Raw genomic sequence first — 461,698 nt, forward strand, 5'->3', positions numbered from 1 at the left:
CGGTAGATTATCCGAGAAGATGCGATGGGTCTCCCTGTGATACGAAAATAGTATATATGTTTATTTTTGGTGACTTTGTAGGGGGCGTTGGGGTAGATTTTTTCCTATGAGTGATAAGAGTTCTTTGTTTATTGCTGGGAAGGGGTAAGGCGGGATGTCCCCTCTGTATTCAATTATTCTTTGAGATTTTCTAATAAAACCGTAGGGGCTGACCAGGGTCCTAGATAATATTCGGGCCCAAAAAAAAAAAAAAAAAAAATTTTAATTCAAACAATAAATGAGTCATTTGAAGCTGAAAGAGCCACATGAAATAGTTGCTTGGAGGGGGGAATGTGATGCTACCGAATTCCGTCTGTCAGATTACTTGGATCAAAAGTGCAGGGTCTCCAGCTTCCATAAGTTTAAACTGTGTGTGTGTCTGTGTGTGTGTGTGTGATGGTGAGGGGTTGCGGGGTGGGTGGGAATGCATGCTTATGTAAATACGTACAAGTCACAAAACTGAAACAAATCATGAAGTAAGTATGGAACAGATCCAGAATGAGTGTCAGCTGCTATAAATATTTACTTCTCCCCAAGTGCTTGAAGCTAGTGGATCAAATGAAATGATGCTTGTACTCTACTAACTTCTAATTTTCAAAACCTCCATTCCTTATTCCTTTGTTCTTCTTCTACCGTCTCATAGTTTGCAGCTATGCATGTCAAGGTTAAACTAATCCATATTAAACACTTCAGAAAGGTTTTCTTACAAGTTTAAAAAATTGGAAGCTACTAGTTGTAGTAGAATCTTATTATCTCCAATTCGCTGTCCGCTCCAATTCTTCATATAGGAGTAGAAATGACCACCCTACCCCCTGCCCTATCACACTGCCCAAGGTGGGGTAGGGTGGTCATTTTTGCTCCTATGTGAGGAATTGGAGGGAATTGGAGCGGGCAGCGAATTGGAGGTGATAAAATTTATTTTACTTGTAAGTGGCGGCAAAAGAAACCCTAGCCCTAATTAGGGTTTTAGGTTCAAATTGTTGTGGTAGAGGGTTAATTCAACTATTCAAGTATATTAAAAATCCAGAGGAGAAAGAGAAGTGGAAGTTTTCTATATTGAGGAAATCAGAAAATAAATATTCTATAGTAGAATTTAAACAAGTTTATGATGTTTCCCTTTTAAGAAATTTGGGGGCAAAGCCTTCAATTTCTACACTAGCACTTGGAGATGTTTACAAAAGGGCTAATTGGCACATGAGAACAATTGAAACATGCATGAACCACAAATTCACAATTGAAGCTAACTGCCTAACATGTCTTTGTCATCTTTGCCATGACCTAAGCGATGAAAACCGTACCTGTATGAGCGTGTCTTCTCCCTCAACGTTTTAGGGTCAAAACATAAGAAATTGTTACAGTTGAGAGTCTTAATTTTTTTTTTTTTAAAGAATTGTATTTTGTGGGTGTCAATAGCGAGTCATCATTGACTGTATTAAAGTAAAAGGGAATCTTCATTTTCATGAGGGTGCTTTCACATGAAGCGAAATGGACAGATGGAGAAAGGAGAAATTATCATCCACCATTGGTGGAAGAAAAGTACACCATTTAGGGTTATTATTCCTCTGTTTTTTACTATACAAAGTCGATAATGCCATCCTCACTATTTTCGATGCCGATCTCAAGATATCTAGACCCAACGGCAAAGGAACTCTTCATTCGGCATGGGTGAAGGAAACTGCTGGATTTGTTGTATTATTTTTTCTTTTTTTGGGTGGATAGAATTCTTTAAGCAAACGGCAGAGAGGAGTCCACCAATGAGTTGCGATGGAACGATTTATATATGAGATGACAGTGAGCTTATTTCATGTGAGGAGGAGAGAGATAAAAAGAGAGGGTTCTATATAAAAAGAGCTTTCATTGATGTTGTTAATAACGCCAGCAAGCCAATCAATACAGTGATTTGATTCTCTACAACAAAACTCAAAAACGACATCGTTGAAGTGATGAGAAAGTTGGCTGATCTCTTGAAGAAGATGCCAAGTGGCCCAATGGGCCCAGTGTTCACCCAATATAATAGCTTTGAATGCCGTGAGGGAATTGGATCTGACAATTACCTTTGTGATACCCATATGCACGACATAGCTAGAGAAGGCCTTCGTTAATAATGCAACCATACCCACCTAGCTCCTCCCGAATAGAACCGTCACAATTGAGAATCATGCAATCAAGCGGAGGGGCTTGCCATTGGTGGAGGGTTGGGTTCGTGATCCTGAAGGTACGCTCAATTCCCCAAGATAAGAAGAAGGTCATGTTATGCGCATTGTCCGGAACAGGTTTCTTGGAATTAAAGAACCTAAGGGAAGTGTCCTAGACAATAGTGCGATTGATTTCCGTGGGCCTATACTTGTATTTTTTAAGCTTCTGTTATTTAGAGACCGTAGATGGTTGCACAAAAGTTGAACTTCTTCACTTATTGGCACAATGAATTGCCTTTAAAATGAAGAGAGGTCCAGGACACTTCCTCAGACAAGAAAGGGGGAGGGGAATGGTAAAAATCATTAAAGGAGAGCATGGACTTCCAAACCGTATGGGAGATGGGGCAATTGAAGAAAAGGTGATCAAGGGTTTCGAGATGGATGAGGCCAAGGCATCAGCGGGATGTCAGTAATGGAACCCTACGAGGCCAATTTGGTACGGATGGAAAAGGTGGCCCCATAAAACAAGCCAAGTGATAAAGTTGAATCTGGGAGTGGAACAAGGAAACTATACATGGTGGGCTCAAGAAACAAGAGAGAAGCGAGAGCGTAGGGTCTCCCAACCCGAGGCTAAGGTGAATTTGCCACGAGCGGTGGTAATTCTAATAGCCATATTAGAGCTTAATCTACGAAAAATCTTGACATTGAAAATTTGATCTCATTTGGATTGGATGAAATATCCAAGAGAGGAGAAGGAAATTAGAAACCATTAGAGATGAGAGAACTCACTTTGATGAGGTGAGATTGACCCACATCGACATCGACAGAGAGGAGAAGACCATCTTAGTAGAAGGGTTTGCTATTAAACCACGAGTCATGACAAGGGTTAGTGAGGCAGCCATCACATATGAGTTAATTGATGTGGTCCCTGGTCGATGGCGTGGACATGACTGCTTAAGATGAATTCGATTAATTAATGACACCGAAAAGAACATATTTGATAATAAGTAGAGGCAGCCGGCATATGAGAAAACCAATGCTTCGAATTGTTATTTACAAGGACAATTATAGCTTCCACACCTATTCATCTGTGTTCTCAGATCATCTCACGAGGAGATCTTATAGGAGATTATAGCCATTAAATGCTTACCTGCATTGTCTCTCGGTTTCTGAATCTCCTCCAAATTAAAGGCAACCGAAGCGGATATTACCAAGCTTTTTTTACTTTGTCAAAACAGATCTCTCTCCACCAACAAAAGTCAAACTTTTTAAGGAAAACCTTAGAATTCCACTGCCAACATATGAAAGCTGAGTAAGTTCACCCTGGAATTAGGGAGCTCTATCTTCCACTTTTTTTGTTTTCAACTCTGCAAGGGCAAGGTCACTCTGGATTTAGGGTTTTGAACCCTACACGAGTTGATGGAAGAACTTTTTTTTTTTTTTTTTTTTTCCATTATTTTCTTTTCCGCGGGGAACCCTAATGAAATAAATTAGGTCCATATTTTATTGTGATTTTTACGCCATAATTGGCCTTCCTCCTCGCTCATCTGGTTCATGTATATAACAGAGAGATACATACATGTCCCTTAAAAATGTCAGCGTTAGCTGCTGCTAAACATCTGATCGAGAAAGCTTTGACTGTGATCGCATCAATACTCTCTAATTAATATGGAAGGTTCTTTTCTTTCTATATATGACCAAGAATTGAATGATTCGGTTTTGGAGGGCAGACTTTGACCCCTTTTTTTTCCTGGTTTCTCTTATCATTTCCGTTTGTTTGGTAATACCATTTTCGGGACTTGGCTCTTGTGCAGCTGTGGCAGGAACTACGTTGTATAGTTCGAAAACCACCCCAAATATAGGGAGAGGTGGTCATTTCATATGTGGGGCCCTAGGATTCACCTATAAAATGACTATCTTACCCTTATTTTTGCAGCTCCCGCCACAACTAGATAAGATCTTTTTCTCCATTTTCAACCTCCAATTAATTTTCTGGTCTTTGCCACTTGATAGTTGTTACATCTCACTTCTGCAATACACACATGGTACGTGCGCGGTCATGCTTTCAACCATTAGACGCTTCATCCTCATCTAATGGTTGTAGACACGGTGGTGCACGACAATATTGTTTAAAAAGACAAAACAATCTACAAGGAGCTAGCTAGCTAGCTAGCGCATGCTTCAACCTCTTTAGCCTTTCTGATGCCTCATTTTTCTCACCCCAGGGACACGCAACAATTAGGTAGCATGACAAACTACACAAAAGGAAAATAACCAGCCCCACTTTGAATGTTTTCCATCAGTAAAGACTTTTAGAGCTCTTATCTACAATGCGAGAACGGGCATTGGTGCAACGTTAAAAGTAGTTCCATTGTGATAAAGTGGTCATGGGTTCAAGTTTAGAAACAACCTCTCTAAAAAGCAGGAAATTAACGAGAGCCTTGTGCCCTGGTATAACCTTTTTACATCTAGAGATAAACTTTAAATGGGTAACATAAAATGACATTTTCAATTTTGTTGTCACAAATGGAGCAAACTGGATCCATTTTTTTGGGTTGGTGGGTGGGAGGATGACAATGACATTGATCGTACTGGAACACCTCATATACTCACGTTTCTATTGGAAAAGAGAAATCCAGCAGGGTAAGCAACGAAGTTTCCATATGTATTACCTCTATCTTTAGTCAAATTCTAATAAGCTGATTTAGGTTGAATTTAGTGTTTTGAACGAAAAAAATGGAGTTTCAAATTTCAATAGCGGTGTCCCTTTATTAAAAGGGTCTGACTTAAATGTGATTCTGTCAAAGCTTCTGGTATTTTTTGTTTTTTGTCTGATGGCAAATGACTTACGGTCATACCTTTTCTCTTCAAAAGCCACCTGTACGTGGGAGTAAGGGACATATGGCTAGTTGGGTTTTTCATAGTCTATGTGATTTGGACATATAAGAAAAGATCGAGTTTTCCTCCATTCACCATGTGGTGGGAGAAGACAAGAATATAGAATCACGGAAAATCCCACATTGCTTGGAAATGTGTCATGAAATACACGTATATGATATATCTGCAAGAAGTACTAGACTTTTGGGTGGGGGGTTGGATTGAGACTTGAGACTACTGGATCCCTCTTGTGGATGTTTTTCGAATTATCTTCCACTTTTCACATCATCATGCTGTACTTCATATTGGTTTTTTTTTTTAAATCTTTTCTGTTTTAGAATTTTGTAATTCTAATTATATTAGTTTTTTTTTTAGTGTTTAAAATATATTCAACGAAACCCAAAGAGTTCTAGTTTGAACAGCATGTTAGGGGTTTCTAATTTCATCTAAAATTCTTAAAAACATTGTATTTGTATTTGGTAGTCATTTATCCAAGAACATATATTCCCTAATCAATTATAAATTTATTCTATTTTAATTATAAAGTCAAAAATAGTAGCATATGAATAAGATAATCTCTTTTGGATTAGTACACGAAAAATGGTAGCTAGTCAGTCAATTTGGTTTACTTACAAGAATTAAGCAACTTAATAGGATTCAAATGAGGCATTCTTAGTTAATTAGCATAAACTTCACCAAGGACTAGGAGTCTATATAGGGACCATTAGTTTTATTTTCTTCCCGTGATTGATTAGCATTATTTCTTTTGATGGTCACATACACAGCACCCAATTAAACAAACTGAGAATTCATTTCAAATGATCTTCTAACATGATTAGCAAAATATGAGAAACAAGAAAAAAACCTTAAAGAGTAGCACAAGCATGATTTTGCAAGAGTGTAAATATGCTTCACTTGAAACTGGAGGAGTATGGATGGAGCTTAATGGTTGTACGTGGCCATGGTCATCACAACATCCAGAGAAAGGAACTACACTACTGGAACTTGGTTACGAAAGGGATCACGCTCCTCTGCGGCCTGGGTTGTGTGGCCATCGTGCTATGTACAACTCCTAGATCGTCATCTTAGCACATATGACCATCTAATGGTTGAGCATCGAGTTCCGTTTAAATTTGAATTTTAAGCACAATTTTTGAGGAGCCCGATGCCCAACCATTGGATGGACATATGTGCTGAGGTGGCGACCTAGGAATTGTGCATAGTAAGATTGCCACAACCTCAGGTTGCAGAGGATCCAAATCTATTAGGAAAGCAAGATCTTTATCTTCGATTCGTCTTGACACTATCACCTTCGAGATGCGGGCCAAATTTCAGACTTTTTCATGCAATGTCTTTTCTCTAAACATCCATATTGTATCCTGTTGGGATCTCCCAATCTGGCTAGATCCAACTATAACGCCAGGTTCGTGACTTTTATTGTTTGGAGGTTTTTTTTTTTAAATTTTTTTTTCTCCCTTTATGGGCTTTGTATACATTTGAGCTTAGAGAAAGTCTTTTGTGAGGATATTTGAGCTTTTCTTCTTGCTTGCTACATTTAATGGGAATGGTACGGCCATTTATGCTCAAATTTGTGTTTTTTTTATAGTAAGAGGAAATTTTATTGCAAAAGAAGGCATGAGGAACTCAAGGCATCCTGATTACAAAGATCTAGAAGTCAAGGAATGGAAAATCGCTACAATGTCTTACATGCCAAAGACATTGCCTTCTGGGCTGGGCTAGGAAGTGAATGAGTACATTCGCATCCCTAGAAACATGGGAGAAGGAACAAAGAGTTATCCTTCCTAGTAAAACATGAATATCTGATAGGAAACCAGAATTACAAATTTGTGCTATTCGTAACATTCTTCAGATGGCTGTTCAGATTAAAGTTTCATCATTTGATCTAGTGTGATTCTCTGTTTTTAGTGAATGCATTCTTGAAGATTAAGTCAGTCATCTAATCAATTTATTGATAGGAAGGGCCAAACAAGGAAGATATTAGTGAAAAAGATTCCTACGCTTGCGGTCAATGTGGAAATGCATGCTTTCTCATGCCTTCTCATGCTCTTTCTTCCTTAATGGCATCCTTGACTTATTCTCTTCTCTCTCATCATGTGGGTCATCTATTAATTAACAAATTCATTTTCTATGCTTCAATTGATGTGGTGTGAGAGATTCTCATATATCAGCCATATGGAGCAAAGGAAACCCTCTTCAATTAGTTTTTGGAAAAAAGATCTTTGTCCGGGAATGTGGCCTACACCAGCACTCTTATGTATCTATCTCTCTCCTTTAAATACGAAAAGACACCTCTACCCCCCTTGTTTTGAGGAGAGAGATAGACGCATGGAAGTGCTAGCATAGGCTACACTCCTGGACGGAAACTACTTCCCATTTGAAGATTTAATAAACTTAGGTAGAAAAAATATTTGAAGAGTAAATTATGTTTTACATATGTAGTATTTTTTTCCCTTATTTTTTAACACAAGAACTTTAGGATCATGGCGGGCTACAATCCTTAAAAATTTTATTAATAAAATAAAAAATTTTCAAAGAGTCGAAGGGTTGGGGAATTATAAACTTACCTTAACCCAAGAACAAATTCAAAATGTTACTCATCCTCACTCACAATCAACAAGGAATAACAATAATAATAAAGAGAATGAAGAAAAATCTAACATAACTTAAACCCGCTTAATCATAATGGAAAAAAGACCAACGCCAATCAACTGACATCTCTATAGGTGTATTTAGAACTTTTTTCTTTTGTAATCACACAAACCACACAATAATCCCAAAAGATTAACCAGCTTTTGGGACCGTGGAATGGCAGATATACACAACACACCTAATGTGGGACTAAACACACACACACCCAACACATACAACGCAATGTTTCTTTTAGTAATCACACAAACCACACTTCAATACCAAAAAGTTAACCAACTTTTGGGACTGCTATATACACAACACACACCGCACTCGTGGTGTATTTGGAACTGGACACCTTCTTTTGATTGCCTTTCATCTTATTCCAAAAGTTCTTTAAGTTAGGGATAAAAAAAGATTTTCAACATAATTTGAAAGTAACTTATCATTATGTTACTATAAAAAATTGTCTTTATCTTACGTTTTTCTCAAGTACATATGTGATATAATAGGATTTACCTTCGTTAAAAAGAAAGGACAAAAAAGTAAAATTCCAAATTATGTGCATAAGATAAATCTGATTACACAGTCTTTATTTTGTTGTTTAAGAATAATTTCCCCATAACACCAAAGTGCAATTTTTCTCTTACATGATTTTTTGTTGATTTTCTCTCACCTATTCTGAATATATGGATTTTATATGAGTGATACATTATTCAGGACAATCATTGGTGTGATGTGTAGATTCCTCCCTACACTCGTAACGTAAGGAATCCTCTCCCTTGTATTTTTTGGATTATGCATATGAATACATATCACCATTTATTTCAACTTATCCATATTTGAAGTGATCTTTTTTATTGGATGATAGCTATGTAGTGGACCAAGTGCTCTTTTATCTTTTGTGGGTGACATGCAAATGAAATATATATATATATATATTTAAAAGTTTCCATTCACCTTCCTTTTCACTCAATCAATAGTATTTTCAAGGGCTGCCTAGGGTTCTGGAGTCCATTAGTGGTTTAAAAACATGAAAAATCAAAATCTTATTGTTACTATCATTGGTGTCACTTAGTTGGTACCATATCACAATTTCTTGTCAAATCGAATAAAGTCCACATAATAGAATACTTCACATCTGTCTTATTGGTCAAATTTTTGATAAATAAATGTTATTCATATAGGAATGTTCATAATATATATATTACTTTAGTATCATTTTTAGGTATTTCTATTGATTGTTTGGTGCTAAAATTTATCAACTGAGACAGGTTTGGTATGCCTTATCACATGGACCCACCTATGTTTGTTTCTTCACAATTCTGTGTCAATTCAAACAACACGATTAACTGAAAATTCAAAAATTAGAGGCCACAAATTTTTTCTAGAATAGCATATCTAGAGGGGTCTCTATACCACCACCAATTTTTTTCTCACACTAAAGGGTGATGCGAAATTTTGACCATATGCATATTTAGAAAATGGGCTAGATTGATAGCATATTAACATCCAAACTTAAATTCAATCATATAATATTCCATTTTTTGTGCATATTAAAACTTTAATATTTTTTCCATTGGATTTTTAAAGCTTTATTTTTCCTTTAGATCCATTTTATCTCTGTTGAAACTTGACATATGAGCAGAAGAACTTAAGGTCTACCTACTCATAAAATTTGGTCATTTTCTAATCTACTAGACGATAACAACAACAAAAACTTAGCTTTATCCCAATTAAATAAAAGGCTTGAAAGCTATACATGATTCCTTATCCTCCAATCAGCTCAGTTCGAGATCATACTTGATACAAGACCTAAAAGCTATACATGATTTTCCTCACCAGTGTGTAACAATTATTTTTGTTGGTCTAATGACACCCTCTAAACCTCCTAGTCAAGATAATCTTCTTCCATTGATGTTAAATGTTGGTGAGGGTATTCCTGGCAGAGTAAAAAAAAAAACAGATGTGGATAATCTCCAAACCTAACATTTGGGAGGCCCCATTTCAGAGATTATGGATAAAATCCAGACTCATTCAACCTTACCAGGGCCACAAAGAACAGAGCTACACGTTTTACCCAAAAAAAGAAGAATAATAATAATAAAGAAAGGAACAGAGCTACACCCTTTTAATGTAAAACATATTGTTCTGAAGTTGATAAACTCACGTTATTATAATACATATTACTGCTTTCCATGCATAGATAATAAATAACGAATTCATATTGGCCATGTAAACAACCTGGGAATTATTTTTATTTTATAACCGTGACCCTCTTCACCGACCATCCTTTCTTTTACAGCCTACATCACCAGATGTTTATAATCCGTCCCCACCCTTTGGAATTGAAGTTTATTGATAGGATAGGAGAGAAGGTTTTTCTTTTTAAAGCGAAAGCTATCTAGAGTGAAGAGGGAATCTCTTCATTCAAAGTGATTTGACATTATGATTGAACTTCTCAAAAATAAAATGTCAACATTAATGCGGTATTATAAAGTTCAAAAATACCTTTTTTTTTTAGTCCAGTATGAATAATTTTATTGATTAAAAGGTTCTTGTTAGAAAAACAACGCAACAGAATAACGATTTTGCAGAAGAAATGCAAAGGGAGAGAAAATCACACATACACAAAACAAGATTTTACATGGTTTACCCCCAAGAAAGAAGCTATACAACCATGGTCGAGTGATAATACGAACCACTATTTCTATGAAGCAAATACAAACCCTCACATACCCATCCCTCAAAGAGATAATTACAATAAATTGGAAAACTTTAATCTAGAAAATACAAAATTGCCCCTAAAGACCCAATCGGTGTGGTTTAGACCTGAACCAACATAAGACGAAATACATATCAAATCGAAGATCTCGACGAGCTTTACAGTATAAAATGAAATACATTATGAGAATAACCTTTGGGTGGCTAGAATGTTTGGGAGGAGTGGAAACATTGGAGACATTGAAAAACTTAATTGCCTTTTGTGCTTCTGTATACTACATTTGGAGGTAACATAATGATAGATTATTTCATAACAAGACAAGACCCAAGCCGATGATTATTCGAGACATGAAAGTAGAGATTGAGGACCAATGTCATTCCATCACATTCAAAGGGAAGCCTTCTTCCCTAAATAGCAAGATTTAGGAATCTTAGGGAGTCACTATGTAACCTATGAACTCCTTTTCTTAGTATTTTCTTTGGTTTTATTCCCTTTTGGTCTTGATTGTTTGCCCATGTTGTAAGGCTTTGCCTTCTGCACAACTTCAATTTTCATTTTAATAAATTGATATGACCTATACTAAAAATAATAATAATAATAATAAAAAAAAATCTCCTCACCTTGTGAAGAGGGTGAAGATCGAGAATCAAAGGCACTGGACCTACTGGAGAGAAAGTTATTCACTGTCGGTGAAGAAAAACTGTCCCCTAAAAAGAATGGAGATCTCTCAAATAAGGTTTAACTTAATTAAAAAAAAAAAAAAAAAACACTGTTTATGATGATTTCTAATCTCAGCCTTTTGAAAATGATCTTGGCCATTCAATGAGTGGACCACAGCTTAAACAAAAGATTTCAAATCAACGAATGATAAGAAATCTTATCTGGTCTCCATCGAATGACTTTTGAAATCTTACCCTATCAAGAGATGGCCCACAAATTGACATTTTTTAAATGAGACAAAATGATGATTTTTACTCTTCATGCCTTTTGAAAATATCAGCTTTTGCAAGTCAAAGTTCCACCAACAATAGTCAAATAACTTGAGCTAGCTCTCACTTAAGACTCCTCACCTAACACTTCAGAAACAATATTTTTCTTCCCCCAAGTCTGAGACTACGTCACATGGGTTTTTACGTGGCTTCAAGCAAGTTCTTGAGCTTAAGAACACAAGGAATTGAAGTTCAATTGAAGACCTTTCTACCCCTAAAGCCTAAGAATTCAAACTTCAAGACTTGGACCAAAGCATCTAATACTGTACCTTCCTTCGCTTCACATCTATATATAAAGAAGTAGGGTTATTAGGAATAGTCATAAATGTTTCTCTTTTACAACATAGAGAACCAGCAGAAGCAAGAGATAGAACAGAAGAAGAGATGGAGGTAGAGAAGCTCAGTGATTTAGATAATGGTAAAGATGATGATGATGTTCTACTTCCAGGATTCAGGTTTCATCCAACAGATGAAGAACTTGTTGGGTTTTATCTTCGAAGGAAGGTGGAGAAGAAACCAATTAGTATTGAACTTATCAAACAGATTGATATCTATAAATATGATCCATGGGATCTCCCAAGTAAGTTTATATTTCCATTTTTCTTCATTTCTGAACATATCTCTAGTTATTAATTTGTATGGTTTCATTTAGAACTTGCTTGAGTGTTCTTTCTTATTCTTCCCTATCTTTGTGGCACTAAAGTAAGCCAAGAATTGCCCACCACCTACGGACCTGGCTCCTGTGCATTCGGGCAGCTGGGCTGCATGTGCAGCGCCAGACTCAAAGTGGCGCGTTTTGACCGCCTTATTTCTATTCAAGCGCCTTGCCCGAACAGAGGTAAGGCGGTCAAAGTGCAGCGCCTTGAGTCTGGCGCTGCACATGCAGCCCGGCTGCTCGGATGCATAGGATCTTTTTCGATCACATACTCCTAGCATGACCTCTTCAGAGAGAGAAATAGTAAAAGTTACTTGGGTGTTCTTTTATATTCCTCCATATGTCTTTGTGGCACTAAAACCAAAAATTGCCCACCACCTACTCTCAATATGTCCTCTTGAGAGAGAGTCAATCCCACCTTAAAGAGAGAGAGATTAGGGTAAACTGCCCATCACAAAGTCCAACCCAGCCCACCACCATGTGTATCGGACAATTTATTGCAGCAGATGAATGCCCATCACATGTACAGCTCTTTTCCTCTCTAAATGCTTTTGAGATCTTTACTCAGAAAGAATAATAATCCCAATAATAATAAACCCATGAAAAAAATGGTTCAGGTACGATAACCTATCTTACTCTTCAGGTGATTTTGAAAACATAATACATTCTTATCTTAAGAACTGAGCCATGAGTGTCTTTTTATGTATACAAATCTCAACTCTCTACATGTCTTGTTTCCTACTACAAATTCTGAAGCTTCACTGATTAATATAATCTTCTCTTTGTGTGGTGCAAATGTAGAAATCACTACTGCTGGGGACAAGGAGTGGTACTTCTTTTGTGTTAGAGGGAGAAAGTATAGAAACAGTATAAGACCTAATAGAGTCACAGGTTCTGGATTTTGGAAAGCAACTGGCATCGATAGGCCAATATATTCTGTTGCAGAAAACCATGACTGTATAGGCCTCAAGAAATCCTTAGTCTACTACAGAGGAAGGGCAGGAAAAGGCACCAAAACTGATTGGATGATGCATGAATTTCGCCTTCCAGCAAATGTGAAAAGTTCTAATAATCCCAATTCTAAGAACACTACTCAAGAAGCTGTAAGTCTTTTTCTTTTGTTTAATCTTCTTTCTTCATCTCTACTGCAATGAAATTATGAAACATGAGTTAATATGAATTAGGGTTTTGTGTTCACAGGAAATCTGGACACTTTGTCGAATCTTCAAGCGAAATGTGACTTTTAAATACACAACAGATTGGAGAAAAAGTAACAGTACTACTACTACCATCAAACAAAACTCAATTACTGATTCAAGTTCTCAAACATGCAGCTTTGAATCTGATAATAGTGAAAAGTGCAAAAGCTTTGGAGCTAATTCTGTCACTCATGAACAGAATGAGAAGAAGAAGCCAACAGTTAATAATAACATTAATGATGAAAAGAACCAGTTGAATTCAATAGCTCAAGCACCATTTACTACATTGTATTCAAGCTTTCCGAATAGCAATGGCAATGATTTATTCAGAGAAGGGAACTGGGATGAGCTTGCTTCAATAGTTGATCAGTTTGCCATTGATCCAACCTTTCTGTATGGTTGTAGATAAAGTGGCCAAATAGTTTTTTGTTTTTTCTTCTTTCCCCTTCTGTAAGTATTAAACTTTAATTTAGGGTTTTTTTTTTTTTTTGGGACAAAGTTTTCCTCCGCCCACCATCCTAAGGTTCAGGAACCCAATAGGGTTTTAGTATTTTTCCAAAAGAACTTGGTGATGTCTTCTCCCACCTTCTCACAATCCCATTCGCCGTGGGTGAAGGGAAACTCGATCCTTTTTTTTTTCCAGTTACTTTTGTAAGAATTAATCTTTGATGCATAAAATAATACAAGGACTGCAATGGAATTTCTATGGAAATTTTGCAGTATTAATCTTTATATATTTTAAGTTCTTGATGAACATCTCTCTCTCTCTCTATTATTGATGATTTGATGTTATATCTCAAACTGCCAAGGATACTCTAGGAAGTGGGAGAAAGTGATGATACGGTTGAAGTGATACTGAGTCAAAATATTATAGATCATAAGTTGTGTCTGTAAAGGAATTGAATATGGGTGGCACATGATACCGAGTCAAAATATTGTAGATCTTAAGTTGGGTCTATAAAGGAATTGAAACATGGTTGGCATGTAAGAATTGGTCAATACCCCCACCTTATGGGGTCCCACAAAAAAGATCTCATTAGTCAATCACTTTGAATATGTCATAATAAACAGGGAGAAAGTTCCTTATGGGCGGAGTGTGTACCCTGCACCAGACACGGGGCAAAATATCCGTCTCGCCTATCATGAAAGATGGTAATGATCTCTCTATTTAAGTTGTCATGCGCTCCCATTGGTCCCACGCATGCGTAAGACATACTTCCCCACAGAGGACTCTGGTCCTAATAAATATCTCCTTAAATTGCTTAAATAAGAGGTTTTTTTTTTTAGGTGAAATGCTTAAATAAGAGTTGCATGTCATATTTAATTTGTTTTATCCCCTTATGGTCATCTTGTTAATTTTACTAATGATGCCATTAATGTATTTACAAAAGATAAGATAGTGTTTTTGTTTTTCTAATAGTGGGTAGGTGAGGAAAATGAGAAAAAGTTAAACATATAAGTAGCCATCTATTTTGTGTGTAGGATATCCAATATTGACTCCAAATCTCCATGAATTAATCAAGAAAAGCGGTAATATTTTTGTGAACATATTGAGTTTCTCTAATGTATTTATGAACTCCTCACTATTTTTGCTTCTCACTTAGAAAAGTAAAGGAACAAACTCAAGAGAAATTCCCTCGATCACTAGCTCTATCACAAAGCTAGACAAATTATTCTGAAAAGTAAGAAAAGTCAGTAATTTTAAACATAAAACTATTGGTAAATTTCTTTGATTACCTTTGTAGAAACCTTAATTATATTTTTCTCATACTAATTCCAAACCAGTTCTTAGTCATTCCATGATGGATGATATGTCTCGCATGCATAATCACTTCCTAACCTGACTTGCTAGTGTCGTGTAGTTGAAACTCAGAAATTGGACTCACAATAAATCATAGAAATAAATAAAAGGGCAAAAGAATTCTAATCGATCGCATGATTCATGCGCTTAGACACATGATCGTGTGAAATTATCACTCAACCCCCCAGTGAATTGAAAAATCCCATGCAATCAAATGCTTATGCATGTACTCTTATTGGCCCCCACAATGATGCAAACGATGCATAACCAGATAGCGATCTCTTGCCCTAAATGAAAATGCTTACTATTAATTGATGGATTTGTTTAAAACATAGACTAATTCTAATTCAAGTTGTAGTTTGGCGCAAATTAAGTAATGGAGAAAAGTTCTATGTGGGAGTGTATTGCGTGCCCACATCTATACACAAAGGGGGTAAAATGACCGCCCCATCCCCCATGAAAAGCAGCAATCCCCCTCCATGATGCCAACACACATGTTCTCATTAACCCCCCCCCCCCACACGTGTAGGGACCACGCTCACTCACAGAGAACACCAACCCTTAAGTAGTTAACCCTTTTATTGGTAGAATATTGTCTTGGTTGGCCAAATTAACAAATAGAAATCAAATTTGAACTTGCTAATCTGTAATTGTGATCCAACCATTACTGAACCAATGTGAATTTGCTGACTAGAGCCATTGCATCATTGTTTTCAGTGTATGAAGATAATGATCTTTAAAAGCCAAGGATTAAGGATTAATCAGGTCAAAGGTTCATAATATTTGAATAGTATACAAATTTCCACATGTTTATAATCTAAATACATAAACAAAAAAGATATGTTCTTCACCAGAAGTAATCTTTAGAACGGCTGCTTCAAGTAAATTTCCTATCAATGACTTCTCTACTTCGTTTGCTTTTCAAATGGTTTAACTTTCATATCTTTAAAATAGTTTATATTCACAATCCCCAAATTTAATTACGTGTAGTTTGTTGGCAATGGAAAGTTTTGGACAGATCTGCTGCATAGAGTCAAAATGATAATAATCTTCTGTGTCACAATGAACTCGCTCGTTCGTGCATTTCTAGCTTTCTACACTTAAGAAAACCTATCTTTCTTTTCTTTTTTTCTTCCATACCTGGTGACTTTAAACCCCGAATTAGCTAGTGCCGTCTTTATCATTTAGGTGGCAATGGATTGAGTCACCTGTTGTTCCATCCAAGCCCGATCTGAGCTGGGTTGAAAATTTCTAACCCTAACCTGATTCATACTAATAAAAATGCTGAACCCAAAAGTGATCTAATATTTACTAATATTTTTTATGGGAGAAAGAACTTTATCTGGACACGTGCGGTGCGTTGGCACACTAAATGACTGTAGAAAGGTGGAAAATCTCGGGGGTGCGGTGATCATTTTGTGCACCCCTGTGTATTGGTACAATGCACTGCACACACACTCGTCGAGATAGTGCTCTCTTTCTTCTTTTTAGATAGGTAGATCAATTTATTGTCGAAAGATAAAAAGATATACAGAGACAAAGGCAGCTTAACAAGGGAAAATTATTGTCTCCATTTATCTGTCCCTCCATTTCCTCCATTACATCTAATGGAGGGGAGTGGACCCCACCCAGGCAGTGTATTCAGGCAGGGGGTAGGGTGATCATTTCCACCCCCCCTATGAGATGTAATGGAGGAAATGGAGGGGCAGATAAATGGAGACGATAAAGATCCCCTAACAAGACTTGGGACTAAGGTCTCCAAAACTGAAGGCCATGGCCAAGAACCCTAGCGAAGAAAAAACCCATGAAACTCCAAGAATACGAAAGACACATAAAGACGTCTCCACAACAATCAACTCATTGGAACATTACTCCTCTCAACCCACATAGGATGTGCTCCCTATTTTTGAACTAAAAGTATATTCTTGGAGGATTTCCACCCCTTGGGAGTATCCGCTCTACACCTGTCATTGACGTTTGCTTTAATATCTCTAATAATACAGAGTATAGTTTTCGTTTTATTTTCATCACATGCACAAAAAACCCAACTTAGCAATACACCTAATCGAATCTGTTGCTTGTTCTTTACCTACCAAGAAGGTGATTGGTTATTAATTTTCCATTTTCTCACATGATTTCATACAATGTTTGAGAAATAGGGAAATTTAAGACGATTGTCCTTGACAAATTCAGCTCTTTAATTAAAGTCACTGTGATGAATTATGTAAGAAAGTGAATATAATTGTATAATTTCATCTTTATTTACATTTAAATCATACTTACCTATTTTAATCCCTTTAACAGAAGATTAAAAGTACTAATGAACAAAGAAAGCCCATTTTGACTAGTACTCTTCATGGACATTCTTTTCAACACATGAAGGCACCTGGAAGGCAATCTTAGACCTATTAGTCTCCATAATGTGTTATGCAACTCCTTTTAACCATTGTGATCAATCACATCTGTACCTTCCTTTAGAAAATAATTCCCCAAAACAAAGTCATTAGTCCTAAGCATGGAAGAGAAGATCTTCATTTCAAACAAAAAAAACCAAATTTCAAATCATACACCAACACCCTAACATACAAACAGAATGGGAACACTTGTAGTTGTGATCAAACTGGATACGTCCAAGTCTTAAAACCAATCCTAATAGTTTTCCCTAACTTTGAATAAACATTGAGAATTTTGAAAATATTTCTCAATAAAAAATATTAATCTTGTTTAGAAGTTTAGTTTAGCTATTGCTAGGGGTTTCCCCTAGCCCAGATAATATTCATGTTTAAAAAAAATTTAAAAATTAACTGAAGGTGAAGTCAAATAGTAGTAAAATATCTAAACTTCTCAATTGAACTTCTTGTTCATTCTATGTGTATCTTAAAGTCCACATGAAAATAACCCTTGATAAAGAAGAGAGTTGGCCCATTTACATTGAACAAAATACTTCCAAGTTTTCTCATGAATTTTGGGATTCTTAAGTTTCAAGTAATAATGTTTTGCCATGGTTTCTAAAAAGGGGGAAAGGAGTGGGAGAAGGAGGGGGGGGGGGGGGGGGGAGGCTTCTTTGAATAAACAAGTCAAAATTCTTGACATTGTAGAAGATGACATAAGCATGACAATGGATGCTACTTTAGTTACTCTTGTGTTTTATTTTTCAAACTGGTTCTTGTATCATTTTATCCATTGAACCTGGTACAAAGAACAAAGGTATTGAGAAAAGGAGAACAGGAAAAAGAAACCCTAGTGACAAAAAGGTATTCTTGCTTCCAATGAACCATAATGTAGGGACACCTTCATTTCCTCTAAAAGTCACAATAGAGTGAGAATTGATGTCAATTCTTAAACCAAACATTTTACTAAAATTTTGCTACAAAACGAAGTTGGAATGTAATATTGCTTCGTAGTCAACATTATTCTGTGTAGTTAACAAAGCCAGTTTGTTCTCTGTTTACTCAAACACCAAGAAACACAAAAAAACACAACAGAGCAAAAATGACACAAAGATTTAACGTGGTTCACACCAATATGATATGCTATATAAAAGGGGCGAAACTAAAGATGATTCACTATGTAATGAAAGAAAATACAATGGAGATCTATCAAGAACACCCAAAGGTCACAGCAAGAACTCTCGCGAAGATGATGACTATCGGAAGTTCAGGCCTTGGGCAAAACAATAATAAAATAAAAAGGAGGGGGGAAATAATAAATATAAATAATTAATTAATGTGGTCTGACCCGGATCAAATCAAACCTAACCGAAACCATACCTAAACCCCTAGCCTAAGCCCTTGCACCTAAGCCCATGGGCAGGCCCATGTTGGCAGCCTTGCTACCACCAGTCCGCAAGCAGGCCATAGGCCTTGCACCCATGGGGCCAGCCCACAAGCTCCCGATGCACCCAGGCCCTGCTGTCCATTACCCGCCCACATGCCCAGGCCCATGCGGCCAGGGGCCTAGGCCAAGCACACCATGCTGCCCATGCATGTGCAGCCGAATCACACCCAGCCCCCTCCCCCTACACTGGTACACACCCAGCCCCCCATCAGCCCTTGGACCCCTTGCGCACCCTTGCCGCCCCCACCCCATGCATGCAACACTAAACACACCCCAACCCATGCATACAAAACTCAACACAGCCCCATGACCCGCCGGATTATTATCCTCTCCAATTCCCTATAGCTTGGCAGTGCGGCAGTGCTAGTATGGATGTCCGACATGTGACAGCTCGACATCCAACGTTCTGAGCTCAACAGAGTCAATGAGTTCGGACCATTGGATGTCCGAGCTGCCACGTGTTGGACATCCACACTAGCACTGCTGCACTGCCGAGCTATAGGGAATTGGAGAGGATAATTTTCCGGACCCGCATACACTCAGCCCCAATGCATTGCCACCTTAGCATCCACATGGATGCCCATGCGTCTCACCCTTTTTTTTTTTCTTATAAAAGAAAAATCTCACCCTCTTTTTTCACTAGCACATGGACCCTTCCCTTTGGCCACCTCATGCACACCTCACCCCTACCTCGCCATCTCACTCCCCTATCCTTTAACCCTTGAGCAAGGAACTCCTCCCCACTTGCCTTTGCCATGGAATGGAACCACCTCACCCCGAATCGTTATCTCCTCCTGTTACAGCACGGTGCTGTAAGGCATCGTGCGGCGTTGCAAAGGCCATGTGGCACAACGGGCCCTACATTGTGCACATGACCTCGATAGCCGTCGCACGATGCGTTACAGCACCGTACTGTAACAAGAGAGGACAAAAATTCCCTCACCCCCTTGCTTTTAGTTTTAGCTAACAATAAGGAAGCCTTTTTTAATTCACCCCCAAAAAAATAAAAAATAAAAAGCAACCTTTTTTTGGCTTTATTTTAAGCCGATAGGGACCCTCTCATTTCAGCCCCTCAAACCCCAAACTGCCAAATGGCATCCCTAATTTTTAACCCCAAAATAACCTCCTCACCTTCCCTAATAACCTAAATACCCTTACTTTAAACGCTCCGCTTCTTGAACGAAACGTTGTCGTCTACGGTTCCCTGACCGGTGCGGTTCCCTAGTGCCTCTCACAAGAGGGGGGTGGGACCCATCCGGGGCACCTGGCCGAACACTTTGCCTGGGTGGGGTCCACCCTCCTCTTGTGAGAGGCAATAGGGAACCGCACCAGTCAGAGAACCGCATACGATAAAAATTCCTTTCTAAACTACCCCCAGCCCATCACGTAGCCTATTAATACCCATCCCCACCTTGGTTCAAGGAATTGCCGAATCGGTATTGATATCGGTAGGGACTGCTATCTATTCTTGACTGATACAATACCGATCCAGGTTTATTGACAAAGGGTAAAAATATAAATAAATTTGATTTTTGGTAAAATTTAAGGGTAAAATCGTCTGATCAAGACTGATATATATGGGCTGATCTGAATTGATATTATATCGGTATCGGCCGATATGAATACCGACACCAATCCCGATTACTAAAACCCTGATCCCCACTCCACTTTCTCCCAAGTCTGAAACTAACCGACACCCATAAAATAGGATCGTGCATGTGAGAATACAAATATTAATCATCCTTCCACATAGATGCAAAATCAACATCATACCCTTGTAAGTAGGTTTTAGGAATCGGTATCACTATGGGATTGGTTTCGGCAAATATTGATGTGATATTGATCCAGATCACCTCTATTGGACAAATTTACCCCTGGTTTCAATTATTTTTTTATTTTATAATCTGTATTATTCCAACAATATGGGATCGATCTTGAATTGGGATCAGGGACCACCAGTACCAATTCGGATCAAGCGATTCCTCCAATCCACAACCGAAAAACCATGCTTGAAGGTGATTTTACTACAACTTTCATGGTATGCCATTATATCCAATATTGAACCTTGAAATGCATCACATAATGAAGGTGATATATATATTAGCATCAAGAATATATGTCTTGATTTAGTAAATACACCATGAAACAAAAGAAACATAAAAATATGAGAAAGAGAACGTACGCTGCCCCTGCGCCCTGTATGAACTGAAGAAGATCAAAGGGTACAAAAAAAATTGAGGCGCGAGGATCATTTCACTACAGAACCTCCACGTATGCTTGTGCATGTCGAAGTCCCTTCCATATGGCTATCGACTGGATTGGATCGGATTAGGATCGCCCAAACAAGGGAAAATACAACACTTTTGCCCCTTTTTTTTAATAAAAAGAAAATCTGATTTTTTTTAAAAACCTTTTTATCCTTGTCTATATAGCTGGATCGGATTGGGATCAGTCTGGATCGATATTGATCCTATTCAACCAAAATTGGCTAATCCAATCCGAGATTACGAACTATGCGATCATGCGATCGAGAGATCAGGAAGGGGTCTTCGACACTCACAAGCCCATGAGAAGGTTCTTCTTGTTCATAATTATGGTTTTAGCTAGGAATCGGTAAACTCATCATTCAATCTCTTCTATAAATAAAGGGAGAGCTATAGATAGTTTCCCATATACATGTAGAATTTTTTTCCTCTCCTGTCCGCTGCCCGGACAGGATCATGTTGTCCCCTCACATGTGGGCACAAAATGCCAACATAACCTCGCCCGGGCAGGGGTTAAGTTGTCATTTCGCACCCCCCATGTGAGGGGACAGTATGGTCCTGTCCGAGCAACGGACAGGAGAGGATAATGATTCTATACATGTATATGTTCTGTTTAGGCTATATCAGTTCGATTAGTCTTCCCAAAAAAGAATTGGGCAATTACATATATCAGTTCGATTAGGGTTAGTATTAGGTTTTGACTTTTGATACCCTTACATGACAGCTAAGAATCAGATATATACAGTACTAGCACCTTGAGATCTTGGAATTAGTCATAAAAACAATCCAGATCCTCTAAGGTGCGGATTGCCCAAGCGGCCGCGTTACACAAACACAAGGTGGTGCACAATGACCGCCTTACCCCTGCCTGGATGGGGGTAAGAAAGGGGAGATTGCATAGTATCACTAAACCTGCTCCCTATCAAAAGGCTATACCAAAGAATTACCAACAACATCAAAATCTCAAATTACTACATGAGGTTTGGGGGAGAAAATAAGTAGATCATAAGCTCTTCAACAGGAGAGTAATGCCCAGACATTACCATAGCCTCTGAATCTCTCATCAAAAACCTTCTGTAAGTGCAAAAACTCAACAACCCAAAGGTGGATACAAGGAAGAGATTGGATCTCCACGTATATTAAATACAATCGCGTTAGCATAAAAAGGCTCACAAAGTGGGAAGTTAAGGTCTATAATTCTATCTGATTTCAAACAAGTCCAAGATTGTCTAAATCTAATTTAAATTGAAAGAGTTATGTATCGATCTAACTTAATTTAGTGTGCACGAAATGCTGTCAAAATTAATCTGAATAAAATAATTTTTTGGACATCAAAACAAATGAGTAATTTTACCACACTTCTGATTTTAACAATGTTTTACCATATTAAGACCGGATCAACCCAAACCTAACCAACCCACAACCTAACCTAAACCATACCTAAACCCTTAGCCTAAGCCCATGGGCAGGCCCATGCGGCCAGCCTTGCTACCACCAGTTCGCAAGCAGGCCATAGGCCTTGCACCCATGGGGCCTGCCCACAAGCTCCCGATGCACCCAGGCCTTGTGGCCCATTACCCGAACACATGCCCAGGTCCTTGCGGTCAGCAGCCTAGGCCAAGCACACCATGCTGCCCATGCATGTGCAGCAGAACCACACGTCCACACCCAACCTCCTCCCCCTACACTTGTACACACCCAGCCCCCCATCAACCCTCATCCCCTCAGCCCCTTGTCCCAAAATTGACACCCCTAATTCTACCCCTCTCATGTCTGTTGCACGTAGAGGACACACCAGTAGTTAATGAATTGCTTTTGAAAGATTCTAGTTTGCTTGAGATTTATCGATCCAATTGAAAAAAAGCTTTACATTTGGCTGCTCAACAAGGGCATGTTTGGACCTGATTAGGAACCGGAACTGGACCACCCAGTAGTTAATGGTCTTGGATCTCAGATTTGGAACCGGTGAGTTTATTGGTCTGGATCTGATCTTGGCACCTTAGAGCCGAAACCGCTAGAGAACCGGACCAGTTGACACCCCTAAGTGCAGGTGCACTCTGACCTTTCTCTAAAATATAATGGGTAATTTACACATACCATCCCTGAGGTTTAATGAAAGTATAATTATATCTCCCAATTTTGGATAATTCTACGTACCCCCTGAGGTTCACAAAAGTTAACACATACCTCCATTCTGTTAATTGATGACGTTAAAATTAAGAGAGAAATTGACCAAACTGCCCTCATCTTCCCCGAATCGTTTCCGTTATTCTTATTCTTGAAGAACCCTAACCTGCAACTGAAACCCTCTTCACCCCTTCACCCCTTCAGCTCTTCACCCCTTCATTACCTTTTCTCCTTCTTCTAAAACCTAATCGAATTGATGCTCCACCATCGCCACCGACCATCGAGACGATCTCAAAACACATGTCCCGGTAGAAGCGAGCCCGACTTACGAAGATTTTTTTGAACGGGTCGATTCCACCTGAATCTTTCAATTTGCCTGTGGCGGATTTGTTGGAGCTCAACAATAACCACTTCAGCGGCGAACTCCCAGACGAGATATCCGGTGAAAATCTTGGTCTCTTGACGCTCTCCAACAACGTGATTACTGGGAAAATTCTTAAAGCAATCGGAAAATTGGCCAAGTTGTAGACTCTTTTCCTCGAGTTAAACCAGTTTACAGGCGACTTTCCACCGGAGATATTCCAGCTCATGCATCTTTCCAAGATAAACATCAACAGTAATAATCTCACAGCCTCGATTCCGAGCACTCTCTCTCTCTCACTATTCTTCTCTTACATCTATCGATTTCAGTCAAAACAATCTAATTGGAGAGATTCCGAATGCTATCGGGAAACTGGACATCCTCAACACTCTCAATCTATTGAAAAACCAAATTTCTGGCCAAATATAACAAGCCTCACCACACTGGATCTCTCGTACAACAACTTGTCTGGTTCGATTCCTGTTGGTGAACAATTCCTCGCCTTCAACGGCAGCACTTACGTTGGAAACCCCAATCTCTGTAGTTCACTGCACCAAACCCCTTGTTCATCTATCCAGAGTCCGGCAAATTCAGAACGGAGGAGATCATCTTCAAAGATAATCGTCATCATCGTATCAGTACTAGGAAGTGTGCTACTTCTTACCACCGCCATTGTAAACATCTGTCACTGCAAAAACTAACCTACAGAAATGGAAAGGTGTAAATTATAAATTTCAATAAATCTTCCCCAAATGGGGTTCTTCGGTTTATAGTCCAGCATAGCACCAAACCAGAGATGCTTCCCCAAATAGGGTTTTTTGGTTTTCTCGTTCATTTTCGCCATGGTTTATGCTTCTGTTATTAATACTGTTAATGGCCATTGGAGCTATTGGGTTTGGTTCAATGGGTCCGATCTCTGCAGCATTGGAGAAGATGGTTTTTTCTGTGCGAGTGATGCCAGTGGGAAACAAGATGTGGTATGCTGGGACAGGAATGGGAGTTCACTGGGTTCAGGTGCAAGGGAAGAGGAAGAAGAAGAAGGGAATTAGTTGCCGGTTAGGGTCATTCAAGAATAAAAATAAGGGAAACGATTTGGAAAAGATGAAGGCAGTTTAGTTAATTTTTTTTTCTAATTTTAACGTTGTTAGTCATAAACTAACGGAATGGGGGCATATGTTAAATAATGTGGGGCGATTTTTTCTCCTCCTCCTGATATCGTGTTCAGCTTGCCAAACTGTCTTCTTCTATGCTTCTGATGACTTACTCTCCTAATCCGATTTCTATTCCTAGCTCTGTCACTGATATGAACGAGTGTATATTCTGGTTGTATTTTTTACTGCTGCCTCCCCTCCTACATCTATCAGTCTATCATGGATTATACTTTACTATTTTTTTGTTTAAGAAAACGGGATTTACAGTCTTTGACAGATTAAAAATAAAAAAAAATTAAGAACTCCAATTTTATTTTACAGATTTACCGGTTGAGCATGGTTTTAGTGCAAAGTATCAGATTGGGTGTCGATTATTTGTAAACACGATACGATATTGATATAGTTTCGATACGAATCGATCATATCAGACAAATTTGCCTTTGATTTATCTTATAAAAATAGATTTTTTATTATTATTTTACCTTATTTGTACCGTTTCACCGATACAATATCAGCACGATATCGAAATCGATGACTACCAAAACTGATTCGTATAACACGAATACAATACCGCAACGAGAGTCAAAATGCATTAGATTGTCATTTAAAAATCGTACGTCAAATTAACGCCCCGAATTCAATACCATTTAGTGCTAACCATGGTACAAAATTTCACGAAATATCACCAATATTTCGGTAAATTTTGGTAATTTCGACACTACCGAGACGAAATGGGCTTCCGAAATGAAAAAAGTTCAAATTTCGACGAAATTTCGGTATATTTCATAGAAATACTGTGTATTGAGCAGTATATTTCGATAAATTTCGATACATTTCGGTATATTTCGGTAAATTTCGTAGAAATACTTTGTGTAAGTATTGAACTATTGACTATTATGAAGTTTATGAGTTGACTTATGCACTTATGACTTTATGAGTTTAAACTAAAGACTACATTTGATTTTATTTTTGTTTCATTACTTTGTTTAAATTTCTTATTATGTCTTTTAGTACTTAAACAATATGTATTTAACTATTTTATACAACAGGGTCCGACCATATACAGTCAATCAAGGGTGCAAATCCAAAACCCCACTTTGAGTTCATTTTTTTTGCAATATGAAGATTTAAATGTGTTTATTTAACTTAAATATGGGTGTCCATGAAGTATCAGGCTTAGATATGGCCAAATACCCACCAAGATGGACTCCCAAAATATTGCAGAAAAAATGCAATATTTCGACGAAATTTTGCCAAATTTCGGATATTTTGGATATCTCGGTAGGCCCGAAATACCGATATATCGCAAGATACAGTACTATGGTGCTAACCAGTGTGCTCCTTGACCCTATACATCAACACAACGAAGGTTTTACAAGCTAGAGTACCACCAAATCCCTGTCTAATAGCAAAATCATCACCCAGCTAACCAGATTCGTGGAATTTAATGAAGAGATAGTGTTTACTGCAGTAGGGGTTTAAGATGAACTGGTGTGCATCCTCAATCAATGATTTTTGCCAATCGCCATCCTCAATCAATGATGTCAATTGTTTTACTTATGCCTATCTTAGTTTAATTTTGGGTGATTGTTCTCTACCCGGGAGCGCAGGCTGTGCCCAGACACATGGGGCGGTTGTTTTGGTCATTCAAGCAATGGGGCGGTCATTTTGATCATTCAAGCGACAAGACGGTCATTTCGCCCACTCCCATGTGTCTGGGCAAATCCTGTTGCGTCAAGAAACCGTCAAGGGAATCCTTCTTCAAAATAGTCTGCTCAGAGGAACAGAGTAAGCACAAGAGAGGTGGTCTTCTCTGGCGGGGGACTCTCCAATGCTTAAGTTAGGTCTCTTTTAGCAGCAAATAAAACACAAGTAGTCAAGATGAATCTGTTACGTTTATACCTGAGTATATATATAGCGTAGACTGCATGTGGGGATGATCGTGGAGAGTCTCGTTAATTGAGTCTTCTATCCATGGTAGGAGAGTCAATAGTGGAGTCCTTTTGGAAGAGTGACTCCTGATTAGTAGGAATCGTGAGTATTCTTTATTGGAGTGTGGTGATAACTGTCAATGGCTTATCAGGTGTGGGATTAGTTAATCCCCACGTGGTGGATTATGTAGTTATACAACTAGATTTTGGGTCCTGGGTTCGTTGGAGTGTGGCCCGATAGGCCCTTATCCACAAGACCGTTCATAGCGATGATGATGTGGCATGATATCACTAGGTGGCTGTATTTAGGTATATCACATCCCGTATTCCTGTGCCCTCGGCACAGAGAACATTTGGCTTTTAATTTTACCTTATTTAATTTAATTTTTTATTTTAAAATTTTAATTCTATATTTAATATAAAATAAAATGAAGAAAAATTAAAATATATATATAGATATTTTTTTATTTTTTCCCCACTTGTCCATCATTTGTGTATATATGTGTGTATATAGCCCCTTTTTTGGTCCACCTAAAAAGTTTTAACGTTTTGCTTTCAAAATGTTGGATTTTTTTTCCGGCTGATGTTCTTTGTGTCACAGTGCAGCCTGCGCCGAGACACATGGGTTGGGTATTCAGGGGGCAGGGTGGTCATTTTGCCCACCCCCATGTGCCTGGGCGCAACCTGCGCCCTTGGCACAGAGAACTTTCTCCCTATTTTTTTTCTTCCCGTTTAACTTTTAAGTTGTTTTAGACATACTAATTAAAATTATTTTGCCATTCCTATTTTAACTATGGTTCAAACCAAATCATTTCGCCCTCGATCGTTTTACTCTTCTTTTGCAAGTGTTTTGTCATCTCAACATAGAAAATTACCTACTCCATTTCCCCAAGTGCCTCTAATAGACGGGGGAGTGGACCCCACCTGGGCAGTGTGGTCGGATAGGGGTAGGGTGGTCATTTTTGGACCCCCTATTTGAGTACCTCAGGGAAATGGAGCTGCCCGGGAAATGGAGCCGATAATGATCCATCTCAACACTGATAATGACCACCCATTTCCCCAAGTTCCTCTAATAGGGGGACGAAAATGACCACCCTACCCCTTGTCTGAATACATTGCCCGGATGGGGTCCCCCCCCTATTAGAGGAAATCGGACAGGAAATGGAGCAGATAATTTTTCGGAGACCATGCAACTAGATCCAAATATTGTTCATGTATTTGAATATGTCAATCCTTCGTTCAATGTTCGAAGCCCAGGCCTTCAGGAAAGCCAATGCCCCCAAATGTTCCACAGACAATGAGTTCATGCAAGTCATCTACTATTCCAACTTCATTTCCTTCAGCTACAATCAGTTCTTCATCATAGCTTGTGGATTGGAAAGGCCCCAAGTGAGTCCTCTTCAAATCCCTCCCCTGGAGGATACATTCAAACTATTACAAACCTTGCAAATCTTGGCCGATAATGGGGAGGAGGGGGTGGTATCATGGTTTTAAAGATTGGGAATCAGATCGGACTCGACTGATACCGATCTTGATTTCCACTACTCCTAATTGTGCATCCTGAATTGGAATCAGATCGAACGATTCCAAGTCATTTTATTTTGGGAAATTTACGTCTACCACCTCTATATTTTCAAACAATTACGTCTACCACCCTTGGAATTTTGAAAATTATGTATGTATACCCCTGAGTGGTAACATTGGATGATGGATCTTCGTATATCCCTCCGCCCCCTAATTTCAACCTTGGATGTAAATAATAATGAGGAGGTCTCTATCACTAACTTATCTAGTTTACCGACTCTGGATTTTCCTGTTTTGTTATATGCAAGATCCGACTCCAGAGACCTAGGATCTTTTGGATGGGCCTCATGCATTTTGTTAGATGGCAAATTCGTTTTGATCTCTGCAGGTTCAGTTAAAAACAACTATGACATGCAACCAAAGTTAATTGAAATCCTAACAAGGTTAGCTGGTGCCGAGAAGAGAGGTTTGAAGGTGAAAGAAGTCTGGTGCTCTCACAACACTCTACTTGGTCTTCTTCCATCTCCATCTCAATCTCCTTGGCCTTGAGAAATTCTAACCTATTTTTGCCTACGTACAAATTTGCCATCTCATTAATTTATTTTTTCTTCTTTTCATAAAAAAAATCCTGTAAAAAAAAATAAAAAAAGGAAATACTCGTATAAATTACTTTCTAATAACAAATTCAATATTTTTCAATTACTAAAAATAATCTTGTAAAACAAAAAAATGGAAATACTCATAAAATAATTTTCTTGTGGCCTGAAGTCAAGTGTGTAGACCAAAGTCTTTGGAAGGGTTAGGTGTGAGAACTACTGAGTGCCACAATATGGTTCTCTTGACCAAGACTGCTTGGCGAATTTTAACTAATTGCGTTTGGGCATGCATCTGTTCTCCGCTCTAAATATTTCTCATCGGGTATCTCCTTGATACTCAGAAATGAGGGTCTTGGACCTAGAACAACATTGTTAGTGTTCTCCCTTTACTTAAAAGTCTTATTTGCATTAGGATAGGTCATGGTCAATCGACTAATAGTTGAACCGACCCTTGGATACCTGATCTGCCTTCTTACACCATAAATAATCTGGACAGTTCAAGGTGGTGTAGGAGATCGCATGGAAGCAATAGCTCGGGGGTTACTTCAAGGTCTTCAAGGAGCTCTAGCTTGGGGAATCAAGAATGTGGAGATCAGAATCAGGAAAAAAATTTACTGCTACACTTATAACAGGAATGTTCCTACTATCGGTATCGTATCGCCTATATCAGGCAATACCTAACAGTTTTGGCAATGTCAAATCTTACGACGAACTATAAGAGTATAACATTAAAAAAATCCCTTTTCTAAGAGAAATACGATATCGTATCAATTTTGCAAGTGACCGATACCCAACCCCATTTTTGGAAGCGATCTATGACACCGACAAGCCCACGAGAAGGTTCTTCTTCTTCATAATTTTGGTTCTAGCTTGGAATCGTTTTAGGTTTTGACTTTCGACACCCCTAAATGACGGCTAAAAATCTTATATAAATAATCATATATGCAGTAAAGGCGGGTTTGATATCTTGAATCGGTTGGGGGGTGGGGGTCTGGACATGTTGATCCAAATGTGCACATTGGTTCAAAAATTCTGACTCGAACCAGATAACTGAATGTGTAGATTTAGACCAGTTGGTACGTAAGGTCAGAAAAAATAAACCAACCTGTATCTGGCAGATGAAACTTGTTTAATTTCTAAGTATGTTTACTTTCTAGTTTCAAATTTCAAAAGAATGCCTAGCATGCATCAAGCTGTATATACTGAAAAGGGCTTTCCAAATATGGTTTAGAAGATTGGACCGGACGATGATGATGGGGAGAAGGAATGAAGGATACAAACATACGGTGGGTGGTCTCCATTCACGTACAGTTTTGTACTGAAGTGAATTGCATGGGTGGGGAAGCTATTCTAGCTGGTTTAACCATGTCAGACCAAACCAGACCAAACCATTAATTATTTCATGTTTCTAGGAAAACACCTTTCAATCCAGCCATCCCTTGTAAGTTAGTGCTATCATACAACCCATCCTGTCACACAGACCAAAAGCAAACGTCTCATCTCTGCGACCATCGAACACATCAAAATTGCCCTTGATCTTATTGTGGCCGGCGTGCAGCCTCACACAGGCAGGGGGAAATGATCGTCCTACACACTGTCCGAGCATCCTGCTTGGGTGGAATCCACGCCCTACACCAGCTGCACGGATAGACGGCAACAGAGGATCTAAATTCCCACTCAAAGTTACAGAAGGAGAGAGAACTCCCCAAAATATTCATCGACTATTGTAATTTGCAACTATGGGCCTATTGTTGTTGTTGTTGCAGTCGGATTCTGAACAACCTGTAAGTGTAACCTTTCTTTCATTCGTATGGCAAGTAAGTAGCAATTGAATTCAATTACCATCCCACTGTTTTCCATATTAACTTCTCAGAAATGCTGGTGGGGAGAAATGGGCTGTGTGTAACCGAAGCACTTCACCTTTGGTGGATAAGCAACTCATTCAGTTCCATTGCTTCGGAGACTCAGAGGAGTTGTGGAATCCAACAGATAATCGTCCGCTTAGGTTTCTCACCAATATTCAACTCAATTAATAGCAGAGAGTACCGAGGAGGGGGGGATTGCATAATATCACTAAACTTGCTCCCTATCGGGCTATACCAAAGAATTACCAACATCAGCAAAATCCCAAATTACTACATGAGGTTTGGGGGGAGAAAATGAGTAGATCATAAGCTCTTCACCAGGAAAGTAATGCCCAGACATACCATAGCCTCTGAATCTCTCATCAAAAACCTTCTGTGAGTGCAAAAACCCGACCACCCAAAGGTGGAGGCAAGGAAGAAACAGCTGATTGGATCTCCTGGTATATTAAATACAGCAAGGTTAGTATAAAAAAGCTCACAATGTGGGAAGTTCAGGTCTATAGTTCTGTCTGATTTTGTGCAGTGCCATCCAAGGCGTCAGCCCGAATGAACCGTTTGGAACAAAGATTTTTTGACCACACATACAGGATGCCGTTTAGGATCCATAACGAATGGAGGCATATGGTTAACCATATAAACTTCATTGATAGAAACCCCCCATCCGGAAAATTTGAATAAAGAACAAAAACAAGAAAACTGTCAGCAACTCACATCGGCATGGTAGCGAGCTGAGAAGTGTATTAGAAGAATTGCTTTGTTCTCGAACTTATCAGCATAATTAACTATCTGCAATAAGGAAAAGCAATCAGTTAGAAGGTCAAAGCACATATCCCAGATTGTCAGAGGTAAACAACATAATGGTTGCTGTGATCTGCCTCAAAGAATTGACCTCAGACAAATGAGTGTGTCCATAATCTCTTGCATTTTCCACAGTCATTGCATTGTCAACAAAGGTGCTCTGCGCAAAGAGGGGAAAAAAATCTTCAACAAGAAGGAAGCGCGAGTGGAGGAGCAATAGCACATTTCACAGGTCCTAATACATTCACAATAACGTCTTTATGCATTGCTCTTGAAACCCACTATTGACGGCCATAAAATACACGCTTGCATGCATATGCATACAGAAGAAAGTGATTGAGACCCTAAGCTTGCTTGGGTGACATGATTTACTGCAAAGATGGACCACAGGTTATATTCCAACCCTTTTACCAAGCACTCACCAAAGGTGCAAACAAAAAAGCAGTTGATGTCTTCAAGCAAGTAAATTCAAGTAAACCTTTTTAAAGGAACATCAAATCAATAGCATTCAAGACAACCCCAAACTCTGACAACTCATCTGCAGTGCTAAAAACTCCTCTGATGCCCACTGTTTTCATAAGAAAGGTCAATATACTCCTGCTAGAGAAAATTACTCCCTCACTTCAACTGATTTTAGTATTCCACCAGCTTCTGGGAAAAAGGGAAAAAAAGTTTTCACAATCAGCCATTTCTTTTCTTTTATGCCAAGCATTAGATCCAATGCATAGGCACCACTCCAAAAGATTTAAAGATCTGTATTGATACCTAGAACCAAGGGTTAAATTATCGCTATTGGGTATCGTATTGGAAGGGTGGTTTTAAGAGACGGATCGTATCGTATCATATCGGAGAGATGCAAGATACGCTAAAGATACATATGGAAAGGTCAAGAAACGTATGGAAATGATTATGATATTATGCAAAATACAGTTTTAAAGCATAAAACACAATAAATAAGAAATATGTAAAATATACCATGTATAAAAGTGAAAATGAAGTACGAGAGGACAAGTGCATTCAATTGATTATATATAAAGGATGAGGTTTCTTAAACATACTAATACAAAAATTTTTAGGTAACGTAGGAAGCTGGCACTATACTATATTCAACCAGTCACTTTTGCATGGATCCTACTTTTAGGTACCTTACATATACGATACGTATCAGTTAGAATCGGCTGATATGGTAGGATACTTAAAACCTTGCCTGGAAAGTTTGCAGGAAACACTCATCCAGATCAAATTTAAAGATCATTTGTCAGCAATAGCATCATATTGCTGTTAGAGTTGTTAGAATATCTTGTATAGGGGTAGTTCTGTCATTGTCTAGTTATAAGACATGACTAAGTTGTATTTTTATTTTATTGTCTTATTTCTCCTTACCTCCCTAGGGAGGCTTGTGTAATTTGGAAGACTTAATGAATGAAGCTAATATGTGTGTTGAGAATCACTCTCAACACACATAATCGATTCTCCCATTCTCTCCTTCTTCTTCTTCTTCTTCTTCTTCTTTGTAAACTTCTTCTCTTACCGATTCGATCTACCTTTGAGTTTCAACTTGGTATCGAGCCTACATCTACGGTTTGAGAGTGGTGAGCTCAGTCCTCATCTTCTCCTCTCTTTGGAACCCTATAAATGTAAAGGGGTTCCATTGGAGGCTGTATATGTGAAACCTATACTCCTTACGTCTTGGGAGTGGTATTCCCTAAGTTGGAGAGAGTTTGAGCTCTTGAAGGTGACTTGAAGCTATGGAGGAAGAGGCGGCAAGTTACCGCCGCTTGTGAAGCTTCTTCTTGGTTCTCCTTCTCTTCTCCACATCTTGGCATGAGACCTATTGGAGTTGCATCGCCTAGGGGTGTTGTTTGAGACCCCAAAGCTCTTGTTTGTTGAAAAAGAAATGGTGCCTTCTTTGCTAGATGTTTTGAAGACTTGAAACCAGGCTCTTTTTTCCGACGACCTAGGAGTGTCTCGGTTTCGATTCCGCCTTTGGCAGCTTGGATGACCTTGGAACTTGTCCCATTTGTGTCGTATGGGAGTGCTTTTTGAAGCCCTAAGAGCCTGCCCTTGAAGGTGGAGAGTCCGAGGATCATTCATTGTTTTTTCTCTTGCTACAGTGTATCGGCTACTCTGTTTTTGTCTTCTCCGAGGTCTGCTGTATTGGATGGCTGAATGTGATAGTATTACATCTTGATACACTTATTGGGTGTTATGGACTAAAGGTTCTTGGCTACTAGCGAGAATTTGGTTTGAGTTATACAAGTTTTGCTCTTCATATGCTTGCTGTTTTTAGGCTTGGCCTCGGCCTTGTGGTTTGGTTGATTTGGGACTTTTTTTTGTATTGGTCTGTCTCCTTGTTTTGGGTTGAGTATACTCCCCACTGCAAACAATTTATATTGATTGTTGAAGTATTTGCCTATTATGTCCACTTGTGTCTGGACATGATTCGAGGTCGATGGACCAATTACGCGGCAGCCCAAGTGGTGGTTTCCCAACCATGGCTTCCTTTGATAACCCCAACACCCGGATCTCGGTTGTGAAGTTGGACAATACCAACTATTTGGATTGGTCCCGTTCGTGAAGTTGTCCCTACGTAGTAGGGGAAGTAGGGTACATTCATGGGTCTATCACTCTCCGCTACTGCGATGCGAGGCTATCTCAAGTGGGAGACTGAAAACTCCCTGTCATGACTTGGCTGATCTTTTCCATGAAACCCGAGATAGGTCGGAGATTTATGAGTAAGGAGCTGCTAAAGATATTTGGGACGGTGTATCCAGAATTTTTGATAGAGTTGGAGATTCCACGAAAGTGTATCAAATTCTCCAAAAATCATTCATATGAAACAGGGTGATAGGAGTATATCGAGTACTACAACTCTGTTATTAGCTTGTGGGAGGAGTATGATCATTATACCAATCTCCAGTTGTCCAATCGAGGATCGAGGCAAAAGTCTCACAGGAGCCAAGAAAAGGAAAGGATCCTTATTTTGCTTGGTGGTCTTAACTCGAATATGAACCCTTCGCACGCAAATCTTAGGGAGGTCTCCATTTCCATCTCTGGATGATGTGTGCGATTATTTGCAAAGTGAGGAAACCCGGAGGACCACTATGGATATTGTACCCTCAATAGAGAGGTCTCTTGTTTCCAGTTCCCAAAAAAATGGAAAAGTGGGGGAAAGGCCGTGAGAGATACAAATGTGACCATTGTGGCAAGCTTGGACATACCAAGGACCGGTCTTGGGATCTTCATGGGCAGCCCCCGGGATGCGTGGTAGTTCATCTCATGCCCGTGGAGGCAAGCGAGGGGAGCTAAGGCTCATCTCTGTGACATCCGAGTCCGAGCCACCTGGACGCACTGCTCCCGATTCCCTCTCACGGGAAGATATTGCAGCCCTACGTCGGTTGATGTCTCACCTTGGAGGGTCGGCCATTGGTTCTAGCTCCGGAGGGTTGACTACTCGCCTCGGCTCTGCAGGTCTCATCGCTACCCCTACGCATCCACTTGGATCATTGACTCGGAGCCTCCGATCACATGGTGGTATGTCCCAGTACTATGATTCCTATTCCATTTGTTACGGGGACAAGGTAAGGGTTCCGATGGTTCCCTTTCCTCTGTCTCTGGTAAGGGTAATGTGCGGGTTACTCCTTCTATTTCCCTTGAGTCTGTCCTTCATGTTCCCGACTTTGCTACTAACCTATTATCGGTGAGTCACCTAACCAAATCCTTACATTGTTGTGTCACTTTCTTTCCTTCTTATTGTGTCTTTCGGGATTTGGAGACAAAGAGGGTTATTGGCGGTGGGACGAGAAAGGAGGACTCTATCTTCTTGAGCCACGACCGCTGCTCAATCTGCTAGACTTATGTTTGTGGTCGGCATGACCGGAGTGCTTTGAAGTCCGTTATGCTTTGGCATCAACGTTTGGGTCATCCCTCTTTTGTTGTTATGAGGAGACACTTACCCCACTTGTTTACTTCCTTTCCTGCATCTTATGTTTTCAAGTGTGAATCTTGTATTTTTGCTAAACATTGTCGCACATCTTATCCTTATCGTGGTAATAGATCTACGCACCTTTTTCCCTTGTTCATCCGATGTTTGGGGGCCTTCTCCTACTACTTCCTTATCCGGTTTTCGTTATTTTGTTTCATTTGTGGATGACTATTCTCGGTCTACTTGGATGTTTTGTTAAAACAAAAGAGTGATGTTTGTGATGCTTTTAAGGAGTTTTATCACTTTATCGATTACTCAATTTGGTACTCACATCAAAATTGTTAGATCGATAAGGGGGTGAGTACATGTATGGGGGGCTCCAACATTTCTTTTACGATAAGGGCATCATCCATCAACGGCTTGTGTTGACACCCCAAAGACAAAATGGGGTGGCTGAGCATAAAAACCGCCATTTTTGGAAATCACCAGAGTCTTCTCTTTGGTATGCACGTGCCTAAGACCTTCAGTCCGATGCCCTTCTTACTGCCTTTCTTATTAACCGGATGCCAAGTCCACTCCTTGGCTCCAAATCCCCTTGGCTCTTCTTTCTCTTCAATCCTCGTTTTTCCTTATCTCCACGAGTCTTTGGTTGTGTTTGTTATGTACATGTCAACAAATCAGCCCGCACTAAGCTTGATCCCAAAGCTCTCAAGTGCATCTTCTTAGGCTACTCGATTCCACTAAAGGGTATAAGTGCTACCATCCTTCTTCCCGAAGGCGATTTCTCTCCAAAGATGTCACCTTCTTTTGAGTCTATTCCTTTTTTTCTTCTTCCCTCGCCATTACATTCGGGGGAGAGTATTGATGACAGAATGCGGATGTCATTCCCTTCCTATCCCCTTTGCCTACCTCCACTTCCCCATTTCTATTTGATATTGGAAAGTACAAAGAAGTGGATGTTGTGGATGATGTTGATGTTGATGGTATTGGTGATGGTGATGCTAGCGGACAAAAGGAATACAAGGGGATAAGATTCAAAGAAGATGGTGTATTCACAAGAGGTGAATGCTTGTTGAAGGAAAAAGGGAAGCAACCATGGTACAAGCGACCCGCCAAAACCCCTCTTTGGATCCACATCCTCGGCCTCATCCTCTTGATCGGTAATCCCTCTCCTTCGAATTAGATCTTCCCATTGCTATTAGAAAGGGGAAGAGAACCCGTACTAATCCCATAGCGATTTGTTTCCTATGACTCCATTTCTCCTACAGGTGTTGCTTTTCCATCGCCCTTGAGTCTTCTTCTATTCCCAAAAATGTCACAGAGGCCTTATCCAATCCAAAATGGATGCAAGCAATGCGAGGAAATGGTGGCTCTAGAGAAGAACAATACTTGGACACTTGTTGATCTTCCCGGGGGAGAACTCGATTGGATGTAGATGGGTTTATACAATCAAGTATAGATCCGATGGTACGGTGGAAAGGTACAAAGCTCGGTTGGTTGCAAAAGGGTATAGTCGGTGTATGGCATTGACTACCAGGAGACTTTTGCCCCTGTAGCCAAGCATAACTCCATCAGGGTTCTTCTTTGATGCAGACCAATAAAGATTGGCTTGTGTACCAATTAGATGTGAAGAATGCATTTCTTCATGGAGATTTAGAGAAGTTGTGTACATGCAGCCTCTCACACTGGTTTTAAGTGTCCTCATTGAAGGGAAAGTGTGTTTGTTGAAGAAAGCTCTTTATGGCCTAAAGCAGTCTCCTAAGGCCTGGTTTGAGAGATTTAGACAAGCCATTCGAAGAATGGGTATTCCCAGTCACGCCGACCACACCTTGTTTATCGGAGAGGTAATGGTACGATTACAGCTCTCATTGTCTATGTTGATGACATTGTGGTATTGGGAATGATGTTCTTGAGATAGATAGATTGAAGTCTTATCGGCTAAACAGTTTGAGATCAAAGACCTTGGAATCTTAAAATACTTCTTGGGTATTGAGGTATCTAGATCAAGGAAAGGGATCAACATTTGCCAAAGGAAATTTGTCTTGGATCTTCCGAAAGAGACAGGGATGATGGGGTGCAAACCAGCCACTTCCCCCATTGATCCGAATCATAAACTTGGTGATGAATGTGGTTCTTCTCTTATAGATGCAAGCAAGTACCGAGGTTAGTTGGGAAACTAATCTATCTCTCCCTAACTCGACCGGACATATCTTATGCGGTTAGAGTGGTGAGTCAATTCATGCATGCTCCAGGGTGGACATCCGGATGCGTATATCGCATCATCAAATACTTGAAATCTGTCCAGAAAGGGCCTTCTATTTGCCAGGCATGACCATTTGCAGATTGAAGGCTACACGGATCTTGATTGGCTGGTTCATCTCGACAGGAGATCTACTACGGTATTGTACCTTCTTGGGTGGTAATCTAGTTACCTGGAGGAGCAAGAAACAACCGGTTGTTGCTCGATCTAGTCCGAGAGCGAGTTTAGGGCCATGGCCCATGGAGTATGTGAGCTTATATGGCTAAAACGACTTCTTCACGATTTGAGCTTTGAAGCGAAGGGCCAATGAGACTTTATTGTGACAACAAAGTCGCCATAAGCATTGCCCATAATCCGGTTCAACATGATCGAACCAAGCATATTGAGGTCGATCGTCACTTCATTAAAGAAAAGTTGGATTAGGTGCATTTGTACTCCCTTTGTGAAAACAGTGATCAAGTAGCGAGATATCTTCACCAAGGGTCTCTCTTCTAGTCTATTTAGTACTCTATTGTACAAGTGGGAATGTATGACATTTATTCTCCGACTTGAGGGGGAGTGTTAGAGTTGTTAGAATATCTTGTATAGGGGTAGTTTCTGTCATTGTCTAGTTATAAGACATGACTAAGTTGTATTTTTATTTTATTGTCTTATTTCTCCTTACCTCCCTAGGAGGCTTGTGTAATTTGGAAGACTTAATGAATGAAGCTAATATGTGTGTTGAGAATCACTCTCAACACACATAATCGATTCTCCCATTCTCTCCTTCTTCTTCTTCTTCTTCTTCTTGCTGTAAACTTCTTCTCTTACCAGATTCGATCTACCTTTGAGTTTCAACTATTGCCACATGATTGCCGCTATATGATAACGTAATGGTTTTGTCCAATACCCACATGGATTGATGATCCGAACAACCTTATAACTACCATTAGAACCATGAAAATTTCCCTACAATTGTCCCAAGACCTAGGCCTCTAGGATTTCAAATCTATCTATCTACCTTGGTCTGTCTGTCTACGCAAATAACCAAAAACCACAGTATTTTATTTCCAAGTGCCAAAAGAATAAAACTGGGAAAAAGGCAAAACAGGACAAGAACGTAATGAGCAACATTAGGGAAGCTGTACAATAAAAGAATATAACAAGGATGCAATTGAAACCTCCATTACAAGTATCCTTGCCCTCAAAGCATCAACATTGTCGGGGTCAGCTATGAAATCAGACATGGTGTCTCCCGTAAAAGCAATCTCAGGAAACGTGACAGTATATGTAATCTGCAAATATCTAGATGATTATTTTTGGGAAGGCATGTAAAATAAAAACCTTAAAGTACAAAAATAATTAGATGTTCCAGAGGGTATAAACGCAAAGACAGACCTCCACACCTGATAACTTCAAGCTCTTGATCTCATTCCCAGAAAGGCCAATATACTCCTGCTTAAGTTTATGCCTCACAGAGTAAACAACATAACCCTACCACAAATGATGGGAAATTAGCACAAACAGATGCCAATAAGAAAGAAGATTCTGTTTTTCAAAGGACTTTTATATAGAGTTCAAAAAAGATGAACAAAGTCATAAATCATCAACATTACCTGGCTTGGTATGACATGGTAAGTCTTGAATGCTCTTACTTTGAGGTCTTTCCTCAACTGAAATTCTTCCCCTGCATGGGAAAAGCTGTAAAAATTCTGACAGCAAACCAGTTCTATGCGGGGTAAGACTAACCACTTCAGAATGTAGGTAGGACTTTACCCACATTCAATCCAATTAGATTGTGCTTCAATTCAGATTGGTCCATTGCTCTGTGCACCTCAAATAGATTTTCTACATTTTCCTTTATAGCTCTTGGAACAATAATTGTAGGTGGTCTCATACTGTACAAGCCTCGAGTGGCAACATACATTGGAAGTCCTCCCTGAGACACACACACACACATGAGCACAGAACCACAGCCAACATTCCAGCAATAAAAAGTAACTTCATTAACAGATAACACTGGAATTTCCTGTGGTCATTACTGTAGCAACTAAAAAGCATTCTGACCTAATATGGCAAGATCATAAGAACCAACAATACCTATTATACTCGTAAATAACCAGAAGCAAATCAAGCTGTACGGTCCAACCCAAACCCAATAAGTTAAATAAGGATAATTATAAGAAAATGGAAGATAGTAGCAGGGGCAGAGCCAGGATTTTCTACTCCCACCTCCAGGAGGGGGCCAACACTATACTAACTCTATCACAATACTTTTCTATAGTATTAATTTACCATTAGCAATACCAAAACATAAGAATGCTTCTGATATGTGAAAATAGTAATTAATCTCGTTTTACTTGTACATACACACAGATTTCTTGATTTATATATTTTTTGGGGGAAATCTAAATGTCAGCAATCTTGGTGACAAAGTGCAGTGCACATGGATAGACAAGGCAGCTTTCCTTGTGATAGAAGATCCCAGAAACATTTCCCTGTTATTCATTCAGTTATGTACATTTGGACACAAACAATATTTAAGCACGATGACACTCCATATAACTTCCCTTTACCCAAGGCTTTATCTCATTGGATTTTCTAACTGAAATGCATCAATTTCTACAACAGTTGTGTCCTCCAGTTCAAGTGATTAAATAACAAATCTAGCCTTGATGTTGTGGAGTTATGTTGCTCATACATGGATCATTATTATTAGTAATTATTTCAACTGAGCAATAATATTATTTCCAGTCATTGGCTACCAATGGAACTAACAGTTCACTTGTGAAATAAGGAACTCTATGTCTAACAACATAGGCAAACCTCCAAGGATTCAAAGCCACTAAACTTCCAGGAATGAATGAAAAAGAATACGTTTGATCAAGAGTTCGAGTCCATCAACATAATAAACCTAATTGAAAAATACTAGCGAAAAGATCCATTCTTCAAATCAAAAGGATGGAGTGAACAAAATCAGAAAAACCACCATAGAAAAATCCTAGTGAATATTTCAATTGAACCACTAGAAATACAATTGACAACACCAATAATTGACCTTGCAATAATTACCAGAATGATTTTAATTTCGGCGAAGAGGTTCAGCCTTCAAAATAACAAATGAAGCACACAAGTTTATCACCTTAATACCTTTTTTTTTGGGGGTTAAAATCACCTTAATACCTAATAGCAAGGGATAGGTGCACGTTAACTAAATGGGGCACTGAAATTTAGCAAGACATATGGATGGATAATTACTCACTATGTGATCCATGTGACCATGCGAGATGAAGAGGAACTCCTGCGAGATGGCACGCTGGGGGCACCTGCCAATGTCAAAGGCAATCTTGAGCGAAGGGAAAATTATGCATGTCTCTTGCCCTCCAATAGATAGGCCCTCGATAGGATATCCTTCAATGTCAATACCCTTTTGCTTCTTTGAATATGGGACTGAATCAGGGTCTTCTCTAGACTTAGAGTCCCCTCTCTCCATTTCCATCAGCTTTGCTAGAGAATTGATCATCAAAAGGAAGGAGTGGATCAGAAATTGCAAAAAGATTCTCTCCATGCAAATATATGAGAGATTAAATTTCCTACTGTCTCTTTCAAGTTTACAGGAAAGAAAGAAAAAGAGATAGCTGCAGGTTCTCTCAATGATATTTTTTAACTTTTAATCCCACCATCCAGGATGGCCAGTTCAACTCATCAGTCATCCAAAATAGGTTGGTTTTAGGATAAACAGCAGAGAAGAATCGAGCCCAAGTCTATTATTAAAATGGTTGATTACCAAAAACAAATTGAGAATTTCAATAGAAATTGTTGTTTAATAGGTAAAAGATTCCATTGACTCAGTTTACTCTATTAAAATGGGTTGATAAGTCTGAGAACTTTTTTATTTTATTTACTTTTTTTTGGGGGGGGGGGGGGATGTAGGATTACTAGAGAAGGTTGTTCTTTATTAAGGCTGAAATAAATTAAGACATAAGTACATAACATAAATTATATAACTGAACAAGAAAATCTTTCACAAATGGATGTAACATAACAACTAACTAAAATATGAGGTAATTAACTTAAGCATCCTTTAACATTCCCTAATCCATGATTCTTGATTTTAAAGACCAAAGTTGATGGTCCTAGAAGAAAATTAGCATAGCAACATGAAAGAGATAACTCCAGAACATAAGAGGCAGGCATGTTAAAACACACCCCCTCCCCTCCCCCCCCCCCACCCCCCCGGGTCCCCTCTCTTTCTCTGTTCTTTTGTTTATCTTCTGATGGAGTGGGGGAGTTCAAAGTTGGTTAGGTGATTCCCCTTTTACCACTTGATGAGGCGATATCAGGTTCCTCTGTCATGCACAATTTCAATTGTCGCTCATTGGGCAGCCAGCTCCTATTCCAGGGGTTTTCAGGACCATGAAGACTATAGTCAAGGTTTTAAAACCCATAATCAGACATGGTATCAGCCTCCATCAATTTTGCTCTGTCAGATCGGAATCAGTCGGAACCTGATAAGAATTAGCTGAAACCCTAGAAAATGAAATCAAGAAGAAGAAGCAACCATTTCCACAGATCTTTAATTTTTGGAGTTTTTTATTCAAAAATCTTGTACACCAAGCTACAAGAAGTATGTTTCAATGATTTTCTATTACTGAGTAAACTAAGGGAAAATGGTCAAAAATGAAGATCTAAGTGCATTCATCGCCAATTCCCAAAACCATTTTAGGAAGTGGTATTAATCAAATCAGGTTAGGCCAATTCCGATTTGGGTTTTAGATTCATGCATATATTCAACATAGATTTTTTATTCTATCCAACACAAGTTGTTACTCAAGGAAGAAAAACATGTAGGATGAAAGAAAGAAATAATAAGGAAATCCAGATATAATATTCAAATCTAGGCTTCTTCAATAGCCGTTAAAATGTTATGAAAGTTTAAGCCTCGAGCCCTTGATTAAAACTCACAATGCTTACAGTTCTTAATAAAAATGATTGAAAACTCATAATTGATAAGGAAAACAACTCCTACTCGCTGCACAAATATTACAAGATTTTCTGACATAAATTTGATCAACTGACCAACTAAGATGACAAAAAGCATAACCTAGGCTATTGCTCAAACTATCACTAATATCAAAATATTAGGCCCTGTTCTTCAACTCCATTGAACAACCAAAGAAGCTCCTGATGCCCTTCTCAGGAAGCCAAACACAAGCACGTTTTTTTTTCCAATTATGTCCCCTCATCAGTCTGGTTCAAAGTCCACATCTGTCCAATTTAAGCATATATATCCAAAATCCAAAAACCAATCTTCACTTATGGTGCTCAGGTTATTGCCAAGTCCAAAATAATTGCATCTTTTGTACAACAGACCCAAAACAAGAAACTCCAAATTCCCTTCTCAAAAAAACCCCAACAGAACAAAATCTATTCAAATCCTTTCCGTTTCAAACTACTCATCATACTTGACATCAATTCAACTGGAGCTTAAATCGCTACCAACAAATCCTTTACTTAAAAGCTAAATTTCTGGATTACTATTAAATTGATTAGGAAGGGAATTCAAGGGAAGAGGAATACATAAATTAGTAATAAAAGTTACAAAAAAAAAAAAAAGGGATCACATAAAAGGGAATATATGAGAAAAGGTTTTTTTGAAATTTATATTTACCACATGAAATTTTTGGATAGAACTGAATCTTTGTAGGCAGATTAAACCCAAAGGTCACATACTCACATGTCAAGTTTCAGCTAAGATGGAGCGAGAGTGAGGATGGTGCTTTGGGAGGGAGTGGAGAGCGGGGGGGGGGGAGGCGGGGGAGGGGGTTGTCATTTTCTAGGAAGGTTGTGGTGCCACACACCTGCGCTGGCCGCTGGCATTTCCCGGCAATGGAAATGTTTCAGATATTTCTGTGTTGTGTTCTAAAATTGAGAGGGATCCCGAAAGCGGAATTACATTACGCCATTAGAAACGATCAGACACCACCTCAAATTTCAATCACTACAGAAATCCACCCACCCAAAAAAAAATGAATAGAGAAGCAAAATCATACACAACTCCGGTTACCCATTTGAGAACATAAAAGGTCAAAAAAGGCTCACCTTTTGTGAGATGTTTCAGTCGATTCTTACTCAAATCCCTTCCCTTCTTGTTCTTCAAGCTCTTCAAGCTTGTGGAGCGGAGTGCTGGGCAGTGGAGGCCGGAGAGCACTGTTGCAAGGCTCTTAGGGATGTAGGTTTGGATAGGGTAAGGGCACAGGTTTTAAGGATGCGTTTGGTAACAATTCTGCACTGAAAAAGTACTTTTGACTCATAAATATTTTTTATTTTGGTAAAATACACGTACCTCCTACAATGCACCCAATATTCCTCGTACCCCCTAAGTTTCTGATAAGTCCACGTACCACCCCTCAATATTCTACGTACCACCCTTGCTTTAACCCCTAATGCCATTTAAGTCCACACCAGATATTAAATGCTACAAGATGACCAAACTATCCTTTCTTTTATCTTTTCTAAAATTTGAAAAGACTTAATTGCCCTGACCTATTTGCTAAAATTTGAAAAGACCAAAATGCCCTCATCTTCTTTTACATACCCACCACCACCACCACCACCCACCATTAACACCATCACCATCCCACCGTGAAGCCCTGTCAGCGGTAGTAGCAGTATCACTGTATCAGCAGCACCCCTTTGCAATCCCACCCCTTTACTGCAACTTCCCGCTCTTTCAATCCCTTTACTCATTTAAAGCTGCACTTACCGATAATTTGGCCGTCTGTATGTCTTTAGCGCTTCCTTCATCACTGAAGCTCCAAGCTAGAACTCTCCGTGCCTCTGCAGAAATTTCAGTAGATGCCGAGAACCCAATAAACATTTGGGGTGATAATTAGTTAGCTATGGTTACATCATAGAAAGTGAACATAGGTTGGGTGGGTTAACCTAATTTCTGGGAATCGGACATCTGGTCTCTAGAATGGATTAAATTCAATTTCATTTGGGCAAAAGTGAAAAAATTGGGATTAATTGAGTTATACTCGCTTACGAAATCTAGGCATGATAGGAGGAAAACAAAAGGAAAAAATGGAGAAAAAAAAAGAAGGGAATTTACACATACCACCCTTGACGTTTGACGAAAGGATAATTTTACCCCCAGTTTTGGAAAATTTTGCGTATCACCCTGAGGTTTGCAAACAGTAACAAATAAGCTCATTCCGTCAGCTTATGACTAACACCGTTAAAAATCTGATGTGAATTGTCAAAATTGCCCCTGCAAGAAACAAACGGAAAAAAAAAAAAAAAAAAACCCTGCTAACTCATCTTCCCCAAATCGATTGGGGAAGATGAGTTGCAAGTATCCAAATACTCACAATTAGACAATAAGAAAGCCTATATCCATAACCATCACCATAGCTATGCATACATTCAGGGAAAAACCCATTAAAATTGGGAGCTTCCAGAACTAAATAAACGAACTGAATCCCATTCCAGCGATGTCAAATCCATCTTCCCCAAATCTTTTAGGGTTTGAAAAAGGGGAAGATGAGTTGGGCCTTCTTCTTGGGAATCATGAGGAAAATAATAGTTGCTCAAACTAGAGTTTGGTGCTACCGTTCCAAGATGGGAGTTTGTGAAATTGGCGGCATTTTCCTGTAGCTTCTTTGATTAATTCCATTGTAATTAGTGATATTTGTCTCTATGAAATCTATTTTATGGACATCTAGATTTTGGGTACAGTTGTAGTAGCACTGTAAGAGGTCATTGATGCTTTTCTGCTCTTGTTCTGCTAGGGCATTTGCTATCCACTCCATAGCATTTGGTTTGTTCACATTTTCCCCTTTCTGTACCAGAATCTTAGCCATTTCTGGATGCCCCCCACCGACAGCAACATGAAGAGATGTTTGGCCATCTTTATCTGTTGAGTTTACATCGACTCCATGTCTGGTGAGATCATGAACTGTATCTATTTCTCCATTCTCTGTACCTTCCAGGATTCTGTTTACCCTTATTGAATGGATTAATCTCCATGTGGATAATCTTCTTGATATTCAACTTGAGAACTGACTCCTTGATGTCTTGTGTGGCTGTGTCCAGCCATTCTTTGAGGATCATCCCTGGATCCGTATGTGGGTCTACAGACTCTAGCCTTTCCAACCCTTGAGTTTCTGGAAGAAAATGGGGTGTAAAACAGATTAGCTTTATAGCTATCCAAGAAGAAAGCCCAACTCATCTTCTCCTTTTTCAAACCCTAAAAGATTTGGGGAAGATGGATTTGACATCGCTTTATTATCTAATTGTGAGTATTTGGATACTTGCAACTCATCTTCCCCAATCGATTTGGGGAAGATGAGTTGCAGGTTTTTTTTTTTGTTTCTTACAAGGGCAATTTTGATAATTCACATCGTATTTTTAACGGTGTTAGTCATAAACTGACGGAATGGGCTTATTTGTTACCATTTGCAAACCTCAGGGGGATACACAGAATTTTCCAATACTTGGGGATACAAATATCCTTTCGTCAAACCTCAGGGGTGATATGTGTAAATTACCCAAAAAAAACAGAAACAAAGAAAGAAGAATTTTAGGAATTGAAAAACAACCAAAAAGAGGGGCGATCAACACGGTGGGACTGGTAGAAATCAAATACCCATCTCTCTCTCTTCCTCACAATTCCCAAGTCCAATGGAAACTCAACATTCACAGACATTGCGGCCTTGTGGGTGATTTTTGTTCAAATCATCAAATGGTCCAACCGAGCTTCATCCCCATTCTTGAAATGTAACCCGTTCATTATTGCATTCATATGTCTAGTGGTGCAAATAGGGCAAGGTGGGCGATGGATTAGATTTGCAGATTAGGATTGTAATCGATTCGATTACCAGAATTCCTATTCGGTGGTATAGATACATCATTTGTTACTGTAAGAATGATTCCACTATGCTTGCAGCTCTGCCGTTTGAACAACACTATAAACACTCAGAACAAAGGCAGTGGAGGAGGCGGCGGCAGTAGTGCTAGTGCTAGTGGTGGTGGTGGTGGTGGTGGCGGTGGAGGAGAAAGATAGATATGGGTGTTTTAAGTTGAAGATGATGAAAAGGGTAGCATTGTAATTTTATATCTAATGTTTTAGCACAAAGGTAAAATAGTCTTTTCCAAACTAAAAATAACAGAGAGAGAGGTGGTGGTACCTGCATATCCGTTCTAAAGCGGTGGTGGTGGTGGGTATGTAAACGAAGATGATGATTTGGGGAAGATGAAGGCATTTTGGTCTTTTCAAATTTTAGCAAATAAGTCAGGGCAATTAAGTCTTTTCAAATTTTAGAAAAGATAAAAGAAATGGTAGTTTGGTCATCTTTTAGCATTTAATACCTAGTGTGGACTTAAATGGCATTAGGGGGGTAAAGCAGGGGTGGTACGTGGACTTATCAGAAGCTTAGGGGGGTACGAGGAATATTGGGTGCATTATAGAGGGGTACGTGTACTTTAACCTCTTTTTTTTTTTCTATTTTTGCTCATAGAGAGTACTTATAGGGAGTAGATTAGCATTTGATAACTAAGACAAAAAAAGTTTCCGCCAAAAAAAAAAAAGGAATGACGTTTGGTAGGCACCTTATAGAATCACTTCCAACATTCATTAGATTTACTAAAATATCATTTTCACTTATATATTTATAAAGATACCATTACCTCTAATATAACACCATTAAACCAATAATTGTGAGCAGAATTATGAAAATGCCACCATACTAAAATATCATTTTCACTTATATATTTTTGCTAATTCTACTCATTTTGCATCTCTTCTAAAAGATGAAAATTTTTTCCCACAGCTTTTATCTACTAAACCTATGAACCAAAGCTGTATATGAGGATACATCATTTATAAGTCTCTTCTTCTTCAGATAACATAACAATGCCAAAACATGATTCATTTGACCAGACTTGCATAAAGCCCAAATAATCGAATTGTAACTGCAAAAAGAAGGGAAAAAGCACTTGTTCGGAAGCACAGAGAGCACATAATATGCCTCATGAATTCTTCCAACTCTGCTGAGGTCAGAAACCAACATATTTGAAGTTGGTTTGGGTGGATCATTCTCCAATCTCAATTTGACATAAATTTTTTTCCCAAAAATATAGACAAAAGAACTATACATCTCCTATGTGAAACAAAATGCATACTCCAATATTCCTAACGGTATTCCACTCAAAAGAGTATTGCAAGGGAAGGCATACTTAGAGGTGACTCAAATCTTCTCATTAGACGTACACTTCAACAACATTTGTATCAAGGCCTTTCTTGAATTCAGATAATACTATAATAGTACATAATGGAGTTATAATCATAACAGTTGGCTTGTAAACAAAAAAAAAAAAAATGCTTGTATGGCTGCATTTGTTAACACTCTCTGGATTTACTGAATCCTAAGTCTAGGACGATACTCTAAAAACCCATAGGCCAAATAACATCTCAGTATACAAGCAATGATCTCAAAACCCATAGGCCAAACACAGTTCTTGGTATACAAGCCATACAAGCAGTATACACGCAAAAAACCAATTGGCCAAACAAATATTTGATTATACAAGCAATCTCAACATTAAGTTTACAAGCAATAATCAGTATACAAGAATCTTAGTTTATAAAAGAAATTCTGATCTTTCTGTATCTCATAGGCAAACAATTGAAAGTCAAACATAATTAACAAAACCTACACAACCAGAAATAGGAAGGGAAATTCAGGGAAAGGTATAGAAAACGAAATAAAAAATTGTGATTCTGGAGAACACATGTTGCTATTTGAGTTGCAGATGTTGAGGAAGGCAGAGTTGCGATGGACTCTGAAAGGAAAAGAAGAAAAAAATAAGTAAACAGTTGAAGGGTAAGGTTATGCTCGATTAGAGATTTAATCTGTATGGTTCTAGGGCTTGGGAATGAAAACCAATACCAATAATGGATTTGCAGAAAAGCGAATGGAGTGGGAGATGAAGAAGAGACGCAAAGAGAGAAAGAGAGAGAGGCAGCGTTATAAAGACAGAGAGAGACGATAGAAGTCGTGTGAGAGAGAGAAAGGTGTGTGAGAGAGAACGGACCGACGTGCCAAACGGTATTATACTCACAATCTGTTCCCGAAGAGCAAGAAATCAATGAAATCGTTTCGGGTAAGTGTTACCAAACGCAGCCTAAAAGAAGGAAGCGAAATCAGAATCGGTCCTGTCGATCCCGATTCGAACGGCCAGAATTCGCAGTATCAACGATTCTTCCTACCATGTCAATAAATCGATTTGGCGATACTAATAAATACCTTATCAGGCTGATTTGGTATGATTTCTAATTTAGAAATGAAATTATTTGATTTGATTTTTACACCTTATGAAATAGGAATTCTGGAAAGTTTACAACAAAGAATGCAGTTCCAAGGAAACCAAACCAAAGATTAGTGGTTGTGATGTGGCAAAAAGGGACGGGAAAAAAATCCTCTGCAATGCCCTTATCTTGTGGTGCACTGCAGTGCAGGCCTGAGAACTCGACACGTGGAAGTTTCGATATCTAATGGTGTCGAGCTTGAGAACAAAGAAAGAAACTGCCTTGCATCAAGCTTGCACTGTTGGATGAAGCTTCTTCCACATGTCGAGTTGTCAGGCCCGCATTGCAGTGCACCGCAAGATGCCCACACTACAAAGGAATTTAATCCACAGGGGACATGGTAAATTATAGGGTTGCAACAAAGTCAGGTTGGACCGGGTTTTTTAAAACCCCAGCCCAACCCTAAGTCCTCTTAGTTGGGCCCAAGCCCGACCCGACCCTGACTCAGGGCCTAAAAAGTCCAACCTTGACCCGCCCTCAGGGTCGGGCCTGGCTGACCCTGATTGGCCCTGATCATGGAGTGAGGGGAGGGAGAGATGCATGGACTGGATTAAGTTGGACTGGGTCGAGGAGAAAATTATCAATTTTACACAAAATAACACACTATAATAAAATATATTATCACTTATTATCTTCATATATAATAAAATATGTGTGACAGGGTCAAACTTGCACCCCTAGTAAATTACATGGGGCTGAAATTTTGTTGATAGGTTGACCCAAATGCTCTTTGTTCACATGTTAAGCTCTAACCAAACAGAGTTGGTCAATTAGATAAATAGAGCATTGACAATCCATGTCAATGCTTAAACCATAGAAAAGATATATACCAATGTATGTGTAGATGTATTGAATCTAAGTTTGAAATTTGACATTTGACCAAATCTTTAAATTTCCATTCACTGAGGGGCATGAGAGGCAGAAATGAGTATCAGGAGGGTATTTTGAAACATACAAAAAGCCTAGGAGGGGTTTATAAACCCTAAGATGGTGGGTGAACCGTCCTCTATGGGTGGAGAAAAACTTTGTCCCCACTCTTAAAATCCAATCTCAAGTTTTCAACCAAGCCTTGATAAAGATAAATAGAGCCTAAGCATCGGTGAATTAACCTTTTGATCTATAATGATAAAGAACCTCTCAATTTTTCACGTGGTATTAACCATAGTATATGTAGTTTGCAGTTACTAAAACACCCTCCATTTCAAACATGCATCTTGCTTAGAACCCTATGGAGAGTCCACATGGCCAATGAAAAGCGTTAAAGTAGATGCCACCCCTCGGATTCTCCACGTCGTATTTGGGGACTACTTCAATCATAGCCCACCTAGTATTCAAGTTTCCATGCCTATTTTTTCCCTTAGGCTCCGTTTGATTGCAAGGGGAATTAAAGGAAAAGGAAGGGAAAATTTTCAAACCTAAAAAAAAAACTTTTGTAATCATTACCCCATATGATTGTATAAACTATTTCAATTTCTTACCATATATAGTAAATATACATTTTACATGTAATATTTATTTTACATTTTAAACCAAAGGGAAATGGATGCAAAGTTAAGTGGAATTTAATAACCAAATATGGAATGATTTGGAATTATTTATATTGTCACATAGTGTCACATGGGGTACTGATTATAAAAATTCCTTTTTTAAGTATGAAAATTTCCCTTCTCTTCCCTTTAATTCCTCTTGCAACCAAACGGAGCCTTAGTAACTGCAAACTACATATACTATTAAGGGAAAATTGCTAAAGGAATCTTTACTTGTAGCCATTTAATAACTCGAAAAAAAAATCGGCAGAAAAATTATGGGAAAATTGCTAAAGGAAGCCTATTACACTCTCATGATTGGGTTAACATAATTATTTAGATTAAGCATCATTAAACATCATTTGCTGCAAAACAAATATGTTCAGCTGCTAACTAAACAGTTCACTAAATAGCCCATAAGATTTAAGAACACTATCCATGAGTAATTTCTACCCAAACCTCATTTCTACTAATGACCTTAAGTCAGGCCAACAATCAATAGTAATTTCTACCCAAACCTCATTTCTACTAATGACCTTAAGTCAGGCCAACAATCAATCTGTTTAAGAGAGAGTAAATTAGAGAAGAAAAGTCAGTTCCATTAGTGTTCATGCTCAGCAGAGCAAAAGCCTGAGGCCATCATCTTAAGACTAGAATAACATTTTGCACCAAAAAAAGAAGAGGAAAGGGTGGGGAAAGAACAGAAGAAAAAAAAAAAGGGGGGGGGGGGGGGGAGGAAATAAGAGACTTGAATTAAGATTCTGATTCCATGAATCACATAATGACAAGTACTACCAATGTAATTGTACCTTCTTCTGAATCCCTACAGTCTTTCTGTGAAGGAAAAGTCGACATCAGAAATCATACATGATCTAAAGAATTAATCAAGTAATGAAGACGAAATGCCCCCTATTTACAATGTTACAGCCCAAGTCAAGACCCTCAGCTAATGACTTGAAGAAGCAAAACCTGCATACAAATCCTACAGCAGACCCTCAGCAGAAGACAGTATAAGCCTAAAGCAAAATCGAAGACAAAATAGAGTCTATCTACCCGCTCAACATCATATTTTAACGTATATCATCAGAGCATGATCATAGCTCTTCTCTCACCTCCCCAACCCATGCTCTCTCCATTCATCTAATTGACATTAATGCCCACACCTTCTTTTCCCTTTCCACTTTTTTGTGCTGCGGGACCTTTCAAGTTCTCTGAACTTCTTAAACAGTCTTCTCAACTTGTTAGATGGAGTTGAGAAGCTTCTTTTGTGGGGAAATGAATCAGGCTCTGTCGCATTCTTCTTATCGAAGTCCTGTAGAAATTCGATAAACTGCTAGAAGGTGTGCAGGGCTTCAATGCAGTTCCTGGTTTTGGAGTTTTCAGAAATGTATTCTGCTCAAGTGGAGCAGGCCTCTGTGGAGTTGAGCATGTTCAGGATCTATACGACGAGATCTCCTCTCAAATGCAACAGATCAGATTGAAGACCATGAAACTGAAGAAATAAACTCAGAAATTCAGAGGAACACAAAAGAAGATAAACTCCTTATTAGAGATCAATACAACATGATTCATTCAAAGAATTACGAGAAATCCGGTTAGGCTTCAACTCGGTTGAGAGAGAGAGAAAACAATACCTCTCCTTTTGCTTCTCAGGAAGAAACATGGTTTCAGATCGCACAAAGAAGTGAGGGTTCGAGGATTGTTGAAGGAAAGATTTTTATAAAAGGATCAAAATTACCTACTTACCCTTAGTTTTGAGCCCTTAGAAGACATGCTCATTAAAAGCTAAGTGCACGAACAAGATTAAATGGTTTATTGCCATAAACCATAACTCCTCAATTGTTTGAAAATTTTGAATTGTATTTATGAGAAACAGGGACCAAAAAACATACCAAATGTGTGGAAAAATAAAAATTAGCCAAATAAATAAAAATATAAACAATATGAAATATAACCTAAACAATAATACATTATCCTAAATTGGCTGGGATATTAGTAGAAATTAAAACTAAATTGGCTGGGATATTAGTAGAAATTAAAACTAACTTAAACTGAAACGTCCTAAACTAAACCCCATTTTATGCATACCTTAACCAAGAAGGCCTCCTTGAGGCAATAGCCTAGGTGCTTAGGCTCTAATGATCATAGCCAGTGCCTTGGCTCACCTTAACACCATGACAACTATGATGCAAGTTTGGTACTAGGCACTGGGAGAGCAAACTCAACAAGGCTGAACCTAATCCAGTTAACCAAACCTCAACTATAGACAGCTGGGTAGGAAGATGTAAACAGGATGAATAGAGCAGGGAACAAAAAAAAACCCCACAGATAAGAAAGAAAATAAATAAAAAGAAGTGAACTAAAGACTATAAATAATCCAAGCCATAATGAAAATTACGTACAGTTGTAACTGAACCCAAACGCATGAAAGCCTTATGTAGGAACCCCGAACCAACCCAAAAGCCAATTAGGCCACCCATCCTGTTGGAAGTGAAGCTAATATTTAATATTTAATAAGAGAAAGTTTGCGTCACAAGAGAAAACAATTGATGCCAAAGCAGACAACATTATCAAAATTATATATTTATTGCACGAGAAAATTTGCTATCAAATAAATTACAGAAAGATCAAAAAGAAAAATGTTTACAAACATCTTTCGAGATCTTAATGATAAATTACACCTTCACCACTTACGACTTCACCAATACGGTATGCAGAATTCCTTCTCTCTGCAAGAATTCTCACTGAAGTCTCTGGACTAACAACTAGAACCATCCCAATACCCATATTGAAGGTTCGCCTCATCTCCGCATCTTCTATTCCTCCAGCCTGCACAGGAAGAAATAATAAAATACGCAGAATATATGTAGTCTAGATCAACAAAATGGCATCTCCAGTATATTTTAATCTGTCATAAGCAGCCATCCATGTTTTTGCTCTTTCCTTCTCTTTTATTTTCAGGGAAGAGGGGGGGGGGGGGGGAGAAGGACCTCCTTTTTTTTTTCAAATTATCAAAGGTGAGGTGAACTAATGATTGAAATCAAAAGGTCTCTATTTCTTAATTTTTACCTCTTGGATCCATCTGAACACCGGAGAGACGTCCCAAGAATCTTTGTAAATGGCTGCTGCAAGACCTTTTGGAAAAACTCGAGGTATGTTATCTGTAAAGCCACCACCTGTGATGTGGGCTATTCCCTTCACACTACCCTTGCTGATGATGTCAAGCACCTTTTTACAACAATAAACAAAACGTAAGTGATATCCATTTATGATACCCAAGAAAGAAGAAAAAAAAATGTGAAATGTAGGCAAGGAATGACCTGCTTAACATAGATAACAGTTGGTGCCATCAGAGCTTCACCCAAAGTGATGGATTCACCAGGAAGTTGGTCCTTCAAAGAAAGGCCACTATGGGCAAGAACCCTGTAAATAAAAAAAAAATCTTTCTAAGGATTTTCAATTTTTAAAATAATAATTACTGAATAATAAAAACAAAATAAACTTTCCTAAGATATGATAATGAAATGGAGATAATCAAAAGGTAAATATTTTCTCAACACCATCGGACCTTCTGACAAGAGAAAACCCATTAGAATGGACCCCACTAGATGGAAGTCCAATAAGAACATCTCCCTCCACAATGTTTTTCCCATTGATCACTGAATCCTTCTTTACAATACCGACAGCAAAACCACTGAGATCATATTCTCCATCAGCGTAGAAATCTGGCATTTCAGCTGTCTGCAAAGCAAGGATAAGTTATCTTCGAGGAATGAAGATTGCAAAGCTCGGTCTATTTTTCTAAGGAGTTAATGTTAGAAGCATAGCATCAACCGAAGTATGGTCTGAAACAACAAAGCCAAATCCATCACACATGAACAGGGAAGGAGAAGGTAAACAACAAAACAAAAACATTAACCAACTGGAATGAACAGGGTGAGACGGTAGACAACAAAACAAAAACACTAATCAACTGGGCATTGGGTGGGGGGGGGGGGGGTTCCATTGGTTGCTGAAACAAAAATTGAAACATGCATAATCTACAATTTTTCCATTCTTATCCAAAAAAAATTGGGGGTAGATTACTTCTTTTGGTACTCAAAGCAAAAATTGAACCATGGACAGTCTATAAGTTTTATACAATTCTCAGGGAAACAAAAAATCTACATATTTTCTACCATATCCTTCCTGACCATACAAAAGACTACATATATTAGATAATTTCAATAATTTGATAAAGTCATGTTTCTGACATGCAAAAACCTCTAGTGCGAAGCACCATATGGTCCTTCCACTAGCATATGTGCCACTCATACAAATTATATCATTAACATGTTACATGCTATATTATTTTATACAATATAGGAGTTACTTGTTTCCTTTTCTTTCATTATGTTCAACAACTGAAAAGAAAGGACAAGTTCTGGCCAAGTAAAAAGAATACCTCTCCCCCAAGAAGAGTACAGTTGGACTGTTGACATCCATCAACAATGCCTTTAATAACCTAGGGAAGAAGAAGAAATCAAAGACCAATATTTTGTCAGACTTAAATCAGCACAGATATAAGGAATTCACTATAAGACATACAAACATTGAAACATGTAAGAACAACACTACCTTTTCGGCAAGGTCAACATCAAGGTGGCTTGTGGCAAAATAATCAAGGAAGAATAATGGAATTGCCCCAGAAGTAATGATGTCATTGACACTCATAGCCACCTGGATAGTGGAGAGAAAACACATTAAATTATAAAGCCAGTACTATCATAATGCCTAATGAAAGAGCCCTTTCAGATTATACCAGATCAATCCCAATAGTTTCATGAATTCCAGTCTCAAATGCAAGTTTAAGTTTGGTTCCCACACCATCTGTGCCAGCAACAAGATATGAATCTCCTGTTCAAACATGGTGACAAAATTGAAACAATTAGCAAGCTGAGAGAAGCATAAGTCTCATTAACAACTGGAATCTTTTGATGAGAATAAAACTTTCTTCAGGATATGAATTGGAAGCAGCTTTTTCTTTACATATGACACACATAAAGGGCAGTCAAAACCATCACTAAATTGATCTACTGAACTGTATGAACTTTACATAATGATATTATTAATGTAATTTTTTTTGGTGAATACAAACAAATAACTGTAGTCTATATCTGTTAGAGTTTTAAGAGCTAACTCAAGGTGTCCCATCTACTCTCAGGAAAATAAGAACCTTAGGCAACCACACTTCCTCATGAAGGAAAACTTATTTCTTTCTCTCAAATAAATACTACATTTTATCTTGAACAAGTGGCATATCCCTTTCATAAGAATATAAGCAATCTCAGTGAAGAAGTCGAATTTTCCTCTTTAACATGAAGCTCCAAACAAAACAAACACTATACCACCTATAAGGGGGAGACACTACTAATAAAAAGAATTCACCTTAATTTCCAAAACCATTTATATAAAACAACACTAATAACCAGAGAGAATTGTACCCAATCGCTACAATTAAAAGAGACTCTGAACATAACTAATTTAAATGTTACTCCTAATGCAATTAGAATATAAAATAATAAATACCACAAATACATGATTATAAGACTACCTAATAGACTAAAGCTGAGATCAGCATTCTCCATCAACAAGTACACACACTTGACACACACTGTAAATCTATGCAGAGTCTTGAATTTGCTTCAATTTTATAGCTTTTCTTATTCAAGGAACCAATACATCTTGACTCTTTCTATATCCAATCGAAACCATACCTACAATAGGTTCTTTGTGTTTGATCTAACGAATCACCAACAGACTCACCCTTATGTTTTTCTTAAATAACAAATATTGCCCAATTAAATCTTTAAAACCTTTTTCTCTATTGACCTGAATACGGGTATCAGATGAGTCACATATAGTATCTCTGGGGCCTTGTATGCCATACTAAGGCCTACTTTTCTGTTTGCATTTGGTGTTTCCCCCATTAAACATATCTCTTTATTTGTAAATGAATAAAACAAAACAAAACAAAGCAAAACAAAAGGAAAAGAAGAAGAACAACTACCTTAGAAGTGACAATGGAAAAAAATAACAAAAAGGCTTAAGAGGAATAATACCAAGTGGGAAAAGACCACCAAAGCCTCCAATACCCGGAGCCATCTTAGCAATTCTTCGAACTAGCTCGGACCCGGCATCAATATCAACACCCGCATCTTTATACGTTAGACCTCCCACACCACTATTTTTTGAATATGAGATTAAGGATCTCCTCTTCATAGTGTTTCCAGTTCCTACTTCTTCAGTAGCCATGTGCTGTAGGCAAAGTTGCTTAGAGAGGGGCCTAATACTGGGTTTGTAGATTGAGGGCTTTGAGAAGTAGAATTTCTGATCAGGAGCTCTATTTAAAACCGCAACAAAATGTACAAGCTCTGCATTTGGTCCATAGCTCATACTCATTGTGATGAGTGAAAAGCACACAAGACAGCTCCGCCTAGTTTCCTGGAAAAGGTAAAAAGGGTATAGTAGTCAAAAGAAGCCTTTTTCCAATGAAGTGAACTGCATGGAACATTGGACCGTTAAGTTTGTTCGAAAGAAATTGAAAATTTGATAGAAGGTTCTAGAAATTTTTGGAAAGTCAACAATGTAGATTATTGATAAGAAGGGCAGCTTATGAATTTATGTAGTTATATTAATATACCAATCTTGATGCACTATCACTAATTTACTTATTATAGAGAATACAGACAAACCACACAAAAATTGACTACTCATGCATAAAATTAATACTACGTCATAGATGCAGAATAAATACACATTGGAGTACTTCTTGAATGGATCACCAAAGGAAACCTCACTGTGTGGCCCTAATATCCACCACATTGTAAATTGGAAGGGCACAAATTTTATCGACAGGTAAGGCCTAATGTTAAGATTCAGCTAAAGAATAGTTTTCCAAAGTGCAGAATGGACCTTTGAAAATTCATCAAAAGTCAATTCTGGAAAAAAAAAATTTGTTTGAAAACTGAAAACAAATGGATCAGTGAAAATACAAGAGAAAATGCACAATTTGAGTGTACTTCATATGTATAGGGTTACAGGCCACCTAGTGTGCCATGCGGTAGAGTGATTTGGTGATTCCAACTGTAGGATAGATAGAGTATCCACCTTCAACACAAGGACTGCATGTTCATAAAAATCCATAATGTATCCATCTCATCAATCAGATCAGGTACTTCAGACAATTTTTTTGAAGATATAACCATAAGAAAACCATGCATCACCACGTAATACTTACAATGTAGTTACAAATCATTGATAGATGGAAAAGTGAGATAAGTAGGATACTTGAAGTTCTAACCCACAGAAATAACAAGAATTGATGTAAATGTCAGAAGCCAAAATAAGAGATAGGAATATCAATTTCTCAATATTAAAATGGAATTAAAAAATGATGGGAGAATCACAACCCACCAAATCTGAAATTTTGGTTTTGCATTTAAACGTCAAAGACTGTATAAGGATTTTGCCGTAATATGATTGATAAGTTATATAAAGTCAAAGGTTCAAGTCCAGCATATCCACAGAGAGGAAGATTATTCTACTTGGAAGTTGGGAAACAGACGCCATGGATAAGCTAGATTGTGGAATTAACAATTAATAAAATTTATTAAAATGATCTTAAAGAGAAATTAAGCACAAATCTGGAAAAAGCCAACACTCCTTGCATAAGTATTAAGTAATACATTAAACTATTTATTACATCTTAATAAGTATAGTTGGAATGGAAACACTACATACCATGTAACAATACATTGCCTAGTTAAAAAAACTTGCTAGACTACAAGTAATGTCCTGGGAGTTATGTACAAATAAATTATAAAATAAACTCTGCTTGTAGGTTTATGGAAATGAAAGTGACTAGAGTAAGAACCACAGTAACATAAACACATACTAACACACTAACACATACTCAGTTACATTGAACACTGATACACAGTAACATTGAAACAGTCACACAGTAACATTCTAAGTTTGTAACACATACTCAGAAATCAGAATAATGGCATCACACTATCACACTATCACAGTACTGAACACTTGAACAGAGAAGAAACAGAAGACGGGAGAGAGACCAGAGAGGAAGGAAGTAAAAAAAAAAAAAAAAAAAAAAAGAAACCGAAGAGGAGGAGAAGAAGAAGGATGGGGAAAAGGACCATTGTAGAAGAAGAAGAACCACTAAAGTATAAGAAAAGAGAAGAAGAACCGAAAGGAGAAGAGACTAAAAACGAGAAAAAAAAAAACTTACAGGAATGGGTGCTGCCGGAAGTGTGATGCGCCGCTGGAAGATGAAACGGTGTAAAGGGTATGTAGCCGTTAGGTTTATTTTAGAGAAGAATAGATAAAATGAGAAGAAAAATAAAACTACCGGATTAAGAGAGGGAATAAGACGCCGGAAGACCAACCGCTGTAATTGTAGAAAGGGTATGCCGTTAGGTTTAGATAGGAAGATATATATGTCGAATTAAAAATAATAATAAAAACTCACCGGAATAAGAGAGATGTGTCACCGGGAGACACTGAAGAGGAGGTGCGACGCTGTAGGTCTTCCTCTCCTGTTTTTGTTTTATTCTTATGATTTCTGAGAGTCAAGTGCGATTAGGCTTTGGTTTTACTTTTCCGTTGTTTTTCCTTTTTGGCAAAAAGATTTCTATTTGATGGTGTTTCCAACGTTTCCTACTTCTTCTCATAGGGTACCATAGATGACGCCTCTGTCCCTGAATAAGGTCAAAGTCGCAAAGATTTTCAGGTGTATTCATCCATTGACCCATATGCTTGTATAGAGATCTCTTGCCTCTTTTCTTTTAAGACAAAAAGATTCCATATTTCTCATGACTCATGACAGGATATATCATATATATATTTAACAAATCCTAGTTAACTATATAGAACCATTTGATTGATTAAAAAACTATTTACTAAACAAACTTTAAGACAAAAAGCGACTGCCCATCAGGTAAAGGCAGCGTCCTAACGCATCCTAGGGCTAAGGATAAAGGATGTCAATCAGTATATGGTTTTGGTTTGGTATGCTGCACAGCCCCATATCGATATTTTATCAAATACCGATTTGATATAAGTATCTTATATCGATACTATATCGAATAAGTTTGGTATTATTCAACACAAATTAAAGCAGGTATTATGATACGATATCGATTTAGTATAGTATATTTTTAGTATTATGGTTCTGTTTTTTTGGGTAAATATATTATGGTTCATATCCATATTGTATCAAATACCCACTTGATATATACATCTCATATCGTTTTTTTTTTTTTTTGGTAGTTATATTTCATATGGTTACTTTACCGAATTTATTCGATAGGGTTTGGTATCAATAATATCTAGGGCTAGGTGACCCCTAGCCCCTAGGGCTCCAAAGCATCCCCTTTACTGCTTAAAAAGAAAAAGTGATCATAAACCTAACCGTGTAGAGTAACATAATTAAGCGGAGTAACGTGTACGTGTAGGGCCCATATATATGCTCGGACCCCTAGGCAGCACTTTCTGTTTTTTTGGGCAAGACTAGACGCCACTTTGTTTTTTGGTAAAAAATAATCAAACATACATGCTACTCAGCACAGATCTTCTACGGTGTGTTGCCCTGTCCTGCCTGTGCTGCGCAGACACAGGGCCGTATATAATGACCACCTTACTCCACTCAGGCAAGGCGCTCAAGCAAGGGTAAAGTGGTCAATTCACTTTGCCTTGTGTCTGCACAACACGATGGGCAGCCTGCGCTATAGAAGATTTCGATCCCATGTTGCTCTTTTAAAACTAAAGCATATATTAATATAAATCAAAGTACATACATTTATATACTTAAAAAAACCTCAAGGTTCTCTCTAAACAGTAAGGGTGTTAAACTGTTTGATTTCGATTAAACGATCTCAATTTTGATACCAAAATCAAACCATTTATTAAAATGTTTCATGGTTTTGGTTTAAAAGGTTCCATTCGGTTTTAATTTTGACATCGTTACAGTAGAGTACAGAAAGCTACAATAAGGAAGCATCCAATTCTAGTGACAACACCAGAATCACCCATTGTAACTCTAAATGTCAAATAGAATTCAAAAGATGAGCAGCTGATCAACATGTAATCTTTCATTGTTATAATACGTTGGCAAGTAGCACCAATTTTGTTGTTCACATTGAATTATCATTCTCTTTGGATCTTCAGATGCCTCCATGCATACTCTCATTAGCCACCGCACAGGGGTCATGCCCACACACAGTGAGGGGCAAAATGATTGCCTTACCCCCATGAATGATAGAAATTCCACCGCCCAATGTGCCAGCATGGGCACTCTCATTGGTTGGCCCACATGACGTGACCCCATATATTATATATAATACAGGGTCAGGCTGGCCCTACCTAGGCCGATGCCTCAATCCCAAGGGAAACACTAAATCCAACCTAGCCCTGTATTAAACATAGGCCTGGCCCCGGCATTGTTCGAGCTTAGGGTGGGTTAGGGCCGGCTCAGGTTGGCCGGGTTTTTTCAACACCCCTATCTTGTTATATGCGTGTATCATTCTACGTACGCCTTCTGTGGATCATCCAATTCTCATTTACGATGGCTGTCATGAATCCATTACCAACACTATTGGCTAAGCTATGGTGATGTTTCTTTAATCTAAAATTTGCTTGGTTTCGATTAGTCATAGATTTGCAGGGAATGTGCTGGTATGGAAGGCCAGATCCACCTTCCAGGGTCTGCAATACACAATGGCGAAAGGGTTCAAAAGATTAGATAGACTACAATGAAGAAGTTAAGATATGGGATCTAATCACAGAGGCTATAAAGCACCAGATAAAATAATTCTGTGACTAAGAAAGCAGAATTATTTTCATAAATTCTCACATCAATGAAAATAAGTGATAAATTATCAAATACTTAATAGCTATAAATCAGAATTAATATAGCTAGAAAATCTTATATATATGTGGGATCTAATTGTAGCTGGGAGATCTTAATCCTCAAGAGATCGAAGGCAAGTAGTATGACTTTTGACCATCAAAAGAAGAAGATAAACATCAAGACCTATAATCTCAACAAACACACACCAAGATAAAAAACTAAATTAAAATAAAATAAAATAAAATAAGAAAACCATCACAGTGCTAATGATTTCTCCTTCTCTCCTTCCTTCCTCCTCGTCCTGCTCCTCCTCATCCCAAAACCTACAACACAATAAAATTATGTGAGTTGTAAATCAATCAAGAAAAATGATGGTAAAGAGTATATTTTGAAAGCACAAATACGTGTGAAAAATCATTGGGTGTCACCCCAATGACTTTCCACATTCACGAGTTATTGTTGTTATTATTATTAAAAACAAGGGTGCAAAGATGTCTTTTCATATGAGAAGGAGAGAGATAGACTCATGGGAGTGCTAGCATAAGCCACACTCCCGGCTAGAAAACTTTTTTCCTTAATTTTATTTCATATTGTATTTTATCACATTTTGGGTAGATTTAGGTTTTAGAATTAAAGTAACCAAACAGTTATTCTAACAGATTCAAGTTTCAGAATTAAGGTAACCAAACAGTTATTCTTCTGGTAGATTCAGGTTTCAGAATCAAGAATATTCAGAATTTCAAATCCACAGATACTCTCATCTATGGATGTTACATCTGATTCAATGCTGGCATCCAAAAATTTACGCAACCAAACGCAATGTAATCTCTTCAAACATACATACCACCAAGGAAAAAAAAAATCACAGTGTTGTGAGCTCCATCCGCTTTGATTCCTTCTCTCCCCTCCTCCTCCTCATCCCAAAATCTGCACACAATAAATTTATGTGAGCTATAAATCAATCAACAATAATAATGGTAAAGAGTACATTTTGAAAGAAATGCTTGAAGACTTGGTGATTGATATATATGAGCCACTGATCCCACAAGACCCAATTAATCACAATTCTAGATGGAATTATGCTTAAGGGCCCTTTTGATCGAGGATCCTTGTCAAATTATCCTCTTCCCATACACCACCACCACCCAGTGGGTTCAACAACAGTGCTTGTATGGCCATTCTTGATATGATGGTCGCTACCAGCATTAAGGAATTCTTCTTCTTAATAATCCAATCCTGTTTATATTTGTGATACTATTGGTGACCAATGTTCAAAGGCTTGAGAACAATGTATTACCAGTCATAGTACTCGGCTCCTCGGTAACCTCATTACTATTAGTTTCTCCCTCGTTATCCCTCATAAAAATCAATTCATGTTTTGCACGAATAAACTCTTTCAAAATCTCATATCTCCCCATAATATATAATTGCAATTTGTAGAGGAGTTCTCCCACGCTCGTCTTTGAAAGCACAAATAAATACTTGGGTTAGTTGCAAACAACATCGATCTTCACCATCTCCACGTTGAATCCAGCTGAAGCCACATGAAGAGGCGTTGAGCCTTTGCAGTCGATCTCACATGTAAGTATTGGCTTACGTTTCAGAAGCTCCGAGGCAAATTCCAAGTGACCCATAATTGCTGCTACATGGAGGGGTGTTTCATTGTATTCATTGGTCATACCTCGATCCAGAAGAAATTGATCTTCCTCGATGAGTGCAGTCAGTTTTACCACGTTCCCACTCCATGAAGCATCGAATAACCTTTTCATCACCACTCCTCCTGCCATTGCTTCCCTCAAACACTTACAGGAATGGGTGCTGCCGGAAGTGTAATGTGCCGCCGGAAGTGTGATGTGCCGCCGGAAGATCGGTTTAGAGAAGATCGGAAGAGATATAAATACAGAAAGGGGAGATGGAAATTTATATAGGGTTTAGAAAAGCAAACAGGAGAAGCGAAAGAGAAGATGAATCGAGTTACGAGGTCGCATACCTGAGAGTGCTTCTGCTCTTGCTCTGAATACCACCACGGTCAGTACACTCTCCGTTTTCCTCTGTATCAGACCCACTATTGTATTGAACAGTTGGGAATGACAAGAATGTGTAGCAGCCCATTAAATATTGGAGTGATAAGGATTTCTCGCGAAAAAATACTCAAAATAAGGAAAGAAACGTGGAAGACAGAGAGAGAGTGAGAGAATATTGGAGTGAGATATGCCTTAATTGTTCCATGTTTTATTTACAGTAAACCTTTATTACCATAATCTTTAATCTGCACAATCATTATTCAAAAATCATATTCAAAATCTTATTAAACTAAATTGAGTATTTTATTAATCGGTTACCCCCTTAATTAAATAAGGTAGATATTATCAATCTCTCTCTTGTTTGCTGAATCCACAAAATCTCACAACCTTTTTTTTTCTTCAAAAAATCCTCTTTATTCTCAACCATATGTTCCCTTCCTCTGTTTGCTGGTCTGTGTTGGAAATTGCAGAACTAAAAGCAGCAAGTCGTTCTAAAAAAATACAATTGGGTTTATATTAATCTGATCATTGATTCCAGTTGGGTTTGAGGTCAAACCAATGGGGTTTCCACAAATTTGTGATTTTCTATAAATAAAAAAAAACGTGATATTAATCTGTTTTTTCGGCTGTACAGAGGGAGTGGAGAAGAAAGAACCAAGAACGGGCGAATGCAGTAGAGAATCCATTTTTCTCTTCCTCTATTGGATTACTAACTCTATTACAAGCTTCTCAAGCTACCAACTGTGTTCCATCGCCATTTATTTCTTTTTGTAAGGATTCCTCTCATATCTGATGAAATACTTTCATGTGAGCTACTGAATGATCCAGTTGTTTTATGCAATCTTTTACTAAGAAAAGGAAGATGGGATAAGTAGCGAGAGAACACAGGGAAGAAGAAGAAGAAAAGGAAGATGGGAGAAGCAGCGAGAGAACACCGGGAAGGAGAAGAAAAGGAAGATTGGAAGTTATCGAACAAGGAAAGAAAATGGGGGTTGAAGGATACTGCAACTCATCTTCCCAATTCAGGTTTTTTTTTTTTTATATTAAGTTTTTTATATTTTTTAAACTAAGGTCATTTTTGTCATTCCATATCCAGGGCAGAATGGTCTAATCATGTATAAAAAATATCAGACGTTAGAACATAACGTCTCTGCCTAACGGGATTACGGGAGGGACTATGGTGGTACTTAGTTTGGAAAGCAAGGGTGCACGTAAAATTAGTGAAAATTCAAGGGGGTAACTGTAAGTTTGACCATTTTCAGGGGGACATTTGGAAATAACCTAAAATAAAAAATAAAAAAAAACCTCACCGGAATAAGAGAAATGTCACCGGAAGATGTCGCCTGAGGCACTGACTAGGAGGTGCTCCGCGGTAGGTCTTCTTCTCCTTCAGATGTGTGAATAAGGTGCGAGATTTATTCTGTCAAGTTTTTAATTAGTTGTTAACTTCTATATAGTATTTAACCGAACCATCAGATTTTATTTTTGTCATTAGTTTCTATTTCAGTTACAAGGCATTAATTGGATTTCCAATATCCAAAAGGGGGTGCTACTACTATTTCTGTTCATGTTCCGGTATGGAATTTACATACCGGTATAGAAAGAAATATAATGTAGATTCGAATCTGTAAAGGATTCTAGAAACTACAACAATAACCAGGATCTGTATAAGATCGATTGAATCCAAAAATGGGCAGAATAATGAGAAAAAATAATAAGAGAAACTCAAAAGCTCCCAATCCAAACCAGAGTCATTTAATAGGAAACTTGGGTCTGATTTGGTATGATTTCTCTTTCAATATAGATTGATTTCATGAAAATAGTCAACAAATAGATTTTTGGTTAAAAATTGAAATTGTTTTGATTGCATTAATCTGAAATATTTCAAGAATAAGAAATCTACTTGGTACTTCAATTTATCAGAATATTTCTTTAGGTGAGGGTGGTGGTGAGGTGGGGTGTGGGGATGGTAGTGGTGTTCTAATTTTTGCATGAAATTACTATTTTACCCATCATATTAACCATGTGCTCATAAAAGAACAAGATAAAAATCAAATGGAATAGAAATTCTGAAACCTATCTCAGAATTTCTATTTTACTGAAATAATGTGTAACAATTAAACCAATCAATTTCCAAAATAGAAATCACCTCATAAAATTGAAATTCTTAGAAATCATACCAAATCGGACCCAAGGGTCGAGCACAAGGGTACTACTACAGTATCAATCCATTGGGAAATCTTGAAAATCAGATATAGAATTAACTTACTAGATATTAACAATCAGATCTAAGAAAACAGTTCAGAGATGATTCAAGTTTTTTTTTTTTTTTTTTTGGATAGGTAGAGATGATTCAAGTTGAATTCTAATTAATATCAAACATGATCTCAGAAATAATAGTGAGCAAGAACAATTGAAATTGTGAAATAGATCTGAAGTGTAGAATAGAAGAAAGAGAAGATGAAAACAAAAGCATTCTCTTCTCCTATTGAAAAACCTTCCATCAATACGAACCTGACGCACGTACAGTCTAACACTTCAAAACAGAGACAACTATAGGATAGAGAAAAGTAACTGAGACAACCAAAGCAATTACAGAGAAGCAGAAAAGAAAGAAAAATCAAAACCTTTCCGCAAGAGCTAGGTTTTACCGTATAGCTTTCCATGCTTACCGTTGCCATTCGAGGAATGTAAGCGTGTAAATGGCATATTTGAAAAACATTAAACCAGGCCACGTATCGAACTTCGAACCAAATTGAGCTAATATCCGTCCTCAGATCCAAAAACAGAAAATTTCTAGGGTTTTTGGGCGTGAATCGACGGTGTAGGATCAGTGGAAATCAAGATTAGTCACAGGCGATTCCAATCCAAATAGGCCAATTTACCCATCCAATTCCTGATTCTTAAAACCATGAGCAGCAGATGGATTGAATGGTTGAGATTAAAAAAAGAGGAGATTTGGTGGCTCAGATTTTTTTTCATATTTTTTTAGGGAAGGGAATTGCTGCCATGCTGCGTAGCTTACACCAGTGTAGGGGCCAATGAGAGTACAGGTGCAAGCATCTAACAATGGTGAGATTTTTCATTTCATAGGGGTGAGGCGGTCATTTTGCCTTTCCAATGTCTGAGGCATCACACAGCCTTCTTTTCCCATTTTTTTAGTAGTAGAAGTGTTTCTAGTGGGAAGCGTGGCCCCTATGCAGGTTGGGGCCAATGGGAGCGGCACAAAAGCATCAACAAGGACGTCAATTTGCATTTCATGTGGGTGGGGTGATCATTTTACCCTCCACCTTCCCATCCCATGTGTTTGAATGCAAGCGCCATGCTACCCCACAAAAACCATTTTCCCTCTTTAATTTTAGCCATCAAATCGACCAGATGGTTTGCAATTTTCATAAGGACCAAGCCAAAATTAATCCAAATTGTTCAGTCTGAAAAACAACTGCTTACTTACTTAGTTGATGCCACAAAGCCACAATGAAATGCTTAAAGTCACCACACAAAAAAAGCATTTCAAAACTAAACATCGTTTATAGGAGATCCCACAAATCCACAATGAAGGGATTGCACCTCTATTAAGTATAAAACCATGCATAGTCCCACATCACATGCTTAGAGGTAAACACTCAATTCTTCACTAGTAGGGAAAAGAAAAATGTAAGGAAGGGCATACTTATTGCCTTCAATGAAAAACTTGTAAGAACGGAACTGATCAAATGGATGGATGATTCAAGAACACAAATCTTCACACTGTTTAATGACCTCCACCACCACCGGCTCCGACTCCGACTCCAACTCCAACACCAACCCCAATTCCTATTCCAATCCCTCCACCGATCCCGTGACCACCGCCGCCGCCTTGTCCAATGCCTCCACCAGCTCCACCACCTGCACCTACACCTCCACCTGCACCAAAGCCCCCACCTTTACCTGAGCCTCCACCACCACCAGCACCTCCACCTCCACCACCTCCTCCACCAACCCCACCTCCAGCACCACTGCCTATGCCACCACCAGCTCCAAAACCTCCACCATGACCTGACCCACCATCCGCTCCACCACCACCGCCGCCACCAAAACCTCCACCTCCACCTACTCCTCCTCCCGTGCCAACTCCACCACCAGCACCCCCTCCAGCTCCAAAGCCTCCACCATGACCTGACCCTCCACCGGTACCACCACCTCCACCACCACCAAAGCCTCCTCCACCTCCAGCACCACCACCAGTACCAGCCCCACCTCCTACACCACCTCCAGCACCAAAGCCCCCACCATGCCCTGACCCACCACCGGCACCACCACCTCCACCACCACCACCAAAGCCTCCTCCACCTCCAGCACCACCACCATTACCAGCCCCACCTCCTACACCACCTCCAGCACCACCACCAGTACCAGCCCCACCTCCTACACCACCTCCAGCACCAAAGCCCCCACCATGCCCTGACCCACCACGGCACCACCACCTCCCCACCACCACCACCAAGCCTCCTCCACCTCCAGCACCACCACCATTACCAGCCCACCTCCTACCCACCTCCAGCACCACCACCAGTACCAGCCCACCTCCTCACCACCTCCAGCACCAAAGCCCCACCATGCCCTGACCCACCACCGGCACCACCACCACCACCAAAGCCACCTCCACCTCCAACACCACCACCAGCACCAGCACCCCCACCTACACCACCTCCGGCTCCAAAGCCTCCACCATGCCCGGACCCACCACCGGCACCAACACCTCCACCAAAGCCACCCCCTCCTCCAGCACCAATGCCTCCACGTTCACGACCAAAGCGGCTTCCACAGCCCCGGCGGCCCCCGAAGCCACAAACATCACCAAATCTATTATCGTCAAGCTTTTCTCCAAGTGCAGTCGCACTCAAATGCAAGACAATGCTCGAGAAAAGAAGCCCAACCGCCAAGCATTTTCTGGAGAAACCCATGACTCAGCTCTAACAAAGATCTCAGCTGATCAGTTGCTTGGCCTTCTAATCGCTCACACCTTCTTATATATAATAAGATTTCCCAACTTCCCCCATTCAACACTTTCTCACTGTAGTGTAGAAGGCGTGAAGCATTTATGTGGGTAATCTCCATTGACGCGTTTGAAGCGTTGGGGTAATGGCGGGAAGCATTAAAAAAACGAAAAAATAAAAGAGAGTCAAATATATGACTTTGGATAAGTCTACAAGACTACAACTACAACTACAAGTAGTGGTGAACACTGCCTGGCACCGACTACCGACGCTCCGTCAGAATTCTCTTTCTTTCCTTAATATCTCAGTATTCCTTCATTCATTCTCTTAGTTTTTAGTTTTTACTGAATAAGTAGGGCTGGTAATGGAATGGGGCCTCAGCCTCACTAATTAAAGAAGGAAGATCATTCCTCTTGACTGCTACCCTCAAATAGATCAGAATATCAGATGATCACAATTCACGAAGCCGTCCTTATTTTGTTATCTTTTTTCTTTTTTTTTAAATAATCCATTTTGATGATCGAGGAGTATATATATATAGCCAATTAGATGGTAGCAAATAACTAGCAATGAATGCATACAAGTTGGCATAGATCGATATATGTTCATGATGCCAACGCCCAACTACTATTGAACTGTTTGACCCATCTTTGCCTTTAGATTTTTTTTATTATTTTTTTTTGGAACTTATTTTTTCCCTGCTGGGAATTCCACCGCCACCCATGCATATATTGATTTGATCCAGACCAATCACCAATTTATGGTATGTTATATGTTTTGGAAATGGAAAGCATAAACTATAAAAATAACACTATCTCTAGTGAACGTTGGTGCTTCAGTACCTACCTAATATGGCATGAATGAGTTCATGTAATAGAGGGAGAGATGAACAATTTGATCATTAATATAAAAATCTATTCCATCTATTTAAATTTTGAACGATTGCTTTTAGAAAAAAAAAAAAAAAAGTTTAAATAATTTCATCAGTGAGGAGCGAGGTCTTGAGGATTTTATTTATTTAATGGGCAAGAGATTGCTATCTGGTTGTGTAGCCCCTACACTTGTACGGGTTAATGAGAATGTGCACTCAAGAACAACCTGGATGGGTTTTTTTTATTTCATAGGGGGCAAGTTGGTAACTTCGCACACTCAGTATCTGGACGTAGGAACCACGCAACTAGGTAGCATATTTCGTTTTTCTATTTTATTTTTTTTTTGGGTAAGGTTTCTTTTCCCTTATTTAATATATAAATCAAAACTAGCTTAATCAGTTTTAATCGATTTAGTTAGTTTAAACCAAAACCAAAACGTTTATTAAATGATCTTATTTTTTGAACCAAAATTGAATAATTTATTAAACAGTTTCACAGTCTTGGTGTAAATGGCTCCGTTTGATTTTAATAAACAATTTCGATTTAGTTTTGACACCCTTAGAAGAAAGAAAGGTGGAGTCAATTCTGTGGGCAGGGAAGCCCCAAGGGCTCCTATTCCATGTAAAGTTTCAGGCCAATTGGAATTTGCCAAATGAAAAAATAAAACTTCAAAAAATTCTTGACTATAAACAAAATGAACAATAGTGAATGCATAAACATACATGAGATGCATGCCATTAAACATAGCAATCTCTTTCCCATTAAATTCAAGACCATAGATTGATTTGGGGATTTACATACATACCTGAAGCTCACTATGGATTTCTTGAAATGATATCATTGCAGTATTACAGTCTTGAATATATAGTTTGCTTCTGTATCCATCTAATTTGGAGAGTACAGTGCTTACAAGTATCCATCTCTACAAGAACTCAACAAAGGCACAATACATAGCAACTGATGATGAATTAATTTTCCTCTATTGATTTTCCTTTCTCTAATTTGGTCAGTAATATACAATCTATGAATATAAACAATTTTTATCTTCCAAACACTGAACATGACATTTAATATCCTCTCCCCCCACCTCTTTTTTACCCCAATCCATTATTATTTCTTTAATTGTACACGAAATCAGGAACACTAAGTCAAATTTCTAGTGGTTGGGCATAAAATGTTGGATAGAATAAAAGAATTTCAAGGGTGGTCAGTAGTCTGACTGGCTCTATTACTCAGCCACTGGTGACTCCCAGTGACCAGATGCAGGGGTATCCCCTTCCATGTCTCGCCGCTTCTTCCTTCCCTCCCCATACCTCGACCGCCTTGGTGCCTCATCCTCACTCTCACTCTCATCATTTCTAAAGCTGTTTCCTGCACCAAAGGAATCCTCATATTGGGGCTTGAGGCCTGGCTGATATTTCATTTCCTCCTCTGAGCCACCACCAGGACCCATCATGTCCTGACCCTTGCCCTGGTCTGGACCCGCACTGTATCTGTCATTCCTTTCATTTGCTGCTCTCCTCTGGTCTTTTTTTACAACCCAATTATTCTGCAAAGGTGGTGGTGGCACTGGAGGACGGTGGCCGACTGCCTCTTACAGGCATTGCAGCAGACATTCCCATTGAACCCATAAAAGGGCCCCGAGCAAGACCCATCATCATCCCAAGCCCATTTGCAGGATAAACGGCCCCAGGTAGGGAAGGGTGCCCATGAAAAACCATGCCTGAAGTGGGGCCTGTTCCATCCATAGGTGTGAAGCCCATTGCTGAATTCTGACCCAAGCCAGTGAAATCGCCAGAAAACCTTGGGCCATAAGGTGGAAAAGCACGTGGACCAAAAAGATCTGCCAGCATGGCAAATCCATCAGGTGTAACAGCACCATAAGTAAACCCTTCAGCACCCATCATGACAGGAGGGAAGCCTTGAAACCCAGGAATCGGTCTCCCTCCATGTCCTATATGCATATGTGGAGGCCATGGCACTCCTCTACCCCTTCCCCTGCCTTGGGCTGCACCAAGAGCTTGACCAAAATTTTCGTCCTCTTCCTCACTTTCTTCTTCTTCTTCCTCTTCCTCTTCCTCTTCCTCTTCATTATCTTCAAAAGGGACAATGTCAGGATTCTCTGCCCCATCTGGATTGACTCCCTTTGCTTTTTCCTCCTCCCGTTTCGATTCTGCTGCAACTGAGAGTGCCTGCAAATAAAGAAAACCCATTTAAATTCAAATAATATCCATGACGACACAATAAGTATAGGAGGGGAATATTGAAAATATCCAAACAGGAAGAAAGCAGAATTTCTTATGGCGGCCGCAGAGCAGGCCAAACAATCCATGCTCCAAGGAGGTCTTCATACTGCCAGTTAAGTTGCTACATATAAGATTCCTTTCCTTTTAAACCTCTTCAATACATGATGAGTACATTACCTGTATAGGAAACCATTTCTTCACACCACCCTGACATTTATAATAATATGTAATGGGAACTAACCGATGTAGTACATCTACATATAGGGTTGGGGATCTCAGTTGTGGAGGCTATATCCCTTCGAAACAGTAAACTTTGAGTGTATCAGGCTGGTGGCTATGGTATTCAACCAACCAAACACATGCCTTTGGGTATCAGACCACAGGGTGCAGATTAGGTTCTCAATGTAGTGCATGAACATCTATTTATTTTAGTGTGAAAATAACATAATAGTGTCAATACATTTGGAAGGACTCATACCATACTATCACAAAGTGCACATATCGTTGTGCGTGAAATATCATAATATCATGTCCATACATTGGGAAGAACTCATCCCAAACTACAATAACATGTGAATATCACAATATGGACTCCATAGATTTGGAAGAACTCTGATCCATGTGTACTATCATGAAAAATGGATACAAATTTGTGACTACTACTTAGTATCGGCAATAGGTTTGAAAAAAAATATCTAGAAGGACGAAATGAAAGTCACCCAAGTCCTAGTGACCTCGCTAAGTGGTTATTCTACATCTTGGAACCAAGCAAATTTTGGAACAGCATTGTGATAATAAAACCAACCAGCAAAAAGCATTAACGCTGCAAAGATAAACCAAAAATTGATCTACTCAATAATTCTACTTCATGCTCCAAATTTTGATGGTTCAATCAATCTTTATGGCTTTATTGTGAAAAACATAGGATATCTCAACCAGGGAGAAAATGGAGAAAATCCCACATGACTCAATATGTCTGACAAGTCACACGAACCCAAAGTCCTGAACTGTATCTTCCTTTCTAGAACAATGGAAAGGGACTCTTGGAACAACAATAAGCAGGTAACAAAGTAACTTTGCCACCTACTGCTACTAAATCATCACCCTAAACAATCAAAAAGTGCTTTTCCAATGCCTATAAATCATGGATACTCCCATTGCAAACCGATAAAAAACATAGTTATCAAAGTGTCGTTTAGGCATCCATGCGCCTTCTTGGATACAAGGCGACAACATGCGCTGTTTGATGCAAGAAAGTTGACCGCATTGGATGCCTAGGCATCGTCACCTTGTGGCCTTGCGACAACACGCCTTATATTATATCAGTTTTTTGACACTTCATGAGTTTACGTTTTTTTTTTTTAATGAATATGCCTGCCTTGTATCAAATGCTTTGTTTATTGTATATTGATTTTCTTATATTAGGTCAGTACCGGCCTAATTATATCATATTTGCTTGATATAGCTTCTATGTTGTATAGTAATATAAAATTATCAGCACAGCACCCGCCTAAGCGCCCCTCCAACGCCCTGGGTTGCCTAGTCTCCTTGACAAATATGCATCAAAAGTGAGCTTGATTGTATATGGATCCATGGAAAGCAAAAAAAGAGAAACCATGTATGTGGCCTGGCTGGCTCAATTTCAAATCAGCCCCTAACAACTGACTCTGATCTACCCTTGAAGAAGTACAATGCATTCTCACTAAGGCCTACAATTTCCAGAAGTATCCATCTTTTCTTGGTTTGATTTGCAATGCAACTGATACACTTGTACACCGACCATAATTTAGAAACAAACCAGATTAAGCAAAAATTAATTATGTAAGATGCATCTTATATTCCAAAAAGAGTGTTCCACATACTGAGTTAGAGCCTAGAAGTAGCCAAAAATGGGAAAGGAACAATTTTTTATAATAATAAGAAAGACGAAAAAATACCATGAGTTCACTATCAGGCCCAAGATAAAGTAGGGAAGCCAACTGTTCACCAATAGAGGGCTCTAGTTCCTGACAATCTCGACTTATCTGCAATTTAGGAATAGAACCATGGAAAAATGAAATAGTTAATTGAAGGATCTTCCAAGATTTGAATACATAACAACTTCAGTCTGGGTTCAACAGAACTAAGCCAAAACTATGATCTTACAAACAGAGATATATTCCCTGGCATAGTTGTCAAGGCGTCCGGCGGGGTGCCTTGTTGGTGTCGCTTCGCATCCAGGCCCTCTCCAATGCCTTGGGTAGCCCAGACGCCGTGACAACAATGTTCCCAGGTATTTCAACAGAATGTTTATGTTTGAGTTCCCGTTAGCTCTCTTTGATCTGCTAAATGAAATGCCAATGATATAAACATAGGCTTCATACAGGAGGAAACTGAAAAGTATGCCATAAAGTTAAACCATAGATAACTAAATCATTCCATGTGTGTTCCTCTATAGGTTGATAAATCGCTTCCAAATGCAAAGGAAATATGTTTTCTTCTCATCAGAATCAATAGAAAATTCCCCATCTAGAATATTAGATAATTTAATAACCTCTGACAGTCTACTGGAAACAGAAGGAACCACGTTGTTCCATAAATTATAATTTTTCATTTTCAAGACTTATAGAAATCGTTAAGAGATATAATTCCATTACCAGAGCCTACTAGGAAATTGTTCTTATGAGTAATATGTAGAGTCTTTGGTACAAAGATTATATCATACAACAAGCTTAGTAGTTCGACCAGGATATCATCCATATCTGAGAACTTTACTTTCTATTTTGGCAATTGATCAATTTCTGGTAGAAGTTCATCCTAATACTGTCAGCCAACAGTCAAGTTGGTCTGGATTTTTTTTCTGTGATTTATATATCAATTCTGGTTGTGGTAACAGCCTAATACAGTACATACCTTGGTAGCTCTTTACTGCCAAAAAGTTATCAGTTTCTGTTGTTGATGGTTTGCTGTATTCCGCTACTGTTGCCCTATAATTGATCCTATTGTAGAGTTGGTTCTAGGTTGAACTATTATACATTAAAAAATGTCAGAATGGAAAGTGACAACTGACAAGATTAGGAAGAGTAAGGTTGGAAACAAACAGATAAAAGCGAGCTTAGAAAACCACCAGTAGGGACTTTGCAGGGGTCTTAGAGAAACAATACATTAAAAGACCCACTCTTCAGCTATAAGAACAAACATCTTGTCTGCTCACATACCAGCATGGATAGAAACATAATGTAGAATCGAATCTGGAAAGGATTATAGAAACTAAAATAATAACCAGGATCTGTATAAGGTCGATGGAATCCAAATATGGGCAGAATACTGAGAAAATAAGAGAAACTCAATAGCTCCCGAACCCAGTCATATCTGGCAGGAAACTTGGGGTTGATTTGGTATGATTTCTATATTTGGATTGATTTCATGAAAATAGTTAACAAATAGATTTTTGGTCAAAAATTGAAATTTGTTTTGGTTGCATCAATCTGAAAGATTTGGTACGATTTCTATATCAATTTCGGATTGAATTCATGAAAATAGTTAACAAATAGATTTTTGGTCAAAAATTGAAATTGTTTTGGTTGCATCAATCTGAAATATTTCAAGAATCAGAAATCTATTTAGTAGTTCAATTTCTGAGAATAGAATCTCTATATTTCTTTGGGAGTCCGTGGTGGGGTGGTAGTGGTGGCTGTAGTGGCGGTTGTAGGGTGGTGGTGGTGGTGCAACCATTAGGAGAAGAAGAAGGGTGGTATTCTAATTTTTGCACGAAATTACTACTTTTCCCATCATATTAACCAGGTGCTCATTAAAGAGCAAGATAAAAATCAAATGAAATAAGGTGTAAAAATCAAACCATACAATTTCTGAAATAAAAATCACCCCATAAAAATGCAATAGAAATCCTACCAAATCAGGCCCAATGGTCGAGTGCAAGGGTCCTAGTAGACTATCAGTCAATTGGGAAATCTTGGAAATCAGATCTGGAATTATATGACTCCCAACTTACTTAATATTCAAAATACGAATAAAAAATGAGAGAATAAGCTAGATATTAACAATCAGATCTAAGAAAACAGTTCAGAGATGATTCAAGTTGAATTCTAAATATCAAACTTGATCTCAGAAATAATAGTCTGCAAGAACAGTTGAAATTGTGAAATAGATCTGAAGTGTAGAACTAGTTGTTTTCAGCAAATAATTTTTTGAGTCTCAATTTTGTGTCTTAGAAGCAACTACACATAGGCTTGTACGTTTGTACTCAAGCATGAGTTTGAAGGACAATGTTTTATTCCTCTCAAAACATTGAGCTATTTCTTTGAAGAGGGTAACCAGCTTACTTTCTTGTGTCTTAACCAAGTGATCAACCAGAATTGGAGGTCGACCGCCACCAGTAAAATGGCTGTATAACGGCTAGAAAACGATAACTTTTTGATGGGGCTATAAATAGGCCACTTAGGGGACTTTTTGTGGTGTCTTTTGGAGAGCTTTGGAACACCCCTTTGGGAGATTTTGGAGAGACCACGAGGGCTATGCTTGGAGGACTCAAGAACATCCATGTGCTACATTTGGAAGAACCTACAAAGGGATCTTGAGAAGAGGAACCAAGTAGAGCGTGCTTCAATGGAACATCAACCCATGGGAGGCATTTTATACTGTTCTTTCAATTGTATATCTACCATATTGTGAGTGATTTTGTAGTTGTGCTTTGGCTGTAAATCTACCCTACAAAGAGAGATATTGTAATTGAATTTACAAGAACTCTTAAGTGAGTTGAATGATTGAAACACCTAAGTTTGGTTGTGATCCTAGGAAGCAATTGGGTTGATTGTCAAAAAAGGGAGTACCCAGTGCACGAGGCTCCCCCCGCTGCGGGGTCTTGGGAGGGTCATAATGTACGCAGCCTTATCCCTGCTTTCGCAAAGAGGCTGTTTCCAGACTCGAACCCATGACCACTTGGTCACAGTGGAGCAACATTACCATTGCACCAAGGCCCGCTCTCTAGGTTGATTGTGATCCCATAAAACAATGTAATGTAGAAGGGGTTCAGTTAAGAACCACTATACAGTAGGATCGATAATAGTTGCAGCAGATCATCAGTAATAGAAGCAAATCAGAATTAGAAGGCAAACACCAAAATAGAAGGTAACAAATACTAGGCAAACCAGCAGTGGGAATGGGCTTCAAAGCTGATCGAGTGGAGTAGGCAATGAGGAGAATCTTTGTTGAAAATTTCAGCCAATTCCAGTGGCTAGGTTGGGAGATATTAGGGTGACACCAAAATAGAAAGTTAAGCCCTGCATGCCAAACCATCCAACAACTTGGACTCAAATCTGGATCGAGTAGAGGCCCTGATGCATGTGGTTTGTGCTCCAAAACTCAGCAAATTCTGATGGTGGAATAAGGAGATATGCAAGCTTGAAGTCTGAAACAAAACCCAGGGCAAAATTGTAACCGTAGGGTGTGTGTAGCCTTGCTTTTGTTGAATCAGCAACAGTAGCAACAACTTGGAGTATTGGAGAATGATTGCAACCTGCAAGGATCTTCACAGCAATCACAGCAGGTCAAGGAGATCAAGTAGGGAAGGGAGGAGGAGAAAGATAGAAGAAGTAGGGAGTAGGGGGATGGGCTTTCTCAGCCCTGGGTCTCTCAACCACAGCTATCCCAACTGTTGAAACAAGGATTTACTCCCATAACTGAGTACGAGGATGCCACAAAACTTCATTCAATAATTCTTTAAATTGTTCACGTGCGCGCCGGGGGGGAGGGCTCTAAGGGCATTACATATTTATGGACAGCTATGCTTGTCTTACAAGTAAGAGAAAATTAGAAACTTGCAAGCAAAAGGAAACAAACTGAAAATAGAAACTACTAAATAAAAGTTCATCCGTTCCAACACATTTATCCTGCACCCTATTCTACAAAACCTGTCCCTGATTTGAACTGATGGTACTAAACTTAAAGATCATACTTAGTTATTGAGGGGTCTACTCCATATCTCTATTCCTCTATTCCTCCATTTCTCCATTCCAACTAGGGTGATGATCTCCAAGTCTCCAACACAACCAACCGACCCGATATGGAAAAAACACAAAGTAGTACCTGTGGATTGAGGGAATTGAACTTGACACAAATTTGACTGAACAGAACATGATCAAAAAACATATCGTGTTAAGATTCAGAGTGGAACCCACCCATGACCCAACCCATTCGACAAACTAATTTTTTAAAAATTGTGGAATTCCGTGAATACTGGCTTGATCAATGTGATCACAGCCCAGCCTTTATTTATAATATTGAAATCATATGACAAAAATATAACTAAGCAATGTAGGACTAAAACCCACATACAAGAATACCCCCATGGATAGATTTACCCTTGGACCCATATTACAACACTCCCCCTCAAGTTGGTGCATACATATCAAACATGCCCAACTTGCTAACAGTAAGAAAGAACAATTTTGTACTGATTCATTTGGTAAGGATATCAGTCAACTGTTCACTAGACTGAATAAATGGAATACAAATAATTCCTTGTTCCAGCTTCTCTTTGATGAAGTGCCAGTCAATCTCAACATGTTTGGTCCGATCATGTTGGACTGGGTTGTGAGCAATGTTGATTGCTGACTTGCTGTCACAGTAGAGTCGCATAGGAAAATCAGCACTCATCCCCAAGTCTTGAAAAAGCCCCTTGAGCCAAAGGAGCTCACAAATACCCTATGCCATAGCTCGGAATTCAGCTTCAGCACTAGATCGAGCCACAACAGCTTGTTTTTTGCTTCTCCAAGTAGTTAGATTACCTCCAACAAGTGTGCAATATCCAGATGTGGACTTCCTATCATCAGGACTGCCAGCCCAATCTGCATCAGTGTACGCCTCTATCCGGAAATGGCCGTGTGGAGAGAACAATACTCTTTTCCCCGGAGCTGACTTGAGGTAACGGAGAATTCTGTATGCTGCTTCCAAGTGAGAAGAGTGAGGATCATGCATGTATTGGCTGACAAGGCTTACAGCAAAGGTGATGTCTGGCCGGGTATGTGAGAGGTAAATCACAAACCACTAACCTCTACTAGCTTCCTTTGCCCACTGGCTCACCTTCCTTACTCTTCAAATGTGTATTGGGCTCCAGAGGGGTATCTCTTGGTTTACACCCAAGCATCCTTGTTTCTTTCAATAAATCCAAGGTATATTTCCTTTGAGAGAGAGATATGCCCTTACCTGAATAGGCAACCTCAATCCCTAGGAAGTACCTCAATTTGCCCAAATCCTTGACTTCAAACTCCGTGCCCAAATAAGCTTTCAGCTCTGATACCATGTGAAATTCCGTGAATACTGGCTTGATCAATGTGATCACAGCCCAACCTTTATTTATAATATTGAAATCATATGACAAAAATATAACTAAGCAATGTGGGACTAAAACCCACATACAAGAATAACCCCATGGACAGATTTACCCTTGGACCCATATTACAACAAAAATAAAAACTATAAATATTGTATATATTACACTTTAAAGTTTAAAACATCAATAAGTTTCCAATATTGGTAGCTTGACTACTATGAATAAGGTTCCAAGTTCATCTTATCGTCATTTAGAAAGAATTCTCAACTCCATTGACCCAAAACAGGTCATGACCAAATCTAACATGAGCTGGCACAGAGCTGACACAGAGCTGACACAGAGCCAACACAACCCATTACTACGACTAGCTATACAGGAACATCTGGATTCCAGAAAATGATGGCTACAATGAGGAGCAATCTGCCTCAAATTGAAGGCCTAAAATAAGAATGAAATGAAACATAGGTCCTAATTTAAGGTCATAACAAAGATATGGCACTTAAGTTTTAACAGAAGCAATGACCCTGCGTAGCAGAATAGTTTTTGTTTAGTGAATCCTACGTAATGAGATAAGGTGCACTTGCTCCGATGATTGATGATGATTATGTCAACTATAACAATAACATATTGCCACATAAAAGAAACCACACCATTACAGGATATGAAATCCGTTCAATATGACCATAAGTCAAACTTCTTACCTTTACAGGGAGGTTTTCATTGTATGGATTCCTCAAATGCCGAGTTTTATGGAAGGACAGCTCACATAGCTGCAATTAAAACATCCAATCAGTTTTGCATGATCACATCATAAATAGAAGCAGATTTTATGGAAAAAGCCTAGAAACAGAGAAATAAGTCATTAATATTTAAAGCTAATTAGACATGTTATTAAGGAGGGGAAAAGAAAACAAAGCCAAAATGAACAAGCAGTGAGAAATTTAATTTCATGTAGGTTTCAAGAACAAGATTACTATTTTGTCCAACACCAAATAGATACATGTATTGGGACATGGCTTTGTTGTAGGGGTGGTGATCAGGCTAAGAAGACCTGCGTAAATACTGAAACATAAAGTTAACGGATAAAACTTAGTTTCATAAATGACAAACCATTTATTATAATAAAAGGTCCAGCCAGGCAAGTGAACGGGTTTGCATGGGCTCAGACAGGAACCGAAATGAAACAAACTAGCCTGTCCAATCTGGGACAAGGCCAAAACCCAGCCTAGCAATCAGGCTAATGGGCCAAACCTGGTAACCCCATGTTTATTAAATAGGACCTGGTTCAGCAGACCAAGTTGAGAATTACCTCCATACTTTGTTCAGTTCACCTGAGTAACTGAGTTCAGCTTCATAACCATGGATATGGTTTGTGAAAATAATTAAACGAGGAAAAATTTTGCATAACAATGGAACTGAATTTACAGTCCACAAAGACGTTTTGGGTCGATCCAGGTGACTTCTCACTTCTAAGAATATGGTACAGTCAATCTTCGCATAATAGAGGTGGTCAGGTAGAAGGATCATCATTCCAAAGGCGATTACAAGGAACATTTGGCAAGCCAGGAAAGAAAGGGTTTTCAAAAACTACTAGGTTCCTAATTATTCGATTCTAAAGAGAGTGAAAGATATGCATTTCTGATGGGCCTCCTCCTCATGTGCAGATTTTAAAGCAATACGGGTGGCTGACATAAACAGGCAATGGGAATCCTGTTTTATATTAGTTGTGGACGCTGTGGATTCTCCTTTAGTGTAGGTCCTATTTTGTTATGGTCTTGTTTAGTTCAGTGAACTCTCCTTTCTTTTTCCTTTCTCAAAAAAAAAAACTTTTTGATCCATGAAAAAAAAAGTGGCAGAATAGAGAAAGGAATATTGAAGCAAAGCTAGGGTTAGAAGCACATAAGTTGATCTTATTTTGGTGTTATATTTTCTAATACAAAGGGAATTTATCTGAACATGCTTGGAGCTTACAAGACATAATACATGCACCAGAAAGGGCCAAGGAAATCAAGAATCATACTCAAGTAATTTTATGGATTCCATAATGAATAATTCAATTATATTTTGCACATTACTACCCATAACTTTTAAAAGTCCAAAGCAAGAACAAAAAAAAGGGGGCTGTAGTCCAGCACAAACTTTGTGATTTAATGAGCCTGCTTTACTAATATGGTTGATGGCAGAGAAGAAAATTTCTAAAGCAGAATCCAAGGTTATAATTCACCAAATGGAAGATCTCTTTCAGAGTAATTAAATAGAATATACCTTCAACCATTTCACCGAGAAATTTCGCCCATAATGTGCAGTACCATGTGCATGTTTCCAGTTTCCTCCTCCAACAAATCCACCAATTTTAGATGTCATCTTTGCACATCCCTAAAAAGTTACAGTTCCACACATCAAACAATCCTAATCAATGCAAACTTGACCAAACTAGATGAAAGTAAATTACATTAGTGGGCATTAGTGAATGATTAATCATTTAAAAGAAATGCAGAGTAAGCCCCATAGCCAAAGTAGAAAATAGTTTAAACAGTAACAGATCAAAGTATAGGTCCTATATCCAAGACTACCTGGAAATGGCGCGTTCGATTGACAGAAAAGATCAAAATCACATGCTCCACCAAATCAAAGGCTTCATTTAATTTAGCCTCATTGCTCCTTTGGGTTGCCCACACTCCTTGTTGCACAGATAATTCCAAATTTTCGCGATTGCAACTTTTAACAATGAAATACCTATGTTTTCATATACCAAATGAAAGTAAGTAGGTTAACGTTCATGAAGACATTCACTTAAAAGCACATAAGTTATACCACCCCCCCCCCCCCCAAAAAAAAAAAAAAGAATAGATAAATTTATAAACTGGATTTCATAAGTGTTGGAGGCTTCAAGTTTGCAGATCAAACTGAGTTATCACTCACATACATGCTGGAAGAACATTTACAACTGGACATCAAGCCAATGGCTTACACAACCTAGGCCTGACATTTTCAAAGGCAACAAGTTAGATCCTTCAAGTTTCTCACTTACGAAATCTATCCTAGAATCACTGATTGTGGTACGAACCCAGGTCGGAATAACCCTTATTGGTCGCTCACTCGCTTATGGGCCCATCCAAACAATTAATCTCAATTATAAACAAACAGTAGCAGTATCGTAATTAGTGGGGGTTAAGCCACAAGAGAATGGGGCAAATATAAGGAAGGTAAGGTATGAGTGGAGACGGGTACTTTGGAGTTTGGAATGGAAAACAAAATATGGAATGTGGTAATAATGGAACAAGGGGAGGGTAATATGGGAAAAGGGAGTTAAAGGTTTTAATTACCAAAGAAAAGGATGTAATTGTCTTCAACCTTCGATCGTGAACACCAGTGGCAGAAGGAGAGACTCAATCGACTGAACTCCTTCTACAGACCTTCGTTTGGCCTGAAATTTCAGGTAAATGGTTGCAGGCTCAGAGCTCTATCAACTCCAATCCATCACAGTTTCCATTATCAACTAAATAAGGAGTATTTAATCTCTGAAATCAAACCAGACGAACTTCCCAGTTGCAGGTTTCGTCAAAGACTCGAATCTCACCGTAGGGGAAGCTTTTGGGTATGAGTCTCTAAGGTATGAATCGCCCTAGGGTGATGATTCAATGCCCCAAAACTCAGGGTGAACAGGTTTATATTGAAGGAGTTCCTTATTCTTCCCAGATCAGAACACAACCGACAGGTTTGGGAAAATAAAACATAATATAAAAGATAAATAAAATTAAGGGAGGAAAGAGAATAGAATAAGAATGAAAAAAAAAAAAGGAAGAAGGAGAGAAGAGATAGGAAGGGGATCTCACGCTATAGGAGCAACTCAAAAACACTTTCACTTCGTTCATATTCATTCAAATCTCTTCTGTGTTCTACGTAATACAATGTCAAAATAAAGAAAAGCAAAATATATTAATGGAAACCAACTCAAAGAAAAAACTAACAACCTAAGCCATATCTAAGAAAGAAAACTACCAAAGTAATCTCTACATTATCTACCCACCCATATAAAATAAAACAAAATAAACTTAAATATTACTACCAGTCCCCTTTAGGCCTCCAAAGAGGGTCATTCCAGTCTAGCCATGCCAAGGCAACTGCATCACTATGGCTCCATTTAAGTATCCAATCAGCGTCGAATAATAGGGATAGGTTGGTGGATTTCAATTTCCACCATTATAATCTGTTACCAATCAGAGAATTCCCCCAAAACCTTGTATACATCAAAGTTGCAAGATAGTTATCATTTGCATGCAACAGTTGTCCCATCATCTTCTCACACACATAAAACGACACAGAGCGAATTGATTCCTCAGCAAAAGCAGAAAAGTGCAGAAATTATGGCATATAGGGGATTCTCATGTAATTTCCATGTTTGAAATCTTTAGCTTAAAACAAGCCATTATTTCTTTCAACCCCCGCAAATGAAAAGTAAATATAGATATTATTAAGTGCATACTTGAATCCAAGCATTATAGTACAGCAACAATCTAGAGCAAGATTTCTTTCTCTTAATGCTCAACTGCTCATGGGAAGCGAAAAAGAAAGAAAAGTAAATTTACACATTAAATGGGTATTGGGTAATAAGAATAAAAACAAAACAGATCTACACCTCTATATGGTTACAACTATTGATATAGGCTTCAAAGGCGCTGTTGACAGTTTAAGTGCAAGGATAGACCACTTGAAACCATATGTGCATAAAATTATACACTAATTGGTTCACATAACCTTAAAAATAATCTATGAACTCTGATCACACCTAGATGGACCTTGAGGAAGTGGTGTAGCAGCTATATTAGCTTGACTAGGCACACCATTGGGGAGATTCTGCGCCTGAGTCTGGCTAACCTGATGTTGTTGAGACTGAGCTTGTGGCTGTTGTGGCTGCACATTGGTGGAGTCAGCAGTGGTAGATATTTTTACTGCTAAACCTTGATTAACAGTAGTAGAACCTTGTGGAAACTGAGGCCTTTCAATTTGTTGGTTATAACCAGCACCCCTGTGCTGATAAAATCTGTTCGAGCCATAATTGAATGAACTCAAATGCTGAATCTTCTGGAGGACTTCTTCCACAGGAGGTGGAGGTCCATCTTGCTTCACATGCCTATACCGGCAATCAGGACCATTTGGACAAAAACCAAATTTGTACCTGCATTTCAGAAATTCACCTTAGAAATATACATCTCAGATTTAACTAGATGTGTCACCACTCACACATACCAATATTAAGGCAAAAAAAAAAAAAAAAAAAAAGCATAATGATAAATAATACATACAAAAGCGGCTAGAAAACTATACAAAGATGGATCCAAGTTCAGAGATGCAGCAATTCAAAAAATCCTGCAATGGTAACAAGAGGAACCATGTCCCTCTGTGAAGTCAGGAGAGTGATGCAGAGTAACTCGTCACATAATTAACATGAACACATGGCACCATGCATGAATTTAACAACTATATGTGAGTTATTATTGACTTTCTATTGTCAAGTAGCAGCTGAAAAAAGGCCTAGCCAAGTTCAACCTAAAGCATTTTCCCAACTAAATGAGCCCTGTCTCACCAATTAACCCTTTAAAGCCATATTAATAGTTGAACCTAAAGCATCCATATCTTTTGTCCCTACGTCTTCCCAGGTAATCTTTGGCCTTCCCCTTTTTCTTTTAGGTCCTCAAATCTGCAGACCATAACTCCTCCTTGCTAGTGCATTAAATGCCCTTTGTTTTACGTCCAAAGCACCTCAAACCTCTTAAGGCCACTCCTAAATCACTTGTAATGCTCTCATTTCCTATTTAATCTCTTCTAGTTTTGGCACACATCCATCTCAGCAACAATTACTATATTTATTTATTGTTTCTTCCCCCCCCCCCCCCCCCCACCCCCCACCCAACATTCAGCTTCATACACCATTTTTGGTCTTATGGACGCCCAATAAAATTTTCCTAGCACATTAAACAAGTCGAAATAAATTTTCTTTTTTCCCATCGAATAATGTACACCAAAACAGATTCACCCATTTTAATCATTAGAAAACAAAGATAAACAGACCTTTTGCATCATTCTGTGCCTTACGAAAACCACATCCAAGCCAAAGGGTTCAAAACGTTCCAGAGTAGCCTTCTCGTAGTCTAAATAAACTAGAACTGAAACTTTTTAAGGTGGACTTCATAAATCATGCAAGAAAGATGCTTTGCAGAAGACAAGAAAAACATGTTCTTTTTTTTTAACTTCACTAGAATGTTGCAGCGTGATTTAGAATTTTTCATCTTCCTCAAGTTTTTTATTCAATGATTCCCATAAAGCGTCCATGTCGTTTCATTCAGTTCCAGGAACAAGTCGATAGCAAAAACCATATAATTAAAGCAGGTTCCATGAATCAAGTTGACCATTTTATTCTAGTAGCCAATGGTTATTGTATTTTGGAAACAGCCTCTTCTCCGAAGCAGGGGTAAGGCTGCGTACAATTGCCCCTCCCAAACCCTGCAGTAGCGGGAGCCTCGTGCAGTGGGATGCTCCTTTTTTAGCCAAAGGTTATTATATTCCAAACATTACTATGAATGCAGATCGGGTATCCAAGCGCAAAAGCATGAAGAAGACAATGGCCTCAAAGCATAAAGCTGAAAAGATAGGTATGTGAAACCATTATCTTATAAAGTCCTCTCTTCATAACCTAACATGGACACAAAAGGAAGGTTTTCTTATGAATGGCTTTGGGTTGACCACACACATGGCTTTAAACAGAATTGAATGGTGAAACAGGATCTGTGTGCCCAACCTCATTTAGTTGGGAAAAGTCTTAGTTGAGTTGTAGATGACATAATACATACCGGAATCGACTCCCCAGACTTTCACGTTCCAATCTCACTATAAGGAAAGGGTATAACTTAGTTTACCTAAACTAGATACTGTTATATTCAGTTTCTATTTTCTAGAAAATGCAATTCTCTAATTCGACTCAACTCAACCTTATCTCATCTAAATGGGATCGGCTACATGGATCCTTACCCTCCAATCAGCTCTATTCAAAACCATACTTGATACAAGGCCTAAGCTATGCATGTTTTTCCTCACCACTTCTCCCAGAGTCATTTAAGTCTACCGCTAGCTCTTTTTAGCTCCTTCAATCCGAACCAAATCACTCCTCCCTGGAGCATCTAAAGGCCTCCGTTATACATGGCCATACCACCTCAAACGACTTTCAAAATCAACTCCTTAAATGCAATTCTCAAAATCAACTATACACCCTTTAAAAGCAATTCTCTAATTATACCTCCTCTTTTATTTTTTGGGTAAATCTATTTCTACGTCGTTCAGAGCTTAGAAATTATGCAATTTCGAGTTCTCTCTCCCCCTACTCTGATTTTCTATAACATACAGAATAATCTCTCAAACTTCCTCACTTCGCTCAGAAGAATAAGTACAAAGGCATTAAACCCTGATGAATTCAACTCACACCTCTTCCGAAATCCAGTTGGTACCCAAATGTTCAAATTATTCAAATTAACCTTTTGGGATTGGTGTGTGGTTTGTGTGATTACACTTTCATTAAAAAAAAAAAAAGATGCTCAAATTATTCAAATAATTAGAATTCATCATAAAAATCCAATAATATAGTAGTAACAAGACAGCGTTTCACTTCAACAAATAACTCAAACCCAAACCCGATATGAACAACAAAAAGAATCAAATTTCAAAACAGAGAACCATCCGTACATATTACACTCCTTGATGTCATCGTTTGTGTGCTTATACACGCAATCTTGCTCTCGACACTCTCCATACATTCGGAAGAATCGACAAACAGGCATCCGTGATTTATCGTATTGGTGGAGGAACCCACAGGCATCACCCTTCATACAGAGGCTCCTGAGCCAGTGCCGACATACTGTCTGCCGATAGCTTCGCCGTCCGGCTGGACCTACGGGGAGAGGATATCCGGCGAACGGAGAAGGGGCAGAGTTGCCAGGGACGGCAGCAGAGGCGTCAGTTGGGATCAAGGGGACGGAAGCAGACGGATTGGCGGAGCCGTTTTCGAGGCCACCTTCGAAGTCGAAGCTGAGGACTCCTTCGGGGTCCTCCATTGGCAATTTCTTGATTAGGGTTCCTAAAAACTCTAGCTCAGATGTTCCATGGCCATGATAGAGATGACAGAGACGAAGAGAGGAAGAGAACCAGAGAAACGACTTCTAAACTGTAGTTAAAACTTTAAAAGGTTCTCTCTACCCGGTACAGTATTGCATATGATATTGCCAGAGGTGTCAACCGGGCGGTCCAGGTCGACTTGGATCGGGCTTAATCGGTTTACCCCGGGGCGAATGTCAGCGGTTCGGACTTCGGATCCACTTATCTCCAACAAAAACAAGTAAATTTAGCCGAACATGATTCATGCATTGCGTCCACATAAAAAATTATCTCCTCCAGGTCCTTTCTCGGCCAGTTCCCAGACCCCTAATAAGGGGAGTGGGTTCCGTCTAGGCGGAGTATTTGGATAGGGGTAGGGTGATCATTGTGCCCCTTCCTTGTTAGGGGCACTAGGAAACTGAAAAGGATAAAGATCGGTGTCCACATTCCATGAATCTTTTTTTTTTACTAGAAAGAGATATTTATTGAAAAAAAAAAAGATTTAGAAAACAACCTAAACCTAGTCTACTTCGATTTAAAAGGCAAACAACTCCTTATTAGGAAGAAAAACAACACTGCTTGGTCGCATGGGTTCTACACCCAAACAAAGGAGAATACGAAATTATCACTACTCTTGAAATAAAAAATCTCATCCATGTTCATGCCCTTTCCCACACTCTCATTGACGAATTGAGCTCCTCTCCAAGGAGCCAAGCACCCAAGGATTGCCCAAAGGGGCATCCAACCATTGGGTTTTATCGTACACATCCCGATGGCTAACTAGGCGTGCGCCGGAATATGTGTAGCACAATCCAGCCCATGGATCCCCCCTGGACACTCCCTGGGCATTGAGCTCCCTAGAGAAGAGTTGGATCCTCCGCTGGTGCAAGGCTACACAACCAAGCAACGATCTATTGCACATATTATTATTATTATTACAAGCCACACTGCCGATGTAGAATAAATCCCCACACCAACCAATTAGGGCATATGAGAACACCACAAAATTTATACATAGAGCCTCCATGATCTCAGAGGAGAGAGAGTCTGTGAAAGAGATTGGACAGACAGCCAATACCGTCGGTGTGGCCATCATTTTTCCCCAAATATTATTATCACCCATCCCCCTATTATTTATTGTAAGTGGAGCAAATCTCTCCTTCAGATTACATCACGGTCCTCACTTAAAAGAAGAAAAAAAAAAAAATACTCTACATATGCCCTCAAAAGTCAATGGCTACGTGTGTGTGCGGCGTAGTTTGTCTTTGTCCACATTCAACTTACCAAATCACTCTCGAACAAAAAAAATGCTTAATACTGTTCCAGAGTTTTAGACTTCTAGCTATAAAGACAGGTAATAAGAGATGAGTTGCCCACTTGCCCTACAAAGTGAAGGAAATAGATCTCAACCTTTCCCATACTGTTTTAGTTTATTGAGACATACCATGGCATCATCGCTGTCTCTCACTGTCTTGACTCTAATCTTTCTTCTCATGGTAAGCCCAGTTGATGAAATCAAAACCTCTTAATTGCTTACTTTCCCTTTCAATCATATTAATTAGTTTCTTTCTTTCTTTCTTTCTTTTGCAGTTTGTCAGCAGCACTATCTCTTCAAGAACAAACAGGAAGAAATTAGCAGAGACACACATGGATCATATGATGATGAAGGAACTTGCAGTTAAGATCTTCTTCTCAACAAATGATTTTAAGTTGGGGAAAAAGGTGCAATTATATTTTCCCAGTTCACAAGATCATCCTTCTAAACCTACTTCTCATTTCTTATCTAGAGAAGAAGCTGATTCCCTTCCATTTTCATCAACTAAACTCTCCAACCTTCTCCAAATCTTCTCTATCTCTAAACAATCCCCACAAGCAGAAGCCATAAAAGAGACACTAAAAGTGTGTGAATCCAAACCAGTTGAAGGAGAAACTAAATTTTGTGCTACATCCTTAGAATCCATGCTTGATTCTGTTCGCGACATCTTTACATCTTCATCAGCTTCATTTTCTTTGAATGTTTTGAGTTCCAAAATCCATAGATCTCCATCTCAAGTTGCAGTTTTACAAAACTATACCATAGATGAAGTACCCATTGAGATATGGGTTCCAAAACAAGTGGGTTGTCACCCTATGTCTTACCCTTATGCAGTTTTCTATTGCCACCAGACAAATAATACAAAGCTTTACAAGGTTTCTCTGATGGGTGAGTTAACTGAAGAAAAGGTGGAAGCTGTTGCAGTGTGTCATATGGATACCTCCAATTGGAACCCTAATCATGTCTCTTTCATGGTTCTTGGGATCAAACCTGGAACTGACCCTGTCTGTCATTTCTTCCCTGAGGGTCATCTTGTTTGGATTCCTTCCAACTTAATTGCTACTTAGCCAAGATAGGGCTTCAAGAATCAGAACAAGATTGTCACACGTGTGTACCAGTGTGTGTGTGTGTTGGTGTGTGTGTGTATGTGTTTTAGGGCGGCTGGTTTATTTGGTGAGAGGCAGGGTTTTCATTGTAATACCAATTTAAAAATAAAAAATAAAAAAATAGTATGTCATGCCCAACTGGTCTATGTTTTGTACATGTAAGGACAGACATAAATAGAGATGATTGTATGTTTCCTTTTGCTATATATATAAAAGCAAAAATAATAATAATAATAGATTTTTATTTTTAATTTATAAAACAATATTGACCTACACTTGGAATCTTTGGTTTCTCTAATTATTTATCTATGCATGTGGGTTGAGTAATGTACTAATGTGACAATTTCAACCATTGGATATACTTAATTAGGATTCAAATTAATCATGCATATATCAAATTTAACATTCATATTCAATTATATATGGTGCATCTTATTGTCACCAAGTGAAGGATCCGGTTCCTCCCCAGCACATTTATGCGTCAGACGGTGTCTAACGCACATCGTGCTGCTGGGGAGCTCCAATCCACATCGTCGCATGCATCCCGGTGTAGTGGCGGATCGAGGCCTCCCTAGCCGGACGATGTGTGCTAGACATCGTCCCGCGCAGGAGAGGAGCTCAATCTGTAAATGAACCAAAAAGTTGTAATTTTACTTTTTTGTCCCTTGTCTTATTCTCAAAAGTCATTTAATGTAGCATTTAATGCAAGGGTAAGTAATCCTATCATTTTATATTTAAAATTGTTAATTGCATTAAATAACTTTCAACTTTTTGAAAAACATTTTTACTCCCGCATTAAATAACTTTTGAGAATAAAATAAAGAGTAAAAAAATAAAATTACAATCTTGTTGTAATTTTTTCAAAGATTTATGTTGGAACTTAACATGTGAATAATGGACAGTGAACCTTAAGATCTACTGTCCATCAAATTTTAGATCCATCCAACCTACCATGTGGCAGAATTAAGTGTATGTTGACAAAAATGAAGCCAAGTTATAATAGTTTACTTCCATGACAACTTCTATTTTTTACAGTTTTTTTTTATTATTTATTTAATTTATTCAACTTTAAAGCTCTTGATTCAATGATCCCTCATTACTTAAATACGATTGTTGACTCCTAAGCTTTTGTTTTTAGTATATATAATTAACGAGTGACTGATGGGATTATTTGATATTTAAATGTAGGTTGTATTTTCTTTTATGATGAAATTTAATTGTGTTATATTATTATAAGAAGATAAAGTTCAACACTATAAGATAATAATACAATTAAGAGAATCTCCATCCCTTTACCTCATTTTAAGGTGGGGATCGATATTTACTAAGGAATGTGTGATTATAGTAATGGTGATGAAACCATTATTGATTTCATAGATATGTGGGCATATAATTAGGGCAAACTATCAACCACTATAGAAATAACTCTTAACATATATTAAAACTTCCATTAGATAAATTAATGGGTTTTGAAGACAACAATCCACTTGGAGAGATGGTTTGGTCATTCTTTCTTGTGGCATTTTCAAACTAGTTATGGTCCAAATTCCAAAGAACTGGTTATTGTCGCATATAAGATACAATCAAAAAATAAAAATGCGCAAATTAAGGATAAGAAAATGCAGTTAATTGTACATATACTAAATTTACAAACGAGGATTTAGTATTATTATGCTTAGTTACTTGAAAATTTTGTATATGGTCTTTTGTATAAGACAATGTAATATTATACGTTCTTAATTTTCAATGATGAGTAGATGATGATATAGACAATATGTATGGGCTAACAAAATTATTATGTGAAAGATATAAGTGATAGTGATAGAAACCCACCTCATTTTTTTTTTAATGCCATGATTCTACTTTACCCCACCCCATCCTACCCTTAAAACAAAAAAAAAAAGGGAAAAAGAAACCATCACAACCCCAAGAGGGGTAAAAGGTTGCAACTAGTTTTGAAGTTGAGTTTGGGCACTTGGAAGTTAGAACTACACGTTATGATGGAAGATGTAGATTGTGAATCAGAGTAATCTCATTAAAAAAATACAAGATTTCTATGATAGGTGAGTTGTCCATAGAAAAAGGTGGATGTTATGGAGTCTGCCACATAGATTATTACCTCTTGGTGGAACCCTAATCATGGATGTCTCTTTTATGCTCCATGGAATCAAGCATAGGACTGACCTTGTCTGCCACCACTACCCAAAAGGTCATGTTGTTTGGCATGTTTCCAATTAGATTCCCACCTACCCACACAGCTAGCCAGGCAGAAGACATGCTTTCAAGAATCACGACAAGAATGACACACTTGTTTGTGTATGTATTTATTTATGGGAGAAGGTTCTCTGTCTGGGAGTGTGATATACGCTAATAATCCCTTTGAGTCTCTCTTCTCCTCATATGAAAAGATATTTCTGTCCCCCTTGTTTGGAGGAGGAAAGAGATAGACACATGGGAGTGTCAATCAGACATAAAACTATTTTCTTTTATTTATTTATTTATTTTTATTAACAATTTTAAATTTATATTTTGAGAACTAAGGCATAAAAAATAAGAACAAGAAACAAATGACGCAAAGATGACGATGAAAGCTCTTGATCATTGACTCCTAAGCTTTTGTTTTAATTTAGGACATAACTAACTAGTGAGTTTTGCATATGATGATTTATAATTGCGCTATATTATTATTAAGATTCAACACTATAAGCAAATAATAAAAAAGTCTTTCCAAGGATTGTGTCATTCTAATAATGGTGATGAATCCATTATTGATTTCATAGAGATGTATGATCATACTATTTCAATCAGTACTACAAAGATGATCTAATTAACATATCAAAAGTTTCATTAGATAAATTAATGAGATTTGAGGAGGAAATCTTTTCAATCAGCTGTAAATTTTGGGGGTCCATCTCCATTAAACTATGATTCCTGTTCATTAACAAAAAATATTAATAATAAAACCATTTTCAAATCATGATTTGTATCTAATTTAAGGTTTTTTTATTGTCACATCACATGTATGTACAAAAGGCAAAAAATGGACAACTTTCTTTTTTTTGGTATGAATACAACTTGTGAGTTCATTGTACGTACATATACAAATTTTACAATTGAGGTCCTTTTAAGTTCTATGTTTAATTACATGAAGAGTTTGGACATTGCCCTTTCTAAGGCAGTGCAATTTTGCCAGAAGTGCTTGGTGGCATGAAAATTGTTCTCTATTTTTAAATGTTGTGGAGTTTAATTGAACTGAGAATCAACAGATGGCTATATGATGAGACATGACCAACAAATCCACAAATTTTACAGGCTAATGAAAACACCACATGGATGTAGAAAACAAGAACCTAAAACGATGTAGAAAGTGAATGGAAATTTCCAACAACACTCACACGGTCACACACAAAGATTTGCATGGTTTAAGATTGCATACATCTGAGGTGAGATGAGATTTGTTTCACGATCAATGGAGAGTAAGGTTACAACTGCTCGTCCTCACACTTCTTTCAGATTGATTACAAAGAAAAAGCACTGCTACAATTTCCATTCGTTTATTATTTTGGGTTATTTATGCATTGGTCTTTTATTCCAATGAGTTTTCTTTTAATGAGCATATAATATAGGTAGAGGTTAGATATACAGGATTAGTTAAGAAAGTATCTTTATTTGTTTATTATTTTAAGACTATATGGTAGTTCAATATTAGTCCACTTGTGCAAGCGATGGAAATACAAGACATCGTACCCCAACAATGGAAGATATAACTCATAATAATGGATCAACCCAAATTTTGAAAAACATGCCAAGACCAAGAGTAGGGGAAAAAAACTGCAAGCTAAACATTTAGTTTTGGAGTTGACTTTGGGTACATAGAACGCAAAGTTGTAGAGGATGTAGATTGTGAATGGTAGTAATTGCATTAAAAAATACATCTTCCATTTTTAAGACTAGGTTTCATCTTAAAGCAACTCGACCCAAAGAAAAAGAAGAAAAATTTTGAAAAGACTATATTCTAAGTTCACTTGAATGCGAGGACGTAGTTTTGAGCAATTTGGATCATCTATTGCTGAGTTGCCCGGCAAGATTGTGCTGCTAAGACACGATGAGGCGTGCAATGATCGTCTTACCCCTGCCTGAGCTCCTTGTCCAGTAGGAGTAATATGATCATTGCGCGCCTCATCATGTCTTGACAGCACGGTCCTATCGGGCAGCTCCACAATAGAAAAAAGAGAGAGAGTGTAGAAAAAAGAGAGAGAGGAAGGGAGAGACTAGAAACAGCACCTCTGCCAAACAACAATTTGGAATAAAGAGCAACAACTCATGAGTTAAACAATTAACAAAGTGTCATAGACTCTCCCAAAATTAAAAAACCATTTCAGGGTTGTAGCTGTGTGATCTAAGCTTAGCTCAGCTTTCCATTAAAAAACAAAATGTGTTCTTTATGATGATTGTGGAGGGTGCACTACCATGCAACCTCTCTTTATCTCTCTCCTTACATGAAATGACCTCTTTGTCATTCTATATACAATCCATCTTGCCTTGATGCCATGGTTATAGTGCACGGTATCGGAACGGATATCCGCAACATGCAAAATCGATATGATACTGATATGGTATTGGCCTGGATCGGTTGTATCGGACAAAATTACCCTTAAATTTTTTTTTTTAAATGAGTTTTTTGATTATTTTACCCCTTGTCTGTACCGTGCTACTGATACGGTATCGACACGATATAAACATCGATTACTAGTAAAACCGGTATATATCACCTGATACGGGTGATATGATACCGATATTTGGGCTCAGATAGTTTCTGGAAATCGGTTTTATGAATACGGAATCCGCTAACCTCTCTCTGTTGGTAAAAGCAAATCATTTCCAACCATATGTATGTTTTGATAGCTGGAGATACATAACAACCAAGTATGTTTCATTTAAATAACAAAAACAAAACTGATACATCCAATATTCACAGGGCCAATCAACGACCGCCACGTGTCATAGACGACCCGCCCCATAGCCAAGGGAAATGAACCGGAGTCCCAGCACCATTCGGGGGCGGCCACTACTCGGGCGCGGCCACACATCCGGGGCGCGGCCTCACCCAGGCGCGGCCTCCTCACGGCCTCACCTAGGCGCGGCCTCACCCACGCCGCCTCACCAGGCGCGGCCTCACCCAGGCGCGGCCTCACCTAGGCGCGGCCTCCTCACCAGGGCGCGGCCTCACCCAGGCGCAGCATCATGGGCACCTGAGGTGGGGGCCACCCATCTACGACCCCGATCGTATCGCTAAGACTCATGTCACTGCCAGGACTCCAGACCCTTAGAGGTCACGTCATCCAGACGGATTCAAGCACCAAGGACGTTGTCACCACACGCGGATATCTATCCACCAAGGATCCTGATGCCACCAGGACACTCCCTCCCGCGGGGAGATGGCCAATCAGGATAGAGCCCCGTTACCCAGGGCCTCTATCCACTCAACGGCACAATCGCCATCAAACTGGGACTCTCCACACCGCCATACGCTACTACAAAAGGCAAGGTACACAACCCCATAGGGGACATCTAAACTCATACTGAATAATCACTATTCATCTGTTTGTGCCAGGAGATCTAACTTTGGCATCGGAGAGCCCTAGGCCGGGACCACACCGGTTCTCTCGATTGACCCCTTTGGTCCACTTGCGGTGACGGCACTCGCAGGACCGCTCGGCGATTTCTTGGACGCTTATGATTGGCGCCGTCGTGGGAACGACGCTAGCCATTACGACTACTAGCTCGCTTCCATACTCATTCAATGGCACGAAGGAAGACTACCACCACCAACAACGGAGCAAGGAATGGATCACCACCCCCAGAGGGCTCTCGCCGCAGAGCCAACAACCAGGACCATGCCCCTCTGGAGGAGGAGATCCCCCTTAATGACCAGTTCGTGATCGCCGAGCCCAACAATGACGAGGCCGACGATGTGGTGGTGGAGGTGACACCTGACCCCAATGCTCCAGCCACTGTGGGTCAGATCAACGACCTGCAACGACAGATCCTCCATGAACAACGACTCTTTCGAGAATACCTGACGCAGCGTGCGACATCTCACCGTCGGAGGACTTCACCATCAGCAAGGGTGGAGTCCATACCTCAACAAGAGCCAAACCCTAGGAGATCATCTCCCAGGGCCGCGAGATCAGAGAGACTTGCGCGACAGGCAACCCCCACTCCGCAGCGGGGGGAGCCTTCCCAGCATCCCAGGAGAACAAGAGACCTCTCGCCACGGTCAGAACGTGGGAGGACGCCAACACCCAAGGCGAGGGTGTCTAGCCCGCAGAGATCGGTCAGGAGGTCCGTGTTCGACGGACGACTGGAAGAAAGTCACATACCACGACGAAGCTGGACCTACAGAGAAGAAAGCCCCTCACCTTCACGACAGGGGTCATCACGGCATGACCATTCACCATCCCGCCAACACTCAAGGCGGGAGGGGACATCCAGGAGAGAACGTGAACGGGTCGCAGCCGAACGTCCGGCTAGGCGTGGGGGCGGACACGGGACGAGGAGCTCGATCAAAGACTCCGCGACCTGGATGAGAAGTGGAAGGGTTGAAGAAGCAGACCAAAGGCGAGACACATTCCATACCTGGACAACACCCCTTCTCGGCAGAGATCATGTCACCACACTACCTTCCAGGTTTCGACTACCCACCTTTGAACTCTACGATGGTACCACCGACCCTAATGACCACATCAACTACTTTAATGGCATGATGACGCCGTATGGGGGCCGGACGTGGTATCCTGTCGGGCATTCCCTGCGTCCCTTAAGGGAGCAGCCACATCATGGTTCTCCAGGCTACGACCGAGATCTATATGCTCGTTTGCAGAGCTATGTGAACAGTTCGTCACCCGTTTCCAAAGCAGCGTCAAGCAGAAGAAGACCACCGTCAATCTACTAAACGTGGTACAGAACCCTGGGGAATCTCTCGGGAATACGTTACCAGGTTCACCAAGGATTCCCTGGAGGTTCGAGACTTGGATGACCAGACACATGCAGCCCTAGCAGGAGGTATTAGGGACCTGGACTTGATCAAGGACCTGGCACGTCATGAGACCAGGACTATGAAAGAGCTCCTGGAGCGGTGCAACGAGTTTGCAAATATGGCCGAGGTACTACAAGCTAGAACAAAAATAATCGAGGCCAAGCCACAGGACAACAAGAGGCCAGCACCTGATGACCGCAAAGAGGGTAAGAGGTCGAGGACAGAGCGCCGACAAGAGCAGAGCGACCGCCCATCCAGGAGGACAGACCGCCGCCCAGAGAGAAGTGAGAGGGCAAGCACCCCTGAGTTCACACCACTGAACACCACCAGGTCCCAGATACTCATGCAGATCCAGGACCGTGACCTACTCCATTGGCCACGACCCATGCTAGCAGCGCCAGAGAAGCGAAACCCTAACAAATATTGTCTCTTCCACAAAGAGAATGGGCACGACACAGAGGAGTGCTATCAATTGAAGAGAGAGATAGAACAACTGGTAAAAGCAGGAAGCTTAAACAAATATGTGAAGGGGAGACGTGACAACCGCTCAGGCCAAGGAGAGAGAGGTCGCGACGGAGACAGAGTGGAGCCGAGACGAGAAGAAAGAAGAACAGATCGAGAGAGAGACCGCCCAGAAGAGCGGAGAGATGCCACAGAGCCTGGTGGCACCAAGGGACCTCCCATCCTCACCATACTTGGAGGACCAGGGCAAGAGTCCACCAGAAAAGCTAAAGCTCATGCCAGGTTCGTGGGAGTGGCAGAGAAGCCCAGCAAGATAGCCAAGACTGAGGCGGTGATCTCCTTCTCAGATGAAGACTTGGAAGGACTAAACTTCCCGCATGAAGATGCCCTGGTAGTAGTACAGTGGAGGTAGCCAATCGACCATGACACAGGGTATTGATAGACACAGGGCGTCCGTTGACGTACTCTCCTTGGACGCCTATCGGCGTTCGGGTTCGGGACGACCAGCTCAAACAGAGCCCACTTATCTCCATGGATTCTCGGTGCCACCGCCTCCATCAGAGGTACCATAGAGCTACCCGTCACCTTCGGGGTACACCCTCAACAAGTAACCATCATGGTAAACTTCATGGTAGTCAAGTCCGTGGTGTCCTTCAACGGCCTCTTAGGGCGACCATCACTGACCCCCCTTAGAGGAGTCATATCACCACTTCACCTGAAGATGAAGTTCCCCACCGAGAATGGGGTAGGCGAAGTCCGAGGAGATCAGAAGAAAGCAAGGGAGTGCTACGCCACCTTCATGAAAAAGAATAATGGCAACACCCGTGGAATGGCACTCTGCCTAGAGAGCATGATCAGTGACCAGAGAGATGAACTGACAGAGAGAAGGGGAAGGCCAGTGGAAGACCTCATCCCATGGCCCCTCAGCCAGGATGACCCCTCCAAGGTCGTTCAGGTCGGCTCGCTGCTAAGCAAGGAACAGAAAGAAGGGCTTGGACACCTCCTCCAAGCGAACATGGATGTCTTCGCATGGTCGACCTCCGACATGCCAGGAATACCACGTTCCATAGTGGAACACCGACTACATGTCGACCCAACCAGGAAGCCCATTCAACAGAAGCGGCGTAACTTCGCCCTTGACCGACAAGCAGCAATCAAGGAGGAGGTCGAGAAGTTAAGCCGATCAGGGTTCATCAGAAAGGAGAAGTTCCCAACATGGCTCGCCAACGTGGTCATGGTACCAAAGCCAAATGGGAAGTGGAGGATGTGTGTCGACTACACCGACCTGAACAAGGCATGCCCAAAAGATGAGTACCCACGCCCCGGATCGACCCATCGATCGACGCCACCGCCGGCCATGAGATGCTGAGTTTCATGGACGCCTACTCCGGATACAACCAGATCCTCATGTATGAGGATGACGAGTCTTACACCGCATTCCGGACGGACAAAGAGAACTACTGCTACAACGTCATGCCGTTCGGGTTAAAGAATGCAGGGGCCACCTACCAGAGAATGGTCAACAAGATGTTCGAGGAGCAGATTGGGCGCAACATGGAGGTATATGTGGATGACATGCTTGTGAAAAGCGTCCACACCAACCAACACCTGACCGACCTAGAGGAAGCCTTCGCAGTACTGAGGAGGAACCAGATGAAGCTAAACCCTGCAAAGTGCGCCTTCGGTGTAACATCAGGAAAATTCCTGGGGTTCATGGTCTCGGTCCGTGGAATAGAAGCTAACCCATCCAAGATCAAGGCCATCCAAGAGATGGCACCTCCTCGAACGGTCGGGAAGTGCAGAGGTTGAATGGGAGGGTCGCCGCCCTTTCCAGGTTCGTGTCACGATCAGGTGATAAGTGCTTACCATTCTTCAAAACATTGAAGAACCTCCGAAGCCCTAAGGACTTCACATGGACGGAAGAGTGCCAAAAAGCGTTCAAGAATTGAAGGAGTACCTAGAGAGCCCACCGCTGGGCGACCGGAACCTAACGAAGAGTTGCGGCTCTACCGCCGTCACCCCTGTCGCGGTCGGATGTGATCTCTGAAGGAAGAAGACAAAGTCCAGAGGCCCATCTACTACGTCGGCCATGTCCCGATCGATGCAGAGACCAGGTACACTAGGATCGAGAAGGTAGCCTATGCATTGGTAATGGCGCCAGGAAGCTACGACCATACTTCCAAGCCCATACCATCACATCCTCACAGACCTACCCTTGAAAAAGATATTGCACAAGCCGGACGTCTCCGGACGATTGATAGCATGGGCGGTGGAGTTAAGTGAGCATGACATCAAGTTCCAACCAAGGACAGCCATCAAAGGCCAGGCTCTTGCAGATTTCATTGCAGAGTGTACCCAGTCTGAGATCGAGGCACAAACAGGGGAGCCCGAAGAGAAGGATCACGGATCGTGGGACATGTTCGTGGACGGGTCGAGCAATGCGGCAGGAAGCGGCGCTGGGCTCATATTAACCAGCCCCGAGGGATTTCGTATCCAATATGCTCTGCGGTTCACCTTCCAAGCATCCAATAATGAAGCAGAGTACGAGGCATTACTAGCTGGACTCCGGGTGGCCAAAGCCATCCAAGTCACACACCTATCCACCCGGAGCGACTCCCAGCTCGTGGTGAATCAGGTGAATGGAGAGTACGGGGCAAAAGATGAGAGGATGGCATCATACCTAGCACGCGCCCAAGCATTGATCGAGGGTTTCGAGAAGTTTGAGATGGTTCGAGTTCCCAGGGAGGAGAACGCCGCCGCTGATGCCCTATCCAGGCTAGCCAATGAGGAACTCCGAAATTTGGCTAGCGCAGTCTATGTGGAGATCCTGCATGAGCCAACGTATAAGGAAAAGCAGGTTAACGAGATCACGGAGGGACCTAGCTGGATGGACCCTCTACTCAACTACCTCCGAACGATGTCTTACCGTAAGACAAGGCCGAAGCAAGGAAGATCAGATGAGAGCGCAAAGTACACCGTCCTAGCGAGGCTCGTACAAGCGGGGGGCACAAGCACCACTACTCCGGTGCCTAGGACCCAAGGGGGCAGAGTACGCCCTAGCCGAAGTCCATGAGGGGATATGTGGAAGCCACATGGGGGGACGAGCCCTAGCCTACAAAATCCTCCGCCAGGGACTATACTGGCCACGAATGCAAGAGGAGGCCATCCAATATGCCAAGAAGTGCGAGCAATGTCAGTTGTTCGCCATTACCCCATCTACCCGCCACCAAGCTGACATCAATCCTCAACCCCATACCTTTTGCCATGTGGGGACTAGACATCTTAGGCAACTTCACCGCAGCACCGGGAAACAGAAAGTACCTGGTCGTCGCGATCGACTACTTCACCAAGTGGGTTGAAGCTAAACCCTTGGCCAAGATAACAGAGACAGAGATGGAGAAGTTCGTCGCGACGACGCGTCATCTATAGGTTCGGGTACCACGGATCCTCGTCTCGACAATGGAAAATAATTCAACAACCCTAAATTCCAAGCATTCTGTCACGCTACAACATCGACTATCGGCTGTGTCGGTAGCATACCCCTGAGCCAATGGTCGGTGGAGGTCACCAACGTAACGCCATCGGAGGAGTCAAGAAAAGGCTAGAAGGAGCCAAAGGCAAGTGGGTAGAAGAGCTCAAGCGTCCCTGTGGGCATACCGAACTACGATGACGGACACCCACAGGAGAGAGCCCATTCCGCCTAGCATATGGCATCAAGCATTGGCGCCGGTAGAGGTCTGCGCTATGTCCCATAGGGTTCGCACTTCAATGAACGCACTTATGTCGACGGACTGCGGGCGAACCTAGACTTTATAGATGAGGTCCGCGAAAGAGCACTACTAAGGAACGTCGCCTACCAGCAACGTACTGCCAGGTACTATAACGCCAGGGTCAAGGAAAGGCTATTCCACCAGGGAGATCTAGTACTACGGAGGGCAAGCGCATCGCAGCCACAGAAGGCGGGGAAGCTGTCACCCAACTAGGAAGGACCCTACATAGTCTCCAAGCAGATACGCCCAGGGACTTACCGCTTGAAGACTCCGGGGGCAAGAAGGTAGACCGTGCACGGAACTCGAACATCCGAAGAAGTACTACCGTAGAAGCATAGCGAGTAGTGGTAGTGGCAATGAGCGATGAGCGATAGGAGTAGCAGAGACAACATCAAAGACAATGTGAATTTCATCAAAATAAAGAAATGTTGCAAGAATACTTGTCTTCTCCTACCACTCAATCGAATCACGGCCACTACATTAAGGCGTATGCCAACACTGAGGCTTCGTGCCTAAGGCGGTATGCCAACATCGAGGCTTCGTGCCTAAGGCGGTATGCCAACATCGAGGCTTCGTGCCTAAGGCGGTATGCCAACATCGAGGCTTCGTGCCTAAGGCGGTATGCCAACATCGAGGCTTCGTGCCTAAGGCGGTATGCCAACATCGAGGCTTCGTGCCTAAGGCGGTATGCCAACATCGAGGCTTCATGCCTAAGGCGGTATGCCAACATCGAGGCTTCGTGCCTAAGGCGGTATGCCAACATCGAGGCTTCGTGCCTAAGGCGTTATGCCAACATCGAGGCTTCGTGCCTAAGGCGGTATGCCAACATCGAGGCTTCGTGCCTAAGGCGGTATGCCAACATCGAGGCTTCGTGCCTAAGGCGGTATGCCAACATCGAGGCTTCGTGCCTAAGGCGATATGCCAACATCGAGGCTTCGTGCCTAAGGCGTATGCCAACATCGAGGCTTCGTGCCTAAGGCGATATGCCAACATTGAGGCTTCGTGCCTAAGGCGATATGCCAACACTGAGGCTTCATGCCTAAGGCACCATGCCACCATTGAGGCTCTATGCCTAAGGCGTTAACTATAAGGGGTCAGAGAGCATCAACGCGCAAATAATCACCAAGAGACAAGGCAATCAAAGAAAAGCAAAAGCGATCACATAGAAAAGTCATAGTAGTTACAATTCAAGTTCAAAAAAGGAAAAAGGTGGAGACGTCTACAGGATCGGGACGACCGTAAGGTCAATGGATCACAGAGTGGTGGGTCACCTCCGACTCAGCTGGAGACATCATGTCCTCCCCCGGAGGACGTGCAGCAGCACCCCCCTCAGGCAGGACAGCCTCCACCTCTGACACCGGAGCGCTCCGCCACCCAGTGCACCAAGCGCGCGGCTCAGAGAACCCCGAGACAGAGAAGTCATAGTCGGGGTCACCTCCAGACACAAGCGGCTAAGTCCCGGACCCCTCCCTCATAGGCGGGCTGAAGCTGCGCCGAACGTCGAGAACGCAGAGGATGCCCGGAACTCAGCCACGGCTCGCTCACTGCAGATGCCGCTCCACCTCATGCCTTCCCCTCAATGAATGAAGCTCCTCCTCCAAAGCAAGAACCCTAGCCGAGCTCTCGGCCGCACCAGAGAGTCACACGCAGCTCCTCGGACACCTCTAGGAGCTTCCGGACGCCACGCCGAGCTCCCGACACCCTCTGCGCGTCGGCCTCGGCCCTCTCACGGGCATCGACCGACCCTCGGAGCTCCCTCTCCACGTCACGCAGGTGCGTGCGTATCCGCACCTCCCGAGAAGCGTGACCCTCCATCGAAGCACCGCCTCAAGCAATACGGTGATGGACCTACAATCAACATGGCAAGAGATAAAATAGTGTAAAAATAAATGGAGCAATGGACATGAGGGGACAGTGAAGGAATAACTCACCGAAGCCAGGTCATGGTAGAGAGTCTGGGCCAAACAAGCATCGCTAAGCCTCTGCAAGGCCATCCTCGCGGTAGGGAGCCTGCCCCTATCCACCCACTCCCGCGATACGCCGGCCTCAGCCAAGGTCGAGCCCTCCGGCACGCCCAAGGTGATCACCAGGGACTCACCCAGCGTGGGAAGATCAGTGGCAGGACCGCCCGAAGAACTCACACCCTTCCCCTTGGAAAGGGGCAATACGAGAGGAATCGAAGGAACAACGAGAGGGAGGCAGGGCGCGAGCCGGAACGCCACTGTCACCAGGAGAAGTACGGGGAAGGAGGACCCGCACGCCAGAGCTCGTCACGCGGGCATGTCCTGGTCCACCCTTCCGCTTCGCCCCAACAACCACAGGCGCAGAAGCACCACTAACATCGGTCACTCCAGCGGATGGACCACCCTGAGAAGCGGCCTTCCTCCGCAGATTGCCGCGGAGCAAACTGAAGTCCGGACGCGTATCCACTGCATAGATCGACCCACCAATCAGATGACACATACATTCAAATACCAACATGCCAATCAAGTACAAAAGACAATGCTCTTACCAGGACTCAGCTTCCAGAGAGACAGGAAGGCCTCCGAGTCCAACTCCTGGACGTGGAACGGATCGCGACCCAGGCACAGCTTGAGGGAGTCACCCTCAAAATCACTCAGCTCAAGCCCCTGATTGACCCTCTTGAGGTCAATAACTTCCCTAACAGTCCGTAGTGGGCATCGGGGGACCGTGGCAAAAAAGAAGCGATCCCTCCAATACTTCACGTTGCTAGTAATCCCCGTGAGAAGCTCCACAGAGGCATAGGGCCCCTTGAGCACGCGGCGAGCAAAGTGATAACATCCATGGTTCCCCTTCTTCAACAGATAAAAGTGGGAGAACAGGGGAACAAGGCGACGCCCAGCGGGCGAAGAAGACATAGAAACCCAAGATCACCCTCCAAGAGTTGGGCAACACCCGCCCAGGGGTGAGATGCCAATGCTCTAACACCAACTCGACAAAGCGAGGGATAGGAAGGCGAAGGCCCTGGAGGAAAAATGCACGGTAGAGGCAGATCTCCCCCGCACGATGAGAGAAGGCATACTCGCTAGGCCCAGGAGCGCGCAACAGGACCTCGGCGGGAATATGAAACTCCTCACGGAGGGAAACCAAGTCAGAGGGTGACAAGACGCTAGCAACAGGGCCTAACCTATCAGCAGGACCGGCTGAGGATGCCGCCCCAGGGGCTGACGATCCCTACGGGGACCGGAGACACTAGAAGGTCCCACTCGTCCACCAAGTATCACCGGGAGGGTATAGAGGGCGGAGTACCCACGGAAGAAGGCGATCCGGGGAACACTCCTGAAGATCCAACCCAACCCGAAGCAGGCCAAGGTCACCAGGAACGACATGAAGGACAAGAGGGGAACGAACTACTTACTCGAGAAAGCAATCTCCCGAAGGGCACGAAAAAGGAAAGGAATGTCACCTGCAAAATATAAACAGCAGATCCGTCACATACAAGAGGAGGAATAGGGAAGAAGAACGAGGGTCCATCACGGTCCACGCCGCGGCCACCATAGGCGCGGCATCACCGGCAAGGCGTGGACCACACCCAGGCATGGCCACCCAGCGCTGCCAGGCGGCCTCACCTCAGCCGCGGGCGCGGCCTCACCACGGGCGCGGCCTCACTGCGGGCGCGGTCTCACCGCAGGCACGGTCTCATGGGCGCGGCCTCACCGCAGGCGCGGCCCCCAACCGCGGGCGCGGCCTCACCAAGGGCGCGGGCCTCACCACGGGCGCGGCCTCACGGGCGCGGCCTCACGGGCGCGGCATCACCGTAGGGGCGGCCCCCAACCGCGGGCGCGGCCTCACCACGGCGCGCGGCCCAGAGACGCAGCGCGGCCTCACGGGCGCGGCATCACCGCAGCGCGGCCCCAGGCCAAGCGCGGCTCACACGGGCGCGGCCTCACCACGGCGCGGCCACCACAGCGCGGCCTCACCACGGGCGCGGCCTCACCACGGGCGGCCACACTCGCGGGCGCGGCCTCACGCGCGGCCTCACCGCGGCCACACGCGAGCGCGGCCTCACCGCGGCCACACCCCGCAAGCGCGGCCTGGAGGAGACACCCCACCAAAAAAAAAAAAAAAAAAAAAAAAAGAGGGGTTGGAATCGATGTACCTCAGAAAAAAGGTGATCGCGCCGGAAGGACAACTACACGGCAATGACGTAGCCACACCACGAGGCACAACCAAGGAATAGAGGTCACAAGAGGCAAGGCACACAAGCTTTCCAAGCAAACCAAGGCACCAAGAGAACACCACCCAAGCACAAGGACCCAAAAATCAAGCAAAGTGGATACTAGTGGAGGTGACCCAAAAACAAACACATGGTGGGCACCAAAAAGAGGACAAAAGATAAAAAGAAGAAAGGAGAGCAAAAAGGAAGACAAAAAGTAAGAAAGAGAAATGAGAAATGAAAGAAGAAGGGAGAGGAAGGAACATATACCTACAAAAAAACAAAAAGAAAAAGTGTAGGAGGTAAGGTTTGAACCCCCAACCTTTCCTACCTCATCAGTGGATTTACAGGCAAACCCCACAGGAAAGTTTATTCGCAGCGGACCCCTCACTATGCAAAGACACCTACTCTCTTGGACATCCTATCCCAAGAGAGTGGGGGGCAAATGATACATCCAATATTCACAGGGCCAATCAACGACCGCCACGTGTCATAGACGACCCGCCCCATAGCCAAGGGAAATGAACCGGAGTCCCAGCACCATTCGGGGGCGGCCACTACTCGGGCGCGGCCACACATCCGGGGCGCGGCCTCACCGCGCGGCCTCCTCACGGCCTCACCTAGGCGCGGCCTCACCACGCCGCCTCACCGGGCGCGGCCTCACCCAGCGCGGCCTCACCTAGGCGCGGCCTCCTCACCGGGCGCGGCCTCACCCGAGCGACATCATGGGCACCTGAGGTGGGGGCCACCCATCTACGACCCCGATCGTATCGCTAAGACTCATGTCACTGCCAGGACTCCAGACCCTTAGAGGTCACGTCATCCAGACGGATTCAAGCACCAAGGACGTTGTCACCACACGCGGATATCTATCCACCAAGGATCCTGATGCCACCAGGACACTCCCTCCCGCGGGGAGATGGCCAATCAGGATAGAGCCCCGTTACCCAGGGCCTCTATCCACTCAACGGCACAATCGCCATCAAACTGGGACTCTCCACACCGCCATACGCTACTACAAAAGGCAAGGTACACAACCCCATAGGGGACATCTAAACTCATACTGAATAATCACTATTCATCTGTTTGTGCCAGGAGATCTAACTTTGGCATCGGAGAGCCCTAGGCCGGGACCACACCGGTTCTCTCTGATTGACCCCTTTGGTCCACTTGCAGGTGACGGCACTCGCAGGACCGCTCGACGATTTCTTGACGCAACAAAAACAAATAAGTCACTAAAAACAGTTATCACACCAGCACCCCGCCCCTTGCCCCATGTGTTACATACAAACTCACCCGCATCAACGCCCCTGCACCAGCACCCAACCCTTGCCTCATGTGTGACATCTAGCCCGGCCCAATTAGCGCCTCTACCTACACATCATCCATGCCCTGCGAATTTGATAATAGATCAGACACAAAGTTTACATAGTTCATTAAAGGGAAATTAGCTCAAATCTGAAACACAGAAAAACAATTACTCAGCATTACATTATTGTTACCACAACAGCTAACAAATTATTTCAATTAGAAACCAATGAACACCACAAGTTTAAAGATAGAAGAGAAGGGAAATAATTGAAATACATTTGGACAATTCGAAATCTAAAATCCGTTATTGACTTAGATAATTCAAAACATGCAATAGATTCCAACTTCAAAAGTAAAGAAATGACAAGGATAAAGAGGGTTCCGGATTGGAGAGGAAGATGGCTGAAGAGAGCATCTCTTCACCCACCAGTTAAACTACATATGGGTTTTGGGCTTTTTTTTTTTTAAATTATTATAAAAATCATTTGCGCATAGACATACCAAACCTATTTTCATTCTACAATCAATTATGTTTAGTTGTTATCAAATATTTTTTTTTTATTGAAAATAATTTTTAGTAATAATTTTTTTTTTTTTTAAAGACTACGCCAAAAACAAAAAGAAAAATGATACAAAAAAGACCCTTAGTTGTAATTTATTTCCCATTTTTATTTGGGTAATACTGTTTGTAACCGTGATGGTTACAACAAAATCTTGTAACCGTTTTTTTTTTTTTCCTTTTTTACTCCTGCTTTTATATAACAACTGAATATTAAATTTGTATTTTTCTGTAATTATCCCCTTCATCTCCCTGTACCCTTCTTCTCCAACTCCGGCTCACCCTCCCACTCGCCCTCTGCCTCTCTCCGCCCCCGGCATTTCACTCCCCTGACCCCGTCCCTTCCCGGGACCCTCGCTCTCTCTCTCCCTTTCCCCATCCCTGCACTCAACCCACCTCTGTGCTCCGCCCTACCCTCCCCTCCACCGCCCTTTCCCCCCTCTGTTTATTTCTTTCTGGAATCAATTGACAAAGACCAATCCCATTTTCCTTCCTTCTTCCCGGCCTTTGTGATGCTCACCTTCCTCTTCTTCTTCAATTGGTTTACATACAATAAAATGATTGGCAGTCCCTATTTCCCACCAAAGACGACGACTCCTGATAGAGTTCAACACACAAAAATCTGACCTCATCCTTGAATTCCAATCTCCAAGAGCATGGATTTTGTATTGATTATTACCTCCACTACGAACCCTCCCTACACTGTTCCCGAATTCCCTAGTTGGGATAAGCAATCCTCCACAACATACAGCACATGCTCTCTCTCTTAGATTAATCCAAAAAAAAATTGACCAACTAGCAAACGGGAGAAGAGAAGACTGATCGAGATGGACACACAGAGACATCTTCCAAAGGGTTGCCTTTCAGAAACATACACCATGGAAACACCACCATAACTCCGTTGCCAATGCCAATTTCATGCACGGAAGCATTGATGAGAGTGCCTTATCAGAAGTCGGAAAAAACAGGGGAGATAGCAGAAAACCTGAAAGTTCACCATTTGATACAAGAAAGAGGGGGCTACAAGGAAATCCACGTTGCTGCTCGGATTAGCGCCCTACAGTCCCTTGCCGTGTCGAGATCCAGATTGACGTTGGAAAGCCTGAGCATTGGGTGCCACGGATTCCACCTCTCCAACAACAAACCAGAGATGAAATTGTTGGAGAGAACAAGAGATTGAAGCTCTGAAGCGTGGGAGAGAAAGGGCAGGGATTAAACAGAGGGAGAGAGTTTGAATGAGCTCGTCTGCAACCTCTTCCGGCATTTTTGCTTGAAGTTTCTTATTCTCTCGGTCGGAGCATCGTCTCTCACTCTCGCCCCTCTATGAAATTACATCAGTAGACGGTTTATTACCTTGCCACTTCATTGTATATAAGGGCAAAATTGTCTGGTTACAAACAGACGCACCCTTTTTATTTTTCTGACTTTTCGGCATGTTATTTCTACTTAAATCGAATTTAAATACCAAACTATTGAGACCAAATACGAATCGAATGAAATTGACATGCCAAAATCGTTTCGGTTTTGATTTTGAGGTTACAAAAATTATTCAGTTTCAATTTGGACAAAGTGTATCATAAACAATATCGAAAACAAACCGATTGACACTGTTAATTTTAAATAGTAGGCACAGTTTCTCCAATATTGATTATGTAATTTCACCACTCTGTTAGGTCCCAAAATTTATCTGGACCAATCATTGTAATTTGGCCCAAAAACCGGAATCGATCAGTTGAATCGATCGATACTATCAATAGACTGTGACTCATCCCGATTCTAGGGTTTAAGGAACAGATTCTAGGATTTCTGAGATCAATTCCGACCGATTTAGATCAGAATCTGCGTAATCGATTCGCTTCCCTATTCCGATTTTCATAACCTTGGCTTTGGACAAATCACCGTGACATTTCTGCGGACACACCAAACGTAACTAAAACAAAAGCAAGTGGGACCATCCCCAAAACCAGCCCGCCTTCTTTTTCATCCTCTGTAGCTTCAAAATTGCAGAACCCTTCTCACTCCTCAGTCGTCCTTCAGTCTCTTCTTCTCTCCCATCCCCTCCCCTCCCCTCCCCGTACCGTTACAAACGATCCCTGTTCAATTCTTCTTTCGCTCTAAAATTTCATCTTTGATTCTATCTTTGCATACCTCAGACCATCAAGCCACCCCTCTAACCTCTCACACTCTCTTCTCTGAAGTTCCATTTGGGTCATCTTCGCTTCCTGAGGGCGAAAAAGTATCAATAGTTCTTGTTTTATTTCAAGCCCTCATGAAGTGGGTTTGATGGGACGGGCTTCCATTTACTGCGCACTGATCGTGGTGTGTTCCCTATTCCCTTCCCTTCTCGTTTAAATTTGTGTTGATTAGTGAGCTGTGGCATGTTTGTTTGTTATCTGTTTCATTATTTCCCCCCCCCCCCCTCTATTTGGTTGGCCTAACACGTTGAGAATTCTCCACCCATCCCCTCTCTTTAAAAAAAAAAATTTGTTAAAGGGCTGGTTTTCCTTTCTCTTGTAGTAACTCATTCCACTGCTTGTTTGTTGAAAATTGACTTTATGAACTGAAACTTTGGGCTGATAGAAGAATGTTCATGTAATGTTATTTTAATAGATTCCCATTTTGCAGCTGGTTTTCTTTTAGAGATGTGATTGTGGTTGCTTACTACATGTTTGAAGAAATGTTGGATTGAATTGGTAAGATTTTGCGGTAAGTTGTTTCTGATCCACATCTATTTGCCAAGATTGGAGCTCATGTGAGTCTCCATTACTTTATTTCAATTGGGGTTATTTTATTTCTGAGCAATCTCTAGTTAATTGCAAAATGTGTATGCCATTCAGTAAGTGCATCCAAGTGATATCAAATAGATTAAGAGTATACCTCTCATTCTCAATCATTCTGTCCTGTTTGCGTAATGCAGCTTATGCTTGTGTTATGACTTAATATGCTGGTCTAAAAACAATACATTCCTAAATTCTCAAAAAATTGGGGACTAATCCCAGTCCCTTTTTATGCTATAAATCTGGAGAAAATACTGTAAAATGAAATTTTAAAGCAAGTATTAGTTTGACATTTGGAGTGTGGAAGCCATTGATTAGCTTTTATTACCAATAATCGTCCATACTCCATAGTAACCTGCTGGATTGTCAAAAAGCTTCTCTCTCAACCAAGGGTTTAAGACTCGGTATTGGATATTTGGATGTTGGATTGTTCATCGCTGATAGCAATCAAGATATGAACAATCTAGACCACTGCATTGGACTGTTTTAGAGAGAAAATTTATTGAATATAATGACGATCAGCGATAGGGTCATTCTGGACGATGCCAATCCAGGTCCTGTGATTTAGCCAGCTCTGATACCAATCTTTAAAACCTTGTTCTCAACTCTCTCTTTCTCTCTCTATATATATTTATGTGATTGCCCCTAAAAGAAAATTCAATCACATTGACTAATTAAATAGGTTGATGTGGACTTCCTTATAAATTTTTATAGTTTATCACTTTGTCCTTCAAATGTTTGGTCATAGCTAATTTTTTTTCTTCAAATTGCTGTTGTATATTAATAGTATTATGCACTTTCCTAAAGTTTATGCTATTTTTATTTTCTTTCCTCTTTTCAACTTCTTCATTTCAAGTTTTATGTAAGTAATTATTTTAATCGTATTCATGTGCATCAAGCATCAATGTATGGAAGAGGGTATCCTTTGGTAGATTTGACGGATGGGTAGTCTTACCTTATCTGCAAGTGAAAGTTCTCTATTTTTATTTTGTGATGGTTAGTACTCTTAGAAGCTTTTTCTCTTTTTGGGGTAATCATTGTGAGAATGATTTATCTAAAAATATGAAGATGGATGAGAGACCAAAGTCCAAATACATGGGCTATAACCTATGGGTCATGCCACTCTCTTAACTCCTTTACTATCAAAACATGATATGCATGGTGGATAAAGATGCAAAGTCTTATGCAGAAAGAAACATAAAGATGCTCGGTTTTGGTGCAGAAAGAAAAATGATGTGCATGACATCCTGTGTGTGTGTGTGTGTGTGCATGCGTGCGTGCATGTGTGTGTGTGTACGTGTGCGCACACACACCCGAGAATAGAATAAACTGCCACGCCAACATAAAGCTGCATTGTTCTTCACTAATCTAAGCAATGATTTGAGAGGGGAACTTAGGGTTCAACCATAAATAACCTTTGCAGGATCTGCCTCAGAAACTTGCATGTATAAACTTCAATTAATACTAGTAAGAGTAATAGAGGCCATGGAATTGTATCATTAAACAGCAGCAATAGCAGTTGAACAATAGCTGGATAAATGGTGTATACCCTAATACCCCAACGATAGCCTTAAGAGAATAGTCTCTATTCCATTATGAGATATCATAGGCACAACTGTAGCTTTTGATGAGATTGACCAAATAACTATTTACAGTATCTCTTCTAAATATGGCTCTTATGGAGGCCTCCAATGTGTAATCTGCCTTTTCTCCATTATCAATAAAACCTTTGATGTGGTTCAAAAGAACAAGAAGGCCAGCAGCAAATCAGGCTATCAAACTGGACCTAGAATGGACTAATATGTTTAATTTTGGGTGTCCAAAGGGTTATATGGGGCCAGGGGCCATGGGCCATGAGCTTAATATTTTTGGGTTTATTATTATAATGGGTCAATTCTATAACTTCAAATATTAGGGATTTAAGTCCTATACAGGATTAAGTAGTTAGTTTCTATTTTGTTAAGGTTCTAGAATAGTTTCTGTTAAACCGTGGGATGGTTCTTTATGTAAGACGATAGGGGGAGTTACATAAAGAATTATCCAACGGTTTCTATTTTGAAGAAGCTTAACAGTTTCTATTTTGAAGAAGACTTAAGTTATAAGGGATTCTCCTCTCTGTATATAGGGGCTTCTTATTTTTCTTATTTCCATGAAGTTATAAATGAAGAGTAGGGGAATGGGATGATACACACTACCAATGATTCGAACAATTTGTTAAGCTTATGCTTGTTGATTTCTGTGAGATTCAGAACTCCTTTGTTGTGAGATGCACTGAAGTCCTTGGTGGGATGCCAAGTTGGACCAGTGAGATGCTAGCCTAGTTCATATTCTTGATTTTATATCTTCTCTTTTCTCCATTATTCCTATCATTGACAGCAATACTCTGCCATAGTTTGAATCTTGTGGCAACTCTATTCTTTGCCATATTTCTTGTATTCCTTTTATTTACTATTTTACATAACACTTGTTTGTGTTACTTTCTAATTCCTTTCTCTAGTTTCTATTTTTATTCTAGTTGCTAATCTGTGAATTATTTGCTATTGTTCTCTAGTTTCTAATTTCTATATTCACTTTCCATGTTGGTTCTCTAGTTACTAAATCCATTCACTCACTTTCCATTTTCGTTTCTCTTGCTATTCTACCTTCTAGTTGCCATTACATTGATGTTTTAAATCTAATTTCAATTTCCAGCAAATTACGGGTTTAGTAATCTCCAAATATGCTCAAATAGTCAAATCTGACCGTTGATAACTAAATCATTAGAGTTCCACAAGAGGAAGTTGAAGTTGGTTTGATGGGTTCCAAAGAGAGTTGCAGAAATGAGCTCCGAATTGCAGTTCGTCAACTAAGTGATCGATGCCTATACTCTGCTTCCAAATGGTACCTGGAAAACTGGAAACTCCAAAGCCATGTTCTAGTTTTCTTCAATCTCTCTTCTCATTCTTGTTCCCATATATTTCTTGCAGGGCAGCAGAACAACTGGTTGGAATTGAACAAGACCCAGCAAAGTCAACACCTTCTCATACCAGATTTCAGCGTGGCAGTTCCAGCATTCGCCGGAGATTTCGTACAACTGAGATCCCTTCCACACCCATTGCAGGAGTTTCATATGTGACTACTCCAGTTCCTGAGGAAGATTACATTGTTGATGGTGACTGTTACCTTCTCGCCAAGTCATACTTTGATTGTCGTGAGTATCGAAGGGCTGCTCATGCACTTCGAGATCAGACGGGGAAGAAAGCAATGTTTTTGCGCTGCTATGCCCTTTATCTGGTTTGATTTGGCCTCAACCTCTGTTGCTTGCTTAAATTTAAATGAGTATTCTTTATTTTCATTTCATCCTTTTTTGTTTTTTAAATTAGATTTATCTGTGGATTGATTGAAGAAACTGGAAAGGGAGTTTATCCTTTTGGTTTTCCAATTTGCAACACGAGTCGCCGTGGGAGAGATATGAAGATTTTTACTTTTTTTGGTTGATATGTTTTATAGCTTCCTATCTTAGCTATTGAATGCAAAAATGGCTACTCTCAAATGGCCAAAGGACTAGTTCATTTTGAGAGAATAGAGAATTAGAGATGTTACACTATTGACATACTTAGGTGGAAAGTTAGGGCAAAATAACAGAGGTTGGAGTTCAAAATCTACTATCCAGGATGAGAATTCGTTGTCTTGGCCAATAATATTCTCGTTACATTAGAATATTGTTATAGATATGGGATGAGTGGAATTTGAAGGATCTGGGTGCCAAAATGTAAGGTTTTTTTTTTGGATGAATAAAACATTCAATACCAAGAAGCCCCAAAAAGGGGGAAGAAAATACAGGAGGAAAAGAAGAAAAAACTAGCAGCACCCAACTCAAGAGGGAGGGACATACATCTGCAAAATAAACAAGGGAAGACCCCAAGAGACAACAATGAGCCTATTCCTGGGGATACCCAATACACTGCCATGGGGCAATAAGTGGAGCTTGGAGCTAACATCAAAAGAGATGGAATTCCAAATCTTATCAAAAGAGCGGGAGAGATGGATGTCCATCTTCTGAGATTACGCTCCATCCAAATGTGATTAATGTAGCATCGAAGGCAAGCTTGCCGACAATATCAAATATCGAGTTCCTAGAGAAAGTCATATCCATCCATATCCACTCCGTATCTAGAGGGAAAATTCTTCTGTTGCAGGGCCAATACATACATAAACTTTCTTCCAGATGGCGAGGAGAAAGGCAAGAGAAGAAAAGGTGGTCAACATCTTCCATGCCATTCCAACATAGAACACAAGCCGGAGATACAATGATATGGTGATACGAGAGGGCTCGCCAAATGGTGAAACTATGATGGGGGATATGGCCTTTAAACCAAACAATCTTACGTCAAGGGGAAAGAGAACCACGAGATTTGACATGGTCCCAGGCTGAAAGGGAATTGAAAGATCCGTGAGAGGAAGGGAGCCAACAACTGAATCTCCTTCAGGATGCGAACCAAGAGGCAGGGGGGCTAGGGCGTTCCAAATAGTAGCAAGAGTTGGTGAGGGGGAGGGAGGGGAGGGGAGGGAGGGGGAGACCGAGCACCTTGGGATAGCTGGGAGACCAAAACTATGCCTTATGCTTTGAAATAGTCTACAAAGAAATTGTAGGATCATTGGTTACTGGGGACCGTTTGCCCATATCTTGGTGTCTGCCAGATTGGAGTGTTGGGGATAGCTGGGTCTATTCTGAATGTGTTGGTATGCCCAAACCTCAGGTCAAACTCATAGAAGACAGAGGTCTTGTAGTTATGGTTATTGGATGTAGCTGTCCATATAATTGGGATGAGTTGGGCACATTATGCAATTAAATTTGGATATGCTCCATAGTTGTCAAGGCATCAAGGTAACCCAAGGCGCCCAAGTGTTATTTTGGTTGTATTGGGTTTATGTAGCTTGGGTTTTGAATCTGATAAATTATATAATTTTAGGTTTGGGTTTGTAAATTATCATATCCCAGTTGATGCAGAAGCCAAGCTGTTTGGCCAGCAGTACAAGGGGGGGGGGGGACTCATGGGAGAAGGGCTGGTCCACTTCACCAATCGGTCGACCAACCCAATGGGTCACAAGGCCAACCAACTTAAAGTTGGGCCAGCCCAACTGGGGAGTTGCTGGGTCTCTCAAACCCAGAACCCTGGGGGGCATACTTGTCCAGTCAATGGCAAGATTTTGTAATACCAGTGAGGGCCAAATTAGTAATTGAAAGTAGTCCCCACTTGGTTAGTTAGCTAGTTTCTATTTCCTAAAATTAGTAGTCAGTATTTAGAAGCTACTATTTCTGAATAAGTCAATATTTATTGCTAAGAAGTTGGTTTCTATTTTCTGTTTTTTTGTTGGGGAGCAAGCTTTGCTCTCTATATAATGTAAAGGCTGTTCTCAGCCATCCCCACGATTATTTGAATGAAGATTGAAGCTACTTTGCTCAGCAATTTGAGCCTTTTCTCAGGCTAGTTGAAGGGTTGAGAGGCCTGGCAGAGAGTGCCGAAATATCTTTATCCCCTCCCCTTCTATCCCTCTGTTCTTTCCCTGTTCGAGTTCTTCTATTGCAGCCACTGTGAAGACCTTTCTCCCTGTTCAGAAGACCATTCGAACCCTGCTGTTGCTGCCTTGTTGCTGCTGCTGCTGAGTCTCTGCTGGAGATTTCAAGTTCTTCTTGCTGCCTGTGTTTCCAGATCTGAAGCTGCACTTTGAGGAGTCCTTAACTCTCCAACCAGCCATCAAATTAGGCTGATTTTTGGAGAACACATTCCAACCGCCATCACCATCACTCGATCTCCATCTGTCCCCTATCTCACTATCTCAACTTTCCATTCTCCCCTAATTTCTAATTTCATTCCACCCATCACAATCCATCCAAGATTGCTGGAAGGAGTCACCACACCAAGTACGACCCTCGGTTGCAGCTGGGAACATCCACAGCCTATTTTGGAAGGTTTTTCCTTAACCTTCTATTTTGGTGTTTCACTGATATCTTCACATTAGGCCACCAGAATTGATTCGAACTTTGAAGGCAGCTCTTCCTTGGCACTCTCTACCTTCGATCCAAAGGAGGTGTCCATCTGTTGGCTAGTTTGACTAAACCCTAAACCTTCTAATTTCTGGCCTAGTTCTATTCTGTATTTTGTGGGGTTTTTGGGACTGGTTTCAGTCTTACATTACCAGTTGGTCTTTATCTCATTTCTAGGATTCAATTGAATTTCAAAACTATATCCAGTGGTGGTATCATACAAGAACTGGAGTATCATTGAATAATTTCACATTATTCACTCCCCCACCAAAATAAGGGGTGGGGAAGCTACTGCCTAAGTGCCTGCCAGAGAAGAGGGGAGGGGGAAGAAAAAACAGAGGAAGAGGAAGGACCCAAGAAGAATAGAAGAAGAGAAGAGGAAGAACTGGAGAATAAGAAAAAGAGATAAGAACCATTGAAGAGAAAAAGAAAAAACAAAGTAAGGAAAAAAAAACCTGCCTTACAGGGAAGAAAAGTAAGGGGGAAAAAAGAAAAGAGGGAGGAGAAGATGAATAGGAAAAACCGGAGACGATAGAAGAAGAAGAAGAAGAGAGGAAGGGGGGAAACCCCCAATATAAAAGAGGGGAGGGGTGGGGAAGCTAATGCCTAAGTGCCTGCCAGAGAAGAGGGAAGGGGGAAGAAAAAAAGAGGAAGAGGAAGGACGCAAGAAGAATAGAAGAAGAGAAGGAGGAAGAACTAGAGAAGAAGAAAAAGAGATAACAACCAATGAAGAGAAAAAGAAAAAACAAAAGGAGGAAAAAAAAACACCTGCCTGACAGGGAAGAAAAGTAAGGGGGAAAAAAGAAAAGCGGGAGGAGAAGATGAATAGGAAAAACCGGAGACGATAGAAGAAGAAGAAGAAGAAGAAGAGAGGAAGGGGGGAAACCCCCAATACTTACCTCGGAATGGGTTGTTGTAATCCCTCCGCCGGAATCCCTCACTGCAGCTCCCACCCAGGCATCCACCAGAATCTCTCACTAGGGTTTGGTTCCAGAAACTCAAGCTCAAGTGCTCAACGATGTTTGGTTTCAACAAGTTTTTGTTGTTAATTTGTTTCGATTTTTCCCCCTAAATTAGGTGAGTCAATGATTTTCACCTGTATTATGGTACCTACACATGCAAATAGAACTGTTGGAAATAGCATCTTTCATTATGTTTAAAACAGTGGTGCTCCAGATGATACACAGAGAGCCAAGGCAACCATATTTTATGACTACAGTTCGGCGGTACATCGCCCGACACTTGAAATAAAGCTTAGACAACTCCTTGACAACTATGATTTGCTCTATTTACTGCTCTAGAATGACTCTTCTGTTGAAATCTTGAGTATCAATAACCGTACCAACATTTTTTTTTTCTTTTCATTCAGCAACAGAATTATTTACAAAGAGTAAAGGAAATATTGTTTTACTTGTCTAAGCCTTCCCCAACCCCACCCCACCAAAAAAGAAAAAAAACTTTGAAAAGGAAAATTTAGGTTCTGGGGTTGGAGTTGATTCCTAACTATCTATCATTTCTGAATTTGAAATATTCACTTGGAAGGGATGAAATTCATATTGGAAATAATGCATGTTCATAAATTGAACATCTAAACCCCAACAGACATGACACATTATATACCCTGGACAAGCCGATTCAGTGAATTGCATGTTACAATACCATCTCATCTTTCCTGGTTCATGCTATTATATCTGATAGATTTTGGACTGGATAGTCATCTATCAAGTTTTGTTATCTTCATTATCATGTTCTATGCATTTTCTCCTCACATTGTAGTTCCTCTCTAACCCTGAAATTTACTAGAAAGAAAGTACAGAGATGTTTGCAGCTCAAAGCCAGCCAACCAGTAGATATGTTGTCTGTACACAAAGAAATGTTCACAGCTCATTAAGGGTTACATCTATGAATATTGTCTTTTTATTACATTAACAAGATTAGGACTCATTCAAATTGTAGCACTTTGGATTTTTCCCCATCACAGAAGTTCCAGCCACCAAAATACTGTGGGAACTAAAAATACTTGCACTAACTTCTTGTCATGGACGTGTTATTTTCCTGATTTTTTCTCTGATAGTTCATGTTAACATACATTGATTATGAAAATTTGGGACTTTGTCAGAGTTTTAATTTGAATGTAGATTATTTAACATGATTGTGATCTTAAACTAAAGCAAAATGACCATAAAACCTTAAGTTTCTTATTAGATATTCCATGAATTTATCCTCCTTTATTGCTCAATGAAGGCTGGTGAAAAGCGGAAAGAAGAAGAGATGATAGAACTTGAGGGACCTTTAGGAAAGAGTGATGCTGTAAATCGTGAACTGGCTTCTCTTGAGAGGGAGTTGTCAACACATCGCAAAAGTGGCACCATTGATCCCTTTGGCCTCTACTTGTATGGGCTTGTGCTTAAAGAGAAAGGCCGTGACGATCTTGCACGAACAGTCCTTATGGAGTCTGTGAACAGCTACCCTTGGAATTGGAGTGCTTGGTCAGAGCTGCAGTCACTATGCACCACCATTGACATCTTAAACAGCGTCAATCTCAAGAACCATTGGATGAAAGACTTCTTCCTTGCCAGTGCATACCAAGAACTCAGGATGCATGGTGAATCCTTATTAAAGTATGAATATCTACATGGAATTTTCTGTTTTAGTAACTATTTACAGGCACAGATTGCAAAAGTCCAGTACAGTTTGAGGGAATTTGACCAAGTAGAAGTAATCTTTGAAGAGCTCCTAAGAAATGATCCTTACCGAGTGGAGGACATGGATATGTACTCAAATGTGCTCTATGCAAAGGAATGTTTCTCTGCCTTGAGTTACCTTGCCCACAAGGTATTCATGACTGATAAATACCGGCCTGAGTCTTGCTGTATTATTGGTAATTATTACAGTTTGAAGGGGCAACATGAGAAGTCTGTCATGTATTTTAGGAGGGCACTCAAACTGAATAGAAATTATCTATCGGCTTGGACACTGATGGGTCATGAGTATGTTGAGATGAAAAATACCCCAGCTGCCATTGATGCCTATCGACGTGCTGTAGATATAAATCCTTGTGATTACCGAGCGTGGTATGGGTTGGGACAAGCGTATGAGATGATGAGTATGCCCTATTATGCACTCTATTACTTCCGAAAATCAGTGTATTTGCAGCCAAATGATTCTCGGTTGTGGATTGCCATGGCGCAGTGTTATGAAACTGAACAGCTTCACATGCTGGAGGAGTCTATCAAGTGTTACAAAAGAGCAGCAAATTGTAATGACAGAGAGGCAATTGCGTTGCACCAGCTGGCAAAGTTGCATAAGGAACTTGGGCGTTTAGAAGAGGCATCATTTTACTACAAGAAAGATTTGGAGAGGATGGAAGCCGAGGAGAGAGAAGGCCCAAATATGGTAGAAGCTCTTTTTTTTCTTGCTGGATATTTCAAAGAACAGAAGCGATTTGAGGAAGCAGAAGTTTACTGCAACAGGCTCCTGGATTACACTGGCCCAGTAAGTTCTCTTTCTCTCTCTCACAATCACACATGACACATAATTTTGGAAGGAAAATCAAACAAAGTGGCGATCATGAAATGATATCTGATAATTTCCTCTGTTAATACATTAACCTTCCATGCCATGATTTCAGGAGAAAGAAACAGCCAAGAGCCTTTTGCGGGGAATGAGAGCACAATCTGGTTTGCCTCCGATGGATGTTGAACATTTCCCTCCGTGATGTTTCCATTTTTGAGTGTGTTTATATCTAATATCTGAGGTTAGAAATTGTGATAAAATATGTCATTGATCACATCATAGCTTTGAATAGATTCTGAAACACATGCTGTCTGAGAAGGTTGACTGTGGTGAAATTTCCTCTCCCAGGGGATAGAGATGTGGTTTGTGGAAAAATCCTATTTTGAATTGGCTGGATAACTCTTGGGAGGTACCTTTGAATTGTGAGAAACATTTCTATGTATTGGCAGGTCCCTACTGTATGCAATGATGTACCAAATTTACAGAAAGAAGCCTTGTGAAGAAATTGAAGTGTAGGGGAGCAGGGCTTGGACTTCCTGTAGTTATTTATGGTTGATAAATCGCTGCTTACTTTACATGTGTTTGCTACTCATATTTTAGGCTGCCTGCTAGGGGTTGTTGTACTGCTGAGTTGCATTGTGCCACGTGGACAAGTGATGCAGCTATTTCAACTGTCGAATAGGGAAGACATGATCTGGATTTTCCTAATGCAAATTTCAGAGCTTAATTCATTCAAATACAGGTGTATTGGCATGCATATGTGTGTTTGTCCATGCACAGGCACTGGTACTCCGACCACTAATATGCTCTCTCCCATAGTCTTATTTTTCAAAGCTCTATTTTGTCACTTGGCAAACTCTGTTTAAACTGAAATTTAATTCGAGTAGGGAATTTGGGATTTACTTGTTTACAAAATTCGGGTTCCAACTGATCTGCCACATGTTAGATTTTTGGGCAGCGAGGAAGCCCTTCTCAGGTTGATCGCATTGCCTAGGAAACCAGAGCCCTTATTTTTATTTTTTTTTCTTTTGATCAAAGCATTTGAGCTACAAATGTGTTATATGGAGGTGGTACTTTGTATTCTTCTCTTTGAACTCAGTTTTACCAGTCAATTTGATGGTTAGTGGGCTGGTAAGATAATTGCGATTATTTTGGCTGGATCTTTCTCGAGACCCTTTCCAAGCAAGATGTATGTAAAGGGCATGTGAAAAAAAGTAACCTTAAGGAAGTCTATTATACAGTTTTTCTAATTGGATCCTTCTTTAGACCCTTTCCAAGCAAGATGATTTTGCACCAGAACAGTATACCATGTTTGCAGGTTAATGATATAACTTCAGTTGGGGAAATGGAATTGCCATTTCTAGAGGTTCTACACATTAAGGTCTTCCCTTTCTTTCTGTGGAGAATTGCTATCCAATCTTACCAGGTGTATAAGTTTTTCATAGAAGTGGTCTTGATGTTTAAACTGAACTTAGAAATGCCCCTTGCTGAACCAAAATGTGCTGTCATTAATGTGTATGCATTGCCAAGTCTCAAGACCTCCTGGTAGCAATGGGCTTCCACATACCACATGCTATGAAGTGTGGTAGGAACTTGTTCACATTTATCTCACATTGGTTAAGCTTGTAACCTGAAATGTTTTCATGCTCGTTTTGGGTCACCTAGTATTTGTCAGGGATTTAGCTCACGGTATTGGATTGGGTAGTGATCGATTCTGAAACTGGTACCAATACTAATATGTTTTGGCCATAACGGATGATTTTTCCCCCCAAGATTTGGATATCGTGGTTTTTTTTTTTATTTATTTTCCCCCTCAAAATATTGTAACACTGATCTAGTATCAGCCAGGTATTGGTATCGATATGGATTCTGTGTAGGACTTCTTTAACATAAAGCCGATCAGACATTGATTCCAAAAACCATGGTTTCTGAGTAGGACTTCTTTAACATGTTAGTAGAGCCATTCGACACGCTATATTAATAATGCAAGTGCACAATCATCTAAAAAGAAGGGTCACACATGCTACAGAGGGACCATATGTGCCTTCAGTGATGGTTCACCACCATAGTGCAATATGGTGGGTGGGTCTTGGCAAACCCACCTTTGGATAGCTCATACATGATGTGGATTAGTCACATGTTAAATTTGGTGTTCAATCTCAGATCTTTTTGCTTTTGCTCCTTCCAGAGTCGCTTGATATGTATCATGCATTTTATAATTATTCTAAGAGAAATTTTGCAATTCAGTTCATACAAAAATCCTTGTATATTCAGGTAAATCAACTAACCATGTTGTACAATCAGGTTAATTTTCCTAATATTTTTTATAAGCAATTTTCTCAAAATATTCTCTCAATTTTCCAGGGTTGATCACAAGCAATTTGGCTCTCCTTCAGCCTTGGCGGGAGCTGGAGGGGCCAGCCCAGCAAAAACACCCAAAAACAAGGGGGGGGGGGGGGGGAGGGGGCCTAGGGTCCCATCTGTGAAATGACCATACCCCCCCCCCCTCTGTTTTAGGGTGTTTTTGCTGGGCTGGACCCTCCAGCTCCCACCACGGCTGGAAGAGAGCCAGATACTTGATCATTCTGATGTCTAAACGTAGACTCTGGTGCCCAAACACTCTGAGGTTTAGTTCTCTTTTTAATTCTAACAATCTAACTGATAATATCGTTAATTACCTGTTAGGAAAATGCTAAGGCTGCTTATACTGTATACTACACTTAAGAAGGGTATTTTCATCACAAAAATGACAAAAAGTAATAATAACATGATCAAATCCATAAATAGAGCAACATACAAATCCCAGAAAACACTAGTGTTTGCTCTTTGGAAGCTGGCCATGAACTGAAACCAAACATACCCCCATACCATGCTCTAGCATCTCAGTTTTGAGAAAATACAAAAAAGACAGTTACAGATTACAAGACATTGTTTAACATGCCCATACAATCTTTATTATACCAAGCATTTCCCAGTAAATATCAGAGAAAACTACTAAACATAAGGATTCCACCAAACACTATCACAGGCCTGCATAATCCTACAGCTTTGAACCTGCTTCCTTGTCTAGAAACCAAGTTGTCTCCCCTTCAGGTGAAACCATTTGAACAGGCAGCATGTCCGAACTTTCACTATCGTTTCCAAGCGCTCTATGCACTGCAACAGATTCACTATGTCCAACCACCACAAGTGCTATATAGGCAGATGAATTGATAACAGGAAAAGTGAAAGTAATCCTCACTGGTGGTGGTTTTGGTGAGTCCTTGATGAAGGTAACCCATCGCTTCTTCTCATTTACCAGAGGATGTCCAGGGAATAGAGAAGCTACATGACCATCTGGGCCCATTCCCAATAACAAAAGATCAAATTTAGGAAACCCAGTAGCTGCTGACAAATCCAATACCTTGTTCTTTACTGACTGTTTAAGACAGGCCTCATAATCATCAGCAGCTCCCTCAGCAGACAGTGTATCATTGATAGCATAAATTTGACTAGGAGGGATTGGAACCTGCCATGTAAACATTAAAAGTATGGTTGGTGTTGAGAAAGCAACACACTGAAACTTGAGAAAATGACTAAAGCAATAGCAAGATATTCCATTCATCCCAAAAATCCAAAGTAAATGTTCCAAAAGTTTGAATGAGTGAATGGTATAAGTTGAAGGCACTGAAAGGATGAGCAGAAGGCCAAAACCGACTTGGGTTGAAGTCATAATTCATAATAAAAAAAGAAAAAGCACCTAACATGTACTTAAATAGTTGTTGCATTTGAAATTTCTAGCATCTTGCTAAACCATATGGCAAAGATCGATAAGGAATGGTTCCAGGAACAAAAATCCTCAATGAAGAATCACAATACCAGGTTAAATAGTCAGGCTGTTAGATTTTATATGGTCAAAAGCAAAAGTTCAGTATTCAAACAGCAGTGAAAGACAGTCAAAGAAGCAACTATGATTCTTGCAATTCCAACCAAGGTCTACAAATTCGTTTATCCTTGCAACGTGTTCCAAAGATTATAAGCTCAGCTACAAACATGGAAACCTTGATAGCTCATACCTAGCTCATACCTTGGACAGAAAACCATCATAAGCGAGTTTGTAGTTACTGTCCGGGTGATCCTTGGGAACAACTCTCTCATCCAGCCAGAAGACATGCCACTTCGCCCAATCGACCGAATCAACATGAGGAGGTTCAACTAATTTGCTGGAATCCAATTGTTCCGAAATATCAAAAAAAAAAAAAAAAAAAAAAAAGGAGAAGAAGAAGAAAATCCAGAACCAATTTTGTACAGGAAGGGTAATATACGGAAAACGAATGCTCACCTCATATATTCGATAAGATAACCCCCGGACAAAGCCACACTGAAAGCCCCTCTCTCTTGAACAAACTTCTCTGACATATCTGCAGTGTATTTAGCAAGAGAGATTGAGAGATCCTCATCAGCATCGAAAACCTGTACCTTTGCTTTCCCTTTTGTGATCTCCATTTCCACCTCAACAGACTGTAATTTCCAGCCGAGTTGGTTAGAATCAAAGTACCCAAAATGCAGACCAAGAGCAAGAGAGGGTGCAGGAGAGAAAGTACAAGTGTGTTAAAATTACTAATTATCTAAAATCGAGAGCGGCTTCAGAGCGTGTCTATATGTATGCATGGATGTATATATAAATGGACTATGAGCTTCAATGAATTAAAAAATAAATGACAGTGAACAACGGAAGTACCATCAATGTTTGATCAATAAGATTTTTAAGTTTAGAATTGTCCAACTAAGTCAAATTTTATTTTATTTTTTCTCAGCATACTCTTGATCCATAGTGTGTGCTCTTGAATTTTTGAGTTCAATGAGAGTGAATTCCAGGATTGAGTGTAAGAGCACCACCCCTATGGACAGTATTCAATCAGAAAAAGTAATGAGAGGTTCCAGCGGGAACCAACCATCGGACTGTGATAACATTTAAGAGAACAATGATGCTAACAATAAGAAATGAGAGGACCATATGAACTTTAGTTGTTTAATCATTTAAAGAAGAATATTGCTGCAATATGAGATAGGATTTTATAATAATTCTCCACTTCTCTCATAATTCAGGTCATATATGAATTGCTTACACTTTTCTTATATCTCAGGTCACAAATGAATGGTTTCACTTTGCTCATAATTCAGGTCAAGTAAATTGCTCAACTTGCTTGGGAGCTTGAGGTCATACAAGATTAGAAATGTTATCAGTGTTGTGATGCTCTGAGAGATTCAGTTGATACCCTATTATGACTGACTGATTATTTAAAAAAACCTGTTGGGGTTTTAAGAGAAATAGACCCAAAAGTGAAGATTGGTTGAGTGACTGACAACAAAAGGGCACACAGATCAGAAACCTCTGTATTTTGTATTTGAGGCTATCAAAAGCCTTTACAGAGCAAGCTGACTATGAAGCCTGACCGATATAAAGCTGTTTCTTTTATTTATGGAAGCTAAAACCATAACTGGAGAAACCTACTTGTTGATGAGACAAAAATAACAGAATTTTGAGCTGCAAACTAACTTGATTGAGAGTTCCTGGTTATCATCATAGCTTTTCCTATCTAAGGTGACATATCCAGCAGTGTAAATGCACATAACTGAAAAGTCCTCAAGAATAAAAGTTTCTGTGCAACATCCCCACAGTACACTTAAGCAGAGGGTAATAAAAAAATTAAAGAGAAAAAAAAATACATCAATTACTATCTTCCCTAATGTTAGTTCCTCATGCATAGGCATACATAGAGATGCTAAAAAATATGATCTCAAGAGGATATTTTTTTTTTTCAATTCCATATGAAATGAAATTGTTTACATCGCAGAGAAAATAAACAAGGATCATAAGCAGCTATAAGCTAACAGTTAACCAACTCTTTTGCAATCAATTCAGACCAAACAAACAGCAATCATGTGACAACATTCAAAAGGAGGTGCATGAGAGAAAATAAAAAAAAAAAAAAAAAGGGCCCCATCATGTTTTAATTCATTAAAAAAAAAAATTCTAACAGACTACTTTTATATAGATGGTTTAGGAGTTTCCTGCAAAACGATTGAGAGAAAGGAAACTCATTTGTACTAGATTATTTTCTTAAATTTGTAAAAAGCACGGAAGAGAAACTATCAAAACAGACCATATTTTGAACAAAGTTTCTTTTGAAATATGGGTAATTGAATAGAGAAATGAAAGTGATGAAGTTCCACTTGCTTACCTGATTTGGGTCATTAATGGAATTTTGCAGAAAAGTTATTACAGAAATGGCATTTAAATTGAAGGGTTACATCGTATTCAAGGCATCAGCTCCATTGAGTAAATAATTAAGTAAAACCTTCCAGTGGAATCAGAGAGATATGTTGGTTCCTTCCAATGGAATCAGAAAGATTAGCTATTTTTTTTCGCTGCCTCTCATATAGATATCTAAACTTAAATATAATATTAAAAAATTCCATAGTAAAAACACAGAAATTAAAAAACCTCTCTCTCTCTCTCTCTCTCTCTCTCTCTCAGTGAGCAGAAAAAAATGTAAAAGAAACTCACATAAGAAATCAAATTGAACAGAGAAAATGAAAAAAAAAAAAAGAGTTTCTAAAGGATCATGGAAACCTGACAGCTAACTGAACTGAAACAATTGCTTAAGTAAAGAGACGAACCTCAACGTTGTTGTATTCTCAGATTTTTCTAGTTCGATCAGAATGAGATGAAGGAAAGAAATTGCAACAGAGAATTGAATTATTCAATTTTCCACAGAAATGAAGAATTTAGCAGAGTTTGTAGGTTTTATACTTAATTCTTTGAACTTAGAACTTGAGCCGAAAATAAAGCTATACATTCGCTAAAACTGTTTGTAATAAAAAACTTTACCAAATTCTTTTCAAAATGGGTTGTCTTTTTTTGTAATTTCACTTGGATTCTTTGGACCTACCCTAGGAGTGGGAGTGCTTTATTCTTTTTAAATTCTTTTTGCACCATGTGTGCACGAAGTATATCCATAATTCCATAGATGCATGGTGCATACATTATGAGTCTATGACCCTCCTCAGACGTCATAGTGATAGGAGCCTTTCTTGCGTTGGGTATGCCCTTCAACGATCTTATACAATTACCCTATTTACCCGCCTAATAATATTAAGAGAGAATATTATCTGAGCAAGAAACATTAAGGAGGGTACTAATAAGTGCCACAAGCGATTTTGTACACAGGAGGACAGCAAGATCATCTCATGTGAAGAGGAGAGATCAAGTGCTAGTGGCATGGTTTGAAGAATCAGTACGTGTCGAATTGTTTGTTTCTGTACATGTATTGACTAATATCGATTTATTGGTGAATCAATACGAACCAAGGGTTAAAATTTGAAGAAATTTTTTTTTGATGTTTAAAGAAAAATAAGGGTGGCTCTATCTGATTTAGATCGATTGACCAAGCAAAATGAAAGAAGCCTCCTCCTTTCAGGTCAAAACCAAACCTTCAACATGATCGGATGGGGAAGAATCTATACGGTGTCATCAACAAGAAAGATAATGAAGAAAAAAATAGACTCTCTTTGTTGATAGTATAATATTCACTGAGATTGATACCATATTTGATACCGATTCTCAAATTCCTGGCTTGGGGTTTAAGGAACTTTTTCCTAACATTAGACACCAACAACTGTTTAGCTTAGTTGGTGAGTCGTGGTGCGCTTCATGCCCATGCTCACCAAGAGGTCTTGAGGTCGAGTGTCTAGCTTGGCTAGTATCTTATCCCCTCCCTAGTTCGATCCCCCCCCCCCCTTTCTATCAAACTATATATATAAAGCTCCCAATTAATAAAAATAAAAATAAACATTAGATAGCACTGAGCCACGTAGTTTTCTGATCGAGAGTGTGGCCTATGCCAGCATTCCCATGTGCCTTTCAAATGAGGAGGAGAGAGATAGACTCAAGGGAGTGTACGCATAGGTCACACTCCTAGACAAGGAACTTTTTCCCTAAATAAATAAAGGGAAAATAGAACACTACTTGGTCTTGTGGTTCCCCTAAACACAAGAGTGTGTGAAATTACTACTTAACCCTTTTTGAAATAAATAATTTCATCTATGTTTATGCTTTTGCTTGCATTCTCATTGGTCCCACATTGTTGCAAAGCTACACGACCAAGCATCGATCTCACACCCTTAAACATATTATGGGATTGAGTTCTATGTTCGATTATATAGCATATGCTAGCGCCTCAGGCCTCCCTATATCTATCTCTCTCTTCCCACAATTAGGCGGCAAATATGTCATTTCATAAGAGGGAAGAGAAATAGATGCAAGGGGTTCAAGGTAGGTCCACTACAAGTACAATATGCGGTGTCACGGCCTCAAAAGTCAAGACATCATCATAAAAGAAGGCTGGCTGGTTCTGAAGCAGTTGACCACCCTAGTTCTGCGCCGGTTTTTGGGTCAATAAAGCCGTAAACAGTAGTAGAAGAACCAACTTAGAACCGGGCCAGTTTGTTCTAAGTTTCTTCTTTAATTCTTGCTCTGCAACTCTTACATTTGTCTTAAAAACCTTTGGAGACTTAAAAGTTAAAACCTCCGTCTTAGGGTTTCAAACCAATATTTTTTTCTTTTTGTAATATTCTGTTCTTTATTTTTCTTCTCCAATTGCAACTCCGCCATTCGGTATCCATTATTGAAAGATGAAACTTCGACACGCCATGGTTTGTTCTTCGAATCAGAATCGGAGCATGGAAGCACATTCGCTCCTCAAAAGGGAGGGATTGGATGTCTCCTCTTATGGTACTGGAGCTCATGTTAAGCTTCCTGGGCCGTCATTAAGGGAACCCAACGTTTACGAGTTTGGTACCCCGTACAAGCAGATGTTCGATGATCTTAGACGGAAAGACCCTGAACTGTATCCTTTTCTTGCTATTTGAAGTGTGAATAAAAATCTTATTTTGGTTTCTTAGGGTGGGGATTGAATTCAGAAAATTTTCACATTTAGCTTCAATGGAATACTTGATTTCTGTGAGTATTGGGTTTTGTAGTTGTTGCTGTTTGTGTGCATCTTTTGAGGTTTTAATGTTTGTCCTTGGGTCATATATGACTTGGTTGCCGTACCTGCCAAAAAGCTATGGATTGATTCAAGTTGGTTGGTTCGCCATTCACTGGGGATCACTTGACATATTGGACAGTATCAACTGTTGATTCTACATGCAATATTTTAACGACCCAGAGCTAGTCTTTATCATTAATTGGAATAATAGACTTAAGGCCAAGAGATCGCGAAATAGTTTAGATTCTCATGCTGCACATTCTACCTAGTTGATTATTGTTTAAGTTAACCTTGAAACTGTGAAAAAAAACTTGAAACTGAACTGCTGAACTTAACTAATTGACATTTCAAATTGAATGAGTTGATGATGAATCAATTTTGGATGCTTGATCCGTCAGGCAACCAAAAAACCATGTTCTATGAATTGAGAACGGATGGGATCCAAGTTTGAACCTAGCAATGATATCTTCTCTGACCCTTGTAAGGGTGAAAAAAATTGTGATTCTGCTCTCATATTTAGTTTCACGGTTCATGTTTTGATCCACTGACTTTTCCAATCTTCTCGAGTGTTGGTTCCATAGGAGCAAGTTAGGAAGGATTGAGAAATGGACCGTTTGATTTTGTTCATGCTCAACATCCTTAGCTGCAATGAATAGAATGCAAAGCTTCGAAGTTAAAAAGAGGAAAATTAGGTTGAATATTTGGATGTGACATTTACAAAGGCCATTATAGAGAATGGGTTGAATTAAACTGCACATCTTCTTTTCCTAAAAGGCTACTGGAGTAAACTTAGAAATAAAGGGAATAATCTCTATCTTCCTGCTCCCCTTCTTTTTTGTGTATCTACGAGATGAACTACTTTTCATTATTAGATCTGTGGTGAAATTTAAGCCACTTTATATCCTTAACATAGTACAGATACAAGAGGAATGGTATCTTGCCAATGCTTAAAAGGAATTCTACTGTGAAACTTGCTCCTCAACGTTGGCAAGAGAATGCTGCTGATGGTTCCTTTGATGTGGTGTTTACATTTGAAGAAAAGGTTTTTGATATGGTTGTTGAAGGTTAATATGTTTTTTATTGCATTGATTGTTTATTGCTTTTAGTTTGAATTGTTTTTAAATGGTAGATTAACCTAGATATTATTCCATGCAATAAATATTGAATCGAATGAACATGGATTTGAGTAGTTTTTATGGTTCAAGTTGGACAATGACTCCTACTTGAACCACGAACCTAGCTCATGATTGTTGTTCCTAGCCCGTTTTATTTTGCTCTTGTCTGACACTGCATCAGGGCTTTGAGTTGTTTTTATGGTTCAAGTTAGGCTGGTATTGAGGGTTGGATTGTTAGTTTAATGGACATGGGTCTTTGGTTCTTCTTGTGGTGCTTTTTTTTACGGTTTTGACTGTGGTCTGTATCTAAAATTTTAATCGCTCATAAAGCTAGTCTTTTATGTGGTCTGAGGGACCAGCAGTATGCAAGTACTGGCCCAGTTTTTTTTTAAATGGATTCTGGCCCAGTTATTTTTCACATGAGCATCCGATGAAAATTGAAGAAGTGGTTCAACATTGAGGAGAGCTATTTGTGGTCTAAAATGTTATCATAAGAATGCTTTGAAATATTAAAAAGGGGTTTGATAACTTGAGGCATTATCTATTAAGCTTAGTTTTCTGTTTTTCCCCTCTTTTAGGTAGTAGGTACATCATATGGTTTTATCTGCACTGACTTGGAAACATCTAGGAGTGAATTTCTTATTGTTAGCCAGGTCTGTGTACATGGTTGAGTTATAACATGGCAACCAAAATCAAGAAAGGTGGTCATTTATGTAGAAAGCCTTTCCTTATAAATGGTTCTGTTTGAAAACTTGTGCTGACTGACAAAAAATCTAAAATAACTAATTAACACTTAGTGTTTGAGTAACAGGAAATCTAAAATGGCTAATTGTTAATCGGTTTACACATTTGTTTCTCAGTGATAGAAAATATAAGATGACTGTAATAGCTCAAATGCAAAAGGATATCTGGATGAGACTACCAGAGACATCTTTGATTGAGTATAACCACCATCCCTTCTGTGCTTATATCATAGATGGTTCACCACGTGATTCTATACACTGTATGTTAGAGTGGGCAACTGTGTTATATATGATACACAAGTTGTAAGACAATCTACCCATACACAAAGTCCCTTCTCCTCCCCCCCCTTTGGTTCAGTGTCAATGCTAAACAGAATGCACAGGAAGCCTTTGCATGATCCCCAATCTCCTCACCATCCCTCCTGCTTGACCCATGGTATCTTATTTCCTCTTACTGCATACAGAAATTCTAGGAGAGAGGCATTCGGATTCGTTACTTGGGGCTGATGAGGATTAGTCACTTCGGGCTCTTGAGGGTGAGGAATCCATTGTTTCATGATAAACCAGATATGTTAGTTCGGCCTTGGCTTCAAGGAATGACTCTCTCTCTCTCTCTCTCTCTTATTCTGATTGGTTGTTGTTTTCTAGGTCTGTGTTTTCCTCCAACCGACTTCTACCAATGCTCACACTAACGGACTCTTCTGATTTCCTACTGGGAAGGGGGTGGGGGAACCGAGAGTCAATGGAAATGCCATGACAGGGACTCTGGAATGGTGGATAAAATGCAGGTGGAGGTGAGCACAGTGAGGGAAAAGGGCAGAGTGAGAGTATAGGAGTAGACGTGGGACAAGGGCTCCTCGCACTTGTTTCCTTTCTGGTATTCGAACATTGCACTAGCTTTTTATCTTCTGATATCATGTTTTGCTGTACTTACTGATGGGGAAGGGTATAGAGGTACAAAACTATAAAGGGATGGGATCCGGTAGACACTGCTGTCAAGACTTATGATGCAGATCAAAATGATGATGGATGATCTCTAGTGGTGGGTTTTCAGATCTAAATATCTGAGAAGGATGATGGAGATCGATAGGAAGAAAAGAAGGGCAATCTGTTAGCAATGGTGTCCCAGGAATGAGGGAATAGGGAGAGATTGCAAGTGAGAGAAAATAGAAAGGAGACCGTGAGGAGGGGAAAGAGGAGAGAGAAGAGAGAGGAGATCGTGAGGGGAGGGGGGAAGTGGGGAGAGAGATACCAATCTCTTTCAAATAATCTAATTCAATCCATTTCTCAAATTGTGGGTGAGGACTAGTCTCTAGCCTGTATTTATATAACATAAAAAAGACAAAATAGAAGCCTAACTAACGTAAGCTTCCTACTTGACTCAAACAGTTAAATAATAAAAGATAACAATCTGAACTAAATCTAATCACCTCCTCTCAGCCGTAGCCCGTAGGCCAAAAAGGAGAGTCCTAATTGACTGAAAGACTTATTTAAATGAAGAAATAAAGATCAACTAAAAAAATTTCTCTCTATAATAGACTTGAAAGAGAGACTCAAGTGAATAAATTACTGAGATAGAGACTTCAAAACAAATCTGGAATTTACAACTTGAACAGGAATAAAATTAAGTAATTGAACTCCTAAAAACTAGCCCATGATTTAGAAACGGTGAACCAGATATTGAACCATCGGTTCAGTGGTGAAGCAGAATCGACCCAAGAACAGTACTGCAACCGGGGCTGTTGTGATCAGGCTCCTCCTTTAGAATACCCTTTTCATGTGCCCATCCAGAAAGCCAGATCCTAGCTCAAAATGCAGAAGTTTTTGGGATATCTTTACAACACAACAACAACAAATAAGCCTTATCCCGACTAAGTGGGGTCGGCTACATGGATCCTTGCGAAGACAAAAATGTTAAAAGAAAAAAAGTAAAAGAAAAGAAATACAGCAACCACAACTACGAATCTGTCATATACAAACTAACTCAGATTGGCTACACGGATCCTTGCCCTCCAATCAGTTCTATTCGATTTCATACTAGAGACAAGACCCAAACTATGCATGTCTTTCCTCACCACTTCTCCTAGGGTCATTTTAGGCATGCCCCCAGCTCTTTTAGTACCTTCAATGTGAATCAGATCACTCCTCTGAAGTGGAGCATCCGAAGGCCTCCATTGAACATGGCCATATTGCCACCTCAAACGACTTTCTCGTAGCTGATCTTGAATTGGGGCTACTCCCAAACCAGCTCTAATATGGTCATTCCTTACTTGATCCTTCCTGATTTTGCCACTCATCCATCTCAACATCCTCATCTCCGCTACACTTAGCTTACCTATATAACACTTCTTGACTGCCCAACGCTCTGCACCATACATCATAGCCGGTCTTATAAGTGTCCTGTAAAACTTTCCTTTAAGCTTTAAAGAGATCCGTTGATCAAATAACACTCCAGGTGCCCCTCTCCACTTCATCCACCCTACTTTGATCCTTTGTGAGACATCATCCTCTATATCATCTTCCATATTGATGATTGACCCTAGATACCTGAAATGGTTACTTTGCGGCAGCTCTGTCTCATCAACTTTCACCCCCTCATTCTCTGTCCCGGAATTGCTAAAGTTACATATCATATATTCCGTCTTCGTTCTACTTATCTTTAGACCCTTTTGATTGCAAGGTTGATCTCCATAACTCCAGTTTGGCATTAATCCCAGCTTTTGTCTCATCCATTAAAACAATGTCATCAGCAAAAAGCATGTACCAAGGAAATTCCTTGATGTAACCCACTGTAATTGGAAATTCCCTACCTTGACTCCCCACGGTTCTTACGCTAGTCACCATACCATCATACATATCTTTAATTATGTTCACATATTTACTTGAAAGTTGAAACATTTTTCCTCCCTAGCACCTGCCAGATTAAATCTCTAGGAACTCTGTTATAAGCTCTTTGATTGTCCAATATTTTACCATTGCTTTTGTTAACAGTAGCCCTCCTACATGGGAAGTCATGGATATGATTTCCTAGCAATTGTAGTCTTCAAAACCTGTAGACATGGCACTGGATTTAAAATGTTGTGTGCATCCTGGATAGGGACTGGTACTGATTAGTAGAATTTGTTAAGTCTACATCGATTGGATTTTTTGTTGAAGGATTTAATTGGGTGACGCTGTTTATATCTGTATCTAGTTGGAAATCTCTCATTATGGAAAATGGTTAGCCATCTAGCTTTATTTATTTATTGGGAAGGATAACTTTCCTATTAACAGATGTAAAATGTCACTTTCACCTGCACAAACGTATGTGCATGAAATGTTGGATAAGTCAATTGCATTTGTATCCAATCTAAAGAGCTTCAAGATTATTGTAACTGAACAATTAGGTGCAGCATGTTGAGTTTACGTATGGGTATCATTCATCTTTTCAACAGAACCAAGCAAGTAACTGAGATTTCTCATTTCATGGAAAAAGATAATGCTCACATTAAGGTCTTTCTTGGAACCTTATACCAGATCATAACTACGAATTGACCCAAGCACAATGAGATTTTGTGCATTTTTTTCTCCTTTCTAGTGGCAATTCAAATACAGAAAATTGGTCTAACATGGCCATTTTTATCCAACTTTTGTCAATTGAAAATACTTCTGAAGTCAGCTCACATATTTACAAAAAATGAGTAGGCTGGCAAGACTTGAATCCAATCCTCCTTTCCCTCTTTTGGTATTTTGAACCAACTTTGATACTTATTATCAGGCAAACTGCCAGGAGCAATCCAATTAGCAGCCCATTTTTGTTAGCAGTATTCAGTCTTTACCATATAATAGAAAGGGATAACTGTATATGTCAACAGCCTATTGCAGGTATATTTCATGAATCATGTAGACTATGTTTCATGCAACATAAACATTCACTTCTTTCTGTTGGTTCATTTGTCTATTGTAGTGAAGAATGTGTAGAACCATAAAGGCCATTGTGTATAATGCCCAACCAGTGTATTGAACTTCTGTAGATCTTCACAATCGGGAGCATGCTCTTATGAAATGTGTATTAGTGATAAACTTGGATGTAAAAGATAACCATGAGGAGGCAGCCGTTGGAGCTAGGCTTGCTTTGGAGCTTTGTCAACAGGTGAGAGGATGGGTAAGCATTGTAGTTCCCATTTTATCTCGTGTATTCTGGTTTCTGATACACAAAGTGTTCAAATATTCCTTCTGATGCACAGCTTGAAGGTACGGAGTCTTGGGAGGATTCAATTGATGACATTGTTGCTGCATTTGAGAAACAACATAGGCGGAAGCTTTTATATAGCATTTCTTTCTATTAAATTTTTCTTGGGTACGTCCACCGGGAGTGGATTTCCTTTCATATATTTGTCCTATTCCATGTATTCTTGATTCTAATGCTAATATGTGGCTGCTTGGTCTTTTGAATTTGCAGGGATCTATTGTGGTAATATAAGGAGTTTCTTTTTCCTTCTGCCATTTGGCCTGAGTTTTCACAAATGTGGAATTTATTGTTCTTCCTTGTTCAGTTTGATGAGAACAAGCTGATACCAATCTATTTAAGTGACCCCTTTCTAATCTACTGAAGAGAGCATCTAATTCCTCAATTATAAGATCAAGGAAAATTATCCAAACTATGTTGCTTGAAACTGGAGTTATCTGAAGTTTTTTTTTTGGGGGGGGGGGGGGGGGAGGAAAGGGAGAGGGAAGGGTTCTCTGAGCAAGCTGTATAGGGAGCGCACCAATGAGGTGTCGTGAAATGGTTTTGTATATAAGGAGGGCATCGAGATCATTAAATGTCAGGAAAATGGTAATGATAATAATAGTGCTTAGTTACTATGATGGGCCGTTCTGATAAATTTGCCAGCACGACCCAAGTTTTTGCCATGTGGCAGATGTGGATAGGTAGACCTCAAGGGCTCCATAATATATTTCGAAGTTTTAGCCCAAACAGAATTCACAAGGATGAATGCAAATGTACTAGGGGGTATTGATTGAATTGGTCTATAGATATTGCTACTGGGAAGACTTTTCTCTACTTCCTGCAACCTATTTAAAAGCTCTGGAAAATGTCAACTTGATCTTTGTTTATATTGAATTTCATCATGAACTGATCGTATGCATCAGGCAGAGATGCCAGGACAATATCAATTTTGGATTGATCATCCATGATCAAGTCAAGAAACTTCAATTCCTGTATAAAACTGATAAAAATTTATAAATTATACAAGGATGCATGCCAATACACTAGAGGGTATTGATTGCACTAGATCCTGAAATTTGACATGTGGCTAATTGAATCCTAGATGAATCTAACCAATGGCCAGAGTCACCACATCATACCACCATGGGGCTAAAAAATTCTGAGCCACTCTGGTAAGATCGTAACTGAATAAGATCTCCAGGGACTATAAGAGTGGTTAGAGAAGATGTTTCCTTATGTATAAACTGTTCTAGGGTAGTTTACCTCAAGCGCGGGCATGCCAAAGCGTATGCTATACCACTTTGGAGGTGCGGTGGTGCCCTACCGATTTCGATTCATATCGAATTGAAAAATCAATAGGAATCGGTTTCAAAAACCCCTAGAATCAGATCTGAAACCAAGTGATTTAATCCTAAAAGCCTCAGAATCGAGTCAATCGACCACTCCAAAAATGGTGGGAATTAGAATCAATCATGGCCAATTCCGATCGAATCGCCTGATCTGATCGATCCAATTCCCTGGCAAGTCAAGTTGAGCTTCGACCGTCACACGGTTACCGAGTCTAATTATGAAACAGAAGTAAGAAGTAAAGAAGTATAAAACAGGAAATGCCGAGTATTTAGTTAACGGTGTAAGAGAAGGAGACGGAGCCTCTGTTTTGGTTTCGAACTTTCCATCGAGTTGGATTCATCAACGCTTGTGCCGCACAGGCACACACGGACGAGAGGGGATATTGGGCATCACGGCAAAATCTCCTATTGATCTTGTTAAGAAGAAGCGGATTTATGAATTGCCACTTACTGAACTTGTATCCCCAAAGTGATGAAGTATGCTCAGTTTGAAATCTCTGAATCGTGTTAAGTTGATTGCTTGCAGTTCTACAAGTTCCCTGACCGCTTCATTGATATTTTCTTCAAAACAGTCCACCCTTACCCATGCATTGGTGAGCCAACCTGATCAACGACAGTTACTATCTCTGTTAACAGGAAACCCAACAAGAAGCCACTCACTCCAAATCCATTCCAAATTGATCACAACTGGGTTCTGCCAATGTAGAGTGGACAATGCTGGGATGCTAATCTGGAACACTTTACTTAGGGAGTACTCACTCGGCATTTTCCCTGAAGAAGCTTTGAAACTTTATAAACAAGTCCTAGGGGTTTCGGCTGCTTCTTCATATACACCTGATAGCTTCACGTATTCTTTCCTCCTCAAGGCTTGTGCTAACTTGGACCAAACCATCAAGGGAAATCAGGTATACGCTCATGTTATCAAAGTGGGATACGAGTTTCATGTTTACGTGCAGACAGCTTTGGTAAATTTGTTCTCGGTTTGTGGGTGTCTAATTGAAGCTAAGAGAGTGTTCGATGAAATGCCTGAAAGAAATTTAGTAACTTGGAATGTCATGATCACTGGTTTGGTAAAATGGGGTGAGATTGGTATGGCTCAGTCACTGTTTGATAGAATGCTTATTCGGAATGTTGTCTCCTGGACATGTATGATTGATGGGTATACCCGGATGAATCAACCTGTGGAAGCTCTACGTCTATTTACTTGGATGATGATAGATGATGGCATAAAACCGACTGAATTAACACTCCTGGCCATCCTTCCTTCAATTTCAAATCTTGGGGCACTAGATATTTGCCAGTCAATTCACTCCTATAGTGAGAAAGCTGGGTTTAATGCATCTGACATTCGTGTTACAAATTCATTTATAGATTCATATGCTAAATGTGGGTGCATTGATAGTGCATTTAAAGTGTTTAAAAAGATATCAACTGAGAATAGGAACTTGGTGTCATGGACATCAATAATTTCTGCATTCGCCATGCATGGGATGGCGACAGAAGCTATAGAGTGGTTTGAGAAGATGGAGCAGACGGGCTTGAGTCCTAATGAGGTGACTTTCTTGAGTCTTTTGAATGCTTGCAGCCATGGTGGCTTAGTTGAGGAGGGACTTGAGTTTTACTCAAAAATGGTTAATAGGTATCAAATCTTGCCAAATATTAAGCACTATGGTTGCCTAGTAGACATGTTAGGAAGGGCAGGGAGGTTAGAAGATGCAGAGAAAATGGTGATGCAGATACCCACAGGGATTGTTAATGTGATCCTTTGGAGGACTCTTTTGGGTGCTTGCAGCTTCCATGGGAATGTGGAGATGGGTGAAAGAGTAATGAGAAAGGTATTGGAGATGGAGAGAGGATACAGTGGAGATTATGTTCTATTGTCTAATATATTTGCGGGTGTCGGAAGGTTTGAGGATGCTGAGAGTGTAAGGAGATCCATGGATGAGAGGGATGTCCTCAAAATTCCTGGTTTTAGTTTACATTCACTCCAAAGCAGGCGCAACCAGACCATGTGCATGCCCTAGAAAACACAGGGTACACAAAATTCCTATTTGTTACTCTTGCTTCAGTCTCAAAGGGTACTCAAGACTCTGAGAGAAACCTTGGATTAGGGTTGTAAGATTTTTGGAATGATATTCAAGTTTTCACCTTTCTCTTTTAATTCAATGGTTCGATTCTATTTGACCTTGCTCATGTATATTTATGTTAGAGAGAATTAACCAATATAAAAGTTCCCTTACCTGTATATTATTGTAATTCACAGTTTTTTGCACCTGTATCACCTACCATTTTGTATGAAAATCAGGAATTGAATGGCTTCATGGCATTACACTTTGCTTCCCACTGTTGCCAACTCTCAAAATTTAAAAGTTGGTCTACTCTCTCTAATCTAATTCACCTTAATATCTCTTTCCTTCTCCCGTGAAAATTAGAGAAAAAAATTACTCCTTATCTTTTCCCCCTTTGATTGGTGATCGAACAATTAACTATGCCTTTGGAACTCCAATCATTATTACCCTCCTCTGTAGACTCCAATAGTTAGCATACTTGTTTACAGTCTTCCTCCAAATCTAGGTAATGGCATTCAAGAACTTGCTTTCTTTAGTGCAGATGGGCAAACCAAACCTGATCAAATGGATGGATCCTGTTGAGAACAGTTTTGCTATTAGTGTCCGTATAAATGTTTCCATTTAGTTTTTTTTGGTTTTGAGTACAGAATTTGTAACCATGCATTTTTGGCCTATCACAGTTGAGCAGTGAGTTGCTTAAAGAGGCTAAAGGTATAAATTTTTTTCCATCATCTCAAATCAAATGATGCTTCCTCCAAGATGTCCCTTTTCCACTCCCTCCTCTAATCACCCTCACTCACAAGCTCCACTCCCCCCTACCCCGACCCAGCCCACTCTGATGCTTCCTCCAAAATGTGAAAAAAAGAAAAGAAATCCTCGTTTCTTGAATTGGAATTCGAAATATTTCGAACTTTGAAAGAGAGATTGAAGAATAAGTTTTCCTTCCGCACCAGATGTTGCTTGGATTAAGCTTGTAATCAGAAGAAAAGTGGCGATGGATGAGAGAGAGGTGTTGTTGGGGGGGGTGTTTGCAAGGAGGGGGAGCAGGGTTGCAGAGGGCGGAGTCTGGGTGGGGACTTGCAGGGTAGGGTAGGGTAGGGTGGGGTGGGGGTTGGGGGCAACATACAGAAATAATAGTAGCAGAATTCATGAATTTTTCCCCCATATTCAGGAAGCAAATCATGAACTCATTCCAGGGAAGAGCAAGGATATTCTCTTCCCTGTTTTTTTTCTTCCTTCTTCTGAATCAGCTAACATCAGGATAGACTCAATTAGTTCGATTCGTTGGAAATTCTTTTTGAAAGAAATCTAGTTCACTGTTTTATTTGTAGATGGATTAGATCTTGGAGGCAACTATAATTCTGGAATCATGTGATATAATATATTTAAATTTAGGTTTTAGATTTGAGTTGGCATCATAGGGAGTCGGCCCAAAGTACAGTTTCTCCATTTTTTGGTATATTTGGTACATGATCAAGTTTGAAGCTTGTAAATTGGAATCCCCAAATGAAACTGTTTTGTTAGGGTAGACTTTTTTTTTTCTTCTTTCCGACTTGCTATGCAGTATATTGGTTTGCAATAGGAGGAGGAAGAAGAAGAAGATGAGGACGGTCAGATGAGATGGGTTGCGGTTGCATTGGCAGCAGGGTGGTAGGCGGAGTTGCAGGAGGAGGAAGAAGAAGAAGAAGAAGGGGGTGATATAGTCTTTTTATTCTAACACTTAGCAGCGAATTTTCACGGAATGGGTACCGTTGATAGAATCAGAGGTGGGGTTTGTCATTTGGGCATAATCAAGGGGAGGGGGGAGTAATTTACTCTTATTTCTTTTATGGGAAAAAGAACTGTATGGAAATGTGGCCTGCATTAGCATTCCCTTTAGTCTATCTCTCTCTCTCTTCCCCATTTGAAAAGACACCTCTGCCCCCTTGTTTTGAAGAAGAGAGAGATAAACACATGGGAGTCCGGAATATAAAACTACATCCCTTCCTTTATTTAATAAATGGTAAATTACAGGTCACTTCTTGGTTTTTAAATGCAACTCAGATCACCCCTTGATTTTTTAAAAAACTCAAATGACCCTATGATTTAGATCCCAATATGATAAATTAGTCTCTACCGTTAGTTTTATGCCATTAATTGATGATGTCAGTTAATTAAATAAATTTAAATCCTTAAACTACCCTTGACCAATGTTGAAGATGAAAGAAAGATAGTATTGTAAGTTAATTTTAATGTTTTAGTACAAGGGTAAAATAGTCCTTTCACACCTATAACTAACAGCAGATTAACACCATTACTATAGAGGGGGTGATTTGAGTTTTTTCAAAAATTAGGGGATGATCTGAGTTTCGTTTGAAAACCAAGGGATGAAATATAATTTATCCTTTTATTGATCATACGGATTATGGAATGATATTATCTCACTTGTAATAATGTTTGATTATTATTTACTACCATTTGATTGAGAATGTGGTGTGAGTTCGTAATGACCTATTCAAAGGGTATGCCTTTGGCATGTGTTGGATGACATCATGTGTTGGCAGTCGTGACTTATGGTTTTAAGGTTATATTTTAAGGCTACTTGAACCCAACCACTATTCATTTCGAGACTCAGTAGAAGGTGAAACCAAAATAATTATGATACAAGCGCATTATAATTGAGTGGAAATTACTTTATTTTCCATATCAATATGTTGATTAATTTTATTGAGAGTCTGGATCTATTGGTAAATAAGTCGAGTAACCAAAATTGTAGAGACAAATGGCATAGTCCATATAATTATGTATATATAAAATTGTATGGTTGCATTAATAGTTATTGACATGTTATGTTTGATATGCGAATAAAAATGCATGTGTGAATTATTATGGAAGTTTGGGATTTCAGTTTTCTCAAAGGGCATTCTCATATTATATTGACTTATATCTCTGAATATGATAAATCTAAAATGTGGGGGTTATTATGAGAATGTGTTTATTTATATGTTGAGTCTCTTCTTAAGAGATAAATAAAATCAAACAGAATAATTAATCTTTACTTGGAAAATGAATCTAATAGATATGTTTAGATTCAGTTATATAATTATTTGGAACAAATACCTTGGTTTAAAGGTGATATGTACAAAAGTGTTCTGGTGGGATGATTTATAGAATCAATAATATAAACTTAGGATAGGTAGCATAATAATTTTAGAGGTTTATGACTTTATAAGGAGGTTGGATTCGGAGGAGGTTGGATTCGGAGTCACTAAAAGAATCATCTCCTCAGGTTCTCTCCCCGGTACAGTTCCCTAGTGCCTCTGATAAGAGGGGTGGAGTTTACGCTTAGGGTTTTTTTTCCTCTTTTGTTCGCCGAAGTGTGCGACTGCTCTACTTCCGCCGCCGAGCGTGTTCAATCCTCCGCCTTAGTGCGTGTTTAGATCTCCGCCTCAGTGCGTGTTTTCGTTTCCTTTCCTGTTCTATCTCCACCCCTGTTCGTCATGATCATGGGAAGCGACAGCGCAGAAGACGCCGATGAAGACGACGATTCAGACGCTGATAAACCTGCCTGGGGTAGATGCCTAATCCCTTGCTTCTACTATCCTCACTGTTGTATCGCCCCCCCACCTTCGCCTCAAGGAGGAACAAGCCAGGTTGAACTTAGCTTCTTCGAAAACCATCAACGACCTCCTGCCAAGCTCCGCTCTCTCAGATGTGACAAAGCTCGAGCTGCCGGCAGCTTCTCTGAAGGTGGAGCTGCAGCCAAATCGGTGCTTCCCGTGCCGAATTCGTATGGGGTTGACTAGTCTTAAGTGCCGTTGTCGCTGCTGCGGAGATCACCGGTACCCCGACTGTAGCAGGATTTGGTTTGTCAAAGAAGGTTTGTCGCCACTGTAACTTTGTGGGATCTCCAAATCTCAGGCCAGTGCACTCCTAGCTGCCCCTAGAAGATGGATTTGGTTTGTCGAAGCTGGTTTGTCGCTGCTGCAGCTTTGTGGGTTCTCCAAGTCTAAGGCCAACGCCGTCCTTGCTGCTGAATCCCTGAAGCAGAAGGAGAAGCTCATCAATCGGCAGGGGCTCTCTATTCGTGTTTGGTTTGTTGGGGGGTTTTTAGCAAAAGTGGCCTTGACTTTAGCTGGACTTTGTTTGTCCTACTTGGGTGGTCGCCGTTGCCATTCAGTGAGATCTCTGCGTCTCAGGCTGGCACTTCAAGAGGACAACTCCAAAGGGGGTCTCCAACACAGAGGAATGTCCGCAGATGCATCCCCAATCCACATTGCTCCCCTTCCCCCTGCCTCCATACCATTTCCACCCACCCCCTTACCCTTGTGGCTGTGCAGTTTTTGCAGGTTCCGACGTTAGTGGCTCCTTGGATTTGGCTGGAATCGAAGCCCTTCTTCTTTTCGATTAGGCGGTCACCGTTGTCGGCGATGGTGAAGCTAATCGGAATGTGCGCCCTAGAATCAATGCAACGACCATCAAGAACTTCATTGGGCGTCGTGCATACTGTGACTTTCCCTGTCTCCCAGGGGCGTGTCTTGCATGTGGCATAAGAAATGATGTTTTCTTTTTGTTTATTGCTGATGTATTCAATTTTTATGGCATGTTCGTGCATGCGCTCTATTATGTATGCTGTGTCTACAGTGAGTTTTCTTGCGATGCGGTTGTTACCCATTCCCTCCCCCAACTGGTCCCACCTATGACATGTATGTCAGGACCATATGTCTCTCCCTGGTTTCTGAACCTTGTCAGTTTTGAAACCTTGTATATCACATGTCAACTATCAGCCTTATGTTTCTTGTTTTCTTTCCTTTGGCGTTGGGCGCGCATGAATGAATAGCCCTGCTTTCTACCAAAAAAAAAAAAAGGATTCGGAGTCACTAGGTTCAAATATATGGTGATGACCGAAATCAAATCGATGTAAGCCCTTATCCAAAAGGCAAATGATATGGTCAATAGAGAAATAAAGACATTTATGCAGTGATTATATATATCTGGTGAGGCTAAAGAAGATAGTTTTATCGACTCAGTACAGTCAATACAAAACAGATAAGCCTTATACTTCTATCCATATTTTTATTTTTTCTAACAAAACTTCCTTTTCTCTTTTTTAATTCTATTTTTAAATTATCAATCACTATAGTTTCTTTTATTTTATTTTTGGGGGGGGGGGGGGCGGGAGGTAAGGTGATGCCTCCTTATTTCTTTATTTCTTTGATTTAACCAAGACTGAATAACAACCTTATTTAATAAAACAAAGAGGGAAGGAATCTTCCCAAATTGTAAAGAATATTGTAACTCTTTGAGAATAAGATATGCGGTGGTATAATTCACTTATATAATGACTTTCCTTCAAGTTTAAGTTATTTTCAAGGGGCGTTATTCTCTGCGCCGCAGCACAGGCTGTGCCCAGGCACATGGGGGTGGGCGCAATGACCACCCTGCCCCCCTGAGTGACAAGCCCATGTGCCTGAGTGTAGTCTGCGCCATTCTCCCTATTTTCAAATAGAAAAATTCAAGGTCCTATTTGGTTATAGGAGGGACCATCTAGTCTAATTTTATAACTCCACAATTGGCATCATTTCACTTCATGCAAAGATGTTTGAGATTATGGTACCACACAAACAGGTGTAAAAATATCTTAATTTACGAATGTTGTTGTCATTGTGGCTGTCATTTCAATTTTTTGACGAATATTGTTGTCATTTCAAAATTCCTTAAAACTGATAAAGGGACCGCCACCAAAAGATAGAGAGGTAAATGATATCTGGGGAAAGTGTTGGTACTTGTAGTTAAGTTTATTTAATTAATGGGCAAGAGATCACTCCCTGGTCACGTAGCTTCTGTACCAACGTGGGGGCCAATGAGAGCGTGCTTAGGAGCATCGATATGAAGATTTTTTTTTTAATTTCAAGATAGGCAGGACAGTAGTTTTGTGTGCTCCTATATCTATGCTAGGGAGCCATGCGACCATGCAACATTCTTTGATTTCAAAATACCATTTTATAAAATTTAAAAATTACACTTCCACATGGCATACTAGATGGTCCATCAATGGAGACTTCCATGAGTGGACACCATAAGGACTTTTACCTTAGGTTCTCCGAGCAGCATCTCCATACATTTATAGATTCTGAATTTAATTTTAAAGTGACATATTATTATGTATTTATTAATATATGTCATTGTCATACATATTTTTCAAGTACACATGAAGTGACAGTATTTACCCTCATTAGAAAAAAAAAATTGTGTTATACTAAGAGCAAAAAAGAGTAAGGTTACAAATTATTTGGCACCATGAGGGGTGTCAATAAGAAAATCCCTTTACAAAATCATTACCATAGAGAGAGTGGCTAAGAGGGGGTGTGTTGATGCATGAAAGGATATGTGCGGAGAGGCATTAGAGGGTATATATGCTTAATTTGTGTGAAATTTGGTAAAGGACTGACCTAGACCATTCTCTAAATATCCAACAATCATAATTGCCACAATATTTCTTTAGCGAGGTACATTTAGGTATGTCCATCCAAGAATATCTATGAACCGTAGGAAATTTCTGTTATGGGTTCCATTACACTTAGATCCTTTATTTTCCATTACTAGGCTTTATTATGAGAGTATTAATCCTCTAGTATAACTGTCAAATCTTTATGGGGGATTAACAGATTATGACTATTTAAGGAGGAGAAGGTCCTTCCCCTCATCTACGTACAAACTATTCTTTACCCATTGAAAAAATTGCATATAGAAGGATAGAGAGAAGAAGTCTTTCTCCTTTGTTTTGATATTCTTCTCAACAGGATGCTACAATGACTTCGTCAAGTTTCGCCACAACTGATGTCTCGACGATAAATGATATGTCATTGTACTTTATTGTATTGTAGTGATTCATTTCATAAGGTAAAGATTTAATTGAGAATTATAATATTACTAATTTTCTTACATGACAACCCTCCAACACACTTTCCTTCTTCTTTTTTTTTCCTAAGAAATGTATGGTTGGAAGATTGATGAAGAGACAAAAATATTTCAACATAGATGTGATACTACTACCACATGGAGGAGGACTATGTTAACCAGTATCAGTGGTAGATGGCTAAAACAGAAAATCCTTTTATTGACGTCTTGTATTCCATGTCAATATCAGATAGTGACATAATATATTTTTAAAATATTTGATGAAAGGAGACATTGAAGACCCACAAATTTAATGAGGAGAGAGAGGCAAAACAGGTAGAGAGAAATGCATTCGTATACTTCATTTTCTCTTTTTAAATTATTAATCACTATAGTTTCTTTCGTATTAGGGGGGGGGGTCAACTACCTTATTTTTACCAAAAAAATAAAAAACAACTACCTTATTTAATAAAAGAAAGAGGCAGGAAAATAGAAAAATTTATGATCCAGCCAAATGGTTATAGGAGGGACTATCTAGTCTAATTTTATACATCCACAATTGGCATCATTTCACTTCATGCGAAGATGTTTAAGATTATGGTACCACACAAATAGGTGCAAAATATCTTAATTTACGAAGGTTGTTGTCATTGTGGCTGTCATTTCAAATTTCCTTAAAATTGATAAATGGACCCCCCGGGGCCGGAAGATAGAGAGGTAAATGATATCGGGAAAAGGATTTTTGAGCTGAGATTTTAGTAGGATTTCAAATGACCTTAATTTTCTTATTAAGTACTTACTTAAAACGTGGGGAACTTAATTGTGGGGAAAGTGTTGGTAATTTTAGTTAAATTTATTTAATTAATGGACAAGAGATCACTCCCCGGTCACGTAATCTCTGTACCAACATGGGGGCCATTGAGAGTGTGCTTAGGGGCATCAATATGGAAGATTTTTTTTATATTTTTATTTCAAGATAGTTGGGGAAGTAGTTTTTCGTGCTCTTATATCTATGCGTAAGAGCCATGCGACCATTTTCACTACCCGCTCTACAATCGATTACTGAAAAACCCTCAATTCACCTTCCTTCTTCCTTCTCCAAGGTTCGTAATCTCGGTATGGGCTAGATCGGATCGGGATCACCCAAACATGGGCAAATATGACACTTTTGTCCCTCTTCTTTTTTTTTGTTAAAAATCTGATTTTTTTAAAACCTTTTTACCCTTGTCCGTACAAGTGGATTAGAATGGTATCAGGATCGGTCTCAGCCAATATCGATTCGATCCGGCCAAAATTGGCTGATTGGATTTTTTTACCTTTTTTCCCTTCTCCCATTCATTCTCTCTCTCACTCACTCTCTCATCCTCTCCTTTTTTTTTCCATCATCTTTTGCGTAACGTATTTATTTTTTATTAAATCTTATTGAAAAATCCAAACATCTCAGACTCAAAGATAGATATAGAGGTAGGAATTTCTCGAACGAATCGCACTCCTTCGTTTATGTCAAGAGTCCATTGATGAGAAGGGAAATTGAAAGATTTCATTGAAATTGTTCGTTTGAAAATTTCCCGAAAAACTAATCATAGGTTATTCTCTCCATCGGAACAATAGGGCCGTTATGCTCATTACTAAACAGAATGATTCTGATCTAGTTCATGGCCTATTAGAAATAGAAGGCGTTTTGGTGGGATCCTCATGGACAGAAAAAGATAGTAGTCAGTTTGATAATGATCGAGTGACATTGCTTTTTCGGTCCATTCAAATGGGTTTGAGGTTGAATCATTTTTTTTTTAGAATCCGTTCTGTCAAAGGTGGGACCTTCTTCCCCAAATTCTTTCCATTCTACCAATGAAAAATCTATAATAATTAACAAATTCAGATCGACTAATTGTTCTCTGATAGCACCCACTCCTAGTTGTTGGGCTGGTTAAATGCTATTAATAAGAATAGTAATTCATTATTCTTACAATAGGTCTTGAAGCTTTTTGGTTCATCATGCGATTGCTCTACACCTCTTTTTCAGGGAGAGCTAATGCTTGTTGGGTATTTTGGTTTGACACTGCTTCACACCCAAAAAGAAGTGAACTACGTTTGACAATGATTTTTTCACAATTTTTTTTGAACCATATGCATCCAAAGGTGCGCTAAATTGATTATGTTCATGCATAAGGATAATAGATTACCTAGTATATTAGCTTTCAAAATCATCACCGTAGATTAGATTTCAAAATCATCACCAACCCCACCCCCCCCCTCACCCCCGCCCCTTTTTCTTTTCTATTGCAATTTCAAGATTCATTTTGCATCATATCTAGGGATTCCTTGGTTTGGACCCAAGAAGCAATGTCACTCGCTCCCCTTCTTCTTCTTCTATTTGTTTAACATCTCATATTTTTTAATATTTTATTTAACATTTCATAGCACAAGGCTCGGTATTAAATGGGGACGATACCAATCCAAGGCCGAGAACAATACCGTAATTAGGATCAGTAATTGTATTGTATTGATTTGGCGATATGACACTGTGGTGGCAATTTGACAATTAGACGTAATGACGACAATTTGACGATGTGGCGTCATGGTGACGATTTGATGATATGGCCTCATAGCGACGATTGGTTGATTCAACTAGAGATGATACCGACCTGATACCGATATTTTTTTTCAACATTTCGATTGATTTCAGATTTGTATCAATTGTATCAAATTGGCATCAGATCATCGGAGAGAGAGAGAGAGAGAGAGAGAGAGAGATTGAAACGAGACTGGTATCGGTATGAGATCGTATCAGTATTATCCGAATCCAAGACCGAAACATAAAAAGCATGATTAAGTGGGTTTTAAAACAAAAATGCTAATAAAAGTCGGATCAGAATGAGAGTGAGAGGAGACTGAACAAAAAAATTGAGACAGAGAAAGAGAGTAAAAAACAGGAAATGGAGAAAAAGACAAGAGGAGAGAGATGGTAAGTTGCACTTCTGATTTTTTGTGTTATTTGTACTACTGTAAAGAAGAAAAAAAACCCACTTATTTTGCAGGTATATGATGTTTGACCTGAACATGTTGATGAGTTGACAGAAGAAGTACGGAGAATTCTAATAGTTGATGCCAATGATCATTCAAAGAAATTGAACGTAATTGATTCATTGCTATGGCTTGGTGGGAAAAAAAATGGATGGATCAATGTTTAACATAATTAATTGTCTACATTTATATTTTGATATTAATCTCTATTAGGAAAATATTAATGTGACAATCCTAGAACTGAATGCTCAAGTTTATCTATAGTTGTGAATTAATAACATTAAAATTGGGCAATTACACATTATAAAAAAAATCACAATAAGTACATGAATCTGAAAATATATTACTTAATTTATTCACATTAAATTGAGCTTGATGCGGACACGCATCAAATGTAATTAATCCAACATATTCTGTGTCCTATAAATAACAGATCACACAAATACTTGATATCCCACAGTTGCGCTTTAGTTTGAAGAAACTCTATTTTGGTTCTTATCTCATATTTTGTGTTATTAAGAAGATGTATGACCTACCTTCTTTTGCTCGTGCTGCCCGCCATCATTTGCTTCAAAATGCAAAACCAAAAGATCATTCGTCGCTCAGCAAATTACCATCCCAGCATCTGGGGTGAGCGATTCCTCAAATATGCTCCTGATGATATGGTATGTTGCATGTGTGTGTGTGTGTGAGAGAGAGAGAGGGACCAAAAGTATGTGGTCTATGTATTATAGTAAAATTTTTTGTTTTCTTGTACAAGAGTAAAAACAAAGAACACTTATTTTGCAGGTAAATGATGGTTGTGCTGAACATGTTGAAGAGTTGAAAGAAGAAGTAAGGAGGATGCTAATAAGGGCTGATGCCAATTATGAACCTTCAAAGAAATTGAACTTGATTGATTCCTTACAACGGCTTGGTGTGGCATACCACTTTGAAGAAGAGATAGAGGAGTTGCTAGAGCAGATGAATGATACAGTACCCTCTGATCATGGTTTTGATGGAAACCATCTTTACACCATCGCTTTATGGTTTCGATTACTGAGACAACAAGGCTATAATGTCTCTTGCAGTAAGTCTTTTTTCATCCTTTCTTGATTGAATTTAAATAGACAATCCAATTTAATCATTTTGGTATATCTATGGTCACCTCACTATCACCTGTCCACCTTGCAGATGAGGCTTTCAATAGGTTCAAAGACAGCAAAGGCAGCTTCAAGGAGGACTTACTTAAAGATGTGTCTGGCTTGCTATGCTTGTCTGAAGCTACACATCTCAGGGTACATGGAGAAGACATTCTAGATGAAGCCCTTGCATTCACAACCACTCAACTTAAATCTATACTTACTCATCATCATCATGATCATCATTTAAAGTCTCCTCTTGCCACACAAGTGATGCATGCATTGAAACAACCCATTCACAAGGGCATGCCAAGATTAGAAACAAGGCATTACATCTCTGTTTATGAAGAAATGGAGACAAAACATGAGACTCTGTTGAAGCTTGCAAAGTTGGATTTCAATTCACTGCAATCAATTCACAAGCAGGAGCTAAGCCAACTCTCACAGTGGGTTTATTCTTTGTCCTTCTTGTATGTTTTTCTCTTCTTTTTTTTTTGTGGTTTTATACATGTATCTTTCTATGCATATATTTATTATGAACAATAGTCATGTTCATGTATGCCCTCTCAATTAATGAGAATTGGAGTTTGCAACTAAGCTCCCTTATGCGAGAGACCGATTGGTGGAATGCTTTTTTTGGATAGTGGGGGTGTATTTTGAGCCACATTACTCTCTTGCTAGAAAGATCTTAACCAAAGTTATAGCCATGACTTCAATCATAGATGATACCTACGATGTTTATGGTACATTGGACGAACTCAAGCTCTTCTCAGATGCAATTGAAAGGTTTGATGATACATATATGTATATGTCTCTTTAGTTGTCTATATTGTATATGCTTTTAATTACTCAAGTGGGTTGAGACTTATTGTTTTCCCTTTGGATTTATTTTATTTAGTTCATATATATACAAAACTTTGCTGATTTAATCAAAGTGAATGGAATGCTCAAATTTTCAGGTGGGACATAAACGCCATGGATCAACTTCAATTCCGGAATACATGAAAGTGCTTTATTCTGCACTCCTAGATGTTTACAATGAAATTGAGGAAGATCTGAGGAAGGACGATGGGCAATCTTATCGACTTAATTATGCAATAGAAGCAGTGAGTGTGTCATGTTATTCTTTTTCTCTCCCGGCCATTAATGATAGGATTTGTATTATCTCCCAAGGATGCATGACAATGTGTTCTGTGATTTAAGAATATTCTAGCTAGTAACTTTAAATCTAAAAATCATGTTTGTTTGGTTTTATCTTCCAGATGAAGAGAGTGGTCAGAGCTTACTTCATAGAAGCCAAATGGTTTAATGGAGGATGCATTCCAACATTCGAAGAGTATATGAGAACTGCATTGACCTCCTGTGCTTACCATATGCTTACAATCACATCCTTCCTTGGCATGGGAGATATTGTGACAAAGGAGGCATTAGACTGGGCAATTGATGATCCTAAACTTGTTAGGGTTTCGTCGGTAATATGCCGGCTTATGGATGATATCGTGGGACACAAGGTAAATAAACACCAGCACACATTGCATGACGCATGGTTTTAATCAAATTAACTCTTGTTAATTAACCAGATGGCATATATATATATATATATATATCTAACATTGATTAATTCTAATATCATTTGAAGATGGAGCAAGAAAGAGGACATGTTTGTTCAAGTGTTGAGTATTACATGAAACAACACAGTGTCACCGAGCAAGAAGCATGTGATGAGTTTCAAAGAAGAGTGGATAAGGCAATGGAAAGATACAAATCAAGGATGCATCAAACCAACTACTGTTCCAATGCCATTTCTGTTACGGAGTCTTAATTTTTCGCGTATGATAGATGCCATGTATAAGCATAAAGATGGATACACTAATGCCTCAACAGTACTGAAAGAGTACATCACCTTCTTGTTCATTGATCCAATATTATGATTTTGTTGTCTCAATGCTGAACCACATTATGCATTTAAATAAAATTTTAATATTTGCAGGTAAAAAGTGATTATAGAGGGAAGGATTTTCGTTATTTGAAAGAGTATGTGAGATATATCGTCTCATCATTGTATTTATTTACTATGCTTATTGTTCTCTATTGAAAACTGTAGCAAGATATTTCTTAGTTAGTAGAGGAGAATGTATGTATACCTTTCACATTCCAACTGAAGATCAACGTCTAGTAGACAATGACCAATGTGCCAAAAACCCAAACCAACAAGAGTAAACCCAAGAAATAGATAACAGAGAATCAAAGACTGAGTTAAGACAGAATCACAGAACCAGAGAATGAAAAAAAAAAAAAAAAAAAAAAAAAAAAAAAAAAAAACAAACAAACCAAACCAAGACAAGAGTAAAAATGAAAATAAAGAATCGGGAATGGTAACTAGAAGAAAGGAAGAGCAAAACTAAAAAATATTAGATTTGGCTTCTTGTAGCAAGGATTTCCTAATTCAGATTTCTCATCTGAGAAATCAATTCACAAAGTATCATTTAAAGAACATTCACTGGTTAATGCTAGAATTATGAACCGGCTTTCAACAACAGGCAGGAGTTCCACTGGCCATGGAAATTATATTCAGTGTGTGTTTTGTTTTTTTTTTTTCCCTTTTGAATTTGTTAGAGTGGTTAGGGAGAATTTAAATAGAACTTCTAAAAACTATAAAATCTTATGATTGCAATGTTCTAAAACATGGCAAGAAATTCAAGATAATCAGGGAATGGGGGAGAGAGACTTACAAAGGAGAGTCTCAATACCCATAGATGTAGACTCATCCGCCGCCGCCTCCGCCGCTACATTCAACTGGAACGAAGACGGAGAAGAGGAAGGAGGCAGGGGCTCAATACCATTAAATGTAAAAAGAAACCACCGCTGCAATCGACTGAGAACAGAGAGAGAGAGAAGATGAAGTGGGCAGGTGATCAAAAACCTTTGATGTAGACTCGCAGGCCACCGCTGCAGTGGACTGGGGACGAAGATGGATGTTCCGTCTACCGCGTATCTATTTGGGATAATACGTATTCGTACGTTAGGGTTTTCACTTGACCGAGTTTCAAAGAATTTAGGGAAATTTAAGTCTACCATTCCAGTATTTTCAAACAATTATATCAATCACCCCTAAAATTTTAAAAATTATGTTTGTAGCCATGAATGCTAATTCTGTTAATTTTATTTTGAAAAGACATTTTTGTCTTATTATTATTTTTTTTATTAAAAAAATTTATGTTTATCACCTTTGTGATTTCAAACAATTATATCTACACCTCTGAAATTTCAGCTAGTTCATAAATTTTTTCTATATTTTAAAAGATTCTTACAAACGTATCCTTACCGTTAGATGAGAACAGTTAAATGATAATGTCATTACCCAAATATTAATTAAATATTCATAATACCCTTAATGAATATGCTTTTACATATTTATCCCTATTTGTTTGAAACACCATCTTCTTAAAAAGGTAAGTTGTCACCCACACATCCTCTGCAAAACCCCCTTCATCCCAATCCATCGCCCCACCTCCACCCTTGCAACCCAGCCCCACCCCACATTATCACCATTTCACAAAAGAAAACAAAGATGATAACCATTTTCAGAACCCACAAAACCTGAGGCTAGTGGTGGTTGTCAGCATCCTCACCTGTAATTCTTTACTCCTTTTTATGAGTTCTGGTGCGCACATCTCCTGTGTCTTTTCATCAATGACCATAGCGAGACTCTCAATATAGGAATAAACATTAAACACATTTGGGTGCCAGGAAGACACAGATTTTTCACGTATCTGGTCACTAGGTCAAATAAAGTTGGCACCTCTCTATACCGCAATAAAACCTGACCGTTCCTGAAGCCGTACAACTTTACGTTATTGTAATATCCTTGCATACCTCTAGGTAAGTCCGAGTCACTAAGAGAGAGCTGTTTGGTCCAAGTATTCTCCAATCCATCATCCACCCTCACCCATAATTCATATAATGGTTCCAATTTAAGTACACACCTCCAAATGCAGCGAAATCCACTACTTCTGCTTTAGAATTATCAAAGAAAGGCAATGGAATTTCCTTAAACTTCTCATTTCCAACACTAAATGAAACAAGGGATTTCAAATGAGGCACAATCCAATGAGGACAACCTCCAAACGCTTGCGGTTTTGACTCCCAAAGAGGGTACTGAACTTCTCCAATGCTTCTCCAAGAACTTGTCCCAAGAGTATACACATTCGCTTCTACTTTACGGAGGCTAGTCTTTCTCCTTGGATGTGAGATTACCAGCACCTTAAATTTACCAGAATTATGATAAACCCTAAAGCAAGGTTAGTGCGGGGAGTTATATCCAATTGCTTGCAGTGTCCTGTAGTAGGATTCCATAAATACACAATATGTCCGTAAAATGGCCTACGGGTCAAGGCATCTCGGTAGTTGCTGATGTGGTTTATTTTCCAAAATACCCTTAACATGATGTAAATTTACCAAAGTGCTCTTGACCTCAAAACAAATTAGATATGAAATGTTCGGGCTTAGGTTTCACCCTTTGCTTCTCATCTTCTCTCGATGGATCGTCATTCCACCTGCAAATGTAAGCCATTCGACCTGAATTTCTGCCTCTCTCGACGCGTGCATTCGACCTGAGTTTCTGCGTCTCTCTACGGCAACCATACGACCCAAATGGGGGCGAAATATTAGGGCTTAGGTTTCACTCTTTGCTTATCTGTTTCTCTCGATGGCGAGCCATTGGAGTTCTTGGGAGCTTTCCCCAAAACACCTGAGCAACGTCTAATTAATTTTTCTGTCATAACATTCTTCCGTTCATTTATTATAATTTACTCTAACATGATTTTTGTTCCACTCTTCAACAGATGCTACTTGATGTTGTCTCAGTGTTCGACTAGGCCACATCTGTTGCTCAGAAGAAACACTCTCTGTAAAACTCATTCATTCAAGGAATTGAGGCTTTCTGATACGATCATAGGCTGATGTGGCAAACCTTGTATCTAGTATAACAGAAAATAATAGAACCTATGGTATTTGGTTAGTTTGTGGGGGTAGATGGGTCAATATGCTAGATGGATAAGCAAATTGGGGTAGATGGTTAAATAGGGGCGAGTACCCCATGTAAGAGGGAATGAATAGTGAATTCTCAATCTCCACTCAGTTCTCTATCTCTTCTTCGTCTTCTTCTTCTATCTCTTTCCTTTCTTCTCCTTCGTCTATTTCCTAATTTTCAGTCACAGAGACGTATCATTGGTCTGACCTGCCGGATCATTTCCTCCCCAGATCTAGGTTCATAACATTGGTGCTTTCATTGAGAGAAATCGGCAACCAACCATGGCCGATGAACTCCGCCTCATCCCATCGTTCGCCTTTGCTCAGGAATTGAAGGACATTCGAGCCTTGTTGCTTGATTGCAAGAAGAACTGCGTCAAGATGCTAAACAATATATCAGATCTGCAGCTTAGTTCCGTGGCAATCAATGAACAATCAAAGGAACTGCAGCGTCTGGTACGTGAATTAATCGACGAAGAAAATTCCAACGCCATGGCAGATCTTGAATCTCTAGCGCACGACGATGCACATGCCAACTCCACGGCTTTGGTTTCGGCACTCGTGGCATCAGATCCGGCTACCAGCGTCGTGAATGATGACCACCTTCATACCATTAGCGTCGCCCACAATCAGCATGGAGACCAGACCTTCAACGATGCAGCCATGGAGCGAGAATCGGGTTGCTTCAACGATCGTGGCAGCGGCGCTCGTTCCTTCCTTCGTCGGTCGAGAATCCAGCGAGCGAGTTCATTCTGCCATTGTATCTTTCCGAATGCACAAAGTCGATCTGGAAAACACCGGCGCAGTGCTAACTCTTCGTTTCATGGTGATGGAAGAGCACATCCAATCCATTCATGTCACTCCCTCCCCTGTTCTGCTTCGGAGGGAAATGAAGAAACAAGAAATAGAGGAGGATGGGAACCAACGGCTGCCACCGGAGCCTCCACCACTTCTGCAAGTATCCAGCTGCCGGCGTCTCGGTCATTGGACCGTGAAGGTCGGACTATATGGACACCAAGGATTCCATTTTCTGTTTCTTCCTATTTCTTCTTTCTCAATTTCTATTCTCCATAAACTCACCTTACAAACCCGACAGCCACTTTCACTCTATCTTCTTCCTACATCAGATCACCGACCTTCTTAGTTTTACATCTCTAACCTGTTTTCTCCATTTTTCTCAACCACATCCATCGCTCCCATGTTTTCCATTTGTTTTTCTTCATTTCCCATTTTTATTCTTCTCTCTTGAAGAAAACTCCCTGAATGAGTCGAGCAGCGACGTGCGGCCAACGGCAAAGCCGCCATGGAAATCTCACATTGATGACCCTGAGAAGGGAATCCTTGGATTTACGGGGCTCATGCCGATGGATGTCAAGGAAGGTAGCAGAAGCCCTTCGTTTGAGTGAAGATATCATTGGGAATCTTGAGATTCTTGGGCCATTTTGGAGTATCTTAGAGTGAAAACCACGCACTGACCATTCAATTGTACCGCCATTTTTGCAAATTTCCTCCGTTACACGACACACACCTATCCTTTTATTCTCAAGGCCGTACAAAGCTACTTACCACCATAGAGGGTGAGAAGATACAGTGCACTGCCATAAGAAATGGATGTGAGGCATTGGTCTTTGTTCAGAACACATTAGTTCACATGTATGCTGCCTGTGGGTTTTCTGATCGCGCACACAAGTTGTTTGGGTTAATGCCTGAAGGGACCCTCATGACATGGAACTCTGTGATTCTTGCTTTTAATGGGAATGCCCTTGTAGACCTCTATGCAAAATGTGGGAGCATTAAAGAGGCGCATAGAGTAATTTTTGAGATGGAGAGAAGGAATGTTGTCTCTTGGACTTATTTGATTTTTGGTTTGGCCGTTAATGGGTTTGACAAGGAAGCAATTGAGCTCAATGCTGTTGTTTGGAGGACTCTGCTTGGGGCTTGTTCTTGTCATGGTAACCTTGAATTGATGAAGCGAGTAAAGGAGCAGATCTCTATGCTTGATCCTAATTATAATGGAGATTATGTGCTTCTGTCAAATGTCTATGGTGGTTTTGGTCGATGGGCAGAGAAGGCAGGGGAAAGGAATTTCATGAAAGTGCACATGATTGAAAGGAACGCTCGCTGTGGAGTGATTGAGGTGGGTCAAATGCTTTATAAATTTACACAGGAAACACCGTGTTCTGAAATCCCCTTCCAGCATTTCGGTTTGACTATTGACGCAGCAACGAAGATCTCCGTCGACAAGGACAATCATCTCTCCTGTGAAGGTGTAAACACTCAGCTGCCGATTAGAATACGTTTGGTGTTCGATCGTGAGAAGCTATACTTGCGGCATTGTATGCAACTGAACCTTGAGGACAAGGTTCTCCGAAGGAGTTGGCAATGATAAGATTATAGGCTGATGTGGCAAACCTTGTATCTAGTATAACAAAAAATAATAGAACCTATGGTATTTGGTTAGTTTGTGGGGGTAGATGGGTCAATATGCTAGATGGATAAGCAAGTTGGGGTAGATGGTTAAATAGGGGCGAGTACCACATGTAAGAGGGAATGAATAGTGAATTCTCAATCTCCACTCAGTTCTCTGTCTCTTCTTCGTCTTCTTCTTCTATCTCTTTCCTTTCTTCTCCTTCGTCTATTTCCTAATTTTCAGTCACAGAGCCGTATCATTGGTCTGACCTGCCGGATCATTTCCTCCCGAGATCTAGGTTCATAACACTTTCCCTGTTTTTTTTGTGTTTTTTTTTTAATTTACGACAGGTATTCATGTTTGGAAGGTAGATAAGTTTATATTACTTGAGAGAACCGACAAAAGTGAGTTCAAGAATCAGGACTGGAATCCGGAACTAGAAACAGATATTTCTGTGGGATCATCAATGGTAAAATATCAAAGCATTGAAGCTTGGCTTGGAGGTGAGAACTTCCATGTTTCGGTTCAGGTTTAACTCAATGTAAGAAATAGGATGATCTGTGCTATCGAAGGCAGATAATGTGGAGAATAAATGAAGGAATTTACCTTCGAGTTGAAGGTATGAAGCTATGGAGGAGCTCGGTTGAGTTGCAGGTACCAATATCGGTTGAAAACGATGAGGTTGCAGGAATTTTCGCTATGGAGCTGCGGTCACGAAGGTCGGTCGAGCTTGGAAATAATGAAGTTGCACGAAGTCAGGTGAGGTTGCAGACGACGAACCGACAAGGGGTTGGTTGATTTTGGGGAGAAAGGGTTTGCTTTTTTCCGTTTTTAGTGAAATGTTAAAATGGTAATTTGCGTTTTTCTGTTAACACCGTTAATCAAATGGGTTAGACTGTAGGTTTTGAAAACATAAGGGGGGTATTCGTGTATTTAAAGCAAGATTCAGGGGTATCAGTGTAATTTATCCTTATTATTATTATTACTTCTTTAAGATCGAAAGTCGAAACTACCCCTCCCCATTACCATAATGATTAACGGTGTAGGAGAGTGTTGAAATTTTAAATAAATGACTTAAAATATTATTTTATTTTCAAAAGGTTTACAATTATCGTTTACGGTTCCCTAGTTCCTCTCACAAGAGGGGGGTGGGACCCACCCGGGGCACCTGATTGAACAGTCTGCCCAGGTGGGATCCACCCTCCTCTTGTGAGAGGAACTAGGGAACCGCACCGGTCAGGGAACCATACACGAAAAAAATTCACTTGGTCATGTGGCTCCTCTACCAGCGTGGGACCAATTGGAGTGCATGCCCAAGCATTCAATATGAAAGGAGGGGGGGGGGGGTTGGTCATTTTGCCAACCACGTGTTTGGGCATAGGGGCCACAGCCAAACAACCTTCTTTTTCCCACTATTCTAATAGGTTTCTACAAAGACCAATATTTGTGACTATTGAAAAACATGTTGGATTAGTTAGCAAATATGTCTTGTGGGAAAAGACATTATGGTCGAGACAACCATTGGTGGTTTATTTTTCTCTCTTATTTATAGAGAGGAGATTTAACCCATTTCTTTGTAGTTCTTAAGACAATTCCAATTTAGTATTCTCTACACATTGGTTTTGCTTATGTTCAATTGAGCACTATTCTTGGTCTCCCTAATCCAACTGTAGTTCTATAATCTTAAGGAGAGTGACCATTTGACTTTTACCCTAAAAAAAAAAGAGATTATTTTCAAATGTCCCCTTAAAAATAGCCAAACTTACAATTGCTCCTTGAACTTTCACTAATTCCACATGCACTCCTACTTTCCAAACTAAGTACCACTATAGTCCCTCGGTCCCTCCTGTTAGACAGATCCGTTATGTTATAATGGATCCAAGTTTTTTAACATTGACGGACCATTCTGCCCCCCTTGATAGGGTAGAATGACAAAAATGCCCTTATTTGAAAAAAAAAAAATAAAACCCTGTAATTCATCTTCCCCAAATTGATTTGGGGAAGATGAGTTTAGGTATCTTTCAACAACTGAGAACTCATGTTCTTGATCATATTCTTCCCCAAAGGGTTGTTTTTCGATTTTTTTTCTGAACCTTTGTAGATTTTCATTAAATTTGTTCAATTGAAAGGGTTGTTTTTTCTGGCCCTCAGGTTGATTTTATGGTTCTAGGTTTAGAAGATTCTCACTTGTAGAAAAGAAAGCTTCTTTTTGTTTTTGTTTTAATTTTATTTTGGGGTTTGGAATTCCGATTTCTCTTTGTTTTTCTCTGAAACCGTCGCCTGTTCTTTGGTTTTGGTAAGCAACAGGTGGTTTTTCTTATTTTTACAGTTTCTGCTTTTCTGGTAGCAGTCTTTCTTTTTATCTTCTTTGCTTTATTCAGAAGTCATGGTAGCAGCTATAGATATCTACAGTAATGGACCTGTATCATCAAATCCCTTCAAAGAGGAGCTCATGAAAGCACTGGAGTCTTATATCAAAAGTGCTTCCTCATCAACCTCCTCTGTAACCCCTTCTACCTCTTCAACAACAACTTCTCCCTCTTCATCTCTTTCTCCTTCCTCTTCTTACCCCTTCTGCTCTTTCTCTTCTCAACCCCAGTTTTACCTTGATTCTTGCTTGACGTCGACTGTCCAAATGTTTTCTCCAGGGTTCTCGATCCAAGGCCAATTTGGTCTCGAGCAATCAGGTTCATCAATAGGGCTAAATCAACTCAGCCCTTCTCAAGTTCAGCAGATTCAAAGATCTAGCTCCACATCAACAGCAACACATGGCAGCCATGGCTGCAACTTCCATCCAAAACCAAAGGCTTAGGCAGTCTCAATTGCAGCAACAACAACCACATTTCCTGAATTTCCTCAGTCCGAAAGCAATCCCGATGAAGCAAGTGGGTTCATTAGCAAAACCCACGATGCTCTACAGAGGGGTGAGACAGCGGCATTGGGGGAAATGGGTTGCAGAGATCCATCTACCAAAGAACAGTACTCGGCTTTGGCTCGACACTTTCGACAGTGCTGAGGAGGCTGCTTTGGCCTACGATAGGGCTGCTTACAAGCTCAGAGGAGAGTTCGCGAGGCTTAACTTTCCCGATCTCAAACACCAAATTAATGGAGGAGAGTTCGGCGATTACACGCCCTTGCAGTCCTTTGTGGATGCAAAAGCTTCAGGCGATTTGTCAAAGCTTGGCTAATTCGCAGAAATAGGGGAATGGGGGTTGAAGGATACCTGCAACTCATCTTCCCCAATCGAATTGGGGAAGATGGGTTGCAGGATTTTATTTTTTAAAGTAAGGGCATTTTGTCACTCCACTCTTTCAAGGGCAAAATGGTCTAACCATGTACAAAAAATGTCAGACGTTAGAATATAACGTCTCTGTCTAACGGGAGGGACTATAGTGGCACTTAGTTTGGAAAGCAGGGGTGCACATGGAATTAGTGAAAGTTCAGGGGAGCAATTGTAAGTTTGGCCATTTTCAAGGGGGCATTTGGAAATAACCCTAAAAAAAAAACACCATTTGACACAACTCTGCCTGATCAATTCCTTAAACTAAGGGTATGATTAGTTCAAAAAGATAGAGATAACATGTTAAAGAAATCAAACACATACTTAACAACATCCATCTTTAACATTATAAACCCAATACTAAAAACTAACTATTTAATCTCTCCTCTTTTTTTGGGGGGGGGGGGGGTGGGGGAGTTCAAAACTTCTACGGCGCAGCTGCCCTAGCGGTCTGAGAGGCGCAGACACAGCCATGCGCACAATGACCACCTTACCCCTACTTGGGCAAGGTGCTCGGGCAGGGGTAAGACGGTCATTGCATGTGCGACTGTGTCTATATGGCTTAGGCCGCTAGGGCAGCTGCGCCGTAGAAGATCTACTTTCGAGGGATGGGGTGAGGGCAATCAAAGCCACACAATTGTTGGTTGATGATCAATGTTGGTCTCCAATGATGACATATATAACGTGTGGCTTCTAACAACATATGCATAGCCTCATTGGTATAGGGAATGAGTCTTTGCTACAGTTGCATGTAATCGTTATCCATGCAAAACCTTTCCTTTTTTCCCTTTTCGGAGTAAAGGAACATTAATATTAATAAAAGAATAAGGGGAGGATTTTACATCCTATAATATTTCCTCCCATTGATATCATCTTGCAAGAGGGCTGTAAGAGCTTCAATGAGGCTATCTATATATAAATGAATTTCTTGACAATAACTAAGAAACTCCGCCAAACTTCAAATGCATCCAATAGAATAATTATCACCTCCAGTTCCTCTAATAGGGGGGAGTGGACCCCACCTTGAGCAGTGTTTTTGGGCAGACGGTAATGTGATTATTTCTGCCCTCACGTAAGGAATTGGAGGGGGCAGCGAATTGGAGGGGATAATGATTCGCATCCAATAGGTTGGAATCGGAGACTTCCCTCTTGAGAAGTAATGCTACAAAACAGTTTTTTTATGGGGAAGTATTCTCTATCTGGGAGTAAGGCTCTTGCGTGGGGGCATCAAATGAGGCATCATTTGCACATTTTATGGGCATGGAGGCGGACATTTCAGCCCTCAATGTGTCTAGAGCAAGGCATAAACTCTAGGACAAAGTCCTTTTCCCCTTTCTTATACTTTTATTTTTGTTTAAACCCCTGCTGTTGCTTAGTAGTGCAATTAAAATATTTAAGGAAACATATATAGTGGTATGAATTTCGATTTAGTTCCATTAATATACGAGTGTATTCAGAAATCTACGTTATGATGTGATTTATTCATATGTTTTTTCTGTCCCCTTGCTTTGAAGAGGAGAAAGATAGACTACGCCAGTATTCCTTGACTGAAAACTACTTCCCTTCTTTTATTTAATAAAAGGAAAGACGATTACTAGGGTTGAAAGGGAATGGTTGAAGAAAGATAAAGAGTAAGATAATTTTCAATTGTATAATGATCACGTTTCTAATTTTACTTATTTTTAGGGAGAAAAATCTATGGTCCAGCCAATGGTTTTAGGGGAAGGAAGTCATCTGGTTTAATTTTTTAAATCCACAATTGGCATTGTTCCACTTCATGCAAAGATGTTTGAGACCGTGGTACCATAGAATATTGATGGAATGGTCCCCAAAATTAGCTACATTATAGTAAAGAGGGAAAAAAATGAGAGAGAAGGGATATAAAACAAGACAGAGGGGGGAAGAGTTGGAATTGAGATTTAGTTGGATCTCAAATGACTTGTAGATGGTTTTCTTTATAATTTAAGTACAAGTCAATGCTTGTGGGGAATGCATTGTTACTTGTAGTTAATTTTATTTAATTTTATACATTATTTTAAAAATTAGAGGTCATCATTCCACGTGACACATCCAGTGGTCCTATGTATATAAGCTTTCATGAGTGGATAGGACCACAAGAACTTTTACAATAGGTAGGTTGAGCAGCCCTTCCATAGATTCCTAGTTAGATGCTTTTATTAGTGCTACATGGTAGGATAGGATGAGACTGAAATTTGGTGGATAGGTAAACTTCAAAGTTTTCAATTTAGATCCTCTACGATGTGCTGCTCGTAACCGTTTGAGCGGTGCACAAATAGGGCACGTTGCAATGACCGCCTTACCTCTACTCGAGCGCCTTACCCTAGCGAGGGTAAGGTAGTCATTACGCTGTGCCCTATTTGTGCGCCGCTCAGATCGTTTGCTGGATCCCAAAGTTTTTCACTATCAAATCAAGTTTCAATCCAAACAAACATTTAAAAAGTATAAGAAAGACAATGGCACATCAGTAGTCTTGCTAGGATTACACTCCATTCTGATACTAGTGCCCTAATCTTTAGAGTCACGAGATATCTAGGACCCAAATTTTAGTCAGAGATAGGCCTGGCCTAATCTATTCTTCTCATGTTTTGAGTTTGAGTTCAATCCATTATATCACATATCAAATAAAATTAGAAGACATGATTAAACTCACTAATCCTTGAACAATTTTATATCATTGTAAATACATACATGATGAACCATATGCTTGAATGGAGTTCGTCTCAAAATTAACATTGAACCAATAATTGGTGGGGTCGATCTTTCCTCTTAATTGTCAAAATTCATCCGTTTGACATATTACACGTGGCTAAAATAGACATGAGAACTGCCTTCCCAACGTATACCAGCCGAATTGTTTTTTTTTTCACTATATATAGTAGTAGAAAAAAAAAATAGAAGCAAAAGTCCTAATCAGCGAATTAAAATGATTTAAAACCATATGCCCCTTGTCGGTTAATTTGACTCCTATTTTTTCGGGTTTTGGCTTTTGAAATAATGCAGGCCATGATATCGTCAATGCATTATCACTCAATATCCGTTAAAAGATCTATAGGAAAAAAATATTAAATTAATATGAGAAAAGGCTAGGTATGCTAGCACTATATGGTAAGCTAACACCATATGTGTCTTTATCTCTGATTAACCTTCTCTCCAGGAAGCCCAGTGCCCAGGAGGACATCCAGCCGTTGGGCTATGCCATATATATCTCGATAGTGAATTTAGCTCATCTCTAGGGAGGGTGCTGTCAACCGTTGGGCTATGCCGCACACATCTCTAAGTGTGCATCGAGATGTGTGCGACACAGTTCAGCCGTTGGATGCTCTCTAGTAACATCCTAGGTGCTACGTTCCCTGAGGACGATCCTAATCCCCCAATAATTGACTAGGTATCTGTGTACGTAAAAGATGGCTTGGGTTGGCTCAATGATTAAAGGTTCTATATGCTTGGTTTGAGGCTTTAGAATAATTCAAGAAATAAGGCTTGCTTGCTGTAAAGTTGTATTTGTTCAGATTATTTTTTTCCCATTTGTTTCGTGAAAGCTCAACACTCTGTGGCCAATGCATTTTGCTAACCTTGCCTGCTATGAAGGAAGGAACACTGTACTGCTCAATTCCTTTTTTGGAAGATGAAGGGGGTCGGCTTTTTAGAGTTAAGTAGTTTAAAGGCCAAATGTTTTTTAAAGGGAGAGCGATCTATACGTTATCTACTACCACTTTTATTGGCATCTTATATTTCAAAATAAGGGGGTTTTTTATCATTTCACAGGTGGGACTCAAGGTGCTTCCCCACTTTGTTTTTGCTGGACTGGCCTCTCAGCTCGCCACGATTGGAGGAGAGTCGGATCCTATTTAATGAAGGGAGAAAATCAAACCCACAAATTTAATGAGGAGAGAGAGAGAGAGAGAACACAGAAGTGCACTCTGACAATTTATACTTCATTTTCTCTTTTTTTTATTCTATTTTTGAATTATCAATTCTTTGATTTTAGAAAGACTGAACAGCTACCCTAATTAAAAAAAGAAAGGGGGAGGGAATCTTTCTCAAATTGGAAAGAATATTGTAACTCTTTCAGAATTACAATTCACTTATATAATGACTTCCTTTCAAGTTTAAGTTATTTTCAAATAGAAAAATTTGTGGTCCAGCCAAATGGTTATAGTGGGGGTGGACCATCTAGTCTAATTTTATAACTTCACAATTGGCATCATTCCACTTCATGGGAAGATGTTTGAGATTTAGGTACCATAGAAAATTGATGCCACACAAACAGAGGCAAAAATATCCTAATTTACCAATGTTGTTGTCATTGTGGTTGGCATTTCAAATTTCTTTAAAATTGATAAATGGACATCCTAGAAGATTAGCAATTTGGATCCTCTAAGGTGGTCATTTCCTACCTTGCTGTGACTGTACAACACAATCTTGTCGGGCAGCTCGACAATAGAGGATCAAGATCCAGAAGATAGAGAGGTAGAAAACAAATCTGGGATGCTATTTCTTTAAGATTAAGGGCAAGCTCGCTAATAGGAATCATCATATTGTTTCCGCCTGGGGCATTGTGTGGCCTTTATGGTTGTAATCCCCTCTAGTGGCCTGCCCTTATTTTGATTTTGAGTGTACTTTCATTCTCTATTTCCCTGTTTCTTCTTCCCCTATTGGGTGGTTAATTTCTATGGATTCCGTGTGCTTTGTTGAATATATTTGCTATTTAAAAAAACAATAATGAATGCTACCGGTCACTCAGCGCATGTTGCCCTGCGTTCAGACACATCGATGCACAAAATGACTATCATACATCTGATCATTTCTGTCTTTCTAGGGGATGCGATGGTCATTTAGCGTGCCCCTGTGTCTGGGTGCAAGGGTAGCGTGCACTGAGTGTAGGGTAGGCTTCCAAGTTTGATAGACTGGATTCGTCTCCCCTGGCAACCATATCCCCCTCCCAACAGAAATTAAAAAAACCTGAACTTCAATTTCAAATTTTATGACCACTTTGTCTGTTTGACTCTCTTTTATTAATTAATTTTTGGGCTCTGGCTTTCAACTCTGTTCTCTTCATTGCACTACATGATCAAGTAGAATTAATATATGATACAGATCATTAATTAATAGATGTGAAGAAAAATCAAGTAGAATTGGTCTACCAAAACAATCATTTAATGCCCTTTCTAATCAAGATCTTATCTTCATAAATATATATATGAAAAATGAAATGATAATCTCTCTGATCACTCTCTCCAATCCAATAATTAATATATAAATAGTAAGTTTGTTGCTTTGTATGATTCAAAATGACGCACTGCATTACCTCAAAAGTATATGCAAAAACTACAGAAATTAAGGAACTCCATATATTGTCCTCCTCTGAGTTCTGAAACTTCCTCCAGTGAGCTTTTGTAAGATGGCAGGGTTGGCTAGGGAAGAAGAGATAGAATCATTCCGAATAGAATTAGCAGAGATTGGAAGAAGCATCCGATCATCATTTCGAAGTTTTCAAAGCAATCCAAGAACAAGTTCTGTGAGAGATGATGATCCTGATTATCATGCTGATGAAGATGCTGTTGATGCTGATGTTATTGATGAGTTTATTAGTTCAAAGTGGGCTGAGATTGAGAGAATACCCACTTTTGAACGGTTGAAGTTTTCGGTTTTTGATGATTTTGATGATGATGATCAAAAAGAAAGCAAAGACAGGAAAAGGAAACGAGTGGTCGATGTTACCAAGCTTACAGCTCTAGAACGACATTTGTTCATTGGGAATTTTATCAAACACATTGAGAACGACAACCTTCGGTTGTTACAGAAGCTTAGAGATAGAATAGACAAGTAAGTAAACCTTAGTTTTCTTCTTCTTCTCCTTCTAAGTTCTAATAGTTGATGCATGGGTTTTATAAATTTCTTAAAATTCCATGTACCTGTGGCGGGTAAAGGGGGAAGTTTCCTTCACCATAACGGTGAATTGTCAGCCACCATCCTAGGGGTCATCAATGTAGAATGAAGTCAATAATCCCTCCTTTCCCGGATTTTTATCCTTTCCACTGCGGTGCACTGTCCGAATTTTTTTTTTGTAATGTTCCTGTTACAACGCTGGCAGCCAAGGAAATGGAATAATTAACTTCCCTTTTGGATTCATAAATATCCTTCTAGGTTATAGTATTTTCTAATTACCTTTTAAGATCCCATTTCCTTGGTTGCTGGCCTTGTAGTAGGAACATTCCTGCTACAGGTGTAGTTACAAAATTTCGTTCACACTACCCAATGCATTACACTTGAGAATCCATCCGTCCACCCAACACTTGAGAAGATAAAAAGACACCACTGCCACATGTTTTTACGGTTGGATTCTCAAGTGTGGTGCACTGCCAATTTGAGAGGATAAAAATTCATGTCCCTCTACCCCTTGCGGCTTGCGCCATATCTTTTCAACACTAATCATAGACCAAGGCCCTCCAGGGTCACTCACATGGAATTCACTCCTCATGTGGGTCCCATAGTGGATTCCATGTGAGTGGCCCCAGAGGGCGCATTAGATAGTACTTGTAAAAATAGTTTTATGAAAATTTTTTTTTGGGAAGGGGGGGGGGATTTAAATCAGGCCTACTCAATGGGTAACTAAAAACTGATACAGAGCAAGTAGTTACTATACTTATCTATAAATGAAAATTAAATAGCACACTAATTATGTTGTCGTTTGATTGAAAATCTTTCTATTTGGGTGAATGTTAAAGTTAAAACATAGGGAGGTCCAAGGTTCTAGTTTATGGACTTTTAAACGATAACCATGCAATGGGTGACTTGCCAATGTCATCGCATGGCAATGTTAAATGTTGCACTAAAGTTTATTCACTAAGAAGAGAGTGAATAGATTTCTACCAAGTCTATTCACTCTCATTTTAATAAATATAGCATGGTTGAAGATAATAACATAGTTGTCATGGCAACAAGATAGCCTGCTTGGCACCGAAGTGATGAGCACCATGTTATAGGCATATTGCCATATTCTAAATACATTTCTTTCAACATCTTTGGTATAGGCACCTTAAAACATAAGGCGCCTGGTTGTTGCCTTGGGCATCAAGGCATGCCTTGAGAACTATGGTTAATAAGTTTTTTTTTTTTTTTTTTTTTTTAATTTGGTAATTGAAACTTTTTTCAATCATATATCATTGATATTCTCCTTTTTTTTCTTTCTTTCACCTTTTCATACATCCACATCCCTTTATTTTCATTTCATAATCTATAATTAGATTTCTTTTTCCTTTACGCAGAGTTGGTGTGGCAGTGCCCTCCGTGGAAGTGAGATATAAAAATCTATATGTGCAAGCAGAGTGTGAGGTAGTTCATGGCAAGCCTCTTACTACTTTATGGAGCACTATTAGAAGCAAGATTTATGTAAGTACCCGACTCAACAATTCCTAGCTTTACCAATGATTATACGAACCAATAGCTAAAAAATAGGATTTGAAGTACTTATGTCTCATATGTATGATAATTTTTACTTATGAATGACTCATCTCATCATGGATAAAAGGCTTACCACCAAGCTATGTGTTTAATGGTTGTTTCAAATACTATTATTTAAATGGAGAGAGTTGGGTATGCTATCAGTTTTCGATAAGTTCATGGCATGCACCAATCATAGGACTAAACAGGAGGACAACTGAGTCTTTTCCAAAAGCAATCATATCGTTAAACTCATAAAGTAAAAATTTAAATAAGGAAAAAGGTTGAGTATGCCGTTTGGGTGCTTAGCGTGTGTCAAGACCTCTGACCTATATATTTTTCTTATAATCCAAACCATGAATCTTCAACATGTTATCAAATTTATCAATTTACCAGCTTCCAAAAGAGGAACTACCAAAAATAAGAGTGGAATAGTTGTTCTCTAATTATTTATAGGGTCGCGTCCATTTTTTTAGTAAAATTTGTTGATCAAGGGGAGAAAATGACCTTACCCTTGTGTACGAATTTTTTTTTAATAAAAATAAAAAATATATTCAACAAAATTCAGAATTTTTCTTTAAAATAAAAAATTTAATAATAATAATAGAACAAATTACATGCACCCTAGGGGGTTTGAAACAATAACAGAACATCCCCGTAGTTTCACCATTTATATATAATTCCTTGATGGTTGACCGTGTTAATGAGGTGTTAGTTTTGAAAAGTAAAAGACAATTTACCCTTATTACATTAACTCAAATACTATTTTACCCTTATTTACATCTTCTTCCCCAAACCAAAAATCCCAAAATCGATTTAGGGCTATACACCAGCTCCGGCGAAGATTGAAGACCAAACCATCTCCGGCGGTTTAGAAAAAAATAAAAAGGGTGGTTCTTACTATGTTTTAACTTTTAAGGCAGGATTATTCTGGAAGACGAAGAGAAAGGATACGTAGTAACACAGTGGATTCTTGTCTCAGTGGCAGATTCTAGTTTTAAGGAGCCGCTGCCAGAGGTGGAGATGTTCCTCGAAAGAAATTCACCGGTGTACGTGATGCTATTTTATTTATGTTACCCAGAATGGCAGAAATTGGGTAATCCCGAAGACTGAAGTGAATAGTTAGTTACAAACAGCAGAAATCGGGATCGATCCCAGCCAATTTCGATACGAATCCGCCTACTCTCGATCTGATTCACCAATTTTTAACGGGGACTAAAAGCTTTTATCTACCTGCTGCTGGTCAGGAATAGCACTGGAATAGAGTAATCCTCACCAAACACTGGCCTAACATGTTGATCGGAGCCGCTGCAACTTCACCGCTGGATGCCGGAGGCCGGAGGAGGAGGGTCAAAAGCGTTCTTAGGTTGGTTTACCGAGTCATCCAAGAGAGGAGAAGAACCCGCAGCATCACTCACCTTTCTCCCAGAGAAGGGTCATTGTTATGGTGCTTCCTCCTTGTTTTGACTGGTTGGAACCCATCCGAGGGGGCAATGAGCTGAACCCTAAATCACCATTTTTTCCCACAATCTCATTAGCATTTATCCTTATGGATTTATACTGGGAGCTAAGAGCACATTGAGAAATCATATGGCCAAATACACAGCAATGCTCGCATCTCGGTGGCTTCCAGTCATAGATAACACGTTGGGTTAAGTATTTACCGCCCTCCACCATCACCTCTATAGAATCGACCATGGCCTTAGCAGCAGACATCTGAACACATAGTCGAGCAAATGATAGACGTTCTTTGGATCGAGTCCATCTTTCAGAAAATAGGGGTTGGGGGTTGGGGGGTGGGGGGGGGGGGGTTCAAGCATGCTTCCGGTGATGCTCAGGGCATCTTCACTCCAAATTAGGCAAGGAAATCCACGCAGGCATGGATTGCAAGTCGGCTCTAGTCAGGCTGGCCTGAGGATACCATGGTCTCAACAATATTGGACGTCTCAGGGCGTACCATAAACCTCCCTCCAAAGCCTGGAGTTTATCCTCCTCCAAGGTGAAGGTGAAGAAAAATACTCTGGAATCATGGATATCACCACCTCTCGAGCGACTTGCTCACTTGCCATTGTCTTAAAAGGGATTCATTCACAATGGAGAAGGGCTCTTCCCACATGGTATCCAAGCAAGGTGTTGCTCCAAAGTCTATTCTCCTCCTCCACAGCAGCCAAGGACAATGAGCCTCTAATCTTCCATCAATGCTGCAAGGCTCAACAAAATGCAATTGCAAGCCCTGCACTTGGTTTGGGGAAGGATTGAAAAGAGAGCTCCACCTCCCTTTGGATCCTGTAGCACCACCACCCCAGCAGCATTTTAGTAAAGTTTTAAATTAGTTACTGGTTCTTGTTCCATTTGCATATATTGGAGCATTCTTGTAATTATAACAATTCCCTTTTAGTAGAGGAACTTTTAAGTTTCATTCTTTATTTAGTTTCTAAATATTTGATCTTTCCTTTTGGTAGGCCTTTGCAATGCTGTCTGGTTTAACGTCTCGAGTAACCAAGATCAACATCCTCAAAGACATCAATGGTGTAATCAAGCCAGGGAGGTAGGAAATAGGCAATCATATTATCAAGTTAAAATATTTGAAAAATATTCTCGTCTATGTTTCTTTTAGAGTTATTATATCTTGAGGAAGTCCACTTTTTAAAATTCACTTCTTGAATCCTAACTTTTTATATCCATTCCTTGTGTATTGCTTTGGCATTAATAGTCTAAGGTTATAGCCTATCATATGTTCATTTATATTTTCCTCGAAAAAATCTTTGCACAAAAAAAGAAAAAAAAATCTTTAAATAAAACAAATTTTCATCTCTTTTGATATTTAAAATGCTAAAAAAAACCCGTCAAATTGTTATTTTTGAAATGGTAAGCTGTATAAGAAGATTAGGGTAAGATATATGCTAAGTTTCACCTCATGTGGGTTTCTTTATATTGCAGGATGACACTGCTGCTTGGTCCTCCCAGTTCTGGAAAAACAACATTGTTGTTAGCCCTTTCAGGAAAACTAAATCAATCTCTCAAGGTTGTTCTTCGAACCTTTTCTTTAATCAAAACCTGGTGATGATCTGTGTCATGCCTCATAAAAATGTTATGTCATGGCTCATAAAAATATTTATAGATTTGTTTATTGGATTCCTCAAGTTCACTATGTTGTTAACTGTAGCAAAGGCTTGACAATTATTTCTGTTGGAGTTATGAATTTGGTTAACAAAAACTTGACTTTGTGAACCCTGGAACGACTAGAGGATCTGTAACTAAAAACTATAAATAATCCATAGTCCTTATGTCCTTTTCTTCTTTAAGCTACTTTCATCATATGCAATCAAATCCTTTAGTTGGATAAATGTAGGCAAGTGAGATTCAATAACTTTAAATAATTAATGTCATGTATAAATTTTAAAATGTGTTGAAATTAGTTAAAACTTTTACACAATTCCAGAGTTCTCTCTAATGAGTATATACTTTACCTGTGTAACCACTTTATGCATACCTTTATCACAGTTTTGTGATTATTTATAATGCAATTTTTAGGTCACAGGGGAAATCACCTACAATGGTTATAAGCTAGAAGAGTTTGTTCCACAAAAAACATCTGCTTACATAAGCCAATTTGACCAGCACATTGCTGAGATGACTGTGAGGGAAACACTTGATTTCTCTGCATGTTGTCAAGGAGTTGGAAGTAGAGCAGGTAGGCTTTCATTGGCTTACTTCAATTCTAATTTTCATTGAAGTTCCCCTTTGTGTAAGTTTACCCCATGAGATCACCTAGTTTCCTATGTATGTAGAGATTATGAAGGAAGTTACTAGCAGGGAGAAGCAGGCAAGAATTATCCCAGATCCAGATGTAGATACTTACATGAAGGTACATATTAGCATCTCTTGTTTTCTTTTCATTCATGATTGTTAAGTCCTAGGCATTCTGCTTAGGTACGTACAGATGATGAACTACACATGAAATAAAAATCAAGAGTATAGTTAAAAAAAGAGAAAAAGATCCCCATGCCGACACTGTGGGGATGCTTTCCCACATCCTCTCACACCTTGATCCACATGGGTCCTGCACGGACACTGTTTCTCCTCCCTAACCATGTGGGTCTTTTACTGAACGAAACCATTTTGCGTGCCGTGATTGGTATAAGATATGAGATTCCTCCCACATTGTCGGTATGGGAAACCTCTCTCTTAAAAAAAAAAAAAAATCAAAATAAGTCACTAGTGCATTATGACGTTCATGCCATCTTCATATCCTGGTCTCCGGTTAGATAAGTTGATATGATTCTTGTTTGCAAAATAATGATTTACAAACACTTTTTGTAGGCAATTTCAGTCAAAAGCACAGGGAAAACACTACAAACAGATTATATCTTGAAGGTGATTCTCTTCTGAAATATTTTTTTTATAATTATTCTTTCTCTATGTTAATATGTATGCTTAGCATTGGTGGTTTCTTTTTTTTTTACGCACAAATTGTTCAGATTCTTGGACTTGATATTTGTGCTGATACACTGGTTGGAGATGCCATGAGAAGAGGTATATCTGGTGGTCAGAAGAAGAGATTGACTACAGGTAATGTGAATATGTGGATTGATATAGTTCAACAAACCTTACGTTTGATGCTATCATTTTCAATTTCACGGTGTTGAGTTTTTGTTTTTGTACTTATGAGTAATTTTGTTATTCAATTGTATCATGTAGGGGAGATGATTGTGGGTCCAACAAAAGCTCTGTTCATGGATGAAATATCAAATGGATTAGATAGTTCCACTACATTTCAGATTGTTTCTTGTCTTCAACACCTGGTGCATCTGACAGATGCAACAGCATTAATTTCGCTGCTTCAGCCGGCACCAGAGACCTATGATCTCTTTGATGACATTGTCTTGATGGCAGAAGGAAAGATTGTGTACCATGGTCCAAAGAATCATATTCTTGAATTTTTTGAAGATTGTGGGTTTATGTGTCCGAAAAGAAAAGGTGCTGCAGACTTTCTTCAAGAGGTGAGTCTACCTGACTCCCTTTCCTCCCTCTGCCTCTGTATAAAAAGCTACTTTTGACTTTCAAATTTTCTTTCAAATGCAGGTTATCTCCAAAAAGGATCAAGAACAATATTGGTGCCCCAAGGAAAAATCATACAGTTATGTTTCTGTTGATCAGTTCCGTGAGAAATTTAAGGCTTTTCATATTGGGCAGAAGCTAGAAGAGGAGCTTTCAGAACCATTTGACAGATCTCAAAGCCATAAAGATGCTCTATCGTTTAGCTTGTACTCTCTAAGTAAATGGGAGATCTTCAAAGCCTGCATGAACAGAGAATTCATTCTTATGAAGCGGAATTCCTTCATATATGTATTCAAAGCAGTTCAGGTCACTACTTTTCCAATTATTCTCTTTTATCAATAAAATAATTTCTAAAGCTTTTTGTAAACTATCAACTTCTTGCAACTGTTGCTCTGCAGCTTGTCATCATTTCATTCATCACCATGACTCTTTTTCTGCGAACTCAAATGGGTATCGATGTATTCCATGCAAACTATTACATGGGTTCATTATTTCTTGGGATTATCATGATGCTTTCTGATGGATACCCAGAATTGTCTATGTCAGTTTCAAGGCTTGCCGTTTTCTACAAACAAAGAGAATGTTGCTTTTACCCAGCTTGGTGTTATGCTATTCCAACAGCTATTCTAAAGGTTCCACTTTCAGCGATACAGTCCTTAGTTTGGACAACTTTAACTTACTATGTCATTGGATACAGTCCCGAGTTTCAAAGGTGAATTCCTCATGTACATTATACAAGGAAATTATAGGTTTATACATTCTGCTAAGGTCATAATGAGAACTTGACATATCTGCATGGGGGTGGGACGGGCTTTTCAATAACTAAATATTACATGGATTAATGTTTATACTTGATAGAAAAAAACCTGTTCTATTGAAACTTAGAACGCCCTGAACAGTCAGTTCCGAAGTAGAATCTTACGCTGGTCATGGATCGAATTCCCATTTCAATTAATCAACATATATATATGGATCTTCTTAACCTCTAATATCTATTTCTTCTCTTTATATATTCCACTAAGAATATCTTCTGTGCTATCCTCGTTTGAGTTCATCTGTGTAACTTCTTTCTTTTTATTATGCCCCAGGTTTCTTTGCCAATTGATTCTACTTTTTTCTGTGCATCAAACAACAATATCCATGTTCCGATTTATTGCCTCAGTTGCCCAAACTGCACTTGCTGCCAATGCAGGAGGACTTATGGCTTGGTTATTCCTCTTTCTATTTAGTGGCTTTATAATCCCAAAATGTAAGGCTTTCTACAACTTTTTTTTTTAAATGAAATCTATTACAATCTTTTGAAACTAATGTATTAAATGGAATAATATTGGCTGTAGCCTCAATGCCGCCTTGGTTGAAGTGGGCATTTTGGGTTTCTCCATTGACATATGGGGAGATAGGCATTACTGTGAATGAATTTCTCGCTCCTCGATGGCAAAAGGTGAGCGACAATCTTCCCAATTAATTTGTTTGTTTGTATTATTGAGACAATGTTATGCTGCTATCTATCAGATTGAAACAATAGGATGAAAGGATTTGACCGTTAGACCATTAGTGAAAACATCAGCTAGTTGGTTCTCAGTTGTGACAAATGTAGTACAAATCAGACTGTCTTCAATTTTCTCCTTGATGAAGTGTTGGTCAATCTCAACATGTTTTGTTCTATCATACTGAACAGGGTTTTGAGCTATACTGATTGCAGCTTTATTATCACAGTAGAGTCTCATAGGCCCTTCTGGAGCTATTCTCAGATCCTAGAAGAGTTTCTTCAATTAAATGAGTTTGCAAAGCCCTTGTGTCATTGCACTGTATTTTGCCTCAGCCATGGTTCGGACCTGGTTTCGGTCAGGCCAAAAACCGAGTTGGACCGAGATATTGCCGGCGAGTTGGTGCACTTTTTTAAACTTTATTCTTCCTGCGTAACTAACTTCTAAAATAAAGAGAGAATAAAATATACTAAAACACATTATTTTCCCAAATAAGATAAATTCCTAAAAGCCTACTAGATCCAAAAATTCAAATTGGACCTGGTTCAATTGAGTTTGGGTCGGTCCAAGGTAGTGCACCAGTTGGGCTGGGCTGGTCCAAGATTCTCCTGCATCAAGCCCTTTGGAACTTTATTGATTCAAACCAAACAAAATAAAATATACAAAGGATATGGGCATAGCCCATCTTTCTCTTCTAACCTAAAGAGATGCACTCACAACACTCATCACTCCTAGAAATCCGCCCATCATAATAATTTTTTAATCTTAAAGAACTAAAACCTCTTAAATAACTAAAACTGAACTTATCTTCAAAAATAGCCTCACAAATTCCACCAGGAAGCTCATTAAAAAAGTGAAACATGGAAAACCTCTACTAGTCACATTCTATGTTAGCCAACCTATCTGCAGGACAGCAGGAGAATTGGTTTCTCAGAAAACATGACTCAAGTGAAGCCAAACATATTAGTCACGAATCTTTCTCAGCTTCTCTCACATTTCAGCACCTCCATGGTGGCACTCACATTAAGAATAACAATCCTTATCATCTTTTCTTCATAGTCTTCATTAGACTTGGATAAGTTAAAATTCTAGAACTCATTTTCAATTCAACCTTCAATCTCTTGAGAGAGATTTAGAACAGAGTATCAATTGGGAGAGGACCCCAAAGCCTATGGCCTTATCTCCAAAAATATATAAAAAAACACTGCTTTATTTGGGAGGTCAGCAATACTCACTCAATGCTTCTGGCTTCGGAAAAAAAAATTTATTTATAACTCTGTGGTTACTGAGTAACACAGCTGTTCTCCTTCCTTAGAGACATAGATAATAACCCAAGAAAATGTAGAGTAAGTTAGGAAAGATATATGTTGGAAAACATTCAAAGGGAATATCACACTGCCCTTTCTAGTTTACTAGTCATACACTCCCTCTTTTATCTGTCTTTTTTCTTATCTATATTTACATAAGTCTCTTTGAACATGAGGTGTTTCTTGTGCCAACTCACGTAAATATATTTATTATTTTTCTCTCTTTGGGAAATTGAATAAAAAAATATTTACGTGAGTAAGCGTACGAAACACCTCATGTTCAGACTTCAGAGAATCCTTTCCCTATATATATGGATAAAGTATGCACCAGCTTGGAATTATTATGATATTTTATTTGGACTTGCATGTAAAATAAATCAGATGGTTTACATTGTTAAATTAGGATTAACATCCTTTCTAAATATTTATCTGGTTGATTCATATCAGTTCTATTTATCTTAATCGTATGCCCATGCCACAACACATGTACTAATATGACACTTAAGAATGCATCTATTATTTGCCAAAAAAAGCACCTTGGTTTTACTCATCAATTTCTTAATTACTCTCTCTCTCTCATGCAGACGTCCACAAACAGTACTGTTGGGAACCAAATACTTGAAAGCCATGGGTTGAACTATGCTAGCTACTATTATTGGATATCACTTGGTGCCTTATTTGCTTATACGATTCTTTTTAATGTCGGATTTGTACTGGCCGTAACTTTTTTGAAGCGTAAGTTTATCTTTCATGTAATATGACTGGAACATTGAAATAGAAAAACAAAGGAACATTCAAATGGTAGAGTATTAACCTGATTTCTAATTGGTCGTAGCTCCTGGGATGTCTCGTGCTATTATTTCTCATGAGAAGGTCTCCCAATTACAAGGGAAGGATGAATACAATGATGGTCATGTTGAGAAGAGGCTTAGTACTGCTCATCAAAAAATCGTTGCAGAACCTATGAAAGGTGAGCTAGTAGTTTTAATTTTCTATTCTATCTTTGGAATTATGTAATCAATAAGTGTGTTTAAATCATTTCGAAGACTTATTTATTACTATCCCCTATTTAACTCTGGTTTATACGGTAAAAATATCAGTATTTTTCTTGCATTATTTAAAAATGACATGGCTGATTGGACAGGACGGATGGTCTTACCTTTTGAACCCCTAACAATAACTTTCCAGGATCTTCAGTACTACCTTGACGTTCCTTTGGTAATCATTTGAAAAACTATTCTTTTGACGTTAGAAGTTTTCCAAATCAACTGACAATGTTAGTTCGTTGTTAATTCTGATATTAGGAAGTGAGAGAACAGGGCATCACAAAGAGAAAGCTGCAACTTCTTCACGATATTACTGGTGCATTTAGGCCTGGCGTCCTTACAGCATTGATGGGTGTTAGTGGAGCTGGGAAAACCACTCTTTTAGATGTTCTTTCTGGAAGAAAAACAAGTGGTACAATTGAGGGAGAAATAAGGATTAGTGGATATCCCAAAGTTCAAGAGACATTTGCAAGGATATCAGGTTACTGTGAACAAAGTGACATACATTCTCCACAGATTACTGTGGAAGAGTCTGTGATGTATTCTGCTTGGCTGCGGCTCTCACCTGAAATTGATTCAAATACAAAAGCTGTATGGGATCCTTTATGGAGAATTTATTTATCATTTATTGTTAACAAGAAGATAATTTAATAATAGAATAATGGGCACTATGTGCTTTGCGCAGGAATTTATCAACGAAGTCCTTGAAACAATTGAGCTTGATGAAATTAAAGATAAATTGGTTGGCATGCCTGGAGTTAGTGGTCTAACTACTGAGCAACGCAAACGTCTCACAATAGCTGTCGAGCTTGTTGCAAACCCATCTATTATTTTTATGGATGAACCCACATCAGGTCTAGATGCAAGAGCAGCTGCAATTGTCATGCGGGTAGTGAAGAATGTGGTTGATACAGGACGGACAATTGTTTGCACTATCCACCAGCCAAGCATCGAAATATTTGAGGCTTTTGATGAGGTATAATATCAAATTATATAATATTTATTCGTAAGTAACTAATAAGGAACATAAACTTTCAAAAAAGGCAACTATATCACCTGCACAATGATAGAGAAATGGGGGTTTGGGGCACTATTAATTTTAACACCAAACGTTGATAGGATGCTAAAGATAAATTTTTTCATTGAAATAGACTGGTAAATCTAGAGGGTATCTAGACTCTGGCACAATGTTTTACCACCTGGAAAAGTGATGTGGCAACTTCAACCATATAGTTATCTAAAAAAGGGTCTAGTTTGGCTACATATTTAATTTCAGACTGAGATTTAATCTTATACGATCCCATGTAACTGTATATTCCCTTATATGTTTCAGCCATCCATTTCTTCCCTGGATGTTCAAAGCTTTATTTTGCCATTTGATGAACTCTATTTTGGCTGAAACTTGGCATTGGAGTAGGTGACCTTGTGGTCTATCTGTTCAGAAAACTTCAGTTCTATCCAATCTTCCCTGTGGCACATGTTGCCTTGCCAAACGAGAAAAACTTCTCCCTTGAATTAATGTGGTTTTTCATTGTGTGCTTATTCCTATAGCTTAGTTTTAGCTTAGAAGCACATTAGCACCTAAATTTTCCAAGTCTAAGATTCTAGTTAAGAACAATATTACTGGAGAAACACAACGTTAAATCATTTTTTGTTACTCTAGAATCTAGATAGCATAATATGCTACATAAATTATCCCAGATTATAGTTTTTCCAAACTAATGTTCATTTTCTTCTATTGGCAGTTGATTTTATTGAAAACTGGAGGACAGATGATCTACTCTGGACCACTTGGTCAGCATTCAAGTAGGATTATTGAATATTTTGAGGTATGTGTGTGTGTGTGTGTTTGCATGTGCCAAAGAGATCAATGGCATTACAATGTAGGTTTCGTGTGGTGCCATTTATCACCAGAACAATTTTTCCTCATCATTCGCTTTTCAAGATATGATAGTTCTTACAGTGGAAGCAAAATGATCAAACCTTGCATTTTCTTGGTAGGGTATCTCTCGGGTTCAGAAGATGAAGGACAACTATAATCCAGCCACATGGATATTAGAGGTTACATCTACAGAAGTAGCAGCAGAGTTTGGTGTTGATTTTGCCCAAATTTATAGAGAGTCTACTTTGTACAAGTAAGTAGTTTACCATTGGTGAAGTTCCTAATTTCCTAAGTGAAAACAATCAATACATTACGATAATAGTATGAGTCTAGCACTACAAAGTAGAGCCTCTAGGATGTTCCAAACTGGTATTGATGGAAGGCGGGCTCAAGATTTTCAGTCTTTCTTGATTTATGGTTACAATTATCATGCAAAGCCATGGTATTTGAATTAGTTAGTGATTTATTTAGCAAATGGAAAGTTTTCAGTTCTTCCTAAAAGTTGCCAAAATTCTGTTTGGGGTGAAACTTAAGACATGAATAGAGACCCCAAGGACTACTAGTCCATAAAATTTGGGCCCCACTTGGTTTGACACATGGTAGATATTGGGTACTATAAGGAGGTTTTGTAATTTTCTCTCTTTGATACCATATCAAAATAATCTAAATTTGAGGTATTAGTCATTCAGTACATTAATTCCTCTCTGGACATTGTTGGAGATATGACAGTAGTCACGGTTTAAAGTATCAGTATCCAGTATCGTATCAGAAAGGTGATTTAAAGAGACGTATTGTATCGTATTGGAGAGATGCAAGATACACTAAAGATACACATGGAAATGTTAAAGATACATGTGAAATACAGTTTTGAAGCAATAAAACACTATAACTAAGTAATCTGTAATATATGTCATCTATAACGAGGTTAATAAAGCACGGCGAGATTAGTGCATTCAATTGATTATGTATAAAGGATGAAGTTTCTTAATTGTACTAATATAAAAAAAATGTCGTTTTCAATTTGGGGAAGATTTAGGTTTGGATACACACCTCATTGCAAAAAAAGAAAAAAAAACCTAGTTTGATGCAATCGTTCAGGTTGTTTTTCACTAACCTAGTGATCCATTGCAAAAAAGCGACACTAACAATCAATATTTGAGAAAAAAAATTCAAAGTTTAGAAAACTGTTCTTGCACAAATCTAGTTTCAATCCTTGATTGCTGGTTGTTTAATTATCAAATGACGATGAAATCAACACTACTAGAGTTGTTTTTTCCAGTAGAAACAAGGAGTCAAGTTGATTTTGCCAAAACAAAATTGATTACAATGCCTTATTAGAGCTCTTGGTAAGTGTTTTGAGTCATTGATCGAGTTATATAGTTTATAAGAGATGTATCAAGTGTATTGATAAGTATCAACCATATCGGGTATCGTATCGCTACCCTAAAAATAAGATACGTTAAGATACTTAAAACCTTGTTAGTAGTGTTGTCATTGTTGTCAACACAGTAACGATCAACACTCTCACACAGTGGTAGTGCGGTACTTAGTACAGTCAGCAGTGAATAGTAGGCAGTGCATGGGCAATGAAATTGATGATGTGGCAAAGCAGGCAGTGTTGGAATGGTGTACAGGTGTCATGGCCGTGTACACTAGTGTCAGACAGTGATTTCCGAGGATATGCAGAGTATACATGTGTCTTGGCAGTGATCTGAGATGTCAGACAGTGACTTGGTAGGTCAAACAGTGAAAAACTGGACATGTGGCAGTTTGGGGGAGTTACTGAGGCATCTGGGCTTATGTGGCAACATTTGGCAGTGTATTATGATGTTATTCAGTGTTTGGCAGCCTTCCGCAGCTTCGGGTGAAAGACACATGCTCCTTGAGTGAAGAATTCATAAGTTCATGCAGTGGCAGCATGTTTGGAGCTATTTTCGGAAGGCTTAATGGTAAGAATGGGCAGAGTGATCCACATGAAAAATGTATTTTGTTGAGTCATGGTTCCAATGCAACTGGAACTGCATCATTTCGATACTGGATGAAGAAGTTATTACATTTCTCATATCGTCGTGTAGAAAAGAAGCTAAATGGGAGAATTTTTAGATTCTTAAGTTGCATTCTGGAACTTTTTCCTGCAATTAGATATGTGGAGTTAAGGTCCTCTCTGTCACGAGCATGGTGGTGCAAACCACGCTAAAAAATTCATTATATTAGAAAGTTATGGGCTAGGTACCATTTCGGATGTTTCTAGAGGCTGAAGCTTTTAATGAGGTATGATCAGTTGCACAATAACAGGGATGAGAGGCCGGCCATGTAGCCAGATTCAGATCTGGCGGCTTAGAACAATGCGCACGTAGGCGTGCAAGTCGCTGACGGGGAAGATTCACCTGTGGCTCGTGGTATTTGCTGAGTAGGTGAAAAACTGTGCGCCGTGACGCACTATACCAAAGTGCCACCTAACCTTTGCTATAGTGTTGAGTGTCGTATCGTGCACGCCTGCACAAATACCATATTACTGGACGATAGGCGCCCCGTGTTCGGCTTGTTTCCGTGTAGTGCATGTGTTGGATACGTGACACACATTCCGATTCATTCGTTATGGTCGCCCTTGATGGAATCTGACGGCCATGTGACGATCCGACGGCACATATCTTACACGCGTTTTTAAATCTAAATCAAACGATCCTTGTCGATGTCGACAAGCACCCACCATGCTTCCGCTATGGTGTAAAGCGGTTGCATGGCAACTCAACTAGAGATTCCATTTAGTGGGCTCATGTGAACCCCTACAACTCAGATGATGGAATTCTCAAAATCGGATGGCTGAAAAGCCACATGCCATTTAGAAGCTTGATCGGACGGTCAGAATTTGGTCTGACAGTTAACCTGCTACCGTGGTATGCATGTATACCGGAATCGGATCACAGATGCCAATCCGAGCCATTCTTTAAAACCCACAAGCACACTGACGGAGATCGGCTGATCCGATGGCCCTAATCTCACCTGCGGTTTTGAACTGCGATCAGACAGCTTATGTTTAATCCGCGATCTCGTTATACGCAGAATGCCATGAGAGGTCATTTCCACCTCTGGAAAATAACCAAAATGCCCTTGGAACTTCAAATGGGCATAACTTGCTCATTATGAGTCCGTTTTTGCCCATTCAAGTTGCTCTCTTCTCCATTTGACAAGTATTACCTCCCTGTGCTTCTGTTTTGAGATTTTTAAGAGGTTTTGCCCAATTTTTTCAAGAAAAACTTGAAAGGGGAAGATGTGGCTATTATGTATGCGTTGAATCACTCCAACAGCTTCTTTTGGATGCATTGAAGCCATATGGATGTCCTAAGAAGGTTGGTGCTGCCCATTGAAGAGTATAAGTGATTGTATTCAAGAAAAGGGGATTTTTGCAAGGAAGAAAGAGAAGTGATAGTGGATGACTACATGGTTGATTAAGGTGCATTGTTTTACTATTATTGAAGTCTCCAAGGCCATGAAAAAGCTGAAATGTGAAATGGATGTGTGTGAGGATTTATTGTGCAAGGTTGTGAAAGGATTGAAGAAAAGAAAAGAGGAAGAAGGGAAGGTGAAGAGGGAAGTTACATTCTTGATTGGAGACGTCCGGTCAAATGACTTACTCCGGTGGTTGCCATTCTTGTTAGGTAACCTTTATTGTAGCATTTCCCAGTTATTGTATTGCATAGACTAGGTGTTTGATGAAATGTCTATGTGAATAGTTGAAGTATAATTGGGGGAACTTGCATGTGTTATTGTGCTTAAATTGTAGGAATGCAGGGCATTGATATAAGCCCACTTTTATTGTATTGGGGTGTTCAGTTGCAGCTGGACACATAGGCGTTGCAACAGCTTCACTGTTGAAGCATTGTAAATATTGGGGTAAAAGCCCTTGCTCTTGTACACCAAGAGAGTTGAAGCAGGTCTAGAAGCACCTGGGCTGTTGTAGTGGTCAAAACTGTGTAGTGTATCGGGGGTATAATACGAAACCTTAATTAGGGTATTTCGCCATGGATGTAGGCACACTGCCAAACCATGTATAATTGGTATCCTGTGCATGTGATTATTGCATTGTTGTGGATATTGGAATGTGTTTGCTGCAGGATGGGTGTGCACACCGGGTATACCTTGCCACAAGGGTAGTTGATGTTTAGACTTGTGGTTTCAAGGCAAGGTGTGTCACACAACTGTGTGTATATGAATGCGACTGTGTGCAGGTGACTGGTAAACTTGGGATTGCCCCAGCCAATCAAGGATTGTGCCAGAGACATTACAATATTGCCTGAGATAGTGTGGATAATGTGTGACAAACTGTATATATGTGTCGGTGTTGGAAGTGTGACTGTGCATTTATGTGAGTGCTGAAGGGGCACAACAGTGCATACCAGAGTGTGTGACAATTGCTAGTGCCATCTCCTATGCATGTGAGCTATTGAGGGTTGTGCAGTGACTATTGGTTGTGTGTGTCCATTGTTATTGTCGGGAGTGCTTGTGAGGTAGTGCCATCAATAGACTGTGCACTTTGGAGTGAACAATTAGGTACATCCTTGGAGGAAAATTTTAAAATACACCCTCCCCCTCTCAATGTCAGCTTGGGAATAATAGATATTGTGGACAAATGCCTAGATTTTATCCTAATTAAGTTTGTTTCGATCATCCATGTACACTTAAGTTGAACAATTTGAGTCAATAACATACTAAGTAACCTAATGATTCAATTATCTTTAACACAATGCTTATGCTATCAGTAAATTCGAGAGCATATAGTAGGGAAAATATTAGACCATAGCATTTCATTTTTTAACGAACGATGATTTTGTTTGCCAGAAATGCATGCAACAACAACAACAACAACAACAACAACAACAAACTCAGCCTTATCCCAACTTAATGGGGTCGGCTACATGGATCCAAACAAAACAATGTAAGGAAAACTGAGTTCTAAGCAAAAAGGGAAGGAAAAGATGGAAAAAGCGGAGTGGGGGAAGAGAAGAGCAATGAAAAAGGAAAACGCAAAATGAAAAAAAGGAAATAGATAGTAAGAGGGAAGAGGCACAGCCCAACATGTCAGGAGAATTAGCTAAATGGGATCTGTTACTGGTATCCTTGCTCTCCAATAGGCTCTATCTGGGATCATACTTGGTACAAGGTCTAGACCATGCATGTCTTTCCTCACCATTTCTCCTATGGTCATTTTAGGCCAGCCCCTAGTTCTTTTAGCTCCTTCAATCGGGAATCATATCACTCCTAGTAATGCATGCACTAAAAGTAAATTCAGTGTGTAGTAGCCAAGTTTAACAGATTTTAGAGATGTGTTTGAGTCTCAATCCTTTTAGTGATAATTAGTATTGGTTGCTTCCCATCCGAAAAGCACATGTTTAGTCTTTTTTGCATTAAGTTTTTTACTCTATTGTGGGTTGTAGAAGCGCAATTTCAGCTTAGGCTGACATGACATTGGTTAAACCTGGGTTATGCACCAATGAAGCTGAGCTTGGAGGCTTGACATAGTCTTAATTGGGCCTCAATAATAATTTAGTTACTTGCTTCAGCGACAGAATTGGACCTTGCCGGGAAGATTTAAATTTACCAAAATACTCCTGGGGCCATAAACTTTAAAACCATTCCACACAGCAATTTTTTTATGTTAAACTTTCTAGCTTGCTTTGATACTATTGATTTCCTTGTGTTTTACCTAACTTTGGTTGAGCAAATTCCAAAATATTCCTTTTCTAGCCTGTTGGCAAAATCATAATTATACTTCTAGTCAAAATTTGGCCCATACAAAATTAAAGGTCAGATTTGGATTTAATTATATTTTGAGAGCATGAGTTCTTTTTAAGGTTGCCCCAGGAGAGTGTTTATCACCACTCTCCTATCTTTGAGAATGCTAATCAGCACTCAAAATTCTGATTGTTGGAACCAAATATGTTAAGTGCTTTCCCATGCTTCATCTCAACTCTTTTCTGGCTCTTTTTGAATCCTTTTGAACTCTTCAACCTTTTATTCAACTCCTTTCTTAAATAATAAATTCCTACAAGATTTTAGTGATTTAATTTGGATTAAGTAACTTCATTTTCATTAGTTACACAATACATCACCACCTCCTCTCTGTCATTGGATCAAGAGCTGGTGATTCACCTCTAAATCTAAAACTGAGGCCATTTCCTGCTTAAAGCTCAGGGCAGGACTCCCAAAATCAAACTGTGAATAGGGTTTAAACTTTTCATTCATATAATCAATTCACTACTTAGTTCTTAGCTCAAAAATTGCATTCTTTGTCATGTTGTTTGATTTTAATTTTTATGGATTCGTCAATTCTTTCTTAAATTCAATTTTCACAAGGTATAGGCATTTTGTTAGAATAGTTTATACCTTTTTTGATCTGTTTTTGATCATTTTTAAGAGTCTAATCATTATCATAGATCATATCTATTTTAGTTTTCGGTTGTATGTCATAACTTATGCAGATTTCTTGGGTATTTTGAAGCAAATTATTTGTTTTGAAAAATTTAGAAGTATTGTCATTACGTGAGCATGCATGGCATATTGCTTGATTTTTGCTTTCCTACTACCATAATTACTTCAATTTTATTTTTAAATTTTAGGGTTGTTGGTGGAGGACCACTTAGGAGAACTGGAGAAGGAAAGATTTCTAAGAAGAAACTTTGTTTGGGAGGAAACACACAACCGCACACTCATGTAGGTAGATCCAATATTTTTCTATTCAATTCTAATGGCTGTAAGTACAGTGGTCCTCATGAGGGGGGTTTCCTCGGCCTTATGCCGACAGGATTTGCCTTTCATGGATTATCGTGTATCATTTCGATACATCATTATGGGGTATTGGGATCATATTTTATAGAAATGGAGTCGCCACCAAGGATTAGGGCCTAGGAACCAATGGGTGTAGCCCCATCCGGGGTTAGCAGAAAGGGCTACGTGATTCCATATGGTTTGGTAAGAGATTATGGGTAAGTGGTTAGGTTACGAGCATGGGAAGGTATTAGCACCCCCTCTCGCCCGGTTAAACTAGTCTTTCTACTAGATGCAAGGTTTCGAAAATTCCCCTTTGATAATATGTCCTATATCAACAAGCAAGACTAGATTATGATGCACTAAACATGACAAAGGAAAGGAAAAATCATCTACTATGTACATTAAAACAAGTTACTTTAATGGTCTACATTATGCGAAAATAAAAAGGAAAAGAGACAAATACCTGTCAAGAAATAAAAAGAATAAGGAGAAATTTATCAAATGAGAAATATGCGATGTCCCACGACTTAGGTGGAGACGGATGATCAGCTTGCCTCTCTCTTGTCGAACAGAGTAAGGGCTATATGAGATGAGTTTCGTTACTCAGACTTTGGGCAGAACAACGATTGTATAAGGGGTTTTCGTTATCCGTATGCAGACAGAATAACGACTTAACCTGAAATGAGAGCACTCCCTCTTCAAATAAGGTAATCGAAGGATCTATCCGCGACTTGAGAGAAACCTCACAAAAATCACTCAAAGGGGCTTGAACGGAGGCAAAAAGGCCAAAAAAATGGGTTGGGACCCTCTCCCTACTCTCCTCTTGCTTTTAAATGAAGGAGGGGGATCCTCCTATTTATAGGGTTGCCCCACAGATCACGGCGCCGTGCTGGTCATCCATGGCGCCGTGGAAGGTCCTCACGGCGCCATGAAAGATTTTAACACGGCGCCGTGGATGACGTCTGTCCTTTTCTACGGCGTCGTGCTCTGGGCATGACGTCACCAGGCATTTTTGGGCTTTTCTAGGTTTTTTCCTCCCTTTTGACTCTCTATAAAATTTTCTATCGGGAGGCTCCGCCCCCCTACACTCCCCGCCGTGTTTGGTGAAGGTGAGCAGTACCTCCTTCAGCATTTGGTAAAAGGGTCTTATAAGTTATTATTAGGGATGTCAGGGTGATTTGGCTCAAATGTAGGGGCAAGAGTCCTTCTAGAGAGAGATACCGATGTCTGTTCGTGTCCTGTTGTCATCACTGCCGGGGGGGGGGGGGGTGACAAAATTGAGTGTCTACAATGGCGTCCAACCTAAAAGCCCTAGCTTCAGGGTGGGGAGGCCCTTCCAAGGTCATAAGCCAAACTGCTGCACACTACCCGACCGATGTGGAACTAAATTCCCCTTCCATTCCTGGCCATGGAGCACATTCACTGCATCAATTCCCCCCCAGCTTTGGGCCATGGGCCCCCACATGGCTGGTGACGAACAATCCGGTGTGATACCACTTAATGGCGTCTAACCCAAAAGCCCGAGCTTCAGGGTGGAGACATGGTTTAAAGTCTCAACCGATACGATACAGATTGATATGTATTGGTATCGGTAATACTGATACAATTACCGATACCTTTTTTTTTTTAAGAAAATAGTATGTCTCGATTGGTATTGTATTGTATTGTATCTGCCGATACAGACCGATACGATATGATACAGATGATACGTACCGATACTGATACATATATTAAAGGTTCTGTGAGAGTATTGATATGTATCGGTATGTATCGGTCGATATGGTTCGATACAGATCGATACAGCTCGATATATACCGATACAACTCAATACATACTGATACGGTCGATACCAACCTATACATGTTGATACAGTCATTAAAGGCCCATGTGATTTTGTTTTTGAGACCAAAGATTGGTAGAGATTTCATAGAAAAAGGAGATTTCACAGAAAAAGGTAGGTTTCAGAAGAAAAAAAAAACTTGATATTTGTGTTTAAATCATGGTTTTAATCCTATTTTTTGCTATAAATCGATAGATTTAGATAAAACTAAGTTTATTGATGCATCAAACTTGATTACTTACAAGGATTTGTACTCAAATTGATGAAAGTCTCTTGTCTTGTTATACGTTCTCCATTTTAGTGTTTATGCATTATACATGTTATAATTTACTTGTTTATATTGTTTTTTGGCCCCAAAGTTTATTTCCATGTGTATCTTGGTAATTTCCATGCATATCTGTAGCGTACGATACGTATCCTCGATACGGTACGATAGATCTCTTAAAATCATCCTTCCGATACGATACCCGATACCGATACTTTAAACCTTGTGGAGAGGCCCTTCCAAGGTCATAAGCCAAACTGCTGCACACTACCTGACCGATGTGGGAGTAAACTCCCCTCCCATTCGTGGCCATGGAGCGTATTCAGTGCATCAAATTCCATTGTCCATCTCATTGAATGCATGCAAGTATTTAAAGAGAACACCAAAGACTCTTAGTTAGACTCTAAAACTGAAATAACTTGTAATTGAACTCTATCTATGTCCTACGTATTCAACTCGAAACAAATAAAAGACTTCAAAAATAAATAAACTATTAAATAACTACTTTGAAACCTTAGTAGACCAAAAACTCGGGTTGGACGTGATTCTATAAGGTGCCTACATGTTGTGCCTACATGTTTTGTCTATATTGTTGGGAAAAAACAAGGTTCTGTCAAATTGAGATTGGAGATTATCCACCCAAACCCACTTCAAATTTGTTGGTTTCTAACCTCAGCAGAGTTGGAAGAATTCATAAGGCGTATTATGTGCTCTCTGTGCTTTCGAAGAAGGGCTTTTTCCCTTCTTTTTGTAGTTGCAATTCGATTCTTTGGGCTTTATGCAAGTCTGGTCAAATGAGTCCTGCTTTGGCATTGCTTAAATCTGATTTATATTGAAGGAGTTATGTTTCGGTCAAATCTTATTTGGTGTGTGCGAATGCTATTTAAAACCGCTCTGAATAAAAATATTTTGTTAGACATCAAAACAAAAGAATATTTTACCGCACTTTTGGTTTTTAGCAGTGTTTTACCATATTAAGATTTATGGAATTTTTAGATTTGAGAAAAACCCTAGCATTTAAAAGTTGAAAATTGCACCTACCACCGAAAATCCAATTTTTTGGTCTTAAACTGGGGGGGTTGACTTTTTATCCTTTTGGAATTTGAATTTTAACTATTTTTATTGGATTCAAATAGGGGATATTTACCTAATTATGAATAATATCTTAAGTAAATGCTTTACCAAATATAAAAGTATTTACTTAAATGATATTAGGCATAAATAAATGTCTGTCTTGACAACTATGATTCTCAGTACAATGTGCGTACACTAGTAAACTTTGGTAAAAAACCACAAGTACCATTTTGAGTGTTTTTTTTTTTAAATTTTTGTGAAAATAGTTCATGCATTGTGTTTAGAATGTCAAAATTAGGCTGTATACAAAAAATCAGATCAATAAAAGCATTTTTGGACCTTGAAACTACCAGCTCGAGTTGGCTGGGAAATAATCACAGGTTTCGACCGAAGTTTTGACCATATCTCGGTTTCTGGCTGGTCGAAACCCGAGTTTTAGAACCTTGGTTTTGGGTGCTCTTCGGTTGGAATCAACTGGCCATGGTATTAGCTAATTTCCCTAGAAAATTTCTAGTGAATCTGAGCCCATTTGGTTGAGATTCAAAACCAGAACTAATCTGGTTCTACTGTTGGCCAATTTCAGCTCAGCAACAAGAATGGTGGTCGCCTCGGAGGTGTAGTAACTGTTAGGCTTCTCCTTTAGGTTTGTTCTTGCTCCACAGTAGAAATAATGGAAGAAGAGGTTAGTTTAGAAGGAAGGGCAATGAAGAAGAAAAAGAAGAGGACTATAATGTCATTCTACCCTATCAAGGGTATATTGGTCATAAAATGTCTAAATAACTCTTACCGTTTGCAACTAACGAGAACCACTAATAGACTGGGTTTACAACAACAACAACCATAACCTTATCCCAATTAAATGGGGTCGGCTACATGGATCCGATTGAGCCTATGACAGTAAAAGAAATAAGAGAAGTAAAAAGAAGTAAAAGGAAGAAGAATAGGAAATAAGTAAAGGGAAAAGTCAAAGCAGTAGTCAAAGTAGCATCCCAGGAGCATTCCCCTAGGTCGGCTACACGGGTCCTTGTCCTCCAAACAACTTTATTAGCTGTCATACTAGGATCGAGTCCTACCACATGCATATCTTTTATTACCACTTCTCCAGTAGTCATTTTAGGCCTGCCTCTACCTCTTTTAGTTCCGTCAAACTGAATTTGGTCACTCTTCCTTACCAGTGCATCCAAAGGTCTCCATTGGACATGACCATACCACCTCAAGCGGCTTTCACGAAGCTTGTCCTGGATTGGTGCAACTTCCAATCTGGTTTTAATACAATCATTCCTTACTCTATCTCCCCTGGTCTTGCCACACATCCTCCTCAACATCCTCATCTCCGCTACACTCATCTTATCTATATTACTCTTCTTAACTACTCAACATTCCGCTCCATAAGTCATGGCGGGTCTTATTATTGTCCTGTAGAATTTCCCCTCAAGCTTAACAGGCATGCGTTTGTCACATAACACTCCCGATGCACCTCTCCACTTCATCCATCCTACTTTAATTCTGTGGGAGACATCATCCTCTATATCACCCTCTTTATTAATGGTTGATCCCAGGTATCTAAAGCAATCACTTTGTGGTAGCTCTCGCTCCTCAAGTTTCAGTACCTCATCACCTCTCCTGGTTTGACTGAAGTTACACATCATCTACTCTGTTTTTGTTCTGCTTAACTTAAAACCTCGTGATTCCAAACTTGATCTCCATAACTCCAGCTTTGCATTAATCCCTTCCACTGTCTCATCTATCAACACAATATCATCAGCGAAAAGCATACACCAAGGGACCTCTTCTTGGATGTGCTTGGTTAAATCATCCATGATGAGTGCAAACAAATAAGGGCTTAGAGCTGATCCTTGCTGTAACCCAATTGTAATGGGGAATTCACTACTTTGGCCCTCTGCAGTTCTCACACTCATCACCACGACCTCATACATGTCCTTGATTATATCCACATAGTTACTTGAGCTCCTTCTCTTCCCTGGGACATGCCAAATGAGCTCTCTAGGGACTCTATCATAAGCCTTTTCTAGGTCGATAAAGATTATATGGAGATTCCTTTTGTAAGCTTTAAATATTTCCATAAGCCTCCTTAAAAGGTAAATAGCTTCTGTTGTGGATCTCCCTGACATAAAACCAAATTGGTTCTCCGATATATCAGTTTCTCTTCTTAAGTGGGCTTCAATGATTTTTCCCCTAAGTTTCATGGTATGACTCTTAAGTTTTATGCCTCTATAGTTATTGCAGTTCTGGATATCACCTTTATTCTTATAAATTGGAACTACAGTGCTTCTCCTCCCCTCATTTGGCATTTTCTTTGTACTTAAAATCTTCTTAAACAACTTGGTTGGCCAAGATATCCCCCGTGTTCCTAAGCTCTTCCACACTTCAATTGGGATCTCATCCGGTACCGGCGTTTTAGGGCTTCTTTAACTTTGGTCTCGTCAACTCGTTGTAGCTGTCCATGACGTGTGTTGGCTTCAAGACTATTCCTCTCCACTTCCGAATCCATCCTATCAGTCAAGGTAGCTCCATTTAGTAGGTTGTAAAAATATTCACCCCATCTCTCCATAATGTCCTTATCTCGTATTAGTACTCTACCATCCTCACTCTTAATGCATCTAACATGATCCAAATCTTTGCTCTTCCTTTCTCTTATTTTGGCAATCCGATAAATTGCATTTTCCCCTTCCTTTGGAGTAAGTTTTTCATAGAGGTCATCATACTTCTTCGCTCTTGCTTTACCCATAATCTTACGAGTTTCTTTTCTTGTCGCATAATATCTCACCTTATCCTCTGCCTCATTAGTTCTTTGCTAAGTTTTAAAACGAACTTTCTTAGTCTTAATGGCTACTTGAACTTCGTCATCCCACCACCAAGTCTCTCTAGGGGCCAGACACATACCTTTTGAAATCCCTATGACTTCTTTAGCAACCTTCTTAATACACATCGTCATCTCAGTTCACATATCGTTGGTATATCCCTCAAAATCCCACTTTCCTTGTAGAGCTACTTTAATTATTAATTATTTTGGAAAGCAGGGGTGGCATGCATAAATATCCAAAACTCACGGGTGATTCTGTAATTACGTGATACCTCAGGGGAGATACATGTAAATTTTCATTATTATTATTAGGGCAAATTTCACGGACATCCCCTGTAAGTATGCAATGTGTCACGAACATCCCATACTTGGTCAAAATGTCATAGACATCCCCTATTTTATGACTTTATTTCAACTTAGTCCACTTCGTTAGGTCTCTGCAGTTAAGTGGCTGCTAACTCTTTTTAAATGGCCAAAATAACCCTTATCACAATGTGAACTATCCATAATACCCTTAAGGGTAAAAACCCAAATACAAACACCGTTCTATCTTTCATTGTCTTCGTTGGCAGAAGGCGGAAGAAGCAAGAACAGGGAAGGGGACTTCTGCAATCAATGCCATTTTTTGACCCATTTACATCCTCTGAAGGCGGAAGGAGGAAGAACACCAACACCGGTGATGCTGTTCTTGGTTGGGTGAAAAATGGAAAGTGAAAAGAAATGGGTTTAGGTTTCGGTGGAGGTAGATGGGTTGAGATAAAAATGAAGTTAGGATTTGGGATTAGGAGACTGTAAATTCATTGAGACAATAAAAATGCAGGTCATGGTTGTTGCAAAGGATAGGAACCGTAAATTCACTGAGACAATAGAGCTTCAAATTGGGCTGAAGAACTATGACCCACAAAAGGATAAGCGTTTCAGTGATTCTGTGAAATTGCCTCATAATTATGAGCAAAACGGAGGCTACAGATCCAAATTACGTAACACGAGGAGTTCTGAAGAACCAGTACACTCCAGAAATACCTGTAGCCAAACCGAGAAACCCTAAAACTGAACTATCTAAGTAAAAGGTCTGCTAATGAAACCAAATACATGTCAAAAAATGAAGAGGATCAAAGTAACGGAAACAAGGAATCAAAAACAGCGCCAAAGATGAACCCTAGTAGCACAAATCGAGAAGGTAAAGCGAAAAGCATAAGAGAAAGATGATCAAACCTGACCCTCGACCTTGAGATTGATGTGAGCCACCGACTGATCGGTGGGCTTCTTGTCTTCCTCTTGGTTTGTTACCGCTGACATTCTCTCTCCCTTTCTGTCTCTCCGCTATTCGCAGGTAACGATGCGAGACGATGAGGCTTGGCCTTCCCTTTCTCCGCTGCAAACCAAAGCAACCGGAAGGACACTTCATATGGTATCTCCGTGCCGGTAGCGCCATCACTCTGAGGAAGGAGGTTGTGGTGGTGGTTGACGTCAGAGTTGGATGGAGGTTAAAATTGACATTTCAACTTTGGGTGTTAACTGTGCTTAACATCAGGGGAAAGGTTGACATTTTGACCAAGTATGGGATGTCCGTGACATATTTGACATATTGCATACTTACAGGGGGTGTCTGTGAAATTTGCCCTTATTATTATTACTATTATTATTGTTATCTCATCTCTCATGCCTGGATTAGGTTTATCATACCATCTTTAAATCTCTTCTGTTCTTCTATTGTTCGACCAAAACTCTTTCTTTTATTTTATTAATTGTATTGTACGTCAAGTAGTGGGCAAGCCTTGGTGCAACGGTGAAGTTGCGGTATTACAACCTGTTGGTTGTGGGTTCAAAACTTGTAAACATACTATCTTGCAAAGCAGGGGATAAGGTTGCATACATTTACCCCTCCCAGACCCTGAAGTAACGGGAGCCTTGTGCATTGGGACACTCTTTATTGTACGGCAAGTCCTTTCTTCTACTATAAGGCATACAAAAATCTTATGATTTCGTGCTTAATTGAATCCATGTTTATTCAAATAAGGTATATAAAGCAACAACAGAAGAACCATTTAACCCAATGAGCAGGATTCTTAATCCTTATGTATAACCTGACTAAAACATTTTGATCATACCAATGTTAGGTTGAAGTCATATCATGTTTTTGGCTTCTAGACACCCTGTCTAGGTGGTGACTAGGGATGTAAACGGATCGGATTCGGATCGGATACGGATCGGATGTGATCGGAGCCGGATATTCCCTGGTCGAATACGGATACCTCTAAACGGATTCGGATGCGGATCGGATTCGGATTTTCGACCATCCGTTTACATCTCTGCCTTGTGTAACCCGGACCTTCCTCCCCCTAGCGGGTACAATTCACTCTCAATCCATATCTCTTAGATCATGATTCTCTTTTCATCATATTCTAGAACTTATTTAATCTTCAAAAACCCTTGAAATCATTATTTACTTAATTTTTTATTATTAAGTATTCGGATTTTTTTTCGGACGGATTTTAATCGGAGTATTCGGATTATTTTCCGGATATCTCTAAACGAATACGGATGCGAATTCGGATTCGGATTTCGGTTATCCATTTACATCCCTAGTGGTGACTATTTGAGGATGATAGAGAGACTATTCCTTGTTAGAAAGGGTCAGTATTGTTATAGGAAGACCATATTTAAGGTGGATCATTTCAACCGATCAAAGCCATAACTTGTTGAAAATTATTTTAAAAAGGGCTATCATTATCTTTTCAAAGAGCAAGTAACCCTATTGGGGGGGGGGGTGTCAGTCCTACCCATTTCAATAACCTGTTCATTGGATGTCAATTTAACTATATCAGGATGGACTGTGTCTCTAAAAATTTGCCTAATCAATTACAACAACAACCATAACCTTATCCTAACTAAATGGGGTCGGCTACATGGATCCGATAGAGGCTATGACAGTAATAGAAATAAGAGAAGTAAAAGGGAGTAAGAGGAGTAAAATGAAGTAAAAAAGACAATAAGTAACGGGAAAAGTCGAAGCATTAGTCAAAGCAGCATCCCAGGAACATTCCCCTACAAGGGGTCGGCTACACGGGTCTTTGTCCTCCACACCACTCTATCGGTTGTTATACTAGGATCGAGCCCTAGCACATGCATATCCTTTCTTATCACTTCTCCAATAGTCATTTTAGGCCTGCCCCTACCTCTTTTAGCTACGTCAACCTGAATCTGGTCACTCTTCCTTACTGGTGCATCCATAGGTCTCTGTTGTACATGATCATACCACCTCAAGCGGCTCTCACGGAGCTTCTCTTGGATTGGTGCAACTCCCAGTTCGGTTCTAATACAATCATTCCTTACTCTATCTCTCTTGGTCTTGCCACACATCCTTCTCAACATCCTCATCTCCGCTACACTCATCTTATCTATATTACTCTTCTTAACTGTCCAACATTCCGCCCCATAAGTCATGGCCGGTCTTATTACTGACCTGTAGAATTTCCCCTTAAGATTAACAGGCATGTGTTTGTCATATAGCACTCCCGAAGCACCTCTCCATTTCAGCCATCCTACTTTAATTCTGTGGGAGACATCATCCTCTATATCACCCTCTTTGTTAATGGTTGATCCCAGGTATCTAAAGCAATCACTTTGTGGTAGCTCTCGCTCCTCAAGTTTCACCACTTCATCACCTCTTCTGGTTTGATTGAAGTTACACATCATACATTTTGTCTTTGTTCTGCTTAATTTAGACCTTTGTGTTTCCAAGCTTGATCTCCATAACTCCAACTTTGCATTAATCCCTTCCACTGTCTCATCTATCAAAACAATATCATCAACCAAATGCATACACCAAGGGATCTCATCTTGGATGTGTCTGGTTAAATCATCCATGATGAGTGCAAACAAATACGAGCTTAGAGTTGATCTTTGGTGTAATCCAATTGTAATAGGGAATTCACTACTTTGACCATCTGCAGTTTTGACACTTGTCACCACGCCCTCATACATGTCCTTAATTATATCCACATAGTTATTGGAGCTCCTTCTTTTCCCTAGAACATGCCTAATCAATTCTGACTCAATAACTGACAGGCAACCTCCACCGAGGTATAACGTAACAGGTTTTGTAGTTCTCGTAATGACCTTATTATCCTAAGCAATGCAATTTTAATGTCAGTGTTAGCAGTCAGATAGTCTCTCGAAGAGAGCAATATCATTTGCATGATTACTGTTCATCTCTATTTTGTGTGATTTAGAGGCTATGGCCTTTCCTTAACCCCTTTAGTGATAGAAAATTTGATAAGGTTAAATTGACACCAGTTGAACATGCTATAGAAAACAACATAATATTAAGCTGGAGTGACTGACTGATAATGAATAGTTGTATTGGAATTCTCCTAATGATCTTATTATCCTAAGCAATGCAATTTTAATGTCAGTGTTAGCAGTCAGATAGTCTCTCAAATAGAGCAATATCATTTTGATGATTACTGTTCATTTCTATTTTGTTTGATTTAGAGGCTATGACCTTTCCTTAACCTCTCCAGTGATAGAATACTCGATAAGGTTAAATTGACATCAGTTGAACATGTTATAGAGAATAACATAACATTAAGCTGGAGTGACTGACTGATAACGAATAGTTGTATTGGAGTTCTTAATATTCTTTGATTCTTTGATTCATATAGAGCAATGTAATTATACATGTTATTGATAATTGACCCCAAAACAATGCTCCACTTTGGAAATTATTGTGCTTTTTAATAACCATCATTTTGTCTTTGATTGTAGGGAAAACAAAGAACTGGTTAAGCAATTATGTATTCCACTTCCCGGTTCAAAGAATTTGCATTTTTCTACTCGTTTTCCACAGAATGGTTGGGGCCAGTTCAAAGCATGCTTGTGGAAACAAAATTTGTTATATTGGAGAAGTCCAGATTACAATTTAAAGCGCTTCATGTTTACATTTATGTCATCTTTGGTGTTCGGAGTAGTATTTTGGAAGCAAGGAAAGAAGATGTAAGTGAATTCAACTCAAACTAATAATGATTAAATTGTGCATTTAAGATACTAGTCACAAAAATTTAAAACCCAACCTGATTCTCCTTGGAGCTTGGATTGGCCAAAAACAGCCTCCCATTAGCTTTCCATGCCCATATTCCTCTCTACAGATCCCATGAAGAAGTCAATTTTCCATCTATTTTACATAAAGCTGAATCATAGATTGTTTACATTAGGTTTTCCCAAATTCCTTCATTCAAATATCCAAATAAGCTAATGGGGTGATATTTCTAGGTGGAAAAGTCTGGAAAGGGTTCTCCAGGTGGGCCTTGGTTCTGCCCATAGTTCAAAAACTTGTCTCAACTCGGTGTCTCGACCTAGTCGAGACAACCGAAATCTCGAGATCTCGGTGAGACAGTGCATTTTTTTGTTTCGGTTTGATATTTCGGTGGGTAAATAGCCATAATTGGTTCTAAAATTTTAGGGGAAGCTTGTTTTAGGCTTAATAAACATATTTAAATCTTCAAATTGTAAAAAAAAAAAAAAAAGCACCCAATTTGGTGTTTTGGATTTGCACCCTTGGTTGGTTGTAAACGTCAAACGCTTATGTAATATTGCCTACTGTACGCATTGTTTGAGTGTTGTGAGACATAATTGGCAAGTAAAACACGTAAATTATGCAATAATGGATGAAGATATATAATATTAAATAATTCTTTAAGAAATAGTTAAAGACTTAGAGTAGAAACTACAAAGTACAGTGAACAATGCATGTTTTTTTTTTTGGGTAAGAACAATTCATGTTACATAAACATCCATCCCAAGTACAGTGAACAATGCATGTCATAGACACCCTAGTCTTCCACATCCCAACAATACAATACTAGGAGTCTGTGACTCCCTACTGGTATGAACTATGACATGCTGGAACGAGTCCACTCATGGTCCGATGGAGTCAACGTGCATTGTCCTCTGTATGCATGACATATGAATGCCATGTCATAGTGTTCGAGAAGAAACGAGAGTAGTCCTCCAACTGTCCTATAAATGGTCTCATCTACATACTGCATGTAATCCTAGGGTATAGGTCACCATAATGTGATTATGTGAAGAACCAACCATTGTGCCACTTTCATAAGATGGGTATGAATTGAGCCCCTTCCAGTTTGTATTAACTCTAATTTTTTCACATTTTTTGTTGTAGGAAAATCGACTTTTTTTATCAGGGAAAAATTATATATATATATAAACAGAAATTCTTTTGGCACTGTGGGGTCGTAGATTGGCCTCCGTTGTTTGACATATAAAAAATCTACCCCCATACCACAAATATTTGTCATATTTCTTTTAGGAAATAGTTTTTGGGAATAGTAAGTTTACCTGAAATAGTTGAATGTAGCTAAATCTACCCCAATAAGTAGCAATCAATCTCTTCGTAGTGATGTGGCAACTCTAATAGTGTATTCCAGTATTATTGAGTGGTGATGTGACAAAAAAATCAAGAGTCTAGGCTTTTCCCCCGTCTCCAGGTCAAAACCCACAAAACAGACTAAATAAGTTTGAAATTTTGAACTAAAGCTCAAGACCATGCCTTTTTTATATAGGAGTTTGTAAGATTTCGGCAAAATGGTACAAACAATACCGAAATCTCGCTAAAATCTTGAAAAATTCAATTGAAACTATGTATGTTTGATATTTCGTATGTAATCTCGTCTTGCCCAGGTCAAGACTTCCAAGATTTTCGAGATCTCGACAAGTTTTGAACTATGGTTCTGCCATGTGTCAGCTTAGATGAGGCTGAAACTTTGTGTATAACTAGACCTCTGGATCTTCTACCCACACGTCAAGTTGCATCCCAATAAGAGTTGGTCAAGTGGCAAAATCAAGTAGTATTGAAAAATTTAGGACTATGGAGAGGATGCATGACAAGTAATGGATGATGGAGAAATATAGGGTTGCTAATCTTTTTCTTTTCTTCCTTTTTGGCTTTTCCTTGCTTTTCTTATAAGGGTTCTCTTTTATTTCTTGTACTTGGTTGAATATATTGGTTATTCACCCAAAAGAAAAAGATTAGTAGACCATAGGCCGACCACAGGGGGAGAGTTGATCAACAACAACAAACTCAGGCTTATCCCGACTTAATGGGGTCGGCTACAGGGTTCCAAACAAAACAAAGTAGGAAAAACTGAGTTCTAAACAAAAAGAGAAAGAATAGGAGGGAAAAGAGTGATGGGGACAGAGATGAAAGATGAAAAATGGAAAATTAATAAAAGAAAAAAGGATGAAAAGTGAAACATGAAAGATAGTAAGAGGAAAAAGGCACAACCCAACACGTCAGTAGATTCTCAGGTAAATAGGGTCTGCTACATGTATCCTTGCCCTCCAATAGGCTCTCTCCGAGGTCATACTTGGTACAAGACCTAGGCTAAGCATGTCCTTCCTTACAACTTCTCCTATGGTCATTTTAGGCCTGCTTGTAGCTCTTTTAGCTCCTTTAAGCAGAATCATATCACTCCTCCTTACTGGGGCGTCCATAGGCCTCCGTTGAATATGACCATACCACCTTAAACAACTCTCTCGGATCTTGTCAATGATCGGGGCAACCCCTAAGTACATAGAGGATGATGTTTCACATAGAATTAAAGTGGGATGGATGAAGTAGAGAGGTGAATCTGGACTGCTATGTGACCGACGTATTCCTATAAAGCTTAAAGGAAAGTTCTATAGGATTGTTTTGTGACCGGCTATAATGTATGGCAGAATGTTGGGCAGTTAAGAAGTGTCATATTGGTAAGCTGTGTAGTAGAGATGACTGACCCCAGATATCTAAAATAGTCACTTTGCGGTATCTTTCCCCACACATCATATACTCCGTCTTTGTTTTATTGATCTTAAAGCCTCTTGTTTCCAAGGTTGACCTCCAAGCTCTAACTTAGAGTTAATTCTTTCTTTTGTCTTGTCTACCAAAATGATATCATCGGCGAAGAGCATACACCATGGGACCTTGTCTTGAATGCCCTTGATTAGATCGTCCATGATAAGCGCAAATAGATAAGGGCTTAAGGCTGATCCCTGATGTAACATAATTGGGAATTCCTTGCCCTGACCTCCCATACATCTCACACTAGTCACTACTCCCTAATACATATTTTTAATTACTTCCACATATTTACTCGACACCCCTCTCCTCACAAGAACATGTCGGAATAAATCTCTTGGGATTCAGTCATAGGCTTTTTCCAAGTCAGTAAAGACCATGTGGAGATCCTTCTTACGATCTCTATATCTTTCCATAAACCTCCTCAATAAGTAGATAGCTTTTATCGTGGATCTACCTGACATAAAGCCAAATTGGTTCACTAAGATATGCGTCTCTCTTCTCAAACGGGTTTCAATAACCTTATCCCAAAGTTTCATATGTGATTCATTAGCTTTATGCTTCTATAGTTATTGCAGCTTTGGATATCACCCTTATTTCTGTAGATCGGGACTACAATGCTTCTCCCCTGGCATCTTCCTTGTGTTCGTTACCCTGTTAAATGGTTTGGTTAACCAATAAGCCCCACATTTTCCAAGGGTTTTCCGCACTTCTATTGGAATCTCATCTGGGCCTGGAGTCTTGCCAGTTTTCATCTTTCTTAAGGCTACTGCCACGCTAACCTTTCTTACATATCTTTGACGAGTAGTCTCATATTGAATATTGTATCGTCCGGGTCATGTCCACTCAACCTATCTCCATTTAGTAGGTCATAAATATATTCATTCCATTGTTAGAGTTTATATGTTGTAAGGGTATTTTAGGGACTAGTTAGTTTACTAGTTGCCTTATGTTGTAATTCTCTTTTTTCCCTTTTACCTCCCTAGGGAGGAGTATGTAATTTGTTCTATTCTCATTAGTGAAGTAATATAGGTGTGTGAGAGACATTCTCTTGAACACACAACTTTTGCACCGAATTCTCTTTCTCTCCATTTCTTCATCTTCTCCTTCTCTTCTTCTTCTATCTTCTTCTTCTTTCTTACCATACATCCATTACCTAAATCTCAACTTGGTATCAGAGCAACCTCCGTTTCTGGTTTGAGAGTCGTCCTACAAGCTCTCTACCTCCTTTCCCTCTCTTTGGAACCCTAGGTTACAAAGGGGTTCCAAGGAAGAGGCTGATATGTGAAAACTTTGAAGAAATCATGCCATATCTCTTGATGAAGCCTATGGAAGCACTAAGATAGGTCTTCATGTGAAGACTTGGCTGTTTGAAGCCCAAATCAATGAAAGACAACCCAGAATACTGTTCTGTGAGCAGTAACTCGAGAAATTACTGTTCCTCTTTCTGAAACAGCCCTTGTTCTCCCTCATCTTGGCTTTGTTGAAGCTTGGACCTGGCCCATTGGAGTCGCCCTAGGGTCCCCTTTCAAGCCCCTAAAACATTGGTTGCAAAGGAGGAAAGCCCAAGGTCTGCAACTCACTTTTTATGCTTCTGCTACAGTAACTTCGCCTGTTCTGGGAAGTTTTTCTTGTTTCTCCTTCATCCAAGGTCAATTGGAGATGAAATCAGGTCCTGTGGAGTCACCTTGGAGTCTACTTTCAAGCCTATATAAGCTCAGCTCGTGATATCTAGCCCTCTTTCTCTGCTACTCCAAACTGTGATGCTCTATAATGCTGCCAGTTGTTGAAATAATGACTGTTTTGTGATATACTACTGTATTGAACCTATTTGATGGGTTTTATTTGCTGAGTTATATTGTTTCAAGATTATGGGTTGTTTTATAATGGATGGAAGGTGCTATTGGTGAAGAAGGGAGCTACCAACCTAGATGGTATGTGATACTTTCAGCTGCTTGGTGTTGGTGAGGTGTGTTGTTTGAGTCTCTCGTGTTGTTGTATGATGCCATTACACTTTGAAGCATGGTGGAATTGGATATTGTTGACGTATTAGCTTGGTTTGCTACCTGGACTGCAATTACCAGTGTTTGAAAATTTCTTTTTGGGTTGAGAATATACTCCCCATTGGATTTGAGTATCGTTTCCTTTTCTTTGTTCATTCCTACATTATGTCAGCTCTTGGTGGAAGAGGCCAAGGCCCAACCCAAGAAAATGACAGAGATAGGTTCCGCTGTGACCACTGTGGGAAGTTTGGCCATACGCGAGAGAGATGTTGGACACTTCATGGTTAGCTCCTTGGTATACCAGGCAGCAGAAGAGGGGGAGCCAGAGCATGCACCTTGTTGACTGAGGATACACATATGCGACCTCCATATGGACTACAGATAGACACTGGTGTACTGCCAGCTTCCACTTTACAGGCCTCTACGTTTGGCTCTTCTACTACCTCTATGTGGGTCATTGATTTTGGAGCCACTGACCATATGACTGGCATATCTCAGTGTTATGACTCTTACTCTACCTATTATGGTCAGGAAAAGGTTAGAGTTGCTGATGGTTCCTATTCTTCCATTTCTGGTAAAGGTAGTGTCCGTGTTACTTCATCTGTCTCTCTTGACTCTGTTCTACATGTTCCTTAGTTTCATACTAATCTCCTATCTGTGAGCCATCTAACCAAATCCTTGAATTGCTCTGTTACTTTCTTTCCATCTCATTGTGTTTTTTAGGATTTGGTGACAAAGAGGGTAATTGGCAGAGGCCGTGAGGAAAAGGGGCTCTACCTTCTTGATACAGGTCCATCTTCTCTTACGACTTCTCAGTCATATGTATGTGGGCGTAATGACAATAGTGATGTTGACTCTATTATGTTGTGGCATCAGCGTTTGGGTCACCCTTCTTTTGGTATTATGAGGGCAAAATTACCCCACCTGTTTTCTTCCATTCCTTCTTCCCATGTATTTAAGTGTGAACCCTGTTTATTTGCCAAACATTGTCGTTCTCCTTATCCTTATCATGGTCATAGATCTGATGTTCCTTTCCATATTGTGCACTCTAATGTTTGGGGACCATCTCCCACAACTTCTCTGTCTGGCTATCGTTATTTTGTTTCCTTTGTTGACGACTATTCCAGGTCCACTTGGACCTACTTGATGAAACAAAAAAGTGATGTTTATGATGCTTTTAAAAATTTTTATCAGCTCATTTGTACCCAGTTTCATACTCGCATTCAAATTGTTCGTTCTGATAAAGGGGGGGAGTATATGTATGGGGGGCTTCAACAGTTTTTTACTGATCATGGCATTATCCATCAAGTTACCTGTATTGACACCCCTCAACAAAATGGGGTGGCAAAAAGGAAAAATCGCCATCTGTTGGAAATCACTAGGAGTCTCCTGTTTGGCATGCATGTTCCTAAGACTTTTTGGTCTGCAGCCCTTCTTACTGCTGCCTTTTTAATCAATTGCATGCCCTCTAAACTTCTTGGCTCCAATTCCCCTATAGACTTGTTGTCTCCTCAGACTTCTGCTTTCTCTCTTCCTCCTAAGGTGTTTGGGTGTGTCTGCTATGTCCATGTCAATAAATGTGCTCAGACCAAGCTTGACCCCAAAGCACTCAAATGTATTTTTCTTGGATACTCCTCCTTTACCAAGGGGTATAAGTGCTACCATCCTTCTTCCAGAAGGACATTTCTCTCCAAAGATGTTACCTTCTTTGAATCTATTCCTTTCTTTACTTCTTCTCATCATCCTCTTCAGGGGGAGAATAGTGGAAATGAGGAGGCTGCTTCTATTCCTTTCTATCCACCTTTGCCTACTTCTCCGTTTCTGTTTGATATTGGGAAACACAAAGAAGGGGCTGTTGTTGATACTGATACTCATTCAGGTGATGATGCTAGCAATGAAACAGAAGGGGTTGTTGTTGTTGAAAATGGTTTTGGTAATCAGAAAGATTACTACATTACATACAAAAGAGGTGAAGGCTTGCATAATACAGGACAGAAGACCTGCCAAGAGCCCTCTTTGGATCCTCATCCTGAGCTCCACCGACCTCATTCAGGTGATATCCCTTCTCCTCCCTCTGATTTAGACCTTCCGATTGCTGTTAGAAAAGAAAAGAGAGCTTGTACTAACCCTATTTCCCAGTTCCCAATCGGATGCAGGTGGGTCTATACAATCAAGTAGAGGTCTAATGGTGCAGTTGAGAGGTACAAAGCAAGATTGGTAGCCAAAGGTTATAGTCAAGTGTATGGGATTGATTATCAGGAAACATTTGCTCCTGTGGCTAAACACAATTCTATTCGGGTTCTCTTATCATTGGCAGCCAATAGGGATTGGCCCCTATTCCAGTTGGATGTGAAGAATGCGTTCCTCCGTGGTGACTTAGAGGAGGAAGTATACATGCAGCCTCCTCCTGGCTTCAAGTTCCCTTTAGCTAAAGGCAAGGTGTGTCTCCTCAAGAAGGCTTTATATGATCTCAAACAATCTCCAAAAGCATGGTTTGAGAGGTTCAAGCAGGCTATTCTGAAGAATGGATACTCTCAAAGTCAAGCTGACCATACCTTATTTATTCGGAGTGGTAATGGTACCATTACAGCCCTTATAGTCTATGTTGATGACATTATTGTGACTGGTAATGACAGTGTTGAGTTAGCTTGTACTAACCCTATTTCCCAGTTCCCAATCGGATGCAGGTGGGTCTATACAATCAAGTAGAGGTCTAATGGTGCAGTTGAGAGGTACAAAGCAAGATTGGTAGCCAAAGGTTATAGTCAAGTGTATGGGATTGATTATCAGGAAACATTTGCTCCTGTGGCTAAACACAATTCTATTCGGGTTCTCTTATCATTGGCAGCCAATAGGGATTGGCCCCTATTCCAGTTGGATGTGAAGAATGCGTTCCTCCATGGTGACTTAGAGGAGGAAGTATACATGCAGCCTCCTCCTGGCTTCAAGTTCCCTTTAGCTAAAGGCAAGGTGTGTCTCCTCAAGAAGGCTTTATATGGTCTCAAACAATCTCCAAAAGCATGGTTTGAGAGGTTCAAGCAGGCTATTCTGAAGAATGGATACTCTCAAAGTCAAGCTGACCATACCTTATTTATTCGGATTGGTAATGGTACCATTACAGCCCTTATAGTCTATGTTGATGACATTATTGTGACTGGTAATGACAGTGTTGAGTTAGCTAGACTGAAGTCCTACTTGGCTCAACAGTTTGAGATTAAAGATTTGGGTCCCTTGAGGTATTTTTTGGGAATTGAAGTGTCACGGTCCAAGAAAGGCATCAACATATGTCAAAGGAAGTTTGTTCTTGACTTGTTAAAAGAGACAGGGATGTTGGGCTGCAAACCAGCGAGCTCTCCTATTGAGCAAAATCATAAACTAGGAGAAGATTGTGGTCCCCCTCTTGTTGATGCAGGGAAGTACCAGAGATTAGTGGGGAAACTCATCTACCTATCTATGACTCGCCTAGATATTTCTTATGCAGTGGGAGTTGTGAGTCAGTTTATGCATGCCCCCAAGAGTGGGCACTTGGATGCTGCATACCGTATGCTTAGATACTTGAAGTCCTCCCCAGGGAATGGACTATTGTATGCCAGGCATGATCACCTGAGGATAGAGGGCTTTACAGATGCTGATTGGGCTGGATCCATCTCAGACAGAAGATCTACTTCTGGTTATTACACATTTGTTGGTGGTAATTTGGTTACATGGAGAAGCAAGAAACAACCTGTTGTAGCTAGATCCAGTGCAGAGGCAATATTTAGGGCAATGGCACATGGAGTTTGTGAACTTATATGGTTGAAGTGATTAGTTCAAGAGTTAGGGTTTGCTGCAAATGATCCTATGCGGCTCTATTGTGACAACAAGGCAGCTATAAGCATTGCTCACAATCTGGTACAACACGATAGAACTAAGCACATCAAAGTGGACCGGCATTTCATCAAGGAGAAAATAGACTCCGGCTGTATTTGCACTCCTTTTGTGAAGACATGTGATCAATTGGCGGACATCTTTACCAAAGGGCTTTCTTCTCTCCAGTTTGGTACCCTATTATGCAAGCTGGGAATGCATGATATTTATTCTCCAGCTTGAGGGGGAGTGTTAGAGTTTATATGTTGTAAGGGTAATTTAGGGACTAGTTAGTTTACTAGTTGCCTTATGTTGTAATTCTCTTTTTTCCCTTTTACCTCCCTAGGGAGGAGTATGTAATTTGTTCTATTCTCATTAGTGAAGTAATATGGGTGTGTGAGAGACATTCTCTTGAACACACAACTTTTGCACCGAATTCTCTTTCTCTCCATTTCTTCATCTTCTCCTTCTCTTCTTCTTCTATCTTCTTCTTCTTTCTTACCTTACATCCATTACCTAAATCTCAACTTCCATCTCTTCACAATGTCTTCATTCCTTACCAACACCTTTCCATCATCATCCTTAATACACCTCACCTGATTGGAATCTCTGCTCTTCCTTTTTCTCATCTTAGCTATCTTATATATATCGTTTTCTCCTTCTTTAGTGTTTAGGTTGATATAAAGATCCTCATACTTCTTCATCCTAGCCATCCCCACAACTTCCTAGCTTCGTTTCTAGCATCGTTATATCTCGTTTTATCTTCTATTTCTTTAGTCCTTTGCCATGTTTCTTGGTCTTAATGGCAGCTTGTACCTCATCGTTCCACCATCAAGTATCCCTAGGGGCCTGACGACTGCCCTTCACTTCCCCTAACACTTCTTTGGCAGTCATCATCTCGTTCCACATCGCATTGGTGTCTCCCTCAAAGTTCCACTTTCCATGTTTGACCACATTATCAGAAAAAGGCCATAAGACTTCCCTTTTAATCTCCACCACCTTATCTTAGGGTACATAGGTTCCCTCCTATGCTTCTGTGCACTGAGGTACATATCCAGGACCACCAGTCTGTGTTGGGTGGTTAGGCTCTCCCTAGGGATAATCTTACAGTCCTTACACACCATTCTATTTGCCCTTCTTGTAAGGAAGAAGTCTATTTGGCTAGTGTGGTTCCCACTTTTAAAGGTAACTAAGTGTTCCTCTCTTTTTTCGAAGAAAGTGTTTACAATGGGAAGATCATAAGCTGCCCCAAAGTCTAGGATTGAGGTCCCTTACTCGTTCCTCTCCCCAACCACAAAACTGCCATGGACACCTTCATATCCTCTACGATCACTCCCAACATGTCCGTTCAGGTCACCTCCGATAATAATCGATTCATCTTGGTCAAAACCCTGCATTAAATCATCCATGAGTTCCCAAGGTGCATAAGCGCAAACTATATTGACAACCTCTTTCTCCAATACTAGTTTGATGGATGAAATTGTCTCCTAGTCTTTTGACCTCTACTACATCATTCTTTATATCTTTGTCCACTATTATGCCCACTCCGTTTCTATTACTATGGTCTCCTTAATGCCTAAGTTTGAAGTCATCCAACACCTTAGCTTTGTTACCCTTCCATCTTGTCTCTTGGATACATGCGATATTAATCTTTTGTCTCCTCATAACATCTACCAACTCCAGGCTCTTAGCCGTTAAGGATCCAATGTTCTAGGAAGCTAGTCTAATTCTACGCTTCTGGGCTGAACAACTTCCTCTCACTTGCCCTTGACTACTTATCACCGTACACATGGACAATCGAGATCACTTCCTTGATGTCCAATTGTTGGATCGTTCAAATCATGCCTCCACGCAATAGAAATAGGTGACTGACCTTGAAAACTTCTCCACACAGGCTGGCCTAGAAAAACTTTTGCGTAAACAAAATTGGAAATTTTAACGTAAAGGTACTTTTGCATACATAAATTTGTCTTTTGTTTTGATTGGAAAAGAAGCATTTTTAGTTAATTAAGAAAAATTTTGGGGAAAGGGATAGGCACACCGCCCGTGTGCAGTAAACTAGAGAGCAGGCACCAACGAGGGTGTGGGATCAGGTGTTATGGAGGAGAGGCAGGGGGGTCATTTGTAAGTGGGAGGAGAGATAGACACAATGGGTGCGGTACACTGAAGGTGTGCCCAGCTTTTTCCCGAATTTTAATCTAAAGATACTTTTTGCATACATAAATTTGTCTTTTCCTCTGATTAGAAAAGAAGCATTTTTAGTTAACCAAAATAATCAGACTTTTGAAGACAAGAAAGGGGTTACCACATGAAGGTGCTCTTTTTGTCTAAGTTTATATTCAAAGAGATAAGAAGACTATTCCAAGCACTAACATAATTCATTTCATTTTGTTTTGTAGAGATAACCAACAAGACCTGTTCAATGTATTTGGTTCAATGTTTACTGGTATTCTTTTCTTGGCTGTAAACAATTGCTCATCAGTCCAACCATTTGTTGCAATAGAGCGCACTGTGTTGTATAGGGAAAGATTTGCCGGAATGTACTCCTCATGGGGGTATTCATTTGCACAGGTCAACCTCCCTCTCTGTCTGTGTGTGTGTGTGTGTGTGTTTCTTCTCATGGGGGTATTCATTTCACTTTTTTTTTTTCTCCTCATTTGTGTTTCCATCAGCTCTTGCTTATTAGTCAGGTACCTAACACTATATTTATATTCCATGAAAAAGGAAAAAAACACACGAGTCCAACATTGGAAACTAAATTTATAACTCCCCTCTCTTAAGCTCTTATATTTTATATATAGGAGAGTGTTCTCCACTACACCAGTGTGTGTGTGTGTGTGTGTGTGTGTGTGTGTGGGGGGGGGGGTGGGTTGGAATCTCCCATGCCATGACAACGGCGGTTGGACCTGGCTCAGCCCAACCAATCTGGCCGATGGGCTTGCCACTTGGCACCTAATAGATGGTTGACTTGATGACGTACATTCATGGAGAGGCCCTTCCCTAAGATCTTAAGCCCAACAATCGTACACTACCCAATCAATGTGGGACTCTGACCATGAGGCACTCACTGCAGCTTGGGTCATAGGACCCCACATGGTTCGCTGCATAGACATCCCGCCATGATACCATTTGACAATGTCCATCTCAAAAGCCCAAGCTTCATGGTGGAGAGGCCCTTCCCAGGATCTTAAGTCTAGTAGTCGCACACTATCTGAGCGATGTGGGACTGAACTATCCCCTCATTCTTGGCCATGGAACGCACTCACTGCATCACTAGAAAACTAGGACCCAGAACATACTAATGTCTTGTAGAGGTTTGAGGCATTGAAATAGGCCAATAGTATATTTGCACGCATAACCTTTCACAATCTTAACCAGAGTAACAACTTCAATTTGTACATAAATATATTCAATATCCAATTACCTCAAATCCCTATAACAATTCCTTATGTCTCAGCCCAACCTTGATGGTTCAACCATTGACCCTGGACCCTGGATCCAGCCCCATTCACAAGTTGATGAATGGGCAAGGTATTCAACATCATTGTATTAAGAGTCAACAACAGGTATGACCTTAAAGAGAGTGAAATGTCCAAGTAGTTGGTCTGTGGCTTGTCAAAAAATTGACTTCTCAATCCACCTGAAAATATCCCAGCGATGTAAAAATGGTCCAATGATTTATCAAGAAATTCTGCTGTTATCTATTTGGTACTTTTTCAGTTTATAAAAAAGGACTTGATATTTGCAGGTGGTAATTGAGCTTCCCTATTTGTTTGCTCAATCTCTTATTTATCTCATTATCTCATATCCTATGATTGGGTATGGACTATCAGCGTATAAGATATTTTGGTACCTCTATACTACTTTCAGCACAATTCTTTTCTTCAATTACCTTGGGATGCTGCTTGTGGCTTCCACACCAAATATTCAGGTTGCTGCCATATCATCCTCTGCTTTCTATGTATTGATGAATATATTTTCTGGATTCCTGATACCAAAACCGGTAAGCACTAACCATCTATCTTCTATACAACATTCTGGGGATATTTTGATTTTGTATATTTATGGCTCGAATTCTGTCAAACTTTGAGAAGCTTTTGAGTATGATTGTTAAGCCTGTGTATTTGTTCTTTGGGTTCTCCATATGGTTTTGGGATAATAGTGAAAGTTCATCTTATTTCATTTCATTTTCATGGACATTAGACAGTATATAACCACATCTAGGTTTTGTGTGCATCATTTATGTTAGGGAAAAGGAAAGATCTTCTATCTGTTTCGCAGATTTTCTACCTCATGGGTTGGTAATATGTTCATTCTGATCATTCAAAAGATGGAAAATCTTCATGATATGATACATCTCAACTTTCATGGTCTATATCAATTGTATGACACACCATGTATTTCAAATGAATTTCAACATATTATACTAAAATATATTCCTCAAAAAATCCGATTCGTGTGGATTCTTCCCCCAACTAACGAAGAGATCTTGATGGAATTGCCACATATGAAATTGAGCATAATCTTGCAAAGAAATACCATAATTAGATTTGGATCGTAGTAGATATTTGCCATGTGGCAGAACAGACAGGCAGCCAAAAGCCCTTCAGTGGCTCTATAGCTGTGAGATTTGCCCTTTATTTGCTTGTTTTATGCTTCTAGGTGCAATTTTCTCATCCCTTGCCTTTTGTGCTACAATTTACCTCATATGGAAAGAAACAGAAACCTGCGAAGGTAGACTCCAAATCCTATATTGTCCCGCAGATTTGGGCAGCCATCTCATTTGAGATTACATCTAAGATTGGCCCTTGGGTCAACTCCCCCTACAAACAGAAATTTCCAAACGAACAACTTCAATGAAATCTTTCAATTTCTTATTTTACTATGTTCAACTCTATGTATTTCTCTTCCTTGAAGCTTCTTGGAACCTTCATCACCCTTGAGCTGGAAGGGAGAATTCTTGATCCTTTTTCTTTTTCCGCTCCTCATGTTGGGGTATTCCTTTGTACTCTTGGGGCTTCGTTGAATATAATTATGGGAAAAAGAACTCCATGGGGGAGCATGCACGCTGTGCCAAGAGGTGAAATGACCGCCCCGCCCCCTGAAATTCAGAAATGTCGCTCATGATTCTTCCACACATGCACAGGGGCCACGCTCCTCCACAGGAAACACTTCCCTCTATTAAAAAAGAGAGTAAATTACTCAGATTTCCCCTCACCTTTCTAACAATTCAAAGAACCTCTTCTGCGTTTCTAACAATTATTGAGACCTCCCCTACCTTTTTCAAACATGGCTTCACTTAGCCCTAGTCCATTAGTATTTTAACGCTGGTTAACGGATAAATTTGAAAAACCTAGGAAACTTGACAATTATACCTATTTTTCCATTTAGGAAGTTACTCTATTGCCCTTAATGAATAGGTAACTCAAATCCCAATCCCATCGTCATCTCCTACCTCCCAAAGCCTCTCAACTCAAACCTAACCTGCAATCGATCGATCCACCCACCTCCCATCGTGCGCAAAGAAAGGAATTGGTTAAATCTTCACTTGCCAGCGGTAAACCCCCAGGTTTAGGGTTCATTTTGCTCTTGTGGCATCCTCATCTTCTCAGATTGAAAACCCCACCGAGGATGCAAGATTGTGTAACCAAAAACCCAAGAATCACCCAACCATATGTTGTAGATAAGAAACTCACTAGAAAGAACAAGACCACAGCTTCACGACGACCAAGCTCAAAACCCTTAACAAATAATTGAAAGTCCGCAGAGCGATCCCCTTCCTCTCCCTTGTCCGAAACCGCCTTACCTGGTCCTTCAATGTTACCATCTTCCTCAGCGCCATCCGACAACGAAGCCCTCCGCCTTCCAAAGAAATTCTGAACCCACGACCTCCGAAAGCCTAAACCCGCATCTCTCCTCAGAATCCAAAGACCCTAATTCTCCCTGGTGGTTGAAAAAATGGCTGAGATTCACAGAACTACCGTTGACAAGGGAACGATGAACCAACCCGAAGAGAATTCGATTGTCATCTTCTCCAGAGAAGAAATCGTCGACTAGGGTTCCACCGCGGCTGAGGTGAAGGAAAGGGTGACGTCGTTGGTTCACGGTGGTTGGAGATATAAGATCTTCAAATGATCTGACATTCTTTTTTGCAAGATCGAGGCGAGATAAAAGGGCTTTTAAAGAGGGATCCTTATCGATTAAAGAGGTGACGTGGTATCAAAGCCATGTTTGGCTAGCAAAAAAAAAAAAAAAAGATCCTGTTGGCTGGTCCCATGCAGAAAGAAAATAGGATCATAGGCCACAAAATGATGGTCGAGGATAGGTGGGGTAACAAGGTCATGATGGATGAAGTCCGGGGGACGGTGAAAGATGTAGGTGACAAAAGGAGAGTCATCACTGGGGAGTTCCTGGAGCATAGCTATCCATCAGGTAACTGGGGCAAAAAGGCGGAGGAAACGGGCAAGGCATTAAGGACGCTGGAGACGGAAAAAGTAATTTCCGGTAGGGTTGGTGAAAACAATGGAGACAGATTCAAGATAGTGGAGGAGGGTATGACGGTTGAAGGTCATAGCAATCCAATGAACAGCCAGGAGATGCCAGAAGAACATGACACAATCTTTGTCAAAGAGGGCTGGATTAATGGTAAAAGGTGTGAGGAAGGGATAATCAGGATGGCATACGACCCAGTCGTATTGGAGACCATTCTTGTGGATAATGGATTTAAGGACAGACTGGTAAGTGGAGATACTATTGGCTTGTAAGGTTCTAAGAGAGATTTCACAAAGTAATGGTGGTGGAAGAGCCAGGAGTAAAGAGGTAAGAGGGTCTATTGGTGGTGGAGCAGAGGAGGAGGATGCGCCAGGGGTTAAAGGCATGCAAAGAACAGGTATGGAAGAGGAAGCAGGGGGTTTGTTCCGTGATAAAAAATCTGCTAAAACATTATCTTTACCCTTGATATGATTTACCCGAAAAGACTACTGAGAGAACCATTGAGCCCATCGCAAGAGTTGAGACTCTGGGAGCTGACGTTGTTTGAACTGCAGCATGTGGGGGAAGGAGGTCATATCCAGTTCAACTAGGAAAGTGTGTCCCATGAGGAAGAATTGAAACTTTTCAATTCCTCGTCGAACAACTAGGATTTCTTTGAAGGTGGAATGATAATGTTGTTCAGAGGGTTTGAAAGAACCACTTCGGTATCCACAGATTCGGCGGGACTTATCTGCAACTTCTTCAAGGAGGACAGCACCCCATTGGGTGTAACGAGCGTCGGACTGAAGGATGCGAAGGCCTGTAGAGGGAATCTATAAAGTAGGAAGATTCTGGGCCAATTGCTTGAGAGCCTGGATGGCTTTGGTGTGCATCAGAGACCAAGGAGGTGGATCCTTCTTTAGAAGTCGATGCAGAGTGCTAGTGTACTGGATCTGCTTTGGGAGAAACTCAATCATATAGTTGACGATGCCGAGGAATTGCTGTAACTGCTGTCTGGTCAGAGGGCCATCGGAGAAGGCGAGAAGAGAACGCCCAATATGAGGTTGGAGGTGGAAACTGCCATTGGAGATTGTGACGCCAAGAAAATTAATAGTGGAAACTGCAACGTCCATCTTAGTACGAGAGAGCATGATGCCATGCTGTAAAGTGAGGGAAAGGAACTTCTGGAGAAGTTTGGAATGGCTTTCTTCATCTTTAGAAAAGAGGAGGATGTCATCAATATAAATGAGAGCCTGGTCCTGGATAGATTCATAAACTTGAAGCATCGCCTGTTGGAACAGCGAGGGAGCAACCTTGAGGCCGAAAGGCAAAACAGTCCATTGGAAATGGTGGCCAGGAATGCAGAAACCGGTCTTGGCTCGATCATCAAGGTGAATGCCAAGTTGCCAAAAACCTGCCTTTAAGTCAAACTTGCTGAATATAGTTGCTTTGGAGAGTTGGAGGAGAAAAGCAGGACGAGTCGGCAGAGGAAACTTATCATCCGCTAGGAAGGCGTTAAGAGGCTGATAATTAATAACCAATCGAAGTTTGCCTCGTGTTTGTTCTGCTCGTTTGTTGACATAAAAGGCTTCACATGCCCAAGGGGAAGATGTCTTCTCTATAAGGTGCTGGGCTTGGAGCAGGGCAACATCCTGTCGAGCAAGAGCAAGGTGCTCAGGGTTCATGCCAGAATGACTTGCTTTAGTGGGATTTGCATCTTCATTCTTTTTGAATGGTAAGCGGATGGAGAACTTGGGGTTCTGCCACAGGGGGTGGTCACACTTAGTGAGAAATTCAGTGTGAGACTCAGCACTGCACTGGGAGAGAAGCTGCTGCTTGATATCTACAAGAGGGGATGTTAGTAATAAATTCGACACAGGGGTCCAAGGTAGGAAATGTTTCTTATGGCTGAGACCGTGGATGCTCCATCGGAGATGGGGGAGACGACAGAGGAGGTCAAAACCTATAAGGGCATCTCGTCCAGGAAGGGAAGATCCTAAGACAGTATGACTAAGGGTAAGGGCTGGGAAAAGCTTAAAACGGACTGGGCCTTTAGAGATAAGGTCAACCGAGAAAGTCTTTCCGTCCGCAGCAGTGAAAAACTGTTGCTGAGGTTTCCAAAACCAAGAGGGCAAAACATGGGGGGCAAGAATTGTCATGGAGCAGCCAGTGTCAAAATAACCAATAACCTTGACAGGGCGTTCCCATGTGGTGGCAGAGATGTACAAAGGGGCTTGAGGGAGAGGTACTTTGGTGACTGCAAGAAGGGGACTAGTAAGGGGTTGGGAGGAAGGAAGGGGGGGGTCCTTGACTGAGTACTGGGTAGATGGGGTCAAATCCATCGGACTCATCAGAAGAGCTGCTAGATAGATCATCCTAATTTTCCAAGGCAAAGAGCAGATCGGGGGAAAAATCATCATCTATGGAGTAGAGAGATTCGATGTCTGCATCTGGTTCATCACCAATGGAGAATTGGGTGAGCATATGCATGAGCTTAGCTTTCTTTGTCTTGTCAGGACAGTCCTTGGCAAAGTGACCTGGCTTGCCACAAGCATAACACTTAGTAGAAGTTTTATTACGAAACTTCTTCTGCTTAAAGTATTTGTATTTGTGAGGAGGCGGATGCTGCTGCTTGTGCCTGTGCTTGGACCGTTTGGACCAGGAGACCTTAGAAGACTTTGAGGGATACTGATGAGTGGAATTGTATTTAGAAAAATGTGCTTTCTTCTTGGTGGGACAAGAACAATTAGACTCTTTGCATTTAATCTTGAGATAGGATGTATCACAAGCATCGGTGATCTTGTGAGTAGTCTTTTCCCATTGTTTGAAGAAGAGCTGCTGGTCGCATAATTTCTGAAGAGCACTCAAAATCTCCTGGTAAAGTCTGCCAATTGGAGCTTGGCCAATCCGAAGACCCAAGTGTTGTAAGGCCTTTGAAGCATCTTTTCCCAATGGTTCCGGGAAAGAATTAAGGAAGACCTGCTTCATATTGGGGTCATCAAGGCCACCAAGAATATAGAACCGTTCAAGCATTCTAGTGTAATGCTTGGCAAGGTCAGTCTTCTGAAAGGAGCAGCATTTCATCTGGAAATATTCCTCTCTGGCTTTTATGCGATTGTTTTCAATAGGACCAATCATCTCATTATAGAGTTGGGCGATGAAAACATCAATCAGGATTTGGGTCCATTGAAGTTGTCGGTAGCCACCAAGGGCCATAAACCATTCTTGCAGAGTTCCGTGAGTACGGGCAAGGAACTTGGTGAGAACTGTGTTATCAGTGGAGCCTTCTTGTAACAGTTCTACGGTAAGCCAAACATGGAACTCAGAAATCCGATCAGGCCATTTGTGGAAAGGAATATCATCAAAAGTAAACAGCTGCTTAGGATCCTGGTTCGCAAAAGGGTACGCGACCTGGGGTGGTAGGTAGGGCTGCTGGGTCGGACCAGTAGAACCATGGTCACTATCACTGTGTACTAGTGGTTCAGTGACACTTTTAGTAGGATCCGTTGTGGGAGGTGGATGTGTCTGAAAAACCGAGGGAGGTTCAGTCAGGGAAACATCACTAGAGGAGAGAGAAGTACAGGAGGAAACCTTGGACAGAGACAGAACTGGGATAGGTTCCTGAACGGTCAGGTGGGTAAGATAAGAGCTGAGGGTATTTGGGTTTGTGGGTGGAGGCACAACAGCATAAGCAGGGTCAGAAGGAGGCGGCTTCGTAGGGGGCTTAGGCATGGGTGGAACCCAGGGAACAAAACCAGGGGGTCCGTGTGGAAGAGGTTGGAAAGTAGGTTGGATTGATGGAGTAGGAGTAGATGGGAGGTAAGAAGGGTATGATGGGAGAGAAACAACCGGGGGTACAGGTGCAGAGGGGTGAAACCTTTTGGGTTTTGAGGATTTGGCCTTCTGAGTAGTAAGGTTACGTTGTTGTTCTTGTAACTCCTTAAACATGGCAGTAGGAAAAGTGTGGGGAGCTTGCTGTGTGGGGTGAATAGGAGAAGTAAAAGAGGCTGAAAATAGTGGGTACTCATAAGAGGGAGGACTGGTTGGGATGGGAGACTGTGCGTAATGCAGCTGTTCTTCCAAGTGCTTCTTTTCTTTTTCTCGAACAGAGATCAGGACAGAGGCATAAGAGGAATCCTTCACTGTTGTAGCAATATGCATGAGCTCCTGATGGAGAGTTTCTATCCGTGTTTTGAGATACCGGATGTTAACCTCGTTTTGTTGCAGAGCAAGGGTATGGTGTTCCTGGTAAGAAATCAGTTTGTGAAGATACTGATTTTGGACCAGGGCATTCTCTGCCTGCCAATTGAGTTGAGCTTCAACCGTAGAGTTAACCGGCATCTGTCCCATATTGTCAATAATGCTGGGAGGAGTAACTTTCCATTTATGGCGGCGATGATCTGAGTCTTCATAATCTGTTGTAGGGGGGAAATTCTTGCTAATACCGTCGGAGTCGGAAGCCATGAAGCAAGGGATGGCTTGCTGTATCTGTTGTTGCCAAAGCATCAGGGGTGGAGAGGCTGGTGGAGCCGGCGGAGCTGGTGGTGGATCTGGTTTACAAGTAGCAGGTGGTGGTGCTTGGAAGGTCGGCGGGGCTGGAGGAGTGCAACAGCCCAAGGAACATGGCTTTCCAGAGCCGTAGTCGACAATGAATTGATAACGGCCTCTATCTTCGCCAAGAGGGCCGACATTAGGATAACCTGCTTGAAAACGGAGCCATAAAGGATCAGGACCTTTCTTCTTCTTTTTCTTAGGCACTGGAGGAGGAGTAGGGTCACCTACATGATCTTGTGGATAGATCGGAATAGCAGTGCAGAAATCGGCTAGCCGTGGGTATGTAACCATAGTACGTCCATCTTCAAGGGGCTTATAGACAGAATTTGTGGAGGTAAGGGGCGGTGTTGCAGCAGGGGTGTTATGAGTGGACTCATAAGCAGTGATCCATGACTCAGGGATGAGTTTGATTAACTCGGCTCGGCTGATTTGCCGGGGAACATGGGTGATTGTAGGAATCCGATCTTCACCAATCTGAACAAAGAGGGCAGAATCATTACTGGAGAAGCCGGTATTGAGATTCATAGCATGGTTCTGAAGTCGGTAACAGATCTGGTAGTGGAGTGTTGCTGCAATCATCGATTCTTTTTTAGGAGCACCCGTAAGTTGGACAAGGAATTGCCAGGCATCCGGGAGATTTGGATCTTGAAGTGAGACATTATAATTTGGGTACACCGTATAAAAGATCGTTCCATCATGCAGAGTAGTCTGGACATCTGTGATCGTGGCATGGGGGAAGTTGCGAAATCTTGTATCAAGGAGATTAAGCCTCATCGCCACCGGAAGTCCTTTACGACCATGGAAAGTGGTTGCGATCTTGACAGCGCTAAGGTGAAGGTGAGTGTAACCAAGGGCGATCCACTGCCGGATAAGATCTGGACTGATGTCTACTGGGAAATACTGTTCCTTGCCAGAGGCGGTGATATGATTCTGAGAGAAAGGAGGTGCCTGAACGTACTCCTTGAGACCAGAAGTCTTCTTAGGAGAGATAATAGTACGGAACTTTGTGGTGACAGAAGAAGAAGCCTTAGGGAAGACATCATAGGGATTGATGATAGGGAAATTGGTTGGATGGATCTGTTGAGAAGCCGGAGTGTCGCTAAGTTCGTATAGATAATCGACCTTAGCAGCATGAGATGTCTTAAGAGTAACACCAGAAGATGAAGGGGGTTGCAGAGCCATCGAAGAAATATAAAGTTTGAAGATGTGGATCCTGTCCGAAAGAGTTGTTCGTCGGAAAACATCAAGATATGGGTTAAGGTTTAAGAGGAAACATACAGGTCTCAGGCCGAAGGTAATCGGAGCGTGCCGGGATTTATTGCGGTCTCTGCCGTCAACCCACACCTTGCTCAAGGAACTTTTATCAGCCAGAGATCTGGATAAAGACTGAAAACTAGTTCAGCAAGCCTGAATTCTGATGCAGAGGATCCGTGTAAAACGGCAACTGCAGAGCATACTAAGGCTTGGAAAATAACCGTCACACCATAGCACAATGAAAACCTAGAACAGAGCTTCGAAGGACAAGATACACAAAAGGTGCTAGCCAACCATGGCTCTGATACCAAATATCAGAGATGATTTCATTCAAAGGATGATTTTTTTACAAACGGAGGAGAGCCATATATATAGGCAATACAAAGGGTACAAACCATAAACCAAACCACAGTATCAAACTAAGGTAGAACAAAAGTAACTATGGTTACAAAAGTGGTAAATATAAAATAATACATTCTTAATCTGTTTCAGGCCCGCTGTCACTTGAGTAAGGGATGAACATATCCAGAGCATGATCCACTTCAAATTCCACGTGTTTTTGCATCAGTTGGTGGATGACAGGGTGTTGAAGTTGATGGTTGACTTCCCAAGTAGTACTGGTGGTCTGTAACAGACAAGCAGGAACAGTGTTGGAGTCGACATTATTGTGGGCGCACATGGTATTCATAAAGGAAAACCACTTCTCTTTAGTGTTTTCAGATTCATCACGGTGAAATGAGCCGCAATGCGTAAGTCTAGACAAGGATAGGACGTGGCTGTCTTCTCTTGCTCTCTGCAACTTTTGAATTCAACCCAGATATGGATACACCAGAGACCAAGAAAAAAATCTTTCTTCCAATTTTCAACTCTTCCAAGTCCCACCACCTGCTCGCAGTAGGTAGTAGAATGGAGTAAAGATCAAAATGGAGGTGAAGTTGCAGTCACCGTACTGATTACTTGTTGGCCGGGCAAAGTGTAATGGTGATATATAAGTAACGGTATTTTGGTGAGTGATGGTTTATTACTAACATTGTTAACGAACTTGGACTAAGTGAAACCAAGTTTGAAAAGTAGGGGAGATCTGAGTAATTGTCAGAAACGCAGGGGAGGTTCCTTGAATTGTCAGAAAGGTCAAGGGAGGTTCCCTGAATTGTCAGAAAGGTCAGGGGAGGTCCGAGTAATTTACTCTAAAAAAAAAAAAAACATTTGCAGAGTAAGGTTGCTCCATTGTGACCAAGTGGTCACTGGTTCGAGTCTGGAAACAGCTTCTCTGTGAAAGCAGGGGTAAGCCTGCGTACTCTATGACCCTCCCCAGACCCTGAAATGGCGGGAGCCTCGTGCACTGGGTATGCCCTTTTTTATTGGCAGGTTTGTTGCCAGGAGCTAAACTGGTGGAAAAATCTGGCATGTGGAAAGTCAATTGAGGGCCTGAAGCCCAAACTTACTGGTAGGTAGATTGTCTTCCCTACCCATATCCCAAGATTGGATCTGAATAGACTCTGTCTCTTACCAATTAAAGAAAATGTTTCAAAACACAAATTCTTGAAAGATTTTGGACTGGGAAAGTACAAAGGAAGACGTGTAGTACATTGTAGGCTATATGGTTGAACTAAGACCCTAAATATGACATGTAGATAGTACAGGGTGTCCACATTAACATCAATTAGTCTTGATTGACCTCCATTAACATGTCATAAATGGGGTACCAAAACTGCTATCCATGAATCCTTCAATTTTCCATATAATTAGGTTAATTTTAAAAAGTTGACACATTGTCCAAACTGTCGAATTGAAAAGTGGAAAAACATTCAATAGCATCATCACATGTTTTATTTCATTATCCAAGTAATTATATGTTTTGGGCTTATGCTTTCCAAATTGTACATTGTGATGCTCTTCTTCTTTCTTGCAGCAAATTCCCAAGTGGTGGTTGTGGTTGTATTATTTGACCCCTACATCCTGGACACTAAATGGTCTCCTCACTTCACAATATGGAAATGTAAACAAGGAGATAATGGTGTTTGGTGAAACTGAAACACTATCATACTTTATAAGAGATTACTTCGGGTTTCGCCATGACCAGTTATATGTTGTGGCCATTTTTCTTATTGCCTTCCCTCTTGCCACTGCACTTCTTTTTGCAATTTGTATCGGTAAGCTAAACTTCCAAAGGAGGTAGATGTCATAAAGTTGTATTACCTTTCCCTGCTTTCCTTGTTGTGCTTAATGTTATGTTGGTCCTCTATAAGTAGACAGTAGTCTAGCTTATAAGAGTAGTAAAGGGGAGATTTCAAACATAGCTCTCCTTGTCTATTTAAATGATGGTGTGCTGTGTTTGTAGAGAAGGAAATAGAGAGAAACAGTCTTGCAAATAATAAGATCATATTCAATTTGAGATCTAATTTCCCTTTTTATTTTTTCTATGAAAATTTGTACAGGCATGACCTGTATCATTAAATACGTGTAGTGAATGTTTGGAATAAAAGATGGGCAATGCTTGTAAACAACTTGACAAATTGTTAAATCTAGTTAATTTTAAGGGAGGGAGAGATTTTCCTGTATGGCACATCTACCTGAATCTATGGAATGACAGAAATATATGCCATGTGGCTAATTGAATGAGGATGAAATTTGTGATTGATACACGTCAAGGTCACTGGGTCACATGTCAAGTTTTAGCACAAATAGAATTGGCTAATTTAAAATATATTGTTCTAAATATCCAGTGAAAAAAAATGAAATTTACTGAAATGAATGATTGAATTTGATACATTCCCAGTCTATCTAGATCATTACTTTGATTAATAGCGTCCTTGAATCGTCTATCCATGTGATACAACTAGGGTCGAATTGTGCAGTTCATAGTTTGCATATAGTCATAAAACTTTGGAAGAAGTTTTCCTTCACCACGTGGTGAAGGATCACCACCCTCATCAATAGTCATAAAATCTGCCTCCCCCTTCTTACAAATGATTGAACATACCCCTTACCATGGCGGCAGTCCTAAAACTTTTACTGTAAATCGTGTTCTATTGTCTGAACAAGGATAGAAAGGAAAAGAAGAAAAAAGTTCAGGATCTAGTGTAAATCTAGTGCCATTCTTGAGGCTATTTGGCTTGTGAAGGCCTTTAAAAGGGACTCTATTAGTGGCATGGGCAAGCTTGCTTTTTGTAGCAGCATTTCTCATATTTGGATGGAGGGAAATTTTCATATTTTTCGCAACAAGATTTGAACCCGTCCATCTATCATCAGGGCCATTGGTGCTGACATAGAAGATCATTGCAAGGCGAAATCCCCCGGGGGGGGCCTAGAAGTCCTACAAATCTGTCTCTTGTTCAAAAGTGAGGGATTACCCCTCTTTGGTCCACCATTTAAGTTTTCTGTTTTTGTGACTTTTTTTTGTTGAAATCTTCTTTCTTGAGTTGCTTGTTGACTTCTTGTTTTTGTTCTAGTGGTTCAATCTCTTTTCGCTTCTTTGGGGTCTGTCCTTTTGTTGCTGGTAGGAGTGTCTTTAGTTTGTAAAGTTTTGCACATTAGGTTCAAAATGAGTGGAGAGCAGCAACCAGACCTGTGGATGCAATTGAAACAGACCACTTAGGCAGAAATTATGCATTAGCTACACTACCATTGGCTTGCAGGTGGATTGTGAATTGGATCCAGAGACCCAAAAATGGATGATTATGGTTTCATTACCTATGTTAACATCTTCTTGGCAAGAGGCTGGCCATCATGTAATAAAGTAGAGATAGGTAGAGAGTTCATATAAGGTGATGACAATGCATGAGCCATGCAATGCTAAATTATTAATTGCTGAATATATATTGAAATTTTCATACACTGTCCATCATTCCTATGGAGGGCTGATATGGTTGCTTTGACCATTGGTTAGATACACATGTCAAATTTTAATTTGTGACTTATTATAATCATATAGCCCTGAATAGATGGTACGCACATGGCAGATCAGATGGAACTTAAATTTTGTGAACAATAGACTTAGGGTCTCCTACTCAAGTGTCAAATTTCAATTGAAATGGAGTTCGCAGAGTGGCTAAATATAGCTCTGAAAAACTCATGATCATGGAAAATGTCAGTGGTAGTTGAGTTATTTGATTAAATTTGAGTTTGAAAATTAACACTTAACTCATCCGGGACCATGTACTCTCCATCCAATAATCAGAATAGCCACATCATCTGACTATGTGGCACAATGAAAGTAGGATTGTGTAGAGTTCTTCCCTAATTGAATATCATAAGCTAAACTATGAACTTTATATTTTACAGAGAAAAATTCCAGGTGTCACTGTTCAATTTGGTGGTCAACTACTTAGATGATCCAACCCATGGGAAATTTCCGGAAATTCATATATTAATAACACAAGTTACTTCCCCAACCACCAAAGATGACAAGTCCCAATTTGATTCCTGTTTTGGATATTGAGTTGTTTTCATTATTTAGAGCTTTAGCTTATAAAATAGAACTATTTCAAATGAGTTCTTATTAAACTATTAGGGCATGAAGGTGGCTCCTCCTTTATGAATCTTTAGTTTTATGAAAGAATTAATTAATTGAACAGAATCGTTTCAATTTTTTTTTTTTATTCTTTCAATAAATATGTGAAACATTGTGTCTTCATGCTGCCTAACTCCATCAGTTTTGCTAGCCTAATATATAGTCACCATTCTTGAAAATGGAAAAAAAAGTCTAATGAGGACACTGATACAATATGGAACAAAACATGAGTAAACAAAATCAATTAAAAATAAATGTTTTTGTTGACAACATCTTTTAAGTGTCAAATTTTATTTTTTTATATTTTTGGTCTTTTTAATATAATATATATATATTTTTTTCAAGAAGCAATATGTCATTTTACATATCTACTCCAAAAATGTGCATGATAATGATATAATGATAAATTGCTTTCAAATTATTTTTGAAAACCTCTTTTATACCCTTAATTTTAAAAAAAATTTAGTAATAAGACAAAGGGCAATTAGAAGAATGTGTCAAATTCTAAATATACACATGTAGAGGGATCATTTAGACGGTCATTAAAAAAATATTTATTGACCAATCTTTGATTAATAAAGTTGTTCTTTAGTAGTGCCGTCAAGCAAGCTAGAGTACAGAGTTCCATAAAGGGAAAAACAAGGGTTTTCTTTCATAGGGACGAAAGTTAATAAGTTTTTTAAGTTATGGTTAAAATGAACACGGACCTTAATAATGTCATCGAACAGTCAAATGCGAGGATTATAACTCAAAGATGTTGATAAGTGATAACTATAGGCGTTAGCAATGACCTATGTTGTACAACAACTAATACAATACAAATAAAAAAAACCAATAATTTTAAAATCCCTCAAATGTACATGTAGGATTCATTGTTCAATAGCATTCATATTCTTTTTTATTTTTTTTATTGGGGAGGAGGGGTATGTACTCTTTGTTCTTTAAGCAGATACCCCTAAATGTGTTTTTTGGTGAGAGAGGAGTTAGGCTTTTAATTAAGAGGTATGGTGTGGGCAAGAGGGTTATATGCTTGTAAGGATTGGCAACACACAATATACAAAGATGCCTCTTGACAGGGCAGTATGGTTGGCCAATGTCAAATGCGGTCGTTTCCCTCTGTCTCGTAGTGAAAATTCACCTCACCTCCTAAGGTTAACAAACCTCTATAGGGTTTTAGTATAAGTCCAAAAATACCCTCCTAATACCCTCTCCCACAACATCTAAAGTTTACGATTCCCATTCACCATGGCTGATGGAAAATTCAATCCAAATTCTAAATCACAAACTTTCTGGTTTGCAAAAATTTGCCAGCATCATAGAACCACAAGGATATGGTGAAGAGACATATTCCATAATCCACCCAATGCATTTCTGAATCTATGAAAAAACTTTGAAAAAAAAAAAAAAAAGGAGAGAGAGAGAGAGAGAAAAGTAAAGGGAACCCCTTAGATTTAACACATGTATACATGTTGAATATATCCACCCATAAACACTGAAATATGTAAATTAAATACACAAGGTCAATTTGTAATCTCTCTCTTTCTCTTGTCTCTTGACTCTCGGTGACATGTTTTTAAAACATATCACCGAGAGTCAAGAGCCTCTCGGTAATATGTTATTCCTATATGAAAGCATGTCTCACACCAAAATAGTAAAATAAAATAAGGAGAAAAGTTTTCTGTAGAAGAGTGTACAGCCCGTGCCCAGACACAGGGCACCCACAATGAAAGGTAGAAATCCCGCCCCCATGATACTCTAGCGTGCTCTCTCATTAACCCCGTGTGCACAGAGACCATGCTCTCCCACGAAGAACGCTTACCCATAAAATATGTAGAGACTCGTTCTCTTGCATCATTCACGATGCTAACATGATTGATTGCATGACATTATCAATCTATATCATTTTCTGGTTTCACCCACAAAATAGCTTACAAACATACATACACAATTTATTAACAGGGAATTTTTTATTGTCACAGGTGTTGAATAATTTGCAATTTTACTTTTTTATCCTTTTAATATAGAACACAAATTTTTTCCAACGAGAGTAATAGCGTCATTTTATATGTGTATTCGAAAAATATTCTTAACAATGACAACTTTTGATAATGACATAATGGTACGTCACTTTCAATTTATTTTTGAAATCCCATTTATACCCTTATCTTAAATGACTTTTGGGAATAAGACAAGAGGTAACTAATTGAAGGTATCAAAAAGGAAATTTTCTCCTCTTAGGTTCCTTGCCCGGTCAGGTTCGTAGGTTTCTCTCATAGGGAGGGCGGAAATGACAACCTCACCTCACCCGGGTAATGTGTTCGGGCAGGGGTGAGGTCAGCATTTTCGGTCCCCTCTGAGAGGAACCTACGAACCTGACCGGGCAGGGAACCTGAGAGGTAAGTCCATCAAAATCGGGGGAAGTTTTCATACATGGCCGTGTAAGCATGTACAGTCGTGTCCCCTCTCACAAAGACTTGGAAAAGTCATAAACCCCCACCCATTAATTAATGCCTTGAAACTCCCACCCTCTCTCACATACACGGCTGACACAACCGTGTATGAAAACTTTCCCCAATTCTACATACAAGAAGTTATAAATGTCATCTCCTCTTCTCTTGTTCTTTCTTCGAAAATTTGAAACTTTGGAGCTCTTTAGCTCTCAAAGATGGCTCAGTTGGCTGGGGAAGATGATATTGAATCACTGAGAATAGAGTTAGCTGAAATTGGAAGAAGCCTGCGGCATTCATTTCAACGCTTCTCTGCTTCGAAGAGGACTTCGATCAGCGACATCTCTGATGCTGATCGCGTTGCTTCTACAGCTGATGAAGAAGATGATGATGATGAGCTTAATCTACAATGGGCTGCAATTGAGAGACAACCTACTTATCAGAGATTGAGGTTGTCCTTGTTTGATGATGACTCTATTAATGGCCAAAAAGAAAGTGGGTCAGATGCCAAAGGAAAACGGATCGTTGATGTTACAAAGCTTAGAGCTCTAGAACGACATGCAGTCATAGAGAAGCTTATCAAGCACATTGAAAATGATAATCTTCGGTTGTTGCAGAAACTTAGAAAAAGAATTGACAAGTAAATTCTCTCTCTCCTATTTCTGATATTGAATTATACACACACATGCACAAATTAGAGGTGGTGCTTTTGACCCGACCCGGCTGGTCTGGGACCCGGTTTATGTATAGGTAGAGTTAAGGTTGAGAATTTTCAATCGAAAACCAACTCACCATCATGGATTACAAAAGAAACAAAAGGGACAAAAACCCTTCACTGGAAGATTTATGCTGTGTTTGGTATACATTTCAGGTCGATTTCACATTCTCGGGTGGTAAAAACAACTATTTTTATCATTCAAGAATGTGAAATTGACCTAGAATGCATTCCAAGAATGCATATCAAACGCAGCTTAATATATTAGAAAAGAAAGTTAAAGTTCAATTTTTATATCTACAAAACCCACAAAAAAAATTAATAAGAACATGTCCCATAACCCCTTTAAAAGCATATTATTGGTAGAATCAACTGGATCAGTGGCTCCCAACCTGATATGGATCGGGTGACCCGGTGGATCCATTTCCGATTTTGAAAGGCCAATCCTTCCATTGATACAACCTGGTTTATCCAAAACCAATCCCATTCCCTCAGATCAAGAAGAAAAAATAGTGTACATAGTTTGTAAAGGATCAAGATTCAGTAACTTATACTTGTTTTCAATGTGGGCCCTAGTCTTACCCAAATTGAGTCCAACCCAGGGGAAGGTTTGATGATCGGACTATAGGATTTTAAAGTATTATTAAGTGGGCTGGGCTGTTGACTTGGGCTCAGGGAATTTTGAAGGTTTCCCTCTTAATCCTTGGGCTAGGCATGGGTCAACCCCTATCTAATACTCTTTTTTTTTGGTAAAGATCTACTACTCTCGTAATATGTATATGGGAGAATGTTCTCTATGTTGCAGCGGAGGCTGTGCCCAGGTACATGGGCCTGCCACACAGGGGGCAGGGTGGTCATTGCGCCCACCCCCATGTGCCTGGGCGCAGCCTCCGCCGCGGCACAGAGAACAGTGCCCCTATGTATATATTGTGCAAAGAAAGCAGACATTCCTTTTATCCTTCTAAACCCAAGGACCTGGATTTTCTCTCTAGCACGCATCCAACGGCTGGGAGCATTCGGGCACGCATCCAACAGCTGGGAGCATCCGGGCATGCACCTTGAGTGCTTCCAGTCATCAAATGCGTGTTGGAGGCGCTGGCACAGGAAAGAATCTTATTCCTAGACCCATAGGTAACAATGAGATCAACTGCCTTAACTCAGTCTTTAAAGAGAGTGACTAAAATGACACCTTTATAGGTGTATAAATTTGACATCCTTTTTTAATTGCCCTCTGCCTTATTTTCAAAAGATTTTCAAAAAATAAGTTGAAAGTGACATATCATTATGTCATTGTTATGCACATTTTTCGAGTACGCATGTGAAATGACATTATTAACCTTATTGAAAAAAAACGTGTCAATAAGAAAATCCCAACTTTATATTATAAATTTTAAAATTAGAGGAAGATATTTTAGAACCACTCCTTTCTTACTCTAGGAAACTACATGAACAGTTATGAATATGAGAATCCTTGAAAATTAAATGTTGTGAAACTTGATATGTAAGATAATATTACTCCAGATTTAAATTTCATTCTTAAAATTTCACCTCACACTATATAATAAAATAAAAATTTGAACAAAATTATTATTTGCACAAAAATAATAAAAAATACAGAATGAAATTTTTATAGAAATTTCCTAAAAGTTATATGCTCTTTCACTTAAAAAAAATAAAAATTTTCTGATAGCATCTGAAATTGTTTGTGTTGTTGTAGAGTTGGAGTGAAATTGCCCACAGTGGAGGTGAGATATAAAAATTTGTCTGTCGAAGCAAAGTGTGAGGTTGTTCATGGCAAGCCTCTCCCTACCTTATGGAACTCCCTCAGAAGCAAGATTTTTATTGTAAGTACCATGAACTTCCACGTATTTAACTCACCTCAGATATTGATTGAACCAATACCTACATTGTTTAGATGAACCCATTCATGCACTCTTCCCCATATTCATTTTGAAAATTTTTAGGGTAAATTTCTGTAGGAGCTTCCAAACACTCCAAGATAATTATGAACAAACTTGTGTTATTGGCATAAACTCTTTCTTTTTTTAATTTGTGGGAGTGATTTGGTCATAAGACCTAATTCCATATTCATGAGATCAATGATGAATTATTGGTGGACCCTATGCATCTAAGGGTCCCAAGGAGCTCAAACCAAATGAATAAGCAGCTTTTCCCTTCCTTTAAGTTGCCTTTTGACTTGAAATACATTCTCCTTCCCTTTCCCCATATGAAAAGGAATAGAAAATAAAGGTCATAATTCCACCCCTTTGTACATGGTAACAGCAGTAGGGATTCAGTGAACTATCTAACTAATTATTGATAACTCACTCCTGTTTCTTGTCTTGAAGTTTTGGTGTCATTTCAGGCCCTTTTTTTTTTTTTTTTTTTTTAAATAGTAGGTTTTTCCATCTTACTTTATTTATTTCTTCCTTTTTAATATTGAACCTTTCTATTGCACAGGCCTTTTCCCAGCTACCAGGTTTCAAGTCTCGGGTAGCGAAGATTAGCATCCTCAAAGATGTCAATGGCATCATAAAACCCGGGAGGTAGGAAATTTAAATTCAATCAAGTTTCTGGTGTAGTGAATAATTCAGCAAGGAATCAGAAATCATTAAGTTTTTTTTTTTTTTTTTTCATTTTCTTTTTACCAATCATCATTGTGTTTTAAGAAATCTTTTTGATTAAATAATGAGTTAGATAATAGGATCATTGATCAATAGATTGTACCATGCTCCTAATTTTCTCTTCATGTCAAAAGAAGATTACATTAAATGGTTATCTTTGGATCCAACTGCAAATATTTGTGTCATATTGTGCATTATGCTCCATTAATAATCTGTTCTACTCAATCTGAAGTGGTCCAAAGCACCAATACATCTTGCATTTTATATGCAATTTTCTTTCTCAGGGAGAAAAATGAAGTTGAAGCTCACCGTTGGTCATACAAAAATGATAAACACAGATTGAGAAAAAATAAGCGATCTAAAACTAGATACAATGAATTGATGAGTTACTTCTTGAAAGGATTTCAACAAGATATTATAGGATATCCATTTCTAGAGATTATACTCCTTTGAAGAAGGCCTTATTGGAGTTCTATTCATAACACCATTGTTTAAGTAAAACCTGCTAGTAGAATTGAATGTATCAGAGGATAGTTCAGCATCTCCATGGTAGTCATTTTCTACCAAGTGGAAGTTATAGGTAGTTCCTGCATTAGATCCAACGAGAGTCTGTAGAATTATCTTTCACTGTGAATTTGATTTGGTTTAAATCATGTTTAAAGTCCTATAAGGGTTTTCGAGTGTGAGTTTTACTTCAGGATTGAAAAAAAGGGGATATGTCAGATTTAAGGAGAAAATTCCATATAAAAGTGCTTTGGTACTTTTATTAAGATATAAAATTTTGATGGAAAACAAAATAGGCTTAAACACGTGGATTATGGAACCTAATCCTTGCCCTGAAATATGCCAAAATTCTAAAAGTACTTTCCACAAAATCATTACTCGAAAGAAATGGCTGTAGTTGGCTATTGTGCAGTTAAACACGACATTAGAAGTCTAAATGAAAAGCTTTGAAGTGAATTCCTTCTCTAATTGTTTGTTTGTGGAGGCAAAGCTACCAACGAAGAATTTATGGAAATATAATAAAGTTCACTTAACATATTTTTGTTTGTGTTACAGGATGACTCTATTGCTTGGTCCTCCAGCCAGTGGAAAAACCACCTTGTTATTGGCCCTTTCAGGAAAGCTAGATCAGTCTCTTAAGGTTTGTCCACACATAATGCTGTCATGTTAAATCCTAGGACAATATAACTTGAAGCATAAAATTGCACATGGTTATTAATCTATATATAAGAATTTGATTTTCAAAGAAAATATTCATTCTTAGGAATAGATTAATAGCACATCCATTGAAAGTTCAAAGACTTGGTAAAGAGGGTTCCTAAAGCTGTTATTATGTGATTTATGTCCTTGTTATGAGTATTGGATTGATTTGTTCACATCATCTAACTTGGTTACCATGTTGGCTAAGTAGTCTAAACCTTAAAGTCTATTCAAAGCTTAGAAAAGGACCGACAAAAGGTTTCCATAACTGAATGATGCAAAAAATTATAACAGTACTCCTCCTTCCACATAAGATTGGCTTCTTAGATTACATTTCTAGTCCTTGAATTGGGGTTGTAAACAGAGCAAATTTGAGCAGATATGCTAGTATTTGAATTCAGATCCAATTAGCAAATCTGCAATCTGAATCTGAATTTGCGTCAGGGATATCTCATTCGAGTGTCTGAACTCATTTCCACCGAGGATTGAGATATCCAATTTTGAATTGATATCTGATTAATTTTTTTAATATTTAAGTAATAATAAAATTAACATAGAAAATACATATTTATTTCTACTTTATCAAATTTTAATAAAAACAGAGCATACATTACCGAGCAGATATTATTGAAGCAGATACATCAATATTTGAATCTTTATCTGATTACCATCCTGGTATTAAATGCTATTTAAGTTCGTATCTGATAAATATCCATTTATTCTGATGAATATTTGAATAAATGGGTACAAATCTGAATTGAATCCTGGTTTTAAACTATATATTTGCATCTCTACCTTGAATGTTGAAATTTGAAATAATCAATCAACTTTGTTGCATGCAACTTTTAGGTCACGGGGGAAATCTCTTACAATGGTTACATATTGGAAGAGTTTGTTCCCCAGAAAACATCAGCATATATAAGCCAACATGACCTGCACATTCCTGAGATGACTGTGAGGGAAACAATTGATTACTCTGCAAGTTTTCAAGGTGTTGGAAGCCGAGCAGGTAGTCTTTCATTTGGTATAATTTCGATGTTTCCTTTTATTTGTATCTACTTGTTTGTTGAAGTTCATGAATTGATATTATCTTTCCTCTTGTGTATTAAGATATTATGTTGGAGGTTAGCAAAAGGGAGAAACAAGAAGGAATTCTCCCCGATCCAGCTGTAGATACTTACATGAAGGTACCTATTAGAATTTCTAGATTTTTTGAGTTGATTGCTAATCCATATGTATGTTGCTAGGTTTGGGAACTCATAGAGAGCTGACTTAGCGTTATTTAGAAGTTATATCACATACAATCTAGGAGAATGAGCACACTAAGCTTAAGAGATATGACAGCTCATGCCAAAGTCTTTGAGTTGATCAGAAGTTTTCTGTACATTTCTTATGAAATTGATTACTAATACATGTGGAAAGGCTCTGTCTTTCCCTTCCTCAACCTGTATAGGTTTAAACTCCTTTTTGGACTTGTTATTATAATTCTATGGGCATCTTGAATTATTGATCTTATGGGGGAAAGAAAACTAAGCAAAACTATAGACTAATCAGATCATCTGTTAAAAGTTCAAAGCTGGTATCTTGTGTGTGTGTTTTTATGCTAAGTGTATTTAATACTAGTATTTTTTATTTTGTCAAATCCAATAGGAGGCCCAAAGATTAGATGATAAATTTTGTGATTGGTTAACTGAAATACTTATACTTCCATAAATGAAGAAGCCCACATAAATCACTAATACAACATGAACTCATCCTTTTCTTCTCTTTTTCTTTTTTATAATTGTAGTTTGCAGTTCATTATGTTTGTGTATTCCAGTTCCATAACAATGGCTTACAAACTGTTTTAACAGGCAATTTCGGTTGAAGGGACAGGAAAAAGCCTCCAAACAGACTACATTTTAAAGGTAATAAATGTTGTTAAATCCAAAATCTTGCTTCCTTCTTGTTACTCATGTATGATCCATTATTCTATTCTATGGTAATTAATCTTTTTGCACACCTAAATCAACTCAGATTCTTGGACTTGATTTTTGTGCTGATTCAATGGTTGGAGATGCAATGAGAAGAGGTATCTCAGGTGGTCAAAAGAAGAGATTAACAACAGGTAATTTGCATAAATAAGTGGATATATAGCTATGGTGCAGCATACCCTACAACTAAGTTTGTTCTAGATATCAATTTCTAGGAGTCAAATTGAATAATACTTAGTGTCCTTACAATAATATCTTCTTTTAAATGAAATTATGTAGGGGAGATGATTGTGGGTCCAACAAAAGCTCTATTTATGGATGAAATATCAACTGGCTTAGACAGTTCTACTACCTTTCAGATTGTTTCTTGTCTTCAACACTTGGTACTTCTCACAGATGCTACAGCATTTATTTCACTTCTTCAGCCAGCACCAGAGACCTATGATCTCTTTGATGACATTGTCTTGATGGCTGAAGGAAAAATTGTCTACCATGGTCCTCGTGATCATATCCTTGAATTCTTTGAGACATGTGGATTTAGGTGCCCTGAAAGAAAAGGAGCTGCTGATTTCCTCCAAGAGGTAACTATGTTAGTAATTTTGATTATTTCCTCCTCTTCCTCTGTCTCTCTAAAATAAGCAGAAACATATAACTATCTAATTTCATTTCATTTCAGGTTGTCTCTAAGAACGATCAATCACAATACTGGTACTCCACAGAAAAACCATATAGCTATGTTTCTGTGGATGAATTTTCTAGAAAATTCAGGGAGTCCAATATTGGTCATAAGCTATATGAAGAGCTTTCAGAGCCATATGATAAATCTCAGAGCCATAAAAATGCTATATCCTTCAATATGTACTCTTTAAGTAAATGGGAGCTCTTTAAAGCTTGCATGAGCAGGGAATTTCTACTCATGAGGCGAAATTCTTTTGTATATGTATTCAAGTCTGTTCAGGTAATTGATTCCGCTGCATTTGGTTTTCTTTCCTTTTACTGGTCATAAGATTCCTAATATCCTATGAATTCTAACATCTACTTGGATACTTCTTGCAGCTTGTCATCATTGCATCCATCACAATGACTATTTTTATACGGACTCGAATGGGTGTTGATTTGCAGCATGCAAACTATTATATGGGTTCTCTATTTTATGGGCTTATGGCAATGATTGCTGATGGATACCCTGAGTTATCTATGACTGTTTCAAGAATTTCTGTTTTCTATAAACAAAGAGAGTCTTGCTTTTACCCAGCTTGGGCTTATGCAATTCCAGCAATTATTCTGAAAATTCCACTTTCGGTGACGGCGTCTTTGATTTGGTCTGCTCCTACTTACTATGTCATTGGGTACAGTCCTGAGTTCACGAGGTAATTATTCTGTGGAGATATCCTTACTGATACTAAATCTAGAGGACTCTCATATAAACTATGGGAGAGGATTCCCCATGCCGCCAGTGTGGGAAGCATTTTTCCACACCACAATAACAGGGGCACATGGAACAGTTTCATTGATAGAGGGCCCACATGGTCAGCGAGGAGAGACATTATGAGAGGGCGTGGGGATTCGATAGTGTAGGGATCTTTTTCCCATAAACTATGTATCAGTTGACAACTTGTTTCTAGTTGACACTCTTGAGAATCTTCTCAATTTGTAACCATGATTTACAACTCATTTAAATTCAAAAGCCTTATTCCAATTAAATGGAGTCAGCTATATGAATCATGTTTTTCCATTCAACTCTATCCAAGGTTATATTAGTTGTTAATCCAAAGAATCAATATCTCTTCTCAATAGTTCTCTCAAAGTGATTTTTGGCCTTTGCTGTACATCATATCACTCCTTCAACTTATCACTTATTGGAGCCAGTCCTAAATTACCAGTAATATGTTTATTTCTTGTTTTAGCTTTTTTAGATTTATCACTCATCCACCTCAAGATCCTCAGCTATACTTATTTTATTTATTCACTCGTTCTTTATAAACATATTTATATATTAGAAATGTTTCACTTAGAAGATTTTAGATGATTACTGATCTCAATTATTTCCAATCTCTAACTTTTATTCACTTAATGTGTTTCTTAGGTTCCTAAGCCAGTTCATCCTACTTTTTGCTGTGCATCTAATGTCAATATCCATGTTCCGGTTTATTGCCTCAGTTGCTCAAACTACTGTCGCAGCTATGACTGCTGGTGCATTGACTTGGTTGTGCCTTCTTTTATTTAGTGGCTTTATTATCCCACAACGTAAGGCTTTCTATTCTCTTTGTAAATGAAGTTTGGCCTATTTGTTTGAAGTGGAAATACTGAGAGATGTTTTTCCTCCAGCATATATGCCAGTTTGGTTGAAGTGGGGATTTTGGGTTTCTCCATTGTCGTATGGGGAAATAGGCCTATCATTAAATGAATTTCTTGCTCCTCGTTGGCAAATGGTGAGCATCAAACCACCTAATTTTGTTGATTCTTATAAGGAAGGAATTATTCTACATAGGAAGTGTTTAGAGGAATCTCTATTTTGGCATCTTTGTACAGTATGAGGAGAGACTAATGTTAGGAAGTGCCTTTATTTTATTTAACAAAAGGAAAGAATATACTCTTATTTCTCATAGAAATATTGGTGTTTCTTGAAGTTGGATCATTGTTCTTAACTCACACACACACTCAAGGCTCCCAGGATCTTTTCCAAAGTACTCCTCAACATTTTTCTTTTAAATAGAACTTTAAATATTGTTTTCTTAACTGTTGCTTCCATTAGTCCTTTTTTGTAGATCTTTCTTTTGCCCCTTTCCCCTCTAGTTATTTCATTATGTTTCTCCATAAATTTTCTCCCTTCTTGTACAATTTGATCTTCAATTTTTTTCTTCTGAAAATGCATTGTGGTTACCAATGGATTGGTGCCTTGTGCTCGTGTACCATTGTGGACATTAATAGTTATCCTTTGTATACTTAATTAATTGCATTTATATATTATTGAATAAATAAATTCTTCATTCATAATTAATCTTACTTTCTATTAACTCAAAATTTGATTATCCAATTGCCAATACTTATATTACTGTTCATTCTCCTTTTCAGATGTCAACAAACACTACTCTAGGTCAACAAATACTGCAAAGTCGCGGTCTTACCTTTCAAAGCTACTTTTACTGGATATCATTTGGTGTCTTACTTGGCTTTGCAATACTTTTTAATATTGGATTCATATTGACCTTAACATTTTCAAAGCGTAAGTTTCTGTTTCTTTTATTAGTGGGTTTGCCTATGAAAACGGAATACACAGTATATGATTATTGACCCAAATTGTATATGTATGCAGCTCCTGGGAAGTCTCGTGCTATTATTTCATTTGAAAAGCTTTCCCAAATACAAGGAAAGGATGATTCTGTCAAAGTTCATGCAGACGATAAATCAAATCCAAAAACAATTGCAGACACTAGAAAAGGTGACCATAATTTTTAATTATATATTTTATTTTTTCAAGGGAAGAAGGATACATACTGTCAGAATTTAAAGGTACAAACAGTAGCCGTGTAGTTCTTCCCCATCCCCCATCTTGTAGTGTAATTGTAATTTCCCAATGTATCCTATTTTATTCATGAATGCTGCTACTGATTCCACAGGAAAGATGGTTCTACCCTTTGAACCCTTAACAGTTGCATTTCAAGATCTTCAGTACTACATTGACACTCCTTTGGTAATCAACCTGAAACAATCTACTTACATTTGTTTCTAAGTATTTTCTTTCTGTAAGAATCTGTTTGGACAAAAATATGATTCTTACCTCAACCTTTTGCTATCAGGAAATGAAAGAGCAAGGTTTCGCCAAAAAAAGGCTACAACTTCTTCATGATATTACTGGTTCATTTAGGCCAGGCATTCTTACAGCACTGATGGGTGTCAGTGGAGCTGGTAAAACAACACTTATGGATGTTCTTTCTGGAAGAAAAACTGGTGGGTATATTGAAGGAACAATAATGATTGGTGGGTATCCTAAGGTTCAAGAGACTTTTGCCAGGATATCAGGCTATTGTGAGCAAAATGATATACATTCTCCTCAAATCACTGTCCAAGAGTCGGTGATATATTCTGCTTGGTTACGGCTTTCACCTGAAATTGATGCAAATGCAAAAGCTGTATGACATCCTTTATAGAAGATTAAAATAATTATTGGCTATGGTTTTTTTCTATTTTGAAATAAACTAATACTAAAATTGGTACTATATGGTTTTCACAGGAATTTGTAAATGAAGTTCTTGAGACCATTGAACTTGATGGAATTAAAGATTCTTTGGTAGGCATTCCTGGTGTTGATGGTTTGTCTACTGAGCAACGCAAACGTCTTACAATAGCTGTCGAGCTTGTTGCCAACCCATCTATTATCTTCCTGGATGAACCTACATCAGGTTTGGATGCTAGAGCAGCTGCCATTGTTATGCGGGCAGTAAGAAATGTGGTTGATACAGGTCGGACAGTTGTTTGCACCATCCACCAACCAAGTATTGACATATTTGAAGCATTTGATGAGGTATGATCTCAAGTTACAGTTTACATGAACAGAATATAAATACAAAGTTTTGACATTGCAAGTATTGAGATTAAGAATCTTTCTTGTTACCCATGGAGTAATGAGGATTATGGCAATATTAAGGAACTGCAAATATATTCAATGTTTTGCGCCTAAACCATGTAATTGCTAGTTTTGACCAGCACAATAAGCAGGGTATTATTTTAATGCATATTTTACAACTCTTGTAGTTGGTTCTAATGAAAACTGGAGGACGAATAATCTATGCTGGACCATTGGGTCAACATTCAAGTAGGGTTATTGAATACTTCGAGGTAAGTTTTCTTTGACATTCTATTTTTATGCTTCGACATTTTTTTTTTTTTTCAACATCAAACTTAGATATACAAGTTCTATTAGAAAAAAAAAATTGACAAATCTTTGTTTCACTTCTCTGCATTTTCCTACTAGAGAGTTTCCGGGGTACCAAAGATTAAGGATAAATACAACCCAGCAACGTGGATGTTAGAGGTCACATCTGCATCTGCAGAGACAGAAGTTGGTGTAGATTTTGCGCAACTTTATAAAGATTCTACTTTATATGAGTAAGTGTATCTTAACATTAATTCATTCTGAACTTCCTAAGAATGAGAAATCTAACACTAAAATAATATTATTTTACATACGATTTTTCCATAAATCTATTTATCACTGGACATAATTGATAATTTTGTACCTAGTAGATCATTTCACAATTAGCTAAAGTGGATGGTGTTAACAAGCTATTCTTTGCATATTTTTGGAATAAAAATCCAGAATTTCACCACCAACCCAAAGATTTTCAGCTTTTAACTATTCATGTCAGAAGGATGAAATGCATAACTAGAGAGAAAATAGTGAAGCATATAGACTTGCTGGCTATTGTAAATCCAACCAAAGCATATCCTATCAGATGTTAACCTGTCATTTATGGTGATTTCCTCATAGACCTTAGCCTGGATGTTATGATTTTCTTAGCGACCTAATTATCCCAATTGATGCGTAGAGTTCTTAATGAAGATTAAGACCAACAGATTAGTTCTCACAAAGGATTCCATTGATAAGATAATTAAGCTCATTTGTTTGGTGTACTTTTGAGGCTGTTCTGAAACCTTCAATTGACTAAATTTTTTGGGGTTGGTGACCTGTGTACCTGTTGAATGAAATTCAGTTGAGTACCAAAAGTTGTATGACTGTCTTATATATATATATATATATATATATTTGATGAAAGTCTTATATTCTTTCTTATATAAGGGCAAAAAGCAATCTTGGTATTTATGTCTGTATGGTATTGATTATTTCATGTTATAGAACCATGGTATTCTTAAATAAGATACTAAGCATTTTACTCCTCTGACTGTAGGGACAACAAGGAGCTTGTAAAGAAATTGAGTACTCCACCTCCTGATTCAAAGGATTTGCATTTTCCAACCCGCTTTTCACAAAATGGTTGGGGACAATTCAGAGTGTGCTTGTGGAAACAAAACTTGGCCTACTGGAGAAGTCCTAATTATAATTTAAGGCGATTTGCATTTACATTTATTGCGTCTCTACTCTTTGGAGCATTGTTTTGGAAGCAGGGGCAGAAGATGTAAGTCCATTATACTCAACTGAAATGTACATTTTCTATAATTTTACAAGAGGAGTACAAAACCTCATAGAATAAATTGTCTTCCAGAGCTTCTGTAGTAAACTTTGCACAGCTGTAGCTGGCAAAGGTTTGTCATTTGATTGATTCCACTGAGATGAATATATCCAATACCTAAGTTTGAGATTAAAAGTGATATCCAATGCAATACCAATTACTGACATAGTTCTCTTGGTTTTGTTTTCAGAAATACTGAACAGGACTTGTTCAATATACTTGGTGGGATGTATGTTGCTGTGCTCCTGATAGGCATAAACAATTGCACATCAGTTTTACCATTTGTAACAATGGAGCGGACTGTTTTATACAGGGAAAGAGCCGCTGGAATGTATTCTCCATGGGCCTATTCATTTGCACAGGTCTAGACCACTTTCTTAAACTTCTTTACTTGGCTCAACCTAGATTTTAACTTGTGTTGGTATGAAAATTGAGAATTTTCCGTACCACGTCTGAGATTCAGGATTTTAGGAATAAGAGACAGAAAAATCGTTTTTATCAAGATTGATGTCTCATCCCAATCCAGATCCAAGGATTGCAATTTTCCCGCTAAAGATCAACAAAAATACAGAATTAACCTCTAGGGATACCCAGATGGATACAAAAAGTATCACAAAGAAATCTGAGATCCCACCTTTGGCATTGCCATCGGCAGGAACTCAGATTCTCCTACTTCTTAATCCACCTAAGATTCTCCTACTTCAGATAAATGGTCTAAATATCTTCTCAAGGGTTCAATGTTATATGTTTTCACAGTCATTTCAGCTACCTAAAGGCAAAAACCTTTTTTGTGTAGGTGGTAATTGAGCTTCCCTATGTCTTCTTTCAAGTTTGTATTTATGTGATCATCACATATCCCATGTTTGGGTACTACCCATCGGCTTATAAGATATTCTGGTACTTCTATGCGATGTTTTGTGTGCTGCTCTGCTTCAATTACCTCGGGATGCTTCTTGTAGCTGTGACACCAAGCATTCACGTCGCTACCATAATGGCCTCTGCCTGCAACACATTGCTGAACCTTCTCGCTGGGTTCTTGATGCCTAGACCGGTAAGCCAATTATATTATTCCTATGATAAATTCTTTGATATGCATTAATTTCCTCTCAAGTGATGACTTGCATGTTTCTATGCTTTCATTTCATGTTCCAAGTTGGGGCATGAAATCGGTTGGATCTCTATATGTGAATTCTCACTATGTCCAGCTCTGGATCTTGATCAAACTGAAGTTCAGGATGATGGATCCTCAAGCATCCCAATATATGGGTCTTTATCCAAATCCTGAAAAGGTCCATATTGGTTAATTCTGATATGACCATAAGATCCTTATCCTGTATAAATTTGTATAGTCTACTTTGTGGAAAAAATTATTGAGTTTTATGTTGAACCAATTATGGATTCTGATAGTATTTCTTTCTTACAGCAAATTCCAACTTGGTGGGTTTGGTTGTATTATTTGATCCCAACATCCTGGGCACTGAATGGTCTCCTCACTTCACAATACGGAGACATAGAAACAGAGATATTGGCGCTTGGTCAAACCCAACCAGTATCTACCTTCATTAGTAATTACTTTGGATTTAGCTATAACCAATTGAACATAGTGGCTGTTGTTCTTATTGCCTACCCTATTGCTTTTGCATCTGTTTTTGCGTACTGTATAGGAAAACTGAATTTCCAGAAGAGATAACTGTTGTAGAGCACTTAAAAAGGAATGCAATCAAGTAGCTGAAGCCATTGCAATTGAAGCATAGCACAACTACATATTATTGGTTTACCATGAAGAAAGCAATTTTTTCATGGTTAAGTTGATTTTTCTCCTACTAAAGTGTTCCAATTTACTCTTTTTATTTTATTTTTTATTTTTTGGGGGTGGGGGAACTAGTTCTTGTACATTGGGTTAGGTTCAGCCCCTCCCACTACTCCATTAATGTATGACTTGTTCATTTGGCTCCATCTGTAACCAAATGGGAAAAATGTTGATTTGTTCCACATGAAGTTTATGAGTCTTCTTGGGAAGGATGAAACTACTTATTGTACTTGGTGATTGGGATTGGGTCGAGTTGCTAGAACGTAAATTTTTCCTACATTATTAATCAAGCATTGTTAACATCACAAAAGATATGGTCTTTACTAGCTCTCCTCCTCTTTTTATATTTTGTGCCTGTGACCAAGAAAATTGGTTAAAATAGCCTTTTACTAGAAATTTTTCATTGTTGTGTCAAAGGTTTTGACAGATGGGAAAGGCCAGTAGCAACCATATAGGTTAAAATGAGAATGTTATGGTGTTAACTGTTAAGACTGGTATTTTGTAGAAGATGACTATATTTGCTCGATTGACAATGGATGTGTTCGAGTTTTAACAGAGGTAAACAGTCTTGTGAAACCAGACACAGAGAGAGTTTATCATCAGGACTATATTTGATCTATCCCAGTGCTGCATCACTTATTACAAGGAAAAGATATCCCTGGATAAAAGGATGATTAATTGAATCTTTTAATTTTGAAATAATCGATTATGAATCTGAACTAATCAATTTATTGAATCAGATTACTTAATGATACATAACAAGAAAATGAATCAAATTTTTGTTGGACAAGAAGTTTGCAATCTGATGAGTGAAAACAGAAGAGTAAAATGGGGAATTTCATAAATTATTTATACCTGCTGAATATGAGTTAATTATTTAGTACTGGCAGACTGGGGAGGTTCAGAAGCTTATACTATTGATAAGGGAGATCTCACAAAAACTAGAGGTAAAAAGTTTCCATGGTCTGAAAGGTTCACCAATCACTGCAGACCATATAATTTACCGTGTCTGCTCACATAATTGTGCCACTTGGAAATTAATAAATGATATGGATTGGTCATGTGTCAAATTTGAGCCTTGAATTCAAGCATTTACCCACTCATTTATGCCTATTCAACCCATAGGTGATCCATGCACACTTTTAATATTCTCAGGTTTCTGCCCACTCTCCCTGCAAATCCCTCCCCCCCCCCCCCTCCCTGCTCACCCCACCTACTGTTCCTGCCCCTTATTCCTGGGTTTCACCCTCTGCTGCAATCATCTCCCCACCTGCATCACAGCCCCCACCTCCTCCCACCCACCGCCGATCCTCTCTGCACACACCTGCTGCTCACCATACTACTTCGTTCAATGAAATTGATGAGGAAATCTGTTATTTTACGATTTTAATTTAGCCCCTCTGAATCACTGATACATCATCATTTTCTTTTTGGATAAATAGGAATTTATTAAAGAGCAAGAACACTATACAAGAACACCCCAAAAGGGAACAACATACAAGATCACCCCGAAGTGACAAAGCATACATCAAGGATGAAAATTGTGTATAGTTACAAGTTCTGTTTGTAATCATAACAGAATCAAACCTTAATCATTTATGATAGGGAAAAAGAAAAGAGTCATACAGAACCTTCTAGCTCTGTTTCCAAGATGGTTCTGGCTGATCATATCATAGTGTTAGCGTCGTTGCGATTCTCAAAGCCAGATTCAGAAAGAGTCTATGTTCAATCCTTCACTTCCCTCTTTAAAAACCGTAGCGATCTCAAGTCTCGGTTTTGGCGTCATAAACCAGCCCTTTTTGCAATTGGATCGAGAAAGCAAGAATCTTGACTTGGAAGAAGCTCTAAAGAACCTCTGGAACTCAAGTCACTCAAAGATGAACAAATTGTAAATGGAGTCTCCATGTCTGTATTTAGTTTCCTTTCTAACTCAGAGCCCCAAAAACCTGGTTGTTCACTAGGGTTCTAAAGAGCCAATGGGGAGTGGTGCCATTGCCAGATAGTAGCAACATTATCGGAGCTATTTTCACCATAGTAAAATTCTGGAAGGACCCATCGTGTCAATTTTAGCCAACACAATAAAACAAGAATGAAAAAGAAATGGATTAGGTATAATTATTTTAAAAAATTACGCTGGAGATTCTTTTACCGGATATGGGTTTGAATCACTCTAATTCCCAACAGTTCCATGGTAGGGCTATGTAGTTTATTCTTAATCTTATATTTTTTTCTTTTAAAGTTCAATTTCCCCCAATATCTTATTCATGTTCAATAAACGTTTCTTAAAGAATACATTTGATGTAAATATCTTGACCTAAAAGTAATGTAAGTTATGAACCACCTCTGGCTCTTCCCCAATCTTTTTCTTTTCAAAAAAATTTGAAAGAATTTGAGCTTCAGTCATTTTTACCGATGTTTATCATGTCAAACTTTTCATTTTTTAAGTTCAAAAGAATTCATATAAGATGCAAAATCTAAATCATGTAAAGTAATCACACTATTATTTTCAGTTTCAAACACGCATATAAAAGATAACCAACAGTTCATGCCATTTGAACCACTCATCCTCCTATGCGTGATGAAACAAGGCTTTCTAACATGAAACCAACATGTTTCATAAATTGTACAAGGTGGGGTAATTTCAACTACATAAATATGGAGTGGGAGTATAATGATAATAGAAGACTCCAATCATAGGGTTACAACAAGGAATTCTTCTTTCTCTACGGGATGAAAGAAAACTTAAACGTACAAAAATAAAATGGTTTTTTACAAATGTCCCCCTAAAAATGTCCATTTCTCCAAATGCCCCCTACAACTTTTCTCATTGCAAACTTCCCTTACTTTCAAAATAGTATAGCACTTTGGTCCAGTCTGTTAATTTGGGACGTTAGACATTAATTTCATGAAATCTAATGATCAAAATGATAAAAACCCACCAAAATTAAAGAATAAAATGACCAAATTACCCTCATCTTCCCCAAATGGTTTAGGGTTTGAAACTGAAAATCAAACCCTAAACCATTTGGGGAAGATGAACCCTAAAATCAAACCTCCAAAATTGAAGTAGTAGCTTTGGAGATCGCTAAGTTTTTTTTTTTTTTTTGGTAGAAGAGATTGCTAAGTTAATGGTGCACAAGGAGAGCCTTGTCCATGACACCAATTCATGGTAACCATTTCATCAATTTGATTCCTACCAATTCTAGGTAATAACAGAACAGAAAAATTGGAAAGTAGAACAACTTTTTCATGTTGAATGTAAAGGTAAACTTACAAATGTTCCCCCTACGGAGATCAAGTGAAGCAATAACATTCTCCTCTGTAGATACCACAACATGCTTTCCACCCGCTTTCTGAGCATGGAAGACCGCATGCTTTACTTTACCTATGTACTGTTGATACCTGCAAAACAGAATTAATCATGCAGTTCTTCAGTAAGTTGGGAGTTATCTGATACTGTAGTTATCAAATTAATAGAAACACAAATTCTTTCAAATGAATGTTTGTTCCAATTATTTTACTTGTTCGCAAAATTCGGAAGCAACAGCTTAGTAAATAACAAAAACAGAGTGCAGAGAGCTGTGATTTGACAATTTTTAAGAGAGGACAACAGAAGGATTTTCGGCTGAAATTAAATTCAGAAGCTAATTAGAGAATAAAACACAGAATCGATGAAAGGAAAAGTGAAAAAATACGAACCAATCCATGAGCCCTACTTGATCTTCATACAAAGCAGAACTAAGGTTCAGAGATAATGAAAGAAACGTTAGAAGCAGAGAAAGCCTAAGCAACACGGCCATCTCGTTTAACGTTCAGATTGGTGTCTCTCTCATGGAATTGGTGTCATGGACAAGGCTCTCCTCCTTCTGCACCATTAACTTAGCAATCTCCACAGCTACTGCTTCAATTTTGAAGGTTTGATTTTAAGATTCATATTCCCCATTTGATTTAGGGTTTGGTTTTCAGTTTCAAACCTTAAACTATTTGGAGAAGATGAGGATAATTTGGTCATTAGATTCCTTGAAACTAAACGTCTAATGACTCAAATTAATGGAATGGACTAAAGTGCTATACTATTTTAAAAATAAAAGAAATTTTACAATTAAAAAATTTTTTTTTCTTTTTTCTTGGTAAACAATAAAAAACGTTGTAGAGAGGCATTTGAAGAAATGGATATTTTCAAGGGAACATTTGTTAAAAACCCAAAATAAAATAAAAGCAATGCAGAAGATTATGAATCTGATAATGAGCTGGTCAAAAGTTAAACATCTCTAGAACCGATCACAACTAGGAACAAACCCATATGTGACTGGTCATGTTACATAGGCCTGGTCAAAGGATTTGCTTATGATCCTAGATGGCTTTTTTCTCCATCCTCAAGTAAGGCTGCAATTAAGAGGGTTCTACCGGTTGAGATGGTGGGTCCTGGGTTATATTTCAAGCCCAAACCCATCTAATTACCAAATGGGCAGGGTAGCAGACATCTTATGCCCATCTCAAGCTGATCCACCTTGCTTGCTTTAAATTTAAAATAGTAAATAAACGTGTTTTTTTTCTATCACTATGCCTAGTAAAGTATAACGTTTTACTATTTGTCATTTGACAGTACATGGATTAGTCCATGTGATAGAAAGATCCTACGTACATCTCAATGGTCATATTTTAGTTCAAAATAATTAAGCTAGAAAAATAGCTCAAACTCTAATTCAAAATTTTAATAAAATTACCAAAATAACATCTTTTGTAATTTTAGCCACTTCTCCTAATCATTTTAAGCTGAAATTAGACCAATGAGATGATTACTTAATTCTTTATCATATGAACTAATTCATGTACTGCCACGTGACAAATAGTGAAACATTCTATTTAACTAGGCATAGTGATGCTTAGAAGAATCTTAAAATAAATTATAAATAATATAAGAACCGAGATTCTCTTCACCCTAAAATAAATTATAAATAATATTCTGGATCGTCTAAATTGAGGTATTCAGATTCGACTCCTTTGATTAGCTTGTCTTGTTCTTTTCCCCTTGTTTGGGGGAGGTCCTTTCTCTCCTAGATTCACTTAGTAGCGTCTTTATATAGTTATTTTTTTTATTATATTTCAGTTAAACCACACACCCCTCCAAAAAAAATAATAATAATAAATAAAAATCAGAGATGGTACTTCTAAGGACTGAAGAGACGTCCCTCGTCTCATCAAAATAATTATTAGAGAGAAGCGTGTAATTCCCAACTTGTCAAACAGCTTTCGGATGAGTCCATAGTTGATGATCTGCGGTAGAGTATATGATCAGGTTGGGCAGCGCAAAAGGGTTAAAATGAGTGGAGAGCGACCAGACTTATCTTCTGGGGGAGCCATGGAGACTGACCGCTTAGGCTGAATGCGTAAGAAAGCATACATAGATTTCATATATATAAGGAGAGACAAGATTGGAGTACTATCATGACGACTATAGGTACGTACGTACATGGAGATGCTCGATCAGCCATGCATCAGCCATGTAATGCTGAAGTTACTGAATATATGTTGAAAGGACCGAGTTTCCCCCCATTGCTGAAGTTACTGAATATATTTTAAAGGATCGAGTTTCCCTCCATCCTCGTTGATCCCATTCACTGCGGGGTGTGAGAGGATTGGAAAGGGCTTGAGAAGCGTATTTTGGAAGATACTAATGCACTAGGAAGGATTCATGAACCTTAGGATGGTGGGTGAACCGTCCTCTATGGGTGGAAGAAAACTTAATTCTATATTGAAAACATTCATAAAGAGGTACAGGTAGAAGTTCGTTTACATGATTTAATTTGTATAATAAAATTAGGGGAAGGGGTTCATGCAGGGTAGAATATGGGAGAAATAATCATTTGTCAAATAGGGGGAGGTCATTTCGAACCCCCCCATTTGTCCCAATCTCACGTTATGTGCATGCATGACCATACAGAAAACCTTTGACCAGTTTCGAAATAGTTCTTAAAAATTTTCGATTTCCTTATTTTATTGTCATTACCACTCATTACTTGCTTTAATAAAACAAAAGGTATTCCACATTGCCTATTGTTTTACTCTCAAAAGTTTTTTAAAATAGGCGTAGTGTAGTCTTGTCATTTTATATGGACAATGACATCTTTTGAAAGTGACATAATAATAAGTCACTTTTCATTTAATTTGAAAACTTTTTAACTCCATGATCATAACTAAAATAACTTTTGAAAATATGACAAGGGGTAAAAAAAAGTATGGTTACAATCTTGTTATAACTAACCCCAAAATATCCTTTTGGATTCCAAGTCCTCACCTATGATTGGGGCAATAGGAACTTGGCTACAATCTGGGCAACAACCAAGTTTTGTTCCTCTCTCTCTTGCTGATTCGCTTGCAGTTTTCTGGATTGTCGAGCATTGCCTTCCTCATCTCGATATATTCTAGAATGTGAATGCAATGCACGTTTGTGAATTTCAAGAAGATTGTTTCATCTTGGAGGTAGAATCACAAAGTTCCTAGAGTGCATTAATAGGGGGTGTGTTTACTTCTTGCACGACTCAACCTTACGTGGTTGAAGATTGGTTCATTGAAGCTTGGTACGTCATTTGAAGTTGGGTTCATTGAAGGAATTTAGCTCGTCTCCAAGGAGCCCAGCACGCCCAGGGTGCTGCCAGTCGTTGAGTTGTGCCGCACACATCCCTAGGCATGCACTGAGATGTGTGCGGCACAGCTCAGTCGCTGAATGTCCCCTGACAGCACCCTGGGCGCACGCCTCCTTGAAGACGATCCTGATCTTCATTGAAGACTAGTCACTTAAAGTTCAATTCATTAGAAGGTTAGCTCACTGACCTTAAATAGATACGTTTCTTACATAAGATAAAGTCCTAGATTCTCATCTTTACTATTCTTTTTTATTTGGTAAACTCATTTTTATAAGGATAAATCCAATATTCTTATCTTTACTATTCAAGCATATTAGTTACTACAATTATTCCTATATGAAAGCATGTCCCAAACCATTAAAGGAAAATAAAATAAAAATTCATTAATTTGCATAATCCAAGATGCTTACATAATGGATTACATGCCTTGATCAACCTGCGTGCTTTAATTGGCCGGTTTCACCCACACAGAACTTATTAAGAAAAAATATCTAAGTAGATCTGAAGAAGGTTATAAATATCCATCACTCTCCCCTAGCTTGTTCATTCCTCAAAATTTTAAAACATTAGAGCTCTGTTCAGCTCACAAAAATGGCTCAGCTGGCTGGAGAAGATGAAATCGAATCACTGGGAATAGAGTTAGCTGAAATTGGAAGAAGCCTAAGGAATTCATTTCAACACCACACTTCGAGTTTCCGAAGCTATTCGAAGAGGAATTCCATGAGCGATACTGATGGTGATGATTCTTCTAAAGCTGAAGATGATGAGTTTAATTTACAGTGGGCTGCAATTGAGAGACTACCAAGTTATCAGAGATTGAAATTGTCTCTGTTTGATGATGGTTCTAACGATGACCAAAGTGAAAGTAAAGATGTTAAAGGGAAACGGGTCGTTGATGTTACCAAACTGAGAGCTCTAGAACGACATGCGTTCATAGAGAAACTCATCAAACACATTGAGAATGATAACCTCCGATTGTGGCGGAAACTTAGAGAAAGAATTGATAAGTAAATCCTTTCTCCTTCATCTAATATTGAATTATACAAACGACCCACACACACACAACTACACAAGTTATATGTTGAACAAGCGACCTCTCCCTGGACTTAGGCTAGTGCTCTACTGCAATACTGGCAACCACCACCATGCCAAGAAGTGCTTCTCACCCGGTTTATATTTGGGTAAAGTTAAAGTTTATGAATTTCAAATCCAAAAAGGGAAAATATATTAAGGGTTGATGTTCTCTGTGCCACATCACAGTCTGTGCCCAGACACATGGGCCTGCCATTTAGGGGGGCAGGGTGGTCATTTCACCCACCCCATGTGTCTGGTGCAGCCTACGCCCCTGGTACAGAAAACATTCTCCCATATATTAAAAACCCATCAATGGGAGTTTCTTTGATAATATCTAAAATTGATTTTATTGTTTTTATAGAGTTGGAGTAAAATTGCCCACAGTGGAGGTGAGATATAAAAATTTGTCTGTTGAAGCAGAGTGTGAGGTAGTTCATGGGAAGCCTCTCCCCACCTTATGGCATACACTAAGAAGCAAGCTTTTTGTAAGTACCATGACCATCAACATATTGATTTTTTTTTTTTTGGTTGGTATGAATTAATATATTGATTTTAAAGCTTTATTTTGTTAGTTTGTGTGTTTGGAGAATAATTTATTGTCACCAAAGTGATGAACTTATAAGTTGTAACCTTCTTTTAATTGTCTATTGTCTTATTCTATAAATCATTTGATCAGGTAGTATTAAATGTTGGGGTGAAAATGATTTTTTCAAAAAGTTAAATGACAAGATCTACCCTCATTCAAAAAAATTTATTATACTTAAAGGGTAAAAAATAAGGTTACAATCTTATTGTAACCAACCTCGGTTAACCAACGAGAAAAAGAAGGTTGTCAAGCTACATGGAGTCTGCACTCAGACACTGGAAAGGTAAAAGGACCACCTCATCCCCCATGAAATGAAAAATCTTACCTCTATTGGATACCCTTGCACGCTCTCATTGTACAGGAGCCATGCAACCTAACAATAATCCCCCTCTAGTCTTGATTAAATTTGATCTAAAATCTGATGCATGACCAATGTAGACCATCTTCTACATATCCAACGGTCAGATTTTCCACATACTCTTCCACATAGTAGAAAATAGATGGCCCAACTTGATAACCACTCAAGGAGTACCCCCACCTAAATTTTTTTTGCCAAATCCAATCTTAGAAAACCTTAGGCCAACGAAGGGGGCTGAAAAATTATAATAAGATTGGGCTTGGGCTGAGAAATTCATCTGGCACCCAAAGCCACCCAATATAGTCATATAACAGCGTCCCAGGCCCCCAACCACTGAACCAGTGGGATCCACCCATGAATGGATTTGGGCTCTAATGTGGACCCAATGGCTTGGAAGAAATGCCTTGGGTCAAGACCCAGAGGACTGTCTGTCTCATACTCTCATGGTAGGTATCAGTATCGTATCATCCATATCGGGTGATATATATCGGTTTTATAAGTGATTAATACCGTATCGGTGACATGATACAGGGTAAAATGGTCAAAAAAACCCAATTTTAAAGGAGAATCATATTTATCCGATACGTCTGATCCGGGCCAATACCAATCCGATACTACCGTGCACTAAAACCATGTTCTGTCTAGCTTCAGGCTAGCACTCCCCTATTTGCGTGTTAAACAGTCGATTCGGTCCAGTATTGGGTGGCCTGAATCGGGTTTTGCATGTAAACCCAAACCGAAGAGAATTGTTAAGGTGAGAGTCGTCAGACTCGATTTAAACCGGTTCATTTTATTGAATTATTATCAGTTTGGTTTCGCTTTTTCTATACATGAATCATATATGTATAAAATTTAGTGCAAAAAAAAAGACCAATTTTTATCCATTTTTGGGTTCCATTTTTTTCCCCCCCTCCCAATCAATCTGTTCCGTTTCGTTTCTACAGTTTTCGGTTTTGGTGGGTCCAGCCTGTTGTGCTGTTCAGGGTGGAATTGACATCCTCACTAGTCTCATACCCTCATTGCTTTCCCGCCAATTCTTTCCCCCAAGTCTCTGTGGCTCTTCCCTCTTTACCAAATGATAAGGAAGCTTGAACATATAATCAAATACTAATTGATGGGAATATGGAACTTGCCCTTTCTCCCTATCTCTCATGTGTCGTAATATTCTAAGGTCAGTGGAAAACATTCACTGGATTTTGTTGTTTTGTTATTATTGAGTTTTTTTTTTCCCTGCCCAATCATTAGAAACAGAAATGCTTAATTCATGAGAAAAGTGAGATACAGAAATGTTTTAATTTATAAAAATATGAGGATCAAGTTCTTCTTTATCTGATTTCGAGCATTTAAGTTGGTTTCATGGATTTGTTTGGAGGCACCAGGGAATGCGTTGAATATATGATTTGTGATAGGGAAAAACAAAATCAAGTGATGTAGAAGCAACTTGAGTTGAATGGGTAATCAAAAATGAGCTGTGATTTTGACATTTTGGCTAGATTAAGTTGAGAGATATTTTTGAGGTTTAGATGTTTGATTAGTGGTTTTAGAGAGTTGTTCAATTAAAATAGCGAATGGAGTGGTATGGAAGAAACTCAAGTCGAGTGGGTGACTATATATATATGTATATAGATAGAGAGAGGTGGAAAATGAACAATCAGGGAAAACTGTGCAAGAAACTTGAATCCTCTTTTTATTGTAAGATTCAGAGAAAAATCTGCATCTGAAAGGTTGATTTTGAAGATGAACAAGAATTTTCAAAATGGGAAAATTGTGCGTGATTTTAAGTCTTAGAAAGGGGACTAATTAATATTTTACCTTCGAACTCTGCTTCTCTTTCTACTAGGATAAACGATTTGTCCTAGACGTGCGTCACTCTGTAGAAAAATGATAACCTAAAACGATGCAGAAAAGAATGGAAATCGCAAACAAATAATCACACAGTCGCACACAAGGATTTACGTGGTTCAACAAGTTTGCCTACGTTCACGGTGAGATGAGATCTGCTTCACTATCAATGGAGAATAGGATTACAGCCGCTCGTCCTCACACCTCTCTCAGATTTCAGTGAAACCCGTCTCACTACAAATATATAGGGAAACCCTACATAGGCACATATTACCGAAATACTCATGTAGCCCTAAAAAAATTTTCCTCATGATGAATCATCATTAGGACCTTAGGCTCATCTACAGGTCCTAAGGACCTCAAACCAAATATATTTCTTTTGACTTGGTGAACTTCATCAAATTAGCTGCTTTTTACTTTGGTAAAGTTGCGTTTTGAGTTGTAATACATCCCCCCCCCCCCCAAAAAAAAAAAAAAAAAAAGAAAGAAAAGAAAGGTCCCAACTCCTCCACTTTGTACATGGTAACAGCAGTAGGTTTTGGTGAACTTTCTAACTAATTATTGGATACCTTCTGTTTCCTGTCTTCGAGGTTTGGTGTCATTTAAGGCCTTCTCCTTTTCTTTGCAGTAGTTTTTTCCCTCTTCATTTATTATTTTTTCTTCTTAATACTGGACCTTTATATTGCACAGACCTTTGCCAAGCTACCAGGTTCCAAATCTCGGGTAGTGAAGATTAGCATCCTCAAAGATGTCAGTGGCATCATCAAACCCGGAAGGTAGGAAATTGAAAGTTCAATCAAGTTTATAGTTTGGTGAATATTTTAGCAAGGGATCAGCAATTAGTAATTTTTCCTTTTTCTTTATGCCAATCACCATTGTGCTTATAGATATTAATGCTCTCAAATTGAGATTCACCATTTGATGAGTCCTTTTAAGAAATCTTTTGACTAAATAATGAGTTAGGTAATAGGATCATTGATCAACAGACTGTACCATTCTCCTAATTTTCTCTTCTTGCCAAAAGATTACATTAAGTTGTCTTTGGTAAAAACCCACAGATATTTGGATCTGACTCCAAACATCTGTGCCATGTGCATTATGTTTCATTGTTAGTCTGTTTACAGCAGTCTGCTACATGTAAGAACCAATGAACAAAATCAATATTGTCCAAGTACCACAGATATCCAACTAAGGCTTTGGCTGAGTTGCCAGCTAGAACAAGATTTAGGTCCATATTTGAGTTCAGTGAACTCCAAGGATACTGGTATAACAACGGATACACGTTCACATCAAGTTACAGAGGGGGTATTGGGCACCTTTTCTGCTCAATCTGAAAAAGTACCGGTGAATCTTGCATTTTAAATGCAATTTTCTCAGGGAGAAAAATGAAGTTGAAGCTAACTGTTGGACATACTAAAATGCCAAACAAAGAGTCAAAGATAGAGGAGAAACAAGTGATCTAAAACCATATACAATGCAATGATGAGTTACTTCTTGAACGGATTTCCACAAGATATTTTAGGATATCCAATTACTAGAGGTACTCTTGTGATTAACCAATTGTCAATGAATATCAAGTATCTTTTGACAAGGACATGCATTCTGTATTTCTATTACACTATGGATTCAAAATGATACAATTATCCAAAGCCATGCTAAATACCAAGAAAATTATAGAAGACTTATAACAAGGAGGGAATATCCATTAATATCCATGTTAGCAATGATAAAAAAAACACGTTGGAAGGACTTCTCTCAAACTTGTCAGGATGTGAGTGACATGCTGTCACTCGATGGACATCTCTTCTTTCTCATGCACTATATGGTGCCTAGCTTTCAGATTCATGAACTGGGTTTTTTCAAGTGTGAGAGAATCAGAAAACTATGAAAAATGAATGATTTTTCAATGTTTTAGCTACTGATCAACCTCTATAAATAAGTTGAAGTTGGGGATCGTATATAGGGTTTTTTTTATGGTAATTTGGGATACTAGAATTGCAGAAAGATTAAGAATTGTAAAGGGATAAAACAGGGAACATTCAAGAGAAAAATCATGCTATAATGTAAGAGTTTATGAATCCTGAAGAAGGCCTTGCTGGAGTTCTAGTCATCACACCAATATACAATAATTTAAGTGAATATGCTTGTAGAGTTGAATGTACCAAAGGATAGCTCAGAATTTCCATGGCAATCATTTTCTATCTAGGTAGTTCCTGCACTACTTCCTCCATGAGTCTTTTAGAATTATCTTTCAAACTGGTAATCCGGTTCAGTGTACTCATGTTTAAAGTCTGATAAAGAGTTTTTCAAGTATGAATTGAACTTCAGAGAAAAAAGGATATGTGTGATTTATGGAGAAAATTCCATATAAGGGTGCTTGGTAATTATATTAAGATAAGGAATTTTTTCCAAAAACAAAAGGTTAGAAACATGGATTATGGAACCTAATCCTTGCCCTGCAATATACCAAATTTCTAAAAGCACTTTCCATACAATCATTACTTTGACAGGAATGGTGATAGTTGTCCAGTAAAACACAACATTAGATGTCTAAATGAAAAGCTTTGAAGTGTGTTCCTTCTCTAATTGTTTGTTTTTGGATACAAAGCTACCAAATAAGGATTTATGTAAACAATATACTAGTTAAAGTTCACTTACAATGTTTTATTTGTGTTGCAGGATGACACTATTGCTTGGTCCTCCAGGCAGTGGGAAAACCACCTTGTTATTGGCCCTTTCAGGAAAGCTAGATCAGTCTCTCAAGGTTTCTCCGTACATAATCCTCTTGTGTGAGGCCTTGCACAATCTAACCTAAAGAATAAAAATGCATGGGGTGATTAATCTAAATAAGAAATCATGATATTCACAGAAAATATTCATCTTTAAGAATAGCTTAATATAACATTCTTTGCAATTTCAAAGACTTGGTAAAGAGGATTCAGTCAAGTTGGTATTATATCCTTGTTATGAGTATTGGATTGACATCATCTAACTTGGTTACCATGTTGGCTAAGTTATAGGCTAAAGCTTTAGTATTTAAAACTTGGAAAAGGAGTGACAAAAGGTTTCTATAATTAAATGATGCAAACAATAATAATAAGATTGTTGTTGCCCTTACTTAATAGATCGAGCTTTTAGGATAATTGTAGCATGGAATCAGAACAGGGAGGTCCAGTGTTCCATCCCTGGAAAATGCAACGGGGTTCCCCAGCACATGCTCACCTCAGTACCATATGATCGTGTTTCTGCGTGAGTGTGTATCACATGCAGTTCGTGTGTGTACAGGCCTGCACATGGGGGGGTGTTGATATACATGATTGTTGTTCTTATTTAGCAGCTCGAGCTTTTAGGATAAGCGGTTGTAACATCTTCCACATAGAAAAGGCTTCTTAGCTTACATTTTTCTAGCCCTAGAAATAGTCAATAAACAGAGAATATTTGGGGTGGATACGCTAGTATCTGAATTCGTATCCAATTAGCAAATCTGCTATGTGAATTTGATTCGGTATCTGATGGATATCTCGTTTGAGTGTCTGAATTCATATCCACCAAGGATTGGGCTGTCCAAATTCAAATTCGATAATATCCAATTATTTTTTAAAATATTTGAGTATTAGCAAAATTGACATTAAAATAATGCATTATATTTTTACGTTATGAAGATTTAAATATATAATATATATAAGGCTTAAATTCTTAAATAATTATCTATATTAGTGAATTATAATCATAGCAGAAATTATTGAAACGAATAGATCAATATCTGAATCTGTATCTGATTACCATCCAGATACTAAATGCTATCTGAATTTGTACCTAATATCCATTTATCCAGATAAATATTCGCATAAATGGGTATGAATCTGAATTGAATCCAGGTTTTCAATTGTCCATTTACATCTCTACCTTGAATGTTGAAATTTCGAAATAATCAAATCAATTTTGTTACATGCAAGACAAATTTAATTAAAATCTATACATTATTCTGTTGGATAAAAAAATTGTTGTGGCTTGTCTCTACAGCAGTTTATATTACATTTATGTCTTTTTATCATAGATTTGAGATTATTATTGTCTGTGCAAATTTTAGGTCACAGGGGAAATCTCTTACAATGGTTACAAACTGGAAGAGTTCATTCCTCAGAAAACATCAGCATACATAAGCCAACATGACCTACACATTCCTGAGATGACTGTGAGGGAAACCGTTGATTTCTCCGCATGTTTTCAGGGTGTAGGAAGCCGAGCAGGTAGTCTTTCTTTTGGTTGAATTCTGATGGTTCCTTTTATTTTTGGCTCCCTGTTTGTTTAAGTTCATGACTTAATATTATCTTTCTTCATGTGGCATAAGATATTATGATGGAGGTTAGCAGAAGGGAGAAGCAAGAAGGAATTCTCCCAGATCCATATGTAGATACTTACATGAAGGTACCTATTAGCAATTCTAGATTTCTTTCTCTATTTAATTGTTTTCCATATGTATGTTGCCTAGGTATGAGAACAAATGACAAAATCGAAGAAGATAGAACTAGAATAGCTTACTTATCATTTATTTTGAAGTCATGTCACATGCAATATGGAAGAATGAACATACATAAGCTTAAGAGGTATGACAGTTCATGCCAAAGTCTTTGAGTTGATCAGAAGTTTTCTAGACATTTCTTATGAAATTGATTACTAATACATGTGGGAAGGCAGGAAGCCCAATAGCCTCCTCTCTAGCAATCTGCCAAAGCTGTAAGGGAAGATCAAATTCTGAACTAAACAAACTGTCGACGCCGAGTTGCACGCATAATTTGCCAACCAATCTGCCGCCCTGTTGCCCTCTCTATAAGTAAACGAAATTATAGGCCGAAGTGCATCAATTAAAATTAAAATTTCGTGGAACCAGTACCACCCTTTCCAAAAATTGCACCTTCTCTTAAGAATGCCTTGCACAGTCGTGGTAGAATCCGAGTTCACGTGGAAATCCGAAAACCCCAACTCAGCGCAGAGTTTGAACCCATCCCTCAAAGCTCTAAACTCTGCAATGGGTTAAAAAAAAAAAAAAACACATGTGGGAAGTCCATGTCCTCCCCTCCCTTGCCCTATATGTTTAAACTTCATTTGGAGTTGCTACTAGAATTCTAAGGGCATCCCAAATTCTTGAACTTACGGAAATAATTAGAAAAACACTTTTACAATGATGTTGGAGCAAAGCTACTGCCAGTGGTCTCCAAGCGACTTTATTACATAAGCAAAACTATTGACTAATCCGACCATCTGTAAAAAGTTCAAATCAGGTTTCTTGTTTAGTTGGTTTTGTATTTAATATATGTGATGTATATTTTGTCAAATCCAATAGATGGTCAAAAGACTAGATGATAAGTTGTGGGGTTGGGTTGACTAAAATTATCATTGTTAAATAAATATTTATACTTCATAACTGAAGAAGCCACATAAATCACCAATACAACATGAACTCTTCTATTTTTTACATTGTAGCTTGCAGTTGGTTATTATTGTGTATTCCAGTTCCATAATAATGGTTTACAAACTGTTTTAACAGGCAATTTCTGTTGAAGGGACAGAAAAAAGCCTCCAAACAGACTACATATTAAAGGTAATAATGCTGTCAAATCTAAAATCTTGCTCTCTTGTTACTCATGTATAATCCATTATTCTGTTCTATGGTAATGATTTGTTTTGCACACCTAAATCAACTCAGATTCTTGGACTTGATATTTGTGCTGATTCAATGGTTGGAGATGCAATGAGAAGAGGTATCTCAGGTGGTCAAAAGAAGAGATTAACAACAGGTAATTTGCATAAAGAAGTGGATAGCGTACACTACATCTAAGTTTGTTCTTGTTATTGATTTCCAGGAGTCAAACTGAATATTACTTTGGGCCCTTACAAGAATCTTCTTTTAAATACTATTATGCAGGGGAGATGATTGTGGGTCCAACAAAAGCTCTATTTATGGATGAAATATCAACTGGCTTAGACAGTTCTACTACCTTTCAGATTGCTTCTTGTCTTCAACACTTGGTGCATCTCACAGATGCTACAGCATTTGTTTCACTTCTTCAGCCAGCACCAGAGACCTATGATCTCTTTGATGACATTGTCTTGATGGCTGAAGGGAAAATTGTCTACCATGGTCCTCGTGATGGTGTCATTGAATTCTTTGAGGAATGTGGATTTAGGTGCCCTGAAAGAAAAGGAGCTGCTGATTTCCTCCAAGAGGTAAGTATGTAGCTCTCTCTCTCTCTCTTGGGGTCTATATAGAATTTCCTAATTTCATTTCATTTCATTCCATTCCAGGTCATCTCTAAGAATGATCAAGCACAATACTGGTACTCCACAGAAAAACTGTATAGCTATGTTTCCGTGGATGAATTTTCTAGGAAATTCAAGGCATCTAATATTGGTCATAAGCTATATGGAGAGCTTTCAGAGCCATATGATAAGTCTCAAAGCCATAAAAATGCTATATCCTTCAATATGTACTCTCTAAGTAAATGGGAGCTCTTTAAAGCTTGCATGAGCAGGGAATTTCTGCTCATGAGGCGAAATTATTTCGTATATGTTTTCAAGTCTGTTCAGGTAATTGATTCCACTACATTTGGTATTCTTTCCTCTTACTGATAAAAAAGTTTCTAATTTCCTATGCAGTCTAACATCTACTTGGATACTTACTCCTTGCAGCTTACCATCATTGCATCCATCACAATGACTCTTTTTCTACGGACTCGAATGAGCGTTGATCTGCAGCATGCAAACTATTATATGAGTTCTCTATTTTTTGGGCTTATGGTAGTGATGGCTGACGGATACCCTGAGTTGTCTATGACAGTTTCAAGACTCTCTGTTTTCTACAAACAGAGAGAGTCTTGCTTTTACCCAGCTTGGGCTTATGCAATTCCAGCAGCTATTCTGAAAATTCCACTTTCGGTGATTGCGTCTTTGATTTGGTCTGCTCTTACTTACTATGTCATTGGGTACAGTCCTGAGTTCACTAGGTAAATATTCTGTGGAGAAATGTTTACTGATACTAAATCTAGAGGACGTTTGTATAAACTATCTTTCAGTTGATAGTTTAGCTTTCACTAAAAAAGTTCCAACTTAGAGCTAAGATCTACAAGATTTCACAACTATATCCAATTGATTAAAGTAAATATGGTAGGTATGAAAATTCCATGCTAGCAAAATTCTGTGGTGACAAATCTTGTCAGTGGAATTCAATGGCTCTACCTCTTCTTGCACACCTGTGAGAGGCACCAATTCGTTTCTAGTAACACTCTTGAGAATCTTCTTAATTTGTAAATATGATTTACAACTTGCCTCAACTCAAAAGTCTTGTCCCAACTAAATGGGGTTGGCTACCATAGTTGATAAGGTGTTGCCTAAGCGATGCCTTGGCGTCCAGGCGCCCTTTGCCGGAAGAGCGCCTTGACGCCTTGTTGGTATTGTGTTGATTTTTCCCCTCCTCCAACACCTAGGATTGCCTAGATGCCATGAAAACTATGTTGGCTACACGAATCTTTTTTGTCCTTTTAAAGCTATCTAAGGTCATATTAGATGTTAATCGAAAGGCATCCATATCTCTTTTCACTAGTTCTCCCAAGGTGATTTTTGGCCTCACATTTGTGCTTTTAATTTCCTTTAATCAGCATCATATCATTCGTTACCAGTGCATTCAATGGGCTTCATTGTACATGGTCAAACCATGTCAAATGACTCCCTCAACTTATCACTATTGGAGCCGGTCCTAAATTACCTGGAGTATTTTGTTTCTTATTTTATCTTTTCTATTTTCCACTCATCCACCTCGACATCCATTTCAGCTATATTTATTTAATTATGTATCGGTTCCTTGTAAACATATTTCTATATTAAAAATGCCACTTAGAAGATTTTAAGTGATTACCGTTTTCAATAATTTCCAATCTCTGACTTTTATTCACTTGATGTGTCTTTTAGGTTCCTACGCCAGTTCATTCTACTTTTTGCTGTGCATCTAATGTCGATATCCATGTTCCGGTTTGTTGCCTCACTGTCTAAAACTCACGTTGCAGCTATGGCTTCTGGTGTAATGACTTGGCTGGTCCTCCTTTTATTTAGTGGCTTCATTATCCCACAACGTAAGGCTTTCTATTCTCTTTGTAAATAAAGTCTGGCCTATTTGTTTGAAGTGGAAACACTGAGAGATGCTTTGGCTGCAGCATATATGCCAGTTTGGCTGAAGTGGGGATTTTGGGTTTCTCCATTGACATATGGGGAAATAGGCATGACAGTAAATGAATTTCTTGCTCCTCGTTGGCAAAAGGTGAGCTTCAAACCACCTAATTTTGTTGATTCTTACAAGGAAGGAATTATTCTACACAGGCAATGTTTAGAGGAACCTCTACATGGGCATCTCTATATACTTTTATTTGCCACCTGGAAGCTCAATTGGTGCTCAAACTTTTGTCAATATGTTGACATCATCACCCTTTACCCATGGGCTAAGCTTTAGCCCAAAATCATCATCCCACATGGCAGAATACACGAGTCAATTTTTGTCAAAATTTTGATGACTAAAATTGTATGACTGAGTTATTCAATGATGGGATTGGCCAAAAACAGCCTTCCAAATGGCAGAATTGGCTTCACACTAGCTGTCTATGTAGAGATTCCCCTCTGCATGTCTGTGTGGAAAACTTTTTGCCTTCGTACAGTGGAGGCAAAGTAGAATGGCTCTTTGTTCGACTGTAAGAAGACGTAACTAACATAAATATACACGTCGGAAACATGTCGTTTTTACAGATCCTCATAGGAGATTTACTTCAAAACAAGCCTATTAGGATATCAAATTCCTTATTAGCTAAACGTAAAATTGGAAAAAGATAGGGTATCAGAGATGTGTTGGGGTTACGATGTCTTGTAATCCGTCGCTTGGTTTGTGGGTTGATTCCGAAGGGCCGTTAAGAGGCCGTAGGGAATTTCAGTAAAATTCCTGTATAGGGTTTCACTATAAATAAGTAGCAAGGGTTCTTTCTCTGAAATGCAATCTGAGAGAGGTGTGAGGATGATCGGCTGTAACCCTATTCTCCATTGATAGTGAAACAGATCATCGACGTAGGTAATCTTGCCGAACCATGTAAATCCTTGTGTTCGTTTGTGTGGTTGTTGTTTGCGATTTCCATTCTTTTCTACATCGTTTTAGGATTCGTTTTCATCGAGATGCACAGGTTTAAAATGGTTCCAAGTTAATGACACCTTAGAAAATTGCCAGAGGGAAGGAAATGGCAGCTTTCAATGAATAATTCGTGTGGAGAAATGTTGACTTTCAATGAATAATTCATGTTATAGATGTTTATATTTCGAAAAAAGAATAGGTAAAAAAATGCTTATATACATCTCTGCATGTTTATGGTCTAGAATTTTGTCTATTTAGAAAATCAAATATGGTAGGAAGAACACACCGTGCCTTTAATTATTTAACCAAAGGAAAGAATATGCTTATTTTTTTTTATAGAAATATTGGTGTTTCTTGAAGTTGGATCATTGTTCTTAACATGAACACACACACACACACGGGGGCACCTCGGGGTTAAGTTGTTTTAGACAAATTTGAAAGTAAGTAATCTTTTCCTATGTACTAAACATTTTTTTTTTCTTTAGAAGGGAACTCTAAATATTGTTTACTGTGGCTTCCATAATTCGTTTTTTTTGGGTCTTTCTTTTGCCCTGTTTTTCCCCTCTAGGTCAATCGCTATGTTTCTCTTTATTTTTTTTTTTTTCATTTCTGTAGAATAGGTTACATGGTTTGATCGGATTTTTTTTCTAAAATGCATTATTGTAACCAATGGATTGGGTCTCTCGTATTCGCTTACCATTGTGGAAATGAATAGTCCTTTGTATACTAACTAATCGCAGTTCTATTTGTTGAATAAACAAATTCTTCATTCATAATTAGTCTTACTTTCTATAAACCAAAAGTTTGATCATCCATTTGTCAATACTTATTACTGTTTGTTCTCCTTTTTAGATGTCTACAAACAGTACCCTAAGTCAACAAATACTTGAAAGTCGTGGCCTCAACTTTGAAAGCTACTTTTATTGGATATCATTTGGCGTCTTATTTGGCTTTGCAATACTTTTTAATATTGGATTTACGTTGACCTTAACTTTTTCAAAGCGTAAGTTTCTCTTTCTTTTCTTAGTGGGTTTGCTAATTAGAAGGGAATAGACTGTATATGATTTTTTAACCCAAGTCTATATGTCTGCAGCTCCTGAGAAGTCCCGTGCTATTATTTCATATGAAAAGCTCTCCCAAATACAAGGAAAAGATGATTCAGTCAATGTTTATGCAGAGGATAAGCCCAATAATGCTTATCCTAAAAGAATTGCAGAAACTAGAAAAGGTGACCATAATTTTTACTTATTTATTTTATTTTTAAGGGAAAAATAGAACTGTCAGAATTTAAAGTTATAAACAGTAGCATAGTTGTCAAGGCATCACCTAGGTATCCAAACTCTTTCTTGGGTCCAAGGAGATAGCACGCCTTGTTGACACTTCACAAGTTTACAGTGATTTATGTGTATTGTTTGTTTTTCGATGAATATGTTTGTATTATATCCTATACTTTGTTTATTATATGTTGATTTTCTCATATGAGGTCATTGCTAGCATAATTATATCATATTGCATTGATATGGCTTCAATGTTGTATATAAGCATAAGTATATAAAATTATCATTGCTATATTACATAGTCATATACTGTACGCCTAGGCGCCTAGGAAACACTTAGGCGGGCACCTTGTCACCTGGGGCACCCCTTCAATACCTGGGGTGGCCTAGTCACCTTGACAATTATGAACAGTAGCCATGTAATTCTTCCCCATCTTGTAGTGCAAGGGTGATTTTCCAATATCTCCTATTTATTCATGAATGCTGCTACTGATTCCACAGGAAAGATGGTCCTACCTTTTGAGCCCTTAACAGTTGTATTTCAAGATCTTCAATACTACATTGACACTCCTTTGGTAATCAACCCGAGACAGTCTACTTACATTTGTTTCTAGGAATTTTCTTTCTGTAAGAAGCTGTTAGACAAAATGATGATGCTTACTTCAACCTTTGGATATCAGGAAATGAGAGAGCGAGGTTTCACACAAAAAAGGCTACAACTTCTTCATGATATTACTGGTTCATTTAAGCCCGGCGTCCTTACAGCATTGATGGGTGTCAGTGGAGCTGGTAAAACAACTCTTATGGATGTTCTTTCTGGAAGAAAAACTGGTGGGTATATTGAAGGAACAATAATGATTGGTGGGTATCCCAAGGTTCAAGAGACATTTGCCAGGATATCAGGTTATTGTGAGCAGAATGATATACATTCTCCTCAAATCACTGTACAAGAATCGGTTATATATTCTGCTTGGTTGCGGCTTTCACCTCAAATTGATGCAAATGCAAAAGCTGTATGACATCCTTTAGAGAAGATTAAATAGTTATTGGCTATATATATATATATATATTTTTCTCCCTTTAAATAATCTGAGACTCAGAATTGGTTCAATATGTTTTTCACAGGAATTTGTAAATGAAGTTCTTGAGACTATTGAGCTTGATGGAATTAAAGATTCTTTGGTAGGCATTCCTGGTGTTAATGGTTTGTCTACTGAGCAGCGCAAACGTCTCACAATAGCTGTGGAGCTTGTTGCCAACCCATCTATTATCTTCCTGGATGAACCTACATCAGGTTTGGATGCTAGAGCAGCTGCCATAGTTATACGGGCAGTAAAAAATGTGGTTGACACTGGACGGACAATTGTTTGCACCATCCACCAACCAAGTATTGACATATTTGAAACATTTGATGAGGTATGATCTCAAGTTTCTGTCTACATGAACAAAATATGACTACAAAGTTTTGACATGTCAAGTGTTGAGATTAAGAATCTATGTTGTTACCCATAGGAGTAATGAGGATGGATTATGCCAATATTGAGCAGCTGCAAATATATTCAATGTTTCGCACCTAACCTGTGTAATTACAAGTTCTAACAAGCATAGTAAGCAGGGTTATTGAACTATTCAGTAGATATTATTTAATTTTTATTCTAATGCATATTTTACAACTCTTATAGTTGATTCTAATGAAAACTGGAGGACGGATAATCTATGCTGGACCATTGGGCCAACGGTCAAGTAAGGTTATTGAATATTTTGAGGTAAGTTTCCTTTGACATAATTTATTTATTTATTGCTTTGAAATATTTTTTTTCTACATCATTCGAACTTAGATATACCAGTTCTATTAGAAATAAGTTGGCGAATCTTTGTTTCACTTCTCTGCATCTTTCTATTAGAGTATTTCTGGGGTACCAAAGATTAAGGATAACTACAACCCAGCAACATGGATGTTAGAGGTCACATCTACGTCTGCAGAGACAGAAGTTGGTGTAGATTTTGCGCAACTTTATAAGGAGTCTTCTTTATACGAGTAAGCATCTGAGCATTTCACATTTAGCTAAACTAGATGGTGTTAACAATCTATTATTTGCATATTTTGGAATAATATTCAAGAACTTCACCCCCAACCCAAAGATTTTGCAGCCCAAGCAATTACTGATGTAGACAGGTTCTTGGGCCAAAAGTATAGCCGCGGGAACTAAGGAACCAGATCCATAACTCTAAATAAGTGGATCAGGTTCGTTGGCCTTTGGGCCAACCAGCCTTGGCTGGGCCAGCCCATGCGGCTCGGTGTTTTTGGCTCACTCAAAGCCAAATCGTGGGGGATGGGTAGCTTGGTCAACGAGTTATCTTTTAATTAATTTGTTTTTTTTTTTAATTTCAATATTTGTTTACTCAGTAAGTCTTATCAACTAAGTCCTTAGATTATATTCATCCAAAAAAAAGTCCTTAGATTACTGGTTGTGCAAGCCTCAATTCTTCCTTGTAAGAGGCTTCTAGTTTCTTTCCTTTTTTTTTTTTTTTGTATTCTCAGTTTTGGAAAGTTTCTACTATATGTGTAATGGATGTCCTGGGTCCTCCCTGCTATTTTAATGAAAAAGAAATTGATTTGCTTTGTGCAATATGTTGCTGTGAGAGACAGTGAGGTGAGAGACCTCAGGGTGTGATACCCTTGGCTGAGATAGCCTTCTCCTTCCTCCCCTTCTCTCCTCCAGTCGGTACTCTATTTTCCCCATTGTGATTTTACTTTCTCAACACATCTGAGACCACCTGAACCTTATTGGAGCTTCTGATTTCATCTACTGAAGTTCTCTTTCAAGTCCCAAGTTGCTGCTGCCTTTGTTACTGATCAGAGAAGGATTCCCAGCATCTGTGGTTCTGCTTTTCAAGGGTTCTGCTGCTACTTTGACTTCACAGATCTGAACAACCAACCATCCACTTTGGCTGATATGTAGAGGATCAAACCCCCATATTAGGAGCTCCACTTGACTGGGATTTGGGAGCTTTCTGAGGTCAGGTTGCGGAGATATAAAATCTCCCTATTTTAGCCCTAGTTCAAGAAGATGAGAGATCTCAGAATTGAGCCACCAACTTGATCTGGATTTTTGAGGACTGATTCCCTTCTTCAAGACCTCCACTTGATGCTGATTGGGTGTACATCAGATGGCTAGGTTTGCTTAACTCCATTAGTTACTAATTTTTTACTTCAGTTTCTATTTTCATGTCATTGTAATATCTCAGCATTTAACCGTTATTTTGGTCTGAGTTTTTTAGGAGTTATTCGCCCCCTAGAGACCCAAAATTGATGGGAATATAAGGCCCATCCAACATGTGTAGCTACTAATTCTAAATTGGGTGATTTTCTGGTTGTTTGACCTTGTCCCAGGACTGAGGCGGCAGTACTGCTACTGCTGCTGTTTGTTATTCCTTGTGGCTGGGGTTATTCAACACTCTTACTAGGTGCTGTTAGAAGTTGTAAGAGTTATTTTACCCACTGTTATCTATTCTTAGGAATTATTCATATATTGTCCAAGTCTGAAACCAGTGTTTGATTTGAGTTTTATTTGATCCTAACTGGGGTTAGGTTATTTCACACCTAGCTTTACATTTAGTACATTTTAAAACACTGAGTTATTATTTTCCGGTTAAACCTAACTATTCATGTCAGAAGGATGAATGCATAACTAGAGCTGATAGCAAATATTGAATCCTACCAAAGCATGTCCCATCAAATGTTACCCTGTCATTTATGGGTCATTCCTCATAGACCTTAGTCTGGACTCTGGATGTTATGCTTTTCTTTGTGACCTAATTATCCCAATTGATGCCCAAGTTCTTAATGAAGATTAAGACCAATTGATTACTTTATGAGAGTCCATTGATTAGATAATTAAGCTCATTTGTTTGGTGTAATTTTGAGGCTGTTCTGAAGCCTTCAATTGACTAAAATTTTTGGGGCTGGTGGCATGTGTACCCATTTGATGAAATGCAGTTCAGTATTAAAAGTTGTATGACTCTCTTGTATTCTTTCTGATGTTAGGTCAAAAAGCAGTTGTGCTAGTTTTGGCTGTGTGGTATTGATTATTTCATGTTATACAACCATCATTTTCTTAAATAAGATACGAAGCATTTTTTATTTTTTTTGGGTTTATAGATACTAAGCATTTTACTCCTCTAACTTTAGGGACAACAATGAGCTTGTAAAGAAATTGAGTACTCCACCTCCTGCTTCAAAGGATTTGCATTTTCCAACCCGTTATCCACAAAATGGTTGGGGACAATTCAAAGTGTGCTTGTGGAAACAAAACTTGTCCTACTGGAGAAGTCCTAATTATAATTTAAGGCGATTCGCATTTACGTTTATTGCGTCTCTACTATTTGGAGCATTGTTTTGGAAGCAGGGACAGAAGATGTAAGTCCATTATACTCAACTGAAGTTTTATATTATTCTATAATTTTATGAGAGGAGAACAACATAAAATAAACTGTTTACCAGAGCTTCTGTAGCAAACTTTTCACAACTGTAGCTGGCAAAGTTTTGCCATTTAATTGTTTCCACTTAGATGACCTCTAAGGATAACTCATATATCCAATACTATATATCAAGCAGTTTGGTATCATATAAATAGGGTTAGGTTTGAATTATTGTTGGGTTCAGTATATAATTGCAAATTGCAATTAGGAAAGTTACCACCAAATGATGCATATTTCTCTGCTTTTATGAACCATTTCAATTATTTGACTTTCTTAAGTTGTAACTACAAATTGGTTCATTTAAAATATCGAAACAAATTCCACTCGAAACTATATTCCTACTTTTGCCTCTATGCATGATAGTTTACTCTATAGAAAGAGCATCTTGACTAAACAAAATGGCCTGATCTAAAGCACATTCAAATTTAGTTCTTATGTATGAACGGTACCGAAGTTTTCGATTGGAAGTGATATCCAATGCTATACCAATTACTGACATAGTTCTCTTGGTTTTTGTTTTCAGAAATACTGAGCAGGACTTATTCAATATACTTGGTGGGATGTATGTTGCTGTGCTCCAGATAGGCATAAACAATTCCACAGCAGTTTTACCATTTGTATCAATGGAACGTACTGTTCTATACAGGGAAAGAGCCGCTGGAATGTATTCTTCATGGGCCTATTCCTTTGCACAGGTCTAGACCACTCTCTTAAACTTCTTTACTTGGCTCAACCTAGATTTTAACTTGTGTTGATATGAAACTTAATAATTTTTTGGTACCGCATCTGAGATTCAGGATCTTAGGATGAAGAGACAGAAAATTCTTTTTTATCAAGATTGATGTCTCATCCCAATCCAGATCTCAGGATTGCATTCTCTTTTTTTTTTTGTTGCTGAAGGTCAGCAAAAAGGAAATACAGAATTAACATCTCACCATACCCAGACAAATATAAGAAGTATCACAAAGAAATCTGAGATCCCACCTTCTGCATTGCCATCAGCAGGAATTCAGATTGTCCTGATGAAAGAACGAGAGAGACAGACCCACACACCTCCTATTTATACTTTCAAACAGACCCACACGCCTCCTATTTATACTTTCAAATAGGCACACAAGCCTCCTATTTGTACTTTCAAATATGGAAGCCCTAATACAAGCTAAAAGGCGAAAATGCCCCTACAATACAATAGAAAAAAGTACTTCCCTGGCTAATTACTCCAACATGTCCTACTTTTTGTTTTTTGTTTTTTAGATGAATAACATGTCCTACTTCTTAATCCATCTAAGATTCTCCTACTTCAGAGAAATGGTCTTAGTATCTTCTTAAGGGTTCAATGTTATATGTTTTCACAATCAATTCAGCTCCCTAAAGGCAAAATTTTTTTTGTGTAGGTGGTAATTGAGCTTCCCTATATCTTCTCTCAAGTTTGTATGTATGTGATCATCACATATCCCATGATTGGGTACTACCCATCAGCTTATAAGATATTGTGGTACACCTATGCCATGTTTTGTGTGCTGCTCAGCTTCAATTACATTGGGATGCTTCTTGTAGCTGTGACACCAAGCATCCATATTGCTACCATATTGTCTCCTGCCTTTAACATATCGATGAACCTTCTTGCTGGGTTCTTGATACCCAGACCGGTAAGCCAGTTATCTTACTCCTATGATAAATTCATTGAGATGTATTGTTTTCCTCTCATGTGATGACTTGCATGTTTGTATACTTCATTTCATGTTCCAAATTGGGGCATGAAATCGGTCGGATCCTCTATATGTGAATTCTCACAATGTCCAGATTTGGATCTTAATCAAACTGAAGTCCAGGATGATGGATCTATCTCTGACCCAATTAATTCATATATATACCACATACATAGATCCTCAAGCATCCTAATAGCTGGGTCCTTATCCAAATCCTGGGAAGGTTCATATTGGTTAATTCTGATTTGACCATAGGATCCTAATCCTGTCTAAATTTGTATGGGTTGGACTGGATATTGATGAGTCCTCAGTTTTATGCCTACTTTGCGGAAAAAGTCATGAGTTTTACGTTGAACCATTTGTAGATTCTGATGTATTTCTTTCCTACAGCAAATTCCGACTTGGTGGCTTTGGTTGTATTATTTGGTCCCAACATCCTGGACACTGAATGGTCTCCTCACTTCACAATATGGAGACATAGAAACAGAGATAATGGCGCTTGGTGAAACCCAAACAGTATCTACCTTCATTAGCAATTACTTTGGATTTAGCTATAACCGTTTGAACACAGTGGCTGTTGTTCTTATTTTCTACCCTGTTGCCTTTGCATTTGTTTTTTCATACTGTATAGGAAAACTGAATTTCCAGAAGAGGTGACTGTTTTAGAGCACTTAAAAGGATCGCAATCAAGTAGCTGAAGCCATTGCAATTGAAGCATAGGAAAACTATTTATGATTGGTTTACTATGAAGAAAGCATTTTTCTTGGCAGAGTTGATTTTGCCCGACTAAAGTGTTCCAATTACTCTTCCTCCTCCCTCCCCTCCCCCCCCCCCCCCAAGCGAGAAAATTAATCAATTTTTTGTTGGACAAGAAGTTTGCATTCTGATGAATGAAAACAAGAGTAAAATGGGTAATTTCATAAAATTATTTGGACCAGATGGGTATTGGTTATTAATTAATTAGTACTTGCAGGCTGGGGAGGTTTAGTAGCTTATATTTTGATAAAACAAGAGGTGAAAAGTTCCATGGCCTGAAAGGTTCACTAATCTATTGAGACCAGTTAGATTACCTGGTCTGCACACATAGTTGCGCCACTTGGAATTTAATAAATGATATGGAATGGTCTTGTGACAAACTTGAGCCTTGAATTTAAGCATTTAGCCTCTTATGAAAGGAAGTTTACAACTTCTCAGTTCACCACTTTATTTATAAGTCGGGGAGATTCAGTGGTTGTATTTTTTATAAGGGAGATCTAATCTGGTTGAATGAACCAAGGTTTCGTTTGGTTGCAAGGGAAATTTAAGAGAATGTTTAAATTTTAAAAAAAAAGAAATTTTTTATTTATTGCTACGACTTGATCTTAGGCCAGATCTACTCAAAACTCTCCAATTACCTAATTATTATAAATTTTTTGGGCAAGATATCGTTGTCTGGTCATGTCCAAGGTGTGGACATTACAGCTAGACACAATTGGGCGTGAAATGACTGCCCAGCCCCTGCCATGGCACCTGGAATTTTTGCCTTGGAATGGGGGCTGGGCGGTCATTCCACACCCAACTGTGACCAATTAACGTTCTTTATCCCTTATTATTTTTACAGTAAGTTTTCTTTCATCTGTTGAGAAGGAAAAATTCCTTGATGTGACCCCATGATTGGGGTCTTCTATCATTATTACACTCCCATCTCATACTTACGAAGTTGAAATAACCCCTCTTTATTCAATTCAACGGTACCGATGCCCGGTGTGGGCGAAAGGAAACTCTGATTCCTTTTTCTTATGAAACATGTTGCTTTCATGTTAGAAAGCCTTGTTTCATCATGCGTGGGAGGAGGATTGGTTCAAATGACATGAATTGTTGGTTATCTTTTATATGTGTGTTTGAAACTGAAAATGATAGTGTGATAACTTTACATGATTTATGTCTGGCATCTTATATGATTGAACTTTAAACTAAAAAGTTTGACATGATATCCCTTGGTAGTAATGACTGAAGCTCAAATACCATTTAATTTTTTCAAAGAAAACAAAAAGATTGAGGGAGAGAGGTGGTTCACAGTTCACATTTCGAAAGATGAATAAGATATTGGAGGAAGTTGAACTTTACGAAAGGGTTTTACTCCACGAAATTTACTATTAACCATTCCATGCATATTTATTAGACACTTTTATCGCTCCCTGCTCTAAGATTGATTATGTAGGGTAATGTCAGCAATCCCTCTATGTTTTGACCAACACTCCAATGCTGAAGAGGATGTGGAATATGCTCGGCATTTCATAGTTGTTGAAATCACTGCAGTTCACGGATACTCCAATTCGGATGAGTTCTGTTTTGCGATTAAAATTCTGGATGGTGCCATAGAAATAGAGAAGAATACGTAGAGAATAAGAATACCACTTTTCTCTATTGTAGATGTGAATTTTTTCTAGGATTTGAATCGGTCTAACTCACCCATCTGAGCTTCTCCTCTCATTGTCACTTCCAAGGGCGTTTACTTGTTGCTCCCTATAGCTCAACACTAATGACAATGTTCTTTGAATCTAATAAAATGTGGATCCATTGACTACTGCCTATGAGTTGAATATCCTTTCTCAAGAAAATGGAAAACTAAATTAGAACATTGGAATGGGAAGGAGTTGTTTCGGCTTTGCACGCTCTACCACTGCCCTATTTTCTCTAATTCTATGAGGTTTGCCCTCTCAGCTTGTATTCTTCGTTGCCTTTGTGCCACTTGGAGAGTTATAGAAAGAACTTCCAAATATCAACATATTCAGTAAATTCCAAGTGATGGTGATTTCGCTCCTATCCTTTGTTTCATCCAGTTAAATTATTTCTTTGATTCCGTCTACATCACCGTAACACCAGAAGGACTATTTCAGATAAGGGACAAACGTCGACAGAAATTGATAAATCGAGAGATCTTTAATTGCACTATCAATCAGTTGTCACAAACTACAGGATCATGGAAAAGTAGCTGGAGTTAATCGTATTGACACTGATAAATCGAGAGATCTTTGATTGATCAACGTGTGATATTTCGAATCATCATTACTAATGGAATCAAAACGATCTCTGAATTGATCAGAAGATCCTTTCAATAGGATAGAATCTTTTACTTGAACGAAAATAGAAATTGTGGAATCATATTGAATATTTGGCAATACTTTCCGTGCCTTGCTAAAAAACCGATCCTTGTTTACCAACAATATGAATTTAAAGAAATGTACCGTACGTAGTTGCGAGTAGTTAGTAGCCTATGTAATTATGTAAATGGTTAAATAGATATGGTGTCGTGGTTGTGACTTGTGAGTAGTTAGTAGCCTTGTAATGCTTAAGTAGATATGACGTCATGGTAAGAGTTAATAGAAGTTAAATAGAGTAAGGGAAGTGGGCTGGAGTTGTGGAGGAGAGGGTGCTACTATTATGTAATAATTTTTATTCTCTCTTGGGTAGTGTATTCGGGCAGGGGGATAAGTTGTCATTTTGCACCCCCATGTGAGGGGACATGACGATCCTGTTCGGACAGCGAACAGGAGACGATAACGATTCATTATGTAACCAATTGCCATCTTATTTAATAGAGTCGAATGGTCGATATGACTGAAGAAAGGACCTGATTATTATCCAAAAATTACCTTAGAGATTTGGCGAACGTCTGTAATGCCCCAAAAACCCTATCCCTTATTATCTCTCTTATCTTGAGAAGAGATTTGAAAGGAGGGGTAATTTCAATGTCGTTGGTATTGGGGCGGGAAAAAATTCTCTTTAATTCCCTAAAAGTGCAATTTGGGGCTGAGAGCTCAACAGGTGGAAGATGTTAAATCCAAATTGGATCACACCGAAACTGATAGGACACTGAACCGAACCGAAACCAAAATAACCTGATAAGAAATTGACAGTAGCTCAAAATTCATATAAAAACACACATTTCTTCCATACTTACGAATATATTTACATGGTAAACTGAAACCAAACCGATCAGAAATTGAAACCAATCGAACCTAAATCAAAATCAAACCGAAATTGGTTCAAATTGACTGATTGACAATCCTAGTTTTAGACCAAACTTAAGGTTATGAATAACATATGGGAAAAAGAACTCAGTGGGAGAATATGCGTGCTACGTCCCAAACACAGAGGGGGCTGAAGAAAGATAGAAATGCCCACTCTATTGATGTTCCTACACGCTCCTATTGGCCCTCACGTATGCGCAGGGTCACGCTTCACCCACACAGAACTCTCCCCCATAATATATGGCTAAATAAAAAAAAAAAACTCGGACAAAAGCATCGAGTCAATGAAAACCCGGTTTGACTCGGGCCTGATCTAAATATTACTTAAACCTGGCCAGGTTTTATTTTTCCTTTATAACTCCACTCGGTTGACTCGAATCTAAACCTAGCTTTCCAACGATATTAAGACCAAAACCAATCATATTAATAAACGGTTTAAATCGGTTTCGGTTTACAATTCAAGCCCTTGACTTGTTTTTTTTTTTTTTGGGTTTTTGTCAAATGCCCCCCTAAAAATGTCCATTTGTCCAAATGCCCCCTTGAAACTTTTCTAATCTTAAACTCCCCCTATTTTCAACGAATTATAGTATTTTGGTCATGTCCGTTAATTTGGGACGTTAAACGTTAGTTTTAAGATATGTAATGACCAAAATGCCCTTGTGATAAAAACCAACAAAAATTAAAAAATAAAGTGACCAAATTGCCCTCATCTTCCCCAAATGCTTTAGGGTTTGAAACTGAAAATCTAACCCTAAACGATTGTCCAAACTGCTAGGGTTGATCTCTGCTGAAAATCGAACCCTAAACAATATGTTTGATTTGGAAAATTAATTTTTCTTTTTCCTTTATATATGTGGTAACCATTGAACGAGAGAGATAGATTGGAATGGAAAATAGATTTTAAAGTTGAATTTTACCTCACGGCGTATGTACGCTGCCTTCCTCCTCTCTCTCTCCTAGTTCTATCTTCTTCTTTTATTTCAGTTCCTTTAAACTATACTGTTACTCTGTTTTCTGGGCGATACAAACAGCCCCCCATAGTTAGTTAAATCTCCTTTCCTTCTTAGAATTTGGAAGATATATTCCTACCCTAAGGGATTCTGGTTGCAAATTCTGGAGTTAAAAGACTATCTAAATTGGAAAATCCAACTGAAGTTTCAGGTCTGGTTCCTTGTTCTTCCACTGGACCAAGTTGTATTTATTCCTTGACTTTTGGTTCTGCTATTGATCTCTACTGAAAATCGAACCCTAAACTTTGTAGCTTTCATTGTTCTTTCTTTCCCTTGTTTCACTGCAAACTCATTCTTTCCCTAAAATCCTGCAACAGACAAACCCACAAAGTAATTAAATCTCAAACCCAGAACAAATTTGACTAATGCACCACAGAAATAATGCTAACAGCCTAACAGGCTCAAATTCTGAAATGGGTTTGCCATCAATGCAAAGAAGATTGCAAAGGATTTGGGGAAGATGGTTTCTTGAATGATTTTAGGGATTTTTTCGGTTTTCAGTTTCCTAAACTATTTGGGGAAGATGAGCAAAACTGCTGTTGCTCTGCTTATTCAATTTTCCTGCAAGTAGATCATTAGTAGTCAAATTGTTTTCTTCTTCCAGCATCTTTTCCCCTTCAATTTGGGAGTGGTAGACAAAGACTCGAGAGTGAAGTCTCTAAGTCAAGTCAACAGTAGAGATTAAAGAAATGCACCATGAAATTTAACTCACTGGATTCATTCCTTAAGTTGCAAGTAAGATTTTTTGATAACAAACTATGATAACGGATTAGATTAGATTAGATATACAAGCAGACGAAGAGGGAAAAAGGGTTGGATTGCAGAAACTCACAAACAATTGCAGCAAGCATTTGGAAATCAATGAAATCACTCAAAAATAGATGTAAAGTTTGGATTCAATCCCATTTCTCTTTGATTTTTTGATTTGCAGAAGAAATTACGATTGGATTGATAGATGATTATAGGGTTTTCTCCAAATGGTTTAGGGTTTGATTTTCAGTTTCAAACCCTAAACCATTCGGAGAAGATGAGAGCAATTTGGTCACTTTACATTTTAATTTTTGTTGGTTTTTGTCATAAGGGCATTTTGATCATTACATACTTTAAAAATAACGTTTAACGTCCCAAATTAACGGACAAGATCAAAATACTACAATTTGTTGAAAATAAAGAGGAGTTTAAGATTAGAAAAGTTTCAAGGGGGCATTTTTAGGAGGGCATTTAACAAAAACCCTTTTTAAGTAAATCAGATCTCCCTTGTCTTTCGTACATTAATTCGACTCCTCTACTTCCGCCTGCCACTCTGCCGGTGCCGCGAAACTATAATTTTCGCGACAGATTGAAAAGTAAGAAACGAGAGACTTGAGAATAGAGTCTCTCCAATCAGTTTTTTTATCGATCGATCTGTCTATCTATCTGCAGAAAGAGAGAGGGAGAGAGGGAGAGAGGGAGAGAGAGAAGGAGAGAGTCACTGTGAAAAAGAGCAAAGTTCTTCTGGTACAGAGAGAAGAGGCAGAGGAGACTCAGAGATATGTCGTCGTTTGATACATTCAGCAACGACGGCGACGAGGTGATGAGGAGCTCGACTCGCCCTTTCGACGACGACGGATACATAGGCTACGACCCTCGCTTGCCGTCCCAGCGTTACGAATCTTACTCAAATTTTGCCGCAGAGGAAGAAGGCAAGGTGGAAGACGTAATCGACGAACCTCCACCTTCGTCTGGTTTTCATGACACTTACCCCGCCGAAGATGAGGTTGCAGTTCATCATGTCTCCCATTCCTTCGACGGCATCCCACCTTCTCCTGAAATCTATGGCTTCGATGTTCCAAACCCCGATTATTCGTCTTCTCCCTTCTCTGGAATGCCCCAATCGAATGGGAATGGAAAGCCTTACGACATTGGTGCCGACGACGATGGTTTATTCACATCCGACGGGCCGATGCTTCCCCCTCCGGAAGAAATGCAGGAGGAAGGAGCTGCTCTTCGTGAATGGCGCCGGTGAGGTTTTGAATTGTTTGATTTTTTTTCCGTTTGTCTTTGATTTTAGATCTTAATTGTGCTGATCCGTAGAAAATTCTGGGAATTGACATGTGTATTGGTATTTTTTATTTCTCGATTTGGATCTTCCTTTGTTATTACATCGCTTTGCTTGCATACACGGTCAGATCCGTGTCTGTTCCTTTTATTATGGTTTCCAGGATTAGGTTTTCGCGGATGCTGTTATTTAGATTTTTCTTTGGTTAAATCTTTAAATTTTTTCTGTTTGTGAATCTGGAGTCTTGGTTGGTGCCTTGGTGGTACTAAATTTAGGTATTCTGTACTGTTAAATTGAATGCATTATTTTGGTCATATGGTAATGTTAAAACGCCAGATTCCACTATTTCAATGGAAAAGCAACGGTAGAAATTGAACAAAAACAGATATTTTATTTAAAAGCTTAGAAAGTCACTTCGATGATAATTATCACAATGAGCTAGCTGATCTGATATATGCTCTTCCGTAAATATAGTATGTTCTTTCATTTCTTAAAGGTGGATGCTCGGCTTACTCTGTATTTTCATTTTCACTTGGTTGAACTGCCATGAGAATTTGTTGGCTCAAGAAGGGGTTTTCTGAGGATAGATCTTGGTTGTGGAGTATGAGTGAGGTCTCATCCCGTACCAGCAGCTAAATTTTTCCTGTCTTAAGTATTGCAGTTCCGTTAAGATTATCCAAGTAATGCAACCTGGCTCTGTCAGGGATAACATTCCTTTTTAGGTTGTGTCTCAGAACTGTCCAAGATTAAAGGCGTGATTGAAGGTGCTTTCCCTTGGAGTGGAGGTACATGGCAAACCATTCCATCTGATCATTCAGTATTATTAGTCTAAATATCAGTTCATGATATCAGTAATCAATGATAGGTTATGGAAGGGATGATAGGTTATGATTTAGCTAGATGGTTAGGTATGTCAAGATTTATGATTACTTTAAGGCTTAATTAGTTGTGAAGAGAATTGTATTCATGGATGATCAATAAATTCACTGAGCTCGCTGATCTATTAACAAGCTCTGACATACAAAAATCTTCTAACAGATCAATCAAGTTTGAAAGATTAAGAAAATCTTATCCTCGGGGCAGTGTCTGTTTTTTCACGAATATTTATATTTTAATCCGGACTATTCAAAATATAAAGAATAAAATGATAGAAATACAGTATATTATGAGAAAATTTAAGAAATATTTCTCTGTTGTAGACTTGGTTGACCTTTATACATAAGCTGTTAAAACATAAAACAATTATTCTAGAACGAGCGTCTATGGTTGAAAGCCTCTGACATGCTTCTGCATCATTGTTGGTGTATTCCGTTGAAGGTTTGGAGGATTTTCTTGATTTTGGGATGTTTGTGATGGCTGAGTTTTGTATTTAAGATGTTAAACAAATATTTTAAATTTAGGATCATGGTTAAAGCACTTTGACAGGTTCATTCTGTTGGCAGGTTGTAGAAATTATTAATGGAAAGAGGATAATAGAAGAAGATTCCTCAGGGATTTATCCTGGAGCTCTTCTAATGTCGTTGAGTAGAAATCCAACTTCTCACTATGATCCCACATAGTAAAAGCATGATCATTGCGAAAATTTTCTATAATGCGAATATAGATGGAGTGAACAGCAACATTATGCAGTTAACTCCAACTACTAAAGAACATAGTAAGCTGGTTGTCCAGCCCTTAGGCACAATGTAAATGACAAGGCTGACTTTGGAACCTTAATTTTAAAATACAAGAAACACCCCTGAGACCATTATTATTGGAGATTCTGAATATCTCATAAAAAAAAAGGCTACCATAACTATGTCAGCTGCATCACCTATTGTGACGCATGATTACTCCCGAAATAAAATCCGAACTGAAAAACCAACCCATTTGGGCTCCACAGACAAGTGAGCTCTTCCCTCTTGAGAAATCAGCTCTTTTGTTTTTTGTCTTGGATTCCACCTGTTTTTATATTCTGATCTTCAATCCCAATTCAGTTCCACAGGAGGGGGTGGGGGGAGAGGAAACTGAAAGTTGAAGGGTCTTCTACTTTGGGTTTTCATGGTATCTCCCTCACGTGGATGTCCTAGGCACGGCTTCACTGCTTGAATTTATCTGGAGTAGAGCCTTCCAAAGTGGCTCCACTCCGTTGACAGTTGCACACTTAATTTCTCATTCGACCTCAAACCCTATATCTTTTCTTCGTTGACAGTTGCACACTTAGTTTTGGTCCTGATTTAATTGATGGCCTGTGTAATTTTAGGGTTAGCTTTGATCGTGATAAAAAATTAGCCGATGCACATAGTGGCCACCCCAAAGTTTCTTGTCTAGGTCCTCTGATCATGATCAAGTACATTCCAATCGATTAGATGTATTCTGTCAATTCTTTGAGTAATATGTTTGGAAATCCCAACTAGTGATTCTTTTTCTTTACTATCATCATTTTGGGCACAACATTCCAAAATAACTAAGCCTCTGACATCTTTATCCTTAGCCATGAATCTCCTTTCCTTCCGATTTTAGATTCACTAAACTCTTTTATTTTTGAGAAAAGGTTCTCTGACCCAGCTGGGTTGGATGGAATCTCCCTCGCCCCCATGCCCTCACCTTGTTACCCATCAGATTCACTTCTCTGCATCTCAGCCATTCAAGGGGTGAGCTGTTGCAACCCCACTCTCTTCTCCGCTGCTCTTTCTCTCTCTCTCTGCGACTACTGCAAGAACCCTAGACCCTTGAGGCATTGAATGAATGTTATATTGGTTTTACCTTTTTAGCACGGCCGTGGCAACAGATATTCACAGGCATTGAATGAATGTTTCAAGCCCAATGTGAATATTGATATGGACATGGATATGAACCTCAATACTTCTATTGGGTTGAGAGGGGTGGACTCTAAAGAATCAATCAGCCTTGATGCTTCCTATTGTCTTAGTCCCTGGCATCTTTGGCTTTGGCAAAGGGGTTATGTGATATGTAGTCTCATTTTGTAAAAATGGGTCCTTCACCATTCTCCTTCTTCTTCCTTTGATTGGGGATTCCAGTTTTGATTTTGCATCTTCCATCGAAGAGGTTAGGTAACTTGTCTTATGTTGCAGGAGCAGAGGAGGATGACTGGGTTCCTAAACAAACATATATGATAGGTAGGTGTTTTTTTTTTTTTTTTTTTTGATGAGAAATAAAATAATAATTCCAAAGTGAGTCCACATTCTCAGTTACAACCATTTTAAGGTTCTCAGTCCCAGTTCTATTTGCCAAATTATGAACTACACCTATGTAGTCCCTATCCTGTTTCAAAATATTACATTCAGAGAATTGATTTAGCATAGATTTGATGTCCAAAAGTATGTGAAACAATTCCCAAGGCCATTTGGAAATAGAGTCATCCAGTTGTGCAATTCCAAACAATCAGTCCAAACTTCTACAATTGTTACTCCCAACGATCTTGCTTGTTGCAGCCCTCGAAGCATCCCTCTTGCCTCTGCTTCTTGAGCATTCCCTTCATTGCCATAATCCATTGGAACGGATATAAATTGATTTTGAGAGATAATGACAGCTTCCCATCCAGTATGACAAGAGTCACAATTGAAGCTCCCATCACAAATCAAGAAGAAAGTCCCCTGTCGATTATAGCTAAGGAAATCCTTACTAGACAGAGACTTAACAGGTTTAAAAACCTCAGGAAAATTATGATGAACAGGAAACAGATTAAGGTCAGCTACCATCGATTAATATTTTTGATAATTTGCATAGGATTAGGCGGACAGCAATTTGCAACACAATAATTCCTAGCAGTCCATAGAAAATAGCAAGTAAGGGCAAATATAGACAAAAAGAAATACAAGTCTGTCACAGAAAATAGATATGAAGTAGATATATTGAGCAACAGATCAGGGATAGATTTGGCACTGAGGTATTCAGTTTTCATTCCCAAAAAACCGCTGCCCAAATTTGGTTTGAAAAGGAACACGAGATAAAAATGTGCCATTCAGTTTCCTTTTCTAAAGAACAAAAGGCACAACCGTCATTAATATCTATAAACCGATTCAATCTTTCCCTGGTGAGAATACCCCCTTGCAAAATTTTCCACAATAATAAACACAACTTTGGATGTATTTTAAATTTCCAAATCAAACATCATACATGAGAGAAATGAGAGTGGGATGATGTTACTAATGAAATGGCATGAGAATTTCATGACATTAAATATTTAACCACAGCCTTTGTTGATAACACACCATTCTTGCTATAGGGACAGAAGAGAAAATCATCATGATCAGTAGCAGCCAATGGAATTCTAACAATCAGAGATACAAATCCAAGCATCATTCCATAAATTAACAAGTCTACCGTTACCAATTTTCCAGCATACAAGATTTTGAAGACTAGGCAGGATATGGACTAATGTTATTCCAAATATAAGAACCAAGTTTAGAACAAAGTTAAAATCAAGAATATTTGAGTGAGGAAAATACTTAGCTTTAAAGACTTTACACCATAGGGCTGAGGAAAATACTTGCTATTTCCAAAGAAACATGATTTTTAAGGGCTCTTTTAGTCCGAGGTGAGTGGAGACCTCGGGTGTCCCAGCTAAGAATAATTATTATGGGAAGGAGAGAACCATAGTTGTCAAGGCGTCGCCTAGACGTCCAGACGCCTTGTTCTCGCCTTGATTTCTGGTGTCGTCTTGGTCGGCTAGGCGACGCCTTGTTGCCTTGTTGGTGTCGACTTGATTTTTAACCCCCTCGATCGCCTTGATTTGCCTAGGCGCCTTAACAACTATGGAGAGAACCATAACAAACGATACTGATTTAAGGACAGAAAGAAACAGTATAATGTAGCTCTAGATAGGAGAAAAATCCCACTAGAGGCCAAGCAATAGGATCTAAACAAGGCTGCTGGTTTGGCTGGGCAGAATTAGGGTTTTTAGGTTAAATTCTAGGGTTAGGTATGGGGGAATGGGGTAATGTATATCTGATTTTAATAGGCAGGCTTTGGGGAAGCCATTAATACAGATTTTAACAAGTTTTGAATCAAAATTCAATTTCCAGAATTTTTAGGGTTAGGGTTTGGGTTTTAGGGTTTAGAATCTGGGCTGAAACTAGGGTTTATAATGGAAATCTGAACCAGGGGGTAGGGTCGAGTGTTCAGATGTGTAGAAGGGAGGTTCGAATGTAATATGGACAGATTCTGATGGGTGGTTAGCTCTAGACAGAAATTAGGCTATTTAGGGTTTTTTGGGGTTTTAATGGTGGTAGGGGAATCTAGGGTTTTGGTGGATATTTGAGACTGCAGGTCTGGTCGAGTGGAGGGGTTGGTATGAGGGGGTTGTGGTCTGATTTTTATGAAAAACAGATGAAGGATGAAGGCTGGACAGGTTCTAGAAGAATTAGGGTTTATGGGATTCAAACTAAAACTAATAACTTAAAACAGTAAAGAGACCTATTTAACCCTACTAACTTAAGTTAAAAGAATCTAACTTAAAACAACTAATTTAAAAGAAGATTCCATACTAGCCAATAGGATTTAAGGACCTATTAACCAATAGGAACACTTCGCTTAAATTAGACCAATTGAACCAATTGGGTGCAACCAATTCTAAACCGGTTCAATCTAAAAAAAGGAAAATAAACTAAGTATGGAAAATAATAATCCTAATCTATGGCTTCCTAATCAAGCCCTAAGTTCAGGACTTCTTCTTCTTCTTCTTCCTACTTGGAGCTGCATCACAGTAACAACCACAAAGACAGAAAGATACAACAACCAAACACTGTATCAACAAAATTCTAGAAAACACAGAACATTCAACCAAGATAATAAACATGAGGATAACTCAAAAACTAAAATGGAGTTCAGAATACGCATAAGAAGAAACAGACAAAGAAGACAAGAAAAAGAAAGAGGACACTTAAAGGAAGCAAAGTAGACAACAAGCAGAGAATGAAAAAGATAACTAAAGGGAAGATAGTATCCAATCTGAACCAAGGTTCTAAAACTCGGGTTTCGACCATCCAGAAACTGAGATATGATCGAACTTGGTTGAAACCTGTATTTTTTTCCCAGCCAACTCGAGTTGGTGGTTTCGAGGCCCATAAATGTTTTTTTTTATCTGATTTTTTGTATAGAACCTATTTTTTACATTGTAAACTCAATGCATGAACTATTTTCACAAAATGGTACTCGTGGTTTTTGACCCAAGTTTGATAGTGTATATTGTTTGAAAGCTTTCCAACAAATCCAAGATTGCTTAAATCTAATTTATATTGAAGGAGTTATGTTCCGGTCAAATTTTGGTTTGCGCAAATGCTGTTTAAAATTGCTTTGAATGAAAATATTTTTTTTGGACATCAAAACGAATGAATATTTTACCGCACTTTTGGTTTTTAATAATGTTTTACCATATTAAGATTTATGAAATTTTTAGTTTTGAGAAAAACCCTAGCATTAGAAAGTTGAAAATTTCACCTACAGCCGAAAATCCAGTTTTTGTTCTTGAACTGGGGGGTTGACTTTTTATCCTTTTGGAATTTTATTTTTTAACTATTTTTATTGGATTCAAATAGGGGGATATTTGCTTATTTATGAATAATATCTTAAGTAAATGAATATAAAAACATTTACTTAAATGATATTAGGCATAAATAAGTGTCTGGCCTGGTTTCTGGTATAAATAAGTGTCTATCCTGGTTTCCAGCCAGGTTTCCTCAAGTTGAAACTACCGGAATATGGTCGAAACATGTCGAAACCAGTCGAAACCAACCGAAACCCTGTACTTTTTAAACTCCCACCTTAACTCGACTTGGTTTGTTGCGAAACTGAGATATCTCGGTGATTTCGGTTGGTTTCGACCGAGATCTCTTTCCATGATCTGAAGAGGGCTGAGTCTCCTTATGTGCTGCGCAAGATTCATCATCTTCGCCTGCTATTATAGTGCTATTATAGTCTGTTTTTCCATGGAAGAGTGATGCAGTTCCCCTCTGTAGTCATCTCGCATACCAAAACCCATAAATGGGTGGAAAAGGAGGATGGGGATTTGGACTGGAAAAGGGAAACAAGAGAAACTTGCGTAAAGGTTCAAAAGCAGCCACTACCAAGCAAGCGGAAGAGAGGAGGCTTCGAAATATGATTCCTTTCTTCTGCCTCCTCCCAGAAACAAGATGAAAAAGAAAATGGACAGGATGCCTGAGAGCAGGATTTCAAAGATGGAACAAACATAAAATTAACATGGAACAGATCAGCCATAAAGGATATGAGAGTGAGAGGGGGAAAGTACAGTTCAAACCCTAAACATCAACAGAGACAAAGAGTAAAGAGATTAAGAAACTGCAACAATGGTGGGAAATAGAAAGAGGAAGAAAGACTCGGTTGGCAAACCAGGGAGTCCCAAAGGACCATTCTGATAAAGCCTGAGGGTGCCATATCCATACCACTTCTTGAAATAGAGCTATAGGAAAACGACCAGCTTCATAGTTCACAGGAGGCAGTATGGTGCTTCGACCCATTTTGACAAAATCTCTCAATGAAGCAGTAGACAGATCCAGTGTTACCGATTAAAATAAAAAATCAGAAGATGTACCAGTCACTTCTATTTGGACTGTGGAGAGAACATCTTCAGCTATTGATGATTTTATAAAGGCAGGTCCTTCGCTGCCACACTCATAGCTGTTTCTCTTTGTTTCCCCCTCTTCTTTTTCCACCTTTTTCTGTTTTATCCCCCCCTTCTTTTCCCATCTCTTTTTTCTACAAGGGTTGAGCACAAGACGCTGTGCCTAGATAGAAAGAAATTCCAGCAAAACACACCTCAAGGGTAAATAGAAGAAAAAACAGGCATTTCTGATAGCTGAAAAAAAAAGGGTAATTTACACATACCACCCCTGAGGTTTGACGAAAGGATAATTTTACCCCTCAGTTTTGAAAAATTCTGCGTACCCCCCTGAGGTTTGCAAACAGTAACAAATAAGCCTATTCTATCAGTTCATGACTAACAGTATTAAAAATAAGAGGTGAACTGACAAAATTACCTTTGCAAAAAAAGAAAAAAAAAAAAAAAACCTGCGACTCATCTTCCCTAAATTGATTGGGGAAGATGAGTTGCAGGTTTCAAAACCCTTTCAACCCTTAAGGAATTTAGGGTTTCAAATTGGGGAAAAAAAATCCCAAATCAAGGATAATTGTAGCATTGAGACCCATTTCAGTATTTCTCTGTCTTCAGTCTCTGAGCTCTAAGCTTCTTCATCCATCATCAAGCAAAGGTTCTCTGCAACCTTTACAAATACTCTCCAAGATCATAGACCAATGAGCTTTCTCACTTCATGGCTTCTACCTTCAAATTTCCCTTCTTTCCCTTTCTCTTTTATCAAGTTTTCATTCCCATTTGGGCTTCGGATGATGCAGAGATTCTTCTTTCCTTCAAGTCCTCCATTGAAGATCCAATGAACTCTCTCTCAACTTGGTCTAACACTTCTTTCACCCCTCTATGCAACTGGACTGGAATAACCTGCTCCCCCAGGCCTTCTTTCTCAGTCGCTTCTCTCAATCTCCAAGGCCTCAACCCTTCTGGCGAAATCTCCACTTCAATCTGTGAACTACCCAATCTCTCTTATCTTAACCTTGCTAACAACTTCTTCAACCAGTCCATCCCTCTTCATCTCTCTCAATGTGGTGCTTTGGAGACATTGAACCTCAGCAACAATTTCATATGGGGAACAATCCCAGATCAGATTTCTCAGTTTATGTCCTTGAGAGTGCTGGACTTGAGCAGAAATCGTGTGGAAGGGAAGATCCCTTATGGCTTAGTATCTCTAAAGGGCCTACAAGTTCTCAACTTGGGGAGTAACTTACTTTCAGGTATTGTCATTTCTTTTGTTTTTGGGAGCTTGACTGAGCTTGTGGACCTCGACTTGTCAGAAAATCCATTATTGTTGAGTGAGATACCTGCAGAGGTTGGGAATCTTGATAAACTCCAGCAACTTTTGCTTCACTCCTCTGGTTTCCATGGTGAGATTCCTGATTCGTTTGTAGGTTTACGTCGTTTGGAGGTTTTAGACCTTTCTCAGAACAATTTAACAGGTGGGTTTCCTCTAGGTCTCGGTTTTGGTCTTGAGAATCTGATATCTTTTGACGTCTCACAGAACAAACTATCTGGTTCATTCCCTTCTGGTTATCTGCTGTGGAAAATGTCTGATAAACTTCAGTGTTCATACAAATATTTTAACTGGTTCTATAACTGATTCATTCGATGTTTGCTTGAATCTTGAGAGGTTTCAGGTGCGCAAAAGGGTTTTGATTTGGGATTTTTTCCCAATTTGAAACCCTAAATTCCTTAAGGGTTGAAAGGGTTTTGAAACCTGCAACTCATCTTCCCCAATCGATTTGGGGAAGATGAGTCGCAGGTTTTTTTTTCTCCTTTTTTTGCAAGGGTAATTTTGTCAGTTCACCTCTTATTTTTAACACTGTTAGTCATGAACTGACGGAATGGGCTTATTTGTTACAGTTTGCAAACCTCAGGGGGGCATGCAGAATTTTTCAAAACTGGGGGGTAAAATTATCCTTTCGTCAAACCTCAGGGGTGGTATGTGTAAATTACCCAAAAAAAAAAAAAAAAAAAAACCCCAAAAAGGGGTTTCTCTGGTAAAAAAGACACCAGGGAGCATCAGCCAGACACAACATCTATCCCAATCACCCGAAAAAAACCCCATCGAAGCCAAAAACTGATGGACTCCCTTGCTGCCAAAACTTGAGATCCCCAATAAAAAGCCCCATAAGACAGGCAACCATCTTCATCATCCTACAGGGGGGGGGGGGGGGAGGGAAGAGGTCAGCATTCCCTGTAGGATGGGGAAGAGGTCAGCATTCCCAAAAGGCACCAACAAAAATAGTCCTGCCTTCGAGCTTGAAACTTTTAAAAGGAAATGATGCAGATTTATCACCACGAGCTTCTTTGCTTAGGAATAAGTCTAGGGTTGGGTTATAGACATGTTGGGCCTTTGGTCCCATGGGTTTTCAACGTAATAGGTCACTTTTATGGACCTAAAGTATGGGTAATTAGGTTGCATATGGAATTAGCCTCTATACTTCGTTTTATTTTAATATTTTTTTGTTTTAAATTGAACCTGTTTGAACCAGTGGTTCAATTTAAGCTATTAATTAGTTTTTTATTTTATTTTGGTTTAGTAGGTCATGTGACTTTTTAAGTTGTCATATGACAACTTAATTTTCACCTTGATGTAATAGAGTCGGCTAGGGGGGTTTTTCATTCTCCTAGGCTGAATAGGAAATTGGCTTTAAGCCCTATAACTAAAGTGAATCGTGGGGGGAGGGGTCTCATAACCTCACAATTTCGAAATTTTTTTGGCTCAAGGCTGCTGCTGCAACTTGTCTTCTCCAAAGGAGATTGTCTTGTGTCTGATCAAGGCTAGTGGGATTGGTGTTTGATCCAATTGACACCTTGCAATGTGAGTCCGGGTGGTTCTTTTGAAGCTTTACTTTCAAGTTTTCATCATCAAACAAGCTGCTGCCAAGGGATTTCTGCAACAACAGTGAGTTTGAAGCATCCCCATCCCCAATAATTCTTCTTCTAATCCTCTCACAGCCCAACCCTAAGTTTTTCCTTTTTTGTTTTCAATCTTCCCAAGGCCTCAACATCACCCAGCCATAACCATCCGTCAATTTTGTCCCATATTTGGGTCGAACCATCCCCACGCCTACTGGGAAACTCGATACAAACCTGGTCATTATCTGACCATCTTCAACCCTAGATTCCATCTTCTTCCTCCTTTCAAAAACCCAAAACCCTAGCCTAACCTAGCTGCTGATTCATTTTAGCATACTTCACACCATTAAAACTTAACGTAACCTTCACTGATAGACTCCCCTAGATCAACTTGACCTAACCCTACCATCAAACCCTAATCCTAATTTCACTATTTGCACCTATTTTGACCTAGCTGAATTACCCAGTTCATAGCAGATCTTGGTTATTGGCTTTTAGTTAGTTTCCTACCAATTTAAAACTACATTAAGTGGTATCAGAGCATGGATGAACACGGTAGACCAGTGCTGCCAGCTGCACCCAATCCTATGGCCACTATGATTGAGATGTTTTAAAAGTTCTCTGCTGAACAGAGGGCTATATTTGAAGAAATAAGAGCTGAATAGAAAACTATGTCTACTGAACAGAGGACTGTCAATGAAAGATTGCAGCAAATTGAGCAACGTCAAGTTACTCCAATAAAGGACAGCAATATACCACTGGAAGATGATAGATATCAGATACAGTCTCAAGTTCTTCGCACCAACCATAGGCACAGAGAAGGAAGGGAACAACCTAGACCTCCAGAGGTGTTCGAGTTGAAGAAATATGATGGCAGATATGATCCACATGTATTTTATGATTGGTTTGCTACTTTGGATGATTATTTTGATTGGTATAATTTACCTGAGTCTAGGAAGATGAGATTAGCTCGTATTAATCTAGCGGGGCCAGCCTGTGAGTAGTGGAGAAGTGGAGAACTACTGAGAGAGATCTTCAGTATGAAGGCAATGCACCTATTAATTGGGTAGAGATGAAGGAAGACCTGAGTAATAAATATTTACCACGGGCATTCAGAGCTCGACGACAAGGTCAAATAAATTCCCTTCGACAACATCACCACCAAAAGGCCTTCAAAACTGAAGACAACTTGAAGCCTCGATCAATGAGATTCAGTTTGCAAGTTGAAGAGTGTGGAAATCTGACATCACCAGTGTTAAATCAACGGCTGAATACAAATTTACATTGCCAAAGGAAATTGAGAGAGCACAAGTTGAAGATAAAGTTGAAGTTGATCACAGTGAATTGTGATGAAAAAGAAGAGACAATGCTTGAAGCTTCAAAGATGGAAGGTCAACATGTGGAAGATTTTATTGAAGAGGGAAATCAAAGTAGGCAAAGCTGAAATAGTGGAAGGTGAAGTGGTGGTCGAGAACACTCTACAGGAAATCATTGGCATTCAAGATGCTGTTCTTGAAGAGGTGGAGCTTGTGCCTCAAGTCTTAGATGAGAAGATTACCCATGTTGAAGACTCTATGAATACGACATTCACAGTTGATATTGATTCAGAGGTCAAGCACATTGAGTTTGTTATGACACCATGGTTCTTTGAAGAGAAAACTCCACGCCTTGAAGACTTTATTTCTAATGTTCCTGCATTACCAGAGTTTTGGTTGGGAATAGTCAGTCAAAGCTGCTACTCACATGTTGATTTCCCCTCATCACTACAAAATTCAAGGATGAATTTTTTCAGGCTAAGGAGAGTTGATGCAGATTTATCACCAAACTGGGCTTCTTTGCTTAGGAATAAGTCTAGAGTTGGGTTATAGAGATGTTGGGCCTTTGGTCCCATGGGTTTTTAATGTAATAGATCACTTTTATGGACCTAAAGTATGGGTAATTAGGTTGCATACGGGATTAGCCTCTTTACTTAGTTTTATTTTAATATTTTATGTTTTAAATTGAACCGGTATGAACCAGTGGTTCAATTTAAATTATTACTTAGTTTTTATTTTATTTTGGTTTAGTAGGTCATGTGACTTTTTAAGTTGTCATGTGACAACTTAATTGTCACCTTGATGTAAGAGAATTGCCTAGGGGGGTTTTCACTCGCCTAGGCTGAATAGGAAAGTGGCTTTAAGCCCTATAAATAAAGTGAATCGTGGGGGGGGGGGATCTGATAACCTCACAATTTCGAAATGTTTTCTGCTCAAGGCTGCTGCTGCAACTTGTCTTCTCCAAAGGAGATTGTCTTGTGTCTGATCAATATTGGTGAGATTGGTGTTTGATCCAATCGACACCTTGCGGTGTGAAGTCTGGGTGGTTCTTTTGAAGCTTTACTTTCAAGTTTTCACCATCAAACAAGCTGCTGCCAAGGGATTTCTGCAACAACAGTGAATTTGAAGCATCCCCATCTCCAACAATTCCTCTTCTAATCCTCTCACAGCCCAACCCTAAGTTTCCCCCTTTTTGTTTTCAATTTTCCCAAGGCCTAAACATCACCCAGCCATAACCATCCATCAATTCTGTCTCATATTTGGATCGAATCATCTCCTCACCTACTGGGAAACTCGATCCAAACCTGGTCATCATCTGACCATCCTAAACCCTAGATTCCATCTTCTTCCTCCTTCACAAACCCAAAACCCTAGCCTAACCTAGCTGCTGATTCATTCCAGCATACTTCACACCATTAAAGCTTAACATAACCTTCACTGATAGACTCCCCTACATCAATTTGACCTAATCCTACCATCAAATCCTAACCCTAATTTCACAATTTTCACCTATTTTGACCTAGCCGAATTACCTAGTTCATAGCAGATCCTGGTTATTGCCTTCTAGTTGGTCTCCTACCAATCTAGAACTACATTAGGAAAGATAAAGGAACATTTCCCTCCAATCTGCCTGCAAACAGGGTGAAGACATGGCTGAGGTTCTCCATCATAATGGATCAAACGGAGCCCTAACAGACTCCCCTTCTGTTTGAGAATCAACGAGTACCACTTCAGTTATTCTACTTCGTAGCCTGCCTTGCCTGGTTCAAGTTCATCTCCCATCTCTGATTCGCTCGTAAGCAAGTCCTACCCGCTTTCCTCCAATTGGTCTGTCCAAGGATCGAAAAACCTTGCTTGCTCCCTGAGCGGAAAAGGGATAACAGCAGAAGCAAAAAGAAACAAAGCGTTAAAAGATGCTTGGATTTCATGAAGAAAAAGAGAAACGAAAAAATTGGGCTGCTAAAAATAAAATCGGGGGAAGGAAAGCAAAAGTGCAGTGGAAAGAGAAACAAGAAAAACCAAAGGAAAAAGACGTGAAACAGGAGGAAAAAAAGGAAGAGGCCTTAGTAGGGAGCTACAACAGAAGGAGCTGAGCAGCACTCCAGGAGACTCATGTCCAAAAGAAAACTTAAAAGAAAAAAAAAGGAATTAGAACAAAATAGAAAGACAGATGGCCGCAAAAACCGGGTTAGAAAAGCAGAGGAAAGAGAAATGACATTCTAGGAGGAAAGAAAGAAGGACGTGCTATTCAATGGAAACTTAGCTGGTCCCGATCTTGTCTTCCCTTAAGCCCTGTGAAAGTCATGTTTTATTGCATCTAATAGGTAGGTGCTTGAAGCTACCGAAAGCTATGTAACTTATTAGGTCATATCCTTGGCCTTTGCCTTTCCCTTCTTCTCCCTCTGTTTCTTTTTGTCTCTGTTCTTTATTCATAGTTGCAGAGTAGTCGCAGAGAAGAGATAGAGTGAGAGAGTTGCATCCCTGCAAGGATGGACGAAATGAGGGAGAAAGTAGGAGCTAGAAGAGTTGCAATGGGGAGAGAGGGAGAGATAGAGAGGCGAATCCGATGGTTAATAAGGTGAGGATGTGGGAGATTCCATCCCACCCTGTTGGCTCAGAGAACCATTTCTCTTTATATTTTTATCCAAAGCAAATAACAAAGGAAGGGGGAAAAAAAAACTTGTAATCTACTGATTTCTAACTCTCAGTTTTTTGAATCCCAATACTCGTTTAAATAATCTTGCTTGTATGGTTTTGTTTTGTTGCCCTAGATCCACATTATTATTTATCTCATCAATTAGATGTTTATATCTTTGGATTTGCATGCATATCCAATAATGAGTGGTTAACTTTTTGTATGAATTGGTGCCAGTCAAAATGCCATTCATCTCGAGGAGAAGGAGAAGAGGGAGAAGGAGATGCGGACCCAGATTATTGTGGAAGCTGAAGAATATAAACAGGCTTTCTATGAGAAAAGGATACTCAACTGTGAGACCAACAAAGCTAATAATAGAGAAAGAGAAAAGGTAGAAAACTGCTGAAGGAATTTTCTCCCATTTACTCTTTTTGTTTTTGGAATCCACATTTCATTTTTATTAAGATGGAAATGTCTGTTTGGATAGCTTTACTTGGCAAATCAAGAGAAGTTCCACAAAGATGCGGACAAGCAATACTGGAAAGCAATAGCAGAGCTCATCCCTCACGAGGTCGCCAATATTGAGAAGAGGAGAGGAAAGAAAGACCAAGAAAAGAAACCATCAATTGTGGTAATCCAAGGTCCAAAGCCTGGGAAGCCTACTGATCTTTCAAGGATGCGGCAGATACTCCTGAAGCTGAAGCACACCCCTCCACCTCACATGATACCTCCCCCACCTGCACCTGCGAAGGATGGTAAGGAAGCCAAGGATGGCAAGGAAGCCAAGGATGGGAAAGGAGCCAAGGATGGGAAGGATGTCAAAGGTGGAAAAGGTGCTTCACCAACTGCAGTGGAAGCTGCAGCCGGAGACACACCTGCTGCTAAAGACATTGCCGTTAATGGTGCCCCGGTCTCATCCATTCAGGAAGCTCCTGCTGTAATTGAGGACCAGCCTGCTACAGAGCCCGAGCCAGCCGTCCATGCATGATTGTGATGGCATAAGATGGAATTTTCTGCCCCTTTCCCTTTGAAGTACGGCAACCGACAGGCTTTACCAGTGTACCACACTGGTACCTTCTTTTTGGAAGGGTTTCTCGTGATTGAACAATGCATTTATAATCAGATTGTCAATGTTAACAATGACTAATTCATTTTTTGGTGAGACTGACAGTTTGGAATGGAAACTCAAGAGTTTGGGTAACAGTGAAGATTTCACATTTTGTGTGTAGACGCCTATCTCATGTTACAATTCATGCAGGGCGCAGTTGTGTCCTCTGTGGTGAACAATTTCAAGTTCTCAAATCTCGAACTATCTTGAACTGTTAATTTACTAGCAAACTACAGTTTTCAGTTCTGCTTTTACGAATTCCTCTAGAAATTCAGCCATTTGAAGGATGAATTCATTAACAAAGGAATAATTTATGCTAAATGTGGAAGGCATGGATTGATAAATTTTTTTTACAGTGAATTGCAACAGGTTCAAGATAGACTCAACTCAGTTCCAAGCCAAGCTATTAATTTTTCCCTCCAAAATTTGATGCCACTGAGAAACATATGCATAAAAAATTTTCCCTCTGAAATTTGAATCCAATGTTATCTCATACTTGTTACCTTATGGACCCATAACTTTTCTTTTGATTTTGAGTATCAAAAGCTTCCTTTTTCACTTGCATTGTGAATTGCAAATCATGCTTTCGATTTGAAGCATTGTGCAAACAATTGAGTCCATTCTCCTTTTTGCAAACTCATTGTCCATTGCAAATCATGCTTTCGATTTGAAGCGCTGTGCAAACAATTGGGTCCATTCTCCTTTTTGCAAACAATTGAGTCCATTCTCCTTTTTCACTCTCATTGTCCATTGCAAATCATGCTTTTGATTTGAAGCGCTGTGCAAACAATTGAGTCCCTTCCAAGGTTTTAAGCAGAGGGAGAGAGAGAGATATTTAATCCTTGCAATTCCCTGTCTGGTCCAGTTCCACACTTCCACTAGTGCCCCTAACAAGGGGGTGGGACGCAATGACCATTCCACCCCTTCCCAAACACTGCCCGGGTGGGGTCCATCCCCCTCTTATTACAGGCAATAGGGAATTGGACCGGGCATGGAATTGCAGGAGAATTTTTAGAGAGAGAGAGAGAGAGAGTTTTCTTCTTTTTGTGGTGGGGAAGCTTGTTCACACAAAACAGAAAAATCTTCTAAAATGTAGGAATGCAACACCCCCTTTTCTTTGGGTGCAAATGTGACAAATTTGAGGAGCAAGAACGCCCCCCCCCCCCTTCTAAAATCTACTTGTTAAGACATATTTGCAAATCATCAACTAGTAATTTAAATTTTACTTCAATTTGAATTCCCAAAATATCAATATAATGCCTTGAAAATTATCAGAAAAAATCAATTCTATGTGAAACAATTTGAAGAACAAGGCTTTTTAAAAAACAAGGTAAAAATATAAATAATCAAGATAGACCATCAAATTTAACATGCATCATGTCCATATAATTTTCCATCAAATTATCATAGAATGGTATTGATCACACCATGTGGCTGAACGAGCTGTCCACATCGTAATGTCCACCCACCGCCAAGTGCTTGGATGCAACCATTTATCAGAACACTTGACACAATGTTATAGCCATTCTCTCGGTATTGTTACACGGATGACTTCTCTCTCATCCTGTTTTATTATGAAAAAAATCCAATCTAAACTCTGATTTTCCATACTCCAAACTCAACATAAAGCACTGGGAATGCTTGTAACATAGATCATCTACACATAAAGACTAGGCATTTAGAACAACTCGGTTATTCTCATCAGAATCCAAATTTAGATCTTGCCAGGTGCAGCTTGTTAGCCCCATTTTGTCTTCTTGGTAGTGAGATTGAACCATCAACTTGAGAATGGAGGATTTCTCAAGTTCATATACTTTATTCCTGTCATGGACCTCTGGCGTAGCAAGCAATTGAGAACCTTTTCAACATTCTTTTGCTAAATCCGTAGAAGAGCAGAGACACAGGCTCTGTTGTAATGTTCCATCTAGACAGAACCTGCAGAAGGAGGATATTTCTGCTTTGTACATGAATCAATGAAAAATAATGTAAAAGGAGAATAGTAACTTAGCTTTTGAATCAATGAAAAAGAAAGTTAAAAGGAGAAATTAATTTAGCCTTCTCTAGGATACCTTTAAACAAATACGGATATTAGAATACCATGACTGCTTTACAATTACTTCATGCCCTTTCTTTTTGTAACATTCAGTGACACTACATACCCATTTGTGATGACATCACATAATTCAACTTCTTGTTTCCATCTTCAAGCAAACATGCAAAGCAACAGTTAAAGCAAATATATCAGAAAATAGAAGCACAAATATTCTCCAAGGTACCAAAAGCAGATTCAATGCAATAACTCATGATGTAAAGATTAAATGCAAGAGAAAATACCCCTTTTGTATAAAAATGGGTTTTCATACACTCCTTTCGCAAGGATCAAGATGCATCAACCTGTATAATCAATCATTTTAAGCCTTTAACATCTTTGAACAAGTATGATTAGAGAAAACTGTGTTATACTGCTAAAAAGGAAATAAAAACAAACATAATTTATGGACAAAGAAATCAGTAATTAATTGAATCGTTTACCTTCCAGCAAGTTTGACAAGCAGTCTGTCCAGACACATGATCTGTGAAATCCAATATCTGGTATGAGTCACATGTACACAAAGACCTTATCTTCTCTGAAACAAGTTTTTATGCTTTGCAAATGATCACAGGCCCCATTAAAATTCCTCTCTCAATCATGTGATGTAAGAAAGGTAGACCCAGAGATAAAGAAGTGTAAGTGGGGTCCCGTATATATAAGCCGGTACCCAACTAGCAGAACTAAATCAGACGCAGTTGATACAACTACTACCCCCAGCCACCAGTCATTCTGCATCAGGTAATATTCTTCAAGTTCTTCACTAGCTGTTGGGCCTTTTATCTTTATATCTTGACAGTGTCAATATCCTGAACTCCAAAAGAATATAAATGGGGAAAAAGGCACATCATTACAAAAAGTGATAAACAGAAGAATTAAGGGGAAAAAAAATACAACCACACAGGAAATCAGAAGATAAAAAACAGTAATTGATCACCAGATGCATAAACATTTAAGAAAGAAAGAAAGAGTAGAAAGCCTATATCTAGTGGGAATCAGAGCACCATACCTTATGCTCTTCTCCCATATCATACTGTACGAAATATGTGTCAGGAATATGCCCTTCTTCCTTAATTCTAATTGACAGATTCTCCAGAAATTCATGGATTTCCTCAGTTTGGGGGTGTGTTTCGTCTCCCACCAAGAATACATGGACCTTTCCTTTGATCTTGATCTTACTTGAACCTGGTATTTTAACCACCCTTCTGTCATCCATAGTCATTCTGATCTTCTCCACTTCGTCCCACATGCCATTGGTGGCATAGATGTTGGCCAATGTGACATAGGTCGCCGCATTCTCAGGCTCTAATTCAAACAATGCTTCTGCAGCTCGTTTTGCCAGTCTAAGGTTTGCATGAATTCTACAACCACCAAGTAATGACGCCCATAAGAACTTATCAGGCTTCATTGGCATATTATCAATAATCTCTTCAGCTTCCTCAAATCGGCCAGAACGACCAAGCAGGTCAACTATGCAAGCATAATGATCAGTTGTGTATGTCAACCCATGTTTCTCTTTAATTGAACGGAAATACTCAAAGCCTTTATCAACTAATCCAGCATGGGTGCATGCAGAAAGGACCCCAACAAATGTAACATGATCAGGCTTAGTACCTGATTTGAGTAGCAATTCAAAGTACTGAACAGCTTCCTCGGGTTGACCATTCTGTGCATAACCAACAATCATGGAAGTCCAGGAGACCAGATCTGGTTGAGGCATTGTTTTAAAAACTTTTTGTGCACTCTCAATGTTTCCACACTTCGAATACAGATGGACAAGCGCACTAGCAGCAAATGAGACCGGATCAAACCCAATCCGAGTCATGTGCCCATGGACCTGTTTCCCAACATCCTCTGCAGCTTGAGTTGAGCAAGCAGTCAAAATCCCAGCAAATGTAAATTCATTAGGTCTGACCCCTGAACTCAAAAGGTCAGAGAATAACTCAAACCCCTCTTTCATTCTCCCACTTTCAAGGTATCTTCCTATCATCGTAGTCCATGAAACAACATCTCGGTCCAACATCTTATCAAAGATGTGCCGCGCTTCATCTACACTTCCACATTTCCCATACATATCTGACAATGCACTCCAAACTACGTCATCTGAATCCAACAGAGTTCGAAGTATATGACCATGAATCTCTTTCCCACTCTGAAGGCACGGAACAGCAGCAGAAGCCGCAAGAGCACTAGATACCGTGAACTTGTTACATTTCAGTTTTTCGTTTCTTTGCATTTTTCTATACAACTCCAAAGCTTCCCTGGGTTGGTCATTGCGAGCATACCCGGAGATCATTGCACTCCAAGAAAAATTATCCTTGTCAGGCATTTCTTCAAACAGTTGGCGAGCTTTATTGAGCTGACCCATCTTTGTATAACCGGCAATCATGGTGTTCCAAGAACACAAATCCCTATCAGTCATTTCATCAAACAGCTTCTGGGCATCGACCAGGCTGTCACACTTCGTGTACACGAAAAGGAGGCGATTACAGATAAACACCCCAGGACCAAAACGGGATCTCGTAATGTGGTTATGGACCCTTCTACCTTCCTCGAGTGCTCGTTGTTGAAGGCATAGTTGTAGAAGGGAAGAATATATTGAAGCAGATGGGCAGGTTAAAGAATGATCTAAAACGTCTAGGATTTGACTTTCTTGCTTCAATTGTCCCTGTTGGCATAAAACGTCTATGGCTTCTTTCAATTTATTGTCTCTACAGAGTCGGTTTATGAGGATGTTTCTATCTGATTTTAAGAATGGGTTATGAGAAAAAGGTTGTTTCAGGTGGGCTTGCATTAATGAGGATGCACACCTCAGGTGAATTTGAATTAGAGAAACAGAAGCTTTGGGTTTCATGGAATTCAAAACATAAAGCATTCTCTCAGAAGAGGTGAATGGGTGTTGGTCCTTGAATTTCTCTTAATAAGAGTAAGGCCATTAATTTAGTTAGTTTCCTCCAATTTTTTTTTTTTTAGTAAACTCCTCCAAATAGATCAACTAAATAAGTAAAGATGTTTTAGTTCCAGTGTAAGAGTGCCCTATGGGTTTGACTGATTTGATCACAATGATGCCTCTCCTTTGAGGATGTAAATGGACAGTCGAAAATTCAAATCCGAATCATATTCATATCCGTATGCATTCAAGGGTATGTATATCCCCTCAAAGTGTATCCGAATCTGAACTCGGATAATCCAAACCTAATCTATCTGATTTGGATAAATATCAAACCAAGGTTCAAAATCCAGGTATCGGACTCGGGATCGATCATGGTCCAGACCAATTGGGTAAAAAACAACCAAATTTAAGGTTTTTTTGGATCAGACTTGGATTGGTAAAAAATATTAATAAAATATTAAAAATCGGTATAGATCGGAAAAAATTCAAAAAAGGGTAAAAAAAACTAAAATATCGGTCAAAAAACCCAAGAAAATGGCAAGTATCGGATCGGATCGACCCATCCATGGAACGATCCAAGAATACCTTGACGGATTAGTCATGGTCGATACCGATCCGATCCAAAATTACGAACCATGCATCCAACTAGTAATAAAATATAAAGCTGATGTTCTCTGTGTCGAGGGCGCAGGCTGCGCCTAGACACATGGGCCTGCCATTCGAGAGGGAAAAGTGGTCATTTCACCCACTTCCATGTGTCTGGGCGCAATCTGCACCACCACCATAGAGAACATTTGGCTTAAAATATAAAGCAAGTAATATAATCTTAAGTGTTCTTGAGGATTCGACAGATTCTAGAGAATGAGGAACAGAGCTAAGACAACTTGAGAGACACGAATTAAGAGCAAATCATATACGCCGAGGGAAAAAAGATCTAAGTTACACAAGTCAGGAATGTAGACAGATAATGAAAGAATCCATATTCGATTAACATCCATATGCATTTAGGGATATCCGTATCCTATCCATATGCATATCTACATTCCTTGGCATTTTTAATACCCCAATACCACCCTACATTCAGAATCAGGGCAACCCTTTTAAAGGCCGAGTTATATTTAACTTTTTATTTTGGTTTTAACTTAACATTGCCAGCTTCCATCCACCCTCTAAGGAGACGAGAATTATTATTGCTGTTGAAAGTTTGAAACCAAATTATTTTTCTAATTTTGTATCCGTTTTTCAAAACATATAAATGGTCCAGCTCATGGGCCAAACACAATCTTCAAATTTCGAAAAGCTAAAACATGAGAGCCCAGGCCCTCCATTCTTGCAGAATTGAAGACGTCTAAGGAGATATGGGACACTCTTAAACAGTTTGGCAAACAGGGTTACCAAAGATGAATCAAAAATGAATTTTATTAGTTAATATAAGCATTTTACATCGAAAGATGATGGAAGCAAAATCCATTAGAGATGCCATGAAGGCAGAACTGTTTGGAGATGATGCCCTTAGCTAGGCCCTGAAGCCCATACAAGGATATGTTTTATAAAAAAAAAAAAATACTAATTAAGTGTAGATATATGTAGGATTTTTAAATCCAAGCTTGTGATTGAAAGTAGTCTAGGGGTGTCAATCGGTCTGGCCCAGTTGGTTTCGGTCAGGTCTAACCGATCCCAATTAATTTAAGGTCGTGCATCATTACTGACCGTTAAGTTAATTGGGCCTCATAGACCAAACGTAGACACATTTCTATTTGATCGATCGATCATCAATACATAATCGGGCTCACTTTAATTGGGCTGTAAATAGGCTAGTTCGTTACAAACAATCGGTTGATGGTCAGGTAACAGTGCCACTCGGTCTAGATCTACACCCGTCGGGCTACAACCAATCACTGAGAACTATCGGTTTATAATCAGGCTAGGCCCGAGTTGCCCAACACTAGGTTGTTTACAAATCGGTCAACTCGGTGTCGAGCCTACCAGTGTAGGCCAGCATTTGACACCCCTGTTGCAAAGGGTAGGTTTCATATATCATCATAAAATATCAGTATTTTAATGACCTTAGGGAAGAAGTAACAAAAATGGGAGGGTGGTTTCTTCCAAACATGGCATTTTGGTTTCTGTCTCTGTCCTCCTCATATGAAATGATTTTGTTGTCCTCTCATCTACAATCAAAAGGGACATGGACATAAAGACGAAGAATTTCAAGTTAATTTGTGAAGACCATCACAGAGATCCGAGTTTAGGATCTTTATTATTTGCCTTTTACATATATATATTATCCAAGTGATCGAGACAATAATGATCGATCAAATTGGATCAATGAACAAGAAGGTGATGTAGTCTTTCAGCACTTGTGAGGCATTATTGTATCCATCTCCATGCTTATATATGACATCCATCATACGCGTAAGATTGAGAATCCGCATCAGAAATGGCATTGGGACAATAGTCGGTTTGATGCACCCTTGATTTATATCTTTCCATGCGTTCTCGACTCTTCTTTTAAACTCATCGCAAGCCTCTTGCTCGGTGACACCATGTTGTTTCATGTAGCACTCAACACTCGAACAAACATGTCCTCTCTCTTGCTCCATCTTCAAATAACATTTGAATTAATTCAATGTTAGGGTCATAATCCACCAAACTTTTTCAAAACATTAAAAAAAAATTCCAATTTTTTAAACTAGAACCGAACCAATTTACTTGATTCGGTTTTAAATGGCTAGTTTTGATTTTGGTTCTAAATTGACATTCTTATTTTTTATACCAATGTGGCATCAATAATGTATACTAGCTAAAACAGTGCCATGCCGTGTGTGGTAGTGTTTAATTATTTACCTTGTGGGACACAATATCATCCATAAGCCGGCTTATTAAAGCGGAAGCCCTAACAAGTTTAGGATCATCAATTACCCAATCTTCTGCCTCCTTTGTCACAATAATATCTCCCATACCAAGGACAAAGGATGTGACTGTAAGCATGGGGTAACCACTGGAGGTCAATGCAGTTCCCATATACTCTTCAAACGTTGGAATGTATCCTTCATTAAACCATTTGGCTTCTATGAAGTAGGCTCTGACCTGTTTCTTCATCTGGAATAAAACCAAACAAACATGATTTTAATTAATTAGGTTTTTTTTTTAACATTTTAAAGTTACTAGGTTAATCAAATTGGTAGAAACAAAATTGTTAATATGGGTGACATAGTACTCACTGCTTTTATTGCGTAATTAAGTCGATAAGATTGTCCATCATCCTTTCTCAAATCTTGCTCAATTTCATTGTAAACATCTAGGAGTGCAGAATAAAGCAGTTTCATGTATTCGGGAAGTTGATCCATGCCACTTATTATGTCCCACCTGAAAATTTGATGACCATTCCATTCAAAGCAGTACCGTTCACTTTAATAAAATCAGCAAAGTGAAAACAATATACATAGACAGCTAAAGACAAATGTATATATCATGGATCAAACCTTTCAATTGCGTCTGTGAAGAGGTTGAGTTCTTCCAATGTGCCATACACATCGTAGGTATCATCTAAGATTGAAGTCAAGGCTATGACTTTGGTTAAGATCATTCTAGCAAGAGAGTAATGTGGCTCAAAATACACCCCCACTATCCAAAAATAGCATTCCACCAGTCGGTCTCTCGCATAAGGGAGCTTAGTTGCAAATTCCAATTCTTTCCACCATCTGAGCGCATTAATTAACAGGGTATATGAACATGAGTGTTGGCTCATAATAAATTTATGCATAGACATATACATGTATCAAACCACCACCCAAAAAAAAAAAAAAAAAAAAAAAAAAAAAATAAACCCGCCTTGAGAGTTGGCTTAGCTCCTGCTGGTGAATTGATTGCAGTGAATTGAAATCTAAGTTTGCAAACTTCAGCAGAGTCACATTCCTTGTCTCCACTTTTTCATAAACGGAGATGTAATGCCTTGTTTCTAATCTTGGCATGCCCTTGTGGAGGGGCTGTTTCAAAGCATGCATCACTTGTGTTGCAAGAGGAGGGTTTAAATGATGATGATGATGAGTGAGTATAGATTTAAGGTGAGTGGTAGTGAATTCCTGGGCTTCATCTAGAACGTCTTCTCCATGTACCCTGAGATGTGTAGCTTCATACAAGCATAGCAAGCCAGGCACATCTTTAATTAAGTCCTCCTTGAAGTTGCCTTCGCTGTCCTTGAACCTATTGAAAACATCTGCAAGGTGGATAGGTGATAGTGAGATGACCGTACCATAGACATGTAGTATATCAAAAAGGTTAAATTGGATGGTCTAATTAATTTCCAATCAAGAAAGGATGAGAAAGGAGTATATACTTACCGCAGGCGACATTATACCCTTGTTGTCTAAGTAATTGAAACCATAGAGCGATGGTGTAAAGATGGTTTCCATCAAAACCATGATCAGGAGGTACTCTATCCTTCATCTGCTCTAGCAATTCCTCAACCTCTCCTTCAAAGTGGTATGCCACACCAAGGCGTTGTAAGGAATCAATCAAGTTTAATTTCTTTGAAGGATCATAATTGGCATCAGCCATTAGCATCCTCCTTACTTCTTCTTTCAACTCTTCAGCAACATGTTCAGGACAACCATCATCATATACCTGCAAAATTATTGTTCTTTGATTTTGCATTTGTATAAAAAATAACAAAATACAACTAGCCAAACAAACCCCAAACCTCAAAAGGAGGGGAAACACAGATCAACAGATCGATAGACCTACAATCAGATCAAGCTAAAGAGGAATTAAAGGACAAAAATGATCCCAAGCAGTGAATCACGAAATAAAGTTGACCTTCTTCCCATTTGGATTATAGGGAGGAATGGGAGGAACCAACCATCTCCTGCTAAAACCACTATCATCCGCTCTAGGATTAATCTTCCCTAAGTATTGATGACTAAGTTAGAACTTAGGTTCCTCATAGGAGGGTCACTGCCCGAACAACACCCTCAAAACCTACCTCACAATCATTGTGAACATTGCTCTAGCTCAGACTAATAACAACTCTTTCGTAAACAAACAACGAAACAGAACCTGAAAGCAAGTGTGGTGCAACTTACCATATCATCAGGAGGATATTCGAGGAATCCGTCACCCCAAATGCTAGGATGGTAATTCCCTGACCGGCGAATGATATTTGTGTTTGGATTTTGAATCAAATGCTGATGGGCAGCCGGAACAAAAGAAGGTAGGTCAGACATCTTCCAAATAACACAAAATATAAGATAGAACCAAAATGGGGGGCAGCTAAGATGCTTGGGATACAAAGTATTTGTGTGATCTGATATTTATAGCCACGTACGACTCAGAAAATAATGAGCCTTGGAAGAGGTAATTAGTAACGGCTAGGATGCATGCAGAAGAAAAACATGGCTTGCCATAAATTGACATTTCATGATTTTGATGTTTCAAAACAAGTTCATGTATTGCGAGCACAAATGAGACCATTACGTTTACCTGCAAAACCCTAAACTTACTAATTAACCCTTCTAAATTTCCAATTAATCCTAAATTCTCTCATGGTAGAATTAGACTATTAGCTTGATGGAATTGTTAATCTCATGGAGTTGGTGTTTAATTAGCTCACATGCATCATCAAATTTGGGTGATCATGACTCTCTTCTAAGAACCCGATCGAAGATGGAGAAAAGACAAGAGACTGCATCTCCATCTACCTTTGTATATATTGGTTCTCTTTCAAATTAAGGCAGTGTGGATGTAAGAACCCCACTTACGAATTTTTCTAGGTGTTCTTGCTGATTCCAGGTAGATTCCAGCTAAATCGCTATCCAAAGAGGCTGGTATACCACGTGGATTAAGGCCATAATATGAGGACAAGTGGGCCCACCCATGTATTTCACATTTATTTTCTGTCTTGACAAGTTTGTATCGTCTGCATGTAATGAAAGGGATGCATGTTTTTCATTATTGTGTAGTCTGTCCCATCGAAGTTTGGATCCCTCCCCAATGGACGAAAACTCTTTTTCATGGGTGTGATTCATGACCTCTTTTTATTTTTTTGTATTATTTTTTTTATTTATAGGTAAATTCATGGCATCTTAAATGTGAAATGTTGGTTTTTGTTTACACCCTATTTTTGGTCTATTTCAATTATTAGAAAAATAGATTGAAATCTATTTTAGTTGAGACTGACTTATCAGTCAGTGATAAAAAAGGGTCAAAAAATAGTCAATGACTGAAAACGGTTAGAAAACACTCATTGACAAAAAATGGTAAAAAAACAGTCATTGACTGAAAACGGTCAGAAATATACCCAAAAAGGTTCATGCTATATGTTGAGGCATGTTTTCTGCTATCGTTCGACACAAGTGGCTATTGTCTGAATCAAAGTAATTTGAGTGGATGATTAGGAGTCTGACCAAATCCAATAAGAGATATGAGTATTAATTTTGCCCAAATGGCCGGGAGATTGTTGGGTTTTGGACTTCATTAATGCATAATGATTATTGGACCCATAACCCACTCTAGATTTTAAGTCAAGGGTATTTCTGACCTAACACATTGTGGGAGTGTGTTAGGGTTAGGTGAATATTATATATATTCAACCCAGGGTCCCCACAACCATTACTTGATTATTATTATTTTTTTGCTCACGGGAGTTCCAAGAGAAAAGTTGTGAAAGAGCTTGGGGAAGGTTTTTAGAGCTTGTGGATTGACTACAGCTATTAGACAAAAAAGTATGTGGTTTATTTTTATTTGTTTATTGTGTTCCTCAATCCATATGGGATCTATTCATGTGATTGATTAGAAATACTAACAAGTGGTATCAGAGCTGGGTTCGGGTCGGCCCAACTGGATCAGTCTCGAGTTGGCCCACTTGGACCGGGCTTAGGCTGGCCCACTTGGATCAGGTCTGGCCCGAACAAGGAGATCCGAGTTTGACTAATTCAAACCCGCTTGCTCACTGGGTTGACTCGAAAACCCTACCGAGTCGATCTAGCGATGAATCACCAACCGTCATTAAAATCGTTTTTTTTTTTTGAACAAAAGTCAGGCGTGTGAGATACACACAATTTTTGCGGCGAAGTGTGCTAGCACGTGGAGCACTTTTCGAAGAAACGACTTATATGCTTGTGACCGCCCTGACTTCCTCTACAACCTCTTGTAAAAATTTCCTATTTTTGGTGGCCGTACACCATCGGCAGTGACTGTACAAAGTCGATTCAAAGCCCAAAAAACAAAAGAAGGTTTTATACAAGAAAATTGATTCCAGATCCATATGGGTTGACTCTGATGCCACTAGTTAGTATTTCTAATCAATCACATGAATAGATCCCATATGGATTGAGGAACACAATGAACAAATAAAAATAAACCACATACCATTTTGTCTGATAGCTGCAGTCGATCCACGAGCTCTAAAAACCTTCCCCAAGCTCTTCCACAGCCTTTCTCTTGGAACTCCCGTGAACAGGAAAATAATAATAATAAAGTGATGGCTGTGGGGACACTGGGTTGAATATATATAATATTCAGCTAACCATAACACACTCTCACAATGTGTTAGGTCATAAATACCTTTGACTTAAGACCTAAAGTGGGTGTCTTTTATTATTATGGGCCTAATAATCATTGTGCATTAATGAAACCCAAAACCCAAAACCCAACACCCAACAGTATCTTCTCTCTCATTCTCATCTTCTAATTTCATTCACGATCTAAAGCCCTCAAAGCCTGTCAGCATCTAACCTTCCGCAAGGGAAGATCAGAGCCTTAAGGATGATTAATTGTACATGTACAGTCCCTGTTTTTTACCCTTTTCTTAATTTGTTCCTTCTTCTCCCTACATTTCTCTAGACACAGTGACCCGGGTAAGCAAAGAATCAATCACTAACGTGCTTATGATTGTATCTAGAGTTAGGAGAAAGTTTTCTTGTTATTTACTTTTCTTATTTCCCCATCTTCTAGCTCTGTCTCTTCCCTGAATATATCAAATACTGTGAGCTTTAAACTTAATCCTTTGACTTCGTCAGCTTAAATTCAGATTCTTCCGTGGGTAGACGGAACCTTCTTCTTCGTTCCCAGTCCACTGCAGCGGTGGCCGGCGAGTTAATTACATCAAAGGTTATCTTTTCTCTGTCTCTGTTCTCAGTCGATTGCAGCGATGGTTTCTTTAGCATTTAATGGTATTGAGCCACTGCCCCCTAGCTTCCTCTTCTCCGTCTTCGTTCCAGTTGAATGCAGCGGCGGCGGATGAGTCTACATCTATGGGGTATTGAGCCCTCTACCCTTGATATTCTGTGTCTCCGTTCTTCCCAGTCGATTGCACGAGCGACTCTCATCTGTAAGTCTCTCTCACCCCCAATTCTAATAAATTCAAAATAAAATGGTTGGAATCAAGTCAAAACCATTCATGCTGGTTCTTGTTCTACTTGAAATCTTTTGCTGAAAGCAGTCAAAGACCTGCAGGTTTTGGTTGTTACTGGGGCAGATGATGTAAGTGTTTTTGTTCCCTTTTTCAGAATTTATGTTTTATGATTTTGGGACCAAGAAAACGATGAAATTCCCTTTCTCCCCCTCACACAAACAACCCCCTTCCAAGTTCCAACCAACTAGAAAGTTGAGTGTCCCAGCTCAAGAGGTGGTTCATCAGCCTCTAATGGGACTATCTTTTCATGTGTAGTTTCTTTAATATGAAATTAACTGACAAAACACTTAGTTAAACTTTTTTCTCTTTTTTCTTTGTCGATAAATACCAAATTGATAGATTTTTTTTAAAAAAAAAATTCAACTCAGATAATAGTTTTTGTGCATAATAAATTAGTAGGTTTAGTTTTTGCTAGGATTTTGGATTCCGAAGGTAATAAATAGAAATAAGTATATGAAATGAGATTTATGCTTATATAGTTTAATTGATTAAGCATAAAAATCTTTAGTCATTTGATTAACTAATTTAATCTTTTCATGCAGAGACTGGTTGAGTGGGTTTTTGAGCTATGATGAGCAATTCCTTCCTTCTTCTTCTTCTTCTTCTTCTTCTTTTTTTTTTTTTTGTTTCATCTTTCAATATCTTGGGTATGTTGTGATTTTCCACAGTGAATACATGTCTTGCATCAGTATATTTGTTTGGGTGTTACTGCATGAACTGAAACATGGTTTGATTTATATATCAGTTCATCTAAGACTCAGAGACTTATCCATTTCCTATTCACAATTATGGACAGATTTGGACATTCGGTTCTAGGATTGTCGTATTGTATATTTCCCCCATGAAAATTGGATGGAAATATTAATTCAGACACTATAATGTGTTGAACGTACACTGATCCATTTGAAATTCCTAATGGTTCATCATCAGTTGTCAGACAAAATAATTTTTGGTAGTTACTTTTCCCCGTACTTGGAAAGCACTTACTGTTACAATTATATTTTGTGCGCTTGTGATGAACCAATGGTTGATGTCTATCGACAGGACTGACTATATACCAGCCGTTTGGCGTATATGGTATGAATGGTTGTCGGAGGAGAAATAGGTGGTGGAGGTGAGGAACCGACAAACATTACAATTCTATCTAAATTGATCATAATGGGGCTCATCAGCATTTGCCGTTTACATATATATTGGATCAATGAACAACAAGGTGATATACTCTTTCAGCACTTTTGAGGCATTAACATATCCATCTTCATGCTTATATATGACGTCCATCATACGAGCAAGATTGACAGCTCGTATAAGAAATGGCATTGGAACAACAGTCGGTTTGATGCAACCTTCATTTATATCTTTCCATGCATTTTCTATTCTTTTGTTAAATTCATCACATGCATCTTGCTCGGTCACACCGTGTTGCTTCATGTAGCATTCAATACTCGAACAAACATGTCCTCTCTCTTGCTCCATCTTCAGATAATATATATTAAAATTCAGTGTTAGCTACGTATTTATTATGCACCATGCATGCAGTGTAAGGGAGTTAAACTTAATCAAAACCGTTTACCGAAATTGAACTGATCCATTTAAATCGAAACTGCGAAACCATTTTATAAATGGTTCGATTTTAGTTTTAAAATTGGAACCGTTTAGTTAAACAAATTAAACCGAAATCAAACTTTTTAAGCTGACGATAAACTGTTTAAAATAGATTAACATATATATAGTAAGTCATTTATAGTTAGAATAAACAATAAACAACTATAACCTTACAATTATTAAAAGAAAATATCTAACAATAAACAATTCAATTCATTGTAAGTTTATATCAATTTCAATAAAAGATTAAAAGGGAAAAAACAGTTTGGCTAAAAAAGTACAACTAATAAAACCGTTTCTATTAAAACTGTTTAGTAAACGGTTCAGTTTAGGTTTCATTTTGGAAACCGTTTAAGTTTCTACCCCCAAGCATGCTGAGCCGAACCATTTAACACCCTTAATGCAGTGTGTGCTAACATATATGTTAATTTTAACTAATAGGCATATAAACAGAGTTTTTACGTTGACCATATCTGGCCAAATTGAGTGCAATATTTACACACAAAAGGTCTCCCTTTGCGTTAAAGGAGATATTTTGAGCTATACTATTTATATATAACAAGTCCTTAATCAAATGCCAAGGCCAAGGAGAGAAAGTTGGAGATGGAAGAAGATCAGTGATATGTTGTTTTGAGCACCACACTTCTTTTATCTTAAACCCCAAACTTGAAGCATGGTCAAGGCCAGTTTGAATAGTAAACAGTTCCGGTTCCATCGTTATAGAAGAAAGCATATATGTCCTGTAGCCAAAAAGATAAGTCTAATGCCTTGGGGGACACGATATCATATATGTTAATTAGAGTTTTGTTAATTACCTTGTGGGACACGATATCATCCATAAGCCGATTTACTAATGATGAAGCCCTAACAAGTTTAGGATCATCAATTGCCCAGTCTAATGCCTCCTTTGTCTCAATAATATTTCCCATGCCAAGGAAGGATGTGACTGTAAGCATATAATAGCCACAGGAGGTTAATGCAATTCCCATATACTCTTCAAAAGTCGGAATGAATCCTTCATTAAACCATTTGGCTTCTACAAAGTAGGCTCTGACCTGTGTCTTCATCTGGAGTAAAATTAAACCAAAAAAACAAACAATGATTTTAGGATGTTTTTTGGCATTTCAAAGTTACAAGATTATTCTATGAAATAAATGACTTAATTAAATTATACTATTGGTTTCAAATTTTTAGATCTAAATTAATAAAGATCTACTATCATCGATTAGGAGTACTGGTGGATTCTATATAATTTTGTATGTTCCACTGACCCAATTAGGTTTAATTAATTTCTGACCAAATGTTCTCTGTGCCAGGGGTGCAGGCTGCACCCAGACATGTAGGGGTGGGTGAGATGACCACCCTGCCCCCTGAATGGCAGGCCCATGTGTCTGGGCGTAGACTGCGTTGCGGCACAAAAAACATCAGCCCTTAATTTCTATTTTGATTTCAATATATAAAAATTTGGGAAAATTACAAGATTGCTCAGAATTAAGTTTCAGTTTACAAAATTACCCACACAATCTTTAGTTTACCAAATTACCTAAAACAAGTTTGGGTATTGAAAAACTACCCAAATTTTAGATGGGGTTGTGGGTAAGATCCATATATATTATGGATTTTCTAATCACAGAATACAATTTTATCGTCAGGATTATACAATCCTATCTTTGGGAATGAAAAATAAAAACACAGAATGAGCCGGTAACGTACTGCTTCTATTGCATAATTGAGTCGATAAGATTGCCCTTCCTTTCTCAGGTTTTCCTCAATTTCATTATAAACATCTAGGAGTGCAGAATAAAGCACTTTCATGTATTCGGGAAGTTGATCCATGCCGCTTATTATGTCCCACCTGAAAATTTGAGCATTCCATTCAAAGCATGAAGTGCACACACACACACACACAGAGATAACTAATAAATACATAGTTGTGCATGTATCAAACCTCTCAATTGCATCTGTGAAGAGCTTGAGTTCTTCCAATGTGCCATAAACATCGTAGGTATCATCTATGATTGAAGTCATGGCTATAACTTTGGTTAAAATCATTCTAGCAAGAGAATAATGTGGCTCAAAATACACCCCCACTATCCAAAAATAGCATTCCACCAGTCGGTCTCTCGCATAAGGGAGCTTAGTTGCAAATTCCAATTCTTTCCACCATCTGCAATTAATTAACAGGGTATATGAACATGACTATTGCTCATATATGCATAGAAAGATTAATGTATCAAAACCACACAAAAAAAAAAAAGAGAAAAAGAATAAACCCGCCTTGAGAGTTGGCTTAGCTCCTGCCGGTGAATTGACTGCAGTGAATTGAAATCCAACTTTGCAAGCTTCAGCAGAGTCACATTCCTTGTCTCAACTTCTTCATAAATAGAGATGTAATGCCTTGTTTCTAATCTTGGCATGCCCTTGTGGAGGGGCTGTTTCAATGCATGCATCACTTGTGTTGCAAGAGGAGGCTTTAAATCATGATGATGATGATGAGTAAGTATAAATTTAAGTTGAGTGGTTGTGAATGCAAGGGCTTCATCTAGAATGTCTTCTCCATGTACCCTGAGATGTGTAGCTTCATACAAGCATAGCAAGCCAGACACATCTTTAAGTAAGTCCTCCTTGAAGCTGCCACCTTTGCTGTCCTTGAACCTATTGAAAACATCTGCAAGACATACATATACCAAAAAGGTTAAATTGGATGGGTCTAATTAATTTCCAATCAAGAAAGGATGAGAAAGGACTACTTACTGCAGGAGACATTATACCCTTGTTGTCTCAGTAATCGAAACCATAGAGCGATGGTGTAAAGATGGTTTCCATGATCAGGGGGTACTGTATCCTTCATCTGCTCTAGCAACTCCTCTATCTCTCCTTCAAAGTGGTATGCCACACCAAGGCGTTGCAATGAATCAATCAAGTTCAATTTATTTGAAGGATCAAAATTGGCATCAGCCCTTAGCATCCTCCTTACTTCTTCTTTAAACTCTTCAACAACATGTTCAGGACAACCATCCTCATCTACCTGCAAAAATAAAGTGTTCTTTGTTTTTACACTAGTACAAACAAACAAACAAAAAAATTTAAAACTATAATACATAGGATATCACATAGTTTTGGTCCTCCTCCCCGAGGCAGGTTCACGTCCCACGAACGTACGAGAGAATGGCTCACAGCCGTTCAGATGGAATCCACCATGTAGGACCCACATAGATCGAGTGGATTTCAACCCACATGGAATGGATTCCATCTGAACGGCTGTGAACCGTTCTAGTATGTGAACGTGAGCCTTGGCGCTCCCTCCCCCTCTCTCTCTCTCTCTCTCTCTCACACACACACACACACACACACACACACACACACAAACAAAAAATTATAAACTATAATACATAGACCACATAGTTTTGGTATCCTCTTTCTCTGTGTATGTGTGGTGGTGGTGGTGCAACTAACCATAACATCAGGAGCATATTTGAGGAATTGATCACCCCAAATGCTGGGATGGTAATTTGCTGAGCGGCGAATGATATCTGTTTTTGCATTTTGAATCAAATGCTGATGAACATGAGCAGGATGAGCAAAAGAAAGGAGGTCAGACATCTTACTAAACTGGTGGGATAGGATACACAAAATTATTTGGTGCGATCTGTTCCTATTTATAGCCACCCACGACTCTACTCTTGGAATACAAACAATACATGAATGACCTTTGGAAGAGTGAGTAGGAAATTAATTAAAGGATATCAATCAAGCAGCAGGCACAAACAAAAGAAAAACATGGCTTATTAAATCGTACTCACATTGCTTCTCTGGGCCTGGGGCCCACTTATGTATCCATCATCTTATGGGCTTTCCCATTAATTGATGTTTTTCATGTTTTTGCTGCAATGTATGGTAAGGGAAGTCCTAGCTAGCGAGTTTGGATCCTCTCCACCGACTAAAACTGTGGCTATAATTTCATATGGATTTTTCACATTTATTTTACATTTTAGCTGAGACACAGGAAATTTGTTAACTATCAAAGCCCGACTGTAGGGAACTCCTGAGTGGATAAGGTTCAACAGAAAGAGATGAAATGTGTGGATCGGGGCTCCTCTACAGTGCAGAGGTGCACCGCACATCTTGTGGCGCGGGACCACAGCTTGTTATGTGGGTGAGTTTTGTTTTAGAAGGCCTGAGCGATGTCGCACCCCTGCGCCGTAGAAGAGCCAAATCCACTAAACTATCAATCTCACCATTATCCATCAAACAAGTAGGACAAGAAAAAGGAGTTTGGTTCCTCTGTACGTACCAGCAGATGAATGTACAAATGAGAACCAACCACTTATCCTATTTTTGCCATTTACAAAGGGAGAAACGGTATTTATGAAAACAAAATTAAAATGTGATTGACTTTCACATGTACCTTCACCTGGTGGTACGTGCAGATGATCCATTCTCGAGGAAAAAAGTGTAGAGACACAATTTTCATTGAGAAGCCTGCTACACCCACCAAATCCTGATGAAATAATAACCATAATTTTCACGGTGGGCCCAAGTAATCGTCCGGAGATTTTTTTGTTAAATAATTGCGAGGAGATGATAACAACATTTTTGTCAAGCCCAGGGATTTCAAAATCCGTCTCTTTCTCCCATTAAATCTCACCCCACCACAAAATGCAAATTCTATTATTTCCTTTCATTTTTTTCTCAATCCAGCTCACATGTAGGATCCATCCTCACAAGTTTCCCACCGTTTTTATCCGTCAAACAAGTAGGACAAGAAAATGGAGTTTGGTTCCTCTGTACGTACCAGCAGATGAATGTACAAGTGAGAGCCAACCACTCATCCTATTTTTGCCATTTACAAAAGGAGAAACGGTATTTATAAAAACAAAATTAAAATGTGATTGACTCTCACATGTACCTTCACCTGGTGGTACGTATAGATGATCCATTCTCGAGGAAAAATGTGTAAAGACAATTTTCATTGAGAAACATGCTACACCCACCAAATCCTGATGAAATAATAACCATAATTTTCACGTTGGGCCCAAGTAATCGTCCGGAGATTTTTTTGTTAAATATTCGTGAGGAGATGATAACAACATTTTCGTCAAGCCCAGGGATTTCAAAATCCGGCTGACTAAACTCTAAAGATTTTTAAAGTGGTCATTTTCCTTATGAGATTTTTTTTGGTAAAGATTTTCCTTATGAGATGATAACCACAATTTTCGTACAAAGCCAGTGGGCCCACCTAAACTTCAGGAAAGAATTTTTTGGTAAAGAATCTTAGAATCCTCAGGAGAGACTTTTTTGTTTTGGTTAAGAATCTTCAGGAGAGATGCCTCGTTTTTCGCAGATTTCTGTTTCTATCTCTCTCTTCTGCATATTCTTCGTATGAAATGATTTTTGTGGGCTCTCATCTAAATTTGGTTATCAAAAAAAAAAAATCTAAAATTCTGTTTTGCCATATTTCATGATTGGCTCCCCATGCTAATCATAAAGACCAATAATTTCAAGTTAATTTGTGAAGAACATCACAGAGATCAGAGTTTGAGACAATAATGATTCATCAAATTGGATCAATGAACAACAAAGTGATGTAGTCTATCAGAACTTGTGAGGCATTAGTGAATCCATCTCCATGCTTATATATGACATCCATCATACGCGTAAGATTGAGACAATAGTCGATTTGATGCACCCTTCATTTATATCTTTCCATGCATTCTCGATTCTTCTTTTAAACTCATCACATGCCTCCTGCTCAGTGACACCATGTTGTTTCATGTAACACTCAATACTCGGACATACATGTTCTCTCTCTTGCTCCATCTTCAAATAGCATTAGAATTAATTCAATGTTAGGGTCATAATCCATCAAACTTTTTCAAAACATTTTAAAAAATAATAGAATCTATCATTCAAATAGGTAATTATGGTTCAACGGTGTTAATCATGAAACCAAACCAGACCGAGAAAAGATTCCAATTTTTTAAACTAGAATCGAACCAATATACTTTGATTCGGTTTTAAATGGCTAGTTTCAATTTTGGTCCTAAATTAACACCTTTACTTTTGATCCAGATGTGTAGATACTGGCATTATGTATCAGTCAGTAATGATATCAGTATCGATGATGACTGATACTGGTCTTGTGTCAATAATGAATACTAACTAAAATCGTGCCATGCAGTGGGTGGTAGTGTTTAATTATTTATCTTGTGGGACACAATATCATCCATAGCCCGATTTATTAATGACGAAACCCTAACAAGTTTAGGATCATCAATTACCCAATCAAATGCCTCCTTTGTCACAATAATAACTCCCATACCAATTAGGACGAAGGATGTGACTATAAGCATAGGGGTAACCACAGGAGGTCATTGCAATTTCCATATACTCTTTGAATGTTGGAATGTATCCTTCATTAAACCATTTGGCTTCTATGAAATAGGCTTTGACCTGTTTCTTCATCTAGAATATGAAACCAAACAAACAATGATTTTATTTAATTAAGTTTTTTAACATTTTAAAGTTACTAGGTTAATAAAATTGCTAGAAACAAAAGTTTTAATATGGGTGACACAGTGTTCACTGCTTTAATTGCATAATTAAGTCGATAAGATTGTCCATCATCCTTTCTCAGATATTCCTCAATTTCATTGTAAACATGTAGGAGTGCAGAATAAAGCACTTTTATGTATTCCGGAAGCTGATCCATTCCGCTTATTATGTCTCATCTGGAAATTTGATGAGCATTCCATTCAAAGCATGAATGAATGAAGCAATAGTTCACTTCAATTAAATCAACAAATTAAAGTTTTGTATATAAATGATGTAAAGAAAATAAATCCAAAGAGAAAACAATAAGACTCAATTTATATTGATTTCAGTACTCAAGTAAAATCATATACAATATAGACTAATAATTTTTTCAACGTGGAGCGCATGAATTGCCAGCTCAACTTAGCTGAATTTTGAAAGAAGATAAAGCAGGTCTGCCTGTCTTTAGGATGTAGGCTGGTTGTCAACTTAGTTGGGCTCTTTTTATTTTTGAGTGAGAGAGTGAACTGTATCCTCTTAATGTGGCTGGTTATGGACCCTTCTGCCCTCCTCGAGTGCTCGTTGTTGAAGGAATATATTGAAGCAGATGGGCAGTTTAAAGAATGATCTAAAACGTCTAGGATTTGACTTTCTTGCTTCAGTTGTCCCTGTTGGCATAAAATGTCTATGGTGGCTTCTTTCAATTTGTTGTCTCCACAGAGTCGGTTTATGAGGATATATGTTTCTATCTGATTTTAAGAATGGGTTTTGAGAAAGAGGTTTTTTCAGGTGGGCGTGTGTGTATTAATGAGGATACTTACCTCAGGTGAATTTGAGTTAGCCAAACAAAAGTTTTGGGTTTCATGGAATTCAAAACATAAAGAAGCATTCTCTCAGAACCGGTGAATGGGTGGCTAGGTGGGTGGAGGGAAAGTCCGTACTTAAATTTATCTAAGGAAAATATCAGTTAATGTAACCTTAACCCCCCCCCCCCCCCGCTTTGCAGAAAAACTGTTTTCAATCAGAGATTTCAAACCCCGCGACCACTTGGTCACAATGGAACAATCTTATCGTTAGGGGTGTACATGTATAGCCGAAATTCATTTCCGTATTTGTATTCGTATCTGTTTAGCATTATCGATCTGAATCCATCTGAAAGCTAAACGAATGCGGATACAGATAGACTATAACTATCCGAAAAGCTATATTTACATGTAAACGGATAAAATATCCGTTCCGTATCTGTGTCTATATCCGTTTAGCAATATTTGAATCTGTCTGAAAGCTAATTAGATGCAGATGTGGATATAGCACTATCGAAACCAAATTCGATCCATTTACAAGCCTACTTACCGTTGAACCAAAGTCCACCCTCTAAGAAAATATATGTGAACTAATATTGGCCAGAATTACCAAAGAAGTGTTCCACACCATTCAACTGCTAAACGAAAAGCATTTGCCGTTTACAGGTATATATTATATTATCCAAGTGATTGAGACAATAATGATCGATCGATCATATTGGATCAATGAACAACAAGGTGATGTAGTCTTTCACCACTTGTGAGGCATTAGTGTATCCATCTTTATGCTTATATATGACATCCATCATACGCGTAAGATTGAGAACCCGCATCAGAAATGGCATTGGGACAATCGTCGGTTTGATGCACCCTTCATTTATATCTTTCCATGCCTTCTCTACTCTTCTTCGAAGCTCATCACATGCCTCTTGCTCGGTGACACCGTGTTGTTTCATGTAGCACTCAACACTTGAACAAACATGTCCTCTCTCTTGCTCCGTCTTCAAATAACATTAGAATATTAATTCAATGTTAGATGACTATGATCTGGTTAAGCAAATGCTTGATTTTGTGTACGTATGCCCATGCATTAGAGATACGTATTTATGTGCCATGCGTTTAGTTATTAACAATAACGTAATGACTGACACTAGACTGATACGGCATCGGTGAAATGGCTATGAACACTAGATTTTAGGTTAAAAAGTAGACTTCTGATTAAGGGTGTTAATCGATTTGATTCATGATGCAAAAGGTAGAAACCCAAACCGAGCTTAACTGAGAATAGGAATAGATTTTCAAAATGAAGTACTTTGGTATTTATTTGGTTTCGTATTCAATTCTTTATTTTCAGTTTTTATTCGATTTTTAATATGAACCGAACCGAGAAAAGATTCTAATTTTTTAAACAAAAACCGAACCAATTTACTTCGATTCGGTTTTAAACGACTAGTTTAGATTTTGGTTCTAAATTGACACCCTTATTTTATGTTTACTCGATCAGTAACGATATCAATTTCGGTGATGACTGATACTGGTGTGGTGCTGATAATGTATACTAGCTAGCTAAAACCGTGCCATGCAGTGTGTGATAGTGTTTATTTACCTTGTGGGACACGATATCATCCATAAGTCGACATATTAATGATGAAGCCCTAACAAGTTTAGGATCATCAATTGCCAAGTCTAATGCCTCCTTTGTCTCAATAATATTTCCCATGCCAAGGAAGGATGTGACTGTAAGCATATAATAGCCAGAGGAGGTTGATGCAATTTCCATATACTCTTCAAACGTCGGAATGAATCCTTCATTAAACCATTTGGCTTCTATAAAGTAGGCTCTGACCTGTGTCTTCATCTGAGTAAAATTAAACCAAAAAAACAAACAATGATTTTAGGATTTTTTTTTTAACATTTCAAAGTTACAAGATTATTCTATGAAATAAATGAGTTAATTAAATTATACTATTGATTTCAAATTTTTAGATCTAAATTAATAAAGATCTACTATCATCGATTAGGAGTACTAGTGGATTCTATATAATTTTGTATGTTTCACTGACCCAATTAGGTTTAATTAATTTCTGACCAAATGTTCTCTGTGCCAGGGGTGCAGGCTGCACCTAGACATGTAGGGGTGGGTGAGATGACCACCCTGCCCCCTGAATGGCAGGCCCATGTGTCTGGGCGCAGACTGCGTTGCGGCACAAAATACATCAGCCCTTAATTTCTATTTTGATTTCAATATATAAAAATTTGGGAAAATTACAAGATTGCTCAGAATTAAGTTTCAGTTTACAAAATTACCCACACAATCTTTAGTTTAGCAAAACTACCTAAAACAAGTTTGGGTATTGAAAAACTACCCAAATTTTAGACGGGGTTGAGGGTAAGATCCATATATATTATGGATTTTCTAATCACAGAATACAATTTTATCGTCAGGATTATACAATCCTATCTTTGGGAATGAAAAATAAAAACACAGAAAGAGCCGGTAACGTACTGCTTCTATTGCATAATTGAGTCGATAAGATTGCCCTTCCTTTCTCAGGTTTTCCTCAATTTCATTATAAACATCTAGGAGTGCAGAATAAAGCACTTTCATGTATTCGGGAAGTTGATCCATGCCGCTTATTATGTCCCACCTGAAAATTTGAGCATTCCATTCAAAACATGAAGTGCACACACACACACACACAGAGATAACTAATAAATACATAGTTGTGCATGTATCAAACCTCTCAATTGCGTCTGTGAAGAGCTTGAGTTCTTCCAATGTGCCATAAACATCGTAGGTATCATCTATGATTGAAGTCATGGCTATAACTTTGGTTAAAATCATTCTAGCAAGAGAATAATGTGGCTCAAAATACACCCCCACTATCCAAAAATAGCATTCCACCAGTCGGTCTCTCGCATAAGGGAGCTTAGTTGCAAATTCCAATTCTTTCCACCATCTGCAATTAATTAACAGGGTATATGAACATGACTATTGCTCATATATGCATAGAAAGATTAATGTATCAAAACCACACAAAAAAAGAAGAGAAAAAGAATAAACTCACCTTGAGAGTTGGCTTAGCTCCTGCTTGTGAATTGACTGCAGGGAATTGAAATCCAACTTTGCAAGCTTCAATAGAGTCTCATTCTTTGTCTCAACTTCTTCATAAATAGAGATGTAATGCCTTGTTTCTAATCTTGGCATGCCCTTGTGGAGGGGCTGTTTCAATGCATGCATCACTTGTGTTGCAAGAGGAGGCTTTAAATCATGATGATGATGATGAGTAAGTATAAATTTAAGTTGAGTGATTGTGAATGCAAGGGCTTCATCTAGAATGTCTTCTCCATGTACCCTGAGATGTGTAGCTTCATACAAGCATAGCAAGCCAGACACATCTTTAAGTAAGTCCTCCTTGAAGCTGCCAGCTTTGCTGTCCTTGAACCTATTGAAAACATCTGCAAGACATACATATACCAAAAAGGTTAAATTGGATGGGTCTAATTAATTTCCAATCAAGAAAGGATGAGAAAGGACTACTTACTGCAGGAGACATTATACCCTTGTTGTCTCAGTAATCGAAACCATAGAGCGATGGTGTAAAGATGGTTTCCATGATCAGGGGGGTACTGTATCCTTCATCTGCTCTAGCAACTCCTCTATCTCTCCTTCAAAGTGGTATGCCACACCAAGGCGTTGCAATGAATCAATCAAGTTCAATTTATTTGAAGGATCAAAATTGGCATCAGCCCTTAGCATCCTCCTTACTTCTTCTTTCAACTCTTCAACAACATGTTCAGGACAACCATCCTCATCTACCTGCAAAAATAAAGTGTTCTTTGTTTTTACACTAGTACAAACAAACAAACAAAAAAAATTTAAAACTATAATACATAGGATATCACATAGTTTTGGTCCTCCTCCCCGAGGCAGGTTCACGTCCACGAACGTACGAGAGAATGGCTCACAGCCGTTCAGATGGAATCCACCATGTAGGACCCACATAGATCGAGTGGATTCCAACCCACATGGAATGGATTCCATCTGAACGGCTGTGAACCGTTCTAGTACGTGAACGTGAGCCTTGGCGCTCCCTCCCCCTCTCTCTCTCTCTCTCTCTCTCTCACACACACACACACACACACACACACACACAAACAAAAAATTATAAACTATAATACATAGACCACATAGTTTTGGTATCCTCTTTCTCTGTGTATGTGTGGTGGTGGTGGTGCAACTAACCATAACATCAGGAGCATATTTGAGGAATTGATCACCCCAAATGCTGGGATGGTAATTTGCTGAGCGGCGAATGATATCTGTTTTTGCATTTTGAATCAAATGCTGATGAACATGAGCAGGATGAGCAAAAGAAAGGAGGTCAGACATCTTACTAAACTGGTGGGATAGGATACACAAAATTATTTGGTGCGATCTGTTCCTATTTATAGCCACCCACGACTCTACTCTTGGAATACAAACAATACATGAATGACCTTTGGAAGAGTGAGTAGGAAATTAATTAAAGGATATCAATCAAGCAGCAGGCACAAACAAAAGAAAAACATGGCTTATTAAATCGTACTCACATTGCTTCTCTGGGCCTGGGGCCCACTTATGTATCCATCATCTTATGGGCTTTCCCATTAATTGATGTTTTTCATGTTTTTGCTGCAATGTATGGTAAGGGAAGTCCTAGCTAGCGAGTTTGGATCCTCTCCACCGACTAAAACTGTGGCTATAATTTCATATGGATTTTTCACATTTATTTTACATTTTAGCTGAGACACAGGAAATTTGTTAACTATCAAAGCCCGACTGTAGGGAACTCCTGAGTGGATAAGGTTCAACAGAAAGAGATGAAATGTGTGGATCGGGGCTCCTCTACAGTGCAGAGGTGCACCGCACATCTTGTGGCGCGGGACCACAGCTTGTTATGTGGGTGAGTTTTGTTTTAGAAGGCCTGAGCGATGTCGCACCCCTGCGCCGTAGAAGAGCCAAATCCACTAAACTATCAATCTCACCATTAAGGCGCCAAGGTACAAAAGTTATAAGTCTGGATCCTGAGTATTATTCTCATGCATGGTATATGTCTCTCCATTGTGAACTCAAAGGGGTACCCTCAATTGATAAAGATCAACACCTCTCAATTAGCCATAGAAAAATCCCTAATGAGATTATAACCACAGTTTTCATTGAGAAACGTGTAGAGCCAGGAGACCCACCTAATCCTGCTGAATAATAACCATAATTTTCCCGGTGGGCCCAATTAATTGTCTAGAGATTTTTTTGATAAATAATCGTCAGGACTCAGGAGATGATAACAACGAACTCGCTTGATAACCTAACGAGAAACAGTTTCTGGTGTTTTTCCGTTCTGAGAAATCGAAAAACACCTAAAAATCGCTTGATAACGAAATGTTTTTTGTGATTGTTTTTTTAAATATAAATCAAAATTTATACTCCCTAGAAGACTTTTGATAAAACATGTTAGACATGTTATGTCGTTTCTTGGCTGAAAAATTGAAAAAGTGTGTCAAACATATCCTTTTGTTAATTTTTTTTTTCTTTAAAAAAAGAAGGGTTTTGCTTGTTTCCAAGAACAAGTGTACCAAACGGGTCAAAAACGATTTCTCAGCACAGAAAATGAAAAAAACTGTTTTACTGTTTCTCAGCACATAACCAGAATAGAAACACCCGTAAGGTTATCAAGTAGGCACAACATTTTTGTCAAGCCCAAGGATTCCAAACTTCGACTGACTAAAGATTTTTAAAATGGCCATATTCATTAGTGGGCCCACCTAATCTTGAGGAGAGATGATAACCACAGTTTTCATGTAGCTAGAATCACATTGTCGTACGAGAATGACATCACGTACCCCATTGACCAGCCACATGGAATCCATTCCTCCTCTCTTTCCATTAGTGGCTGGCTAAAGGCATACACGATCACGTTCTCGTACGATTAGGTCTCGTTTTCGTAGATTTTTGTTTCTATCTTTCTCTCTTTCTCGAATGAAATGACTTTGCTGTCCCCTTATCTAAAATTCTGTTTTGCCACATCTCTTTGATTGGCTCCCCATACCAATCATAAAGACGAATACTTCAAGTAATTTGTGAAGACCATCACAGAGATCAGAGTTTGGGATCTTTATTATTTGCCTTTTATAGATATATATTATGCAAGTGATCGAGACAATAATGATCGATCAAATTGGATCAATGAACAACAAAGTGACGTAGTCTCTCAGAACTTGTGAGGCATTAGTGATTCCATCTCCATGCTTATGTATGACATCCATCATACGCGTAAGATTGAGAATCCGCATCAGAAATGACATTGGGACAATAGTCGGTTTGATGCACCCTTCATTTATATCTTTCCATGCATTCTCTATTCTTCTTTTAAACTCATCACATGCCTCTTGTTTGGTGACACCATGTTGTTTCATGTAGCACTCAACACTCGAACAAACATGTCCTCTCTCTTGCTCCATCTTCAAATAACATTAGAATTGAATCAATGTTAGGATCATAATCCACCCAACTTTTTCAAAACATTAAAAAAAGATTCCAATTTTTCAAACCAGAACCGAACAAATTTACTTTGATTCGGTTTTAAATGGCTAGTTTTTATTTTGGTTCTAAATTGACATACTTATTTTTTATACCAGTGTGGTGTCAATAATGTATACTAGCTAAAATTGTCATGCAGTGTGTGGTAGTGTTTATTTACCGTGTGGGACACAATATCATCCATAAGCCGGCTTATTAAGGCTGAAACCCTCACAAGTTTAGGATCATCAATTACCCAGTCTAATGCCTCCTTTGTCACAATAATATCTGCCATGCTGCCAATTACGATGAAGGATGTGACTGTAAGCATAGGGTAACCACTGGAGGTCAATGCAATTCCCATATACTCTTCGAATGTTGGAATGTATCCTTCATTAAACCATTTGGCTTCTATGAAGTAGGCTCTGACCTGTTTCTTCATCTGTAATATAAAACCAAACAAACATGATTATAATTAATTAGGCCCGTTTTTTAACATTTTAGAAGTTACTAGCTAGATTAATCTATGAAATCAACCGGTTGATCAAATTGGTAGAAACGAAATTGTTATTATAGGTGACACAGTACTCACTGCTTTTATTGCATAATTAAGTCGATAAGATTGCCCATCTTCCTTTCTCAGTTCTTGCTCAATTTCATTGTAAACATCTAGGAGTGCAGAATAAAGCACTTTCATGTATTCGGAAAGTTGATCTATGCCGCTTATTATGTCCCACCTGAAAATTTGATGAGCATTCCATTCAAAGCATTAATGAATGAACCAGTACCGTTCGATTTAATTAAATCAGCAAAGTGAAAACAATATACACAGTAGACAACTAAAGACATATGTATATATCATCGATAGATCAAACCTTTCAATTGCATCAGTGAAGAGGTTGAGTTCTTCCAATGTGTCATACACATCATAGGTATCATCTAAGATTGAAGTCAAGGCTATAACTTTGGTTAACATCATTCTAACAAGAGAGTAATTTGGCTCAAAATACACCCCCACTATGCAAAACTAGCATTCCACGAGTCGGTCTCTCGCATAAGGGAGCTTAGTTGCAAATTCCAATTCTTTCCACCATCTGTGCGCATTAATTAACAGGGTATATGAACATGACTATTGCTCATAATAAATATATGGTAGAAAGATAAAGAGAAAAAGAATAAACCCGCCTTCAGAGTTGGCTTAGCTCCTGCAGGTGCATTGACTGGAGTGACTTCAAATCCAACTTTGCAAGCTTCAGCGGAGTCTCATTCCTTGTCTCCATTTCTTCATAAACAGAGATGTAAAGCCTTGTTTCTAATCTTGGCATGCCCTTTTGGAGGGGCTGTTTCAATGCATGCATCACTTGTGTTGCAAGAGGGGGCTTTAAATCATGATGATGATGTGTAAGTATAGATTTAAGTTGAGTGGTTGTGAATGTCAAGGCTTCATCTAGGATGTCTTCTCCATGTACCCTGAGATGTGTAGCTTCATACAAGCATAGCAATCCAGGCACATCTTTAATTAAGTCATCCTTGAAGCTGCCTTTGCTGTCCTTGAACCTATTGAAAGCATCTGCAAGGTGGACAGGTGATAGTGAGATGACCATAGCGGTCTAATTAATTTCCAATCAAGGAAGGATAAGAAAGGAGTACTTACTGCAGGAGACATTGTAGCCTAGTTGTGTCAGTAATCGAAACCATAAAGCGATGGTGTAAAGATGGTTTCAATGATCAGGGGCTACTGTATCCTTAATCTGGTCTAGCAACTCCTCAATCTCTCCTTCAAAGTGGTATGCCACACCAAGGTGTTGTAAGGAATCAATCAAGTTCAATTTGTTTGAAGGATCAAAATTGGCATCAACCCTTAGCATCCTCCTTACTTCTTCTTTCAACTCTTCAGCAACATGTTTGGGACAAGCATCATCATCTACCTGCAAAATAAAGTGTTCTTTGTTTTTACTCTTGTACGAGGAAACAAAAAATTTTAAACTATAATACATAGACCACATAGCTTTGGTCTCCCTTCCCCTTCTCTCTGTGCGTGTGTATGATGCAAAATTTTTTTTTTTGGGTGAATACGGAATTCATTACCCAAAGGAGAAAGAACGAGGGCCCCAGAATCGGAGAGGAGAAAAAAAAAATACAATTAGCCAAACAAACCCCAAACCTCAAGAGGAAAGGAAACACATACATAATAACCGATCTAACTACAATCAAATCAAACTAAAGAGGAACTAATAGGACAAAAATGGTCCCATGCAACAAATCACGAGATATAAAGTTGACCTTCTTCCCATTTGGATTATAGGAAAGAATGGGAGGAACCAACCATCTCCTGCTAAAACCAGTACCATCCGCTCTAGGATTAATCTTCCCAGAGTATTAATGACTAAGTTAGAACTTAGGTTCCCCATAGGAGAGTCACTGCCCGGAACAACACCCTCAAAACCTACCTCACAATCATTGTGAACATTGCTCTGACCTAGACTAACAACAACCCTGTCATCGACAAATAACGAAACAAAACCTGAAATCAAGTGTGGTGCAACTTACCATATCATCAGGAGAATATTTGAGAAATCGGTCACCTCAAATGCTGGGATGGTAATTCTCTGACCGGCGAATGATATCTGTGTTTGGATTTTGAATCAAATGCTGGTGGGCAGCCGGAGCAAAAGAAGGTAGGTCAGACATCTTCTGAACTAGGATGTTTGGGATACAAAGTATTTGTGTGATCTGATATTGATAGCCACGTACAACTCAAACATAAAATTTCAAATGTGAGGTAACAAAGATGTAGTTTCTCTAAACAATAGGGACGTTAGAGATTAGTTTAAAAATGCCCATTTGTTCAAATGCATCCTTACAACTTTACAAATTACAAATTCCCCTTACTTTTAAAACACTATAACACTTTGATCTGGGACATTAGGGCTTAGTTTCAGGAAATCTAATGACCAAAATGTCCTTGTGATAAAAAACAATCAAAATTAAATAGTAAACTTACCAAATTGCTCTCATCTTGCCCAAATAGTTTAGGTTTGAAATTGAAAATCTAAAAAACCCTAAACGATTTCCAGACCTCTCTGAAATCCAATCTTCTTCAGGTATGTTATTCAGGTACTGGTTTTGATAAAGAATCGGTACTTATGGACAATTTATAATTTATTCATGCGATACGGTTAGAGGGTTATGCTTGTTGCTCTGCTATTTTGTTTTCGAAGAATTGCTCTCATTCTTTTCACAGTTATTGGATTGAAGTTGGGAATTCTGTGTCTGTGTATCTTAGATCGGTTGCGCGTTGGTTGGATCTCTCGGTGGATTGTTCAATGGCGTCCGGCTGATCAATTTGGTGATAGCATTGTTAGAAGAGAAGCAGAGATTGGGGAAGGACTCCTCTGCTACATTTTAGTTTCTTTATCAAATCTAGTAACCTGAACAGCAGACCTAATTGTTGAAGAAGATTGGATTTCAGACTTAGGGTTTTTTACCATTTTCAATTGCAAACCTAAACTATTTTGGGAAGATGACGGCACTTTTGGTCACTTTACTCTTTAATTTTGGTTGATGTTTATCGTAAGGGCATTTTGATCATTAGATTCCCTGAAACTAACCTCTAACGTCTCAGATTAATCGATTGGACCAAAGTGTTACAGTGTTTTGAAAATAAGAGGAATTTGCAATTTGTAAAATTATAGGGATGCATTTAGACAAATGGGTATTTTTAGGAGGCATTTGACAAAAACCCAAAAAAATTTGTTTTATTTTTCAAAGAAAAAAATTGTTGAAGTATTCTTAAGAACTCTGTTTTTTTTTTTTTTTTTGGAAAAAAAAAGGTGGAGATTGGGAAGCTAGTCTAACAAAATTCAATACAACAATAAGCACAATCAACACATAGTCTATCAAATAACCAAAAACCCCTCCCTCTATAGTCCCTTTAACCAACAAACATTTCAATTCTATTAATCTAAATGCATAATAGGGTTCAGCAATATTTCCCGTTTACAAATATATCCAAGTGGGACAATCAGCATAGTGGGTCAATGAACAACAAGGTGATGTACTCTTTCAGTTCTTTTGAGGAATCTGTGTATATATCGTTATGTTTATATATGACATCACTCGTACGCCCAAGATTGACAGCCCGCATCAGAAATGGCATTGGGATGGCAGTTGGTTTGATGCAACTTTCATTCATATCTTTCCATGCATTCTCTACTCTTCTGCTCAACTCATCGTATGCCTCTTGCTCTGTGACACCATGTTGTTTCATGTAGCATTCAATACTTGAAGAAACATCTCCTCTCTCTTGCTCCATCTTCAGATAATACATATTAGAATTCAATGTTAGATATGTATCTATTATGCACCATGTTGTGCGTGCTAAGTGTTTAGGTTCCACGTAGAAGACGGAAGAATAATTCCCAAATCAAATGTGAGTATTCCAATGTGGATATACTTATAGATTCCTAGGCACCTTCTCTTTAATGATTTACTTTTAAGAATAAGTTTTACCCAAGTCTTAACAAGTGGTATAAGGTCCAGGGCATGGCAACTCAGTGTGCCTCCAAGGATAAAGACCAAAAAAATCTTGGTTGCTCTTGCATGGACGGGAAGATTGTTAATCTTCCATGCAAAAGACGGAATATAAGCATCCCGATGTGGATACTAGTTGCCCTAACACTAGCTAAGATATATATGTATTAATTACCTTGTGGGATACGATATCATTCATAAGTCGGCCTATTAATGATGAAGCTCTAACAAGTTTAGGATCATCCATTGCCCAGTCTAATGCCTCCTTTGTCTCAATATCTCCCATGCCAAGGAAGGATGTGACTGTAAGCATGCCATAAGTACTTGAGGTTAATGCAATTCCCATATACTCTTCAAATGTTGGAATGCATCCTTCATGAAACCATTTGGCTTCTATAAAGTAGGCTCTGACCAATCTCTTCATCTGGAATAAAATTAAAACAAAAAACAAACATGTATTGAGTTTTGGGTTTTTTTTTTTTTTTTTTTTTTTTTGTACATTTAAAGTTACAAAAATATTCTGTGAAATCAACGAGTTAATCAAATTATACTCCAATAATGTTAAGAGTTTTTTTCATGAAGTTTCCGAGTTGCGTACCTCATAGTGCCATTATATATTATCCAATCTTATTTTGATGTAAATTTTCTGTTGTGGATTTTGATGTAAATCTTGGTTTTTCAATTTTTTGATCTAAATTAATAAAGATCTATTATCATCTACCAGGAATACCGGTGGGTTCTATACATATAATTTTATCCATATATATACTGAGGGTTTTGGGGTATGGTCCATTGCCCCAATTAGGTCTATTAATTTCTCTTTTGATGTCAATAATAATTTGGGAAAATTACAAGATTGCTCAAAATTAGATTTTAGAAGGAGGCCGTGGTGAAAGAGGGAGGAAGAAAAAGTGAGGAGAAAACTTTACAAAGTACCATAGAACAGGAAGGAAGAGGCACTATTTTGCAATACCCAAACTTATGTTAGATAGCTAGTTAAAATAATGATTGATTGGATAATTTTGTAAATTGAAATCCAATTTTGTCTAATTTTGTAATCTTCCCTAAAAATTGTAGCTAGGGTTGTGGATAGGATCTATATATTCTGGATTTTCTTTAATCACAGAACACTTTTTTTTTTATCCTAGGGATTGTACGATCCTATCATTAATGAATGGAAGAAAAAAAACACTGTATGGGCCGGTATCGCACTGCTTCTATTGCATAATTAACTCGATGAGATTGTCCTTCCTTTCTCAGATTTTCCTCAATTCCATTGTTTGTAAACATCTAGGAGTGTAGAATAAAGCACTTTCATGTAATCGGGAAGTTGCTCCATGACGCTTATGTCCCATCCCATTTAAAGCATGAAGCAGTTCATTTTAAATCAACAAAGTTGTATATGATCTAAAGGAAAATTCTCTCCCCTCCCTCTTTATATACACATCGGGAGAGGGTTGAACATGCCACCAGTTCGGTAAACTAGCCGAATGCACCCAATCACAGGGCTGAACACAGGAGGGTAAGGGAAACTTTTCCAATGAGGGAGGAACATGGCACGCACACAGACACGCATGGATTTTTATCCATTCAAGTGCAATGCATTGCCCAATGCACCTCACTTGAGAATCTAACCATAAAAACATGGGCAGTGACATCTTTTTCTCTTCTCAAGTGTTGGATCTACGGTTGGATTCTCAAGTGAGGTGAGTACACCTTACTTGAAAGGATAAAAATCACACACACACACACACACACCTATATATATATACACACACAGAGAGAGAGAGAGAGAGAGAGAGAGAGATATGTGCATGTACAATCAAACCTCTCAATTGCATCTGTGAAGAGCTTGGGTTCTTCCAATGTGCCATACAAATCGTAGGTTTCATCTAAGATTGAAATCATGGCTATAACTTTGGTCAACATCATTCTAGCAAGAGAGTAATGTGGCTCAAAATACACCCCCACTATCCAAAAATAGCATTCCACAAGTCGGTCTCTAGCATAAGGGAGCTTAGTTGCAAACTCCAATTCTTTCCACCATCTACATTAATTAACAGGGTATATGAACATGACTATTGCTCATAATAAATATATGCCAAGAAATATGTATGTATCAAACCACAAAAAAGAGAAAAACACACAACTAGGACAAAGATTAAACCCACCTAGAGAGTTGGCTTAGCTCCTGCTTGTGAATTGACTGCAGTGAATTGAAATCCAACTTTGCAAACTTCAACAAAGTCTCATTCTTTATCTCCATTTCTTCATAAACAGATATGTAATGCCTTGTTTCTAATCTTGGCATGCCCTTGTGGAGGGGCTGTTTCAAAGCATGCATCACTTGTTTTGCAAGAGGAGGCTTTAAATCATGATGATCATGAGTAACTATAGATTTAAGGTGATTGGTTGTGAAAGCCAGGGCTTCATCTAGAATGTCTTCTCCATGTACCCTAAGATGTGTAGCTTCATACAAGCATAGCAAGCCAGGCACATCTTTAATTAACTCTTCCTTGAAGCTGCCTTTGTTGTCCTTGAACCTATTGAAAGCATCTGCAAGGTGGACACTCGATAGTGAGATGACCATAGACATATATACCAAAATGGTTAAATTGGATGATCTAATTAATTTCCAATCAAGAAAGGATGAGAAAGGAGTATATACTTACCGCAGGGGACATTATACCCTTGTTGTCTAAGTAATCGAAACCATAAAGAGATGGTGTAAAGATCGTTTCCATGAAAACCATGATCAGGGGGTGCATCCTTCATCTGGTCTAGTACCTCCTCTATCTCTCCTTCAAAGTGGCATGCCACACCAAGCCGTTGTAATGAATCAATCAAGTTCAATTTGTTTGAAGGATCATAATTGGCATCAACTCTTAGCATCGTCCTCACTTCTTCTTTCAACTCTTCAACAGGTTCAGGACAAGCATCATCATCTACCTGCAAAATAAAGTGTTCTTTGTTTTTACTCTTGTACAAGGAAACAAAAAATTTTAAACTATAATACATAGACCACATAGCCTCTCTCTCTCTCTCTCTCTCTCTCTCTCTCACACACACACACACACACACAGGTGCAACATACCATATCATCAGGAGCATATTTGAGGAATCGCTCACCCCAGATGCTAGGATGGAAATTGGCTGAGCGACGGATGATCTTTGGTTTTGCATTTTGAAGCAAATGCTGGTGGGCAGCAGGAGCAAAAGAAGGTAAGTCAGACATCTTCCTAATAACACAAAATATGAGATAAGAACCAAAATGGGGTTTCTTCAAATTAAAGCGCAATTGTGGGATATCTAGTGTATCTGTGATCTGTGTTATATATAGGAAACAGAATGAGTTAGATTAATTGCATTTGATGTATATGTCCGCATCAAACTCAATTTAATGTAAATAAATTAATTAATCTATTTTCATATGCATGTACTTTTGATTAACTTTATAATGTGCAATTGCCCAATTTTATTGTTATTTATTTCACAACTATAGTTAGATTTGGACACTCTGTTCTGGGGTTGCCACATTATGTATTTCTTTAATAGAGATTCATATAAAAATATAAATGTAGACACTTAATTGTAAAAAATATCGATCCATTTTCACACCAAGCCGGTCCAATAAATCAACTAAGTTCAATTTCTTTATAAGATCATTAGCATCAGCCATTAGAATCCTCCTTATTTCTTCATTCAACTCCTCAATATGTTTAGAACAAGTATCATATACCTCCATAACAAGTGTTTTTTTGTTTTTGTATTTTTCAATAGTACAAAGAAACAAAAAATTTAGAACTATAATACAGACACCACATAATTTTGGTCCTCTTCCCCTTGTCTATCTCTCTCACAAAAGTGCAACGTAGCAGCTCTCTGCTCGTCTTTTTCTCCATTTCATTTTTTTACTCTTTCTCTCTCTCACGCTCAAAAGTAGTGCAACTTACCATTTCTCTCTCTCTGTCTGTCTCACAAAAGTGCAACGTACCAGCTCTCTGCTCGTCGATTTCTCCGTTTCATTTTTTTACTCTCTCTCTCTCTCTCTCTCTCTCTCTCTCTCCTTTTTTATGGTATTAGATCGGTATTATATATATATTAATGTATGTCTCTAGTCGAATCAACCAATCGCTAACGATTCAGTACAATTATTGATCTTGATAATGGTATTGATGTCGCCTGTCCGCCTTGGATTGGTATCGTGCCCCATTCAATTGGGTATGCAAACAGATTGGATTCGACTCGGATATTACTATGTCTACATCCGCATCCGATTAGTTTTCGGATGGATTTGGATAGTGCTAAATGGTTACGAATACGGATACGGATCAGATATTTTATCCATTTATATGTAAATATAGCTTTTCGGATAGCTATAGCCTATCCATATCCGCATCCGTTTAACTTTCAGACGGATTCGGATAGTGCTAAACGAATATGGACACGGATACGGAAACGACTTTCGACTATTCATTTACACCCCTACATTCAATACCTAGCCTTGTGCTATGGAATGTTAAATAAAATATTAAAGAAATATGAGATGTTAATTTTTATTTTTTTATATTATGATATGGTAAATAAATAGAAGGAGAAGGGGGAGTTGAATAAAAAGAAATAAAAAATGATAAGATTTAATAAAGAATAAAAAATGTCACGCAAAGAATGATGATAAAAAAAAAAATGGTAAATTACACATCACCCCCTGGTTTTTGAAAAAACTCAAATCACCCTGGTTTAGTCCCAAAATGACAAATTAATCCCTACCGTTAGTTGTATGTTGTTAAGTGATGATGTCAGCCAGTTAAATACATTTAAATTCCTAAACTACCCTTGACCAATGTTGAAGATATATGAAGGGTAGTATTGTTGTAGGTACAGCGGACGGAGGGTCGCTGAGCGTGCACCCGGGGGGAAAGAAAGAAAATGGAAAATGGGAGTCGCCACCTAGATTTAGGGTCTAGGACCAATGAATGGTGCCCCTCCTTCGCAGGAGGGGTGCTAATTTAACTCCAATGACTCAATGGATGGTCTGCCCCAGATCTCTGGGTAGGTGTCAAGTTACGGGCTGGAAAGGTGTTAGGCACCCAGCAACCGCCCGGCCGACGACCGGTCTTCCTAGACCAAACTCTGTTGTGTACTGTTGTGTTATACATATTATGCACCTAATTAAACTAATTTTTTTTTGAAGATTTTTTTATTAACTTGATTGAAATTTATGAACCTAATTAGGCTAATTAAGATCAATGTTTTAATCCTAATTACTACTCCTAAGTTTGGTGATTATGTACATTATGCATCCTAATTAAGCAAATTAATGGATTTTACCTAAATTTGAAAGCCTAACTCTATGGTCAAAAACATGGTTGACTGTAAAAAAGAAAACCAAGTTTAATTATATCTTGGAGAAGGACAATTATATTGATAAGCAAAACAGCTTATAGGCCAAAATAGCTAAAATTACGAAAATGCCACTAAAGGGCCAAAATATGTACAAAGGCATGAAATCATATTTAAATGCTGTAAATAAGAAAAACATGATTAAATAACATTAACATCATGCATTTGGATCATCAAGAGCACATGAAATGGCAAGGAAATGTGGGGTGGTAAAAATTACCAAAATGCCCCTGTTATGGCGAACATGTAGAAAATGCATGATAATTCATGAAAATGCTGACTTATGCTTAAAACATGTTTATTAAATGTTAAAACATGCGAAAAAAGTAGCAGGAGCCTTTTCGGGATCCTAAACAAGGTTTGGTCACAAAATGACCAAAATGCCCCTAAGGGCAAAATGGCAAAAGTGTCAAAAGACACTCAGAATCATTGTAGGCATCGAAAGTGATGTTAAACATCCTAAAATGATTGAACACACCAAATGATATTTCCATAATGATGGCCTAGGCCCACGTTTGGTAAATTACCAAAATGCCCCTAGAGGGCGCAAATGACTTTGTATGCATATCTATCAAGCGTGATGGTCACGTATGCATATGAAAACATCCTAAACCATTCTAAAATGGCATGTCATGCATAAAAACATTTTTTTCTATTTTTTCAGAATTTTTCATTATAATTAGAAAAATGACATTTATACCCCTAAATGAGGTGGGAAACGTATATAAAAACTATCAAACATGCATGTCAGTGGATAATGATTCCATAAAATCAAGCATGATGAAATATGCATTCCATAATTTTTTGTGAATTTTTATGCATTTATATTATTTTTAATATTTTCTGAAATGCTAAAAAGAATGGAAAACAAAGAAAAATACAAAATCCCCATCACAGATCCGAATTGGATCAAACCAGAGCCCATTCCCACTAATCAAAACATGATCTTTAACATGGTCATAACACTTTTGTCCAAATACCCACTCACATGTTCAGATTTTACATAATCCGAAATCCTTTACAGGGGAAAAAATATCACAAAAAAAATGATTTGGAGCCTGAGAAAATTATTGAATGTCAAACATGGTGACAAGAATCATCCCTGAAAATTTCATATTTTTATCACTCTTGAATTATTTTTAATATTTTTATAACTGAAAAACAACCTTTGTTGTAAAGAAAATCAAAACAAATACTTAGAAATAAGTAAAAAATATGTAAAAATACCCTTGAAGCGTGGAAGTCCCTGGGATCAGCTTGAGTAACCTTTTTTTGACCATAAGTATCGCCGGAAACCTCCAAAAGCAGCTCCAAGTGTGGTTGCTCCGAATGGCAAGAGTGGTGAAGAAGGGGTATTTACGGAATTTTATATCAGTAATAGAGTATAATCGATGGATAAAAAAATTATGGATGGAAAGAGGGGAACAAGAACTACGTGATGGTAATTTTTCACTAATTTTCCTCTGTTCCTAGACCCTCCAAATGGCCTCCTATTTATAGGAGAAAATCTGTTCGAGGAAAGGTCTCAAAGACCCTTAGGGCCTTAATGGCTATGGGCTGGCTTGCGTGTGGCCAGGCTTGCTGAGCAACCTGGGCTTGCGTGTGCCTAGGCTTGCTGTGCAGCCTGGGCATGCGTGTGCCAAGGCCTGCTGGGCCGGTGGGCATGGGTGATGGGCCATGTGTGGCTCAGCCTAAATGGTGGGGGCTTGTCCCCTGCCGACAGTCCAGCTGGGCCAGGTCAGACTGGGTAGACTCGGTTCGGGTCAGTCCCGTCTGACTCGGGTCGGTCAAAATGTTTTTTTATTTTTTATTTTTCTCTCTTTCTTAAAGATTCCATTTTAAAGGCCCACATTCAAATATTGATATCTTCCAATCCTTGTGGCCGATTTTGACGTGCCACATATTGCCGCGAAGGTCTCAACCCATACTTTTCATCCGTGTGACAGATATGGTCGGATTTTGCCTAAAAATGGTACGGATATCGAGGAAAGCACATAAATGGTGTTTCACACCGATCAAGGTCCAAATGATACCAAAATTACATGAAAGTTTATGTGTAAGCACAATATGACCAAATAAAGTTATCCAAATGATTTCAGGTCACATCGGGTGGCTCGGGTACCAAGAACCATACCAGGGGCAAAATGGTCATTTTCATAAAAGTTACCCAATTTGGCCGAAACTTTACGTGAAAACTTAATATGACCAAATGAGGTCATCCAAAGTAGTTCGGACTAAGTCGGGTGATCCAGATACCTAGAACCGTGCCAGGGGTAAAACGGTCATTTTCACAAAAGTTACCCGATTTGGCCGAAACTTTACGTGAAAACTTAATATGATCAAATGAGGTCATCCAAAGTATTTCGGACTAAATCGGGTGGTCCAGATACCGAGAACCGTGTCATGGGTAAAACGGTCATTTTCATAAAAGTTACCCGATTTGGCCGAAACTTTACGTGAAAACTTAATATGATCAAATGAGGTCATCCAAAGTATTTTGGACTAAATCGGGTGGTCCAGATACCGAGAACCGTGCCACGGGCAAAACAGTCATTTTCATGAAAGGTGTTGGATTTGGGTGAAACTTCAAATGTGAACTTAAAATGGTTAAATACGGCTATGTTAAGGGTTTAGGCTCTATTTGGGACAGTTTGGTTACAAAAAGTGGGGTAGGGGTAATTTGGTAATTCTTACCATTCAGTCACCACACGAGTTACGTCCTTAACCATCATTGCCAAGACATACTTCCAAGGTGTCAAAATGTGGTGTCTACAGAATGCCCCCCATTTGACTGAGGGCACGCAGTGGACGAAAGTCAAATGAATGATTCTGCATTTTGTCACAGGGGAGCGAAAATACAACCTGCACCTTGCTCAAGGATGCAGGCGTTAAAATGAAAATCCGGAAACCGAAAGCCCCCTCGACAAACAAATTCTAAGAATTTCAAAAAGAGAAAAATAAGCAAGGTAGATTGGAAAAGAAGTCGTTAAAGATCAACAATATGAGATATCCAATAACCCAAATAGGCGGTTACCCGATTGAAAACCCGATAAATCCCTTAACTATTCTAAACGTCCGGCAAATCTTGCTTAATTTAAAGGAAGGAGGTCAAATACTTACCTGAATCTCTGAAAGGATAATGCATGATGAAGTGGAATCTTACAGTTCTTACGCCAATAAAAATGAGTACGAAAGTTCCAAACTGCAATCAACTGCACCAAAACCCTTGCGGGCTAAAAACTTTGTTATCCTGGGACTAAATACCCGGAGGGTTAAATACCTCGTTGTTTTGGGACTAAATACCCAGAGGGTTAAATACCTCGTAGCTTAGGGACTAAATATCCTGAGGGTTTAATACCTCGTTATTTTGGGACTAAATACCCAGAGGGTTAACTGCCTCGTCGTTCTGGGACTAAATACCCTGAGGGTTTAATACCTCGCTATGAAAGTTCAAGATAAAATGCTACTTTTATTTTTTAATTTTTTTTTTATTTTGCAACCTCATGGCTTTAAACCAAAGGATCTATGGGTAGTCGTATGACTTTGAACCAAATGATCCGGGGGTAGCCGCGTGATGTTGAACAAAAGGATCTGGGGGTGAAAATAGTCCATATTGGCAGCGATGTACAGCTTTGAACCTGAGGATTTCTCAATAGAGGTGCAAATAGTCCATGCTGGCAGCGGTGCACAGCTTTGAACCTGAGGATTTCTCAGTGAGGTGCGGATAGTCCATGTTGGCAGCAGTGTACCGCTTTGAACCTGTGGATTTCTCAACAAGGGTGTAGATAGTCCATGTTGGCAGCAGTGTACAGCTTTGAACCTGAGGATTTCTCAACAAGGGTGCGGATAGTCCATGTTGGCAGCGGTGTATAGCTTTGAACCTAAGGATTTCTCAACAAGGGTGCGGATAGTCCATGTTGGCAGCGGTGTATAGCTTTGAACCTGAGGATTTCTCAACAAATGTGTGGATTATCCATTTTGGCAGCGGTGTACAACTTTGAACCTGAGGATTTCTCAACAGAGGTGCGGATAGTCCATGTTGGCAGCGGCGTATAGCTTTGAACCTGAGGATTTCTCAACAAGGGTGTAGATAGTCCATGTTGGCAGCGGTGTACAGCTTTGAACCTGAGGATTTCTCAACAGAGGTGCGAATAGTCCATGTTGGCAGCGGTGTATAGCTTTGAACCTGAGGATTTCTCAACGAGGTGCGGATAGTCCATGTTGGCAGCGGTGTATAGCTTTGAACCTGAGGATTTCTCAACAAATGTGTGGATTATCCATCTTGGCAGCGGTGTACAGCTTTGAACCTGATGGAAGTGGAATCTTACAGTTCCTTCGCCTTGTTAATTAACAACTGGGGGATGAAGCCTCCAAACCACAATCACCTGTACTGTTAGAACTTGGCCTAACGCGGCCTACAAATCATGTGGAAGATGAAAATTGGGCAGGAATCGATGAACTCTAATCACTTGCATTCTCCTTCCATCTAAGGAAGAGGACCACGACGCTCCAATGGGTCGAGTCTATAAGGCTGCCACTCTAACGCGTCACCCATTGGTTGATACACTACTGGCACCTATTGGTTGACACTCTACTAGGTCATGAAAACAGATTGACACTCTATCGGGTCAATATAGGGTTGACCCCCTAACGGGTTAGGGAAGCAGATTGACTCTCTACCGGATCAAGAGATGGATTGACGCACTATCGGGTCATTAATGAATTGACGCTCTACCAGGTCAATACGTGGGTTGACACACTACAGGGTCCAGACATGGGTTGACGCACTACTGGGTCAAAAGATGGGTTGACGCACTACCGGGTCAAGAGATGGATCGACGCACTACCGGGTCAAGAGATGGATCAACGCACTACCGGGTCACGAATGAATTGACGCTCTACCGGGTCAAGACATGGGTTGACGCACTACTGGGTCAAAAGATGTGTGACACTCTACTGGGTCAAGAGATGGATTGATACTCTATTGGGTCAAGATACAGGTGTAAACATAATTCACATGTAAATTGGACTCTTTAAACATCATGCTAAGTTAAATTAAATTGGGAATAAGTACAGATGCAAGCATGGAATATATACAAATGCAATCAACATGCAAAACTATTAAATTAAACATGGAATAAACACAAATGCAATCAACATGTAGGCATGAAATAGATGCAGATTAGGGTAAATGACCACAATTAATAATTAATTTACAGACACGGTCTAACAACATGTTCATGCAGGAGAGTGTAATCCGTCACCAGGGAACGAGGATTGGAGAAACAAGAAGGAAACCGATCCATGAGTATTACCCCAGATCAAACTGCCTCCGACCCACTCAACATAAATTCAAAAAAATTCCAACTCCCCAGTTTTGCTATGAAATATGCCAATTTTTTCATCAATTCCTCTATGGGGTGTAAAAACATGATTTTATTTGGAGTCCCTTGATTTAGATTGAACCAACAATTGAAGTAGGGAGACATGTGTGAGTCATCCGCATTACTCTGCCACAACCATTTGTCCAAAACATGCAGTACTTGGTTCTCTAGCTATCACCAATGGTAATCTCATCTGATGTCTTCTACTACAAGGGCTACCAGTTGCCCCGGTCAATTCCCCACCACAACATGCAATGATTTTTTTATTTTTTTATTTTTTTTAATACTCTCCTTCTGCTATTGATGGTATTCAAGGGTGATCTGTTCAAGTTGTTATCATCAAAAGACAACACGTCATGTCTGAACCCACTCAAGCCTAAAATAACTACATGATATACTTTTGTAAGACACTACAAAGAAGTCTGATGGGTCTACCATGGACGGAGAGACTAACAGGAATGGTGAGCTCGTGAGAGAAATCGCACAATCAGAAAGAAATCAGTGGTTTGAAGGAAAAAGGATGGTGCGATTGCAAGAGCAAACCCGTCGACTTTAGAGGTGGATAAAACTCTTTGGGAATTTCGCTAATGAAGTGAGTGGTGGAAAGAGCTCAACTGAGTTTGTGAGAGGATTAGATGATGAAAATAACGACAAATCTGTCGTTCCCTTAAAACATGAGAGTTGGTAAGGAAATTCTTATGAAGCCCTAAAATGATGGGTAATGAAGTTTGGTATGACAGAGCTTGAAAGCTGCCTACGTATCCCAAGTGGGGAATCAGGTTGGACGTAGTTCATGCTTGATGATGGTTAAAAAAAACAGGTTTAATGGAAAGATGTAATGGGTGGTGTGACCGAGCTTGAAAGTTGCCTACGTATCCCAAGCTGGGAATCAGGTCGAACGTAGTTCATGCCTGATGATGGTTAAAAATGAGGTTTAATGGAAATATGTGATGGATGGTATGACCGAGCTTGAAAGCTGCCTACGTATCCCAAGTCAGGAATCAGGTCAAACGTAGTTCGTGCCGGTTAATGTGTTGGTGTCAAAGCCTTGATAATTAAGTTCCATCATAGTCGGGTGAGCTCGAAGCTGTCGAAGAAAACTTCACCATATCTAGCCTAGGAGGACTTAGCAGGTTGTAATGGAGCTTTGGACTTGGTTGCAAAAGATGGTAATAGCTCAAATATGCCCTTAGGGTCTAACTAGAATTTGATAATTTTGGCTCCAACAAGTTAACTAAAAACTTAGCATTTCTGGCCCCACAGGTTTAATCAAGAAGTTTCTAACCCTGTGATTTGTTGAATAGATTAGCAATTTTGCCTCAAAGGCTTAATTGAGAAGATTGGGAACTTTTGCCCCATGGTTACTTGCAAGATCTTTCCCAACGTCACTTGAACCGATGCATCTCATTGATCTTTGATTCTGTCTTCTTTTTTTTTTTTGAGATTGCACCGGCTTGGGTTTTGAAAATCTTTTCTTTTCTCATTCCTGGGGGCCTCATTGCCTTTGTGACATTAGGTTTCAACACAGAGATTTCTCCTGCTCCGACCCTAGAAGATATGGGGACATGCTACAAGTAGGAGGGTATTTGGATAATGGGTTGTAGGTAAGCTGAGATGAGCATTCAAAAAAAATGCCAAGGCACAACAGGGGAACTAGCGGATTCAAATGTTTCTGGATTCTTTGGGAAAACAAGTGGCCGAAGATGGCCTCCCTTAATAGGTTCAATGCGGTGAAATCCCTTCTAAGCTCCACTCTCATTGGAAGGGGATCAGATGTATGGAAAGCTCAAGATCTTTTATTATCAATATTTTGACACCCAAAATGGACAATGAATGGTTGATGAGTTTTTTTTTTCGTTTTTTATTCAGGAAAGCTAGGCAACGGGTCGTCGCAAGATTCATCATTAAAAGATAGGAAATAGGGGAAGAATAAACAATATACTCAAGAGAAGCTATTTTATTGAAAGCTAAAAAGGTAACATCAGACACAAACTCACTAGGACTGACACAACACCAAGAAGGAAAGGTAACATCTTTCATAGGTGGAAAACATAGAGAAAAAGAAAGAACAACAACACGACTGCCTACAACACTAACGAACTTAGGCCCAGACATGGCCAAAACATTCAGGTAAGGAAAGCAACCCCATGGGATGAACAGAATCATCTAGGAAACTTCAATTGATAAAGACACCCATAGTAGGGTGGATCAATAGATGTGTGGTGAGAAACTGTTTCCTCCATCTCCAGCAACTTCTGTGTCAAAAAGCTAATGTTGTCCAAAACCTTCAAACGCCCTTGTTGGGCCTGACATTGCTGCTTAAGAGAATTACTTATCCTGCTTGGGACGGAGTTCAAACTTCTTCGCATCCAACAAGTCTTGCACTGCATGTTGGAGATTGGTACAATTGTCGGTTGCATGACCCTTCTGATCATGGTAATGGCAAAATAAGTCTGGGTCACACCACTTTGGTTTTGGATCCAAAAGAGGTATGGGTTCCGCCTTCTCAATCAAATCGATTTCGAGCAAACCGCTAAAGAGTGTCCCCAACAGCATTCCCAGATTCGTAAATTGCCTTCTAGGATGACAGGGAGGACGAGTAATGTTTTGCCCCATTGTGCGTGGTGATGGCCTTAGGGATGAGGCTGGAGACGGGGGAGCGACAACTGCCATTATATTAACTCCTGGAATTCCTGGCTGAGGGGGTCTCGAGCTATTGCTATCCTTTTGGCGAACCTGTTTGATATCTGCTACCTTGTGGGAGATTTTCATCATTGATTGCATCTTCAACTTGCTAGCCAGCAACGATCAAGCTATCAAAAGTGGTGATGCCTTGCCCGAATATGTATGTGCGGTATGGATGTCGTAACCCCTTCATAAGTATGCTGACCTGCTCTCGCTCACTGGGTCGATCCCACATCGGAGCTGCTTTGTCACGAAACCTTTTCAGGTAGCTATTAAACCCTTCGTCAGAAAGTAGCCTTGTTGTCTCTAACTCTCGTCGAGTTAATTCCACCTCAGTATTGTAGGAATACTGGTGGGAGAAAGCCTTCATCATATCTTTCCAAGTATGGATTGAAGATGGATCTAGAGCCATTAACCAACGATGAGCAGTACCGGTCAATGAAAACTGAAAAGCTTGCCCCAACTGTTCATCTGTGAAACCTCGGGACTTCAGCTGGCCAATGAAAGACCTCAAGTGGGTACGAGGATCTCCTCTACCATCAAACTTATCAGATTTTCACTTGAACTTATCAAGGAGTATAGCATTGGCGAAAAAGCATAATCCATCAGTGTCAATGATTTGATCTTCAACTCCTTTCAGATTTCGGATTGTGCGCTCTAGCTGATAAAACTTATCCTCCCAAGTCTTATCTTGTTGACTCCGATGTGTTCGTCGGGTAGAAGTGGAATCGATTACAACTTGGTCCTCGTCATCAACTGCCAAGGTTGGAGGAGTAGACCGATACGGGGAGAATCCAGGAGGATAAAGAGGGTCTAATTGTATAGGAGCATTTGGTGTATGCTCAGGATTCTCTTGTATCCTCATAGTGGCCATCATGTTGACCATCATCTATTCCAATTTGACCATTAATCTATTCTCCATCCTCTCCCAACTGGACGAGGGATCACCATGCTCACTCATTCTGCTTGAACAGTTGGAACTTTTGGCACTCTCTGATGCGACACTTGATGGAGGCAAAGAAGGAACTTTGACAAGTCTACCGGTAGTGGAATCCCTAACCCAGGGCTCTCTTTCACGAGAAATGGTACCTCGAATGAGTGGGAAAGGTTGAAAGAGTGGAATTTCAGTGAGACCCTCCCCCTAGATTTGAAATAGTGCCTTGAAAAAAGACGAAGTGATGAGATGGTAACAGATAGACTCTCCTTTCTGAACATGACTATAGACAGTAAGCATCCACAACGAGATTTGAACACACAAAAGTTAGTCCAAAAGAGAGTGCCACCAACTTAAAGGCATATTGGAGAAAAGTGCACTCAAATTGGGTGAACTCCCTCATGATAAATCAATCAAGGTGGTCTAAACAAGAATTTCCATGCAGGCAATACTACCTTGAGACAGTCACCCAAAACTTGGTGGTGGATAAATTCGGATCTTCCCCTAACACTGAGACAGCAAATGTGGAACCTTTACCAGGTTGAGATCTACGCCACATTGGATTGATTATCGAGGAGTAGGCATCACCCTATAGTTCCAATCTTGTGGTGTGGACGTAAAAACCAACACTAATGTAATTATAAACACTTGCGCCCTAATGTTAAAGTCAAATCCTTATTCATCTGTCAATAGATGGGAGACTGAAACTAGTAGGATTGGCTACAAAGGAATTCCGGAATGGACCGTAGACAAAGTATAGTTAATTGTGGCGCTCTTACGCATTGGGTCTATGTTCAATATATGATGCATGCATAGGGTAGGCTATAAGACAGAAAATGTCACCCTTGACAGAACCGATATACCTATCGCTCGTATGTACGAAGCGAGTCGAGGGTACGTGGTTCCTTTGATATACCAAAGGTACGATATCAAGGGTTATGGCTTCGCCGCGGATTACCCATGACTACACATGGGTTCCAATGACTAACCATGAGGTTGAGTGATTCCATGCAGTGAGTGTGTGCACGAATGTGATGCAGGAAGTGGCTATCATTCGACCTCAGAGTACTTAGTATGATGTGCCCCACCTCCCCGGGGGTAGAGGCACAACAGGGAGTACCCTCGTCATTTGACTTCACTTCGAGCACGATGCACCATGCAATTAGTACAATCACAATATATACAAACAATTATGTACAACACAACAAGTATACAACAAAGTGTGGTCAAACCAGAAGTCTGACAATCCCCAGCGGAGTCGCCACTGTAGGTGCAGCGGACGGAGGGTCGTTGAGCGTCCACTCGGGGGGAAAGAAAGAAAATGGAAAATGGGAGTCGCCACCTAGATTTAGGGTCTAGGACCCATGAATGGTGCCCCTCCTTCGCAGGAGGGGCACTAATTTAACTCCAATGACTCAATGGATGGTCTGCCCCAGATCTTTGGGTAGGTGTCAAGTTAAGGGCTTGGAAGGTGTTAGGCACCCAGCAACCGCCCGGCCGACGGCTGGTCTTCCTAGACCAAACTCTGTTGTGTACTGTTGTGTTATACATATTATGCACCTAATTAAACTAATTTTTTTTTGAAGATTTTTTTATTAACTTGATTGAAATTTATGAACCTAATTAGGCTAATTAAGATTAATGTTTTAATCCTAATTACTACTCCTAAGTTTGGTGATTATGTACATTATGCATCCTAATTAAGCTAATTAATGGATTTTACCTAAATTAGAAAGCCTAACTCTATGGTCAAAAACATGGTTGACTGTAAAAAAGAAAACCAAGTTTAATTATATCATGGAGAAGGACAATTATATTGATAACCAAAATAGCTTATAGGCCAAAATAGCCAAAATTACGAAAATGCCACTAAAGGGCCAAAATATGTACAAAGGCATGAAATCATATTTAAATGCTGTAAATAAGCAAAACATGATTAAATAACATTAACATCATGCATTTGGATCATCAAGAGTGTTTGAGTTAAAATAATACCGCAAGCGTACGGGTCAATCGTAGCTACGGGTCGAACACGAGGAGATATACGCCACTCTATTTAATTAACTTAAAAGTAATGCAAAGTGAACCAAATTAAAGTGTTAAATTAAACTAATTAAACTAATGAAAATTAATGCATCCTAACTCATAAGCATCTAACAAAATTAAGGGATTAAATTGGCGTCCTAACACATGAGCATCTAACCTATCAGACTAACGCAAATTGAAAGGAATAAAAATACAGCCACACATAATAACCACATAAAAAGGAATAAGGGAATAAAAGTGCATCCACAAACCACAACCCTATAAAAAAAAATAAAAGAAATAGAGGGAGAAGAAGAAGAAGTTAGAGAGAGATAGAGGAGAGGGAGAATGAGATTAAGGGTTTAAAGAATGAGATACCTTGATGTGCTTGAATACTTAAATAAACTCATCATGGCTTCCTCTTCTAAATCTTCATGTCTTGTCATCAACATAGGAACTTAGACTAGGAAGCTTTAAACTAAAACTATTACAACCATTAAACTAGACTTATGAAATCAAAATTAAGAACTTGAAATCAAAACTAAGAACTTAAGCCAAAAATAGGAAAAGAAGAGAAAATTTCACTAAGTGAATGAAGTAAAAATTACACTAAAAAAACTGAATTAAAATTGAACTAAAAACTGAACTAAAAAACTGAACTAAAAAACTACTTACTACAACCCAAAGGGCAAGGGGTATTTATAGGGGGAAGAGAGGAGAAGAGAGAAGAGGGAAGTGTAGGAGAAATATTCCCTAAGAAAGAGAATATTCTCTTCTCCTTCCTCTTTTACAATGCCTTGAATCCTAAGAAAAAAAAAAAAAAAAAGAAGAAGAGAAGATTGTTTACATAGACCTGCTATTTTTAGAAAAGTAAATTTCTAATTCTAACTTGTGCTTCATTTTCTTTGTAAATATCTTCTCCAAGCAATAAAATCAAAGCATCTTTGATTTTTCAACCTTCCATAGATGAGAAAATATCTTTCAAAATAAATCTATCCCAAGTAGAATTCCAGAAATGCCCTTGAGAAGTTGGAGGAGAGAGAGAGTAAGGGTGATGACTAGGATTCCTTCAAGAATAAATAAAATACCCATTTTATCCTTCAGAAAACGTGGAGCATGGGGTACTTATATAGGCCTCACCATTGTGTTCCTTGCGAAAAATCACCCAAAATAGACCCAAATTTCGTCCAATTTGGAGTTTGGGAGCCCAAGATATCTCAAGTTGAAGTTGGACTGTCCAGAGCCCTCCAAATGGAATCTTTCGGGTACAGGAAATATAATTTCTAATAATTACGTTAAGACCCCTGGAATTGAACTTTCGCTTCACTTTGTCCCCGGTCGAGTGTCAATAATTACAAATAAACCCCTATAGACCATTTTCGTGCTTCGTTACGGAAACGGCCGTAACTTCTTCGTTTCAACTCGGAATTAAGTGCCGTTTGAACCATTGCGAAGCTGACTCGATGGGCTATGTATCCATTTACACTTCTAAAAATCTTAAAAACATCTCCTTAGCATCATCTCCTTCATTTTCACAAGAATTCACCTAAACCCTGAAAAGCACAAGAAAGCACCGAGTAACTCTGTCCAATGTGGTAAAATGTATAATTTATGCCCTAAAATTTCACACATAAATGTGCTCATCAGATTCCCCCACACTTGAACGTTACTTGTCCTCAAGTAAACAAAAGAAAAACTAACCTAGAATGCAAAAATCCTAACTCACTTTCGTAGGAATCACGGTTGCACTTAGCATGTGCAACAAGCCTTTAAACCCCTAGGTTACCCCTAGTGGATGAGTTTTGTCTCATGGGTGTTTGCAGTGAATATACACCCAAAATTCAATTGTAAATGAATACTGCAAATTTTAATCATAGCATAAGTAGGACAGTGCACATAATCCCAAAAAGTGTTCAACTAAAGATCAAGGAGCCAAAGGTTCCCCCACACTTGAATTTTATCACCCCACATCAATTCAAATAATAAGCATGCATCAAGTTCAAGGGATCTCCTCATATGTTTTTGAACACTACTCACCTTCAAGTAAACCCCCCATAGCATCGATGGAACCAAAGACTTAGGCATTGAGTATTGTTGACCATACTTTTTTTTTTTTTCCAGGCATTAAGGCAAAAGTTTTTTTCTTTCTCAACCACAAACTCTATTTCTACTCCACCATCGTTCTCTGAATGACATGGTGGAGCATACACGACACCCAAATACTTGGTAGCTTCGCTTTTGCATATATCCATAAGACATTGAGACATTGATGCAAGAGTTTTTTTTTTGAGTTTCCTTCCAAGGAATTTCGATCAAGTCACTCTGCTTCATGAGGCACAGTGCCCTGTCTAGTCCCAAGGAATTCCACTTTCTTTTTTGTTCCTTGTTTTTTTTCTTTTTCTTTTTTTCATTCACTTCCACTTTCATGTCTTGCCTTGCCACAAACAAATTGGTCTCAACTACTAGCCAAAAGATCAAAGGGTCCATAAAACACAGAGAGGAATTTAGCCATCAAATGAAATAACGCTTATATTTTCCAATTCAATCCCTCTCACCGGATACAAACCAATTACCGTCCTTGAAAAGAGATTTTCTATTATTTCGCATGCTAGGACACCTAATTCCCTTTCTCTCTCGTTTTGCAATCAAAGAGACATATGCATAAAACCAAACTATTGCTACAATCAAAATTCACCAATTAAGCCCAACATCCCCCCCACACTTAATTCATGTAGTGTCCTCAATGCATGCATAAAAGAAAAAATAAAAAATAAAAAATAAGGACATGGGAGGAGATGAAGGGGCTTACAAGATATAATCAACAAAGAGGATCATGAAGAGTCATGAGCGCTACAAAAAGTGTTAGGAGCAGCAATAGAAATCTCAATCCATGGCCAGTAAATGGAGAAATAGCTTCAGACCCAGAAAACACTCGACCATGAATTTTAGTAAAGCGAGAAATAATATGAAAGTTAAGAACAACTGAGAAATATCCAATAGAAAAATCTATCCTCATGGGACAGTGGAAAATGAAGGCATTAAAATTCAGGCCATAAATCCGTCCCTCCTCTCCCGTTTGCAATGTAGAACACCAATAATTCTTTGAAAAACCAATCAAAAACGGATCACAATAAGCATAAAAGGGATTATGAATAACCTCATCTAAATAATCATCAAAAATTGGAGGTTTACTCAAATCAATCCTAGCAAGACAACTAAATGTTCTTTGCATAACTTGGTTTGCCAAATAAGGATCATGGAAATATGCTTGAAAGACATTATGACTGACATTGTCCTCCTCAATAAAATCGTCAAACCTAGGAGGTTTGGACAAATCAACATGTGAGACAATGAAATCCTCAAAATGACAATTATCTAAGTTTTCCAAAGAGAGAGGGGGAGATCGAATTTCCTTGGTTTCTATATTATCATGGAAATCTGATTCTAAATCAATAAAAACACTAGGCTCACTAAAATCAAAAATTTCAGAAAAAAGTTGGACTTCCCCAGGTAGCTCATCAAATCTCGCTTCACTAATATCCTGATGAGACTCAATCTCAACAAATAAATCATCATGAAAAGCAGCTTGTTGGGAATGACTCTCATTAACCTCAAATTGGGGTGGTGGACTTTCAATATCATTAAATTGGGGATGGGGCGGTTCAGGCTGACTAGGTAATGTACCCGTTTCCTCCTCTTGTACCATGGTTATCAATTGAGAGAGTTGCTTCTCCATGGTATTTTGGCTTGTTGTGAGAAGGTCTATGTATTTCTCAAGCTCATTCAGTCTGGCCTCCTCACCCATGTTTTGAAACTCAAGGGGTTGGTGATATGGTTTAAGGAGAGGTGGCCCATTGAGATTTAATGGAGGGTTGGGCATTGGAGGACCAAACTGACCAGGATATTGGAAATTGGGTGGTCCAGCTTGGTTATTCCATTGATCCCACAAGAAATCGGGATAATCATTCCACCCCTGATTGTAAGTGCCAAAAGAATTATATTGAAATTGAGGACTCGCATTCTCATCACCATAGCTACCCCCATAAAGATTAGGGCATCCTTCCATAACATGGATTGTCTGGGGATGTGACCAATCAAAATTTTTTGAAAGCCCATAGTTAGGTTGGGGAGCAAAATTATACTGGGGTGGTGCAAAATTGTTCTCTATCTCATTACTTTTGGCTTTCCTAACCTGTTTAAACATTTCCTCCAAAATCATGGTTGCCTTAGCATAGGTCCATCTTTCCCCCAAAGTCTTATATGGAAGTGTATCTCCCATAATTCTAAACTAACCACCTATCCCAAATTGAGGTCTCCCTTAGAAAAATAAATAAATAAATAAATACAAGACTAGAAAAAAAAATTCACTAAAAAAACATGAGGGAGCCCAAGGTAGATAGTGCATCTATCCCTCAAAAATCGAAACAATGGTTCAAAAGCTGTAAGGATGCCATATAGGTTGACAGCAAGGGAACCCGTATAGTCTTCTATAGCCACCTACGTGAGACTCCAATATGGATTCTGATGTAGAATGGAGGTCTACTATACGTTTATGTTTCCAACACTCTCACTATGTCGCTTTCCTGTTATCAAGAGTGGTCACCTCCAAAGATAAGTCACATGTCAATCCACCCAACCAAGTCAAGATGTAGCGTCATAGGTAACTTAATCCTATGAGGGACACCAAAAGATGGAGGGTTGAAGCATATGAAGGACTTTAGATTGGGCGCACACTATTTGAAACAGAAGAGAAACAAGAAGAGGTTTTCAAAAACTGATTTTTTTTTTTTTTCAAAAAAAAAGAAGAGAATAATAAACTAACACACTTCGAACTACTAAAAAATCAGATAAATAAAATGGACAATAATCTCCCCGGCAACGGCGCCAAAAACTTGGTTTTAGTTAAAATAATACCGCAAGCGTACGGGTCAATCGTAGCTACGGGTCGAACACGAGGAGATATACGCCACTCTATTTAATTAACTTAAAAGTAATGCAAAGTGAACCAAATTAAAGTGTTAAATTAAACTAATTAAACTAATGAAAATTAATGCATCCTAACTCATAAGCATCTAACAAAATTAAGGGATTAAATTGGCGTCCTAACACATGAGCATCTAACCTATCAGACTAACGCAAATTGAAAGGAATAAAAATACAGCCACACATAATAACCACATAAAAAGGAATAAGGGAATAAAAGTGCATCCACAAACCACAACCCTATAAAAAAAAATAAAAGAAATAGAGGGAGAAGAAGAAGAAGTTAGAGAGAGATAGAGGAGAGGGAGAATGAGATTAAGGGTTTAAAGAATGAGATACCTTGATGTGCTTGAATACTTAAATAAACTCATCATGGCTTCCTCTTCTAAATCTTCATGTCTTGTCATCAACATAGGAACTTAGACTAGGAAGCTTTAAACTAAAACTATTACAACCATTAAACTAGACTTATGAAATCAAAATTAAGAACTTGAAATCAAAACTAAGAACTTAAGCCAAAAATAGGAAAAGAAGAGAAAATTTCACTAAGTGAATGAAGTAAAAATTACACTAAAAAAACTGAATTAAAATTGAACTAAAAACTGAACTAAAAAACTGAACTAAAAAACTACTTACTACAACCCAAAGGGCAAGGGGTATTTATAGGGGGAAGAGAGGAGAAGAGAGAAGAGGGAAGTGTAGGAGAAATATTCCCTAAGAAAAGAGAATATTCTCTTCTCCTTCCTCTTTTACAATGCCTTGAATCCTAAGAAAAAAGAAAAAAATAGAAAGAAGAAGAAGAGAAGATTGTTTACATAGACCTGCTATTTTTAGAAAAGTAAATTTCTAATTCTAACTTGTGCTTCATTTTCTTTGTAAATATCTTCTCCAAGCAATAAAATCAAAGCATCTTTGATTTTTCAACCTTCCATAGATGAGAAAATATCTTTCAAAATAAATCTATCCCAAGTAGAATTCCAGAAATGCCCTTGAGAAGTTGGAGGAGAGAGAGAGTAAGGGTGATGACTAGGATTCCTTCAAGAATAAATAAAATACCCATTTTATCCTTCAGAAAACGTGGAGCATGGGGTACTTATATAGGCCTCACCATTGTGTTCCTTGCGAAAAATCACCCAAAATAGACCCAAATTTCGTCCAATTTGGAGTTTGGGAGCCCAAGATATCTCAAGTTGAAGTTGGACTGTCCAGAGCCCTCCAAATGGAATCTTTCGGGTACAGGAAATATAATTTCTAATAATTACGTTAAGACCCCTGGAATTGAACTTTCGCTTCACTTTGTCCCCGGTCGAGTGTCAATAATTATAAATAAACCCCTATAGACCATTTTCGTGCTTCGTTACGGAAACGGCCGTAACTTCTTCGTTTCAACTCGGAATTAAGTGCCGTTTGAACCATTGCAAAGCTGACTCGATGGGCTATGTATCCATTTACACTTCTAAAAAGCTTAAAAACATCTCCTTAGCATCATCTCCTTCATTTTCACAAGAATTCACCTAAACCCTAAAAAGCACAAGAAAGCACCGAGTAACTCTGTCCAATGTGGTAAAATGTATAATTTATGCCCTAAAATTTCACACATAAATGTGCTCATCAAAGAGCACATGAAATGGCAAGGAAATGTGGGGTGGTAAAAAATTACCAAAATTCCCCTGTTATGGCGAACATGAGGAAAATGCATGATAATTCATGAAAATGCTGACTTATGCTTAAAACATGTTTATTAAATGTTAAAACATGCGGTAAAAGTAGCAGGAGCCTTTCCGGGGTCCTAAACAAGGTTTGGTCACAAAATGACCAAAATGCCCCTAAGGGCAAAATGGTAAAAGTGTCAAAAGACACTCAGAATCATTGTAGGAATCGAAAGTGATGTTAAACATCCTAAAATGACTGAACACACCAAATGATATTTCCATAATGATAGCCTAGGCCCACATTTGATAAATTACCAAAATGCCCCTAGAGGGCGCAAATGACTTTGTATGCATATCTATCAAGCATGATGGTCACGTATGCATATGAAAACATCCTAAACCATTCTAAAACGGCATGTCATGCATAAAAACATTTTTTTCTATTTTTTCAGAATTTTTCATTATAATTAGAAAAATGACATTTATACTCCTAAATGAGGTGGGAAACGTATATAAAAACTATCAAACATGCATGTCAGTGGATAATGATTCCATAAAATCAAGCATGATGAAATATGCATTCAATAATTTTTTGTGAATTTTTATGCATTTATATTATTTTTAATATTTTCTGAAATGCTAAAAAGAATGAAAAACAAAGAAAAATACAAAATCCCCACCACAGATCCGAATTGGATCAAACCAGAGTCCATTCCCACTAATCAAAACATGATCTTTAACATGGTCATAACACTTTTGTCCAAATACCCACCCACATGTTCAGATTTTACATAATCCGAAATCCTTTACAGGGGCAAAAATATCACAAAAAAAATGATTTGGAGCTTGATAAAATTAGTGAATGTCAAACATGGTGACAAGCATCATCCCTGAAAATTTCATATTTTTATCACTCTTGAATTATTTTGAACATTTTTATAACTGAAAAACAACCTTTGTTGTAAAGAAAATCAAAACAAATACTTAGAAATAAGTAAAAAATATGTAAAAATACCCTTGAAGCGTGGAAGTGCCTGGGCTCAGCTTGAGTAACCTTTTTTTGACCGTAAGTATCGCCGGAAACCTCCAAAAGCCGCTCCAAGTGTGGTTGCTCCGAATGGCAAGAGTGATGAAGAAGGGGTATTTACGGAATTTTATATCGGTAATGGAGTATAACCTATGGATAAAAAAACCATGGATGGAAAGAGGGGACAAGGACTACGTGAAGGAAATCTTTCACTAATTTTCCTCTGTCCCTAGACCCTCCAAATGGCCTTCTATTTATAGGAGAAAATCTGTTCGAGGAAAGGTCTCAAAGACCCTTGGGGCCTTAATGGCTATGGGCTGGCTTGCATGTGGCCAGGCTTGCTGAGCAGCCTGGGCTTGCGTGTGCCTAGGCTTGCTGTGCAGCCTGGGCATGCGTGTGCCTAGGCCTGCTGGGCAGGTGGGCATGGGTGATGGGCCATGTGTGGCTCAGCCTAAATGGTGGGGGCTTGTCCCCTGCCGACAGTCCAGCTGGGCCGGGTCAGACTGGGTTGACTCGGTTCGGGTCAGTCCCGTCTGACTCGGGTCGGTCAAAATGTTTTTTTATTTTTTATTTTTCTCTCTTTCTTAAAGATTCTATTTTAAAGGCCCACATTCAAATATTGATATCTTCCAATCCTTGTGGCCGATTTTGACGCGCCACATATTGCCGCGAAGGTCTCAACCCATAATTTTCATCCGTGTGACAGATATGGTCGGATTTTGTCTAAAAATGGTACGGATATCGAGGAAAGCACATTAATGGTGTTTCACACCGATCAAGGTCCAAATGATACCAAAATTACATGAAATTTTACGTGTAAGCACAATATGACCAAATAAAGTTATCCAAATGATTTCAGGTCACATCGGGTGGCTCGGGTACCAAGAACCATATCAAGGGCAAAACGGTCATTTTCATAAAAGTTACCCGATTTGGCCGAAACTTTACGTGAAAACTTAATATGACCAAATGAGGTCATCCAAAGTATTTCGGACTAAGTCGGGTGATCCAGATACCGAGAACCGTGCCAGGGGCAAAACGGTCATTTTCACAAAAATTACCCGATTTGGCCGAAACTTTATGTGAAAACTTAATATGACCAAATGAGTTCATTCAAAGTATTTCGGACTAAATCGGGTGGTCCAGATACCGAGAACCGTGTCAGGGGCAAAACGGTCATTTTCATGAAAGGTGTTGGATTTGGGTGAAACTTCAAATGTGAACTTAAAATGTTTAAATACGGCTATGTTAAGGGTTTAAGCTCTATTTGGGACAGTTTGGTTACAAAAAGTGGGATAGGGGTAATTTGATAATTCTTGCCATTCAGTCACCACACGAGTTACGTCCTTAACCAACATTGCCAAGACATACTTCCAAGGTGTCAAAATGTGGTGTCTACAATTGTAAATTTAATTATAATGTTTTAGTACAAAGGTAAAATAGTTCTTTCACTCCAATAACTAACAGCAGACTAACATCATTACTGTAGAAGAGGTGAATTGAGTTTTTTCAAAAACCGGGGAGTGATCTGAGTTTCATTTGAAAACCAAGGAATGATGTGTAATTTACCCTAAAAAAAAAAAAAAAAAAGGAGGATGAGAAAGTGAGTGGGGAGCTTAGAGATAATGAATGGGAGAAGGAAGGTGAGTTGGGGGTTTTCCTAATCCATGTGTCCACCACCCATCATATGAGAATTTTATTAATTCAGGTTCTCGTACGATGGCATCCATCATGAGTGGGTCCACAAGATAGCTGCCATCTGGGTCGCTCACACCCATTCTCGTATGTTTTCATACAAGGATGTGATCCTAATTCCAATTTTGTACTTAAGTCCAATTTGTTTGACGGAGAAAAGTGATAAAGGAAAAAAAAGGGTGGAAAACTTGTATTTGTTTCTCACAAACTATCACATGTGACTATTTGGTTAGATGGGGTGAGAAACTTCCAAATAAGTTTATTAAATACATTTATTCTAGTCTCGTGAGGTGGCACCCCTCTTTTTTTCGAATCCAGATCAGCTACCCACATGGGGACGGGTGGGGACAGATCTGACCCCTCCATGGGGCATGGGTCCCACACCCCCATGGAGGGTTCAGATCTGTCCCCATCGGTCCCCATGTGGGTAGCATATCTGAACTCCTTTTTTCCACCCAATTCATTTTCAAAATCCTACCAAATATTGGTAGCACTTTGGCACAATTATTTTTTTGGTGAAAGGATTTTGGCACTATTTACCAAAAAACTATTTTTGAGTTATCTCTCTCTTCTTCCTATTTCCTTTCTTTCCCATGGAATCTCATCTCATGTTCATTTTGTCTCTTTCTCCCATTAAATCTCGCCCTACCACAAAATGCAAATTCTATTATTTCCCCTTTCATTTTTTTCTCAATCCAGCTCACATGTAGGATCCATCCTCATAAGTTTCCCACCGTTTTTATCCGTCAAATAAGTAGGACAAGAAAAAGGAGTTTGGTTCCTCTATACGTACCAGCAGATGAATGTACAAGTGAGAGCCAACTACTTATCCTATTTTTGCCATTTACAAAGGGAGAAACGGTATTTATGAAAACAAAATTAAAATGTGATTGACTCTCACATGTACCTTCACTTGGTGGTACGTGCAGATGATCCATTCTCGAGGAAAAAAGTGTACAGACACAATTTTCATTGAGAAACGTGCTACACCCACCAAATCCTGATGAAATAATAACCATAATTTTCACGGTGGGCCCAAGTAATCGTCTGGAGATTTTTTTGTTAAATAATTGTGAGGAGATGATAACAACATTTTTGTCAAGCCCAGGGATTTCAAAATCCGTCTCTTTCTCCCATTAAATCTCACCCCACCACAAAATGCAAATTCTATTATTTCCTTTCATTTTTTTCTCAATCCAGCTCACATGTAGGATCCATCATCACAAGTTTCCCACCGTTTTTACCCGTCAAACAAGTAGGACAAGAAAATGGAGTTTGGTTCCTTTGTACGTACCATCGGCAGTGACTGTACAAAGTCGATTCAAAGCCCAAAAAAAAAAAAAGGTTTTATACAAGAAAATTGATTCCAGATCCATATGGGTTGACTCTGATGCCACTAGTTAGTATTTCTAATCAATCACATGAATAGATCCCATATGGATTGAGGAACACAATGAACAAATAAAAATAAACCACATACCTTTTTGTCTGATAGCTGCAGTCGATCCACGAACTCTAAAAACCGTTCCCAAGCTCTTCCACAACCTTTCTCTTGGAACTCCCGTAAACAGGAAAATAATAATAATCAAGTGATGGCTGTGGGGACACTGGGTTGAATATATATAATATTCAGCTAACCCTAATATACTCTCACAATGTGTTAGGTCAGAAATACCTTTGACTTAAAACCTAAAGTGGGTGTCTTTTATTATTATGGGCCTAATAATCATTGTGCATTAATGAAACCCAAAACCCAAAACCCAAAACCCAACAGTATCTTCTCTCTCATTCTCATCTTCTAATTTCATTCACGATCTAAAGCCCTCAAAGCCTGTCAGCATCTAACCTTCCGCAAGGGAAGATCAGAGCCTTAAGGATGATTAATTGTACATGTACAGTCCCTGTTTTTTACCCTTTTCTTAATTTGTTCCTTCTTCTCCCTACATTTCTCTAGACACAGTGACCCGGGTAAGCAAAGAATCAATCACTAACGTGCTTATGATTGTATCTAGAGTTAGGAGAAAGTTTTCTTGTTATTTACTTTTCTTATTTCCCCATCTTCTAGCTCTGTCTCTTCCCTGAATATATCAAATACTGTGAGCTTTAAACTTAATCCTTTGACTTCGTCAGCTTAAATTCAGATTCTTCCGTGGGTAGACGGAACCTTCTTCTTCGTTCCCAGTCCACTGCAGCGGTGGCCGGCGAGTTAATTACATCAAAGGTTATCTTTTCTCTGTCTCTGTTCTCAGTCGATTGCAGCGATGGTTTCTTTAGCATTTAATGGTATTGAGCCACTGCCCCCTAGCTTCCTCTTCTCCGTCTTCGTTCCAGTTGAATGCAGCGGCGGCGGATGAGTCTACATCTATGGGGTATTGAGCCCTCTACCCACTTGATATTCTGTGTCTCCGTTCTTCCCAGTCGATTGCACTAGCGACTCTCATCTGTAAGTCTCTCTCACCCCCAATTCTAATAAATTCAAAATAAAATGGTTGGAATCAAGTCAAAACCATTCATGCTGGTTCTTGTTCTACTTGAAATCTTTTGCTGAAAGCAGTCAAAGACCTGCAGGTTTTGGTTGTTACTGGGGCAGATGATGTAAGTGTTTTTGTTCCCTTATTCAGAATTTATGTTTTATGATTTTGGGACCAAGAAAACGATGAAATTCCCTTTCTCCCCCTCACACAAACAACCCCCTTCCAAGTTCCAACCAACTAGAAAGTTGAGTGTCCCAGCTCAAGAGGTGGTTCATCAGCCTCTAATGGGACTATCTTTTCATGTGTAGTTTCTTTAATATGAAATTAACTGACAAAACACTTAGTTAAACTTTTTTCTCTTTTTTCTTTGTCGATAAATACCAAATTGATAGATTTAAAAAAAAAAAAAAAAATTCAACTCAGATAATAGTTTTTGTGCATAATAAATTAGTAGGTTTAGTTTTTGCTAGGATTTTGGATTCCGAAGGTAATAAATAGAAATAAGTATATGAAATGAGATTTATGCTTATATAGTTTAATTGATTAAGCATAAAAATCTTTAGTCATTTGATTAACTAATTTAATCTTTTCATGCAGAGACTGGTTGAGTGGGTTTTTGAGCTATGATGAGCAATTCCTTCCTTCTTCTTTTTTTTTTTTTGTTTCATCTTTCAATATCTTGGGTATGTTGTGATTTTCCACAGTGAATACATGTCTTGCATCAGTATATTTGTTTGGGTGTTACTGCATGAACTGAAACATGGTTTGATTTATATATCAGTTCATCTAAGACTCAGAGACTTATCCATTTCCTATTCACAATTATGGACAGATTTGGACATTCGGTTCTAGGATTGTCGTATTGTATATTTCCCCCATGAAAATTGGATGGAAATATTAATTCAGACACTATAATGTGTTGAACGTACACTGATCTATTCGAAATTCCTAATGGTTCATCATCAGTTGTCAGGCAAAATAATTTTTGGTAGTTACTTTTCCCCGTACTTGGGAAGCACTTACTGTTACAATTATATTTTGTGCGCTTGTGATGAGCCAATGGTTGATGTCTATCGACAAGACTGACTATATACCAACCGTTTGGCATATATGGTATGAATGGTTGTCGGAGGAGAAATAGGTGGTGGAGGTGAGGAACTGACAAACATTACAATTCTATCTAAATTGATCATAATGGGGCTCATCAGCATTTGCCGTTTACATATACATTGGATCAATGAACAACAAGGTGATATACTCTTTCAGCACTTTTGAGGCATTAACATATCCATCTTCATGCTTATATATGACGTCCATCATACGAGCAAGATTGACAGCTCGTATGAGAAATGGCATTGGAACAACAGTCGGTTTGATGCAACCTTCATTTATATCTTTCCATGCATTTTCTATTCTTTTGTTAAATTCATCACATGCATCTTGCTCGGTCACACCGTGTTGCTTCATGTAGCATTCAATACTCGAACAAACATGTCCTCTCTCTTGCTCCATCTTCAGATAATATATATTAAAATTCAGTGTTAGCTATGTATTTATTATGCACCATGAATGCAGTGTAAGGGAGTTAAACTAAATCAAAACCGTTTACCGCAACTGAACTGATCCATTTAAATCGAAACTGCAAAACCATTTTATAAATGGTTTGATTTTAGTTTTAAAATTGGGACCGTTTAGTTAAACAGATTAAACCAAAATCAAACTTTTTAAGCTGACAATAAACTGTTTAAAATAGATTAACATATATATAGTAAGTCATTTATAGTTAGAATAAACAATAAACAACTATAACCTTACAATTATTAAAAGAAAATATCTAACAATAAACAATTCAATTCACTGTAAGTTTATATCAATTTCAATAAAAGATTAAAAGGAAAAAAACAGTTTGGATAAAAAAGTACAAAAAAAAAACCTAATAACACTGTTTAGTAAACAGTTCAGTTTAGGTTTCATTTTGGAAACCGTTTAAGTTTCTACCCCCAAGCATGCTGAACCGAAGCGAACCGAACCATTTAACACCCTTAATGCAGTGTGTGCTAACATATATGTTAATTTTAACTAATAGGCATATAAACAGAGTTTTTACGTTGACCATATCTGGCCAAATTGAGTGCAATATGTACACACAAAAGGTCTCCCTTTACGCTAAAGGAGATATTTTGAGCTATACTATTTATATATAACAAGTCCTTAATCAAATGCCAAGGTCAAGGAGATAAAGTTGGAGATGGAAGAAGATCAGTGATCTGTTGTTTTGAGCACCACACTTCTTTTATCTTCAACCCCAAACTTGAAGCATGGTCAAGGCCAGTCCGAATACTAAATAGTTCCGGTTCCATCGTTATAGAAGAAAGCATATGTCCTGTAGCCAAAAAGATAAGTCTAATGCCTTGGGAGACACAATATCATATATGTTAATTACCTTGTGGGACACGATATCATCCATAAGCCGATTTATTAATGATGAAGCCCTAACAAGTTTAGGATCATCAATTGCCCAGTCTAATGCCTCCTTTGTCTCAATAATATTTCCCATGCCAAGGAAGGATGTGACTGTAAGCATATAATAGCCACAGGAGGTTAATGCAATTCCCATATACTCTTCAAACGTCGGAATGAATCCTTCATTAAACCATTTGGCTTCTATAAAGTACGCTCTGACCTGTGTCTTCATCTGGAGTAAAATTAAACCAAAAAAACAAACAATGATTTTAGGATTTTTTTTTAACATTTCAAAGTTACAAGATTATTCTGTGAAATAAATGAGTTAATTAAATTATACTATTGGTTTTCAAATTTTTAGATCTAAATTAATAAAGATCTACTATCATCGATTAGGAGTAGTGGTGGATTCTATATAATTTTGTATGTTCCATTGACCCAATTAGGTTTAATTAATTTCTGACCAAATGTTCTCTGTGCCGGGGGCGCAGGCTGCGCCTAGACATGTAGGGGTGGGCGAGATGACCACCCTGCCCCCTGAATGGCAGGCTCATGTGTCTGGGCACAGACTGTGTTGCGGCACAGAAAACATGAGCCCTTAATTTCTATTTTGATTTCAATAAAAATTTGGTAAAATTACAAGATTGCTCAAAATTAAGTTTCAGTTTAGAAAATTACCCACACAATCTTTAGTCTAGCAAAATTACCTAAAACAAGTTTGGGTATTGAAAAACTACCCAAGTTGTAGCTGGGGGTGTGGGTAAGATCCATATATATTCTGGATTTTCTAATCATAGAACACAATTTTATCGTCAGGATTATACAATCCTATCTTCGGGAATGAAAAATAAAAACACAATATGAGCAGATAACGTACTGCTTCTATTGCATAATTGAGTCGATAAGATTGCCCTTCCTTTCTCAGGTTTTCCTCAATTTCATTATAAACATCTAGGAGTGTAGAATAAAGCACTTTCATGTATTCGGGAAGTTGATCCATGCCGCTTATTATGTCCCACCTGAAAAATTGAGCATTCCATTCAAAGTATGAAGCGCGCACACACACAGAGATAACTAATAAATACATAGTTGTGCATGTATCAAACCTCTCAATTGCATCTGTGAAGAGCTTGAGTTCTTCCAATGTGCCATAAACATCGTAGGTATCATCTATGATTGAAGTCAAGGCTATAACTTTGGTTAAAATCATTCTAGCAAGAGAATAATGTGGCTCAAAATACACCCCCACTATCCAAAAATAGCATTCCACCAGTCGGTCTCTCGCATAAGGGAGCTTAGTTGCAAATTTCAATTCTTTCCACCATCTGCAATTAATTAACAGGGTATATGAACATGACTATTGCTCATATATGCATAGAAAGATTAATGTATCAAAACCACACAAAAAAAAAAAGAGAAAAAGAATAAACCCGCCTTGAGAGTTGGCTTAGCTCCTGCCGGTGAATTGACTGCAGTGAATTGAAATCCAACTTTGCAAGCTTCAGCAGAGTCACATTCCTTGTCTCAACTTCTTCATAAATAGAGATGTAATGCCTTGTTTCTAATCTTGGCATGCCCTTGTGGAGGGGCTGTTTCAATGCATGCATCACTTGTGTTGCAAGAGGAGGCTTTAAATAAAAATCATGATGATGATGATGAGTAAGTATAAATTTAAGTTGAGTGATTGTGAATGCAAGGGCTTCATCTAGAATGTCTTCTCCATGTACCCTGAGATGTGTAGCTTCATACAAGCATAGCAAGCCAGACACATCTTTAAGTAAGTCCTCCTTGAAGCTGCCAGCTTTGCTGTCCTTGAACCTATTGAAAACATCTGCAAGACATATATACCAAAAAGGTTAAATTGGATGGGTCTAATTAATTTCCAATCAAGAAAGGATGAGAAAGGACTACTTACTGCAGGAGACATTATACCCTTGTTGTCTCAGTAATCGAAACCATAGAGCGATGGTGTAAAGATGGTTTCCATGATCAGGGGGTACTGTATCCTTCATCTGCTCTAGCAACTCCTCTATCTCTCCTTCAAAGTGGTATGCCACACCAAGGCGTTGCAATGAATCAATCAAGTTCAATTTATTTGAAGGATCAAAATTGGCATCAGCCCTTAGCATCCTCCTTACTTCTTCTTTCAACTCTTCAACAACATGTTCAGGACAACCATCCTCATCTACCTGCAAAAATAAAGTGTTCTTTGTTTTTACACTAGTACAAACAAACAAACAAAAAAAATTTAAAACTATAATACATAGGATATCACATAGTTTTGGTCCTCCTCCCCGAGGCAGGTTCACGTCCACGAACGTACGAGAGAATGGCTCACAGCCGTTCAGCTGGAATCCACCATGTAGGACCCACATAGATCGAGTGGATTCCAACCCACATGGAATGGATTCCATCTGAACGGCTGTGAACCGTTCTAGTACGTGAACGTGAGCCTTGGCGCTCCCTCCCCCTCTCTCTCTCTCTCTCTCTCTCTCACACACACACACACACACACACACACACAAACAAAAAATTATAAACTATAATACATAGACCACATAGTTTTGGTATCCTCTTTCTCTGTGTATGTGTGGTGGTGGTGGTGCAACTAACCATAACATCAGGAGCATATTTGAGGAATTGATCACCCCAAATGCTGGGATGGTAATTTGCTGAGCGGCGAATGATATCTGTTTTTGCATTTTGAATCAAATGCTGATGAACATGAGCAGGATGAGCAAAAGAAAGGAGGTCAGACATCTTACTAAACTGGTGGGATAGGATACACAAAATTATTTGGTGCGATCTGTTCCTATTTATAGCCACCCACGACTCTACTCTTGGAATACAAACAATACATGAATGACCTTTGGAAGAGTGAGTAGGAAATTAATTAAAGGATATCAATCAAGCAGCAGGCACAAACAAAAGAAAAACATGGCTTATTAAATCGTACTCACAATGCTTCTCTGGGCCCGGGGCCCACTGATGTATCCATATCATCTTATGGGCTTTCCCATAAATTGATGTTTTTCATGTTTTTGCTGCAATGTATGGTAAGGGAAGTCCTAGCTAGCGAGTTTGGATCCTCTCCACCGACTAAAACTGTGGCTATAATTTCATATGGATTTTTCACATTTATTTTACATTTTAGCTGCGACACAGGAAATTTTGTTAACCTATCAAAGCCCGACTGTAGGGAACTCCTGAGTGGATAAGGTTCAACAGAAAGAGATGAAATGTGTGGATCGGGGCTCCTCTACAGTGCAGAGGTGCACCGCACATCTTGTGGCGCGGGACCACAGCTTGTTATGTGGGTGAGTTTTGTTTTAGAAGGCCTGTGCGATGTCGCACCCCTGCGCCGTAGAAAAGCCAAATCCAGTAAACTATCAATCTCACCATTAAGGCGCCAAGGTACAAAAGTTATAAGTCTGGATCCTGAGTATTATTCTCATGCATGGTATATGTCTCTCCATTGTGAACTCAAAGGGGTACCCTCAATTGATAAAGATAAACACCTCTCAATTAGCCATAGAAAAATCCCTAATCCACAGTTTTCATTGAGAAATGTGTAGAGCCAATTTAAAAAATCATGAGTTTACATTTACATTTGGGTGGTTAGATGTTGGCCAATGTGACATAGGTCGCCACATTCTCAAGCTCTATTTCAAATAGGGATGTAAATGAATAATCAAAAATTCGAATTCGATCCGCATCCGTATCCGTTTAGGGACATCCATATTCGTTTAGAGATATCCGAAAAAAAAATCTGAATACTTAATAATAAAAAATAAAATATCTAAGAGATTTAAATTGAGAGTGACTTGTATCTACTAGTCCGGGTTACACAAGGCAGAGATGTAAACGGATGGTCGAAAATCCGAATTCGATCTGCATCCGAATCTGTTTAGAGGTTTCCATATTCGGCTAGGAAATATCCGAATCCGATCATATCCGATCCGTATCCAAGACGAATCCGATCCGTTTACATCCTTAATTTCAAACAATGCTTCTGCAGCTCGTTTTGCCAGTCTAAGGTTTGTATGAATTCTACAACCACCAAGTAATGATGCCCATAAGAACTTATCAGGCTTCATTGGCATATTATCAGTAATCTCTTCAGCTTCCTCAAATCGGCCAGAACGACCAAGCACTCTCAATGTTTCCAATACAGATGGACAAGAGCACTAGCAGCAAATCAGACCGATTCAAACCCAATCCGAGTCATGTGCCCATGGACCTGTTTCCCAACATCCTCTGCAGCATGAGTTGAGCAAGCAGTCAAAATCCCAGCAAATGTAAATTCATTAGGTCAGACCCCTGATCTCAGAAGGTCAGCGAATAACTCAAACCCCTCTTTCATCCTCCCACTTTTATCGTATCTTCGTATCATCGTAGTCCATGAAACAACATCTTGGTCCATACAACTCCAAAGCTTCCCTGGGCTTGTCATTGCGAGAATACCCAGAAATCATTGAACTCCAAGAGAAATCATCCCCATCAGGCATTTCTTCGAACAGTTGGTGAGTTTTATTAAGCTCACCCATCTTTGCATAACCCGCAATCATGATGCTCCATGATGCTCCAAGAACACAAATCCTTATCAGTCATTTCATCAAACAGTTTATGGGCATCGACCAGGCTGTCACACTTCGAGTACACTTTAAGGAGGCGATTACAGATAAACACCCCAGGTACAGAAACGGAACGCTTAATGTGGTTATGGACCCTTCTGCCCTCCTTGAGTGCTCGTTGTTGAAGGCATAGTTGTAGAAGAGAAGAATATATTGAAATTGATTAAAAAATGATCTAAAGTATCTAGCATTTGACTTGCTTGCTTCAATTGTCTCCGTTCGCATAAATTATCTATGGCTTCTTTCACTTTGTTTTTTTTTTTTGGGGGGGGGGGGGGGGTTATTCCTACAGAGTCGGATTATGAGGCTGCTTCCATCGGATTTTGAGAATGGGTTTTGATAAAGAGGTTTCTTCAAGCGGGCTTGTATTAATAGACCAATACGCACAATAAACACAATGATGGGATGGAATTGAAGAGTTGCCACTGGAAACTGTTATATATGATGCATCTCACATACTCTATCAAATAACCAAAAACCCCTCCCTCTATACTCCCTTTAACCAACAAACATTACAATTCAAATCTAAATGCATAATAGGGCTCAGCAACATTTCCCGTTTACAAATATATCCAAGTGAGACAATCAGCGTAGTGGATCAATGAACAACAAGGTGATGTACTCTTTCAGTTCTTTTGAGGAATCTGTGTATCCATCCTTATGCTTATATATGACATCAATCATACGCCCAAGATTGACAACCCGCATCAGAAATGGCATTGGGATGGCAGTTGGTTTGATGAAACTTTCATTCACATCTTTCCATGCATTCTCTACTCTTCTGCTCAACTCATCGCATACCTCTTGCTCTGTGACACCATGTTGTTTCATGTAGCATTCAATACTTGAACAAACATCTCCTTTCTCTTGCTCCATCTTCAGATAATACATATTAGAATTCAATGTTAGATATGTATTTATTATGCACCATGCTCTGTGTGCTAAGTTTTAAGGTTCCGCGTAAAAGACGGAAGAATAATTCCCACATCAAATGTGAGTATTCCAATGTGGATATACTTATAGATTCCTAGGCACCTTCTCCTTAACGATTTACTTTTAAGAATATGTTCTACCCAAGTCTTAACAAGTGGTATAAGATCCAGGGCATGTCAACTCAGTGTGCCTCCAAGGATGAAGTCCAAAAAAATCTTGGTTGCTCTTGCATGAAGGGGAAGATTGTTAATCTTCCACGCAGAAGACGGAATATAAGCATCCCGATGTGGATACTAGTTGTCCTAACACTAGCTAAGATATATATGTATTAATTACCTTGTGGGATAAGATATCATTTATAAGCCGGCCTATTAATGATGAAGCTCTAACAAGTTTAGGATCATCAATTGCCCAGTCTAATGCCTCCTTTGTCTCAATATCTCCCATGCCAAGAAAGGATGTGACTGTAAGCATGCCATAAGCACTTGAGGTTAATGCAATTCCCATATACTCATCAAATGTTGGAATGCATCCTTCATTAAACCATTTGGCTTCTATGAAGTAGGCTCTGACCAATCTCTTCATCTGGAATCAAATTAAAACAAAAAAAAAAGTATATTTAGTGTCTTTTTTTTTTTTTTTTTCAATTTAAAGTTACAAAAATATTCTCTGAAATCAACGAGTTAATCAAATTAGACTCCAATAATCTTAAGAGTTTTTTCATGAAGTTTCCGAGTTGCATACCTCATAGTGCCATAATATGTTATCCAATCTTATTCTGATGTAAATCTTGGTTTTTCAATTTTTAGATCTAAATTAATAAAGATCTATTATCATCTACCAGGAGTACTGGTGGGTTCTATACATATAATTTTATCCATGTATATACTGAAGGTTTTGGGGTATGGTCCATTGCCCCAATTAGGTCTATTAATTTATCTTTTGATGTTAATAATAATTTGGGAAAATTACAAGATTGCTCAAAATTAGATTTTAGAAGGAGGCCGTGGTGCAAGAGGGAGGAAGAAAAAGTGAGGAGAAAACTTTGCAAAATATCATAGAATAGGAAGGAAGAGGCACTATTTTGCAATACCCAAATTTATTTTAGATAGCTAGTTAAAATAATGATTGACTGGGTAATTTTGTCAACTGAAATCCAATTTTGTCTAATCTTGTAATCTTCCCTAAAAATTTTAGCTAGGGTCGTGGATAGGATCTATATATATATCTATTCTGGATTTTCTTTAATCACAGAACACTTTTTTTTTTAATCCTAGGAATTGTATGATCCTATCATTAATGCATGGGAAAAAAAAACACTGTAAAGGCCGGTAACCCACTGCTTCTATTGCAAAATTAACTCGATAAGATTGTCCTTCTTTCCTCAGATTTTCCTCAAATCCATTGTAAACATCTAGGAGTGTAGAATAAAGTACTTTCATGTAATCGGAAAGTTGCTCCATGACGCTTATGTCCCACCTAGGGAAAAAAATTAATTTGAGTACTCCATTTAAAGCATGAAGCAGTTCATTTTAAATCAACAAAGTTGTATATGCTCTAAAGGAAACACACACACAAACACATTCTCTCTCCTCCCTCTGTATATACACATCGGGAGAAGGTTGAACATGCCACCAATTCGGTAAACTAGCCACATGCACCCAATCACAGAACTGAACACAGGAAGGCAAGGGAGTCTTTTCCAACGAGGGAGGAAATGGCACACACACACACACACACACACACACACACACACACACACACACACACACACACACACACACACACATATATATATATATATATATATATATATATATATATATATATATATATATATATATAGAGAGAGAGAGAGAGAGAGAGAGAGAGAGATGTGCATGTACGATCAAACCTCTCAATTGCATCTGTGAACACTACAAGAAAAGGCATCTTTTACGGCGTTTTTTAAGTGTCGGCGTAGCTAAAAAAAACGCCGCTATATGATTCAGCGGCGTTTGTAATAAACGCCGCACATATGTCGTCATATGTACCGCCGGAAATGTATCACGGCGTTTATGCCATATGCCCGTGTAAGTATACTTTCACCGGCGTTTGTTAACAAATGTCGCCATATATACTTTATAACGGCGTTTTTTGAAATGTCGCTATATATTGTTAAGCGTTGGTATAATTATGATTTATTTGCGACATGTTTACATAAACGCCGGTAAAATATCCTATAACGGCATTTCTTAAACGCCGGTAAAATATACACACTTAGCGGCATTTAGTAAGAAACGCCGCTACATATAGTATTTTTTTAAAAAAAATTTATTTACCTAATCCTTTAACCTGTTATTTTTGTGGATTCAAAATAGTTTAAGTTTACCTGTACAAATGATCGTTTGAAACTTAATTACATTTAATCTACCTTACCCCAAAGGACACTTACAACCTATGACAAATTATTAAAATTCAAAAACAAAATAAACAATGTATGTACTTTGCTCGATGTCTTCAATGAATGAACACCTTAGACCAGGAGTGCTTTAAATCACCAAGCAACGCCAGTAAACACACAAAATTTAGCAATAACTCATTGACATTAGTATTCAAATGGACGTTACCTGCAGCCATATAACCATGTACCAATCTTTATTAGCTTGATCATGTCAAAAAAATGTCTGGTTTGAAATCAAACTCGCAATAGGCAGTACATGTAGCATGAAGTATCATAGAGAACAAAAAAGAAGAATCTACAATGATCGATACATCATCTCTATGTCACTGTATAATTCAATCATATCTTCTAATGATATCCCCAAAAGAACAAACTAAGAAAGAACTACTGCAGACACATTTTTGCTAACTTTCAGTTAAGAAACATGGCCAGATTTTCAGTACATCATCTATATCCAATTTCAACCAAAGAACATGCCTAAACTACCATGAAAAAAAATAATGCTAACAGTTATATCTTTAAGGTTGAAAATAGAGTTCCAAAAATATCCAAGTTTGAAAAGAGAACAAAGGAAATCCTAAACCAAATGGAGTAGGTTCCCTACTTGAGTTAGAAAAAGATAATAAAGTCAAAGAACCCAGAAAACTACTACTCCCTTGGCTGAAAATGCTCGTTGTTTTTCTATTCTCCTTCTCTGACCTTCCTCTCTCTTGTCTCATATAACTCTACAGTAATGTACATTGACCTAACAAGGGAAACATATAGACACATTTATTCGAAAGTGAAGAAAATAAATACAAAGCAACAATTAAAAATAAATAATGTGGAGAAGGAAGCCATGTTTTTTACAAAATTTGTTCCATGAAACAACTTCTTCACGACTGAACTGCCATGCAAAGTTCCACACCACACCACAACACCTATCTTTGCTTATTTCCGGAGTTTCTAGAACATTATAAAATAAAAAAAAATAAAGAAAAAAAAAAAAACAGCATGTATGAATCAAACAAATTTCCATGTACCCTAGAGTTGCATTAGGGAGCCAATAGCAATGGGGAGTGTAGTATACAAAATGGGAATTAGAATGAAAAGAAGAGTAATTATTGAGAAAGAACCATGAACAACTCTATGCCATCAAGTGAAGTTTGCTACACGGAAAGCTACTCATTTAAAAACATCTAGACCAATTTACAAAAGAAGAAAAGACTATCATTACCTCATCAACATCTCCATTGTCATTATAAGAATAATAAGTTAGTAGGCCAAGAGAAAAGTATGAAGTCAAATTCAGATTACCGTAGATGTTGGAGCATAGGACATCATGTTTTCATCCCCAAGAAACTACATAGATGGTGTCCAATCATTACTCTTGTAACAGGAGGTGGGGGAGCAATCATCTCTGCTAGAGATCTCAAATGGGTAGTTGAAGGTGGTGTTGGTGAGAAAGATGAGGATTCTCAGGAGAAGTACGTAGTTATAATGCTACTGATCATCTGGGATTAAGAAGATTAAGAATATGCTAGGGCTGAACAGAAGAGATTGTTTGGGATTACACCATTATCAGTTCTAACTACTCCAGTCACTCTCAATGTCTAGACTGAATTCTGAAGTGAATAATTTTCCAATCATTGACTACATTAGACAGCTGGGTATAAAAAAGAAAAAAAGTCCAAACAATGGACCACCCATCCAAGTGGGTCAATATGTGGCTATTATGTACACTTTAATAGCCAATGTTAGTTAAGTGCGTTACCCAAAAAAAAGTTTAGTGCCGCCTCTTATCTAAATAGAACTGCACTGGTTTCGTTAGAGTATGTAGAACCCATGAAATCCGCCGCTGGGTACCTCCTTAGAGAGAGAAGTTGTGGCAGAGCCAGTCAATGCCATACTATTGTCAACGAATCCCAACATGAAAGACTCACCAAAGCACAATAAAACTGATACCTCAGGAAGAGACAATACAATAGTGCAACACTGCAACCATTAAATTCAGAACAACAAGAAAATAAAATAACCCAGGTAGTGTTCTAATCTATTAACCTGTCACAACTCACAAGCAACACAAGAGCTGAAAAGAGAAGATATACAAGGGGGTTTCGGCTATACCGTCTTGTATTAGCAACCGAGAAGTCAGAGAACCAAGCCTGTTAGAGTAGTAGCAGCAAATCTACACTGCCAAAAAAAAAAAAAATAAAGAGATTTTTATATGAAAGTCGAACAGGGCTTTACCAAAAAAAAAAAAAAACAGAACAGGGAGAAGAAACGAAACTTCTGATTCACAGACCACGTTTCCCATCTTAGAGAACCAGATATAAATTAAATGCAAAATAGAATGAAATGAAAGAGATTCTTACAGAAATGTAATTGCTGCAAGAGAAAGTTGGCGAGGGAGGGATCCTTAAGCAAACTGCCGCTGCAATCGAACAGAAATGGAGAAGAAGAGGAGGAACCGAGTCGCGTTGCAACCGAATGGAGATGGAGAAGAAGAGGACGAACCGATTCGTCGCTGCTGCAACCAGAGATGGAGATGGAGAAGAAGGAGAAGAATAAGAAGACGATTGGGGTTTGGGGGAAGGCTGCGGCTGTGCTAGGGTTCGAATAAAATGGGAAATTGGGAAAAGAAGAAGTTAGAGAATGAGCTGCTTTTTAAGTTTTAACTTTTAAAACTTTACTTGCTTAAGCTCCAAAAAAAAAAAAAAAAGATTCCACTTACATCAGTATTTCAGAAGCATTAAGAGCTCATAGTTATGGGACTTACACCTAATCGTACAGCTTATGACGCATTCCTAGCTATTAACAAAAAGGAAGTATAAAAAAAATCCATAAATACATAAAAGTGTTGAAGTAAGCTCATGAGAAGTGGGCGGGGGACCCAAAACTTAATTAAAAGAACAAAAAAGAGAGAAAAATTGGTGAACAAATATGTCAAGCTTAAAAGGAAAACAACATAAAAAATAATTAGAACAAATAAAAAGAATAGGATCTGTCAAAGAATGAAGAAGGTTCCCAAAGTGTACACATGTTGAGAAGCCATGAAAACCCAACATAGTAGACGAAACAACAGTTCTCAGTCAAACAAAACTGGAACAAGAGCATTCATGTTCATGCCATTCAAGCTAATATCACTACAAAAATAAATATGCACTAATGTATTCATAGTAGTAGAGGAAAATCTTAGACGATTAAATAGGAATACTAAGAGAAATACAAAATGACCACCCACAGGAAGAGATGAAAGAGTACTCGGAGCAAAGAGTCGAGAAACATAGGTAGAAGAACAGTGCCTCTATTCTGTAATCAAGTAAATTAATAGATGTAAAATTAGCCATCATAGGTTTGAACAGATTCAGAAAACGTAGAATCATTAAAATCCAAAATATCAAATAAAACAACGAAAAGAGAAGGAAAAATTACCAATGCCTTCAGGAATGTAACAGTAACAAATTAACAACAAATAATTTAAAGAGCATAACCTGTCAAACCAGAATCATATCCAATCCAAAATTGATTAATAACCATCTAAATCAAAACTGAAACATAAGAGAGAGAAAGAGAGAGATACCTAACCGAGCCAACATCAACATCCAAAAAGATAGAGGGGAAGGTGGGGCTATGTGCACCTTCAACGCCGGGAAATTCAAACCACAAATCTGCAGAAGCACAATGAACATATATTGGAATGAGACAGATGCAAACCATGTTCAACATCCTATGATAGTCATCTAATACTTTCACTTGCAATCTAATAACGTTTATGCTTGAGATGTAGGATCTTTTCTTAGCTGGTCTCTCAATCTTACTGTCAATACCTAATTAGTAGCAGTTATCCATGATTTTTAATGTCCACATGGTGTCTTCTCTACATGAATGTTAACTTGCTCTGAAATACACACATCATGCAACTACAATGGCTCTAGGAGAGGAAAGAAAATAATATCTTATGAGACCCTAACAAATGTATAAACCTAAGTAACAATGATTTAACACAAATAACAGTCTATGATTCTTTCAATGAAATTCAACCACATGAGATCCAAATGAAAAATAGATGATAAAGATTATTTATTGAAGAAATTTGTCAGATCTCATAAATAGAAACTGCTGATTGGTATGAGTTCCATTGAAAATCAAAAGCATATGTTCAATGGGCAGACACTTATCCACATATAGCCAACAAAACCCTATCCAACCTCAAATACAGAAAAGGAAAAGGTAGAAGGGGGAGGGGAGAGAGAGACACTGTCCTGTACCATAAGATAGGTCCAACCTATATACAGATTTGTATTAGCTATTCTATAGTCGCATCGTACGGTATGTTTCCAACAGCAATGATTCAAACGAAATCAATGGAATAGTTGAGCAAACCATCCAATTCAATCCCAGAATTTCATGCCTATCACCCGAAATTCATCACTCAACAATGAAACCTAATTATATAATCAATAACTTAGACAGAGAGGGAGATGTTTATAACAAACCAAATATGTGCCCGTGCTGAGAGCTAGCCATCTTTCATAAGAAGAAAGAGAAGCCATCTTAGAAGAAGATTATTAGATCGATCTTCTTCCTCAACATTCTGCTTTTCCAAAAACTACCTTCTTTTCTTCCTTGGGCTCTCTCTCTCACTTCTGCCTACGAAGCGGTAGATCTTCTCCTGATGATGACCAATATTCTGTCTTCTCTCTGCCCGTCTCGTTTCAACTATAGATCTGCTCATGTAAACAGTCCAATAGAAAACCCCATTTCTCAACAAGCCCCTACCAAATTTATTCGGAACCCTAACGCAAAGAAGACGAAACCAAAATATTGTAGGGAAAGAGGCACCTTTGTCTTCCGACCACCAGGAGAAAAGTAACCTCAAGCAGAGAAGACAAGATAAAAATCTAGAAATCTAGAAATCTAGAAAGGAGAGAGGCATAAACATGAGAAAAACGCAATCAGTGAGCATGGTTAAAAACCCAACTCTCGATTAGGCCGATGACGCAGACTAAGAAGAAGAAGGAAACCCAGATTAAGAATAAATCGATTGATCAGGTTGGGGAAAAAAGAGACCCCGATTAAGAAGAAGGAAACCGAAGAACAGAGGGTAACCCCCGAAGAACAGAGGGTAACCAAAAAGCACAAGAAAAGTAGAAGAAGTGGGACTGTGAGAGAAGAGGGACGGTGACAGATTGAGAGAGATTTGAGGGAGAATGCAAGAGATTGAGAGAGATTTGAAGGATCGTGATAGATTGAGAGAGAAACGTGAGGGATTGTGATTTGAGAGTTTAGAGAGGATATCGTTAGGGCGCGGCAAGAGGCGGGAAATGAATTGAGCTTGGAGATTTTTCGTGAAACTCCGCATACAACGGCATTTTTTCCTAAACGCCTTAAAATACATATGGCAGGGGATGAACATAGCATGATACTACGACGTTTACAAGTAAACGCCCCCAACGATGTATGATACTACGGCGTTTACAAATAAACGCCGTTGTATTTTTACATACCCCAACATTTCAAAACAAACGCTCCTAAAGATGTATGCTACTGTGGCGATTACAAATGTACGCCGTTGTATCGTTACATACCCCGGCAGTTCAAACCAAACGCCCCCAAAGATGTACTTATAGCGGCACTTACATATAAACGCCACGATATCTATTTATTATACTTTATATACCGATGTTTGTTAATAAACGCCGACGAATGTTCCTATATGATTGCGTTTATTAGAAAACGCCGCTAAGGCCCGTCTAAAAATGTCGCGAAAAACCCTTTTTCTTGTAGTGGAAGAGCTTGAGTTCTTCCAATGTGCCATACACATCGTAGGTGTCATCTACGATTGAAGTCATGGCTAGAACTTTGGTTAACATCATTCTAGCAAGAGAGTAATGTGGCTCAAAATACACCCCCACTATCCAAAAATAACATTCCATGAGTCGGTCTCTCGCATAAAGGAGATTAGTTGCAAACTCCAATTCTTTCCACCATCTGCATTAATTAACCGAGCATATGAACATGACTATTGCTCATAATATATATATGCCTAGAAATATACATGTATCAAACCACAAAAAAGAGAAAAACATACAAGAACAAAGAATAAACCCACCTTGAGAGTTGGCTTAGCTCCTGCTTTTGAATTGACTGCAGTGAATTAAAATCCAACTTTGCAAGCTTCAACAAAGTCTCATTCTTTGTCTCCATTTCTTCATAAACAAATATATAATGCCTTGTTTCTAATCTTGGCATGCCCTTGTGGAGGGGTTGTTTCAAAGCATGCATCACTTGTTTTGCAAGAGGAGGCTTTACATCATGATGATCATGAGTAACTATAGATTTAAGGTGAGTGGTTGTGAATGCAAGGGCTTCATCTAGAATGTCTTCTCCATGTACCCTGAGATGTGTAGCTTCATACAAGCATAGCAAGCCAGGCACATCTTTAATTAAGTCATCCTTGAAGCTGCCTTTGCTGTCCTTGAACCTATTGAAAGCATCTGCAAGGTGGACACTCGATAGAGAGATGAGCATCGACATATATACCAAAAAGGTTAAATTGGATTGTCTAATTAATTTCTAATCAAGAAAGGATGAGAAAGCTAGGAGTATGTACTTACTGCAGGAGACATTATACCCTTGTTGTCTAAGTAATCGAAACCATAAAGAGATGGTGTAAAGATCGTTTCCATCAAAACCATGGTCAGGGGGTGCATCCTTCATCTGGTCTAGGACCTCCTCTATCCCTCCTTCAATGTGGCATGCCACACCAAGCCGTTGTAATGAATCAATAAAGTTCAATTTGTTTGAAGGATCATAATTGGCATCAACCCTTAGCATCGTCCTCACTTCTTCTTTCAACTCTTCAACATGTTCAGGACAAGCATCATCATCTACCTACAAAATAAAGTGTTCTTTGTTTTTACTCTTGTACAAGGAAACAAAAAATTTTAAACTATAATACATAGACCATATACACAGGTGCAACATACCATATCATCAGGAGCATATTTGAGGAATCGCTCACCCCAGATGCTAGGATGGAAATTTGCTGAGCGACGGATGATCTTTGGCTTTGCATTTTGAAGCAAATGCTGGTGGGCAGTAGGAGCAAAAGAAGGTAAGTTAGACATCTTCCTAATAAAACAAAATATGAGACAAGAACCAAAATGGGGTTTCTTCAAATTAAAGCACAACTATGTGATATCAAGTATGTTTGTGATCTGTTATATATAGGAAACATGCTAATACCCCGTAGGCTGAGGAGCAAAAGGAGGAATCCGCCCCAAGAGGGGCTCGCGTCTGATTAGCTAGTTGGTGAGGCAATAGCTTACCAAGGCGATGATCAATAGCTTGTCCGAGAGGATGATCAGCTACATTGGGACTGAGACACGGCCCAAACTCCTACGAGAGGCAACAGTGGAGAATTTTCCGCAATGGGCAAAAGCCTGTCGGAGCAATGCCACGTACAGAATAAGTTAGATTAATTGCATTTGATGTATATATCCGCATCAAACTCAATTTAATGTAAATTAATTAATTAATATATTTTCAGATTCATGTACTTTTGATCAACTTTATAATGTGCAATTGTCCAATTTTATTGTTATATAGTTCATAATTATAAACAGATTTGAGCACTCTGTTCTAGGGTTGTCACATTATGTATTTCCTTAATAGAGATTAATGTAAAAATATAAATGTAGACAATTAATTGTATTAAACATCGATCCATTTTCACACCAAGCCGGTCCAATAAATCAATTAAGTTCAATTTCTTTAAAAGATCATTAGCATCAGCCATTAGAATCCTCCTTATAATTTCTTCATTCAACTCCTCAATATGTTTAGAACAAGTATCATATACCTGCATAACAAGTGTTTTTTTGTTTTTGTTTTTTTCAATAGTACAAAGAAACAAAAAAAAATTGCACTATAATACATACACCACATAATTTTGGTCCTCTTCCCCTTCTCTATCTCTCTCACAAAAGTGCAACGTGCCAGCTCTCTGCTCGTCTTTTTCTCCGTTTCATTTTTTTACTCTTTCGGTCACTCACGCTCAAAACTCAAAAGTAGTGCAACTTACCAGCTCCATCTCTCTCTCTCTCTCTCTCTCTCTCCTTTTTTATTATTAATGTATATCTCTAGTCGAATCAATCAATCGCTAACGATACAGTACAATTATTGATCTTGATAATGGTATTGATGTCGCCTGTCCGCCTTGGATTGGTATCTTCCCCATTCAATTAGGGACGTAAACAGATCGGATTCAGTTCGGATATAACTATATCTGCATTTGCATCTGATTAGTTTTCGGATAGTGCTAAATGGTTACGGACACGGATACGGATCAGATATTTTATCTAATTACCTGTAAATATAGCTTTTTAGATAGCTATAGTCTATTCGTATCCGCATCCGTTTAGCTTTCAGACGGATTCGGATAGTGCTAAACAAATATGGACACGAATACGAAAACGGATTTTGACTATTCATTTACACCCTTACATCAATACCTAACCTTGTGCTATGGAATGTTTAATAAAATATTAAAAAAATATGAGATGATAAGTTTTTTTTTGTTGGATATAATGATATGGTAAATAAATAGAAGAAGAAGGGGGAGTTGAATAAAAAGAAATAAAAAACGATAAGATTTAATAAAGAATAAAAAAACGTTACGTAAAGGATGATGATAAAAAAAAAGGGTAAATTACACGTCATCCCCTGGTTTTTGAAAAAATTCAAATCACCCTGGTTTAGACCCAAAATGACAAATTAGTCCCTACCATTAGTTGTATGCTGTTAAGTGATGCTGTCAGCCAGTTAAATAAATTTAAATTCCTAAATTACCTTTGACCAATGTTGAAGATGAATGAAGGATAGTATTGTAAATTTAATTCTAAAGTTTTAGTACAAAGGTAAAATAGTTCTTTCACACCAATAACTAAGAGCAGACTAACACCATTACTGTAGAGGGGATGATTTGAGTTTTTTCAAAAACTAGGGGGTGATCTGAGTTTCATTTGAAAACCAAGGGGTGACGTGTAATTTACCCAACAAAAAAAAAAGAGGATGAGAGAGTGAGTGGGGAGCTCGGAGATAATGAATGGGAGAAGGAAGGTGAGTTGGGGGTTTGCCTAATCCATTTGTCCACCACCCATCTTATGAGAATTTTATTAATTCAAGTTCTCATACGATGGCATCCATCATGAGTGGGTCCACAAGATAGATGCCATCTTTGTTGCTCACACCCATTCTCGTATGTTTTCGTACAAGGATGTGATCCTAATTCCAATTTTGTACTTAGGTCCAATTTGTTTGACGGAGAAAAGTGAAAAAGGAAAAAAGGGTGGAAAACTTTTATTTGTATCCCACAAACTACCACAAATGTGATTGTTTGATTAGATGGGATAGGAAACTTTCAAACAAACTTATTCTTGTCTGGTGTGGAGCCACCCCTCTTTTTGCTACTACATTCACTTTCAAAGTCCTACCAAATATTGATAGGACTTTGGCACTATTCTTTTTTTGGTGAAAGGACTTTGATACTATTCACAAAAAAGTTATTTTTGAGTCTTTTTGAGTGTGTCTCTCTTCTCTTCTTATTTCTTTTCTTTCCCATGGAATCTCATCCCATGTTCATTTCGTCTCTTTCTCCCATTAAATCTCACTCCACCATAAAATGCAATTCTTTTATTTCCTTTCATTTCTTTCTCAACCCAACTCATAGCATGTAGGATTCATCCTCAAAAGTTTTTCACCGATTTTATCCATCAAACAAAAGGGAAAAAAAGGAGTTTGGTTCTTCTGGACATACCAATACGTGAATGTACACGTGAGAGCCAACCACTTAGTCCTATTTTTTTCATTTACAAAGAAAGGAGGGCTATTTATGAAAACAAAATTAAAATGTGATTGGCTCACATGTACCTTCACCTGGTGGTACATACAGATGATCCGTTCACGGGAAAAAGAGTGTAGAGACACAATTTTCATTGAGAAACATGCAGAGCCGGGAGACCCACCTAATCCTGCTGAATAATAACCATACTTTTCCCGATGGGCCCAATTAATCGTCCAGAGATTTTTTTGGTAAATAATCGTCAGGACTCAGGAGATGATAACAACGAACTCGCTTGATAACCTAACGAGAAACAGTTTCTGGTGTTTTTCCGTTCTGATAAATCGAAAAACACCTAAAAATCGCTTGATAACGAAGTGTTTTTTGTGACTGTTTTTTAAACATAAATCAAAATTTATGCTCCCTGGAAGACTTTTGATAAAACATGTTGGACATGTTCTGTCGTTTCTTGGCTGAAAATTGAAAAAGTGTGCCAAACATATCCTTTTGTTAATTTTTTTTTCTTTAAAAAAAAAAGGGTTTTGCTTGTTTCCAAGAACAAGTGTACCAAACGGGTCAAAAACGATTTCTCAGCACAGAAAATGAAAAAAACTGTTTTACTGTTTCTCAGCTCAACCAGAACAGAAACACCCGTAAGGTTATCAAGTAGACACAACATTTTTGTCAAGCCCAAGGATTCCAAACTCCGACTGACTAAAGATTTTTAAAATGGTCATATTCATTAGTGGGCCCACCTAATCCTGAGGAGAGATGATAACCACAGTTTTCATGTAGCTAGAATCACATTGTCATATGAGAATGACATCACGTACCCCATTGACCAGCCACATGGAATCTATTCCTCCTCTCTTTCCATTAGTGGCTGGCTAAAGGCGTACACGATCACGTTCTCGTACGATTAGGTCTTGTTTTCGTAGATTTCTGTTTCTATCTTTCTCTCTTTCTCGAATGAAATGACTTTGCTGTCCTCTTATCTAAAATTCTGTTTTGCATCTCTTTGATTGGCTTCCCATACCAATCATAAAGACGAATACTTCAAGTAATTTGTGAAGACCATCACAGAGATCAGAGTTTGGGATCTTTATTATTTGCCTTTTATAGATATATATTATCCAAGTGATTGAGACAATAATGATCGATCAAATTGGATCAATGAACAACAAAGTGACGTAGTCTTTCAGAACTTGTGAGGCATTAGTGATTCCATCTCCATGCTTATATATGACATCCATCATACGCGTAAGATTGAGAATCCGCATCAGAAATGACATTGGGACAATAGTCGGTTTGATGCACCCTTCATTTATATCTTTCCATGCATTCTCTATTCTTCTTTTAAACTCATCACATGCCTTTTGTTCGGTGACACCATGTTGTTTCATGTAGCACTCAACACTCGAACAAACATGTCCTCTCTCTTGCTCCATCTTCAAATAATAGTAGAATTGAATCAATGTTAGGATCATAATCCACCCAACTTTTTTCAAAACATTAAAAAAAGATTCCAATTTTTCAAACCAAAACCGAACAAATTTACTTTGATTCGGTTTTAAATGGCTAGTTTTGATTTTGGTTCTAAATTGACATACTTATTTTTTATACCAGTGTGGTGTCAATAATGTATACTAGTTAAAACTGTGTCATGCAGTGTGTGGTAGTGTTTATTTACCATGTGGGACACAATATCATCCATAAGCCGGCTTATTAAGGCTGAAACCCTCACAAGTTTAGGATCATCAATTACCCAGTCTAATGCCTCCTTTGTCACAATAATATCTGCCATGCCGCCAATTAGGACGAAGGATGTGACTGTAAGCATAGGGTAACCACTGGAGGTCAATGCAATTCCCATATACTCTTCGAATGTTGGAATGTATCCTTCATTAAACCATTTGGCTTCTATGAAGTAGTCTCTGACATGTTTCTTCATCTGTAATATAAAACCAAACAAACATGATTATAATTAATTAGGCCCGTTTTTTAACATTTTAGAAGTTACTAGCTAGATTAATCTATGAAATCAACCAGTTAATCAAATTGGTAGAAACGAAATTGTTACTATAGGTGACACAGTACTCACTACTTTTATTGCATAATTAAGTCGATAAGATTGCCCATCTTCCTTTCTTAGTTCTTGCTCAATTTCATTGTAAACATCTAGGAGTGCAAAATAAAGCACTTTCACGTATTCAGGAAGTTGATCCATGCCGCTTATTGTATCCCACCTAAAAATTTGATGAGCATTCCATTCAAAGCATTAATGAATGAAGCAGTACTGTTCACTTTAATTAAATCAGCAAAGTGAAAACAATATACACAGTAGACAACTAAAGACATATGTATATATCATCGATAGATCAAACCTTTCAATTGCATTTGTGAAGAGGTTGAGTTCTTCCAATGTGTCATACACATCGTAGGTATCATCTAAGATTGAAGTCAAGGCTATAACTTTGGTTAACATCATTCTAGCAAGAGAGTAATTTGGCTCAAAATAAACCCCCACTATGCAAAAATAGCATTCCACGAGTCGGTCTCTCGCATAAGTCTCTCGCATAAGGGAGCTTAGTTGCAAATTCCAATTCTTTCCACCATCTGCACGCATTAATTAACAGGGTATATATGAACATGACTATATGGTAGAAAGATACATGTATCAAACACACACACACACACACACACACACACACACAAAAACAAAAAAACAAAAAAAAAAAAAAAGAGAAAAAGAATAAACCCGCCTTCAGAGTTGGCTTAGCTCCTGCAGGTGAATTGACTGGAGTGACTTGAAATCCAACTTTGCAAGCTTCAGCAGAGTCTCATTCCTTGTCTCCATTTCTTCATAAACAGAGATGTAAAGCCTTGTTTCTAATCTTGGCATGCCCTTTTGGAGGGGCTGTTTCAATGCATGCATCACTTGTGTTGCAAGAGGAGGCTTTAAATCATGATGATGATGTGTAAGTATAGATTTAAGTTGAGTGGTTGTGAATGTCAGGGCTTCATCTAGGATGTCTTCTCCATGTACCCTGAGATGTGTAGCTTCATACAAGCATAGCAATCCAGGCACATCTTTAATTAAGTCATCCTTGAAGCTGCCTTTGCTGTCCTTGAACCTATTGAAAGCATCTGCAAGGTGGACAGGTGATAGTGAGATGACCATAGCGGTCTAATTAATTTTCAATCAAGGAAGGATGAGAAAGGAGTACTTACTGCAGGAGACATTGTAGCCTTGTTGTGTCAGTAATCGAAACCATAAAGCGATGGTGTAAAGATGGTTTCCATGATCAGGGGGTACTGTATCCTTAATCTGGTCTAGCAACTCCTCAATCTCTCCTTCAAAGTGGTATGTCACACCAAGGCGTTGTAAGGAATCAATCAAGTTCAATTTGTTTGAAGGATCAAAATTGGCATCAACCCTTCCTCCTTACTTCTTCTTTCAACTCTTCAGCAACATGTTTGGGGCAAGCATCATATACCTGCAAAATTAGTGTTCTTTGCTTTTACACTTGTAAAAAAAAAAAAAAAAAAAAAAAAAACTAAAGTACATAGACCGCATAGTTTTGGTCTCTCTTCCCCTTCTCTGTGTGTGTGTGTATGGTGCAAATTTTTTTTTTTTGGGTGAATACGAAATTCATTACCCAAAGGAGAAAGAACAAGGGCCCCAGAATCGGAGAGGAGAAAAAAAAAATACAATCAGCCAAACAAACCCCAAACCTCAAGAGGAAAGGAAACACATACATAATAACCGATATAACTACAATCAAATCAAGCTAAAGAGGAACTAAAGGACAAAAATGGTCCCAAGCAACAAATTACGAGATATAAAGTTGACATTCTTCCCATTTGGATTATAGGAAAGAATGGGAGGAACCAACCATCTCCTGCTAAAACCACTACCATCCGCTCTAGGATTAATCTTCCCAGAGTATTAATGACTAAGTTAGAACTTAGGTTCCCCATAGGAGAGTCATTGTCTGGAACAACACCCTCAAAACCTACCTCACAATCATTGTGAACATTGCTCTGACCCATACTAACAACAACCCTGTCGTCGACAAATAACGAAACAAAACCTGAAATCAAGTGTGGTGCAACTTACCATATCATCAGGAGAATATTTGAGGAATTGGTCACCTCAAATGCTGGGATGGTAATTCTCTGACCGGCGAATGATATTTGTGTTTGGATTCTAAATCAAATGCTGGTGGGCAGCCGGAGCAAAAGAAGGTAGGTCAGACATCTTCTGAACTAGGATGTTTGGGATACAAAGTATTTGTGTGATCTGATATTGATAGCCACGAACAACTCAAACATAAATTTTCAAATGTGAGGTAACAAAGATGTAGTTTCTCTAAACAAAGATGTAGTGTCTCTAAACAATAGGGACGTTAGAGATTAGTTTAAAAATGCCCATTTGTTCAAATGCATCCTTACAACTTTACAAATTACAAACTCCCCTTACTTTCAAAACACTATAACACTTCGGTCTGGGACATTAGGGCTTAGTTTCAGGAAATCTAATGACCAAAATGTCCTTGTGATAAAAACCAATCAAAATTAAATAGTAAACTGACCAAATTGCTCTCGTCTTGCCCAAATAGTTTAGGTTTGAAATTGAAAATCTAAAAAACCCTAAACGATTTCCAGACCTCTCTGAAATCCGATCTTCTTCAACAATTAGGTATGTTGTTCAGGTACTGGTTTTGATAAAGAATCGGTACTTATGGACAATTTATAATTTATTCATGCGATACAGTTAGAGGGTTATGCTTGTTGCTCTGCTATTTTGTTTTCGAAGAATTGCTCTCATTCTTTTCACAGTTATTGGATTGAAGTTGGGAATTCTATGTCTGTGTATCTTAGATCGGTTGCGCGTTGGTTGGATCTCTCGGTGGATTGTTCAATGGCATCCGGCTGATCAATTTGGCGATAGCATAGTTAGAAGAGAAGCAGAGATTGGGGAAGGACTCCTCTGCTACATTTTAGTTTCCTTATCAAATCTAGTAACCTGAACAGCAGACCTAATTGTTGAAGAAGATTGGATTTAAGACTTAGGGTTTTTTACCATTTTCAATTGCAAACCTAAACTATTTTGGGAAGATGACGGCACTTTTGGTCACTTTACTCTTTAATTTTGGTTGATGTTTATTGTAAGGGCATTTTGATCATTAGATTCCCTGAAACTAACCTCTAACGTCTCAGATTAATCGATTGGACCAAAGTGTTACAGTGTTTTGAAAATAAGAGGAATTTGCAATTTGTAAAATTATAGGGATGCATTTAGACAAATGGGTATTTTTAGGAGGCATTTGACAAAAACCCAAAAAAATTTGTTTTATTTTTCAAAGAAAAAAATTGTTGAAGTATTCTTAAGAACTCTGTTTTTTTTTTTTTTTTTGGAAAAAAAAAGGTGGAGATTGGGAAGCTAGTCTAACAAAATTCAATACAACAATAAGCACAATCAACACATACTCTATCAAATAACCAAAAACCCCTCCCTCTATAGTCCCTTTAACCAACAAACATTTCAATTCTATTAATCTAAATGCATAATAGGGTTCAGCAATATTTCCCGTTTACAAATATATCCAAGTGGGACAATCAGCATAGTGGGTCAATGAACAACAAGGTGATGTACTCTTTCAGTTCTTTTGAGGAATCTGTGTATATATCGTTATGTTTATATATGACATCAGTCGTACGCCCAAGATTGACAGCCCGCATCAGAAATGGCATTGGGATGGCAGTTGGTTTGATGCAACTTTCATTCATATCTTTCCATGCATTCTCTACTCTTCTGCTCAACTCATCGTATGCCTCTTGCTCTGTGACACCATGTTGTTTCATGTAGCATTCAATACTTGAAGAAACATCTCCTCTCTCTTGCTCCATCTTCAGATAATACATATTAGAATTCAATGTTAGATATGTATCTATTATGCACCATGTTGTGCGTGCTAAGTGTTTAGGTTCCACGTAGAAGACGGAAGAATAATTCCCAAATCAAATGTGAGTATTCCAATGTGGATATACTTATAGATTCCTAGGCACCTTCTCTTTAATGATTTACTTTTAAGAATAAGTTTTACCCAAGTCTTAACAAGTGGTATAAGGTCCAGGGCATGGCAACTCAGTGTGCCTCCAAGGATAAAGACCAAAAAAATCTTGGTTGCTCTTGCATGGACGGGAAGATTGTTAATCTTCCATGCAAAAGACGGAATATAAGCATCCCGATGTGGATACTAGTTGCCCTAACACTAGCTAAGATATATATGTATTAATTACCTTGTGGGATACGATATCATTCATAAGTCGGCCTATTAATGATGAAGCTCTAACAAGTTTAGGATCATCCATTGCCTAGTCTAATGCCTCCTTTGTCTCAATATCTCCCATGCCAAGGAAGGATGTGACTGTAAGCATGCCATAAGTACTTGAGGTTAATGCAATTCCCATATACTCTTCAAATGTTGGAATGCATCCTTCATGAAACCATTTGGCTTCTATAAAGTAGGCTCTGACCAATCTCTTCATCTGGAATAAAATTAAAACAAAAAACAAACATGTATTGAGTTTCGGTTTTTTTTTTTTTTTTTTTTTTTTTGTACATTTAAAGTTACAAAAATATTCTGTGAAATCAACGAGTTAATCAAATTATACTCCAATAATGTTAAGAGTTTTTTTCATGAAGTTTCCGAGTTGCGTACCTCATAGTGCCATAATATATTATCCAATCTTATTTTGATGTAAATTTTCTGTTGTGGATTTTGATGTAAATCTTGGTTTTTCAATTTTTTGATCTAAATTAATAAAGATCTATTATCATCTACCAGGAATACCGGTGGGTTCTATACATATAATTTTATCCATATATATACTGAGGGTTTTGGGGTATGGTCCATTGCCCCAATTAGGTCTATTAATTTCTCTTTTGATGTCAATAATAATTTGGGAAAATTACAAGATTGCTCAAAATTAGATTTTAGAAGGAGGCCGTGGTGAAAGAGGGAGGAAGAAAAAGTGAGGAGAAAACTTTACAAAATACCATAGAACAGGAAGGAAGAGGCACTATTTTGCAATACCCAAACTTATGTTAGATAGCTAGTTAAAATAATGATTGATTGGATAATTTTGTAAATTGAAATCCAATTTTGTCTAATTTTGTAATCTTCCCTAAAAATTGTAGCTAGGGTTGTGGATAGGATCTATATATTCTGGATTTTCTTTAATCACAGAACACTTTTTTTTTTATCCTAGGGATTGTACGATCCTATCATTAATGAAAGGAAGAAAAAAAACACTGTATGGGCCGGTATCGCACTGCTTCTATTGCATAATTAACTCGATGAGATTGTCCTTCCTTTCTCAGATTTTCCTCAATTCCATTGTAAAAATCTAGGAGTGTAGAATAAAGCACTTTCATGTAATCGGGAAGTTGCTCCATGACGCTTATGTCCCACCCCATTTAAAGCATGAAGCAGTTCATTTTAAATCAACAAAGTTGTATATGATCTAAAGGAAAATTCTCTCCCCTCCCTCTTTATATACACATCGGGAGAGGGTTGAACATGCCGCCAGTTCGGTAAACTAGCCGCATGCACCCAATCACAGGGCTGAACACAGGAGGGCAAGGGAAACTTTTCCAATGAGGGAGGAAAATGGCACGCACACACACACGCATGGATTTTTATCCATTCAAGTGCAATGTATTGCCCAGTGCACCTCACTTGAGAATCTAACCATAAAAACATGGACAGTGACATCTTTTTCTCTTCTCAAATGTTGGATCTACGGTTGGATTCTCAAGTGAGGTGAGTACACCTTACTTGAAAGGATAAAAATCACACACACCCACCTATATATATATAGAGAGAGAGAGAGAGAGATGTGCATGTACAATCAAACCTCTCAATTGCATCTGTGAAGAGCTTGAGTTCTTCCAATGTGCCATACAAATCGTAGGTGTCATCTAAGATTGAAGTCATGGCTATAACTTTGGTTAACATCATTCTAGCAAGAGAGTAATGTGGCTCAAAATACACCCCCACTATCCAAAAATAGCATTCCACAAGTCGATCTCTCGCATAAGGGAGCTTAGTTGCAAACTCCAATTCTTTCCACCACCTGCATTAATAGGGCATATGAACATGACTTTTGCTCATAATAAATATATGCATGGTAAGATACATGTATAAAACCACACACACACACACACACACACAAAAAGAATAGAAAAAAAGAAATGGAAAATTTACACATACCCCCCTGAGGTTTAACGAAAGAATATTTTCAACCCCCAGGTTTGGAAAATTCTGCATACCCCCCTGAGGTTTGCAAACGGTAACAGATAGGTCCATTCCGTCAGTTCATGACTAACACTGTTAAAAAGTAGACTTGAATTGACGGAATTGCCCTTACACAAAAATTTAAAAAAAAAAAAAAAACACCTACAACTCATCTTCCCCAATCGATTTTGGGGAAGATAAGTTGCAGAAATGGGAACACCATGGAAACCGATACAGTGGCACGGCGAGCGAAGGTTATATGTAATCCAATCTCGACCTCCTCTATTCCAGAACGAACACATAAGGGTTCTGTAATTCCCAAAGTTCAAAATCGAATCAAGGATCAAATTTCAATTATCGCGATAAACCCTAAAACAAGGGAAGTCTCCACAGGGAAGCCCTTTTGGCTAACAAAAAAAAGGTAGGGGAATTTTTGCGGAATTCCTATTTTGGTGGTTCTGGTGGTTCCTCAGCAACTAGTCATGAAAACTATTCTCTTCTTTCTATGTGGTGAAGGAGAAAAAGAAGGTGGGTGGAGTTTGAAGCAGAAAGGACTAAGGAGTGTGGCGAAGTATTGCTATAAACACAATGTTGTCGAGGGTTGGGTGCTCATAGTACAGGGAAAAATCTCCAGCACATCTCGCCCAGTGAACTTATGACCTGTAATTTTATCCCTATTGCTCTCAATCCATTTTTGGTAAATGACGACGCATCTTCATCTTCTCAATCGCTCGGTTACTAATCACAATTTACTTCTTTTCTCTCCTCAACCTCCTAACTTTCTCACTTCATAATCTACTACCCCGAATTCAAAATCTTCTGTTGTTTTAAAAAATCCTCTTGTTTTCTTAATCTTCTGAGAGCTCTAAGAAAGGCAAATTCAGAGAAATTAATTGTCCATCAAAGAAGAAAAAGAAGAAACAATGAGGAAGAGAGGACGACCCTCAATTTTAGGTAAAAGAAAAAGAGGACAGAAATGGCAAGGCAGTGTAGATCAATGATGAAAACTAGAAAGATAATCCAGGGAGATTTCCACAGGTTTCTTGAATTCTTTTCATGTGAGTCACAAGGACCAAAAGTCAAGGGAGCTCTGGAATCTGGGAAAAGCAAAACCTGAAAGGCTGAAATAGTAACTGAAACTGATAAAACTGAATTAAAAGTTTGACAAAGGAAAAGGATCTTCTACCCAGAAAGATGGTGATCGTTTCCAAGGTTTATGTATTTGTAAATTGTTCTCTTTTATTTTAATTGACCGAAAAATATTCGAAATGTTCGTCTCATTTCTCCTCTTCTGAAGCGGATTCAAAGAAAAATAAAAAGAAATTGGACACAGGATGAGGATTTAGTACTAAAAACTGAAGAAGAAGAAGAAGAAGAAGAACCCTTAGGGTACTTCTGAAATTGATTTGAGTTTGTTGGAAGTCTCTTATGCCAATCAGTTTGACCTGGTACTTCATGAAACAGATCGCCTCCATAGGGCAACTCAAACTCCAAGTTCTTGCCCCCATTAGCTTCTCCTATCATCATAATCGAGCCCTAAAATGTGCTCGAGTTACCGCCAGTCCCTGATTTCAGAACTAACCATTCGATTGCTTGCTGGTTTCTAGGATCCTTTCTTGCTGGATTCAAAAAGGGAAAAAAAGAACCCATTAAAACTTGACAAGAGAGAGAAAGAAAGGTATACCTGCAACTCATCTTCCCCAATCGATTTGGGGAAAATGAGTTGCAGGTGTTTTTTTTTTTTTTTTTTTTTTTTGTGTAAGGGCAATTCCGTCAGTTCAAGTCTACTTTTTAACAGTGTTAGTCATGAACTGACGGAATGGACCTATCTGTTACCGTTTGCAAACCTCAGGGGGGTACACAGAATTTTCCAAACCTGGGGGTTGAAAATATCCTTTCGTTAAACCTCAGGGGGGTATTTCCCAAAAGAAAAAGATACAACAAAGACAAAGAATAAACCCACCTTGAGAGTTGGCTTAGCTCTTGCTTGTGAATTGACTGCAGTGAACTGAAATCCAACTTTGCAAGCTTCAATAGAGTCTCATTCTCTGTCTCCATTTCTTCATAAACAGAGATGTAGTGCCTTGTTTCTAATCTTGGCATGCCCTTGTGAAGGGGTTGTTTCAATGCATGCATCACTTGTGTGGCAAGATGAGACTTTAAATCATGATGATGATGATGAGTAAGTATAGATTTAAGTTGAGTGGTTGTGAATGCAAGGGCTTCATCTAGAATGTCTTCTCCATGTACCCTAAGATGTGTAGCTTCATACAAGCATAGCAAGCCAGACACATCTTTAAGTAAGTTCTCCTTGAAGCTGCCACCTTTGCTGTCCTTGAACCTATTGAAAACATCTGCAAAGGTGGACACTTGATAGTGAGATGATCATAATAGATATACCAAAATGATTAAATTGGATGGTCTAATTAAATTCAATCAAGAAAGGATGAGAAAGGACTACTTACTGCAGGAGACATTATAGCCTTGTTGTCTAAGTAATCGAAACCATAAAGCGATGGTGTAAAGATGGTTTCCATGATCAGGGGGTACTGTATCCTTCATCTGCTCTAGCAACTCCTCTATCTCTCCTTCAAAGTGGTATGCCACACCAAGGCGTTGTAAGGAATCAATCAAGTTCAATTTGTTTGAAGGTTCATAATTGGCATCAGCCCTTATTAGCATCCTCCTTACTTCTTCTTTCAACTCTTCAACATGTTTAGGACATACCTACAAAACAAAGTGTTCTTTGTTTTTCACTAGCACAAACAAATCAAAAATTTTAAACTATAATACATAGACAACATAATTTTGCTTCTCTCTGCAACTTACCATATCATGAGCAGGAGCACATTCGAGGTATGGATCACCCCAAATGGTGGGATGGTAATTCGCTGAGGGCGAATGCATGATATCTGTTTTTACTTTTGAAATCAAATGCTGGTGGACAGCAGGAGCAAAAGAAAGAAGGTCAGACATCTTCCTAATTAATGACACAATTAAGCAAGATATATGAGATATGGACCAAAATGGGAGCTACAAGCTAAGCTAAGCTATATATGATTCCTGGGAGGGATACTCAAAAGTATTTGTGTGATCTCATCCTATTTGTAGCCACGACTCTTTGGGAAATTAGAAAGAGGAAATTAAAGGCTAGCTAGCTAGCAGCAGCATGCACAAGAAAAACAAGTATGTATGGCTTAATTGTACACTCACAATGCTTCGAAGAAGTGGGGCCCACCCATGTATGTATTTCATGTTTGTGTATGTATGCTAAGGGAGGGATGCGATGTGTTTCATTATAATTGTTGTCCTAACGAGTTTGGGTCTTCTCCACTCTCCACCTACCAAAACTGTTGCTGCCATCATTTCATCTAGCTACTACCCTGCTGACAGCCAAGCAAGGAAATGAGATCTAAAAGGATATTTTTGAAAAATATTAAAATTTAGGAAGGTATTTATGAACTCAAACTCAAAGGGGAAGTGAATTATTTCATTTTCTTGACTGCCAATAAGGGTAACATGCATGAACATACTACCCAGGTAGCAGCACAAAATGTGACGTGGGACCACAGCTTGTGTCACGTGGGTGAGCTCCCTTTTAGGCAGCCTGGATCGAGTGTGCTCTATGCTCAGCTTTCCTAATTCGAGGCTGTTTGAAGGGGAACTCGTCCCCATGGCGAGCTGGGGTGTAGCACACACCTTTACAGTAGAAGATTCAAATCCACGAAACTATCAATCTCAGAATTAAGGCGCCAAACTAAAAGAAGAAACAAACCTCATTATAGTATTACTCTCATGCAAAATACGTACCTCTCCATTTTAACCTCAAAGGGGTAACTCAATTGATAAAGACCAACACCAAATCCCTATAATGAGATTATAACCCAGTTTTCATTGAGAAACGTGTAGATCCAATAGGCCCACGGGCCACCTAATCCTGATGAAATGATAACAACAGTTTCCTGGTGGGCCCACCTAATCCTCAGGAGATATGATAACCACAATTTTCGTCAAAAAGCCCAGAGGATCCACACTCCGGCTTTTCACTTTTAGATTTGTAAAAGCCAGTGGCCCCACCTAATCCTCGGGAGTGATGACAACCACCTAATTCTATGTGTGGCTGGCTAAGGGCATACAAGATCACGTTCTCATACATTTACTTCTGTTTTTTTCAACCCAAAAAAAAAACCTTTTTACAATTTAAACCCTTGATCCGAATCAGACAGACGATCTGGCTGATCCGGTGCTGATTCTTCAAACCATGGTTAAGAGATTGAGAGCACAAATTTAAAGGAGGGATTTTTTTTTTTTAATTCTTTTTTGAAGAAAGTTTTTCTCCATTTAAGGTTTTAGTATTTTTCCAAAACACCTTTGTGATGTTCTTTCTTGTCCTCCATCCTGAATGGTTTTTCTTTCATTCAAGGTGGAGGGAAACTCAATTCTTTTTTTTTTATGAGTAAATTACTCACCCCTCCCCTCGATTATGCTCTAATGATAAACCCCTCCCCTGGGTATTGAGTAATGACTCTCCTTCCCCTGTATTAACAAGATTCTATCAACCGTACTCCATTCCGTTAAAAGGATTGTTAAATATTTGAAAAAGACTATAATACCCTTCTTCTTCTTCTTCATCTTCATCTTCTTCCTCTTCTCCTCCTCCTACTCCTCCAACTCCGCCCAACCCTACTGCCAACGCAACCCATCTCACCGCCCCACTCATGTTCTCTCCTCACTCTTCCCTTCTCGGAATCTACGTTACTTCGACTAAGATTCCTTCCCGAGACACCTTGTCTCTATGAGGTCTAGAAAGGACTGAGTCTTCCCGAGTGTTAACTCCAGAGGACGGATTGTTTGAATACATTTTGGGCTTCAACCTGCAAAAATGGAGGAATTAACAAGGAACAACACAAACTAATTATGAAGGCATTAAAAGAAGAAGATACTGTTTCTTCTCCTCTTTTTGAAGAACTATCAAACTCCGATTTAATAGAGGTAGAAAATTCAAGATCGATGCACAGTAACCCACGAAGAATCATTGGATATCTTCAATCTCTGCTTACCTTTTGATGGGAACCCATTAATTTTATACACTTAAAATTAACGTATAAATCCTTCGTTGCCGTTGATGAACCGTAAATAGAATTTCAATTTGTATTTCACAACCGAAATGAGATACCTTGGGAATTTTGGAGGAGTCCGAGAATGGCAAGGAGATCTTCAATGAGGTCTTTGAATGAGGCCTTCTCAGTTAATGGGGCTGCTGGGAGAGGCCATAGCCTCGAAATCGGGTGCTAGTGCCCCGAATCCGGCTGGCAACGACGATCATCCTGGGGCGCTACGAATACCGGATCTCCGTGAACCCAAAATAAATGTGCCTTTTTTTTTTGGGAGGGAGATTGGGGTTGGAGTTGGAATTTGAATCAAGAAAAACAAAATGAAATGCATTGAATCCCAACCGGTTCCTATCTCGGCGACATGTTGCTTCAACCCTCTTACATCAATGTACTTGTGCTCTATCTGATCCATTTAGGGTCTTGGACTATTTTCGAGCAAGCAAACTAGCAAAAAGAGAGAGAGAGAGAGAGAGAGAGTCCGAGAGACATAGATGGCGCAAAGAGAAGCTCCTCCTCCACCTGGTTGAAGTGGTTTAAGTCTTAATCGAAATTCCCGATACTGTAAGAAAAGTCAAAAACCATAGACCTACCAAAAGCGAATCTCTGAATCGTGGTGTTCTTTTCTTTTCTCAAGTTCCTTTATATGTTTTTGTTAATCAGATCGACATGGGTTTGTTTACTAGTTTGATTTCGATGCCGATACAGAGGGGGTTGGACAAAAAAAGAAAAACAGGGACACAAAACAAAAACAGAGCATCACAAGAGCCGAAAATAGAAGAGAAGGCGAGAGAGGGAGAAGAGAAGGCTTTCTTGCTCTAGCGGTGGAGGCTACGGAGGTGGTTATGGACATCGTGAGGGCGGCGGTGGTGACCGTGGCTACGGAAGTGGTGGCGATGGTGATGGTGACCGTTAGTCAAACCGGAGGAACGAGGTTTTTAGGGTTTCGATATGATTAGGGGTATAATTGGAATATCACAAACATAAGGGTATTTTGGGGTTTAAATGAATATTTTTAGGGTGATGTCATCACTTAACAGTCATTTTTAACGGATTGGGTACGATTGATAGAATCTTTTGAATTCAAGGGAGGGAGAGTCATTACTCAATTCCGGGGAGGGGTTTGTCATTAGAGCATAATAGAGGGGAGGGGAGTAATTTACTTTTTTTTATTGACTTAGTACAAGTTATACGGGTATTCTAGATCGATTAAATATTCTAAGAATTCATACAAAACCTAGCCCTAGTTTTTGAACCATGATCTTAAACATCTGGACCCACTTATCTCTGTCATTTCATATTCCAAGAATGCATAATTTGGGTATTTTAAAATAATAGGGGGACGTTCATTTTTTTGGAGGATTAAGATGTAGAAGTTTGAGTAGGAGAGTTTAAGTAAAAATAGAATAAGTACAAGGAAGGGAATGATAGAAATTTTCCTTACATTTAAATTCATAATAACCCAAAAGGGTAGCTCAGTTGGCAAGAACCACCATCTCACAATTAAGAAAATGTCATGAGTTCAACTCTCCTTGAGACCTACCTATCCAAAAAAAAAAAAAAGTTTCCTCAATAAAGAGCTTTGTGCATCTTCCTCTTCGATTGATCGCTGGTCTTATGGAAAAGTTAACCGAACTTAGGCAAACCCGGTTCGGGTTTGGTGCCCACCAATGGGGTAGGCGAGTGGACCAATCGGTTCGATTCGTTTTCTCTTGTTGGTTTTGTTCTTGCTTCTCATTGTTCCATTTTAAACCTGATATTATATTTCTATGTGAGATTAAATGTAAAAACCATGATATTATGTATCTACCTAATTCTCTCAGATAATATACTACTGTTGGGGCTATTGATAGTATGGACTATGGGAGCGAAGAGGCTTAAATTTGGATTTGGATCCTCTGTAGTGTGATAGGGCGTGTAGCACACATCCGACGGTCTGTAGTATTTAGGCACGTAGCCCAACACATAGGTGGGGTGTTGGGCTGCATGCCTGGATGCTGCAGGTCGTTGGATGTGCGCTACACACCCTGTCGCGCTATAGAGGAGTCCCATCCCTTAAATTGGCCTTTGGGTACTTGTCTTTGCAAATATAGAAGTTAATATTGTTTTTACAGGTTAACATTTAATATGATTAAGGTTTATCCAAAAAAAAATTTTGCTAAAGTTAAGGCAATATTCTCTAAAATTCGTCCCCTCCTAAGTATCTTCATCATCTTCTTCTTCTTCCTCAATGATATTAGATATTAATGAAGTTGTTGTTGACAGTTTTGGCAGTAAATGAGAATTAAGAAAAATGGGAATGATATGATGGGTTATATCATATCTTTGTTGGAATGGGAATGGGTGGGATAAATTTGTAGGGAAGGGGGTGGGGATTGGAGAGAGGTAATTAGCAGGGAATTGGTGGGGTAAGTTTGCAGGGAACGGAATGGCATGATGAAGATTCGTAGGGAGAGAGAGAGAGAGAGTGTGTGTGTCCATGGATTTAGGAGAAACTTACCTTAATTGTAGCAAGTTTTTTTGGTAAACCTTGAGAGAGAGATTAAGTCTACTGATTTAAGAGAAACTTAACTTAATTGTAGCAAGTTTTTTTGGTAAACCTTAATCATTTTAACTTATTTAATTTAATTTTTATTTTGCTATTGTCTTAATTATATCAAGGATCCTTAATGAATGATCCCAATCAGATGGTTTGAAGTTTATCGATGTTGAAAATGCGTCACCTACGCAATTAAGTAGAGTTCTTTCTCCCTACAAAAAAAAATACCATAAGAAAAAAATGAATAAAAAATAGAAATTCTTTCTTTGAAACTCGGTCAAGTTATCAACTTTGAATTATTTCCGTTGCTCAGTTTGGGTAGAAATTTTCCTTCAAGAGGTCACCCACAAATGTTTTACCGAAAAAAGGTCACCCACAAATGGAGTTAATTGAAAAAAACTTTTTTTTTTTTTTTTTTTTCGAAACAGGAGGGGTATCCGACTTTAGGCCGACTAAATCCCCCTAGGCTCGTACATGACCCCCGCGCCACGCACGAACCGGGAGCTTTTGGGTATCCCTTTTTTTTGTTTACATATATTTCAATAAATACGGGAAAAAAAACGGGAATTTTAAGTATTTTACGCAAAAAATTTATACATGTATAAAAAAAGGAAAAAAATCGTAAAAGGGCAAAACTGAAAACCCTAACGTACGAATACGTATTATCCCAAATAGATACGCGGTAGACGGAACAGCCTTCTTCGTTCCCAGTCCACTGCAGCGGTGGCCGGCGAGTCTACATCAAAGGTTTTTTGATCGACACCTGCCCACTTCATCTCTCTCTCTCTCTCTGTTCTCAGTCGATTGCAGCGGTGGTTTCTTTTTCCATTCAATGGTATTGATCCCCTGCCTCCTTCCTCTTCTCCGTCTTCGTTCCAGTTGAATGTAGCGGCGAAGGCGGCGGTGGCGGATGAGTCTACATCTATGGGTATTGAGATTCTCCTTTGTAAGTCTCTCTCCCCCATTCCCTGATTATCTTGAATTTCTTGCCATGTTTTAGAACATTGCAACCATAAGATTTTATAGTTTTTAGAAGTTCTATTTAAATTCTCCCTAACCACTCTAATAAATTCAAAAGAAAAGAAGGTTGGAATCAAGTCAAAACCATTCATGCTGGTTCTTGTTCTAAATAAATTTAAAAAAAGAAAAGAAAAGAAAAACTCTTCAGGGCCCTGAGTATCATTTAATCACTTTACAATATTACAATTCTAAAGCATTAGAAGGCCGTAACTGGCGGCAAATATTATTCACTTAATCACTTTACCTACAAATATTACAATTCTATCTAAATGCATAATGGGGCTCAGCATTTGCCGTTTACATATATATATATATATATATAATCCTAGGGATCGAGACAACAAAATCATAATATTGGATCAATGAACAAGACGGTGATGTACTCTTTCAGTACTTTTGAGGCATTAGTGTATTCATCCTTATGCTTATACATGACATCCATCATACGCGTAAAATTGAGAATCCGTAACAGAAATGGCATTGGAACAGTAGTTGGTTTGATGCATCCTTGATTTATATCTTTCCATGCCTTATCCACTCTTCTTTGAAGCTCATCATATGCCGCTTGCTCGGTGACACTGTGTTGTTTCATGTAACACTCAACACTTGAACAAACATGTCCTCTTTCTTGCTCCATCTTCAAATGATATTAGAATTAATCAATGTTAGATATATGTCATTAATTTAGTTAATTAACAAAAGTTAATTTGATTAAAACCATGCGTCATGCAGTGTGTGCTGGTGTGTTTATTTACCTTGTGGGACACGATATCATCCATAAGCCGGCATATTACCGATGAAGCCCTAACAAGTTTAGGATCATCAATTGCCCAATCTAATGCCTCCTTTGTCTCAATAATATCTCTCATGCCAAGGAAGGATGTGATTGTAAGCATAGGGTAAGCACAGGAGGTCAATGCAGTTCTCATATACTCTTCGAATGTTGGAATGCATCCTCCATTAAACCATTTGGCTTCTATGAAGTAGGCTCTGACCACTCTCTTCATCTGGAAGATAAAACCAAACAAACATGATTTTTAGATTTAAAGTCACTAGCTAGAATATTCTTAAATCACAGAACACATTGTCATGCATCCTTGGGAGATAATACAAATCCTATCATTAATGGCCGGGAGAAAAAAATAATAACTTGACACACTCACTGCTTCTAATGCATAATTAAGTCGATAAAATTGTCCTTCCTTCCTCAGCTCTTCCTCAATTTCATTGTAAACATCTAGGAGGGCAGAATAAAGCACTTTCATGTATTCCGGAAGTTGATCCATGGCCCTTATGTCCCACCTGAAAATTTAGAGCATTCCATTTAAAGCATGAAGCAGTAGTTCACTTTAATTAAATCAGCAAAGTGAACAATATACATAGACAACTAAAGACATGTATCATGGATCAAACCTTTCAATTGCATCTGTGAAGAGGTTGAGTTCTTCCAATGTGCCATACACATCATAGGTATCATCTATAATTGAAGTCATGGCTATAACTTTGGTTAACATCATTCTAGCAAGAGAGTAATTTGGCTCAAAATACACTCCCACTATCCAAAAATAGCATTCCACCAGTCGGTCTCTCGCATAAGGAAGCTTAGTTGCAAAGTCCAATTCTTTCCACCATCTGCTTTAATTAATAGGGTATATGAACATGACTAGTGGTCATAATAGATATATGCATAGAAAGATACATATATCAAACCACCAAAAAAAAAAAAAAAAAGAAAAAAAAAAAAAGAAGAGAAAAAGAATAAACCCGCCTTGAGAGTTGGCTTAGCTCCTGCCGGTGAATTAACTGCAGTGAATTAAAATCCAACTTTGCAAGCTTTAGTAGAGTCTCATTCTTTGTCTCCATTTCTTCATAAAAAGAGATGTAAAGCCTTGTTTCTAATCTTGGCATGCCCTTGTGGAGGGGCTGTTTCAAAGCATGCATCACTTGTGTTGTAAGAGGAGGCTTTAAATCATGATGATGATGAGTAAGCATAGATTTAAGTTCAGTGGTAGTGAATGCAAGGGCTTTATCTAGAATGTCTTCTCCATGTACCCTGAGATGTGTAGCTTCATACAAGCATAGCAAGCCAGACACATCTTTAAGTAAGTCCTCCTTGAAGCTACCAGCTTTGCTGTCCTTGAACCTATTGAAAACATCTGCAAGACATACATATACCAAAAAGGTTAAATTGGATGGGTCTAATTAATTTCCAATCAAGAAAGGATGAGAAAGGACTACTTACTGCAGGAGACATTATACCCTTGTTGTCTCAGTAATCGAAACCATAGAGCGATGGTGTAAAGATGGTTTCCATGATCAGGGGGTACTGTATCCTTCATCTGCTCTAGCAACTCCTCTATCTCTCCTTCAAAGTGGTATGCCACACCAAGGCGTTGCAATGAATCAATCAAGTTCAATTTATTTGAAGGATCAAAATTGGCATCAGCCCTTAGCATCCTCCTTACTTCTTCTTTCAACTCTTCAACAACATGTTCAGGACAACCATCCTCATCTACCTGCAAAAATAAAGTGTTCTTTGTTTTTACACTAGTACAAACAAACAAACAAAAAAAATTTAAAACTATAATACATAGGATATCACATAGTTTTGGTCCTCCTCCCCGAGGCAGGTTCACGTCCCACGAACGTACGAGAGAATGGCTCACAGCCGTTCAGATGGAATCCACCATGTAGGACCCACATAGATCGAGTGGATTCCAACCCACATGGAATGGATTCCATCTGAACGGCTGTGAACCGTTCTAGTACGTGAACGTGAGCCTTGGCGCTCCCTCCCCCTCTCTCTCTCTCTCTCTCTCTCTCTCTCTCTCTCTCTCTCTCTCTCACACACACACACACACACAAACAAAAAATTATAAACTATAATACATAGACCACATAGTTTTGGTATCCTCTTTCTCCGTGTATGTGTGGTGGTGGTGGTGCAACTAACCATAACATCAGGAGCATATTTGAGGAATTGATCACCCCAAATGCTGGGATGGTAATTTGCTGTGCGGCGAATGATATCTGTTTTTGCATTTTGAATCAAATGCTGATGAACATGAGCAGGATGAGCAAAAGAAAGGAGGTCAGACATCTTACTAAACTGGTGGGATAGTATACACAAAATTATTTGGTGCGATCTGTTCCTATTTATAGCCACCCACGACTCTCCTCTTGGAATACAAACAATACATGAATGATCTTTGGAAGAGTGAGTAGGAAATTAATTAAAGGATATCAATCAAGCAGCAGGCACAAACAAAAGAAAAACATGGCTTATTAAATCGTACTCACATTGCTTCTCTGGGCCTGGGGCCCACTTATGTATCCATCATCTTATGGGCTTTCCCATTAATTGATGTTTTTCATGTTTTTGCTGCAATATACGGTAAGGGAAGTCCTAGCTAGCGAGTTTGGATCCTCTCCACCGACTAAAACTGTGGCTATAATTTCATATGGATTTTTCACATTTATTTTACATTTTAGCTGAGACACAGGAAATTTTGTTAACCTATCAAAGCCCGACTGTAGGGAACTCCTGAGTGGATAAGGTTCAACAGAAAGAGATGAAATGTGCGGATCGGGGCTCCTCTACAGTGCAGAGGTGCACCGCACATCTTGTGGCGCGGGACCACAGCTTGTTATGTGGGTGAGTTTTGTTTTAGAAAGCCTGAGCGATGTCGCACCCCTGCGCCGTAGAAGAGCCAAATCCACTAAACTATCAATCTCACAATTAAGGCGCCAAGGTACAAAAGTTATAAGTCTGGATCCTGAGTATTATTCTCATGCATGGTATATGTCTCTCCATTGTGAACTCAAAGGGGTACCCTCAATTGATAAAGATCAACACCTCTCAATTAGCCATAGAAAAATCCCTAATGAGATTATAACCACAGTTTTCATTGAGAAACGTGTAGAGCCAGGAGACCCACCTAATCCTGCTGAATAATAACCATAATTTTCCCGGTGGGCCCAATTAATTGTCTAGAGATTTTTTTGATAAATAATCGTCAGGACTCAGGAGATGATAACAACGAACTCGCTTGATAACCTAACGAGAAACAGTTTCTGGTGTTTTTCCGTTCTGAGAAATCGAAAAACACCTAAAAATCGCTTGATAACGAAATGTTTTTTGTGATTGTTTTTTTAAATATAAATCAAAATTTATGCTCTCTAGAAAACTTTTGGTAAAACATGTTAGACATGTTCTGTCGTTTCTTGGCTAAAAAATTGAAAAAGTGTGCCAAACATATCCTTTTGTTAATTTTTTTTTTTTTTAAAAAAGAAGGGTTTTGCTTGTTTCCAAGAACAAGTGTACCAAACGGGTCAAAAACGATTTCTTAGTACAGAAAATGAAAAAAATTGTTTTACTGTTTCTCAGCACATAACCAGAACAGAAACACCTGTAAGGTTATCTAGTAGGCACAACATTTTTGTCAAGCCCAAGGATTCCAAACTCCTACTGACTAAAGATTTTTAAAATGGCCATATTCATTAGTGGGCCCACTTAATCTTGAGGAGAGATGATAACCACAGTTTTCATGTAGCTAGAATCACATTGTCGTACGAGAATGACATCACGTACCCCATTGACCAGCCACATGGAATCCATTCCTCCTCTCTTTCCATTAGTGGCTGGCTAAAGGCGTACACGATCACGTTCTCGTACGATTAGGTCTCGTTTTCGTAGATTTCTATTTCTATCTTTCTCTCTTTCTCGAATGAAATGACTTTGCTGTCCTCTTATCTAAAATTCTGTTTTGCCACATCTCTTTGATTGGCTCCCCTTACCAATCATAAAGACGAATACTTCAAGTAATTTGTGAAGACCATCACAGAGATCAGAGTTTGGGATCTTTATTATTTGCCTTTTATAGATATATATTATCCAAGTGATCGAGACAATAATGATCGAAACCATAAAGCAATGGTGTAAAGATGGTTTCCATGATCATGGGGTACTGTATCCTTAATCTGGTCTAGCAACTCCTCAATCTCTCCTTCAAAGTGGTATGTCACACCAAGGCGTTGTAAGGAATCAATCAAGTTCAATTTGTTTGAAGGATCAAAATTGGCATCAACCCTTAGCATCCTCCTTACTTCTTCTTTCAACTCTTCAGCAACATGTTTGGGACAAGCATCATCATCTACCTGCAAAATAAAGTGTTCTTTGTTTTTACTCTTGTATGAGAAAACAAAAAATTTTAAACTATAATACATAGACCACATAGTTTTGGTCTCCCTTCCCCTTCTCTCTGTGTGTGTATCGTGCAACTTTTTTTTTTTTTGGTGAATACGAAATTCATTACCCAAAGGAGAAAAAGCAAGGGCCCCAGAATCAAAGAGGAGAAAAAAAAAATACAATCAGCCAAACAAACCCCAAACCTCAAGAGGAAAAGAAACACATACATAATAACCGATATAACTACAATCAAATCAAGCTAAAGAGGAACTAAAGGACAAAAATGGTCCCAAGCAACAAATTACGAGATATAAAGTTGACCTTCTTCCCATTTGAATTATAGGAAAGAATGGAAGGAACCAACCATCTCCTGCTAAAACCACTGCCATCCGCTCTAGGATTAATCTTCCCAGAGTATTAATGACTAAGTTAGAACTTAGGTTCCCCATAGGAGAGTCCCTGCCCGGAACAACACCCTCAAAACCTACCTCACAATCATTGTGAACATTGCTCTGACCCAGACTAACAACAACCCTGTCGTTGACAAATAACGAAACAAAACCTGAAATCAAGTGTGGTGCAACTTACCATATCATCAAGAGAATATTTGAGGAATCGGTCACCTCAAATGCTGGGATGGTAATTCTCTAACCGGCGAATGATATCTGTGTTTGGATTTTGAATCAAATGCTGGTGGGCAGCCGGAGCAAAAGAAGGTAGGTCAGACATCTTCTGACCTAGGATGTTTGGGATACAAAGTATTTGTGTGATCTGATATTGATAGCCACGTACAACTCAAACATAAAATTTCAAATGTGAGGTAACAAAGATGTAGTTTCTCTAAACATTAGGGACGTTAGAGATTAGTTTAAAAATGCCCATTTGTTCAAATGCATTCTTACAACTTTACAAATGACAAACTCCCCCTACTTTCAAACACTATAACAGTTTGGTCTGGGACATTAGGGCTTAGTTTCAGGAAATCTAATGACCAAAATGTCCTTGTGATAAAAACCAATCAAAGTTAAATAGTTTAGGTTTGAAAACAAAGAACACTTCACTCACTACAAGAAATATAATTTTTCACGACGGTAATAAACTGTCGCCAAAAATCATTTTCCATCGCCAAAAATAACATCGACGGTAAAATCTAACCGTCGCCAATCCGTCGGCTAAAACGACGTTGCGGAAAATCGCGACGGTAAAACTGGTGCCGTCTAGCAAAATCATCTTTGGCGACGTTTATTACTTCCGTCACTAAAAATGCATTTATGGCGATGGTTTATTTTTCCGTTGCTAAAAATACCATTTCTGGCGACGTTTATGGGTTCCGTCAGTATAAATATAGTTTTGGCGATGGTATTCATTTAACCGTCGGGGAAAATATATATTTAGCGACGGTAAGAGAGTTACCGTCGCCAAAAAGCCTTTTTTTTTTAAAAAAAAATTTGCATTAATATGCATTACATTCCATTATAATATTCACCTGTAGTTTACATCCATATATAATATTCACTCCATAAAAACAAAAGCTATTAAACATTGCATTAATAATGCATTACATTCTATTAGCACACAAAATTAACTAAAATGGATACCTTTAAAATTCACTTTCAATCAACTCTCCACCAAAGTTGTTAACCAAAACATCAAAAAAAAAATTACACAGAGAAAAAGTTCTAGCACTCATTGCAATAAAAATACTTCATCACCATTGCTCTCGACATTGTAGATCAGGAACATCATAATCTAGTACGTCCTCCTTCCAATTTTCATCCTTTCGAATTTCTAGCTTCTAACTTCATTGCACCTGAAGGAAACATAAATGACCAAATTATATATAAGTTAAAATCCTTTGAAGGAAAAAAAAAGAATCATCATCTTAACACTAAGAAGGAAAAGAAGGAATAGCAAATAAAAACTATAATAATATGCAACTTCAACCATCAAAGGAGAAAAGGGTTTTGATATATTTATCTTCACACCCAAGCAAGTGCTTCAAATAGAGGCTATCCTCAAGAGACATTTAAGGAGAGGGGGGGGGAGGGAAAGGAAACCATCGAATATTAGAAGGGGAACAAACATCTAAACCTCAGTTTAATCTAAGGGTTAGATGCCTCTAGGAGAGGTCTCCTATTTGCAGCAAGAATTCACCCAAAATAGGGGTACCGCCAGGTGTATGAACAACAATCAAACTGAAACAAATTTAACCCATTTTCTTCCTAATGATCACAATTATAAACCTTTAATAATGACAGAAAACAAGAGCAGAAACTAGATTAACAAGAGCTGTACTTATAACTGTAGGTAAGAAGAAGAAGAGGGGATATGATAAAACTGATTTTGATCAGAATCCCTCCAGTCGACTTTAGAGTTTCACTGATGGGCTGCTGTTTCTCACAATAGCAAAACCTGTCTCTCACAGCTCATATTTCATATAGCCAAAACCAAGAAAATATTTATCTCCAAAATGCATAAAAAGAGCAAGAAAACCAAACTACCATAATAGGAAGTCCGAAAACAGGTCTTCATAAAAGGGAGAAGAATGGCTTAAAAGCATGTTAAGTTCTTCAAATGAGAGATATACCAAGCAACATGCCTTCCTGGTGCATGCGACCACATTTTGCAGCACTTGTCCTATTTTTTTGGCCCTTCATAACTATGTAATGTCCAAGCAATTTAAACTAGGTGGTCATACCATCAGACCAGTGACCCACAAGTCCAATGCAGTCCCCTATTTTTAGTACGTTTGTTTTAAGAACGACCTCCATTTAAAGTCATCAAATGAACATAAGAATGATCATTTCAGAAATAAGTGCATTTTTAGAGAACAAAAATATGGACAGCATAAATTAGAGGAAACTTAAATTACCTCCGACTCCAAAACCTTTAACATAGACGTTAGTGAACAGTACGGAATAAGGATCAAGCATTGGACTTTCCTTGTAAAATGAAATTAGAGTAAGGAACAATGAGAACTCAAAGTTCAGCCACTAAGAGAGCAACCAAAAACAATATAAACTTTAGAGCTAAGAGAGAGACTTAATTGAAAATTTAATTCAAATTATGTAAATACCTCCTCCGCAAGGGAGTGGAGGGAAAAAAATAATGAGGAGATCAATATGAAAACCCGACAGGAAAATGGAAGTTCTTGACAAACAGCCTCTATAGATAACTTTATGGCTCTTAAGTAATTTATTTCGTCTAGTACTTCAGGAAAGATTGAACTTGACAATAAGAACCAAAAAAAAAAAAAAAACCCATCAACCAAAGTTCTTGTACATACCTTTCTAGGCATGAGAGTGTTAGAACTAATTTCAAAATTATGTGGAGCTCCTAGAGCCTTACATATTTAAATAGAAAACTTAAAACTTGAATCATAATGGCCATAGGATTACCAGAAGATGAAATCATCTTCTTCATTAGAAAATCTGAAAAACAAATAAGCTTTCTAATAGATATGGAATGAAGGCATAAGCTACATGTTGAAGTTGACTCGTAGTTATATATTAAAGAAAGTTTTTGTCAAAGTTTTTAGCTGGTTCTTGGATTGGTTGATTCACCCTGGGGGGAGAAAAAGGGGAAAAAAAGTGATATCCCATTTGTGTTATTTCAGATAGCTGGATATACATGTATTGCACAATTTAGATTTGGCATTTGGTCAGTAGTTAGAGCTTGGAAACTTGTAGTTTTTTGGATCCATTGAGTGTAAGTGGTCCCTGTTTCTGCATTTCAAGAGGTAACCATGTTCAACACCCTGCCTCGATTGAAATATGACATTGTCCATGCATCATTGAAGTTTAGTTATTGAGTACCTGTGTTTTGTATAATACTTATTAATTGGTCATAGATCAGCTCAAAACCATGATAAAGTGGTCAATCAATTGATTGTAACTTTTACCCTAGAGGTGATTCGATGCAACTATCTAATCCATGAGAAATAATTCATTATGGGTGAAAGGTTGCATGAATGGTGTCCAAATGTCTTCTCTATACTTTTCTCAAGCTAAAGGTCTTTGGGACTGATAGCATCTCCATTTTTAGGCAAGGCAACATGCAGTCATGTCATTGTTTGGCCCTACATTAAAATCTTTCTTACCTGCAGATGGTTGAAATTTGGGGAACAAGTATAAGGTGATGAAGAAAAGGGAAATGGAAAGAGGGTTACTGAGAAAAGGAAGGGGGGGGGGGAGATAAAAGGTGATGCAATGGAAAGAGGGTTATTGAGAAAAGGAAGGAGAAGAAAAAGGGATGGAGAAAGGGAAAAGAATAGGAGGATTGTCTTCAGATTAGGTGAGTGGCTTGCCCAAATGATCCAATACACATGAGTTACATCTTCAAGCAAAGAGACCTTCTCAGTAGTTTGAATTGGGTCTAAGAGGTCACATGAGATGAACTGATAGTTAGAACTTGGAATTTGGAGTTCATCAGCTTTACGAGCTATGCCATACACCTTCCATCCAACTCTAATTCTCTCAAACACATCCTTAGAAATGCCAAAAGGGATCGACAGCAGGCCCCCCACCTAGAATCGATTTTTTAGAATAGAAACATTGCCATACAGAGCCTTATTGGCTTCGTTTCTAATTCTGTCCAGCTACTTTCTATTTACTATACTAATTTGTTCCTTAATTTCTATTTTAAGACTTGCTATTTTTTCACTTAAGTTGCTGTTTTCTGCTGATTCTAACCTTATCTTTCTAATTTTAGTCATCACAACCTCTTGATTTTTCCCAATCTAACTGTCGGATTCACTTGTAATTTTAGCAACCCATTCCTCACACGTAATATGCGTTGTGATGAGAGTTACAAACAGATCTTGCTGATATTGCTCTTTTGGAGGGTTATTGAGAGACCTGTTGTTCTAGACCATAGCAGGCTATTGGTTCACAGCTTTGGGTAATTATTAATTAGCTAGCCATTATAAATGAGTGCATTTCTTAGAATTTATTTGACACGATTCTTATGGACTTCAGTTACAGGTCCTTTCTGGTAATGTTGACTATGCAAATTTCAGGTAACATTGGAAACAAATTATTGGTGACTGTAAGTAATTGGAAGTCAGATTTTTCCCCCTCTTGTAAGTATTCTTATTCTTCTCTTTCTTTTCTCTCTTTTATTTGTGGCTAGTCATTCTTGTACCACCATATCCTAGGTATTGAACCAAACCAACCCTGTCACCACTAAATTACAAACAAAAACTCATCACTACCCCAATCCATCTCAATATAGGGTGTGGTGAGGCAAAGCGGGATCCAATAAAACCCCAACCATACATGAAGTACTAAATGTTTCTAATTTATATCAATTTTGAAATACTGAAAGAAATAATAGTTACTACATTCAATAAGACTACAGGAGTCTAATGAGACAACATGCATAGTTGGTATAACAAGGTAGACAAATTACACAGCCGTTTTTGTTAGGAAGCAATTAAGAGGTTCTTTAGAAAACATTCTAAAAGGGAGATATACATGAAATAAACATACATTTCTTATGTTAAATGAAGATCGTTTCAATTTATTTGGTACAACAGGAAAAACAGAGATAAAGTGAGCAAGATAAATGATTCCACTCTATTCACTAGGTACTTTTTAAATTGCTCTAATTCTCCTCAAGCAGGTTCCATGTTAAAGTCAACTTAACTACTTTTCCCTACAAAGATTTTTTAATTTCATGGTTATATCCACCTGGGTCATAAGTATATCAACCTGCTTTACTTCAAAGCAGTCAAAGTTACATAGTGGGGCTCCTTTGCAAATTTGCTCAAAATCTGAAGAGGCCAAATCAATAGAACTAGCCATTTACAGCACTAAACTAGAAAAATGCATGACGTGGTGAACTGGAACTACTACCCAACCGAGTAAAACATGGAATCTTAAGGTGTACAACCCTGAAATGGAAACATTGCAGTCAACCATAAATAGAGAGAGAGAGAGAGAGAGAGAGAGACAAACCTCTGTTTCCACCGTAGCAACTGCTCAAAGGGGGGAGGCAGACACTAGACAAGGGAGTGGGAGAAGAGTTGCAGAGATGGGGGAGGCGATAGTAAAGAAGGGGGTTGGCGCAGGTTTCAGGCGATAATAGAGAAGGGTTGCAGAGATGGGGGAGGCGATAGTAGAGAAGGGGGTTGAGGCAGGTTTGAGGTGATAGTAGAGAAGGGTTGCAGAGATGGGAGAGAGACAGTAGAGGATTGAGGGTTAGGGTTACACCATGAGAGAGGATTTCAGAGATGAAATCGTTGGAGACGAGAATGGGGTTGGGGCAGGTTTGAGATGATTCCGCTTTGATCACTGATCTTCTCCGTCGTGCGAGAATGGGGTAGAGATGCTCGGGTAGAGAGGAGAAGAGAGAGAGAGACATTTGAAGATGGAATCGGAGAGAAGAAAGCGGGAACCCGCAAAAAATTAAAGGCAATATAGCGACGGTACTCGCAAAACCGTCATTACGATGATATTTTCTACGACGGTAATTGCACTACTGTCGTTAAATATATATTTTCCGCGTCGGTAGTAGTTGTACCGTAGTTAAATATGTACTTTTTGCGACGGTAATATGTACATTGTTGTTAAAATGACATTTTCCGCGACGGTAATATTACTACCGTCATTGAAAATCCATTTTTCACGACGAAAATAGATAAACTGTCGCCGAATTATATTTTTCACGATGGGTACCTAGTTACCGTCGCGAAAAATAATTTTTTGCTACGATACTATGATATCCGTCGTTGAAAATTATATTTGGCTACAGAACATATTTCTTACCGTCGCGAAAAATCATATTTCTTGTAGTGACTGTTTCTATGTACTATGGTTTTAAATTTGTTTGTTTGTTTGTACAAGTGTAAAAACAAAGAACACTTTATTTTGCAGTAGATGATGATGGTTGTCCTAAACATGTTGTTGAAGAGTTGAAAGAAGTAAGGAGGATGCTAAGGGCTGATGCCAATTATGATCCTTCAAAGAAATTGAACTTGATTGATTCATTACAACGCCTTGGTGTGGCATACCACTTTGAAGGAGAGATTGAGGAGTTGCTAGAGCAGATGAAGGATACAGTACCCCCTGATCATGGAAACCATCTTTACACCATCGCTTTATGGTTTCGATTACTAAGACAACAAGGCTATAATGTCTCCCGCAGTAAGTAGTCCTTTCTCATCCTTTCTTGATTGGAAATTAATTAGATCCATCCAATTTAACCTTTTTGGTATATGTATGTCTTGCAGATGTTTTCAATAGGTTCAAGGACAGCAAAGCTGGCAGCTTCAAGGAGGACTTACTTAAAGATGTGTCTGGCTTGCTATGCTTGTATGAAGCTACACATCTCAGGGTACATGGAGAAGACATTCTAGATGAAGCCCTTGCATTCACAATCACTCAACTTAAATTTATACTTACTCATCATCATCATCATGATTTAAAGCCTCCTCTTGCAACACAAGCGATGCATGCTTTGAAACAGCCCCTCCACAAGAGCATGCCAAGATTAGAAACAAGGTTTTACATCTCCGTTTATGAAGAAATGGAGACAAGGAATGAGACTCTATTGAAGCTTGCAAAGTTGGATTTCAGTTCACTGCAGTCAATTCACCGGCAGGAGCTAAGCCAACTCTCAAGGTGGGTTTATTCTTTTTTCTTTTTTTTTTTGTTTTTTGGTGGTTTGATACATGTATATTTCTATGCATAAATTTATTATGAGCAACACTCATGTTGATATACCCTGTTAATTAATGCGCACAAATGGTGAAAAGAATTGGAATTTGCAACTAAGCTCCCTTATGCGAGAGACCAACTTGTGGAATGATATTTTTGGATAGTGGGGGTGTATTTTGAGCCACATTACTCTCTTGCTAGAATGATCTTAACCAAAGTTATTTCCTTTACTTCAATCTTAGATGATACCTACGATGTTTATGATACATTTGAAGAACTCCAGCTCTTCATAGATGCAATTGAAAGGTTCGATCGATGATATATACATATGTCTTTAGTTGTCTATGTAATATGTATATTGTTCACTTTGCTGATTTAATTAAAGCGAACTACTGCTTCATTCATTCATGCTTTGAATGGAATGCACATCAAAATTTTCAGGTGGGACATAATAAGCGGCATGGATCAACTTCCCGAATACTACATGAAAGTGCTTTATTCTGCTCTCCTAGATGTTTACAATGAAATTGAGCAAGATTTGAGAAAGGAATATGGACAATCTTATCGACTTAATTATGCAATCAAAGCAGTAAGTACTGTGTCAACCATATTAACAATTTTGTTTCTAGCAATTTGATTAACCTGTTGATTTCATAGATTCTAGCTAGTAACTTCTAAAATGTTAACAAAACCTAATTAATTATAATCATGTTTGTTTGGTTTTTATATTCCAAATGAAGAAACAGGTCAGCGCCTACTTCATAGAAGCCAAATGGTTTAATGACGGATACATTCCAACATTCGAAGAGTATATGGGAATTGCAATGACCTCCAGTGGTTACCCTACGCTTACAGTTACATCCTTCGTCCTAATTGGCGGTATGGCAGATATTAATGTGACAAAGGAGGCATTAGACTGGGTTATTGATGATCCTAAACTTGTTAGGGCTTCGGCCTTAATAAGCTGGCTTATGGATGATATTGTGTCCCATAAGGTAAATAATTAAACACTACCACACACTGCATGGCACGGTTTTAGCTAGTATACATTATTGACACCACATTGGTATAAAAAATAAGGATGTCAATTTAGAATCAAAATCAAAACTAGCCATTTAAAACCGAATCAAAGTAAATTAGTTCGGTTCTGGTTTAAAAAATTGAAATCTTTTCTCAATTTGATTCGGTTTCATGACTAAAACTTTTGAACCAGAATTACCTATTCTAACTGAACAAGGAACCTGTTAATATTTCAATCAATGTGGAAGAGAAATTCTATTCCTTTTTAATGTTTTGAAAAAGTTTGGTGGATTATGACCTTAACAAATAAGGATTTTTTTATTGGTAAAGATGTAAAAAGTTAGTCAAACACCTTTTTTTTGTTAAAGGTCAACAAAAATTGAATTAAAATAAAAAAGAGGTTATAGGAAAAAGAGACCAGGCATACCCAATCGGATACAAGCACAACTAGAGGACAGAGGCCTCACTCAAGACACTCAACCCAAGCCAAACTAACTAGCAAAATCTGAGTTTCTGCCGCCCTAGTGCATCATCTAACAACTGGCCATCTAAAGAAGAGAGGAGGACTGAGTCCCAAAAAGCTATACAAACACCTAAAACAGGACCTAAACCAAATAAAGAACTGATTACGAAACCGAAAGTTTGCTTTTTGTTTTGAAAATCTGTTCCTATTCTTAGTTTGGGTTTCTATCTTTTGCATCTTGAACCGAACCAATTGACACCGTTAAGCAGACGTCCACTTTTTAACCTAAAATCTAGTGTTCATAACCATTTCACCAATTTTGTATCGGTCTAGTATCAATAGATACGTTGCCGTTAATAACTAAAACCGTATTGCATGGCGCATAAATACATATCTAATGCATGGGCATGCACAAAAAATCTAGCACTTTCTTAACCAGATGTTGTTCTAATGTTATTTGAAGATGGAGCAAGAGAGAGAACATGTACGTTCGAGTGTTGAGTGTTACATGAAACAACATGGTGTCACCGAGCAAGAGGCATGTGATGAGTTTAAAAGAAGAGTAGAGAATGCATGGAAAGATATAAATGAAGGGTGCATCAAACCGACTATTATCCCAATGTCATTTCTGATGCGGATTCTCAATCTTACGCGTATGATGGATGTCATATATAAGCATGGAGATGGATTCACTAATGCCTCACAAGTTCTGAAAGACTACATCACCTTGTTGTTCATTGATCCAATTTGATTGATCATTATTGTCTCGATTACTTAGATAATATATATTTGTTAAGGGTAAATAAAAAACAACCCTCCCCCCCCCCCCCCCCCATTATGCATTTAGATAAAATTCTAATGTTTGATTGCTAAAATTCACTGAGGATGTCAACCTTGTCTTCTCTCCCCTTGACCTCCTAGAGAGACCGCATGGGCTAAATTAACAACACTTCCCGACTGTTTCTTAATTACAAATGAACTGTAGCGTTTAATAAAATAGTTTATATCAAACAGCGCATGAAATCATTCCTATGTCCATGTAATCTCATCAGACTTTGGGAGCATCTGAGTCACTTCCACTAGGGTCTCCAAAGTGGTTAATGGTTGGGCAAATAAATGTGTCTTACATGCCACTTGCAGGTTCTTGATGATTGTTTTCACTTGTTTTCTCTCCGTAGGACGATCCCACATTAGTGCGCCCTTTCTTCTAAACTTTATCAAATACTGGATAAATCCTTCATTAGGGTCTTGTTTTGTAGTCTCGATCAAGATTTCTACGGGTGAGTTCCATCTCAGTGTTATGAATATTGGCTCTTAATTAAAGGCCTTCAACATGTCTTTTCAAGTATGAGTTTGGAAAGAGTCTAGGGACTTGGCAATCTCAAAGCTGGCCCAGTCAAGGTCATTTGGAAAGCTTAGCTTATAATCATCATCTAGCCAATATATGCCCTAAGCTGGGCACTCTCCAGTTCCATCAAAATTTTTAGACTTCCACTTGAACCGGTTAGACAACTTTGCCTCGAGGAAGAAATACAGACCTTCAAAATTCAATTATTTGGTCTTCAACCCCCTAGAAAATTTTCAAAGCTATGTTCCAACTTTTCTATCTTTTCCCTCAGCACCCAAGTCTCCGTTGATTCAGTGGATATTGTGTCCTGAAGTGGTTAGGACAGGTAATGCATTAATTTCAACCTCAATAATTTTTTCTTCTCAAATTTTAGGTCCTGAACTTTTTGTTAATCGTAAAATGAGTATAATTCTAAAAGCCGTTAGTGCAATTGCATGACTTCTCACCATTGTTGTCTTGTGTGCTTGATTTCTCTTTCTATTTGTTTTTTTTTGCAAAATCGTCATTCTATTGCGTTGTTTTTCTAACAAGCAGCTGATTTATGCTTGTTATAATTTGATATCGGACAATTCAACCAGGGTACAAATTACAATTTTATGGACATGAAATGGATGGCAAAGATAGGTTCGGACAACTGGGATGGCAAAATCGTGGCCTTGCAAAAATAGAGACCTAGTACTACTTCCATTTAGGGCTGATTATTTGGTTATTTCTGAATTGCAATGATCACTATATGGTATGGCTTTGTTCATCAATTTCACGGGACAGAGACCTAGTACTTCTTCCATTTAGGGCTGTGTACTACTTTGTAAGAAATTGACAATTTTCATATTCACTTCCTTTTCCTCTGAAATAGAAAAGGATAGGAACAAAGCCATACCATAAAGTGAAATCAAACTGCAACCCTATGTACATCATAGACCAATTTTGTTTGGCTTAATTCACAAGTGAAAAGATTTTGAACCCTCGAGTATTAGAGATTTCTTTAAAATCCAAAATCTTGACCTTTCTTGGAGTTGCCCAATGTTTATGGATTGGGTGTTTATTATGGTCTATGTTGTAAATGTCATTACAGTGGCTAGTTCGGTTTGTTTCCAAAAAAATAACAATTTTGATTGATTTTTTTTTTTTTTTTTTTTGAGGGGGGGGGGGGGGGCGGTGTTCTTGGTTCACCAACTATAGGGTAGCATGCCCATGTGGATCACTCACAGAGGGGCCTGCAACCTTAAATGCTTGTACTCAGACCAACTATAGGGTAGCATGCCCATGTGGATCGATCACTGCATGTACCACATGTAGAGTGGTCTGCAACCTTAAATACTTGAACTCAGACCAACTATAGGGTAGCATGCCTATGTGGATCACTGCATGTAGAGGGGCCTGCAACCTAAAACACTTGAATTCAGACCAACTATAGGGTAGCATTGCCATGTGGATCACTGCATGTGGTACACGTAGAGGAATTTTTATGGGAAAATTACATGATTAGCTATTTTTGGGTTTTCATTTACAAAACTATTCACTCTTATGTTTGAGTTAATAAAAAATAGACAAAAACAAGTTAAGGTTTACAAAACTGGACAAAATAATGTCTCTCCCTCCCACCTTTATTTTTTTAGACATTTTTACCCCTGTCATTGCCTTTTCACCCAGGCATCCTCCATTCCTTGCAACCCTACCTTTGTCCTAGCCATCGTCATTCTCTGCTACCCTAAGTAACAAAGGGAAAAAAAAGAGATTTTTTCAGAGGGGAAGGGCCAAGGAAGGAAGGAGAGTCACTGTTTTGTCTAGTTTTGTAAAACTAAACTTGTTTTTGTCTATTTTTGTTAAGTCAAACATAGGGTGGATAGTTTTGTAAATGAAAACCCAAAAGTAGTTAATCATGTAATTTTCTCAATTTTTATCCGCTGTTGTAACTGGAGCACTGCTGTGCAAATCGTGCGGCGCAGCAGCACCCATGTGTGCACAATGGGCCCCATTATGCGCACATGGCCACTGCTGCACCGCACGATGCGCACAACAGCGCTCCAGTTACAGCAGCAGATAAAGGTCCCAAAGAACTCAGACCAACTATAGGGTAGCATGCCCATGTGGAACATGCAGGGGGGCTGCAACCTTAAATATTTGAATTCAGACCACAATATTGGTTTTTCAATTTGATTATATTGATATTAAGTATATTTTTTTATTTATATGTACACTAGTACTAGTGTAGGGTCTTTTTAGTATCATTTTTTATTTTTATTTTTCTGATAATTTATCATTTATTCCTATGTTTGTATCATTCTTTAAACTTATATTTATTTAAAATAAATGAAAAAACCCCCCAAAAATCATAATGGATTATGGTTAAAAAAACACTTTTACTTATTTTTGCGCTCAAGTTTAATGAGCAAGTGCTCATAGGACCCAAAATGAAGGGGTAAAATAGTCATTTACTTTATAATTAGAAAGACAAGCTCTCCTCGCCTCTTCTTCTTCTTCTTCTTCTTGCAAACCCCTCGTCCAAGCCCATGCCATGCTTCCCCACCTTCCTCTGTAGCTGCACCCCACACTGCTCCCTGTCATTTTCACGCACCCATGTACCTCACACCCCAGCATCCCTGTCATTTATCCCAGACAACTCCACCCTACCCTATCCATTTCTCTTTCGCCGAGACAGATAGGCGTCAATCGATGAAGTTCTGGTCTTCCTTCGCTGCCATGGTTAGAATCCAGGGCCTTGTAAAGTCTCTCTCTTCACCCCCCCCCCCTCTTCTCTATTCTCTTAATTTGTAATTCTTTAATTTTCTTCTTTCTTTCGATATTTTGCATTTTAATCCTTAATCAATTTCAGGAGCCATTAGGTTTGCGAAGATTTGCCTTCCACCTGAAATCTACTGAATATGAACATCTAGCTATGAGAACTAAAACATTCCCATCTCCATAGTATATACAAGTGTTCTTTAGATTTTTCTAGTTTCTAGAGGTTTCTGTACAAGTATCTAGACTCCCTACACAAATGGTTCCAAAACCTAAAAGATCAATAGGATCTTACTTAGCCCAATAGCCTATGTCTATAGGCTAGTGGCCTTGGCCCGTGGGACTCAGTGGCGGGCTATGACATAAAGGGGTCAATCGGGACGGTTTTGAGTAAGGTTCTGGCCCGAGTCATATTTATTAACGGTTCTAAAATAGGGATCCGATCCCATTTATTAATGGGCTAATCTTATTCTTGAACAGTTCTGGTGTTCTATAATGTTCAAATTTTCAAAATACCTTCTTAGACATGGAAATAATCGAATACTAAGTCCATACAAACACTCAAATATCCATACCAAATATTTTTAAAAAAAATATCTTCATTCCTACTCATATAAATAAGTCAAAAATTCCACTCTCCCAAATTATCCAAACCAAATCAAATTTCAAATCACTCAAATAAATATCTTCTATAATGACATAATCCTTAAAATTAAGCTTATATATTCATTTTAAATGGGTCCATTGGTTCCAGTTCGAGAGGGTTCTCTATTGGTCTGTTAGGTTTTAGAATCATTGGAAAACCTGTCTCAGAACTGTTGTGTTCTATTTATTAATCAATTCTAAAATAAAATCTCAGAACCATCTCATTTATTAATGGAACGATCTAGTTCTGAATTATAATGGGTTCTACGATTGTTCTTGGTTTCAATCCCAATGTGACATCTTTACTTTTAGCCCCAAATGTTTATAGGGTAAAAAAACGTTGTCTAGTTGTGTGGCTCTTATATTCAGACACAGATACCATCCTACCCCTTGTAAAGCAAAACAAAAAATCACATCCATGTTGATGCCCTTTCTGTGCTCTCATTGGTTCATGTGCTGGTGCAAGGGCTAGGCAACCAAGCAGCGATCTCTTACCCATATTTTTTATAGGAAAATTTACATCTACTACCCCTAGGATTTCAAACAATTATGTCTACCACTCTTGAAATTCAAAAATTATTTATGTACCCTTGAGTACTAACCCTGTTAATTTTGAAAGGAAATGATAATATTGCCCTTTCTTATTTCATAAAGAAATAAACCCACTGCACCCACCCTTGTTACTGCTCATCTTCAAGGTCTCCAAGCAGGTTCGCCCTGACATCACAGTCCCTGCTCTGCATCGCTCAGTCCTTAACAAAAGGGGAATTCCCAAAATTTAAGAATCTTAACTGACAGAAAAACCAATCCTTTAAGTACCAAATCAAATGAAACAAATTTGATATAGTTAGAATCGTTTTTTAACAGAAGCGATGAAACAAATCACACTTTAAAGTAGATTGCATCTCGTTAGAAACATTATTTTACTAGTTATCCACATAATTATATTTACTTAATTACATAAAAAGATACCCATCTCTGCATCTCAAAGTTGAACAGAGAGGTAGGTCATCCAAAAAGAGAGAAAACTGAATATTTACAGAACCCTCTGTGAGATTTAGGAACCCCAAAAAATAAACCCAACTCTGCAACCCACCAAGAATCCCTCTGAAAGAAAATTGGCCATGATTTGAGCGAATTCTGCTGAAGATGGGTTTTATCGGAAATCCGTTTTGCCTCATCTCCTCCATTCTCTTCTTCATTGCAGGTTTTGGGTTCTTTCCATCTGTAAAAACTGCTTCAGATACCTACACTTTGGTTTACAAGGGTTGTTCAAGCCAGTCATTCTCAAACTCCAGTTACTCACAAGCCCTATCTTAACTTTTCGCTTCTTTAACCACCCAAGAGAATGAAACCTCTCCCTAAGAAGAAGAAGATGATGATGATGATGATGATGATGATGAAGAACAGAAGTAGAAGAGGAAAAATAGAGGTAGAAAATGGATTTGGCCTTAAAATTTACCCACGGTCAGAAGAAGAAAACAGAGGTAGAATAGGAAAAACTGAGGGACAAAATGGGTTTGGCCTTAAAATCTACCCATGGTCAGAAGAAGATTACCTTATGCTAGAAACAGGTCGCCAGAGCTACAATGGTCGCTGGAAATGCAAGGGACGTCAATTGGAGCTGCAATTGTCGCCGGAGGTGCAAGGGACGCGTCGGCAAGTTGCTCCAGGTACAGGATATGCAACGGTAACAGGGGGTGAAGTATGAGTAGACCCAGGGTTAGTTTGGAGATTAAAAAAATTACTACGGTAGGATATATTTGTAAGAATCTTTCAAAATATAGGAGAGGTTTATGAAATAGATAAAATTTCAGGGGTGATAGATGTTATTGTTTGAAACCCCAAGGATGATAAACGTAAATTTCCTTTTTTTATATTCTGGGACGGTTGTATTCCGGTTTCGGTCCCAAATTGAAGTACTTACTTTAAACCCGATTTTTTTAATAATAATATCCGTCGCTGCTCCCAAACCGGTCTAACCAGCTTTCAACAGACCGGACCACTGGTGTTCAGAAATTCAAAACCGGAGGACTTTGCTCTTCACCTCCACTGAGCTCGTTTAGGGTTTTCTCTTCTGTGAGATTTTCTGCCTTCTAATTCTCCAGTCTTCGCAGAAGAGGTTTTCGAGGGTTCTCCTCCTCAAGTACTCTCTCTCTTTTAATTATTTCTATTCTAGTTATTTTTCAATCACGACTTTCTGCTTCTCTCCCTGTCTGAAATTGTATAAGTCTTTCTGTTTCTACCATGATCTTATAAAGAACTACTGCACTTTTTTGTTTTGTTTTTTTAGGGGTGGGGGGTGGATATGAGTTTTTTTATTTTATTTTAAATATCATCCATTTGACTTAAAAGTGGGAAATTTTGAACTCTCAGAAGTCAGAAGAAAAGCAAGATACTAACTGAGATGGGTTTTCATAAATATGTTTTGTCTCATTTCATTTTTTTTCTTTTTCTTTTTGTTGAAGTGGGTTTCAGTTTCTTTGAGATCCATTATCTGAATTTTATGCTTCCTTCTGTTCTTGTGATGAGTAACTTTAGTTTATTTTTTCTTTGCAAAATACAATTTCCTTTACTTCACACATTCTTTTAATTCACAATTTAAAAATGCAAACCAAAACGATATTGATGATCTGAATATGTCCTACACTTAACTCATTTCGGGTTAATGTCTTTCACCCAGATAAGTCCCTTGCTAGTTTTCGAATTGTTCAATGTAATTTGAATTTACTGCTACTAGATTTGTGCAAATTTGATTGCGAGCTAGAAATTTTCTAGTTATTGTTTGAAGTCTGAACCAGTTGTTTTACATTTTGTCAGATATTTTTGGCACTGCAACAGGTTTATTGAAAGGAAGATAGATGTTTGGACAGGATAGTGATGAAATTTTTGGGAAAAACAGGCCTGAAGATGTGTGCTGGCTTTATTCCCTATCCGATTCCGAGCTTGTACGTGGAAACTTCCTCTTTATTTCTGCAGATATGCATTTTGCTTTTTCATGTTGGATATAGTACTTATTCCCAGTAAATAGTAGACATCTCTCTTTCTCTCTCTCTCTCTCTCCCCGTTATGGAAAATATATATTTAACTTGAGATACTCTGAATGTACTATCGGGGACTGAACTATTTCTTCATCGTATTGAGCATTTAATACTCTGAATATTCTGTTAAAGATGACAATAAGCTTGTTTCTTCCTCTATGTGTTGAAGTTGGAATGCCAAACTTGCAGTTGAGGATGACAAGGAGCTGGAATAGTTCTTCATATTGTCTTAACATGCCTTGAATGTGAATGATGTGTGATGGTTTTAAGATCCTGCTTTGTGGGTAATGGGACCAAGGGAAGTTGGTGGGGTGACCATTATGAAAATTTTAAATGCTTGTTTAATTCAGTAAGATCAATCAATAAAAAAAAGGAATAAACATAAACTGAACAATAAATTTAGGTCAAGCTCAGAAGTTAATAATTTAATATTTGAGGCATCAACAACAAAGTGTAGAAAGGTATGAACAGGAAAATTAAAGGAAATTAATCAACTGTACTCCTAATCGAGTTGAACTTTAACTGTAAGAATTGTTGGGTGAAATAAGGGTGATATTTGCAGGAAACCCTGTTTCTCTCATAAAATAGAGGTTGTGATTTGCATTGGTGGGTTTTATACTGAGACCATATATAGATCGTCTTTGTTTCCTACTGCTGACTAAAAACTAAGCAACCTTTTAGTTATTGCTTAATTTCTTGTGCATGGTGGGCTCAATTCTACATGTCATATAATTTGAATTGTGAGCAAAAATTTTTTATTTTTATTCTGCCCTCTTTCTAAGTGGTTTGTTTATGTATTCCCTTTATGTTTGATGTTTCACAATGCCTTGAGTGGCCTTATGACTTAAAAAAATAAATTTTTTGACAGGACTTGCTGATTAGCTTAAAAATGTTGGCCATTCATCGTGCAAAAATTATTGGGCATGAGGATCTAGCCGATAAATTTGATCTCAAAATGCTTCGGGCTCTTGGTATGTATTACTTCTCATGTCTTTAGTGTCCATTTATCTGAAGCTTTCTGGTGGGCCTAAAATATTTCTGAACAACAAACTACTGCTTAATATCTGTTTGTTCAGTATCTTCAGGAACCTAAATTGATTTGTGAGATATCAGTTCATTCAGCTCTTTTTAAATCCCACTCCAACAGCAGTGATGATGACTTTTGATCATCTTAAAAGATAACTAGGAAATAATAAAATTCAAGGATTAAACAGATTGTGCAGAGTAGTTTACTGAGTCATCTTGTACTTGTTCCCGGTAGTTTTGAGTTGGGATTCTTTTAGATAGGATGGTACCTGTGATGTTGTCCTTGTCAGACCATGTTTATCAATCACTCTTAAACGTATTGAATCTGAAGATTCACCATTCACCAGTATCTGTCCTAATCGTATGCAGCCCCTTATGTTTTCCTTTTTTTGTCTTTTCATTGGTCTGAGCTAGGTGAGTCCTAAAGCAGGGATGGTTTCCAAGCAACATCTTAATTTATTTATTTATGGAAAAATTTGTCTTGACTGCATATTTTAAAGAGTATGTTGTTCCTGCTGATGTTGAATGACATGGCTCTAAATTGAGAAATCTTTCAATTTGGAAAACCTGCTGTAGATTTGATCCAAAGAGATAACAAGAAAGTAGTACTCATACAATCTGTTGTTTATATTCCGTGCAATTTCATAGTAACAAAGGAACTCTTAGTAATGTATGGTTTTTCATCAACCAGTTTATTTGTGATATTCAAGAGTTGAGATCATGTTTGAAAAGGTTTGTTGTACATTTACTTCTGATCAACAGTCAGCTAGAAATGCTTTGGTAATTATTTCATTTGGTGTTATTATCAAAAAATGCAAAATCAAGCAAGAAAGTGACATACTGATACACTAAGGTACCTTTACCCTTCATTTTACCCTAGGTTGGGTATAAGTTTGGAATATGTGAAAGATCCTCCAAATTATTACCCTTTTATTTTTATTTTTATTTTATGGGTTAGTGGGTTACATACTATTACTTGCACTTGTTTTTGTAAATATTATTATTACCTCTTGGAATGTTTAAAGGATCCAATGACAGATGATTGGATAACCTTTTGAGCCCATTTACACTATCTTTGCTTTCAAATAAGTTACTTATTTTGTTTTGAAAGAACTGAAGTTTAACTAAAATTTGTGAGATTTCTATTTCTAAGCTATTTTTGGTCTTCAACTTTTTCATTGCTGAGTACTCAATTTTTTTTTTTCTCGTTACTGAAATTCTTCTTGAGTTTTTGATTGGTGGATTATAGTTTTTAAATCTTATATGTTGCAATTATGACATAATATATGTTACACGGATGCTTCAAAGTATGTGCTGCACCTGTGGCATACCCCTGTGCAACATTTCTTATGAGCCAGTGAGAATTCATGAATGGGATCTTTGCTGCACCCAAGTTGTATCCTTTACCCTGTCCGAGTGTCATATCATCTAACTATGTGTATTTATTGTCTGTTTTTCATCTCTTGGCATTTTTACAGGTTATATCTTGATGGAATATCTAAATGGATGTTGTAAGAATTCATCAGCTACTTCGTCCCTGACCAAGTCCTCAGCATTATTAGATGGCTCCAAATTATTAATGAATCTTAAGGACAGCTTTGCTTTTGTGAAAAGTGAAGACATAAGGGCATCAATTGATACAAACTCAAGAAAAAGAACAATAGAAAGGTTAGTACAAGCAGTGGTTTGTTGCATCATCAGTGTTATTTTCTGGGCATGGCTGATCAAGTAAGTGATCCCAACTTGAGTTATTAATTTTTGGGCAATGGTTTCCTGGAAAGCACACCCAACAAAGCCTTCTTGTTTTGCTCTGAAGTCTACAACATGCTAGAATGGAGACCTTGGGTCCCCCATGAGTGAAGCTGTAAATCTATTTAATAGTTCTTGTTTTTTACAATATGGTTGTAAAAAATCAGATATCTGAAAGTATGGGGAAAATGGAATACATGATGGTAAATGAAAAGTTTTTTCTGAAATTTGTCACATGGCCAGTCCCGAGCACACCCTATCTATGAATGATGAATTGTCAATCACCCTTCGACAAGGCATTAAGTGGGTTCTCTAAAGAACCTTTTTGCCTTCAATTTTTATTATTTTCTTTGGGGGATTGGGGGTTGGTGGTGTTATGTTGCCAATACACCAAGCCTTAACATGCTGTGGTCTTGAACTGTTTCAGACACATTTGAGGACTTTCTGCAGGCATTGGTAACTGTTTATGTTAGAACATAACTTGGGGTACGAAAGTGTATTAAGTAACAAAAAACCGGAATTTCTTCTCACTTCTGATTGAATTCTTCTGACAAAACACTCCCAATGACATTTTGCCCTCCTGGCTGGTTGACACTAAACATCATAAACCAAAACCAAAATCATATCTTGATGTTGTTTCATATGATCCCCAGTCCTATCAGGGCTGGTTTAGCTGGGTAGTGCTAGATCTATTTTTGGGCTCTCTGAGGAAATGTTGTTTTATTTTGAGTAAAAAAGGTCCTGACATCTGGCTATTTTCTGTGCAGACCTCAAGACGAAAAAGTTCTTGGTCGTACGAAGAAACAGAAAACTGAGAGATCATAACATTTTAGTCTGCTTAAAATGTTATCCTACTGAGATGAATGAGCTTGGACAGTCATCCTTTGTTGTGGCAAGATGCAATGGTACATTGGCTTAGCATCTTTGTCCGTTGGAACAGAAAATCTCACATCAGATAAGAGACATTTGAAGCCATTTTGTTATCTTTAATGCATCCAATCCGGTTGGTTCGATAGGTGATCATTTGCAGTCTGTTAATGTTTTATTGCATTGCTCTTGGACCTGCAAAGTTATGGAGGGATGCTTATGCCCGAAAATTTGCTTGCATTTTCTTTTAAGGGAAAAGGAAAGCTGCTTGGTCGCGTGGTTCCGGTACTGAGACACAGGAGCGTGCAAAATGCCGTTCATTCCCTAGTGAAATTAAAATTCTCATCCACACAAATGCCCGTGTGTGTGCTCTCATTGGCCCCCACTCTGGTTCAGGGGCTACACAACCAAGCAGCGATCTCTTACCCTTCTTGAAAATAGATTTTCTACATGTTGACCAGCTAATTACATTGTTGCCATACTTTTGCTTACATGTGGACCAACATTGTCAATACACAAACTACCTTTTTTTATGAAAAAAAAAATAGAATTAGTTGAAATGAAAATTACAACCATCGTCCATTACCATATCAGTCTGTTTTTCCACCTTAGCCTTGGCTCCCCTTTTATGGGAAATGGAAATAACATTTCTAGTCTTCATAATATTTACAATATCAAAAGATTTCATCAAAATAGTAGCATCCAATAACAGAGTAAACACCTCCCATGGAAATCCTTCATCTGTTCCTTGACTGAGCCAATTACCTGCTTACAATCCATCTGCACTGTCAGAGTTGTCCATTCTTGTTCCTTAGCTTGCTGCATCCCTTGAATCAATCCTCGAATCTCCAATGTTAAGATATATGTGGTATTGTGTTAGTTGTTGGGTTTATTTGGTATTGGTCACGATAGGGGAGTGTACCTATTGTGATTCCTTAGTGCAAGTTCTTCTATGTTTCATTGTTAGTTTATACTTAGTGAGATCAGTCAATGAGGATAATTAGTTTTTTCTCATGAGACCTTTTATAGATTAATTGCCCAAGATGGGTAGGATTGTGCTTTACATGTTTGAATAAAATCTCATTTCTAAAGCTTCCGAATTAAGTAAAAAAGTTAATAGCAAGGGTAGAGAGGTCTTGTTTTTCAGATTTCAGTAATAAATGAGTGGAATTCAGGAATTCAACCAAGCCATAATAAATAGAAGTAGCAGAGAAAGTCTCAGTCCTAAAACCTAGTGGTACATCAACAAAATTCTTTTGTAAATCTACAAAAAAAGGTAACAAATGCCAATGGGTTTCGATTTCCTTGGAGCAAAGACAATAGTAGGGATCTACAGGTAAGCAGGGCCTTGATTTATTCTTACTACCAGAACCATTAATAAGTAGTTACCAGTAGTTACCATAGAAATATAGAAAACTTTGGGTGGATTTTTAAGTGCCAAATGAAGTTCCAAATGTTTATTTTTTTATTTTGTTCTATTTTGGGGAATTTGGAACTCGAGCAAGTCATATTTTTCTCAGTATTGGCTATTATTAGGAACACTGGTTCTATGTTTTTTTTTCTTCTTCATTTGCGGGTGTCCTAATCCAAAGAATTGATTGCTTTGGATTTCACTTTGGGTTATGGCTCTATTCCTATAATTTCAAGTTACTTTGGATCATGCTTGTCTATTCAATGGTTGGAATTGACACATCATCTTTTCACGTGGCAAACATAGGTGGGGCACATAAGACGGCCTATTTACATAGGCTGTGGATAAGATCTTTTGCCTAAAGATATTTCAACTGTCAGTATATTTTTGCAAATTGTAATGTTTGGTTGTTGCAGGAGTTGGAGACAATATCTCAACTAGTCTAAGAATCTAAGTGCATCATCGTAGACAAATAGGTTAGGTCTATGAGGGTGGGAACCATAGTGTTAGATGGTATCATCTTTAGCATGAGGCCCCATTACTTATATTAAGGTTTTGGCATGGAAGTATGCAGGGGATGCTTACTACTAGTACTTCTGTTTTTGGTAAAGTGAAGATGATTTGGGTATGAGGAGATTTGATTACATTGCTATAAATAGTTCAGATATGATTTTCTTTGTTGCAATGGATTGGCATGGCACAGCAGCACACTTGCAACTAGGCATTGAGTGAATTGGGGTGGCTAGGCTTCCTCATGAATACAAGTATCTCCTATGTGGATATTGGGTGTGTGTTATTGTTAGAGTTGGACCTACCCATGTTAGTTGAGTTGGAAGGCCTAGACTGATTGTGATAATTGGGTGAGATCAGGGTTTTGAAGCCCTAGTTTCAATAGGAGGGAGGACCACTACTCTACCTAGATGTTCAAACATTACTCCTACTTTGCTGAAAATGATTCTTGTATTCTTTATCCACTGAGGATGTTATTATTAGGTCTTACAGAGCTCACTCACGCCCATCAGGTCTTACAATGTGAAGAGACGTGCTTCACTGGAATTTGACTTGTGGACAAGGGGTGTCAACCAATTGGGCTCGGTCGGGCTTAGCCGGGTTTCACCAATCTCAAGCCCTGCACCGTGACGGCATGACCACCTATTTAGTTAACCGGGCCAGGCCTGGATGGGTTCAGTTGGTGTCGGGCCTTAATCGGGCTATGGGCCTGTTTATTTCTAAACCCTCTTTAAACTGGCCATTTATTAAATGAGGTTTTAATAATTTCATGCTTAGTGATATTTAATTTTGATCAATTGTTATATATGTTCTTTAACTCGACCAATGAATGGGTTTCAATATTTCATGGTTAATGTATTAAATCTTCATAAATTATTAGGCTCTTTAATTTAATCCAAATTAAAAAAAAAAAAAAAAAAAAAAAAGATGTGTTCCTTAGAAGGGAGATGGAGAGGGACGGGTATGGGGAATGAAACCAAATGCTTATTGTGAGCCCACAACAAAACCAATTAGTGGAAGCCAACACACTTCAGAAGTAACCAATAAAGCCCATCCACCATTCCATCTCATAACCCAATGGCCATATATTAAATGGAAACGTAAGAATTTGTATGTTTCAACAGGTCAAAACCAGTCTTACTTGTGCATGATTCCAAGGAATCGCGGTATTGTGTCGGCCAGATCAGAATAAAATGGTTAAAAATAACAAAAATATTAGTATTGTAATAAGTATACTGATCCGATCCAACCTGATATGGCCTATCTCTTTTGATATTGATACCGATATCAATAGAAAATGTATCTTAGGGTAAAATGGGAATTTTGAGGAAGCTTAAATGGGTCGTGCCATAATCAGGTGGGATAGGTCGGTCAGGTCGGACACCCGATGGGATAGGACCTCACACCGTGATCGCCTAGTGATTAAATGTGTTGGGCTGAAGCTTGACACGTTTAATAATCGGGCAAGGCTCGATCGTGTCTGCCCGACCGGGTCTAGAATTGGCACTCGGACTGTTGGTGGTCTTTAGAGGTCAGAGTTGTGTTGAATCAATTTTTCATGGAGCCCTTCCCCTTGTCACTTCCGGAATTGGAATTTGATTTGCAGTGGTGTCGTGTACTCGTGCCTTACTGGTATCTGATTTTCGAAATATAACATTGGCTCGATTCAGTTTGTTCATTGTTGTTGGATTTGAGGGTTGAAGCTCGCAGGGTTGGGAGGAGAGACGACTTATAAGGGACTAGGGTTAGGGTTGGATTGGGATTTTGAAGCGGATGGGAGGTGAGGGTAAAATTAGGGGAGTCGAGAAGAGGTTGGGAATACAAGGTTGAGGTTACTTATGATGGTTAAAACCTAAAAGTATATAAATTGGGTTTAGGGTGGGTTCAATCTAGGTTAGTTTCTATTTTTGATCAATTTTTGATCGAGCAATGTAGGTTTCTGATCAGCACGACGACTGACCGGTTAATACATCATCTAAATTGGTCAAACCGTTTATTAAACGATCGGTTCGATTTCGAGCTTTTTCGATCCGCAATTGGTTTAAACGGAGCTTGGAACCTCGACTCCCTGTTATACAAACGGAGCCTAAAGGAAACCACTAGACGTTTCAAAAACTTTTAACCTTAACCTTTATTCTTAATCTTTTCCTCTTACAGAAGAACCACTATGGGCCGCAAAAATCCAAACCGGTTTCAAATTTGGATTGGGATTGGGATTGGGATTGGACATCTTCACAACCCGACCCCACACTTTCCATTGGTCTCCCTACAAGATAGATAGATACCGTCTATTTGATACTTTCCTCGATATTCTCCATTCTCTCTTTAGACTTCTTCTTCCCGCCCTTGGGCCTCGAGGCACCTAAAAGCAGTAGACTTTGGAACCTAGTTTGGCTCCATCTTTTGCCTCTTTGGGGAAAACCAATAGCCTTCCCTCACCAGCATACCTACTAGCTACAAAGAAAAGTCTCTCTCTCTCTCTCGCTCTCTCTCTGGCCTTTGGCACCATCTTCCTTCAGAATATCCAACAACCTTCCCCCTCTTTTCTCTCTCTCTCTCTCTCTCTCCAACACAAACATATAGTTACCAACTCATCCACCCCTTCAACTAACACACAATTTCTAAGAAAAAACACCAAAGATTAATTTTAGGCATACATTGTAAGCACATCATACTAATAGATGTTGCAGCAAACCATGTGGTCCAAGTGTTATAGCAAATCTTCAAACTCAATGTTACGATTGGAAGAACTGACCCTCATAAATCAGTCTACAAGGGGAGGGAACCTAATAGCATATATGCCCACATTCAAGCCTTTATGGGACCGATGTGGGATTATTGTACATAACATTACCCCACCCTTTAACAATCGACGTCCTCGTTGGCCCCTTCTGGGTCAGGTAGCCCTTTCTAGGAGGCTCCACCCTGCTCTAAGATTTTGCCTGACAATAGGTAGTCCTTTCCTAGCGGCTCACTCTGGCACCAGGTCGTCCCTCCTAAGTAATCAACCGCAAAAGGACGGGTCAATGAAAGCACCAATGTTACGATTGGAAGAACTCACCTTCATAACCGGTTAACAAGGGGAGGGAACCTAATATCATATATGCCCACATCCAAGCCCTTATGGGACCGATGTAGGATTATTGTACATAACATTATCCCACCCTTTAACGGTCGACGTCCTCGTTGGCCCCTTCCGGGTCAGGTAGCCCTTTCTAGGCGGCTCCACCCTGCGCTAGAATTCTACCTGACAATAGGTAGTCCTTTCCTAGCGGCTCACTCTGGCACCAGATTGTCTCTCCTAAGTAATCAACCTCAAAAGGACGGGTCAATAAAAGCACCAATGTTACGATTGGAAGAACTCACCTTCATAAACCTGTTAACAAGGGGAGGGAACCTAATATCATATATGCCTACATCCAAGCCCTTATGGGACTGATGTGGGACTATTGTACATAACACTCAATGGATCAGTCCTAGACTCAAGTAGGTTGAACTGGTATGGACTTTGATCTGGAGAGGTGGGGGGGGGTCAATCGGTAGGCTCGCTCATTCTGATTCTGATTGGATTTTTGGTTTTTATCATATATCGGGTTAGATCAGAAGCAGAACGATAATTGGTTGGTCTATAAAATCAAAACCATTCCCAAGGCCAGACTTGATCCTCCTGATAAGGAATTAACTACACTTAAGTCTTCGAAACCCATCCATACTTCTAAGGATTTGCCACCCAATCACCACCTATAATGACAACACAATGATCTTAAGTAGGCAAGCTGGAAATGTCAACAAGAGAGCAACCAGGATAGGGAAGAGAAGGAGAAGTAGAAGGAGACGAAGAAAAAGGATTAAATAATTGAAGATCAACTATCCATCAATCAATATTTGGCAATTATAACAACAAGGTTAGGTTTAGTCTTAGTCTCTTAGAGAAGACAACCTGATTTCGATTGGTATAAGTGCAACAACACCAAAAACAAAAAAACCAATGACATTCAACATAAGAGGCTGAGAGATAAGGAAAGAGAGTGAGAAAAAAGATTTGAAATAGTTATGCTAGATCACCTCTCAGTTCTCAAACTCAACACTTAAGCAGCTCAGACCTTTTTTGAAAATTCACATGAGAATAACACATGTCAAGTTGCCAACAAGTGTTTGATAAAAGATCCTCTCCAGTGCGCATCCAACAGCTGGAGGCACTCCGGGTGCGTGTCCAGATGCGTGTTGGAGAGGATCCGGTCCCAAGGTTCTGGTTCCTTTTGATAGAAGAAGCATACCTCATTAGTAAAAAAGCCATTTAGACATCCTAATTGCCGTCATAAAAAGATCTTAAATTTATTATGAATATTTAATTTCCATATAAGTTTCCATTGCAACAGAGGTCTGGGGACGCCCCAGTAAGGTGGAGTGATCTGATTTCGATTGAAGGAGCTAAAAGAACTAGGGGTAGACCTAAAATGACTATAGGTGAAGTTGTGAAGAATGATATGCAAAGTCTAGGTTTGGTACCAAGTATGACCTTAGATAGAGCCTAGAGGAGGGCAAGGATCCACGTTATCGACATCATGTAGTTGAGATTTTTCTGATTTTCTGGGCTATTCTCTTTCCTCTTACTTTTATTTTTTATTTACCATTTCCCATTTCCCACTTTTCTTATTTCATTTCTTTATTTTTATTCTTCATTCCTCTTACCTTCCTTTCCCTTTGTGAGGATCTCAATTTTTTTCACTTTCCAATGTATTCTTCAATCCCATCTATTCCAAAATGGACTGCTATGTATTCTATTTCTATGTTGATTATGCATTCTTGAACAGAAAAAAAAAAAAAAAAACATCCGAGAATGCATCCCAAATGCTGCCTTAATATAAGAACTTCTTAATTAAAATTCATTTAGTGCCTCCTGACAAAATATATATTATTTAATTCTTCTTTATATATATGATATGGGAGAGGGTCCTCTGAACAAACGAAATAGAAAAATTGTGTACATAATAGGGTAGAGAGGTCATTTCATATGAGAAAGAGAGAGATAAAAATAGAGGATGCTAGTGTACCCTCTCATGGCAGCTTATATAACTGTTTTCCATATAATATTAATGCCCTACTTGTAGCAGTGAGTTCTCTTCTCTGGTATGCTTAGTGGTGTATTATGATATCAATCATGTTGAATCAACAAAATGACATTTTGAAGGAAGGCAAAAAAGATGAACTCAACAGAAAGAAGTGGTTATTTAGGTTTCACATTGTTTGACCAAGTTGACAAATTTGACCTTAAGTTAAGCCTAAGTGGTAGTTGGATGGGACTAATGGTAACACCCCCACTACCTAACCTAGGGATTTGCCAGTTGCAAGAGATAGGAGGAGTCCACTACTACATGTTAAGCCATGAGAGTGTTTCACAAGCAAAAATTTGGTGAGCTCTATATGTGTGGTGCATGGCTTAATGAATGCTTCAATGCTCCCTAGTCTTAGATCCTTAACTTTTTTTGAGGATTTGCCAACTTTTCTCTCTCTCTCTCTCTCTCTCTCTCTCTCTCTTGATCTTGAATGTGACATGGATGTGGTCTTCTTGTTGGCCATGCGTGCTTGTTTGTAGTGAGAAATGCAAGGCAAGAAAGGGTAATGAGGGTCCCATGTACCATAAAAATCTTGTAGGCTTGTCAACCTCTCTTTCATTTTTAAAGCTCTCTATATTTTAATTAAAGAGAAGTTAAGTGACCTCAGAGCACTTGAGATGTCTCCTTTTTTGTGCAAAGCCATTGGCTCTTCCCACCAAATAGATAATTGATTTCAAAAGAAAGATTCTAACTAATTAGTGAAAGAAACCCATTTTAGACAAATCATCTTGCTTTGCTTGAACAAAATAAATAAAGCAAGAAGTTTCAAGATCACCCTCTGTTTGAATTTCCTTTGCAAAACAAGTCCACTAAGAAATAGAGAAATCTCCAAAGTCAAACTCATCATACCATTATTAAGATAGCCCTCAACATGCCTTGTAAGTTGTAACCTCCACACATGAACAAGAGAGAGAGAGAGAGAGGGGCCAAGGTTGGATTAAAGGTATTCAAATTGTACCCTCACTAGTTCATAAACATTTTTTTTCTACTCTTTCTCTCCTTCCTCCATTTGAATACCAAATGCCCTAATGGGCATAGGATTTAGATTCATATCAACCCTAATGCGCGTGGTGAACGACCATAGATACGGAATCTTAGGTCATGCAATCTTTCTGACGTTCCGGACAGCAGACAAGCTTGGCCATGATGAGATATGACTCTTTGGATTAATCTCTTTAGTTTGAACCCATAATAGTTTTGTATTAATTGTTTAAGTAAGAAAAAATGTAGCCCTCGACAATAAGATAAGACCATAAGATCTACTTAGGCAAGCAAGCAAATCTTGTCATTTTATAAGCCTCCTTAAGAGTTAAATACTACAAAGACAGTTGATTTACAAGAAAATATTTTGCCCAAATCACTTTCATTATCGAATAATGGCGCGAGTGGGCCTTAATATTTGCTTAAGTATCAAGGCACTTATTCTTAATGATGTAACTTGTCTACAAAAATATTCCCTCCATGAAACCATCCAATGTGGGCTCTTCCCTTAAGCCAACAATATCCACTAATCAGATTCCTAATTCATCTATGAATTAATTTTTTTTTTTTTTTTTTCTTTCTTTCTTTCTTTATCATCCACATCTTATCACTTTGTGGTTTTTTACAATCTCTTAGAGGTTTCAATGTCACTCTCACATGAGATTCTGTTTTTGTGTATGTCATGCTCTAGGCAAGATCTTACATGGCCAAGACAAAACCTAGCTGAACCAGTTAGGAGCCATAGCTTTTATAGCTTAATATTGAGAAGGAAAGGGCAATGAGATGAGATGACATCTCTCCCATGTTAAGCTTAATTATAACTTTGTAATAATAATCATACATACCTAAAAGGGAAATTAATCAATAGATGCAAAAACTGCTTATTCCCTAACGCGGAGGTTTCTTAATTAAGAAACATATATTCATGTAAGAAAACGGGTTTTCTTCGGTAAAGTTAGTGTTAATAAGATTACCATTAAACCACTGTTTCTCTTGGCATTATGATCATGTTAGGGTGTCAAAAGTTGGCTTGCACCTGTAGGCCTGATCTGAACCGACCGGTTGTAGCCCAAGAATGGACTAAACATGTTGGGCTCAAGCATTGGCCGATTAATAATCATGCCTTCTCAATGCAAGGTAGTGGTCTGATTAGGACCGACTGATAATTGATTATTTATAGTCTAATTAGCCCTTTAAGTCCATTTGGCCTTTTTATGCCTCGTGTAAGGACTAGTAACTGACCAACCAAATAGAAACATGTTCATGCACTAACCTATGAGGCCCTCTTACTTAAATGGGAGAAAACTATGTGGACCTTAAATTAGTGGGGACCAATTAAGCCCAACTGAAACCGGCCGGCCTGACAGGGTTGACACCCCTAGATCGTGTAGCACGAAACGGATGGTTTGTTACCGATGCCAAGGTGGAAAAGCCCACATTGGATCATAATGAATTACCAACTTCCTAATCATCTCCAATCCTTTCTAATGAGTGACTTTTGGGACCATAAGATTGGCTTTTTGTTGCAGCAGAATACACTTTTAGTCCTCATTGAGAGAGCCATATTGGGTGGGGTTAAGCTAACCCACAAATCTCAGGTAGATTATGTGCTTCCCCTTGGTTGAGAGGTAACTTTTAAATTATAATCTTCTTTCATCTATAATTAATTAAATTAAATGGAGCATCTTAGTTATAATGGGCTTCTTAAGGAACAAAAGGCATAAATTCTAATAAAGATAGGGAGCCCACTTGGTTTGGAATTTTAGCTATTGTTTTGGTCTAATCTTCTTTTAAATCCGTCCCAAAGCTTTTCTTTGCTTCCCCCTCTATTAATCCCTTTGGCTTTTCTAACCAACCGAAGTCTTGGAAGGAGGTTAGCTTTATTTCCAACGGTCGAAAAAGCTGTGCCCCATGAGGTTGACTATCTGACGGCGGTAAGAGGATCCGTACGATGAGACAAGACTCTAATCCTTGCCGTTGCTTTTTCGTCTTGTCTTTTCACCGAAAAACACCGATTTTATGTCCTCCGCCCGAGTAGATCATTTGGGTACTTCATTGTCTAGTGGGTCCCATACTCCCCCCACTTTAACTTATGGTGAGTTGGTGACCGTTCAATCCATCCACCCGCCAAAATTTCTGCCATGGCAATGGTAGGAGTCAATTACAAAAAAAGAGCAATGGTAGGAGTCCACCTAGGTACTTGTTTTTATGTGTTTATGTGTGTTTTGAGATTTTTTGTTTGGACTAATTTCCCCGCCACGCATAGAGGATGGTTGATCCTAGTGTTGACAAACCATATAGGGTTTTAGTATGTTCTTAAAATGCCCTCCTGATTTTTTTTTTTCATCTTTTACCGTCTCGTGGTGAATGAGATTCCATTCACCGTGGTGGAGGAAAACTCAATCCTTTTTTTTTTTTTCCATTGTAAGTTTTAATGGAGTATTCTAGATCGTCGTTGTTTTGGAATCGCGTGGAAAACTGATGTGGTAATTTTGGGAAAGAGATAGTTACCTGATCGCGTAGCTCCTACCACCAACGTGGGGCCAATGAGAGTGTATATTTTTATTTTACAAGAGTGAGAATGGTAATTTTGTGCATCCATGTATCATGGCATAGGACTATGCAGCCAGACAACGGTCATTTTCCTGATAATTTTAATCATACTAATATCTAGAAAATGGGAGGATGCTGTTGGCTTGAGGCTAGTACAGTTAAGCCTAGCCCCCATGGACATTCACGGGATGTATGTTAATACAAAAAGGGGTATTTGAGTGAATTATAATCTAAAATTCAGCATGTGTCTAATCTAGACCATGTCCTTTCTATCCAATAGTTAGGAATATATCATCTATCCATGTGGCAAAATAGATTCCTTATATTTTAAAAAATTACATACCCATATACTCTCCAATGTATTGTCATATTCTCTTCTTGTATTTTTAGTCGTCTATATATATATATTTTTTTGTACAAAAACTTAAATTCATTGTTGAAATTTCATAGTTTTGTTTTGCCATTTGGCCAACTTTGTGTTCTTATTTAACGTAAAATAATTTTTAGACGGTATGATTTAAAGGGTTTCTAAATTGGCATCAAGTTTTAAGTATAAAATAGTACCTTAAAATAAAATTTTATTTTGATGCAAGCGTGAATTTCTATTTTCCTTTCCATTTTATGCAATAGGATCTTCAATATCCGAATATTCAGACTGATATTTGAGTATTTAGATAAATATGAATTTAGTTCCACTTATATCTGCTTTGTAATCAACCTATTGACATGTCCATTTGTCAAATTTTAGAGTGAATTTCAATCATGACTCTATGTATTATCGTTTTCTCTTTTATTTTTTCAATCATCTATTTTTTATCAGTATTTTTCAAAAGATGTATTCTTTTGAATAATTCTTTCTAAAATATTTTCAAAGCTTTATTTTGCCATGTGTGAAATTCCATTTGGATGAAAATTAACATATGAATAGGGGTCTTGGGTTTCTAGTCGCCTACAAATTTTCGGCACCACCTGAACTATTATGTGTTAGCTTTTTTTTTTCCCTTGATAAGTAGGCCACAAGGAGAGTTGAACTCATGACCTCTTTATTGTGAGGTGTTGTTCCTTGCCAACTCTGCTAACCCCTTAGGGATTATGTGCTAGATATTAGGGTCACCTAGGTGGATTGTGTATATCAAATTTTAGTTTTAGTAGATTAATTGAAGTTGTAAACAATTAAAAAACTTATGCCTATGTGCAGTTTCGGGTGTTGGAGAGGAAAATTCGACAAAAAAATATATATATGAATAAATTTTTTTATTTAGGTAAAAACAAATTTTACTCTGCAAATGCGCAATTGAATTCACAACTAAAACAACATAAATGAACCTAGATTACTGAAATAATTTGAAACATCCAAAATTTTGAAGCTAAAGCATTTCAATGAATGGTTTACTTTGATTTCTTAAAACTAATTGAATACTTTCTATTTGAATTGTCCAAAGGTAATGAATTTAAAATCCAAAAGGACTAAGAAATAAATCTAGGAAAAAAGGTTCTTACTTTAAATCCATATGTGCTCTCCAATGGAGCCTGCATGCCTATTTCTGTCATGTAGGCGGATGTAGCAATTTTTACCATTGGGAGATATGTAGAAAATATTTTGGACAAGCGACATAGTAATTGTTTAGTTTTTACTATATAAAAAGTTGACAAAAGATTTTATAGTCTACTTGACTAGATTGCAATATTTGGACTATATACCCAATTATGCTACGAGGAGGAGTGACGTGGTAATTCTAACCATTAAATAGCTAAAAGATTATTTCGATTAATCAAATATCAAATTTCATACTTGATTTTAATTATAACACGTACGACATGTCCTCCTTACAAACAAACATCCACTCGCGAGTCCATTCACATTCTTTCTAATCCTAAATTTCTCAATGATTTATTGTACCACCTCGCCAACTCTCTTTGGACTAAAACTTTGATTTCCAAGGCCTCTCCACAAATTTTTATATTTGTCTAACCAACATATGTAACAGTAAATATCAATCTTTGTCAATTTGACCTGAAGACCACTCCCCAATATTTTCTTGTAAGATTTTTCAACAGACAACACACCTCAACCCTAAAAAGAACTCATGTGTTAAAAGACTTAAGCATATCATGTTTAAGTCAAATTTCCAAACCCTCTAAATTAACTACCAATCATGTTCATAATCAGGTTGGTAGGTCAAATGACAAATTTCTACCCTGAGTAATAATTACACCAAACCAACCCCCACAAGTCTCATTAAGAGAAAAAAAAAACCCCAAAAGTGATGATTAGAAAGAAAAAAAAAACAAAAAAGTGTACAAGCAATGAGGGAGTGCATTCTAGTGTGCACCTTCACATAATGAGTAAGGGGTCCATTTTTTGTTGTACCATTAGTATTAGTGTGACATCAGGGTTTAAAACAGAATTAGGATCCAGATTGGTAACAGCCAATTCCGATCTGGTTTGATCAGAATCGATCTGAATTGTTCTAAAATCAGTGAGAATCAGTGGAAAACGGCCTGAACCCTATTTTTCATATAGGACCGGTCTGATCTGGATTGGTTGGAATCGAGATTGGCCCATTCGATCCAAATTTTCAAATCCTGTGTGATGTGCAGATTCCTCCCCCAAGTGTGACCTACGCTAGACTCCCATGTGTCTTATCTTTCTCCTTCCGGTATAAAATGATATCTTTGCCCTTATATAGAGAAAAAAATAAGAAAATGCTAGCGTAGATCACACTTCTGAATAGAGAACTCTCCTTAAAATAAAGGGAGAATATTCTCTGTGTCGCAGCGCATGCTGCGCCAGGCACATGGGAGTGGGTGTAATGACCACCCTACCCCTCCAGTGACAGGACCATGTGCCTGGGTGCAGCCTGCGTTGTGGCACATAGAACAACACCCCTAAAATAAAATAAAACAAGAAAAAGGGTTCTTTGCTCGACAGTTTGGCCCTTGCAACAGCGTGAAAACCAATCATAATGCGTGCGGGAGCATGACGGGGGTGGTTATTTCGCATTCACCGGGGCAGGTTTTTCCTTTTCCGTAAAAATAAAAAAAAGTGTTTCCGTAAGAGCCGTGTTTTTACCGATTAATTCAACAAGACGGCGGAGTTTCCAAATTTGCCGACTGTTTGTCCCCTGCACGGACGCACCACACCAACCACTCTCTCAGGCTGTTTACTGAAAACCAGTTGCGGTTGACCGTTTTTCACGTTACCCTCACGATCAACCGACACTTCCACGTGTCATTATCTCCAATTTTCACTTTATTTTATTAACTCCCTTTACTTTTTTGTCTTTTTTTTTTAATCAGCCGCAACTGTTACTGACATGGCTCGGCTCTGACACTTAACAGTATCATATTAAAGATAAGAAGATTCGATATATCTCCAATCATAATTTGAAACGTGTCCATTTTAGTAGACTTTGTCAACCCGAAATCATCCGGAAAACACGTGCTCACATGGTTATAGATATTCTACAATAGGATCACGAGTCACGAGTCACGACTTATGCAAGGTTTTGTAATTACAGAAACATCCTCAGTATAATCTGTGAATTGACCAGATTGTCCCTTTCAATAAAGTTTGTTGCAGGATTTTAGGTATCGGTCTCAGATCGGCCACATCGGTCAACACCACCTGGTCGATACCGGATCAGTGGATGGTATGTAAACAGTACTAGTAGAGGGTATAATTGTCAAAATATGGTATATTACATCAATATCTTTGAGGGAAAAATCGCTCAATACAAACCGATACCAATATGTATCGGTTTGATACAGGTACCTAAAACCATGGATGGTTTGGTAACTAATTCTGGCCCTAGCCAGACCCAACAAAGGATATTTTAGATTTCAGGAATGATTACACGAATACTGATCCAAATCCAAGATCCTCGTGGTACTTTACTCTTAACACTTGAGCTCGTAGTGAAGTAGGGAATGCATACCATTTCAACCATTATTGTGTATTGTACCATAGTTTTTGATTTTCAAAGTTTTATTTTACTGCTTTTAGAAAAATTGGATACTCATGGTTTAGTAGGGCACGTACCCTAGTTATTTCAAATACTATACCCAAACCACCTTACCCGTCAAAGGTCATACCATACTAGTTAATTCGGTGGTAGAGTAGGATAGGTATCCATTCTAACCCATTCCATTGCCATCCAAGAAAAAGCGGGAAGGATCCAAAAGGAGAGATGTATTGGGTGACAATGAAAACTGCACCATCATGGAAAGAATCCATTGCCCCTATCATGTCGAAGAGCACATATCCTTATGTAAGACTCTAAGTGCTCTGGGAAAGAGACATGAGGAGAGAGCTTCATGTATTGACAAGGAAAACTGCTTAATGATGGAAAGACCCGGTAAGTGCCCATCATGTTCAAGAGCACAAAGTACCTAAATAGAGAGAGAGAGAGAACTTCATGGATTCACAAGGGAAGATGCTTTATGATGATTTGTCTCCATCATATTAAGGCTACAAACACTTAAATCAGTAGTTTATCCATGATTATGTTGGTTTTTCAGTCTAAAAGCAATTAAGCTTTTGATTTAACCACTAATTCACTAAAGGTCCCATGTTATGTGAATGTTTCAATAGCCATAATGTCCATCACTCATCCAATCTTAGCACTTGCAATATTGATATAGGGAAAAAGAAGGTTAATCGGTGTTGTGTCTCGGCGTGTAACTGTGTCAAGATACCTCCTAGAAAGGCGAAAAGGATCAAAGATGCACCAATCATTTCGCACACTGTGTGTACTTGTACCCTATAGCGAATGAGACATTCCTTCATCGTAGGATATGATATTTTCAAACTTCAACTAATAAGGCGGGAATAATAATGGGTTTTCCTTCTCTCAAGACACAGGAAAATTTTCCGGATTTTCTTTTTAGGAGGGCCTTGAAGTGAAAATCTGTGAAGTATTATCTTTCAAGGAGGGTCTTTTTGTAATTTTCTATAATTCATTCACTTAGCCATTACTGATTAATCTATTCATACTTTTGTAGAATAGAATTAAAAATTATATATATTATTAAAATAACCAAGATGCCCTGACTTAACATTTCAAAAGATTTGCTGTAGTCTTCCTAAGATCTCTCAAAGGTATCTCTCCCAACTTTGCAAACAAGTGGATATGCTCAACTTGTCTAACTTTGTTATTAGGGGGGATGTTGATAATATCCATATCTTCTCCTTTAATAAAGGGTAATTTTTAAATTACAAAGGTGCAGTATGAGCAACATGTTATTTAACATTGAAGCTGGTAAGGTCATTGAGGATTTTTATCAAACATGTTTGGTTCAATATTCTTTTCACCCTTCTCCTACCATTCTTAGATCTGTCACCTCTCATGTAGAACTACAAGTCTTCCTTTGCCATGTTATCTCCTCCATGTGAATCCTTCTACCTCTCCTCTTCATTTAGATGTTCTTCCAAGGCCACCAAAACACTCATATAAAAGAGGGGGATTAAAGAGAGGTAGTTATAGGTTGAATGTCATTATCGTCAATGTCTTTCTCCTTTAATAAAGAGAGTAACAGTTTTTAAATACCAAGGCGGCAAGGCGCAATAGGGAGAAGATATGATCTAGTGTGGGTGATAAAGTTGAAGGGGTTGATACCAAAGACCTTAATCAAGTCCCACATCTTCATGCTTTTTATAGCCAAGCTCAGATTAAGTTTGTTGTTTTTATGTAAAAGCTTCCTGCTTGGCATATATATGGCTCTTTTTAACTTGTAATAGTCTCCCATTTTTAGGTCCTCTTTTTTACTTGTAATAGCCATTAGCCTCCCATTTTTAGGTCTATATATGTCTCATTCTTTGCTTAGGTAATTCCCCAGTAACTACCTTCCTCTTAAGAATAAATTAAAGGGGTACTGACCCAAATGAAGCATAGATTTTCTCAAATGTGATATTATTTGATGGGGTCAAAATTATTAGTGGGGTTTTAATTAGTTTAATAAGACATCATCAGATGTTAGAATAAAAATGACATAAAATGAATAAATCCCATCCCTATTGATGCCCTTGCATGCATTTTCATTGGCCCCTGTACTGATGCAAGGACTACACTATCAAGTAACTATCTCTTGACCAAAATATAAAACCATAGGTTAAAATTTTCCTTCACCCAAGGCTGAACCATCCAGTTAAAATCAATCTAATGGGATGATTTAAGCCTTATATGACAGACACCTTACTCTCGATTGCTAAGTCGACGATTGAAATAAGAATGTACAAATCTATTTATTGGATGATTAGGACATTTTAATCAAATTGATTTCGAAGATTATGACCAATTGTTTTACTTTGTAAATCTTGTGGAGGATTTACAAGAGAAAAAATCTACATTTTAATTTAGAGAAGATCTTAAATGCCATAATTGACCTTAAATTAGTTCATTTTCTTCACTTAGCTGTAGGACCATGGGTTAACCTGTATAGAGATGAATGACCACACACAAGGATTTAAAGCACGTTGTTGGGATTGGTAGCTGATACTTATAATGATATCAATACGAATTTGTTGATACGGTTATATAAGATGATTTTGACTTCAATACGAACTAAGATACAGTGGGGGCAAAATGACCACCCCACCTCCTATGAAAGGAGAAAATCCCACCCCCAAGATGCTTTTGTGCGTACTTTCATTGACTCACATGTGTGGAGAGACCCCTACTTATATACCAATACCTAGAACCCTAGCCTCACATGACAGATGACCCTTAGAGAGATTCTGCCCCCAAGATGCTTCTATGCATACTTTCATTGACCCGCACCACGCTGCTCCACAGAGAACGCTCCCCTTACACTTATATTCGGATACCTTGAACCCTAACCTCACATGAAGATAACTCTAAAGAGACAAGAAACCCCACATGGTTGAGATCAGCAAATTAAAATTTTCTTCCAAGCAACAAAAGCCAGGTCAAGCTGAGCCAAACTGAGTCGACTTGAGCCAATAAAAAGCCAAAATGGAAAGAAAGAAAGAAAAGAAGGGGGAAAAAAAAAAGGCTAATAAAAGGATATCAATGCACCATTAGCCTTGAAAATTAAGAAAAAAAATAATTTCCATATTAAATGTTTGCAGAAAAATAGAAAAAGATAATATTAAAACGGCTGGGACAATAGATCTTGTCAACAGAGATGATTTTGTCGAGCAAAATCTATCGGGTCCTGCTTTGGTGGAACCCACGAAAGATCCTCTCCCTCCTCAAAATGCTTATATAAGACCCATCACCCCTTCCCTCTCACCCCCTCCTTACCTTTTTCCCTATCCAACCATTCCTTCTTCACATTCTCTATATCTCTCTCTAGTCTCTTGTAGTGTTACTTTTTTCTTGTGTCTTTGTTCTTTCTCTCTTCCACTTCTGCCATTTTTTCTTCTTCTTGTACTTCATCAAACACTATTTACTACTACGACGACTACTACTACTACTACTACTAACTTACCCACAACTGCAATTCTTTGTCTCTTAAAGGCACACTGCACAGCAACTGGTAGGGTAAGGTGTCCTGTATAAAGGAGTGTGAAGGGTACCCACCCTTTGAGACGACATGAAGGAGGCCGGCAGGAAACAAGGGGCAGCATCACCTTGTGCTGCGTGCAAGCTTCTTAGAAGGCGGTGTGCTCAGGATTGTGTCTTTGCCCCTTACTTCCCTGCCGATGAGCCACAGAAGTTTGCTAATGTCCACAAGGTGTTTGGTGCTAGTAATGTCAACAAGATGTTACAGGTTCAGCTCTCTCTCTCTCTCTCTCTCTCTCTCTCATGGGTAATTGGACATTTTGTGATAATGGGTGTTTCAGATTATGTTCATTAGGCTACAAAAACAGAAAGATTATGTTTATTTGATCTTTTGTGAGTACAGGGCTCTCTGTCTCTCTCTGCTTTAATACGCAATTGTTATTTTCTGATAAAGGGTCTTTCAGATTATGTTCATTTGGGGTTTTTAATGAATGCAGGGCTCCCACTTTGTCTGACTTGGTGGTTAGGGGCAATTGGCCATTTAATGAGAATGTCTCTTTGTCTTTTGGGTATTTCAGGTTATGGGTATCTTCTAAATAGAGGGTACAGTGATGGACCTGATGGTTACTCAATGGGAATAGGAAAGAGGGTATGTGGGTAATCTGAAATTTAACTAATAACCATTCCTGCAGTTTACTAAAATCCCATTATTTGCTAGCAGACCTTCCAAGTATTATATATTGCCGTGCATAAGCTGTTGATGGGTGATTCCTAGAAGTGTTACTAAAAGTTTCTTTTGGTGGTAAGCAAGAAATTCACTGTCAAGAGTGAGGGAGTTGGCAGTTTTACTTTTGTAAATACACAAACACTTGGTAGTCAATTCAAAGAAACATAAAATCTCACTTGACTAGTTGAATTTACTAAGAAGCCCCTTTTCTTTCTTAGATTCACTGTCATACCATCAAAATTCTCAATTGAGCCCTCCATATGGTGCATCAGAAATAAATTTTATACAGTAATTCCCTTGAGAATTGTTGAAGAAAGTAGAGATTTTTGGGTATTCAAGTCATTTCAAACACTTAAATAGCTCTAATCTCACTTTATGGCAAGTATCACTTTATGTGAAAGAATGGTAGAGGCTCCTCTTCTTTTACTGTATTTATGTGATTCCTTAGCTAATAAAAAGTGGGATGTAACCACCATTTTGATCATAGTTGAAGGTATCTTCTACGGTTCTAGAATGGCTTATTTTCTACTTTGGTACTTGATCTGTTTTTAGGGGAATAAATAAAGGAGTATATGAATTGATTCTTATCACAAAAATGACTTGGTTTCTACTTTTCCACTATTGCAACTTCTTTAGCAAAGAAAACTAGAGGGAAATGTCTAACCTTTTCTGTGAATTTTCAAGAGGAAGGTGTTTATGGATCATTTGAATTGTTTCTTTAGAGATGGGACCTTATTGATAGAGACTGGTCCACATATAAGTCCAAACAGGGGTTGGTACCTTGTAGCTGACAGAAAAGATAAGAATTTCTACTTTATATTAAACATTTGTTTAAGTATAAATACCTTCAAAATATATATATATATATATATATAGTGATGCAATCAATGACACAAACATTACATGACATCTATGTCACTCTCAGCTGAAGGTTAGGCCCTAAATCCTAGAGGAAATTTCTTCAATCTTTCATAATTTGCAGTTTCTTTTGATTCACAGGGAAAAAAACTATGTACATTTACTGTTGAACAAGAATAGAAGCAGACTAATTATTTTAATGGGCTATTGCAAAATAGGCAATTATGCACATATAGTCATAGATTAAAGATGCTTCAATACTTCCATGATGTGTTGAGGTTGATCCATGTGCTGCATAAACCATATTTTTTTGGATTTTAATGATTGAAGTCATTTGTTTATATCCATTGTTGATGATGACACAGATTGGTTTGTGATACTTGGCAGGAATTACCACTGCACCAACGCGGCGATGCTGTGAGTAGCATGGTTTATGAAGCTAATGCAAGGGTGAGAGACCCTGTCTATGGTTGTGTGGGTGCAATTTCTTCTCTGCAACAACAGATTGATGTCCTTCAAACCCAATTGGCTCTGGCACAGGCTGAGGTAGTCCATATGAGAATGCGCCAAGCAGCATCTACATCGAATCACGGCGGTAATTCAAGTGATAGTGCTTCCCCATCCTCCAAGCTAATTAGCCCACACACCAAGTCTTTCTTTGCTTTAGATATGGTAGATCAGGCCAATTTAGGGGAGTCCTTGTGGTCATGCTAGTTTATGAAGCATGTCTTCCTTCTATTACTGTGGGCTTTTTTTTTTGGCTTGCCTCCTAATAGTTATTATATACTCCCCTCCCTCCCCTTATCTTTCACATCCCCTGTTCTCATATACATCTTTACAATACTTCTTCATGTAACTCAGTGGTCAATATGATATGATGATCCACCCATATGGTTTGGGAGGATTCTTTATCATTAACCATATTGTAAATATATAATTAACTTATGGATATCAGGTATTAAATAGCTATTATAAGTGAAATTTTTTTATATTGTTGCTTTGTTTTGCTTTCATTGTCATGGTTTTGTTTTATATCTCCCTTTAAAGATATATTTTTTTGCCATTGATTCCTTGGGGAACAAGAAACATGAACAAAAAAAAAAAAAAAAAGGGTTTTTGTTAATTTTCTGTAACAATTAGCCATCTTCCATATTGAGAAAAGCAAAGCATTGAACATGGCCGAAAAAGGCGAAGAATTAAACAATATAAGAAATGGAAATGGAAACAGCACCTAAAGTTGATGGTGAAACTTGTCTGGAAGAAATAACCAAAAATGGAATTCTACTTCTTTTCATGTGAATTGGGTTCTTGGTAATCATGTTTGTAAATAGGACTAGAAGTGCCCTTCAAATCCCAAGGTCTCATGCTCACATGTTTTTACAAAAAAAAATGAAAATTACATGAACTGCATCCACTTTCTGTTTAAATTTCAAATTTGAACCAAAATGGAATTCACCAAGTGGCAAGGCAAAGTGTTGACGGTTCAAGACTATAGAGAAGGTGCATGAACAATTGAGAGGATGCAATGCACGTGGCTGATTGGGTCTATTCCTAAATATCCAATTATCAGAATTGTCGCATCATTTTTTCATGTAACACAATTACGAGTGCAAACCCCAGGTAAAAGTATATGATCTGTGTAAACTATGAATCTTAACCAAAAAAGACTTCATAGTTGGGAGATGATAATTTGAAAAATGTGGGGTTGCAGATGGGCCAACTTGTAGCCATTGGATTAAAACTGATCTATCACGAGTAGGGATAGAAATGGGTGAGTAAAATAGCATCTTCTTGCATTAGACTCCAAAATTGAAAGCAGAGGGGACAACCCACCAACATGACATCAACTCGGTCTGTTAAGTCCTTGGTAGGTTTCAGCTAGGGTTGATGCCTACTCCCCACAGAATCATGAGAGAGAGAGAGAGAGAGAGAGAGAGAGAGAGAGAGAGGGTTAGTTGGTGTTTCTCTTTGACCCATGGTGAAGAGAGAATCTCTTCATCTATAGGATCTTATCCTTCCGTTTAAATGGAAGAAAGGTAGCATACAATCATAACGTGAAATCACTATCAATGAAGAGATTCTTTCTTCACCTATGTTTGAAAAAAACTAATCATCACTTTATTTGAATTTTTTTTTGGCATTTGCAAATTTATTTAATGACATTTTATGTTGTTCTAGACATATGACCATTCATTAGAGGTAGCTGTGTATCATGTCTTGTTTGTGGTAGGAGCTTTTTCTTTTTTGTATTATTTCATAATGTGCTTGAGTTATGTTTGGGTCATGCCATTTTGGATTATGCTTGTATCTTGACATTATCAAACAGACACTGCAGGGTCCATTTCTTCGATCATTCCCTATCCCTATTTGGAGGCCAAAATCATATCACTAGTTAGCAGTGTTTCTTATGCTTGTGTTAGTAGAGCATGAGAACCCCCCACCCCACCCCACCCCACCCCACCCCAACACACAAAAAGGGTACAAGGAGACCGTCAATATCTTTTTTTTTTGGTAAGAAATTTATTTATTGAAAAGAAAAGCCAGTAGGGTTCATAGCTTCCAGGTTACAGAGATCCCAAAATCATGAAAGGGAAATAGGTCAGTCCGTCTTGCTAGCCGAAGACAGGGCCTGCCGAACTAGAAAATGTGCAACAGAGTTAGCATTCCTAGGAATATGGACCACCTCACATTCATGAAAGGCACAAGTAAATTGCTGGATATCCGAAATGATGAGACCATCAATATCTTAGTCTAATGCACATTATAAATTTAAAACATTTTCAACTATGTCGAGATGGTTTTTTAAACCAATTTTTGGTAAAAGTATTTAATAGTTCTTACTTCTTAGGTAGAGGGTTTTCTAAGCAAGTGGTATAGAGAACTGCACTGATGAAGTGCAGCGGAATGGTTTGATACATAGAATGACAATGAGGTCATTTTCATGTGAGGAGGATAGTTCTCTGAGCCATCAGGGAAGGTTACGCTAGCATTCTCTCTCTCTCTCTCTTCCCCACCTGGTACGACCTTGTTGCTCTCATACGTACAAAGCTGTTTCGCTACATCTCATTGGTGTGCTCCTTTATACTGCAACCCTCTCTAGGAAATGGGATCGCTGCCAGGCTGTGTGGCCTTGCACTCATTTCACAGGAGCAGGGTGGTCATTTCACCATTCCTGGACAGGTCTAGAACTATGGGGAACCCTTGCTCCGATCCCCAAAACGAGATGTAAGACTCACAGATGCGCCCCTTACTAAAGGATTTGGATTGAAAGAACATGAAACCATACTGCCGAAACCATTCATTTGTTCTATTTTCTTTTTAAAATATTCAGAAAAACCTTTCAAATGCACCAAGAATCATAAATTTTAAATTTTTTCTTGCCAGAATTAATTGCCCATTAACGTTTAGGCCCATTTTGTTGGTATAGGACTCTCCTGTGCTTTGGACTCTTACTCTTCGAAGTTCCATCTTGCTTGGAACTCTATCCTTTTGCCTCCAAGTACTTGCACCCTTGGACTGGAGAAGAATAACTCCCTCAATATCCAATGATTTTGGGTGAATTCCAATTGCTAGAGTGTCTCTAGATGACCCTCACCCATATTTGCTTAAAAATTAGAAGTTTGGTGAAAGTTTTTCATGGCCCCACGGTGAAAAGAGAATCTCTTCATCAATATGATTTGACGTTGTAATTGGACCCTTGGAGTAGTGAGTCTCATCATTAACACTCAGCCCATATTGTCAAAGTTCCCAAATGCCAGAGATTCTTTTTTCACCATGGATGAAGGAAAACTTTGTTCTAAAAGTTTCGTTTCCATTAAAATAAATTTTTGGGAGCATATATTGGCATTCTTTATTTATTTATTTTTTTTAAAGGCAGTGAGTTTTGTAATATTATACATATGATAGTATCCGGAATTTTACTTTGTTTCTGTCAGATTAGAATCCTGGAGTTCCAAGTATGTTTCTAGCTCTCTTCCAAGATAGAAGTGAGTCCTAATGTCTCATAGTGCCTACACCATGGGCCAATAAGGCTGCAACCTGGACGGCTCATAAGATACTCTGACTCAGATTTAATGGCTTGGCCCAATTCCTGATTCATAAATGGCCCAACTGAGCCTGGGCCTGGCCTGAATTGCATCGATACAAATCAGAAACCCTTTGCATTTGACAAGGGCATACCATGTACGCAGCCTTACCTTTGCAAAAACAGAGGTTATTTCTAGACTCGAACCCGTGACCACTTGGTCACAATAGAGTAATCTCTACTGTTGCACCAAGATCCGCCCTCGACAAGTGAAAGGGAAAGGGAAAGGGAAAGGTTCAACCCTCTCCAAATGCAAACAATATAAAACAAAAAATGTAAAAAGAGACATGAGAGGGCAGTACTTCCTCATCACGGGCAGGTATAACTGATAGCAACGGGTTAATTTTATTTATGCGCTTTGAATTTCTGTTGGAAGCATGACTTAATGAGTTTCAAAATTTCTGTCATGAAAAGTCAACATGAACATGCCAAAGGTAAGAGGAAGGGATGTCTTATCATCTTCTTTACTTCTTTTTTCTTTAGATCTTTTTCTTCCTAAAGGCTTGTAGATAAAGAGTTGAAATAAAGGTGTGCTACAAACACACATTCCTCCTTTCGTAAGAAAGCACTAAGGTAAAGCAAATGAAACACACCTTATTTTCATGAAGGTGACCTCTCACATTGCAAGTGTTAGGTGTTTGATCGATATCCTTAAAGTTTTAAAGCTGATGGAACGCATGAAATCAAGTCCTTTAACCTATCTCATACTAAACTTATTCAATCTAACGTCCATACACTAGAGTGAACCCCATTATACACATAACAAAAAGTAAGAATTTAGACATTCAAAACCTTGTTTCATGTGAGAGTTTTTAAGTTGGGCACCTTTAACACATCAGTTTTGAGGTCTTTACTATATCATCTATGACGGACACCAACCTAAAAATGGAACTTATATGTCCTCTGAAGCTGGGAGGAAAAGCTAAAGTTCTAATGGGATGAAACATCTCAAGTCAATATGATTTTTGATATCTTAAAGTTGTGGTAAACGCGTTATAGATTCAAATCCAAAACTTTCTCGATCGAAAGGACCCATAGAAGGATTTGTCGGTGATGATCGCTGTTAAGATAAGAAAACATTCATTAGTTAACCATTTTCTCTAAAATTAGATGGAGAGGACATTTGAGGACAATAGAATTCTATCAATCACTATATACAGATTAATGGAGACTAATGATGGAATATTCAATGAATATGACCCTTAAATAGCGCCTTTCGGTGAGAACTTGTACTTAGTAGCAAACAAGCTGTGCTTTCACTAGTCAAACCATCTTCACAAACAATTACATCAATATCAAATACAGATTTTGAAGCAAAATTAATGATTTCTTTCAATAGAAATAAAATGAACTAAGAGAAATTTCACAGTGGAAGAAGGCTTTTGCTAATGACTTTATTGAGTAATTTGTTACATTTTTTTCAACCTTCACATCCATCTCTGCTTCATGTTTCCACAAACAAAGATATGTGTGAAATCCTTGCTACTTTCCTTCCTTAAAGATGAACTACTCTGGACTCTTGACCTACTCTATTTATAGGATTGGATTGGAAATTATACTTCCAAGTTCTTTTTGGATAGAAAACTATTTATGAAGTCTCTCTCTCTCTAAATTTGGTCCATAATTTACTACTATGATAATAGAAAATTTCTTCGCTACATTGACTAACTAATCTATAAATTTTCTAATAATTAATCAGTAATTAATTCCACAAATAACTAACCATCACCATAATTTGACATTAATAAAACCTCCACCACCCCCAATAAAGAACATGCAAAGAGGACTCAATTGCCATTTGAACTGTGTAGGAAGTTCAGACTTTTCATACCACAGACCCTAAAAACAGAAACTAAGTCCTAACTTAATCCTAACCCTGCATCCTTAATCGTCTATCTATAATATGTGATTGTTTATGGAGGATTTGATATGCCTTATCGGTCTATTGATTTCCATAATAATTAATGTCTTAAAGTTCAAAAACCCTCTCTGCACCTTTGAATTATTGATTTTGTAAATTGAAGGCTTCTTTAGGGAAAAAAAATTTTAAAGATGAGGGGAGACTGCTCATTTGGGCAGTATTTGGTATGCATTCTTGGAATGTATTCTAATGTCGATTTTGCATTCTCAGATGATAAAAATAGTTGTTTTTATTGTCCGAGAATCCATGAATGCATACCAAACACAGCTAGTTGTGTATGAAACAAGTGACCTGGTCTTGAACCTATTTTCATCCACTGATTCTCTTTTAGAACCCTCTAGTGTGTTTTTTTTTTTTTTTTTTCTGGTTTTCTTCAAATTGCCCAAACGTACAAATGCCCCCTAAACTTTCACTAATTCCAAATGCACCCCTACTTTCCAAACTATGTAACACTCTAGTCCCCCTTTCAAAAATATTTGTTAATCTAGAATGTTAACCCTAAAACTCTACTTTGAAGAAAACCCCTTTTTTTTTAACAAAAAATCTTTAATCTCCAAATATGGAATGCATACTTGGCTGATGTCTGAGCCCTGCAATTTGTTTGACTAGTTCTATGTTAACCTTTCACCATACCCATAATGAAGGTATTGAAAAGTTTTAGATTTTGAAAACTAAATACAGTCTAACCACTCTTCCTAGATCTTGGAGGTTCTAGGACTAATAGTTTCAAGGGAGAAACATGATATTTAAAGCAATAATAGTTGAATTGTATGGGTTGGGTGCCCAATCCAACCTTTCATTTCAAGAACCACATGAGTGTAAGATTATGATAGATTAGGATTGGATTCTCCCATCTCACCTTAATTCTCTTGTTATGATAAACTTGTGGGACCCAAATTTTCCAAAGGCTATATAGGAAGGGATCTATTTGATGATGCATAGTTTTGCCACATGACATGTCAAACGAGACTTAAAATTTTATAGACAGATGGATCCCAAGGTCCTAACTTATATGTAAAGTTCTACCCTAGACAAACTTAGCCACATGGCTAAACAAAATATATCAAAGAAAAAAAGGATTTTTGCACTACAAAGAGGGTGCATGCATGAGACTCTAAAAGGGCTCATTGACATGCATAGGGGAGTGTTCCAACACATGGGAGGGTGTATGATTGATTATATTTGAGTCTAAAAACAAAGAACTTCTATTGTCTATCAGACCAGAGAAGTACCTCTCCAATCTTCTTCTTTTATTGTTGATTTATTATCCTATCCCATGGAAAGATTGGACAGTAGAATTAGGGATGTAAACGGATCGGATTTGGAACAGATACAAATCGGAGCTAGATATTCCTTGGTCGAATACGGATACCTTTAAACAGATTCGGATGCAGATCGGATTCAGATTTTCAACCATCCGTTTACATATCTGCCTTGTGTAATTCGGACCTTTCTCTCCCTAATGGATACAATTCACTCTCAATCCATATCTCTTAGATCATGATTCTCTTTTCATCATATTATAGAACAAGCTCCTGACGCAGTTCTCCCTAAGGAGTAGTGAACCACCAGAGCAAGCCTTGGATCGACTGTTATCTTCACATTAAAGATAGAAATATAGAACCCAAACCTTATCCTTTCCCTGTCATTTTCTGGACTTTGATAGGGAAGCTTCTATGTTGATCTAGGCATCCAATTTTGACACCATTAATTTGACTTTGGTTATACACATACAATGGTGAGCTTCTATGATGATGATGATGATGACCATAATTCTATTAACGAGTTAATGGGCTCCTCCTTATAGTCATTTGTGGGCCGCTTCAAATAGTATTCTGAAAGGGTCACTATAGAAAAATAAATCTGGGCCCAGCCTACAAGTGGTTAAAATTACCAAAATACCATCCGGAATTTGAGGTTTGAAAACCCCATTAAATGGCCTGGTTTTTGCCTAAGTTCTTGTGATGTCCTTAGATTTGATTTTATACAATTTTTATCTTAAAGGTCGACTCAAACAGAATCTGTATAGGTTGTTGGTTTTTCTAAAATATGTTAATAAGCTCCTGTTCTAATGTCATCTTTAAGTTTTATTTTTATAGAAATCAGAATTCATGTGTTTGTTGCGATTATTATGTAATTATTTTTCACCTATGTTTCTTTTAAGTCATAGATAAACTCTATACACTATACATATAAAGGGACAGTTTGGATCATACTCAAAATTTAATTTAGGGAGAATGATCTCTGTGCCGCAGCGCAACCTATGCCCAGGCACATGGGGTGGACGCAATGACCACCCTGCACAGGCTGCCCATGTCTCTAGGTGTAGGTTGCACTGCAGCACAGAGAAGAGTACCCTTTTAATTTAATTAAATTGTGAGTTGTCTTTTCATCATTTCCTTCCCCACCCCTCTCAAACGTATAAATGCCCTCTTGAGCTTTCATTAATTTCAAATGCACCCTTATTTTTCTAAGGTCTCGCATTTTTTAAACATGGTTAGACCATTCTGTCTTTGGATAAAGTGACAAAAATACCCTTATCTGAAGAAAAAAAATTTGCAAATCATCTTTCCCAAATCGTTTAGGGTTTGAAAAAGAAGAAAAATTAGAGGTTTTTTCTGTTTGAATATTGGTTAGATTTGCAGGTTTTATGGAAACTAAATATAAGAGAACGGGTAAGTTGAAGGGAGAAACAAAAGGGAAATAGAACTAGAGGCGGAAACCTCAATTTCAACAGGGAGGAACCTGCGATGCAAGGGAGTCGACCGTTCCAAGGAAAAGAACTCGATTCCGACTACAATACTCCAGACCTAGGTACGTAGTCTCTGGATTTCCAGCCCTAGAACAGAATCGAAACCCTGTAATGTCTTTGGCAGAACCTGAGAGATGAACTCGATTAACCCCACAGCCAAGAGTATCGGGAACACGAGTCTTAGGGTTTCGGTCAATCAGGGAGGAGGGGAGGAAGATGAAGATATCTTCAACCTTGCTACATGACGAAACCAGCAGAGGTGTTTGATTTTAACGGGAAAGGTCAATCGACACTTGGTGACTTGGGGCTTAGGGTTTGAAACGCAGCCAGTGATCAACCAAATATGATCGATCCTTTCAACAATCGACATTTTTTTTTTTTAATAATGAAAAGCAAGGAGAGAGGAGAAATAGGGAGAAAGGGGAAATTTTGGGTTTGATAACAAATTGGTGGAGGGCCAGTTAGAGAACAGGTAGAAATCTGAGATGAGATCTCAGAGTTGTAGGGGAAAGAGAGAATCATATAACCACATACTCGCATAGAGAAACCCAATTAATTTTTCTATTTTAAATTTATCTTTCCAATGTTGGATTAAAAGGTATAAATAAACGACAATCAAAAGACTGAAACTATACCAAACGGAAAAACGTGCCAAATTTTTTTTTTTTCAAACCCTAAACGATTTGAAAAATATGAGTTACAGTTTTTTTTTTTTTGTCAAGGTAAGGGTTTTTTTTTTACTTTATCCTATCAAAGCCAAAATGGTCTAACCATGTTCAAAAAATGCAAGATGTTAAAACATAACGTCCCAACTAATGGGGAGGATTAGAGTGTTACATAGATTGGAAAGTAAAGTAGAGGTGTATTTGGAATTAGTGAAAATTTAGGTGGGTATTTATATGTTTGAGTAATTTGAGGGGGGCATTTGAAGAAAACCCTTATTATTTTATGTTAAAAGTAAAACTCTCACGTCGTAACCCCAACCTCTATTGATCCCTAGGGGAGGTGAGACTCAATCCCAAGTTCATTCTATTGGTAGGGGGGAATGTCTGACAAAAATTTTGTATCCCCACATCATGAAAACGTGTAATACGAGTTTGAGAACTGACAAGTGCCAGTTCGCAAAACTCTCACATCGTAACCCCAACCTCTATTGACCCCTGGGGGAGATGAGACTCAATCCCAAATCCATTCTATTGGTAGGGGGAACGTTTGACAAAGATGTATCCCCACATCATGAAACGTGTAATACAAGTTTGAGAAGTGACAAGTGCCGGTTCTCCAAAGGATTGCAGTACTTGAACTACCTACGCTACACGAGTGACAAAGATCAACGCAACATAGATGTTCTTACCAAATTAAGGTTTTACAAACCTTAGCTCTCAAAAGTTGAAGAGAGAAGATAGAGAAGAATTAGAGGAGAGAGAGAGAGAGAGAGCCACAATTTAGGGGATTCTAAAATCGTTAGCTAATAGTGATATCGTGTGTCTCTCTCCTCAACTATGTATTTATAGTTGCCATGTAACAGTCTCTTGTATTGAATTTGTCAGCAAATGATGTGACCCTATAGAGTTTTCCCTGGATCGATTCTCCTGGATTACATATTGTGCCAAAAAAAGGCACATTTCTCCCCCTCCCCCCTCCCCCCTCCCCCCTAGTTGTAGATTGTGGGTTTGTCTTAACCTTCCCCTTAGTTTGTAGTTGGTCTATGAGCCATTGAGTAGGATAGTCCAAAAAAATAAAAATAAAAAATTTGTCAGCAAATGATGTGACCTTATAGAGTTTTCCCATTGGGATTGCACAAGGTAAGTCTAAAGTATTATTTACTTAGGAAATAACATTAAAACCCCTGAGTGATAGAAAAGATTACATTTAAGTCCTTCCACTTTAACAACATCCTATAACATGCTTTTGATTATGGACAATACATCCATAAAAAAAACCTTAATCCGTCAAAACAATTAGCACAAAGAATCTAACCATTGATTGAACATAAAATATTTATAAAATATATTTTAAATATAATTAATAATAATAATATCTAAATACGTTTACAAATAATTTGCAAAACGACCACAGAACTTGGATTTTGTCTAATCATTATCTGTAAATTATTTTAGGATATTCTCTCTTATTGGAAAGTGGAATTCATGTGGATTGTTGACTATGTCCTCATAGACACTTATAGATACATATCATGAATCTGGCCCACCGATATATAACCAATGTAGACATCAACCATTAGCACATTAAGATGCACAAAATATACCTATAGTGGTAGAGACCTCTCAAGTATGGGAACAAAACTAACCATCAGATAGCCTTGTTGCATAAACAACTGATGGTGATCCATACAAGATTCTCGTAATGATCACATCCAACACATAAAATATGAATTCTTGAATCGCATTCGGAGAAATATACAATGTGACAATCCTATGAACATTATACCAAATATTGTCTTTAGTTATGGATATTTTAAAATATAATCTTAGGACAACACATCACACATAAAATAAAAATTAAAATTTAATAAACACATATATCCAACACAATCTTAGCCCAATATTGAAGTTTTAATGTCCTAGACCCTATCTAGGTGGTGATGTACTCTAATATTGAAAATAAGAGGATTTTTTTCCCTTGTAGAAAAAGTCATTAATTGTCCTCATAATCGAACATAGATAAAATTTCTTAGTCTGCTCAATTGGATGACTTACTATTTATTAACTTATTTTCATTATATATAATCTCATATCTTAATAATACTTTTTTTCTTTTGGGAACTCAACCTGAAAATCTCGTATGTTTACATGAAAATACTTAAGTTCCAAGTATGGCAAACAATCCACTGGAATAATAGAATATTGTACCTCTCCATTTGTCAGTCAACGTATAACTAAAGTGAAAGTCTATTGAACCTTTGATTCTTTTTTCCAAAGGCCACAGTTTGATGAGAAAAACAGAATAATACTTCTTTGGTATCTAAGTGGAACCCATTTAAATTTGGATAACTTTCGTTGTAACATGTAATTTGGATAAATCATTTTCAAATTATTTTGGAAACTATTTTCATTTATACTTAAATAACTTTTATCATCTTTTTGGACTTTGTTTTTCTTCAGCCATGGATAAAATTCCTTGACAGAGGATCAAGATTGTCTCCAGGGAATCCAATGCCTAGGGTGTTGGCAAGGGCATCCAATAGTTAAGCTGTGCCACACATATCTCGATGCACGTCTAGGGATGTGTGCGGCACAGCCCAATAGCTGGCAGCACCCTGGGCATGTTGGGCTCCCTGGAGACGAGCTAAATTCCTTAACTGTACATGGTTCCTTCCTTCACCGCGTGGTGAAGGAATGGTTTACCACAGTCAAACAAGAAGTAGAGGCGGAGAAAAAACTTTACCAGTCAAACCTGTCGGGGGACGACTTGCTCCATCTCCGGTGAATCCAACATGCTGGCGAGATAATACCGCCGAAGATGAGGTTGCAGTTCATCACTCTCCCATCCTGTTGACGTCATCCCACCAATCTTACTGTAATCTAAGGCTTCGAAGATCCGAACCCAATACTCGTTCTCTCCCTTCTCTGGAACCTCGATTACTTGTCTGCTCCCCTATTCTTCCTACCACTGACTGCGGCAGACCAAAAATTTCCTCAGATACGCTGCCGACATCGGAAGCAAAAGAGGGAATTCTGTGTGTCCCAATTCGTATTAGAAATCCTAATCAATTTCCTCATTTCCGGAGTTCTCTGGGTTGTAGCAGAAGAGAAATCTTTCCGTCGTTGAATTGTGTCTATCGAAATTAGCCCCAAATTCGAGGGCTCCAATGGAATATAATTTGTTGTTCGATTTGTTATGAGCCTTTCTACTTCTTGTTTAATTATCATTATTTCGAATGTTCGGATCTTGAGGGGAATTTTTGGTGGGGTTTTATTATTTGGATTGATAGATGTTGATGGTGGAATTACATCTGGAGCTGCTGAACCTCCATCTCACTTTGTTCCAATCCATTTCTAGTTGAATCTGTTGTGCTTGGCTCGGATGTCAACGATGTGTGTTACAGGAAGAGAAGGTGTGGGGCGGGAGTTGCGTACAGGGTTGCAGGGGATGGGGTGGAAGGGATTGCAAGGAGTTGTTTGTGTTTCCTATCTGCGTTCGTCGACGAAGATAGAAGAAGGAGAAGAAGAGTGGATGGGGGCAAAAAAGTAAAAAACGGTATATAAATGAGCAATGAATACTGTTTTGGATAGTTTTGTAAACCTAAACTCAAAACAATTCATTTTTGTCAAACCTAATAGTGGCTAATCAAGTAATTTTCCCTAAAAATTACCATCTTAATGGTTGAGATAAATAACCATATCTTCAGTGGAATATTTTTGTCCATTCTTGCTTGGTTCGGTTTCTACTTTAGCCAGAACCATTTTTTTTTTTTTTTTGGGGGGGTAAAATACTTTAGCTAGAACTACAGCCTTTACAAAGGTTAGCATCTTTTTTTTTTTTTTGTTTGTTCTAAAGTGATGAAATTATTGAGAGAAAGCAAATATATATGGGGACTACTTTACTATTAAGTGATTTAGACCTTTGATTGGTGGACCCTTTAATGTTCAAAAGCACCTTTAGTGCATGGGACATTAATTGCAACATAATCTTGAAACAAAAATATAATCCGCTTCTTATATAAATTGCTTAATTATGATTAGGGGAAAGGTTTCATACACGATCGTGTAAATCGTGTATGAGAGAGGGTCTTTCACAAAGAGTTGAAAAAATCATAAATCCCCATCCATTGAAACTCCCACCCTCTCACATACATGGTTTACACAACCGTATACGTAAACTTTTTCCTTATGATTAATTAATATATCTCTGCTCAATTCATGTAGTAACTAAGTAATAGTACATTCCCCTACGATCACTCCTCCAATATCAAATGAGTTTTAGTTTGGTTAGGATTCTACTTAAGATGAGGAATATCTCTCTCTTTCTCTCTCTCTCTCAAGAACATTTTAACTCCAATTTTCCATCTGCCATTAGCTCCCCCATATTATCAGTGAAAACGGGTGAGTACATGAGACTTGCCACAGCTTCTTGCAGCCATTCCTCTCCATTGAGTTTGATCTGCAAATTCAACCAAAATCCAACAAAAATATCATAAAATTGGCAATTAGAAATATAAAAGTTGGGAATCTAAAATGATGAAAAAAAGAATAGAAATCACAAACAAACAATCACACAATGCATGCAAAGGTTTCGCCTCAACAGCCTATTTGATTGAATTAGGTTTTGAAATTTAACTAATCCAAATATGGACTTGTCCATCCAAAGTGGACCCGTTAAGAAGCTTATCTCAACATAGAACTATAAATCAAAATTGTGGAAAAGAATTCTGTCAGGAAGTGTAGCCCCTATGCCCAGACATAAGATGAGGCAAAATGATCGTCCCACCCCATGAAAGGCAGTACTCCCACTCCTATTGATGCTTCTGTATGTGTTCCCATTGGCCCCATACTGGCACAGGAGCCACACTCCAAGACAGAGAATGCGTTCCTATCAAAATTATTCAAAATTTTCTGTGAAGAAAAATTACCTGATTGTCATTATCATAGTATCCTTCACAAAGAAAGTTGTTTCTTTGCATGGTCGACGGGGCTTCTTGGCATGTATCATTCAATTCATTGTTCCTTGCAAACCTCCCTCGAACTCGAACCCGCCTATCAGCGAGGGCTTTTCGACAAGCATACTGTAAATCAAATGCATATCTAAATTGGTTACTCCTTGTTTAACAGACTAAGGCTGTGTTTGGTATGCATTCCTCCAAGTCGATTTTGCATTCTCGGATGATAAAAATTGTTGTTTTTATCGTCCGAGAATGTGAAACATACCAAACACAGCCTAAATTTAGTGGATGTTAATTAAGGATTATTTCATATTAATAAATGATTTTCATCAGAGCTTAATTACCTTAATGGTTTTATTGAAGTTCCTTCTATTTCTTTTCTTCAAGTACTTGACAATTCTTTTCTTCCTTTCTTCTTCTGTGTAACGACCAACTTTCGCATTTGTTTCTTCTACTGCTGTTGTTGTTGAATTACCATGAACTCTCTACAGTTCAAAAGAAAGAAGAAAAAAATAAAGAATGCATAAATAAAATGATAAATAAAATATAAGGATTTTGAAAAAGATTTTTTGGGCTTTGTTGAATATATTTTAAAAAAACTTACCGAAGCATAAATCGGCGAAAAATCTGAAAAGAACCCGTTGCATTTTTCCCTGACATCGTAGATAGCTTGTGGATATCCAGCTCTGGGATCAATGTCAAATTGTTGTAGACCAGTTTCGGCGGCAGCGTCTATGGCCGGAAAACCAAGCTGTTCAGGATATGACATACCGAAAAAAGGCGATACGGTGTAAGTTTCTTGCTTGATCTCATTGATTGCTTCATTTCCAAAAAAAGGAAAGCTTTCTTCCCCTAACATTACCTCTGCAGCAACATCTTGCACAGGAATGTAAGGTGAGATACCACATAACCCAGCAGAGACAAAACTATAATCAGAGTAGAGTTCAGGAATAGAAGCCATTGAGAGAGAGAGAGGTTTGTGTTGTGGTGGTGGTAGTGAGGGTTTTGGCTGGAAATATATAGGCTGTGGAAACCACTGTGAATGTATAGAAGCCGGCATAGCTAGTGGATCGGTGGTGGTGGGGTCTTCCAGACATAGAATTAGCTTCTTAGGCAGCTTAGGGTAACTAACGTAACCCTCACTGGCAAACCCTTTTTACCATAATTAGCTTCTTGTGCTGTTAGGGTAGCAACTTGTGTAAACAGTTCGTTTATCCATATTAGTGTCATGTATAACCTGTAAGCGCGTACATAATAAACCAACTAATTGGCTTATGTGGCAGGATTTTATGACATGGCATCTTTTACTTGTGTGTCAGGATACTGTTTGTCATTTTAGATCAACCGATGCTAGCTTTGTTGGTTTTTTTTCAAAGGAAAAAAAAAAAAAAAAGGCTGGGAACACTGCTGGTGTACCATAAGCTAGCACCTTCTATGTATCTCTCTTCCCCCCCCCCCCCCCCACCCCCACCCCCAACCCCCAAATGACCCCGATCCCCTTTTGTATACTGCTCTGTCTCGTGCCCCCATTACTTTTGCACGCACATGAGTGGTGTGCTTATCATCATTCTCTCTTTTTTTAAATAATTTTTAGAAGAAGTTTTTCTAGTCTAATAGATCTCGAGGGTAATTCTAGTCTAGCATCAATACCATTGGATAGAGCTGAAGCTTTGTGAACAGGTAGACATTGTCCATGTGCAAATTCTTTCACACACCAAGGCAACGAAGTAATTAGGGGCCACAATACACCTGAATTAGTACTCGGTGGTCATGGAATCCTCTCCCTTGAATCAGATACCGTCTTTGTAGTTGCATATTTCTCTTGTTTTTTTTTTTTCAACTATATCTTTGTTAGGAAAAGCATTCTTTATGGGGGGAATGTGCCCATATGCACGTACCGAGGGCAATAGCGCATGCATGGAAGCATTATGGGGGGCGGGATTTCCCCCTTTCATAGAGGGCAGAGTGGTCATTTCTAGATCATTATTATGAGATGTACTTGCATCTCACTTCTCGCTTACTCATCACGCCCTTGCTTGCTTTGACTGAGAGGTCCATGACCATTTCATAGCAAGGAAACTACGAATTTTTCTCACAAAAGCATATATCTTTAAGATAATGCCAAATAGGAAATCTTACTTATTGACCACTAAGGAAGGAGCCCTTGACCTACCTTGTCTAGAATCAGAGCAGTCGTACATAAAAAGTATTTCAATAGAGCTGCTTTAGGTATATTACTTGCCGGTGTGGATTTCCTCACCTATGGTGAAGGAGGTATTCCTTCACCCTGGTCACGATGGTCATTGAACGGTTCAAAAAGCAATAGAGTAATTTTAGAATTCGTCCTTAAAAGGGAAGTAACAATGACCCAAGATTCGGTTTTTCTTTCGCACGGTGGATGAAAACTGTCTTCTTACTTGTTTGGATAAGTTCTTTGGGATGATTGGGGGTGTGTAACTTTTTTTTTCTTTCTTTCTTCTTTTTAAGTAGTTTGTTTTGCTTTTGTTTTAATGAATTATTAATCAAATTAATTACATCTGATGTAATTATGAACAATTTTTTGTGATAATCACCAGTTGATAGCCAAAAAATAGTTGTCAAATATAAAACTCTTAGGGTTTTAAATGTAAAATTACACTTGAATTATCCATGAAGCTCTTAAGGAGGGGATATGTTCTTAGGGGAACAATATTTCATTATCTACTTAAACCCAAAGAACTGAAGAAGAGCCTCTAATAACAAGAAAAAAGGAATTAATCAAAGGTGAGACTTATATATAGCTTAAGAATCTAACACGTGCATGGGTTGCTAGATTTGGATCGATAATACCACTACACCACTATTCCTTTGCACTTTTTCGGTCTCTTTGAGACCCTAAGATGAAATGACAAGAGTCTCCTCACAGAGAAATTCATTTAATCATTGAAAGTAATTAATATTAACCAAAGTAATGAAGTAATAAACCTGAGCCAGAGCTGACCCGGTTCAGCTGCTGGATCATTAGGGTTCACCTTACTAATTTGAGAATAATATTTATATTTTTTTTTTCTTTAATTTCCTCATGTCAAACGATTTTGGTTTTCTAAATTGATGCAGGTCCAATTGGTTTTTCAACTCGGAATTGGTTTGGGCAGTTTTGATTCTTAGGGCACCTAATTTTCTTTGTGTCTTACCATTTGTATCAAAAAGCAAAACCAAATCAGGAGAGTGGAAGATTTGCTTCTACCATGTACTCTTGGTATCAGGTGCCATGTTTTCAGCTAATAACCAAAAATTGAAAAAATAAAAACCTATTTATTCAGCTCCCAATAAGCATGTAACTTTATGAGTTATGTGGTTAAGGCACTTCCATTTCATTCTTAGTTATTCAGTCAAAGGAACTTATTTGTCTTTTCAACACACCTTCACTCATTACTCATATAGGGCATGTTTGGTATGTTTCATTAGGGTTTTATCTTGGATTTGGGTTTCCATTGTTTGTTTGAACCAGGTGATGGTTCAAGCTGGTTTTGGAAATTTGGATTGTGATAGAAATGCTTATACTCATCTTCTATTTACTTGTAGAATTTTCCAATCTTCAATCTATATTGAATTGGTTATATCTGCAACAAGATAGCTTAGTTTGCACTCAAACATTAAAAACATGTTTTCCTCGTCTCATTATTTAATCATGTGTTAATTTTTAGTTCAATGAAAATTAATTGTCTTGGAATAATACTTCAAAATTTTTCTGAAAATTCAAATGATTGTAGAACATTGAAGAAAATTTTCCTTCCCGGCCCCCATGAATCTACTGTCACAATTACCTGGCCTTTGTATGTTGGAGGTCTCAAATGCCATTCATAATTCCCAGATACTCATTGAAGTACAATGTTGGCCATCGGTAAAAGGATCCCTTCTTCATCTTGAGTGAATAAAAATTACGCCATTTATATAACAATATTTAAGAATGACCAAATCATTAATCCATGTGGCAAAAGTAGCCACTGGTGCTAAAAATCACTCCATGAATGCAGTATAAGGTGCTTGTTATTTCCAAAATGTAACCCTTGATTTTAACTTTTTTGTGTGTTTGGATGTTCTACTTAATTTGTTTGTAAACAGGTAAAGCAAATTTGAGAACATTTCTTCTTTTAGGCATAGTTGCATATTTATTTCATGTGATGAGGTACTACTAAAATTAGAGAAACCAAAGACAGATGAGATTGCAATCTCAAGCCTGACAAGATTGTCAATCTTATATATGCCTTCCTCAAGTGGGGTTTCATGTTCACTTAGGCTCATGTGAATGCATGTTCCAAATAGGTGATGAATCTATTAGTGAAAAAAGTGTGTTTGGGCATAACATCACTACAGATTGTGTTCTTGCTGTCTTCTTGTCTATAAATATTCCTGTTCTTTATATTTAGGGTACCCTTAGGGTTCATCTCTTAATGGGCTTTGTCTAGCCTTTGTTCAACAGGTACTATCCTCTAAGAATCAAGTTGGTCAAAAGCCAAAATCCATTGTTGAACCGAGAAAGAAGACCAGATGATTTCTTAACTTCTCATATGGGTAGATTTTCCTTTTTACTGATGGTGAAGAGAGAATTTCTTAACCAACCCCATTTTTGGCTGTCAGATTGGACTCTTTGAATAATAAAGGGCATTTTGTTTGTCTGGTAGGGGAAGAATAATTATGACCTCCATTCGTAGGTAAAGAGTACACACTCGGTGACGGAAAACTTTCGGTTTTCTTTAGGTTGTGTTTGGTATGCATTTTTGGGATATGCATCTTAGGTTGATAATGCATTCTAGGATGATAAAAACAGTGAAATTTATCGTCTTAGAATACATTATTGATCTAGAATGCAAAAAAACGTCAAGTTTCGAGCCCACACCACAAATATGAGGACGTACTTGCTTGTGTAGTGCCATACCCAGGTCCGGAAATTGTAGCCTTCATGTTGGAGGTAGGGCTTAAGCCTCAACATTGATGTTGGAAGCACCAAAGCTACACAAACCCGGCTTCTCGATTAAATATTGGGCTTCTATTACAATTAGCTGGGCTTGAGTGTGAGCTCTGGGCCACTAATGGGCTGATGTCACTCTTCGGTCGAGCTCAAACCAGCCTGATTACCCAATTAACAAGTTTTCAAAAAAAAATTTGCCCAATTTTTGTGCACTGCTGTGTATGTACACGACCGGTGGTTCAGCCCTTTATCTAAGGGAAGAAATGATATTACACACCCTCTTCTCCCTCGTCTGACAGGTGATTATCTCTCAGATGTATGTTTATCTACACGTAGGTGCAAATGAATCGAACTCGTGACCTTTTGACTTTTTTTTTTAACCAAACAGTTGTATGGGAATCAATTTTTTCAATAGGATCCACATGGTCAAGGAGAGAGTGTAAAAGAAGAGAGAATGTCAGGGATGTGAATGAATGTGGAAAAGCATCCCCACATTGTCACAAATTGTTTTGATTCTAACACTACTGTCTCAAAATCATAGTTGGAAAATCAAGTTTTATCGATTTGGTTTTTTTTTTTTTTCAAAACCTGGTGATTAGGGCTAGTCAAACCTAATTAGGGGTGAATTATGTTTTTTTCTTATTTTTTTAAATGTCTTCTTTCTTCTCCTTCTCCAAGTGAGGATGGAGTGAGGCTATGGTTGCTTCACAAGTGAGAGGGGAGGGGGGGGGGAAGGGTTAAAAATGAGACAATGAACAAAGATCCTAAGGTTATGTTTAGTTGTAAACTTATGGCTTATGAATAGTAAATGATCCAATTATTTAACAAAAAAAAAAAAACACTTGATGAGTTTCACATGAATAGTAAATTGTCAATAATAAAAAATAAAACTCTGGATTGATTCGGACCTGATTTGATCATTTCTTAAACATGAGTGAGTCTTCATAACTCCTGACCAGATTTCATATTTTTTTGGCTCAGTTCGCATAACTTGTCCGAGTCAAAATCTGGTTTAACCAACTATACTCAAAATAAGAAAATTTTTGCTACATGATAAATTGATAACCACAGTTAAGGGTTATTTAATTTAGGGTCTTCATAGAGATTTATCTTTTCTACAATTTTACAAATGAAAATAAGTAGAAGTACAATTATAGATAAAATGATCTACACCGACCATCTCTTCAACTAACTCCCCGTGTCTCTTTATCATCATTCCATCCGCTCCAACACTAAAATGGCATAAAATTTACCAATTAAAAGTTATTATTAAAAATTTTTTAAGTCAAAGAGATTAAAGGTGGGAAAGGTCAAAGTAACTAAGCCGAGATTAAAGGGGTGAATAATTAATTTGCTTCTATTCTAAGTAATTATACTCATGATAGAATGACTGAATCTCCATGTAATGAGATGGAGTGACAAAATTCTTTGGCCTAGAACTAGTAAAAAACCTTTATTACAAAAAAAAAACTAGTAAAAAATTGGATATTTTAAGTTTTAAAAAAAGGAGAAAGATCATCATCTGATCGCAAAGCACAATGCATGCCGCTTCTATTGCACTGAGACACAGGGGTGTGCAAAAAGACTTCCACACAAAACTAATCATGCTGTGATTTTATTTTTTTTTTTTTTGGGTGAAAAATCATGTTGTGATTTAAATCCCACCATACACTTAAACAATAATATTTAAAAACAAAAAAGAAAAGGAAAATAAAGCAAGCAAAGAACAGAGAGACCTTTCCCTTCCCCTCCTTCAGTTCTTCGTCTTCAGACAACCGTGACATCAGCATCATCAACAACGAGTTCACCATTCAAGTATTCTCTGTAAGCAGCCACAGGCCAGATGAACCCTCTCCACAGCAACCTAGAAGCCAAAGGCACATCAATGATAATTTCCTTCTGGGTTGGTTTCTTTTCATCTCGGATTGCAATCAGGTAGCTCCGACCCACCCACCCGATCCATCCAGCAATGTAGAGGAACAAGATCCCTGGTGTGATGAACTCACCCCAGTGCCTCTGATCACCACTCACAATCAAGTGAGGCAACCCATCTGTTCCACACAAAAGCCCCTGTTTACCATAATTGTCAAATCTTCGTTTGGTCTTCTCCATGGTGGCTTTGAGTGCCAGTGCCGGAGCTGAATCCGGTGCGTATTGTTTCATGGCGGTTTCAAGCTTCTTCAGCTGTTGTTTCTCACGTTTAGCAAATTGCTTTGATTCCTTGCATGGGGTGAGTCCGGCGATGTCGGCGGAAGCCGGGAGAGGGGCGGCGGCAGTGGAGGAGAGGAGGATGGAAGAGAGAGCTAAGGCAGCTGAGAAGGATTTGAGTGATTGTGATTCTATTGGTGGTGGTGATGATGATGATGGGTTTGAGGTTGAGCAGAGGATGGATTTGGAGATGGGTTTGGAGGTGAAGGTAGATAGGGGTTTGGAGATGGGTTTGGTGAAGCTTGTGGGTATGGTGAGTGACATTTTTGCTTTTCTGATTTGGAGTTTGATGAGTTGCAGAGGAGATTGTGTGAGGGGTGTGAGGGATGGAAGAGGGTGAAGGAGTGAAAGGCAGTGTGTGAGGCTGTGAGGATAACAGAGATGGGTGAGTGGAAGAATTGGGTGGTGTTGATTGGTTGGGGGTATTTGGTTTTGGGGTCTTTTGTCAGATTTCCTCTCTTATCTTGTTATGATGTGGATAATTTGTTTTTCTTGTGTCATTTATTTTTTTTCCTCCTATTAACGTAAAGGCAGTGAACTAGGGTCTATAGGTAGGATTTTTATCCTCTCAATTACATTGTCCGCACTTGACCTCAAGTACATCTAACAGAGGAGATAGAAATGACTATCCTACCCCTTGCCTGAACATACTGCTCGAGGTGGGGTCTACGTGGGATCCACCTCCCTCTATTAGATGTACTTGAGGTCAAGTACGGGCAATGTAATTGAGAGGATAAAAATTCCTATAAGTAAGGTTTTAAAAATCATGGGGTTTACATGATAGGTAGACAGACCTCAGGGGATATACAAGATGTTTATACTTTAGAAGGAAACTTTGGTAATCGTTATCATGGAACAAAATCTCAATCAAAACTATTGGCTGAAATCTATGAGTTTCAATTGTTAGAATAAATCGATTCGAATAGGGACAAAATCCCAAAAGTCAGGATCTCCATAGGGCGTTCAAGAACACAATCAAATAAATAATAGAAAATAGGGATAGAACCACCAACCTTATTTCGTATCCATAGTGATGATGATTGCAGCGGAAAATAAAGAACAAAGATCTAGGTGATTCCCCTCTATTCCCAAAGTAACTGGCCTGATGAGAATACCGAATGCGCAGAGACGACGAACACGGAATATCTCCCTCTCTTTCAAGAATGCACTCCTTAATAGTGATTGAGAACAATTAGTTGTTATGGGTAGAGGGGGGACCTAGCTCTCCTTATATAGTAATCCCTATAGGGTCTGACTCATCACAGTCCCAATAGGAATCTATTTGGCCCCACACTAAGCCAGTCCACATTAGACTTCTAATATAACTTAATGACCCCACTTTATTAGATCAAAACCCTAATTAGCTTGGTTTAGGGATTTAATTATGTCCATATGAAATTATATTAGAACTAAAATTCTAACATTCTCCCACTTGGACTTACATTAAATTCCTTATTTTTAAAAAGATTTAAAAATAGTTTTGACCAAAACAAATCACAGGCTAACAACTCTTTAAGAAAACTTTATGTGCACAATTTTTAAAATAAATTGGTCTAGAGGTTATATTAGAAAGTCAATCCTATCCCATAGAGTTTTAGACACCGAATCATGGCGGTAACTGCATCTATAATCAAGCGACACAGAGCCTTCCATGATCACGAGAGCCCTCAACTCTACTAACATGGATGTAATGTGGTAGTGTGGCAATACTTACATAGTGATTCCTTATGTATTATCAATTTGTCAGTCCAAAATTTCTCTTCTTTAAGTGGCACAGGCTCACTAGAGAAATAATCTTTATGATTCTAACGAATCTGTATGTCTCATCTTGAATAACTCGAGTTTTACTTTATGTGTTACAAGACATACCTTTAGGCTAATAACTTAATGCCCCAGCCTTGCTTAAGATTAACACATTTCTTAAGTCTTTAAAACTAGATATATATGCATCATGCCAATAAATGAAACACCCAAGTGTTCAAAAGAATTTTACATACAATGACAACTGATACATATAAGCCAAAATTTACCACACGGTAAAAATTACAGATGAAAACAAACTTCATTTTACAATGGAGCAAAACAACTCCCACTAACCAACCGCATCCCATGATGCACCTAAACCCATGCTTATGACATGTCTTTCAAAACACAAGGGCGAAGACCTTAGGTTAGGGGATCTATAACCATATCATCTGTACCAATATGCTCCACTACAATATCACCTTTCTTTACTGTCTCATTTATGGTCAAACACTTGACCTTCATGTCCTTAGACCCTCTAAGTTCTTTATTGTTGTTTATAAACAACACAGCAAAACTGTTATTACTATATATCTAGATGGGTCTATCCATAAAATCTAAAATGATCAACTACTTTATGAGATTCTTGAGTCAAATAACCTGAGTAGCAGCCCTATGGCATACTACAAACTTTACCTGTATAGTCAATGTGGTTACCAATGTCTGTTTTGTATTGTTCCATAATACTATCCTTCCTGTCATCAGGAAAACATAACCAGATGTGGATCTCCTATCATTCTCACAGCTAGCAAGGTCGGAATCTGTATGACCCACTAGCTTGAGTTCAGGAATGTGTCTTTATGTTACATATAATTTTTTGTCCCCTTCAAGTACCGTAATGCTTTCTTGGCAGCAACCCAGTGGCTAAGACCCTTCACAAAGGTAATATCCGATCTGATACAGACCTGAGCATACATGATACTACCTAGTGCGCTAGCATAAGGCACCTCATTATGTCATCCTTCTCAGCTTCATTTTTTGGGCATTGTATCGAGCTCAGTTTGAGAACAGGAACATTCCCAGGTTTGCAATCCAGCATACTGAACCTCTCCTGAATACGATCAACATAAGTCCTCTGAGAAAAACTTAGTAAACGGCGAGAACGATCCCTATGGATCTCAATGCCAAGAACAAGGAAACCTCACCAAGGTCCTTCATGTCAAATTCTCTAGATAATAGTTGCTTTCATTTATGCAACATCCCTAGGTCACCTCTAGCAAGTAGGATGTCATCCATATAAAATACGAGAAAACAGAATTTGCTCCCACTGACCTTATGATATATACACTGATCCACTTTGGTTTCTCACAAAATCAAATAAAGTCACGACACTGTCGAACTTCAAAGACCACTGCCTGGAAGCTTGTTTGAGACCGTAAATAGACTTCTTGAGTCCATGCAAGATGGTATGAACCATCCACCGTAAAACCCTCAGGTTTAATTCAACAAGCTCTCAAACATCATTATGTTTCATCGATTCCACCTCATCTCTCATTACATCTAACCACAAATCTAACTGAGAACTAGAAACAACGCCTGAATAAGTAACTGGATCAACCACACAACTTATGTCGTAGTCATGTTCTCTCAAATAGACCTCATAGATAGATGGTATTTCTGCATTTCTCCCCTTGATGGATTTCCGTGATGGTGCTACCACTGCCTCACCTTGAATCTGAGAAATCTCAGCTGGAACTGCATTAATGATAGGATCCTCAATCGCATCTTGATTGAGAGGAATCTCATCAGGTGCTACATGAATGTCAAGGACCGTTATCAATATCAGGCTCCTGAACTCCAGCAGGTGTAACTAATGGCGTAGTATGCCCCACATCCATCTAAATAGGTAGAAGAACATGTACTGATGTACCAACCATATCACTATCTCGAACAGTCTGAGAACAATCATTCTTTTTAGCCACATCAAATTCCAGAAACTTCGCTGCCTATAAGTCCATAATTCTAGTGTCTCCGCAGGGGTTATAAAATTTATATCCCTTCGAATGATCTGGGTAGCTAACAAAATAGTAATGAGTAGTCCTGGGATCCAACTTGTTCAAAGTCGGATAATATAATTTTACTTTTGCAGGGCATCCCAAACTCTAAGATGGTTTCTGGGTTTAGTAACTACATGGTTAAGCATACAATGAGTAGTTTTCAAAAACTTCTCCCGTAAGAACTTAGGTAAAATTTGTCTTACTAATCATACTCCTCACTAGTGCGGTTATGCCTTTCGGCGACACCATTTTTCTCAGGACTTCCTGGCATAGTAAACTGACCAACTATCCTAGAGTCCTCTTAGTATTTGGCAAATAGGCTCTTAAGCTATCCAGCATCGCCATGTCTGCTATAATACTCACCCCCACGATCGGATTTAACAATTTTAATAACTTTTCCCAACTGTTTGTCAACTTCAATCCCAAAAATCTTGAACTTGTCAAGAGATTCAGACTTTTCTTTAATTAAGAATAGATAGCCATATCGGGAGTAGTCGTCTGTTAAAAGTGATGAAATAAAAAATTTCTACGCAATGTGGCTGAATAGGAACCACTGATGTTAGTGTGAATGACCTCCAATAGGTCAGAACTATAGACTACAGTTTTCTTCTTTATCTTGGTCATCTTTCCCTTGCATCAGTCTACATAAGTTTCTAGATCACTTTCAAGAGTAGGTAGGATGTCAGACTTTATCAGCCTTTCCACTCTTGCCTTAGAAATATGACCTGGCATCTTATGCCACAATGTGAAAGACAGTTCTTTAGGTAAGGGTCTTTTGGAAACAACGTTTTCAACATTATGGAAGACGTAGATATCATTGGGAGATAAACACAGTCTGTACAATCCATTAGACGTAATGCAGGAACCAACTTTATTTGAAACAAATTTATCATACTGTTCTTTATTTCAAAATGGTAACTACCAATGTCCAACATTGAAATCAAAATTAAATTCCGCCTGAAGGATGGTATATAAAAAGTATTCTTTATAATCAAATTAAAACTAGAAACTAGTAATAAAATGATATCTCCCACGAACTTTACGTCAATCATATCCATCGTTCCCTATGACAAGCCTTGATTCATCCTGATTTGGCCTCTTTCGATTTATGAATCCCTATCTGGTAAAAGCAACTTAATTAGTTGCCCCGCCGTCTGGCCTCCAAGTACTGGATGAGGCTTATGATAGATTGGATTCACAAATAAAAGCCAAAGAATCGTTACCTGATGGCCTGGGTTTTAATAACCAAGTCTTGTATTTATTGCAGTCCTTCTTTATGTGACCCTTCTTCTTGCAAAAGAAGCAGCGATCACTCTCTTTCTTGAAAGAGTCTTTCTTAGGTCCCAAATTGTTAATCCGATCGCACTCTTTATTGGCAGACTTATGAGTATGATTTTTAGACTTTTCACTCTCATGGGATTTGGAAATAACAAGTAGTTTCTCTTCCTCAGATACAACCCTAGAAATAAGGTCATCGATACTCCAGACACCATCCTGGGAAAGGTAGTTGGTTTTGATGATGTCAAAATCAGAAGGTAGGGTATGAAGAACTTGATGAACAATCAAGGCATCAGGAAGAGCAATATTTAAGGCTTTGATTTTAGTTTGATAGTCAATCATCCAAACAATATAATCCCTAACACCCCCAGAACCGTGATATTCCATATTAAATAGCCCTTGCTGAAGTCTCCCAATCTCAGCATTCGATGAAACTTGGTATCTCTTGGAAATTGCATCCAGCAATTCCCTGGCAGTACATTTATTAGGTAGACCACTCTTAAGGTGTTTCGGTATCGACCTTTTTATAAATAGTACAACTAAGCGATTACTCTTTTCCCATGCAGAATGCACAAATTTTTCATCCTCAGTACTATCAGTTGTTAGGTCCATTGGTTTATCTATAACAAGGGACGTATGCACATTTGCCATCTCCATGGCAAACATAATGTCTTCTTTCCACTTCTTAAAATTTGTCCCAGTAAGAATCTCAATAGTGATCATGTTATTATTGACAGAAAAGGTGACTGAAAATTTAAACAATGAATAGTACAATAATCAGCATGATGCAAGTACAGCTTGAAACCTTATAAGCTTATGAGAATTTTACACACATCATTGTGAAAACACATTTGGGCTGAATTCCCAACATGCAATTGTAAAAAAAAAAAATCCTACATACCAGTGGCCATGGGAATACAGCTCAACTTTCAAAATCCACCACCTTTGGATGTGCAGAATTCTAGGGTCAGCCTATTCATATGCATACTATATATGTACCCCTTCAAGTACCAATACATGACCACCACCTTTGGGTGTATGACCACACATCAGAGTTGAAGGACATCCCACAGCTGTATGAGACCGGTGTTTCACAAATCCAACAAGGAAGGTCGCTTTAGCGACTGCATCCTGTCGAACCTATGGAACCCTCTCTTGGGATGTTCCAAAATTACTTACATCCTTAAACAAATTGTGTTATTTTATAATTTATGATAAAGGGCTTAACTGTCTCAAAATTAACATAAATATGTCAATAGTATTGTTCATCAAAGTAAGTATTCCAGTAAGTCAAAAAATTAGATCGGTTCCCAATGGAACGAATCGACAAATTCCAGAATATGGCATGCATTAAAAGAATACCAAGAATATTTAAAATATACATATCTGTTTTTAATGTCTTAAAACTAACACAAAATCCAATGATTCTGTTCATCAAGGTAAGTATTCCAGTAAGTCAGAAATTAGTTCGGTTTCCAATAGAACGAACCGATAAATTACATAAAAGAGCATGCATCAATAGAATACCAAAAATATTTAAAATATGCATATCTGATCAAAACAGAGGGCACCACTGTGTAGAGCACAGAAAAACAGAGCCAACGCAAAAAACGGGACCCCAAACGGAGTCTCGTAGCCCCCAGAAAGCTCAGTCAAAGTTCAAGTCCAAATCTGGTTGACTGTACTGGTCAAACCGGTCCGAAAAGTCAAATCAAATCAATTTGGCTCAACCCCGGTTCGAGCAAACTGGTTCAGACCCGATCCAATCGGGTTCGGGTCAAATGTGTCCAGGTCAAACTTCGGGTCGAAAAACGGGTCGACTCGACCCGACGTCGCACGTTAGCAGATCTTATAACTGTCAAGGGCGCACGATAGCAAACCCCGTAAAACATTTTTTTTTTTTTTAAACTTCTGCCGGCGAGTGAGATCCACTCGCCACTTTCGTCGACGCGTCCGATCGCCGTCGGCGGTGATCCACCCACCGGAATTCTCAGCATCCCGAACTTTATCCACCCATGTGGTTTATTTCGACTTTCGCCGGAGAAAAAATCTAACAGAATGCCAGTATCCGTACGGGTTTTTTGAAAAATTAAAAAAACCCTAAAAAACTTGATTCGAACCGAAAAATTTTCAATTCCCTTATTATGTTCTATTATTTTGAATCCATATAGGTTCAAGAACGGATCTATGGAGGCTCTGATACCACATGTTAGAATAAATCGATCCGAATAGGGACAAAATCCCAAAAGCCAGGATCTCCATAGGGCGTTCAAGAACACAATCAAATAAATAATAGAAAACAGGGATAGAACCACCAACCTTGTTTCGCATCCATAGTGATGATGATTGCAATGAAAAATAAAGAACAAAGATCTATGTGCTTCCCCTCTATTCCCAAAGTAACTGGCCTGATGAGAATATTGAATGCGCAGGGACGACGAACACTGAATATCTCCCTCTCTTTCAAGAATGCACTCCTTAATAGTGATTGAGAATAATTAGTTGTTATGGGTAGGGGGGACCTAGCTCTCCTTATATAGTAATCCCTATAGGGTCTGACTCATCACAGTCCCAATAGGAATCTATCTGGCCCACATTAAGCCAGTCCACATTAGACTTCTAATATAACTTAATGACCCCACTTTATTAGACCAAAACCCTAATTAGCCTGGTTTAGGGATTTAATTATGTCCATATGAAATTATATTAGAACTAAAATTCTAACATCAACTTCATGTCTAATCGAAACGAAACCCAAAGTTTTGACGTGAGTTTCAACCTAGAGAGGTCATTGGTTGAAATCAAGTGTTGCATGTCTCGATTTTGGACTTGACCGAAACCAATGTCCAAAACCAAGATATCTATATTTGATCACTATCTAAAATGATTCTATAAACGATTTAAATTTCTTACCATATCTAGTAATGATGATTTTTATAATGTTATTTTACTTTTCAAATCCAAAAAATTTAGATGCAAAGTAAAATTCTTTTCTATAACCCAATAACGATTGCAAGTTAATATGGGATAGTGGTTACAAAAGTTTCTTTTTCAGTTTTGAAAGTTTCCCTTCCCTTCATTTTAATTTCTCTTGCAGTCAAATGGAACCATTAAAAATTAGGAAAAA

The 461,698-nt window shown here is 38.6% G+C and overlaps 22 protein-coding genes, 4 long non-coding RNA genes and 6 pseudogenes across 37 annotated transcripts; 15 read left to right on the top strand and 17 right to left on the bottom strand.

Annotated features, from left to right (window-relative positions):
- The first annotated feature begins 11,758 nt into the window (after window positions 1–11,758).
- On the top strand, window positions 11,759–13,713 carry LOC122652345 (transcription factor JUNGBRUNNEN 1-like). Its single transcript, XM_043846056.1, has 3 exons — window positions 11,759–11,994; window positions 12,871–13,172; window positions 13,270–13,713. Exons 1-3 carry the CDS (start codon window positions 11,799–11,801, stop codon window positions 13,675–13,677), a joined length of 906 nt encoding a protein of 301 aa, XP_043701991.1. The 5' UTR covers window positions 11,759–11,798; the 3' UTR covers window positions 13,678–13,713.
- A 17,238-nt stretch (window positions 13,714–30,951) lies between these two features.
- Window positions 30,952–41,224, bottom strand: LOC122652387 (tRNase Z TRZ1). Its single transcript, XM_043846109.1, has 8 exons — window positions 40,950–41,224; window positions 39,464–39,626; window positions 39,304–39,374; window positions 39,086–39,181; window positions 38,869–38,982; window positions 31,615–31,683; window positions 31,437–31,511; window positions 30,952–31,162 (listed from the first exon to the last, which is right to left on the bottom strand). Exons 1-8 carry the CDS (start codon window positions 41,208–41,210, stop codon window positions 31,088–31,090), a joined length of 924 nt encoding a protein of 307 aa, XP_043702044.1. The 5' UTR covers window positions 41,211–41,224; the 3' UTR covers window positions 30,952–31,087.
- A 9,527-nt stretch (window positions 41,225–50,751) lies between these two features.
- LOC122652386 (phosphoribosylformylglycinamidine cyclo-ligase, chloroplastic-like) lies at window positions 50,752–57,919 on the bottom strand. Of its 2 annotated transcripts, XM_043846108.1 has the most exons (10): window positions 57,864–57,919; window positions 56,686–57,067; window positions 55,386–55,480; window positions 55,202–55,303; window positions 55,029–55,088; window positions 54,153–54,325; window positions 53,905–54,007; window positions 53,654–53,812; window positions 53,243–53,413; window positions 50,752–50,767 (listed from the first exon to the last, which is right to left on the bottom strand). In XM_043846108.1, the coding sequence occupies exons 1-9, from the start codon at window positions 57,879–57,881 to the stop codon at window positions 53,249–53,251; spliced, it is 1,257 nt and encodes a 418-aa protein (XP_043702043.1). In that variant the 5' UTR covers window positions 57,882–57,919; the 3' UTR covers window positions 50,752–50,767; window positions 53,243–53,248. The 2 variants fall into 2 exon arrangements, with proteins under 2 accessions (XP_043702043.1, XP_043702042.1); XM_043846107.1 differs by lacking the exon at window positions 50,752–50,767 and having other exon boundaries at window positions 53,131–53,413.
- A 9,352-nt stretch (window positions 57,920–67,271) lies between these two features.
- On the bottom strand, window positions 67,272–68,527 carry LOC122651195 (glycine-rich cell wall structural protein 1-like). Its single transcript, XM_043844507.1, has 2 exons — window positions 68,301–68,527; window positions 67,272–67,849 (listed from the first exon to the last, which is right to left on the bottom strand). The coding sequence occupies exons 1-2, from the start codon at window positions 68,461–68,463 to the stop codon at window positions 67,272–67,274; spliced, it is 741 nt and encodes a 246-aa protein (XP_043700442.1). The 5' UTR covers window positions 68,464–68,527.
- Window positions 68,528–70,319: 1,792 nt separating this feature from the next.
- Window positions 70,320–87,132, bottom strand: LOC122652225 (annotated as a pseudogene).
- A 1,339-nt stretch (window positions 87,133–88,471) lies between these two features.
- Window positions 88,472–89,475, top strand: LOC122652311 (BURP domain-containing protein BNM2A-like). The gene is made up of 2 exons (XM_043846019.1): window positions 88,472–88,585; window positions 88,680–89,475. Exons 1-2 carry the CDS (start codon window positions 88,535–88,537, stop codon window positions 89,469–89,471), a joined length of 843 nt encoding a protein of 280 aa, XP_043701954.1. The 5' UTR covers window positions 88,472–88,534; the 3' UTR covers window positions 89,472–89,475.
- Window positions 89,476–112,371: 22,896 nt separating this feature from the next.
- Window positions 112,372–119,462, top strand: LOC122652632 (anaphase-promoting complex subunit 8). The gene is made up of 4 exons (XM_043846424.1): window positions 112,372–112,485; window positions 112,572–112,878; window positions 117,878–119,128; window positions 119,265–119,462. Exons 1-4 carry the CDS (start codon window positions 112,400–112,402, stop codon window positions 119,349–119,351), a joined length of 1,731 nt encoding a protein of 576 aa, XP_043702359.1. The 5' UTR covers window positions 112,372–112,399; the 3' UTR covers window positions 119,352–119,462.
- Window positions 119,463–122,120: 2,658 nt separating this feature from the next.
- LOC122653141 (probable 6-phosphogluconolactonase 4, chloroplastic) lies at window positions 122,121–125,891 on the bottom strand. The gene is made up of 4 exons (XM_043847083.1): window positions 125,813–125,891; window positions 123,471–123,649; window positions 123,216–123,351; window positions 122,121–122,657 (listed from the first exon to the last, which is right to left on the bottom strand). Exons 2-4 carry the CDS (start codon window positions 123,632–123,634, stop codon window positions 122,190–122,192), a joined length of 768 nt encoding a protein of 255 aa, XP_043703018.1. The 5' UTR covers window positions 123,635–123,649; window positions 125,813–125,891; the 3' UTR covers window positions 122,121–122,189.
- A 1,812-nt stretch (window positions 125,892–127,703) lies between these two features.
- Window positions 127,704–134,529, top strand: LOC122649720 (RNA polymerase II subunit A C-terminal domain phosphatase SSU72-like). Its single transcript, XM_043842965.1, has 5 exons — window positions 127,704–128,040; window positions 129,100–129,245; window positions 134,053–134,171; window positions 134,266–134,378; window positions 134,481–134,529. Exons 1-4 carry the CDS (start codon window positions 127,826–127,828, stop codon window positions 134,365–134,367), a joined length of 582 nt encoding a protein of 193 aa, XP_043698900.1. The 5' UTR covers window positions 127,704–127,825; the 3' UTR covers window positions 134,368–134,378; window positions 134,481–134,529.
- Window positions 130,375–131,096, top strand: LOC122649721. Its single transcript, XR_006331322.1, has 2 exons — window positions 130,375–130,880; window positions 131,053–131,096. It is a non-coding gene; the product is annotated as an uncharacterized LOC122649721 (long non-coding RNA).
- A 1,471-nt stretch (window positions 134,530–136,000) lies between the features above and the next one.
- On the top strand, window positions 136,001–137,764 carry LOC122649822 (pentatricopeptide repeat-containing protein At1g09220, mitochondrial-like). Its single transcript, XM_043843066.1, has one exon. The coding sequence runs from the start codon at window positions 136,078–136,080 to the stop codon at window positions 137,620–137,622; it is 1,545 nt and encodes a 514-aa protein (XP_043699001.1). The 5' UTR covers window positions 136,001–136,077; the 3' UTR covers window positions 137,623–137,764.
- A 10,331-nt stretch (window positions 137,765–148,095) lies between these two features.
- LOC122649776 lies at window positions 148,096–158,322 on the top strand (annotated as a pseudogene).
- LOC122651196 lies at window positions 158,210–159,333 on the top strand (annotated as a pseudogene).
- Window positions 159,334–164,804: 5,471 nt separating this feature from the next.
- LOC122652010 (pleiotropic drug resistance protein 3-like) lies at window positions 164,805–218,619 on the top strand. Of its 3 annotated transcripts, XM_043845627.1 has the most exons (24): window positions 164,805–165,259; window positions 166,702–166,825; window positions 169,339–169,424; window positions 169,817–169,901; window positions 170,411–170,570; window positions 170,668–170,744; window positions 171,200–171,253; window positions 171,358–171,448; window positions 171,578–171,879; window positions 171,962–172,243; window positions 172,336–172,649; window positions 173,026–173,186; window positions 173,275–173,378; window positions 175,316–175,466; window positions 175,567–175,701; window positions 175,876–175,949; window positions 176,036–176,368; window positions 176,463–176,753; window positions 177,523–177,606; window positions 177,779–177,912; window positions 195,201–195,428; window positions 206,537–206,708; window positions 207,886–208,140; window positions 218,329–218,619. In XM_043845627.1, exons 1-24 carry the CDS (start codon window positions 164,835–164,837, stop codon window positions 218,593–218,595), a joined length of 4,389 nt encoding a protein of 1,462 aa, XP_043701562.1. In that variant the 5' UTR covers window positions 164,805–164,834; the 3' UTR covers window positions 218,596–218,619. The 3 variants fall into 3 exon arrangements, with proteins under 3 accessions (XP_043701562.1, XP_043701563.1, XP_043701565.1); XM_043845628.1 differs by lacking the exons at window positions 206,537–206,708; window positions 218,329–218,619 and having other exon boundaries at window positions 207,886–208,024; XM_043845630.1 differs by lacking the exons at window positions 164,805–165,259; window positions 166,702–166,825 and having other exon boundaries at window positions 169,341–169,424; window positions 170,418–170,570.
- A 4,919-nt stretch (window positions 218,620–223,538) lies between these two features.
- Window positions 223,539–265,799, top strand: LOC122652011 (pleiotropic drug resistance protein 3-like). 4 transcript variants are annotated; one of them, XM_043845633.1, is made up of 24 exons: window positions 223,539–224,016; window positions 225,809–225,935; window positions 226,552–226,637; window positions 227,775–227,859; window positions 228,768–228,927; window positions 229,029–229,105; window positions 229,772–229,825; window positions 229,935–230,025; window positions 230,171–230,472; window positions 230,568–230,849; window positions 230,948–231,261; window positions 231,978–232,138; window positions 232,220–232,323; window positions 232,967–233,117; window positions 233,208–233,333; window positions 233,512–233,585; window positions 233,692–234,024; window positions 234,126–234,416; window positions 234,647–234,730; window positions 234,867–235,000; window positions 235,801–236,028; window positions 236,273–236,444; window positions 236,879–237,133; window positions 237,506–237,830. In XM_043845633.1, the coding sequence occupies exons 1-24, from the start codon at window positions 223,595–223,597 to the stop codon at window positions 237,770–237,772; spliced, it is 4,380 nt and encodes a 1,459-aa protein (XP_043701568.1). In that variant the 5' UTR covers window positions 223,539–223,594; the 3' UTR covers window positions 237,773–237,830. The 4 variants fall into 4 exon arrangements, with proteins under 4 accessions (XP_043701568.1, XP_043701567.1, XP_043701569.1 ...); XM_043845634.1 differs by lacking the exons at window positions 223,539–224,016; window positions 225,809–225,935; window positions 226,552–226,637; ... (19 more) ...; window positions 236,879–237,133; window positions 237,506–237,830 and adding exons at window positions 245,116–245,546; window positions 245,975–246,098; window positions 249,090–249,175; ... (19 more) ...; window positions 264,716–264,970; window positions 265,421–265,799; XM_043845632.1 differs by lacking the exons at window positions 223,539–224,016; window positions 225,809–225,935 and having other exon boundaries at window positions 226,516–226,637; window positions 234,647–234,734; window positions 234,871–235,000.
- On the top strand, window positions 256,108–287,713 carry LOC122652017 (clathrin light chain 2-like). 4 transcript variants are annotated; one of them, XM_043845638.1, is made up of 5 exons: window positions 256,108–256,112; window positions 271,486–271,501; window positions 271,579–272,054; window positions 286,748–286,901; window positions 286,998–287,713. In XM_043845638.1, coding segments are annotated over exons 1-5 (1,149 nt in total). In that variant the 5' UTR covers window positions 256,108–256,110; the 3' UTR covers window positions 287,499–287,713. The 4 variants fall into 4 exon arrangements, with proteins under 4 accessions (XP_043701573.1, XP_043701577.1, XP_043701574.1 ...); XM_043845642.1 differs by having other exon boundaries at window positions 271,494–271,511; XM_043845639.1 differs by lacking the exons at window positions 256,108–256,112; window positions 271,486–271,501 and adding an exon at window positions 267,072–267,077 and having other exon boundaries at window positions 271,581–272,054.
- LOC122652023 lies at window positions 273,672–277,502 on the bottom strand. Its single transcript, XR_006331546.1, has 3 exons — window positions 277,492–277,502; window positions 275,340–275,350; window positions 273,672–273,793 (listed from the first exon to the last, which is right to left on the bottom strand). It is a non-coding gene; the product is annotated as an uncharacterized LOC122652023 (long non-coding RNA).
- A 1,383-nt stretch (window positions 287,714–289,096) lies between the features above and the next one.
- LOC122652021 lies at window positions 289,097–290,309 on the bottom strand. Of its 2 annotated transcripts, XR_006331544.1 has the most exons (3): window positions 290,151–290,309; window positions 289,702–290,012; window positions 289,097–289,553 (listed from the first exon to the last, which is right to left on the bottom strand). It is a non-coding gene; the product is annotated as an uncharacterized LOC122652021 (long non-coding RNA). The 2 variants fall into 2 exon arrangements; XR_006331543.1 differs by lacking the exon at window positions 289,097–289,553 and having other exon boundaries at window positions 289,574–290,012.
- On the top strand, window positions 289,499–289,848 carry LOC122652022. Its single transcript, XR_006331545.1, has 2 exons — window positions 289,499–289,617; window positions 289,661–289,848. It is a non-coding gene; the product is annotated as an uncharacterized LOC122652022 (long non-coding RNA).
- Window positions 290,310–290,347: 38 nt separating the features above from the next.
- On the bottom strand, window positions 290,348–292,582 carry LOC122652012 (pentatricopeptide repeat-containing protein At4g37170-like). Its single transcript, XM_043845635.1, has 2 exons — window positions 290,717–292,582; window positions 290,348–290,516 (listed from the first exon to the last, which is right to left on the bottom strand). Exons 1-2 carry the CDS (start codon window positions 292,580–292,582, stop codon window positions 290,493–290,495), a joined length of 1,890 nt encoding a protein of 629 aa, XP_043701570.1. The 3' UTR covers window positions 290,348–290,492.
- A 2,304-nt stretch (window positions 292,583–294,886) lies between these two features.
- Window positions 294,887–297,850, bottom strand: LOC122652020 ((-)-germacrene D synthase-like). Its single transcript, XM_043845646.1, has 7 exons — window positions 297,685–297,850; window positions 296,944–297,226; window positions 296,435–296,819; window positions 296,086–296,304; window positions 295,825–295,969; window positions 295,448–295,702; window positions 294,887–295,203 (listed from the first exon to the last, which is right to left on the bottom strand). The coding sequence occupies exons 1-7, from the start codon at window positions 297,823–297,825 to the stop codon at window positions 294,916–294,918; spliced, it is 1,716 nt and encodes a 571-aa protein (XP_043701581.1). The 5' UTR covers window positions 297,826–297,850; the 3' UTR covers window positions 294,887–294,915.
- Window positions 297,851–302,138: 4,288 nt separating this feature from the next.
- On the bottom strand, window positions 302,139–314,351 carry LOC122652016 (annotated as a pseudogene).
- On the bottom strand, window positions 302,193–324,313 carry LOC122652014 ((-)-germacrene D synthase-like). The gene is made up of 8 exons (XM_043845637.1): window positions 324,241–324,313; window positions 306,081–306,173; window positions 305,373–305,646; window positions 304,896–305,286; window positions 304,567–304,785; window positions 304,332–304,473; window positions 303,434–303,685; window positions 302,193–302,489 (listed from the first exon to the last, which is right to left on the bottom strand). The coding sequence occupies exons 1-8, from the start codon at window positions 324,280–324,282 to the stop codon at window positions 302,196–302,198; spliced, it is 1,707 nt and encodes a 568-aa protein (XP_043701572.1). The 5' UTR covers window positions 324,283–324,313; the 3' UTR covers window positions 302,193–302,195.
- Window positions 324,314–325,909: 1,596 nt separating this feature from the next.
- On the bottom strand, window positions 325,910–354,535 carry LOC122652013 ((-)-germacrene D synthase-like). Its single transcript, XM_043845636.1, has 9 exons — window positions 354,386–354,535; window positions 353,688–353,961; window positions 353,207–353,603; window positions 352,879–353,097; window positions 352,650–352,791; window positions 351,753–352,004; window positions 350,538–350,821; window positions 331,522–331,536; window positions 325,910–325,921 (listed from the first exon to the last, which is right to left on the bottom strand). Coding segments are annotated over exons 1-9 (1,731 nt in total). The 5' UTR covers window positions 354,533–354,535; the 3' UTR covers window positions 325,910–325,920.
- A 2,427-nt stretch (window positions 354,536–356,962) lies between these two features.
- Window positions 356,963–366,906, bottom strand: LOC122652019 ((-)-germacrene D synthase-like). Its single transcript, XM_043845645.1, has 8 exons — window positions 366,750–366,906; window positions 366,382–366,654; window positions 365,877–366,261; window positions 365,538–365,755; window positions 359,234–359,255; window positions 358,680–358,818; window positions 357,676–357,924; window positions 356,963–357,282 (listed from the first exon to the last, which is right to left on the bottom strand). Exons 1-8 carry the CDS (start codon window positions 366,892–366,894, stop codon window positions 356,992–356,994), a joined length of 1,722 nt encoding a protein of 573 aa, XP_043701580.1. The 5' UTR covers window positions 366,895–366,906; the 3' UTR covers window positions 356,963–356,991.
- Window positions 366,907–370,768: 3,862 nt separating this feature from the next.
- Window positions 370,769–372,234, bottom strand: LOC122651197 ((-)-germacrene D synthase-like). The gene is made up of 4 exons (XM_043844508.1): window positions 371,993–372,234; window positions 371,710–371,854; window positions 371,299–371,559; window positions 370,769–371,056 (listed from the first exon to the last, which is right to left on the bottom strand). Exons 1-4 carry the CDS (start codon window positions 372,232–372,234, stop codon window positions 370,769–370,771), a joined length of 936 nt encoding a protein of 311 aa, XP_043700443.1.
- A 138-nt stretch (window positions 372,235–372,372) lies between these two features.
- LOC122651198 lies at window positions 372,373–380,890 on the bottom strand (annotated as a pseudogene).
- Window positions 380,891–386,816: 5,926 nt separating this feature from the next.
- LOC122651199 ((-)-germacrene D synthase-like) lies at window positions 386,817–395,070 on the bottom strand. The gene is made up of 12 exons (XM_043844509.1): window positions 395,059–395,070; window positions 394,645–394,765; window positions 392,261–392,334; window positions 391,553–391,741; window positions 389,538–389,639; window positions 388,827–389,100; window positions 388,353–388,740; window positions 387,998–388,216; window positions 387,748–387,886; window positions 387,340–387,591; window positions 386,933–387,221; window positions 386,817–386,890 (listed from the first exon to the last, which is right to left on the bottom strand). The coding sequence occupies exons 1-12, from the start codon at window positions 395,068–395,070 to the stop codon at window positions 386,868–386,870; spliced, it is 2,082 nt and encodes a 693-aa protein (XP_043700444.1). The 3' UTR covers window positions 386,817–386,867.
- Window positions 395,071–397,874: 2,804 nt separating this feature from the next.
- LOC122651201 lies at window positions 397,875–410,492 on the top strand (annotated as a pseudogene).
- On the top strand, window positions 407,736–412,551 carry LOC122652018. Of its 2 annotated transcripts, XM_043845644.1 has the most exons (5): window positions 407,736–407,780; window positions 408,490–408,596; window positions 409,558–409,660; window positions 411,194–411,383; window positions 412,232–412,551. In XM_043845644.1, exons 2-5 carry the CDS (start codon window positions 408,510–408,512, stop codon window positions 412,287–412,289), a joined length of 438 nt encoding a protein of 145 aa, XP_043701579.1. In that variant the 5' UTR covers window positions 407,736–407,780; window positions 408,490–408,509; the 3' UTR covers window positions 412,290–412,551. The 2 variants fall into 2 exon arrangements, with proteins under 2 accessions (XP_043701579.1, XP_043701578.1); XM_043845643.1 differs by lacking the exon at window positions 407,736–407,780 and having other exon boundaries at window positions 408,382–408,596.
- A 17,642-nt stretch (window positions 412,552–430,193) lies between these two features.
- On the top strand, window positions 430,194–432,967 carry LOC122649736 (LOB domain-containing protein 4). Its single transcript, XM_043842980.1, has 2 exons — window positions 430,194–430,637; window positions 432,342–432,967. The coding sequence occupies exons 1-2, from the start codon at window positions 430,461–430,463 to the stop codon at window positions 432,666–432,668; spliced, it is 504 nt and encodes a 167-aa protein (XP_043698915.1). The 5' UTR covers window positions 430,194–430,460; the 3' UTR covers window positions 432,669–432,967.
- Window positions 432,968–453,049: 20,082 nt separating this feature from the next.
- Window positions 453,050–453,828, bottom strand: LOC122651863 (photosystem I reaction center subunit III, chloroplastic-like). The gene has a single exon (XM_043845423.1). It carries the CDS (start codon window positions 453,755–453,757, stop codon window positions 453,053–453,055), a length of 705 nt encoding a protein of 234 aa, XP_043701358.1. The 5' UTR covers window positions 453,758–453,828; the 3' UTR covers window positions 453,050–453,052.
- Window positions 453,829–461,698: the final 7,870 nt, after the last annotated feature.

Source organism: Telopea speciosissima, chromosome 2 (assembly GCF_018873765.1).
Source record: "Telopea speciosissima isolate NSW1024214 ecotype Mountain lineage chromosome 2, Tspe_v1, whole genome shotgun sequence".
Classification (NCBI taxonomy): domain Eukaryota; kingdom Viridiplantae; phylum Streptophyta; class Magnoliopsida; order Proteales; family Proteaceae; genus Telopea; species Telopea speciosissima.

Excerpts from the sequence above, each read along its gene's own strand:
- LOC122652345 (XM_043846056.1), top strand. The coding sequence starts at position 11,799 with ATGGAGGTAGAGAAGCTCAGTGATTTAGATAATGGTAAAGATGATGAT. Across the intron at positions 11,995-12,870 it reads TGATCCATGGGATCTCCCAA|AAATCACTACTGCTGGGGAC; the intron begins GTAAGTTTATAT and ends GTGCAAATGTAG. Across the intron at positions 13,173-13,269 it reads AGAACACTACTCAAGAAGCT|GAAATCTGGACACTTTGTCG; the intron begins GTAAGTCTTTTT and ends TTGTGTTCACAG.
- LOC122652387 (XM_043846109.1), bottom strand. The coding sequence starts at position 41,210 with ATGATCAATTCTCTAGCAAAGCTGATGGAAATGGAGAGAGGGGACTCT. Across the intron at positions 39,375-39,463 it reads TCTAATTGGATTGAATGTGG|GGGAAGAATTTCAGTTGAGG; the intron begins GTAAAGTCCTAC and ends TTTCCCATGCAG. Across the intron at positions 31,512-31,614 it reads GACACACTCATTTGTCTGAG|ATAGTTAATTATGCTGATAA; the intron begins GTCAATTCTTTG and ends TCCTTATTGCAG.
- LOC122652386 (XM_043846108.1), bottom strand. Across the intron at positions 55,089-55,201 it reads ATGTTGACCTTGCCGAAAAG|GTTATTAAAGGCATTGTTGA; the intron begins GTAGTGTTGTTC and ends CTTCTTCCCTAG. Across the intron at positions 53,813-53,904 it reads CTGTTATCTATGTTAAGCAG|GTGCTTGACATCATCAGCAA; the intron begins GTCATTCCTTGC and ends TGTTGTAAAAAG.
- LOC122651195 (XM_043844507.1), bottom strand. The coding sequence starts at position 68,463 with ATGGGTTTCTCCAGAAAATGCTTGGCGGTTGGGCTTCTTTTCTCGAGC. Across the intron at positions 67,850-68,300 it reads AAGCCGCTTTGGTCGTGAAC|GTGGAGGAGGCTTTGGTGGT; the intron begins GTGGAGGCATTG and ends GTGGTGCTGGAG.
- LOC122652311 (XM_043846019.1), top strand. The coding sequence starts at position 88,535 with ATGGCATCATCGCTGTCTCTCACTGTCTTGACTCTAATCTTTCTTCTC. Across the intron at positions 88,586-88,679 it reads CTCTAATCTTTCTTCTCATG|TTTGTCAGCAGCACTATCTC; the intron begins GTAAGCCCAGTT and ends TTTCTTTTGCAG.
- LOC122652632 (XM_043846424.1), top strand. The coding sequence starts at position 112,400 with ATGGGTTCCAAAGAGAGTTGCAGAAATGAGCTCCGAATTGCAGTTCGT. Across the intron at positions 112,486-112,571 it reads CTATACTCTGCTTCCAAATG|GGCAGCAGAACAACTGGTTG; the intron begins GTACCTGGAAAA and ends TATTTCTTGCAG. Across the intron at positions 119,129-119,264 it reads TCCTGGATTACACTGGCCCA|GAGAAAGAAACAGCCAAGAG; the intron begins GTAAGTTCTCTT and ends CCATGATTTCAG.
- LOC122653141 (XM_043847083.1), bottom strand. The coding sequence starts at position 123,634 with ATGGAGATCACAAAAGGGAAAGCAAAGGTACAGGTTTTCGATGCTGAT. Across the intron at positions 123,352-123,470 it reads TATCTTATCGAATATATGAG|CAAATTAGTTGAACCTCCTC; the intron begins GTGAGCATTCGT and ends ATTGGATTCCAG. Across the intron at positions 122,658-123,215 it reads ATGATGGTTTTCTGTCCAAG|GTTCCAATCCCTCCTAGTCA; the intron begins GTATGAGCTAGG and ends TTTACATGGCAG.
- LOC122649720 (XM_043842965.1), top strand. The coding sequence starts at position 127,826 with ATGAAACTTCGACACGCCATGGTTTGTTCTTCGAATCAGAATCGGAGC. Across the intron at positions 128,041-129,099 it reads AGACGGAAAGACCCTGAACT|ATACAAGAGGAATGGTATCT; the intron begins GTATCCTTTTCT and ends AACATAGTACAG. Across the intron at positions 134,172-134,265 it reads CTTTGGAGCTTTGTCAACAG|CTTGAAGGTACGGAGTCTTG; the intron begins GTGAGAGGATGG and ends TCTGATGCACAG.
- LOC122649822 (XM_043843066.1), top strand. The coding sequence starts at position 136,078 with ATGCTCAGTTTGAAATCTCTGAATCGTGTTAAGTTGATTGCTTGCAGT.
- LOC122652010 (XM_043845627.1), top strand. The coding sequence starts at position 164,835 with ATGGCAGGGTTGGCTAGGGAAGAAGAGATAGAATCATTCCGAATAGAA. Across the intron at positions 165,260-166,701 it reads CTTAGAGATAGAATAGACAA|AGTTGGTGTGGCAGTGCCCT; the intron begins GTAAGTAAACCT and ends TCCTTTACGCAG. Across the intron at positions 176,369-176,462 it reads TTGATTCAAATACAAAAGCT|GAATTTATCAACGAAGTCCT; the intron begins GTATGGGATCCT and ends TGCTTTGCGCAG.
- LOC122652011 (XM_043845633.1), top strand. The coding sequence starts at position 223,595 with ATGGCTCAGTTGGCTGGGGAAGATGATATTGAATCACTGAGAATAGAG. Across the intron at positions 224,017-225,808 it reads CTTAGAAAAAGAATTGACAA|AGTTGGAGTGAAATTGCCCA; the intron begins GTAAATTCTCTC and ends GTGTTGTTGTAG. Across the intron at positions 227,860-228,767 it reads AGCTAGATCAGTCTCTTAAG|GTCACGGGGGAAATCTCTTA; the intron begins GTTTGTCCACAC and ends TGCAACTTTTAG.
- LOC122652017 (XM_043845638.1), top strand. Across the intron at positions 272,055-286,747 it reads GCTCTTCGTGAATGGCGCCG|TCAAAATGCCATTCATCTCG; the intron begins GTGAGGTTTTGA and ends AATTGGTGCCAG. Across the intron at positions 286,902-286,997 it reads ATAATAGAGAAAGAGAAAAG|CTTTACTTGGCAAATCAAGA; the intron begins GTAGAAAACTGC and ends CTGTTTGGATAG.
- LOC122652012 (XM_043845635.1), bottom strand. The coding sequence starts at position 292,582 with ATGCTTTATGTTTTGAATTCCATGAAACCCAAAGCTTCTGTTTCTCTA. Across the intron at positions 290,517-290,716 it reads ATATGGGAGAAGAGCATAAG|GATATTGACACTGTCAAGAT; the intron begins GTATGGTGCTCT and ends TTTGGAGTTCAG.
- LOC122652020 (XM_043845646.1), bottom strand. The coding sequence starts at position 297,825 with ATGTCTGACCTACCTTCTTTTGTTCCGGCTGCCCATCAGCATTTGATT. Across the intron at positions 296,305-296,434 it reads GAGCTAAGCCAACTCTCAAG|ATGGTGGAAAGAATTGGAAT; the intron begins GCGGGTTTATTT and ends TAATGCGCTCAG. Across the intron at positions 295,204-295,447 it reads ATGATATTGTGTCCCACAAG|ATGGAGCAAGAGAGAGGACA; the intron begins GTAAATAATTAA and ends TGTTATTTGAAG.
- LOC122652014 (XM_043845637.1), bottom strand. The coding sequence starts at position 324,282 with ATGTCTGACTTACCTTCTTTTGCTCCTGCTGCCCACCAGCAT. Across the intron at positions 306,174-324,240 it reads CTCCTGCTGCCCACCAGCAT|TTGATTCAAAATGCAAAAAC; the intron begins TTGCTTCAAAAT and ends GTTCATCAGCAT. Across the intron at positions 303,686-304,331 it reads TCAATTATGCAATAGAAGCA|ATGAAGACACAGGTCAGAGC; the intron begins GTACGTTACCGG and ends ATTTTACTCCAG.
- LOC122652013 (XM_043845636.1), bottom strand. The coding sequence starts at position 354,532 with ATGTCTGACCTCCTTTCTTTTGCTCATCCTGCTCATGTTCATCAGCAT. Across the intron at positions 353,962-354,385 it reads AATATGCTCCTGATGTTATG|GTAGATGAGGATGGTTGTCC; the intron begins GTTAGTTGCACC and ends TTATTTTTGCAG. Across the intron at positions 350,822-351,752 it reads ATGATATCGTGTCCCACAAG|ATGGAGCAAGAGAGAGGACA; the intron begins GTAATTAACATA and ends TATTATCTGAAG.
- LOC122652019 (XM_043845645.1), bottom strand. The coding sequence starts at position 366,894 with ATGTCTAACTTACCTTCTTTTGCTCCTACTGCCCACCAGCATTTGCTT. Across the intron at positions 365,756-365,876 it reads GAGCTAAGCCAACTCTCAAG|ATGGTGGAAAGAATTGGAGT; the intron begins GTGGGTTTATTC and ends TAATTAATGCAG. Across the intron at positions 359,256-365,537 it reads CTTCCACTACAAGAAAAAGG|TGTTCACAGATGCAATTGAG; the intron begins GTTTTTCGCGAC and ends CTTTTCTTGTAG.
- LOC122651197 (XM_043844508.1), bottom strand. The coding sequence starts at position 372,234 with ATGCGTGCAGATGGTGGAAAGAATTGGAATTTGCAACTAAGCTCCCTT. Across the intron at positions 371,855-371,992 it reads TTCACAAATGCAATTGAAAG|GTGGGATACAATAAGCGGCA; the intron begins GTTTGATCTATC and ends TCAAATTTTTAG. Across the intron at positions 371,560-371,709 it reads TTAATTATGCAATAAAAGTA|ATGAAGAAACATGTCAGAGA; the intron begins GTGAGTACTGTG and ends TTTATATTACAG.
- LOC122651199 (XM_043844509.1), bottom strand. Across the intron at positions 391,742-392,260 it reads ATGTTCACAATGATTGTGAG|GTAGATGATGATGCTTGTCC; the intron begins GTAGGTTTTGAG and ends TTTATTTTGCAG. Across the intron at positions 386,891-386,932 it reads GTTCATTGATCCAATATTAT|TATATGTAAACGGCAAATGC; the intron begins GATTTTGTTGTC and ends TATATATATATA.
- LOC122652018 (XM_043845644.1), top strand. The coding sequence starts at position 408,510 with ATGTTTGGACAGGATAGTGATGAAATTTTTGGGAAAAACAGGCCTGAA. Across the intron at positions 409,661-411,193 it reads CAAAATGCTTCGGGCTCTTG|GTTATATCTTGATGGAATAT; the intron begins GTATGTATTACT and ends GCATTTTTACAG. Across the intron at positions 411,384-412,231 it reads AGAAAAAGAACAATAGAAAG|ACCTCAAGACGAAAAAGTTC; the intron begins GTTAGTACAAGC and ends TTTTCTGTGCAG.
- LOC122649736 (XM_043842980.1), top strand. The coding sequence starts at position 430,461 with ATGAAGGAGGCCGGCAGGAAACAAGGGGCAGCATCACCTTGTGCTGCG. Across the intron at positions 430,638-432,341 it reads ATGTCAACAAGATGTTACAG|GAATTACCACTGCACCAACG; the intron begins GTTCAGCTCTCT and ends GATACTTGGCAG.
- LOC122651863 (XM_043845423.1), bottom strand. The coding sequence starts at position 453,757 with ATGTCACTCACCATACCCACAAGCTTCACCAAACCCATCTCCAAACCC.